Source organism: Prionailurus bengalensis, chromosome D1 (genome assembly GCF_016509475.1).
Source record: "Prionailurus bengalensis isolate Pbe53 chromosome D1, Fcat_Pben_1.1_paternal_pri, whole genome shotgun sequence".
Classification (NCBI taxonomy): Eukaryota; Metazoa; Chordata; class Mammalia; order Carnivora; family Felidae; genus Prionailurus; species Prionailurus bengalensis.
Genome location: NC_057346.1, coordinates 17,873,518 through 18,341,831, shown reverse-complemented (window position 1 = coordinate 18,341,831; position 468,314 = coordinate 17,873,518). Strand labels below are relative to the sequence as shown.

Sequence of the window (468,314 nt, the reverse complement as noted above, 5' to 3'; positions counted from 1 at the left end):
CTCTGTCACACTGACTGCTCCTCTTCAGTGTCCGTGGCTAGCCTAACTTCCCTGCCCTACCTCCAAGTATTAGAGTTTCCTAAGGTTCCATAGACCTCTTCTTTACTTGTCCTTTCTCATTTCTCCCTAGGTCATGTCATCTATTGTCCTGGGTTTAAAGAACATCTTTATACTAATGAATTCTAAATCACTGGCCCAGACGTCTCTGAGTCCCCAGACTTGCATCTCCCAACTGCCTTTCTAATATTTCCATGTAGATAGTCCTTAGACATCTCAAGTTTAACATGCGCCAAAGGAATCTCAGCCCCCTCCCTGCTTCCCCTCCCAATCTCATCTTCCCCATCTTAGTAAACAGCACCACTTTCCACACCAGCTGCCAAAGCCAATAACATGAAATTCATTCTTGACTCTACCAAATGCCGTCTCCTTCCAAAATATACTTCTGTCTATCTCCACAGATGCCTGACTCAGATAGGCACTCTATAAATATTTGTTTAATGAACAAATGAAGAGGAAAGAGGTTTATGTTTGCCCACCAGAGAAACATGGAACAGGTTCCTGGGAGTCTTATGGGATGAGAAGTCAGTGTTCCTGTTGTCAACAGGATAAGAACACACTGGAGTTAAAGCACACTGGAAAGAAGTGGGAAAAATATTTCTCCAGCTTCTGCGAGAGAAAGGAAACTTGCCTGGGGGTAGATAAGAGTCCAGGTGGCTAGACCATTTTGAGTCCCTATGCTGTGGTGTGCAGGAAGGAACACTCACAGAGAATAGGCAAGAAACTCTTGGAGGGCACTCCTGGAGAATTTTTCCCAACTTTCCTCATGGAAGACTTTGTAAACTCAGAGAGCAAAGCAACCCTTTGGGGGTACTACAAAGGGCTATAGCATCTTAAGAAGGGCTATAGCAACTTAAGAAGGGCTATAGCATCAGAGGTGCTCTGAAGTAGGTAGCATGGAAGTCAACAGCAGAGTCAGTGGCAGTAACAAAGCAGCAGGGGAGATTTAGAAGCTACTGAGCATTCCTGCCAAGGAAAGGAGGTGAAGGTGACCATGTTCTCAAGTTGCAATAGGCACTCACACACACACACACACACACACACACACACACAGCTTTTGTCAAAAATGGGAAAAGCAGCATCTTCTATCACCCTTTTGGGGAGTCATTACACATATTTGTATTATAAATACTCCAAAATGTCCTGCAGTAGAGAAAATGGTGAAACTTTATTTCCTGCAGCATGTTCCAAACATGTTTGGTCTCAGAGCCCTTTGTCATGGAATACCTAATGTCACTGCCCCCTACTGTTCCACGAACAGAGGATTGATGGCAGGGAGGACATGTTTCCTTAGCTGTGGACTTAGACTCAGGGAGTCCCAGAGAGTTATCTACAAGGGGTCTGCAAATCCCTGTGTGCACCAAACCCTGAATCAATAACAGTACCTAAACACACATGGCTACTTAAAAAAAATTAAGTCAATATCTGTAATTTAAAAAATATTAATTCCTAATCACTCAATGCTAAACCTATAACTGTGATCCTATATGTGGGAGTATGAAGAAGAATTTCTCATTAAAAAGGGATCTTTAGGGGTGCCTGGGTGGCTCAGTCGGTTAAGCGTCCGACTTTGGCTCAGGTCATGATCTCACGGTTCATGAGTTTGAGCCCTGTGCCAGGCTCTGTGCTGATGGCTCAGAGCCTGGAGCCTGCTTCAGATTCTGTGTCTCCCTTTCTCTCTGCCCCTCCCCAGCTTGCTTTCTCTCTCTCTCTCGAAAATAAACATTAAAAAAAAATTTTAAGGGATCATTATAAGTAAAAATTTGTGGGTCAACCATCCTTAAAATGACTTTGATCCTATAAATAATAATGGCTAACATACTTTGGTGCTTAATATGCTCAGGGACTATACTAAGTACTTTCTCGAGATCGTCTCATTTAATCCTTACCGCAATCCTATGAAGCAGGTACTGTTATTACCATCCTCATGGAGAAAAGTGAGGTTTAGTGACATTAAGTGCCACAATCTGTTGAAGGCCACACAATATAAAGTGGTGGAGTTGGGATTTGATCCCAGGAGCCTGACTCCAGAGCCTATAGCTTAACTGTTAGGCTATGTGGCCCTCATCAGGGCAACCTGTCCTGAAGGGAATGGAGCACAAGCCATGTGTCTGAGCTTTTTCAGGTAAGAATGGAGGCTTTTGTGTCCTGTTTCACGGCAGCCACTCTGTTCCTACATGTTCCTGAGGAACGTCTCTGTGCCCCTCTCCTCCACAAGACCACACTCTCCCCTTTTCTCCATTAATTTCAATATTTAAAAAGAGAATGCAGTCCGGCATTTTGAGGAAAATGAAGATGTGAAAGAAGGGACCTTTCCTCACACGTTTCCCCTGTGAAATCCCATCCATCTCCCCAGTAGTTCACCAGGATTTGGCTCAAAAAGAATTGGGGAAGAAAGGAAGGACAGAGTTATGACGCAAGATAGTCTGGCAGGAGGGAAGTGTCACTGTAGCTCTCCTAAAAGAGGGGAGTATGCATGGTTCAGAACTGAGGCCTATCACTGCACCGTTGGTCATCATGCTGAATTATGTGTCCTCTTCTCAGTCAGGGACAAGGCATCTGATTTGAATGAGTTAAGATATACCTTTGAACCTATGGCAAATGTTAATCTATATAATTTTTTTTAAGCAGAAACACCAGAGAGCAAAAGTCAGAAAGTGTAATGACGGTCCTTCATGCATAACAATGACAATGATTGCGGAAGTGCTTGAGTCCTTGACTCTCTGCCCCATAAATTATCTGCTGAGTGTTGCTTCTTAATGTCTCATGTTGGCACTGCTCTGCCCGCTCTTTCAGCATATGGAAGAGACTGTTGCTCACACGTAAACAATGGCAACCCATCCCAGAGAGCATCCCACCAGGAAAATGGAACATAAAATTGCTTTCCTGAACTGTTTTTCTTTTAGCAAGTTATTTTCCAGAGTTTTCCCTGCATGTCTCAAGCACACTTCAATACCTCACCCCCTGAGGTGCAATACTATATTATAAATGATATACTGGGAAAACACTTACTTAGGGTCTAGTTGGGAGTTAACAATTTAACTGCCTTTTTAAGAGCTGCATTTTGACATGCATGTAGGGAGGGTCTATGGAGAAGCAAAACTTGAGACTAGTCTGCTTTATGCTAATCTAGCCTTAGACCACCCAGAGGGACAATCCTACATAATTTCTCTTATAGATTAGTAGGGAACACTATATTGTACACATGTGTATATCTAGGTGTATTCTCCCAGCTAAAAGCAGGGTGAAAGAAGAAGAAAAAACAAAGGCAGGAACAAAGATGACTCCAAGTTGAGGCTTAAAACAAGTGCCCAGTGACAACAGCTTGCAGACCTCACGCTGAGCTTTCCAGGTATGGGTTCAGAGAAGGGAAGGAACCTCGTCCGTTTATAGTATCCACAGGATAAAACCAATTGCTCAAGGGATTTTTAGCTATTTTTGGCACCAAAATCAGGTAGGGGGGTTTTCCTAGAGGCCTGGTAAAATGGGATACCATATGATGCGTGAACATCATACCCAAACGTTCTTTTACAGTGGAGTCAGTGAGGTTCATTGGGCTGTTTCTCATAAAGATCCTCCAGCTCAGCCAGAAGCATCCTCACCAAAGGGTAATTCCGTGAGGATAATTCTACAGAGGCCCGGTCTAGTCCATATAACCAGCCCTCTGCTGATCAATGATGTGCAAACAATAAAGCAAAGTGAAACCAGAAAACACTCTATTAATAAAAAGGACTGGCTGGTTATCATCTGAGAACAAAAAAGTTACATTTTGCTAGTAGATGCTTTACTGGCTTACGTTTTGATCAGTTTGTCAATTTCCTATGTCTTTCTCATCAGCAGCAAAACTATCAGGAGGGTTCAGTTGATAGCACTGAGTAGTCACAGACTGAACGAGGAAAATAATCATCATCACAAGCTCTACCATTTCTTGGGCCCTTCTTATTTACCAAGCCTTGTACACATGCGCTTTACATGCATTACCTCTGTAATCCTCCCAGGGATGCTGCAAGAGGTCCTATTTTACAAAATAAGACATTGGAGGTTACAGGCACACCTCACTTTGCCGAGCCTCGCTTTATTGTGCTTTGCAGAGATCGCATTTTTCTTTCCTCACACTGAAGGTTTGTGGCAAATCCTGCACCGAGCAAGACTATCATGGCATTTCCCAACAGCCTCTGCTCACTTCGTGTCTCAGTGTCACGTTTTGATAATTCCTGCGATATTTCACACTGCTTCTTTATGATATTTCTTTATGACGACCTGTGATCAGTGGTCTTTGGTGTTACCACTGTAATTATTTTAGGGCGTTCACGTAAGATGGCAAATTTAATCTATAAGTGTTGTGCGCGTTCTGACCGCTCCACCGATCAGCCACACCTCCATCTCTCTCCCTGTTCCATCTCTCTCCCCCCTATTCCCTGAGACACAGTATCAAAGTTAGACCAATTAGTGACCCCACGATGGCCTCGTAAGTGTTCACCTGAAAGGAAGGGTCACACATCCCTCACTTCAAATCAAAAGCTAGACATGATTAAGCTTCGTGAGGAAGGCACATTGAAAGCGAGACAGGCAGAAAACTAGGCCTCTTGAGCCACACAGTTAGGCAAGTTGTGAATGCCAAGGCAAAGCTCTTAAAGGAAATTAAAAGCGGTACTCCAGTGAACGCATGAATGGCAAGAAGGCAAAACAGCCGTACTGCTCATGTGGAGAGGGTTTGAGTGGTCTGGATAGAAGACCAAACCAGCCCCAACATTCCCTTAAGCCAAAGCCTAATCCAGAGCAAGGTTCTGACTCTCCTCCATTCTGTGAAGGCTGAGACAAGAAAAGTTTAAAGCTTGAAGAGGCTGGTTCCTAAGGTTTAAGGAAAGAAGCCATCTCCATAACAGAAAAGTACAAGTTGAAGCAGCAAGTCCTGGTGTAGAAGAAGCTGCAGAGAAGATCGAGCTGAGATAGTCAATGAAGGTGGCTATACTACACAACAGATTTTTTTTTTTTTAATGCTTATTTATTTTTGAGAGAGAGAGAGACAGAGCACGAGCGGGGGAGGAGCAGAGAGAGAGGGAGACACAGAATCCGAAACAGGTTCCAGGCTCTGAGCTGTCAGCACAGAGCCCGACGCGGGGCTCGAACTCAGAAACCGTGAGATCATGACCTGAGCCGAAGCCAGACGTTCAACCGACTGAGCCACCCAGGCGCCCCAACAGGTTTTCAATGTAGACGAAACAGCTTATTGGAAGAAGATGCCATCGAGGACTTTTATAGCTAGAGAGAAGTCAATGTCTGCTTTCAAAGCTTCAAAGTTCAGGCTGACTCTCTTGTGAGAAGCTAATACAGCTGGTGACTTTAAGTTGAAGCCAATACTCATTTACCACTCCAAAAATCCTAGGGCGCTTAAGAAATATACTAAATCGACTCTGCCTGAGCTGTATAAATGGAGCAACAAAGCCTGAACGACAGCACAGCTGTTTATAACACGGTTTACTGAATATTTTAAGCCCACTGTTGAGACCTACTGTTAAGAAAAAAATATTTCTTTCAAAATATTACTGCTCATGCAATACACCTGGTCAACCAAGGGCTCTGCCAGAAATGTACGAGGTTAATGTTGTTTTCACGCCTGCTAACACAGCATCCATTCCGCAGCCCATGGATCAAGGAGTCATTTTGACTTTCTTGTCTTATTATTCAAGAAAGACATTTCATGAGGCTCTAGCTGCCATTCCTCTATGAATCTGAGCAAAGTTCACTGAAAACCTCTGGAAAGGATTCACCGTTCTAGAAGCCATTAAGAACATTCGTGATTCACAGGAAGAGAATACCAACATTAACAGGAGTCTGGAAGAAGTTGACTGCAACCCTCATGTAGACTTTGAGGGGTTCCAGGCCTCAGGGGAGGAAGTGCCTGCAGGTGTGGTGGAAATAAGACGGGAACTAGAATCAGAAGCGGAGCCTGAAGATGAGACTGCACGGCTGCCGTCTCAGGATCAAACCCGAACGGATGAGGAGTTGCTTCTCAGGGAGGAGCAAAGGAAGTGGTTTCTTGAGATGGAATCTACTCCTGGGGGAGATGCTGTGAAGGCCGTTGAGGTGGCAACAAAGGATTTAGACCATGACATGAACTTAGCAGATAGAGCGGTGGGAGGGTTTCAGAAAATAGACTCCAATTTGGAAAGAAGTTCTACTGTGGGTAAATGCTGCCAAACAGCATCGCCTGCTACAGAGAAATCGTTCGGGAGAGAAGGAATCCATCGAGGCAGCAGACTTCATTGTTGTCCTATCTTAAGAAATTGCCACAGCCACCCTAACCTTCAGCAGCCACCACGCCGGTCAGTCGGCAGCCATGAAATCGAGGCAGGACCCTCCACCAGCAGAGGGTTGCTGAAAGCTCAGATGATGGTTGGCATTTTTTTTTTTTTTTAGCAATAAAGTATTCTTAAATTAAGGTATGTACAGGGTTATTTTTTTTTTAATTTTTTTTTCAACGTTTTTATTTATTTTTGGTACAGAGAGAGACAGAGCATGAACGGGGGAGGGGCAGAGAGAGAGGGAGACACAGAATCGGAAACAGGCTCCAGGCTCCGAGCCATCAGCCCAGAGCCTGATGCGGGGCTCGAACTCACGGACCGCGAGATCGTGACCTGGCTGAAGTCGGACGCTTAACCGACTGCGCCACCCAGGCGCCCCTGTACAGGGTTATTTTTAGGTATAATGCTATTATGCAATTGATAGACTGCAGTACAGTATAAACATGACTTTGACATGCACTGAGAAACCAAAGCATTCATTTGACATGCTTGGTTGGGGTGGTCTGGAACTGAACCCACAATATCTGCAAGGTATACCTGTCGAGCCATGAAATGAATTGCCCAGAGGGCCACCAGCTCAGAAGCGGTGGAGCAGATTGTGACCCCGGTCTGACTACCCATCATACCATGCCACCTCCAAATTCCTACCATTTAATTAGGAGGTTCTCCCCTCCCCTGGTGTCTCGAAATCCCTTTCCATTTTGTGTGACTTTCTCCCCAGTGGTACATAGGACTAAACATCATTTGAAAGACGAAGTCACTCTGTTGATCTTTTGAGTAGAGTTAATACCCTGAGAGAGAGAGAAAGCACTTCTTTATTCTTTTACTCCATTGGTAGCAACCGTGCAACCTGAGTTCTCGAATAGTCTAGTCCAGATTCCTGTTGGCTAACACAGCCTCATTAAAAACCACTTATCTGCATTCCTTTACTGGGGTTGCTGCCCTTTCTGTGCCTCTGTGATGGGGAGTTGCTCTGGGGGTCTACGTCCTGGCATCAGGTCCTTTCTAGCGCTGCACAATGACCCTTCATGTGTTACAGATATACGCCAACCATGAGCAGTTTCCTTAAGGAAAACCTTCTTTGTCGGCATGAGATCAATTGTTCAACCTCCCCCAACACCTAGCTGCAGCCACGTCCATATAATGAAAAATACTGGTTTGAACGAAGAGTTGAGCAAGCATTTTTCTTGGTCACTGATGAAACTTGAGAGACTGCCTAGTTCACTCGAGATGTAGGGTTTCCGCTCAATATTATAGTGTCAAGGCTTATCCATATGGAAATACGTAGAACTGGTTCATTCACTTTTACAACTGTGAATTGTTGCAGCATATCGATTAAATCACAATTAAAAAAAAAAAATCTATCCCTTGACTTGTTCTTAAAAAAACAAGTCTGTTTGTTTTGACGTGACAAACCACTGTGGCGAATATTCTTGCCCATGTCTACTTGTTCACGTTTGCAAGAATTTTTCTAGAGTGCCTGATAAGCTATGGAACTGATGATTCGCTGGGTGTTCCTCATCTTTACCTTTATTAGCTATTGCCAAATTATTCTCCATTTTACATGCCTCTCAGCAGTAGACGTATGAGACTTTCTTTGACCACACGTCTTCATCAGCCCTTGGTTTTATCAGATTTTTATTTCTTTCTTTTTGCGTACCTGATGGGGGTGAAATATTTCATTGCTGTTTTGAAGGTCTTCAAGTGTTTGAAAAATAGCCGACTCGGTAGCTCTGTGAAAATGCAGCTTGTTCCAACTGAAATCGATAATGCATGAGAAGAATTTATTCAACGAGGTCCAGTGACTGTGGTCAAGGAAACAAGTTGCCGCCAGGGCTTCGAGCGGTTGTATTAAGAAATAAAAATGTCACTGGTATTCATATTGTAACAAGCTGGAAAAAGTTCTTCCCCTTTTCCTATGCTACTTACCTTTTTCTGTTCAGTTTGGGTTATGAATTTGGTGCTAGCAATAAATGAACAAGTCAAGATTGGCATCCATCTGCATGAGGAAAGCAGATGTTTGGCTTTAAACAGTGTGCTGCGCTTCCTTTGGAAGGGCTTGAAGATGCTCTCAGATGCTTAGGGTGCAGCAGGGTCGGGTGGAGGAATTGGCCTTGGCCCTGCAGAGCGGGCAGGTGCCTGTGACGGTGCCCTGTGAGGCTGGGCCACGCTCTGGAGAGCAGCCACAACTCCTTGGCCTCATTAGTTAGTTACCTGATAATCCATGTCTATTTTCCCTTTGTTATCTCGGAGCCTTTAATTAAGTCTTATTTCATCATTTTAGTCTTATTGAGACCTGCTACAGGAAATGCAAGAAAGAGTCTTAAGTCCACTTGAGTCCGATTTATAAAAGAGCAGAAGTGGCCCTGGAGACAAAGGCAGCAGCAACAGTGATGGGGGACAAGACTCCAAGGCAAAGGTGAATCTTGAGGGGACCGAAATCTGATGATCAATCCAGGAGATTCTACCTCTGTTCCGATCTCGGACGGGTTGTTAAGGGAGACAGTTTCCCTCACGTGCTGCTAGGCAGGTGAATCCTGGCTGACTTCTTTGTGAAATCAGCCCCCCTGTTCCTTAATTTCCAGGGAGTCGGCGTGATGTGGCAGAAAGAACACGCCCTTTGAAGCTGGCAAACTTGAGTTCGCATCCATGCTGGGAAAGGTTTGTGAACTTGGGCAAATTACTTTAACATCCTGAGCTCTACAGTGAGGGTAAGAGTGACCGCCTGAGAGTTACTTTGAGGATTAAATATGATTGATGTGGGAAACAAAGGCAGAAGGAAATGGCAGATAAAATGAAATTTCCTTATAACCTGCAGCCCATTGACAAACACTTGAGGCTGGCAGAGTGAAATGTTTCTCCAGGACTCCCTACTGTCTTAATGCTAATGTTTTGCTAGAGGGAAAAACAACCTTGGCCTGACAATAGCTAGGCCTCCAGTATCCTGGGAGTCTTTTTTTTTTTTTTTTTTTAATGTTTATTTATTTTTGAGACCGAGAGAGACAGAACACGAGTGAGGGAGGGGCAGAGAGAGAGGGAGACACAGAATCTGAAACAGGCTCCGGGGCTCTGAGCTCTGAGCGCAGAGCCCGATGTGGGGCTCGAACTCACGGACCACGAGATCATGACCTGAGCCCAAGTCGGGAGCTTAACCGACTGAGCCACCCCGGTGCCCCGGAGTCTTCTTTAGCATATGAAAATCTCAGTGGAAACTTCCCTGGACTTTACCTCCCCCAAACCCATAGCGTATAACCAGTCTCTCCTCATGGTCCTGGGGCAGCTTTTCCTGCCCACGGGTCCTGTCCCTACGCTTTAATAAAATCATCTTTTCGCACCAAAGACGTCTTCAAGAATTCTTTCCTGGTCATCGGCTCCGGACCCCACGAACCCCACTATCGCTCCCCAAACCTCATCGATGATCACTTAGGTAAAAGCACCTAGTGTAATGTCTGGAACACCACAGACATGGAAGAAACATTAATTCCCTTCCTTCCCCACCCCACCCCTCTGTTTCTGGGACCAGCCTTCCCACACATCCATTCCCCCTTTGCCCCCCCCCCCACAACCCTCAGCCCCCCAGGATCCTCAGAGGCAGGTGTGCTGGCCCAGGACCTTGCACGAGCTTCTGTACCCTCATAGAAGTTGACCTCTCCCAGACCTTGTGTCTGCTATTGGGCAACAACTGACTTACAATGATTATCTCCACCCCCTATACTCTGTGGACAATTTCAGTTACCACAGATTTATGGGGGAGTTGCAGTATCTGGGGACAGCAGGAATCTGGCAATAATTAACACTAACCTCCCGATCATACCACTTACCTTCAGGCCAAGTCTTAGCTCTTCAGTTTTGAAGTAAATGGATTTTTCTCTGAATGCCCCGAGGGAACCATTATTGTCCTCACTGCCCTTAGGGTAACTGCCTCTCCTCACTGCGGGAGAGATTTAGGACCAACAGATGAGATTATGATGGTCCGTGACACTCTTTGGTCTTAAATTAACATGCTTTCAATGGTTGGTGGCTGGCTCAGGTGACTGCCTCTGGAACCTTCCATCTCTCAGTTAGCCTTTCAGTTAGTTGCATTCTCCTCTGGGAAGAAGGCAGCCGCTGATAAGGAATCCGAATGGGGCCCCAGCCCCGCGCTAACCCATGGACACTCAGCTGGCTGGAAACATCTTTCCCTCTGGCACCGCAGCCCCTTTACGGACACTGTCAGTGGAGACACTGAAGATCAAACAAGTTTAATCTCTGACCCCCACACTGGCCACCTAGCAGGATTGTGTCTTCAGGGCGAGGGGGATCTGAAATAATTCATGTTGCCCTCATACAGTGTTCTTTCTCTGCAGGAGGCTGTCGGCGGCTTAGGGCTATCAATCTGACATACTTCTCTCATTCTACACGGAGCCTAAAACACCATTTAAGTCTTATTCCAACGTTTCTCGAATCACGTGGGTATTACCAAGCGTGAAATCATCATCTAAAAACTCAATTTTAAAGAGCTGGTACTTTGGGAAAAAGAAGAAAGAACGTTTCCCCCTGTTTACTCTGAGATTTGCTTTTTTTCTTTTTTCTTTTTGGTCTCCAATAGTGTGTTGTTGTGTTTTTCTTAATCTTTGGAGATTAAGCTTCAATGTTTCACCTAGACTCCCAATTTGCCCATAAATCCCTTCATTTTGCTTAATTTCAATGTTTTGGCCAACTTCATGGTTTAATAATGAGACATAAAATTGGAGCCTTAATGACTACTAAGGAGGGAATTTTCATTTCATCTGGAATTAACGGAGCTGTTCCAGAGGCGGGTGCCCTGGCAGACAAGATGCCACAACCTTCGGTGGAGCGTGCCCAATGCGGCTTGATATTCTACCGTTCTTTATACCCAGGGCAACCCTCCAGTATGATTACTTGGAAATCCTTCAGTCTCAAGTGAGACTGAGCTCCGGTGTCACATCCACCTGATTGCTACGCCCCTATTGATTAAACTGCGAACTAGTCATTGAAGTCAGGCGCGTCCCTGGGCTGTCCCCTCACGGGCTACCCATCAGAGCTAAGCCAGGTTACCCAGCTCCGGCCTGCTTTGGTAACAAGTCGTATCACGGTGGGGGGGGCCCCGAGACCACAGGGATCTGAGAGCCAGCGGGGAGAAAATAGGGTTTCAGCACTTCCATCCGAGCTGACAAACTTAAGAGAAGAACTATACAAAGTTTGAAAACTCCCTTTCTCATAGGTTGACCAGTGGAGAAAGGCATCCACCGCATGGCTGTGTAGCCTAGAATTCCCTCCTTGTCCCGGAGCTGAGAGGGGACACCAGCTGGGTGGTTCCCCTTGTGCGGAGAGGGGAGTTTCCTCTGCGGTAGAGAATACAGCAGCCAGTCGTCTGAGACAGTGGATGGAAAGGCTGCCTGGCACTGGGTAGAAGAATGGGCACCAGCGGGAGACACATCGACCTGTCTCTGTGGGGGGCTTGTTGGAAAAAATAACCTCAGATTCTTCCATGTTAGGTACCCCCTGCAGCTATGCCCCAGGCCACTTTCCTAACCACAAATCACCTCTGAGAAGTCTCCTACGAGTGTCCTGTCCTTCATTTAACCCTTAATCATATATTGTTTTAGGTTAGAGTGCTTTGTGTACTTGCCTTTTAACACAGATTGTAAATGCCTCAAGGGCAAAAACCTTGGTTTATAATTTGTATTCATTCATTGACTGATGAACAAATCAGCGATTAAGCCACTCACTTTGCCAGCACCCACGATGGCTGAGAGCACTGAGCAAGGCTAGTTTTTTGCTACTGCAGAGGCCCTAGAGATTTCTGCCTCCAGGCGGCTCTCAATGTTGTTGGCTAAACTCACTGTGTACGGAGAGAAAGATACTAATGCAGTCACATACAGTAAGATCACAATGGTTCAAAAACATAAAAATCGCTACAAGACAAAAGTTTAATACCGAGTTTCTTTAGTTACTACCATTTGGGTTCTTTTTTTCCCTTCCACTTTTTGGATTTTCCAGATTTTCTATAACGCATATGCATTACTTTATTAGTCATAAAAATGAAACCTTAAAGAATACGTTAAGGAAAAGGACATTTTTCCAAACTCATCAAAACTAGCCAGACTTGTCAGTATGGTGATCAGTCTACCCGCTAGAGTTGTAATTTGTTGACCTTCAAACTGTTACGATGTTTTCACATTTTAAAAGCAAACCACCAAGGGGAAATATTTGGTTTTCCTGGCAGGTATGAGGAAACTGAAGCTGATTTCAATTATTTTGGCAAAGCAGATCAACCCCATTTGTTCTGAGAAAATACCACCTTGGTGGACTTACACTGAAATGGATAACCCATGAACCAAGTTTTGGCAATATTATTTTGGACGGAAATCACTTTTTGAGGATAATGAGGAGAGAAGGGAGAAGGCTGATTGATTTTTCCAAAGCTGGTGTGGGAGTTGGGAGGCTGAATCCCTTTAACCTGTAGAGAAAGCTTGTAGACTGCTGGAAGAAATCATTCCCTTGTACCTACTAACTGGACCAACTCTCCACCAGCCTCTGAATATTATCAAGCTGCTCTCCCCACTGGGTTCATGCCCAGTAAAATAAATGAAGTCATATTTTTGTCTGGCATAAATTATTAAATTGTTCTATGCACGACTGCTTTAAATCAAGGGTGTATTAGCATATTCCTGCCACTCACTGTCCTACCTGCAGCATTTTCATGTACATTTGGTCTCGGGTGAATTTGCCTCATTCATTCATGCATTCATTCACGGGAACTCAGGATGTGCAAGGAATCCTACACCCTGTGAAAGAATAAAAAATGAAAAAGGCATTTGCTCTGCTCTTTAAGTACCTTCCTCTGGCGAGTGGGGGTAAGAACAACATATGCGTCAAGCACAGATACTTCAATGACGGAAGCGCTAAGGGCCACGGAAAAAGTTTGAGAATGTTCGGGAGAGGGAGAGGTTATTTCCTCTGTCCTTGGGGGATGGGGATCGTTGAGGACTTCGCAGTGGAGATGGTCCATAAGCTAGCTCTTCAACAGGTAGGCGTTGGCAATACAGGCATGCCTGGGGAAGGCTTTCCAGGAGGTGAGAATGGCCAAAGCAAAGACCTAGAAGGAAAGCCTGGAAGAAATGGGATAAATACAGACTGGGAACTGGTATGGTTTTATTGCAGGGTAGATGGAAGGCAGGTGACAAAAGTGTCAGGAGAAGTTTGAAAGATCAGCCTGGGCCAGATCAGGGAGGCCCTTAAATCCTCGGGAAGTAATGGCAGCCTCAGCAAATCTGCTGCTTTATTTGAAACAAAAGATGTGCTAGCTGAATAAAGATATTACTTCTGAACTCTGTACTTTACTGGCCAACCTACCCACTCCAATGTTAACAGTTTCATTGTCTGACCTTCCTGAACATTGTTTTCTGCCTAACATGGACAAGGCTATTGATGGAAGTATGGAGTGTAAATGGGTTGACCTGCATTGCTCTACTTCTTTCTGGTTGTGTTCAGTAACAACAGTGGCTTTGCATTTTGTCTGGTCACTTCTTAACGCTAGAGGAACTTTGCTTTGTAGCTGACAGGGGTGGAGGGAAGAGATTTTAAGAAGTCAGCTCAGGCATCTTCACACTCAACTGGGGAATGCGGGGAAAACAACCTTTTAACTTCATGCATCTACATATACGGTTGGCTTAGAAATAAATTACATCAAAGAGCACTCAGTGAGAACTAAGCCAGAGGATCAAACCCAGCAATATTATCTAGCGGCATGCGGAGGTGATCATGTAGAGCATCTTCTCTCTTTTGAAATGGGCGTAAGGAGCACTGAGAGAAGGTCTGTGCCAAACCGCTACATGCGCATGTGCGCGCATGCGCACGCACGCTCGGTTTACCTTGCGTTAAGGGGAGAGGGGAGACGCAAAGAAAAAAAATAACTGAAATCTCTCTGCATTGAACTGTTTTTCATCTGGTCCTCTTTAAACTGGTTCCTCAAGTCCTGTCACTGCATCTGAGCTAGCCGGCATGCACCATCTCGTGGTAATGCCGCCTGGGGCTGTTTACCTTCTTGTGACTTCTCTCCTTGACCTTCACATTTGACCAAGCTTTGGTGATTTGAAATGCTTGCCTATGCTCACTTGGTGCTACAGGATTACAGATGATGTGGAAATGGAAGTCACATATCTGTTATTCTTAATGGAAAAGCTAGCAAGAATCTAATCAGAGCAATCCAAGTAGAATAACTTTCCAGGCGGACTCCATGTGCTATGGATAACAGGACGGTTTAATGGACTGAAAAGGAAAATTGTTCTAAAATGTTCCTGTACATCACAAATTGGGGGGTTTGGTTCTGTATTGATTTTTCACATTGGTTCCACACCTTCGGTTCTGTCTTCACACTCCCTTCCCCCCCACCCCTGCAATTTAAAAATATTTTACACACACACACACACACACACACACATTTAAAGAGCTCATCATCCACTTCAGACCATTTCATTGCTTATTTCAGTTAGTCTTTCTGTATTCTATAGGGCTAGGCTGTTTGTTTCTGCAGCTAATCCCATTAATATAATTTAAAGCAGCCCTGGAATGAGATAGAGGTAAAAGATCTCTAAACAGTGTCACAGTGTCGGCAGCAAACATGAAGAAACATAATAGGAGAGCTGGAATCTCACCAAAAGGAACACCGTGGGTGACAAACAAAACAATAGCAACGACAAGCTATCTCTTATCAGAAGAGCGCCCCATTCGTCAACACGAATTAACCATATTGCACTCCAAGCGAGATGAAGCACAGTCTCATTTTGCTAGCCATCAGAAAGGTTTTCAACACCCCCAAGTGACAAACACTCCTGCTTCCTCCACTAAGCCCATCTCAACTACCCAGAGTCCTTAGCCCTTCTGAATTTCTACATGGTTTATAGTCCAAATCACTTTGATATTTCATGCTTTACTTCCTAGGTGAGTTTTGTCTATCCAGGCAGAGTACAGATAATTTCTTCCACTTCTTCACCACTTGGCCACAGAATCTAATGTGGCACTGTGTGTTAAAGAAATACCCTCTCAAGATCACTCCCCAACCTGAAAGAGGGCCAGCAGGATGAGAGGTCCTTTGGTCCCTCTGACTTCTCTGGCATAGTCAAAAGAGAACATCAGATTAGGCACAAGAATATGAAAGCTGGCAGGATCTTTCAGCTAATTCTCTAGCAGATCATTGCGCTTACGTGTTTGATCTTCATCCTCCATGATATGAGCTCTACACACTCTAACCCACTACTAGGGTCAAATCCCCAGACACAACCGCAGTCACAATGCATTGATTCCCTCACACACTTCAGTACATTCCAGCCAGGGAAATATTTATATGCATGCTCTTAGCTAATATCAGGACAGCTTATATGCTCAATTGCTTTATGCCCCTTCCTTCTTAGGGCCTCAAGTCTGCCATTTCCAACCAGAGAGGTGGTTTTCTACTTTATTGCCTTTGTAGACTTCTTTCTCTCTCGACACCAATGCTATTTGTGTCATGGTAAAATTAGTATTTTTTCACTCATTAAAAAAATTTTTAATGTTTATTTATTTTTGAGAGAGAGAGAGCGTGAGTGGGGGAAGGCCAGAGACAGAGGGAGACACAGATTCCAAACCAGGCTCCAGGCTCTGAGCTGTCAGCACAGTGCCCAACACAGGGCTTGAACTGGCAAACTGTGAGATCATGACCTGAGCCGTAGTTAGACGCTTAACTGACTGAGCCACCCAGGTGCCCCTCACTCATTTTTGATTGAGGAGTAAGACATTAATAAAAATTTGAACAATTACATTCTATCCAGAGTGACAACCTCTCGTGCCTGGTTGTCCTTAATATATAACAGGTTTGTTGACCCCTTTAGTTCTAAAACTTGGGAGCCTTTTTTTCCTCTGGAAGCCACACCAAGTTGTGAAATATACCTATATCTTTTTATATAGAGATACATATAAATTTACATTCATATTTATATAAAAAGATATTTTAATAAAGTAAAATGTTTATTTTTTCTCCAGGAGAAGAGCTTTTTGAAGGTATGACGTCACCAATCTTTGAGGGACACTGTCGGATGACCAGATTAACAGACCCTGGGGACACTCTTTGGGTAATGGTGGGAACTTGCCTGTGGGGAGAAAGTCCCCTTTCGTAGAAAGGCTGGGAATAACTCATAGCTCAAGGCAACTAAAGGTTTAATTTCTGTCTTCAGAAGGCCCCATAGGAAGCACCAGCTTTAAGCAAAATCTTTATGAAAGGATTCCTTCTCTGAATTTTCCAAACAGGCCTCTTTGTTACTCCCCCAAGAGAGTGAACAACCAGTCAGGGAATTAAATCTCCCTTATCGTTTCCAGACTATTTTACCTTGCTGCTCACACCCCATTGGCGGGAAAGGCACAAATGGTTCTCTCAAGCTTCACTCCAACCACCAATCTGCCGTGTCTGAAATGCCCCAGCCCTTTCTGGCCTCATGTATTTGACTCCTACACCATGGGGAAGTCCCCCTTGGATTCCAAAAGAAAATTCAACTCCTTGGAATCCAAAACTAATAAACTTTCACAGAGTGGCCCCAGGTGGATTGGTTATCATGATATGTCAGTCTCACCTAGCCAATAAGACGGCCGGCTGGCAAGTTCCCAGGATGAATATTCTCATATGAGCATTGGGTTAGAGGAAGCCAAAAGATTTTCGGCCATCTACACGCTCAATTTACACCCCACCTGGGTTCTGGGGTAGAGATCTTGTGACGGTTGGGGCCCTGCAAGGCAATTAAAAGAAATAAAGCAAAGTATTATATTTTAATTGATGTAATCTTCAAGCTCCCAGTGGAATCTGGGGTGATATCTGACTAGAGTTACCCTAGGTATCAATAGATACCTATTCTGTGAAAGTGCATTTAGGAAGACAAAACCCTATGAATCCTGAACTTCATTAACATGTGTATCCGTTGGGGGGGGGGGGGCAGTGGTTGGCTCAGACTCCCAGGACTACAAATTGAAAGAAGCCACCTAGACTTTCCTGGGATCTGAACAAAGAGCTCAAGGGGGTGGGGGAGTGGAGAGGGGAGAAGGAGGGGGGGAAGAGAGAGAGATAGAAAGAGAGACAGAGAAGGGCAGGTGGAGGGGAAGACACCAAGTGGGTTTATATTTTTATTTGCTTTTAGGGTACCTGGATGTCAGACACACCAAACTATTCTCCCCAAACCCAAACAGCTTTCATCCATCACTAGCACTTCAGGGTTTGTTTCTGTTTTATTGTAAATATTCCAGTTGAAGAAAGATAAACAGACAAGAAAAAACTGCTTTGTACAGTACACAGAGTCAGATAGAAAATACAGAATGGAAAAGAAAGCCAACGACGAACAGATAAAAAGCGGAGACATACCAAGGAAGACAACTAGTTGGGTGCAGGTTCACTCACCAGCTGGAGTGAGGTGCAGCGATAGTCCAGCAGCTAATAGAAACTGTCTAGCGCTGTCAGTCTTATCTTTATTCCACGCAGTGAAAGAAACAGACTTTATAAATGATTCATGGGGACATTTATTTCCCTAATCCATTAAAAAACGTTTGCTATTGATCAAGATATCCTGCTCATAAAAATGAGGTTGGTTCTTTTGTTGTTGTTTAAAAAAAAAAAAAATACCCAACCCTTCCTGCCCCAAATGTGATCTAACAGTAGGGACCACATTGTGAGAAGCAAGCGATGAAGCTGTGGGTTGGAGCAGTATGGCACCATTGGGGTCTGCGGCCAGGGGGCCTGCGGTGTCCTCCCCACCAAATCCGTGGGACTTGAGGCAAGGTGGAAAAAAATACTCGTGTCCTCTTGTAGCTTGTCCTTATTTGATGGTCAAAGAGGAAAAGGAAAAAAAATTGAGATTCATGACAGAGAAGGTCAGCCTAGGACAACACTGGCATCCCTTACAGGAATAACCAGGAGACCATTTGCGCCCCCCCTCCTCCCCCCAAGGTTGGGTGGATGTCAACCTACCCAAATGGTAAAAAACAAAACAAAACAAAACAAAAACAACAAAAAAAAAAACCCATGGAATTAAGCTCAGCATCTTCCAAAGATGTCTTTATTTTAGTACATTCAGAACAGAAATGTGAGGACAGTTTGATTCAAGGTGGTGGTGGGGGGGGGGGGGTGGGGCTGGGAGCGGCTGATTACTTCTCTCTCCCTCTGGATTTTCGAAGTTGACAATCAGAAATTGCATAGAATTTGTTTTCCATCAGAAAGTGAAGACTCTCTGCGTGAAACTCCCAACTGGTGAAGCCAAGCAAAGGTCAAGGTCAAGGTCAAGGTGAAGCAGCGGCTGGGGAGCCTCACCCCGCCCATCAGATGAGCGCTCTGTACGTACCCTGCGAACATCTCACAAGTACAGCAGTAACTAGCAGCCATCTGCTAGCCTGGAAAGCATCGGTAACTCAGATCTTGCAGATGGAAGAGAAGTTAAATGCTTTACTTAAAGTCACGCAAGGGGACTTTTGCCCAAGCTGAGGGTAGGACTCAAGAGTCCCCAGGCCAGTGTATGAGCTGTGAGACCCCACCTGTCTCCGAAGAAGCTGGCAAATTCTGGATTACTTAAGGTCTTTCCATTTAATACACACACAGCGCGCGCGCGCGCACACACACACACACACACACACACATTTGCACCCAGGTCTCACATCTAAGAAATCACCCAATCCGTGACAGCCTAGGGGATCTGGCTTCACAGGCAGCTACTGGGTTTGGTTAAAGAGATAGCGTTGACAGAGTGTGCACCATACCGACAGGGCAGCCCCATCCTTCCTTCCCTGTGAACAGCACGCTCCGGGGGAAGCCAAGGCCAGGGTGTGGGAAAAGTGTATCACCTGCCCCTGCTCCTTAAGCAAGGCCCCAGGACACCTTGTACATTCTGCTCTCCTCCCCTGTCTCTCTTCTTTAGAGATCACATTGACAAAAGACCAAATCGAACCCGGTCATAGTGAAAGTCAGAAAGAGAAAGAGAAGACATATTAACCCCTGAAATCCCAGGCGTTTCAAGGTCTCTCTGAGTAAACTATGAGTGGGTTGGATTTTGGCATTTAAAAAATTACTTTAATGGACTTTTGAGACTCTCCACCTCCTTCTTCCCAAGACTCTTCTCCTATACTCCCCATTATCCCCAATCCCCACTCAGAAGAGAGAGGTCAGCACCTGAAATCAGACGCACTTGGCCGCTCCAAATCCTAAAATTTAGGAAAAAGAAACAGGGATTATTTAGAATTCCATTCCCTAACCCAGCCTCCCCCTCCAAAAACAAAAACAAAAACAAAATCCCAAACAAATGAATAGAACGGAGAAGACAACAAAGAAGAAAAGGCGGGGGGGGGGGGGGGCGGTGCAAGGGAGGGGAAAGAAAAGGAAAATAAGAGAGCATTAACAAAAATATACAAATCCAGAAAAGAAAAACTTCCCTGTTTAGTTTAATTTGTTTGTTTTCCTGTAAGAACTAGACCCAAGGTACAATGGCCCCTTCCTAGGGGAGAATTCCACTGATGGTTCCACCAATTCATTGGACAGGTCTGGGCAAGGCCCCCCACCCCAGACTCTGTAATTTTGGCGGGAGGGAAAGGCCCACTGGGAGAAGGTGGGTCCTTGCGGTCGGGAGGGCGGGCGTCCCCTCGCCACTCGGGGTGCAACGTCTCTGGGTGGACCCAGCTCCCGGACCAGGGCGCTGGCTCTGGCTGGGGCGTCAGGCTCTCCGATCTGTGTGTCAAGTTCCTGGATCCAGGCTCCGGGGAGAAGCGTGGACGCTGTACAAGTCCGGGCTCCCTGCGGAGCGCAGCATCTGCCCCCCCCCCCCCCGGCCCTCCCGCCTCCCCACCTGGCCTCCGCGTGTCCGGCGCCCCCCGAGGCTACTCGGGCTCGCTGCTGTTGGTGGTCTTTTCCCACTCCAGGCTCTCCTCGCTGCGGGCGGGCGACGGACGCGCCCGCAGGCCCTGGAACCTGCGGCACTCGGGGCAGACGCGGATGTGTGTGCAGCCGCGGGCCACCAGGGCGGCCTCCTGGGCCAGTCTCTGCGCCAGCTGGTCCGGCTCCCCGGCCCCGCACAGCTTGCCGTTGCTGAGCGTGGCGGTGCCCCGCGGCCGGCGCTCCTCGGGAACGGGGGGCCGGGGCGGAGGCACCCCAGCGCGCCGCCGGCGGGGGTGGACACTGTCCTGACACAGGATGATGCTGCGGAGCTCGGTCACCATCTCCTGGCAGACGGACACCTGGAGGGAAGGAGGAGGTCACAGCCTAACCTCTCAGAAAGAGCCCCTGGGGGTCTCTCGAGCGTCCCCTGCGTGTCTCTGCAGGAGGGGGACTGGGGGGCCCGTGTCTCAGAATCACATGATCCTAGGGATGAAGATAACATGAAGGCCTTGCAACCCACTCCCTCCGTCCATCTGCCACTAAACATTCCAACGCCCTCCATACCCTAGAGGTCAACAGCCCTGCCAGCTGGTTGTCCTGTCTTTGTTCCAAGGCCTCCAAAGATAACGTCCTCACCATGTTGGGAGATAGCCCGTGAAATGGTGCTTCCTTCTACTGAGCTCACAATCCCTCTGCGTGAAATTGTCGTCCATCGATCCCAATTAAATTTGTAACTTGAAGCCTAATAAATAAATATCCCCTCTTCTGCAGGTCTGTTAAGTATTTGAAAAAAGCCATGTCTCCAGGAATGCTCTGTTCTCAAACTAAAGACTCATTCTTTTGATCAACTGGGTATAGCGGGAGATGATAATCACTGTAACAAAAGCAACAACAATCACCACCTCTCCAGGTTCATAGTCTCCTGATAGGAAACCCTTGGTCCATCTATGTTTCGGAACGTTTTAGATTTTAGGGGCGCCTGGGTGGCTCAGTGGGTTAAGCCACTGACGCTTGATTTCGGCTCAGGTCATGATCTGACAATTGGTGGGATCGAGCCCCATGTTGCATTCTACTTGGGATTCTCTCTCTCCTTTCTCTCTGCCCATCCCCCGCTGAAAACAAATAAATAAACATTAAAAAAAAAAAAAGAATGATTTAGATTTTAGAGAGGTAATAAAGCATACATAGAATATATTGCACGTCATACCCCGTGGGGTCTAGGGCAGACTCTATACATTCAAGCACATTAAAAGTTGTTAAGAGTGGGGCGCCTGGGTGGCTCAGTCAGTTGAGCGTCTGACTTGGGCTCAGGTCATGATCTCGCTGTTTGTGGGTTTGAGCCCCGGGTCCGGCTCTGTGCTGACAGCTCAGAGCCTGGAGCCTGCTTCGGATTCTGTGTCTCCTCCTCTCTCTGCCCCCACCCTCCCATGCTCATGCTTTGTCTCTCTCTGTCTCTCAATAATAAACAAACGTTAAGAGAAAAAAAATTTTTTTAAGTTGTTAAGAGAGTAAAGTCTGAGAGTTCTCATCATAAGGAGAAAACTGGTTTTCCTTTTTTCCTTCTTTTCTTCTTCTTGTATCTGTGTGAGATGACACATGTGAGCCGAACCCATTGTGGTAATCATTACACAATAGGTGGAAATCAAATCATTATCCTGTATGCCTGAAACTTACACAATGATGTATGTCAATTATTTGGCCATAAAACTGGAAAAAGCACGTTAGTTATTTATGTGGCAAAGCCTATGTACCTTACACCGAGTGAGATAAAGACCATAAATACTAACATTAGCCTTGCGCTGGTTCGAATGTTGTCGCCAAATGCGTTTTGCATCAAATTTATAAAAAGAACTTGGCACTTTCTAAGCTTTTTAGGCTTCAGGATTGTGGGTGAAGAATCACAAGCCCGTGTTACTGCTCCTACACTTCTACGTCTACTACTCCCGCTGCTATGTCTATGATACCCATTTCACAGATGTGGAAACAGAGGCTCTGAGAAGTTATTTACCTTGTGAAAAATTACTTGACTCATCGATGGCTGACCCAGATTTTGAACCTAAACCCACCTACTCCAAAGCACATGTATGCTCAGTTTAGTTCTCTACTCTGTGCTGGAAGGGATGCTTTCCTGGACTCTGATGGAAGAAGAAACCCACTCTTTCGTGGTCTTTCTTCCAATCTTCCAGTTCTATCAACAGGACAGTTGTTCTACCATAGCCAGATAGCTAACAGAGACTTTACTCTTCATTTTGGTTCTCGGAAGTCCTCGCTGAATTTTTTAAGGTACATCCAGACCATGGGTCAACTCTTGGGAGAACAACCAAATGTGCACAGATCCTCTACTTAAAGCAGCTACAGAGAAGTAGTATCACCTGATGGGATATGGCCAGCATCAAGAATGAAGACCTGGGTTCTGGACCTCCTAGTGTTACTAAATATCAGAGATTCTGGGCAAGCCCCTTAACATCTCTGTGCTTCTAATAATGACTGTGACAGCTAAAACAATACCACCTGCCTACTCTATCATATGTGGCGAGACACTCATTTGTTGGATGCCAATTACGTATCAAGCACTGTGCTTTGGGGGGAAATACAGAGACAGAGGACACGGTGCTTTCTTTCAGGCAGTGTTTAGTAGGAAGGCAGATCCAAAAATAATTGCAACACAGTGTAGGAGTGCTCAGTGCACAGGTCATAGTGGTGATGGAAAGGAGGAGAAATGATCAGCTCCTCTCGTCCAGGGCAGAAGGCACGAGAAAAAGCTTCACAGGGAGAAGAACACTTAGGTTGAACTAAGTCTCACCAAGTAAGTAGCACCACCATTTTAGTTGTGGACAAAGAGAGAAAGCCAGGAAAGCTGGAGGGAGAGATAGGAGGGGAACCAACAAAGCTTGGTGCCGGGAAAGGCAAGGGAGGAGAGAGCTCCTGGAAGGAACTGTCCACTTCATCAAGGGGCACACTGAGGTCCAATAAGGCCCAATGGGTTCTCTGGTTTTGCCCACTGGGAGGGGTTAGACCTCTTAGCAATGACCTTTCAGTGCAGGGATGGGGAGGAGCCAGACTGCCTTGCATTAAGGACTGGCTGGGAGGTCCGGAAATGGATACTGAGATAGTCGGATCACCTTGGTCAGCCAGAGGGGAAAAAGACAGCGCAAGACCAACAGTGATCCTGTTATTATTTTAAAACAGAGGATAAACTTGCACATAAGTTGAGATTTTGGGGAGTCAGCAGGCAGCAAAAATAAAGGGGAGAACGAGCAGGACCCTAGAATAGCCAAGGAAAGATGGGACCAAGGGAGGGAGAGAGGGATGCCCGGGAGCATCTGCGGTGGGCCGCAGGGGTGGTTTTAGCTGTGGGTAGAGTTTTAAGCGGGAGTTGTAACTTGGGGCTGCCCACTCCAGATTTCCTGGGGAGATGGGAGATAAAATCAACCTCTGTGCACGGAGGGGCCGAGAGATGTGAGGAGTGGGTGCCGGTCTGGAAGTAGTAGTGGGTATGGGAAAGAGGCTGAGCACGAAAAGTAAAAGGACCAGCAGGCAGTGCTGTACTGACAGCCTTCCCCCCACCCCCACCCCCCCCCACCCCCACCCCCGCCTGAGGCTGGACTCCACTGATGGACGGGCCCAAGTACACTCATGTCCTGCTAGGAGCTGTTTCTCCAGCATCAGTGAAGCCAGGAAGCTCAGGGAGATCTAGGGTTGAGAAACCGAGAGAGAAGCTACTGTACTTTAAAAGCCGAATGATGCCATCAGCACATAAGGATTTGTGCCCCTTCTCTGAGGCAGAAAAGGACACAGTCTTCTTCCTTCTAACCAGACCCTTCAGTCTGTGGGAGATCTACATTAACCCAGTTGCGAAGCCACAGGTTCGGGAATTAAAGTTACTCAAAATCCCCGGGGAAAAAAAGACGTAATTCTTGGGCTCACGTAAATTGGGGTATCTCTAAACACCTTTGCCGGGAAGTTAAAAACATCCTAAAGATCCAAGAACTAACGTCAACGGTTTCCACTGGCAGCCTGGTACTTTTGCCTGTTTTTCTCTGCCACACTACGTCTTAAATTGTAGGTGTAGAAGGCTTCGTTGGGCATAAAACATTCATCCCATATGTATTTGCCGGGCCATTTCGGAAAAGAATCTGCAGCTCAGAGGTTAAGTGCGCTTTCTGTGGCTGCATCGTTAGTAAGTGATAAAGCATGAACCCAGATCTCTTGCCCTCAGGATTGAGATTCTTTCCCCTGCACTGTCTCGTGGGCACTCCACCCTTTTATGGGGTCTCAAAAAATGATTTTTGTACATGCCCGAGCCCGCCCGCCAACACTACAGGTCGTACCCCTTTGAAGGTTTACCTCAGTAGCTTCCGAGTGTCGGAGAGTCCATAAAAACTCCAACATAGCCATAAAAATGGCCACGATTAAGCCACAAATAAGAACCACAAAGATTCCACCAATATTCTCCATTCCCAGTCCTGTAAGAAAGGGAGAACAAACGAAAGGTAACGTAAGAGGGCTGGAAGACATTATTGTTCTACCAAAGATGCTGAAGGTCATTTACAGAGCCAGAACTTGAGTCGTGTAGGTACTTTACACACATATTCCTTGATAGAGTTCTTTTGAAACAAACAAACAAACAAAGGAGCGGCATTGATGGAGTAAAAGAGGGGAGAAGGGATCTGGTTACAAAAAGAGGAGACTAGAGAGAAGTCTCCAAAAAGCCACCTGGGGGTGGGAGGGGAAGGTCATTTTAAGAAAAGGGTCATTGAGGGGCACCTAGGTGGTTCAGTCGGTTAAGCGACTGACTTCAGCTCAGGTCATGATCTCATGGTTCGTGAGTTTGAGCCCTGCATCTGGCTGGCAGTGTAGAGCCCTCTTTGGATCCTTTGTCTGCTTCTCGCCCTCTGACCCCCCACCCCCACCCCCCCCCCCCCCCCCCCCCCCACCCCCCCGCTCCTGCTCTCTCTCTCTTAAAAATAAATAAACATGAGGGGTGTGCCCTGGGCAGCTCAAGACTTCAGCTCAGGTCGTGATCTCACGGTCTTTGAGTTCGAGCCCTGCATCAGGCTCTGTGCTGACAGCTCTGAGCCTGGAGCCTGCTTCAGATTCTCGGTCTCCCTCTCTCTCTCTCTGCCCCTCCTCCACCCACATGCTGTCTCTCTCTCAAAAATAAACATTTTTAAAAAATTAAAAAAAAACATTAAAAAGGTTTTTTTTTTCTGAAAAGAAAACAAAACGGATTAGTGAAAATTTGATTTAGCCTACAGACATGATAGCAAAATACCTATAAAGTCTAGACGTTTCATAAAAAATTTAGTGAATCTCTGTAACACTGGGTTTATTGGATATAAAGCAGTTGTTTTAACTGCACTGTGGGTAGAAAAAATTCCATTTACATTATCTGCGTCAACATGTTACTTAGTTAGACAGTAAAACGTTTTATCCCTCCAGACCAGTGTTTGTCAAACTGGGCTACCCAACAGGACCACCTGGGAAGCTTGTTCAAAATAGAGATTTCTAGTCCTTACACCAGACCTATGGAATCCATGTCTCTGAAGATGGGGCTTAGGAATCTGCATTTTAAGTGTTTTAAATGTTTTTACTCATTTTTGAGAGAGAGAGAGCGCGTGCGCGCGAGTGAGCATGAGTGGGGGAGGGGCAGAGCGAAAGGGAGCTGCAGAATCCAAAGCAGGTTCCAGGCTCTGAGCTGTTAGCATAGAGCCCAACGTGGGGCTTGAACCCACAAACCGCAAGATCATGACCTGAGCGGAAGCCAGACACTCAACCGACTGAGCCACCCAGGAGCCCCGGAATCTGCATTTTAAAACACATTTCACCAGTGACTCTTTTCTAGCCAGGCCTAAAATGAGTGTGCAGATTGGTATTGTCAGAAGCAATGTACATGACTAAGTTCCTTGAAGTCAGGCAGTTCCCAGTTGCCTCCTCGCTGCCTACCATGATACACAGCACGTACTCAGTAAATATTTGTAGGTTGTTTCATTTCCACAGTGTCGAACACTGCGTTTAGCTACGTAACTGGATGCTTTGCTTGGTCTCAGAGAAACCCAAACCTTAGGGGCAGTGTCATAAGCACATGAGACCCCGATTTCCCAGGGGTCACATTCATAAATCAAAAAGCATCTTTTATCCAGGAAAATGCCAGGAGGGTAGCTTACACCCTGGGCTGGTCTAGACTGCTTGCATGTTTGAGTGTTTGTTTAATCAGTAAGGGGATAGGGAGCTATGTCAGTGTCAGGGAAAGCCAGCCTCATGCAACACTAAGAAATGAGCCTAGTTCAGGAGCAGAAATCCGACACTACTTTCTGCACCTTGGAAAGCTGGAAAAATAGCCCCACCTAGTCATTTCAAGACTCCCTGGCTTTCCTCTCACGAAGCCTCAAGTGTTGCTTTTTTTGTTTTGTTTTTACAACAGCCCGGCTGGGTGCAGTGCCCGCCCACACTGATAATCTGCTACCACGGCTTACACCACGAATGCATCGCCAGGACTCTATACTTTGGTCTGCAGGTCTACGCAGTTGACTTTTGGAAACCAGTGCAGATATGAATCCTCTATTTCGAATAATCAAAAACAGCGGGGTAGTTAAAAAATCAATTATAAGGGAAGGCATAGAGGGTTTAGAGTAGATTTCTACTTTCCAGGAGGAAGATGCTTGGGGTTCCTTTGAACACCAGCCCCAGGTTACTGGGACCATTTGGGCAGAAAGTTTTTGACCATGGGAACATGAGGATCCAGGTGAACGGGGCAGACACAGGGGGACACTTGAGAAAGAGGGTTAAGGGGTGGTGAGAGCCGGGTGTTCAGATGTGCATCTGAGCCTCATGGATGAACCAGAGCCTCCAGCTGGCCCCTGTGGAGAAGGCCGGATGAGGGCCTCGGTGAAGGGGAAGGTGACCACAGTGATCCCAAGGATATCCACCTGTCCAGGTAAACGGAGTCCCCAAGCGACCATTGAGGTACTAGAAGACTCTCTGATCACTTTGCGATAGTTCTGCCTGATACAGGAAAAATCCCCAAAGAAAAATAAGAAGCCTTTCTTCCCCTTCCAACTCCGTCTAGTGAACACCCATTCTCTCTCCTTCCTTCCCTGGCCAAGCTTTCTGAAACAGTTGTCTATATCAGAACTGTTTTAAGACATTTTCAAGCCCTTAAAACCGCGTACCTTTGGAGGCCCCGTCTCACATAAAAGCGAGAAGAAGAAAATGCACCCACATCTCCTGTTCAATGCCTTTTAAAAATTTTGCTCGTGACGTGGCTGAGTGGCAGGCAACAGTTAATTTATAATGGGCTGTGATTTCTCAGCAATCATCGTGCATACCAGGGAATGTTTGCAAAGCGAGAAAAAAAAAATCTAAGCAAAAAAATTGTTTCTAAATGTAATGAAGTTTTTATGAATATTAAATTTAAAAATTAATGAAGTCGAAACAATGTTACATTTTGGGGATATTTAATTAAACATGTCTTAATTTAATTTTGCCGTTTCTTTTTGCGTGTTAGAGCTAATACATTTTTTCAGACCTCAAACATAATTTTGGATTCTTGAAAAGCTTTTAGGCCCTGGGTATCTGAAGAAGAAAGTGGTTCTGTTCTGAATTCACTTTTTGTTTTTCCTGTTCACTCTTCACCCCATGTGATTTTGTCTCGCATCACCAAAACCACCCCCACCAAGGTCACCAACGAACAGTGTGTTTCGAACCTACTGGAAGTTTTCCAGTCCTGATCTTAAGTGACCTCTTGGGGCACTTGGGATTGCCAAGCACTCTCCCTTCTTGGCTTTTTATAAAGACATCGCTCTCTTGCAACCTCCTCGGTGCCTCCGCTTGCCCTGAGGCACATTCTCTCATTTTCCTGAATTTGGTCTCTTGTCTCTCCTTCCCGCACTGGCTCGTACCAAGTCCTGGTGATTTTACCTCCTACATGCTTTTCAACTTCTTACCCTGCTAGTACTTCCCTAGCTCAGGCTCCCACTGTTTCTTGCTGGGACTGTTGCATGAGGCCTCCAAAATGATTCCCTGCTTGTAGTCCTATAACCCAACTCTACCCTCCACTAAGTTTGCCTGAGTGATCTTTCCAAGATGCTAAAATCCAACCGCAATAACATCTCTAGTAACTGTTCCCAGTTCCCCGCGCACAGCATTCTGTTCCCAGCGCCCTACCTTCTGTACCTTTACTCCCACTGGTACCTCTCCCTGGAGCCTACCCCCCCAGCCCCCACACACGCACCAGGCCAACCTTAACCTTTCCTTCAAGACTTAGCTCATCTTACCTGGCTCTGTGAGTTATACCGCTTTGGTGTTTCATTGACAATGCACTGTGAATCATTCTAACGTTGCATAAAATAATACCCTCGTTTAACCTGATAAATCTGGATTTCCCGCTAGACTGTGAGTTCCATAAGGGGGACGATCCAGGTCTGGATCAACTCTGTAACTCCACCATCATGGGGCCTGGCCCATAATAAGAGCCCAATAAATGTCTGCAGAAAGAATGAACAGAAAGCAAGAGGGTAAAGACATCTCATATGTGGAAGCCTGCGTTATCAGAAGCTTTGGATCCATACTGTGAAATGTATTCATTCCTAATTCATTTTAGTTTGAAATAATAGTAAAGTGCGACAGCCCTTGTCGCGTGCTCGCAGCCTGATCACAGAGGCAGAAGGCCCAGACTGCACAGAGTGGCTGGCCAAGGTGGGACTGAACACTGACGGTGAACCTACCACGTGGACCGATGGTACCGGGTCCCAGGCGGGTGCAAGGGAACTGGGGAGGGTTATAAACAGACAGGCGATCTGTGCTGGGAGAAGTCTGATCAGGTTAGGGAAAGCCTCTCGGAGGAGCTGAGGTTTTAACAGGATGCGGGTAGAAAGCATGAGTCCCCAACACACCCCACGGTCCTTCTTTCTCAGCTTCTCGTGTTTCAGGGCCAGCGTGTCAATCATGGCTGTTGGCTCAAGAGTGCCGATTCCTGGCTGAGCGGCCTCCCCACCCAGGAGCGAGGCTTGTGTACCACCGGTGCCTTTAGGAACTTACTGGAAAGTGGAAGCAAGAATAGATTGTTGGCAGAGCCTGACTTGAGAAACAGATGGAGCGGGAGCAGGCAGCGAGCTCTAGGAGAACACAGTGGTTCCATTTAATACTGTCATCAGTCATTCTGCTAAAGTCAAATGCCTTCCGCAGCACACAGCCTCTACGCCGGCATGGGCACCCTCCAGTCTGACCACAGGCCCTCGTAGCCTCGTTGTGCTCGTAGCCGCCTCGGCCCTTGCGAGGGGACGGCCCGCTAATCACCCCTCCCTTCCCTTCTTCAGACGGCCCACACAGACGCCACCTAGACAGATGGCTTTCAGACAGAGCCTCTCTTGACACGTAAGTCTCGGAGCCTCAGCTATGCCCCAGCCACGAGACTGCATTAACTGACATAGAATCGAACTCCCCCTGCAAAGTCTTGGTTGATTCAATCCTAACACCGGTGTCGCTCATAGCTTGTCCACAAATACAAATTACAGTTGGCAAATGCCAACAAACAGCATTCCGTGTCTCTAGAACTAACAGAGGGAAATGGCAACCTAGAAAGGAGTACCGGTGATCGATTGGAATCTCCACCCAACTGCTCTGCCATCAGTTCTGACCTGGAAATAATCACCTTTTGGATTCAGGGGCACATGCGTCTCAGGCCTTAACACCCTCTAATACCTCCAGATGGCACCGGGGAAATTTGCGACTGAGACGCAGGGAAGTTCCTTTTGAACAAGGAAGGGGCAGGGCTAGCCTGGGAGGCAAGAAGGCAGAGGCCACAAGAGCCACAGAGGTAGGTACAAAGAGAGACTAGCATCAGCATCCCAGCAAGGGAGAGTATAATTACTCTTGAACAACAGTCAGCATATCTTTCTTGAGAAACCTCCCTGACCCGAGCCCTACGCTGTGTGCTGAAGTGCTGTGCAAAGTTCCACGCTGAAAACGCTTGACGAGAACATGAATTCCTTGACCGATATGACTTTCCAGCACTTTCTATTTCGGAATCACCTTCACCTACATCCATGCAAATGGCTTCCATGGTCTCATCTCCACGGACTTATTGATTGTAAATAGCAACTTCACGAGTCCATGTGGGAGCTGGCCTGTGTGACCTTCCCAGAAAACATAGAACGATTCGTCAGGTTTGCACGACTGAGGACTGTGAGACAGTAGGCATGCCACTTACTCTTACTGTGACATTCATTGACTAGAACTGGCTGAGTCTGGAGACAGTGATGGAAGGAGAGCAGGCGAATGGACACGAGATAGAAGAGGGATGGCAGAGGCATCTGATAAATTTTGCAATTTATCAAAACATAAGCCTGGGGGAGGCACTTTACAATTTATCAAAATATGAGCGTGAGCGCCTCGGTTTTAAAAAACATGTGCTATCTCATTCAATTATCATTAAAAACGCCGTGAAGAAGGCTCACTGTCGGCATTTTCCAGTTAAAGAAACAGGAATTCAAGGAACTTAAGCGAAGTGGCCCGCGTTTTCAGGGCAGAGGTGTGAAATCTACATAACTCTGACTACCCAGATAATGTTCTTTATAAAAATAGGGCCGACCTTCATGACTGTTTACTATGAGCAAGGTGACCAGGCTAACCATTCTAATTTCATCCTAACAGTTGCCCTGTGAAATTGGCACTGTGTTTACGTCCGTTTTTCCGACAAGGCAAGTAAGGTTCTGGAGTCAGCTAACTTGTCCGTGGTCTTGTGGCCAGTAAGAAGTGTCAGATCCAAACTGAAGCCAGAGCCCGAGACCTTACCCCCAGCCCACACCGCCTCTCCCTGGAACCAGGGTTCCTGATGCTACAGGGAGAGGGATACAGAACTCACCCTGACACTTTGATGACTGAATTCATTCCTGGGACCCCTCCCCCAACCTAGAGTGACCAGAAAGAGGGTCCTATTAGTTCCACTTATAAAATTCCCTTCTCTCCTTGACAACGTTCCATCGAATGTTTGAATCGATGCTTTATCGACTTAACCTTGGCTCAGTATCCAAAGTTGGGCTGCAGCCTTCGGAGTGGCTGACCTCCTCGGATGCAGACGCACCGGACCACCGTCTACCTCTGTTCCTGATCGTGCTTTCTGGCACCCCCCGGGAGTTTCTCCGTCTCTCAGCAATCAATCTGATTGGATGAGGGAGAGGCTTCCTCTGCAAGCATCTCTCTGAGACACTATCTAAACTCCCATATTCAGATTTCCCGTCTTGGCTCTCTCCAGAGAAACCAGAGAACCGGGATAATCAGGCTGGGCCCCCTGAGAAGAGACAGAGAGGATAACAGCCCCAGGATCCATCCCCCACCCACCCCTTACCCCCCTCTTGCTAAGATGTCTCACACTTTCATTCCCGCTGTGCCAGACAGCAAACTTCCTGCTCTCTAAGGATTTTGTGAGTCAATACCACTGGCCTCTTTTCCATCCTTGAAAGGGGACCCTGATTTTCACAGCCTGGTGGTGTATTTATGTTCCTTTGAAGCCCGATTGTGAGCCTGTGTTTTTCAAGATAAAGGTATTTAATTTCCTTGGAATTTACCGACTACCTTTTTGTCTGACAATTGTTCTGCAAAGCCTTCAGTAACCCGATCCCCTTGAATTGGGGTGCCGGCATTCTGTGCGTGGCTAACGAGATTTCTTTTTATAGGGGCGGAGTGAGAGAATAAACAAGTGTTGCCGAAAAGAAAAGGCGGAAGAAAATGCAAGAGCTTGGAATGAAGCCTGCTGCTTATTGTAAATTCCCATGTAGCCTTCCACACGCGCCACCATTTCATTTTTCAGCTGCAGATGAAGGCAGATGGTCACTGAGCCATAGGCAGGGAAGGAAATTGGGGAGATGGAGCGAAGGGGTAATGTTGTGGTTGCCACCAGAGCCAAGGGAGGCCTGGCAAAAAGACTCAGGAGCAGTGGCTCCATCCCAATGTTAGGGTTTTTCTCCGAAATTTGGCAGCGACGTTTGAACTGTAATATTGGATTAGAAGCAGGGTAGCACCAGATCCTTTTCTTTGAAATTGCTCGCCTACCTGAGACGTTAGCCTATGGTTGGGCAACATCATCTCACACAAAGCCTGTTCTGTAACAAAATGCTGACCAAAGCGAAAACTAGAGACTGAACGGGCACCGGCGGGTGGTCGGTGTATGGACTGCTGACCGGGGTGATCTCGGGGTGACGGGGAGCTGCTGTCCAGCGTCACAGGAGAGGAATTGCCCTGTATATCGCTAGCCTGGGAAAAGATCCAAATTCAAACTTCCAGGCACCCGGTACATTAAAACGTGTATCGCTTACGCACCATCGTAAAATCGAAACATTGTCAAACCATCGTAAGTCAGGGACCGTCTGTACTTGAAAGCAAAGTGCCCACAGCCACTGTCAGCTTCAGAAGTCTCTGCAAAAAGGACCTTCTTCACAGTTCACTTCATTGCCGTCCCTGTCTGCGTGCTCCACGTTCTCTCCCTTCCCTTAGGCACACGTGAGAGCCCACTGACTCACATCACGAAAAGAAAGATCACCTACGAGCTACTCTGGAAAGCAAATTAAAGCGACTGCCCTTTGTTCAGTCTGAGACACAAGGGGAAAAAAAAAATGTTCCTGTGGCTCCACTCCGGGTAACCACTTAAAGACTTACAGGAAGAGATCCTTCGGGTTACACCGGTCCTGTTCTTCTGCCGCAGGAGGGGCTCCCTTGAGCAGTAGCTTATATTCCATAAGTCTGATGGCTAATTTGCCAGAGAGAGGCCAAGCAATGCAATGGTGCCTTCCGTTCCAGGCTGGTGCTTCTCGCTTGGCTTGGAGGAGGTCACACGGACTTTCGCTTGGCTTACGAAGCCTTGTCGCCTCACTGAGTAACGTTTGTCTGGGCTTCAGCCATGGCAGAAATGGGGCCGCTGCATTAAACGGGCACTAGCTGCCGTGGCTGGGAAGGGAGCCGAAGCCCCAGCTCTTATGATGATTTGCACGGCGTCTCCCAGACAGCACTCTTTGGACAAGACTGTGTGTTAATACAGCTCACATCCTTTTCTTCCAAAGGACGGTGGCACAGAAGCAAGTTAACCCCGGCCAGTTGATAGAACCCTAGCATCTTCTGGGGCATTTGGGAGCCGGGCAGGAGGACTTGTGCTATTTATTTCTCCTTTTCATCTGTTCCATTCTCTTCTCTGTGCCAGAGAACATTTGGTCCCCAAGTGCAGCTGGGAGCCTCCTGTCACTATGTCCTACCTTCCCTGGGAGCCCGATCTCTCTGTCTGCCTCCCTTCTCCAACCCTCCTGAACTCTGCTGTCCGATCGGTCCTCCTCAACCTCTGTGGACTGGGGAAGGATTTCCAAAGCCAGTCACTCGGCAAAAATTCTAACGTAAGTTTTCTCTAACTTACCGAATGTCTACCTCAAGCCCCCACTTCCACCTGATTGCCACAAATGTAGATTCCTCAGTCATTCCAGGTTTAAATTTAGCTAAAGGCAGTATGGTCTCTGTTCCCGCTTCACCCCAGATATATTTCAGGTCTGAGGATAAGAAGGAGGTGATGTGCCATGGGGGTGGGTTTAGGCATCTGGTCCTAACGCAGGATTCCACTTAGATTTCTAGTATCTTTGGAGCCTAGGCAAATGCAAGCCTGCCACAGGACCCTCCCTGCCCTAGGTCCCCATGTCCCATCCCTCATGTCCCTTCCTCACCGTGGCATGACACATATTTCTGGGGCTTTCCAAACTCCAGAAGGAAGCAAAAGTCTCTTTACCTCTTAGAATCCCCAACTAATTCCATCTACTACTGTCTTGTGTCCCAGCAGGGCACAAGGCTCCTTCTCAGGGACCCTTCCGATTCTAAAATATCCTTTTCCTGCTCAGAAGCTCCCTGTCCCGGCCAGGGTGTTTTCTGTCTGGTTTGCAGACTGGGCGGCCTGGGTTTTCTATTATTTTTCCACTAACTTCATGCCAAGCTTCCTTCAGTTATTAGCCTTCTGTATTGCAAAATATTCTTCTGGCAAATCAAAAACCTTGACTTCCAAGAACAGTGTCTCTGCCGAGGTGCAAGAACTGTTGGACCTTCAAGTCAGTAAGTTGATTCTTTCTTCCTCCCGAGGCAATGACTGTCCCCTGAGACCACGTATGCCACCGAGAGCTCAGAATTCCACCCCACAGCACCTGCTTTCCTCATGCCACGTCTTACCCCAGCACCTCTGAGATCCGTAACTAACACTCTCAAACCCAGTCCAGTGTGCTATCGGCGTGCCAAGGCATAAGCAATGCTCAGGATGTTTATGGGGCATCGCCCTGGAACACTAATTTCACTCAGAGTTGAGGTACAAAAGGCATTTTTACATTAAATAAACGTGCCTATGTTTTGCTGTAAGTTGCAGAATTCCTGTATGCTTTTAGGATAAAACACAGGACTCAGGATATTCCAAGCATGGTGAGCCGTTTTAGACTATGGCCCCAGCCCCCCCCCCCCCCCCCCCCCCCGGAGTGTTGTGTTCAGTCTCTGCTGCTACCAATTCCTTCCATGGAAAATCCTGGGACATACTGGTTTGCAGTCCAAATGCCTTTATCTAGTTTTCAATGCTCTCTTAACTCCAACCCCATCTTACTTATTGAAACCAACTTCTGAGTGTGGTGACTGTGCTCTACAACATTCCGAAAGCAGTGACTCCTGATAGATGCTGCAAGGTTCAGGCCAAATGTCCCTAAAGCCTTCCCTGACCATTGTTCAGAATTAATCACTTCCTCCCCTGGGCTTCATAAACACTTTTTTTTTTTTTTTTATAGTTCTCATAAAGCATTCCTACAGTGCAACCATTAGAGTGATCATCTGTGCCTCTCTCTAGGTTTCAAACCTCTTGAGGACAGGGCCATGTCTTACTCCTTTTCATAATCTCAGAGCCTAGCACAGTGCCTGATGTGCCGTGATTTACAATGTGTGTTGGATGCAGTGGGGGCTATGTGAACACTTTCTATGCCGACACCTGGGGTGTCAAGGTTCCTGTTTGGGAGCCAACAGACATAGGAAGTGGTACCAGTCTGGAGGTCCATGAGATGACTGCCCACCCATTCATTCATTCACTCATGTTCACTCATTCACTCATATTCATTTATTCATATTCATTCATTCATTCATTGTTCATCCTTTCATCAAATACTGATGTCAGATGATCATGCTGGTCACTGGGATACAAAAATAAATAAGACACAGTTCCTGCCTTTGAGTTTTTCATACTCCATGGGGGACAAATGTCAATGGAGACAAAAGAGATGTCACAAGTGTTGATTTTAGAAGAGCTATCTAGCCTCGAGGAGCACAGCCGTACTTGTGGCTGTGGACACTGTTCAGACCTCTCACTGTGCCTTAATTGCTCCCTTAGGCCTAGATTTTGGGATAAAATTAGTTCTCATTTCCTTTGTGACAGTCGGTTTTGTGGAGGGTTTAACACGATTTGTGTCATTCACTCTTCACAATAGCCCCGGGAAGTGACATTATTATTATCATCCCTATTTTCTAGAGAAGGAAACTGAGGCTCAAAGATGTTTCATAGTGATTATAACGAGGCCTTTTATGGAGTGGAGTCCATTTGACCCAATGTCCATGATCCTGAACCCTTATGAAAACTGCCTGAGGGAAGAGACCTAGCCTCGTGCAGACAGTAGAACCAACAGGTAAGCAGGAGAGTAAAAGTCTGATGAGCTTTTACTCATCAGAAGGAGGGTTGGGGAAAGTCCACTAGACTTTAGGGAATACCTAGAGAGGGAGAGAGATGATCCAGACTGGGGACTGTGAGTGACAACTCTAAGACACCCAGGTCCTGTGTCGTCATTCCTATTCTTGCCAATTTTGCTGCCTTCCAACTGTTCCTCTGTAGGATTAGCAGGATGCATAAATAAACACAAACAAAGAAATATGTGCACAAAAGGGAAGGACCGGTGGCTGAGTTCAGGGGTCAGGGATGAAAAGGGAAACTGGAGACATGGGGTCAGCTCAGCAGTGAGCCTCAAGGGGACATGTAGATCAAATGGGGGTCAGGTTTAAAAAGGCTGGGGAGCTGGGGAAGCCTGCAACTAACTAGTGGGAAGCAGGAGGGGAGGGAGATCTGGAGTTGGAAGAGCCAGTGCAGGCCTGGGTGGCAGGGGAGCGGGGAGTGTGGGGGCATGCAGGATTCTGTGGGGGTCCCTGCACTGCTCTGAGCCCTTGCTCCTGGCCACCTCCCATTGTGTTCTGGCCTCCCTCATCGAGAGTGTCTCTACGTTACCCGTAAATTTGGCTGGCTGCTCAGAGGCAGGAAGGACTGGACCTAGGGGACAGCTCTGGGTCTGAAGGTTGCTCAGGGAAGTCACTGAGGCACCATTTCATTGGTTGCTTTACTAACGTGACCAAGGAGAACACGGCCACTGGTAGCTTTGGACAACTAGCAGCCGGTGGCTTTAATCACACATCTCACAAATACGTATTGGGTACCTACTATGTGCCAGGCTCTGTAGGGGGCGCTAGGGACACAGAAACAAACAAGACTGGGTCCACATCTAAGGTGCCGTCTACCTAGCAGAGGAGATCGAGAGCTGTAATGCAGAGTGTTGAGTTCTCTGTCCAAAGTCACAGAAGCGCCCAACTCCCTGTGGGAGGTAGGGGGTGGAGGGGGACCAAGGGCTTCCAGGAAGAGACATATCTGGACATTTCTCTGGTTTCGCTCATCAGGCAGGGGAAGAACTCAAAATCTTTCTGCTCTGGGTCCCAGATCTACCTCTCTGTTTCTACTTCACATTACTCCAGACCAAAAGCCACGACTGTTTCCCTCCATCTGCTTGGTAAGACAGGGCCCTTCGCTACCACTCTGAAGTTCATTGTTACACAGAACAACATTGGCATAAGTTAGCTTATCAAGGATCTCCTTTTATTTTGACTATTCCAAGCCCAGACCGCTTTAGATTATTTTCAGTCCATGTGTCTTTGGATGGGGAGGGGGTGGTGCAGGAGCATTTTGCTACCCTGTCTTCCCTAAGGACAGACCCGCTGTCCACCTCCGAGCTACTCGTGGGACTCTGGCTCTGTTCCACGTGCAGCACACAGAGCCCTCGCCCACAGCACAAATTTCAGCTGCTGCGTCTCTCCTCGGGGTGCTTATTGCCTGCGATACCCCCTCCGCCCCTCCCTCCCTGTTCGGGTCCTGAGTATCTTCAACACCTACTTCATTCTATCAAATCCACCAAAGTTTCCGGAAACTTCTCTCTGTACCACCCTCATTTCTTTCTTCCTTTTTTCCTTCTGAACAGAGTTATAGCCTCCTCCCCACTTGATCTTTGGGGAGTGGAGAGCCAAGACATGTGTGGTCTCAGTGGGTTCCTGTGAGGGGAGGGGCAGAGTGTCTAAATTACAAAGGGCCTGCCCCCCTAGGTCCGTATTCCTGAGCTCTTTCCTTGCAGGAGAGAGATCCACAGACAGACACTTAGAAACACAAAGTCACTCATTCACTGTCTCATCACGGATAATCATTCACTCTGAGCAGAGATGGAAGCACACGGTATTATTCATTTTATTCCTGAGCTGCCTTCCTGGGGGACAGCGTGTAGAGGTAAATTTGTTGCATATTTTAGCAAGGCTGCAGGAGATTGCGAGGGTGACCATAGGATTTATTGCCCCAACCAGGACATTGTGAGACTTAAAGGGAGTTCTAAAGATAACTAATAGGCATTAACTGATCTATAACAGATGTAGCATGGGACTATCCTGGGCAACCCCCCTACAAAATCTCCCGGATGCTCAGGGACCCTCAAACTCCTCAACCCCACATATCAGTCAGCGACTGCTTTCTATCCAGCGTGATTTAAACTTCATTCATTCATTCATTCATTTATTCATCCATTCATTCATTCATTCATTCAAATATCCACCTGCCAGGCCCTGTGGACCACCCTATGAAGAAGACAGTCCTTGTCCTCACGAAATTTGCATTCGAGTAGAAGAGGTGGACAGTAAACAAAGAAATGCATAGAGAACAGAATACGAGGGAGTGATGAGGTCTGAAAAGAAAACCAAAGCAGAGCTCACGTGATGGAAGGGATGTGTGGGGAGGGGAGGGAAGACCTCTCTCGGGGACCCTCCCCAGGGAAGCCAGGAGGAGGCCACGGAAGGCTTGTGTTTTACTCTGAGAAGGGAAGGTTTGTGCAGGGGAATGCTGGGATTTCCTCGCATCATGAAAAGACTCACTCTGATTACTGGCGGAGACGATGCTGTCGAGGGGCAAGAATGGGAAAGGGAGACCAGCAGTCGAGGGTGGAGAGGTGAGGGGGGCACGGGCCGGGGTAGGAGCTGGCTGCACTCGAGAAGCATGGTAAAGGGGTCTCTGGGACTAGCGAGCCGATGGGCACTGGATGCCTCCAACCAGCCCAGACTCTGGGCCAGGACTGGCCCTCAGCCCAGCCCAGCCCAGCCCAGCCCTCCGTAGCTTGCAAGGCTTGTTGTCCGTGTGTTCCAGCAATCATCACCTGGACTTCGGACACCAGAAACAAGGGACAAGCGCTCCTCTAGAACAGGAGGGGGAAGCCGCTGAACGCACTCACCTTTGGCTCTGTGATCTTCCTCCTTGGGGCACTTGCCGCCTTCCCACCATTTACGCTTCAGAATTTCTAGGCGGTTGTTCTCCTGCAGCTGGAGAATGGCCAGGTCGAACTCATCCCGGAAAACCGAACCTGTGGGGTCACAGGAGAGCCCAGAACACAGGGCGTGAGTGCCCTCTCAGGCATCACTCTGCTCCTTTCCCCAGTAGACCTCCTTGCCAGTTTTCCTACCTAACATCAGGAGAAGAGAAACAGAGGTGGTGGGGGGCCCTGCAGGAGCATGGCTCTCCCCTCTGCTTGTTCTGAGGACCCTCCGTGCAGAGGAGGGCGTTCCGGCTTCACGCAGGGCACTTGGGCCTTCCTACTTTCCTTCTCTCTATGCTGACTGGCCTGTTCAGCCCATGGCCAAGAACCCAGTGTGGGTCAAGTTGAAGCTTTTCAGACAGTGGTGTGGCCCTACTCACCCACCACTTTCTACTAAGGTTACCCAGCCTGCCCACTGACACCCAGGAAGCTGGCTGCAAGACATCCCGTCTGCCTCCTCCAGGTGGGAAATCTGTGCCATAAACTTCTCCCTTGGTCACTTGCCTGTCTTCTACTTTATCTACATTAATTCTCAGGCACTTGCAACTCTTGCTACATTACCCCTGACAACTGTTTACCCAGAGCAGCCTCCAGTGAGAGAAGCATCACCCCAGAGTGTGACGGAAGCCACCTCTCATCTGTGTGCAGCATCCGGTCACCAGCCACCCCAAACTTCCCACCTGCCTGCTGAGTGGCCGACAACCCCCCGTCCCCATCCATCACTCTGTGCACACCGCTCCTCCCTCTGTCCTCAAACAGAAGGCTTCTGTTCAGTGCAATTCCTTTTTAATTTTTCTAATGGAATATGGTCAAGGAGCTTTGGTTCTGCAATTTGGCTTTAATCACAAAAATAGGCTTAAATGAGACCGTGGAAAGCTCAATGTCCCAGCACAAGCTGAGGCCGGAGATCATAGAGAAAAGGCTGCCAAGAGGCTGGAAACCAACTAAGCTGCTCAGTTTTCTTGCTCAAGCTCTGTGAAGGCCTGATGTGGACAGAGGCCTCGGGGCGGGGGTGGTGGGGGAGGGCTATGATGAAGGATGGAGGCAAAAGCTCAGAACAAGTAGATTTGTGCTCTCAAACCATCACAGGCACGGGAATGACCTGGGGATCTGACTGACCCGCCGGCTCTCATTCTGTGGGTCTGGGGTGGGGCCTGAGATTGCGCATTCCTAACAAGCTCCAAGGGGATGCCCCGCTGCTGGGCCACAGACCACGCTTTGACAGGCAAGGAACTAGATCAGCTCCCAGATCTCTTTGGACTCTGACAGCCCATGACACCACAGATGGAACCTTCCCTACTGGGGATACAACCACGCTTGGGCAGGTAAACCCCAAGCCCGCAGCACAGAACATGTCTATGCAACTTATGTGGGCAAGCATCGAGAGCGCCCACGTATAGTAGGTACTTAACACACTCGTGCAGTGGATGGCTACTCGAACCAACAGATGGTGCTAGGTGGTGAGACTAATGAACATTCCAGGTTTACAGACGACTGTCCAGCCCAGCCAGGCATTTCTAGCATTTCCAACCCAACCTCAGTGGCACACCAGGGGCCTTGAGAAAGGATTATTCTGTTTATTCCACATTTGCCTACTTTGCTCCTAAACCACTTGACTAATTGTCCATCTCATTCCTTGTACTGTTTCTCTTCATTTCCCTCGGTCCCACCACATTGCTTATTCTCTGGTTATGCCCTTACCTCCCGCATAAGAATGACACACATGCTTTCTTGGACGTGACCTCAACTCAGATAAGTTCTGGCTCATCAGTGGGTGGTGCGGTGCCCTTCTCAGCCTGATCTGAGAACCCGGACAAGCCCGTACCTCACTTCCCCACCTATCCCGTCTTGTCGAGCTGGTGGGACCCCTCCGGCAACATGGTCCAGTAAGCGAAGCACTGAATTTGGAGACAGGCTCAAACCCAGCTCCTCTACTGACTCTGTGACCTTGGACAAGAAACTTGCCAGCTCTGAATCTCAGTTCTCTCCTCTAGAGTGGGAAGGACCACATCTAACTCACAGGTGGGATGACGTGTGAAAATAGCATCACGTTAGGGGCGCTTGGGTGGCTCAGTCGGTTAAGCATCCGACGTCGGCTCAGGTCATGATTTCAAGGTTTGTGAGGTCAAGTCCCGCATCGGGCTCTGTGCTGGCAACTCAAGAGACTGGAGCCTGCTTTAGATTCTGTGTCTCCCTCAATCTCTGCCCCTGTCCTGCTCACACTCTGTCTCTGTCTCTCAAGAAGTCAATAAACATTAAAAAAAATAATAAAAAGAAAAAGAAAAAAAAGAAAATAGCATCACGTCAGACATAGAATAAATGCGTTTCCTTCCCTTTTTCCTTCGTCATTGATAAAAATTTCTAGAGTTGGTCCGCTTTAGGTCGACCCTCTAATAGGTGTGTTCCACGAAAACTTTGGAAGCATTTGACATTTCAGCTAAATTTCTTAAATTGCTGGAGTATTATCAAGGTGCATCTTACATTTGTTTTGTGGTTTACTCCACCATCTTGAAATAAAATGTAAGCCCATACATTTCTCAAAGGGGCCCGTAATTTGCATATTAATGAACATCAATGAAATATGATGGTAAGAAGGGAGTACGTGGGTTTTCAAGGGCCCCGAGTGAGGCATCTAGTTTATAGAATTCGTAGTATCAGAATTCACAGAGTTCGAAGATGAACCGTATCATTGCCTACGGTCACTGGTTTAGTTTCTAATCAGTGTTTAAGGAGTCATCTGCTTTTATCAAATAACACAAGGGACTATGGAAAAAATGGGGAGGGCACCAGTGTTCCTCCTGAATAGGCTAAGTATGAGACACTGTAGTAAGGCACTTGACTGGATTATTAGGCTTATCCCTCAGTTGCCCCAGTTTACAGAATAACTGAGATTCAGAGAGCTTAAATAACCTATCTGAGGTCCCACAGGCCAGAGCCAGGTGCATTCCCAGGTCTGCCTGACTCCAAAACCATGCTTTTCACATTCCACAGGTATATAGTGAAACCTACAGAGTTCTGAGTTAGGTAAAGATCAAGAGAAGGCATGTGTAAGGTAACAGCAAAGTAGTGTATACTGTATATTGATCTCCCCACATTGGTCTGACGGCCTCAGTTCCTGCCTTTCCCTCTGCTGCCTTGTACAGGACAACCTCCTATAAGAAGAGTGTTGGGCGAGGACAGCCCTATACAGCATGGCTTTCAGCGGTAGGTGGGGGAAGGGTCCATGTCCCAAGCATCTGGGGAACATTTTCAGATTCCCTCTTCAATCCAAAAAGCCGGTCAACGTGTTCCCTCTCATCTTCCGGTTGAGGTACTATCAAGGCGTGAATATCCTTTAGAAAACACAGCTGGGATACCTTTCTGGAAGCCAAACATCCCTACCTTGGTATAAAACACTGGAAGGTACACAGCTAAATACAGAGTTCCACTACCTATTCTCAATTACCTACGCTGATTTGGAGTAGATGGGTCCACGAGACCCACAAATGATTTGGAAGCTACTCCATCTATCATGTCAGTCTCCGTCTGTAATAAGCCTTTCACCAGGGACACTAGCAGCAAAATTCATGGAGCTTCACCATTTCTTCCTTCTCCTTCCCACTGCTAGTAGAGAGACCCTCAAAAGGGATATGGCCAAAGGGCAGGAAGCAGGAGGAGGGAGAAGAAAAGCCCTAAAGAATCCACCGAGGGCATCAACCTGCCCTTTAGTAATTCATCAACTACTAGCAAATCGATAGCTAGCCCTTTAATAACTAAAGATTGAGAACTGATCACTGATTAGTGGAAGTATAGGGGTTTGCTTATTATTTTTTTAACCTGGAAAATGCCCACCTAAAGTCCCTGTTAAGTGGTTCTAGAACGGGGTTGTCAAATTCAATGTTGCATTCAGTGGTCCTAGCTACTCTGACCCTGCCTGGATGGAGCTACCCAAAGAGGCTGGTCCTCTCCTGCATACCGACTGGCATGCCAATCCCATAGCCCTTGGTGTCCAGCAGGCCCCCAATCTGAGTGAGGTTGCAGTTTCGCTGCCGGTAGTACTCATTCATGGTAGATTCCAGAAGGAAGGCGTAGTTGGAATTCAACACCCTGGCGATCCCCTCCTCTGTGCTCTTCACAAACACACTTGGCTGCTTAGAATACATGTAATTCCACATGCGCTGGTAGGTCTGATAGCGGGAATTCTGGGAAAAGAACACACGGAAGCAGGCTTAGGAAAAGAGGAAGGAAATCTTGGGCACGTTGTCAGCGTGGAGCCTGATGTGGGGCTCGCGCTCACAAACTGGGAGATCATGACCTGAGCCAAAATCCAGAGTTGGACACTCGACCAACTGAGCCACCCAGTCACCCCAGGAAATGGTGGTTTTAAAAGGGAGGGAATCAAAGTAGACCTTAAAATCCTGGCCCCTTTATTACTCAACCCCCTCATTCTATTCAATAATCTTTTCACTTTTCATCTCTCAACTGCCACCGCATCACGGCAGGAGGCGGGGATTGTGCCTACGATAAACTTTTACAGAAAAGCAAGGGAAGAACAGGGTCCTAAGGCACCATAAACTCTGTCTACTGGTTTGATCATTGGTTTTGCCCCATCTACCCTTGAGAGGTCTACCACTGCCAACCTCCATGTTCTGATAGAATTAAGAACGGAAATTCTGGAACTATCCTTTGCTGTCCTTCAGGCTGGAGGTGGTGGATTCAGGTTCATCAGGACGTCTAAAGACACCATCTGAAGGGAGAGTGCCGGCTATTTTCTGTTGATCCTAAACCAACTTGTCAATCACATATCCAGGACTGGCTTCTCTTTTACAAATAAGAACAAGGCCGAGAGAATTCTGGGGGTCTATCCACACCTGGGTTTGCATGATGCCTTCAGTGGTTATGGGGCCAATAGACACTGAGACTTGTCTAGGAAACAGAAAACTGAAGGCCTTGGACCTGTGTCCTGTGAAAATGGACTTCTTGGGCGGTAGGTTGGTTAGACACCTATTAACTGCAGGGTAAGTCTGCTTTCTTAGAGATCCCGAAGCATATGAAAACTGCTCTTCTTGTCTGGCCCAGATCTGCCAGTCTTGGTGATCAGTCACTTGGTTTGTTGGCTAATACACAACTGCGGCAAGGTCTTCTCCGGAGCCTTGCAAGGAAACCTCAAAGCCAACAGGGTCCCGATCTGACACCTGTCTAGTTTGGGATATATGCAATCAGTTCATACTCATCTTCGTGTTCCTTATACTTCAGACATTTGTGTAGTGTTCTAAACTTGCTTTATATAAGTACTGCCGATAAAATTTAACCCACTTAACCAAACTTAAATGTATACATTAGCCTCAACCTATGCAGTAGTAGAAATAAAAGTACAGGTTAGATTCGCTGCATTTACGTGTATTTTTCTAATCTCCACTAAAACAAATACGAAACTATTGCCATTCAAAGATAGTTTCAACACGTTATGCTTAAAAGCATCTCGACTCCCACTAACGTTCTTGCACAACACTTTTGGAGGCTGAAATTAACCCCAAAGTGCTTTGGGGACCTCATTCCAGGGGTATTTTGCAGAAGGGGGGAGGGAAACGAGCCCCAAGTGAATCTCCAAACTAGACGTTCAAAAGAGATAATGGGATGAGGATTGATGTTTTTATCTCCAGAGGACAAACATCTCAACTTTATCCTGCCCAATTCCCCATGTTGGTGAGCAACCAAATGGGTTTACTTGGAAGAAGGTCATGCTGGAGCCTCCGTGAATTGTGCCATACTCAATGGCGGTCTGGTCAGCCAGGTCATCCACTGACTCAATGGGCACATCCATGCGTTGCACAGTCAGGAAGGCTGCTAGGTTGGCCGTGTAGGATGAGATGATGATCAGCGTGAATGCCCACCTATGTAGGAAAAGACGAGGAAGTCATCGTTGCCCAGGCACGCCCAGGAGTCTTAGCCCCTGTCCCCAGTCCTGCTGCGACATAGGAGAGACCAGGTGTCCCTCTTTGGAAGGAGCTCCCAGCTCAGTCGGGGTCAGTGGGGGAAGAGAAAGGAGGCAGGGCATATGATGTCAACAGAAATGAATCGGGTGTGTGAGGTTGCTTGGGAGACCATTAATTTTTTTTTTTTCTTATTTCCAAAAGGAGGTGGTTCTTGGGTTGCTATTCAAAAGAGGTATGTCCATGCACATGAGACTGTCCGGAAGACCGTGAGAAATGAGATAGGGAATGAGCTAAGGGTGCCAGCTCTGGGGGCTCTGTTTAGAACCCGAGCTTGGTCGGCTGCCCCTGTCCTCTCATGATGCGGTCAACCATCAGATGAGCATCAACCGTGTACTGAGCACCTGCCCTGAGCCACAGACATGATCTCATGTACCCCTACAACGAAAGGAGGCAAAATTCTTATCCCAATTTTGCTGATGAGAAACTTGCCAAGTAACACAGTGATACATCCATATTTTAAAACCAGTCCTACAAAACCAGACACCCTTTGAGATTAACTGGTGACAGGCACCTTTGAAGTGCTAAGAAGCTGGAATTAGAAACTACCCTTACAATGGGCAAGCTATTTCAAAACAGAAGAGTGTTTTATTGGGTAGAGCAAACTCATTTAAAATTAGAATAATTTTGCAAGTCAGGCGGTATACATGTTAAAGGCGTTAAAACTAGTTTGTTCACTTAAGTAGGTTAAATAAGCCCTCTGCCATCTGGTCAGCAGTGTGGATCTGCATCCCAATCCATTTGTTTATGGGAATTCAAAGACATATCCAAGCACAAGTGAGGCTGGATAATCACAAATTCGGAATTAGTGGAGTCTGAATTAATGAGGCTTTAGTCATTATGAAGACATTGCCAACTAAAGCGTAGCGTTTGCCACAGGATTCAGAGGCCAGCAGCTTCCAGGAGACTTTTAAGAGTGGGAAGTCCCATTGTCTCCTTGGCCTCTGTGTCCAAGGACCCCTGCTGGCGGCCTCCCAGATGTGAAGTGACAGGGGCATCTGCCGACTCAGTGGGTGCATCCGTATGCCAGACCACCAGTGAGGTGAGCTGGTTTAGTTCTGGCCTTGTTCCCCTCCCCCTGTGAGACCTTAGGGGAAAAGTCACATTCCTCCTCTGAGCTTGCCCGCTCAGGGAGAATAACGCCTGCTCTGCGTGTCTTTGGAGAACTGTGAGATCAAACGATTGGTGACTAATAATCTGTAAAGGACCAGATGAATGTGAGATACAGAGAAATGCAGGGATAGACCTTTAAAACCGAACATGGGATGACAACCATCTGGTCAACGTCCCTATTTGTGACCTGTAAGTGCCCGGCGTCCATCCATTCCTAAGACCTGCCTTCCTTGCTGCTGCCTCAGCTCATACACACTGCTGGAAGTTCTTTCTCGTGACCATCCCCCAGAGGAGGCCAGGGAGGTGGGGTGATCCATCCCTAGGTGGAGGCGGGCATTCTGAAGCTGTTGGTGCCCTGGCTAGTGCCGTGAGTTAGTGAGCCCTGGGTGTGGCCTTGACCTCAGAGTTGGCTGGGGAAGTTCCCTCAGCCCCACGGCTACACTCCAGCGTCTGTTCCACCCTGGGTGGCCATGTGTCTTTTTATGCCACTGGTCACAAGGGAATGGGTCAGAGAACAAAGTAGCTCAGGGCAAGCCTATCTTCTCTGCTGAGGAAGCAAATCACACACTCTCTCCAGAGGGGTCAGGGGAGCCCTGCTCCCGTGTGAAAGGGGCATCACTGGTTGCAAAGTTGGCATTCTTGTTAGCAACGTGGTATTTTCCGTCACTTGCTCTGGACGAGGGCTCTAAGGGAGGCTGCGATGGCCCTGTCTTCTGACCTCACACTCCTGCAGGGAGCTGACCAAACTGAGGCCCTGATTTGATAACTCAGAACTCCGAGAGGCAGAGGGGCTCCCTAACAACTCAGGCACCCCCCCCCAACACACACACCCTCAGGAGTGGCGTAATGGAGCTCCCCTAGGACAGCTATTTAAAGTACTGGCGACCCTGTGGGCCAGGGCGGCACAGCCTGCAAGACTGGTGGCCCTCCCAAGCGCTCAGGCAGACGTTGTCTGCAGGAGGGAAGTCCTGGGGGTCAGGGATCTGACAGGTGGATGAACCTGACAATGGGGCCCTACATGCAGTGCATGGGAACACCCCCCTCTGGAAGGCAAAGCCCCAGGTAGAAAGAGATCAGAGTCTGCAGCTGACTTCTGTTGTCTGCAGGGCTTCTGTCCAGATTTCCAGGATTTTGAGGGAACTCTGTGATTTTCCCTGCCAAGACCGCCCCTTTTTCCCGGTGGAATGTTAAGCCGGGTTGTCCCTGTTGACCCACTTGGTGATTTCTGGGCACTATCTGGGAATGGGTGAGCACCTTGCCTAGATGTTTTAAATCCTACTGTATTTATCATTTAGCAGAGAAAACAAAAATCCCAGCTGCGTTTTCACCTCCCCATCAGCTCTAGTCCAGTGGTTCTGGTAAATGTCCAGGCACTGGTGTCCAAGGGTGAAAACACCACTTTTCCTTTGGTTTACACAGGCTGAGAAGGAGGGGAGAGAACCAGGGTTGGAAGTCCTATAGGCTGTGACAGCCAAACCCGACCGCGGGTTTTTACGTGAGGGTGGGGACCGGTACTCTGCAAATGTGCCTCTCTGTGCTACACGCACACACGCGCGCACACGCGCACACACACACACACACACACACACATATGTATGTCTGTTTCATTCCCCCCCATAATGCTCAAATAGCAGCTATGAGTCCACACATTTATGTATCATTTTCAAGTTTGCAAATTGCATTTCCATGCATCGAATCATTCGACCGTATTCTTTTCGCCCTGAACGAGCCAAGAGGAGAAGGGAGTTTCAGGCTGAGGCTGGCGGACTGCCCGTGTGGACGGCTCCTGAGGTCCCGTCCGGCTCTGAGCCACTAAGAATTTGCCTTTCCCCACACCTGCCGAGGTGGACAGGTCAGGCAAGGCCCCAGAGCCGGGCGCAGAGGGACAAAGTTGGAGAAAGCTGGTAGAGGAGGAGAGATGTGACAGCCAGGTTTGAATTCTTCCAGCAGCCAAGCCCTGTTTCACACTCACATTTGCATAAATCTGCATATGCCTTGGCAGGCCCAGCCACCCAACCTCAGGTCATTTTCAGGTCAGCAAGTTACAATCGCTTTGCCGTGGGCCTTATAAGGCTGTTTTCCGCATCTCCTTTCCTGCCCTGGTTCCCCTCTGTATCCAGACCTCTGAGGCAGAGGGAAAGAGGAACCAGATAAGATGGCACAAAGTGTGCCCAACCCGGTGCTCCCAGGCCTTCTGAGCTGGCGGAATGCAACCCAGCTCTCTGCTAATCTGTTTTGAAAGGCAGAGCTCTCTGTGAGGTTCCTGCCTACCAGCGGCCAGAGCAGGGCTTATCTGAGGACTCCCTTGGTGTCCCCACCCCACTGGGCCTGGCCCCTTCTCTGCCCCGGATCTTACCAGACGCCACTGACACAGCGGGTGGATAAGGCTCGGGGGGCGATGGTGGACCCCTGCTGCATGAATCCCCCAACAGGAAACCAGAGGCTGTTGCCAAGGGAGTACTGATTCACCAGGAGGTTGCACCGGCCTTGGGCACAGGGGTGGGGGCTGTACCACTCGTAGGGGGTCAACCTGTGGGAGAAAAGGAACATAGACTAGTGCCAAGGAGGGTGGGCATGATGGAAAGTGCTGGAGTCAGTGGGAGCGGCTCTCCTTTCTGGCCTCGCCTCTGTGCTTCAGGACCTGGCCTGTGGCCTTGGGTAAGCCCCTTCCCTCTGCTGGACCTGGATTTTCCCAACCCCCAAATTGAGGGGGTTGGAGTATGTTGGCAGTTTTCAAACTGTTTTTCTTTCATCAAAAAAAAAAATGGTTTTTTTTTTTTTTTCCCAAATAAATTATGATGTGGAACTCCAAATCTAGAATAAAGTGACTGGAAGCTGGGAGTGTCAGGGGTGGACAGCGGGGAGGCTCCGTTTTCCGCACCCCCTAGTCCCCAGAGTGGTCACAGAGGGATCCCAGGGCCCCACAGAGCCAGTTAGAAAACTCTCAGCCTAGGGGCGCCTGGGTGGCTCAGTCGGTTAAGTGGCCGACTTCAGCTCAGGTCATGATCTCGCAGTCCGTGAGTTCGAGCCCCGCGTCGGGCTCTGTGCTGACAGCTCAGAGCCTGGAGCCTGTTTCAGATTCTGTGTCTCCCTCTCTCTGCCCCTCCCCCGTTCATGCTCTGTCTCTGTCTCAAAAATAAATAAACTTTAAAAGAAAAAATTTAAAAAAAAAGAAAAAAAAAACTCTCAGCCTAGAACAGCTTGTTCTTGAACAAGTTCTTGAACTTGTTCTTGAACTTTAAAGTTCTTGAACTTTAGCCTACATTGCAATCACCGAGAAGGCTTGTTAAAACTCAGACTGCTGATGGGGTGCCTGGGTGGCTCAGTTGGTTGAGAGTCCGGCTTCGGCTCAGGACATGATCTCGCGGTCTGTGAGTTCGAGCCCCGCGTCGGGCTCTGTGCTGGCAGCTCAGAGCCTGGAGCCTGCTTCGGATTCTGCGTCCCCCTCTCTCTTTGCCCCTCCCCCACTCATGCTCTGTCTCTGTCTCAGAAATAAACATTAAAAAAAAAATTTTAAAAACAAAAACAAACAAACACAGACTGCTGGGCTGGGCCCCTGATGCTCCTGATTCAGTAAGTCTGGGTGAGGCCTAAGAATATGCAAGTTCTTCCGTGATGTAGATGCCACTGGTCCAGGGACCACGCTGAGAAACACTGGCCTAGACCGTCCCTCGGGCCGAGGGTCTCCACCCTGTTTCTGTTTCAGACTCACCTGGGAGCATTGAAAGAAATGTCAAAGACGAGATTCTGCTCCCAGAGGTTCTGATTTACTTTGTCCAGGTGGAGCCTGAGCATCAGTATTTTTTAAAGCCCCCCAGGTCAGTGTGATGGGCACACGGGGTTGAGAAGGGCTGCTCTAAGCTCCTTGCCCCCACCTTCCCTCCCTGATGCCCAGAACACCCCGTCTTCCTGCCCACCAGACGCACACCTTCCCTCCTCTGCTCAGTGGCCCTGGCCGGTCGCCCACGCAAAGCATCCCAGCTCTGACGAGAGAGATGTGTCTGGGCGTGTGCCGAGCAGGGCAGGCACCGTGTGCTCACAGGGTACTATTCGCATCACTGGTCTTCCTGTCCCTCCCCCAGCCTCGTCAGCACGCACTCTACAGTGGCTCGCCCACATTTCCACTGCCGCCTCTTGTTCCTGAATATGATGCCAGCGTGTCATCGTTGGCCCGCGTCCTGACATGTGCTCCTTCTCTCTGTGGCCTACGGAGCTGGCTTGCGCTCGGTGGTTCCCAAGCCTAGAGGCCACTGGAAGTGAGCTCCAAAAATACAGATTCCCCGGCCCTGTCCCTAGAGGTGCTGAGATGATCGGACCTGGGAATCAAACTTTTTAAAAGCTCCCTGTCTGACTCGGATATCAGCTGGCTTGGGAACGGCTGCCTTAGATCAGTGGTTTCCAAACATTTCTTTTCACCTCTAAAATCTTACCCAGCAGTACAGTAGCTCAAGAGATAAAAGCAGAACTGGTTTGGATGAAGAGGAGTTGAGGTTCCAGAGCTCAGGCTTCTTCTCACCTCCAGAGTCTCTGGTGCCTCCCAAGAGCCTTCCTGCCCTATGGAACCCTATTTGAAAACCAGTACCTACCTCAGGTCGGTAAATTATCCTATGTACACACACACACACACACACACACACACAAGGTGGTATAATCAGACCTTTAGTACATTTTTTTGGTTAATTTTTTTGTTAATGCTGGATCCTGGGGATAGTGAGTGAGAGAGTGTGTGTGTGTGTGTGTGTGCGCGCACACGTGTGTGCGTGCGTGCGCGTCTAGGGCAGGGAAGGAGGGTTGTTGAAGCCCCTGGGGCTGGTTGAAAAGCTTTAGGCTGCAGTGGGCATGGGGAAGCGGGCTTATATGTCTGTATATCTAGGAACCAAGCCCTAAGACTATTTCCAGGGCCTTCGGGGTCCCTCGAGAGCTGTGGCTGGCTCCCCACAGGGGCTCAATTGAAGGGGGCAAGAATGGATTTCAGAGAGGTGGAGCCAGGGCTCACGCAGACAGCTTCCTAAAAGCTGCAGCACACAGTGCGGTGGAGTGGAGAGGGAAAGTGTCACGCAGCGTGCCAACCCCCTGCGTGTCTCGTCCGTTGTCACTGACAACAGATCCTTGATAGTGGCAATGCCTACAGGCCCAAGAGGGTAGATGAGTGGTATACAGCAGCCTTTGAAGACTACTGGCTTGTAAGCAAGGCCTTCCTCTGTCTGGCTGGATCTCACGGGTTCAGGATGACTTTAGCCAACTTGGCTTTGATCTCCACTGGAAGAGGCACAGGCTGGGTGATAGAATACTCCCTGGGCAGGCTGGGGGCTGCCCTGGGGGTTAAGCACTCCGCTGTCCCTTGGGGCTCCGTGTTCCAACTGGAGAGAGCACATGCTCTCCCTGAGCCACTGAGCAGACATGCCCTTGGGGAAGACCCTGCCAGGCAGAGTTGGGACATACGCTAGAATCATCTGGCCCCGCCACTGTGGCCCTGAGGCAAAGGAGACTGCTATGGAGGCAGCTGGAACAGAGTCACTTGCCAGTTCCCTTGAAGCTCATTCTGTGGTTCTCTGCTCCTAGGTAACAGCCCTTTCTGGTCCCCCACTATGGTCAGCTGAGCACTGAGCAGGGAGCTGGGATTCTGAATGAGTGACCTGTGAACTACAAGGGCTTGTTCTGTTTCCGGATAGGTAAGCTGGCTCTCCTGAAGCCCAGGCTGATCCAACAGCCCAGCCCCAGAGAGAAACAACCCTCTCTGTGCACATTCATGGGCGGCCTTAGCCACGGGATGCTCTCAGGTTCTTCTGTAGGCCCAGGGATAGTTTCTATTTCTAGCGAGAGGGGAGGGATTAATTGTCGCCAACCCCTGATCTGGACCAATTGTCTCAACTCAACACAACTTGCAAATGCCTCTCTCCAACCCGTCCTCCTGTCGTGTACCACCCTCCATGGCTCCCATTCACCAAGGCAGCTGTGTTTTCACTGGCAGATCCAGGCTAGGGGATGGGCCAGACCCTCTCCAGAGGGAACCTCCTCCTTTGCCCATGCCACGAGGCCTCTGGTCCCCTCACTCTGGATTCACAGGCTCTGTTTCTTGTCACTTAGCACTCTGCAGCAGATCCTGGTGAGGTCTGATGCCAGGACAGCCAAATGCATAGTGATCAATCCTGTCTCCCTCCTCCCCACCACTCTCTCTCCCCAAGCCCCCCCCCCCCCCCGAAGCAGGGGGCCCAGAGATGGGGGGGAAGAGGTAGGGGAAGAGGAGGGATGCAGAAGCAAATTCAGACAAGCTCACCTGTCTTCACCATGCACATTAGGGAACATGTGCATGTAGGTGGGGGAACGGGTAGTGCCAGGTGGACAGCAGGGCAGAGGACAGGTCGGGTCCTGAGTCCCTCTCCTACCCCCTCCTGTGTGGTGCCAAGGTGTCCTGCTCCCCACCCCTCCCATGCAGTTCTCCGCAGCGGACGCGAGGTGGCGGTGTGAGGACAGGGACTGGGAGAGGAGCGTTACCGAGCCACCAGGAAGAGGACGCAGCTGACGGCCAGATAGGCTAGAAGCATGAAGAGCCAGACGCCTGGAGAAAATGGGTCCAGGAAGGAGAAATAGCCAGGTTTGCGCCCCTGGAAATGGAGACAAAACCAAGATTCACCATACATATTCAGTCAGGATGGCCCTTGGCAGGGCAGGGCAGGGCGGAGGGTATGGGGAGTGCGGGTCTGGCCCCAGATGGCATTGCATCGGGTTCTGGGTGACCGGTTTCAATGGCACTGGGACCCAAGGTGCAGAGGGGCTACTCCAAGATCTATTCAGCCCTGACCTCAGCAGATGAAACAAAGGAACAGCTGGAGGCATGTCACTTCCTAGGTTGAGGAAGGCTTTGTGCTGGGCAAGTGGAACAGCGCTCAGCGTCCCCTACCCACTGCCCTGTGTCCCCCACACCCCCGCCCCCGGGGACGGCATGGCGGGCTCAGGGGCACCTTAGAGCCACTGGTGTCTGTGGTGGAGTACAACAGCACCCCTCTCGGACTCTCACGTCTTTCTCATGAGGATGCTAACGTGACAGTCCCCTTGATGTTTTTGTTTGCGGGCTGATCTCACACCGAGTGAGATTTCTCCTGTAAACCTCAGGACGGTGCCATGAGGCAGATTATTATGTTCATTTTACTAGCGAAGAAACCCAAAGCCAAGGGCAGTCAAGAGATGTGTCCAAGGTTACACAGCTGAGGAGTGGAAGAGTGGAGTCTCAAATGCATGCCTTCTGACACACAGCTCAGGGCTCTTAGCATAATGCTGTGGGGAAATGTGGGCTGTCCCCAGCCCAGGGATGTGCCTGGCCAGAGTCAGAGGCGACAGTGGATGGAGCCAGGAACAGACACCTGGCCACCAAGCTCCCAGACATTTTTCTGGAGGAGAGCAAACTGGAATGAGCTGTCTGCAGCTGTGTGGTCTTGGACGAGTGCACACCTTTCTCAGGTCTTGGTTGGAGGTACCTTAAATCAAAGGTGACACACTGGTGGCTTACTACAGACAGCCCTCCCCTAATCTGTCTACCCTGCAATGTTTACCTATTCTGTATCCGTTGCTAACATTACATGATTGGGAGATGTCATGTAAAAATCCAGGTGTCTGGCTTTTTCTTTCTTTGTTTTTTTTCCAGCAAAATGGGGCTTTCTAGAAACACTGGGCCCACCTTGTCAACTGGCTGGAGCTCAGTGGTGGTTGCCCCCTCTACATATGGCCTGCTCTCTCCAGCTCGTCTTTCTCTCTGTCCTTCCATACTGCTGCGGTTTCTCTGGGCAAACAGACATGAATTCTAGTGCCCTGTCGCTCATGACTACTTCCTTCGGTGTCTCTCAATTGAGAAATACCCAGGGGGGAAAAATCTTTCATTGTTGCTTTCTGAATCTGAAACCCCATTAGATGCTCAGTGTCAGAAATCTATACCTGATTATATCACAACGAGTGAATCGAGAAAAATGACAGCACTATTTAAAGCTGCCATATTTGGTTATGGGTGATAAGGAATGACACACAGTCATGGGAAAAACTCCTGGAGACTCAAGTTATAAAACACAGAACACCACACAAACGAGGATCAAGACATAAACATAGCTCCACTGGAAATGTATCAGTCATGCTGGCAAGGGAACATCTGATTCTTCTTGCGATTGACTGACGCCAACCAAAAGAGCAAGGAGGGGGCAGTTATTTGAGATTTGGGTCTGGGCGTCTACCGCCTTGGTCGGGGCTGAGCCCAAGCTGTTTAGGTGACGCCAAAGAGAAGTACGTTCCTTGCAGGCTCTGAACACCTGCTATTATTTATTTTTTTTTTCTATGCGGATGCATCAGAACACTTCCTTCCCCAAAGACATCTGAGTTACTGGTGCTTGGGGGCAAATCAGGTGTTATATGCCACGGGCATTTCTTCCGAATAACAGCTTTTCCTTCACCCAGAGATATATGATGGTGATCCTTTCCTTCTGGAGAACTCAAAATGTTTCACAATGTTCCCTTGATTTCAATACCCAGTCCTCTATATTGACAGATGGAAGAACTGAGACCCGGGGAGGTTAAGTGCCTTGCTCAAATCAGTGGTGATGCCTTCAATTTCTCCGGGGCTCGTTCGTCAAGCTGCGCCATAGAGATGCCACTTCTCTTTCATTCAGATGGCAGCTGTACCGCGTCTCCCTCTTCCTCCTTTATCTTTGCAACTTGCTCCAATAAACTCCCTAATTAATCTCACGCCTGCTCCCCAATGCCAGCAGGATCCCAACCTACTCCATCTCAACCCCTTAAAGTGTGCTTACACATTATTTATTTATACCCATCATCATTTATTTTGACTCTGTCACATTGATAGGCATTTGTATTGATTTATATCTGTCTCTGTTGACTGCGAGTTGGGCCGGTTGCTTCTGGGGACGATAGCCACTTTGGAGGCAGATAACTGATTATATCCAGTCTATGCCCCAACCATCTAGGACAGGCCAAGCCCCACGGACGGAGCTGAAAATCCAGATGGCACCAAAATTGAACTAGTTCCTTGACTTTTGTACCGTACTTCAGACTGACCACACCAGCGCCAGCACTCATGATGCTGTCTGATGGTGGGAAAGATTCAAGGGGCTGGTCACCAAATGATGGCAATCCCAGCATGGTAAGGCCCTTTGAATGTTAGCACAGGACCTGCAAAGTGGCCCTAAACTCCCCTTGCATGTTGAAAATCCCTCTTATCGGGGCGCTTGGGTGGCTCAGTCGGTTAAGCATCCGACTTCAGCTCAGGTCATGATCTCACAGTCTGTGAGTTCGAGCCCCGCGTCGGGCTCTGTGCTGGCAGCTCGGGGCCTGGAGCCTGCTTCGGATTCTGTGTCTCCCTCTCTCTCTCTCTCTCTGCCCCTCCCCTGTTCATGCTTGGTCTCTCTCTGTCTCAAAAATAAATAAAAACATTAAAAAAATAATTTTAAAGATACAGAAAATCCCTCTTATCCACAAAAACAACCTGATGAGTGATACTGAATTCTATGCGTACTAGAAGAAATGAATTATAGTCAGAATGCTGCTGCTCTCCCAGGGTCCGGAGCCAGATGCGTAAGGACACCAGAGCCAGGTGACTCAGGACAGGCAGTGAATTGAGACACAGACTCTGGAGCTAGCTTGCCCAGGACTGAGTCCCGGCTTTGCCACTTACAATCGAGTGACCCTGGACAGGTGACTTCACCTCTCTGGGCCTCCATTTCCTCTTTTGTAGCATGAAGGTAACAATAAAACCTACCTCAGGGGGTGGTTTTGAGAGCTAGATGAGTTAACACACAGTAAGGGCTACATACGTGTTGGCTTCCCTCTAATGGTAGCCATGAGGGAAGGGGGAGGGAGGAGGCAGTAAGTGACAAAGGATGGAACTTCTTTTTATATTGATTCTTGCTCAGCGGACAAGAAATCCCTTTTTCTGTCTTGTAGTGACACACGCTAAAGATGCTTGGGGGAAGAATGCCACGTGGCCACAGTCACTTTCCATAACTCCTACTAGCATTCCTGTGTGTTACGATACATGAATCGTGAGGATTCGCCAGGGCTCTCCAGGGAAGCCATTAGCGCAATACCAGGCTCTCTTCTGGAAACATGGCTTTTAGAAGCCAGTGATTCCAACCTTTGGAACTCAGTTCCGCCTCAGCCTTTCCGCCAAAGTCACAGAGTGGGTCAGACGTGTGGCGGGTTCTTCCGTGTTTCTGGAAGGGCTGTGTATCCTAGTCACCATTTCCTTAGTGGTGACATCACACAAATTAGTGACGCTGACTCTCTTCCTGCCCCCTCTGCTCTCCCCATGCCCTCCATGTGGTTTTGCCAGTCTTTAGAACTAAATGGCAGCATATTCAGAGTCTTCTTTCAACTACTGGCCGTGGTCAGCGGTCAATAAAAACTCTTTAGGGCTGAAGCGATAAAAGAACAAAGTCTCCATGTCTCCTGGAAGAGGCAGAAGAAGACGATTTCCTCTTGTCCCACCCTGGGAACCCATGGACAGCTTTCCTCAGTGTGTCTGCAGTGGGCTGCCTTGATCATAGTTGGGCCTACCATGCACTTCCCACCCCTGAAGCCAAGAAGAAAAAAAAAAGCAAGCAATTAATCCCTCCTCACAAAAACTACCCACATGGGTTTGCTGCCTATGTAACCCATATACTAGCTTATCTATTTTCACTCTGCTGATTGGAAGTCTAGTATGAGGAGACCTGAGTTCTAATCCTGGCACTGACCTTGACTTGCTGAGTGATTCTACACAAGCTGCTCAACATCTCTGGGTGCGATTTCCTTCTTCCAGAAGATGGGACCCAACAATCAACATGAAGGGGGAATGTGAGAATTACTACAGCAATGTTGATAAAACACCTTGAGCTTCTTGGGATAGGAACGCTCAATAAATAACCCATATTAAAATGATCATATGCTCAGGAAACCATATTTCCATTATATGGGCTATCATGTTGCTTAGCTTTAAGGAACAGAACTCGATTCATTTTCTGTTTTCTTACAGCAGCGTATTAAGCAGTATTAGAAATGACTCACTGGTTTACTTAGCATTGTTCTCCATTTTTCTAGACAGTCTTTCCAAAATGAAACCGACCTTCTTGAAAACATGGGTAATATATCCAGCGAAAATGCTGGGCATTAATTTAATGTTGGCATTTATTTCTCTCTCACTTTTTAATTACTGTCTTTTTTTTTTTTTTTTTTTTTTTTTACTTTTCTTGACAGAGAAGACTCTAGCTAGGAGTTAAGGGAAAAGAACAGAGTATAAAACTTTCCCATTTGTTAATCAGAGGTAGAGCGGGACAGTACAGGGAGAAAACAGTAAAGTTACGTTTTCAAGGTAGTCCAAGGTGCTCTGGCTGGCTTGGGACACTATATGGGATGATAGAGTACAATATAGTATAGTATAGCATAGTATAGTATGGTATAGTATACATAGTATCCTCAGATTAGAAAGGATTTTGAGGGTAGCCTAGGTGGCTCAGTTGGTTAAGTGTCTGACTCTTGACCTCAGGGTCATGAGCTCAGGCCCTCACTGAGCTCCACACTGGACGTGGAGAACTTCCAAACCCCCCCCCCCTTTTTTTTAATGTTTGTTTATTTTTGAGAGAGAGAGAGGGAGAGAGACAGAGCATGAGTGGGGAAGGGGCAGAGAGAGAGGGCAACACAGAATCCGAAGCAGGCTCCAGGCTCTGAGCTGTCAGCACAGAACTCCACATGGGGCTCGAACCCATGAACCATGAGATCATGACCTGAGCCAAAGTCAGACACTTAACCAACTGAGCCCCCCCCCCCCCCGCCCAGGTGCCTCCCTCCTTTTTCTAAGTCGAAAAAGAAAGGATTTTGAAAATTCCGCTGACACAAGGCCTTGACGCAGAGAAATACACCCAACTATACCATAAAGATGGGTAGTTGGGAGTGTATGAACTTGCAGACCAGAAACTCGGTTCAATACAACTTCCACTGTTGTGCTCTTTCCTCTTTCCGTGGCACCACTAGCCACCGCTAGCCTTAGAGTCCTTCCGTGTAAAACAGGAATCCCACTACCTGCCTCAGGGGATTGCTGTATTAAACCAGAGACTATAGGCGAAAGAGCTCCATAAATAAAGAGATGCCAGGCAGATGTTAGTCAACACACAAGTATCCTGGACGTACACCCAACCTCGCTGAATATGTCAACTCTGAATTTTTTAAATGTAATGATGCCTCTGGGGGCTATCTATGCCAAATGTCAAATCTCAGGTTGGCTTCCGGCACGCTCTGATGATGCCTTGCTACAACAGTCAGTGCGTGCTTGAGGAATACAAACTTACTTTAATATTAATCTGAGCAAAACATCATTAGGCAAATTACTGCTGCAGAAAGAGAGCAGAAACTGCATGAGACGCTCTAATGTTAAATAGGAATGTTTTCGTTTTTCTGGGCTCTTCTCCCCTCCATTCACACAGATCTTTGAGAGCTTATGGTGTGCGTCAATATCATTAAACCCGGCACTGCAGATGGCCTAGGGGTTCTACTGTTACAGTATATGCAGAACTTCTCAGTAAGAAGGAAGGAGCCGATATGCCAAGGAAATCGAGACAGTCTTGAACTTCAGATGTCCTGTCACTTGATTCCCATCCGTAGAGTACCAGGGGACACCTCAGATTCTAATGGCTGGACCCCGTATGTATGGCTTGGGAGATCATCTGGCCCCGGCCAGGGATTCCGATGCCCCGTCAGGTGGGTACGATGCTGCATGTAGGATACGCGGGCTCAGGGCGGGAGGGAGAAGTGAGTCCTGGTGGCAGCCATGTAGGCCTGGAGCAGAAGATGCCCCTAGGATGCCTGTGATATCTGCCTCCCATCTCTTCCTGTTCTCAAGACCACTGGAGTCAAGGTCAGGAAGAAAAAAAAAAAGAAATCTATTTAGGGCATTCGTTCTGCTGCTTGGGATACTAGGCCTCCTAACAGAAGTCAGGCTCCTAGGGCTCTGTACTGCACCATCAGGAGCCACAAAGGAAGGTGGTGCTCACTGCCCACAGGACCACAGGGTACTTCCCTCATCCTCCTTCCTGCCTTTCTTCTCTCCATAGTTACGAAGCTAATATTGCCTGTTTGGGATGATCACGTTTCCATACCAAAAATCAGATCATAGAAATGTATGGCCTGACAAGAGGGTACCTTCTCCTCAATGTACCTCCCACTAGGATCCACTTGAGGAGAGATGAAGAATAGTGCAACACAGCATATGAATGCTATACTAGAGGTGTGGGCAGGGGGCAGCTGCTCGGGGAAAGAAGCAATCGGCTCCATCCGGGGGACTCATGCTGAAGAGCAAGTGCCATTTGAGCTGGGTATTGAAGGCTAGGGAGGAGTCTGTTACATGGTTGAGAGGCAAGCAGATGGGCATGAATCCAGGTAGGGGACAGGAAGAGGCCAGCTTGATGGTGAAGCGGCGAGCAGTATGGGGTACAGATGCCTGCGGTGAGGCGCGGAACAGGAAATATCAGCTTTATTCTCCAGGCTGAGAAGGATGGACTTTGTCTTGCAAATGATGGGCAGCCAGTGAATGAGTTGAAGTAGGAGGCTGATACGATTGCATTTATTTAAAAAAATAACGGTAAACTAAAAAACTACACTCCTCAGCAAGTCACATACATTTACGAAATGTAACAGCTAACACTTTCTTGTGTATATGTCGGGCACTGCTGTAAGTGCATTACTTATGTACTGCTGTATCCTCATCAAATTTGCATGACAACCCATTTTCGCAGATGAGAAAACTGAGACACGGGTGATATGCAGCTCGTACGTGTTTGATCTGGTTCCAGGACTTTCACTCCACTGTGCTGGCAATGCCCTTGACCCCCCTTTAAAAAAATTTTTTTTAATGTTTATTTATTTTTGACAGAGAGAGACAGAGACAGAGACAGAGCATGAGTGGGGAAGAGGCAGAGAGAGAGGGAGACCCAGAATCTGAAGCAGACTCCAGGCTCTAAGCTGTCAGCACAGAGTCCAACGTGGGGCTCGAACTCACGGAATGTGAGATCATGACCTGAGCCAAAGTCAGACACTTAACTGACTGAGCCACCCAGGCGCCTCTGGGCTCCTTTGATGAAGATACTGTACTGCATAAGAAACACTCTACCCTCAAGGACAACACAAGCCACCATAATGGCAGCAGCAGGTTAGAGACAGAGAGAGCCTGAACCAGGTGGAGTCAGTGGGGGTGGGGGGGGGTGGGTGGAGAGCATACTTGAGAACTGTTTAGGAGGTGAGCTGACCAAGTGAAGGTGGAGGGGTAAGAGAAGTGAAGGGCAGCTCAGCTCACTGGGCGGAGATGCGATGATCTGAGATGGGACAGAGGAGAAGCAGGCAGAACTACACTGAATACAGCTTCTGACACTGTTTTTGAGGTGCCCATGAGACATCCAGGGGCCCGTGAGACATCTAGGTGATGTCTAGTCATGTGTTCAAAATACGCTTCTAGAATTCAGGGGGGCGGTCAGGGCCAGATTTACAGATTTGGTAGTGGGTGAGATTACCCAAGCAGAGAGTTGTCAGAGTGAGAAGGAAAATGGGTCAGGGACATTCATGGGGTAGACAGACAGAGAAAGAGGGGTCCACAGAAATGCAGGAGAGGCAACGATCAGAACAGCAGGAAGAAACCGTGACCTGGATCCCAGGAATGGAGAGAGTGTTCAAAAGTGGGGGAGGGATCAACAACAACAAATGCCAAAGCCAGAATGCTCAGCTGGCCTCTGAACGGCAGGGAGTAGGTGGTCCAGAGAGCGAAACATTCTTCTGATTTTGGTCCTAGAGATGCCTGGACAGAAACAGACGTTATACCCCAACAGTGAGAAGAAGGAGAGGACCACATAATTACCTCTTGGTGATCCCATGTTCAAGAAAAACCCTAGGTAATCTCAGATTGTCGGAAATCCCCAAATTATTTCTGATTGCCTTTCAACTTCACAGACATTCCTGCCATCCTTATTATCTTGGAGGCTTCTGCGATATATTCTAAATAGGCATTTATACTCCGGGTTAATTATTTTAACCTTTGCACACAGGTTCGACTATCACCAGATGCTCACTTTTTGGTAATAATCACTCATGACTCAGGTGACCTCAGACATAGAATAAAGATAGAGATTCTAGGTCATGAATAAATTATAAGTGAAATTAAATTACCATATAGTTGTTCACAGGTAACTATCGATTAGAGAAAATTCACAAAATAATAAATACTCAGTATTCAACTTTAATTTTGTTAACTTAACACAATTTTATGAAAGATAGCTTCTCTGTGTAATTTTAGATCTAGGCTTTTGTGGTGAACTCGGCTGGGCTATCCTTCAGCATCCGCTGTTTCTGCCAGTTCAGGGTACAGATGTTTCAGGTGCGGCCAAGTTCACCTCCAATTTGTTCTCACCAGGTCTCCCCTGGTTTCATTGATTCAGGATTGTTCTCTCCCCAGCTGACTTTTTGGTACTTTCTGAGCAAACTGCCTCACACACAGAATGCATTCAATAAATATTTGTTGAACGAATGCATAAACTGTCAGTTCTGCTTAGGGTAAGCTGTTCACGCCAGTACTCAGTTTTTACCCAGCTCGGCCCCCTGTTATAAATCAGATCTAAGCAGCCATGTGGCGTACTAGGCTGGAAGAGGGGAGGGGTCCTGAACAGAAAGGGGAACCGTATCAGTTAGGGTTCTCCAGAGAGACAGAACCAACAGGATGTGTGTGTGTGTGTGTGTGTGTGTGTGTGTGTGTGTGTGTAAAGAGATTTACTTTAAGGAATTGGTTCATGCCATTGTGGGAGCAGTTAAGCCCAAATATATAAGGCAGGCTGGAAATTCAGGCAGGATTTCTAAGCGACAGTCTTGAGGCAGAATTCCTTCTGCTTCAGGAAACCTGTTTTTGCGCTTAAGGCCTTCAACTGATTGGATGAGGCCCACCCACCTTAGCAAGGGTAATCTCCTCTACTGATGATAGCGGTTAATCACCTCTACAAAATACCTTCACAGAAATCTAGGCATCACAGCCAAGGCAAGCTGACACATAAAACTTCACAACCCAAGAACTAATGCGGTCATGGGTTTGTGGTGGTAGGAAACACTTGGCCAACAATCCAATTAAGGGTGTCCGGAGGGTTGGTGAATGGGAATTTTGATCTGGCCAGAGCTGATATTCCAGGCGGTGGTGGCCTGGGTGGTGAGGGCAGCCTAACAGCAGATGTCCCCAGGCAGTGAGTGGAAACACTTGGTGTCAGGTGCCTTCATCCACACAGTCCATCGGGTCATAAGCGAGGCTCTAGAATCCTTGGCATTCATCAAGAGATCAAGGCCAGAGCCTAGTTGTACAGCCTGGCCACAGCAATGTGGCATGGAGAAAGCTTCTAGGTCCCCATTACTTTGGGATGCTCCCTCAGGGCTCGGTAGCGAGATTGGGGTGGGTTCAAGAGACTGTGCTGGCTGGACAATAGCTGAGGGAGTAGTGACAGGTGTAAGGGTGACAAGAACACTGTCCCCAGAATTAGGAGACTTGGCTTCCAGGCCCAGCCCTGTATTAGTTCCAAATGTGACTTTAGCTTCCTCACCTGTCACTTTGGAATTATAATACCTTCCCTCTTTTCTCAAAGAACAGTCCGAAGGACCGAATGAGAGAAGGCACACAAGAATGCTTTCCAGAACACGTTATCCAAAAAAGATCACACAGATGAGGGGGTGGCAAGCCTGGTGTCACAGAGAGAGCAAGCTCGAATCACACCATTCCTGGGTTTGAACTCTGCTCTTTCACTGTTATAAGAATAACCCGAGTGTACTGGTGTCCTAGGGCCTGCTATGACAAAGTGTCAAAATTGGGTGGCTTAAAAAAAAACAGAAATGTATTGTCTCAGAGTTTGGAGGCTAGAAGTTCAAAAGCAAGGTGTCAGTGGGGCCGTGCTCCCTCTGAAGGCTTTATAAAAATTTTTTAAAAACGTTTATTCATTTACGAGAGACAGAGAGCACAAGCAGGGTAGGGGCAGAGAGAGAGGGAGACACAGAATTGAAGCAGGCTCCAGGCTCCGAGCTGTCAGCCCAGAGCCTGACGCGGGGCTGGAACTCACAAACTGTGAGATCATGACCTGAGCCGAAGTCGGACGCTCTACCGACTGAGCCACCCAGGCGCCCCTTAGACTTTAGGGGAGGACTCCCTCCTTGTCACCTGAAGCTTCAGGTGGTCCTTGGCGTTTCTTGGCTTGTAGATACATCATCCCAACCTGTCTCCAAATTCACATGGTCTTCTCCCCTGTGTCCCCATTTCTCTCTTTTTATACAGACACCTCTCATTGGATTAGGACTCACCCTAATCCAGTATGACCTCATGTTAACTTGATTGTGTCTGCAGAGACCCTGTTTCTAAATAAGGTCACAGTCACAGGTCCTGGGGCTTAGGACCTCAACATGTCTTTTGAGGGGATACAATTCAACCCATAACAAGAGTGCCTAACATCACAGGTGCCTGGCACATGGGAGGTGCTCCATGAACCGGAGTTCTCTTCGTCGTGAAAAAGAGGAGGGGGAATCAGAATCCCCCTTAATTCACGAGACACACACATCAGCGACAGCGTCTACAGTGACCAACTGCTCACATTTTTTCTGTTTTAGCCTAGAGGGCTTGGGATTTCGATGCTGCCTCCCCTCTCAGAGGATTGGCCTCCTTTCCTAAGACGGGCCGTGATCGTGATGGATGCTGAGGCCCAGCACAAGACAGCGCTCTTCCGAGCTGCTTGAATGGGCTCTGTGACAAGGGGACCTTTCCTCCTGCAGAAATGGGCCGTAGCAGCTACCAGCTCCGTGCGCCCAGGCTGGGACTGTGAATACAGGCAATCCCCTTTCTGCAGGGCTGGGATTTGGGGCCTGGGAAGGAGCCAGAAGCCAGAGGGTCACTTCTTCAGCTGGCCCGTGGGATGAGCTCTTGATCCCTCCCCTGTAGGGCAGCCTTTGGTGGTGCCAGGTAACACACTGGAAGACACCATGTTAACGTGACCTTGGACACCTATAATGACTCGAGTATTGGGGGGGGGATCCACGTAACAGCTGTGCGCTTAGAGTCAGTTTGGATGAAAGGATGAGAACAAGTTTCCTCTGGTTCGGTAAGAAAACTACGGAAAGTCAACTCTGCACGGGCAACGTAACTATTATCCACTTTGTGGATGGGGTACAGCCAGGGTACCCTGGCAGGCCCGTCCTCCGGTGTGCTTTCACAAACTCCTGTAGATGCTCACTGTACTCACGCCAGCCAACCTAACCAGAGAAGCCTTTCTTTTCTTTTGTTTTTCTTTTTTTTTTCGAGGACGCAGAAGAGGGGACAGACCAGAGATCAGCGATGTTATCTATTCACCAGTATGGATAACCCAGAGAGGAAAGAGTCCACATTCCCTCACCAGACGCAATGCTTGGCGTGAACCAAGGTGCACCGGGGAGTCGGTGAGATCCTTAAAAAGGCTGGGATAACTTATCGGGACTGGGGACCCTGTCCCCAGGCAGAAGCAGAGTGACCACTCTGTGGTCCCACACCCTGTGCACCAAGGGATGAGCAATCACTCTTGGTCATCTCTATTCAGTGAGGCAGAAGCAATTTTTACTGGAAAGCCCACAAGTGTGACTTTTCCATTCTTCCTGTTTGCAAGTCCGTGCAGCTGATGGGGGAAAAAATAGCCCAGCTCATTTGCATTTAAGTCTTGAAATCTAAATATTTCTGTGAGTCATTCATTATTACCATATAACTCAGTGTTTGCATGCAAATAACTTTAATGACATAAATGCTTATAAAATAAGTCTCTTACCATATGAACTCGGTAAAGAATGCTAATTCCCAGAGTCATGAATGGCTTGGAGAAATCAATCACCTTCTCCCGTTCAGCAGTAATGGTGAGGCCTGCCACGGCCAGGTCTGCTTTCTGAAAGGACAGAGAAAGCCCATCAGTGGGGTGGCCTTGTTAGATGCAGGTATGGGGACTTGTGACCAGAGGTCATCACTACCGGGGAGATGTCACTCTAGTCTGGTTTCTCTGTGTGGGAATTGACTCTAGATAGTCACAGTACATCCCAGGCCTGAACATAACAGGACATGGGTATTGAAGCTATAACTTATGGTCATTTGAGGTCAGACCCCTCTAAATACATCAGTAAGTATAAAAAGCCGGGGGCATCACTACAGACCGTTCAGAGATAGTCTCGAAACGCCCTAGGCGAGGGAAACCTGGCACATAGGCTGCTGGATTCTCAACATCAAGTAGTTTTTAAATTCAACTTCTTAATTTGCTCTGTCAACAGAACTTGATGGAGTTGCCAGGTTGTAGAGGACGCGTGGTGGGAGGGCAGTTACAGTGAAAACAAAAATGACGTAACCACGGAAATGAGAAACAATCTAATGCAACCCCACTCATTTCACGGTGAGGACACGGAGGCTCAAGTTGAGCTGGTGGCCCGACGTCACAGAGTCTGTCCTTGTCAGAGCTGGGGCTGGACCCGGGGCCTCCGGGACCACTGGCCACTTACGTTGCTGTTAAGGTTAAAACTCAGGTGCCATAGAACTAAAAAAGGGTCTCTGGCCCTTCATGCAAAACCACCAGAATCTGTTCCAAGGACATTTCTTTCCTTTCTTCCTTTCTTTCTTTTCTTTTCTTTTTCTTTCTTTCTCTTTCTTTCTTTCTTTCCTTCCTCCCTTCCTTCCTTTCTTTTCTTTCTTTCTTTCTTTCTTTCTTTCTTTCTTTCTTTCTTTCTTTCTTTCTTTCTTTCTTTCTTTCTTTTTTCTTTCTTTTCTTTCTTTCTTTTCTTTTTTCTTTCTTTCCTTCCTTCCTTCCTTCCTTCCTTCCTTCCTTCCTTCCTTCCTGTTTCTACTTGCACCTCAGGTGCCCAATTTGGATAACAGTCTGTCCTGAATTCAAGCCCTCTGGGTAAGGAGAGGCTATAGACTTCCTCGATGCTCCTCTTGGCCAGAAAGTCCTTCCTTGAACCTAACTGAAACCCATCCAGTGGCAAAGCAAATTCAATTTCTTCCTATTGGGTCGGCTCCCTTTGCACATGGTATGGAGGGGACAAGCCCAGAACTGGTACACAGTTCTGGTCTGCGTGCTGCCCTCATCAACTAACTTAGCCTAGTCGCTTCATGGCTCTAGATGTCCTTGACCTCATCCTTAAGCCAAGGATGTGAGGTGAAGACAGGGCGAGGACCCTTCCCAGAAATTCTCTAACAGGGATTCTCCACATCTAGTCTCTGACCACCAGCATCAGAATCACCTGCAGGCCTTACAAAAATGCGAATTTCTAAATTTTCTTAATGCTTATTTATTTTTGAGGGGGAGGGAGGGGCAGAGAGATCTTTTAAAATGTTTATTTTTTTTGAGAGAGAGATGGGGAGGGGGCAGAGGATCTGAAGCGGGCTCTGTGCTGACAGCAGAAAACCTGATATGGGGCTTGAGCTCACGAACCGTGAGATCATGACCTGAGTCGAAGTCAGACAGTTAACGAACTGAGCCACCCAGGTGCCCTTAAAATGCAAATTTCTGAGTCACATCCCAGACCCCCTGAATCAGACTGTGCTGGCGGGTCACCAGCATCTGTATTTGTAACAAGTTGCCCACGTGATCCTGACTACCACTAATATTGAAGAGCCATGTTTTATAACCGGGGCGTGTATCTCAGACTGGCCTCCACTGGTTTCCATTTCAGCTTAACTCCTTCTTCTAATTCTGGTGGATCAGCTGATGGAGAAGAGGTAGAGAGAAATAAGAAAGGGAAGTGTCCGACCATCTACAAACAGGCCGGGCTGTTCTGAACGAGTGCACACACGTACACACACACACACACACACGCGCGCGCGCGCGCACGTACATGATTCTTCCTAAATCACTGCAAAGAAAATAGAGAGATAGACACACTGGCCCTCATTGTGCACACAGGGGAATCTGAGATTTGTGTACAAGAAGGGTAAATCCATTGGCAAAGGTCAGTCTCTTCTGCATTTCAACCTTGAGTCTCCACTCCTGGTCCGTGTTCCGTCTGCCAGAGCGGCCACGTGATCCTGGCGTAGGTTAACAAACTCAGGGCCTTATAAAGTGAGACCGGGCTTAAATAAAAGAAACAAGGGTGAAGACGTAAGAGATGTTTAATAAAAAATAAACATGTGAATGCCTCATTGTGCTCATTCTGCGTTTCTCCAAGAGAGCGCTGATTGCTGCTATCAAGTGAATCAATCCTTGAGATTAAAAAATGAAGTTTGATGAGAAGATTGTTAACACCTTCATTTGGGACACTTTGGAGGGCTGCTGGGGCCTTTCAGAACCTCAGCCCCCCGATGACAGCGGCACTGGCTGGAGGCCCACTCGAGAGCACAGGTGTACAGCAACAGAAATCAACCAAGCACAAAGGCCCAGCAGGTGCGATGTCAGACTCATGAGTGCGGGTTTCCAGCCAATTGGCAGCCCAAGCCCTGCATGAACCTTTGGAGGAGACGAGTTAAGTGGGTTGGATTGAAGGAACTGAAGAAAAGATCAGGAAAACCAAAACTCATAAAACGGGCAAAGGTACACAGTTTCCGGTCCCTCCTCTGGTTATTTAAGAGCACATATTCCATCCACCCCCCAAGTTAACCAAATTCAACAACTCTATCCCCAAGTTTCTTAATTTTTTGATGTTTGTTTATTTTTGAGAGAGAGAGAGAGACACAGAGCATGAGCAGGGGAGGGGCAGAGAGAGAGGGAGACAGAATCTGAAACAGGCTCCAGGCTCTGAGCGGTCAGCACAGAGCCCGACGCGGGGCTCGAACTCACGGACCGCGAGATCATGACCCGAGCCAAAGATGGACTCTCAGCCGCCGAGCCACCCAGGTGCCCCTCTATCCCCAAGTTTCTTTTCCTCACACAGCTTTCCTCCAAAAAGGGCAAACTTTGAATTGAAATTGGGAAATCATGGTACACGTTTATAAACGTTGGCCAACAATGACATTATGGCAAAACAATTCCATATGGAGAGAAAGGTGGAAATGGACGGTGTCACAGGAGTGATGCTTTCCTGGGTGCTTACAGAACTACCACATACCCAGAGGGGGTGTGTGCCCCAGGCTCAGACAGGGCATTTCTGCCCACTCACAAAGAGACGCTTCCCAAACTAGTTGGGGGCAGGGGCGGCAGGAAAGGAGGGGTGGGGTGGGAAAAAGCCAGAAGAAACCACGGAGGTGTGCTCGTGGCTGTTTCTTGCACTTAATCAACTTAGTATAGACTAGTAATTGTCTACCCTGGCTTCCGTGCATCCTGAAGTATCAGCGACAACCTCTCAGGGTCAGGTTATTCCAAAACATGTGCCTGCATTTTATTTCATCTTAGTTAAAAAGACATTCTGCTACAGGAGCACCCGGGTGGCTCAGTCGGTTAAGCGTCTTACTCTTGGTTTCGCCTTAAGTCACCATCTCACACTCCCTTGGGTTGGAGCCCCGCATAGGGCTCCACGTTGTCAGCACAGAGCCTGCTTGGGATTCTCTCTCTTCCTCTCTCTCTCTCTCTGCCCTTCCCCCACTCACGCCGCCTCTGTCTCTCTCAAAATAAACAAGTAAACCTTAAACAAAAGACATTATGCTATACAGCCATCTTCGATGAGATGATGTGCCACGAAACCCAACGGACGGCCAAAGGGAGGTGGGAACGTTCAACTGTTAGCAACTGTCAGTGTGGGGGAAGGAAGGAAGTACGGGCATGCCGATAGCCCAGGCCAGCCCTGCCGGGTCTCTTGGCCGCTCACAGCAGGAGGGCTGTGCTCTCCCGTGGAAAAAGCAGTAGGCAGGACATCTCAAGAGCCGGCTGTTGCTGCAGCTGGGCCACAAACTCACGGTGCCCGTGGGCAAGTCATTCCCTTTTCTGGGCCAAAGTTGTAGCCACTGTAAAATGAAAGGGTTCAACCAAATGCCCTCTAAACTCTTCTTCCAGCTCCCAGACCTCACACTTGGCATTTCGCTTTGCTAGAAGAGGCGGAGCTTAGTTTAACGGGCTCCTTTTGCTCAAGGAGATGACGGCGGTCGGCAGAATCGGATGCTGTGGGGCAGTTGGGGAGAATGAGCTCGGAGGAGGAAACTGCCAGACGTGTCGGCAAAGAGCAGCAGCCGACAGGGACCCCAGGCGGGGGAAGGAAATCCAGAGAGGTCGGGAAAGTGCACCACCATCTGGAGAGCAGGTCCGGGAGCGGTCCCGCGGGCAGGGAAACCAGAAAAGGCTGGGACCCCCAGAGCCAGAGGAAGAGAGGGAGGGCTGACAAAAGAGAACTGGTAGAGAGTTCTGTATGCAGCATGGTGTTCCTGGTCTCGGGGTGTTGAGTGTGTGTGTGTGTGTGTGTGCGCACGCGCGGGCACACAGGGGCATATAAATACATTCCCTCCGAAAACCCGCCCTCCTCCCCATTTTCAATTGAAAGTGTTCTTTGAAGAGCTTCATGTTCTGCCTCTGAGAGATCCCCCTCTTTTATCTCCTGGATGTTTGTAGAATTTACAAGGGGAGGGCAGGCTGGAGGCAGCCTGGAGGTGACTTCCAAAACAGACTATCCTTTGCCTCGTGGAGTTTAATAGGGGTCATGCAACTGCCTCCATTGCTATCAAAGCCTGGAGGCCCAGTGTGGCTGCCGCTCTCCTCCCGGGAGCTGGGGCTTGGCTGGGAAGAAGGCGGCAGGTTCCCAGCAGGGCTCCCGGGTCGCCTGAACCTGCTGCCGCCACCCCGCGCCTCCCTGAGAACACCACTACCGCCGGGAAGGCGTCTGATGGCCGCAGATCCCGGACAGCCCGAAGGGAACAAACACTCTTCTGTGTCCTTCTCCTCTTTCAGAGAGCTGCTGCCCTCTTTCGGGCAACAGGCGCTCGCACCCCCTCAGGAGTGCCCCAGCAGCACTGGCCGATGGCCTCCGGTGGCCTCAGCCCAGCCTCCCCCTCCCACCTCCCAGAGAACCAAGCTAAAGAGAGGTGGGACAGGGCGGAAGGCCATGTGCCCAGAGCAACTCGGCCTCTCTGGGACTCCTTTTACCGGGCTATACAGTGTGGGCAATGCCTGGGAGAGTCCAGAGAGATGCTGGACCTATGTCTGGAGTGGCCGTTGACACAGGGCTAAGACTCAGCCTTCTGTGTGGGGCAGACCTGTCCCGACTCTGTTAGTACGCACTTGTTTGCTGTGTGACTTTAGGCGACACACTGAACCTCTCTAAGCCCCAGTCTGCTCATATGCAAAGTGGGGGCCATCACAGTGCCTACCTCCTAGAATTGCTGAGAAAGCGAATGGTTCAAAGTAAGTACTCGGTAAATGTTTGCCTTTAGGATGATAATCTCAACAAGGGCCTCTGGAGACGATATCTTAACCCGGGATGAGATATCTTAACCCGGGATGAGTAGGAACGTCTGGGCGGGGGTGCCGGGGGCAGCCAGGCTGTTCTACTTCTAGGTAGGGCAGAGGCCTCTGGACACTTGGCCCCTGGTGGTCTTTCCCGGGTGACCTGGGACATGCACAGAGCTGTGCTGACAGGACGTGCTTCTCTGGTGTGGCTGCCTGTCTCTGAAGGTTCACCTAAGGACCCTCTGAGGCCTCATGCTGTCCCCCACGCTTAGAAAACTCAGGGAAAAAATGGACCCTCAGCTTGGAAACCAAACTCAGTCATTTCCCACAGTGTCTTCCTTGTTATGTGATCCTCCTCTGGGGACAGCAGATGAAATGACCTCCCCAGCTTCCTTTGAATTCTCGGATCCGCTGTGCTATCTCTGATGGGCTTCTAGATCTTTTTTCTCTGGCTTTTTTTTTTTTTACCGGGTCCCCCTGCCCCCCCCCCCCCAAGTCCTCAGTTTCCTGCCCCCTGGGCGGCGGGGGGCCCGGCTGTTTTTCCATGCCAGCCACTTTCCGCCCCTTTGCCAGTCACATCTGTACATCCCTTATTTCACCTGCTACTCAGGCCCCATAGTGCCTCCCATTCTTTGCTGCCATTTATTTAACTCTGTAATTGTGTTACTTAACTCTGGAAAGCTTTGGGAGGCTACAGTTGGAATGAGAAACTGCTACACAGAATGAGGTTGTACTGAGCATTCCTGGAAACCTTCACTCCAAGGTAATTGTGTCTGGAGATCCCTTGTATATCGAAGAGGCTTACGGAATTCCAAGCAAGGCCGGTCTGAGGCTGCAAGATGGGAGCTGGCATAACGCATATAAATACCCAGATAGGGAGGAGCTCCGTCTGAGTCCATCAGGGAGGCTTGCCAGGGAAGGATAACTAACACACATTAGGCCCTGGCTGAGGATGATATGGGGCCACTGAGCAGGCACTGTGTCCCGGGTTCCCCACCTTGAGTGTGGGCTCTAGGGGTAGGCAGCGACAGCCTGCACAGCCCCCACTCTCCCCTCCTCCTCTGCAACGCTCAGCATTCCCTCACCCCTCTTTACGGACTCTCCGCCTTGCTGTAGGCAGCGTGCAAGGTGCTGAGATACAGGCGTGGCCCCGTGCAGCAGAGGACTTGCAGTCCGGAGGGGAGGTGGACAGTCATGAGACAGTCGAACTATTTGTAAAGTTACGGCTGCAACAGGTTTTATAAAAGGGTCATATAAGGCACCATGAGAAGATACAAGAGGGGGGTGACAGAGTCTGGGAGGTCTATGGGGGCTTCCCCCAGAGGAGATGCCGTTGCCTGAATAGGAGCTACCTGTGAGAAGGCCTGGGGTGAGCACGCCCAGTGGAAGGACAGCATGTGCCAAGGCCCCGAGGCAGAAAGAGACTTGGTGCATTCCAGAGATTGGAAGAAAGCCAGAGTGGCTGGACGACACAGGACTGAGGAGCCTGCTATAAGATGAGGCTGGAGAGGCAGGCAGAAGAGGCGACAGCTTGGAAAGAACTTGGATGGCCCTGAGTATTTTAAGCAGTGGATGGCTTACAAGATACAGTTTGGAATGGAGCTGGACCGAGCACATTATGTGTGTCATCTCACTTACTGCTCACAAACCCCCTAGGAGGTAAGTTACTATTATTATCCCCACTTTACAGGGCACAGTGAGGCATAGAGAGGTTAAGGAACTTGCCCAAGGTTGCACAGCAAATAAAAGGCAGAGCCAGGATTCCAACCTGGGCAGTTTCATTTCAGAGGCTGTATCGTGAACCTGCACCAAATTCAATTGGCTCTAGTGAAGAAAAAAGATTAAAGATTAGAGAGAGGCAAGAAAGGACCATCCTCATTATCATCTTCCCATGTTCGCTATTTAAAAGAAATTTTTTTTTTAACATTTATTCATTTTTGAGAACCAGAGAGAGGCCGAGCATGAGTGGGGGAGGGGCAGAGACAGAGGGAGACAGAATCCAAAGCAGGCTCCAGGGTCTGAGCTGTCAGCACAGAGCCCGATGTGGGGCTCAAACTCGAGGAGTGCGAGATCATGACCTGAGCCGAAGTCGGACGCTTCACTGACTGAACCACCCAGGCGCCCCCGCTTGTTTGCCCTTTATACCACTGCACACAGGGCAACCTGATGTCCATGCCCCCACTCCATCAACATCAGCCAGCTGGACATGGTACCACGTCCCAGAGATGCTTTCCAGCCCTTATCTCGCTGAACCTCCTAGCCAGCCATTCTTCTCAGCCCCTTGCCCGGCCCTCCTGAATGAGGTCAATGTCAAGGACACACAGCCCTCCCTCCACGTCTCTGACTCCATTGCCACGCATCACCGGCACCAGGCCAAATCGGGCTCACGTTCCAGCCCTGCCAGTCACCGACTGTGTGACAGTGGGTAGGTTTTACATCCCCTCCAAACTCACTTTTCGCTTCTGTAAATGGAGATGATAATCACCAGCTCAGGGCTGTTGGGAGGACAAATGACATGTAACGCACAAAGCTCGGGGCCCGGCATATACAGATGCTCAATACATAGTGGCTATTAATATTCTTTTTCTAAAAAGATGAACTTTGACACCACGACAACTCTACCCTTCCTCCCTCTTAAAAAATTATCCACGATCCTCACTCCCCTGAAGTCCGCCCTCATGAACTCCTGTGACTTCAGCCTCACTTCCCAGGACCCCTTGGGCTCCCCCACCCTGCACCAGTCTGGCTCGGCTGACTCCAAACACCTTGTACTTCCTGACAGCAGTGGCTCCCAAGGTGTTGCTTCCTCCACCTAGAATGTCCAACCCCCATCGCCACCTACCCTCCAAGGCCCATTCACAGCTTACCTCCTCTGCAAAAACTTCTATGGCCTCCCCAGGAATGAGCCCGTCCTCATATCACCAAAGGTGATAAGACACTGTTTATACCACTCACGTGGCATAGGCCATATAATGCCCTGGATTCGAACAGGGGGCCAGGGCTCGTACTCGAACTCTGTACTTACTAGCTGTGTGACCTTGGGAAAGGACTTACCTTCTCTGTGCCTCAGTTTCTTCTTCCATCAAGTGGGCATAACAGCAGTTCCTACCTTCATGGGGCCTCTGTGGGAATTAAGTGAGGAAGCCGTGCAAAGCCTCTGCCTGGCACAGAATAACTCAGAAGATATTAGCCTTTCTAATTATTCTTAGTGTCGTTGTAGACATTCACATCTTAGCTCCCCATTGGATTATAAGAAGCAGGGACAAGGATTTTAAAATATTTAATGCATATAGCATTTCAAAGTTGCCATTGGTCACGTTTTACAAAGAAACCGAGGCCCAGAGAGGTTAGTAATTTGCTCAAGTACACAGAGCTAGGACAAGGAGAAAGTGAGCTTCAGACCCATATGGAGTATTAGGACCATTTATGTGGCTTTCTGATGGCTGCACTGGGCACAGTGATTTTCCCAAAGTGGGCACACGGCGAGTCCCTAATGAACAAGCAGGACGGCCCACGGTGCAGGACACGGGAGGACAAGCCACCAAACGTGGCCTGCCCTCAAGTCCCTTCGCGCTGACAGCAGAATCAGGCAGATGTCTGACACGTGCCTGTAAGCAGGGGGGATTTTATCAGGAAGTCAGAATGTTACAACCGGATTCAGGTCATGACCCGGATCGGTCAGATACAATCCTCATCCTCCAGCCTAACGCAGACTCGGGGGCCCTGGATCCCGGCCAGAGGGCTCCCTTTTCCCCTTATACCCTCCCAGGCCCAGTCCCCCCGTAAGCCCGCTCAGGAGAGAGCTTGCCCAGGCTCTGTGCTTACAGGCGGCTGTCAGGGGAGAGGTGTTCGTTCTCCCCCCAGGAAAGTCTAGGGATGGTGAGGACAGTCACGTCCTCGCCGGGCCCGGTGGCCGGAGAGAAGAGGAGGGACTGGCTCCATGGAGCCAGTTTCTAGACTCTGGCCGGCCCTCAGTCCCTGCTGTGCAGTGGAACAGATTAACATCTGCAGCTCAGCCCATTTGAAATTAGATTATCTGCTTACTTCCTGTCTTTTGATCGATTTACCTGCTGGGTGTCTTCCTCCACCCCCCTCCCCGCCACCCCCCACCTAGTGAGATGCCCAGGGACCTGCGATGACTCACTGAGGTCACCAGGCAGAGCGGCAGTGGATTCTGAAGGAGACAGGAGAAGCTCACTCCCACTCCTGGCGCGAGCTTCGGCAGAAGTCATCATTTAGGCCTTCCTAATAACATGCCTGAGAAGGGCGCACATCTGCTCTCCTGCCACAGGCGGCAGGCTGTCTTCCCCCTCCTCCCCGTGGGCACTGGGGCCGAGCATGAACTCACTCTCAGGGCGCACATGCCATCTGCACCACGTCCGGCGTCCTCGTCCACTGGGGACACTGGATGCCAGCCCCACCCTTTCTGCTTTCAGGACACGGGAACAGGGGTAAGGGCAAAGACAAGAGCACCCAGTTAGCACGCATGCACGCACGCACCGACCAGCCAGCACCCGGGCCCCCGAGGCTGCCCGCCCCTATCGAGGGGGAGGCTCTGATCGGAGCTTTCGCGAACCGGTCTGAGCCCAAATGTGTGGGATTTATCCGTGCTCACTGGGCTGGGCCCATCCTCAGTAATGCTCGGGGAGCAGAGGGCCAGAACAGCGTTAGTATTCCTGGGGAAGCGGCGATGTCATTCGCAGGTCCGAGGGCTCCCCGGTGCTATTTCTCGAGGTGACAGTCTGCTCTCAGGGTTGGATGAATTTCTTTAGAGTTAAATTAAAATCCCCATGAAATATTTAGTTGGCTCAGCTCAGGGCTGTATTATTGGCCTATGCGGGCAGATTTCAGTTAAGAACCGGGCTGAAGGTAAGAAGGGGTTGGCAGGTCAGCCACCGGTGAAGTGGTGGAGCACCGGAGGGTCTGAGCAAGTGTTGACCTTTGACCTCTTGTCATAGTCTCCCGTTCACGGGCCATGGGCCTTCTTGCCTTTTGGGGTCAGACAGATGTCTGTTTAAATCCCAGCCCTGCCATTCGCCAGCTGAGCAAATTACCTCCAGTCCGGGCTTCAGTCTCCTCCTCTCTAAAATGGGTGAAATAATGTCTTTTATGTTTGCTATGAGGATTAAATGTAATAACCTATGCAAACGGAGCTCAGATGCGGTCCTGCCTCTTCCTCTCCCCTCTTCCAAATGTAGTTTTTCAAGGGTCTCTTGAAAACTAAAGCAGATTATGCTGTTCTAGTCTGTACTGACTTAATCTTTTTTATGCCCGTGGCCCCTTTCAGCACTCTGGTGAGGTCTGTGAACCCCTTCTTTAGAAATGTTTAAAAATGATTATTCTGCCTGGGTGGCTCAGTCGGTTAGGCGTCCGACTTCGGCTCAGGTCATGATCTCACCGTTTGTGGGTTCGAGCCCCACGTCCGGCTCTGTGCTGGTAGCTTGGAGCCTGGAGCCTGCTTTGACTTCTGTGTCCCCCCTCTTTCTCTGCCCCTCCCCCATTAGCACTCAGTCTCTTTCTCTCAAAAATAAATAAAATTTAAAAAAATTAAAAAATGATTATTCTATTTACTATATTGCATAACTGTATTACACAGAAATACAGTTGTCAGGCTGTCTGGGTGGCTCAGTCACTTTAGCGTGTGACTTTGGCTTAGGTCATGATCTCACGGTTCGTGGGTTCAAGCCCAGTATCGGGCTCCGTGCTGACAGCTTGGAGCCTGGATGGAGCCTCCTTCGGATTCTGTGTCTCCCTCTCTCTCTCTCTCTCTCTGCCCCTCCCTTGCTTGCACACTGTCTCTCTCTCAAAAATAAATAAGCACTGGGGGAAAAAAAAATCCAGTTGTAAAATATTTTTACATCTTTGTGCTACAGTGACCTTGGAGCTACAGGTAGGTCTAAGACCAGCACTATACTGACACGACTGGTGACAAAGTCACAGGTATGGTTCATATCCGTATGCTTTGTTGCCCACATTCGTAATTAAAGGAAATAACACATTTCAGTTTAAATTTAGAAACCAAATAGATGTAAATTTTTCTCTTCTAAGTTTATGGACTCTCCTGATGCTATCTATCCTCAGACACTTGGGCGGACAGGCAAAGAACCCATAGAAACTTCTCAGCTTACAAACAGTACAGGCTGACCCTTGAACAATGCAGGGGGAGGGGTGCTGACCCCCTGCCCCGTCGAAAATCTACGTAAAACGTTTGGCTCACCCAAAACTTAACTACTAATAGCCTACTGTTGACCAGAAGCCTAAACCGATAACAAACAGTTGATTAATTCGTATTTTGTAGGTCATATGCATTAAATATCATATTCTCACAATGAAGCAAGTAGAGAAAAGAAAGTGCTATTCAGAAAATACGTTGTACTGTATTACACTACTGTACTGTATTTATAGAAAATAAATCTGTGTCTAAGTGGATCCAGGCCACTCAAACCCAAGTTGATCAAGGGTCAGCTGTAATCGTTGACCACGGCCCACGGGCGTCAGGGCCCGAAGCCTACTCACCACACTCCGGCCATGCTGGCCTTCGTCTTGCTCCTCCAACAGGGCAAGTTCATTTGCATCTTCACATCTATGCTCTTCTCCGGCTGCAGGGCTCTGCCTTGGCCTTGGCCTTAGCTAGGCTGGCTTCTTCCCACCGTTCAGATCTCCAAGTGGTTTTCCTTGTGTGCCCTTCTAACGGACCCCTCTCTCTGACGCTCTGTCTTATTGTCCTGTTGTGTCTTCTTCACAGCAAACATTACAATGCAAAGCTGTCTTATTTATGCGTTCATTTCGCTGTTTATTGTCTAGAATGCAAGCTCCAGGAGGCAGGAACCTGTAATGTGTTTTTTTTGCTACAGCCTTATGAATACCCCATTTCCCCCAAACTGATAAATCCCCCAGGCCACGTGACAATAAAGTCGTCAGCAGGCTGTGTGTTAAGAGGCACTAGATCTCTACTGGCAAGTTTTCATACGTCTGCCCGTCTCCCACTCCTGTCAGCTGCCAAAAAAGCCAGGTGGGATCTGGGGCACAGCGTGGGGCCCCGCCACTGAGCGCGGCTAACTGGCCCACGGGGGGGGGATCAAACTCGCAGCCCTGACTTCATAAGCAGGGGGCTCGCACTGACCACGCCAGCTCTACAAGGTTCCGGGCCTACGCTGTGAGAGCACGTTCAGGTTCAGACAGGCTCAGGCAAGTGGCTTCTGCTGCTGGAGGAATCTGACAGCACCACTAGCCCACGATGCTGTCTTTCTTTTATTTCCCTTCCCACCTGTCAGTCTTGTAATGAAAAATGGTGTCACTCACAGGCCTGTTATTAGGACTGTTTCGGTGCGATGAAATCAAGTAGCACCAGATGTTGGAAGCATTGCTGAAGTTACAGAAGCTTCCCCTCCTCCCCCGTCTCTACTCCAAGCCGACAAGTCCCCTCCACTGTCTCACTCACCCCTCACTGTCCTGTTGGACAGGAGGGAGCCCCCAGCTCTGCTTCAGACTGGCCACTGAGCTGCCCCATGGCACGAGCAAGGGTGAGCAGTGATCTGACCAGTCAGATCCAAGAACTGGGTAGCCCCAGCTTTGTTCTCGTCTCTTATCGATATAGGCACAAGTCAGAACCGTTGCAAAGGGCAGGAGGGGAGGGCATTTTCTCAGGGATCCCTGTAGTTTTTTGAGGAGAGAGCTAGAGACGTCGTCATAAACCTCTGGCCACTCTTCTCGGGTGGCAAAGTCCATCTGGTCGACTTCAGAAAGGTGTCCCACCTTGTTCATATGGCTCATGTGCCTACCAATAATAACATCCTCAAAGTGCTTTTCACAAGGCCGCATTTGGCTCCACAACAACTACAAGGTCAGCAGTAGCCAGTTTAGAGACTGGGGAATGAGGCTCAGCAGAGTTATGTGGTATTAAATTGGGGGTAATGGTTGCCTTTGGGAAGGAGGGGTGTATAGAGAGAAAGGAGGCGTGTTGACGGGGTGGGGACAAGGGGCCCTCAGCGTGCTGGTCATGGTGTTATTTCTTGACCCAGATAGTGATTCCATAAGTATGTCCCCTTGGTGACAATTCATCAAGCTGGCACTTAAGATTTATGTGCTTTTCTATATGTGTATTTAAATTAAAATGTTTTTCAAAAAGTTAAGTGATTTGCCCAAGTAGAAGAATGAATGGCTGCCTTCACGCCTGACACTGAGCACCTTGCTGACTCCGAAACCCACAGGGGCTGCAGCGGCTGCATTAACTGTGCCACAGTCTGGGAATTTCACACACCCAAGAAAGGGACACTACTGTGGATCTCTGTTTAAACGCCTGAGTGACGGCTAATTCAAGAAGGACGGGAAGGAACAGCTGGATGTTTTAACGCGATTTGCATTCGCATCTGGATGGAGAAAAGTCTAGCTCCCTAGTCTGGTCCAAACAGCTGAACAGACTGAAACTTCTGGACAAGCCAACTCTTTGTCCAATGAACACCGGGCAAAGCCCCAGGGAAGCCTGGCCTTCCCCTGGGGAAGCCTGCTGGGAGCTGCAATCACCCTCCAGCACTGAGTGGTTCCCATTCTAGGTGGGTCTTGAAACCTAGAGGAGAGGGGAAATTCAGCCTGTCACAGATTCAACAGCAATGCTCTCGTAGTGCTTTGTGACAGAGAATTGCCAGAGGGCCCCGGGTTTAAGTCTGCCTCTTGGTAGCTGTGTGACCTTGGGCAACTCACTTAGCCTCCCTTAACTTGTTGTCTCATGAGAAAGTAGGAAGGGTAACAGCTTCTATTTCACTGGGCTGTGAGGGTAAAATGAGCTAATGTACAGGGCCTGATGCAGAGGAAATGTTCATTGATCAACAAATGCTCACTGCCATTGTCACGCTGTTCCCGATCCTGGCATCCTGCCTCTATCCTCTGTCTGTTCTCTTTGAAGCCCCCAGGACCTGGCCTCTACTCTGGGCTGTGCCATCCTGCCTGGGGTGGGGCGGGGGGTGGGTGGGTCCTCTGAAGGCTAAGCCCTTCTACCCGATTTGCTCCTATGCGAGTCCCCTTCGCTTTTGACGGACACCAACGTACACGCGTGCTGTTACCTGACGCCATCCACCTTGTTTTGATCTCTTGCCTGTGGCCCCACTGTTCGCCACTCCCCAGCTGCCAGCCAGGGCCCCAGTCCACTGTCCCACTGCCATCCAGGATGTGGTGGGTCTGCTCAGGGTGTCTCCCGGATTTGGATAGGGGATCCATTTGGCAAGAGTCGACAGCATCTTTCCGAGCACTCCAAATTCATTGAATGGACCCCAGGCTGCCATTTTAAAAGAGGTGGGCCTTTGTTCTGTTGCCTCAATTGCAAATGTGGACGCAGTTGGAGCAGGAATGTGTCACCAAGCAGGGGAGCGTATCTGAGGGCTGCAGAAGATAAGGAATCATTCCACAGGTTCTAGAAAGGGTGGAGCAGAACAGGGCTCCCGGCTGCTTCGAGAGCTGCCAAAACACCACCATTGGCACGATCAAGACAGGCCTGGTTCTCATGCTGACAAATGGCGGGATGTCAGCTGCTCCTGACAAGCTATGGGATGGCAAGAAAAATAGTCTGTGAATAAGCCCCTCAAAGCATATAACGATTCTGGCCGAGAACTGTGAGACGGGGAGGCCAAGCCATGGCAACAAGCAAGTTGAACACCACAAGACCTTCTGGTGCAAATTCATTTCTGTGAGTGAGAGATGGCCAGAGGACAGAGGGAGCTGTCACATTCAGATTCTTTGAAGCAGGGCCTATTTATTCACAGGAAGACAAGAGATGAGCAGGGCCTGCCTGCTGGGGCAGGGCAGGGAGCCACAGCAGCAGGATCTGATGACTGAGGTACCGCTAGGTAAGCAAAGCCTGGTATGTGTTCGGGGCGGCTCTGCACGGTAATTAAAAGAACACACTGTGGACCCATCTGAGCTTGGAGTCCACCACTTTGCAGCCACCACGTGGCTTGGATGAGTTCACCTCAGGGCCTGTTTGTGGATCTACAAGATGGGGGTAAGAAGACATTGCCTTGTAAGGTTCTTTAACGATTAGATGAGATAATATTTGTAAAGCGATTGTTAGTACGTAGTGAGTGCTCGGTCAAAAGCGCCCGTTAATTATCTTTAGAGTCCTTTCCAGCCAAGGGACAGGCAGAAGGTCAGCACAGGGAGCCACAAGGGCTTGAGCACGGCACATGAGTCTCAGGTGAGGTGACTCAGACGTCCGGGCAGGTGGTCCGGGAGCCTGCTCCATGATGCTCAGGCCACTGCTACCCCTCAACACACAGACTCAGGAAACAAAGCCAGCAAGTACAACGGGACAAGGTTTACTCCAAAGGCAGTTGGAAGATAAATGTATGTGATGGGGGCTGAGAGGATACCCAGTTAGACTAACTGAAGATGCAAGAGTGGACAGAGGTGAGCTGTGATTCGGGGAACAAATTAGTAGATGGGGGTCGGTGGGGGGGGGGTCAATTTAAAGCCAGACAACCAGCCCTGGACATTCCCATACCTTGGCGAGAGGACAGAGGGGTGAGGTTGCTTATGCAGGGGGGTGAGCTGGAGGCCCAGCTGTGCATTGTTGGGGAAGGCAGAGATTTATAGGAAGCCTGCGTAGGCCCGATGGCTGCTGTGAAAGGGCAGCCCCAGAGAAGACATCAACTCCTACAGCACCAACCTGCTGAACGCACCAGCATATCTAGGCCAATTGTGTGCTTTCCCTGTTGCTAGTCAAAGGGATCATCTGAAAACTTGTAGCTGGTTCTTAGCATCGGGCTGTTCTGTCCAGGCTTGAACTTTCTTGGGGCCAGGGGGTGTAATGGTCCGTTCTTTTGCACATGCCTTCACAGCATCCCCTCCATCCATCTATCCATCCATCCATCCATCCATCTATCCCTCTGTCCATCCATCCATCCACCCACCCATCCATCCACTCATCCATCTGTCCATCCGTCCGTCCGTCCATCCATCTACCCACCCACCCAACCATCCACTCATCCATCTACCCGCCCACCCACCCATCCACTCATCCATCTATCCATCCATCCACCCATCCATCCATCCATCCATCCATCCATCCATCCATTCATCTGTCCATCCATCCCATAATTGCTGAGTGCTAGTGTTTGCTGGGCCTGTTCCAGATGCTACCAGTACACAAATAAGACCGATGTAGTCCCTGATCTCAGAGAACTCACATTCTAGTGAAGGGAGACGCACAAGAATCAAATAGTCCCATTATAAGCAAGAGGATTTCAGATGGTGATGATCTCTTTGAAGATAACACAACAAGGTAATGTGGTAGAGTGTAACTAAGAGAAAGGATGGGGGTTCCTTAGGGTGGCAGAGAAAGAATGTATCTTGGAGGAGGTGACACCTGGCTTAGACCGAAATAATGAGAGGGAAATAGTAGATTGGAGACTTGGGGAAAACAGATTTTTGATAGAACGAAGAGCAAATGTACGGGTTGTATGTTGGCATGAAGCATGCTGTGTCCAAGGAGCCAAGGCAAGGCCAGTAGTGATGCAGCAGAGAGAGCGAGAGCCAAGTGACAGGAGATACAGGGCCCTGGGGGCTCTTGATCAGTCCTTCAGATCCTAGGGATATTGGTGAAATTGTGGCTGATGCAAAACAGGGGACAGGGGGAAGAGATATGCTCATTTAACATGTGAGCAACAGTAGCCCAGGAAGATTCAGCTGCTAATTTATGATTCAGGGACAGACCTTGACTTGCAACTCAAGGTATTTTTCTCTAAGCCTAAGAGGACATGTGGACTGCCTAGCACCTTGTCACCTAACACGGGTGCCTCTTCCCCCAAAAGATGGCCTGGAGAACCTTCCCTCCAGTTTCTGCTCCTTGTGCCCCCTTTTCCCACAAGAAAAGGGCAAGAAAAGAGGGGGGCTCAGAACAGTACAGCAGGCCACCACCATTGCATGTAGCTTCTGGAACGCTGCTGGACCTCCCCACTGTGAGAGAAGGACTGGACATGGGCTGCTTGCTCTGTCGATCTGGTAAGCTTGGGTAGCGTCCAGGCATGGTGTGGCAAAGAGGAATCAACCCAGGTCAGCCTGGGAGAGGGAAGGACCAGCCCCAGGTGCCTACATCTCAAGGGAGCAGGTGCACATCCCTGAGTGTGTGTGTGTGTAGGGGGGGATGGATGGCAGGGAGGCTGAGGACCTGAGCTTTAGGCCCAGAGACGAAGTTCAAGGACAGCCTCCTGCAGAGAGAGAGGGGTAACAGGCGACAGGGACAGGAGAGGGCTCGCACTCCCTGCGAGTTACCACATGACAGGCACACTATGGAGACTGTAGTTCACTGATTTCTAACCCGGAGGTGGCTGCCATTATTTCCATTTGGAGAATGAAGACCCAGGGGTCAGAAACGCTGGTGACTTGCCCTCACAGCTTTCACCTGGAAGAGCAGAGATCTGCACAGGTGGCCCAGGGGGCGGGGTGTGGGGACAGGGGTGAGTACGGCCACTCCTTCCATTTCTGCACCACGTGTACCCTGATCACTCCCAACTGGAGAGCAGGCCCAGCCCTGCCCTCCCGCTGGCCTCCCTCACCCACGACCTCCTGTCCTTCTCGCCCTCAGAGTCCTGCTGGCACTTCAGACCCATGTCATGTACTCCGTGTACATCTTCGTCTCCTAAAGCTACTCTTTCTCCATGTACTATTTCTCAGTTCATGACTTTACCAGCCACCTGTCATCCAAAACAGAGAGCAGGAGTCAGCCCGGAGTCTGCCCTCGCCCTCCCTTCCTTGCTCTCTCCCCATTCAATAACCAAGCCCCATCCATTTTACTTCTGCAATGCCTGCTTAATCCATTACCGCAACTCGACTCTCACTGCTGCTGCCATCATTCAAGTCTTCATTTGAATTATTCAGTAGTCTCTGCACTGGTCTCCTTGCTTCCAGTTCCTTCCCACTCTATCCATCTACTGAACTGCACGGGCACCAGCGGTTCTCAAAGTCGAGAGGCATAGGCACCAGCGGTTCCCGAACTGGAGATCACGGGCACCAACCAGTGCTCTCGAACTTGAACGTGCATCACAACCACCTGAAAAACCTGTTAACATGCAAACTGCTGGGCCCCGCTCCAGAGTTTCTGACTCAGTAGGTCGGAATGGGGCCCCCGAGTTTGGATTTTGCACAAGTCCCAGGTGATGCTGATGCTGCTGGTTCAAGGTACACAATTTGAGAACCACTTCCTTGGGGTCTGTTTCTACACCAAGGACCTACTCAGGTCAGTCCTCTGCTTAAAAAACAAACAAACAAACAAACAAACAAACAAACAAACAACCCAGAAACTCCCTACTATCTTTGAAATCTTTAAAATCGAGCCCAAAGTCCTGTAGCACCTGGGTGGCTCAGTTGGTTAAGCATCCAACTTGGGCTCGGGTCATGGTCTCAGAGTTCATGGGTTCAAGCCTCGCATCAGGCTCTGTGCAGACAGGAGGTCCTCTGGATCCCTCTCTCTCTGCCCCTTCCCCACCTCTCAAAAATAAAAAAAAATAAACATCTTAAAAAAATAAAATCAAGCCCAAACTGCTTACAGTGATCCTCACCACCTGGCCTAGCCATGCCTTTCCCGCATCACCTCAAGCTAACTGACCTCCCTTCAACCTGTAATGAGCCTACCTCGCACTACTCACGTTCCTTAAGGCTGTCAAATATTTCAGACTCTGCGTCTGCCCACACAGTTCCCGGCCTGCAACTCTTTCCCCCCCTGGAGCTTGTCCACTTCCTACTTGTCCATCAAGGTCCAACTTGACTGTACCTCCCTTTTAGGCATCATAGTGTGTTAGAAGGGCTGTGGACTTTGATGTCAGCCAGGCTTGGCTTTGAATTCCAGATCAATCCCTTGTTAGCCATGTGACCTTGAATTAGCCTCTCTGTTAGGCTGGGGTGAACCTCAGCGTCTTCATTATAAAATGTGAATCATAATAGTTATCTTCTAAGATTGCTGTTGGAGAGGAAATGATGTATGATAAATGTCTGACAGGTAGGAGGTAGTCAATAAACAATAGCTATTATTATCATTAGCTCTGTTCGAAAGTTCTGCCTGGCTTCCTGGAGACGAACAGTTTCCTTTTTCCTCTGTGTTCCCACAAAGTTTTGTATGATTCCATTTTGCGTATATCACATACTATGGTCTCATTATTTTATACATTAGACCTCATTCCAAGTATAGCTGGGGCCATCGTATGACTTATAAAAATTGATCCTCTCAGCAGGCGTAGTGGGCACATGGTTTGGCAAACTAAAGGCTTCTCTATAGGAAGAGAATCTACAGGTGGATACATGCCCCCACCACTGCACATGCTTGGTGAGCAGTGCGAGTGTTAGGTTTCAGGCCCTATTCACTCCTTGTACAATATACTACCTGTACAACTGTATTTGGAGGTTCTATGTATATAGCATGTGAGTTCAGTGCAAGTAAGAACCGTGTCTTATCTACCTGAATCCACAACTGATGTTGAATCAATGTACCCACGGGCGGATGGGAAATACATCAGCAGGGTTAGTTAGGGCTCTGGCCTCAAGTGCAGGGGTAGGATCCTTACTCCTGTGGAGAAAGGGAGCCCAAGGACCAGGGTTAGACTCAGGCTTGAGGAATAATCAGGGGCTGAATTGCTAAAACTAGGTGGTGACCAAGAACGTACGTTGGGGACTGAGACAGAGGTTAAGTGCCCAGGTGTTGAACTGGAGTTCGAGAAAGAGCTCTTAGAGCCCAGAATATGAATGAGCCTGCAGATAACATCTTACCTCTGCCATATGGGGTGGGCAATCAGGACCAGAGTACCCTTAGAAGATATTAACATACCATTTTCTATAGCTTCCTTCCCCACCCCTGCCCCATATCAATTCCTTACTGCCTGTCTCTTCTGTTGAACAGCAAGCCAATCTCTTAGAAGGCTTTCAGATGCCTTAATTAATACATTTCCATTTCTTTTGCAGACCCCTCGCTCCCCTTAACAGCTGGCACTCAGTGGGGAAGGAGGAAATAATTCCCAAGAAGTGAGCCTCTGACAATTTCCCAGCCTGCTTCTAGACGCCCATGGGGTTTGGAGGAATTCCCAGTCTGAAGCTGCTGATATAACTCTGAACACGACTGAAGCCCAATCCCCCCCCGAGAGTCCCATGTCAATTCCTGTCGAGGTCTTTTCCTGAATCTGGGCCGACCTTCTCTGGACCTCACACTCTACAAGGCCACTTTAAGGGAGATAAGGATTGAGGTCGTGTACCTTCACAGGTGATGCACAATGCCCTTACTTGGCCCCGCCTTGCTCAGGGCTCAACTCACATCTGCCGTGGCCACACCGGAGCAAACATTTCTCTGATGGGTCTGTACTCCCCCTACCTGCACGCCACCTCGTCTGTAACCTTTCAAAGGCAGAACCAAATCTGATCTGTCCTCTTACCCCCAGCGAGGGTAAAAGGGCACAGTGACCTACACATAGTACGTGTTAAATTACCTTCTGCTGATTGATTATTCAATTGATAGCCTGGTTTTCTAAGCCTTGGGTTGACATCTGCATTGACATAAACTCGCTGATGGGTGACCTTTCTAAGTTTATGCTAAGAACGCTTATTGTATGGCGCCTCGTTCCGTGGGATTCGAAGGAACTGTTTCTTAATGCTTTGCTGTGTTCTAGAAATTTCTGCTTGTCTGCCTGCCCTTCTAGCTGGAGGGCTCCTAGAGGGAAGGAACCTGGGTTCAAATCCGAGCACTTCCAGGTGTTGGCCTCTCGGGGGCTGTGCCTTCTTAGCCTCTAAGAAGGAAGCAGTTACAAAAGCCCCCACCCCCAGGATTAACGGCAGGGAGGACAGAAGTGTCATCCGGGTGTCCCTCTCAAGCTGGCCACTCAGAGCCACCTGCAGCCTATTCCTCCCCGTTATTCCAGCAGGTCGGGAAGGTTCAGCCCCAAGTGTTCTGTGTGCCAGTCAGCAGTTCACATGTGCTCTTTGCAGCGCAGTGAGGAGAACGCAAGATTGGGGTCTGGGGGGGGGGGGGTCAGGAGTCCGGGCTCTGGCCACCCGGCGTGTATCTGCGCTTGCGTGAATCACTCAACTCTGAGCCTCCATATCCTCATCTGTGCACGCTGGAACAAGAATTCCTGCCTCTCGGGTCATATGAGGGTTAGATGAAATGCCACGCGTGGAGCTCCTATAGAGTGCCTGGCCCTTGTCAGGAGTGATCAGCCCCCTCCCCTCCTACGCGCTTTCCTGGGGGCTCAGCTTGGAACTCAGGAGAGACGTGACCAAATGTCCGGAGCACAGGAGACCCCCGTCCCGATTCACCACAAAGCCAAGGGAAATAAGAGGAAGAAAAAAAAAACACCTGAAGGCCTTAGCAGAACCCTCTGGTGGATCTGGGGGCTCGTCCCAATCTTGCGGGGTGCGCGCAGGTCGCCTCTGGATGGGGAGAGGGAAGCCGTCCCCAGAGGTAGACGGGACGGCCCAGCTGTATTGGTGGCCGCCGTCACAGTCATCTCAGAAGAATGGGAGTGTGGCTGCAGTCTCAACCCTGCTTTTATTGGCTTTTTATCAGGTAGGTAAAAGGACGTGCGTGGCAGAACAGAAGCTTTGAGAACTAGAAATGAGACAGAGTCGTGTAAAGGCAGGGACTGCTGAGAGGGAGGGCGGAGGCGGCCGTGGCCCAACATGCAGTCCAGGGCTCTGGCCCTTTTCTTCTCAAGGACAATGGTCTGTGAATAATGAGCCAGACAGGATGGATTTTCTCCCGTCCGGGTCTCGGGGAGTCGCAGGCCAGCACTGCGACTTGACCTGCATCCCTCACGATGCTCTTCTAGAAAGGGCCATTCCCAGAGTCAAACAGCCATCCCTCTTTCCCTGAGAGGCAGGTGCCCAAACCCACACTCAAAGGCTTACACAAAAGGGACGTTCACCCCACTCAATGGGCCCTAGAAGTAAATGGTGAGATCCCCACGTGTCGCCATCTTTTTCTGGGCACCTTCACCGCCACTGCCTTGATTCGAGGCCCATCCCATCCACCTGGATCCTGGGACATCTGTCTAGTGAATACGCCTGCATCTGGTCTCCCCAAATCCAGTCCATTCCCCTCTCTCCTGCCAGAGGAACCTTGGCGACCAAGCCAGAGCCAATAATGCCGCTCCCTTCTTCCAACAAAACAGACCATCTTGCTCTTCAACAGCTCCCCGTGAGCCTTCCGGACAGAGTTTAAATATCCAAACACACGAGTCCTATCACAACGGGCCCCTGCCTACAGCCCTACTCTCCTCTGCTCCTTCCCATGTCTGACTTCAGCCACACAGAACCACTCACGCTGCTCAGCACGTATCTTGGCGTTTGCCGCATCTAGAGTATTCTCTTCTACCAAGAGGATCCTTCTCCATCCTCAATACTTCCCTTTCCTTGGTAAGCCCTTCCCCGTTCACACCTGTACCACCTTGCCCGTCCTTCTGCCAGACCTGTCCTTGCCCCTCACTACCCACCTGACCGTGAACAGGTTCCTCATCTGCAACATTTGATCGCTGTGTGGACTAAATGAGTTAATACAGTCAAGTGCCTAGAACAGCACCTGTCTCATAGGAAACACTCAATAAATGTCAGCCATGATTATTATCACTATTAATACAGCGCATATCACATGGCACTGTAATTCTTCCTTTACCTTTCTGGCTCTTAGAGTAGACCCTGGACTCCTTACTGGCCATTCCTCACTTCCAAATAGTGCTTGTCAGGGAGTGGGTACTTGGATGAATGAATGAGCGATCACCGAACCCCATCTCTTCCTGATTTGAGTAAATTCAGAAACCAAGGGGAAGATAGAGTAAAATTCTCCCTGAGCTTGGATATCACATGGGGGAATGCGCTGAACACTCCGTTTTAGCCCCTGGATTGGTATCTTTCTCTTAAAGAATAGAATTCTCTGACCTATTTGCAGTTAAAATAGTCTGGCTTCATGGTGAAAAGTAATCCCAGGGGGACTAGTTGTGGTATTTTTTCAGTTCAGCAAAATGTCTCTGGACAACCTTCCCAAGTGGATTGAGGCCACGGACAGCCCACAATACCAGGCCTCTGGCAAACTCGCTCCCCAATCCTCTCTCAAAGGGGCCCGGCAGGGGAGATGGAAGGAGGCATTTCGGCTTCATTTACACTTAACTCATCAAAATGTCACTGGAAAGAGCGATTTGATGTCAAAGGCTTATGAGCCTTGGTTCTAAGCCTTCCAAAGCCCTTTTCTCTTTGAACCTAAATGTGCCACTCTGCCAACACGGTGTTGAATGCCAACAGGGTGGTTGGTTCTGAAGTTTGAAGCCAGAGGAGGACTCTTCCTCTTCCCGAATGTGATTTGCAGCTGGGTCCCGAGGATGTGAAAGGCAGTCTCTCCCCTTCCTGGTTACCAGTCCTCGGGGCTTAACCGACAAGAACGCCTCACCCACACTGGGGGAGAGAGGAAGGGGTCACAGAAGCCATCTGCCCGGCTCTTGCCCTTCACAGATGGAGTGCAAACCCTTCATAGGCCAGAGCCAGATCTGGGTACCAAGTCCTGGGCACCCTCCAAATCCTCTGCCTAGGAGGACATCTCCAAAGTGAATGCCAATGGTGGCTGCGGGGACCCGAGGCTGCCACTGCAGCAGGTGAGATCGTGTCCTGCCGCGGACTAGTGCCTGGGCTTGACCCTGCTTCTCCGCTTGCTGGCTGTGGGACACTGGGAGAATCATTTTGTACTTCTAAGTCTCTACGATGGGGATAACGACATCTACTTCACGGCGCTGTTGTGAAACGGGTAAGGAGTAAATACTGGTCAAAGCGGTTTCGGATGGGAAATCACTGCAGAATCTTGTGAAGCGTTACGGAGTCAACGGCCCGGGCGGATATGCCCCTGATGGCGCTGCTTCCCAGTTATCCGCCTTGGGAAGAAGTTCTCGCGTCTTGGCCAGGACTCCAAAACCCTTTCACAAATGCTCCACCCCGCACCCCGTGCTCGGCCCGGTCCTGACGGTCACCCAACCCTGACATTGCTCCAGCCACGTGGCGGGCTCTGCGTCCTCCCTCCGCCCCCATTCTCAACTCTGGGCAGCTCTTGTCCTTAGGGAGTTCATTTTGAACAACAGCCAACCTTTCTGCTCCACAGCTCCCTCTAGCGACAACCCCTTCTCCTGCTTTCCCATAAAAGCAAGGCTTCTTTACAGACCATTCATTCCTCCCAGGTTCGACCATTGCCATCTTATCTCAATCCGGCCACCCACGAAACTGCTCTTGCCAGTGACTTCTGTTATCGCTAACTTTCTGTACTTCCTTTCAAGGGGTGGAAAACGTCTTTACCCATTTTCTTCCCGGGGCCTTCGGCAGCCTCCCGAGCCTGTGTTTTCCTCCTGGGTGATTCCTTCCCCACTCGTGGCTTCAGCAACCACCTCCGATTCACCGCGCACCCTAGCACCCACAGCATCAGTGTGCCGAGCCCACTGTAGCCAACTCCCTGCTGAATGCCTCTACCTGGATGTCCGAAAGGCATTTCACAGTTCCCCATTCCGAAGCTAACTTCGTCCTCCCTTTTCCTCACAGACCTGATTTCCTCTTGAATTTTCCACCTCAACGACTGGCATTACCATCCACCCCGATGTCCAAGTTAGAAATCTAGGAGTCTTCTTACTGAAATACCTGTCTCTCGTGGTACACTCCAATTTGGTCCCTGTGTCCTGGTGACTTCTGTATTAACATACACTATGACCCCATTTTCACTTGTGTAAAATACATATTCATTAAGAAATCAGAAGGGAAGGGGCACCTGTGACTCAATCAGTTGAATATCCGACTCTTGATTTTGGCTCAGGTCATCATCCCGGGGTTGTGGGATCGAGCCCCGCACTGGACTCTGCACTGAGTGTGGAGCCTGCTTAAGATTCTCATTCTCTCTCTCTCTCTCTCTCTCTCTCTCTCTTCCTCTGCCCCTCTCCCCCACTTGTGCGTGCTCTCTTGCTCTCTAAAATAAAATTATTAAAAAAAAAAAAGCCCGTTTAAAGGATTCACCATCTGACCACTGACAAGTAGGATCTATTATAAGCCTTTTAATGGCTTAACCAAAGAAGCAAGAGGCATCCAGACAAGGCATAAAGGAGGTAGCCCCACGATCCAAAAGTTTACTCCTGAAATGAGTCTAAGAAAGCCAAGACCTTTGTTGCACAGGCAGGCTCCCCTGCCTCTGTCTTGTCCCACTCCTCCAGCCGTCCACACTCCACACGGGGGGCCCTTCGTCACGTGGGACCTTCATCAATGACCGCTGCCTGCTTCCTAGCCTCATTTCCCACCATGCTCTGTTTCAGGCATCCTAACCTAAAATGGAAATATCCATGCATCTTCAGCCTGGGAGCTCATGCTCCTTCCCTCCCGGCACGCTCTTTGCTTTCCATGTCCCTCCTGTGCCTGGCCAACCTCTCTTCGTCCTTGAAGACTCTGGTCAAACGTGACCTCCTGCAGGTGGCTCTCCTACACGTCACCAGCAGAATCAGGAGCCGGTCCTCCAGCCCTCGGTCCATACCCTGCTCTTCCCCATCAATGCCTTTCTCACTTTTACCCAACTTTTACCCAACTATCTCCCATCAAAGAGAGACCCGGGAGCCATCCACTCATCTTTGTATCTGAATACCTTGAACAATTTCAATTAACACTGTAAGTCAGTTTACTGGGGTGAAACAGGAGGATCCCGGAGACTGTTCCTGGGGTACCTCCTTCTTCACACTACTTCAATCCACCCCTTCTCCTCCAAGTTCACCTCCATCAAGACAAACCATCACCGTGGGCAGGCCTGCTACGGGCTCATCCGGGAAGGATCTGACTGGGGCCAAACGAATCCAGATCTGAGAGCCTCCCCAAATAGATTCATCCCGCTCACTTCTGCGGCTCAACCACAGGACCGGGGGGAGAGGCCACCCACCTGGTCCAGTCTATGTGAATCTACTTGTCACTCTAAGCACATTCCCACCTGTAATGGGATTTGGGCCAAAAGACATATTCCGATGATTTCCAAACAGATGCAGAACACATGCTTGAATGCTCTTCTACAACTAATAGGCCATGTGTCCAAGCCCGAGAGCCTTGGATAAGCGGGTGATAATGGACGTGAACTCTGAGGCTCTCGAACACCCACTGGAGATGGCCCATGCCTCTGTACTTCACTCTGTGTCACTCAGACATGCGGGAAGCTGTTGTGCTCTTCAGACTGTCTATAGAAAGAGATTCCTTAGCCAAGGGCTATCGGCCCCTTGTGTGTGGGGTGTGATTCCCCTTTATATCTAGCCTCCGTCTCTCTTACTGCAGGCCAACCAGGCCTCATCTTGCTGGTTGTCCAGGGGAAGCGGGTGGGCAGCCTTGTCCATGCACACCCTGGGGGCCTCACCCTTTACACGGTCTCTTCCCCCAGATGTCACGTGTGCCACGTGGGTGAGCAGCCCCCAAAGCCACAGGCGTGGACAGTGCGCGCGCATGCACTGGCCCAGGACCGCTGCGCCCCCAACACGGAATCTCAGGCTTACCCCAGTGTGATGTTGTGAACAACTGTTTTCACTTGCAGCTGTTAACAGATGACGGGCTTAGTTTCCTTTTTTTTTTTTCCTATGGGGGAAGGCATTCTCCTTGAACAAGAGGGGGTCACGGAGACACAACCTGGTGTACCTCCAGGAGCCTAATAATAATCATTCCTGAGGGGTGCCTGGCTGCCTCAGTTCGTAGAGCATGTGACTCTTGATCTCAGGGTCGTGAGTTCAAGCCCCACGATGGGCTTTGAGCTTACTTAAAAAAAAAAAAAAATCACTCCTGGTCGAAACCAGCTAAGGCTCGCCTCCGGGCTCCCCCAGCGAGGAGGGGGACGGAGTCATGCTCAGTTTTACCCGTGGCCCCTGGACGGATGGCGCGACAGCAGCTGTGTCCTAACAATCCGCAGCACATTCTGTCACTGGACAAGGCCTCAGGCAGGAAGGGGGTCAGGTGCTCACACCCATCGGCTGCGGCTTGAATTAGGGGAGCTGTCACTGTTGATTCAGGATCTGACTTGTCTGAAGGCGGCCACGGGGTTTGGGGCACATGGGGAGGTGACACCCTGCGGGGTGAACCTCAGCTGAGGAGACTCAGCAGGTGCATTCTCCTCCCCATCGCTACGGGCTGTCCGGTGAGGCGGCACTTTCCTGGGTCTCTCTGAAGAGCGAACACTCAGCTGGGCTTGGAGCAGAGCTATGGCCAGCCCAGGGACGTACTCCTTTATAAGGACGGACAGATGTCCTCTTGGCCCGCCACTCCCCTCCCCTCCCCCTCACTTCTGCTGCCTTGGAAGTGCACTCCCTCAATTAGCATGGGAACTTCCCCCTTGGGCTCAGTTTTCTAGGGAGCCCTGACTTAAGGCAATTCCTATACCTCCTGTATGTCAAACCCTCTGTATGTGTGTGTTATTTTATTATTATTTTTAGTTTATTTACTTTTTGAGAGAGAGACTGAACAGGGGAGGGGCAGAGAGAGAGGGAAAGAGAGAGAATCTCAAGCAGGCTCAACACAACACAGAGCCCGACACGGGGCTCGAACCCACGAACCGTGAGCTCATGACCTGGGCTGAAATCAAGAGTCAGACGCTTAACTGGCTGAGCCATCCCAGGCGCCCCTGTGTGTGTGTGTGTGTGTTATTTTAAATCCTTAAAATTCTTCCCAATGAACACTGAAGGCTTGCAGAAGGGACAGAAAGGATAACATAACTTGCCAAAGAACACACAGCCAGTAAGCGCATGGACTGAAACTTTAGCTTAGGTCTAACATCGGGATCTGTGCTCTCTCAGACCATGAGCGCTGAAGCCAGAGAGCCCAGGGCTTCAATGTGGACTCGGTACTTATTAGCTATGTGATCTCTGGCAGGTTACTTGACCTCTCTGACCCTCCCTTGCTTCGTCTGCAAAAGTGACAGATTTAGATGTGGTGAGCTCTGAGGTTTCCTTCGGTTGGGACATTCAAGGCCCTGCCGTTCCAGCCTCTGCAATGTTTCTGTATGACAGGATGGATCTTAGCTTCAGGACTAATGGAAACCTAGGGAACATCTTGGCAGACACATCTAATTGTTGAACCTGGGGAAGGTGGTGGTCCCGGCATCACCCGTTCTAGCCCAGAATCAATCCCAGTGGCATCCAGACAGCCTCTGGGCTGGAATGCTCTTCCCATTCTTCAGATACCAGCTCCAATGTCACTTCCCGAGGGAAGACTTCCCTCCCCTGCCCTCTCGCCTCTCGAGACTGGATCCCACTGCCCTCTGATCCGTCCTCACGGCTCCTTCTACTTTTCCTCCTTTGCGCTAACGGTTTGAAATTCTATATGCATGTGATCCTTCATTAACATCTGTCTCTCGCTGGTAAGTTTCATGAGGGCAGTGTCTGCGTTTATGGGGTCCCCCCCCCCCACTGTATCTCCAACATCTGGAATAGCAGAAGGCATTCAACAAATATTTATTGAATTAATAGTTTCAGTAATTAATTAGTTGATATGAGTAGCTATGTCTAGATGAGACCAAAGCAGCAAGGGTTTGGGCTTGAAAGCCAATCTGGGGTGACGCTGAAGATCCCTGGCTGATTGCCTAAGTCATTCAGTGCGTAGCCGCGTGTCCTTGAGTCCCAGGCTCCTCTCCTCTCCCTGCCAGTCCATGTCATAGCTCATTAGGGGGCTGATAAGGGGACTGGCTATACACTAACTCTGACATCCCTGAAGTCGCCCTACCAGTCACCAGGCAGGCCAAGGAGGGCTGAAGAAACGGACTCAAGGTGACCAAGTTTGCCCGTAAGAGAAGGAAAAGGCATGGCAGTTCAGCCTCCTGGGGTTTAACCACCGGGCTCCACCTCTGCAGTGAAATGCAAATAAAAAATCTGGTTTTTTTTGGGGGGGGGGGGATGGGGGGTTGAAGCATGGGCACCATCAGCAGGGTGGGCTCGAATCTCAAAGATAGCAGACAGGGTCACCCTGGTGGCTCAGTCGGTTAAGCATCCGACTTCAGCTCAGGTCATGATCTCACGGCGTGTGAGTTCGAGCCCCGTGTCAGGCTCTGTGCCGACAGCTCAGAGCCTGGAGCCTGCTTTGGATTCTGTGTCTCCCTCTCTCTCTACCCCTTTCCCGCTCACACTCTGTCTGTCTCTCTCTCAAAACTAAATAAAAACATTAAAAAAAAACCAAGATAGCAGACAGCTCTCTGGAGGAAATCTTCACCCCTATGCCCTGCCCCTGTGAAATGCTCCCTGGGCTCCCTAGGCCTTCTGTGGCCTTCTGTTGATTGGTCAGTCCTCTGTATGAGAGCCTCTCCTTGCCAGCAAGGCCTCACTTCTGCAACAGCTCACACTGGAGGGTTCAGAGTCTTGCTATGTATCCTGCCGGGTCACTGCAAATGCTGTCTATACAGCCAGGCAATCTCCTAAGCGCCCCTTCTCCTCAGCTCTTAAATAGCTTTTCATGCTCCTGTCTATACAAACCATTTCACCATGAGGCATCAAAGACTGCTTATTTAATACCCAACAGATATTTTTATCCTTGAAGACGATCACGGCAAAAATGTGTCTCGTACCCCAAGCCTGGTACATATAAAGGGTTAAAATCGTATTAACTCAAGAGATAAAGGGCAGAGAAAAAAGAAGGAAGGGAAGAAAAGAAGAAAGTCAGGCAGAAGGGAAGAGAAGTGTGGAGGGAGGGAGCATGAAAAGGAAGGAGGGAAGGCGGGGCCCAGTCGGAAGGGTACCTTTCTTGGTGACATCAAAGTCCAGCTGCGGTGGGGTGCGGCGGTGAGAACAGCGCAGGCCCGGCTGTTACACAGATCTGGGTTCAAATCCCAGCCCTGTCTCATACTAACTATGTGGCTTCAGACAAGTCATTCAAGCCCTCTGAGCTTCTGATGGCTCGTTTGTAAAGTGAGGATAACATCGAGCTAAAGGGTATGTTTAAAGAGGATTCAAGATAATGTATGTAAATGCACGTTGGCATTCACTGGGAGGCTGCAGGGGCTCCTTCTGCACGTGGAAAGCACAGAGAGGGAAAGGGCTTGGCTCAAGGTCGTGCTAGGAACCCAGGTCTGTGCTCTCTGCACTGAGTGCCCATCACCAGGACCCAGCCACAAAAACTCGGTTACGGAAATAGGGGCCGTGAAACAGTAACGACGTAATTAATTTGTACAGCTGTTAATACTGTGTGCCAAGAAAACAAGAGATGTCCCCCAGGAAGAACTTTCTATGTCCTTGCTCTAACCAAACAGATGACTGACATGCTACGATGCTCACCTGCATTTTAACCAACTCCCCCACATTCACCCTGAAAATCTACAGCCTGTCCAAGTGCACCTTGGCTCGGGTCTGTAGAGGCACGTTAACGACAGCAGAGAGGAGTACGAGAAGTAATAACAAAATAGCCGTAACTGTGACCATCTCCTCTGATGGTTGAACCTTTTCCCCCTGTTATTTTACCATGTCTCCCTTGACCGGCACTTCTCCAGTGTCAAAGTCAACTGATGTGGCGTGTTCTATTCTCCCGGGCCCACCCAAGCTCTGCCAGGGGGTGCTACCGAGCCGTAAAATCATCGGAACGAACAGAAAGCACCAGGCGTATCCAGAAAACGGACCCCAAACCCAAACCTCAAATCCGTATTAATGGGTCAAGACCTCCATTACCTGTTACAGGTGCTGAACTGGGAGAGCCACAAGGCAGGGATCATGGCGGTCTGCATCACTAACGTTTACCACCAGTGCCTGGCTCAGGGCCGGCACGGAAAAGATTTGTGCAAAAAAAATGGACAGATACATGAAAAAGGCATGACTGGCTGAATACGTGGATGGTTCATGAGCATTCAGCAAACCTCATGCCCTTCAATTCCCCCTCCCCAGCCCACCCCCAAGTCTAGACCACCTGTTCTTTCCTTACCCTAGCGATCAGCTCCCCGACCATTCCCGTCCAGGTGCCATTGGCCTCAGGAACACCGTACACACCATCCCCGACCAGGCGGATCTTGTAGTTGAACCGGAGGATCTCTGCCAGCTCCTTGAGCATGTCCACACAGAAGCCCTCGTAGCGGTCATTGCCTTCCATCTCCTGGTGGTTCCCCTTCAGCATTAAATACGGGTTTTCCTGCAGCAAAACTGGGCAGCTGTCATTCTCATCTTAGCCCTGGTGTCTCAGCCACGAGGGATGGGGGTGCCGGGGCAGAGGTCGGGGAGGAGACGAGGTAGAGGGACGGGAGTGACTGGGGCGATGGGCTGCTCTGGAGGTGGCAATTAGCTCCCCTCCCGGCCTCAAGACACTTCTCTTACCAGGAACGCACGGGTCTCAATGCACAGAGAGTCAAGCTGAAGCTCCTCCCTCTGGTGCAAGGTCATCATTTGACTCACCCCCTTCCCATCCCTTCTTTCTTTCCCTTCTGTTTGTTTATTCCACATGGACCTGTCACAGGGCATTATGAGATACTAGGATACTGACAATATAGCGGGTGAGGTAAGAACATGTACTGACCAAATGCAACCCAAGGCAGAGCAGGTCCAGCCACGAGAGCTCTGGGAAGAGGGGTGGGTTTCTCTGGTGAAAACATCCAGAGAAGTTTCCATGGGGGAGGTAAAACCCAAGCTGGGTTCCAGAGGGGGATGGAATACAGATGGAGTGGTGTTAATGGAAGGCATCAGAGGCAGGGGAAAGGCAAGATCAAGGGCATAATCTTGAGTGCGAAGGAGCATGGCCTCTTTAGGGGACAACGGACCCTCCATTCAGTTGGAGCATGGCTTGTGTGCCCGGAGGATAAATTAGGGTCAGAGGGGCCTTGGGTGCCAGGGCAAGGTGGGTGCACAGCCTACATACATAGTAGGGGAACATGGACGGTTTGAGAGACTTAAGGATTAAGAATATTAAGTAATAAGAGAGAGCATCTTGGGGCTAGGGCACACTCTCTCCTGATGTGAGATACTGAGTCCTGAGCCATAGTTTGGCTCAGGATAGAGCGCAGAGAGCTGGAAGAAACACAGAGAGGGCCAGGCTTGAGGGCGGGTGGGGTGTGGGGTACAGAGGGTAGGGGTCCTCAGACTGTTGGAGCCTGGGTGGATGTCCAGAGGAAGGTGTCATCACGGGCATGGATGGTCTGGAAGGGAAGACGACTGGGGACGTGTTGAATTTGGGGTGCCGGCAGGCTATCCCGGAGGAAACCCCTGACCGAATGCTTAAAATGTGGACTGAGGGCAAGACGGGGGCAGGGCCTGGGAGGCCTCTGTACAGAATGGACGGCTGAAGCTGCAGGAAATGTGAGGCCATCGGCGGGGGAAGAAATGAGGGAGGACAGAAGGGGGACAAGAGGACAAGGCCCTGATCTTAGACAGTGGGAAAATGAAGAGCAGCCATAGAAGATAAAGCAGAAGCAACCAGAAAAGTTGAAAATCAGGAGAATGGGGCCACGAGAGCCAAGGAGCAAGGAGGTTCAGGAAGGAGGGTGCACACGTTCCCCTACAGAGATGAAGCAGGGCTGTGAAGGGGGCCCCTGGCCAGGTGTTGCTGGCAACCCTCCCATGGCAGGTGCAGCGGGGTGGCAAGACTCCACAGGAATGGGGAGTGAATGCAAGGTGCACAAGAAAGAACGTACCAGAACTTTGAGAAGTCAGGAGATAAAGGCAGGCTGGCACACGGCCTCTCCACCCACCTTCTACCGGCCTCGTCTCTCCTCCAGCCTCGGTTGCCCCATCTGCAAACCACTGGGCTGGAGGATTCCCCGAGGGCCCACCAACACCACGACTTACAATCCCCCAAGCTGGAGGCAGCTGGAGGGTCAGCAGGGCGTGGGCAAGGGGGTGGCGATGGTATCTGAGGATGGGAGAGACCAGGGTGTATTTGCAGGTAGAAAGGAAGAATCCCATGAGAAGGAGAGATCAGAGAAGGAAGAGAGGCGCTAGCTGGTGCAGTGAGGTCCTGGGGCCAAGTGGAAAGAGACAGGGCCAAGGCGACAAAGAAGCTGGGAAGGAGGCCCGTAGGTGAGGTGGAGACATGGACGTGGACACAGAGAGGAGGGGAAGGGACAGAGGTGAGGGAATCCGTGCCAGGCCCCAGAGTCACGTTGGGGGCGGGACTGAAGGCTTGGTGTGCAAAGGGCTTAGCAGAACTGCTCAGGGGATATGACAAGGAAGGGGTAAGACGTGGGCCCAGGGAGTACCAAGGCCCAGAGGGTAGCTGTGATGGGGATGGTGAGGACGACCGGGCTTGGGACCCGCACGAGATGAGATGGCTGAGCATCAAGGTGGAGATCGTGCTAGAAGCTAAGAGACACACGTGCTGAGACACTGGTTTGCTGAGCTCAAGGCAGAAGGGGCTTCAGGGTTGGGGAGGACTGAGAGTCAGACAGCCCAGAAGTCATGAGGGGAGGGTACAGGAGGGTGATTTTGTGAGTGTGAAGTAGGAGAGAAGAAGGCAGAAGGCTGTTTGTCGGGGAGAGGGAGCTGTGTCGAAGGTGGCCTGGTTCTGTTTCATGGCCAAGTTCACTGTCATGTCCATGAGGTGGGCCAGTCTCCTGTCTTCCACACCTGCTGTCCTCCACTCAAGGGTTTCTCTCTGCCCCAGCTGCTCTCCCTCCCTTTCTCCCGCCTAACCTAACTCACCTCTGTCCTTGGGGGTCCCATCGCCTCCTCTGATGCCAACTCATTTCTCGGAGCTCTCACTGCCTCACATGGCCCAGTCATCCTCTAGGCCATGCTCCCAGGTAAAATGTAAGTGGGGCCTGGACGGACTCTTCCCCTTCTCTGGTACCCCTATCTGGCTCCGGAACCAGGCCCTTGTGGACTGAGTGAATGCACAATGCCAGGACAGGGCTTGGCCGGGGGTTCCAGCCCTGGGTTGGCAACATCCCAGGCTACCTTTACTTATCCCAGGGAGTATCATGAAATTCTTTTCCCAGAAACATTCTACTCTCAAATTAACTTAACACTCACGGGCACATTCATAGTAAACATACAAAAGGCCAATCTTGGGGGCGCCTGGATGGCTCAGTCAGTTAAGCATCCAACTTCAGCTCAGGTCATGATCTCACGGTTTGTGAGTTCGAGCCCTGCATTGGGCTCTACACAGAGGGTGCAGATCCTGCTTGGGATTCTGTCTTTCCTTCTTTCTCTCCCTGTCCCTCCCCTGCTTGCGCGCACTCTCTCTCTCTCGAAAACAAAATAAACATCCAAAAAAAAAAAAAGAGCCGATCTTGGAGGGAGGAAACGTGGGAAAGCCAAACTGTCGGAAAGGTTGGGGCTCCCCAGCACTTTGAAAAATGTGGGGGCCGAGTGCTGGCTTGGAGCCGGAGCCCCTCTGTGCTGGCATGAGTGTTGGGAGAAGGGAAAGGGGAACACAGGCAAAATGTTCAACTCGGGGTAAGCGCTCAAGGAGTTAAGAGCTACGGCTAATTCTGTGTGTTTGCTATTAACCAATAAATCATTCACATGTCCCGAGTGTACCCGGACAAGAACAGGAGACGACAGGGATATGTGCTGAGCGTTAAGGGGTGAGTCATTCAGGATTACTGTCTGCCAAGGATAACCCACAAATGGTCACCGGGGACTAAATTAAGATAATTGTTCCCCGTGAGAGTTGTAGCAGCCATCTTAGACACACAGGCACAAGAAAAGATGCGTGTCCGGATCATACTTACCATGTTGTTAAACGTCACCCGACACCAAAGTGCCCTGCTGTCACGGTTGATGAACACACGTGTGCATATGTGAACCACATGCACGTGTGCACACACGCACAGAGTCGGATTGACTTTCCCCATCTGGAAACACACCCCTGTGGTCTCCGTGTCCCCGTGGGTCTGTGCCAAAGCTCTCGGCACCGTCCGATTCCAGCCCCTGAGAGGCAGGAAGTACAACCCAGCAATGTCCCCATCTCCCTCTCAAACTCGCGTTGGCTTTTAAGGGACATCCTTCTACCCTGTAGGAAGGAACTCCTTTATTCAAATTCTCATCGTCGAGCTCCTACTTTGCGTCAGGAACCCCAACCTTCGAGGAGTTCCCATTCTAGAAGGGGATATAGAGTGTAAACAACAATGTCTGATAGGAGAAATGCCACCACGGAGGTGTGGGCAAAATGCTAGAGACAGGGGAGGGCAGGAGTCAGGTTAGGGAAGATTTCACGGAGGAAGTGACATCTGAAGAGAGGTCTGAAGGGTGGGTGCAGAGGCATTTCCAGTTGGAAATGGGATTTCGGGGGAAGGGTATCCTGGGCTGAGGGAACAGCAGGTGCAGAGGCAGGGAAGGGCATGATACGGTGAGGAAGTGTCGTGCAGTCTGGTACTGCTAGATCCCAAGTTGCGTGGAGAGGAAGCAGGTAGGGCAGGCTGGGCTTGATTATGAGGGGTTTCTACTCCGAGTGCAGGGGTGGGGGGTCCTGGGCAGTGCTGAAGGATTGTAAGTGACGAAATAACAGGACAATTCTGATTTCAGAAAGACCACGCTGACAGAGGGGTAGGGAGTATGGGGGGTAGACTGAGAAATTGAGAAAGGGAGCCTCTCAGGAGGTCGTGCTCAGGTGAAAGAGGTAAATGGGCCTCAGTGAGAGCACGGGCTTTGGGGACGGACAGCATGGGACTCCAGAAGCCTGCGGGCGGGAGGTCCCAACAGTGATGCTGTGTGCTGACCCCCCCCCCCCCCCCCCGCCTTGGCCAGGACCGCAGCTCACCACTGCCCAGCTCAGCCAGGCTCTAGGAGCCCTCAGGGGCTGTGGTGATACCACCACTCTCCAATCTTTCTGGCATTTCCAGGTTGGTTCAGAGAGGCTAAAGCTGGAGCTGACAGCGGGGAGTGACCAATAGCCTGGGAGCTGGAACTGCTCTCTCCATCCTTCGCTCCAATCGTTTCCTCCTTCCGCCTGGAATATTCCTTCCCGGACAGCCACCTGGCTCTCACCTCTCCCCGTCAGGTCTCTGCTCAGATTTCCCTGGCTCAATGGGTCCAAACCGACGCCTGTGATCTCAGCTCTATTCCTGGGTACCCACAACAGCACCCAGCATACAGTAGTGTCCCCCAAATATTCACTGAAAAAGCGAATGAAAATATTCAGTGACTCCGTTTCTCACCTGAAGGGAACACTCAACAGTGTGGCATTCAAGTTCCTAAGCACCGTAGCCTGCTTTTCTGGTCTCCTGTTCCCCCCTCCACCAATGCCCATTTCCTGGAAAACCGGCCCCTTTCAGCACTTCCTAAATGCCCACAATGCTGTCCTTCATTCACCTCTCCCTCCCCATCTCTCCCTGTCTTTTAGAGCCTGTCTTCTGTGTCCCTTCTTCTCCGGGAGGCTTTGCTAACCTTCCTGATGGCATGGGAACCCCTTCCTCCTTCAACCCCCATAGGGCTAGCTGTGCACCTCTTTCCTGACTTTTACCCCAGTCTGCCCGCAGATCAAGAATTCTAGTCTAGGGTTCCTGTGCCCCAGGAGTTCATGAATGAAGTGATGGAGGTCCCTGAGCCGTTTCATTATCTCAAAAAGCCTAAAGAAACAGACGCATTTGCAGACCTTGCGCATGTAGCAGTGATAAGGCTGAGCAGACTACCCAGCGCATGGAGTCTCTGCTTTGGGCGGGACTTATATCAGTGTGGCAGCATTGGTCATCCCCTGCTGATAAGATACTGTGCCAGGCAGGGAAATATGCTTTTGATTAGTCAAAAGGGGAGAGTGAGGGGAGAGAAACAAACTAATTATTGCTTAATATATGCAGTTGGTTTAACGGATACATCTTTTAAAACACGAGGTCGTCACGGGGGAAGAGGCCGACCTTGGCCATGAATGCACTTGACCCAGGCCACCTACTACTAAATTATGACCTCTGTGAGGCTAGAGACCGAGTCTTCTTCATCTTCGTGTCTCCAGGAATGAACACGGTGCCTGATCCATGGGGAGAAGGGTTTGGTAATTGTTGAGGAGAATTGAATCAAATAAAAAAGGCAGATGGTCCCTTGCTCTATAGATTGAGAACTTTCTTTTGACCATCTGGAAATGAAGAAACAGGCCATAAAAACCCACTGGAATTCAGATGTCCACTGCAGGGGGGCATCTGGTACACAGTAGGCACCAAGCAAAGTAGGCTGCCGTGAAAGAGTAGGGGCCACCCCGGTAGACCGGATCCAGCCCCCTGCTGGGCTTCTCTGTCATACGGTTCCCTTCCCTGGGCCATGCACAGCACCCTGGCTGTCAGGGTGCCCCTGGAAGAGGTATGCACAAACTGTGGTGTCTCTTCACCCCATCGCTCTTCCCCAGCTGCTCTGGAACTCATCAAATATCATTTCCATATGAAACAGCAACTCGAGTTTAATTACACTGTCATAAATTGGCCTCGGTGCTGTGATTAGAGCGCCCGTCTTGTGTTCACTGGGACCCCGGGAGCTCCTGGAGCTGGAAGAGGCACCGTGGGGAGCTGCAGCTGGGAGGCCCAGGACCACCCCGCTTACCAGGATGGTGGTGACAACCAGGGTGGTGTTGAAGAGACTGTCGGAGATGTTGGAGGCGTAGAGGCGGCTGTCCATGCTGAGGCCATCAGCCACGTGCCACTGGCCAATCTGAGGAGACAAAGGAGAGAGGGCTGGGAAGAAATGGGGAAAGGAGGCGGCTGGGGAGAGCGGGGTTGCTGAGGTCACGCAGGCCTCCAGGGTTGAGAAGCAGCAGAGAGGCCAGTCCCCTGCCTTCGGCTGGGCTATATGTAAGGCACAGAAGGAGGCAGGGATATGCAGCATGGACAAGAGGGGCGGGATTAGGGCAGGGTTACTGTTCCATAGGGTTGAGGGGGTCAGGGAAGGTGGAGGAGGGATCTGAGAGGGGACAGGAAGATAGGGGCAAAGACCTAGGAGAGGTAGAGGAGGAAAGCAGAGAAACAAATCAGGAACCGAATGCAGTTCGGCGACGTTCTCTCACACAGAAGGGGAGGGAACAAGTGGGATCACATTATCTCGTGGCAGGCATGAGCCACAAAGCTCCCTCGCTTCAGCCTGCCTTCCGTGATTCTGATTACCCAGATAAGAATCAGAATGGCACACCGGACAGAAGTGGCATCGCACTAGGTCCTTCAGTGAACGTCGCTGAGGGTTCAACGAGTGAACGAACCCGAAGAGGAACGAGCTGGGTTCTTGCCCTGGCCGGTTCACTTGCTGGCTGTGAGAACCCAGGCAAGCTACTTAGATCTTTCTGAGCCTCAGTTTCCCCAGCTATCAACGGGGGTGGTAATGTGTGCCTTGCCTTCTTCTCCGAGCCAACCAAGACCACGGATGCTCCAGTTTGAGGCTAGGTTATTCAGCCAGGCCCAGGAGCATGCACCTCAAATGCGTAACCTCCCCCCAAAATTACTGAACCTCTCTGAGCATGTGTCCTCATCTACAAAACAGGAATAATAGCAAACCTTCCCTGGGTCATCATCAGAGTGTGTTTAGCCTGACACTATTTTCCTCCCTCTTCCCCGTTGCCTTCACTTCTAGGGGGAAAAGTACACAACTTACCCAGCTCTCCGTTCTAGAAAGTCATCTCCACCTAAGCTCAACATCACTGGGTTTTCAGATGGTTTGTTTTCTCAGCGGAACCCTTTTTATAAATACGTATGTGTGCGTGTGTGCGCACGCATGTGTGTAAATACCAATATATTTCTACTAGCTGAAGCCCCTGGCAAATCATGTCTGTTGCCGAGTGTCTGAAGTGGGCAGCCAGGAGACGTGGCTGACAGCTGGCCAGAAACCCAATGAAACGCACACATCCATCTCTGCCAGGCACCTCCAGGCACCAGCAGCAGCTTCCCTGGAAAACCGTCACAAGTTCCATGGATGCCATGTGGCTCTGTTCACCAGAGCTGGGCTCTGGGTTCCTCTTGGGGAAAACTGAACAACAACGAAGATGCATCTCACCCTTGGTCCCCACCCCCTCCCACTCCGTAGGGCCAGAGGGTTGAGGGTCTTGGGGAACAGTAATCACCCCTCTGACATCCTGGCCTGGAGCTTGAAGAGGGGAAGGCCAAGCCACAGGACCGATGGTGTCCACGGGTGAGCCTTTCACCTGCCGAAGGGGAGATGACCCAGATGACCCCAAAACTCCTCTCCAAGACTCTGTGAGGATACCACTTGAAGAGGGGGTGGGCAGCTTTCTCCGCCTCCGCACGGGCAGAAGGGTCCTGGACATACGCATATTCATTTCTAGTTTACAAGCAGCATCTCGTGCACGTCCACACGGGAGGTCGCATTTGACAGATAAAGAAACTGACATTGAAATAAAAGAGCCTCTCCAACTTGTCCTGGGGCCACCTCACCCACTGGCTGAGAGGCCTGAGCTTCAGCCCCAGGCGCGTCTTCCCAAGGAAGCCTCCGTGGCCGTCCTGCCTGGCTCTTCCAATGCCCTACTGCACGTTTCTGCTTGCCTGTCTTCCCCACCAGCCCGTGTGGGGCTTGGCCAGTTTACGCTCACGCCCCAGCATCTCGCTTAGGGGCTGGTACTTGGAAGCAGGGGAAGCCATCATCTCATGTCAGCAGGTTGCTGCTGCTGGTGAAACATGGACAGAAGGCGAGGGAGCCTCGTCTGGGTCTCTGGAGCACCTAACTGCCTCTCAAAGGGACCAGCCACATCAGGTTCTTGCTGCGCTCCCCTTCTGCCTCTCTCTGCAGGCGAAATGGGTGGGGAGAATGAGGGATGAGCTTCTGGCTTTTCAAGCACAAAGGGGAAGGGGAAAAACAGAGACCAGACACCTGCTGCGCTAGATGTGTTCTATCATCTCTCTGAACTCTCCCCGCAACTTTGCGGATAGTGGTGGTGTTTTGATTTATAAGGAAACTGGGGCTTGGAGAGGTTTAGTGCCTCGCCGAAGCTCATCCACTCGGTAGTGGTACCCGGGCTTGAACCCAGAGCTGTCCGACACCCAGAACGAGACTCTCCTGTCTCTGCTGCTGGGCCCTGGGTAGGGACGCCGAGACGTGCTTCATGAAAGCGGGCCCAGCAAACCAGAGAAAGGAGCCTCAGCCATTGGGCAAGAACCCCGGACAGAGCTTTTCTCTCCTGGGTTTGGACCCTGCACAAAGTCAGGCGGAAACGACTATCCTCTCGGAGGAGGCTCGTTTGAAGATAGATCCGGCCCGTCTGCAAAATGGCGAGAAATGGTTCCCCATGGTCTCTGAGGGTGGGAAGGGCCAGATTTAGACAGAAGGACATAAAGAACACTTGGGCTGGATGTCAGCATTTGGATGTCTGACACAGGAGTGAACTTCTCAGAGTCCTATCTATAGTCACCGAAGGGCCCGCGAGACACAGCTCCCCCCAGCCTCACCTTTCCACCTCGGCTGTGCTCAGGGGACCCAATCTTCACGAACCACCTGCCCCGGCCCCGGACTCCCCGATCTTACCCAAGCCACGAGATAAGTTCCCACAAAATCCAGGGATAGAAATGATTTACCCGGAGCCAGATCAGACAAGCCTGAGCAGTGTACTGCCCCCACCCCCCACCTCTGGGGACACAGCAAAGAGACTAATTAGCCCCTAAGCGCTAGTCAGGAAATGCATCTCCCACCCACCCTCCCATTAGCCCCCAAGAAATTAATAAACTCGTCAGATGCAACAAAGCGGCTTGGCAGTGATTCCTCAGAGCAATCTAATTGCAGAAAGGCGGTGGGAGGGAAAGCGAGAGACAGAGCCAGGCGCCCTGGGATACAGGCTAATTGCCCCACCCACCGGGCACCTTCCATGCCACACACATGCCAGCGGTGGGCAGGAGATCCGGCTCTCATCGCTGACAATCTGTGACTCTGCCTCCAGCCAGATTCCCTCGCTCCACCGTGCTGACGCCTGCCCTCAAAACCTCCTGCAGGAACAGCTGTTTTGTAAGCCTCTTCCACATGCCCACATGTGTGGGCCTGATTATGTTCAAATAATGTCTTTCCGCGGGCCTCCCTCTGCACTTTCTGTCTCTGCCACTTGCTCTGCCTTTCCTTCATGTCCGTGGACTCGGACAACACCGTTAGCCTATACGGAGCCTTAATGCAGGTAAAGGAAAAGGCACCCTCCTCCTGGGCTGATGTGGCCCCGCCCTGCAGGTGCACAGCTGGGCAGGCCGGATTTCAGCCTCTGCTCGCCCTTGAGCGCTACGCTGTGTGCATCACGAATGCAGTGGCCCCGGAGTGGGAGGACCTGAGTTGAACTTGGTTTCTCTGCTTATGAGCTGTGTGGCCTTGGGCAAGTTACTCAGTCCCTCTGAGCCTGCTTCCTCCGTCTACCAAGTGGGGGTTAAAATAGTGATTATTACTTCATAGAGTACTTAGGGAGATTAAATGAGACAGTGTATGTGCAAGTACTATGCAAGCGTTCATTAATTTTTAACGCCGTGGTCTGAGGCAGAAGGTGGATCTCTTCTGTGCCCCCCAGAGGGCTTTGCACCGTGGACTTGAGTTTATTAGACCGATGAGACCAGCGTCTCAAAGTCTGGTTCCGGGATCAGCAGTACCAGGGACAGAAGTACAAATTCCTCGGCCCCACTCCAGACTGACTAAGTCAGAAATTCTGACTTAGGAGAAGAGTCCAGCCATGTGCGTCGTAGCAAGCCCTCCAGGGGATTGCGATGCAGGATGAAGGAGAGCATCGCAGGAAGAGCAGCTCAGACTACAAGCATGATGACGGGGAAAGGCGAAGGTGTAGAGGTTAACAGGGATTCGGTGGTGGGCCAGGAAATGTTTAAAATCCAGCTCTGCAGGAAAAAAAGGCTCCGATTTGTAACGCTGGGGAGTAAACACTCCCGGCTAAGGTTGAGTGCAGGCTACCAACGTGATGTCACGGAACAGAGTCGGGAAGATGTGTTTAGCAGCCCTCGCTAGCTGGGGCAAGCTGGGGCAAGCTGGCTCCATCACCACACTGAGGCCCACCTGCCCTCACAGGCTCTGTGTTGGATGCTCGAAGTAGATGCTTACGACTCTCATTGCCACTTCACTTTATTAAGAAGAAAAGTAGGGGCGCCTGGGTGGCTCCGTTGGTTAAGTGTCCGATTTTGGCTCGGTCACGATCTCATGGTTTGTGAGTTTGAGCCCCACGTTGGGCTCTATGCTGTCAGCACACAGCCCGCTTTGGATCATCTGTCCCTTTTTCTCTCTCTGCCTGTCCCCCATTCATTCTCTCTCTCTCTCTCTCTCAAAATAAATAAATTAAAAAAAAAAAAAGGAAGGAAGGAAAGGAAAGTCCACGTAAGATCATAACCAACCCAAGTCACAGAGCTGGTGAGTAGAAAAAAACAGGATTCAAAACAAGGCCAATGTGCTGCTTGATGGAGATCATAATTTTGAAAATGAATGTGTACTTTGTCTCACAACCCATTCTGCTGCTCCTACAAGAAATATCTCATGATTGGAGTGTCCAGTCGAATATGAGCATTTCTGAAAATAAATGATATGGGATGTGTTTGCACGGGCACAGAAAGTATCATTTCCCCAACATTCCTAAAGGACACACGACTTATGCTAATTTGGGTCCATATACATTAATTAGCATCTTGCTCCTTAAGCACTAACAGTTTGGAGATTTCAATTATTTATCCGAAGGCACTGTTTCCAAAAATCCTGTGAAAGAGAATTACACTTTCCACTGTCCTCTTAAACAGAGTGAGCGTCTTGACCTTGGCACGGTGTCATTGTTACAAAGCCAGTTATTATCACACTGTGCTGTGAGATAGCGTTGCTACGGATTGCTGAAATGTAGATGGCCCCTTCATTTCTGTGCTTTGAGAAGTTAATTTGTCCACTTTTCACAGCGTCTGCTCTCCTCAAGAATTGTCACTTGGTAGTGCTGTCGGGACAGCTGCCTTTGACCCCAGGGCGAGCAACCAAGGGACCAGGCTGGAAGGAACCGTGGTAAGGAGAACACAGATAAGGCTGGCCGGGGCGCCGGGGCTCTGGTGAATGGAATCCGTGGCATCGATACAGAATACCCACAGTCCTTTGGGAAGGCCACTGGCTGTACAACTGAATGAGTGTCTGGGACCGGCATTTAATTGGTGTGTGACCCTGGGGCAGTGTAAGCGAGCTGTTCAGTCCTTTAGCAATATGCCTCGGGAAATGCCTATCCAGGACCATGACCACAGGGGTCCCCTGCTGCTTCCCGAAAGAGCTGGTAGCGTGTCACGTGGAGTCTGGAGTCCCGCATTAGCATCTAGCACTGTAACCACAGGGCCTGGTGGCCCCGAGCAAGTGGGCAAACTTCCCGGACTCTCCCCCTTCCCTGGCCTCCACGCTAGTCCTGGTCCCCATGGAATTTCCCCTGGACGAGGTTACACTCTGGGCCTCTGTTCTGCTCTCCACATAGCCGTGGGCGGTCATCCCTACAAAATCTCAGATATGATCGCATTCGCCCCTGCTTAAAACCTTTCAGTTGTCTCCCTTTTGCTTTTTAAGGACAGAGATCCTTCACACGGCCCAGCGGGCCCTGCAAAGCGGGCCTCTGCCCACTCTCCACGCTCACCTCACACGATTCGCTCCGGCTTTCTCTGTGTTCCGGCCACACCTACGTGTTCAAGTGCAACAAGCTCCTGTTGCCAGGGTCTGTGTGCACGCAGACCCCTCTAGAACTTTCTTTGCTGCATACCACCCCTGACCCCTAGCCTTCTCTCAGCTCTTCGGGGGTTGGCAAATCAGCCCACAGGCTAGGTCCAGTCCATTGCCTGTTTTAGGAAGTGAAGTTTTATTAGAACACAGCTAACTACCCCCGTTCACTTATGTAGTATCCATGATTGCTTTCAACTACAAGGGTAAAGTTGCAAAGTCCAAATATATGGTTTTTAAATGTCTATTTATTAATTTTGAGAGACAGCGTGAGTGGGGAAGGGGCAGAGAGAGAGAATCCCAAGCAGGCCCCACGCTGTCAGCTCAAAGCCCTGGCACAGGGCTTGAACCCCTGAACTGTGGGCTGAAATCAAGAGTTGGACACTCAGCCGACTGAGCCACCCAGGTGCCCTCAAAGTCTAAATATTTGCCATCTGGACGTTTGTAGACGTTTTCCAAACCCAGACCTAGTTCCTAACAGTTAATCCTTCAGGCCTCAGTTTGAGAGTCGCTCCCCCCACCCCCACCCCCCAGGAAGCCTTTCCTTTTTCTCCCAAAGTCAAACTTGTCCCCAAACCATATTCTCTTTCCTTTCAGAACATTTGGCTAGGCTGTAATTGTGCACTTAGCAACGAGACCATTGCTCACTGCTTGTCTTCTTTTGCTCCGCCATCAAGGGAGAGCCCTCTGCTGTCACCTGAGGAGGGTGGTCCTGCCCGCAGCAACCACACCTGCCTCTCCCTCACAGCCCTCTCCCTCCTGCCTAGAATCACTCCGGGCTATCATTTTGCCCCCGCCTAGAATCACTCCGGGCTATCATTTTGCCCATTTGCTCTGTCCCAACTAAGGCAAAATAGGGATTCGCTGTGAAAGCCCTGAGGGATTTCCTCACATCCCTGCTTGTGTCTGTGCGTGTGCACTCTGCAACATTTAATACTTGATGGACATTTCGATGGTTGTTCTTTGCACTTAGCGCTGTCGGGATCCAGCTTCTACAGAAGCTGACATAACTCCAAGGCCAGGTGAGTCCTTTTGCTCCACAGTCAGAGTTTGCAAATACTTATCGATCACCCTTGCGTGCTGGGCACTCAGCCACTGGTTGGCTTCCATAAATTTCCCAAATTCTGCATAACAGCCCTGTTATTCTTCCCACCTGAGAGATGTAGACAATTCAGACGACAATAATAATGCTTAATACAGGCACTTCATACAAGTTATTATTGGATGAATGAGCAAATTAGCGAAAGAAGAAAAGAAACTGAGACTCAGAGACGTCAGGCAACTTGCTGTGGGTTCCAGTTATCAGAAGGTTAAACTGGGATTTGAGCCCATGTTCTATTTACTACTCTACTGTCTGGTCAAGTTGGGGCAGGTGTAGGCCATCTTGACCTTAAGACCTGGGTCTTCCCACATACCTCTCTGATCACTATAAACTAGTCCATTGGTGAATACAGCCCTGAAGACGGTCCGCTACAGACCCCACAAAAGTGATCCTGGTCAAGGTGCAGGGTGCTTGCTTAGGGACTTGACACAAGGGAATACAGGGATCAGGCGGCGGGGGGGGGGGGGGGGGGGGGGGGTGTCCCAGAAGATCCACATTTTCTATCCTAGTCTGTCATGCCTAAGCTGTGTGGTCTTGGGCAAGTCACTTAACCTCCCTAAATCTTTTTCATCCGTCAAATGGAAACAAGTGAACCCACTTGTCCATACGGCACAGCATGACTGTTCATAATCAACTGAGGTAGTGTTATGATGGCTTTTGATGGGCCATCAATGTGAGATAACGGTAGTACAGTCTGGTGGCAACGCAGCTGACCAGAACTCGGGAGATTTGACTTCAAGTTTCATCTTATTGCTACCAATAAGATGAGGGTAACCTTCCTCCCCTTCTCTACTTACTGGGATGATCTGAGGCGATCACATGTGTGCCCAAAGCTTAAAGTCCTATCCACACGGAAGCTCTTTTCATTCCAGATCCTTGTTCTCTGGGACCATCCCAAATTGGATAAACCATAACCATGGACTCATTTTTTTTTTTTTAACCTCAGGTTCAGGGTTCAAAATCGAAATGCTCATTAGGAAGGATGCATATAATAATATATATTGGCATCTCGTTGAGTGCACAGAACTGTGTGACATATAGGCTGGAAAAATGACAGTCAGGTGTGAGACACTATGGCTAGAGACCCCAGGAATGAATTGAGACGGGCTTACAGATTCAGAGTCTCCACAGTAGAGGTCTGTACCTCGTTTGATTGAAGGCCAGTTAAAAGGCTTGTAATGTAAGCCGCTACAGTAAACACCCCGGGCATGAAGGAATTAAATGTTTACTGAGTTTAAATCCAATATCTCTAACCATAAAAGTTTAGTTTTAGTGGGAGGTGGGAGACTGGGTCAGAACTAAGGACCCAGTTGATTGCCTGAGGGGTGATTTGGGGAACGAAGGGTGTTGCCGATGTCGGCCAAAGACGCCATTCCCTTAGCCAAAATATGCTTTCAATACAAAACATGTGTTTCCATGCAGAATGCTGTGAAAATTCAGGATCAAAGGACCACAATGGCAAATGCCAAAGGTAAGAGATCAGAAACAAGCCCGGAGGAAACTGGGAAGACAGTGGTATATCAAAGGAATTTCACAGGTAATTTCTATGAAGCCACGACTCAGTTTGTCTAAAGCAGTGTTTTGTTCAATTGTGGCTGCCCCCCATTAGTGGGCTATGAAATCAATTTGGTGGGGTCAAGACCTGAACCTTAAAAGTGAAATATATATCCAGACTATATCAGAGCACAACGCGCGTGACGGGGGCAACCATTGTTTCATAAGCTTTTGTTTCGATTATGCGCAGCCGTGCTGTTAACGTGCATCTTGGATCGCAACCTACATGCAGTTCGTGCTCCGAAAGTAGGAAAAAGTATCGGACACCTTGCCTGTTCACTATCATCAGCCCCTAGCAGAGTCCCTGGAACAAAGCTGATGCTCAATAAATACATTTTTGGCCTCAATAAACTCCTAGTCCTAGTCACTTATAAAGACTAACTATAGGAAAATCATACAAGCTATTGCTTTTGAACATTTATTTACCGCATGCCAGATACTGGACTAAATGCTTTATATTCATTAACTTAATCTTCCCCACCACATGACTAGGGTGGATGCTTCTATCATCCCGTTTTACAGACTAGAAAACTGAGGCTCAGGCTCGGGAAGATTAGGTTTCTCGCCTAAAGTTACGCAGTTAGGACAGAGTCAGACCCGGGCAGGTCCACGGGACTACACTGTCCCCAACATATTAATTCTCCTGGGCTGTGGATGTGTAGTTAAACAGTTAGGGGACATCTGAATTGCTATTCTTTATCCATTGGTATTTGCCGTAAGGTTCCTGAGAGTCTGCATCCCTGAAGTCAGCCTTTGCTTTTCCCTCTCTTTGATTCCAACCTAGAAGAGGATATTTAAATAAAACTCGAGGAATGGAAGCTTCAGAATTCCAGCCTCCCAACCTGGCTGTGCCATCAACCGGCTCTGGTCTCAGAGGCCCGCACCAGACTACCCGCTCTGGGAGGCCCTTGTTTGGGCTCGTCACACTCCCCTTTACTTGGGGATGCCCCCCACCCCCAACTCAGTCAAGACCCCATCATAAAGACTCACGCAGAGTGCCCCGAACCTCTCCTTTGCAGCATGCATCACACTTGTAATCACACAATTATTTTAGGTATTATCTGTTTCAAGCCCATCTCCCCTACTAGACAATACACTCCATGAATGATGAGGCCCTGTCTCGTTCCCTATCATATCCCTAATGCCTAGCATGGAATCAGGGCTTAGTAAGTAGTTGGTGATTGCATTAATAAATTCTTCTTCGTAGTTCTAGCTCCCAGGACAGTGCTTGGCCCATAATGTATAACGGGTGCTCAATAAAGATCTGATTAATTGCATTATGAAATTCCTTTGGGAAAGTCACTTCTTTTTTAGCCTATAAAAGAAAGATATCGTCTAGTCCTATCCAGCTCTAACCTGAATTCCTAAAAATGCTGGGTATATTTTATGATGTGGTATAGTGTTTCTCAGTGCCTTGGGGGCAAAGCCAGGGAGAGAGAGCCCCGAGAGGGACAACACAGAGGCCTTGGGCAGGTGACTGGAAGCTCGGCTACCCAGGCACATAGAAGAAGCACCATGAAGGTGTCCATCAAGAAAAGGGTGTGAGGAAGGGCCCTTTCCCTCCTGCCATGAAGTAGCTCTCTCTGAGCCCCGTGGCGGATGCCTGGCATTTCTCCATTAGAGCTTGGTCTTGGGGCTAAGACCCTGTGTTTGGTTAACATGAAAATAAATTGGAAGCGTTAGCATTTCTCCCTTGTGGATACCATTTACGAAGGGATGGCTGGTTTGATGCGAGGGAAGAAAGTAGTCTTCAACTCAGACCACACCTGAAAAACTGCATACTGTTGTTCCAGGCACCCTCTTTAAGTGGAGCTTAAGTGGAGCATCTTCTTTAAGTGGAACACACTAGTGAGTGTTTCCCAAGGAAACTGAGCAGGCAGGTAAAGATATTAAAATCATATTATATAAGGAAAAAGGAAAGGCACACATGGAAAGGATACATGTGTGGACCCAGGAAACAGAAATATGGACAAAAGGAAGAGGCTGCAGAAAGAAGTCATTCTGCCCCATAGATAGAAAATCTTTCTAGCAAGAGCTTTCTACTTTCTATAGGCAGTGAGTTCCGCGACACTGGGGGCATTCAAGCACACACTCTATTTCAGGAAAACGCATTTGCAAGAATCCCAACATCTGATGAGAGTATTGGTCTAGAGGACCTTTATGATTCCTTTTTGGCCCCAGGATTGTAAGATCTAGATTCTACTTCCTATATCAAGGGAACCAGAAGAAAGGCCAGGGCATCAAGGAGCAGATGAGGCCCTCTGGCATGATAAGATAACAAGAGAGGAGGGGTCTGGGGTGGTGAATACAGAGAGAAAAGGCCACCCGTAGGACAAGTTCACACATCCCTGGTCTTCTCTCCTGGCTGTATCTGATCACAGTCGATTCTCATCATTTGCACTGAATGACATTCACTTAAGTTGCCACAAACGCTGAACTAGGGAATACGGATTCACTGCTCCTAGGGAGATGGGGGATTAGGTTCCTAGGAGCCTCTGTTTACAACATTTTCATCAACCAGACCACACATAACCTCGCTTCATGCGTGTTTCTGCTTACCACCACCTTATTGAATACATATTGTCAGTTCATTAATATTAAACAACAGACTATAACTCACGCCTGAATGATGCTTTCTAGAAACCTGTATTTTGTCTGTAAGGCACATCACATCTTTCTTGAGCTTAGCTCCACTAGACAGCATGTCTGCACTAAGCTGGGGGGTCATTTGCAACAGCAAAGTGACCAGGAAAAAACACACTGGTGTGAGAGACATGACACTAAGTAGGCCACAAGAAAGGCCACGTGTTTACCATACCAGGGATGAAACAAGAAGGCAGACACTGCCTGTTCGACCTCAGCTGGGAACGTGCCTGTCGGCTGACTCACATTTTTCACTGTACTTTGCACGTTTTTTTTTTTTTTTAAATGTTTGTTTATTTTTGAGAGACAGAGTGAGCAGGGGAGGGGCAGGGAGAGGGAGTCACAGAATCGGAAGCAGGCTCCAGGCTCTGAGCTGTCAGCACGGAGCCCGATGCAGGGCTCGAACTCACGGACCACAAGATCATGACCTTGACCGACTGAGCCACCCAGGCGCCCCCTCACTGTTCTTTGCCCGTCTGAGGAAGCACCATGAGCCCAGACTCTGGGATAAGGTAAATTTTAGGGAGTGGACAGGTTTGCAGAAATGGAATCCACCAATAATGAGGATCGGATGCACTCTGGGTGTGCTCAAACGTTGGGCTTTTGCCAAGATGTGCCCAGACCTCCATCCCGAATCCCGAACCTTTGGGATGCGAAGTGGCGTTTGCCCCGGCCCTCACCACTTCCGCCCAACAGAACAGACCCACGGCGGCCATTTTCAGGGACTCTAGCGACAGATAAATACCATCCAGGACAGAAGCGGAGCTCGGTGCACAGCAGCTCGGACTAAAAAACGCCACCCTCCAAAGATGTGCTCGGGGACTTACTAGGCTCTCTGACCAGCTCAGGACTTCAGAAGTTAAATTTCCCTACTCAGGGCAGTGACAGTGCCCAGACTGCCTTTCATTTTTGTGGTTTTGTTTCTCTTTGTTGGACAGAAGCGCTTTGGGAGTTGAATAATTTTCTTTATCGGGCCCTCCTTTTCCCTTGTGTGGCCAAACATCTCACAGACTCTCTTCCAAACGTCTGGGGGGGATGACCAAACTGGTCTGGCTCAGACTGGCACGGGGTGGGTGCATGGCAGAGCCTGTAAATATGAAGGCCCAGCTGCACATCTCTCTCTCACCTCCCAGAAGGTGGAAGGTATTGCAAATTAGCTGCCAAGGAGAGAATTTATCAGGGAGCTCAGGAATGCTTGAGATTTTTCATCTTCCAAGGAAATTACTGCCAATGAACATGCCACAGTCAGGGCAAGGAGAGAGCCTGGCTTCATTTGTTAAACTCACCAGGTGGAGAAGTGTCTTGGGAAAGCAGTTGTACTAATAACACACAACTCTGGGCTCTGAGCGGCAGATGCCAATTGAGCTAATGGTTCTAATGAAGTGTCTGCGCTTGAAGGAGGCTGGTTGTTCCCTGTCCTTCAAGACCTGGTAAAATGCTCAGCTCTCAGGGAAGGGCTGAGAATGGCCCCTCGCTGCCCCGGGAGGGATGTGGGCCCACAGGGCGGTGGCTGGGCCTCACTGTACTCCGGGCAGATGGGGAGTTTCTAGCGTGGGCTCTTACCTAAGCAGTGTGGTGTTAGAGAGGCCCTAGACGGTCCAGATTTCCCCCAGGGAATGGAGCCTTGACTTCTGGCTCTTGTCTTCGCCCCTCCCAGAGCCACTGCAAAGTGGTGGTACATGGGACGCTGTCACATTAAGGAGCAGAGGAAGGACAGAGGTCAGGGATGGAGAAGAAGAGAAGGGGAGAGGAAGGCAGTGAGGAGCCTACCCTGAAGGAGGGAGGGAGGGAGGGCTGGACGGCAGAGCTTATTTCCCTCCAGCACATGCTTGCAAGCTCTGCACTTGCAGCGGGAGTGATGAGGGCACATGGCTCAGCCCTGCTTTGCTCTTCTCTCTGCCATGAACCAGCCGACGCAAGGGTCCGGCAATGCCGCGTTCCAAGATCCAGAGAACTATCTACACAGACATCTTCATGAGAGATGACAGGACTCAATTTTGCACCGTAAAGGAGAATCCCCCAAACACATCTATAAACAGCATCTCATTTTGTTCTCACAGTAATTCTATAAAGCCCGCCAAGCAGATATTATTACGACCATCAAGCCTATTTTACCGGGGGAGCCGCTGAGGAACAGAACTCTGGGGACCGTGAGAGCCAGGGCCCCTGCACCCGGCTCCCCCTCACCTCCCTGGGCTTTCCTTCCCCACCCCCTGCCTTCACTCCCCACACCTCTGGTCTGTGGCGTGCCCATCTCGCATCAGAGCGGATGACGCGGGCTGCTTCATGAGACCAAATTAGCAGTCAGCCTCTTCCAGCTCTCCCAGGCATGAGCTGGCTGAAGAGGCGCAGAAAAGAGTCACTCTGTACTGGCAAACTTCCCCAGGCTGGGCTCAGGCGGGACGCGTGATGGGGCACAGTACAAGAAATATATTTAAACTGCGGCACTTTGAAGCCCCGCTCGTCTGCCCAAACGCGGCCCCCCGTTTGAAAATTTAAGTAGCTCTAATTTGTTTGCCGGCTGATGTGTGAATAAGCTTCTGCAGTCAGTGAATTTCCCATCAAAGCTGATAAGCAGGAAGTGCCAGGGCTCTGGGAGAAAGAACCAGATGTATGTGGGCCAGGGAGACAGGGGGAAGAGAGGGCCCTTCAGGTCACGGCCTTCCAAAGCCAGCTCATCTGCCCCTTGGCTGTCATCTGGGGGTGGCCGGGAAAGCCAGATGCCCTCACAGGAGGAGGTACTGAAGAGCCCTTTAATTAACTAGAGAGGTGCCGCTCTGGGGGCATCGAATGAAATGAGAAAGGACACATGGATGGTGATTTGCAGGCCTTTTCATGTCACGGCTTCGAATTCCAGCTGTCAGCGGGGAGGCTTGTCATATGAACTCTGAACAGACTGGGGAACAGTAGCTTTAGAGAGCTCTCGTGACAGCATCCTAGGTCCCCAGGGCTCTGGCGTCCCTACGGGATGGGAGGGCTCTTCAGAGCCGAACGGCACATCCCGAATGTTCCCCACACAGTCCCCGGACCCTGGCACACACCAGACCCCCGGTCGCTGGCTCATCCCTTTCTCCAGGCCTGTGCTGAGCCCCACTCTCGGCAGGGGAGGGCCGGGTCTGCCCTGAAGGGGTGCCCAGCCCTGGTGGGTGACCGAGAACACCACAGGAGAGGCAGAGCGTCTGGGTGGCGTGGCACCAGCGGGGGCTCAAGGTGAGCCGGGCCCAGGGTGTGACCGCCTCGCTGGGGAGCGGCCATTTCGCCCTGAGAGCCAACGGGGCCACTGAGGGGTCTGAAGCCCCGGGCGACACACAGACCCATCCACATTGTCCGGCGGGAAAGTTGGACCAGATGGCCTTTCGGGTCTCCGCCAGCTCTAAGAATTTATGATGTTCTAGGAGACGTCGGCTATTTCAAACCTCACGCCAATTCCCTTCTCCTGACTCCTTAACTAAAAGGAAGCCGTAAGTGACTTCTGAGTAACCTTCAAAGCAGGCCCCCCTCTCTCCCCGAGACAGGCCGCCTCAGAATTTCCTCATCAAAGGCAACGTCGCTGGCTCGCGGGGAACGGCCCGCCGAGTGGCCTCCCCAGCCGGCCCACTCTTTTCAGGTCTGTCCCCCAGCCGGGGAGCTGGCACACGAGGCCGCTGATTTCCAGCAATCAAACCCCCGCTCCAGCGCTCTGAGCCAGGTTCCGCACAGGCAGCTTCAAAGGATCTGCATATTTATGGTAAACTCCTTCCCCAGACTGAAAATGTATTAGACGGTAGCAGGCATGACACTCTCCGAGCAGCGTCTCCCCCTGGCGACCTGTCTGAGCCGTGATGGCTGTTCTCGTTAGCGCAGATGGGACCCGGGCTGTCACCGAGGCTCGTGAGGCAGGGGCCGGGGGAAAGGGCACAGATGTGGGGCAGCGCCTCCCGCATGGACAGGAGACCCCCCACCCCCCCATCCCGGCCCTCACTCTTCTCCCGGGGTTACAATGGTAGCGTAGGCTCTCATCTGACATGGTATTTTTAGGGGTTTCTGGTGTTCCTGGTTTGTTTGCTTCTGAAGTGGGGAACGGGTCTGGAGGTGGGGACGGGGTGGGGGGGATGCCACCAGCAGGTCTGTTAAAACCGCCATCGAAGCAGCGGAAGATATTTCCCGCGTCCCCGGCCATGATAAGAAATGTGGCTGGCTGCCTTTACACGACTCAGGGGTGCCAACAAAACAAGCCACAAACACTGGACCATCCCAGACGTCCCCGCCAAAGGGGCAGGCGTGCCTGTGTGTGGGCCTGCAGGGAAGGCAGCAGGAGAGGAAAGTCAAGAGAGGCGGCCTGTCCTCCTAGCAAGCGGTGGGACCTGTAGGGACTCAGGAAGCTGGGGCTGGATAGCCTGAAGCTTCTGGAGGACACGGGACCCCTGAGTTCTTGGTTTGCAAGGGTGACTCACAAAAGCCATCTGGCCCATCCTCCTGCCTCGTTGGAACTACACGCAAGTCATTCCAGAGAACCAGCCCCTCAAAAAGCTGAGTTTATATCAGCTTTGGAAAACGAAACATGGCCATCAGTTCCCAAGGCTTTTTACTCGCCCACTCTTGGCCAGATCTGCAAATCTCTCCATCTCCATAGGAACAGACTTAAGTAGATAAGTGGTCCAAGGAAAGGGTGGCTCAGGGATGGTTTCTATGAAAAGTTCATGTGAAAATAACCCCGGGTATTTTGGGGGAAGGGGGGGCACGTGGAACAATGAATTGACCCCAAGGTCCCGATTTCTAAGTGAATCAAAAATTCCAAGGCTAATTCCGGGAAGGAAGCTAATGCAGAAAATGGGAAGTTAGTGTTTGTGAGGGTGGTGCTCTCAGCTCTGTGCCATTTGGCCCCATCTGGAGTGTGGTCCTCAACTGGGGCCTCGTGTTTTAAGAGAGACCCAAACAAACCCAGAAGCGTCAGTGGCACCAGATTTGGAGGCCACGTAGCATTGGGAACGGTTACGGGCCACTGCTTGCCAAAGGAAAGAAATCAGAGAGGCCTCTACAGTAATTGTTGACCACAATTTCTGCCTTTCCCCAAAGACCATGAGCCCTTGAAGAAACCATGACTCCTCTATCTTGCATTCCCAGCCCTTGACACAGAGTAGGTGCTCAAACAGTGTTAATGCTAAATTTTAGGAAGAAGAGAATGAATGAAGAGAAATTGAACTATCTTCAAATATATGAAGAGTTGGTAAAAAGAACAAAAGAAAGAAAGAAAGAAAGAAAGAAAGAGAGGGAGAAAGAGAAAGCGAGCATTCCAGCTGCTTCTGAGGGCAGAATGAAGAGGCAGACTTTCATCTAGTACCTGGAAGACTTGGGAATGTGTCTTTGGGGAGGTAGTGAGTCCCCCAGCCCAGGACAGACTCAAGGAGAAGCTAGGTGGCTGCTTCTCTCGGGGTCTCCACGGAAAACATTCTTGCATTGGGATGGGACATTAGACTAGAAGCCTTGGAGGTCTCCCCCAACACATTCTGGGGCCAAGTTGCAAAGTAGAAAGATGTGGACGTTGAAGATAGCTAGACCTGGACTCAGTTAAGCCTGGAACGTACTAGCTGTGCGGATGTGGACACATTACTTTATCTCTCTCTGTCTCAGTTTCTTCACCTGCAAGACAGAGATCAGCCTTCAGGTACGGCTGATACAAGATGAGAAATCTTAAACATCTCTGTACACCACCCAGTATGGGGTGCCATGAAGGAGACACCCAACAATACCGTGAGCTAATACTGTCATACGTCAGTAGGGCCAGCTTTCTACCCAACTGTAGGCAAGCAGAAGACAGTGCCAAGCAAATCTAGTGTCAATCATCCTTGGGTTTAACGAGGACAAGCGTCGAGGGGCCAAATCATCCACATCCCACAGAGGAAGAAAATGGAGGTACTCCTCTGGTGATAATACAGTCTACCAGGAAAAGTGAGATCTGCATCTTTGGCTAGGGAGGTCCGGCCCCCATGTCTTAGCCCTCCCTCTCCCAAAGGCTTAATTAGAGCCTGTTAAGTCACTTCCGATCCTTAGATGAAAGGTGTGCTCATCTTATTACAGCCCTCCCAAAGTCACTTGGGGGCTGCTCAGAATCTCTGATCGTTAGACTAAGTTAAATGAAGGAAATCAAGGGCCCGCTAATGCTGTACTTCTATTTTCCCCTTGTCTCTTTCAAATCTGATTTATCCCGAATGAAGTAGGGAGATTATACTATTCCAATGCCATCCAGGGCATCTTCTGGGAAATGAGAAGGGAGACTATGGGATGGAGAAGGGAGATCTCACGTCGGCAGAACTGGAGGATGGGCTTAGGGAACCTAGAAGCAATTGCCTTGACCTCTATGGCCATAAATAAGCGATATGGAGCTGGTCCAGGTTCAGAAATGTCACTTATAGGATACTCTGGGGAACATTTCCCCCCCCCCCAACAGAATTCCAAGATGGAAAACACTCTCTAAACAGAATCAAAATAGTAATTTTTTTTAAATGGTAAGAAAAATAACCCTGGATTCTGAAAGACTATTTTTAAAATGGTAATAATCCCTTAATCAGCCACCAGCAGGGAATATGGCATTTGGTTCAGACATTTTACCAATTACAACCCACTGGGTCCCCGTGTGGTGCTTTCTAAATAATCAAAACCAGCTCTTAATAGTCACTCGCCCAGACAGGAAGAGAAAGAACGAAACCAAAGCCCGATGAGAAGACACCATTACTGAAGAAAGCCCAGCCCAGCAGGTCACTGGGAGCAGGTGGCAGACAAGCCACAGGCCTGGGTACAGTGTTTTGATTTGGGGGCTTAGGGATTGATTCCAGGGAAGTGAGGGAAAGCCAGGAACATGGGCTTTGGAGCTGGACAGGCCTGAGCGTGAATTTCAGCTCTGCCCGAAACGCTTGCTAATAGTGGGCTTTGGTCAAGTTCCTGGTCTTTCCTGAGCCTCAGTTTCCTCAATTGTGAAGTGGGAGTTTATCTGCCTTCAACGGCTGTCCGCCAGGTCAGAAGTGATCTGTGCAAAGTGTCTGCGTGATGTCTGGTACACGACAGGTCCTCAAGAGATGATAATTCCCTTGTTCGTGGTCACTCTCCCTTCGCCTGCCAGCACCACCTTGGATGGCATTGGAAGAATATTAGAGCAGAGATACTGACATTCCTCCCACCCTGGAAAAGAAACCCAATTAATCATCACTCCCCAAACCACTTCTTCATCCTGTAATAATCAGGGGAAGGACACCTATCAAGAGGCAAAGATTCAGCTGGTGATTGAGATGGGACCTGGGGACCAGAACTGCAAAGCTGCCTCCATGCCCATGATACAGTATTCACTGATACTCACAGAACCTGAGCTAGACAGGAAAGCAGCAGGACAGTCACTAGATCTGTTGAAGAAAAATGGGTAATAAAGGAGGATTATCACAATCCGCTTAATAAATCCAGTCAAGAGTTGTGTCCCTGGAGAAAAAGGAACCCTGTTGCACTGCTGGTGGGAACGCAAACTGGTGCAGCCACTCGGGAAGACAGTGTGGAGGTTCCTCAAAAAAGTTAAAAAGAGAATTACCCTGTGCTCCAACAATCGTACTACTGGGTATTCACCCAAAGAATACAAAAACACGAATTCAAAGGGATACATGCACCCCAATGTTTATTGCAGCATCATTTACAATAGGCAAGACATGGAAGCAGCCCAAGTGTCCGTCGACTGATGAATGGATAAAGGTGTAAGATATATACATATATAATGGAATACTACTCAGCCATAAAAAAGAATGAAATTGGGCCGCCTGGGTGACTTAGTCGGTTGAACATTCAACTCTTGATTTCGGCTCAGGTCATGATCCCAGGGGCGTGGGATCGAGCCCTGTGTTGGGCTCTGTGCTGAGCATGGAACCTGCTTAAGTTTCTCTCTCTCTCTCTCTCTCTCTCTCTCTCTCTCTCTCTCCCTCTTCCCCTGCTTACACTCTCTCTCTCTAAAAATAAAATAAATCTTAAAAAAAAAAGAATGAAATCTTGTCATTTGCAATAACAGGATGGATCTAGAGAGTATAATACCAAGTGAAATAAGTCAGTCAGAGAAAGACAAATACCAAATGATTTCACATATGATGTGGAATTTAAGAAACAAAATAAATGGGAGCAAAGGGAAAAAGAGAGAGAAAGACAAATCAAGAAACAGACACTCAACTACAGAAAGCAAACTGATGGTTACCAGAGGAAGAGGGTTAAATAGGTGATGGGGATTAAGGAGGGCACTTGTGATGAGCACCGGGGGATGTATGGAAGGGTTGAGTCACGATATTGTACCCCTGAAACGAATGTAACACTTTATGTTAAACAACTGGAATACAAAAACTTAAAAACTTAGCGGAGCCGAAGGTCAAAAATACCATCTTCTTTGATGGTCACACTGGCTCAGAAAGATGGGGATGGGACGTGGGGAGGTCGAGAGGAAATTCTATGCACAGAGAACACTATTTGTCAAAACACAGCCTGTGGCCCACCTGCACTGTAATCATCTATCTGGGCGCTATCAAGAATATGCAGATTCCTGAAGGGCACTCAGTTTTGCCGACTCAGAATTTATAGCTGTGGGGCTTGGGAATGCACAATTATAGCAAGCACCATTGGTCACTCCTGTGCACATCTCGGTTGGAGATGCCCTATCTACACCGACAGCATGTGCCACCAAAGAAGGGCCAGTAGCTGCTGGTTGGGATGTCCCAGAGCAGACCCCTTTGGTGGGCTGGGCTGGGCTAGGACCTTGGGGCCGGGGGCTGGTGACGCTGTTTCTTAATGACCCAGGCAGTCCTGCAGCCTGGCAGCTGGGAAAAGCCAGGCTGAGTGGCAGCTGCTAGAGAAGCAGAGTTAAGAAGAGGTCCTTTGAGCCTAATCAGCTGTCATTCAAGCAGAGGGTGGGATCAGGGTCACGGGCCAACTGCCACCGCAGGTGTTGCTTGGGTGATGGAAGGGGGCTCTTTCCGGGGGGCAGAAAGCAGGCCTGAGGTCTAACGGGGAGTTTTTCAGAGCCTAGAATTGGGCTTTCTATGGAGTCAGTCTGGGGATTGGCATGAACGTTATGTTCTTCTAACTACTGCTTCCCCACCATGATTATCTCCACGCACTCCATTTCCTTACGCTATTTAATTTTTCTTTCTACAGCACTTATCACTACTGACGCTATATTATACATGTATTTGCTTGCCTAGTGTTTGTCCCATACTACGGTATAGGCCCCACAGAAGCAGACACTTTGCCCATTTTTTAAAACCTGTGCTTAGAAAAAAGTCTGGAACGTCGTAGGCACTCAACAGGTATTTATTGAAAAAATGAATGAGCGTTCTTCACTTCACATCCCTGAGCACAGTGGGGGCTCACGGAAGAGTCGACCTGGCAATTTCCCTCCAGGCTGGAGGCTTCATTTGTTCAGGGAATTATGAACTTGAGGGCAAGATCTGAGCTTAATAACCCCAAATTGCACTTATTTTGGCCCCGTGTCACCAGACTGTGAGCTCTTTCTCAGTTCAGGGACTGTGCCTTCTGCAGCCTGGTTCCCTCTGTGCCCAGCACAGTGCCTGACACATAGCACATCCTCATTTATTGGTTAGCCAAATGCGATGACCATTTGGTAATATTCTATCCCAGAGTTTCTGGCTATCTACCTAAACCTGGACTCTTTTATCTTGTTTTCCAAGAAGGGTGACCTTGCCTTGTGGCCTAGCATAATCGCTGTCCTTCTGGAAGGCACTGCATTCAATGTCATGAGAAGGGCTGAACTGCAGCCTCTCAGACATGGGGACAGAATGGTGGGACAGAGATGTGGCAGGGACTCCACAGCGTAGCCTAGGGTTTCATTGGGACCACCTTGGGTGCTCAATGACCATATCAGTTCCTGGGTCCTAATCAAGGCTTACCCAATCAGACCTTTATAGGGTGGAGTCTAAAAATCTGTATTTGTAACAAATTACCCAGGTGATTTTGATGCATGATTTGTCTGTCATAGTGGCTAAGAACTTCAGCATCAGAGTCAGAGATCTCTGGGTTCCAAACCAACTGCCATTACCAACCATTCAAGACCAGGTCAGTCCATCTCCTTGAGCCTGGGTTTCTTCACTTATAAAATGGGGATTAATAAAAGAACCTATCACAAACTACCAGCTAAGACGAACAAACCCTAATGAGGATGAGACAAATAACCTGAATAGTCCTATAACCATTAAAGAAATTGAATTTGTAATTTACGAGTCCCCGAAAAAGAAATCCCCAGGCCCAGATGGCTTCCCTGGAGTCTTTTACCAGACATTTAGACAAGAATTAACAGCATTTATATACAACTTTTTCCAGAAAACAGAAGAGAAAGGAAAACTTCCCTCTTCATTTTGTGAAGCCAGTATTACCCTGTTACCTACACCACACAAAGCGGGTAAAAACAAAGCAAAAAACCCCCTATGCTCACGGCAGGCCAGTATCACTCAGAAGTTAGATGCTAAATCCTCAACAAAATATTAGCAAACCAAATCCAGCAATGTCTAAAAATTATACACTATGTCCAAGTGGGATTTATGCCAGGTGTGTGAGGTTGGTTAAACATTTGAAAATCAATTAATATAATCCACCATATGATCCAGCTAAAGAAGAAAAAAATATGATTATATCTGTTGACCAGACAAAGCACTTGACAAAATTCAGCACCCATTCATGGTAAAAATTCTCGAGAAGTTAGGAAAGGGAACACCCCCAACTTGATAAAGAACATCTACAAATCACCTACAACTAGCAGCGTGTTTTTAAGTTTCGTGGTGAAAGGCTGAATGCATTCCCCCTAAGGTCGGAAACAACTTAACAGTATTAACGTTGAAGTTCTAGCCACTGAATAAGGCAAGAAAAGGGAATGCATGGCATCCAGATTGGAGAGGAAGAAATAAGATCGTCTCTATGCGCAGGTGACAGAATACAAATACAAATACAAATACAAAGAAACTGAAAGTACTTAGTTTGTAAGGTTAAATGAGAAAATACCTATGGCACACCTAGCATGGTGTATGGCCTGTGGCAAGAACTTAAGAAATGAAAGCTGCTATGTGATGACGGTGACGATGGAGGAGAAGCAGCGAAAGAGAAAGAGAAAAAGAAGGGAAGAGGAGGAGGGAGAGGAGGAGGGAGAGGAGGAGGAGGAGGAGGAATTGGAAGAAGAATCTTAATGATCTCCCGGAAAGGTGAGACCCTTCAGAGGCCCTATTCAGCTACTCTGACAGCCGGATGTTCTCCAGTACGTCTGCTTCCTGCTCTAATCAGTGCATCATTTCCTATTTCTCTGGCTTTTCTAAGGTTGGAGAAGGGCTAGCCTAAGAATAGAGGGTTGATTATCCGGGCGATGGAGAGGCTGGGAGACCTTCAGAGGCGCCTGGAATGGCTGTCAGAATCCCTGTTTCCTCTGGTGCGAGAGGACGGGAGAAAGGGAGAACGAGTCGATGGAAGAGAATGCGGAAAGGAGTGGGGAGCTGGAAGGGGCCTCGGAGGCCGGACACGTCCTGGGCAGACGGGAGAAGACAGGTAGCAGATGGGAGAGGAGGGCTGTGACCAGCATCAGCCGGGCGTGGGTCAGTCAGGAAAGAGCTGGCGGAAAGAGGACCGGCCATCCACTCCGATGCTGAAGGGATCCAGTCGGTTCCTTCCCCGCAAGCTCTGGAGCCTGACACTACTTCAGGGTTAGGGCGAAATTCAGGGAGTAGAGGAACCCAAAATAGCGGGCGAGGCCTGGGAATTCCTTCCTTATGTGATTCCCTCTCACCGCCCCCCCCCCCCCCACCCGCCGTCCCCTACAGAGCATGACTGACTGCTCCCTCTAGCTATTCTGCTAGAACAGCAGTCCCTGACTCACGCCAGCAGACGCGGTGGCGGGAAGCGGGGAGGCCTGTGCATGCCAGCATCTGTGCCAAGGATGCGGCCTGTAGCTCCTGGGGACAAGGGAGAGCAGGGGCCATCCTGATGACAGGGGAGAAATGGGAAGGCTGGGGACACGGAAAGGAACAACGAGGAAAGATGTGCCACCGTGGCGGCAGACCAAGACTTACCTGCCGAAAACCATTCCTGGTGAACTGTAAGATTTTCAAGGCATAGTTGGACCTCTGGCCTTTGCTGTTGAATTCGATGTGGCCGGTGAGACCTTCCAATTCTACCTGTCCAAGAGAGAGTGAGTTACAGCACCAAACAGGCCCCGTGTGCCACTTGGCTCCAAGCATTCCACCCGTGTGCTGTTCAGGATGCCCAAGAGAAACGAGGCCATCAAGGTCCATTCTCCCGCCTGTCTCTCAGCCACAGGAGCTGGTGACTACAAATGCGATGTCTCTGGAACCAATTCAGACATGGTTGGGGCTGGAGGAGGAGAAAGACGCCCCACACCCAGGGACCTCGCAGCTGCCATATAAACCAACACAATGCCGAGACGGGAGCCTGAACTCAGATCCTCCCGTGTCCCTCCTCCAGGCTGTTGGCTGCTAGTAGGATCTGTCCTCTTTGGAGGACACCCACCTTCAGGCCTGCAAGAAGTCAGGGAGACCTGACTCTCAACGCAAAACGCAAGCTACGGTGCACCAGGCTTCTCTGCCGGGAGAGGTCTTCTTCGTGGGCTAGAGATCCATTTCCATCCCGCTAGAGGACACATGGGCAGCGCAGCACCAAGCCCGGCCCCCTGGGTGGGACTTCCGGGATCAGAGGACAAATGTGATCCGCGGTGCCCCGAACAGGGTCACCGCAGATGGCTGTCGTATCTGGGACTGTGATGTACGGCGGAGGCCCGGAGGAGCAGGGCCTCGAACAGGGGATCCCCCCCAACGCCCTGCAGGGCCCCGGACGCCCCTCACCATGCGTAGGTAGTTCATGAGGCTCGTGCCGTGCTGCCAGATCTGGGCCGAGCCGCAGGACAGGGGCTTCACGCCGATCTCCTGGCTCCGGTTCAGCTCCTGCACCGCAGTCACCACAGCATAGACGGCGTCAAACAGCAGGGCCGAGGAGAGCTGGGAGAGGGCGGACAGCGGGCCGGGGGGGGGGGGCAGAGAGAGAGAGGAAGGGATGGGTGTAAAGGGGGAGGGGGAGGGAAGGGAAAGGAGGAAGAAAAGAGGAGAGGAAGACAAAGGAAAAGAGAAACAGAAGAAATAAGGGCACTTCTTTGTCGCCCTTGGCTCACCTCCTGTGTCTGGACCCGCTCTGCTCTTCACCTACGAGTCCAGGTGCTTGCCCAAGGCAGACAGGGGTGGCAAAGGCTTCTCTGGGATTAGATCATCAAGCTATCCCTTTGGACCCCGAACGATTTCAAGGCTATCCCTTTCTCTCTCCGCTCCAGGGGTGTAGCAACTTCCATTGCTCTCAGAATCCCCAAGAAGGGGATGGAGCTGCCTACCTCAGGACAGGGAAGGAACCGGGACACTACGTTCGGATATGCCCGTGCCACGACACTCAGCGGAAGGTCCCTGACCCCTAGAAGACCCCACGATGTCCTTTCTTCCTGGAGATACCATCCTACCCTCAGTCTACTTTGTGCTACTCCGTGTAACGGGTACTGTTGAAGCACAGGGTTGAGTTCAAAGCCCGAAGATGAGTAGGACCCTATTCTTGTGACAGATTACAGCAGGATGGAGGAGGCGTGTGGGGAGGCGGGACCCAAATAAGAGTCACGTGAAACTGAGTGAGGGGGCGCACAAAGGTCTGTGGGGTCCATAGAGGAGGATCCCGTGGGGTGATGAAGAAAACGTTTCTCGGAGGACACGGCGTTGGAACTGAGCGCTGAAGGATTTTGGTAGGGCTGTCATTGGATCTGGGAGGGGGAGCGGCTGGGAAAGGGAGAAAGGCACTCCAGAAAATGGAGAGGTGGAGAGTGTGGTGTGCGCTTGGGGCGGGGGGAGTGGTGGGAGGGGAAGAAGCAATAAACCAGAAATGCAGACAGGGGTCGCGCTGCAGAGGGAATTAGAGCCGGAGGAAGAAGCTAGTGCAGTCTGTTCATATTATCATCTCCCTATTAAATTGCAAGCTCTTCGGGCAGGACCAACCGAGCTCATAACTCTGTATCCCTCACAGCATCTAGCACCAGGACATGGTATGTGGTAGGACCCCCCAAGACATGTTTCTTGAACTGAATGAAGCTTGGGAGTGAAATCTGCCCACAAGACTCAGCCAGAGCACTACTCAATGAGTTCACTTGGATGTCCGCAGCTTTGGGGAGGTGCAGAAAAACAGAAGATGCCCGTCCTTGAGGGGTGGGCCCTCTCAGGAGGCAATGACACCATGCTGTGCACACAGTGTCCCTGACAAGAATAACCTACAGGGAGTAAATGATGATAGCGTCAAACCATACAGGAGCCCTGAGGGGAGGCCCCGGGGGAGCAGTGAGATTGGGGTCCGGAAGCCCACACACCATCCGATTACCAAGCAAGCCCCTCCACTGAAGAGCGACATTGCCATGGGCAATTCAATACTGTCCCCCTGGACGGTCCCCTGCTGTGACTTCTTACAGCCTCCTCCTACCTGGCTAGACCCTGGGAGGGACACCCCTCCGAGAGGGGGGGGGGCAGGGAGGCCACCTTGGGACCGCTAGGATCTTTTTCAAGCTCTCAAGACAGAGTGTAAGCATCTTGAGGCCGGAGGTGCAGGAGAAAGAGCTTGAAAGCGGGAAGACTAAACCCAGAGTCTGGATCCCAGCCCTCGCGCAGGTGCTGAGCGATCCCAAACACGCTGTGGAACCTTGGAGAGAACAGCGGTTTCTGTAAACGACTGGCAGCATCCTGCCTCACAGATCCGCAAGGTGCTCTGCAAACTGCAAAGGTCAGGTGCCACCGTTCCTGAGGGCGGGGGCCGCGCACCCCCAGGTGCGAGCAGGTGTCAGCTGAGGAAGCAGGTGCTGGCTGAACGAAGGCTATGGGGAGTAGCAAGAACGGGGAGCTGCGAGGCAGGAAACAGGCTGGGAAGAATGACTTATTCCCTTTGCACTTCTGCTACCTGCCTGTGACGGCAGCTGGGGAGGCTGACTCGGGATAATCTTTCTAAAAGGCAATTAACAGGGGAGAACAGCCCAATAGAGTTTCTCTGCCCTGATCCAAGCTCACTTGTACCGCAAAACTGCCTCGCGCGTGGATTCATTCCTCCCCCTTCTTAGCCCCCCCCCCCTTCTTTTCTTTCTTCCCACATTTATTCAGCTCCTACCATCTGGCAGCACTGTAGACCTCAACATCTCCCATTCTCCTCTGAGACATCCACACAGGCAGCAGCACCGGGTCCCCGGTGTCTGCACTGGGCCTTCTTCCCTCTCAGTGCCATCTTTTCTGTCCCCTGGTCCCAAAGCACCCTGTGGCCAGGACCAATAGAATCCTCTGCAGTCCTGGGGACCAGCCACCTCCCCCGAGTCCCTCCCACCGGTCACCTTCCGCTCTCTCTCCTCTAGCCGCTGCCCTTCCCCTCTGCAGCTCAGCTCCTTCTTCATGGATTCGAGGGTCACCTGCTGGCACTTGAGGCTTCGCAGCAAGCCTACAACTGTCCTTGTCCTTTGCACATAATTCATTTTCCCCTGCGCCCATGTGGCTCCTTTATTAATGGACCTCGCACATTTCCTTGCCAAGAGGGCATATGGAAATGATCAATGCCACAGACGCTCCCCTTCCAGCTTAGACAAACGTTGACCCGAGGTGAGGGGGGGGTTGGCTACCCCTACTGACATTGGCCCCTAGACCCTTCTGTTTGGCTCTTTAAATGGTACGGTCGGCTAATTTCTGTCCCGCCTTCTCCTTTGTCTCCCAGCTAATCTCTCCGTCCGCAAAGTCTCAAAATCTCAGCCTGTTAGGTTGGAAAGGATCCTAGAAATCAAATAGTCCAACCTCTCCTTTAACCGATGACAAAACCGAGGCTCAAAGAAACCATCTCCTGCCCAAAGTCACCAAGCAAGGCAGTGGCAGGACCAGGACCAGATGCCCGGGATCCTCTCCTCAGTCTGGTTTTTCCTCCTGTGTCTGCAGCATGGTCTTTCCACCCTGCTCCCTGCCACCCCCACCCCCCCCACCCCCACCCTCGGTCTCCTCTTGAGAAGCTGGTGCTGAATCCTCACTCTGTCAGATTTATTCTTGTGCCCGGCCTCACGGGACTACATGGGCCATCTTCTAGATGTGGTCACCTTCTCAACAGCAGACAGGAGAGACTCTCGGGCCAGAGAGTCGGCAGGGAAGGAGAGTGGGCAGGCCTCTCTCTTGTCCTGGGTTCGGCCATCACCCACTGCGCCTCCTGTTCTGATGGGTTGTTTGTTTTCAGGCTAGCCTCTCCATTAAGAGCCATCTGGAAATTCTGTTGGGACAGGACTTATAAGCAGGACAGAGGGGCAGTGGGAGGTTACTATCGGTTGCTTAGATAGCGCCCTTCTCCCCTTTTTCCTATCAGAACCCCCATTTTGTCGCGGGACGCTCCATCCCCCAAGCAGCCATGTGCTTCAGGCATGGCTGACCCAGCCCCAGCCCTCCAGTGACGCTGAATGGTCCAAGAGTCATCCCATCCCCCTACGAATAAGATTCAGGACCGGGAAAGTGGCCCAATTCTGTCCAAGGAGACATGAACTGAGGCCCAGAGCAAGAGGTCCCTCCTCAGAAGAGCTTCCTGTCTCTGACAGAGGCAGCCCTTCTTCCTCCACTGGGCATGACTGTGTTGGGACGTGATGCCTGGGCCGATAGCAGCCGGCCTAGCTCCAGCCTGAGGATGGAGTTGACACCAAGGGGAACGGAAGGAAACCCGATTTCCAAACACATCAGTCCCGAGTCTCGACTCTCGACGTGCTGTGACTTGAGGTGACACATTTCCTTTCTCTGCATAAGGCAATTTAATACAGGATTCTCCTTGCTGGAAGCTGGATGTACTTTAACCAGTGCCGAGGCCACAGGGATACCCCTCCTCCCAGGACACAGCTGCCCCAGGCCTCCCAGAGAGGCCTGGGCCACACCCCTCCAGAGGCCCTTCTTCTCAGGAGGCGGCATGCTGGTTCCCGAGAGACCCCAGTCCCCATAGACCGGCAGACGCAGCTCACCACGCCATTTCTCACACCCTCCCACCAGGCCCCACGCTCCTTCCTGCCACATGCTTGCTGTTGTTCCCACTCGTCTGGGATGCGGTTTTCTTGGCTGATGTCCTCTTATTAGCAAACGATCCGGATGCCGGGAGACTGGCGTGTGGCTGTTTGCCGTGTTCCTTGACGTCTCTGGGGCCTTCAAGATTCTTCCAGGGCTTCTAGTAATGACACCCCAGAGGGGGATGCTGGGGGCGGGGGCCGGTGGGAGGGTCAGCCTCAAGGCTCCTGTCTCCTCTCCATCTGCATACTTCCTTCAGAGAGGCGACACGGTGACAGTCCCCAGGGCGCTCGGGGCTTCACGGTCCTCTCCGCGGCTCAGCCTGGGCCGATCTGAGCTGAAGACCTCCCAAGCCCCGAACACCATCCCTCCAGATTCCCGTCTCCTCAGGGCGCTCCGTACGGAACCAGACCGCCCCTCTCTCGCAGGCTCCTGGCAGCCCGCCCTGGTCTCTCACCTGGATCTTCCAGCGGCTGCTCTGAGCCCCGGCCGCCCATCCTGAACTCCTCCTGCTCATCTGCCCCCAGATGCCAATCTCCTCCACTCAGCCCATTTCACCTCCGGCGCGACAGCCTGTAATGTCTGCCTCGTCAACTGTCCCATCGCGCCGCAGATCTCCATCCCCAAGCAGCTCGCTGCTCTTCTGCTTGTTTCCTCCCTCTGCTATTATTCACTAATTTAGCTCTGGCAAGCATTTGGGATTGCGGTTGGGGGACAAGCGGCTCTGGTACCAAAATAGCACTCTGTCCAATGCTCCACTCTGAGGCCCCAGTCCCCTCTGTCTTCGCTCCTTCTCTCTTCCACCCCATTCACCACCCTTCCCTCCACCGCCCGGCCTCTTCCTGTGGCTTCCGTGCCCCATACGTGAGCGTGTCTCTCTTGTCTTGTCTCGGCTCTCCCCTGTCCCTGTGTCTTCTAAATATTAAATCCCCCAAACGGCTCAATCCTTGTTTAAAATCCTCTCCTCTTTCTTGGCACCAAAATGGTGCTTGGCAAGGAACTCTCGATGCTCTTGCTTTTTAATATTTTTATTTGGTTCTTCATTGTTATTTTCTTTTGAGCCGTTTGTAAATTGTTTAGGGGAGTGAAAGGCTTAGTACAAATTAAGATGAATCAATCCGACTCAGGGAGTTGTGGCTTGAGTTTCTTCCCCTTCCCCTGAAGGAAAAACTAAGAGTATCTCCCAAGCACACACCTGTAACCCTCCCCTCCCCCGATGCCCATTCTCTTGGATACCCGTTTGTCTCTGAACCTCTGCAGCTTAATCTCTGCCCCTCAATATCAGACCAGGACAGGAACCATTAAAATCTCATCGAGTAGTCCGTACAATCTGGGTTTTATTCAATGAAATAAACACTTAATGACAAACATCTGTTGGAGCCTAAATTCTAATTACTTAACCTAGCCATCTGTAATTTCAATGATTTTCTGCGATTTTTGTTCTTTGCAGCGTGATTAATGGGGCCGGCGTGGGGAAGTGGCGGTTCTGTGTCTCTATCCTCGGCTCTCCCGCCTGCGGCTTGCACAGTGTTGGGCAGGGGGCACGGGTGTGGCTTGCGGTCAGCCAGCTGGTGGTGCCACCCGGGCCCGGGTGGCCACACTCAGCTTGAACCCCTGCGTCCAGCAGCTCGGAAATGCGGCGAGTGCAGAAGGCACGTGGGGCGCAGGGGAGGCGGCGGAAGAGAAAGGGAGGGAAAGGAGTCATGGGGGATGTCAAGCGGGGGAAGGGAAGAGTTGCGGGGAGAAGGGGGGAAAGAAGAGGGCCCTGGAGGCAGCAGAGAGCAGGTCCCCGTGGAATTGCTGGCTGCAGCCTTTTTAGAAAGCTCGAAGGGGAGACAGAACCAGCCTGTGCCTTCCTGGAACATGATTACTTCTCGCCTTCCAGCTCCCCGGCAAATGAAAGGGCTGGGCTGTTTGTGCTGGGAATTTCAGCCCCCAAAGAGACAGGAGGAAGCACCGCTTTTCAAAAGGCAGTTGCTAAGTGAGAATCCTTGAGAAGGATTTGTTGCTGTTTGAAGCTGTTCACCCTTTCTTTCCACATTCTTCCAGGTGAGGCGTTTCTGTGACACTTTCCCTTCCCTCTCTGGGGGGAGGGAGGGGTTGCACAGAGACCATGGGTGCAAGGCTCCTGGCACCGAGAGGCAGACTTAGGCTCTAATCTCACTCTTCCGTGCCTCAGTTTCCTCATTTGCCACGGAGGGGTGTGTGACCACTCTCGCTGGCTATTGGGATGTCGTAAGGAGGAAAAAGAGGTGGGGGTGGGATACTTTCGTGGGAAGTGCTGCCGTAGCCTTCAGCTCTGTGCACGGATGAAACACACGGAAGGGAGCGCCCCGGTCCCCTAAGCTGGAAAGAACACATGTCCCGATTTTGCTGGCAAGAAAACCACAGGGTTTGGCCAAGAGAAAGCCGACTGAGGTACAACCACAATCTGGGACCCAGGACCGGCTGTCCCCTCCTGGTGACCGGGGCTAGGTCTCAGGCTTGCCCTTAAGCTCCTCACACCTCCCCTCTGAAATAGGCTTGACCTCTTGTTCTCCGCCCCCCAGCATGGAGGGAGCCTCTGGAGACGCCCCCTCCCTGAATGCCCCCCAACATTCTTGAGGAACATAAGGTGCTGAGGCTTCGGGAGGTCTGAGACTGGGATTGGGAAGGAGAAAAGTGAAGTCAGGAGGGTTGCTTCCATGTGACAGGACACGCGGCCCCGGCACCACCCGGCACAGCGTCTCACACACTGAGTGAGCAGCAGGGCGGGCTTGGCTTCCTCCTCCTCTGGGATGCCCTCCCTGATCATTCCGGGCCGAAGTGAGGGGCTTCACTCTGCTTCCACAGGGGGAGCAGCATCCCTCTCAGGGGACATTCTGGGAAACTGATTAAGAGGTCTGGTGTGTTACCACTTGATCTGTTACTGTCCTGCCACCACTACCACGAGACTATGCCAGGCTGGCTTCCCTGCTGGGCCAGGGGAAGCAGGAGAGATAATGTGGAGCAGAACTGCCCTAGCCCGGATTCACTGAATGAGTTGTTTAGACGAGCTGATCCCCAGCCAGATTAGGAATCCGGAGCTAATCCCTCCCCCCCCCTCCCCCCAGGTGCTCCGATACACGAGCGGCACAAATGCTTCGCGTTACATGCTTAGTGAGATTTAGGGGCTGGTCGTTACACAGCATTTCTAGCAAAAGCTACCTGATGTATTTACTAATGCCTATCCCAGTGGCTGGCAGATAGCATGTTGAATAAGCCCATTCATTGAATAACTGTCACTTGAAGACAGCATTATAGCCCATTTTATCTTCCCGAGAATCTCCTAAAGTGGTCTAGCATAATCAGCCCCAAATTACAGATGAAGAAGAATCTGAGGCCCCGAAGCGTTACAAAACCGTGACCCAAGATCACAGAGCAAGAAAACGGCAAGGCTGGTATTTAAATCCAGATCCTGTGCCTCCGAGGCCAGTGCTCTCTTCGGCACGTGTGAGCACGGCCAGCCCTAGAGACCCGTGAGAGGCACGGGGCTGGCTTCCTCGTTGGGTCCTTACAAGCCCTCCCACTGGGTCCCAGGGAAGGCCTCTCGCCTGCCTGCTTGTGGTCAACGTGAGTGCTGATGGAAGGGCTGAGACCCTCAGAGAGTAACTGGAAATACGTCACACGGAACTTTTATTTCACGAGGGCCAGATGCCAAATGTGGGACAGCCTGGGTTGGAGAGCAGGCAGCAGTTTCCTTTCCTGATGTTCTGCTGTGAGTCTTTCCGGTCCGCCAGCCTCATTCAAATACCAGAGCCACGGTGGCAGGACCGGGAAGACAGGCCTGCATCCGGCTGGGAGGGATGCACCTGGTCCTACCGTGACACTGTGCTTGAAGACATCCCGCGCTGTCCCTAACGCATCTACTGGCAGTGAGAATCCCCCTTCTTCAGATGCTTCACCCCTGCCAACTCCTTTCTACGGATTCTCACTTCTTTTGGGTCTAAAATACGTTGTTGGGATGTGCTCCTTAAGCCTTTCCTGAAACTCAGTTCTCAAGTGCCCTTCTCCCACCTGGCTCCTTGATCAAAGCCCCCTGAGCTTTGCATGAGCTCTGACCCTTTAGTTACTTCTTCCTCCCTAAGATTTCTACCAGGCTATGCAATCAAAGAAGTACAATGTTTGCTGGGAGGTCACTCTGTCCATGCCCCTGCCTTCGGCAAGTCTACCACTGGATGACCGCCTTGGCCAACCACTTAGGTGTCCATTGTGCAGATGTTCAGAAATGTCCTTGCCCCGGACGTGTATCAGAGGCAGGCGTGCCCCTATTTTTTACATGTTTTTTTTATATTTTTTACTTATTTTCAGAGAGAGAGTATGTGCACAAGTGGGGGAGGGGCAGAGAGAGAGAGAGAGGGAGGGAGAGATGGACAGACAGAATCCCAAGCAGGCTCCATGCTGTCAGCATAGAGCCCAACATGGGGCTCGATCCCACAAACCGTGAGATCATGACCTGAGCCGAAATCAAGAGTTGGATGCTCAACTGACTGTGACACCCAGGTGCCCCATATGGCTCCCATTTTAAAAGCCACAGAATGTCCCGTTCCAGTGGGGTGCCCAATTCCCCTGCACCTCTCAGGCCTACTTCTTTTCCGGTTCTTTCTATCTCTAGCTCACTGTTCCACCTGCCTCACTCACTCACTCATATGACAAATACCCACTAACTACTTTCACTTCGCCAGGCCGACTGACACAGGCGAGAGAATGATGGCCCTAGAAAGAGGTAAGATGGCCGAGGAGGTAAAACTCTGAACTGGGTTCTGATGCTAGTTCCTTTGTTCACTAGCCGTGTGGCCCTGGGCCGTTCACTTAACCTTTCTGGGCCTCAGTTTCATCAGCTGCAAAGTGGAGATACTGACGGCGGCTCCTTCAGAAAGTCACGTGAGCATCACCTGAGCTGTCTTATGGGGCTTCGCGGGGCTGACATGTCACACGGCTGGGACGGGACCTAGAAAGCCAGGCGATCCCAGTCCCCTGAGAACTTGCCTTTTACCAGACGGACACAAGCACACATACTTGACCTGTCCTCACAGAGTAAGGACATCAAACCCAGCGGAGTATGCCAGGGACGACTTCCCTTCCATCGCATACACCGTAGGGGAAGGGAGTACAGAGAGGAAGAGCGTGGGTGAGGGCATAAAGGAAGCCTCCCCGGATGAGGACCTACTCAGGGCGGTGGTCCAGTGTGATGGAGAGAACCGTGGACCCGGAATCGGGAGTCTCCGAATCGAATTTTGCCCTGCAAAAGCCCTGGCGTTAGACTTTGAACAAGACCTCCACGGCCCCACCCTTGCCCCCATTCCCAGTCTGGGCTTCAGTTTCCTTTATTGAAAAATGAGGAAGCAGATGAACTAAAAGTGCCTTCCACTCAGAGGATTCTTTTTTTTTTTTCATGTTTATTTATTGAGAGAGAGCGAGCGCCCACGATCAGGGGAGGGGCAGAGAGAGAGGGAGAGAGAGAATCCCACGCAGCTTCCACACTGTCAGCAAAGAGCCTGACATGGGGCTCGATCTCACAAACCACGAGACCATGACGTGAGTCAAAGTCAAGAGTCAGCCGCCTAACCGACTGAGCCACCCAGGTGCCCACAGTCCGAGGATTCTTGGATCCTAAACTCAGGCAGGCCCCAGCAACAGCACGGCCGGGAGTCTGGCCATAGGGGACGCGCAGACATCACTAAACGACGGCTCCGTGGCCCTGCAGGGCGGTCGGCCTGCTCCCCTCCACCAAGCTCTCCGTTTACAGCTCATCCCCGTCAAACCTCTCTCGTAACCACTTCCCAGCACCCGTACACACCTCTCTTTGAGCTGGGTGGGGCCGGGTGGGCCCTAGAAGGGAGTGTGTGTGTGTGCAGGTGAAGGGGCACCGGGGGTAGCGGGGGCTCCGGCAGGTACTTACCGCAGGGCCAGTGAAGGGCACGTGGTCACAGTTCTCCTGCCAGGACTGGTTGAGGCTCTGGGCAAACTCTTGGAAGAAAGCATGCGACTGGTTGAAAATGGAAAATCCCAGGATGTTGACACGATCATCCACGAGGCTGTCCATTCTCTGGAGCGAGAACTCCTGGAAGACCGGGCGGTCAGAGAAGAGGGTTAGGTTAGCCAGGGAAGAGGTGTGGGGACGCACTTGGCTGGGGCGCATCTGGGGGGCACATCTGGGGGACCAGAAGGACTTCTGGTCCAACGGACACTTGCGGGTGGGCACCCTGCTCGGTACTCAGGGTCCAGAGACAACCACGGGTTGTTCTCAGAGGGCTCGCGGTGTTGAGGGAGGGGAGGAGAAAAGAAGCGAAAAAAGCGGAGTGATCTCTAAGAGAGGTGAGTGCGACACGTGCTGTACGGAGAGAGGAGAGAAAACAACAAAACTAACGTGCCTGGTGGAAGCAGGGCTGTGTCCAAAGAAGACGCGACCCCTGAGCTGAGTCTTGAAGGAGGCAGAGGCATTTTCTGGGTGGGGAATGTAGACGGGCAAAAGCGATGCCACACAGAAGTGGCCGTGATACAAAGGCATGGAAGTGAGGAAGTGTGACCCCCCCCCGCCCCTACCCCAGCCAGCTGCCTGCGAGGTACTTTGACAGGGCATGGCTCCTCAAAGTGTGGTCTCCAGAGCACCTGCCATCGGAATTCTCCCGGCTGTCTTTTTTTTCGGTTTGTTTATTTATTTAGTTTTGAAATCGAGCGAGAGAGAGCATGAGCAGCGGGGGGAGACAGAAAATCCCAGGCAGGCCCAGTGCTGTCAGCACAGAGGGCGATGATGTGGGGCTCGAACTCGCGAACCATGAGATCATGACCCGAGCGGAAATCAAGAGTTGGATGCTTAACCAGCTGAGCCACCCAGGTGCCCCGGTCTCGCGGGTAACTATTTATTTTAATTTTTTTTTTTTCATGTTTGTTTATTTTTTGAAGGAGAGAGACACGGAGTGTGAGCGGGGGAAGGGCAGAGAGAGAGGGGGAGACACAGAATCTGAAGCAGGTGCCAGGCTGTGCGCTGTCAGCACTATGCCCGACGCGGGGCTCGAACCCACGAACTGTGAGATCGTGACCTGAGCTGAAGTCAGATGCTTAACTGACTGAGCCACCCAGGCACCCCTCCCGGGTAACGGTAAAGAAAAAAAAAGTGACAATCCCTGGGCCCCACCCAACACCATCTGAATCACCTGAGCTGAGGCCCAGGAGTCTACGTTTTTAGCAGGTGCCAAGGCTGTTTGCACACCGATGTCTGGGAGTCACTGGGTGAGCACGTGGGATGCAGGGGCGTGGGGGATGGTGAGAAATAAGGCCGGAGAGGTCAGCAGAGGCCAGAGCACAGGGGCTTTTTCCTGTAGGTGATGGGACCCCAGGGGACTGTCAACAGAAGAGTGGCCAAACCAAGTTTGCTGTGGAAGAATCTCAACCTGCTGGTCTGCACGGAGGGTTGTGCCCTTCACTTGTTATTATATTTTTTTCCATTCATTTAACAGACATTCAAGTGTTTATCGTGAGCTAGACACAGGCACAAAGGATGTTCTGGGTACAGAAGATACGAACAAGAGAGACACGTGTCTTGCCCTCAAGCAGCCTGTGGGCTAATGGAAGAGGCAGATTGTAAGCCCGTAAATAAATAGATATAATTTTGGTCATCTATGGGAGGCCGTAGTGGGGGCGGGGCTGCTACTTTAGAAGAGGCAGTCAGAGAAACCCCATCCGCAGCAGTGACGTTCAGAAACTCAAGGGAATTCTCCCAGGACCCGTGGCCCTCTTGCAATCCCTGGGCCGGAGCCAGCCGATCCCTCAGCAAGCTAGAACCTGCGGGCAAGAGTCCCATCAAGGCTAGTCTGTGTCAGAGGGAGAAGAATCGCCCTCCTCAGGCAGGGCTGAGCTCAGCGTCCAGGACGTCTAAGGCTCTAGGCAAGGAAACCAGGCAAGAGGGTGTGGATTGGTTTAGCTCACCAATCCTGCTCCTGGAAGAATTCTCCGAACGCAAGTCAGGTCACTTTCACCCACTGAAGTCACATTCGTCACACGTTCGCTCTGAGTACCTCACACACGGCTCCACACTCCATGGGCACACAGTAGTTACGGACCCCAGGACTAACCCATCGGCCACTCTGCCTGACATGACAGATGGGAGGTGCCTGGGGCTTACTTTCCGGCTGGGCAGAAACATTGCTTTCCTTCAGGCAGACTCCCTTCCTTAAGACTTAGCTCCTCCAGGCCCCTGGCCTGTCCCCTCACATCTAGAGCCACTGCCAAGGCCACAGGCCTGATCTCCCGTGCCCAGAGTCTAGCCTGATAACCTGCAGCTTACAGACCGAAGCTACAAAGATTCCTTTGGAGCCTCTCACCCCTGACAGCGTGGAGTCGGATGAGGCTTAGGTAGATGTTAGATCCTGCCACGTTCCCGTTAGGGGAACACAGACACGTCAGAGAACGTATTGATTCATAAACCGATACGATCTCCGGGCTCTCAAACAGGGCAGCTGTCCATGCACCATGGGCTCCCAGCAACACAAGACACAGGTGGCTAAGAAGATATGCATCTGGTAGGGGAGGGGTGTGGCAGGACAAAGAGCCAGGCTGCTGTCAGGCAACTGAGGGGCCTCACCAGCTGGAAGATGTCCCCTCTCCCTTGGTTTCCTTGTCAATGTGGCCACAGATCACCTCTCCCCCACTTCCCCCTCTCCCCCACGCAGGCTGACAGAAGGAGGCTCATCTCAAGGGAGCCCTGACGTCTCAGGTGTCTGCAGACTCACAGAGGCCATAAGAGCATAGAGTGAATAGGGCTCTGGTGTTCAAATCCAGGTTCCGCAAATGCGTGCGAAAGGCTTGGCATCGTCTTGGGCACACAGAAGCGCTCAACGTATGACAGTGACCCAAATCCGACCCTGAGATCTCAGGAAGCTTCTGACCCTCTACCTGAGTTCCACTTGCTGTGGAAACCTGAGTTGGAAAGGCGTTTCCTTCAACTCTGTGTTCTGGGCAGAGGAAGAATCAATGAGTTAATTACCGACACTTAGAGACAGCCCCTCCAGAAGTCAGCCAGGGTGTCTTTTTGCTTTTAATTCCTACCTTCTCATCCCTCAATTATATCCTTTTTCAAAGGCCCCCTTAAGATAAAAAGATCCAGCCGCTTCCTTGATAACTCAATCTATTTATAATGACTCACGGGAGAGCTTGTGGAAGGACAAGAAAGGGGGCGGTGTGTTCTCTTATCAAAATTTCCCGGGACACTCTTAGACTCTGCTCCCTGAGTGCCCTCTCAGTTAGGAAGTGCCTCTTTATGTCTAAACCTGGCCTCTCCCGCCGCCGTTGAAGGCTGCTTTCTAGATGAACATGCAAAACCGCCAGTTTCTACACAATGAACATCTTCTAAGCCAGCGTTTCCCAAAGTGTGTTCCTCAGGACACTAGCTTTTCCAGGATGTTAACAGGAATTGCACCACAGCAAGGTTCCACGTTACGGTAAGAACAGACTGCTTATGACACCTGCCTTTTCACGAGTCGTAACACACGCTAGCACGTTAGAGGCTTAAAGACGTCCTCCAGCAAAGCAGCTCGTTTACGTTTTGTTCAACCCAGAACCTTCCAAACGGATCGACCATGGAACGCTTTCCCCTCCAAAACCTGAGCGTCTCACAGTAGCGCTCTACAAAACGTACTCAGGGAAACGCTACTCTAAACGCATTCAAGGAAACCTAAACCCCAAATCAAGCGGTGGAAACATTTTGCTGAGCGGGATATTTCCTAAAGTGAACACATTTGAGGATTGGAGGGGATTAAAAGCCATCTGGTTCCTGCTGCCCACCACAAGCTCTAAGAATGCACACCTGGCTCCCTTGGGTTCCCTATGTTCCCCTAACCACACAGCCTGGCTGGCTGCAACCTTACTTGAAAGGAGAGGAAGGACTGGAAGCCGTGGGGTGGGACAGATTCTTACAGGAACCTTCATTCTCTTCTTGTAAGTGCTTCAGGAAGGGAAATCCTAAGGGTCCCCACTCCCAGTGGGAGTGGACTCCATTGTTGTGACGCCGCGGGAAAGCAGGGGGAAGAGCAAATGGTAAAGCCGAATGGCAGAGGACGTCAAGACCAAATCTTCCGTTACTCCAAGTCTGAATGAATTTGTGACAGGCTCTGTACTGCACCTAGAGCAGGGCCCGATACCCAGAGGCTCTTTGGTAAATGTTGGCTGAGGACCGTTGATTGAAGATGTTTCTCGTTGACGGAGGACCCTGGGGTCCTCAGCGCGCCTAACTCTTAGCACTAATCCACAGCCTTGCTCCTAAAGCAGGCGTAAGAACACGAGTAAAATTTGCGCCACCCCCCGCCTGTCCTCTGGACGTCGCGTTATCATACTTCAAAAGACACATTCCTGACAGCTTGTTTTCTTACCACTTGGCTTTCGCATCAGGACATTCTTAAATGTGTATGCACGCACGTACGGGTGAGTGCGTGTGTGCGAATTCTTGAGTATGCGATGATTTGCAGGGAACTCGATAGCTACGGCCGAAGGTCATGTTGTGAACGAATTCAGGGGTTACCCTTGGATGAGGGGTATTTTGAACAGGCGTGGAGAAGGGTTTGAGAACACCATGGAGAGGTCATCATCATGAGTGGCACAACCCGTCTGAGTGCCCCCTCACTTTCTCCAGCAGGTGGGACGTTTCCAGGCTCCTGGTCTACCAACGGGCATCTGCTCACGTGCCAGCTGCAGAGACTTCATGGCTCTCCAGCCGCCAAGCTTGGAGCAAGGGCAGGCTGTGAGCCCGGGGACAAGGTCGGGCGACTAGAGCGCAAAGCGCAAGAGGTTTGAATGGTCCAGATTCAGTTCTTGTGCTTGACTCTAAGGAGAAACGCAGAAAGCCAAACAGAGGCCCCGGGTGCAGTTCATTACCTCACCCTACATCACCTAGGCCTGGGCCCGCGTCAAACAGGGAAGTAGCGGAGATGGCATTCTATGATGTTCTATTTGCCCTACAGCCCCTTCTCCCTTGTATTTCTAACCCAGTAGCATATTACTCTTCCCCCAGCTACGTAAGCTAGAAATTCCAAATTTTCCTTCATCTTTTAACTCCACATCCAGTCCATTGCCAACTTTGTCAAATCTGTCTCTTGAACGTCCCTCGAATGTCTCTTAAGTCTGTCCCTCCCTTCCCATTTTTTTAAAGATTTTATTTTTTTAAGTTCTTTTATTTATTTTTATTTTTATTTTTTATCTTGAGGGAGAGAGTAAGAGAAGGGGAGGGGCAGAGAGACAGGGAGACAGAGAATCCCAAGCAGACTCTGCAGTGTCAGCACAGAGCCCGACACGGGGCTCGAACTCACGAACCGTGAGATCGTGACCCGAACCAAAAACAAGGGTTGGACGCTTAACCAACTGAGCCACCCAGGCACCCCAAAAACTGTACCTTTAAATAATCTCTACACCCAATGTAGGGCTCCAACTCACAACCCTGAGATCAAGAGTCACCAGGCGCCCCCATCCCTCCCTTTCCAATCCCACCATGTCAGGCCTTCATCGTTTCCCCTTTCCAACAGCCCTGTTAACCAAGGCCATACATCCGATCTCAGGAGACATGGCCACTCCACTGCACAACCCCCAGACACCATTTACATCGATGGCAGTGTGAGGGGTGGCCCCTGGAGTTGTGCCGTGTGGCAGTCCCATCAGGAGACATTAGGGTGCGGCAGAAAGGGCACAGGGTTTGAAATAAGACAATCCTGGGTTCTAATCCTGATTGGCCACAAACTAGTTGAGTGATCTCGGGCAGGTCAGTAACGTCTCTGAATTTCTGCCTGGTCACCTGTAAAATGCAGAGAACACCTGCCCTGCAGGGATAATCCATGGCAAGCGGCTGGCGCAGAGTAGGCATTCGTAACATGTGAGTTCTCTTCCCTCCAAATGCCGTCCCTCCTCCACGCTGCCCCCTTCTCTTTCCTCTTCCTGCTCCCCACGCTACAGCTGGATCCTGACAAAGGGAAATATCGGGCTTGGGGGTTTCTCCTCTCTCCTTCTCTTCCCCCTCACTCTTCAGGAAGCTTTTCTTAGCTACTCGTCAAATGAGAAAAGTTTTGCTAAATAAGTTGCCATAAGGTGTTAATTGCTTGGTGTGGCTATTTGTGTCAAGACAGAAGGCTTGGCGTTCCAGATCTTCCAGCCATAAATAATTACAACAAAGCAATATTCACAATAACCACCGCTACAATTTATTGAGCGCCTACTATGTGCCTGGCCGAATTAAGCACTTCACACGCAGGATTTCAATCCATCCTGACGGCAGCCCCATGACACAGAAGCTGCCACGGTCATCATGTAGCTGAAGGAACTGAGGCCCAGCGTCGTGATGTGGCTCTTCTGAGGCCACACAGCTGTCAACAAAGGGGTATGGATTCAAACCCAGGCCCAGCTGACTTCAAAGCCAGGGCTCCGTGTTCTCATATACCACCTACTACTCACCACTGTGCGGCCGCGGTGGGGAGAGCCACCAAGGGTCAGGGCTGCTATGAGTTCACTGGGATAAGGCGGTAGAATTCTCGGCAAAACGGAGTTAAAACTGATTTCAGAACACACGACTCGTAAGACCGATGAGATTTGCAGCTACAAAACGGACCCTGATAGACGGAGTAAAGGGATTGCCACACATCAACTAAATCTTGACACGAGAAGGATTGTCATCACAAAGGGAAGGGGTCTGGGGCTTGGTGGGGGTCCCAGACCCAGCAACTAAACGATGACCTCGAGAGCACGGGCGAGCCAAGGTTTGTGCCACACTACATATGCTCAGCATGCAGAGCCCAGAGAAGGAAAGTGAGCGGACCCCAGGGTGCAGCAGGTGGGAAGGAAGTGGGAATAAAGGCAGTATGATCGAAGATGTGTGTGGCTGAGGTGCATCGAGAAGTGGGCAGTGAACGCAGCTTCGTGAGCTTGGCCGTCTTGCGTGAGTTGCTCAGGACCCTTAGCCATCCCTAAGACGCCTCTGCGGTCACCATCGTTTGCGCCACAAACGCTTCCCTGCTGGCTTGTCGGCTCTCTCGCTCATTGCCGCGTCCCTAGTGCCTAGAGAAAGGCAGTGAAAGCCAAAGCTGCCTCATTGGTTTAATTAAACGATTAGGAGAATAATTGTTCCGGACAGAGCAGGCATAAATGTAGAGTTATAACGTTTTAAGGCACATACTCTCTATTGGTACTTTGTCCTCGATTTTCCTCACCGAAATCCCATATTCCGAAACCAATCTTTGCTTTTTACATTTTTTAATCTCTTTATTTTTATCTCTTTTAATTAGACAAGTTTTCTCGTTACAAAGTGAGGGGAAAAAAACACTTCACAGTGAGGCTTAAAAGAGATCGTGTACAGGAAAAGCACTATACAAACTCAAAGGAAGATACGAACTCCTTGAGTGATTAGCATTAGTAATAGTAACAATAAAATCACTCAAGGAATGCATTTTGCGTGCACTTTCAGGCATCGTTAACAGGCAGCGAGGAGGCAGCATGGGGCGGAGGCTCCCAGATTGTGCCACAAAGGCGAGCCTCTCTGTTCCTGCGTGAAACCCTCAGCTCCTGGTGGCCCGTGGCAGTGGCCCAAGAACCTGAACAGCTCCCTTCCTGCCACGCCCACGGGCAACTCCTAAAACGTGCCATTCTGATGCCTGACGGCCTCTGGAATCTCCCTGAATTCTGCCACCCAGACCTAGTTGGGTTCTGTCTTTCTTTGGTTTCTATTCTTTTTTTTTTTTTTTAATTTTTTTTTTTAACGTTTTATTTATTTTTGAGACAGGGAGAGACAGAGCATGAACAGGGGAGGGTCAGAGAGAGGGAGACACAGAATCTGAAACAGGCTCCAGGCTCTGAGCTGTAAGCACAGAGCCTGACGCGGGGCTCGAACTCACAGACCATGAGATCGTGATCTGAGCCGAAGTCAGCCGCTTAACCGACTGAGCCACCCAGGCGGCCCTGGTTTCTATTCTTAACAGTGGTGTCTTCAAACACACCCTTGCTTTGTGGCTGTTTTCGCCCAAGACTCTGCCTTTGATCCCTTCACCTCCATGCCCAGCCCTGGCTTCTCACTGCCTGAGAGGGGAGGCCAGCAGCCTACCTCACCTAAAGCCCAAGTCATTTATTAAACATCTATTTATTACTGAGTTAATAGCATTCACTGCTTCTGTCATCACGGCTCTGCATAGCTCACAAGGCACTTCCATAGATCACTTCTGGTCCCCACAAGGACATTCATATTCCCATTTGTGGGAAGAAGAAACCAAGGTGCCTGGGAGTTAAGTGTCTTACCCAAAAGACAGACACAGGATTAAGACCCGGGTACTGGCATAGAAGATCAGTGCTTATTATCCCATTTCTCCCGACTGTGCACCCAGAACCAGGTCACCAAGAGGCACAGGATAAACTAAATACATGTGCCCTTCCCTGAGGTTGCTCACGATTGACAACCTTTTTTTAGGAACTTTTTTTATGTTTTATTTTTGAGAGAGAGAGATCGCAAATAGAGGAGGGGCAGAGAGAGAGGGAGACACAGAATCCAAAGCCGGCTCCAGGCTCCGAGCTGTCAGCACAGAGCCCGACACGGGGCTCCAACTCCCAAACCACGAGATCATGACCTGAGCCGAAATCGGACGCTCAACTGACTGAGCCACCCAGGTGCCCCCATGACTGACAGCCTTTTATGTTCTCACCCCAGGAGTACTGAGAACACCAAAAGACTCCAACTTCTTAGGCTGTTATTATGAAGCTGGACTAATGCAAGATATCCTTAAGACTTTATCATTCCCATACTTGAACTCCTGATCCTTCCTCCCCCATCTGATTCCTACCCTTGGTTGCCTACTTGTGAACGTGACCATCATCCACCTGCCGTTCAGTTTAGAATTTGTAACTCCTTCTCTGTTTCTTCCATTCTCTCACGTTCCCCATCTCGTTCAGTTGTGCATGCATTCATTCCTGGTCATTGGAGAACATTTTACATCCTCCACATCTCTTGAATCTTTCGCCTGCCCACCATCCCAACCATCTCTGCCTCAATTCAGATCTTCACCAGCTTGTTCTTGGACTACCAACTAAGCCATTTACATCTCTCCGAGCTCCTTCTCGGGGCTACTGCTGGAAGGATCTTCCTAAACTATACATTTGATCACGAGTCCCCCTCTACTTCCCAATGCTCTTGACCGCAAACAGGGCAAAAACAAACTTAGGTTTACACACATGTCTTTTCATGCTGTGAACCCTGTCTACTCCTCTGTTCATTCTTCACCTTGACCTCCTCCATCCCCCAAGACAGGCGGGACGAGCCCTTGCCTCAACCGGGCCACCACTGTAGATATACCTATCATCAGAACTCTATATCATGTGAGTTTGTCCAAAGCTGCCTTCCAAGGACTGGGTGCTCTGGAGACAAATGCACTCGTATCACCAGCACTTACACTGGTGCACGACATAGAGAAAGAAGTCAACACTTTTGGCTGAATGAACCTAAGAAGAGAGTGCCTGGCCGCTTGTCCCTCACCTTACCCCATGGACAGCGTGGACCTTTCAACTTCCCAAGGCTCTTCTTTATGGCTATATCCATTCATTTTTTTCCGGGGACCCAAGGCATGGCGGAGGCCAGGTCCCAGACCCCTGTCTCATAAGTGCCCTCTCAGCCTGTCTCAGGAAAGCCCTCATGGCTCCAGCCATGAGGAGTCCAGAGCGCTGGGTACCCGTGCATCCCCTCCCTCCCCACACCCGGTTTCTGTCTGTCTGTTAATCTGCATCAAAGCCTCTGCTCTCTGCAGGCTGGGCGATCGCTTTTGTGGAATAGGGCTTTGAAGAAAGTAGCAGCTGGGAGGCTAATTCATACCTGTCAGTGAATTCCATTTAATGGGAGACTTGGTCCTAAACCTCTCAGCCCCCAGATCTCCTGGATTCTTCTCCCTACATGCCTCCTATTCATTTCTCCCCGTGACCTAAACACGCGTATCTGTTCCTCCCAGGGACCCAGTCCCTTCTCTGCTTCTCTTTCCCAACGCGAATCCACAAACAGGACTTCAAATGCAGACCCTATTCCGTCTCGTTCATTGATCTGTTCCCTGTACCTTACCCCATGCCTGTGCTTAGCAAATGCTCAATATACACTCGTTAAATGAATTAACGTTCACCTGTAAACACCCGTCAGGGTGGGATCACCTTTCCAAAGCCTTTGGTCATTGGCTCCCAGGAAGAGGAAGGCTGAGGCTAGGGGGAAAGACCTTCCTATTTCCGCCCCAGCAGCTGTGACCATCTTCATTTTGCACTTGGAAATCTGTTCTGTGCCTCTGGGACTCAATAAGTGGTTATCAACTGTGAAGCTGAAACCTCCGTGGGTCAAACTGACATGAGAAATAGTGGACACTGTGCTCTCCCCTTAGGCTGGGGATTGCTACTGCTTCTCTGCAGGTCTGCTTCCTTTATCAGACATCGATTCCTTACTTCTGAGGTCCCCTGCACTCAGGATCCATTGATCAGGCCTCCCGTCTCCACATCAGGCGCTAAACCTCCCTCTTCCCAGGTCCCAACTCATTAGCCTCAGGCACGTAGAGACTCGAGGCATCCCTTTCACAAGGGACATAAGGAGATTCTGAGGAAGGTGAGTGATGCGGTCAGTCCGTAGCCCTGGCCTCCTACTGACTCTGCCCATCGGCATCTCTGCAGCAGGACCAAAACGATGGGCTCCCGCAGCGGCTGGGACTCTCGCTGTCTCTGACATGCTCAAGATCAGTCAGGACGAATGTGACTAAGGCAGGACCAGAACCCAGGCCACTGGGCTCTCAGACTGTTTCCCACAGGGGAGGGAACTGTAATACCAGGAGACTTTCAGATCTTGGCCATTTTTACCTCATCCGTTGCACAAAAGATATGAGCATCTCCTATAGATGACACATCCCATTAGGCACTAGATATACAACAAAGCCTGTCGCTGTCTTCAAGGTCTATATATACCTACTCGGTGGCAAGCTGGAGGCGAGTCCCAGACAGTTGGTCAGCACAAATGCTAGGGGTACAGATCAAGAGGGTCCCTTGTATCAGAATTTGTATGGATTTTCCTAAGCTGAGGGCTGGTTGCAAGACAAGGCCTGACAGAAGAGCAGGAGCCACCCGGATGGAGAGGTGGGAGGAGGAGCCCGGAACCCCAGGAGCGAGGGTGTGTGATAAATTCAGGGAACTGTACGTCTCTCAGTCTGGCTGGGGCGGGCTATGGGTGGTGGGGAACAGGGCAGGGTAAAGCCCATAGAGGGAGGTTCGTAAGAGGCTGCTTTGGACTTTATCCTGAGGGTAATGGGGAACTACTGAAGGATTCCAAGCAAGAGAGAGCATCTGGAATGGCTTCCAGAAGATCTTAACTCCTGGGCAAGATAAATCCAGTTTCGAAATCCATGGGGGTTATTGCCGGAGGCTTCACCCGGTTGGGCAGATGTCACGTTCACTGCTGGGCTGGGAACGTGAGGTGTCAGAACCGCAAAGACGGGGCTGGGGGGAGCCTCGGATGGTGATTAATTGAGCTGCTGATGCCTCTGACACTGAGTGGAGCCTGATGCTGGTGACAGAGAAGCTGGATTGCTTAATAATAACATTACTTGATACTCCTAATGGTGCTTGTAATACAATAGCACTTATAATGTAATAATAATAATAATACGATTTGCCATAATGTCTTTTATTCTCAGACTCCCTATGCTTTCCAAACATTCAGTAAACCCCAAACATCCTTCTCAGCAGGGCCCAGATTCCTCAGGACCAGGAGCTTCTGTGGTGCGAATGCAGTGCCAAGTGGCCTCAGTTTCCCTCTGTACTCCGGCTCTCAGTCTTCTCTCTGGGACTGGTTTACGGACCACCAGCAGGAACTGGGGTGCTCCCTGCCCAGAGCCCTGCAGCTGGCCAGCAAGGAGAACCTGGCTGTATCACCTCTCAGGGGATATGTCATTTCCTGTCCCAAGACTCTCCAGTCCCTTCTTCCTGGTTCCATGGCTGTATCTCTTGTCTATCCTTTCAGCAGGTAATGGCGGGGACAGATGGCCAAAGAAATAAACCAACGTACAAGGTTGGCAGTGTGGTAGGGAGGATTCGAAGGTGACCCCCAAGAGTCCCCCCCTCCCCATCCCACAACTCTCTCTCTCTCTCTCTCTCTCTCTCTCGTCAGGACTGGGGCTATGATGGTTTCTACTTCCATGATTCTGTTATGTTATAAGGCACAGATTATCCAGGTGGTTCTGACCTAAGCACTTGAACGCTTTAAAAACAGTTTTCTCTGGCTGGTCACAGATGAGGAAGTCACAGAGATTCCAAGCGTGAGAAGGGCTGACATAGAAGGAGGTTCTGTTAGTGAGATGAGATCGGGATGTCACAGAGGACCAGAGAGTGGCCTCTGAATGCTGAGAGCAATCCCCAGCCAAGAGCTGGGAAGAAAACAGAGATTTCAGTCCTGTAACCACAAGGACATGAATCCTGACAACAGGAATGAGCCTGGAAGAGGCCCCCGAACTGCGGATGAGAAAACGGTCAGCCACCATCTCGATTTCAGCCCGAGCAGGGAGCCCAGCCACGCCATGCTGGACATGTGACCTACAGAACTGTGAGCTAATAACCGGGGTTATTTTAAGCTGCTTTGTAGTTATTTGTTGCACAGCAACAGAAAATTAATACAGCACGGAAAACGCAATCAAGATCAGCGTGATAAGGACAAGGTGTGGGCTGGGAGGTCACGGGCAAATTCTCAGCTCCACAAGCTCAGCACATGTTGACTGAAGGGCCCCAGACCGGGCTCTCAAACTTCTCTGGGTCTCACTTTCCTGCTTCGTAGAACTGGAACACCTATCTGGTGGTGATATTCTGAGGACTCAAGATTCTGGACGTAATGCTTAGAACGGTGTCTGCACATGGGTGGTACTCAGAATCAGGAAGTGATCACTATTCCATTGCCAGCTATGGAAGTGGGTAGATTTTTTTTTAAATATTTACTTATTTTGAGAGAGAGAGAGAGAGAGAGAGAGAGAGAGAGAGAGAGAGAAAGTGCCTGCGCGTGAGGGGGGCGGGGGGAAGCGGCAAAGAGAGAATCCCAAGCAGGCTCCCTGCTGTCAGTGCACAGATCGACTCAGGGTTCCATGTCACAACCATGTGACATCATGACCTGAGCCAATATCAAGAGTTGGAGGCTTAACCGACTGAGCCACCCAGGCCGCCCTGTAAATGGGTAGATTTTTATGATCAGACCCGTGACTGGACATGACCGGGGACTACTGGGTCACCGGACAGAAGGGGAGGCCGATTCCTCTCTCACTGAATTAATGGCACTTCTGAATCGTTAACAAATTTGTGACAGAGGGCAAGGCAAGTCTTCCTTTCTCCCAAAGCTCTATTGCACAGAAGGCCTGGGCAGTCACAGGGGTCCATTTCCATTACGTTTCCAGAGATTCTAAACCAGAGGAGTCCCCAGGGTCTACTTCCTATTTCAATTTGATTGATTTCATATGCACAGTCTGGTGCACCCAGTCGGCGACACACAGAGGCATAGATGAGCGTGTGCGCGTGTGTGGGTATGCGTGTTAGGGCAGATAGAGGGAACAACTTTCAATTACTATTAAATGGATGATACACAAATATCTCAACCTTAGTTCTGGGAGCCCCGTGGGACCCACGTTCACTGTCATGCTGTTTGTCAAACATCAGCAAAGGGGTTGTCTGATAATTGGCTCCTCCGATGCGAAGCAGTTTTTTCCGCCTCCGCTAGGGTCTCAAAACCCCCTATCGAATGCTTCTCCGGTTTCCATCGATTTTCCTGGCAATATTCATTCCACTCTTGCATCCCCTGCCCCACGTGGTAAGGATTCAAGTGCATCTGGAAGCTCCTGACTCAGCTTTAAAAACCAGACCCCAGAGCGAAGCCCAGATGCCGGGCTCCTCCCCCAACCCAAGCTCTGGGATAAAGGCCTAACTGGGTCATTTCCAGTTTCAATGATCCCGCATCCCTGCTACCGGTGCCTGGTTCTTCCAGGATAATTGACCACAGTGCCTCATTCCCCCACCGCCCCCTCAGATATACTGATTTATCAGCCTCGGCTGAGACCAACTCTTGCTTTGGGTAGACAGCAGATGAAGAAACACGAGCGGCATATCTCAAATATGGTAGTTCTTGGAGAAGCCTCCTAGGCAGCTCGGGATGACTCTCTCGGTCACCCGGGCTGGCCAAGGGGAAGGTCCTCGCCCAACGTGACTCGGTGAGCGTAGCCACACATCTGCCCGCCCAGGCAGGCCGTGGCTCGATTCAAACGCCTCCTGGTCCGTAGCCCCCTACCGGGTATGGTCAAGAGTGAGGAGAGAGGAAGTTTCAGAAGCTCCGAGGCAGGGGTGGCCATCTGAAGAGCAGCAGTAACACAGGAGGACTGAGTATTAGACACGAGTCCTGCCGGCCCAGGGCTGCTGGAGCTCCAGCTGAAGTTAATCTACACCACCTGGTACCTTGAGTCGGGTCTGGACCCATGCCTTCTGTCATCTGCCCCCTTGACGGCCACCACAGCCGCCTGCGGCTTTCCTTCCCCAGGGCTCGGGCTTTGAAGGTCCTGCCAGTAAAGAAGAGCAGAGGACGGGCCACTCTGCCAGTCCAGGCTGAGCCTGCTTCACGATAAGGAACGGGGCAGAATTGTTCATCCATCGGATACTTATTAGTAGCTGGCTTCATGAGCACATCAGGGCCACCCCACTATAGGACCGGCCCAATCTCCCTACTTTTCCCCAGGCAGCCCTGGCTTCACTTCTCTCCTTAGGTCAGCGGGGGGGACATCACCTTGCAGGGGGACAACTGTTGACAGCTATCCACGTGAGCCTCAAGTGTCTCAGGCATGTGTGACAAGCTACGTCCACACTCGAGGTGTTAACTCGGGTCCACTTGGGACTCAACCTCCCCTCTCCGCCTGCCTTACACAGGACAGCAAAGCTGGCTGCCTGCGTGAGGAATGAAGGCTCTGAAAGGTTCTCCCCACCCCAAAATACCTTCCTCACCAACTTCACAATTTTCCACATTATCTGCTTCCTTGGTTAAGGCCTTGGTTAAAAAGCAAATGTTGTCTAAGGCATTAAACTGTGTGTATCCTTCATTTAGATAGAACGTCCTGCCCATCCCCCTTCGCCACCTGGCTAATCCCCAGAGATTCTTTAAAGGCCCCTGGGGTGCAGCCTCCTCCAGGAAGCTTTCTCTGAACCTGTCGGGCTAGGCCAAGGGCGCCTTGTTTGATGGTCCCATAACGCCCTGGGAATATCTTCCTCACTTTATTTAACCTGTTAACTTACAATAATTTACTTGGGTTTATCTCCCCATCTAGTGTGACCCCCTCGACGACGGAACTTTATTCATTGTTGCATCCCTGACACAGTGAGTCCTCCGTCAGTGCTGATCCAGTGAACGTGTGGGCCTGCGGGCCGGGGGACCTCCGGTCCCCACTCCTGGCTCTCACTAGGAGAGCTCAGGTGAGTCAGAACTCCCTCCTCAGTTATGTCCCCAACTGTGAAATGACAAGATTTAGCTAGATGCTCTCAAAGGTCCCCAAATTCGATGCTATCCTCGTCCATTACCATATTGGCACAAACTGAGTTTTGAGACCGGGGAGGCCCGTCATCCATTGGGGAAGCAGGTGAATGTGGGCAAGGCTTCCCGGGCAACACTTACCTGTGCGGGTCTTGGGGGTAGGGCACAGGGGACAGGATGGCTACTTCCGGGCAAGGGGAAGTAAGAGAGCCACACAGCTCAAGAGTCAGGGGTGCTCGGTCCCACTGTGGGGACCTGGCCTGTGGGGGGCACGGGAGAGATACGCAAGGCGGACAGAGGCACTGAAAAGCCGTGTGGAGGAAAATCACCTACTTCACGTGGTAAACATGCTGGCCAGGAGAAGTCACTCAGCCATTATCATATAAATGGAGTCCAATCCATGAAGTCAACAGCATTTCAGAGTCGAGAGATCTCTGGAGACCCTCTAGCTTATTGCCAGGGGAGGAAGGACTTGTTCAAGGGTACACGCATGGTCAGTTGGTGGGACGGCCAAGACAAGATCCTGGGCCTGCCAATGCCAACGCCAATGCTAAAAAGTCCATCAACTCTGCGGGACAGATGGGACGTCATCTGACCCAAACCTGGCTTTGCTGGCTCTGGTTCCATCTGTCTCCACCCCACTCCCTCGCTCCAGCCGCATTGCTGCCACCACACCCTTGCTCAGACTCATGCCTTACCTCTGCCTACGTATCCCTCAGCCATTCTTACTTCTCACCATCCTTTAAAACACGATGAAAGGAAGCCATATCTGTAAACCTTTCTTCACGCTTCCGAAGAAGCACCAAATGCTCCTTCCTCTGGCCTTCCATACCTCGCACTTACAAACAGAGCTCTTCAAGCCCCACCACGCGGCTGCTTGGATTCCCCAGCATACAGTAGGCACTTAATAAATCTCTGCCGAATAAGTATAGTCGATTTTAGCATTTTCCAAAGGTAAGTTGCTAAATCACGAATCACTAACCACTTTATAATCCTATAACTCGGGCCAAGGGGCTTCCAGCAGTCAGCCACAGTCTCCCCAAGTGCAATTGCAACGAATAATTCTTCAGTCAATACCTCCTAAATCTCCTTCCAATTCTCCCTGCCATTCCTCTTTCTGAATACACCCCCTCCGTACCAGCAACCTAGCTCAGAGTGCAGGCACAGGGGGGTCAGCAGCCAGAGAGCACAATTTTGGAGTTAAGAGGTTCTCCTTAAGACACTGGCATACCCACGTGTGTGCCCAGGAGACATTCGATACTGCCGGACCCGCTACGTCATAGGGTTGGCCTTGGATGGGGGTGGTACCATGGAGGTTCAGACAGACACATGGGGAGCTTCCACTCCATTACTCTTTTCCTAGTTACACTAAAAACATATTTATTCACCAAAGTGTACTGTATTATGCAGGGTAGTTCTTCTAGAAGGCTCAATAAAGGTGAAGTATGTAGATTGACTTAATAATTTTACAATGAACTACACTTTAGAATCAATTGCTCTGCCACTAGACAGTTGTCGGACTGATGGATTGCTAGCTGCTGGCTAGCTCTGTGTGTGCATGTGTGTGTGCATGTGTGTGCACCTGTATGGTGTGTGCTTTTGGTAAAAGACTAAAGATACAGAAGACGTTTGAGCACCGTGGGAACTGTCATTCTAACCAGGTGAGAAGCCAATTGTGAAATGTTTCTGATATTAGCTCTGATAAAACTAGAGGCAATAAGTTGGGACACTGAGGTTTAAGGATGGACATACCCAACAGAGAAGCGGGAAAGAAGGAAGGGAAGGGAATAATGTTTACTGGCAGCCCGCTGAGGAGTTCCACGTCCTTCACAAATATGTTCTGTGAACAGAACACAGGGTGCTGGGAAGGTATCAGGGGAGACCCCCCTGAGGAAGTGACATTTAAGTAAGATCTGAAAAAAGACAGGGAGGGTTGGCTCACCAAGGCAAGGATCGGAAGGGACGGACGGTGAGCACTTCCTGTGGAATCAATGGTTTTCTTCCTCCCTGTCTGCCCTGGCTCCCCTTTCTGTAATCATTTCAGCAATTCCAATTCCTTAATCTCTCTGATAGACCTTTAGAAGAATAAACACAGGCTTGGTCTGCTTGACAGTAAAAATGAACTCGGAGGAGAAAAACTGGCTGCATATATTCATTCTGCCCAAACAAGACAGAGACAGGGGCTTAGAAGGGTTATTCCTTGCAAGGACTCATTGGGACCTGGCTACTCTTTGGGAAGCTGAGGAGCTGTTGGCTGAACAGAAACTGCTCTCGTGGGCCATGCGGGCCCTCCAAGTTCATGGTCATTCTTCCTCACCTCTAGGAAACATTCTCGATCTGAGGGTGCTGTGATGTGGAATGCCCCTGGCAGGGTGTAGGATAAAACAAGTTCAGAGCTGGAAAGACCCCGAGAGATCACCTAATACAACTTCATCATTAAAAATGTTTTTTAATGTTTGTTTGTTTACTTATTTATTTATGTTGAGAGACAGACAGAGCGTGAGTGGAGAAGGGGCAGAGAAAGAGGGAGACACGGAATCCGAAGCAGGCTCCAGGCTCCCAGCTGTCAGCACAGAGCCCGACGCAGGGCTCGAACCCACCAACTGTGAGGTCATGACCTGAGCCGAAGTTGGCCGCTCAACCACGGAGCCACCCAGGTGCCCACAACCTCATCATTTTATAGATGAGGAAGTGAAGTCCGACGGGGGGCACAAATGTGATAGAATGAAGTGGTTAAGAGCTAGAACCACCTGGGATCATGACCTGGCTCCACTACCTTGAGTTTTAGGAGCCTCCGCTAGCTCATCCGTACAATGGGAATAAAGCGGTGCCTTCTTCTTGAATGGCCTTGAGGTTTACGTGAGAGAATAACTGAGAAGCACTAATGACAGAGCCTTGAGTGTGGAAGGTATTCACTAAGTCAACCATCATTACTGCTGTGTCACTCAGCTAGTTCACAGCAGGGCTATAACTAGAAGTCATAGCTGCTTCTCTGGCCTGTCCTCTATCTGACGTCAAGGCTCCTGCCGCTGCAAACCCTCCCCATGTCTCCCAACATGGCACGGCCAGCACCCAGCCCCTTCTCTCTAGATTCCCCAAGGGAAGAACTCTGCGGTGGCCGTGGCCTCTCTCTACACCCCACAAATGGCAGTCTGCCCTCCGGCACAATGGTGGGACCAGGAGCACCAAGGTGTAGGCCCGGCTTGGGGCACCACAGTGCGTCGGTGATCACGGCACCCAGCTAGCCATGCCACCGACACCTGCCAGCCCAGGGCCCGACTATTTCCTGCCTTTCACTGACATTTCACCACTCGTGACCCTTAACCTTAACTCTCTACGCTTCTCCCCAGAGGCTGCAGCTCCTTCCTTTGGCACCGGGCCCATCTGTAGTCTCTGGCAACAGATTAGGGTGATTTTATCTTTTCTATTAGGCGGTGATTGCAAATCTCCCTGGGTTCATTAGTAGCTGGTAATCCCTCCAGATTTATTAGCTCAAACAGTGCCTCCTCCTTCACCTCCTCTCTTCAGACGGCATCTCTGCTGTCTCAGCGGCCAACTGGGCTTTGCCCAAAGGCCCTTAATTCCTCGCGTCCTCTGTCCGAATTTCCATCAGTCTTGCCGAACAGTGGTTCCTCTGCCAAAGCCCGAGGCCGAGTGGAGGACAGAGACTCCTTCCAGACTCCAGAGGGGAACGAGCTCGGCGAATCCGTAACAGTCCCGAGCGTGCCCCCACCTGGAGGTGCCAGACGGGACCGCCATCCTGGACACGCGCTCCAGGGGCCGACCCTTTTAGTTCTAAGGGAGCTGACACCCTTATGACTAGGTGCTAGTCAGACTTCCACGTGCACGATCAGTTGTCCCGTAAACAGACTTGCCAGGGCTTCGCACACTAATCGTTTTTCCAGCACACGTGAAAGAGACGTGTGACAATGATTAATAATTTAATAATGTGGCGGTGTGGCTAACGGATCACCAAACCCGTTTCCTCATCTGCTTGGGTGCACAGTACCCTGCTGGCAGGTAGGCAGGTAGGTGCAGGCATGTGACTGGGTGCTAGCCAATGGAATCATAAGGAGAAATACTGTGTGTCGCTCTCACAGCCTCCTGTGTCTGATCCGCCATGTTTTTCTCCCGTTCCAGGCCACCAGGAGGACATTTTTACAAGCCGGAAGAAGCCTAGGCCCTCAAACAACATTATGGAAGGCTGCCCACTTATCAGGAACACCCTCTGGGGGCTTGAGTTGAATGAGAAATATAGTTCCGTTGTGTAAAAGCCAGGAGATTTAAGGGTTTATCTGTTATGGCAGTTGGTATGCCCTACCAGATGCAAAGTGTTATCAAGAGCTGATTTTTAATCTCACCCGAAATTTTTGAGACGGATATTATTATTCCCGCTGTACACATGAAGAAACTGAGGTCCCCAAGAGCTTCAGGGGGCACACAGCCAGAAAGCTCCTGACCTGGGGGTTTTCACCAGTTCTGACTGGGTTCTTAACACACTGGCTACTTTCTCTCCTCACAAAGCTTCTTAATCAGTAGGACTCTCAACTTCAGCCATTCTTCAACAAAGAAGCCTTGCTTCTTTTGATTTGCAAACTCCAGAGAGAAATAAGAAACACATCTGACCACTTCACACCCATGAGGATGGTGATTATTAAAAAGGAAATAAATAAATAAATAAATAAATAAATAAATAAATAAATAAATAACAAGTGTTGGTAAGGATGTGGAGGAACTGGAACTCTCACACATTGCTGGCAGGGATGAGAAATGGTGCAGCCACTCTGGAAAATATTTGGGGGGCTCCTCAAAAATGAAGCATAGAATTTCCATTTGATCTGGCAATTCCATTCCTCGGCTTATACCCAACACGACTGGATGCGGGGACTCAAACAGATATTTATATACTCACGTTCATAGCAGTATTATCTCCAACAGCCAGAAAATTGAGGAACCCTAGTATCGGCTGATGGATGAATGGATAAACAGAATGGTCTACACATACAATGGAACGTTATTCAGTCTTAAAAAGGGAGGAAATTCTGACACATGAATGAACCTTGAAGACGTTACACCAAGTGAAGTAAGTCATACACAAAAGGACAAATATTGTATAATTCCACTTGGAGAGGTACTTAGAACAGGCACATTCATAGCAACAGAAAGAACAATGGTTGCCAGTGGTCAGGGCAGGGTGGTGGGGGGGAGAAAGGATGGGGAGTCATTGTTCAGTAGGTGCGTGAACTTTCAGTTCAGCTAGCTGAAAATAGTTCTGGAGACAGATAGTGACGACGTCAATGTGAGTGTACTTATTTCTACTAAGTGGTATACTTAAAAGGGGCTAAAATGGTAAATTTTATGTTTTGTGTATTTTCCCACATAAAAAAAAAAGTAAAAAAAATAAAGCTGTGATGCCTGCCATAACATGGATGAACCTAGAAAACAGTGTGCTGGTGAAATGAGCCAGACACAAAAGGACAAATATTGTATGATTCCACTTGTATGAAATATCGAGGAAAGGCTAAGGCACAGAGACAGAGAACCTGTAAGAGGTTACCCGGGGCTGGGGGGAGGGGGATGAAAAGCTACTACATAATGGGTACAGAGTTCCTGTCTGGGGTGATAAAAAAAAAAAGTTTTAGAAACAGTGATGATGGTTGTATGACATTGTGAACGTAATTAATGCCAAGTAATTTTCTTGTTTGCCCTGCTCTGTTCCCTGGTTGGGTCTGGACTCTCACCCTCCCTTTGGTCTACCTGCCAGGACTTGCTTCCTTCTGGTTCCCGTCCTGATCTCTGGCCAAATGAACATCCTGGCTCGTAGTTTTCCATTAAAGTTTTAAAGTTATGAAGTTACCATTCCTCTGCCCTGGGCTCCCACGTTAGCCAGGTACCTGCAGAGGCCTGTTCCCACCTGTTCATTAGAGATTTGCTTTGTTGGGACTACATCCCGACCCATCAGAACCAGAACCAGGGCAAGAAGCTGTTTCACCAAACCTCTGACCCCAGTACAAACTATCCCAAATCTCATTCTGAAATAGATGTGTAAATAAAAGCCCCGGACATCTGTTTTGCTGTTTGCTACAACTCTGTGCCTCTAACATCTATAAATTTCCCACCAATGACACCCTCCTCTGTTCAGGAGAGGGTCTGCCCTTATACCCTGGTCTCTCCCATCTCGCTGAAGTGTCTCTCTCATTGCCTGACATCTCACTGTCACTCCTTCAGTGAGCCTCGGCCTCTGCTGTACCCCCAGACCTGGCTCTTCCCTGGACCTGTCCAGGCCTCCCTGGCTCTGTCCATGGTAGCTGCATGGTCCTCCTGTCCAGCTAGCTCTGGCTCACTTCCTTCCCTGTGTCAGTCACCCCTGGCCCCCAAAGCTCGGGACTGGCACACTCACTCGCCTGCTGCTCAGACCCCGACAGAGAGAAAAAACAGCTTTCTATAGGGTCAACTAAATTGATGGTTTAGAAGTTTGATTCATGATGGATATTTTTCTCCCGGCTCTTATGATGGGTAATCAACTGATCAAATCTAGAGCAGTCAATCGAATTCATTTATTACAGATGCCCTAAATCAACCAGCCTTCTTTTTTTAAATTAAAAAAATTTTAATTTTCATTTATTTTTTCATGGAAATGTAGTTGACATATAATATTACATTAGTTTCAAGTGTATAGCACAGTGCTTTGACAATAATATATTTTATGAAATGCTCACCACGAGAAGGGTAGTCACCATCTGTCACCATAAAAAGTTATTATAATATTATTGACTATATTCCCCATGCTGTACTTTTCATCCCTATGATGTAAATTTTTTTCGTAACTGGAAGTCTGTACCTCTTAATCCCCTTCACACATTTCACCCATCCCCCCACCCTCGTCTCCTCTGGCAACCATGAGTTTCTGCTCTATATCTGAGTCTCTGCTTTTGTTGTTGTTGTTGATTTGTTTTTTAGATTCCACATACGAATAAAATCATGTAGTATTTGTTTCTGTCTGACTTATTTTCACTTAGCATCATACCCTCTAGGCCTATCTGTGTTCTCACAAATGGCAAGACCTCATCATTTTTATGGCTGAGTAATATTCCATCACACACACACACACACACACACACACACACACACACACACAATCTTCTTTATCTACTTATCCATCGATGGACACTGGGTTACTTCCATATCTTAGCTGTTGGGAATAATGCTGCAATAAACATAGAGGGTGTGTATATCTTTTTGAACTGGAGTTTTCACTTTTGTTGGGTAAATATGGACAGAAGTGGAGTTATTGCCCCATACGGTAATTAGATAGGCAACAGACACATGCAAAGATGCTCAATCATCACTGATCACCAGGGAAATGCGAAAGCAGAACCACAATGAGGTACCAACTCACACCTGTCAGAATGGCTAGAAACAAAAAAAGGTAAGAAATAACAAGTGGTGGTGAGGAGATGGAGAAATTGGAACCCTCACGCACTGTTGGTGGGAACGTAACTGGTGTAGCCATCTGGAAAACAGTATGGCAGTTCCTCAAAAAACTAAAAATGGAAGTATCCATCAGCCTTCTTAATGCCTAGAAGGGAATGAAGTATGACAACCTGATCAATTACTCAGTAATTACCAACACAAACAAACCCTACTCTGGTCAGTTCAGCCGTGTATAATAACTAACCTAGTTCTATTCATCCCTTGGAAATAAATAACCTGGCATTACAGGAGTCACTATTACAGGCCACTAGAGGCTGGGTAGCAGATAAGTATCTCCTGTTCTTTTTAACACATGGGAAGCGTCAATAGGACTTCTAAAAATAATACCTTCTCTTTACGAAACTTGTATTGTGAGGCGGTTGCTATGTGGTTATCATCTCCAGAGGCAGGTATTACGAGCGTCCACCTACAGATGAGCTGTCTGAGGCTCAGAAAGGTTAAGTCACCTGCACAGGATCACACAGCCGGTAGCTGGTCAAACTAGAGTGCTAAATCACATCTGCCTAATGTCAAGGCCCATGCTTTTCCAGCTCATGGTGGTAGCTTTCAAAAAGCTAATCTGAGCACCTGCTGCATCACTGTGGCAGAATTCAGAGAGCTGGGCCATGATGGTTATCCCCGAGGAATTCAGAGAAGGCATATAGAAGTATTAAAGTCCAGGCGGCGTGTGTATGTGGGGGAAAGGGATGTGAGAAACACGGAGGGAACCCATTCTCTCTGTATGAAGCCCCTCCCTCTCTGTTCCAAGGCTTCAACTGCAACTAGGCAGGAAGAATGCACTTACAAATAGTTTCTTTACTCTTAATAGGGGCCTGTCCTTTCTAGAAAGCCAAAGCACTAACGAGAGGCTTCCAGAATATTCTCCCACTGATTCTTGCAATGGCTCTGCTCCTATTTTCTTGAATGTTATTCAGCCATCATCATTCATACAGATATAATTTTTTTTTTTAATTTTTCCTTGCAAACTTACAAACGGCGTGAGTCCTGTTAATTCCAGGTTCAAAGAACTCTCTGACTGAGGCATGTTCCCAGAGCTCATCACATTCAGTTTCGGGCCCCCCGAAGAAAAGAAAGCTCTTTGAAAGCTGCAAGTATCACAGTGTTATATATAAAACAAATACAATGCCTTAAAAACACACAGTACTTTTCAATTTACAATGCAGTTTTGACTTATCCTCACAACAAACTTGTGAGGTTTTATCATCCCCATTTTTTTTTTACAAAGGAGAAAACGGGCTCAGAGAGTCAGCGTGACTCCCCCCCGCAAAGCCACACAGCGTATAAAGCAGAGTGGGGCACAGACCTGGGTCTCCTGACTTCACAGGCCTGTGCTTTTTTTCCACTAGATAAATCGTCACACTCATTATTATCAGTCCTGAAAAGAGGCAGTGGCAGTACATAGCGTGGGTGACGCGTTCTTAAAAATCTCCAAGCCAAGCAACTCCACCTTGTTCTGGTGACTGTCCTGGGAACTCATATTCCAAATGACTGGCCTCCTTCCATCTGCTAAGTCACGGCTATGACTTGCTACCTAACTTTGTCCTCCTTTGCTGACGTGGCTGCCTAATGTGGGGGGCACCCCTGGCTGGGTGCAGGAGGCAGCCCCTGGCTTGCCTCTTCCCTCTTCTTCCCTTCACTTCCCAGCTCCCCAGATGGAACCCGATTGTACTTTCATCTCCCTTTACTCTGCTGCCAACTTCCCCGGGCTCCCCCAGATGCCTCCTTACTTTAAGCAAATGCTTCTGCATTGCTCTGGGAATAGTCTAATCCTTTTCTCCCTTTTTACATGTTAATGCCGTGATTTACAGCAGCAGTGCTGGATAGGAAAAAAATAAATAAGCAAACAAAGAAATTCTTTCTGTTTTACATTTTGCCCGGTAGTCACTGGGAGGGGGCATGAGAGGGACTGGGGTGCTGGTCGTGTTCTAATGCTGGATCTGGGTGCTGCTTACACAGGTGCACTCACCTGAAAAACATTCACTAATCTGTGCCCCTATGATTCGTGTGGTCTTCCATACGTATGCTAGGACTCCATTAAAAATTCCAACCACAGGGGGCGCCTGGGTGGCTCTGTCAGTTAAGCGTCCAACTTGGGTTTTGGTCAAGATCTTGCGGTTCGAGAGTTCGAGCCCTGCGTCAGGCCCTGCGCTGACAGCTCAGAGCCTGGAGCCTGTTTCGGATTCTGAGTCTCCGTCTCTCTGTCTGTCCCTCCCCCACCGTGCTCTCTCTTTAAATAAAGAATTAAGCATTGAAAAAAAAAATTCCAACAACAGAGTAGGCAGTTTGGTGGGGGTGGTGAACTGGGAAACGCTGAGTGGCTTTCTGGCAAGCCTGTGTTGAGGGAGTCCCTATACCAGAAAAGAAGCCACACTCGATTCCTCCAAAATGTCTCGACTCTGAGAGCAAAGGCCTCAGCATGCTTCAGGGTAGCAATTCCACAGCAGCCCCGACAAAGGGCTCTTCATAAGAACCTACATACAGCTGGAAAAGAATACAGATCACAGAGTCCCAGCCTGTCTCTGGGAGCCGGCATCTCCTCAACCGGGCAGGACATTTCAGGAAAGCAGGTCCCTAAATCCAGGAGGGACACTGCACGATCCCCTAGACCGCCCATCACATACGTTGGCTGAGAAGGTTGTAACTCCTCCAGAGCCTTTCTCACTTTAAGATTTAAGAGTCAAACCTGTAGATGTCGTGTTCTGCTCCCCAACCTAGCAGGGATCTTAAAATTCATTGACATCTGCCTTAAATCCTCTCAATAAGTAACTTTCAAGGATGGATGTAAATAGATAAATGAACAGTAATTAGCCAACATGCCCATCCTGGAGCAGGCAGTAAGTCTGAAGTGACTCACTGTTTCCTGGACTTGCCATGTCCTTTCAAATCTCCAGAGACGTGGATATGCTGTTTCTTAGGCAGAACGCTCTTCCTTTTTTAATCTAGAAAAAAACCCTTAACCCCCTTTAAGGCATAGCCTAAAGGCCTCTTCTTTGGTGAAGCATGTCCTGCCTGTCCCACATTGAGCAAGTGGTCCCTGTTCCAGGATCTAGAGTGCTTTGTCTACACATCTACTAGAAGTTACCCCTTTGCACTGCAGTAGGTACTTCGAGTTTTCCCAAGGCAGGCTTGGTTTCTTATTCTCATTTTCCTCCCTAATGCCTGGCCCGGTCCCTGTTACACAAGAGGTGGTCAAATGCACGTCTGCATGAAGGGGCCACCGAGCTAAGTGATCTCGACATCCACGCATTTATAAAAGAAAATAAACCTCTTCTCTGAACGATTGTTTATGACAGCTCTGTTTGTAACCGTCAGAAAGTGGAAACAACCAAAATGTCTCTCAGCAGGTGGACGGTTAAGCAAACCGTGGTACGTCTACACCGAGAAATGCGATTCAGCGATAAAAAGGAACGAACTATTGATTCATGCAACTTGGATGGTCTCAAGGGCATCACACTGAGTGAAAAAGGTCATACGCTGCATGATTCCGTTTATGTAACACTCTCGGAATTATACAACTGTAGAAATGGAGAACAGATTAGGGGTTGTGAAGGGTTAGAGATGGTGGGAGGGAGGGTGGCGGGTGAGACAAAATGGCAGCACGAGGGACATCTTCGGGTGATGAGATGGGGTCGTTTTGGTTACAGTGGGATTTACATGTATCTACACAGGTTTGATAGACTGGATATTTTGATATCCTGGTTTTGGTAATCACACCGCAATTATGTCAGATGTAACCACCGGAGGAAACTCAGTCGAAGGTACATGGTACCTCTCTGTACTATCTTTGCAACTCCTGTGAATCTATAATCATTTCAGAGTAAAGTTATAACATTTTTTAAAAAACCAGTTCTCTGAGGTTCCTTCTACTGAGTGTCCATCCTTCGCCACAACCTTGCCTATTTCTCAGTCTTTTACAGTTTCAAAACGCCTCCGTGTAGATTAAGTCATGCAACTCTATGACATATCTGTTCCTATCCCCACTTTACAGATAAGGAAACCAAGGCCCCATGCTTGTTGAAGAGCACACCGTGTGTGGCAAAGCTGGTTCTCCAACCTGACTCAGTAGGAAGGGGATTCGGCAAAGGCAGCCTCTGTAGGTGCATCCGGTTCTAACCTCGCACGATGTGTACTTTTGTGGCCCGGCTGTCCTACCTCTGAGTTAGCATTAAGGGTCTGACAATCCATGGTTGGACTGCAGGCCAGTAACTGGACCTACAGAGAAGACACATCCATCAGAGGACTCGATGCTAGGTAGCTGGTGGCATTTGGATGGAGGCATTAGACTCCCCCAATTCCCACCCTCCCGAGGCTAAGAGTTGTTGAGATGAGAATCCCCGTAGCTCCTGGACTTCCATGTTTCTAGAATGCCCTGCCTCTCTGGTTGGCTTCTGTTCCTCTGCTTTAATTTCCCCCACTCCCCATCTCCTGGGCTTCATTCCGTCACACCCCGCTGACTCTAATTATTGATACTCTGTGCCAAGGAGGTGAGCTGTGAAAATGTCTTACCAGATTAGTGAAGATGTATGTGTAATAGGCCGACACCATCCCGAGTTCAGCTGCCTGCAAAGGGAAGAGAAGGAGATGAGAGAGAAAACAAAAACCCACTAGAAGTGAATGAGCAGTAGGGGCTCCAAGTGTCCGCCATTTGTCTGACCCCCTTCCCTTCGGTTCTTACATTGCCCCTGACTTGGAGGATGACTTGGTGGAGGGTCTCTCCCCTGCCACCCTGCTCTCCACCCCTGCAGTGACACTCATAGCAGCCGATGTTCTCATGCGCAACACATTCCCATGGATGTAACCAGATATTATGGAAACCAAAATGACTTTAAGGGAAATGAAGCAAATAATAAAACAGACTAAAATAATTATCTCCCAAACTATTAGCAATAACAATGGCTAACACGTACCCACTCCTTAGTATGGGCCAAGCACTAGAAAGCATTTCGCTGGGGTTAAGTCGATGAGGTAGGCACTATGACTCTTCCCCGACCCCCCACGCTGACAGCCAGGGACATCAAAACACCGAAGGGCTATGGCACTGGTACGAGATCATACATCTCATAAGTGGAAAAAGATGCAATTAAAGCCAGGCAGCCTAATTTCAGTCCTTTTAACCAAACTATACTCTCCCCCAGACGACCGTGATATTGATGGAGGTACTGACAACTCTCAGGGGCCGAGGCAGAGTCAGGAGAGTCTGTGGGTTGTAGGCAATTCCCAAATTAACTCAACCCGACAAATGCGAGCGAGCCAGGCTCCTAAGAGTCTTTGAATCTGCAGTAATGTAGGAAACGAGTGAATCATTTGCAAACTTTGGTCCTTTATTAGTAGTAAGGAACAAGCTGCTTGTGACATGCCTCACCCTTGATCAGAGCGCACCCGCGTGTCATCGTCCCAGGGTTGGGAGGCTGCGACTCCAGAACAGCCTCCCTTTTGTCTGATCTTTGTAGCCATCACAGGTCCCCCACACCAACCTCCCCCGTCAGTGTGCCCGGCTTTGAGCATGACAGGTGCCACCGAAGCCGACAAGTAGATCAGGTAAATAATGAGCCCGGCTCTCCCCAGGGTCCTCGTGCCTTCTGACAGTCAGATTTTCATCATGTATCTTGCAGCCCCAGGGCCACTGGGAAACCGCTTCTGTCGTGACTATGGAGGTGCATGAGGGGAAAACAAGGGCCAGGGTGATTACATTTTCCTCTTACAAAGTGTTTTTCTCTTGAGGAACTCTGGCAACTTTGTGAACGTTCTTATAGGAGCCCCCACAGACTCCTTTAAGAGCAGGCTGGAGTCCTTCCATTGCCACGATTCCACTGGAGACCGAAGTACAGAAGGGCTCTACGCCAGGGCAAGACGGTGCTGGGGTCGGTCACATGGGGCTCGAGGCCTTGCTTCCTCCTCAACTTCCAAGAGGCTGGTATGGCCTGATGCCCATCCCCACCCCGCCAACAGTCCATATAAAAGTGCCGTTGCCGGTTCATCACTGCCTAGACGGGTGGGAGCCCCTGGTTGCAGGGATGGGCAGGGGCCAGGGGACGGGGAGGGGGCACCGTCAGATAGTTAACACCCATTTGTGAAGTCTGCTACCCAAAGAGAAAAGACAAGAGATCCTTGGTTTTTAAGACCTGAATTCTGGGTAAACACGAAGTTTGTTGCCGGAACAGCTGCTCAATAAAGTAGGGGATTACTCTGCAAATCCTTCTGAAATCGAGAGACAGCAAGCAGAGTGTTGCCAAGCTCCAGGGCCAGGCTTGCATGTGCACACCGAGCCTTCCGGAAGCTCCCTGTGCTCTCTGCTCACCCTGCTTCCCACACCGAATCCATCCTTCATGGAGCCCCACCCCCCAGCCCCCAGGGCTGTGCTATAACCCTGGAGAGGAGCTGCCTGCAGCCCCAGCCCAGACCCGAGGCAGGGCATCCCTGCTGGGGGCGCTAGGAAGTCAAACGGAAACAAAGGGAACTGGTTTCCGAAGCCTGGCTCGCTCGTCATTGACGGGCTTGGTTCTAAGGTCACAAGGGCTGAGGGCAACAAGTGGTCCCAGGAAAGCCTGCCACTGGTCACCCAGCAGAACCCTTTGCCAATAATCGTCGTTACGGGGAGAGTTTTCTTCAAAAGCACAGCCATTGAAAAAAAAAAGTGTTGTTAATGAAAATACCCGGTATTGGCAAGGGTGCCATGAGATACCTATACACTTATGGGAGTATAAATTGTTATGGCCTTTTTAAAAGGCAATCTGGCAAATCACATCAAAACCCTTAAAAGCATGCATATCTTTAACTCGGTAATTTCACTTCTGGAAATTTATGCTAAGAAAATATTCGTGAACGTGCATAAAGATTTATGTACAAAGATGCGCATCCCACATTGTTTATTACAGCAAAAGATTGAAAACAACCTGTATCTCCAACAATAAAGGGCTGGTTAAATAAATTATGGTATGCCCACATGATAAGAAATGATGTGCCATTAAAACATTTGCAGACAAATACGTAACGACACAAAGCAAATTGCATGGCATATCATTGAGCGGGGAAAAAAGCAGGTTACAGAAGTACATGGGCCGTGTGACGATCATTTTGAAAACAAACAAATGTGTCTACAAAGGTAGATAGGATAGGGGCGCCTGGGTGGCGCAGTCGGTTAAGCGTCCGACTTCAGCTCAGGTCACGATCTCGCGGTCCGTGAGTTTGAGCCCCGCGTCGGGCTCTGGGCGGATGGCTCGGAGCCTGGAGCCTGTTTCCGATTCTGTGTCTCCCTCTTTCTCTGCCCCTCCCCCGTTCATGCTCTGTCTCTCTCTGTCCCAAAAATAAATAAAAATGTTGAAAAAAAAATTAAAAAAAAAAAAAACAAAGGTAGATAGGATAGACCACGAAATTTCACAGTGGCTGTCTCTGGGTGACGGAATGTCTTAACTTTTCCATGTGTCCCTGTAAGATTTTTCTATCAGACCTCAAAGTCAAGGCTTCAAGAAAGAAAGAAGAAGCTATGATGATTTCTATTTGCTTCTATGTGCTTTTCTGTACTTTCTAAAATTTCAACGATAGACATATTATTAGAAAATAAAAGAGCCCGATCACGCATGCTGGGAGCCATAAAGCATTCTGGAGGTTATTACACTATTATTATAAGGGATGCCCCCAAAAGGCTTCAGCCTGGAGGCTGTCCAGGGATGGGCTCTGGCTACTGCAGTGGGGACCGTGCATTGTCCTGACTGCCCTCTGCAAGGGAGGGGACAATTATCTTACTCCCTGCCCCCAGCTTCCTCTAAAACCTAGAGGATTTTTTCCATCCTTGATAACTTCATTGATCATCGGCCCAGACATAAGAAAAGAAATACAGAAAAAAATTCTGTTTGAGTGTGTGTGTGTGTGCATGTGTGCGTGTGTGTGTGTGTGTATGTATGTGTGAGAGTTGGAGTATATGCTCCCAGACAGACGTGGGTTTGGAGCTGTGCAAAATTACTATAGCAACGGGCTGAAGGGACAGCCCTCAGTACTCAGAGAACTCATTCAAATCTCTTATTAACTCTGAGACCAAAACTAGCTGAGGAGGGGTGGGTAGGAGAGGGAGAGGGGGAAGGGGAGGAAGAGACAATCAGCTGAGTGTCTGGCGGGCTCCTCACAGCTTGGCAGAGGTTAACAAGGAGCCTCGCTCCCCCAGTGGACGATGGCAGGTTGAGTTTAAATGTGTAATTAGAGTGGCACTGGAAGAGGCCAGTGTGCCTGGGGGAGCTGCTGGGAGCCACAGGGGAGCCCGCAGCAGGGTCCATCTGTCTGGGGTTACATGGCTAGCCCAGCCACCAGCCCAGGAACCGGTGGCAGGGGACTCTGAGGCTGCCCAGATGTTTCCAGCTGTTCCCCTGGCACCTGACTTCTCTCTTGGTCTTCCTCTGTCTCTCTCTCTCGTTCTCAGATGGGCCTCCCTCACAGAGCTCCAGTTTCTATTACTGTGAGTTCTGATCCAGGGACTGCCACCCTGCCCCTTGTATTCTGAGGAGGGGTAGGTAGAAGAAACTGCTGATTAGCTGTCAGAGACAACGGGTACCGGCCCGGCTCTGCTCCTCACTGGTGGAGCCTCGGACAAAGCCGTTCCTCTCCCAGAGTCTCAGTGTCTTCATCTGTCGAGGGAAGACAGGATACCGGCCCCACATAGTCATCGAGAGGATTATGCTGGGATATTACGCAGCAGCAGTCTGCAAACTAGTACACCGTACGGGGATTACAGAGGACGGTACACACTCACGGGACTGCCCAGCTTGTCAAAATATGGAAATACTTTTGAGCCACTTGGCACATAGCCTCTGTCCCAAGTGCCCTGCCCCCACTGCCCCGGCCCCTCCCAGGAACCCACCAACCCTGGCAGGGTCTTAGCTGGGGGCTGCCCGCCCGGCTGCACCAGGAGTTAATATTTTTATAACATCATCCTCATTCTGTTTTTTCTTTCAGCTTGCAGGAGCCACCCATTGCAAGTGAAGCACAGAGAAGTCTGCCAGGGTTCGGAGGCCATGACCCAGGGAGAACACCCAACGCAAAGAGGGAGCAGGGCACCAGCTCAGGAGGAGAGAGGGAGGAGGGAGAAGGATGCTCCCCGCCCACCGCACCCGGCCCGGCTCCCACCTTCAGGAGGATGGTGTGGGACATGGAGGCGTTGGCATGGATGATGATGGTGGCTGTCTTGTCGTCCCGGATCTCCTTGAGGAGCGGGGTGGGGTCCCGGGTGTCATCCAGCATCCGGACGGAGAGTGTGTCCTTGGAGATAAGGAATTGCCGCAGCAGCCTCTCCAGGTTTAAAAGGCCTGGAGGGGAGAGAGGATGAAGCCCCTGAGGGTCCGCCGTGCTGCCTGGGGAGACACTGGAGCAAAAGCGAGACAAGCAAAGACCGGGGCTGGAGGCGGGGTCGTGGGTCCGGCCCTACTGCCGGTGCTGAGCAGGTGTCTCAACCTCTGTGGGCTTCGACAGTCCCTTCTAAAGTAAAAAGAATGCTCCCGAGCCCCTATGGCCTCCCCCAAAGCCCTCAGCAAGGCTCTTCTAAAGAGAGACGGAGGTCCCTCGAGTGGGTTGAGGGCCCACTCTCCTTCCCACAGCGCTCGGGAGCGGCCAAGACCAGGGTTCAGAGACCAGCAGGCTTGGTTTCTCTCCTTCACTTGGCCACCCACTCATGAAGTGACCTTCTCATGTGGCCGGGGCTCTTGGCCTCAGTTTCCTCATCTGAAAAACCAAAGGAACAGCAGCCGGCTCCCAGGACGGTGGCGAGGACTAACTGAGATAATCTGTAAAGTGCTTAGGCCCACGCCTCACCCATCATGAACGCCCACGGATGTTCACAGATGTTCCATCTAGCCCTACAAGAGCCCAGCCTTTGTTTTCATGTAGATGTGGGGGGAGCCGTTTCCTCAAGATCACAAGGCCCAGTTAACAGTCCTAACAAAACCCTTTGAATTCCTCAGAGCAGGGTGGCTGCATTAAGACCAGGTATCATTATGATGATAAGAGGACAGGCTTTGAACTGCACTCCAGCAGGCAATAACGTGGGCCCAGAACAAAGCTAAAATATGGGATTGTGAGCGAAGGATTCTCCCCACCACCACCTCCCCCCGCCACCCCCCCCCCCCCCCAGCTGTCTGCTGTCTAGGAGCAGGGGTGGGAGGAGGGTTTCTGGAATGTTATCACTGCGACACAAGGGTCTCAATTCAGCGTTGCCTCTGAAAAGGCAGGCCAGGAAGAAGGTGTGTGTGAGGGGTGGAGGGTGGGGTCTCCCGGGAAGACAGTGGTCTCAACTCCAATGGAAAGAGAAGCAAAGGCATTCGTTCCCAAAAGCAACGACAAGAGTAACATTTATTGGATCCTGATTCTGTTTCCATTCTGTTCCAGAAAATGGGCTAAATATTCTACGTGGCTTTTCTAAGTCCTCACCACAATCCTACGATGCGTTTTGATCCCACACACAGAGGGAAACATGAGGCTCTTGGACCCGGCTCCACACCCTGGATGGCAAGGAAGGACTGGCTTTCTAACCAAAGCCCCCTGGGCTCTGCTCTCTGCCCCAGCTACAGGATGTTCATTGCAGGCCTGTCTTGAACGTGACCCCAGACTCCCCCGGTGCAGATTCCTCACCCTCCCGACCCTCAAAGATCGAAAGGTGAGAGAGAGACCGGGAGGGGGGGCGGGGAGGGCTCTGAAGGGCATCTCTTCGACCTCCCTTGATTTGTAGAGATGATGAAACTTGCCTAGTCACACAGGGACGCAGCTGGGACCAGAGTCCCCACTTTGTCATCTCCAGCCAGCCCTCTTCCCATGAGACCGGGTGCCTCTCAGGATACACGCATAAGAAGCAGCACACACAGAACCTAGGAGGGGCTCGGGGGCGTGTGTCTTACATCTCTGGACTCGGGGACGAAAGCCCCACACCGGGCATGTTATCTGACAAGGATGAGGTGGCAGGGTGGAGCCCGAGGGCCCGGCGATGAAGCCAGGGGCTCTGGGAAGGTAGTGCCAACCCCCATCCTCCCACCATGGGTCCCGACAAGGCGGTCCGGCAAGCTGGCAGCTGCAGCAGGAAGGGAAAACTCTGGGAGGGGCGGTCATTCAAAAGAGGCTCCATGGGGTGCCTGGGTGGCTCAGTCGGTTAAGCGTCCGACTTCAGCTCAGGTCACGATCTCGCGGTCCGCGAGTTTGAGCCCCGCGTCGGGCTCTGGGCTGATGGCTCAGAGCCTGGAGCCTGCTTCCGATTCTGTGTCTCCCTCTCTCTCTTCCCCTCCCCCGTTCATGCTCTGTCTCTCTCTGTCTCAAAAAGAAATAAATGTTAAAAAAAAAAAAAATTAAAAAAAAAAAAAAAAAGAGGCTCCAGAACCAGTGGGCCTCTCCTTCCTTCCCCCACAGGGTCTTGAAGGAGACTTGTGAACCTCCACTCCCACTGCTGTCTGTGCCCCCTGCAGCCCCTCACCACCACCCCCATCAGGAGGGGCTTGACCCTCACCAGCTGTGTGATCTTGAGAAGTCGTTTAACCTCTCTGAGGCTCCGTTCTTCATCTGCAAAATGGGTGTAACAGGGGAGAACTCACTGAGATGCTGGACTGTGTGGTTTCACTGTTCCTTCCGCATTTACTCATCCCCACAACAGCTCAAAGGCAGGTGTGGCTCAGTGAGGCAGAATAAAAAGGGACTAAAGTCCAAGCCTGTTCCACCAACATCTGTGCGTCCCAAGAAGCCAGGCACTGGGCCCATAGGACGTCAGCAGAGAAGAGGTATCATACAAACCCTGCCCTCCGGGAGCTTAGAGCGCTGGGACTTGCAACTAAGTCTATAACAAGGTTCCCACCATACCCGTATTTTGTTTGATGGGCTAAATCATCTGGGTTTCCACGGGGCAGCCTCTTTTAGTTCTGTGTGTAAAATGGAGAGAATATTCACCACGCCTTCCTCAGAGGTCGTGAAAAGCAAAACCCCACCTGCACAAAGGTCAGAGCACCTGACCCCAAAGACCCTATACAAGGGGGGCAGGAAAGGCCACAGCCGGTGCTCCTGGAATGCTGGCCATCTCTTTGGCTCAAGAAAATATCTGTCTGGGCATGCTATGGGGGAGAGGGCAGCTGGAAGGGTGAGTAAGGGAGTGGAGGCAGAGGGCAAGGCCACCGGTCCTGGGATGTAGCAGGGAGGGTCTCTAGAGTCTGGCTGGGAAAGAGGCCAAATCCCCTGGCATTCCTCGGAGTGGGGGCGCAGTTCAGCGGGACGAGACAGGGAAGCTTGGAGGATGCCACGGGGATTAGGCACAGCATGGAGACGCTTGGCCAGGGCAGCATAGGGGCAGTTCATCCCTTTAAAACTGGCAGGTGCCCTGAGCTTCCAGGGAAGACCTCCTAGATGTGAGATAAACTGGGGACCCTGCTTCAATTAATGCCCAGCGTGCCTCACCCGACTGCCCCTGGGGTGCTTTGCTGCCCTTTCAACAAGGAAGCAGCACCCCCGCCCCCATCTCCTCCAGCATACTGTGCACATGCTGAGTGAGAAGCAGGGTGGGGACAGGGAGGGGAGAAGGGCAGAGAGTGCTCGGAGGGCTCTGCATCCCACCCAGGATCTCTGATCCGTCACCCCTTTCCCAGGCTGGAAGCAGCAGACAGGGACCAGGGTGGCAGGTGAGTTCTGGCTCCGGTGCCGCTGGGATTGGTTAGTTCTGGTGGCTCCCTCCGCCCCCACCCCTCCCCAGCACCTCAGTGTCCTTACCTGTAAAGTAAGGATAACAACTACCTTACAGGGTTAGTAAGAGGATGTCAAGTAAAGCAGAGCAGTGTCCGTCCCCTAGAAGATGCTTCACAAATCTGGTTTCCATTCGACCCCTCCCCCACCCATTCACATCCTAACTGTCCTTTCATCCCACCTCCTCTTCCCAGATTTATCATCCAATCCGCAAAATACGGCTCTCGGTTAGAAACCATGTAACATACTTGGTAGCGTATATGCACGCATATATGTATATACATTATAGTATATGCATAAGCACTCAGTATTTCATGGTGTTGGGTAGGAATCCCACTTCAAACTCTTCTGCACACACCCAGTGTGAGGCAGGGGGCACAGTGCTGGCTGGTGGGCTGAACTAGAGACTCCCAAGGAAGACTCCCAGGGAAGACTCCCTGGGAGACTGTGGCGGAGGGGGGGGGGTGCAGAGAGAGACCCTATGTCTCAATAGAGCAGGGGAGCAGCGGTGCCAAGTGGGGAACAGACACCATGCCACTTCAGGAGCAGCTGAAGGAAGGGGGGTGCCTGGCTCAAGAAGAGACAGACTTGCTCTTGGCAGCCTGAAGGACGACACCCTAGAACAGGGTGGATGGAGGTCACAGGGAGATAGACCTAGCTTAACCTAAGGAAGAACCTCTGTCTGAGCTGTCTAAAGATGCAGTGGGCTGCATCATAAGGTAGTGAGTTCCCCGTCACTGGAGGTAATCAAGGAAAGCCTGAAGCCCCTCTTGATGATTGTCAGAGAGTGAATTAACCCAGGGAATGGTAAGTTGCTCTAAAAGAACACTGATGTTTTTCCAGCCTAGGGATTCTTCAGTTCTATGAATCAGAAAGGGATCTTTTTTTTTTTTTTTTATTCTGGGCAGTGGAAGGAATTTGCAGAAGGCAAAGTGTGGTTTAGTTACATTAGGAGTTTTTCAGCGCAGTGTGGCATTTTCCAATCGTCACTCTCTTCCCCTCGATCTGTTTAATGGCACTAAGGGATTCGCCGAAGGCTGCTGGTGCCACCAGAGGGGTGAAGAGCTGTTCTCTTCCCAGCTTCCCCTCCACCTCTACCCCAGCCCTCTTCTCCTGCGGGGCCCTTGGCCCAGCAGCAGGTCTGCCTGCCAAGTCCAGGGCTGAGAGGGACCTGGGGAACCCATTAGTCTCGCTCAAGATGCAACGGGATGGATCGATGAGAGCCTCAGCAGGCCGGCTGTTCTGGGAAGAAGGAGGGAGGCTGGCTTCTGCAACCGGAAGGCAGGGGGCCAGGCAGGGCGGGAGGAGGAGAGAAGAGCTGTGAAAGGCACAGCCGGGGTTGGACAGGGCCGTAGGACAAGGACACAAATACCTAAGTGATGGGTCTACAGGGGCACAGAGGACCCTTGTATCAAAAAAAAAAAAAAAAAAAAAAAAAAGAATAAACACCCATTTCGACTGGCATCCCTCTCTCTCCACAGGCTGATTCCCTTGGCTACGGGCTTTGGTTCTAGAAAAATGCTAATACTCCCAGAACAGACAGCACTTTGACATCTTGTGGGAGGCAGCTGATGTAATAGTGACCTCAGAGGTCTGTAGCAAGGATTTAGGGAGATAACATGGTTCACCATCGCACTCACTGCCCTGAACCTGGAAAGGCTCCATTCCCCTTCTCCCCGTGCCGGCCGCACAGGCCTCAGGGCGTGTCATTTTCAGTTTTCAGACCTTTCCTCGGCAGCAGATCCTGAAGGAGAGATGGGAATGAGAGTCTAGGGTGTCGCCAGTAGGGAAAAGGCACAGAACAAGTTCAAGGGCCTGAATGATGCATTTCACCTGCTTCTTGGTTTTTGTCTCATCCCACAGCTGGGCTTGGCCCTGAGGCCAGGCAGGGGAGACCAGGCTACAGGAGCCAGAGGAGGAGAGAGACAGGGCCTGGGGGACGAGGTGAGGCTTCCTGCTCACAGGAGGGCTGTCCTCTGCCTTGCCTGGCCCTGTGGGCCATCTTCTCTGATGGTAAGGGTGCGTGTGGGAAGAGCCTGGCCTCTGCGCTCCTGCTGTCCCCTGGAAGAAGAAAAGGTCTCTCTCTTCTGCCTTTTCCACAGTTATCTGGAGAAGCAGGGGGAAGAGGTAATAAGAACTATGTGTGTTAAAACACTTCATGTCTCTTCTCCTCATGCATCTAATAGGAATGTTTACGGAGTTCATCTTCTATGGTTATCACGAAGTTTGTTTATTTATTTTTAATGTTTATTTATTTTTGAGAGAGAGTGAGAGAGAGTGTGTGAGCAGGGGAGGGGCAGAGAGAGAGAGGGAGACACAGAATCCAAAGCAGGCTCCAGGCTCTGAGCTGTCAGCACACAGCCTGGCGGGGCTCAAACCCACGAGCCGTGAGATCATGACGCGAGCCGAAGTTGAATGTTTAACCCACTGAGCCACCCAGGCGCCTCCATTATTGTGAGGTTTAAATGGGATAATTTAAAAAGCCTTAGCAGGGTTTTGGGCACATAGTGAGTGCTCAACAAATGGTTAATTTTTCTCACTATGAGGATAAGGCCTCCCATAGCGAGTGCCTCCTGGGGCTGGCATGGAGAGGTCCACTAGTGCCCCAGTATTGTCACAAGGGGCCCTGGGTCTCCTCCACCCCTTGCTGCCATGACCTCAATTACAGGGTAAAGTAACAGTGAGTAAGTGTTTATTATGTTCTGGGCCCCCATACCTTCCACCCGAATGCCCTGAAAAGCAGTATTATTCCCACTTTACACAGGAGGGAACGAAGGCTCAGAGAGGTCCAGTGATGTGCGTGATATCACACAGCTCCTGAGTGGCGGAGCAGCTTGGTTCGACTCCAAAGACGGTTCTCTTTTACCGCACATTCTGCACTTCTCTCCAGCTGTGCCTCCTCCCTGGGGTCGGAGTCTGCTCCTCTCCCACCACCTGGACTGAGTTTCGCAAGCACAGGGACAGTAGGAGGACAGAGCTGAACTCTGGTCACTGTGCTCCAGGTCCTGACTTGGCGTTGTTCACAAGGGCTCCAACGGGGGCGCCCGGGCAGCTCAGTCGGTTAAGCGTCCCACTTCGGCTCAGGTCACGACGTCACAGCTCGCGGGTTCAAGCCCCGCGTCGGGCTCTGTGCTGACAGCTCGGAGCCTGGAGCCTGCTTCAGATTCTTTGTCTCCCTCGCTCTCTGCCCCTCCCCCGCACGCACTCAGTTTCTCTCTCTCAAAAACAAACAAACTTTAGAAAAATTAAAAAAAAAACAAACAAAAAACGGGCTCCAAGAAGGAAGGGAAGAAAAACTGGTGTGTGCCTCTTGTTTCCTAAGTGCAGCTGCCGTGTCATGCTCGGTGTGTGTCATCCTATTGAATGCCCTCGGCCATCCTTCCAGGGAGGTATCGTTGTCCCCACTTTATAGACAAGACAACAGGAGGCTAGAGAGTTCCTAAGTCACCTTCCCAAGGTCACACAGGAAGTAAACAGGTGGCAGAAGGCATAGCGGCACACGACATGGCCACAGAGAGCGTAAATACTTAGAACGCCAAGGCGAACGTAAGATATATACATGTGATATATATACATATACTTCACACAAAGGTACCAGGAAAATACGTAATGCTTGTGACCAAAGGGAGTCTAAGGCTCTGGGTCCATCCTGAGCGTCTCAAAAGCTTACTGTGTGTCAAGGCTGGGTGATCTCACCAACGGGCCTCAGGGGCCATGGTGGGAACCCCAACTCTCCTTGGAAGCCCCCAAACAGCCACGTCCCCTACGCTCAATGGTGATGACCAATATGGCATGCCTAGGCCCCTTGCCTCTCCCCCAGCCTCATTACAACTAAGCACTTGTGGGTGTTCTGATTTTTCTCCCCCGATTCAAGAAAAAAAAAAAATAATGTAAAACACAATACAACTCTACTTGGTCCAAAACCCGCTTATTAAAAATCTACTTTTGGAGAGAAGGAGAGTAAGTGGTATGATTCCCCATGGAATGATCTCTGTTATGCCTAATTCTGATGGCTGGAAAATAGAATTAGATGCCTGTTCCTAATTCAAATTGCAGTGTCTCCTGGACCTGCATTAATAAGGAAGGAGAGCAGAGTTTCTCCTCCAAAGCTCTGAGCTACATTTCCCTTCAGTCCCTGATTTCTTCACCCTTTGATTAGATTTTAATCCTCCTTGCCCTTGAACTTCTCCTGAGCTGCCCGCCCTTCCCTGGGCCCTGGTGGGTGGGACCGGAGTCACCCAGCAAGGCTCAATGGATGAGTTCTTCAAGCAGAGGCAGCACTGTGTGGTCGATGAGTCCCTCCTGGGCTGTGGCCCGGCCTCTCTGGGACTTGGGCAGGCTCATCCTTTTCAGGACGGGGTCTGGGCACGGCCATCCTGCACCCCGCTCAAGGGAGCGAGGGGACACGCTGCTCCAGAGAGAGCTCTGCCCCTCAAAGGACAACGTGCCCACCCTGAGCTGGGGCTCTGAGTCTGTCTGTGCAGACCAGGAGGGCGGGAGGGGCTGTGGAGGAGGACATTCCGGCCCAGAGTCAGAGGACCTGAGTTAGAGTCTCGCACCAGCTGTGCGACCTCAAGCAGGTCCCCGAGCAGCTTCAAGACTCTGGTTTCTTGGCTCTGGAACGACCGGGGAGGAGGGAAATGGAATGGCAAAATCGTAATTGAAAGTGCCCTGCCATCTGCAAGGACTCGTATGAATGTCAAGGGATATTGTGATTCTAAGGGAAAGAGCCCTGGTCTAGGAGGCAACAGACTCTAGCACAGTGCTCAGTGCACATTAGGTGCTTAACTGACAGAGGAGTAACTTCCTTCCCAGGAAGAGCTGAAGCGGAGAGAGCAGGGCTCACCCTACGCGCAAGAAGGACTGAGGCTAGACGTAAGAAAGAACTTCCCATCAGGCTGGTGAGACATTGGACTCGGCACTAGGGAAGGGCTGCAGGAGGATCTCTGCCAGGAGAGATTTACGGCCTGTCCTTTGTCTCTTAACATTCCTGCCATATGCATGGAGGGCACCAGTTCGGTCCTGCCCGAGCGGGTTTCTGGCAAACATTTCTAGGGGAGAATCCTTGAGTTTGCGACACCATTCAGCGATTCGAGGATGCCGTACGAGGAGGGCCAGCTGGTGGAATGCGACGTTTCCCAACTCCCTTCTATCAACTACTAGCATCCGGTGGGCTTTTCTATCAGCGGCCTTTTGGGACTCATGGTCAAAACTGTTTGGAAGGGAAGAGGTAAGTGGTTGCTTTGGCCACAGGACAACTCAGAGCATCCGTGCTAATGTGTGCTGTGAATCTCCATGAGGGGGAAACAGAATGAAGTGTTTATCCAAACGTTTCTCCTTTTCATTTTTTATTTTGGCCACAAAACACTTCTCATCTAAAGCAGTGCTGTCCGATAGAGCTCTCTGGGATGCCGGGCATGTTCTGTGTCTGCATTGTCCACAGGTGGCCAACGAGACTGAGGAACTGGATTTTGAGTTTTATTTACCTTCCACGTGGGGGAATTCCAAGACCTCCAAACCCACTGGGTCCTTGTAATAATTAAAGAAACTATATAGAACGCGCACAGGGTTGGGACTGTTACTTTGTTTCTTGGGTAGCACCCAGTAAATCATACATCTGTGTTTATGCAAATAAGGGAATGAATACACATCATGGGGAGGCCGTGGGGTGCAAGTGCCTGGTAAAGAAGGTGTTTTTGACCCTTGACAGAGAAAGGACCTTTGTTTACAGATGCTATAGCGATTCGGCGTAGAGAAAAGACTTAAGCATGCAGAGCAGTTCAGGGAACCCATAAAAAAAAAAAAAAGGAGCCACGATGGGAGGTGACAAACCTTTGCCAACAGAGCCCACCCAGCCCTGCAGGGTGAGGCCTGCATAGGCGAGGTGCACAGGACACAGATCCCTGGGGCTCGGACACTGGGCCCCAGGGGCAGGTAGTGGCCAGCACCTGCCTGACCACATGTGGGTACACAGCTGTCACTGGGAGCACACAGATGCACAGATTTGCTGCAAAGTGCTGGCTTAAATTAGCTAAATCTCATAAACACTAAATTTATGTTACAAATCGTCTGACAGTCAGAGACACCGTATTTCTAAAACCTGCATTTGCAAAAAAATGCTTTATCAGGAATTGCCCTTGGACCTCATTCCATCAGCAAAACCCGCTCTCCAGGGGAAGAAGCTTTTCAACCCATCAAGTACAAAATGCATCCAATTTTATATTTTCCCTCTCTCTCTCTTTTTTGTAGCTCCTTAACAATGAGGCTGAAAATGTGGGAATTGAGTCTGTGGATGCAAAAAGGCTTGGAGGTTGGCCAGTCTCCCTGTAACCCAGTTCTCTCTGTTCCGCCCATGCCTGGCAAAGGGTGTTCCTGGATTTCTCTCTCTCTCTCTCCCTCCCCGCCACCATATAGACAAACAGCCAAGGACGCATGGGAATCATCCCCGCCATCTGAGGGAGCCCTCCCCAACCTGGCTTACTCCCAGCCAGGGGCAAATCGATCAGGCTGAAATCCACAAGCCAGGACTGTGTGGGGTGGAGCCCGGCTGGGGAAACTTACATTCTGCTTTGGCACAGATGAGGCAGGCGGTGGTGCAGTTGAAGAAGTTCAGGATCCCAGCTACAGCCACGCTGATGTCGGTGTTGCTGGGGTGGAGGTTCAGGGTTGTGAATCTCTGGGACTGGAACTTGATAAATTCCTCTGGGGCCACTTTGAAATGGGGGACCTGGGAGGAGGAGCAAAAAATAGGCAGCAGGGAGGATCCAGGATGAGTGAAAAAGCCAGCAAGCCTCAGTGAGGCGAGGCTGTGGACGGTGGATTCTTCCGTGTAAGAAGAAGGTCTACGGAAGACCTTTGACACACGTCGGTGGAGGTGCAGCTTGCGGGATTCGGGACCCTCACCAGAGCAAGAAGACAAGATGACATCCTTGATGTTGCACTTGACAGTGCTTAAAACAGGACCACCCAGGAGGAGAACCCCTTCCCCCGGAGACCCGTATAAACATACTGTGGGCCTTGGAGCTGGGGTCTGTGGCCCTGAGAGGCCAAAACAATAGGTCTTTATTCTCAGAACAACTGCCCACTGCAAGGCAGCCAGACAAAAGGCTCGTAGAGGCGTAATCCTTATGATATTTTATTTGTAGTTAATAAATCAGAGCAGAGACGACAGAAAGAGAAAAACACTGCCCTGGGGACTAAGCAAGGAGCCCCATCAGACCAGCCTGGCCGACAAGTGTATAAACCAGCTCCCAACAAACTTCCTATGTGACAGCCTGGACCGGGTGCCTCCACAGACATACACACGGAGTAGGGAGCGCCTGCCGCAGGCTAAGGAGCCAACCAGAGAGCCTCTGAACAGAGCCAGGTAAATAAAAACCTGCTCTGGCTTCATTAGGACCGTGTCAGCTTCTCTCCGCGTCTATTACTGATCTTTCCGGCAGGCACTGCCCCTGCCTGCTGCCTCTCTTCTCCCGGGAAGAGATATTAACAGGCTGTGATGCTGCTTTATTGGCAGCTTAGGCTGTTGGGTGGGTAATAGGAAAGTTAAAGCGTAATAAGCTGCCATCCACCTTGATTTGGTTTTGTCACCCTCATCCCTGGTAGCCATAGCCAGGAGAGCTGAAGGCTACTTGCGTCTATCAGAGACGGACTCAGGAAACCTCAACCCCTGTCTTTCCTTAGGACCCGTGCACTATGGGAGGGCCAAGGTACAGCCAACATGGTTTGGAATGATGTTAAAGCAAGCGGGACTGGGGGTAGACAGCAGAAAGGACTTCCTGGTGGTGAGTTCACCGGCTCCTAGAGTGGGTTATTCAGAAATGACTGCAGACGTTTTCTTTGCCTGGGCCAGTCCAAAGTCTGGGGTAATGTTGAGATGGTGTTTATAGGGGTCTGCTACCTTGTCCTTTTAAGATTCTGGGAGAGGTCAGCCAGAGACCAGAGCTCCTCTGCGACTGGGGGCAGGGGAGAGCGAAGATTTAGCAGAAATCAGGAAACTCTTGAATTCAGCTAGGATTAGCCCTTGAACCACAGAGAGGGCACCCAATATTTTCTAGCAGAGACTGAAAAATGCACACCTGGAGAAACCCAGGCGAGTTAGGAGACAAGACTCAGAAGAGTGAGGTGGATCTAAGGGGTGTCACAAGGGGTCCTTCTTCCCAGCTTGTATTTTGCATCCCATACAATCTGCCTAAAAAGAACAAATGCACCTCAAAAGGAGAAACCGTTCACAAAGGAGCAAGATGGAGGCCAAGGCCAGGCAGGGGCAGGGTGGCCAGGCTGGGTAGCCGCTTCCTGGGTGGCCACCCAGCCTACGCGGTTCCAGCTAACTCACCCCCAACAGAGTGGAACCTTAGAGACACCCTTGAATCCACAGACCCTAGCGATGGATGAGGAAAAATACTCCGGATATTCAAGGAAGTGAAGGACAAATGGGTTTTCCAGGTTATAGACTTGGGTTTGCAGCCAGGTTCTGCTGTGTGATTCGGGGCAAACTACGTAACCTTTCTATGCTCCCTTAGGATGGAGAGAATGATACGTGCCTCTAGGATTTTGGGGAGGATGAAATGAGAGCCTGTGTATGAAGGACACAATGGCCCAGTACCTAACATGTAGTAAGTGTTCCAGTAATGCCTACTTGCTTCCCTTCCCCTTTTCTCCCCAAATCTAGGGGCTCCTGAAAAAGCTCTTGAAACTCTTCTGTGCGGGGGTGAGGCTGGAGGGGCCTCCCCAGGAAGTGGAGTCGGTGGGAAGTCTCCCGCACAGCCCGGCCATCTTGCAGGCGGCTGGAAAACCAGCCAGCTGCTCTGACGGGCCCAGGCAGGGATGGCCCAGGCCAATCCAGCTGATTCTCTCTCTAGGACAAAGATCAATCCGTAATTGATTTGCAATTGCAAATGCATCCCAGCAAGTCATTGTGGAGGTGTGGGGGGGAAGGAGAGGTGAGGCAGAAAGCGACCAGCCACAGGGCTACAGAGAGGGTAGCAGCATTTAAAGGAATGAACTCCTCGGTGAGAACTCCATTTCTTTTCCCTGGAGCGGAGGGGAATCAGTGTGAGGCAGTTCAGCCTCATAAAATATGAAAAGAAATGCATAATCTGAATGGAAAGGAAAGGATGCTCTGGAAGGGATGCTCTGGCTGTTCCCTGGGCAGCACAACCTGTCTGGCTGGTCAGTGGCATGGGGGCCAGGGTGGCAGGGTGGGGAACACGGTTATAAATCAGGGTCTCTGCCTCTGGCCTGAAATGCCAAACAGGGTTAAGGGATATGTGTTAGCGGAGGGAAAAAAAAAAATCCCCTGAACCCCACGCGGAGGCCATTTTGGAGTGGGGGTTGGGGGGGTGACTGTAAGGGACAGTGAGGCAGTGTGATGGGGAGGGGGGTGAGAGGAGAAAAGAGGAAACGGGGAGCTGAAGTCTTGGCAACCTCACTTGGTGAAGATCACAGGGACTGCTGGAATAACAGCCTGCCAGAGATCTGAGCTGTTACTTGGAGCACGGCAAGAAAGATTTAAATTAAACATCAGCTCTAACTTCCTGGGGCCAAGGCCTGTCAGATGAGGGGGGGGGGTGCTGAGTAGAGGGGTGGCGGGGGAATGCAGTGAAGACAGAAGCACCTTTTTTGGCCTAGGATGAGTCAAGAGTCATCTTTCAGGGCATCTGAGGGGGTAGGGATGGGGAGCTCTCCGCAGAGACCTGGCCTGTGGCCAGAAGGCTCAGGGGGCTTAGCCTATAGGGCAGTGGCCCAGGGCTGGGGAGGCAGGGGTGGGGGGGACAAGACCAGCCACAGGACTAGAGCTAGGACGGCAAAGCACTTTAAAATGCAGGTAACGGGGCGCCTGGGTGGCTCAGTCGGTTAAGCGTCCAACTTCGGCTCAGGTCATGATTGTGGATCTTGTGAGTTGGAGCCCCACATCGGGCCCTCAGCTGTCAGCGTGGAGCCCGCTTTGGATCCTCTGTCCCCCTCTCTCTGCACCTCCCCCACTTGTACATGCTCTCTCTCAAAACTAAATTTAAAAAATTAATAAAAAAATAAAGTGCAGGTAACAATTCTGAGAGGGGGTTCATGAAGAGGCAAGATAGATATCTGGGCAAAGACTCAGGGATTCGCCAGGCCGCCTTCTGACCGTGAGAAAAGTGGGTGACATTAAGGGGGTAGACTCCAGGGGACTGTAGGGGGGTGGTGGTAGGCTCCAGGGGACCGGGGGCAGGGGGTTAGGCTCCAGAGGATGGAGGATAGGCAGCAGGGGCGGCTTGCTGAGGCAGTATCTGTCCCGTGGTGGGTTTTCTCCTATTTCTAGAATCAGATCCTCCCAAAGCCACTGCTCCTGGAAGGCTGAGCCTCCAGGCCCCAGAAAAGGTGCAAGACTGACCCTTCCTTCCCCTGTCCCTCTGCCCTGCCCTCTCCCCGGCTGCTGACCTTGCACCTCCCGTCACCAAGCTCTGTCTGTTCTCAAAGGACCCTGGCTAGAAGGCTCTTCAGGGCAGAGAAGGGCTGAGGGGGTACTTTGCCACTGTCTCCCAGGGATGTATGTGAAAGGGAAGACTGACGGATTCCTGGAGAAACTAGGAAGGGTTCCAGCAATAAGCGAAACAACAAAGTTTCGAGTTCGTTTTCTCCAGGGGAAAAGGAGGGAGAGAGTTGATGGAACAGAGAGCAGGCTATTACTCAGAAACTCATCCCCAACTGTCTTTATCCCCCATGGAACTGGAAGCAGTGGAAATGATCTCAACACTGAAACGACGGAAGCTCAAGTTCGAGGTGACACCTGAGGAAGAATTCACTGATTGAAGAAGTAAACACTGGAATTGGTGAATGGGGAAGAAAACCAAAGACAACCTTTTCCTCGAGAACTTAGACAGCAAGAGTTTTAAACTTTATTTTAGCAATAAAATGTAGCAGTGCCTCCCCCGCAAAGGCATTCTTTGCCAGAATCGCCGTATCTGAACAGAGAATCATGAAGCAATTCCTGGGGAGCTCAGACTTCTGTCTTCTTGGTGTCCACAGCCTCTCCCTCCACCCATCACCGCCAAGGGCCCCCCCTCCGCCCCCGCAACGCCCCACCCCGGGACGCAAAGACCCAGAGCAGCTCAGTTTAAAAGTCCTGTTGTGAAATCTCCCCTCCGTGTCCCCTCCACCCAAACAGCCTGGAGAAAAGTGAGTACCCAACAAAGGACCACTTCTTCTCACTGTTTTGATGTTGTTGGTAACACCAACCAGGCCCCAATGGGCTCCTCCAGACCTTGAGAATCCATGACATCTTTGGGCCCAGGGCACAGGTTGCCAGCCCGGAGACAGTCCCCAGGCTGGCGTAGCACTCACCTCCTTCTCCCCACAGATGTTGCTGATGATAGAGCTGGAGGCCGGACTGGAGGAGGGTCCCAGGACGGCGACCACCCCCTTGGGGAGGATCTGACACACTGCGGCCAGCAACAGGACGGAGCGGGGGCAGCAGGAAAGGAAACAAGGCACTCATCAGGCGGGATGGGGGCCGGCTCCCCTGCCTGGGGTTCAGGCTCACGCCCAACCTTCACCTGCAGGACCCTCACCTTCCGCCACCCTCCCCCCAGCCTCCTCCCACCTTTCCAAACTCAGTGCCTCTCCTCTTCTGGACTATGGGGCTCCGGGACAGCTTTATTGGAGTTTATGGAAGGTATTAAATGAGGAAATGACCCAGGTTATGACAACATACGGCCACAGCCAACAGGGTGCGTAAATTGTCTTGGCTGTCCCTGAAGGACGGGGGCTAACGGCGGAAACCTGCGGATTCCATCCTGCCAGACCTGCAGCGAGGGTGCTGGGAGCCTCAGCATGGCTGCCTCGGGGGCTGAGGGCCCAGCTCACAGAACGGTCACCTGCCGTGCAGTCTGTTAGCCCCTCAAATCTAAAGAGGAAGGGGAGGGGCGCCTGGGTGGCTCAGTCGGTTAAGCGTTCGACTTCGGCTCAGGTCATGATCTCATGGTCCGTGGGTTCGAGCCCCACGTCGGGCTCTGTGCTGACTGCTCAGAGCCTGGAGCCTGTTTCGGATTCTGTGTCTCCCTCTCTCTATGACCCTCCCCCGTTCATGCTCTGTCTCTCTCTGTCTCAAAAATAAATAAATGTTAAAAAAAAAATTAAAGAGGAAGGGGAGGAAGAAAGGCAGACAAGCAGTGGGACAAAGGGTGGTAGAGAGGACGCAGAGAAGAAATCAGACTCAGCTAAAGCCAAGGGAGCAGGAGGGAGATAAGCAGAAAGAGAAAACAAGAGGGAGGGAGGGAGGGAGGGAGGGAGGGAGAGAGAGAGAGAGAGAGAGAGGGGCAAGGAGTCTCATGTCTCGATGGCATCCTCTGTCACTCTTGCTCACCTAGACCCCAGCTTGGTGCACCTGCTTCCCTGAGTGTGTCGGGCACTTTGTGATCTTGGGCTTCCCCACGGAGAAGGAGCCCTTCCTTCCTCTACTCTGGACACTCACCCTGTCAAAGAGCACCTCAAATGCCCTCCTCCTTACGCCTTCCCCGGCTCCCTTCTGTGGAATTAATCTTCCCCATCTCCCCCAGGGCCCCTGAGGCCCCTCGTGTGTCCCTCTGTACTGAGACGCTTGTAAATGTGCCGAATTCAGCTTGTTGCTTAGATGTCTTTCTGCTCTCACTAGATTTCAAACCCCGTAAGGGCAGCAGCTGAGCCATACTTGTCTCTAAGACCCCGCTTCTCACCTCCTCAGTGTCCAGCACAAGGTTTTCTTGGTGCCCAGCTCACAGTCATTGAACGAATGAGTGGAGGGATGGATGACTACCCAATCAGAAGAGGAGGAGAGAATCTCAGATTTTAAAACGCTACAGACTGAGCACCAAAGGATGGGAGAAAAAGGAGGTGACAGAGAGAACTTGACCGTGGTATCAGAACCCAAGAGTTGCCCGCTGGAATGTGCACCGAGGTTCCCGGACACACTGCAAGGCATTCTTCACTGCAAAACTCGGAACTTGACTCTGGACACATTTTCTTCCTACTCACGTCAAGAGTCAGGCTGAGCCATTTCCAAGGCCAGTAAACTGAGGTTAAGGGATCAGTCCAAGGTTCCTTACTGAGGAGGCGGCTGCAAAGCCACACCTGCAACCTAGATGTTCTTTCTCCTAGGGTAGGGTCCTAAACATTGGTCCACACAGCCACATGATGGCCCTCGTGGGCCCTCGCGGGGGGAGCACCAGAGCCCAAATCCCAGTGTTGCCGTTTCACACACAAACCACAGGCTGTCCTCCCAGCCTGAGGCTCAGGCAGGGATCTCGCCACACCGGGGATCTCAGCTGGCCAAGAGGCTGCGGGCTGTGGGTACCCGAGCGGAGCTCATCTGTACTGTGTCTGAAACATTCCCAGTGACAAAGTAGCCACAAGCTGGCTTCATCTCTGAAGACTGCTCTTCCAAGTTGAAGCAGCTGGCATGTAAGTTAGGCCACGTGATCTCAGCCAAGCTTAACTCTTACTGGCCACTAGACGCTCTAAGTCCGTCGGCCATCAGACTCCTGCACCTTAGTGGGTCTTAGTCCCTGATTTTACCGATAAGGAAACACCACCCGAGGGATGTTCAGTGACTCCTCCTTAGAGGAGTCAGGCACCTAACAAAGGTCAGAGTCAGCACCGGAATTCAAGTGTGTTGACCCCATCCTGTCTGGTGCCCATTTCGCTATCTCGAAGCCCCCCCAGCTCCCTGCAGCCACCCCACCCCTCCCTACCCACCCCTCCGGTCCAGACCCCCATCCCATCTCTTTCTACTGAATCTGCTTCCCGAGGTCACCAGTGACCTCTTATCAGTTTTCCCATCCCATTCTCTCTCTGCAGCACCTGATGCTGCTGACTGCTGTGTTCTTTTGAATTTCATAACCGTCCAACCCTGATTCTGGTCAGTCTTCTTCACTTCCTTTGCTGATTCCTCTTCCTTTCTCCACCTGCTAAATCCAGGTTTGATCTGTGCCTCCCTCTCCCCGGGCAATCTCACCCTTGCCTTGACCTCTACTCTCCTCCCTGCCTAGGTGATCCTGTACTCTGACCTATGTCCTGGGTTAAAGGTCAAGTTCCAACCACCTGCCAGACACTGCCACGGGGACTCCGCTCTGGTATCACGCACCCATCATGTCCATGGCAGAGAGGAAAGCCTGTCTTATTTACCTCTGTATCCTCCATACTTAACACAGGGCCTGTGCTTCATAGTTATGTGCGCAATAAATAGTTGCTGAACCACCCTGATGCCTGCTCAACACTTTCCATGGAAAACTGGAAATCAGCTACAGGTCCAGTCATAAGGGAACACTTACCTTAAATGTCGGTCATATACCCACATGGAGTATTATTTAGGTATTTAAAATGCTTAGGAACAGTTTATGACAGTATTAAAAATATTTATGAAATAATATTAAGAGAGAGAAGCAGGATATGAAATTCTACATCTATCTACATGAAGGCTACAACCAAGCAAATACAAAAAACAGGCGCTCAGGAACACCTGTAAGAAGATGTTATAAAAGCCCGCATTTACTGGGAGCTAATTATGCGCTTTATATGAACGGACGTATTTAAGTCTCATAACGACCCGATGAGATAGGAACTATGACTGTCAACTTCATTTTACAGATGAGAGAGTGGGACAGAAAAATTAAAGGGCAGAGTCGGGATTCACACCCTCGGTCCCTGACCCCAGGTCGGCACCCTCACCTTGGCACCCTGCAGCCTCCCACCGTCCCACGGTGATTAACTGGGACGTTAATGGGGATCGCTTTGGCCAGTTCGACGTTGCATGATTTTCTTCCCCCTCTTCTTTTCTCTTACTTTCTATCATGAGCATCTACTCATTTTATAACACGTCATTATAAAATACAGAAGGCATTACAAAAAAAAGTTTCTTTCAAGGAGGAAGTAAAATTCAAATGTGTGTGATTTCCTCAAGATACTACCTTTCCTGGGGCGCCTGGGTGGCTCAGGCGGTTAAGCGTCCGACTTCGGCTCAGGTCACGATCTCAGGTTGTGAGTTCGAGCCCCACATCAGGCTCTGTGCTGACAGCTCAGAGCCTGGAGCCTGCTTTGGATTCTGTGTCTCCCTCTCTCTCTGCCCCTCCCCAGCTTGTGCTCTGTCTCTCAGAAATAAACATTAAAAAAAAAAAAAAAAAGGATACTACCTTCCCAGCCCTTCGTCCCATCGCACAACTGACTATTCCACACCAGCCCACCAGGAGCATACTCCCAATTTTCCTACTCGAGCCTGGTCCCAAGTAGTTCTCCCTGACCGGACCTGGGATTCTTAACCTGCTGCCTCAGATCTGGGGGGTAGAAGTCAGTGGTCTGTGAACACTTTGGGGGGGGAAAGCGACATCATTAATTTCTCTCCTAAGTAAAACTTGGCATTTCCTCCAATTGTGAACATAGGCGATAACCACGGTATCTTAACGGTACGTGCGACTTTGTCACCAACGGACACCCCAAATCTTTTCCTGCCACGTTGCAGTGCTTCAGATAATCTCAAGATAACATTTATATCATTATTTCAAAATCAGGCCAGCAGTGGCACCTGTTGCTAGGTGTGGCCATTTAATACCTTAAGGAAGAAGCACATTTGTTAATATATCGCTCTACAAATATTTTGACTCATTGCCATATAACTGGTTTCCTCGGTCATCCTTTCTATCTTATTCATTTAAAAACACTTTTCTGAGAAGGAGTCCATTAGCATTATTCGCGCCCCCAGGTGACCGTGGTCCAGGCCCTCTCTTGCCCTTCGGCTTGGCAAACTCCTACTGATCCTCCAGTGCCCAGCTCAGACCTTGCCCCCAGGCAAGAACACACTTCCCCCTCCTACCACATCACACGGTGGCTCTGAGTCGGTCCTGCCCTGGAGCTGCTGAGACAGATCCTTCCCTGTTCTCTGAATTCCTGGCCAGCTTCTGCCCCAAGCTGCTTCATTATGTTGGGCCTCAATAGAGAGAAGCTTCTCCTAAAAATAAATTCTTTTAGAAGGCTACAATCCCTTATTCCCAATTCCAAAAATCCGAAAGGCTCTGAAACTGGATGGTTTTCATCAAGCTCATTTGGTGGCAAAATCTGATAGAAACAGACAGATGTGAGGTTATTTATAGTATGCGAATATTTGAACGTAATTATGCATTTATTTGAGTCTGGGGTTCTGCCCGAAGCCCCGCTAGAGAGGTTACTTAATGCATGATGCGTGCACCTCATGACTTTCCCATAGCTGGAAAGTTCTAGATTCTAAAAACATCCAGCCTTAGAGGTCTGTGGACCTGTGCCATCCATTGTCCATCCATTGTCCATCTCCCACAATAGACTGGGAATCCCTTGAGGGCTTGGGTCACCTTAGTTCGGTTCTGACAAAAAGGAACTGTTCAGGGGCGCCTGGGTGGCGCAGTGGGTTAAGCGTCCGACTTCAGCCAGGTCCCGATCTCGCGGTCCGTGAGTTTGAGCCCCGCGTCGGGCTCTGGGCTGATGGCTCAGAGCCTGGAGCCTGTTTCCGATTCTGTGTCTCCCTCTCTCTCTGCCCCTCCCCCGTTCATGCTCTGTCTCTCTCTGTCCCAAAAATAAATAAACGTTGAAAAAAAATTAAAAAAAAAAAAAAAAAGGAACTGTTCAAAAGATGTTTGCTCAACTGAATTGAAATGATCCAAAATAATCCAATAACCCCCATGGCCTGGGGACCTCCTGGGGTCTGGGAATCGTTCTTTCGTTCCTTACGAAGGATGCCTTGCTCAAGAAAAATGGAAACTCTATAAAGGGCCTCAGCTCTGAAACCTCTGGAACGCTGACTCGATGGGCCTGGGGCCAGCTGCATGACAGCCCTGGGCAGTTTGTGAGAGGGACCGCTGGGGAGGGAGGTGCACCTTACCTCTGCCTCCCAGGGGGGCAGGGAAGAGAGGGAATGAAGACGTGAATGACATTGCCATGGCAACAAAGTTGCCCAGCCAGCAGAGGCATCGGAAGACCAGGGTCAGAGAAGCTGCTGGAATAAAAGACCATGATGGGGTGTTGTTAAGTGGGGGAAGGGGGTGGTTCTTCCCCTCAAGATGCCAGTTCTGGCCTTGACCCCGAGTCCTTCTCTTGAGTCTTCACAGGGAGAGGAAGGGTCTGTCTGTGATGCAGACGGCGTAAGAGGGGTTAAATGTAGGCATCGCTGATTACAAGGCCCTCCAGGGCAGGGGCAGCTTCCTGGGTGGGGCAGGGTCCTCCTCACTCACAGCCTGGCACTCGATGAGTCACTCAGTGGCTCCCTGAGCCCCTTGGTGAACAGGCCTGGCCACGGGGAGCTGACATCGAGGTGGACCAGCGGGGGCTGGGAGAACTCGGAGGCCCCTTCCCATCAAAACACCTCGTGATGCTAAAGCCCAAGTTGGGCGGGAAGACAGGGCCTCTGGGTCTGGTTACGCGGCAAACCCAGTGCAAAGCGAAGCCTGACTGTCCCGGAGCAAAGCAAACAACGGCCTCCAACACCCTGGAAGAACCAGCCTGCGCCAGAGCCTGCGGGAGTGTGCTCCATCCTTAACCCTCCGAGAGCGGACAAGGGCTGAATGGGGGGCCTGGCTGACCCCCGAGCTGACGAAGGGGGCACGTGAGGGTGACAGCACCAGGCCTCTGAACCGTCCTGTGCTGTGGGGGGGAGGGTTCTCCCTGGCCAGAGAACTCAGAAGTGCCGCTGGCTCCCCCCACCCAGGGCGTCTCTTAAAAGCCCTCGGCCTGGTCCTGAACAGCACCACCATTTACTGGGACATTCCACGTGCCAGGCGCCGGGCTGGCAGACGGGCCAGCGCCCTGAATTCTTACAGTCACCCTGCGAGGGAGAAGTTGGTATACGAAGTCTCCTACTCCCTCTTCTCCTATTGCTGCTGCTGCTTCGTAAAATTTATCGAGAGTTCACCCTATATTGGGCACTGCCCTCAGTCTTGTCAGCCCATCGCCTCATTTAATACACACACACACACACACACACACACACACACACACACACAAAACCCCTCTTAAAGTAAGAACTTTTATTATCCTCACTTTATAGGCGAGGAATCTGAGGCACAGGAGCTAAGCCCAAGGTGCTGGCAGAGCCCAGGATTAGGATCCTGGCCCGTCCGACTCCAGAACCTGACCCCGAGTCTACACCGCTCTCCAACCCCGGCCCTCACCACTGCCCCACAGAAACTCTCTGCTTTAGCCACCCCCAGCTGTCACTGTGCCCCCAGCCAGTGTGGCTTCCTGCCTCGAGCGCTGGCCCGTGCCACCACGCAGTCTGCATGGGTGCCTTCTCTTCTCTTTGCCCACCAAACATTCCAAAGTCCAGCCCAGAGGCACGATCTGACCACCAGCTGCAGCTAATGTTACGTATTTCCACCCGCCCTCTGCCCACGTCTGAGCCACGCGGCACAGCTACTGAACTTTATGTCACGTGTCAGACATTTTTGGGTTTTAACTGCCTCCTGGGAAAGACTGTGAGCCTCCGTCTCCCCACCTGCCCCCCAACCATGAGGAAGTTGGACCCGATGATCTCAATGCGTTTCTGAGTCCACGTTACGCACATGGGATGTGGGGAGCTCAGAGAGGGGGCAGCGAGGGATGTTTGTTGAGTGACTCATCGCCGTTCGTATGACTTTCTCTTGGCTTCTCACTTTCTCCCCTGATGCGGACTTGGATTTGGTCTACTGAACTGATGGGAGAAACGCTTGCCCTCACTTACTGGAGGCAGCTTTGCATCACCCGAGGTCATGCCGCTGGAGCCTGTGAGGAGCTCGGGAGCTCCTGGAGGAAGAGCAAAACCCTGCGGCCCGAGCACCCCACGCGTTGCTCCTCTCCACAGGCACAGGGGCCGCGTGGGGCCGGATAACCAGTGCGCCTCTGGGTCTCCAGGGGAAACAGTGTGGACAGCTGATAGCACGCTTGGCCTCACAGAGACAAGCCAAGGCAGAGGCGAGGGGTTGACAGGGAGGCCCCTGCTTCTGGCTCTGCAGTAAATTAAACTTCAAACTGGCTCTGGCAGCAGCAGGGACAGTGCCTCCGGGCGTCTGGGTGATAAGGGGGCAGGCGCTCAGTTAAGCTCGGATACGGCAGCCGCGGGAGACACGCTGATCTGTGGAACAGAGCCCGGCAAGGCCTGTGGGAACCTCCCTGCACGAGAAAGGCTGAGGTGCAGATAAGATACAGAAGCAGGGAGGGAAAGGGCCAGGCGGGAAAGAGATGACCTAGCAGGTCTCGTCCATCCCTCTCATTTCAGATCTGCGGGCTGCACGGAGGGAGTCGGGAAGCCAAACATCAAGAAGCCCGAGGCAATGACGGTGACAGGGCAGGGGTGAAGGGAACCCCACGTGGGCTTGAGGAAGCCTTACGGGCGACCCTCACTTTAAATAAACCCACTATCTGAAAATCTAAGTGAACCAGAGACAAGAGGAGGTGATTTTGCCCTTGTAACTTTCCAGTGTCCGGGGTTGTTGTTAATTAATGCCCCGTCTGGTCCTTCCCATCTCCCAGCCTGGTTTTCAACCATCAGATGAGGAAGTGGAACCCTGGACGTCAGCATCTTCGGTTTCTTGGACACTTTGAGATCTTAGATTCTTGCAAGAGTCATTGTTCTCCTCGACGGATAGTCCCGCCCCGAACGTAATTCATTAAAGCGTGATCTATCCAGAACTTTCTGAAACCCACCTACTGCTACTGAAAGTGGACACCATGGTACGTTGCTGGATTGCTACCGCAAACTTAGAGCTGGCCTCCGCTTTCCACCACCAAGAACCGCTGGCGTCTCCTTCGTCCCCTTGGAACAGAGGTCCTGGCCGTGGGTGACAGGTGTGAGTCTGGGGGCATTGCTCAGGGCCCCAGACTGACTCAGATAGTTTTCAGTTAATCATGCAAATTAGCCCTGGGCCACCAGCCTGGGGAAAACACAGCCCATGACACTGAGCAGCAGCTGGCTTTGGGTGGCCCATCACAACTTCCAAAGGCTCCACGCTGTCAGGTGCATCAAGTCCGGAAAACTGGAAAGGGAAAGGGAATGTCCAGTTACGGCGGACGCCCCGTGAGGCGTGCTGACATTAAGACAGGCCGCTCGAGAAGAGCTGGGAGGCAGACGGTGCTGTCACCTCCAGGTGGCTGGACTCTGAACACAGAAGAGAGGGAGAGGATGATAAGACAGGAAGGAAGCCTGCTCAAAGGAGACGAGGAAAGAAAGCCAACAACAAAGTCCACAGGGGCCGTTTACCGCGTGCCAGTAACACGCACGGTACTAAGCATCTCACCTCCACCGTCTCATGCTGTGCCCTGAGCGACCCTAGGAGGTGACATTACCATCACCCTCATTTTACAAACGAGGAAACTGTAGAGGTGACTGGGTGGTTCAGGCAGTTAAGCATCTGACTCTTGATTTCTACTCAGGTGATGATTTCCTGGTTTACGAGTTTGAGCCCCACATCATTGCGGTGCCTGCTGGGGATTCTCCTCTTCTCCCTCTCTCTCTCTCTGTCCCTCCCCTGCTCATGTTCTCTCTCAAAATAAACTTAAAAAAAAAACACACACACACACAAAACAAGGAAACTATAGTACATCCTATGCACACATAGCTAATAAATAGTAGAGCCAGGATTTAAAACTGACCGGTCTGATTCTAATATCCACGTTTCACTCTTTATAACACAGACTCCCCAAAGTAGGGATTGCAGATCTATCGTCCCTCCTTGATCCGGGGACCCCATCTCCCTCCTATCTCCTTCCCCCAACACGGCCACTGAAGTCCAGTCCCTGCCTGGAATCAGCCGAGAGCGCTAACCCACCGCTTGTTCTCTCCCTTACTTCGGGAGGGAAACAGCTGGGCTGGAACATTCCTATGAACTATCTGGGTGGTGTTTAAAATCCATTGTGGGGAAGCAGCTCTGGCTTCAGATGAAAGGCCTTTGGGGTAGAAAGATCCAGAAACCCTGTTTCTAACAAATGCTAATCATGCCTCAAACACAGTGAGATGTAAAAGCTGAACCATGGGTTACTAGCTAATAAAATACTTGGCGCCTAAAAGAAGGGCATGAAAAAGACGCCCCAAAGCTCTGTAACGTGGAATAAAAGTATCCGTTTCCTTCATTCCCCTGATTCATCTGGCTAAATATTTTAGATGTATTGACTTTACTAAGACAGGCTGCGTGGGTCACCGGGAGAGGAAATTTACATCTGCTAATGACCCCCAACCACAATGGGCAATCTGTGCTCTCTGTTCTGCCCCAAGAAACCCAAGGGAAGGAGGGAGGAGCTGGCTTTTCAAAGTACGCACTGCAAAGCTATTTAGGAACCTAGATCCTTGTCGGGGACCCGTCCTCCTAGACAAAGATCCACGACAGACTGGACTAGGAGATCTCACAAGACGTTGCTGGTATTTCTGATTTCATTCAGAAGGTGTAGAGACATTGGAATCTTCCTTTCATTGTACCAGAATTTCATCTCTTTGACAGCTAGGATTTCCACCTGCTCCTTGCCGGATCCCCATTGCCGAGAAGAGAGTCCAAGAGGCACTCACTAAATATTTATTGACTGAACTAACGAATAAGCGAAGGACTATTGCCGGTACCTGTTCCCTCATTCCCCTGTCCGTAGGAATCTGTGTCAATAGATCCTGCTGGACTCAACAGTCCTGTTCTGTATGGTCCCTAAGAGTGTTCACTCTCCCCAAGGGTCGTTATCAGGCCATCTGGCCAACACCTGTCACTTGTGACATCTGCCATGGCAAGATGAGCTGGACCCATCAGATCCTCTACCTTGCAAATTCAAACCAAGAGGGGCCGAGGGAAGTTGCCACTGATGTGCACGCTGGGCAGAGACTGTAAACCCCTGATGGCAGGGACTGCGTCTACCTTGTTTTCTGCATCGTTCCCAATGCATGATATTCCGAATCATGCCTGAAATAGAGTAAATGCTCACTAAAAGTTTCCTGAATAAACAGACATTGGGCCTGCATGGCCATTATGGAACAGGTGCATGATGAATGAGCCAGGGAAAGCAATAAGCCAGAGAGGGAACAGCACAGATTCGATATCACAAGAGCCAGAAAGGAGCTATGAGACAAAGATCCTAGGCTTCCTCCCTTCCTGCCCTCTCCGGAGCCACACAACATCCTACCTACCACACGTGGGCCAGTGTGATGTGTCTCTTCTCTTGCAATACTAATGGTCCAGATCAGAGCAGTGCTGAGTCCACACACAGAAGACCAGGTGTGTCACATGTACACCTGAGCAGGTGGCTCTTTTATTTTAGTCTGGTTTTGCCAGTGAGTGTAACCAAAGGCTGACGTGTGTTACAAAGGGAGGAGACGGGGCAAAGTCTTGGGGAAGAGACGTTATCACCTCTCTGGGCTGAGAGGCTCCTCTCCTTCCCTCTGCACTGGGGTTGTTCATTTCCAGCTCAGCTACGAGCACCAGCGCACCGAGTGGGAAGCTCATCCTGTAAAGTCGTCAAGGGGATACCAGCAACACACCAGAGAATTCCAGGGAGGGCATAGCAGACCGGGTGCCGGCCTTGCAGGGTGACCACGTGAATGCAGGCTTCCGGACCTGCTCAGCCCTCAGCTAGCTCTGTGGATGGGCAAGATAGTCAACGTCAAGATACTCAACGTTGAGCCTCTGTTTCTCTTATAAAGTGGGGCCAATAACACCTAGCTCTCGGGGTAGTAGCGTCAAAATCAGTGCCTAGCACATAGTAGGGGCTCCACACATGTGACTCGAGTGACCTGTTACAGAGGGTTGTGTGCTATTTTAAGTGATTTAAATCTCACACCAACCTGCAAGATTTGCAAAGTAGAGGCGAGCACTCACATTTTGCAGATGAAGAACCTGAGTTAAACGGGAAAAGTAACTTGTCCAAGGTCTTCCACACAACAGCCAAACTCCATCCCAAGTCCCACAGCGCTGCCCTCACCACAAAATTGCAAGACGGGTGATCAGATGTGCCTGGATTAAGCTGGCCCTGGGCTGGCCATACCTCTCTTAATCGCACACAAGGTTTCATTCAGCGGTTTGCGTACGATACGTCCAGGAGTTGGATGAATCAATAGATGAAGGAATGAATGGGTGGGTGAATGCATTAATGAGTATCCTGTCTTAATTCTACTCCACACATAACTGGCAACGAAACCTGGGGACCTCATCCAGACTAAGCCCTGTGGGGCCTCCTGGTGCGTGTTTCTCTCCCTCTCTTGGGAACGGCCGATCGCAGGCCTGGTGTTGGGTACAGCTCACACTATCAGCCCCTCCTCTGCCAGCAAGGAAAGCAGAGAGCAGCCCTGCCCATTCTACGTACTGGTTTCTGCAGTCTCGTACTCGCTGTCTCTGAGAAGCTCAAAGATGTCCACTTCGACCTTGGCCTTGCCCAGCCTCTCAGGAGCGCGGTTGATGCGGTTCTTGGCCAGGGTGATGGAGAGCCGCTCCCCTCTGCTGCACTCCATGGGGTCATCCAAGATAGCAGCTGTGGGCAGGCAACCACACGGAGACAGTTGGTACCCTCTCCCGTCACCCTCCTCTTTCTCCAGTCTCCCCCCACTGCCACCTTCCTCTTCCAGGCAGCTCCCCGTGTCCCCCTCCACCCTGCCGTCCTCGGAACTATTCCCAAAGCCAGCTCTCTACATGCTAAGGGTCGTGGTTCGTAGCCAGGTGCAGCCAGGAATTCTAATGTGCACCTCTACCTCAGGAACCCCCATCACGTCATAGCAGGGCCCCGGGGGCCAATGTGTACGCGGTCCTGAGACCCAGGCGTGGCGATACGCTTGGATGTACATGGGCACACCGGCCCGCGTGTGCAAAGGGAGACAGTGGCTGTCCTGTGAAAATGGCATTCTGGGCCTCTGCGAAACTCGCCCTGAGATGAGAGGGTTAAAGGAAGCCAGGCATGAGAGGGAGAGCTGTGGCACGAAGGAGCAGGGTCAGGGTCCTGCCGAACCCGGGCGCTCCCGGCTCAGACACTGACGAACCATGGCAGCCGGTGAGCGAGGCAGTTTCTCTGAACTTCCTTTCCTCACTGAGTGTTACGAGGAGTAAGAGAACCTCCGGGGGTTGGTGTGTGACTTCAGTAAGATAACGTACGTGGGTGACACATCACACGGATTTCATCGGCGTGACTTAATAGGAATGGTTGGAGGGAGGTGGTACCGAGAGCTGCCCAACTTCCGGAAGCACTCTTCGGGTAGCACAGAGGCCTAGGTTCGAATCCCAGCTCCATCCCGAATTAGCTACGAGACCTCAGTTTCCTCACTTGGAAAACGGGGAGAGCGCCCAGTCCTTGGGCTTCTGTGAAGATTACGTGAACAGCGTATGCAAAGTGCTCAACATAGTACCTGGCACATGGTATAAACACTCAACAAATCGAGCGCGGGATACCGTTCATTCTCTTGGCAGAGGAAGTTACAAAATCGAGCATCTCTACAAAGCTTGTATGTGAATGCTCAGAGCAGCACTATTTCATAATAACCCCAAAGTGGAAAACTCCAAAGGCCCATCGACTGACGAGCGAATAAGCTAAATGCGGTATATCCACGCAATGGAACAGTACGTGACAATAAAAAGGAAGGAGGTTCTCACACATGCCACAACATGCATGACCTTCGCAAGCATGATGCTAAGTGAAAGAAGCCAGACGCAAAATACTGCACGTCGGATGATTCGTTTATATGGAATTTCCAGAATAGGTAAATCCACAGAGGTGGAAGGTAGATAGATTAGTGGTTGCCTAGCGGCCATGGTGGAAAAGATGGATGGCATGGGGGAGTAATTGCTAATGCACACACAACGTTTCTTTTCGGGGTGATGAAAATGTTCTAAAATTGACTATGGTGATAGATGCATGGTGCTGTGACTATACTAAAAACCACTGAGTCGTATACTTTTAGTGGGTGAATCGTGTGGTATCTGAATTATATTTTAATAAAGCTGTTACAGAAAAAAAAAAAGGAGAAATATGAAGTTTATCTTTCAGAGGTTTGAAGGCTCAGAAAAGCATCACGGGGAATCACGCCAAATAGATTTCACCGACTCGTGGCCCTTGAATCTCTGTGGCTGGTGTGGACTAAAGAGACCCAGGTCCCATGCTGTCTTCTCTGGATCCTGCTCCCATACCCACTGTGACCCATTTTCCAAACCAAAAACCAGGACACAGAATATTACAAGGCCTTTTTTTTTTTTTCTGATTTGTGGATGTATTTATACGCGTTGCCTTGTTGAACGATGAAAATCAGATTCATTGACACAGGTTGGGCCATACATTGGGCAACGGAGGTGCGTCCAAAGACGTAGGCATTTAAGTGGGCTTCCGTGAATTAAGTAGCAAAGTCCTCACACACCTGGTGTGATCACCACCTGCCTGAGTGGCCAAAGGGCTAGAAAGGTGTGTTTGAAGAGCCTGAGGACACCCACAACACCTGCCCAGGTGGCCTCAGAAAAGCGAGACCAGGATGAGAATACTACTTGGGAAGCAAAAATCTAAACGATTGTACGGGGCTGGCCCAGGAGGAGGACCCTGGGAAGAGAAAAAGAAGGGCAACCTACAGAAATGATTCTCAAATGGTGTTCCTTGGAGGGCCCCGGGTCCCATTAGGAAGCAGAGGGGGAGGCCACATGGAGGTCTCCAGCCCACGCCAGCTTCAACCAGCACACCTCCCCATCAGTTTTGGATATTTGGGGTTCCATGTAAGACTCGATATGGAAAAAAAAAAAGTTGCACCATTAAAAACAAAATAGGGGGCACTCAGGTCATGATGTCACAGGTTGTGGGTTCAAGCCCCGCATCGGGCTCGGGGCTAACAGCGTAGAGCCTGCTTTAGAACCTCTGTCTTCCTCTCTCTCTGCCCCTACCCTTCTCATGCTCTCTCTCTCTCTCTTAAAAATAAGTAAACATATTGGGGCGCCTGGGTGGCGCTGTCGGTTAAGCGTCCGACTTCAGCCAGGTCACGATCTCGCGGTCCGTGAGTTCGAGCCCCGCGTCGGGCTCTGGGCTGATGGCTCAGAGCCTGGAGCCTGTTTCCGATTCTGTGTCTCCCTCTCTCTCTGCCCCTCCCCCGTTCATGCTGTCTCTCTCTGTCACAAAAATAAATAAACGTTGAAAATTAAAAAAAAAAAATAAGTAAACATATAAAAAAATAAAATAAAACACAATAATATAAAATAAAGTAAAATAAAATAAAATAAAATAGAATTAGAAATCACTAGTCTAGCCTTAAAGCATAGAAAAGAGACATCTGAAATGCCAGGAATGGGCAGAGCCATCCCACACAAGTCACGGGAAAGAGGCACTAGGTCCATGGCACGCGAGCTTTACGTTAGCAGGCACGCATTTATTCAGTGACAACATTAGCGTAAGTGCTTAGTGGACACGATCTCACTCAATCTCTGCAACAACTCTGTGAGAAGTGTGTGTTCTGTGTGTTATCCTCATTTGAGGATGAGAAAACAGAGGTCAGAGAGGTCGAGGGACCTGCCCCAATTCACAGGGCTGGTGAGCAGTAGACGTAGAAGGTAACCCCAGGTCAACCTCACGTGGACCCTGGACCCTGAACCAAGGCTCATTTCCTTCGGTGCAGTTCGTCTTCAGGGGAATTTGCTGCCGAGAAGGGGGTGTACTAGGTAGGTGCGTCTCAATCAGCTCAGGCTGCTGTCACAAACAACCACAGACTAGGTGGCTTATCTAGCAAACATTTTTTCCTCACAGCCGTGGAGGTGGGAGATCTGAGATCAGCTAGCATGGCTGGGATCTATTGCGGACACCTGCCTTCTTACATGGTCCTCAGATGGCGGAGAGGGAGGGACAACGTTCTCTGGACTCTTCGCAGAAGGGCACTAATCCCCTCACGGAAGTCCCCCCACCCTTGTGACCTCATCAAAATCGAATCCCCTCCCCAAGGTCCCACCTCCTAACACCATCATCTTGGGGGTTAGGATTTAACACATGCATCTCCATCGCAACAGAGTGCACGAGCCTTTCACACACCATAAAGGAAGTCTTGGGGCCCCTGGGTGGTTCCGTCGGTTGAGTGTCCGACCTCGGCTTAGGTCAAGATCTCGAGGTTCACGAGTTCGAGCCCTGCATCGGGCTCGCTGCTGTCTTGCTGCTGACAGGCTGACAGCACGGAGCCTGCTCTGGATCCTCTGTCCTCTTCTCTCTCTGCCCCTCCCCTGCTCCCACTCTCTCTCAAAATATAAGTTAAAAAAAAACATTAAAAAAAGAAGTCTCATCAAGGCAAATCAACTCTGAAACACTAATAGACAGGACCCTGGGCCTCTGGAAATTCCCCTAGCTAACGCTCCCAACCCCCAGTAAATTTCTAAAACTGGGAGCCTTTTTCTCTTTGGGCCATATGACCTCACTCTCCCCAACTTTTCCATCGATCACCTTGTAAATATTAGTAAATCACTTGTAACCAAGTAAATTAATAAAACAATCTCTCGGAAAATGCCCATGTCCCCTGTAAGTCTGGGAAGGAGCTCAGCCCTCTAGGGGGGCGGGGGGCGGGGGGGAGCTCCCTCGGGGATGTTTGGATCAGGCTCATGCTACCGACGCCTCAGTTGTCTCTGTCACGTCAGTACACGAAGGGCACAATCCCACCTGGACCGACAGGAGGCAACACACATACGATCGTCTGTTCTGGGGTTGTGGGTTCTCTTCTCCTCGACAGCACACCTTCAGGACACATGCTGGGAACCGAATGTGTCCCCCCCACCTACATTCACATGTTGAAGCCTCAGCTTCCAAAGTGACTGTGTTTAGAGACAGGGCCTTTCAGAGGTAATGAAAGTTAAATGAAGTCATGAGGCTAAGTCCCTGCTCTGAGAGGATTAGTGTCCCTGCAAGGAGGGACACCAGAGAGCTCTCTCTTTCTCTCCCCCGGTGTGAGGGTGTGGCAGGAAGGCAAGCCAGGGAGCAGGCTCCCCCCAGAAAATGAGTCTGCTGGCACCTTGACCTTGGACGTCTGGCCTCCAGAACTGTGAGAAATAAATGTCCGTTGTGGACGCCACCCACTCTGTGGCCCGAGATGACAAGGAAAATGTGCCAACACCAACCCAGAGGTACAGGACAGCCGCCAGCCATGGAACACCACATAATCAACTCACAGAGCATCACTGGACACACCCGGAGACAGAGGGATCATGACCCGGTGGGGAAGAGGGAATGTGGCAATGTTATATTAAGGGGCATATGAGGTCCCCTGAGCACCTCTTTCTTCTTTTCCTCCCCACTGGGTTCAACGAAGGGACTCTGCAACTCTCTCCAACCTCCATGCTGTTCTGGGCACCACTTTTCAATTCAGGTTTTAGGTTTTTGACAATGATCAGCTCCTGTCTGGGAACAGCCTCAACCGGGTGGCTGGTTGGCCTCGGCCACATTGAGGTCAGAACCCAGATTCCGGGGCTGTGGGCACAAAGGACGAGGTACAGGCTCAGGCTCTTAGGACACCCGAGGAACATGTCCCCAACAGGCAGTCACCAAGAGCAGGCTTGCTGTTTGGCAGTCCCTGGCGAGGGGCCCCGTGTGTGTCTGGAGAGCAGCGTACTCAGGACTGAGTGCGCGGCTGACGCTCCTGTCCCCCAGGCCTGGCTGTCCGGTTACGCCAGGATGCTGCTCAGAGTTCCCAGCCGCCTGCCTAAGGAAGAACAGTATCATCTGACACATCTTCCAGCCCCGGGGATGGTTCTTCAGAGAAGTCAACGAGGAAGCATAGTAAGGCTGCGAGGTCGGGGGCTGCAGCAAGGACAAGGCTGAGATGGAGAGACGCAATCAGGGGCCAGGGTCTTTCTCATGCTTCCGGCCATGGGGACTCTGTGCCCAGGGACTCTTCCACAATAAGCCCTCAACATGCCTCTTTCATGCCAAGGGAGCTGGTGACCCCTTACATTGGGCCTTTCTCCCCACAGGCCAAGAGCTGTACCTCTGCCCAGTTCTCTCAGAGTTCCTTTCAGGCTCATGCGAAGGAAAGGGTGGCCTCCCGACTGTGCCCACCTCCCCCTCCAAGGTCTCCTCCATGTTCCAGACCCAGACCGAGGTCTACTCCAGAGAGGACACCTCCCCTGGGGCTGGCTGGCCTGGCTCTGCCCACTCTGCTCCCTTCTGGTTCACCCAATGAGTGTGGCCATGATTATCACTGACCTGCTCAAAGTTCTCAGGCCTCCCCATTATCCGATGGTTGGTCCCATTTGAGTCTCTAAGATGGCATCGGGGCCTCTGCACTCTGGCTTCCACAGAGCACTCCCTTTCACCCCCATAGCGACAGCGCCCCTATATCAGGACCAGGACTGGCCTACGTTCCTTCCTCCATTGCCTCTGCTGACACTGGCCCCGCCCCTTATTCCTCCTTTCCTTATAAGGACCCTCCTTCTTCCTCCTCAGACCCACCTCTTCCAAGAAGCCCTCCTTGACTTCCCCAGCCCAGTACTCTCCTGACATTTCCCCAGCGACCACTCATTGCCCTGGAAGGGTGCTTACCTTAACATCGAGGTCTTTCTGTAACTTCCCTCAACTAGATTGAACCTTAAAAGCTCAGAGTGATCTCCTTCCTTTGAAACTCCCAGGTTCCCCGTCCCAAATTAATTCCCTCTTCCTTAAAACTCCCACAGAAATTTCTCTGTACCTTTCACGAGACACTCATCACTTTTGACTTTTTTATTATGCCTATCTGTTTATCCGTCTTCTCTCCCGGAGGCGGCCGGCTCCTTGAGGGTGAGGGCCAAGCCAAATTCATCTCTGTACCCTCACGATTCCAGACATGTATGCCGGAGGCCCTTAATGAATGGTTATTGAGTGAGTGAATAATAGGAGGGGGTGCAGAAGCATGAAATATCGCTCAGACTGAGAACAGTCCCTCGGAACCAGCACTGCAGGGTGCAGGGCCCGCGTGGGGGCCTCTAGGGCACCTGGGGGCCGGCCCACCTGTGCGAACTGGAACAGGGCTCTCCCTCCTCGAATTCTCAACAGCCTGGAAATCACCCCTCAGGTTGGAAAAATCAGCCTCCTTTAATCCCTTGGGTTTCTAGAATCTCTCTACTCAAGATTTCCAAGCACTTTGATAACTTTTATCTCCGTAAGGTGGGGGGGGGGGGGTTGCAGAGAATTACGGGAGAGCCTTTACAGGCAGTATCTGTAACACCGCCCGCAGCTGTTAGAGCCGTGTGCTCAGAGAAAGAGATGCTTGGAGCCTCCAGGGAACCAGTCAGCTTTGCTCCCAGGCCGAGCCCCAGCCCCAGGATCACCATTCACCTGACACCAGCTTCCCATGCTCACCTCTGACTTCTCGCGACTCTCTTCTTACCCCTGATGGTCCCTGTCATCCTTCCTGTTGGAGGAGGTCACATCGCTGTGTGGGTCGCTCCACCAGAAACCCACACCCTTCTTCCTCACCTGGGGTGCAACGCAGGACTGCCATCTGCCCCTGGCCTCGCCCGGCCAGCTCCCCCTCACATTCTGGACTGTATTTGTTGCCTGGGGCAGACGTGGGGGGTGGGGGGTGGGGGGGCTGAAATAACAGAAATTTCTTTTCTCACGGTTCTGCATGCTAGGAGTCCAGGATCAAGATGTCAGCAGAACTGGCTTCTTCGGAGGCTTCTCTCCTCAGTTCATCTCCCTGTGTCCTCACGTGGTCTTTCCACAGCTGCATCTGTATCCTAATCTCCTCTTCTTGTGAAGACACTTGTCATTCTGGATTAGGGCCCACCCTAATGACTTCATTTTAATTTAATTACCTCTTCAAAGACATCATCTCCAAATGCAGTCTCTTAGTTAGGACTTTAACATATGAATTGCAGGGGGGGCGGGTCAGTCTTGAAGTATGTTGGACTTGGGCTCAGGTCATGACCTGAGGATTCTTGGGTTCGAGCCCCACATCGGGCTCTGTGCTGACAGCTCGGAACCCGGAGCCTGCTTCAGATTCTGTGTCTCCCTCTCTCTCTGCCCCTCCCCTGCTCACACTCGGTCTCTCTCTCCAAAATAAACATTAAAAAAAAAGGAGGCATATGAATGGGGGGGGGGCACACTAGTGAGCCCATAACCTGGACCTTCACCTCCAGCCATTGCCCAGCTCCCACCCCCTCTCCCAGTCCTCAGAGAGATTAATCCGAGGCCACTTTCTGGAACTGCCTTCACTCTGTGCCCCCACCTCTTTTTTTTTTTTTCATGTAAGTATGTGAGTAAGTAAGTAATCTCTACACCCAATGTGGGGCTTGAACTCATGACACCAGGATCGAGTCACATGCTCTTCCAATTGAGCCAGCCAGGTGCCCCTTTCCAATAGGCTCAGATAATGAGGTCTCTGGTTCTAGGAGAGCCTCCCCACCCCCCCCACCGCCTTGCCACCTCACCATGCCCAGCTGTCCTCTCCTGACCCTCTGCCTCTCACCACACTTCCCTTCCCTCCTTTACCTTCAGTCTCTCCCCAGACCAGCTCATTCCCTTTTGCTAAAACGTGCTCAGGCCCTCCCCTCCCACAGGGACCCTCCAAGGACCACAGTGACCACGTGTGACCCTCTGGCTGTCCCTTCCATCTTACCTCCGATTCGAGCCAGACTTCTCAAGTGATTACTCAACTGTTGCTAACTTCACTTCATCTCATTTTCCCTTAAACTGCTGTAATCCGCCTTGTGCCCCCACCACCCCACTCAGACTGTATGCACAAAGTCACCGTCAACAACCATTTGTGCAAAGCCAGGGGACGCTTTTGATTCTCTGTCTAACCGCATCACCAGCTGGCAGTAGTGTGTACTATCTGACGGGTGCTGTTCCAAGGACATCGTATGATTGTTCCGTTTAGTTCCACACAACCCCGCAGCTTACTGTCCCATTTTACAGGCGAGTAAACAGAGACAGGGGCAGGTGGAAACAACTTGCCCGAGGTCACACAGCTCTTAATGGCAGTCTGGGTCCACAGCCTGCGAGCTGCCACACCACGTGGTTAAGCTGCGTCTCAGTTTCCTCTGAACCTGAGGGTGCTGAGTGTTCGAGTCCCAAGTTCTGAGCCTTTTGTCTGAAACCCTCAATTTCCTTGGCTTCCATGACAAGAAGTCCCTGGGGTTTTCTTGCTGTTCCTCTGACCGTTCTCTCAACGTCCACTGTCTCTTGCCTACCCTTTAATACTGGTGAGGCCCCAGGGTCTGTGCAGAGCCTTCTTGCTGCCTCCCTCAGAAGCTTCCTAAGTGATCTTGTTCACAGCCCCCTCCAGGAGGGTGTCCTAGGTCACCTGCCTGATGACATCTCCACGTAAATGTCTGATAAGCATCTCAAATTTATTATTATTTTTTATTTATTTTGGGGACAGAGAGAGACAGAGCATGAACAGGGGAGGGGCAGAGAGAGAGGGAGACACAGAATCGGAAACAGGCTCCAGGCTCTGAGCCATCAGCCCAGAGCCTGACGCGGGGCTCGAACTCACGGACCGCGAGATCGTGACCTGGCTGAAGTCGGACGCTTAACCGACTGCGCCACCCAGGCGCCCCAGCATCTCAAATTTATTAAGACTCAAGGCAAACTCATCCTCTTCCCTCTTATGTTCTCCTTGGGTTTAGCTAATGGCAGCACCAGCCACACAAGCACCATGGCCTCACCCCAACTCCTTACCTCCAAAGGCCCCGGCTTTGCCCCTCACTGTATCCCGAATCAGTCCCCTGCTCTCCATCTCAACACCACGGTCCAAGTTCAGTCCTTTCACGTCGGCTACTCAACCGCAACCTCTTGACTCTGGTTTTCCCACTAAACTTGCCGCCACCACCTGGCCGTCCCCCATCATGCCCACACACAGCTGCCCGTCACTCGAAGGTGCAAACCCCTGCTTTTAGCTTTGAGTCTCAAAATAAATGGAACTCCTTGGCATGGCAGACAAGACCTGGCTCTCCTTCTCGAACCTTATGTTCCGCTTCTCTGCTCATCCCTCTCTACCTTCTGGAAATACCAAACTACCCTAGCACCACCTAAACCCACACACATGCCGTTGAGTGCCTGCACGTTTTTACTCAGGCTCTTCCTTCTGACTTCCCACCTTTGCTCACGGATCACTCTTATTCAGAATGAGTCCTCCACTCAGACGCCCCCTCCTTCCAGAAGCTTTCCCTGAACACAGAAGTTGATCAAGGGCGTCAAGCATGTATCCCCATAGAATCCCATGCATCTTATACTCTATTTCAATGATCAGTTTCATCTTTAACTTCCCCTCTTGAATCTTTTCTATCCCCAGTGCCTGGCATCCTGCCTGACAACAGGAGGAACTCCGTAAATGTTTAAGCCAAATCTGTCTTGGCTTTTGAGGGATGTTATGCCAACTTCTAATCCTTCCTTCAAAATTACTACTCTGACCCATACGTATACGGCCAGCTGATGTTGACAAAAGTGCAGTTAGAAAAAAACGGTATTTTCAACAAATTGTACCGGAACAGTTGGATATCCATACGTTTAAAAATTAAAAAAAAGAACTCCCAACCCTGTCTTGTGCTATGTATAAAAATTAACACAGAATGGATCCTAGACCTAAATGTAAAACCTAATGCTATAAAACTTCTAGAAGAAAATATTTGTGGCTTTTAATTAGAAAAGACTTCTTAGACATGACACCAAGAGCAAAACCCATAAAATAAAAAACTGACAAACTGGAATTCATCACAATTTAAAATGTCTGCTCTCCCAAAGACACCATGAATGGGAGGAAAGACAAGCCACAGACTTGGAGAAAATATTATACAGAAAGCATACATGTGATGAAGGACTTACATCCAGTATATACAAAGAACTCTCAAAAACTCAATAAGAAGAAATCAAACAATCCAATTTTTTAAAACACGGGCAAAGATTTGAATAGACAGTTCACCAAAGAAGTTACATGGGTGGTGAATAACATATAAAGATATGCTGCTCCACATCATGAGTCATCACAAGATCTCACCATAAATCTTTTTAGAATGGCTAAAATTAAAAAGCTCAACCACATCAAGCTGGCGACGATGTGGAAAGATTGGAACTTTCATAAGCTACGGGCGGGAATGTAAAATGGTATAACCACTTGGAAAACACTTTGATCATTTATTTTTATTTTTATTACTTATTTTTGAGAGAGAGACAGAGTGTGAGTGGGGGAGGGGCAGAGAGAGAGCGGGGGAGATACAGAATCCGGAGCAGGCTCCAGGCTCTAAGCTGTCAGCAGAGAGCCCGACGCAGGGCTTGAACTCATAAACCGTGAGATCATGACGTCAGCTGAAGTGGGACGCTCCACCGAATGAGCCACCCAGGAGCCCCAACAGTTTGATGGTTTGTTAAGAAGTGAAACATGCCCCAACCATACCACGCAGCCATTCCACTCCTAGGTATTTATCCAAAAGAAAGGAAAGCTTGGGTTTAAACAGAAACTTGTACATAAATGTTCACAGCAGCTGGCTCTGTGATAGCCAAAGATGGAAACAAGCATCAAGAGGGAAGTGAATAAATACACTGTGGTATATCCATACAACAAAAGACTACTCAGTGACAAAACGGAATTTAGGAAGCCAGACAGGGGCTCCGTGCTGACAGCGTGGAGCCTACTTGGGATTCTCTCTCTCTGCCCCTCCCCTGTTCTCTGTCCCTCTCAAAATAAACAAACATTTAAAAATAGAAAACTTTCACTACTTTGACTGTGGTGATGGTGTGAAGGGTGTACCTATGGCAAAACTTATCAAATTGTATACTTAAAAATTTTTTTTTTAATGTTTATTTATTTTGGGGACAGAGAGAGACAGAGCATGAATGGTGGAGGGGCAGAGAGAGAGGGAGACACAGAATCGGAAGCAGGCTCCAGGCTCTGAGCCATCAGCCCAGAGCCCGACGCGGGGCTCGAACTCACAGACCGCGAGATCGTGACCTGAGCTGAAGTCGGACGCTTAACCGACTGAGCCACCGAGGCGCCCTATCAAATTGTATACTTTAAAATACAGGCAGTTTATTGTAGGCAAATTATACTTCAACTTAAAAAAAATGCCATGATGAGAAAAAAGTTACTACTCTTCTGGCTCCTTCCCACTTTCTCCCCACCCTCTCTCCTCACCCTCAGCAAATGAGACATTTTAAACTCTGTGGTCTATACCTACTGCCTCCAATTCCTCTGCATCTTCTCTGTCCTGAGCCTCCGCCATTGCTGAATTCATTCCCAGAAATCACCAAGGCTCTCCTTCCTTCCAGATCCAAAGGTCTTTCTGTGGTCTTTTAGGGTTTTGAGGCTCTGAGTCATATGCGACTGGAGGGTTTTTTTGGGTTGCCGCGTTTTAACATCCATGCTATGACACTAGTCTGATTTTCATTCTGGTCACCTTTGCTCCAACCCTGCTCTGCCTCCAACTCCCTTCCCTCATTCATTCATTCATTCATTCATTTATTTATTTATTCATTTATTAAAGTTTATGCATTTGCTTTTCAGAGAGAGAGAGAGAGAGAGACAGTGCAAGTGGGAAGGGGCAGAGAGAGAGAGAGAGAGAGAGAGAGAGAGAGAGAGAGAATCCCAAGCAGGCTTCGTGTTACCAGCACAGAGCCCGCCGCGGCACGAACCCACGAAACCACGACATCATGACCTGAGCCGAAAGCAAGAGTCAGATGCTTACCTGACTGAGCCACCCAGGCTCCCCTCCTCCCTCTTTCATACAGCCCTAGCTGGCAGTGTTCCCCAGACCTCACACTCCGCATTCAATCCTTGGTCCACATTTTCTTCATCGTGTACTTTCTCCCTTGAAGGATTCATTCTCAACTAACAGCTCTACGCAGGTAGGTAATTCCAAGACCCCTCCCCTGCCCCGCTGCCCAATCTCCACGCCAGACTCCTATCTCTGGGTGCTAGAGGGAAATGTCTCCTTGGAGGTCCCGCCAAACTCCATGTCCCAAAGGTAACCCATTATCTTTTCAGAGAACGGGGGGCTCCTTCTGCCTTCCCAGTTTCAGTGAATGGCCCTTCTCTTACACGTGGTCCACGGCACAGCCGTCCTGCACTCTCTCTGGCCCTCTGGCCACTCCACTTGCTCACCGAGGACCCCCGCTCTCTTTCTGCCTCCCCTGCCACCAGCCCCGCCTCTCTCCCGCAATACCCCTTACCTGTTTCCCGCCTCCAGGCTCTCCTGCGCTAACCCAGCGTCTCCGCATTGCGGATTCACCTGCCTGGTGCCCCCGTCCTCCACAGTCCGGCGCCCTGACCCAGGCACGTGCTGGACTGCTCTGGCCCATGCGGATTCTGCCCTCTTCCAATCCCCTAACGTGCTCACGGCCCGTGCCATTCATTTAGCACTTAACCCGGTGCTTTGTAAGTGACAGAGGCAATGCATCCATCTACTTAATCATTCCTTTGTTTATTAATTCATCAAATACCTATTCAACATCAATCTTAAGCAGGGCACTATGTACACAGAGGCGGGTAAGATGTATTTCTGCTTTCAAAGCATCCAGATAGGGCCATCAAATCAAATGGCCACAACCCAATATGGTAAGTAATAGGACAGAACCCCGTTATGCTCCATCCATGAGCCATCCAGGTGCACTGGGAAATGGCAGAAAACTACGACTGGGTCTTTGGCTCTCAAAGACATTTCCGGGAAGGGGTGGAGACGCTCAGTGGTGTAACGGAGAAAAATCACCAGCTTTTCTGGGAAAGAGAGAGACGTTTTAGGGAAGGCCTCACGCACACACGTGTTCAGTGCCTCCTACGCACCAGGCTTCACAGAAGAGGCAGCCTCGAAGTAGGCCTGTGAGCTCCCTAGAAAGGCAGGGAACTGAAGCGTGTTCCAGTGTGCAGGGCCCCCCAAAGGCGTGACTGGTTCAGTGGATGCGGGACCGGCTGGAAGGGAGGACAGAAGCCTGAGCAGGAAGGATCTTTGTCCTGCCAGGGACCCGGGAGGTTAACAACAGAAGGGCCTGTGACAGACGGTGACATCATCAGATTTGCATTTTAGCGCCATCACTCACAGCACTGAAGATACAGGGAGGTGGTAACTGAAATTTGAATAGGGAAGGTGAGTTTGGGGATGACTTTAATAGCCCAGGAAACAGAGGTGAGGCAGGTACTGAGGGGCAGGAATGAGGATCAAAGAAGGGGGGCAGAGCCGAGTAAGATTCACGAGGTATAAGGCAAGGGTGGCCGGCTGTGGAGGGGCAGGAGGAGATACAAAGGGCTTCTGGCCTGACTGCTTAGATGGTGACGTCACTGACCAACATCAAGAACACAGCGGGGTAAAGACGAAGGCTGTTCTGTTTTGCTTCTGGAGAAGGGCGCAGATGATGAGATTGGGGTGGTACTTGTTTAAGTTTGGGGCACACCGTTTAGCAGCGGACAGTCACTGGCCTGGCTCCCAGAGAACCATCCAGGCCGGACACGCAGACCTGGGAGAGCGCAGGGCGAGGCTGGCAGTGACAGTTTGGATCTGCCAGTGAGGAGAGAGGAGGGTCGAGTCAAAGAGACCCCGGGGACTCGACACCTGGGGAGAATGTGGAAAAAGGGAATCTGATGCAAGAGGCTGGACGCAGTGGTGAGGCCGGCTGGAAGTCAAACGAAATAAGGACTGGGAATTTCCCATGAGATTTGGCAACGAGGAGGTCACCAGGGACCCCGGTGAGAGCCATTTGAGGGGAGGGGTGGGGGCAGCACGCAGACCCAGCTGCTTGAGAAGGGGCCGAGAAGGCCAACGAGTCAGGTATAGCTCTCTTCTGGGGAAGGAGGGTGATTAGGGCGGAGATGGAGTGAGTCACATTGCCCAAGGGAAGGGGCTATAAATTCAGAGGACAGGGGCTCAGAAGAAGGAGCCCGAGGGGAGGGAAGCGGATGTCAGCAGCAAGGGGGCACTTTTGGAAGCAAGTCCTGCAAAAAGGCCAGTAAGAAAGAGCCTAGAGCACAGGGTACAGGTTCACGCAGGCTGCGGGAAGGGAAAAGCCATGGCAGAGACTGCTCGCTGGCCACCAGGGGTTCCTTTTTTCTCTTCCTTTTAACGATAAAACACCCTCAGTGTTACCTGGACACGTGATTGCCCAGCTACAAACCACATTTCCCAGTGTCCTCTGCAGCTGGGGGAGGTCTGGAGCTGAAGTGGGCCCGTGAGTTTGAGTCGAAGTAACCACGGACCATCGGGCCATCCCCATGCCCTAGACGTTCCTTCCCTTTTTTTTTTTTTTTTTTTTTTTTTTGCCAACTGGAAATGGTGACATTGGAAATGGTGACACTCCAGGAATGGAGTGGAGGGGAACTATAGACTGATAATGGCAACAAGGCTTCTTGGCTCCCTTCCGGCCAGCCCTGAATCATGACTGACCTACAGACTCACTCACACTCCTGAGCCATACCCTTCGATCTTTGAAATTCGACACGTTCGGTCTCTTTGCTACTGAAGCTTAGCCTATGCTCCAGCTCAGTGCTGTCCCACAGAAATACAACACAAGCTATATTTGTAATTTTAGGTTTTCCAGGAGCCACATTTAAAAAAAGTAAAAAGATATTTAAGGGAAGGGAAGCAAGAATAATATAAAAACAGGGAGGGGGGCAAAAACATAAGAGACTCTTAAATGTGGAGAACAAACAGAGGGTTACTGGAGGGGTTGCAGGAGGGGGGATGGGCTAAATGGGTCAGGGGCACTGAGGAATCTACTCCTGAAATCATTGTTGCACTATATGCTAACTTCGATATAAATTAAAGAAAGAAATAAAAACTAAAAAAAAAAAAACAAAACCCAAAAATAAACAGGTGAAATTATGAAATTAAGTAATACATTTTATGTAACCAAAATTTCCAAGTATTACTATTTCTACATCTGATCAATATACAATTGTTGAGGGGCACCTGGGTGGCTCAGTCGGTTAAGCATCCGACTCTTGATTTCGGCTCGGGTCACGATCTCACCATGTGGGAGTTCGAGCCCCACGTTGGGCTCTGCACTGACAGCATGAAGCCTGCTTGGGATTCTCTCTCTCCCCTTCTCTCTGCCCCTCCCCCACCGACTCACACACTCTCTCAAAACACATAAATAACATTGAATATATACAGACGTATAAAATCGTTGAGATATTTTGTACTGTTTTCATACTAAAACTTTAAAATCCAATGTATCTTTTGTACCCAACAGTGCATCTGAATTCAGACAAGCCGCATTTCAAGCGCTCAAGAGATAGTGGCTCTCATCCTAGACCATGCAAACGTAATACTAATCGATACGACTCTCAATAACTATTTGGGGGAAGGGGGGTTGAGACAGACTGAGCTTGGGAGCTTTATTTTCTCTGAAAAGAGGCAAGACTGTCACCTTCTGAGCAGTCACGGCAAAGATGGGGGAGACGGTTTCAGGCTCAAGCTTAGAAGAGGCGCTCCAACATGTAAATAAATGTCTTTGTGTCGGCCAGGTGGAAAGGCAGAGAAGTTGGTGTCTCTCTGCAAGCAGCCTCAGGGCAGGCAGATGCCAGAAATATCAACAGTGAGAGTTCCTGGGTGGGAGGGCAGGACGAGGGGACAAAGGAGGTGAAGGCACTACCAGGAAAGGGTTTGGTGAAACCCACAAAAGGTTATCCCAATGAACAGACCCTGCGGGGCTGAGAGGCTGCATAGGACTTGGACATGTGGATATGGCAAGAGCGTTACCAGTGGGAGCAAGATGGAAAAGGGGGGAGTATAGGAAGACTGTGGGGTTTGAAATTTAGGGTTTCGGAGGCAGAAGAGGGTCAAGCGTTGCCACAATCCAGAGGGTGGATTAGACAGTGATGTGGACAGGAGAAGGCCGCTGGAGGTGTCCCTTAAGTATCCTCAAGGTAATGGGACTAGAGGGATGGACTCATGGACACAGATGATCCAGCGAGAACAGAGAGGTAGAGAAGAGAGGAGGCGGTGAGCCAGGGATCGCAGCCGTGCACGACAACGGCAGGTGCAAGGTGAATGGAGACACGTCCTGGGGGACACCGCAGGACGGGCGGGATGTCTGTGGGCTGCACTGGGAAGCAGGGAAATACATCTGCCACGCTCTCGGGTGAACAGCTGTCCCCGGAAACAGGTGAAAGGGAAGCATTCCATGGGACAGATTTGGGTTCCCCACAGAATGGAGCTCCGTGTCAAGCTGAAGAGGGCCCACAGGGAGGTCCGGAAAGGGGGTACGCACTGGGGAGAAAGCACAGAGCAGCGGGGGGAAGTGAGCCCAGGGAGGATGGGCGGCGGGGCCAGCACACAAGAGGGGGGCACAGTGCCATTTCCTGGCGCCACGAGTGGCTCTCTGGACGGTGAACACCTCGAGCGCAGGAACCACGTCCCATCGTCTCCCGTGTCCTCCACCGGACTCAGCACAGATCCAGGCAGACACGAAACACGCGTGCCTTCCAGACTTGTCAAGAGACCTGGGCCTGATGTGTGTTGACTGTTGGACTTTCACAGCACGGTTCACCTTTGGCTTCATCCCTTAATCCTTCATGCTCCCATAGTTAACAAAAGGACATGACCCCTGAGAAAAAATTGATGAATAAAGTCCCTGCCATAACCAGCAATTACATCTGCATTTAGTGCCTTATTAATACGGCCACTCTGTAAGGTCTCTGCATGCCCCATTGATATTCCCAGTTAACCCGAAGCTGTTCCTTTCTCCCTCTGGATTGTCCCGTCTCCCTCTGGGTTTTCTCTGGGGGAGGACAGTCCCCAAGTGTTCTCATGGTCACAGAGGGAGCCACAGGCTTCGCCCGTGGCAGCTCCCCTGGCCGGCTTTGGCTGGACCAGACGCACGATGGTGGCAGGGCAGTGCCTGGCACACCCACGCTCAAGGCTCCCTGCGCACAGAGCCAGGCAGGGGAGAGAATTAGTGGGTGCTGGAGTTGCCTGTTTGTCTTTTCTAATAGCTGCTGGTGACAGCCTTCTGACCGAGTTATGGGCTAAAGCAGAAGGAAGACAGAGGCTCAGGGAGTGATGGGGGCTGGTGGGAGCCCTCACGGGTCTAGCACATCCAAGGATGACCGGGAGGTCTGCCTTGTGTCCAGAGGACGCCGAGCCCGGGTCAGCTTCACTGTCTGGGGGAGTTCAAGTCGATGAGCTAGCAGAGCAGATGCAGTTGAGGACACAGGAGGTGGAGACACGAAGCAACACGGGCCCCTGATCTCCAAGACTCAGGGACTAGTTGGGGAGACAAAAGTGGGGGGTGAGGCAGACAGCACAGGCAGTGTGCCAGGCAGACTCTGCCAGGTGAGCTCGGCGGGGAAGCGGGCAGGTGCCACCCCCAGAATCCCTCCACCTCTGAGTCACCGGCGCTCCGCGTGGTCTGTGACCCTCCCCCATCAGTCTTCATCTGGTTACATCATCATTACCTCATGCCCCTCCCTGAGTCTATGGAGAGACCCTAAGCCATTAGAGGACTGAGGGGCTCTTGTGTTTGTCTCTGCCTTTTCCCCAAGAGCGTGAAGAAAGGAGGGCCATGCCTCCTATAGCTTATAGCGCAGGACCTCGTCACCTCCAATCAGAAATGACAATTACAAGGGGAACTAGAAGTCTGGCACCTGTGGATGATGCTGACGTCTCTCTCTCCACTCAAAGAGGGCAAGTAAGAGATAATGACCGATTAGAACGGCTTTGAGGTCTCTGCGAGAATATGGCCAGAAAAACCCAAAAGGCCATGACTTTGACTGTCTCCGCCTTATGGTTACCTGTCTCTTTTCCCAGGAGGTCAAAGCACAAATAATGGATCCTATTCAGTGTCCTCATCCCCCCTGGGAGTGAGACCCCGACAGGGAACATTTGTCCAGGAGGACATTGGGATGAGAGAGTAAGCTAGGGCCTCACAGTGGGAGAAGAACAGAATGTTCATTTGCTCATTCATTCAAAAAAAAAAAAAAATTCAGATAATGTCATCTGCTCTGTTGCCTTCTTCCTAATGTGGGAAGAGAGGAGCCTCATATCAACAAAATGTGTCAAACTTCTAACTCACATTGTAATTCCTGTTTGTGATTGGGGAGGACAGTCACTGTTCGCTGTGCTGGAAAGCAATGTTCCCGTGGAGCCTCCGTCTAGAACGTAGGTAGGAACTCTGTCTCACTCCCCATCAGCCTCCCAGAGGCTGGCACCTCCCACATAGTCCACTGACGTCTCAAACGTCTTCCGTAGCACCTCACCAGAACAAATACCTCTCAGGTCTATCCTCCCTCAAAAACTCATCACGTGTGCCATATTTCTCCTTGAGACTAACTTACGTTTTAGCTGGTGTCCCTGGGCACCTCAGGGTATCCCTGGGGAATCATGGAGGCAGTGCTTGGTGGAGGGGATGGTGAGGAGGGGCTGGGTGGCCCCGTCAGGGGAGATCAACAGTCTTTGCCACCTAGGGTCCGGACGAGCAGCCCAAGATGCGGGAGTGAGACACGCTGACAGGGGCATCTGCCCAGGTTCTGTGGCGGGGCTCGGCAGACCACGTCTGGATCTTGGCCACCTCATGCCTGACTGGCTGAGTTTCCTGAAGACAATGCTGTGGCCATCATCAGAATATTCAAACGCACAGAGGGACAAGGGAAAAGAAATAGCACTAACCTGCAGGAGATAAAAAGCAGCCCCCGTTCAGATGCCATATGCCACAGAAGGAAAAAGCTAGTAAATTTAATTTAGTATAGACTATGCAATTACCTGCTTTAAAAATTAAGGACTGAGACCATAAACCCAGTAAACTCCGAATCTTCATAATGAGCAGTTAAGTGAGAGAGAGAGGAGAGAGACAGAAGAAGCAGAGAGAGGAAGGAAGAAAAAGGCAAGAGGAAAGAGCAAGGGTGAAGGGAAGAGGAAGGGAGGAGGAAGGGAGGGAAGAGGAGGAGGACAAGAAGGGGAAAAGCCGGATCAGCAAGAGCGTGAGACAGGCGCCAAGTCAAACAGGGCGAAAGCATGACACACGCACGTTCCCAGGGGAATTTTCTGTGCTTGGGGTCTGCTGATTCTGTTGCCAGAAAGACGTAAAGTCACAACCGCAGGCACAGGTGAGGACAAAATCGTTCCCTGTTGAATAGAAAATATTCACTTTTTTTTTTTTCTTTCTACTCCTGCAACCACCAGCCCGCTTAGAGCGGGGTTTCTCAGCTTCAGCACTGCTGATACCTGGACCAGGAATGTTCTTGCTATAGGGGGTTTCCGGGGGTGGGGGGGGGCACGTAGTAAGTTTAACAGCACCCTGGCCACCATGACTAGATGTCAGTAGCACCTTCCCCAGTTGTCACAGCCCCCCTTCCCCCACCCAACGCCTGTGGATACTGCCGTTGGCCTGGGGCAGGGGGAGGCAGGCTGCCCCCCGGGGAGAACTACCAGCTTAGACCCCTGTCACCTCACAACTCCACTCTAGCCTCAGCAGCTCCCCAGCCAGCACTTTGAGGGTGTCACCTTCACTATTCAGAAGCACCTAAAAGCATCCCAGGGTCTACGGAATGAAGAAAATAATACTGGATATCCACTCGGTGCCAGGTTGTGAAAGAGACCGGTGAGCTGGACTGAGACCCAGACTCAAGATGTCACGCCCTTGTTGGAGAGAGCAGACAACGAGCACGTAAAGAAAGACGTACAGAATAACTGCAGAGAGCAGGAAGGGTACACCACGATGGAAGGGGTCAGGGAAGGAACATCTCTGAAAAGGCGTCACCTGAGCTGAGAGGCAAATGAGGAGGAGGAGGAAGCCATCCATGGGGAAGAGGGCATTCCGAGCCAAAGGAGCCCGACAAGACAGGCTTCAGCAGGTGCTGGTGCTCAGTGGCTTAGTGAATGAGGGGGAGAATGGAAGAAGGTGAAGAGGGACACAGAGGGGATCATATTGCCTCATGGGCCATGGTGAGAAGTTGAATCGTATTCTGGCTGCAATGGGCAGGCACTGGAGGGTTATAAGCAGAGCCGGAACTCCCTGGCCCAGCTCTACGCTTCATAAACTAGCCTCTAACCCACGCCCAGCTTCATCTGCTTCTACTCCTCTGTACAAACTTGAGCTTTGCATCAGGAGCCCCTGGAGGGGTATGAAAGCAAAGACTGCCAGGTCCTGCTCCCAGAGTTTCTGATTCAGTATCGGTGTGGGAAGCACCCCCGCATCTTCATTTCTAACAGCTTACCAGGAGCTGCAGACATCGCTACTCCAGGGACCACACCCTGAACAAACCTGACCCTTTTCCGAGATACGTCTTCGATCCACGCCATTTCCATTTGGAGACTATGCGCCACTGCATCCCTCCTCTGCAATCTCGATGCATTGAAAACCGGGTTGTTCTCAAGGTCTGGCTCAAAAACGAACTCTCACACGTACCTTCAGTGGTCACCCCAGGCAAAGGGGCCACTCCCCACTGCCCAGCCATCATACAGATTTTGTTTACAAGTGACCTGTAATATACACACTCATCAGAGAATCTCAGATCCCTTCTAAACCATGACCTCTAACCAGGGAGGGACCCCATCTTCATCAATCTGTTTCCAATCCCTTTCTATTTTCTGTTTTGAAGGAGGTAAGTTACAATTAAATCTATTGCTTATAGGAATGACTAATATCGTGTCCTCTTTCCACCTCGCACCCATTCGGATGCCTATTATAAAACAACAACAACAACAACAACAACAAATAAAACAAAAAACCAGAAAATAACAAGTACTGGTGAGGATGTGGAGAAAGTGGATCCCTTGGTGCACGATTGGCGGCAACGTAAAACAGTACAGCCGCTAGGGAAAGCAGCACAGGGTTTCCTCAAAAAAATTAAAAACAGAATTACCATGTGATCCAGCAATTTCACCTCTGGGTATATATCCAAAAAAGTCGATCTATACGGGTATATATCAAGGAGATATTTGTACCTTGGAATTAATCCAGCAATTCCACCTCCGGGTATATATCCAAAAGAGTTTGATGTAGGGGCGCCTGGGTGGCGCAGTCGGTTAAGTGTCCGACTTCAGCCAGGTCACGATCTCGCGGTCCGTGAGTTCGAGCCCCGCATCAGGCTCTGGGCTGATGGCTCAGAGCCTGGAGCCTGTTTCCGATTCTGTGTCTCCCTCTCTCTCTGCCCCTCCCCCGTTCATGCTCTGTCTCTCTCTGTCCCAAAAATAAATAAACGTTGAAAAAAAAATTAAAAAAAAAAAAGAGTTTGATGTATATGGGTGTATATCAAAGAGATGTTTGTACAGCCATGTTTATAGCAGCATTACTCACAATTGCCAAAACATGGAAGCAATCCAAGTATCCATCAATAGATGGCTGGATAAACAGAATGTGGCATATAAATATAACGGAATATTATTCACCCTTAAAAAGGAGTGAAATTCTGACACATGCTACGATATGGATGAACCCCGAGCACGTTATGCTAAGTGAAAAGCCAGACACAGAAAGACAAATACTGTACCATTCCACGATATGAGATACCTAACAGTGTTCAACTTCATAAAGACAGAAAGTAGAGAGGTAGTTGCCAGAGGCTGGAGGATGCGGGGAACGAGGAGTTATTATTTCATGGGTACGGAGTTTTGCAAGATGAAGAGAGTTCTGGAGACTGGCTGGTGGCAATGGTTGCAAAACAGTGTGAATGGACGTAATACCACCAAACTGCGCACATACAAATGATGAAGACGGTTTTGTGTTGTGTATATGTTACCACACCTAAAAATGATTTTTTTAAAAAACACAAAAAAATTGTGTGTTCTTTTATAGCTTATAAAGCACTTTCAGCCATCAAATCTCACGTGTATCTATCTTGTGCTAATCCAGGAGATAACCGTAAAATCCCACCAGTCCCCCTTTCATAGATGAGTACGCAGAAGCCCAGAAAAATTAAGCCCACTCAAGAACACGCAGCTGACGCGTCGAGGGATTAGAAGCAAACATCAGATCCTCTGCCCCACTACAACACGCTGCCCAGTATATCACAATGCTTCTCCTAGAATGTTCTGTGTAGTAAATCACCTTTAATGTGCTAAGTGATGCATAAATAGTAGCTGGCTAGTTGAGAGGAAGGAGAGAAGGCAGGGAAGGGAGGAGGGGACAGAAAGAATTATTTGACTTGAGGAGGCTTCCTCTCTCATGATTTAGGGAAAGGGGGAAAAATCACTATTTACTGGATGTCACCATGTGCCCGGAAGTTTGTGTATGTTTTTCCTCTTAACTTTCACATACCACAACCCTATATGGTGGGCATTACGGTTATCATTTTACAGATGATGATAAAGAAAAGAGACCCCTGAAATCAGGGGTCTGACCTCTTTCACTATGACTTTGAATCCAGATCTGTGTGACTCTGGGCTCAGGCTCTCACTCCCAGGAGGCACAGAGTTCTAGAATGTTCTAGAATGTTTGGTTGCCAGCATGAGGCATCCATGTCTTCTCGCCTTTGGCTGCCAATCAACCCAACTCTCTCTCTTCCTTCACCACCCACCCACCAGAGTAACTCAAACTGAAAGGGGACGCTTTCCTGAAATTTTCTCCCCTCCTCATGGACTCACCCACCAGCTGTATTTTGCCCCATCCTGACCACCCACTCTGTCTAGGCTTCAGGATGAGGAAAGACAGGGCCTATAGGAGCTTCTCTTCTCCTCTGCTTTCCTCCTGGCCCACACAGGCCTAGGTACCATCTCCTCCAACAGCCATTGGTCCCTCCTCTGTGTCACTGGACACACACCTCCCAGGGACTTCACAGGGGGCAGAGAAGAATCACACCCAGCCAACCACGCCTTTCTCAAAGACCTTCCCCTCCCTCCTGAAGGAAGGTACTATTGGTTCTGATGCACTCTTCTACCGAGCCAGCACTCACCCCTCCCCAGGCTGACAGATGAGCAGCAGGGGTGTGTCCCATCCAAGGCTGGACAGGTTCCCAGAGAACCCGCTCTCTGGACTCACTAAGACATCTCAGACCACCTCTTCTGAGTCAGTGCTTTCTCCCACCCTTGCCTCCAAATAGTCTGCCATACCGAGCTGCCTGAGCCAAAGGCATCCACAGGCCACTCTGTTACAAGAATGTGGAGGGATCTCAGTTCCCACTGATTAGAAACAAAGGCTCATCGACCTCTGTGTAATGAACTTGGTTGCAAATGTGGCTCCAGCCCCTGACTCGCCATCAGAATCTATCATTTAGTACTTTCCTTCCTCGGCACCCAGAACCGGTTAATCTCCCAAACGTTAACCCACTCCATGAATCTGAGGGTAATGAGGTCGACTTGCGCTTTTATTTATCATTAGAGCTGGCAGACCCAAAGGGTAATTTAGTGTTTGAAAAGGCTGATTTTAAAACTTTATGTCAGGGGACGCATTGCCAAATGCAGTCTAATAACTGCATCATTAAATACAGACTAAAGTCTTTATTTAAATTCACGTTCATTTCACCTCTGTCTATAAAACATAGGGATGTACACGGAGCAAGCCCTCAATCCTCAAAACAAATTTCTCTCGCTCGGTTTTCTCCCCACATCAGTCGTCCTGGAGTCTGTGGGAGTTCGCTGGGTGTCTGATCCCGTCTCTCACACTTTTCAGCCCCCCACTCATCAAAAGGACACTCATTGTTCCTCAAGCTTCTACAAGGCAACACTGTGCTAAGCAGTGGGGATGCCGAGTCAACGTGCTCCCGGTCCCTGCCATCGAGGAGCATCCAGAAATGAAATAAAAGCACGTTTTCCAACGTGACAGGTTCAGAACACTCTTTCTCCAGCTATCTCCCCAAGTCAATCCTCACTTCCTTCGGGTCTCTGCTCCGCGTGGCAGTAGAGCACCGAGTAGGAAATAGCCCCTTGTCTCCACTGTCCCCCACCCTTCCCCTCACCCTGCTGTGCATCGGTTTTGTCCCCAGCACTTATCAACATCCGGCACACCGTGCGTTTCCTTGTATGTGGCGGGCTGGTCCCCACTGCCACGTAAACCTGTGGGCAGAGGGTTGTGGGAGGGGCGGGGATTTTGTCTGTTGTGTTTCCCGCTAGGTCTCCAGCCCCGGCAGAGCAGTGGACACACAGCAGACACTGGAGCCATACTTGTCGGTGAGGAAGGAGTTGATGCTGTAGTAGAGGTACATGTACAGGGATTCTGGGGTGCTGGGGAGAGACCTCCACTTTCTGTGGGGGGTCATCCAGGAAGGTTTCACAGAGCAGGAGGCAGTTACACCGGGTCGTGAAATATACATTTACTGGCTGGGGAAGGGAAGTTGCCTAGTCCACAGGCAGAGACATGAAAGCACCCCGTTCATCCAGCAGGGACCGGGGGTAAATGGAGAGAAGGGAGAAAACGAAGCTGGCGGTGGTGGTGGTGAGGGGGGTGGGCTGTGAAGGACCTTTTAAGCCATTTAAAGGGATCTGAACTCGGGGTGCCTGGGTGGCTCAGTTGGTCAAGCGCCGACTTTGGCTCAGGTCATGATCTCACGGTTCCTGAGTTTGAGCCCCGCATCGGACTCTGGGAGCCTGGAGCCTGTTTTCGATTCTGGATCTTCCTCTCTTTTTAACCCTCCCCCATCCACGCTCTGTCTCTCACTCTCTCTCTCTCAAAAATAAAATAAACAAAAAAAATTTTTTTAAATGAATGAAGGAATCTGAACTTTATCTCAAAGGTGCTAGTTGAGCAACCTGTTAACAGTACCTGGGGCAGACCTCCAGGCGAAGTTTCTAGGTCCCTAGCTGCTGTCCCAGTACAGGTCTCTGCTAGGCTGCGTGCTAGTCAGCCCCCAAGGTGGCCTCTATGATGTCAGCTTCCTGGAATTCACAGCCCTCACACCTTACCAGGGTTGGTCTGCCCTGCAGCAGACAATAGGAGTGATGGGATGTCACTTCTGACACCGTGTTCCATCTTAGGGACACCCCCCCCCCCCCACCACCCAGGCTCTGCTCTGGGGACAGCAAGCTGCTGTGCATCGACCAACCTTATGGAGAGACCCATAAGGTCAGGTGCTGAAGCCTCCAGCCAATAGCCAGCGAGGAACCTAGGTCTGCCAACAGCCACGTGTGTGAGCTTAGAGTTGACAGTGGCCATGGTCAACAGCACAGCTGCAGCCTTGTGAGAGACCCTGAGCCCATCCACCCAGGTAAGCAGCCCCTGGATTCCTGACCCCGAGAACCGCATGAGACGATAAACACTCCTTCCGTCGCTAAGTTTTGGGATGATTTGTTATGCAGTGGCAGATCACTAATAGAGCCTAATTCCTGTTCAAGAACATCCAGTGACCACCAACCCTCCCCCCAACCCCGGCCCCATGCCTTGGGGACTGGAGTAGAGATGGAGGCTGTCCCTTCTGTAAAGGCCACCAATCCGAGATTCCTAATGAGGTCAGGCAAAGAGGAAGAGGATGCAAAGCCCAGCGGGTGGGAGAATGCCTGGCCCCCTGATGCACCAGGACTCTGGGGCGCTGGCCACCTGCCGCTGTGGCCCACATGGGTGCCAGAGGTGCCGGAAGAGAGAAGAGCACGGGGCTGTTTTACTGCCATCCCACAACATTTAATTCATGAACTCGTCAGAGGGCACCGTTAAGTAGCGTCTGCATGGCAGTAACAGAGCAGATGATTCAGGGCAGATCAGACTTGGCTTAGAGGCTGGCCTTTCTCTGACAGGTCTATTAAGCGTCGTTAACACCACCACCAACCCCCCCTTTTTTCTTTTAAGTTTATTTTACATTGAAAGAGAGAGAGAGAAAGTGAGAGGCAGAGACAGAGGGAGAGAGAGAATTCTAAGCATGCTCTGTGCTGTCAGTACAGAGCCTGACGTGGGGCTCAAACTCGTGAACTGTGAGATCATGATCTGAGCCTAAACCAAGAGTCAGACGCTCAGCCGACTGAGCCGCCCAGGCGCCCCCTCGTTAATACTCTTAATAAGAAGGTTTCGGTACCCAGGTTCTCAGCCACGCCAGACGCTTTTTCAGGGAAGTTCTCCCAGCCTGCCATGGCACCACAGGGTCAACTGTCTACCTAGGGACCACCGAGTGGCAAAAGAGGCTCGGCCTGACCCCAGTGGCCATATTTTATTTTCTTTGTTATTGAGGTATCATAACCATATAACACTGTGTTACTTTCAGGGGTAGGCACGCTGGTGTAATACATTTATGTACTGCAATATGATTACCACTGAGCTAACATTAGGATCACTTAACATTTCTTTCTGTGGTGAGAACAATGAAAATCCAGTCTCTTAGCAACTCTGAAGTTTACAGTAGAGTATTGTTGACTATAATCACTATGCTGTGCATTACATCTCCAAGCCCTAACGACCATAATAAAAATACCTCGCAAACAACCCAAGAGGGGTGCACTGTGTGATGGGGAGACAGTCACGTACTCTCAAATTCCACTTTCCGTTCTACCATTTCGTGTTGGCCCTTGGGCAATGCGCGTGGTTTGTCTGACCCAAGGGTTTGCCATTAGAGTCTCCATACGGTTTAAATAAGCCGCATATCAAGCGCCCCCCATGGGGTCTGGAATACAGCAGGTGCACGGTAAAGGTCTTCTCCCAGATGATACGTCAGAGACCTATTCTACCCCATGCCACTCCAACACCACACTGGAAATTCCCCTTTTCTGCGCTCCGTGCACCCATGAAATATCCGCAAACAGTTCCTGTCACTGCTGTCATGTTTTATAATTTGCGAAGTGACCTCGTTAGATCCTTAGATAACCTGCTGAGGTCTAAGGGGCCAGGATTGGTAGCCTAGGTCTGCACAAGTCAAACAGGTGGCAAAAGGAAAAGTGGGGACTAACTTCCAGGCCTCTTAGCCACCTAACCCCTGTCACACCTCTATGCACATCCCCAGCCTTTCCCCCTTAGGGGTTCCTCTTGTGTGGCTTGCATGCGGTTTCACACGTGAGAGTCCAGATTCTTCAATCCACACCACATTCTGGGAAGCTGAGGCCCCAGGCTTGTCAACAGACCAGGTGCAGAACAGGCAGAGGCCCAGGGGCGTTCCAGAACATGGGATAAGGCATGCCATGTCACAAGGCTCTCACCCAATACCAACTCAAATGAAGCTAAAAGTATTGAAATCATAAAGCAACCGAGGGTGCCCAGGGCAGAGAAAGGGGTGGGAAGGAAGAAATGCTGGGCTCCCTCATTTTCCTCCCCACCCCCAACACCTAGCTGCACCTACCTCTGTCTTTATCTCCTGTCCCATCTCAGTGGCAGAGGGGCCACACATGCTATCATCATCTAGTCCTTCCGCGGTCACTTAGATTTTCAACCATTCATTCATCCATTCCCTCATTCACCTACCCTCAGCTGGGCCACCCCATGGCTCAGCAACCCCATGCCATGATCCTACCATTGTATCTCTGACCCCCCACTCTCCTACCTTGCCTTACAGGCTATCAGGTCCCACTTTGTCATGGTTAATTCTGTGTGTCAGGCTGGTGATGGTACCCAGATACATGGTCGAATATAAGTCGATGTCACTGTGAAAGCATTTTCTAGGATGTGATTTCCATTTAAATCAGTAGACCGTGAATAAAGCAGACTACTCTCCGTCATGTGGATGGGTCTCATCCAATCAGTTGAAGGCCTTATAAGAAAAAAACTAAAGGGGTGCCTGGGTGGCTCAGTCGATTAAGCGTCTAACTTACGATTTCGGCTCAGGTCATGACCTTGCAGTTTGTGAGTTCGAGCCCCACATCGGGCTCTGCACGCTGACAGTGTGGAGCCCGTGTGGGATTCTCTCTCCCTCGCTCTCTGCCCTTCCCCTGCTCCTGTTTGCTCTCTTAAACAAATAAACTTAAAAAAGAAGAGAAAAAGGCTAAGATTCCCAAGGAAGAAGAAATTCTGCCTTCAGACTGCTTGTTGGCCATTTGTATGACCTCTTTGGAAAGATGTTTATTCAGTTCTTCTGCCCGACTTTCATCAGATTGAGTTCTTTTGTTTTTTGTTTCACATATGATTTCATATGTTTCATATATAATTTGAAAATATTTTCTCCCATTCTACAGGTTGTCTTTTCCTTTTGTTTCCTTTGCTGTGCAGAAGGTTTTTAGTTGGATATAGTCCCACTTATCTTATTTTTGTTGCCTTTGCTTTGGGTCTCATACCCAAAAAATTACTTCCAAGATCGACGTCAAGGAACTTACCCTCTATTTTTTTCTTCTAAGAGTTTTACAGTTTCAATGCTTAAATTTAAGTCTTTAATCCATTTTGACTTAATTTTACGTCTGGTGTAATACAGAAGTCCAGATTCATTCTTTTGCATGTGGCTGTCGTTTGGTCAACACCATTTCTTGAACAGACCTTCTTTTCTCTATTCTATATTCTTGGCTCCTTTCTCATAAATTAATTGACCATATACACACGGGTTTATTTTTGGACTATGATGTTCCATTGATCTGTGTGGCTGTTTTTAAGCCAGTACCACACTGTTTTGGCTACTCTAGCTTTGTGATGCAGTTTGCAATCAAGAGTATGATGCCTCCAGCTTTTACTTTGGCTAGTAGGGGTCTTTTTTAGTTGCATACAAATTCCAGGGTTGTTTTTTTCTATTTTTGTAAAAATTGGCATGGAATTGTGATAGAGATTAACTGAATCTATAGATTGCTTTGGGTAGTATGGATTTACACCAATATTAATCCCTCCAATCCACAAGCTCAGAATATCTTTCCATTTGCCTTAATTCCTTTCATAAATTACAGTTTTCAGTGTACAGATTTTTCACCACCTTTGCTAAATTTGTTTCTACGTATTTTATTCTTTCGGATACTATTATAAAGGAAATTGTTTTCTTAGTTTTGCTTTTTGAGAGTTCACTGTTAGTGTATAGAAATGCAACCAGTTTCTGTATGCTGATTTTGTATGCTTCAACTTTACTGAATTTGTTTGTAGTTTTAACAGTTTTCTGGTGAAGTCTTTAGGGTTTTCAGTATATAATATCTTGTCATCTGAAAAGAGAGTCAATTTTATTTCTTCCTCTCTGATTTGGATATTCTTTTCTTTTTCTTGCCTAATCGCTCTGGCTAGGACTTCAGTACCACGTTGAATAAGAGTAGTGGGCATCCGTGTCTTATTCCTGATCTTAGAAGAAAAGCTTCCAGCTTTTCACCAATGAGTATGATGTTAGCTGTGGGTTTGTCTCATGCGGTTTTATTGTGTTGAGGTATGTTTCCTCTATACTCAGAGAGTTTTTAATCATGAAAGGATGTCTGCATCTACTGAAATGATCTTATGATTTTTAGCCTTTCATTGTAGTAATGTGATGTATCATAGTGACTAATTTGCTAATGTTGAATCATCCTTGCATCCCTGGAATAAATCCGACTTGATCATGATGTATAAACCTTTTAATGTCCTGCTGAATTTGGTTTGTTAGTGTTCTGTTGAAGATTTTTGCATCTATGTTAATTAGGGATATTGGCCTGTAATATTTTTTTCTTGTAGTGTGCTTGTCCGATTTTGATCTCAGGGAAAGAAGTAAAGTCTCATAAAATGAGATTGGAAGTGTTCTCTGCTCTTCTACTTTTTAGAAAACTTTATGAAGGGTTGGTATTAATTCTTTAAAGGTTTGGGAAAATTTACCAGTGAAGCCATCTGGTCCTGGCGTTTGCTTACTGGGAGGGTTTTGATTACGGATTCAACCTCCTTAGTAGTACTTGGTCTGTTCGGTTTCTAGTTCTCCATGATTCAACCTTGTAAGTTGTATGTTTCTAAGAATTTATTCATTTCTTCTCGGTTGTCTTTTTAGTCTCTGTTTCACTGACTTCTGCTCTGATCTTTGTTATTTTCTTCCTTCTACTAACTTTGGGCTCAGTCGGTTCCTCTTTTTCTAGTTCCTTGAGTTGTTAAATTTGATTGTTTATTTGAGATCTTTCTTTTTTCTCAATGTAGGGGTTTATCACTATAATCTTTCCTCTTTGAGCTGCTTTTGCTGCACCCTATAGGTTTTAGTATGTTGTATTTCCAGTTTTCTTTGTCCCAAGATATTGAATTTCTCTTTAATGCTCTTCTTTGCCCCATTCGTCATCTAGTAGTATGTTGTTTCACCTCCACATATTCGTGAATTTTCCAGTTTTGTTCTTGTAATTGATTTCTAGCTTCATACCATTATGGGTTAAAAAAAATATGCTTGATAGGACTTCGATCTTCTCAAATTTATTAAGACTTGTTTTGAGCTTAACATGCGATCTATCCTGGGGAATGTCCTCTGCGCACTTTAGAAGAATGTGTATTCTGTTGCTGCTGGATGGACTGTTCTATGTCTATCAAGTCCACCTGGTCTAATGTATCGTTGAAGTCCAATGTTTTCAAGTTGTACTTCTTGAGGGTCTGATCCTGATGTCTGCTACACTTGCGAACTCTCGTTCCTGGGCTTTATCTGTGGAAATCCTTTGCAGCCAGGGCTGAGAGATTTATCCACTTGTGGGGCTCTGCTTTGCGGTCAGGAGCTTTGGGATCATTACCAGCCTGCTGCCACTTTTTATACTGATGTTGCAACTTGCTAATTCTTGGGCCGGCAGTATAAATTCAAACCTCAAGCCCATTAAGGGTACCCCCTGGTTATAAAGTCTCAGAGAGACTATTTATTCTCACTCAGTGCCCAAGTTATCACCCTGTGCTTAGGAGTGGACTATTTTATAAGTCCCATTTCACTGAGGGCGTCTTTATGTGGGATTCTCAATTCTAACACTCTGTCTTACACAGTTCCAAGGTCTTGCCTCTTACCTCTTCATGGCCAATGAAATCCAAACTTCTTGAATCCTAGCAATGCCCCTACTTCCCCTTTCCAGGCTGCCACAGCATCAATTTACATGCTTACCACTTCACTTTTCTGCTTTCTCTTCATTTTCGGTCCCTGGTGGGTTTCTTACTTTCCTTCTTGTTCTGTTAGCGTTCAAAGGTTTGTTACTGTATTTTATCCAGCATTTCTTGGTATTTTCTAGGAGAGGGGTTTTCGGTTTATCTAGCCAGCTATATTGCCAGAAATAAACATCTGCCGTACTTTAATTGTTTGCCTGAACATCTGTCTACCCCCCCCCCCCTCCCCGGGTCTGCAAGCTCCTCGAGACGGTACTCTCAGTGGTTACAAGCATGGGCTTCAGAGCACAGGCTGACCCGGGTCAAAGCCTATTCTTGCCATCTACAACTATATAACACTGGGCAGGTCGCCTAATCTCTATGCCTCAGTTTAGCCATCTAAAAATAGTAATAACATTAGCATCTACTATGTTGATGATTAAATGAACACGTGCGAAAACCTTCAAATGAAAACCAGAACACTTAATACATATTGCTATTATTGTCAGGGTAGCACACAGCAGATAGAGGCTCAACAAATATGTATTGAATTCATTATTTTCAACTTTATATCCTCATTACCTAGCCTAGTAATGCTGGCCCATCACAGCAAATACATATTTGATGAGTTAATATGATGATATGAGTGAACGAATGCATCAATATTTATGCATATTCTCTTTACCGTCCCAGGGGAAGAGACACCCCTCACCTGTGTAAGACCAAGACTTCCAGCAATATCTTAGCTCCTGCCCTTCTCCACCTTTTCACATGCTTTGTCTCCTAACTCCACCTTCCCACCCCTCTTTCCCCTTAGAATATAACATGCTCTCATTTGTCCCATGTAAAACGCACATACACCACACACACACACACACACACACACACACACACACACCTTCTTTGACTAGAGGTCTCTTTATTGCATATCCTTGGCTATTCACCAAATTCAGCTTCGGGACCAACTCCTTTCTTGACCTTCTGAGCCTCGGGCAGATGTCCTTCCCCATGAGCCACTGTTCCCTGCCCGAATTTCCATCCCAATGCTTAAGCACGGCACGGTAATTGTCCATACGCTAGAGGCTAGGGCATACAGCTCTCCTCTTGGCATCCCCAGTGCCCAGCACAGAGCCCAGCATGTGGCAGGTGCCCAATAAATGCTGACACAATAAATGAATGACTACAAGCCAGTGATGACACAATATTTTTGCAAAAAGTTTTTTAAGTTTATTTATTTACTTTGAGAGAGACAGAGATAGTGTGAGTGGGGGAGGGGCAGAGACAGAGGGAAAGAGAGAGAATCCCAAACAGGCTCCGTGCTGTCAGCACAGAGCCCGAAACGGGGGTTGAACTCACGAAACCGTGAGATTATGACCTGAGCTGAAACCAAGAGTCAGACGCTTAACCAACTGAGTCACCCAGGTGCCCTATGGTGACATAACATTTATTATTCCTACTCCCATGAGCTAAAAGAGAAAAAAGAAAAAGGGAAGGAGGAAGGACGGATGAACCTTCAATAGCTGCAGCCCCATCGGCCTTGGGATTAGCTAGGTGACTCCATTAGCTGTGAAAGTTCCTAATTAGATTTATCTTTATGGCTGTCCTGATGAACAGGCCTGGAAGAAATGACGGCCAGGGGCTAGGAAAGAAGCGGCATCTCACACATTTTGACACAGTCTGAACTTCTAGGTTCAACTCTCTGTCCCACCAATACACTAGCTATGGAGCAACTCTGGGCTTCTAGTCTCTCGGAACCTCAGTTTCTTCACCTATAAAATGGGCATAATGGTAACAACACTATCATCGCCTTACTATCTCCCAGAGTTTTGTGAGAAACAGTGGGTGTGCGTGCAGGCATGCATACGCACTCTGTAAACAATAGAGTAAAACCCAAACATTCTCGGATGTTGCTGTGACGTCTGCCCTTTCTCTCCCAGCATCGATCCCCACCACGTGCTTGCTTTGGCCGGAAATTATCTGCCCCAGAGACAAAGTCTCATCGCATGAAATACAAAATTAAGCCTAAAATACCAAAACGTATACACAGGGTGAGGAAAAAAAAAACCCTGAAATTCATTCAAAACAAAGCACACCCTGCCAGCCAGTCTCCAGTGGGACTGGCCAGTGGCAGATCCTTCTTTATAAAGGACAGAGCAAGGTCAGAGAGGACACAGAGCCTGATGGGGTGATGGGGCTGGGGAAGAGTTTGCCTCTGACGGCGGGAACGCGTCTTCAGAAAGGCTAGCTGGAGTCAGAAACTGCACTTTGGTTGACTTCCCAGTTTTGCTGAGGGTCAGCCCTCATTAACTTTCACTGTGTGGCATAAACAGATGCTGGGAGTTGAGGTCGTTTTATCATGCCACTGTCACCCGAGTGGCTCTGCACCGCAGAGTTTGGAAAGATTTGTGTGTGTTTGTTTTGTACGCCACGCCTTCGCTATAAAGGAGAATCATTCAACCTTCCTGCTTCCCCGACTGCACCCAGGGGGGCTGCAAACCTGGTGAGTCTTTCGGTGACTTCTTACTGACTAATTGCAGGCGCTCCTTAGGGTCTGGCAACAAAAGTGGGGGTCCTGCACTCACGAAGGCCCTGCTAACATGCACGGATTTTGATGTTACTGGGAAATGTCAGGGAGACGGCCCAGCCACCGATTTCCAAAACTCATGCTTTAAATGGTATGTTAGTTAAGCTGGGAGGGTGTCATGGCAGTACCCAGGCAGGGAGAAGGGGAAGAGCTGCCCGTGCGCTGTTGACGAAGGCTTTGTGCACCACGAAGCACTGCCCAGATGTTATAATGTCCCATATTCACAGTCAAGCCACTTCCCGCAGCCCCTCAAGAGTCCCAGTGAAGGACACTGAGGTTGTCTCCCCATTCATTCTACCCGCCTCGCACACTGTGTGACAGCAACATGGTTTAGGGACTGAGCCCTGCTCTGGGATTAGTTTAAATCAGAAGTCAGCGTGCTATGTGGCCCGTGAGCCGAATCTAGCCTGCCACCCATCTTTCGTGAGGGTTTTTGGACGGCCTGCAGGCTGAGAACTGTGACATTTTTAAATGTTTGGGGGGGAAAAAAACCCAAAAGAAGACTATTTCGTGACACGTGAAAATGATGCGATATTAAAATATCAATATCCATAAATAAAGTTTCATTGGAGCACAGCTATGTTCATGTGCTTCTGTCTTTGTGGCTTTTTGTGCTACAAAGCACCATGTGCAAAGACTGTATGGCCCACAGAGCCTAAAATATTTACTATGCAGCCCTTTATGGAAAAGGTTTGGTGATTCCTGGTCTAAGTCAATCACAGTACTCTCTTACCAGTGTTTCTCTTGTAAGAACCCAGACTAAGCCATTCAGAGCCAGGCATTCCCCCATGACAATAATTGGTTCAGGGTGGTTAGCTTGCTCCAAATTGGCCCATTAAGACTCGTGGAGAGAGAACTCTGTCTGGTGCTCATTCTCGTGCTAGACCTGAAAACATTGCTACTGAAAGCCCACAGTATCAGGGGGAGCCAATCTCAGGATAAAGCCAATGCCATGGCCAGCGCAGTCAAGAGGTGGGAGCAACCCGAATCCCTGCTGCCATCACTGAATCACCAGAAACAAACAACAATGGCTCCCGCCCGCCCCCCCCTCGCCCATCTACTTCCTGTTGTGGAAGCCGATTCATTATCTTATCCGTTAAGCTGCACTGGGTTTGGTTTTCTGCTGCTTGCAAACTAAAGCAACCCTCAATTTTCTGGCCATTTGCACATGCTATTCCCTTTGTCCAGAAGGTTCTCCTCTCCCTGTCCCTTGTCCAGTCAGCCCTGCTCATCCTTCGAGTTTCACGATAAATGACCACATCTTAGGAAGGCCATCTGTGACGTCCTAGACTAGGTAATTTCCCAGGGCTATACACTGTCCCCATCCACAGTGCCCTGGACTCACCCTTCTGTAACACACACCATGTATCTACCATTAAGTGTTTGTCCCTGCCTCCTTGCTAGCCTTCTCGCTCCGTTATAGCCCAGACCATGTTTGTCTTGCTCTCCATTGTGTCCTAAGTGCCCAACGCGGTGCCTGGTAACTAGGTGTTATCTAAACGGCATACAAGCAGCATTTCCCTGCCTATATTTTGTGGAATAGCAGTGTCCCGTGAGATGTCATTAGGTGAGACACCCGAGACATGCTCATTTATTCGTGCCTATGTAGACCAATTAACATCCGGTGATTATCTTCAGCTACTCCCTTTTGTCTTCTGCAATGTTTCACTCCGTGTCATATACGACCTATATATTCAAGAGACACTCAACTGTTATTAAGTGTGCAAGGTTTGAGATTTAAATAATTCCAAGGAACAAAGCTGAGCCATTGTCTTCACCGCAGGATTTCTCAGAGACCTCGTTACAGTGCTGGGCATCGCTGAGGCCCTGATTCAGCGCTGCTAAGAGTGGAATGTAACATGCGCCATTTTCCAAACTTATCTGCCAATGGTACCCTTTTCTCTAAAGCAAGTCATACCCATGGGGTGCCTGGGTGGCTCAGTCGGTTGAGCCTCCGACTTCGGCTCAGATCATGATCTCAAGGTCGGTGAGTTCAAGCCCCGCGTCGGGCTCTGGGCTGACAGCTCAGAGCCTGGAGGCTGCTTCGGATTCTGTGTCTCCCTCTCTCTCTGCCCCTCCCCTGCTTATGCTCTGTCTCTGTCTCAAAAATAAATAAAACATTAAAAAAAAAAAAAAAAAAGGCAAGTCATACCTTACTAGACTAAACCTAAAGTTTGTGGAATGCTGGTTTATAGCCTTTGGGGAAAAGACAAATATAGAGGCAAAGCACTAAGAGGTCCTCAGAAGTCTCCAGAATAAAGCAGCTAGTCTGCAAAAACACTCCGGAAACACGGATGTTAGGCACAGGGCCCCCTAGGTCCTCAGAATGGGAAAAGCGAGGCAGATAGCTAAAGGCAGGGGTGTGGTGCAGGGGAGGTCCTGCACCCACGTTGTGTCCTATTGCTGAACAACGAGCCGCCCCTGCTCCCAGGGTAGTGTTAAGGGGCACAGATTGTGTTGCACTGAGAGTAAGGGATGTCCAGGCAAATGGGTCCTCAGGGGTCCCATAGAGGCCAAGGACAATCCCCTGGCTCGCAGCTCAGCCTGACCTTTATCCTGCACGGGGAGCTAACACCATCCCTCCCTGACACTTGGATTGTTGGTCCTGGAAATAATTCCTCTCTCTGGTGAAGTGGGGGCCAGTTATTCTGCATGGTTCCCCACTGCTGGCTACAAGACTGGGCTCCACCCTGTCGGTTCTCTCAACTGCAAGGGATCTGCAAAGTCTTTCATTAAGGTATTGCCGAGAAGAGGTTCAGGGGAACAGCCCGAGGCTTCGGGTTCCCTTCTTGTTTTCTGACAGCATTCAGTGCTGGGAGTGCGGAAAGCCCACCCCCAGAAGCCCAGAGGGCAGGACCCGCATGGAATCAGCATTTCCCCTCATCCAGTCTCTCCTCCACAGACACGTGAGACATAGTCACAGCTCTCTGATCACTGCAGACCGGTGGCTCCAAGCCCGAGAAGGAAAACCAGTGTTTGAGTGTAGCCCTCCCCCTTTTTGGAGACCAAGTCTTACTTTGCAACCCCCAAAATAAAACAGAGAGGGCTGGGGGACTGAGGTTTCACTGCTGCCCCCTGACCCCACAATTTTTCTCCCTTTTATAGCTAAGGAGGTAGACTGATGATGGATAGAGAGAGGCTAATGGTTACTGAGGCCTCCCTGGGCCACTGGAATGTTCCATACGTTACATAGTTCTGCCTCCTAACCCCCTGGGAGACAGACAGTATCATCATCCACGTTTCGCAGATAAGGCACCTGAGGCTCAGAGAAGTTAGGAGACTTACCCAAAGACATAGCCTGAGAAAAGTCAAGCCAGGATTTGGCAAGAAGCCCATTCTCCTTCCAGTAGGTCACCCTACCTTCCAGAAAGGCCCAAGACAAGTATCATGGCCCAGTACACAACACACGCCAGGCCCAGCCTAGCAGCTGTCTCCCCAAAGGCTGCTTTCAGGGAGTCTGCTGGTGTCTGCAGGGCTGGTGGCTCCTGATGGCCAAGGACACGCCACCAGTGGCCTCTTGGGTCCACTCTTGGAGGCTCTCCCCTGCCGGGAGAGGGGGCAGCCCCACCTGATGCTGCTGCCGTGCCACCAATGAGACACTCACGGGCCATTGAGCTGATGAGCAAGTACACGGGGCTCACTCAAGGGTGGAATTCTGTACCTCCTTCAAGAGCAGAAAAATCAGCTCCACTGAACTGTGTTCTTCAGGCAGGAAATGAGCTGAGCATAGGCTGGGATGTCTGGCTGCAGGTGCCTTGCACAGTGGGAGGCAAAGTGGAAGGGGAGCGGAGTTATCCAGGCTGCATCAAGTCCGCAGAGAAGGTACCCGGGTCGCAGCCTCCGGGTGTGGTAGGCCTAAACGCTCCCCTAAACCTGCTTCCCGCCTCTGGAGAAACGAAGCCGCCCAGGGGCCAGAATCCGAGCTGTGTGCTCACATCAGGTCAATGGCAAATCTGGAAGATCTACAGGGTGGGACTACTGGGATCATTTTGCATGAGGGACTGAGAAGACACAAGAGAGAAAATTCTCCCTGAGAGAGAGAGAGTGATGGTAAGCTTGGTTTAAAGCGTTTAAGAACTGGCAGGAAGAGAAACGATCTGGGGTCCAGCATTGCTCATGAATATCACCCTACGCTTTGAGTCAAATCCTAGAGGGCATGCAGTGAAGAACAAGCAAAAACAAGAGAGAGGTTTTCTTTAGGATGCTGAGCAGAGAAGCCAGTGCGGTTTCCTTCCCTGTGCAGCAGAGGGGGACACATTTCCTCCACATTAGGACACCACAGAGGACTTCAGGGTCAGGAGTCAGAGACGTGCCAGGAGCCACTGGGGCCCACAGAGGATCTGAGGGCGGGCTCCAGCCATTTGCTGGAGTGTGAGGCACGATAGAGAGAGGGTGCCTACGCTAAACTGTTATTCCTCAGGCCGGCGTGGCAAGAGCACCCCATTGCAAGAGCAATGCCACCCATCAGTTTCGGGTGGTGCCGGGGACCAGCTTTACCATCAGGCCGGGAAGCATCACTCCTGTCTTAGGGAAGGCACCACGGGTGGGGTCTGGAATCCCGTAAACAGATGCCGCTGTGGGAAGCACATGTCCAGCACTCAACCCCAACAATTAACCTCCGCCACCCTGGGCAAGCCACTTAACCTCCCCAAGTAAGTTCCCTCCTCTGTAAATAGAGACAATACCAGTTTACCCGCTAGGTCATCGTAAGGATTCAAGATGATAGAATGTCTGGGACCTCACAAGACGCAGCAGAAGCAACCAAGCCAAGATGCCTCCCAGGACAGGAGGACAAGGCCAACTGTGTCTTCTGTTAGCATCTCGATGAAAGCCATTACGGGGATTGAGGGGCTTTCCAAAAGCACTTTGTTTTCCTAAATGGTTTTCACTGCTTATTTGCTTAGCAAACCTTTTCTGAATAGCAGAGTTAGCTCTTCCTTCCCCGGGGCTCTGCCATCAGGGCTCAGCCCACTGGCTGGATAATGCGTGAATGTTCTCCTCACTACAGACTGTGGACTGCGAAGGCAGGCACTACCTTATTCACCCCATTTGCCCCTCTATCCTCCGTGCCTAGCCCAGGCCTTGACCAGAGACCATCTCAATCACTGTCTGTTGAACAAATGGACTTTGAACCTCTGCCCTGACTAATTCCAAATTACCAGAGCCCAAAGTAATGGGGTTTCAACGTAATTAACATGGACACGTTTTTTGCAATTCAGATTGATATCTTGCTTCAAAGGACACCACTGAAAAAGTGAAGAGACAATCCACACAAAAGGAGAGGAGATTTGTAAATCATATATATGGTAAGGGACTTGTATCTAGAATATATAAAGGACTCCTATAATTTAATGAAAAGACAAATCACCCAATTAAAAATGGGCTAAAGATCTGGATAGATATTTCTCCAAAGAAGATATACAAATGGCCCATCTGCACATGAAAAGATGTTCAACATCCTTAGCCATTAGGGAAATGCAAATCAAAACCACATGAGACAGGATGAGGACAAACACATCCTGGCAGGAATGTAAAATGGTGTAGCCCCTTCAAAAAAACAGTTTGGCAATTCCTCAAAAAGTTAAACACAGAATTACCATATAACCCAGAAATGCTACTCCAAGAAATAGGCCCAAGAGAAACGAAAACATATGTCCACCCCAAAACTTAGAGACTAACGTTCAGAGCAGTGTTATTCACGTTAGCCACAAGGCAGGAAAAAAAACCTCTCCAATGTCCATTAAGATGAATGGATAAATAAAACGTGGAACATCCACACCATGGAATATTATTCAGCCATAAAAAGAATGAAGTCCTCGCACATGCTACAAGGGTGAGCCTTGAAAACATGCCACGTTAGAAGCCAGACACAAAAGGCCACATTTTGTAGGATACTGTTCACGTGAAATATCCGGAACGGGTAAATCCACAGAAACGGAAACTAGACGGGTGGTTTCCAGGGGCTGGGAGGGATGAGGGGGTTGAGGAATGACTGCTAAGAAGGTACCAGGTTTAGGGGCACCTGGGTGGCTCGGTTGGTTAAGCATCCAACTTTGGCTCAGGTCATGATCTCACGGTCCTCGAGTTCGAGCCCCGTGTCGGGCCCTGTGCTTGGAGCCTGGAGCCTGCTTCTGATTCTGTGTCTCCCTCTCTCTCTGCCCCTCCCCCATTCATGCTCTCTGTCTCAAAAGTAAACTAAAAAAAAAAAAAATTAAAAAATTAAAAAAAAAAAAAAAAGAAGTTACCAGGTTTCTTTCTTGAGGTGACGCAAATGTTCTAGAAGTGATGGTGTTAATGGGTGAGCCCATCTGCACACATGCTAAAAACCACGGGGTGGTTTCCTTTAAGTGATGAGTTGCAGGGTATGTGAATCCTATCTCAGCAAAGCTGCTCCAGATAACAAGACAAAACAGATTCGGACGATTTCATTTTTCTGACATCTCACTCTTAAGACTCTTAACTCTGGAAAACAAGGGTTTGAGCTGTCTCTTCCCTATCCAATCCCCTCCAGCATCTAAAACAGGGCTGGGTGTAGAACAATACCCAGAACATCTTCGTTGCGTTGAAAGTCATGACTATTTCAGCCCAACATTAAAACGGGGTATGGAGACTCTCGTTTGAATTCAGTATCATCAGGGTCATGATCTCCTGGCATCTAGAGGGGACACGCTTACCTATTTTATTTTGTCTAACCACAACTGGCTAGGACGGTTATGATCTCTATTGTGCAGAAGAGGAAACAGAGGGCCACTGAAACTAAACGCCTGTCCGAGGCTGCAGTTGGTGAATGACAATGGTACAAACATATTCCGGTATTGATGGCCTCTCTACTATTCCCATCGCTAGGCAGAGCCACCCTAACTTTCTCTCTCTCGCTCTGTCTCTCCCAGCAGGCAGGCAGACAGACACGCACACACACAGCCCACACTGCTGTCTGCTGGCCCAGGGTTCGGTATCTGCCTCTGTTCCCCAGCCTCTGGCCGGACGCCCTCGAGACCTCTCAGATTCACCTAGACAGGCTGAATGCAGAGCAGGGCTCAGGCAAAGCGGCTCTGTTCTGCTCTGGGGAAAGCCGGGCAAAGCTCCAGAGCTTTCTTGTCGTCGCCAAATCACCCATCCTTCACTCAGCCTCCCCCCACCCCCCCCACCCCCTGCCAAGGACATGGTAAGAGGAGCAACCCACACTCTCAGGATGACTTCCCTGGAGGCTGCAAGATGGGGGGGGGGGGCACGCCCAGGAGGGGACACCCAAAGGGCATCTTCCAGACAATTCCAGTATCCCTGCGGCCTCCGAGCCAGGATGGAACAGGGGCTCCTCCGACCGCACTGCGCAGAGAAGGCAAACGGGCCCCGAAACCTGCTCTGTGTCACATTCTTGGCCACATTCTGCGCCTTGGCTGCGCAAACAATGGCAACAGGTGGCCCTTTCCCCTGCTTTCAGGACCAGAGAGCAGAACAGAAGAGAAGCACCCACAAGGAGATCTCTGAACGGGAGCCTGGCCCCTCAGCGAAGCTATGAGCTCCCCGCCACCTGGCTGCCATAGAGGGGGCCATGAGACACAGTCAATCTACAAAAGTGGGGTGCCTTTAAAAGGGAAACACAGGGGCGCCTGGGTGGCTCAGTCGGTTAAGCGTCCGACTTCAGCTCAGGTCACGATCTCGCGGTCCGTGAGTTCGAGCCCCGCGTCAGGCTCTGGGCTGATGGCTCAGAGCCTGGAGCCTGCTTCCCATTCTGTGTCTCCCTCTCTCTCTGCCCCTCCCCCATTCATGCTCTGTCTCTCTCTGTCTCAAAAAGAAATAAAATGTTAAAAAAAATTAAAAAAAAATAAAAGGGAAACACAAATTCAAACTGATAACCTTTTAGGACTCATTCAAAGGCCAGCTTTGTAAGACTACCCAGGAGCATGCGAAGAAGCCGCGGAACTCAAGAGGGGAGCAGAGATCCCCACTCCCCATCCCACTGGGATTCCTTTGGTCTTCGAGCCACTCCTCGATGATGGGCTGGCCCCACCCCGGCGGGCTGAGCATCCGGCAATATGGGAGGGGGCCACCATGCTGAGGATGACTCCCCTTGCACAGTGACGCCCTCTGTTCCCCACTCGTGACCACGGACCACCACCAGGAGAGCCGCTGCCTCATTTTCAAGGACTTCTACTAAGACAGAGCTGGATTTGAAGTCTCAGGAAGGACACCTGAAGGGTTTGTTTTCCTATTTATTTATCTCTTTTGAGACAGAGACAGGGCACAAGCAGGGGAGGGGCAGAGAGAGGGAGAGACTGAATCGCAAGCAGGCTCCACGCTGCCAGCACAGAGCCCGAGGCGGGGCTCGATCCCTCGAACCACGAGGCCATGACCTGAGCCGACATCAAGAGCCGACACTTAACCGGCTGAGCCCCCCAGGCGCCCCTCAAGAACGAGATCGTCAATCAAACTCTCCTGCTCCCTGGCTGAGTGGCCCTGGGCAGATCCTGGCCCATCTGGGGAGGGTCTTTTCCTCATCAGTCATCTCTCCTTCTCAGGTTGTGAGGGCAGGGCTTGGTATGAGGATGCTGTCACCCGGTGGGGAACACTGGGTGTCTTATCAGAGCCCACCCCAGCGCCTGGGAGCAGGGGTCCTCAAACAGTGAGCTCCCTGCCCCCAGCTATGTGCTGGAGGTACAGATAGATCCCTGGGCCCCACTCCTGACACACCACGTCAGTCCCTGGGCTGGGACCAGGGGACCTTCGTTTCGACAAGCTTGCCGAGGACTATTGTGCTCCCTTGTCTTGGAGAAGCGATGTTCTCAAAGCACAGAGCCCAGCCCGGAAGGCCCTCGGAGCTGGGAAGGGAGGGGCAGGGCCCGGGAGCAACCTGCAGACCTGTGTTCTGCTGGAACAGCGGAGCTGCTCTTACCGGGTCCAGGTGGCTGCCCTACCATGACCCTGACCTGCCTGCTCCCTCAAAGCTGCATCCCGCCCCTCCCCCGCCCCCACAAAGAGCCTTGCAGCAAGGGCTCCTGGGAACTCTAAGGAGAGCCCAACAAAGCAATAACTCCCCTCTCAGAGCACAGGCTTTGGGAGTCTGCCTGCCAGCTTCGCCAGCCCATTCATTTTATTTATTTTATTTCATAAAGCTACCGATAGGGCTTCCTATGCAAATGACTCCCAGATGAGATGCAAATTGGGATTCCGAGCCAAAGAACCACCAAGGGTTTTTTTTTTTCTCCCCCCCCCCTTTTTTTTTTTCTTTTTTAATTGTAATAGCACTGCAGCACCCCCTGCCTGGTCCTCTGCCCTCCACTCAGCAGCCTCCTTGCCACGTGCTTCCTGCTGGCAGCCACGGGCAGGGCTCTGCTCCCTCCTGCCAGGCATGGGTTCTGTGCTTGGGAGAGCCGGTTCACTGTGCTTGAGGAGGGGGCCTGGGTCGTGAGCAAGCCCAGAGGGGGTCTTGTCAAGGTGAAAGCATAGCTTCCTCTCCCCCTGAGATTCTCCTGCTGGAGTCTTCCCCCGCCCCGCCCCGCCTCCTCTACACTAGTCAAATCTGATGCAAACATTGTTGCAAGGAGACTTCTCCTTGCTTAACTTTCGTCGTTGCAACCCGGCTTGACTGCCCATGTGTTTCTTTGAGCCTTGCAGAGCCGGGTTCAAATCCTAACACAACCACAAGCCAGCCACGGGACTCTGAGCAAATGACTTCATTTCTCTGAACTTCCATCCCCTCATCGGTGATGAGGATAATAATGCCTACCTCCTGACTTGGTGAAGATCACGTGGAATAATTTATCTGAAGTACTCAGTACAGAAGAGCTCATCAGTAGACTCTTATACCATTTCAAAAAAATGGCACATGGAAGAGCTCACTTTGAGGAGCCTGTGTTCGAGAACGAGAACGAGGGAGGGAGGAACAGAGAGAGAGGGAGAGAGAGAATCCCAAGCAGGCTCTGCACCGTCAGGGCGCACCCCAATGCGGGGCTTGAACTCACAAACCGTGAGATCATGGCCTGAGCCAAAATCGAAAGTCAGACAGTCAACAGACTGAGCCACCCAGGTGCCCCTCAATAACATGTTTTTAATGACCGTGGTCATGGGAGAGACAAAGAGGTTCCATCTTTGTGCTCAGTAGCTTATCCCTCGTCTCTCCACAGAGTGGTATCAGGTGGGGGTGGGGGTGGGGGGGACAGCCTCAGGTCCTGGTCTCAACTGCTACAAAGTAGCTATGTCAACTCCAGCACGTCACTGCCTCTCTCTGCCTCACTTTCTCCACCTCTAAGACGCGGAGGTCACACCAGGACCTCTGAGGCTCCGCGCAGAGCGAACACCTCGGGACGCTCTACACCAGACTTTGGCCTCCCCTCGGCTCCCCCTGCACTGCCAAGAAAGCCCATTAACAAATGGCTCTCGCACACACAGCACAACATCAAACTTGGGACCTACTGCCAGATTGATTTCTCTTTCTCATCCGTCAGCAAAAGAAAATAATAAAAGCAAATTTTCAAGTAATTCCGAAACTTTTCGCCACCCCGCCAGAGCCCATTAGCCCTCCCCCGGGGAGTCATGTCGCGGCTGCCTCAGTGGGACCGCCCTTCTGCAGAGTGGCGGTGGGTATTTCCCGTCTCTTGGCTGCCTCTCCTTTGTGGGGCTGTGCTGACTGCACTTGGCTAAGCCTCCGAGTCTCAGCTGAGCAAACCCAGACCTTTGGGGTCTGACTCTTTTTGGGGAGTTCCTCTGCTCTGTTTTGCTGCCTGGAAAGCTCACAGCAGGTTGATCTGATCCACACGGCAGCATGGTTTCCACAAATGGGGGTACACAGGGACAATGGCAGGGCTGTTCGCTTCTCTGGAGCTTCTCATCACCATATGAGAGTTGGGCAAAGAGAAGCCCGCTGGTCGTGTTGCAGCCCCTCCCCCAAGTCATGCCCACAGCACCCGGGGCCACGGGAGCGAGGGGGGGGGGCTCTCTTCTAGCTGGCACCACGGCTGTCCGGGTCCACAGGGCAGCTACTCTGGAGTTCGGGAGGGCTCTGTGTCCTCCCAGCCACACCAGATCAGCAGAAGACTGTGATGGGCAGGGAGAAGACGGAGGAAGTGTTCGCAGAACTCACGGGGAGCACAAACCAGTACAAGGGGGGGACCGAGTACAGTTGTGACTCTGCCTACAAAACCCCAAACCCATGCAGCTCTCACTCCTGCTTAAATACACCCACCCTAGGCTGAAGGCTCGGGGGGCAATAAGACGAAAGAGGAGACGGTGGCTTAAAAAACTCAAGAACAGCCCCTGAGCCCAAGCCAGTGAGTTAGAAACAGATACCCACGAAGTTTTCAATCCAGGCAATGGATGGTCAGCAGACATAGGAGGCTGATTGGATTAAGAGGTTCTCAAGCTCTTCTGGGCTCAATTCCCCAGCCCCACTCCTGACACACATACCAATGACATGGACTGCGTGGAACTTGGCTAAAAGGCATTACCATTGTCCCGAGAAAGACAGGGATGGTTTGTAAGAGGTGCCGGGGAAGAGAAGCAGATTTCTACAATAATCCTAGGCAGATGGAAGGCTGAAGCTTGCCCAGCCTCTCTTGCTCCCAAAGGACCCTGGGTGATTCACTGTCCAGTGGTTTCAATAGAAACCTTATCTTCCACATGCAAAATGCTACAGCACATCTATGAGACACCGAAATTCTCAGAGGCAAGATATTAATATCATCCTCATAAGCACGGACAAATATTAATGGAGGGCTCAATACTGGGTAGCGAACACTGCCATCTATCTTGTGAAGGGTCTCAAAGAACAATAACCTGATGCCAATCCCCCAGCCACTCCTTAAATAATTGCAGGGGGAACATAACCAGTAAAGACAGAAAACAAGTGGCGAGTTGCCAGGAGAGAGAGGCAGGGAGCTCCAGAGGAGTCTCAGGATCTGAAGTCTTGCCCTAGGTGTGCTGTGAGATAATCCTGGAAAGGTGACTCTGGGGGGGGGGGGGGGTCACTCTACTCTTTCTCGAAATGAGAGTTTGGAACGAGATGACATCCAATGGTCAGCAGAGGAAGTAGGTTTGGAGTCCTATTGTGAATGATGAGTAGGAGTGAGGGGGGCATTCGGCATCAGATGAGAGCCAGGTACAAAGACTAGAGCCAGAAAAAGACAAGGCACGTTCCATTCATTCATTCATTCATCATTCTCTCCAGCTAGCCACTACTCTCTCATGTGCTGGGTGCTTTCAAGAAACCGGGGTCACAGCCATGCAGTCACGAGTGCATAGTGGAGAACTGGGGAAGTGGAAATGGTGGATTTCAGTGCTAGAGGAACATTACAGCATCTGTTTGCCACACAGCAGCCCAGGACACATACCCAACTCTCTCTTCTCCCTGCAGACATGGGGGCCTGCTTATATCAAGGAGAGGTTTAAAAGTGATAAAAGAAAAAAAAGCGAGCAGAAAATGAGGTACAAGAAGAAGACAGAATCAATTATTTCAAGCAAATTAAAAGCGCTCAGCAGGGGCGGACGGAGATGGAAGGAAGGAGGAGGAGGCTAGGAATGTGTCTGGTGGACTCAGCAGCCAAGTGCTTGAGGAGGGCCACAGAGGGGGCGGGGTGGGGGGGGTTCACCTGTCCGCAGGCTTCCCGAGACCACCTTCGGAAACGACCGCAAACCCCCCAACCAGGGTTCGGTGGTGAATGGAGAGGCTGAAGGCTGGTTCTCAGAACAGAATCACACTCCGGATGGTGCTTCTTAGAGAGGATACTGAATTAGCTACATTAATCCACAGAGGCGCCTGGCTCGGGGTAGCAGTGATAAGCTTAATTAAACCATTGAGTTACTGGATCATGGGCTTGGGCTGCAAACAGTCAAGTTCACACATCATGTTAAGGATTCAAACCCACATGGCCCTCACCTTGGGTCTTATTTGAAAAGCATACTTGGAGAGGGTGAGCCTTCAGAATTGGGGTGTGTGTGTGTGTGTGTGTGTGTGTGTCTGTGCATGTGTCTGCGCACGAAGATTTTGTGCCGGGCCCTGTGCCCATTTCTAGAAACCATGTTAAAATTCCGATTAAATTATCTGACAATAGTGTGCACAATATTAACCACAATACAAAACATAGTAACAGTAATACTGGGCTGTGCTCGCAAGAAGTCATTAAGCTCAAGTATGGCAAATGGCATATGGAACCAGGAGTCCTGGAAGCCTGTATGCCTCCTCTCCCCGCTCACACACACCTCCGGACTCTTCTGAATATTTCTAAAGCAATTTCTAAAGCCTTAGCTATTTGTCTGACTTTCTCATGAGCCTCAAACCACCTTAACACTCCTGACTTTACATCTAGGGTAATCCGTTTATGGGGGTTTTGGATTTTTTCCATCACTCCCTGGCCTCCTTCCAGACACCTTCACCACCCCTAACATAGACTCGGTTTGCCACAAACCCTCAGAGGGGACAGGACTGCGGCGTGTTGAGACAGGCCGGGGATGCCCAGGTCTTGCTCAGAACTGAGTCGCCCGGCGCCTGTTAGGACATGCAGTTAGTTAAACAGCTTCCGGCTAATGTGAGCTAACGACCAGCAGATGAAAAGGATACGCTGAAGAAGCGTCTTCCGCTCGCCCACTAATTGCTTGTTTGTGTAACTGATGATCATGGTACTCATTAGGGGTTGTTAGCACATCAAGGCAGTGCCTGCTGCTATTGGGGAAGGCTTGAGTTTGTGGACCTTAATTGGTTGTTGGGAGTTGGGCAACAGCACACACATAGCTGTTACTTCAGGGGTGCTCTACCTCACAGAGCCACCGGTACTGAGAGCTTGCTAGGTTCCAGGCATTTTACTTCATGTAATTCTCCCAGCAAGCCTGCTAGGAAGGTATTATTATCCCTTGTTTTAGAAATGCGGGAACCCTGGCTCAGAGAGGTTAAGTGATTTACATAAGGTCACACAGCCGACCAGTGGTACAGCAGGAATTCCAACTCCAGAGCCTCAACCACGCGGTTGAACTGTCCCCCTCTTCCAACACCTGCCTTCATACATCCTGTCTTCATAAATTCAAGAGTTGTCTGTGTTTGAAATTCTACTGAGTGATATGCTAAGAAAAGGTGAGAAAGCCTGAGCTCTACCGCCTCTCTTCTGAGGAATCTGGGTTTCCTGATGATGACGGAAGAGACCTTTCCATCTGATGCCTGCAACTCCTGCATATTTCTTGATTTCCCCCACAGCAAGGCTGATTACAAATGGCAACTGCATTCCACCTTTTGGGATGTGTGCAAGCTACTGCCAGTCTGCTACCCTGGACAGTTCCTTGGCTCCTAGGGTGTCTTCTCTGCCAGCACTCCACGTTCTGAGTCCTTGGTCTCTGAGGGCACAGAGCCCTCCCCTCTAGGCAGGACAGAAGAGGGGTTTGGAGGAAGCAGCAGTTAGCACGGCTCATCTTGCTCCCATGACTTTTGTATCTACCTCCCTACTCGTCCTACCTGACTGTTCTGTCTTATCTACTTATCTGCCTGTCCTCCCTCCCTATCCGTCCTACCTCCTTACCTATCTAACCCACACTCTAGTCAGCAGAGCACCTCTGCTTACACGTACCAAACTAGATGGATGTTCTCTCTGGCAAAAGACGCTACGGATCACAAGTTTGAGCTCCTTAAACGACTGTGTTTCCTTCAAGTTTTCAGAAGGGGACAGGACATTCTGGCTTAGAGAAGTTTGATAACTTTCCCAAGGTCAGCGAGCAAAGAGGAACAAAAAGACATCCTTGCTCTTTAGGTCCTAGGACACTCGGCACTGTGGTGGAGGCTGGAGGAGGAGGGAGAACACTGGTCCGCTTTAAATCAACCCCAGATGCATTATCAATAAAGACACTGACATTTAAGGAGCGCTTTCTACTTTACAAAGCAATATTACAAGAAAAAATAATATTCAATCCATATAGTAACTCTGTGAGCTGTGTGTACGATGGTGTCCATCTGACCCAGGAGGGGTTAAAAACCACACTCAAAATCGTGAGTTAATAGCACCATTGGAATCCCAGCGCTGGTGCTGGATGGCGAGTCCTGATGCTGGATGGCAAGCCCTGAGGGCTTCATTCAGGCTTAGCGTTCAGTGGCAGGTATTATTGTCACCAGATGAAGTAGCACAAGGGGCTCCCATTACCCTCGAATCCCTCCCAGGTCACATCACTGACATCATCCGTGGGGATGGGGCTCGACATCCTGTACTCCAAACCCAGCTTCGTCTCCCTCTCAACCTTTGTCCTGACCCCTAAATAAGCAAAAGCACCAATTTCCAGAAAGATCTTTCACAATTTTGCCCACCTGTCTGACATCACAAGAATCCCTTTGACGTACGGGACAGAGGTTGTCTGATCTCATGTTTCAAGGTCAGTAATGCTCTAGTTGATTCTAATTTAAAATGTTCATACCCTCTGACCCCAATCTTTCACTTCAAAGAATTACTTTCCAGAAAAGCTCCCGTAAGCGTACAAAGACTCGAGTACAAGGATGGAAACAACCCACATGTCCACCAAAAGGGGAATGTTACTTAAACAACAGAATATTCATATAAAGGAAGAGCATGTAACTTTTAAAGTGAAGTAGGTACATTTATATAAACTGAATAGAAAGCTGTTCACAATATAGTGGGAAAGGCCAATCGCAATACAATACGTAGAGGACGGTTCCCCATTTGTTTTGGAAAGAAGAAAAGTATATAGATTTCGTATGAATAGGAAACAATCTGGAGGAATGTTCCTCCATGGTGGTTAAGCTGGCAGGTGGGGGAAAGGAAACCACAGGGGCTGGGAGTAAACTTTCTAGAAGATTCCAGTCGACTCTGGCAGGAATTGCTCCTGTTTCCACTGTTTGCCCTCCAGCTGGGACTAAGATAGAATCTCGAGGCTTCTCCCCAACAGTCATATTTGGACATCAGTATAGATGCTTCGGGCCAAGGTCATTCCTAGTTACACCCCTACCCAACTCCCTCAGCCCCCAAGGCCCATCCAATTCAGAATAAAATCAAATCATAAAAGTGAAACACAAATTTATTTACCACCATGGTAGGATTGGGCCATTTATTTCTATCAATGTTCTAGCCCAGAAATTGCCTTTTAAATGGATAATGATGATTGTGAGGGTCCAGTTATTACCTTGAAACCTCACATTTTGATCTATCCAATGCTGTTCTCTTATATAAATAACAGTTATTACTGCAAAGTGATTTTTTCCCTTGCACTTCCAAAGCGTTCCTGCAGGAGACGGCAAGAAAATGGATTCCATTAATATTCCACTTAGAACGGTTGCTTTTTCCAGCACTACCTTCCACATACATCTCCTCATGAGTCTTTATTTTTACAAACACCATTCCCTCCACCCCGTACCGCCCCACTCCCTCCGCCTATCTCTCTTCCTGCTTCCTCCACGCTGGAGAAACAACACTCCATCCCCTGGGTGGTCAGTCAGTAGCTGGCATGAGGCCGCCCCCTGTTTTGCCAGAGACCCAGCGCCGAGTAAATGGTGGCTGACATTATTATTGTCACCATTTGCAGCCCTACTCCCCGCACCAGCCAGAGAACAAGGCTTTCAGCATTTTTCCCCCGCCCATTTGGTACTAATTAAAACCCCAAAGCAAAATGCATAAACAACCACAAGTCACGCTGAGTGACATAAGCTGAGGACGGTGGTGTCCTGGGTTCGGTCCCATGTCCAGGCCTGGTGGGGGGAAAGGAGGTGGCCTAAGCCCCACACAGCTTCTTGAACATTCCCAAGTCCACGCGGAGTCTGATGGAGCCTGGCTTTAACAGACACCCAACAGTTTCTTTAATGCTCCCTCCAGCCCCACTCCCTCTGGAAATAGGTTGCTGTCATTAGGAAGTATTTATTAGGAAGTATTCATGAAAGGCTCTGTCCCTGCAAAGTGCTTTACAGCCATGGCATGGGAGAGACCAGGGGCTGGGAGAATCGCACTCCTGAAGTCACTGTCGCGAGAGTCCTTCCGCAGAGCACCTGAAAGGACCAAACCTGTCATTCCCTGCAGCAAACCCAGATCCCGACTTCCCTCCACACAGCGCCATGCCGTTTGTTCCAGTGAAGGGGCCAGTTCACACCCTGAAGCTCTTTCATTTGCAGTAAACCATTTTGTCCTGACCATAATCTTTAAAGGCAGATAAGATTGGTCCCATTTTGTAAATGGGACAATTGAGGCTCAAGGAGATTAGCCAACTTGTTCAAGGGCATAAAGCTAGTAAGTCAAAAAATATAAATCAAAAAAACATTTGTGAGACCTCGTCCGTGTTAAACCCTGTGTTGCCTCCTTAGACGTATCATCTATGCAACAACTCCACAGTAATTGGCAGGGCTAGGACCGTCCTTATGCTAACTCTTAGATCCGATGATACCCAACCTTTCCTCAGTTCCTGAATGAGATCCCCATCTCCAGATTCCCAGATCAGGTGCATTCCTCTACACCTCTACTGCTGCACCTGCTTGGGGCCATTGGGTGTTTCCAGGTCTGTTCTCTCAGCCTGACCACTCCCCCAGGGCAGACAGGGACTCATCTTACTCCTCTTCTCTCAAGCTCCAGCATCTACCACAAGGCTCAGTGGCACTCAACAGGTTCTGGTTGCAGGAAGGAGGGAAGGAAGGAGGGAAGGAAGGAAGGAAGGAAGGAAGGAAGGAAGGAAGGAAGGGAGGGAGGGAGGGAGGGAGGGAGGGAAAGACAATGATTGTGATGCATATATGTGTGAGTATTTGCATACGTGGGCATGTGCATGTGTCGGATACCCAGGAGAACAGAGGCATTTGACGTCTGACCTGGAAGGGTCAGATCCCCTCCGGGGCATTCATTCACAGGAACGGAAAACCTCCCACGAAGGCAAATCTGCATGCTTGTGCTTTGAGGAAAGGCAGGATTACACCAATGGTGACAAGGACACTACCTATTCTACCGCCTTTTAGCTGTGAAAGCTGGGGCCAGCTTCTTAAACCCCCCAGTCCCCCAATTCCTCAACTGTAAAATGGGGGATGCTGTGAACAGGAAATGAGTCAATGTATGCCGATGCTCAGAACGACACCTGGCATCTGGGAAATGCTCAGTGCTAGCAATTATACGGAGGAGGAGGAGGAGAGGATGGGAGTGAGGCTCTGCGGTCTGCCCCAGGGCACGTGCTTGAGGACATACCCTACACACAGCCCATGGCTCTGAGGCCCCGTCTCCCTCCAACGGCTAGGTCCCTGGCCGAGCTGGAAGACCCAGAGATATGGGGAGGGTGGGGAGGGTCGGGTCCCTCAAAGCAGTCTCAGCCCTTGGGTTCATATAAAACCAAAGGAAGACGCTGTCTCCCTGGTAAGGTGAAGGTGCACAGGAGAGGTGGAAGAGACACAGGAGATGGCCCATAATCAGAGCGTTTTGCAAAGCACGTGGCCAGAAGGCTGAGGGAGGCCACCGCACTTTATAGATGCATTAATGAAGGCACTCACAAGGAAGGGGACCGGCTCACAAGGAGGAGAAAAGTCCCTCCTGCTCCGTGGGAACACAGTGGCAGGGAACCCGGGAAAGCCAGGATCTCAGGCAGATACCTGAGATAGCTACCCAGGTCACCAGGCAATGTTGGATCGCTTCCCTGGCAGTTCCCCCGCCCTCCACCTGCTGGGGCTCACTCTCTATGGGTGGGGTGCACGGCAGGTCGTGATGCTCAGAGGCCCGGCTGAGACAGGGCCATGGGGCAGCCGTGGATGATGTGGGGTCGGCAGGTTCCTGAGCGGATGCCCCAGCCCTTACCCTTACTCTAGCTGGAGTCTCTGCCCTTCATGTGAAGGTGGGGAGTCTGGGGCTGAGAGCCACTGCCTCTGTGAGACACCAGCTGTGATTGTCCTCAGTCCCCTTGATCTTCAGATCAAAAGCAGCTGCATGGGCAGCATGTGACTGTCCCAGTGGCCTAACTACAACCCACTGCTATGCGCAGGTATAACAGATTGTAGATTCTAGAGTCCCGCCAGGCTCAGGCATTTTATTAAAATTCCCGGAGGCTGAGAGTGGGCTCAGAAGGGGGGGGGGGGGTGCGAGAGAGAGCAAGCTAGACCTATGTGATGCCAGACATCTGGTTGGATCTGCACAGGCTCAGCCAACTGCCCGTGGAGTCCAGATCCCAAGCTGTTCAATGTCATGCAAACCAGCCATCTGCATTTACCAAATACAGACTCTGGCCACCAGATGGGCTTTTCTGGTGGACAAGCTTGGAGCACATGTGAGGTCTGCTGGCTGGAGCACAGTCCTCCGACACGGGCAATGGGTTTGGTGGGCGTGTGGTCCTGTTAGTGCGATTCTGTTTACAGCCACAAGAGTCACCTTTAGCCTAGGCCTGCCCTTTAGACATTAGACAGGCAGGGACTGGGCCAGTTCCGTGTAAACTCACCACAAGTACGAGACGACAACTGTATTATGTAGAACTAATGCTGAGCATTGCCACCTGAGGATCGAAAGGCTATCTATCCACAAAGCCGTGTACGATTCTGGCTCCAATGTATTTAGAGGAGGTAGCGAAACATTTTGTCTCCCAGAAAATCAGAATGGGAGAGAAAACTCTAGAAGCAAAAGAGAAAAGGAGGATTTCTCTCCTATGGGCCTCAGTTTTCTCGTTTACAGAAACCTTCCTCTGGCGCCCTTGCACCTTACGACTCCCCGGGGCAGTGAGCAGGCCGCATGTGCAGATCTGCAGCCCCGTGAGAGCTCTGGGAGGTGCAGCAAGGCTTGCCGGGGAGGCACCGCAGAAATGTCCAGACCACCCATGGAAAGCTTACGGGGCCAGATCAGCTAAGCTGGTCCCCCTGTGTGGCAAGCTGCGTCCTAAGTACTTTTGAGACAGCAACCCATTTCAGTCCTACAGTAATTCTCTGAGGTGGGTATTCCACACTATCTCCATACGGATGAGGAACCCCAAGTCTGGCTCTGTATCACTATGCCATCCTGCTCGAGTGCCCCTGACCATTGAGGGTGCGTGGCTACAGGATGGGCGGGGTTATCAAACTGGGCAGTGGAGGTCTGAGGGACAGGTGTGGATCAAGGGCTACCATGCTCCTTTTAAACTGCCAGGCTGCTCTGAAGAAGGCATCCAGACATGCTGTTAAAGTTTCTCCGCCCCAACTTTTTCGCTCTGATCTCTCAACGAACAAAGGGCTACTGTGCTTCTCTATTTGGACAAGTCAGAGCCGGCTCCCCACTGGCTGTGTCTCCAACAGCAGACCCCCGCTCCACGCCTGCCTTGTCATCAGGCGCCAGGCCCTCCTGTCTCATCGAGATGAGAAAGGGCCACTGCTGAGCTTTGGAAGGAAGGCATGAACAAGACGCGGGGAGAACCGGCTCTCTCCGCTTTGCCAAAGCAGGTGGTACCAGAGATCAGAAATCCGGGCCGATGGCTCGTTGAGCCAAGTAGCATCCTCCCGACAGTTGTCTGTTGTTGCCAACAAGCGTGGTTCCTCCTGCCCTTCAGGCCCCGCTTGCCCAGCATGGAAAACACCAGCTGGCCCCCTTGCTCCAGGTCACTGGCTGGGGCAGGGTGTGGGGTGGGGTGTGGGGTGGAAGGTGATGGACTCTGGCAGAAGAATATGCCATGTAGCTCATCTTCTGGGCAGAATGCCCATGTCATGGAGTTGGGTAGGATGCCCTTGCTGCCTGGCACTAAGGTTGCTCAAGGGCTTTGCTGACCCATCCCTCAGCCCCTCTTCTATATCACACAATGCGCCCTTGAAACTGTGGTCTTCATAGTCTCCATCTCACTTTCCATTCTCACCTCAACACACCCCTCTGGGCTCATCTCCTCCACTCTGAGATGGCCCTGGCCAAAGTCACCGATCACCTCCATCGCGCTGAAGCCCATGGGTAATCACTCTGCTTAGCCTCTCAGATACATCCATCAGTGAAATACCTTCTTCCTGAAGCTTCCCTGATAGCTCACTCATCTGTTTCTTCTTAGCTGTGGTTTTGCTTTCCTGCCTCAATGGCTGTTCCCTCTCAATCCCTCCTTCATCCCAGACTTCCAAATATTGGGGTGCCCCCAAGATTCAGCCCTGGGTTGTCTTTCCTCTCTACACTCTCTCAGGTGACCTCACCATTCCCGTGGCTTTAAATTCCACTTACAGATTCATGACTTAAAAATATTGTTCTGGGGCGCCTGGGTGTCTGACTCTTGGTTTTGGCTCAGGCCATGGTCTCATGGTTCATGAATTTGAGCCCCCCATCGGGCTCCATGCTAACAGCACAGAGCCTGCTTGGGATTCTCTCCCTCTCAAAATAAATGAATAAACATTAAAAATATATTGTTCTACCTGCTTATTGTAAAATAAAAGAGAAACACAGAAAAGCACACAAAACAAGTAAACAGCTTGGTGAGTTATTACAAGGTGGATGCCCTCATAATAACTACACAGGTGAAGATCTAGAACTCTCTTGGCCACCCAGAAGGCCTGCTGGTCTCCAACCTAACCAGAGCCCCATCCTCTCCTCTGAGCATAGCCGCTTTCCTGACTTTTATAGTAATCTCTTGGGTTCCTTTTTTTCTTTTATGGTTTTGTCACCCACGTGACACTGTAGTCTTGCCCATTTCTCGAGATTCTTTCAATATTCTTCAACTTACAGAATTTCTCCTTCATCTCCTTCTTTTCTTTACAACCTACCCGTTCGTCTGCCCGTGGGGTTTCCCACAGTCTGGAATCTGAAGCCTGCACACTCCTAATGCAATTCAGCATGCAACTGTCTGTGTTCTCATCCAGAGGCTGCATCAAGCTCAAGTCCAAACCTTTAGCCAAGACTATAAGCAATGCTGCTATGTTCTTTCATCACGAGGCATATAATGTCTGCCTTTTATTCTTTTTCCAGTATTAGCAACTGTTGTTGCTCAGTGTCTGAAATCTAAACCTAGATCCATTAATTCATATATCCTTTAGTTTTCATATATCGGCCTGGATCATTTTACACAGAGATGCTACCTCCACCTAGTAGTTGGTTACCCAGGGTCACAGTTCATATAGGAAAGATAGCAGATGTGCTCATTGCCTTTTATTTACCTGGTTTTCAAGGTAACAGATTAGCTCCCTGTCACCCTCAGATAATGACCAATTAGGTAAGTTTTAAAATGTCATTATGAGGGGGCACCTGGCTGGTTCAATCGGTGGAGCATGTGACTCTTGATCTCGGGGTCACAGCTCCGAGCCTCACGTTGGGTATAAAGATTACTAACAAAAATAAACCTAAAAAATGTCATTATGGACTCACGGATATACACATATTAAGCCCACGCTTAAACATGGGTTTCAATTCACTGCAATTATTATCTTTATTAAAGCTCAAATTGTCATCTTTGACCAACGGGAATCTCTTTAAGTTGGCCTTTGACATGACCTGTTCCAGTCCTATTTTGTATATTTCCTGCCCAGACCTGGGGAATCTGCCATTTCTCCGGGCAGCCCTGGTTTTTTAGTGGGAAATGGTGCAGCAAGACCATAATCTGGTTGCATCTTTTGGTCAGTTTCTTTGCCTTTTTCAGCGGACGGAGCCAGGGGCGGCAAAATAAAATAGAGCTATAATATTGCATATGTTATGTATGACATATAAATACAATGTCTATAAAACATGCATGCAAAATTTATAAAATAAAAAATCCAATTCAGGTAACAGGGTTTTTACCTTCTCTACTACTTCTATACTATACTATCAGCCCCTTCTATACTACTGATGATCTGTATTTCCATTCTCTTTACACTGACAATCCTGGCTCACAAGGAGACAGCAATGATGGAATTAGAACAACCCAGAATGACTCATTTGCTTTATCCCACACCATACATACAACAGTCTCAGACTAATAGTATCAATACGAACACTACTATGTGTAATTATGATTATTAAAAAGTCTTAGAATGTTTTTGGAAATGTTATCTCTATTCCCACCTTTTTTTTTTTTTAACGTTTATTTATTTTTGAGTAAGACAGAGAGAGAGCCCAGGTAGGGGAGAGGCAGACAGAGAGGGAGACAGAGCATGTGAAGCAGGCTCCAGGCTCCGAGATGTCACCACAAAGCCCAACATGGGGCGTGAACTCACAAACGGCGAGATCATGACCTGAGCCGAAGTCAGACGCTTAACCGACTGAGCCACCAAGGTGTCCCCTGCCTCTCTTAATACTACGTCTATACTGTCAGATCATGTTGACATTGCATCATATACTATAGCCCTTCCAACCCTCACATAGTTCTGGTGATACAAGGAACTGCGTGTTTAATGCTCACTCCCGGGCTCGTGTCAATGTGTCTCTGGTCATTTGGTTATCGGAACTCATTCTCTAGCAGGTTCCTGAGGAAGGACTTGTGGGAACAAAATTCTCTGAGTTCTTACACGCTATTCTGACAATAGTTTGTGCTCTTAATACTTGAAGGTCAATCTTGTGGAGTATAAAATCCTTGGCTCTCACGTTCACATTTTCTTTCTGGAGCACCTTTAATATGTCACTCCATTTTCTTCTGTCATAACATGTGGCTGCAGAAAAGTCTGATGACAGTATCATTTTCTTCCCCATATCAGTCACTTACTTTTCTGCTTAGATGCCCTAAGGATTTTTTTTTCTTTTCCTTTAAAGCTCAGGAATTTCACTAGAATATGTCTTGGTCCTTCTGGGTCAGTATTTTCAAATGTACAGTGTGCTTTTCCGATGTGCTGCTTTAAATACATATTTTTTTAATTTCAGGAGATTTTTTTCCTGAATTCTAATTTTTAGGATTTGTTTCATTATCTCACTTTAATTTTTTTGTTTCTGTTTTTTTCTTCAGGGATACCCATCACCCACGTATTGAATCTTCTTTGCCTTCTTCAATATTTGTCACTTTCTTTCAAACCATGGTTACCTCTTGATTTCTTTTTGGTTTTAATTTTTTTTCCTCCTTTACGTCTTTTATTTCTCATAAGGCATTCTTGATGATGTTTATTTGCTTTCATGTTCTTTGTCATTTAGTCTTTATCTGTAAAACAATATTTTTTCTCTTATTTCTAATTCTTTTTTTTTTTAAGTTTTTTCGTCTTTATTTATTTTTGAGAGAGAGAGACAGAATGCAAGCAGGGGAGGAACAGAGAGAGAGGGAGACAGAGAATCGGGGCAAAGAGCCCAATGCAGGGCTCGAACGCATGAACTAGGAGATCATGACCTGAGTCAAAGATGGATGATTAACCAACTAAGCCACCCAGGTGCCCTGAATTCTTAAATTCTATCGCTAAATTTCTAAGTTTTTCTAATCCCGATTTGTGTTAGGTTTCATGTCTGGTATCACTGCTAAATTTAAGCTCATTGTGGAAACAGCATGTTAGTGGGTTGTTGTGTTTTGCTTTGTTTTGTTTTGTTTTGTTTTGGAGCAGGTCTTCCTGCTTTGGACACACCTGCTTTCACTGCCTGCAGGGACATTACTCTCATTCTCTCTTACAGGAACTTTTATGGGGTGTGGATACAACCATTTCATTTTTGTGTGAAATGAGTTTTCCTGAACTTTTATAAAGAAGCTTCGTGCAGGTGCCTCTTCTAACTCCACAGAGCTCCCTCTTGTATGGTTCATGTAATGTTAAACACACAGAGGCTTGCTTGCTGAGATCTCCTGGTCCTGTTCTCTTCCCCCATCTCTTACCTGGACTTTATTATGATTTCCCCAATGCTTTGGGTTTTGATTCCAACCCCTGCAGTTGCTCTCCAGTGGGGACTCTGGCAGGGAGCCCTGGCAGGTCAGGTTCAAGAACATGCAGGAACCATCCCAGCCCCTTCGGCCTCCCTGGTGGGCTCCCTGCCCTCACCTACTACTGTAGGGAGCAGAACCAAGGCGGCCCCCCGATTTCAGCTGCTCCTCTCGAAGTGCCCCACCAGAATCTCCACTGAACATGCGTTGCTACTTGGAGGTTCTCCTGATCTCAGGTCCATCTCTCCTCTATCCTCCCTGCTCATCAGGTATGGACATCAATAACCAACAAGTCTTATATTTGTTTCATGGGTCCTCCCCATCTTATTGCAACTTGGGACTCCATGGGGGAAACCCTATCACCTAGTTTCATTGTCACTGTTGCCTAAGGGGTTTTGGCTTTGCTCTCCCATTGTTCCAACTCCTTTACGTGGGGATTTGGGAAGGCCCAAAAACTGTGCCACCACTATCTCACCAAAATCTCTCCTGCTAACTTTCACATATTATCTCCAGGCCGCATCTCTCACCTGACCTCATCTACCCCAACTACTAATCGATATGTCCCCATGGAAGTCTACTAGGTGCCTCAAACTTAACCTGGCCAAACATCTCTAGCAGTCTTCCCCCTCTCAATAATGGTACCACTTCCTACCCCCCACCCTCCCACCAATTGCTCAGGCCAAAAACCTCTTACCCTCACACCCCAAATTCACCATCTCCATCAGCCCTGGCCATTCTCCCTCCAGAACACATCCCTGATTCAATTACTAGGTCCCGCCTCCATGCTTTGCCCTGGTCAAGGCCTCCTCTTCTAGACTTCTGCACTAGCTTCCTGGCCTCCCTGCCTCCACTCTCCCTTCAGGGCAGCCAGGGTGGTCTTTCTTTTTAAAATTTTTTTTTTTAACATTTATTTATTTTTGAGACAGAGAGGGACACAGCATGAACAGGGGAGGGGCAGAGAGAGAGGGAGACACAGAATCGGAAGCAGGCTCCAGGCTCTGAGCCATCAGCCCAGAGCCCAACGCAGGGCTCGAACTCGCGGACCGCGAGATCGTGACCTGAGCTGAAGTCGGACGCTCAACCGACTGAGCCACCCAGGCGCCCCATAGGGTGGCCTTTCTAAAGCATAACTCACATTAGGTCATTCCCTTGTTTAACGCAACCCAAAGGTTTCCCACTGCAGATCGCCAAATTCCAACACCTCACCGTGGCCCGTAAGACCCTGCATAATTTGGAGCATAGCATTTCCTTGGATTCCATCTCTTTCCACTTTCTCTATATTCTCTCTGTTCCAGACACCTGCTCTTGTTGTTTTTTTTTTTTTTTTTGTCCCCCAAAGAGCCCCATATGCGTCTCATCTCAGGGCCTTTACCCCTGCTCTTCCCTCTGGTTGGAATGCTATTCCCCTATGCTTTTGCTAACACTGCCTTTTCCTCATCATATAGGTCTGAACTCATACCTAGGCAAAACTGTTCACTACTTTATCTTACTTTTAGCACTTTTTCATTCATTTGTATATACGAATATTGTCAGCATGTATATCTCCCACCACCACCGTGAAAATTCTCCTTGTGGATGGTGATACCACCTGGTGCATATTAGGTGCTCAATGAATATTAGTGAATTATTTTTCCATATACCTCTGGGTGTGGCCAAGGGAACCAAGCCCTCTGCCACAGCAAACTCTAGAACATGAATATTTTCCTAAAATTGCCAGCTGCCAGCGTGAACCTTTCACTCAGGACAAGGCCCTGCCTAGGCTTCTGGATAAAGTATCTGGACCACCTAATTCCTGTAAAGAGTCATGAACTCTGTTAGAACCAACACTCCCTTTCTAAAACCAGTATTTTATAACACACCTTTTCTATTCTGAAATAAAATTTATATATAACCGCACACATCGATCTCATTGTGTTTGAAAATCCACATAATTCTGTATAATACAAAGAAATAATTTCACAGGTAATTTATAATGAACTATTTTATTATGCAAACACTTGAGTATGACTAACCCCTAAGACAGGATAAAGTAGATGCTTGCACCTTATGCAGAATCACCGTGAGCACAGCAACTATAAATTCAGACCAGCAGGGAACGTTGTGTTAGCAACTCAAAGGCCACATGCTGAGTTGGCTACACTAATGAAGAGTGATGGAATTTTCCAAAACGTTGAACAAGTTTTGGTAAAGTTCAGAACACAACAAAATTACTTAGTAGTTACATTAGTGGAAAATTCAATGCATACTCAGCTTTTCCAAAAAAATATTCTGTATTTATAAATAAAATGTACTTCGTGTCTAGGTTCAGGTATTTACAGGTCAGTAAGTTTATCACTTACAAACATGTCCAGTAGAACACCTAAGTCTTGCAGGAAGCAGGATACGTCTTCATTGTGGACTCTCCTGAACCTTGCAGAGTGCTGGCCCATTAAACACCCGTAATGCTCCCTCCTCAATCATTGTGAAGCCAGAAGTGACCCAACACGGTTACAAAATGCCTCCTCTGTTAACATTACTGTAAAATACCAGCCTTGCTCGTGGTCACAAAAACTGGAAACAACCCCAAAGTCCTTCAGCTGGTGAACGGATAGACACACGTGCTGTGGCCCATCCATACGATGGAATACTATGTAGCAATAAAGAGAAATACACTTCTGTTACAGGCAACAACACAAATGACTCTCAAATGCATTATGCTAAGTGAAAAAAAGCCAGACTGAAAAAAAAAGGCTATACTACTGTAGGTGTTAGAATACCATAGACTAAATGGCTTATAAACAACAGAAATTTGTATCTCATAGTTCTGGAGGCGGGAAAGTCCAAGATCAAGGCACCAGCAGATTCAGTTTCTGGGGAGGGCTCACTTCCTGGTTCACAGACGGCCGTGTCTTCTCTCTGTCCTAGCGTGGTGGAAGGGGAGAGGGAGTTCTCTGGGGCCTCTTTTATAAGGGAACTAATCCCATTCATGAGGGCTCCAGCCTCAGGAACCTAACCATCTACCAGTCTATAGCATTGCCTGATTCCACTTCTATGATCTTTTGGAAAAGGCAAAAAACAAAACGAAACAGCAAACAAAAAAACTATAGAGCTAGAAAACAGTTTAGTAGCTGTCAGGAGCTAGGGTGGGGAGAAGGTCTGACAACAAAATGACACAAGGGAGTTTCTAGGGGGTGATGCCACTGGTCTATATCTTGATTGCAGTGGGGAGTTAAATGCTCATATGTGTTTGTCAAAACTCACAGAATTGTACACTATAAGAAGTGAATTTTACTATATGTAATTATACCTCAAATTATTAAAGTATTAAAAAAAAAATCGGTACCACCCCCACTGAGAACCACTGGTACAGAGCTTCTTAGCTTCAAAGCATTTTCAGATGCCCTGCCCACTGTGAGGAAGGCTGGGCAAGACTCACTGACCCAGTTCTGGAAATAAGCAGGAGAGCACGTGGGAAACTATATGGGACTTTATATGGAAAAACCAACATTTAGGTTGATGATCTGGTTCCAAAACCTGAAATTGACCACTTGGGTATATTTGTGTGACCCAGGGCAAGAACATTTCTCCTCGAACCTCAGTGGCCTGTTAGTCCTGACACTCTCTGATTCAATGATTTGCCCTAGGCTGTAGAGCTCGTTAAAGGCTGGTTAGTGACAGGCTTCGAAGTCCTGACCTGATTGTTACCCATTACCTTCTCTGTGCTAATAATGAGGAGACTTCTCACAGGCCATGCACAAGGGAGACCCAGCAGCTGTCCCCTCCTGCCGAGGGCCAGCACAAAAGCCAGGGGATGGGGACAAAGCCCAAGCACAGCAATGGGTGGAAATCGCCGGCAAAGGGTATTGGAGGCAAGTGCCTATTTGTATGTGGGATAGGAAGCCCAGAAGGTGGCAGGCAAGTCTGGGCAAGGCAACTTTGTGACAAAATCAGAAATCAAGGCCATTCTTGCTGCGAACTGTCCTGACTTTGACAAGGTCCTCTTTGAGGACCACAAGGTCCTTTGAGGTCCTCTTTGATGACCAGCAGTACAGGGATTCTCAGGGGCTATTTCCCACCCCCCTCCGCCACCTCTCCCCCATCTTACTCTGCTGCCCCATTTACAGAACACTTACGGCTCAGTCTTTCCTGAAGGCTGCCTGTCTAATCACCTTTAAGGGGTAAAGGAAGACACTTCACACCATAGACCTCTAGAGGGTCTTCCCAGGCTGGGGCCTGAGCTCCAGCTTCTAAACGAAACCCTTAGGGTACCTTCAAGAAGAGCCAATACTAACTGAAGAGTGTTACAGACCCTGGGGCCTTAGCCACCCAAACAGGAAGGAAGGCCAGTTATCAGAAATGGAAACCTATACTCCAGTCCTCACTATTTCCTTTCTCCCTCGTCAGCTCACCGCAGCCTTTCAGAATTTGAACCCTTCAAAATCTTTTGTTTACGCTGCTGCTACTGAGGCGCCATTTACTGACGAGCAAAGGCTGCGTTTCTGAATAAAGCCCTGCTAGTTACCGCCTCCTTTAAACTTCCTTAAGGAAAACATAATTACCAAGTAAATCTCATTTGGGTTCACTCAATGCTCCAAAGGCTTCAGTACTGACTGTCTTTACCCCTTCAAAAGATTCCTTGAAGCCTGGAGACACTTTGTGTGCATGCAAATGAAGAAAGGGCAATGTTTGGGGGAAGCCTGTTCCTGCCTCCCAGGGTGGGAATCGCCAGTTCCTTTCAGACAAAGTGAGGAGGCTGGCTCCCAACTGAATCAAGATGCCTCCTCGGAAAAGCCTCAACAATCTTTCTGATCCTCAGCTAATCCAGCTGCAAAATGCCATTACTTCTATCACGGTGGAAGCGGTAGGATCAAGTAGAGGGTTCTGAAAAAGAAAAATGCCACCACAGAAAGGCAAGAAATTCTCCCCTGGAGTGAAAATGGTTGGGGCTGATTGAATGTCACTCGCGCCCTGCGGTAACCTGCTGGGCACCCACTAGGGTGGCGGCATAGCACAGTGGGTGAGCTGGCCCGAAAGCCTAGCGCTGCGTGGGACTCCAGCCACTTCCTAGCTGGGTGCCTTAGCTCAAGCTAACTTCAGTTTCCTCATCTGTAAACTAGCATTTCAGTCCTCAAGATGCTGTGAAAACCGGGCTGAAACCTGTAAATTACCGAGAGGAGTACCTGACACATAGACAGGGTCATTAAATATTATCTAGGATGGGGCGCCTGGGTGGCTCAGTCGGTGGAGCGTCCAACTTCAGCTCAGGTCATGATCTCATGGCTCGTGAGTTCGAGCCCCGCATTGAGGTCGCTGCTGTCTTCGTCCCTGGCTCTCTCTGCCCCTCCCCCACTTGCGCTTGTTCGCGCCCTCTCTCTCTCTCTCTCTCTCTCTCTCAAAAAGAAATAAATCTTAAAAAAAAAAATGTTATCTATGATGGTTCCTTTAACTGCCTGTATTAACCATGTCTGTCATTGTCTGGATTGAGGCTTGGACCTCTGGGGCTTTACAGGCCACAGATGGACTGACCCTCTCTCAGGGTCAGCCAATTCCTAAAGACAGTAGATAATTACTTTTCAAATACAAACCAGCCAATCCTGAGCCCGCACCTCCAACCACCTCCTTTATCGGGCTCTTCCACTCCAGGCCACCGTCCACCTGCCCTCATCATCCCAGGCAACGGGGGACAGCCCCTCTGCTCCACAACCCACAGGAATGACTCAAACCAGCCAATCCGAAGCCTGCTCACCTTGCCTCACCCCTCCCTTCCCACAAAAACCACACCAACGGATCTTGCCCACATGTCAGCCTCACTCCCCTGCCTCCAGACCGGCCCTGGTGTTTCCCCACGTGTCCCCAAGGTGTGGCATGTCCCCGCCTCTGGGGGAACTGTGAGTCATCTCCTGATCTGTTGGCTTCACCAATACCTCAAGTTTTCTAGTAACACACTGTATTTTAAAACACTGCCTTTGTCATAGCTTTTATTCTCCCCAAACTGCTCTCCGGAAGGTCACCCACGATGTCTTAATTGCCAAGCAGGCGGCCTCATGTGTGTCCATTATCTCTCTTGCCTTTACTCTAGTATCCGGGTTGGTTGACTAGCTCACAACTTAGAGGTCACCTGTTCCAAAAAGCCTTCCTGAACCACCTCCCCGAGCTCCCCGACCGGTGCCCCTCCTATGTGCTCCCACAGCGACTGTAATTGTCCATTTTTGTGACTACGGACCTGCCCTTAGCAAGTCAGCTCAGGAGAGCCTGAGCCGCATGCTCCCTGCGGTGCTCAGCCGAACACCTGGTGCTCGGTAACCATTACTTGAGTGAATGAAAGACTGCACGAGGACATAAACTCATCCAGTTTTTATAACTTAGCAGCCCTCAACTATTCACCCCTCTCTCTTCTGTCCCCCATTCTTCTCTCTTCCTTTCCTCTTCCTCCACCGCCTCCTGGCTCCTCTGTCCTTCCCATCACGCTCGGAAACACAGCAGTTACCTCGTTGTTCATTTCCTTTATTGCAGTATGTCCCCCTCCAATGCATATGGCACCCTCCACGGTAAAATTCTTAACACATAACTAAAATCTTCAGTCTACATCCATCCCTGCCCCTCCCCGGCCTCTGCCCTCCCCAAATAAATACGAAGTCCCAAATGCTCATCCTTGTGCTGGCTCCTCCCCTCTGCCCTCCCCTCCCCCACTCTGCCACCACTCCAACCTCCAACTACCCATGGCTATGCACCATCACTTCCGATTGGAGAGCTTACTGCCTTCCCTGAGCGAATCCCGACCAAGGCAGGGCACACACACACACTCAGCCTGCCCCCCACACTGTCCAGGCCTGGGATCAGGGTGGGGGGCGCTCTCGGGCACCACCCCAAGTGGCCCCTTCCCCCCCATGGCCGTAGAACTGCAGGGGACTCAGCCTTGAGACCTGGAGTATGGTGGGAAAATCTGTATTTGCTCACGGCCAAAGACACATCAGAGGATGTCTGGAGAAAACAGTCGACAATAAACCAGAGTCAAACACAAAACACGGTGTTGATCAATTTCATGACCAATCCTGCCTCGGCAGACCTTAATGTGCTATGACTGTGACCAGGAGAAGTCATTTTAATGGTCATGCCAGCAGGAGCCCTTGCTTCTCAATCTCCCCCCTGCCCTCCTCTCTTCTCTCCACACACACACACGCGCGCCCACAGTGTGCTCCACTTTCTAGATATGGGGCAGCAGAGTATTGCTCCTCAGCTCAGGTGCACTTTGCTTTACATAAATTTGGTTCCTGAAAGAACTTGAATTTTTATAAATCAAATCTCAGTTTCCCCAAATCTGACTTTTCTGGTCTACTTATCCCTTTCTCTAACTGATCTGTAGGAAACAAAGGCTCCCAACATTTCCTCACGTTTTCGCCTTTTGCTTTCAGCCTCTCTTCTCGGCCTCTCTGTCACACGGGCAAGGATGCTGTGTAGCAGAAGGAATCTAGCTAAAACCTCCACGCACAAAGAAGGTCCCTTCCGCTCTATGTCTAGCCATTGCCCATTAGTTTTCCGTTTCGTAAATTCCGATTTTGAAAATGAGGTGGGGGGCACCTGGGTGGCGCAGTCGGTTGAGCATCCGACTTCAGCCAGGTCACGATCTCACGGTCCGTGGGTTCGAGCCCCGCGTCGGGCTCTGGGCTGATGGCTCGGAGCCTGGAGCCTGTTTCCGATTCTGTGTCTCCCTCTCTCTCTGCCCCTCCCCCGTTCATGCTCTGTCTCTCTCTGTCCCAAAAATAAATAAACGTTGAAAAAAAAAATTTTTTTTTTAAAAAAAGAAAATGAGGTGGGAGAGGGGCGTATCCAGCTCTCCCGTGCCAGATGCATCTGGTTCTGAAATGAAACACCTTTTTAGTATGGGAAGGGGTGTCTCCAGATAACTCTGGACCCCTGAGGCCTGAAGGAAAACGAGAAGGGCAAGCAGGAGGTAGCACCAACATGTATGAGGATGCCAGGCCGCTGGGAGCCTGACTGCACATCTCAGCCCATCTTCGCAACTAAGAGGCAGGTATCACTATCAGTCTCCCTTTACCAAAAGAGCCAGCATTCAAGATCCGAGGGGTCAGGCAGGGGATCCAAGGTCACACAGACAGGGGAGTGTCTGAGCTGGGATCTGAATTTAGATCTGACTCTAAAACCTTCACCTGCTACGAGGTAGTCTCCGGAAGGAGGCCCTCTGTGCAACTAATCCCCCCCACCCCACCCCAACGACCTCTGAGGCCAGAGGACAGGAAACACTGCCTCATGTGTGTCTCCGCAAGTTGCTACACTCTTTCTGTATGTTAAAAACCCATTGTTTTCCTTCTTTAAGCTCTACGTCGTTCTAGAAAGGACCGGGGTGGGGGAGGGGGGGCGAGTTTAGCAACTCTTGTTAAAGCTAGACTCAGCCAGTCATGAACGATGGAGATGAGAGTTATCATGAAAGGGAAACCAGCCAGGATGACGGGGAAGGGGGACAAGGTCCAGGCAGCCAGCTAGGGAGGCAGGCCGCAGACAGAGTAAGGAGCTTCCTGTGGCCTCGACGTAAGGGCCCAAGGCAAAGAGAGCAAGTCTGAGTCAAGGCAGGGCGCTGGTGGACGGACCGTGTGCTGGGAGACAGGCATCAGCAGGGGGGCTGACCTTCCTGGTGCATCAGACTCCAGCCCTGGACATCCATCTCTCTGTCCGCGCTGAGGACGGCACAGGGGGTAAAAGCACTATGCTCAGCTTCCTCCTACAGGCAGCGCTCAATACGAGCTTGATGCTCTCCCTCCTTTCTTCCGTCTTGGGGCCAGGATTAATCTCATGCTGGGACAAGGCTGTACTTAGAGCTGCAGATTAAGTGTCCCCAGCTTAGAATACCAAAGAGAAGCAGGAGCAAGAAGCCGGGCAAATCACTCTATTCAACGACACCAAGCTCTTTCTTAACCTCAGCCTAAATCCGGCTTGTGGCTGTCTACGTCTATTTCTTCTCGCTCAGTCCTCAGGGAAAATGGAAACTGGCCAGCATCCACTTCTGAATATGAATGCTTTAGCAACTTAGACACGTTAGCCGCATCACTCCTCAGTCTATCAAGAGGGAGGTTTCCCTGCTGCATTCCCTTCCAGAATGCCCCGGTAAAGGCCGAGGAGAGGGGTCCGGGGGGCCCCGACTGCCTTCCAGAGGCACTGGGAGATGGCGTGCTGCTTCCTTGGGAACTCCAGTGACAGTCTCGGGGCCGCTGTCTCGTGGCTCCAGCGCTGAGCCCCGTCTTTGTTCTTGGTAAGGCATCAGAAGGCAGGAAGGCATCGGAAGAGAAGGGAGACCACAGGCTTCTCAGCACCCAAAGCAGCAAGCACATGACTTATGACCTTCCTTTCCCGGAACCATGTGTGTGTCTAGACAAACACTTAAGGGGGAAAAGCCGCACTGACTTAATTCTGTTTGTACTTTCCCCAAGCCCTCTTGCAGCAGGCGATGGTCTCAGTTCAGAGGACACAGCTGGCACCAGCGAGGCTCTGAGAGGTGCGCCTTGGTGATTTTCTGCCCCAGCACAGCGCGGAGCTCAGTCCCCATACGTGCACATTCAGCCAGAACGTCACCGTGGGTTAGGTTTCTGCACTAGAAGCCCCTACACACACACACACACACACACACACACACACACGGGGGGGGGGGGGAGGGAGGGTGCTTTCCACCGAAGAGCTCTTTAACCACCTCGTTCAGCCTCCTCACGTCATCTTGGTGAGACAGGAAGCAGGATGATTCTTCCTTCCCTTCTTTCAAGGAAATGGGGACTGAAGAGGTCAGCTGCTATAGCCACAGACACAAACCAAACTCTGGAACCCAGTTTTTTTGGCTTTGGGGCTCGAATTTCCTGGCCCTACATGGTCCTTGTAAACAGGCTAGGCGGTCGGGGTGGGGGTGGAAGAGAGGGGAGGCGAACCCTGTCCTTCTGTACCACCTTAGCATTGCTGGGTCCTTGGCAGGCTCACAGCACCTGAGAGCAGAGGCAGGAGTAGACTGCACGAGGGCGGAAGAAACCCAGAGGGGTGGCAGGGTCCCCACCCTGCTGACAGTATGAGCACTTCCAACAGGACCCCAGAGCACTTTTCTGGAAGCAACTGCTCCTGCCCTGCAGGGCTGCTCACCACCCGTGTTTGCAGTCCCTTCCTACTTCCCTGCCCTCAGTCCTGCCTGCCGCTGCCTTAGCCCAGCCAGACAGTGCCCCCCGCCCCCTGGCTTCCAGAAAGGCAGCCAGGTCTGCCACAAGCATGGGGCATTTGGCCTCCAGTTAAAAAAAAAAAAAAATGTTTATTTATTTTTGAGAGAGAGAGACAGACCGAGACCTTGAGCAGGGGAGGGGCAGAGAGAGAGGGAGACACAGAATCCAAAGCAGGCTCCAGGCTCTGAGCGGTCAGCACAGAGCCCGACACGGGGCTCGAACCCACAAGCTGGGAGATCATGACCTGAGCTGAGGTTGGATGCTTAACAGACTGAGCCACCCAGGCGCCCATCATTTAGAAGTCATTCGGTCATAAGTGGCAATCTTCTGGCTGGACCCCAAACTGCCAGTCTGAGCACCAGGGGGCTGCTTCCTCACCATCCCCTCCCCTCGTGAGTATGAAGTGGTCCCCACAGCAAATATTTATAAGATTTGGCCCCTAATCCCTGCCAAGACTCCATCTCTAACCCTTCAAGCTAAAATCCCAGCTCAGGGTTGTGCAAATAGGCCATTGTACCAGGGCCCGAACCCACTAAACGTGGTTCAGGGAGCTATCATGCAGCAGACCACCCCTCCCCGTGAACCCCTCATTAGGGGTCTACTCAGGGATGCTTTCTCTCCGAGCCCCTGGAGGAGAAGATTCTCTCTTTCTCTTCGCCCTCTTGGAAGGGATCCTGTGCGGGGTGAGTGATGGCTGGGGTGGGGGCGGGCCAGGGGCCTGAGCTTCCTTCCTCCCTGTCTACTGGTCACACTGCGTTTCTGTTTCCCCAGCCAGCCTGCCAACTCTTTGAAGGCACTGACTGCATCCTTTCTTTGCGTCCTTTGGTTTGCGATCTGAGCCTGCAAATAGCAGGCGCTCGAGTCATGTTGGGTAAATTAATGAGTTCTGTAATTGCGCCAACCCAGGTTTGAGCTTCCGCAAATCAGGCTCTGGTTCCTCCGCCTCAGTTCGGTCACTCCCATTTCAGAAACTGTGGCCAGCTCCCTACTGCCCTACAGAACAGTCTGGACCCCTTGCCCTCCTTGTATCTAAGATCACCGCCATCAGGCTCCCGCCTACCCTCTGGCCCCACTCTCCTCATGGCGACTTCCCATGCACCCAGTTCTTAAGCGACCCCAAAGCCCCTTCTCTGCTCAGATTGTCACTGACTGGGTGCCTCTGCTTGGTTTATTTCCCACGCCTGGAATCCACTGCGCTCCCCACAAAGAAAAGGCTCAGGAAGAGGAGGCTAAATTCATTTGAATTTAATTAAAATCGGAACCCAGAGGAGGCCGTGTCGTATTTTCTGCTTCAGTTTCTCCCGTTCTATCTGCAAAGTGAGACTCTCCGTGCCCGAGTCCACTGCCCCCACGGCAGCCAGCCAGCGAGTCACTGTGGAGCCTGGCGCGAGAGAGAACGCTGTAGGAGCGTGATGCTTCCTTTCCAGTGGCTTGGGGCCGCCGGGATTCAAGAATCCTAGAGCCCTTTGCAAATGTCATTCTCCATACCTGACTGGAAAGTCATCGGTGGGGAAAACGAATGTCTAGAAGAGGAAATGTGAAGGGGCGGGGGCAGACAATCAGGGAGAGGGAGAGGAGGGTGAAGGAGCAGAGATCCGTGCCCCCTGTTGGGAGGTGCCCAGGGCTGCGGGTTCTTCTGGTCGGATGGACTTCACCGGCCAGCCTCTGGGAGGCTCATGAGCTTTTGGTCTCTTTGTTTGTTTTGAGAGAGGACTCACAGCTTTCATTGGCTATGCCTCCAAAAAGGGCTTCTTTTTCCTGGATTATCTGCTGGCCCTGCTACGGGAGGCAGGGAATCCTGTCTCTTCAGGATTCTGTCCCCGACCCTCTGCTCCATTCTGGTGGGAGCATCCACCCCCATGGCCTCAATTACAGTTTGAAAAGCAGACTCCCAGCACCTGGTCTGGACCAGCGCTCGTGACCCTGTGCTAGCACGGACGTGGTAAATCCCTATCGCCAGCTGCATCAGTCTTCTGAGCTCCAGATCCACGTGCATCTGAAGTTACCCACAGGAGGCACAGCCCCACTGGGAAGCCCAGAGGCACTTCAGAATCGGCAGGACTCAAACTGAACACCTCCAGTTCGCTCTCCTCACTGCAGCTGGGGCAGTGTCTCTAAAAAGAAATCTGATCACGCTCTTCCCTGCTTCTCACTCTTTAGTAGCTTTCCCCTGTACTAGGCTAAAGTCCAACCCTGCTCAACAGGATTGCTAAGGCCCTTTATGATCTGGCCCCTATCTACCCTTCCAGGCCCATCTCTTTGCCCGTCCCCCACCCCGACATTTCATGAGAATATCATGTACTCTCTCACTCAAGCCTGCGAGCATGCTTTTCCCTTTGACGACCCTGCCTTTCCATGCTCTCTACACCCGTGCCAACGCCCACTTTTTATTTAAACTTCGGTTCTCCGTTTATGTCACGATTTCTTCTAGGAAGGCTTCTCTGGTGGCTTGATCAGGTCACAGGCCCTTGCTAAGTGACCCTTCAGTACCCCATCCTTTCCCCTGTGAGGGACGTATTTGACACTTTTCAATCAGCGCTTAGTCCTCTGTATCGCCCTCTAGATTCTAAGTCCTAAGAGGCCACAGACTGCTTCTGCCTGCTCACCACTGGGTCCACAGCACGTGGTTCAGTGCCTGATACACAATAGGTGCTCAATAAATAGTTGCTGAGAGACAATATAACTGGGAGAAGAAATGAATGGAGGGAGGGAAGGAGGTGGAAAGAGAGGGAAGGAAGGAGGAAGGAAGGAAGATATCAGTCTTCCTTCTGAGAGTCCCTTGTCTTTACTCCTGTTTGCAACAGACACACGCCCCAGCACTTTCCTTTCTCCCAAAGCCCCAAATTATGGGTATTAAACTCAAGAAGAGCCTCCAGGCCGGGTGAATTCCTGACATCATTAAACATCACTCCTACCGAAAAGCCAGGATAGCGCACCACGCACACGGCATCCCGTGTGGGGTGCGGCACCGTGTCTTGGACACAGCAAGTTCTCGGTCCTAACGACGGACACTGTGGACAGCACCGCCAGGCGTCAGTTTAAAGCATGCCCGTCACACCCCTTATCTCACACGGAAAAGGTGGAAGAGGAGTGAGCGACGAGCAGAAGTGCAATGTTGTGAGTAATGCTGGGCATGCGGTGCGCTCTGGGGTACGACGATCAGGGTCTGAGACCCAGATCCCAGCCTCCCTTCTGTTCCTCTCAGTGCGACCCGGAATCGGCAGCAAATCCCTTCTCGACTCACTTTCCCGTTCTGTAAAATGGAGACTCGAGCCCTCCTCTCTCTCTCCTCCAAGGCTGCTGTGAAGAGATAAGGCTAGCGAAGTCCCACCTAGGCAAACGGAACCATGAATATTCATGTTGTACATCTCCTAGGACGACCTTAGCGGCCGCAGCTCATCCAGTCACTTGTGGCCACCTTGCAGAGCTGGTCCCATTGTCTCCCCTCCTCCCTGAGAAATCCTTTGTAGCCAGCGAGGATGAAAGAGACAGTAGCCACATCTATTACCTCCTACAAGCCACAGCCATAAATCCCACTGCAATTAAACCTAGCCTGGGAAAGGGCCCGAAGCACAAAACACGCTGCTGCTTTTGCATTTGCCAGTTACCACATGACAGTGACTGAGGAGCCCAGTGTCAGCCACGAGGGGCGGGGGGCCCACGCAGCCTTCTTCCTGAGCCCATACGGAGTTTAGCAGCCAGGGTCTGGGGGCTCACGGCACAGGAGCACCACCCCCCGAGCCTGCCGATCAAATCTGCAGAGGGCACAAAACTGGGAGGGTGTGCACTCAGCCTGTCAGGTGACAGGACCCAGATTCAGAAGGACCAGAGGAAAAGAATACTGAGGGCACCTGACAAAATAAAATCTCGGGCGGAAAATGTCAAGTCTTACATTTTGGGTTCCAGAATTCAATAGCAGGCCTATAAACAGGGGGACACTTTGGGTAGGTTTACTAAAAGAAAAAGATGTGGGGGCGCCTGGGTGGCTCGGTCGGTTAAATGTCCCACTTCGGCTCAGGTCATGATCTCGTGGTTTGTGGGTTCGAGCCCCATCTCAAGCTCTGCACTGACAGCCGGAAAACTGGAGCCTGCTTCAGATTCTGTGTTTCCCTCTCTCTTTCTCTGCCCCTCCCCTGCTTGCGCTCTGTCTCTCTTTCAAAAACAAATAAGTGTTAAAAAAAAATTTTTTTTACAGAAACAGGTGGGCTTTCCTCATTCATTTGTTACTAAAACCACAAGCGTGATAAGGACCAACGGTGACGAATTGCCGCTTATTTTTTTAAAAAGCACAATTTGGGTTGTGTTAATAGCACAGCGTGTGGGTCAGGGAGGGGACGGCCTCTCTGATCTCGACTCTAGCCGGATTAATGCTCAACACGGTGACCAGTGTGGTCACCACTCTCAGAAGGACAATGACAAACTAGATGAGGACAGGGTCCAAGCTAGTGACACAGAGAGGAATCAAACCACGTGACAAGTGGCTGAAGGGGCAAGAAATATTCATCCTGGGAAGAGGAGATCTGGAAGGGGCATGGAGACCGACTTCAAGGGTGTAAAGGACCATCAAGAATTAAGAGCCCGCTTCCCTAGGCCCGTGAGGGCCAAACCAGGGCTCGTAGAGGGAAGCAACAGGCTCAGATTTGGACTCGACATCAGGAAAAACCGACCCTCAAGAGGCAGCAAGCAACCTGTCCCTGGCAGGATTTAAGCAGAGGAGGCATTTAGGAGACAGCAGATATGTGAGAATCTGTGGCCTCAGCTGATATTGCCTCTGCAAAGCACAGAACTGTGCTGGAGAGTTCCTGACTGAGCAGAACAATGGTTACAGAAAGCTTTGGCTGAGATGCTCCCAGAGACCAGCAGGCCAAGTTCCTTCTCCTCGCTCTCTCTTTTTTTCAAGTTTATTTACTTTCGAAACAGACAGAGACAATGCAAGTGCAGAAGGGGCAGAGAGAGAGAGGGAGACGGAGAACCCCAAGCAGCCTCCACGCTGCCGGCACAGAACCTGACGTGGGGCTTGAACTCACAAAACCGCGAGATCATGACCTGAGCCAAAATGATGAGTCGAACGCTTAAACCTACTGAGCCACCCGGGCACCCTTCCTTTTTCTCTCTCAAGTCCTGCCTCTCGGGACACAGTTTCTGCCACTTCTGCCTCCTCTCCGCTCAGCGCCCAAACCAGCATACCACATGGCTGGACATCAGGACTCAGCGTCTCCAACAGCTCTTCAGAGGAGGCTTCCGGAAAGCATCCACAAGAGCAGGTCGGGTGCCCCTGTACCCCAGCTCCCTTAGCGCAAAGTATTTTAGTATCAGAGCACTTAAACGTTTTACAGTTACCACCTACTAATCTCTGCCGCACGAAGGCTGAAGGAAGGCAGGACCTTGGCAGGTCTGTCCGTTACCGTCTCTGGGGCACCTGGCACCGTGCATGGTCCAGTGCAGGTGCAAAATAAGTATTTCTGAATGCATGAGTATATGAATGAACCGGATTCTAAGTGAAGGGACTCAGGGTACAGTATGTTTGGGTGGACCCAGGACTTCTAGGCTTCTCAGCCCTTCAGAACACCCCTCCTGTCTCCTCTGGGTCGTATGTCACCTTTGAGGCTTTTCTGCCCTGACCTCAAGTTCTGGTGAGGAAGTGCCTTTCCCCTCCAAGCCAACAGGACTCCTGCAGCTTCCAGATGCATTAGCTAGCTACACCTTATCACTGGATAGTACCATTGCCAGCAACATCTGGGGAAGTTCTTTCCCGGGAAACAGGAAAGACTGATCTGTTTGATATGGTTTTGCCAGAGACTAGAAAAGATAGTCTCCCTTCTGTCACGGGAATCTCTGCCCTGGGATTCTATCTTCCTGAACTTGGGCTATCCTGGGAGATGCCCCTTCAATGAAAACACGCCCCACTCCAGGGTGTGACTTGGCAGTATTTGAAATGGATCCACAACACCCCCAGGCCCAGAGGCATGAACCACACCAGGGTTAATATGCTCTTTCCCCCTGCACGCCTTGACCCAGGCTTGTGGCAGAGACAGGTGAGGGTCCCCAGGAGGTCTCTAACTAGGGCCGACAGATAAAATGCAGGATGCCCACCCCAACCTGGCCAGCCCACTGAAAATGTGAAGCCCCAAGAAGATAAACGCCTTTGCCCTATGCCTGAAATGCTCCTTCTGAGGAGTGAACACGGCTGCTCTTAAAATGAACATTTTATAACTCACTTTTGTTTACCCTCTGCCTCTACTTGCTGCTGTTGCTATTAATATTTAATGTCTCTCGAGGAAGGCACGCTTCCTGGACATAACAGGCACTGGCGCAGAGGTGCTCACCGCCTCTTACAACTTAGCGGGGCCCACCCTGAGCCCTACGGCAGCCAGGGCACCCTCCCCACCTCCTACAGGCATCCTGGGTACGGCTGGGAGGTTCTGCGCTGCCCTCCAGAGAATGATAGTCTTGGAGTCTGCCGAAGGCTCCCGGTTTATTTATTTACCTGCTTCCTGACTCACTGGGCCTCTGGCAAAGAGGCCTCTGGGCACACAAACAGATTTTAAAATAATACAAATCATTAACATTTAAAGTAGTAAAGCAGCAACAGTTCATCCCGTTTTCCAAAGCTGGCAAAGCGGCTGAGAGAGAGGAAGGGAGCGGGGTGTGTGTGTGCAGGTCTCCATCTGTGCAGGTCAGACCCACTGGGGAGTCAGAGTCTGGAGGTGCGCTTTCTTCCTGGGAGAAATACCAGGGGTACCTGGCGCCCCCTGCTCACAGAAACCCCCACTCATTCCAACCGATTAAGAAATGCTCTACGGTGAGTGGTGAGTGGCAGCGATCAGGAGAGAGGGGCCCACAAAGCTGGTGCCTTACACAGCCGGAAGCGGGGACCAGTTTACCCCAAACTGGGGCCAGACTCAGAACCAATACTTGCTTGGCCGGTGAGGGGTCAGCGTGAGACAGCACGGTCTACCAGAAGAACGTGGGTGGAGGGCCAGAGGCCCCAGCTGCATCCTGACTTTTGTCATTCACAAGCCGGGTGTCCCAGTCAGACCTCCTCACCTCCCCATGCCCCGGCTCAGTTCAACTCAGTTTTCTCATCTGACAAGTAACGGCGTTATTTAATTTTAGGGCCGGAAGATGCCCCAGAAAATATCTAGTCCAATCTCCTCGCTGTACAGAGAACATCTGGCCTCCTTACCGCTCAACGCTGCGGTAAGGATTCATCGGCACACAGGACACTGGTACTTTATGGCATCAGGATTTAAGATTTGGGGTCAGTCATTTCATTTGGTTTTTGCCTTGCCTCTCGCTGGCCACGATTCAGCCGCGACCAGAGGCATCTCTGAAACAAAACTCCGAGTTCCTTTTACTTATCAGAACGTGCTGCATGCGCGTGACTACTGCACCGTCTGATCCCTATGAGGGAGGCGGGGCGGGTGGGGAGAGGGGGTCATCAGTGTGGCAGATGGGAAAATGCAGACAGAAAGGCACACTCTATGTCCCATGGGTCATAAGTGGCTAAGGGAGGACTTCCTGGTCATCTTACTCTCTGTCCAAGGTTCTTTCTTCTACACGACTCTGGGTTTTGTTTTGTTTCGTTTCTTCTGTTTGTTTGTTTTGTTTTATCTTGTTTCGGAAAACTGAAAACTCTCTTTGGTGTAACCGCAAAACCTAAAAGAGCCTCGGAAAGGAAGGAGCTTTGGGAAACGCGTGAACAGCTGTCCAAAGCATTCCGTGTGTGAAACAAACAGTTTCTAGATTTGTCTATTTGCAGGGATAGCCAAAGGTGTCATATAAAAGGTAAGTATGGTTACTATTAAAATCCCACATCGCAAAACCAGATGGCATTAATTCCCCAGGACGCCTATCAAACTGACCTTTTGTTTTCTATAAGCTAGTTAGCATTTGGAGAGAATCCCTTAGGAAATAACCCTGGTAGAAGGTGATGAGAGGGGTCAAGGAAATGAAGCCTCCTTTTCAGATGATAACACTTAGTCCAGGAATCTCTGGAACCATTTCTGGAGTATCCCTTCCCTGGCCGGTACCGTGTCTTAATTACCCTCACGTCTCCGGCACCTAACACAACCAAAGTCACAGAGTGGGCACGCTGGCATTCTAGATTCGGGGGAGGGGCTACAGTTGGGTCTCAAACTTTAGGATTCTCATGAATCACTGGGGTGCTCGTTAAAATGCAAATGCCAGATGTGAAGATTCTGCAAGTCTGCGTTTGAAAGAAGTTCTCCAGGGAAGATTCTAAATAGGTGATCTTCGGCCCCCACCCGCCCTTTGAAAAACACGGCTCGGAAAGGACTCTGAGTTTCCAAGCTGGCAGTCCTCCTGAGGGCTATTAATATATCTCCCATCCATAGAGTCTGCCCCCAAGCTCTTGGGTTGTATAAATACCCCTAGGCCAAGCAGGTAGAGGTTACCACCCAGACTTTGCTCAGGCTCTGGGCCATTAGCAAGGAGCCAGCTGGCTTTGCTGGAGTCCTAGGAACACCCAGGCAAACCTCCCTCAGTGAGGGAGAGGGTGGGGGGTGGGAGACGGGAAAGGGGCATCTGCGGACAGCAGTCCTCGGCTGTCGGCCACAGAGCACTGGACTGCCGCACAGCAGAGCCTCAGCCTGTGCAGCAGCCAGAGAGGAGAACATCAGAAGGACAGTGGGGGCTCAGCGACTGTTTTCTGGCCCAACACAGCTGAGGGCAATTAACCTTTGGAGGGGCAGCTTCATTTCTGGGACGAGCAGCTGCCTCTGTCTTCTGGAGCCTGTTCACATTCCCACAAGGAGCATCGGGCTCAGGGCATCTCCCTGGATGTGGCTCCGTTCCAGGGCCCAGAGATTCAAAAAGGGGAGGGAAAAAAAAAAAAAAACCAACCCAAAAAACCAGAAGCTGGCCAATCTGCCAGCTGCCGGGCTACACCTCCGAGCCCCACACTCATCCCCGCCTCTGCCTGGCTGTTAAGTAGGAAGATATTTCTGGTTTCTCCCTGATCAGGATTATTCATCAGGGATTTCTGGTGAGCTGAGATAGAGGTGGGAGGGGGTGGGGAGACTCACCACACACAAATCCCACTTCGCGTTTTTCTCACAAAGGGTCTCTCGCATGTATCAAAGAAGCAGATCGAAAGCTTCATGCCTGTGCCCCCCTCCCAACCCAGAGCAGAAATGAGGGTCGTGGCCAAGATTCACTTCCTCAGCACCTCGCCTTTATACCCATTACTACATCACCAAGTCCCCTAGGGTTCCGAGCATGTGATGACATCCAAATGACTATTCCTTCTCCGTGGCTCATGGGGAGACTGTATTTTCCAGAAACGGTCACATCTCCCATTCCGTATGCTTGTCTCATGACGAGACCCTGGCACACTTCCCGTTGAGAGGTGGGGTCTGTGGCCCTCCTCCGGAGTCTGGGGACGGGGGAGTTGGGCTACGAAGGAAGTGATGCTATGTGATTCTGTGAGGTCAACCACAAAAGGCAATACAGCTTCTACACAGTTCTCTGGGGTTGCTCAGTCTTGGGACCTAGCAGCCATGCTGTGAGGAAGCTGAAGCAGCCTGAGGAGGACCCCACATGGAGAGGTCCGTGCGGAGGGGAAGAGAGGTACTTGGTTTTCAGTTCTGGCTGGGTCTCCAACGAGCACAACCTGCCAGTCACCTAAGTGAGCCATGTTGAAGCGGATGGTCTAGGTCCACACACACACTCATGCACACACACATACACCCTACTCCCAGCCACCCCAGTCGATGCAACATGGAGCAGAGACGAGCCTTCTGAACCCACCCCCACTGAGCTTTGCCTCACGGAAGGTTCGTCAGCGAAATAAATGACTATAGTTGTATTAAGTCACTCTTCCTGTCCCGCCTATCGGTCCCTCTCCCTTACCTTTGCCAGTCTGTCACCGAGAGGACTTTCTGAGGTTCTGAAGCCATATGGATTCTTGGAGAGAGACAAATGTATCTGCGGGGGGACAGTTCAGAACTGATTCTGCCCTCCTGGACAGGTGCCTCCTCAGGCTTCCCCTCGACGGTTTGCCCTGAGCAGAGGGGCTGTGCCTGGCAGGCTGGTGGCCAAGACAGGGGGTCTCAGCCTGTGAAGTGATACATTAAGAGCTCCAGCTCCCAGGGCATGTGGTTCTAGCTCATGTACACAGCCCCGCCCCCCTGTAGCTCTCTAGAGCTAGCTCTTCTCCATACTTTCTCACACACACCCCCCTCCTTGTCTCCAGGTCTCTGTAAATGAGCAGCACAATGCAGCATCCTCCCGAGGAGCCCAGTGCTGGCAGGTTCACCCAAGCCTGGGCGTGGGGGGTTCGATGTTGATAAATACAAAAAAGCCCTGCTTGGTTATAACGACAACTCTGAGGAGCCTCGGGATCTTTGCAAGAGTCAGAGAGGATCCCTGGCTATTTATTCCTTTCACGGTGCCTGACATAGTGTCAGGCCGTGGCAATGTGGTGTCAGAATCCGGTATGGTAACATGGTGATGACAACAAGAACAGTGCTTGTAAGGGACAAGGCCCCCGAATAGAAATCAGGAGACCCCCCCGGGCAGGCAGCCCACAGAGGGGCTGGGATCAATTCAGCCAACAGCTTCCCAGGGCCTTGCTCTTAAGCCCTCCTCTCTCAACCTTCCATAGTGCTCTGATATGGCATGGGACAGACCACCTGCTCCCGTTTGTCTGGTGTGACTAAGATCCCAGCAGGTTGAGTATTTCCTGGGCCAGAAATCAACCTGTGAGGGGTTCCCTGTGCTCCTAAAACTTCAGAAACCACCACACACAGCCTATCAGCCAGGAGTCCAGCTGCCGTCCCTTCGCCCGTGTGGCTTATCCAATGGCCTCCGTGCTCCCGTGTTCTGCAGGAGAGGAGGGACTCAGGGCAGACTTGAGCAGAGGTTCACGTACAGACCCATGAGCACATCCCCACGTGCACATTCACACCCACTCCCTCAGAGCCCCAGCAATGGACACAGTCACAATGAAAGAGGTAGGGAAGCAGGAAATGAACAAAACACGGGGCTGAATCAGACAGGAGACCAGAAGAAACCTGGTCCGAATGTTGACAAGAAACCTACACAGAGCGGCTAGAGGGGTAGGTTTGGGGGTAGGTCAGGGTCGGACCTTGGGCCTTCCATCCCTTCCTGGGAGAGGCATGGATTTCAGGGTGGATCATCAAACTTCTATAAACAGGCAGGAGGAGGTTTCTGTGCTTCCCCTGAGTGGATACCAAATGGGCCTGGTCACGGTCCATGACCATGGAACTGTGCACTGCTCAGACCAGGCTGGACAGCAGGAAGCAGTTCTGGGACCCAGTGCTGGGAGTAAGGGTGTCCTGGAGGCCTCACAGCAGCTACAGGAGGATGTCAAACAGTAGTCTGAGACACTAGGCCTCTGGAGAAGCCGAGTGGAAAATGCAGATTGGCTTCGGACTTTGGCATTGAACTTAACCCCCCCCCCCCCAAAAAAAAGAGGTCATGGAACTGTGTAAAAAGTGGCTTTGAAGTTTTATTAACCATAACCCACGGGGAAAAAAAATATCTATCACATCATTAACCAAGACCCACATACCTCTGTGTATAAAACTGAAAGACTATTTCATGAGACAATAACTCTTCGCTGTCTAGGATGCCCCTGGTGTGTTCTAGTCCATTCTTTTTTAGTTTGCTAAAATTACTGGTTGCGACCCACTAAATTGATTTCCCAACCTACTAATGGGTCCTGGCCTGCAGTTTGGAAACAGTGCTCTAGAACAAGGGTTGGCTAATGATGGCCCACGGGCCAAATCCTGCCACCTGCGTGTTTTTACTTGAGGTGAAATTCATACAGTTCATTTGATTTCAGACACGTGCCTCAAAGGGACCTCATACACGTGCACCAAACTCAGGGGCATTTGGTGCATATGCATTTACAATGTCGTGCAACCATCTCTCTCTAGTTTCAAAACGTTTTCATCACGCAAAAGAATGTCCCATTCCCTTTAGGTAATCACCCTCATCCCACGTCCCCCCATCCCCTGGCAACTACTAACCTGCTTTCTGTCTCTAGAGACTTGCCTATTTCAGATATTTCACATGAAGGGATCATAAGATATTTGTCCCTTTGTGACTGACCTCTTTACATAGTGTTTTTAAGATGCATCCATGTTGCAGCATGTATCAGGACTTCATTCCTTTTTTTAGGGATGAATAATATTCCATTGTACGGACAGACCACTATTTGCTTATCGGTTCATCTGCTGATGGACATTTAGGTGGTTTTCACCTTTTACTGATGCTATAGGTATTCATATACAAGTCATATACAAGACATTCATATACATATGATACAAGAATATCATATACAAGATATTCCATACAAACACGTGTGGACACACGTTTTCATTTCTCTTGGGTACCTACTGGGGAGTGGAATTGGTGGACCATATCGCGATTCAACGTCTAACTTTCTGAGGAACTGCCGAACTGGTTTCCACAGTGGCTTCGCCATTTTATATTCCCACCAGCAGTACACAAAGGTTCCCGTTTCTCCACATCCTTGCCAATGCTTGTGATTTTCTGTGTGTTTTTTAATGCTTCTCTATTTTTTACGTAGAACCATCCTAGTGGGTGTGAGGTAGTATGTCACTGAGGTTTTGACTTGCGTTTCCTTAATGACCAGTCAAGTTTAATATCTTTTCGCGCACAGATAGACATTTGTATATCTTCTTTGAAGAAATGGCTATTCAAATCCACTGCCCATTTTTAAATTAGGTTGTCTTTTTGTCGTTGAGTTCTTTGTATGCCAGATACTAAATGCTTACCAAATATATGATTTGCAAATATTTTTCCCCGTTCTGTAAGTTGTCTTTTTACTTTCTTGATAACGTCCTTTGATTCCGCAGAAGCTTTTGATTTTAATGAAATCCAATTAATTAATTAATTTGTTTATTTATTTATTTTTTGCTTATGCTTTCGGTGTAAAATCTAAGAATCCACTGCCACATCTAAGGTCCTGAAAATTTACCCCTATGTTTTCTTTTAATAGTTTTGTAGTTTCAGTCCTTATACTTAGGGTTTTGATCCACTTTGAGTTCAATTCTGTATGTGGAATGAAGTAGGGGCCCAAACACATTCTTAGCAGAAGACCTTTTCCTATGTATAGAAAATCCTGAAGAATCCACCAAAACACTACTAAAGCTAATAAGCAAATTCAGCAAAGTGGCAGGGTACACGAACAACATAAAAAAAATTAGTTGTGTTTCTAGGCATGCCTGGGTGGCTCAGTGGGTTAAGTGTCTGCCTTCGGCTCAGGTCATGATCTCATGGTTTGTGAATTCAAGCCTCACATTGGGCTCTCTGCTGTGAGTACAGGGCCCTGTTTGGTTCCTCTGTCCCCCTCTCTCTCTGCCCCTCCCCTGCTCATTCTCTCTCTCTCTCCCTCTTTCTCAGAAATAAGTAAACTTTAAAAAATTAGTTGTGTTTCTAGATATCAGCAATGAATAATCTAAAAAAGAAATTAAGAAAACATTTCCATTCATGTTAATGTTAAGAAGCATTAAATAGCTAAAAATAAATTAAACTAAGGAGGTGAAAGATTTGTACACTGAAAGCTAAAAAACATTCCTGAAAGAAATTAAGACGATCTAATTAAATGGAAAGACATCCCATGTTCATGGATTGGAAGGCTTAATACTGTTAAGGTAGAAATATTCCTCAAAGCATTCTACAGATTCAATGCAATCCCTATCAAAATTCCAATGGCATTTTTACAGAAATGGAAAAGCTGATCCTTAAGTTCATATAGAATTCAAGGGACCCTGACTATTGGAAGCAATATTGGAAAAAAAAAAAAGTTGGAGGACTCACACTGTCTGATTTCCAAAATACCTACAAAGCTACAGTAATCAAAACATTCTGGTACTAGCATAAAGATAGACAGGTAAACCAATGAAATAGAATTGGGAATCCACAATGAATCCAAACATCTATGGCCAACTTATTTTCAACAAGAGTGTCAAAACTATTCAATGGGGAAAGAATAGTCTCTTCAACAAATGGTGCTGGGACAACTGGAATACCACATGCTACCTGTTTTAGTAAATTAAGTTTTATTGGAACATAGCCCTGCTCATTTGTCTATGGCTGCTTGTGTGTTATCATGGAAGAACTGAGTAAATCACAACAGAGACAACATAACCCACAAGTCTAAAACATCTATTATTTGGCCCTTTAGGAAAAAAAAAAAAGTTTACAGACCCTTGTATAAAATATTGCATCTCGGGGCGCCTGGGTGGCTCAGTCGGTTAAGTGGCCGACTTCGGCTCAGGTCATGATCTCACGGTCCGTGAGTTCGAGCCCTGCGTCGGGCTCTGTGCTGGCAGCTCAGAGCCTGGAGCCTGTTTCCGATTCTGTGTCTCCCTCTCTCTGACCCTCCCCCGTTCATGCTCTGTCTCTCTCTGTCTCAAAAAAAATAAATAAACGTTAAAAATTTTAAAAAAATAAAAAAATAAAAAATAAATAAAATAAAATATTGCATCTCATACCTACCTGTGGGGCATTCCTTCATTCAACAAACATTTATTGAGCAATTACCATATACAGCAGGTGTTGCTCTAGATACAACACTGTATAAAACAGACTAAAATATCCTCATGGAGCTTACATTCTAGTAGGTGAACTATCCAGGACAGCCCTGCAATCTAAAGAAATTCAACGGCCCCTTGGGGAGGAGAAGCAGTAAGACTGTAAATTACAAGCAGGCTCCCAAGCTGAGATAGAAGCTATGAATTCCCTAAGCCTGGGCTCACCTAAATGCTCCCTGTTTGTTGGTCCATGTCTCATTCAGCTGTATCTCCGGAGTGGGGGCCAGAGGTGCCTAGCAAGCAATGAATCATACGTCTCTTCTAAAGATCCTAATACGGTTACAGCATCGCTACAGAGGACAATGGCAAGTAAAATACAGTCCCTACATTGCAGAAGATCCCAGTCTAGTGAAAAATGAACCAAACGCACATCACCATAAAACACTTATCACTTAACGAGCACCTCATAGGTGCAAGGCACTATGCAAAAACTTCTCTAGTTATTACCTCATTCAATCCTCATGGGAACACAAGAAAGTCTGTTATCACATTTGATAGGTGAGGAGGCCGAGTTTCAAAGAGCTCAGTATTTTGCACTTGGCCACGAAGCTCGCAGATGGACACCAGAAACCTGAACCGAGACTGTATGAATCTAAGGTTAACCATTCGATTATGAAATAGAGATACACAGAGCTCTCCCAATTTTCAAAGCACCTTTCTAGGCTCTAATGACACAATGATGATGGAGACCAGTACTCCTTACACCAAAGCATCCTGTATCCACCCTGACCCGGAAGCAGGACCTGGCATAATTCACCTGCCTGCAGGAATCTATTAGTGATTCAGAAAGCAGGACACAGACGTTAATGAGACAGTGACGGTAACACCAGGTACATCCTCAGTGCCCCCCAAGAGGCTTAAATAACAGCATTTCAAAGGAATTGCTTGGGGAGATACAAGAGACAAGGAAAGCTGCAACAAGGAGAGGAAATGGACAGACAGCAGGATTTACAAATGATCACAAATAGTAGGTATGTGCGCCTCTCCGGTTCACCCAGCCCACAGAGCTGGGGCTGAGCTGAGCAGTAGGCTCTAAAGGCTTCAGGGCACGCTGGAGAACCTATAAACTAACCAATAAACACAACAAGTCTAGGTGAGCCCTTAAGTTGTATATATTATCTCCTTCTCCCCTCTCCTCTCTTCAGAACATATCCATCAGCTCAGGCGAGGCTACCTCTTTGGAACATTCTACTACCTTCTTGGGAAGCAGAGGGCAGACTGAGAAGACCCTAGGCCTTGGGTCAGAGATCCAGGTTTCCCCACTTAGCACCGCACTGTCCGTTCACGTGGCCTCTAGCCACAGGTGGTTCTTTAAATTTAAATCTAAATTAACTTAAACACAATTGATAAGACAGTTCAGTTGTACTAGACACATTTCGAGTGTTTGATGGCCACACATAGCCCATAGATCCAATATTAGGCAAAGCATCCATAGAATATTTCCATCATTGCCGAAAGTTATATCAGCCAACACTGATTTAAAAGTCCAAGACCGGGGCGCCTGGGTGGCTTAGTCGTTTAAGTGGCCGACTTCGGCTCAGGTCATGATCTCACGGTCCGTGAGTTCGAGCCCCGCGTCGGGCTCTGTGCTGACAGCTCAGAGCCTGGAGCCTGTTTCAGATTCTGTGTCTCCCTCTCTCTGACCCTCCCCCGTTCATGCTGTCTCTCTCTGTCTCAAAAATAAATAAACGTTAAAAAAAAAAAAAGTCCAAGACCACGGCCACCCGGGTGGCTCAATCGGTTAAGCGTCTTGACTTCGGCTCAGGTCACGATCTCACAGTTTGTGGGTTTGAGCCCTGCATCTGGCTCTGTACTGACAGTGTGGGGCCTGCTTAGGATTCTCTGTCTCTGTCTCTGTCTCTCTCTCTCTCCGCTCCTTCCCCCACTCGCATGTGCGCTCCGTCTTTCTCAAGATAAATAACCTTAAAAAAAAAGAGTCTAAGACCTAAAGGCAGCTGCGTTTCCTCTTTGCACCTTATTTTCTTCATCTGAAAATGGGAATAACACTACAAATACTGCCCTAACAGGACTTGCCGCGGGAGTAAAATGAGATCACGAACTCACAAGTGTGCTAAATGCATTCTTCTTTCCCTTTTGATATAATAGGTCTTCCTCCCCTGACCTCTACCCCGCCTCCCCCCCAAGCTGCTTCGTGCAGGGCTCAGCCCTTCAGAAACATCCCTACGCCTGGCTCAGCTACTCTTTCCCAGACTGTGACCCATGGAGCGAAGAAAATGGGGAGCATTAAAAAGCAAAGTGAAACAAAAATACCCACAGGAGTGAGCCCCACCTCTCAGTCCGCATGTTACTGGATCTCTTGGGAGCATTTGTTAAAGCAGACCACTCTTCCCTTGGCTTCCAGAAGACCACACTCATTTGGTTCTTGCTGCTAGATCCTGGCTGCACCTTCCCATCTCTTTAATCTCTTTTCCTTCCTTCCTTCCTTCCTTCCTTCCTTCCTTCCTTCCTTCCTTCCTTCCTTCTCTTCTTTCTTTCTTTCATTTTTTAAAAAAAATATTTATTTATTTTAAGGGGGGAAGGAGCAGAGAGAGAAAGAGAGAGAGAGGATTCCAAGCAGGCTCTGCTCTGCCAGGGCAGAGTCCAACGCAGGGCTTGATCTGAGATCATGGTTCGTGATGAACCATGAAACCATGACCTGAGCCAAAATCAAGTCAGAGGCTTAGCCGACTGAGCCACCCAGGCACACCCATTCTTTAATCTTGTAATGTCAAACAAAGCACCGAGAGCTTTGTCCTTGGTCCTCTTCTCTAGCCACACAAACCTAGTGTCACGGCTTTGAGCATTATCTGTAGGCTGATAAGTTTCAAATCTGTAATTCCAGCACAGTCCAGGCCTTGAACTCCAGACTCACATTCCAAATGCCGGCGACAGTCCTCCGACCGGCCTATCAGACTGAGCCCAAGACCGAACTCAGGCAGCAACTTCTTCTGAAACTGGCCCAGGTCCCTTCCCCGTCTCAGCAAACGCCAACTCCATCCGTCCGGAGCCAAGCCAAAAGCCCCGGAGTCCCTCTTGCCTCCCTTCTTTCTTTCACATCTCCCGTTTAAGCCATCAGGAAATTCTGCTGGGTTTACCTTGAAAATCTGTGCAGAATGCCACCAGTTCCTGCTGCCTGTGCCAGCCGCCCACATCTCTCCCCCGGAGCCTCACATCCACATCTCTGACCTTACCTCCTGCAGCTCTGCCACTGCTCCTGGCCAACCAGCCACGGGGTCCCCGCGCCGTGCCCTGAAGGGGCCAGGCCCGCTCCTGCCTGACGGGGGCCTCTGCGGTTTTGTACTTGGTTCCCCCTCTGACATGCTCTTCCCCTCACACCCGCATGGCTCCTTCTGCCACTTCTTTTAAGCCTCTATCCAAATGTCACTTTCTCAGTGAGGTTTTCCCCGGCCACCCTGACATTTCACACCCCTTCCCTCGGACCCTCCCCAGCCCCCCTCCCTGCTTCATTTTTCTCAATACTCACCCCTAACAGACTGGATACACACACACCTGTACCTGCACATACAATGCACACAATTCACTGTTTATATTCTTTATGAGGCAGGGATGACTGTTTTAATTCACCGCTTCACACCCAGTGCCTAGAACAGTACTCGGTCCAGAGGAGGCACTAAATAAATATTTGCTTGGTGAATGAATGGACCAAGAGGCCCGGTATAGACCTTACACTTCATGGGGTTATGGAGGCCTCCGTGGTCACCAGTGGCCCCAAGTCCAGAAGCTCAAGGGCAAGAGCCCTGGAGGAGCCAGCCTGATCTTTCCTCAGAACGTGCAGTTTGTTGCAGGCTTTGGAGGAATGGGGCTGGAGAGCATGAGCCACCAAGAGGGGATCAGGGCAGCGGGACAGCACCGTGCCACCCGGGCCAGAGGGCCACACGCAGCCATACGAACTGAAGCGACTGTTCTATTAACACCTAGTAGCGATGGGAACCATAAAGCGGGAGACAGAATATGTGCTGGGGGCTGCCAGTGATGCCCGCAGGAAGAATTCCCTGAGCCAGACAGGGTTTCTCCCCATTATATACAGCAGGAGGGTAATGGAGTGTTAATTAAAAACTCTTACCTGGGGCGCCACCACACCGGGGGCAGATGAAAGCCAAGAGCCCACTTGCCCTGATTACAACAACGCACTGACAACATATAAAACACATAAACTCAGGGTGGGGTAAATGGGCTCCTGAGATCTGTACTCCCTCCGTCCCAGGGTGGCAGAACCCAACAAGCCTCAGGACCATCAGAGGCTCAGGGAGGTTTGAGGGGCTGGAGGGCAACTTAGAAGCAGGTAGTGGCCCGCTGGGATGGTGGGACGGGAGCCGCAGAGATGAGGAGGGGCGGGGGCGGGGGCGGGGTGGGGGAACCCAGGCGTTCTGGCATGACCAAGCAAGATCGCTTCCCAAGGTGAAGTACAGAACAAAGGTGAGGGTAAGGATATTATGCATATTGCCCGGAGATGGGCATCTGGAGCAGAAGCAGGGGGGAAGTCAGCCCCTTGTAAAGAGCTCTGAAATCCTGCACCTTGTTAAGGTCTCATCCACCTGGGGCGGGGGGGGGGGGGCAGCCATGGCCCTGTGCAATTTACAGACGAGGAGCCAGGGCTCAAAGAGGTTCACTGGCCCAAGGTCACGCAGCAATCGGCGGCCAGGGACAGAATGTGAGTAGGGGGTCCCTCTAACTCCAAAACCAGCGGTTCTTAACAGCAACCCCTACGAGGCTTTCTGGAAACTTGGGGCACATTTTTGCCCTCCATGTGTAGTAATGACTAGGCATTTATGTATTGAAATCCGTTTTGTTACTTCCTTTTAACTTATCCTTTATATCTAAGACATTATGTGTTTTTAAGTCACGTGCGCAGAAAGGTTATATACTGTCTCTAAATTTCACTTTAGGACAAAGTGGCCTTTTACAAAAGACTCGTTATAAAATGGATTGGGCTGAAACTGTGAAAAAACGCCACACCACACAAGGCCAGAGAGGCGAGTGGCATCACTTTGGCTCTGGCCAAATCACTCCACCCCCTACCCCTGGGACCCTGGAACAAGAGAAGAACAGGGTAGTGCAGGAGCTGAGAACCCCTGTCAAGACCACTCTGGGCCCCCCCACTCGCTGCTACCAGCCCTTCCCAGAGGGACGGGCCCCACCCCCACGCCATCCCAATACAAATCCCACCCTGGGAGTGTGCGGTGGTCCACATGCCTGAGCGTGCTGCTGACACCTTCACAAAAGCCATTCTGCGGCCGGCGAACTTGTCCCCGTGTGCTTTGCAGCTCGCTCCTAGCTCATCTGGAACCCCGGAGCTCCCTCCCCTCTGGCAGCTGGCAGGCGCTAAAGGAACGCATGCTGTCCTAAAGGTCAGACTTTTGTGAGACAAGTTGGAAGACAGTGTGCTGTCAGGCATTTAGGATTTGCAGTGAGCTGATGCTTCAGGCTGTCCTTTGTTGTCCCCCGTCACTAGCACAGCCAACCAAGGGCTCGAACGGTCCCTCCTTCGAGAATAGAACTGGCCGCTTAATCCCAGTTGAACTGCAAGGCAGAGCTGGCCCTGGATGGGACTGGAGGGCCACAATCAGAGGGACCAAGAGAAAAAGTTGGGGACAAAGGTGACTTTGGATGGGTGGAGGCAGAAGGCAGCTTCTTTCATTAGAGGCAACACGCAAACACCAGTGAAGTGCAGCGGTGACACGGGACAAGGGCCACATCAGGGGTCCAGAGGTGGGGCTGTTCCACACGTCTTATCTGCTCCCTGGGTCTGTTTCTCTTCTGAGACACGAAGGAGTTGGACCAGAAGATCTGTAAAGGCCTCTGCTCAGGTGTGACAGCCTATGAGCTGGGGTTGGGGGGGGGGGGCGGGGGGGGGGTCCGTTCATTGGCAAGGACGGTCCAGAGAGCAGAGCAGGCTCGCTGTCACTGCTGAAGGTGCCAGGGTCTGGGCGTCACCCCGGGCGTCTTCCTGCCCCTCACGTCCATCCCTGCTGCCACTGTCTTCCTTGGCCAAAGCCTCAACATCCCTCGCCTGGCCTGTAGCACTGGCTTCATCCCAGCTCTCCCTGGCGCTGCCTTAGCGCTATCCCAAGTCCATCTGGTTGCCCCTGGTTCCCTTCCAAATAGAATCATGAGGAAGCCCCCACCTACACTGAGTCCCCACCGCTCCCAGGATAACACCTTGACTCCATGCTGGACACAGGGCTTCAAAGCCCCTCTCTGACCTCAGGTCTCTCACTTTGGGCCTCACTGAATGTGAGCTTCCTGGGCTCCTCCCCTGATCTTTCTTTCTAGAACCACCTTGCTGAAAATTTAGCTTAGACTTCACCTTCGCCAGGAGGCCTTCCTGTGTCCCTGGGCAGAGCAGAGCATTTGCTACTCAGTTCAGATCGTGCCTCCAGTGCTGTGCGTACTGGGTTATAATTATCTGTAGAGACCGCCTCCCTCGTTAGACCCTGAACACCTCAAGATGTGTGGGACCTGCACACATTGTCCCAGACGCGAGGCAGGGAAGACTGACCTTCCTAAACCTCAAGTTCAATCTTGGCTCCAGCTGGCTTTGTAGCTTTGGGAAGTCCCACCTCCTCCCTGGGCCTCGGTTTCCTCATCTGCAGAATTGAGTGCATAGGATCTGATTCTGAGGCTCCATCCTGGTCTGATGCTCTGGGCCCTGTCCCTCCCTGCCCACCGAGCAGGACTGTAAGATACCACGTGGGTGCGTGTCTCTCCCTGGCTGCCACTGTGGCAGACACACTTCGGCACAGACATGCTCATACACAGCCCCTGCGGAGATTCATCCTCTTGCTCTGCACTCCCAGGGTTAATTAGCCTGCAGCATCCATAGGGCTGCTTTCTCCTTTAATAGCCAATTAGATCTCGTTAGCTCTATTGTCATTTGTAGGACAAGTCACAGAGGCGCTCCCATCTTGCAGAAGAAGGTAGCCCAGATCCCTCTGCTGGAGAGAGAGAGAGCCGGAGGTGTGCTGTTGGAACAGGGGCTTCAGGAAGAGCACGAAGGGAGGTCCCCTCGGGAGGAGAAGAGTGTCCAGGCCCCCAGGCATGTGACAGGCATGTGAGAGCTTCGTGCTTGGCTCCACCTGGCAGACCACGGAGCAGGGCTTTGCGTGGCTGGTGCGAGGTCCCTCGGGCCCACGCCGGTGCTCTCATGTCAGAGGGCTCCTTGGGGGCGGCACACAGCTGGGTCCACGGGCAGTGGTCTGCATGGTGACTCCATCTGCCAACCCGCCAGGCCTCGACAGGGCCGATCGACATCCAGCCAGACTGCTCTAATGACACTGCAACTCACCCTGGTCACCAAGGGCGTCGGCCTGCTGCCGCTTCAGCTCAAGACGGGGCTTTGGCTGCACTAACGAGGCAGGGATGGCTCTGCCCGTCTCCACCCTCCCCACCCGTGGCTGCCTTCCAGGCCAGATCCCGCAGGCTGACCTCTCTCCCTCTTCTGCATAAATGAAATTTCTGACAAGCATGGCCTGAAGCACCCTTGGCACCGAAGAGCTAACGTCTCGATGTGGCCAGAGAAACCTCCCTCCAACTTCACAGTGAGAACAGAGTGAGTCGTTCTCACGGGGGGGGGGGGGGGGGGGGGGGGGGGGGGGCCTGGGTGAAATATGTGCCTTGGAAACAATCCCTAGGCAAGCCGCAGGAGGCCCTTCACTGGCAGGTCATGGCTGTCACCCTGGCTGGAGGGAGAGCCAGGGCCTCTCTGGAAGGACAGACTGACGCCATGACAGGCTGGAAGTTGGGGCAGGGCAGGGCGGGGCAGGGGGGGTGGTGGTGGGTAGTGGCAGACAGAATGCCTCCAAGCACAAGCCCAGGGCCACCAGAGCTGAAGGCCACTGGCCCATCGACAGCCCCTCTGGGGTCACGCAACAGTTTGTAAACTCCCAGCTAGGAACACAGGTCACCCATTTCTGTCTACAGGTGCAGCTTAGCTTGTGTGAGGGATTCCACCCCCCCCCCCCACCTTCTCCCGGGCCTGGAGGAGCAGGAGGAGGGCTCTTAGCCAGGGGTCTGTGGGTCTCCTCCCGTGGGACTGTGATATAGATGGCACAGGCCTCCGATGGGGGGTGGGGGGCAGGGGGTGAGAACCAGAAGTAGCCTCAGCTGAAGCTCAGGATCGTTTTTTTCGGCTTTTTTTTTTTTTTTAACCTTCCTAAATGCTCTGGAGGGGAAAAGGAAATAATAAGGTTCCTGTGATCAAGCCTGAGGATGATAAACTAGGAAGAATAAGAACCGCAGGAGGGAATGGGGAAACATTAGGGAAGGCTGCAGTGTTTTATGGTCTGTGCTGCTTTTCTTTCCTTCTCTTTTTTTTTTTTTTTAAGGGAAACAAATTAAAGGGCTTGGATTTTAATGAGGCTACAGAAAGATACAAATTATCCTGAGTTTTTTGGAGGGGAGTGAGAATAGACTCCGGGCCTCCTCTTTCTCCTTAGCCTCCCGCTCGCCCCACGGTGACCTCCGGGAGATTCAAGTGTCTATTTAACCACACCCCAGTGACCTATGAATCAGGCTCCAGGAGGCCGGTGCTGCATGGAAGGGACCTCGACAACCTCATTAATTTCTATTTCTCAAAATGTGCTCCCCACGATACCCTTGGGGGCCACAGTGGGGTGTTGGGAGGTAGGGAGAAGGGAACCTCATCCCTAAGCCGCTGATGCTCTGCTTTGACCACAGCGGTTCCATCTTTACCTACTGGGATTCTGTGTGTGATTTTATCTGCACAAAAGGTTGAACCACTGAAAGCAAGTTTGGAAAACACTGACCTGGTCTGATCATCTCATTTTACAGATGAGGGCGTCCAAGGCTCTCCAAGGGGGAAGAGCTCAGGTCATACTGCCAATGAATGGCCAAGCGGAGATTCAAGCCAAGGTATCTTGACATTTAGGCCGGTGTCCTTCTTCCCACGCCACTCTCCCCCCAGCCATGCTGTCTGCTCTCATAGCTTCTTTGGCCGACAATGCCAAAGCCATGCTTCAAATCCAGACCCCTCCTTCATGTCCCAGAGCTATGTATTCAGTGTTTGCACCATATTAAGTAATATGTCTCTGCTTAGATGTCCGTGGGCACCTGCAGTCCCCCACATCTGCCGCTCACTGCCTGCCCCTTGCTGGATGCCTGCCTCATTGGATGGATCATCTGGCCACCCAGGCACCCAGGGGCAGCTCCAGGATTTTTATGGTTGGGAATAGAAGGTGGTCGGGCTGAAAAGAGGGAATGGTGCTAGTGAACTTGTCTCACAGCTAAGTCTGCATGATAGGCATACTGCTCTTCCTTAGGTTATATACTTAATTGGGGTGCTAGGGATGTAATGGGAGATGTCGTCCTGACTCAGCCACTACAGTCATTCTAATTAGAAAATGGGAAACATCCTTACCTCCTCCCTCATGTTCACCACCTCCCCACCCAATCGATGACCAAATCCCACTAAGTGGACCTCCAGAACGACTCCTTACTTCATGGCCCTTCCTCTATTTGCTCTACAAGACAGGTCCAGGTCTCCTAGATCAGCTTTGGAGGGCAGGGACTCTGCCTTTCTTACTTTCTTCTGCATACTCAACACTCTCCAAGTACCAGACGCATACTGGGTACTCAGTAAATACCTGTTCAAAGGATGAATGAACAGACGGATAGATGGATGGATGGATGGAAGGAAGGAAGGAAGGAAGGAAGGAAGGAAGGAAGGAAGGAAGGAAGGAAAGACTACTATAACCTTCTCTTGATTGGTCTTTTTTATCACCCTCTGGGGTGCCTGGGTGGCTCAGTCAGTTAAGAGTCTGACTTTGGCTCAGGTCATGATCTCATGGTTCATGAGTTCAAGCCTCGCATTGGGCTCTCTGCTGTCAGTGCAGAGCCTGGTTTGGATCCTCTGTCTCCCTCTCATTCTGCCTCTCCCCCTGCTCATTCTCTCTCTCCCTCCCTCTCCCTCTCTCCCTCTCTCTCTCTCTCAAAAATAAATAAACATTTAAAAAATTACATAAAAAGTAAAGTTTTATCACCCTCAAATATGCCTTCCAGCTTACCGCTGAGATGACTTGTCTAAAATGTAAATTTCTAGGGCGCCTGGGTGGCTCAGTCAGTTGAGCATACGACTTCAGCTCAGGTCATGATCTCATGGTTCGTGGGTTCGGGCCCTGCATCAGGCTCTGTGCTAACAACTCAGAGCCTGGAGCCTGCTTCAGATTCTGTGTCCTCCTCTCTCTCTGCCTCTCCCTTGATCATGCTCTGTCTCTCTCTCTTTCTCTCTGTCTCTCAAAAATAAATATACATTAAAAATTAAAAAATAAATACAATGTAAATTTCCAAGGCACTCTGCTCACCTAGCCCCTCTCTGAGAGCTCGCTGTTACTCCCAAAGTTCTCTGGCACACTGAGTCTCCATGGCTTGGCCCTGGATTCCTCTCCAGCCTCACATCCCTGACTCCCTTACTGTCTTACTTTTTATTCTCCTTTGGAGTATCCTTCTATCTTCTTTTAAACCCAGCTCAGGGGACATCTCCCTTAGAAGCCATCCCAGCCTCTGCCACCCCTGTTCTAGGCTGGTGGGCACCTTGCCTCCGGTTCCACGGTGCAAATCTCCTTCCCTGCAACTGCCACACTGAGTTATCATAATCTGTGTGTCATTTCTCCCAGTAGACTGCACACGCCTTGAACACCAATCCCGTGTCTTACTCATCTGTCTCGCCAATGCCCAGCAAAAAGACCAGCACGATGACCACAGTTGGGTTTTGAAGTGAGTGCATGTGCCCCCATGCAGTTATTTCTGAGAACTGAGACCCCCTCAAAAACCTTCCCCAGAGCTGAGGGTGCTCTGAACAGACGGGTGTCTCCACCATGGATGAGCCAAGGCTTTCCCGTGACATTTTCTGACGGGGCACTGCTCTTGTGGGTCTACTCTTATGACAGGGTGGGTGTGGGGACACCAGTAGAGTGGCCCCTTCCTTAGCTCCCACTAAGTACACGAGCACAGTTGACCCTTCCTACATCCCAGCATATACACCAGTATGGTAGACCCTTCCCTACCTCCCACCGTGCAACAGGGAAGGTAGCCATTATAGCCGGTACCACTAAAACTTGGCTAGTTGTCCATGCTGGGCCATCCTGTCTTCCCTCTGTTGCCTGGCTGGTCTCAGAAAGGATGGGATGGGAGGCCACCCAGAGAGAGGCCATGCTCAGGCCAATCCAATACACACAACATAAGGAGGGTACCCTCACAGCAGCCCCAGAGGGGAGCAGTGAAAGGTTGGGTGCAGTGTCAACCTAAGGGGAAAATTCCTAAGCTCTAGGCTACAGAATGTGCTCCATCCAGCTCTACAGTGCGTGGGGGACTACAACAGTAGCTCCAATGTGCCCCTCAGGCCAAGGGCAGGGGAGCTGGAGGCACACGCGTCCCATTGGACAAGAGGCGGGAAATAACCTGAGTTCAGGATACAGGCTTAAGGACTAAAACAAGTGAGTTTGTTGTCTGGATTTTTTTTTTTTTCCTATCAGACCATGCCAGAACAAAGCCACTAGCCCCCAGAAGCTGGGTTCAATGAAGACAAAGGAAACAGAGTCCTCAACTTAATGCTACTCCCTTTGCAAAACCCTCTCTCCCACTTTCTTTCAAAGAGGCTGCATAGAGTGGAAAGACAGACTTTTTTGGAGTCGCCTCACAGCCTGAGTTCAAATCCCAGATGCATCATTCACTAGCTATATACTCTAGGGAAAGCAGCCTCACAATGCTGAGCTTCAAGTTTCCTGAACTGCAAAAAGGAGGCAGCAACATATATGCTTATGTGTGAATCACGGAGATAACGCATGTGGAAGTCTCACACTGTGCCCGTGACACCACAGTGCCCAGGCACTGGTACCTGCTGGTTCGCTCCTCTTTCCATTCTCAATCTTCCCGACCTTAGCATCTACACACTTACAGACTCCTAATCCCCATCCCAAGTCGGGGAATTGGGTCACAGTGAGAATAAGCCCATTGTACGGGAAAGTAAAGTTTAGGGTAGATGACTGGGGAACAGTGAGGCCAAGGTAAGATAAGAAATACACAAGAGCATCATCAGGGGGGAAAGGAGCAAAAAGCCTCCAAAACAGGGGTCCCCGACTGCCCCCCATTTGGGTCATTCTTGGAACACACTCTGAAGTTTTCGCCCTCTTGTTTTTACAAGAAGCTAAGGAGGGAGACTGAATACAACGGAAGGTAATAAAAATGATTAAAGGAATTAGGAGGCTTGACCTATAAAGGGAGGTTAAAGGCACATAATATGTGGAAACCAGAGAACTGGGCCCTACGAGGACATGATAACTTCCCATAAATATGCGAGACAGAGTCACATAAAAGAAGGGCAAGAATTATTTCAGGCAGCTTGGGACACCATTAAAAGAAGAAATGGCCTGAAACTAAAATAAGAAAAAGTTAAATCTGGACCTTGGGAACAATGGCTGGTGGGGGGGGGGGGGGAGTTAGGGGACAAGACGGCACCTGGCTGCTGATGCCAAGTCATCAGAAAGTGAAAGCCACGGGTCCCAGGGCTGTTGTCCCCGTTTGGGAGAAACGGCCCCTTCGGGACCCATCTCGGCTGCTCAGAAGGTGTTCTCACTCTCCACGCTGAACTGCTGTCTCCAGGCATCCGATTCATGACGGGCAGGGCCCTGGCTCCCGGTGCCCAGCTGCCCAGCGTCAACTTCGCTCTTGAAACAGAGAGAGACAGGTGCAGCCAGCTCCTGCTGCGGCCATTGGTTCGGCCGGCTGGAGCATGAGGCCAGGAGGCCAAGGTCACGAGTCTGAGCCCCGTGTGGGCTTTGCCAGGGTTGCAGTGACAGAACGTGCTAGACAAGAGCTATCCCCACGGGTGCAAATGTGCCTAAGAGCACAAGCCCCACACAAAAGGACCATCCCCAAACACAGGGCTGCAGAGTATTATTACATGTGAATGCTACTCACGAGCGCCCTAACACACTCTCAGGAGTGAGCATTTTCATGCAGTACTTGAACACCACACTCTAAAGCCTCTCCCAGGCCTGGGGCGGGGGTGGGGTGGGGTGGGGGTGCGCGGCATTCTGCCTGAGGGCCTCCGGCCTTGGCTATGGCTGCCGAGGGCAGCCGTGCCTCTGCACAAGCTCCGGCCGACGCTGCCTGTGAGCATCTCCCCAACCTGTTCGCACAGATCCTCCCACCCAACCATAAATCATTTTTACAGTGCTTCTCAAAGCTCACATAAAATTTATCTTGCTTTTTGCCTGAAATTGACTCAAAAAAAAAAAAACTTTAATTACAATAAGAGACACCTGGAGCAAAACACATAGAAAGCCCATTCAATACTCATTTATTCATTCGATCAATAAATATTTATCGAGCACCAGGAACGCACAGGCATTGTGAGGCTGATGGAGGCTACGAGATGAAAAAGGCATTCTCCCTGCCTTCAAGGAGATTGCCTTGGTGCAGGTCGGGGCTGCTACCAATAGACGGCACAAAACACAGTAAGAGAGGCGGCATGTGATGTCTGTTAAAGGAAGAGCAAACTATCAGGTAGCTCAGAGGAGAAATGAATCATTCTGATGGGGAGGATCAGGGAAGTTTTCAGAGAGGAGGTGACATACGATCTGGGTGTCGAGGAAAGAGTAGAATTTCATCAGTTATACGGAATGCCACGAACAAAGCCGAAGCCAGGGGGTCAGGAGAAAGCTGCATGTCTGCAGGAAGGGTGAGTGGCCCAGTAAAACTAGAGAACAGGGCCCCAGGGTAGGATTGGGGAGGGTGCAGAAGAGGACAGTAAAAGGGAAGTACGTGTTGGTCAGATGGCAGAAGGGCTTAACCCACACCAATTATTATGTACTTTACTTTATAAACCCTAAGAAGTTCTTGAGCTGTGAACAATGGCCAGGTCTGCATGTTAGAAAGAAAACACGGGTGCATGGTGTACAACAGACTCAAGAAGGGGAGATGGGAGGCAGGTAGAATGTTCTCCCAGGCGAGAGGTCAGAAAGACCAAGGTAATGGCAGTGACCATGGGAATTCTGTTTCTGCAAAATCATGGGCACGTTATAGCAATACTGGAGCAGCACATTTCCTCAACCTGTTCCTTTTGCCTGGAATGTTCTGCACCCCATCCATTCGGCTCACTTCAGAGGTCAGCTCAAGCATTTTCTGGCCCACCCAAGCCCTGTCCCTGCCCTGTGCTCCCAAGGCCACAGGGACATTCTTGCATCCAGAACCCAGCACCTCTGTTATTAGTCATCTGGTTACTTGTCAACCTCTACCACCAGACTGTGAGGTCCTTAAGGGTTGGACTCTGGTCTTCTATTTATCTCTGTATTCCTGGGACCTGGTCCAGACTGGGCACCCACAAAGGGTTCTGCGATAGAAGGGAACATCCCGGAAGCACTCTCTGTGCATGCATTTTCTCTTTCTTTCACACCCACACACATAAGCACACTCCAATGGGGTCCACACAGGGGCCAGTCCCTTGTCCAGTGCCTCTCGGCCATCCCACCCTCACAGTGAGCCCCATCGCCCTGCTTCCGTTGTAAGCTATCCGGCCTAGCCTCTCTCCACCCCATTAAAATACGACAAATTATTTTCAGCTCTCATGCAGGACTCCATATTGGGTTACCTGGGCTGAAACACAATCTGTTTGCTGATATCAAAAGGCTGCTGCTCACCCCGGGGATTAACACTCTGACAAAATCATTAGAAACCTGATGGAGTGGCGAGGCCTCCTGAGCTTGCCGAAAGCTCATTCCTCAGCCTAATGAATGCCTTCCTCCCGGGTACGTGCTTACAACCCATCCATTTCCCGGCATCTTCCTGGCTGGACAGCCCAGACACTCTAGTGAATGCCTCCAGGAAGGTTCACACCAGTAGGCTGGGCCACCTATCAAGACTCCCAGCTAAGAATTGCCCTTGTAAATTCTGTGGCTCTTAGACGTTAATAATAAACATTTGATTTCTACTTCCGGCTAGGACGGGATAGTATGTGGCAGATCAATACTTCCACTGAGAACAAGGAGAAATGATAAATAAAATACAATAATCTTCTGTTTTAAGGCAGCATAGACCTGTTGGAGCAACGAGGATCAGAGAGGCTACAATGACAGAGAGAGGAAAGTGAGGGGAGTTGAGCTGATGTTCTCTATGATGTTCTCTAGTAGCTTCTAACCTGGCGGGATTTGCCATTTCTGGGCACAGGATGAGAGGCTGGAAGGCCAGGCTTTGCACTGGCATCGGGTGGCTGCTAGGGAACCAAAAAAAAAAAAAAAAAAAGCCAGCAAAGCTTCCAACAGAGTTAGGACTACAAAGAGAAAATTAGAAATCTAAACGACTTCAAATGCATGGCCAGTTTTCCCCTGAGGTCATTTACAGAATTCTCAAGCTGATGGAGCAGAAGGTCAAAAAACAAACAAACAAACAAACAAACAACCTAAGCACAAAGCATCTATCAAAACAGAGATTTTCCTGTAGTTTCAAGGTACTGAAGAGACAAGACTAGAATCAGGACCCAGCAGAGAAGGGAACCAGTGAACACGCCAGGCTCTCAACGCTGGCTACTCCCTCGGGAAGGGGTGAATCAGACGTAGATTAAGCCATATCAAAACACAACGCAGTTTGGACTCAGTTCAGTCTTTCTTTGGATTAAGATCATTAGTTTTACTCTGCCTAGCAAAGAGTGAACTCTCTCTTGAAGATTACAGTGTCTATAGCCTATACAATGCCTAGCATTCAATAAAAAAAAAAATATTAGGCATACCTAGACATAGAACCATATGACCAAAATCCAAGAGGGGAAAAAACAACAACAACAACAACAACAACAACAACAGATAATAGAAACAGATCCATGGGTGATTCAGATCTCAGAGTTAAAAGGACTTTTGATGAATTTGTTAAAAAATGGAAAGTGAACGTACAAGATAGATGAAAATAATGAATTTCACCAGAAAATTGGAAACACCTGGAACCACCTGCAAATGTCACAAGTGAATAATAATAAGCATCTTAAAGAATTGGAAGTTCATTAAAGGAACATGGTAAAGTGGAAAAAGCATTGGGACCCAAGAATAAAAAGACAAAGGCTTGTGGTCCCTGTTCTGCTTGTATCTAACTAAGAGAGCCTGGGAAGTCACTTTACTTCCCTGAACCCTGGTTTCCCCATCTGTCAAACAGGCTAGAGAGCTACTCTATCTACCTCAGGGCATCAGGAAGATATAATAACATACACGAAAGCTCTTTATAAATGACCAATCATTACACAAATATAAAGTACCATATTATATAATAGTCTGACATCAATTCAAAAGCAAGTGTTTCAGCTCCATCACCTAAAGTATTTTCTGTTTATGACAAGTAATTCGCATGCCCTTGACTAATGCCCATAGTGTTATAAAGGGTTTTTACCAGAGAAAGCTAAGACAGGAATAATAGTAAAACAGCCAATGCTCAGTTATGCTGGGGTTGAGTATTCACTCTGCGGGTTATCCCCACAGGACATTTGAAAATCCTAACCTAGCTTCTCCCCCTGCTCAGCATGCTTCTGCATCATCCCCTTCTAGTTTCCAGATGGTATATGCTCATGGAATGCACACCCATATTAATGTATGCCAGATGAAACATAATCAGCAAGGTAAATCTAAAGCACAAATACCTCAATGCCTTCCAAAGCCAACGGCAGTAATATCAGGACAGTCTGTTATTTTGATTCTCCACACTCTGCTAGTATATGTAATGGAGAGTAATGGATTAACTTTCACATGTAAAGCCAACACAGCCCATCCCCTCCCAGTAGGACATTTGAGCTTCCCTGGCACGGGATGGACAGGCACAATGCTACGCCTTTTAGAGAATAAAACTATCGTAAGGTCATAAGCTGGCCCGAGTGGAGATTTCAGTCTCCCAGGGAAGATGCCATGTACCCAAGTAATGCCCATACAAGGTATAATGTGATTCAAGTACCATCGGAGTGACAGTTAAAGAAGTACAGGAATTTGTGTGAAAGCTGATTTGGGATTGAGTTGATCACAGACTTGGCCAAGGTAGCAACACAGTTTGGCCTTGAAAGACGGCAAAATTGGAAGTAATCCCAGCAGAGGAAAGAGGATGAGCAAAGACACAGAGCTAAGAAAATGCAGGGTGGGTACAAGGAATTGAGTTCAGTTGGATAGAGTTATCAGTCATGAATAACTTTTTTTATAAAAGAAACTCATATTTATTAAGCATTTGCTACATATTATCATTTTATACAAATTATTCCAACCGGATTTGGTTCTAAAGCCCATACACTCACTGCCTCTGAGGGTAGCATTACTGACCCATGGCCTGAGTGGCGCTATCAATAAGTGTGGGACCGGGGCGCCTGGGTGGCGCAGTCGGTTAAGCGTCCGACTTCAGCCAGGTCACGATCTCACGGTCCGTGAGTTCGAGCCCCGCGTCGGGCTCTGGGCTAATGGCTCAGAGCCTGGAGACTGTTTCCAATTCTGTGTCTCCCTCTCTCTCTGCCCCTCCCCCGTTCATGCTCTGTCTCTCTCTGTCCCAAAAATAAATAAACGTTGAAAAAAAAAATAAGTGTGGGACCTTCTGCACACAGCTGGAGCTGCAGAGGGGTAGGGTGGCAGATGATCTGGAAGTTGTTTACACAGAGATGGTATTTACAGCCACAGAGTGGAAAAGACAGCCCAGAAAGGGCAAGGGAAGCAGGAAGAACTCAAGGAAGAAGAATAACCCGAAGAGAGACAAAAAAGGAGTCAAGAGTAGAAAAAGTGAGAAGGAAGACTCTGGTCTGATGGAAACCATTACCAACAGAGATTCGAATGGAAATCGAGATCAAAAAGGAAGGGGTAGTCAAAATGGCACCAGTCACCAAGAGGTAAAGAAGGATGGGAGGAGGAAGACCAAGAAAGCACCATTTAGCACTTTCTGATTTCAATGGAGAGAAGAAAGCCAACAGCAAGGTGTATGCATGGTGAGAAAGCTGGCCTGACCCAAGGATGTGGGCACAACTGAGAGATTTCAAAACTTTCCGATGGCAGGCATCATCTGGGGATGTTTTTCAAAAATATGAATTTCCAACTCTAGTCCCAGTCCTACCAATCAGAATTTCCAGAAAGGAGAGTCTGGGAAGCAGCCCAGAAGATTCTTAAGTCACCAGGACTAGATTGGTGTTTTCCAAAATTGAATGAACGTGAGAATCACCTGGGGATTTGGCTACACGGTAGATTCTGGTTTTGTAGGTCTGGGGTAGGGCTTGAGAACCTGCGTTTTAACATATTCCCAGGTGATGTCAATGCTGCTAGTCTGAGAACCATATTTTTCATGACAATGGACCAGACCAAGGCTACCTTATCCCAGACAGCCAGGTAACAGCACCTGGCTCCTCTCGGCAGCTTTCGTTTTTACCACCTGAGGACCGTACTCCTGGCTCCTTTCCACACTCACCAACAGATGGCAGCAGATCTAAACGTCATCTTCCAACAGAAGCACAGGCTAGATTTCCATCCCATCCCATCTGGACTTCCTAGATGCCTTAAAGAGCACCCTTTATTCACTTTCCCAAAGTGGATCGGGTGAGCACAGAAATGCTTCCCTTGACTACTTCAACAGAGATAGAAGGTGAGTTCTCCCTCTGTGAGGCTCTTATACTATATATTGTCTCTACTATCCACTGGGCACTTAAAATGTTTTGCCTTACTACAGTTATTAAATTGTCTTGCGTCCTCATTCAATTTTTCATGCGTGTTAGTATTATCTCCCCAAGCTCTCAGAGGTCAAGGAATCAAATACTATCCTTCCTCTCAACCTTGACTTGTGGTTTGCCCATAACACTGAGTATGAATGAGTGACCGGATCAATCAGCCATCAATTAAATCAAATGCATATTCTATTTGTTTCACTCTTTCTTCCCAGGAAAGAAGAATGCTTAGCAGAATTTGTTAATGGTCTGGAAAGGCTCTGTACTTATTTGCAAGTCTGCATTCATGATGTATCCCTTGAGAATCTTACAACACATCACTAGGGAAATCTTCTCCCAGCCTGCCAAATAGACGCTCCGAGACTAACGTTTACTTTACCCAGGGCAGGATGGGAGGCTGCACTAACCACAGTATCAACTGGCCCATCAAAAGAAATACTGGTTTTTCAAGACAATTCTTTTCTATGGCTAACCTAGCATTATCAGCCAATATGCTCCTCAGACACAAAATTCACAACTTTCCACTCTTTCTTGCTGGTTAAAATATTTTGGGCTGGTTAAGATTCGTACCATAGTCGTTTAGTTTTGCACTAGACTATTCTATTTTGCAAAGTGGCCCCTGAGCCTTGATTCAGCTTTCTTCTCTGAGCTCAGTCATAGGCCCTCCACATGGTTCTCTCCCTAGAAGACTCCCAATAACACCCCGATTTATATATCTGTCCAAGACTTCCTGTCTGAGTTTAACATGTTATTTCCATTTGACACTCTGGCATCTCCACTCGGACGTCTGTGGATTCCCAGATGGAATCCTTGATCTCCCCTTATCCTCCACCCCAACCAGGCTTGCTCCTCTTCCATTCTCCCCTTCTTAATAAATGATACCTCTGGCTACCTAGTTGCTCAAGCCCGAAACCTGGTCATTCTTGACCTTTCCTTCATGCTCTACATCCAATCTACTACCAAGACTGGTCAATTCTACTCCATTTTTTTTTGTTTGTTTATTCATTTTTGAGAGACAGAGAAAGAGCACAAGGCGGGGTAGGGACTTGAGACAGAGAGAGACAGAGAGACAGAGAGAGAGGGAGACACAGAATCCGAAGCAGGCTCCAGGCTCTGAGCTCAGCACAGAGCCTGACATGGGACTTGAACCCACGAACCATGAGATCATGACACTTGAAAAAGAACTATTCACTTCTTCTACTGTTCCCAGATTGTAAGCCAACATCATCTCTGGCCTGGATTATTAAAGGATACCCCCAAACTATTTTTTGATCTTTCAACTCACTCGTTCATTTGTTCCCTCGACAATTTATGGAGTGCCCACTCTGTGTTAGTCAAAAGAGCATGACAAGCTCAGGAAAGACCCATAAACAAACCTGCTAGACACTAGGCACTTATGAGGCATGATGACACTGAGGAAGGGTGTGAGCACTAGGAGGGAGGGGAGAACGTATCAGGGAACACTGCATGGGGACTGTGACATTTAAACCGCATTTTAGAGAATTTTGGACAAAAGCATTCTGGGTGCGGTGGCAGGTAGAAAACTGTGGCATGTTCTGGTGTGTCAAGCACAGCCCAGAGTTGGGAGAGTGGGTGGCAATGTGACTGGGGGGGGGGGGGTAAGTAGGGGGACTCTCTGAACTGACCTGTGTCCCCTGAAATTCATATCCTGAAACCCTAACTAACCCCCTATACCTCAGAGTGTGACTGTATTTGGAAGGAGGGCCTTTAAAGAGGTGACGAATGTTAAAATGAGCTCATTGGGGTGGGTGGGTCCTAATCCGATCTGACTGGTGTCCTTATAAGAGGAGGACATTTTGGACACACAGAGACAAACCAGGAGTGCACCTGCACAGAAGGAAAGACCACGTGAGGAAATGGTGACAAGGTGACCATCTGCAAGCCAAGGACAGAGGGCTCAGGAGAAACCAAACTTGCCAGCACAGTGATCTTAGACTTCCAGCTGCCAGAACTGTGAGAAAAGAAATTTCTGTTGTGCAGGCCACCCGGTCTGTGACACTCTGTCATGGCGGCCATAGCAAATGAATCCTGCTATAAAATTGCTACTACATGCACCTGAGTTGGGACCTTCTCCTGGAGGTCACAGGCAACCAAGGAAGGGTTTAAGCCAAGAAAAGACTCTCTATCCATCTATCCCTCACTCCCCATCTCCAGTGTGGGGACTGGGCCAAAACTAGAAGTACAGTCCAAAGGTTTATCTGCAGAAATGATATCTTACCTGAGGGATGAATAGGAGTTGGCCAGATTGGGGGGGAAAAAAAAAGGCAGCAGGACAAGTAATGGTCTAGACAGAGAGAACAGCGTGTGTGTAAGCCCCTGACACAGGAAGGCTCTTGGCACAGGGAAGAAACTGGTGTCAGGTCGGTGTGGGCAGAGCTCAGGGAGAGAGGGAGGGGGTCAAGGCTAGATCATGCCTCATAGGCCTCAAAGGCAAGTGTGTCCCCTCTCTGGAGAATTTTCCTGGAAATTTCCAGGCCAACTGGAAGGGCCTGCTTGGGGCAGAGGCTGCAGCCACAGCCTCTGGTTGCTGGCATCTTTCCCTCCACCGGGCAGCCAGGGAAGCCCTCCCCGTGGCCCCGACTGTCTGCCCATCAACGCCAAGGTGACACCACCAAATTGTCTTCCCAGCCAGTGCTCTGAGAGACACCAGGATTTGCATTTCAATTTGACTTCGTTCTGATGATTCCAGCCAAAGCTTGGAAATCGCTCCCCCTGCCATTCTCTGCCCGATTCTGTTTTCCTTTTCTCCCCCCTCCACCCCTGTGGAGGGCTGTTTTTTTTCCTTGACGTCCTGCTCCTCGATGCAGAGAAAAGTCATCCTTAACAGCAGTTTTATTGCCCGGTGATATTAACACAATGAAGGAAATCACTGCTAATTTTTATGAATTATCTCATCATCTGCAACTAATTAACAGCTGCTCCAAGAGCAAGGCCACAGGCTTCCCCTCGGAGAGCCTTTACCACAGCCCTACCCTTGCCGGCAAGGAGGGTCCTCTGCTGGGGACGGGCACGTCCTCTCCGACAGGGCTCCCCACCTCGAGGCCCCCAGCCCCAGTGCTGCACTCTCCTGCCTGCCCCAGCCTGGGGAGGCAGCACTGGGCAGACAGGCACGGTTGGCGGTCTCTAAGCGGCCCGTGACGAGGATGATTTAGGTTAGCTGGAAACTTTATTAAAATCCAATCTAAGTGGGCCGCCGCTGTGCTCTGTTCTCATTACCCTCCCTCTCCAAAATCAGGCCTTGGCCTCTGTGCCACGCTGAATGTGTCTATAAAACTGAGCGAACAGGCAGCCAACAGCTAAATGGCACTTAATCAGGGGATAATCCAGACCCAGGTGGACAGTAAATACTTGGAGGGGCAGAATGAAGAGAGGGAGGGAAGAGAAAACAGCAGAGGAGGAGGACAGCAGGGAGGTTACGATGCATCTGTTGCAGCCCCGAGAGAGACGAGAACTGCACAGAAACATCGAACCCCAGGCTGGAGGCGACCACGGCTTGAGAAACAGAGGCCCAGAGAGTCAGCAGTTCCCACAACCCGGGACTCGTTCTCCTCCTGGGTTTCCCTCCCAAAGCCCTGAGTTTCTCCAGTCACCGTTCCCGCCGCAGCCTGGCTGTCCCCCGACCCCTCTCTACCCCTCCCTCCAACCCGATCTGACCCTGTGAGACTCCTCTCCTCAAGTCCCCTGGCCCCCTGGCATCTGGCCAAACCCCCAGGCAGCCGCTGGCCGTGTCTGCACAAAGGGAAGGCCACTGAGGGAAGATGTAAAAGGGTGACAAAGCCTGAGGCCAACCCACTCCATTGTGGGGGGGCACCTCCCTGGGTGGGGCTCGGGCATCGGAGCCAAGCAGGGCAGGGGGCCCCTGGGATGCCGGGTCACAAGCATATACAATCTCTAAAGGTCAAATGCTTCACGCAGCGTCTTCCACTATAACTAGAAAGGCTGGAGACAGCACATTGTAGTGACAGATAGATAGGACGAGGCATGGGGAGGGCGCACCTGAAATCCCCCTCCCAGGTCTCTTCCTCCCTTCCAAACTCTGACACAGCCAGTTAACAGTTTTCCCTTCCCCCGACCAGAATGTTCCAGGCTCTTTGCTGTTCTATTTCGAGATGCATAACTTAGCTCATTTAGTCCCTGTTTCCTGCCCCAATGTCCCCATTTTCAAAGCCAGTGGGTATACGGTCCCATGTGGAACAAATTCCTCCTCCACAGCAGCCCAGGATAAGAATGAGTCATTCATTTACTCATTCATTCCAGCGATGTTTATTTACCACCTGCTATGAGCAAGGCCTGGGGAGCGCAGGTAATATGAGAAACCAATGCCTAAAAAGCTCCCATCGCTGTGTCTCTTGAGTCACACACACCATGGAATGGGTACACAGGAGAGGCAAAAGTCCTGGAACTAGAAAGGGTGGAAAGGGAGGTGTCTTACAGGAGGAGCTCACGGGTCAACAAGCCGTTGAACGATGACTAAACTCCCACCGGCCGGCAAGGTGAGAGGGTGAGCATTCCAGGCAGAGGGAGCAAAGGCCCAGACACCTGAGAGGCAAGGATGTTCTGGAGACTCCCATGTGTCTAGCGGGTGGGAGGCATGCTAGTGAGTGGTCATGCGGCAGACATGGGGAGGAAGGCGTGGTACCGAACGATGGTACCATCTGGAAAGTCTGCAGCCTGCCTACAAAGGCTTCAGATAGCCTGAAAAGAAGTTTGCACTTTCCTCTAGAAAGACAAGACTACGAAAGAGTGGGTAGGTGTGAGGTGACAGGGAGGGCGCCAGGGGCTGGGAGGGGTGGCAGTGGGTGTTGAGAAGGTCAGTGAGCCAAGTTCTCCCCATGAGGCAGGTCCCGCTCTCCTCCAATATCTGGGTGGGGAAGCCTTGGCTTTGGATCCTGGTGCGTTGGGGCCTGGAAGTGCCCAGGATCCCCGCCACCTGTCACTTTCCATGGTCTTGGCTGCCACGCTCCGTGGTTTAGGCAGAATGGGGTCCACCCATCTGAGAAACCTTTCCTCAGCATCCCGAATGGCACGTTCCCTGCCCCTCCCCAAGGGGCCCCCCCAGGTCTATGTTAGGTAAGTGGCCTGTACCCTGGGGACCGCAGACGTCTCATCCTGAATGGCTTGTCAAGCACCGCAGGAGAGCACAGGGAAGCCAAGGACTCCAGTCTCCACGCACAAGAAGCTTTCCATTCTCTTCCTAAGCTGTTTACTCAAAAAGTTAAGCTTGGTCAAAAGAGGAGAAGGGCACTGGTTTTGAAGTCAGGCAGGTTGGTATAACGGGCATATGGTCTCCAGAGGCAGACGGGGCTCCAGCCTCATACCAGCTGTGTGACCTTGGGTAAGTCATTTAACTTCTCTGAGCCTCAGCTTTCTCATCTATGTAAAATGGATATGACAACAGGATTAAATAATTTTAATCTTTACATTTTATTTATTTACCTTGAGAGAGAGAGACAGAGAGCAAGAGCAGGGGAGGAGCAGAGAGAGGGAGAGAATCCCAAGCAGGCTCCACGCTGCCAGCACGGAGCCAGACGCAGGTCTCAAACTCACAAACTGAGGTCATGACCAGGGCCAAAATCAAGAGTCGGATGCTTAACCCACTGAGCCACCCAGGTGCCCCAGATTAAATAATTTTGAAAAGCACAGTCCCTCGCATGTAATAAATACTCAATAAACATTGCTATTATTATAAGCCTAGACATTTCTGGCCCCCAGAGGCCCAAATCTTACCCCCAACTTTTCTTTCCCTTTTAGAGTACTCCCTCTCACCCCCATCACCACTCCCTCTACCTCAACGGATTGCCCCATTCTATATAAACTCTTGATGAGACCCCTTGCCTGCTCCGTGGGGCCACCTGCCAAGCCACCTCCTCTATTCTCCTTCCCCTGGGGTCTCCTGCTGATCGTACTTCTCAAGGATTCTCCAGGCCCTTTTTCTCCGTGCCTTCCAGGAAAAGAAGCACCCGGTACATTTAACAGGGCTGAATAAATAGCGATAATAATATATGTTCAGCCATTAGCCGCATAAGTAATCAAAGATCACTGCCATATGATTCCTGGTTAAACATCATTTGGAATCTAATAAATAAGTGGCTATAAATAAAGGCAGCATGCAGACTCGTCCCTCTGTGCAGTACAGCCTCTGGTCTTATTTTTAGCCTAAAGGTGCCTTCAGCGCTACTCCTATGGTTCAATTTTGAGTTAATTTCTCTCTCCCAAATGTCTGAACAGGAAGCCTGCAAGGGTAGGACACGGAGGAGGGCACAGGTACCGTGTCTGCCTTCTGCTTCTTTAAAGAACTGAGGTGTCCCAGGGGTCTTGGGTGAACCTTTTCATGCCCACCTTCTCCCCGCACCTCCCCCAGGGGCTCCATGGGCGGGGGGGGGGGGGGTCACCACAGCAGGGAGCAGGAAAGGGAGATGGCTGGTGTGGCGGACAGAATAGAGGGATGCAGCCAAAAACCCGGGTTCAAACCCACGGTCTTCCAGATTCTGTTTGAGTGACCGTAGCCTCTCCAAGCCTCGGTTTCCATACCTAAATACCGGACATCATCAACTCTACCTCTGGAGACTCTCGCAAAATTTCAATTATGCAATCTATAGAAAGTGATGGGCACATATTAGGGGCTCGGTAAACATGAATGTCATTCCATCTCCTGTGACAAGGCCTTCTCAAGGGCTGGTCCATCACCCTCCCATGAAGCCCATTCTGGAGGGAAGCGGGAAATGGAAAGGCAAAACGAGCCCAAAATGCCTATGTGCCCATGGCCCCCGGACCACCACCGTCACCATGTTTAACTCTAGAGCTGACCCTCTAGCCCTGGATGCCTCCCTGTTTTGTACTGCCCTACGAACTCCTTCATGTCTGAGAGTCCCGCCTTTTCCTATTTAGAACATTAACCAAACAGTTTCTGTCCTGCACTTCCAAAGAGGCTGGCCCACTGCAGGGTGCTGTCAGCATTCAATAAAGCATTCAGTAAGTACCAGGGGATGGAGAGACAGGTTGGACCAGCTTCTAGGTCTCCAAATTCCTTGCCCAGAGCAGTACCTCCTACATCATGTTGTTTCTCAAAGCACTATAGGATCTGTCCCTTTCTGGAAGGATGACAGGCGAGCCCCTGGGGGATGTTATTCTCTCCGGGCCCTATAGCAGGAAATAAACACAGCCCTCCCAGCCAAGCCCAGCTGAGCCCACCTACCATGGCCTCAGAATGACATTCAGCTTGTAGGTTACTCCTTTAGAACCCTGACATGTTAAATGAACATGATGAAGGGCTTCCTGTTACACAGTCTCTTCCCGGCTCTCTCTCCCCATGTGGTACAATCTCGGTCACAGTCTCCTGGCCGTCCTATCGAGCTCCCTCCACCCAGCAAGGAAATGCACTGGCTTGGCTGCTCTCAACTGCCTGGTTCTCCTGCAAGATGGCTGATCGTGAGAGGAGTCAGGCAACGTGGGCCGAGGACTGGACTTGGGGACTTGGGTTTCCGAGTGCGGGTACTGTCCCCTGAATAAGGCACTCCTCGTGAGAAGGCTTTCCAGTGGCTCAGCCTCCCGTCTTGGAGGCTGTCCAAACAGAGGAGCAGAATAATGGCCCCCAAAGACATCTACCCCCTAATCCCTGGAAGCTGCCAGTGTGTTACGTTTCATCTACTGTTGCAGATGTGATTTAGGTTATAGACCCTGAGATGGGGAGATTATCCTGGATTATCCCAGTAGGCTCAATATAATCTCCTGAGTTCTTAAACTCGGACAGCCTTTCCCGGCTGAGCTGCCACGTGAAAATGACTTGACCCCCAGCTCTGAGGATGGAGGAGAGGGGCCACGAGCCAAGGGATGTGGCAGACTCCAGAAGCTGGGAGCAGCCTTAGCTGACAGCCAGCAATAAAACGGAAACCTTGATTTTATAACTGCAAAGCACTGAATTCTGCCAAAAACTCAAATGAGCAGGAAACAGATTTTCCCCTAGAGCCCTCCAACAAGGATACAGCTCAGGCGACATCTTAGTTTTAGCCCAGCGAGAGCCATGCTGGACTGCAGAATTACAGACTGGAAGATAATGAATTTTTCTTGGTTAAGCCACTAAATTCATTGTAATTTGTTATGGCAGCAATAGGAAAACTGCAGTTGTAATAATTGTGATTATAGTAATAATAATTAATAGAACTGCTGATAACTATTATTTATTGACCTATTAGTTATCAGGCACCATGCTAGCCATTTTGCATGTGTTATCACACACATAAGCCTCAACAATCATCCAGGTTGAGTAATATTACTCCCCTTTTATACTAGAAAACAGCTGCCGAGTAATTTGTCCAAGGTCACATGCTAAAACTGTAATTCAATTCTGACTTTGTCAGTAAAGCCCATCCGCATTCCGTTACCCCATGACCGAGACCCAAGATGATGTCTGCCGCAACGTTGAGCAAACTGTTGCTGTTTTTAAAGAAACAAAAAACAAATGAACTAATGCTTCTTACGTATTACTAGATGCACACACCAGGTACAGCACTTCACACATCTCTCAATTAATGCAATAACGTCCAATGGCAAACTGTTATCTCCTGTGTACAGATGGGAAATTGAGTGCAGGAAAGGTGGTGTAATTTGCTTAAAGGAATATGGACAGTAAGGGAGAGTCATAACCATGAATTTTTAATCCAAGGCCGACTTGCTCCCTAGTGCCCAGGATATGAAGCCTCAAATGTGAACTCCAAGCTCCCCGAGGGGACCGCCCTTATGGCTTCCCAGTAAGACAGGCACTAGCTCATGACCCAAAAGGGAGCCTCCCATCCCAGGCTACCACCCCAAGCCTACAGCAGCGGCCCTCCAAGAGAGCATGGCCCCCGCCTGCCCAGGGGCCAACATTGCTCTCTGGGCCAATGAGGAAGAAGCTGATTAAACATGGGAAGAGTTCCAATAGGGGCAATCCACAGTTGCCTTCACTCATTTCCACGAACTCCACTTACGTCCACTTAACAATCTTAATTCCTTTGGCTCTCTGGCTTTTCCAAATTGGCTCTGACGGGGAAATTAGCATTCAACCACCATTTCCAGGTAAAGGTCCCTTTAGGTTCAGAAACCCCAAGAGCTCCACAAAGTGCAAGGAGAATTCCTTACTGGTGATCTTCGCAAAGCTCGCCCACTTGCCCAAAGTCTGTTGGTCTGAGACTTCCAGGTGGCTGCTGGTGGCAGGTGGGCGGGGGATGGGGTTGGGGGCCACCCGGTGAAATCCTCCTCCCGCACAAAACTGACGGCTGGTGCCTCTTTGGAACAACTCCTTAGCAGAGCTTCCTGCTGAGGCCCCCAGGGCTGTATGTTTCCCTCTTCTGTCATCTCGGGGAAAATCCCTGTTCTTTCATCTGTGAGCTGAAAGCTCAAAGTCTCATGTTGTTAGATCCCTGCCACTGGGGCGAATTTATGAGTGTTGCCAGCAAAGTGGCATTCCCTCCCCTGCCCATGTCACTCCCTGCTTGAAAGCCCATGTGCTAGAAAGGATGGGAAAAGCAGATCCTGGAAGAAGCCACAGGGGTGACAACTCAGCAAACCTCCGGCACCAGGCTCCCTAACACAGGTGTGTTTACCCAGGTGACACTGGAGCATCCTGCTGCAGGAGCGACACCGGCTCTGGGTGTTGACAGCAAAGCCTAGCCTGTGAAGAGCCAGAGGGGGGCATTTCACAGGCATAGGTGCAACCTAGATGAACGTCCTTTAGCCCAAAGACTGGTCAGCCAGGGCTTGGTGGGAATGGGTCCACCAGGGGCTCTGAACCTGGAGACCAGACCCCACCAGCCTGGAACAGGTGCTTGCGTTCGACTGGAAGCAGTTAAGGGGAGGGCCTGCCTGTGATCTGGGGGCCACATGCTAACTGGGAAGAAGAAAAAGAAAACCCATTCGGAGGAGGGTGACCGGGATGCTGAGAAGGAAGGAACAAAGGTACTGATGATGCATCTCTGGAAAAAAGGGAGACAGGAGGAGCTGTGAAATGACAGTGTTACAGATCTCAGAAATGCCATCACCGGGAAGAACAGAGACCGGCTCTGCATGCTCTTGAGGGACGGGCAGTGCTAGGACAGTAGGCGGAAGGCACAGACAGACAGATGTGGGCTCAGGAGAAAGAAAAACCCAGAGTTGGCACTGCTCAAAGTGGAACGGGTTAGACTGGGGTCCCTGCCACCATCAAGATTTTGTGAATCTCAGCACAAGTGGACAGGCAGAGTTCAGCACCGGGAAAATCTGCTGGCAGACAGCAGGCAGGTACCCTGGCCAACGCCGGAAGCGTCAGGAAAGAGCTGGAAGCAGGTGGCAGGGTCGCAGCCGGGAGGCTGGGTCCAGATTCAGGTCCCCAGGCTCTCAGAAGACGGAGACCAGCAAGGCCCGACCACAGGCGCAGGGAAGCTTGCGCACAGGCAACACGTCAGAGTGAGGTCTCAGACTTGATGACAGGACAGAAACTTGAGCACCGCAGTGGCAGCACAGGTGGGGGATGATTGTAAGTCACCAGCCTGGTGTTTGGATCTGAGGGGACGAAGTAAGACCAGCAGCCAAGATTCACTGTGATGCTGAGTCATTAAACTGCTGGCTTAGGCTTCCTCGGAATGGGATCAAGATTGGCCCCAGGACCCGGGGTTTGCTGCAGGGATCAGAGAACACAGGGACAGGGAACCAGCACTTAGAAAGGGGCACTTGTTCAGAACTGCTTCTGTGTCAAGGGAGAGTACCATCGTCCCGGGTTTCCAATAGCTGGCAAATTTGAAGCTCCTTTGGGGCGTCCCTTGGGGCCACGTTATTCATTTGTTCAGTAGCTATTTAGTGAGCACTTTCTATACACCACGCACTATCTGACATGCTGGGGAAGTAGCAGAGAACAAAACAAAGGGCTTTTCCTGACGGGAAGACTCAGACCATAAGCAAGTAGGACCAGTTTGTCAGGTGGTGATAAGCGCCACAGAAAAAATCAAGCGAGCGAGCGAGAGAGGGGGTACTGTGGGGCAGGGCGTGGCCTGCAGGAGGTGACAGTGGACCATGCAGATATCCAGGGAGGAAGAGTTCTAGGCAGAGAGCCCAGCAAATGCAAAAGCGCTGAGGTGAGAGCATACCTGGCACGTCTGAGAGGAAGCAAGGAAACCCGTGGGGTCGGGGTTGGTCTGGAGTGAACAAGAGACGGAGCGGAATGGGATGGAAATGGAGAAGTAACACAACGGTGGGGCACATCGTGGAGGGCCTTGTGGGACGCCGGAAGGATGTTTCCTTTTACTCTGGCGTGAGATGAGAAGGCCCTGGGGAGGTCAACAGAGGACTGACAGGATCCAACTTACGTTCTGAAATAACCATTCTTGCTGCCATTTTGAGAAACAAAAGTGACCGGGCAAAGCGGGAAGCAGAGAAACCAGCAGGAAGCCTTTGCGGTGACCCAGGTGAGAGGTAATACCGTCCTGGAACAGGAAAGCAACTGTGAGGTGGTAAGAAGCGGCTGGGCTCTGGGGAGAGTTGGAAAGTAGAGCAAATGGGATTATCTGGTGGAGAGGCCGTCCGAGAAAGACAGGGTCAAGCGTGACTCCAAAGGTTGGGGTCTGAGCCCGAACAGATCGAATGGCACTCCCCTTCAGGACATGGCGGAGATGGTAGGAGCAGCAGGCACAGGGAGAGGAATCCACACCCCGATTCTGGATATGTCAAGTCTGGGTTTCTCTTAGCCATCCACATGGGGAGGGTAAGCAGGTGCAGGAGTCTGGAGTTGGGGAGAGGTGGGAGCTGGACAGGAGAGGAGAGAGCCATAAACCCGTAAAGCCCTGAGACCGAATGAGGTGTCTGAAGAACGGGTGTGGAGGGAGCTGTGTTAGAACCCTACAGCGCATCCATATTCAGAGGTCAGAGAGCTGAGGAGGAACCGGCAAAGGACACTGAGAAGGAAGAGCCGGCAAGGCAGGGCAAGAATCAAGATAGGAGTGTGACCAGAAGTCAAGAGCAAGAAGGTTTTGAGGAAGAGGGAGTGAGGAGCTACGTCAGTGCTGCAAGATGAGGCCTGGGGACAGATGACTGGATGTAGCCAGGCGGGCATCCCTGGTGGGGGCAACGTTCTGGGAGGGAGTCCTACTGAGACAGTAAGACAGAAGAGGGAATGGAGGCAGCTTTGATCAGGCAATTCTCTTGCAGAGTTTCCATGTAAAGGGAAGGAGGGAAATAGTGGCTTAGCTGACGAGGGATGTGGGACCAGGGTGGTTTTTAAGATGGGAGAGCCTTCAGATCCCTTAGCCAGGACCTGGCACCATCATCCCAGCGTGGGAAGCCCAGCTAGAGGGGGGGGGGGGGGGGGGCGGGGAACGACAGAGCTCATCAGGATGCTCTTCGGCTCGTGGGGTCGATGGAATTCAAATAAGGGACAGATGGGTACGCATCAGTGACGACACACGCACAAGCACAAGCACGGGAACATTCGTGCGACTTGCATGGAAGATTCTGGAAGCAAGAGCTTTCCCAACCAGGTGAGGATTCTCAGCTCTGAGAAAGAGATGAATTTAAAGCAGGGTTTAGAAAAAGGGAAGTTGGGGGGGGGTGCTGTGTGGCTCAATCAGTTAAGCATCCGACTTGGGCGCAGGTCATGATCTCACAGTTCGTGGGTTTGAGCCCCGTGTCAGGCTCTGTGCTGACAGCTCAGCGCCTGGAGCCTACTCCAGACTGTGTCTCCCTCTCTCTGTCCTCCCCCTGCTCACACTCTGTATCTGTCTCTCTTTCAAAAATAAATATATACATTTTTTTTCAATTTTAAGAAAACACTGCTAAAAGGAAAAGGGGAAGGGCGCCTGGGTTGGCTCAATCGGTTGAGCGTCCCACTTTGGCTCAGGTCATGATCTCACGGTTCACGAGTTCGAGCCCCACATCGGGCTTGCAGACAGCGCAGGGCCGGCTTCGGATCCTCTGCCTCATACTGTTCCGAGTGCTTTCTGTGTGGCAACTTACCGGCCTCTCATAAATGCCTGAAGTGGGACTCCTGTTGCCCCACCTTATAGACAAAGAAATCGAAGCACTGAGTTATCAAGTGCTTGCCCGAGGTCACACAACCAGTAAAGGGTGGAGCTCAGACTCAAACCCAGGCAGTCTGGCTGGAGCCCCACGCTCTGGCATCGACATCTACACGATGCTGGAACCTTCCAGAGCCAACCCCAGTGCTATCCACAACACACCTGGCTCCGTGCTCCCTTGGCCCGCCAGCTGCGGATAAACTTGGAATAGCCATGGGAGACACCTGGGCGAGCCCTAGCAGAAGGGATGAAGAGAAAGAGACCCACAGGGACCCTGTCATGGGTTGCCACAGATGGTCACTCGCCCCCCAGTCGCAGGTTTCCTCAGTAGGAGCACACAGAGCCAGAGGAGCTGAGAGCATGTGGCTAATGTCTGCCCTCGGGGTAGAGTTTCAGAATGGTGAACCTCTCCTCTGAGAAGGGTAATGCACACAGAGAATCTCAACACCAGAGAGCCCCAGCCAGGGCTGTAGCGCCTCCCAGATCTAGCACAGTGGCACCATCTGCCCGGCCAGGGGCTTGGGTATGCCAACACAGGCACATGCTGTGCCCCAGCTGGTCTGGGCTCTCTTCCCTTTCCACAGCCCTCTTCGGCGGCGTGGGCTTCGTGGGCCTCGCCAACCCAGCCACCATGACAGCTGGACCCCATGACTCAGCTCCACGGGAAGAAGCACACAAGACGACACAGGGTGGGGGGGGGCTGCTGAGCAGCCTGACAGGTGTCTGCATCCTTCCCGATGCCCAGCGTTCCTCAGCAGCCAAGGCCCAGGCCCCGTCAAGCTGGTACGGATCACATGCCTCCTCCCGCAGGCCAGAGTAAGTGTGGCTGCCGTCTTGCCCGGAGCCAAGCTGCAAGGCTGCGAGTGGGATGTCTGGGCTCTGCTCGTGCACACCTGTGCTTCCCACCCACTCAGGCTCGCATGCACCCAGGCACTTGGCTGAGGTCTGGCAACAGCTCCCACTGGTGCCCATGCTTCTCTGACTCCCCCATCAGCGGCTGCGGGGAGACCAGAAACACCTAGACAAATTTCCACTGGCGAAGTGAAAAGAATCCGCAGGGCTCTGTGTCTTATCTGGCTTGCCCATGCACCTGGGGCCAAATGAGGTCATGGCCTAAGTTCAGTAGATGGTCACCTCCATCCTAAGGCTTATTAATGGCTGTTAATGAGAACACGATGATAATGGACTGTCTCCCTATGGGAGTGGGAGAACAGACCAAAGGCCAAAGCATTCTATCCCAGAATCCCAGGTTGAAAGTGGGGCCCAACCCCCACCTGGATGCTGAAATCCCCGTCCAAACTATCTGTGGCCAGCTCCAGCTGTACAAGCCTCGGTACCCAGCACGGGTCATTCCGTCCATCTAACAAGCGTTTCTTTACAACAAATCCAAATTTCTTTCCATAATTTCTACCCTCTCCCCACACCCCCCTCCCCCAAAATAGAGCTTGCTAACGATTCACTCCCACTGTGAGGGGCACAATGAGAGCCCAGGGGGAAGCAGGCCATTCTAGCACAAGTGACCAGAGGCAGCCACACAAAATTAGCCATACTCCGGGAACACCAGACCATCCCTTCGCTCTGATAGCCCTGCTCCCGGGACCTTTCCCGGTTTTGTCCCAGAGATCAGTCACGATGTATTTAAGAAAACACAACATTTCCTACTTACTTGCCTATCTCCTTTAGCTCAGCCTGATTTCATGAGGTCCTGGGTGTCGGCACACTGGCCTCTGGTGGCTCTCGGTCCCACCCATCAAGAGAATACTGCCAACAAGCTATTCAAGACTCTGTCACTTTGGCTGTCTATACTGCCTCTGCTCACCAGAACCGCTCAGCCACCACCTGGGCTGTGCCCTCTCCTCTCCTCTCCTCCCTTTGAAGCCACCACTCTCCTCCGTATGAGCTTGGGCAAGTCACAAACTCTGGGAACCTCAGGATCTTCTTCCATTAGATGTGCTCCCTCCCACCTGCCTTGCAGGTTGTTGGGGAACTTGAATTCATACGTGTGTAAGAACACATTAAACACTGCAAACCACGGCACAAATGCCACCAGGCACCTGGGAGTCAGGAGTTGTGACACCTGCCAAAGGGGCCCTTTGCTAACTTCCTTCACCTGATTGGGAACTTGGTTTTTCTTATCAGTAAAATGAAGCCCGTCTGTACCAAATTCACTCCCCACTTGTCAGCAGAAGAGACCGTGGCCGGAAGCCGTACTTCACAAAAGCGTTCTGGAAAGGCTAAGAATTTAAACTTCCTGAAGGCATCCTGTGTGAGGCTCTTGGAAGAAGACAGGCTGCAGGTGAAGGCAGGTGATGACATCGTGGGCTGAGTGACTCCACACAGAACACTGGCCTGGGTGCCTGCGTAGATACAGCTGAGGCTCCCTGCTCCCCACTGGAGCTGTAGCAGCAGGGGTGAGTCAGGAGGCAGGGAGAGACAGCCTTGGACAAGCATACATGCTGTAGACACAGACACACGTGCACACACACACACAGACTTTTTTGGTAAGATATTTACTCTTCTAATTACATGTTATACACTTATTGTTAAATAAAGCTGCTTGCTTTTTTTGAGCACTGACCAATATCTGGGGAGGGAGAAATCTGACAGGTCAGCTCAAGTTTCAAAACTTGCCATCAGTTCATGCATCCAGCAAACATTTAGAAAGTATGACTATGGGGCAGGCACGGTGCTAGACCCAGGAATACGGACATAATAAGGCAGACACAAATCCCCTAGGGTGCTGGGCAGGGGAGAGAGCGGTGTCTCAGAAATCTTTTAGGAGACAGATGAAGGAGAAAGTCATCAATCTCTATTTGTCACTAATGTGAAAGACCAATTGATTGCCTATATGGGTGACTCAATTTGGAAAAGCGATGAAAAGTTACGTGCCCATCAAAATTCCATAAATCACATCACGTGGCAACATTAAGAGAGCCCCCTCCTCAAAAACACCCCCTCGTGAATCTTTTGCAAGACACAGAATTCAGCTGGCAGATTTGGATCTCCGTGTGTCAGATATATTTAATACACGGCAGAACAGGATAAAAAAAAAAACAAACAAACTGTTTTTTATCCTTCCCTCTTACCTCCCCCAGTTCTCTTATTATCTCCATCTTTATAACATTTGAATGTTCTATGTTTAACGTTCTCTCTCCAGGACTTGGAGCTCATTGGGGGAAACCAACCAAGTAAAAAATGGTAGTTGTAAAGTGCCTGGGTGTCCTAGTAAGGCAGAGTGTCAAATAAATCCAGGCTCTTGCTACTTTCCCACCCAGGGAAACTTTAAACAAGAAAGAGACCCGATTGCTCCAAAACCTGCTGGTGTGTCTGATGCCACCCACACTCCTTAGGACTTCTGTGCCACGATGAGCAAGGCTCTCAAATCCCCAGCCCTCAGTTTCCCCATCTGTGAGATGGACTTTCTCTGTGCCCAGAGGAGATTATTTGCGGGTAAAAGAGTCGACCAGAAGCTAGAACTCCATCAGCAATGGCTCCATCTGTCAAATCCTTTACCAGGTAGAACACGATAGAGTTGGTATGACCGCTCCGATAATGGGATATCCCTACCGTCCCCGGCGGTGTCCCAGCCACAGTGAAGGAGAGTAGAAAGAGACAGCTTTGAGGACAGGTTCAAATTTCAGTATCTATGTGACCTTGGACGAGTCCTTTGAACTCTCCGAGCCTTTGTGTCTTCATCTGTAACATCGGGTCGTTAATTCTGACATGAAGATTGCCCTAAATCTGTGAATACTAGCACGGTGCCCGGCAGAGAGTAAAGCCTGTCCGAGCGGGAGGTACTCTGGTGATTGTTATCCTGCCGCCATATCCTCAGTGCTTGGCACAGAGCACTCAACAAACACCCGTCCAGCGAATTAATAAATGGAGAAACTATATCACCGTACTTATCATTACAGCCAAAATCTGCTTTGGAACCCAATCAGGATCCTCAGCCCACTCCTCTTCTCCATTGTCAATGACAGATGGACATTCTCTCCTTCTCCTCTCTCTCCTTTCTCTCCCCCGTCCTCCAGTAGGTCTATGCCTTTAAGCGTACATACGTAAGATCAGAAGACGGTACTTTAAAACGACAATACCAAGCACGTTCTTGGGGAAGCAGGTCTTGCAAGGGGCCAGGGACTCATCCGCACATCCCATTCATTGAGTCTGAGTGATACACTTGCATACGCAAAGTGTGTCCAAGGTCGATCGCCCTTGGAGTTCCGAGTCTGGTGGGAAAAGGCCAAAACAGCTACAACCCAGTAGGTGCTGGAACAGGCGTTAAGTACCAGGGAATGGGAAAATGGCAGGTAAGAGATGATTTCTCCCCAGGAGGGACGGGGTAATCGCGAGAAAGGACTCTGCGGAGGAAGAGCTACTTAAGCCAGGGAGAGCAGTGATGGGAGAGGAGGAGAGAGAGAGGAGAAAGAAGAGTAGTGGTGGTCGTTTTCCAGGCAGAGAAGACGGAATGGGAAGAGCTGGTCCCAGGCACGCGAGGCCGGTGGGGAAAGCCCAGAGTCAACCTTCCTGGTATATCTGGGGAACAGCGAATCAGTGTGGCTGAAAGAGGGGCCGAGGAAGGAGTAACAGGAGACAGTCTGGAAAGCTAATACTCAATACTTGGAGTATTGGAATACTTGGAAAGCTAAGTACTCAATACTTCAGTACATTGAGTACTTAATGTGTTCTGGGCAAGGGTAACCTTTGCTCATGTCAGGAACAGGATGGGAGAAAGCCACCAGAGACAACACTGTTGACGGTGAATCTGCTTCCCCGGTGGCCAGGGGACCCCGCCAGTGGGCGGCGAAGAAAGCAGTGTAAGAGGGGTCCAGGAGACTGGGTTCTAGTGCCGGCTGCCATCAGCCCGGCCACCTACTCGCGATGTCCCCTTTAGGCCGTCTTCCTCATGGATAAAATGAGCAGCTTAGAGAATGGGATCCTCAGAATCCTTCATGGCTCTAAGATAGGATGATGAACCTTCGAAGGAATGACGGGCTGTAGAGATGGGGTGGGGTCTTCTCTGGGCACTTATTAACTTGTGGCTCCCACAGTCATCACTCAGAGAACCCAGAGGGACAGAAGCAAAATCAAAAGACATTTTCGGAAGACAGATGACTGAAGGGGGCTGACATATGTGTGAGAGTTTGGGGAATTTATGCAGGCAGCCTCACAGTCATAAATAAAATCCCTTTCTCTTACCCAAAACCTCATTCGGGGGGTAAACACCGGGCACTGTAATAGACAATTTGGCTGTATCTCCCGCCCCGTGCCTCACTTGAATGAAAAGCAGCAGTCCCCAGGCACGGTAATGGGTCTGGCCGCCTCTTTACAAACATCCATATTGTCACCGGCGGACAAGCAGGGCTGAGGATGGAACAGGACGGGCAATTCATCTCTGAGATTCCTCACCCCTTCACACAGCTTCACCCTCCGAGCTATCTATCCTGAGGCGGAGGGGTTTGGAAGGAGCCCAGATCACCAAATGCAGGGAGACGTGACCCTGCGGGAAAGGGGATGAACAGCACCCTCTGCAGGTCGGGGGAGACTCCTGCACCCCCCACCCCCCGTGCTGGCCCAGCCCACTGTGCACAGGGCTGCCTGCTGACAAGCACAGCTACTTGTTTTCTTGACCTACTTCTCTTCCCATCCCTGCCCCACTCCAGATCCCCTCCGGAGCCCACAGTAATTAGCACCTTTCCATCCATTAGGTTCAGGAGACTTTTAGAAAAGCTCCCGGCCCCCAGGATAACCAAGGAGACGGCAAAACGGGTCCTGGCACTGTGGCTCTGGTTTCCCTTTTCTTTTCTTTCTCTTTGTTGGCTTAACTCCGCTTCCTGGCCTCTGCAGGGGATCGGGCCCGGTTTGACCTTCCAGCCTGGCTGGAAACCGGCTGCAAGTGGCCTGGCGTGAACCAAAACACAGAGGGCCAACAGAGTCTTGACAGAACTGGACAAGCGATGCTCCAGGGGTGGGTATGGGAGCACGAAGGGTCCCTTTGAAGCCCTCCGTTGTCAGCGTAGCAGCCAAGAGAGGGCTCTGTCAGCTCCTCTTTCTGCTTCCCTCCCAGAGAACAAGTGTCAGGAGAGCCAAGGCCGTGAGGCGCTGCCGTTTCTGGCTCAATCCCTTTCCGCTTCCCATTAGCGACAAATGGAAATTGATGGGTTACCGCTTTATCCACTCATTGAGAGGGGGAGAAAACCTCGCAGCAAATGCTGAATAACTGTAGGCATCTTATAAATTAAGCATCTTAAGGAGATGAACCGTTTTGCATTGCTGCTAAGCAGAATTAAATTAGGTTTTGAAGTTTCGGTAGAAACGAATGGGGAAGAGGGAGGGAAGATTTTGGTTTTTTAATTCCTTTTCTCTAAGCATGCAGAGTGGCGCGTCGAGGGCAGGGTGAGGGGAAGAACTAAGTCACCTGTCTGCATTTCTGATTCCAATCAGCTGCTGCTGCATATGCATGGCGAAACGAGCCCACAAGTTCACACGGGACAGCTCGCTGAGATGCAGTTCGGCCTCTGGCCCGTGGTGCATGGTCTCACCAGGTCTCGGCTTCTGGCTCACCTCTACCCACCCTGGGCATCCCAACCACCATCAGCACGCCAACCTCTGGGACTGTGGACCAGTCCTGATTGCAGCCGGAGAAATCCTGCAGCTTAAAGCCAATTCCCTGGGACTCGGCGTCATGATAGCTTCCTTCTGTATCAGCCTCTAAAGCTTTCAGGTTCAGGTTTAGGATCTAGGATCCTGCCTCGTTGACACTACCCCATTTCCGCCCCCTCCGCAGCTCAGTGTGGGAAGAGGGGGATCGGTACCCGTCTGTATAACTCGCCTAGGTCTGAGACCTTCCAGGGCTTTTGCCCAGCCTTGCTCCAGGGGTCCCACCGTTAAACCAGCTTTCCTAGGACCAACGACTCACCTGCCTGGGCTTCTCACTGCTATGCCCCCTTCTGTCCCCACTGACCCCCTGCCCCATACACACACACAATTCCCCAATCCCTGACACTCCACGTCAGTCCTGGACCATCAGACCACACAGTGTATGCCGGACTGAACCAACTCCTTGTCCCTGAGGCTGACGCTGTGTCCCCGGGACCCAGATCAGCAGCGCCTCAGCCTGCAGTTAACGCGCCTTGCTCGGTCCTGGGGAAGAAGAGGCACTTGATTTCCCAGGCACTCCCAGTCCTCGCTCTAGGGACGAGGTCGCTGACAGGGCAGGTGGCAGCATTGCCTGCCCACACCTTGAGTGGGCATCCCAGCAGCAGCAAGGCCAGGGAGAGAACATGTGTCACTGAAGGGGCCTTGCCTTCCCTCTCCAGAATCAAGCCAGATACCAAGTCAAGGGCCCCGCCAAGGAGTTGGCCAGGGTCGCTAAGAGCGCTCCCTGACTTGATCTGAGGCACACCCTCCGGGGAGGGGAGGGGAGATCTCTTCCCTGATCTCCAGCCCTGGATCTGGAATCCCCACAGCTCCTCTCAACCCCCTCCTTCCCCTAACAGCTGCCCCTTCATGCGCCAGGCCGAGCCTTTCACACACTGCAACTGGGGACTTGGCACCCTTAGTCTCACAAGGGGGCTGGGCACATTGACCAGACCGGAGCTGTGCGCCTGTCGGCTGCCCCCCTGCCACCACTCCTGCTAGCCAGGCTAAACTCAGGAGGGCACAGTGTGGGGCCAGCTGTCCCCGGTGGACACCTGGGATTAACAGGAGGAGGCCTCCCCCAGGGCTGGGCTGTCCCCAGGGGGCCGTATGAGCAGCACTTACCGATCCTCAAGGAGTGTGGACTGCAGGCGACCATCACGAGCCACGCGGGAAGCAGCACCAAAGGCGCCGAGACGCGGGGCATCTTCTATGAATCCTCATGGAGCCCTCTGCTGGTCTGGGCATGACATAACTCTGCGAGAGAGTGGGGAAGGGTGGGGAGCAGGTGAGTCCCGTGCCCCTGCTAGGTAGCCACCCACCCAGCCCAGCGACTAGAGCTGGTGCCCAGAGGGCCCCCGGGGAGAGGGCCCGCAAGCCCCACCAGAACCGCCGGTGGGAGAGCTCCAGGCCAGCTCCGGGCCTCTGTCCTTCCTCCCTGTCCCCAGGCCCACAGAAGCCTCAGGTTCTAACTCCATCCCGCTGATCAGATCGGGGACACACGGGTGTAAAGGTGACTAAATGATGCGTGGGGCTCCACCGTTCTTAAATCTCTAACTGGGGATGAAAACCTTCATCCGCCCTTACACAGGAGCCAGGAGCGAGCAGAGGAGGGAGGGGTAGCAAGGCGGCGCCACGGCCCTGGGACACACTACACGCACCGCTCGCTGGGGAGTGGAGTGGGGACGGCGCCGCGTTCGAGTCCTGCTCCTCCACACGCTAGTTAGGTGGCCTTCCTGAGGACTTCTCTCGGCCACCCAACTCCCTGTCCTCACGGGTAAGGCCAGCAGGACAACAGCCACGTGGTAGAGCGGTCCTGCAGATCGAGATAACGCCGGACAAGCGGCCAGGCTAGACAACAACAGTCCCACCCTGGCACACGCGGGAGAGGTCTGTTCTCAGCAAATGCTGAGGACAGAAGCACGCACACCAGGTCATCGGCTGGTTTCCGCACCTGCTCTTGCTACCTGCTGAAAACCAACCCCTCCCCATCCTTCTTGGGCCAACCCCTCTTCCTCCAGAGGCCGGTGGGCCTCTGACGTCAGAACCAGAGCTAGAGAGGGGACTGGGGCGGGGGGGGGGGGGGACCTCCCTGAGACCTCTCGGACACCGTGAGAACCGAGTCGATAGCCTGCCGGCTGCACCCCATCAGTGGGGTGAAGGTGGGGCCAGGAAACACCTGGCTATGCCAATCCCGGGTCACCCTGGGTTAGGAAAGTAGCATTACATGATTCTTCCTCCACCCCCTGGACAGACAACCCAAAAGATAGATGGGCAAAAGACTAGAGCAGGTCTCCCACTAATAACTACATCCAAATGTCTCTTAACATTTGAAAAGGCGCTCAGCTTCACTGGGCATCAGGAAATGCAATTTCAAACCACAGTAAGATAACACTATGCACCCAGTGGAAGGACCTAAAAAAAGGACAGTACACGGAATGCTGGCAGGGATGTGGAGCCCGTGGATACGACTCTAGAAAAACTGGTCTTTATGCTCTTGAAATCCGGAGTTTTGCACCTACCCTGATGCCCCAGCCGCCCCACAAGGAGTGTATTTTCAACAAAAATGCATGGGTATGCTCGCCAGAGATGCATTAGAATGATCATGGCAGCGCTCTCTGGATTCCTCCGAACTGGAAACTACCCAGATGGCCAGTAGCAGAATGGAGACGTACAGAGTACATTCGCATGATGGAATGTAACGTGGACATGAAAATCAACAATCAACAACCACACGTAACCGTCCGGATGAATCTCATGAACGTGATTTGAGCAGAAGAAGCCAGGCACAGCACAGTACGTCCAATAGGATTCTTTTTATAAAAAGTAGGAAAACAGGGGCGCCTGGGTGGCTCGGTTGGTTAAGCATCTGACTCTGGTTCAGGTCACGAGCTCACGGTTCATGAGTTCAAGCCCGGCGTCGGGCTCTGTGCTGACAGCCCGGAACCTGGATCCTGCTTCGGATTCTGTGTCTCCCTCTCTCTGCCCCTCCCCTGCTCGCACTCTCTCTCTCTCTCTCAAAAATAAACAAACTTTTTTTTTTTTTAAGTACAACTGTTAGAGGTCCAGCAAGTGGTTACCCTTGAGGGTGGGTGGTGACCGGATGGGAACAGGTGGGGTCTTTTGGGGGTGCTGGCGATGTCCCGTTTCTTACTCTAGGTGGTGGTTACACAAGTGTGTTCAGTTTGTGAAAACGGAGCTCTATACTTACGATTACGTTCACTTTTCTGTGTGTGTGTTACAGACCTCGGGTAAGTCTGTTTACCGACATCCCCCTCCACCCCACACACACTCAATGTTCCAGCCACACCCAGCACTTGGCAGTTTCCTGTGCATACCTTGTTCGCTCTGCCTGATTCTCCTCTCCTGCACCCCTGCCCCTGGCCAGAATCCCAACCCTCTCTACGTACCCCTGCAGCGGCCTAGAGAGGCTTTGACAGAACGTCTCCTCATTGCTGCTGCCTTTATGTGCACACACATGGGATCAGTGTGGGCTTCCTAATGGCAAGGACAGCTGCCAGGGTGCTGTTAAATCCCCACAGTCCACTTTACACAGCAGACGCACAGTTTGTACTTGTCCGATGGAAGTCCTCAAGCAATCACCCTGCTATTGGGAGTCAGAGGGAAATAAAGGTAAAGTTCAGAGGCAAAGACAGCTCTGCTTGTTGGCCAATCCGGCCCAGAATCTTTGTCCTTTAATTCATGGGTATTGGTGCCATGACAGATTACGGCAAATACCGTCTCAAGAAAAGCTTGACATTCTTACTCATTATGGATGAAGTTGATCGTTCGGTGGTTGTCTCCCCAGTGCAATGCAAGCTCAAACAAAGGAGGGGGGACGGGGCAGAAATCTTGTTCCTCTGTCCTCAGGGCCCGGAACAGGGCCTGGCATATATTACAGCTGCCATAAATATTTGTTGAATGGATAAATGAATAAACGGTCAAAGAGGAAAGAACTGTAAAAATCTGGTTAGGCTATATAAAAGCAATACTAACCATAATCATTTATGTCAAATGCCTTCCATTTATGCCCGATCAGCACGCCGCATGGTAATTATTATTCAGACTGCTAAATAGGTGTCAGATTAGCCTGTGTAAATTCTATTTGATGACACAACTACACCCAGTTCGTGAGGGCCTGACTTCTGTCGTTCGTGGCGGAAGCCTAGCTAATTCTGGAGACCACGAGTGAGGACCACGATGTCTGAGGTCCCAGGCTGCTCTTCAGCCTCGACTGTATAACCCAGGGCACAAAGTAGAGAAAACAATCTCCTCTCAAACCTTGCAGGAATAAAAAGAGCCATCGTGTTACATGACTGTAACGCTCACTGGTTTGCAAACTTCTTTCCGCAGTCTCTTTCTTTTTTTTTTTTTTTAAATTTTTTTTCAACGTTTATTTATTTTTGGGACAGAGAGAGACAGAGCATGAACGGGAGAGGGGCAGAGAGAGAGGGAGACACAGAATCGGAAACAGGCTCCAGGCTCTGAGCCATCAGCCCAGAGCCCGACGCGGGGCTCGAACTCCCGGACCGCGAGATCGTGACCTGGCTGCAGTCGGACGCTTAACCGACTGCGCCACCCAGGCGCCCCCTTTTTTTTTTTATTTTTTTAATGTTTTTTTGATTTTTTTTGAGACACAGAGAGACAGAGCATGAACGGGGGAGGGTCAGAGAGAGAGGGAGACACAGAATCTGAAGCAGGCTCCAGGCTCTGAGCCATCAGCCCAGAGCCCGACGCGGGGCTCGAACTCACGGACCGCGAGATCGTGACCTGGCTGAAGTCGGACGCTTAACCGACTGCGCCACCCAGGCGCCCCCCTTTCTTATTTAACACACAGGACAAACTCTATCACAGGTGAGGAAGCTGAGCCCCAGAAAGGTGAAGTGCCCAGTTCAAGGTCACATGGCAGCTATGAGGCAAAGCCAGGGCTGGCCGGGTCTCTGACTCCACTGGCTTTTCTTGCCTAGCCTAACCACTTATATACGAGCACAAGAAGATGAAGCTTTCAGATTCTTTACCAAAAAGCACAACGAAATTTCAGGTCTTGTTTTCATTTTAATGTTTAGATGAATCTGGTCTTAGAACCAAAGAGGGCAGCCGTTAACAACTAAAAATATTTTTAAAACATTTTTAAAAGTTTATTTATTTTTGAGAGAGAGAGAGAAAGAGTGCAAGCAGGGGAGAGGCAGAGACAGAGGGAGACACAGAATCCAAAGCAGACTCCGGGCTCTGCACTGTCAGCACAGAGCCCGATGCAGGGCTCAAACTCATGGACCTCGAGATCATGACCCGAGCCAAAATCAGACGCTCAACTGACTGAGCCACCCAGTCGCCCCTCAACTAAAAATATTTTAGTTTTTTTTTTTTTTTTAACATTTGAAAGACGGAGAAAGAGGGCATGAGCAGGGGAGGGGGAGAGAGAGAAAGAGAGGGAGACACAGAATCCGAAGCAGGCTCCAGGCTCTAAGCTGTTTGTTAGCACAGAGCCCAGTGCAGGGTTCAGACTCTCGAACCGCGAGATCATGACCTGAGCTGAAGTCGGACGCTCAACCGACTGAGCCACCCACGCGCCCCAAAAACATTTAAATAATTTAGGGATAAAAAAGACATGATCCTGGAGATACTGCACCAAGGCCCGCTTCCCACTAACACTGTCCCTCCCTGGGGAATTTCTCCTCCTCCTGTGGCTCCTTACCACCTGCGTGGCGTGGCTTCTAAATCAGCATCCCATGCCCAGCGCTCTGCTGAATGCACAGTACAGCTGCCTCCTGAGATTTCGCCGGTGTTGCAGAGCACTTGAAACGCTCCCCGTCCCAGGCGAAAGGTATCCTCTCCACCACGCGCACCACCTGCTTCTCCTATATCTTCCTTCTTTGTAGGCGGCACCACACCCCACTCATCACCCAAGCCAGAAAGCTGAGAGACGCCCCAGATTGCTCCTTCCCCACACCCCATTCTGAGCAGTCACTACTTGCCGACAACTCTGCCTCCGTGACCTTCTCTGCATCACCATGGACTCCCACGCTCCCCCCATCCGGATATTCTACGGCAGGGACCCAGACCTTGGCAATAGCAGCCTTCCTGGCCTCCTTCCCCCGGGTCTTTCCCTCCCTGGGTGGCTCCCCATTCGGCTGGGGGTGGGGATTCTTACTAAAACCCAAACACGATCATGACACATCCAGGCCCAGTCTCCCCGAGCTCTCCGCTGCCTCAGGGATCCAGGGCAAACTCCTCACTCCAACAGGCAAGCCCTTCGTGACCTGGCTCCCGCTTACCTGTCCCTAACGCCCCCCCCCCCCCACCCACTGCACCTGACACTCTAGCAGAGCCTGAGCCCCGACTTCTCAAACATGTCACCTCTGTGCCAGCTTCCACACCGGATATGGCCTCAACCCGTGGTGGCCTGGGTTTCTATAGGCTAAACTGCATTCCCTCCCCTCTCCATTTTTCTGTGATCCCTTCCCCATATGCTGCCACCAGGCCTGGACCATTCCTCATCAGGGCACACAACCTGCTACGAGGATGCTATCTTCCCACAGAACCAGCAGCAGTGATGGCAGGGACTGTGACAAGCACCTAGCATGCTACCTGGCACATAGCAGGTGCTCAACTAACATTGGTCAAATGAATAAATGGACAGATGACATCAAAAAGGCATTTGCTGGAGGGGCTGGCTGGCTCAGTCAGTAGAGCATCTAACTCTTGGTCTTGGGGTCATGAGTTCGAGCCTCACGTTGGCGACAGTTTACTTAAAAAAATAATAACAAAGGAGGCATTTTTTAAAAAGGCATTTGCTGAGTTTACACCAACATGAACTAAATTCCCAGTTTGACTCGTACATTTTGTACATTTGCTGCGGTTAAAACCAACAACCTATGCAGACATCACGGTATAGATCCGGGCAAAGGGTAATCACAGGATGGGGAGGGAAACAAGCATTTACTGCTCTTTTCAGGCAGAATTTAAGTTCGAAGCAGGTATCTAAGTATGGCTTCGGATCTCCCAGGGTCTGTGACAGTCCTCACCTGAATAGAGCCAGGCCTCACTAAGGTACTTTTGGGAACCTAGAAGGCAGAGAATGTAAACACAGCCCTTTGCTGTGTCACTGAAGGCATGGTTCTAGACAACATGGGTAGTCTGCCCATTGGGCCACACCTGGATGGAAGCCAGGCTGGTTTGGGCTCTGAACCTCACTGAGGGAACACTCCCAAGTAGTTGACTTCCTTCAAAGCCCACCTCCTCATCGGTTTACATGGGAGCAGCAATGCCTACCTCACAGGGTGATGAGCACCAGGAGAGCAGGGAACACGTTGGAATTTTCCACCTGTGTCTCCAATGCCTCGCACAGGCTGGCACATAGTAGGCACTCAAAAAATATCTGTGGAAATAATGAAAGAATCCAGTCAGCTAATGCATGTGGAAAAGGCTCTGTCAGCATGGAGTGTTCCCTTGTGACTTAATTTGGAGCCCTTGCCCACAAGGAACTCCCAATCTAGACCCAATTTCTCCATGGCACAGGCTCCCCTGTGAACCTCCAGCTCTCACCATCCACCATGGCAGGTAGCGCCTGATGGCAGGCACACTGCCCCATGAGTGCTGGGAAGACGTGCTACATACAGCCCCACCTCTGCTCTACCATTTACCGGCCCAAGATGTTTCTTCATCCAAACACCAAAAAGCAGACGTCACCACTTCTTCTGAAAGGAGAACCTAATTTCCGTTTTTTTAGAATCTCAGGACGGGTCGGCTTCCTCAAGCCAGAGGATTCCTTGATGTCTCCAGACATCTCTGACTGCCCCCCTTCCATGCATATATATATATATTTTTTTTTCCAAGTGTTTATTTTTGAGACAGAGAGAGACAGGGTGTGAACGGGAGAGGGTCACAGAGAGGGAGACACAGAATCTGAAACAGGCTCCAGGCTCTGAGCTGTCAGCACAGAGACCGACGCGGGGCTCGAACTCACGGAGTGTGAGATCTGACCTGAGCCGATGTCGGGTGCTTAACCGACGAGCCACCCAGGCGCCCCCTATGCTTATATATTTTTTTTAACTTTTAAGTTTATTTATTTTGAGGGGCGAGCAGGGGGGAGAGGGGCAGAGAGAGAGAGGGAGAGAGAGAATCCCAAGCGGGCGCCACACTGTCCGCGCGGAGCCCGACGCGGGGCTTGAACTCAGGAGCCGCAAGATCATGACCTGAGCCGACGTCAAGAGTTGGTTGCTTAGTCGACTGAGCTACCCAGGAGCCCCCATGCTTGTATTTTGAATGCACACTCTTATTCACTGCGACGCCTTCTCCCTCTTACTCACTGCGACGCCTCCAGCACCTGGACAGCGCCTGGCACAATGGCTGCAAATACACCTCATGAAATGGGTGAATGAATGGGCGAGCGGCTCTTTAACTCTACGCTTACTGATGCCCTCTCTCTCCATCACCAGACTGTGATGGGATGCAAGGGAACATCCCTTTTGGGTATCTTTCTGACACACCTGCCATGTTGCCTATACCGAGGAGAAGCTTAGTAGGTGTGCCTGTAGATCCCCAAGAGTGTCAGTTCGTACTCACAGACCGCACAGACTGCCCATGGCTCATGGTGTTCAGGCAGCGAGCACGCCGTCTGGACCCCCCTGGCCCAGTTGTGCTAAATGGCCTCTCCTCTCCCGATTTGTCAGCAGTCCCTCTGCTGGTCTCTCTCTCGTCCTCACGGGCCGGTTACACTATTAATCGTGATTTTCCAGGGTGGGTCCGAGAGGAGGCTGACAGCAACCAGATGGTGTTTGGTGGCAGGGAGGACAGAGGAAATCAGAGGGGCAGCCAGATTAATTACAGGTTTCCTCTCATGTGTGGGCAACAAGATCTTGATTACTCCTCATGATGCTCCAGGCTCCTCAAGACAAATGGATGTGGGTTTCTCTGCTGTTCTGACTCCCCGCCCCCCCCCGGCTGGGAGAAACTCCCAGCAGCAGCCAACAGCGTGGACAGAGTGTGTAGGGAGGCAGGATAGCAGGGTGGCCAGGACAGGGGAGTGGAGCCCCCCCACCCCCAGGCCCCATGGCCTCCTTAAGGGAGAATCAACCTTCAAGACCTGATACAGTTGGGCAGCATGTATAAGTATTCTGTGTCCCTGGCAAGTAGCATGACACCAGGACACCAGGACATAGGTCTGTCCCAGGAGGCAGGGACCTGGGTGCTCACTGGCTCTGGGAGATAGCTCTCCGGGCCTCAGTTTCTCATTCTATAAAATGAGGGCATTGGAGTCAACGATCTCTGAGTTCTTTTAAGTTGTGCCATTCCGCAGTTCTAGGAATTACACTCCGCGGTAATATGTGCTGAGTATTTACTTCCTCTGTGCAAAGTACTATTTCAGATCCGCTGCTCCTCAGAAGAGCCCTGTGGGGCAGACACTCTCATTCTCTCTACCTGCAGACATGGAAACCAAAGGGGGGAGGCTGAGTGAGATCTACTAAGGTAACTCGCCTGGCCGACGGGAGCCCCAGGCCACCAGCTCCAGGACCCAGTCCTACTATCCTCTACACGCGCCTTCTCTCCTATCCCAAACCTGGCACACAGTTGATACTTGAGGAAATACTGAAGTGATGATAATGACTATCATGATGTTGGAGAAGGGGAGTCGAATCCAAGGAGATCTAGGGCCCATCTGCACATTTTTCAAATCAGGGGACACAAGCAACAGAACGATGAGTCTGAGTGTGTCCCTTGGCAACACGATCGGTCCAGGTGTCCTCAGTTTTTACCGTTTACCATCAGGAGATGCTCCCAGGGCTTTGTGATGAGACCGTGCCAGGTTAGCCAAAGGTGGCTTGTATCGCCCTAAGAGTTGGACCTGGCCTGACCCAGCAAGATAAAATACAGAGCCGTGGCTGGCCCAGCCCAGGCCTGATGTCAGGGGAGGACATTTAGGGAGGACAGCAACCCCAGGTATCTGCTAGTACTCAGGACATGTGACAAGGGACGGCTGTCCCCAATTCTTGGACACAAATGAGCAAGACATGGTGAACAACCAGTCTCCTTTCCCCTCCAAGCCGCCTCTTGTGTAGGTATCAGACTGATGCCCTCAATCCACTTCTAAACAACTGCCTCTTACCAGGGACCAGAACAGACGTCCCTGGCTTCCATTCCCGGATGCCACTATGTGTCCTTAAGCTGGTTACTCAACCTCTGAGAGCTTCATTTCCACAAACGTAAACCAAGGGCAATCGGACCTCCCCCGAAAAGCTATTGAACTAGTACGGCCATCAGTCAACGTGAACCTCCCTTCTTTCCTCTTTCCACCCGCATTCCGGGCTCCCTCCGGCCCCGTACACAGGTACCCTGGACCACACCTGCATCCTCTCCCAACAAGATGGGCTCCCACGCCTCTTGCCACTGCGGGGTGGGGGGTGGGGGGTAAGAACCTGCCAAATGCTACTCCAAGCCAACCCCATACCACAAGCTTTCCCTGAAGAAGTTAGTCTTCCTTCCTCGCTCAGACTCAGCCGAGCAGAGGAAAAAGATCAGGGACTGACGGTGGAGAGCTGACTTTGGCCCCATCTCTTAACCTCTCTTCTGTAAAGTGGGGAAATTCTATTCCTACCACCCCCCTTATAGCGTTGCCAAGAGGACCAAATGAGTGAATGAGCAGAGCGCTACTTTGCAGGTGAGTGAAATGCTTTCTAAGCAAAACGGTGTGCATATCGCTCCTTTCCGGTAACCTGGCCAAGGTGTATAAATACGCTTAATACCGCTACAGGATTTATACTTTATTCATTCAACAGAATACTTCCACTGAGTATCTACCAGCAGGCATTGTCCAGGCCCTGGGGCTTACAGTCAGGGGAGGGATATTAATCCCACAGCCAGGGCACAGGTGCCACAAGTACAGACAATGGAGGAAAAGTGCAGGACGCTACAGAGCGTGTGACAGGGGGACCTCATGTGGCAGGAAGGGAAGGCTTCCCTGAGGACAGGATGTTCGACCTGAGTTGGCCAGGTCTCTCAATGGGGACAGAGGGAGCAGGGAGAAGGAGATCCCAGACAGAGGAACGACGCGGAGGAGACTCGGACCGCTGGTGGAGGCCAGCGCAGTGCGTTTAGGAAATGGCAGGGGCGGGGCGCCTGGGTGGCTCAGTCGCTTAAGCGGCCGACTTCGGCTCAGGCCAGGATCTCGCGGTCCGTGAGTTCAAGCCCTGCATCGGGCTCTGTGCAGACAGCTCAGAGCCTGGAGCCTGTTTCCGATTCTGTGTCTCCCTCTCTCTGACCCTCCCCCGTTCATGCTCTGTCTCTGTCTCAAAAATGAATAAACGTTAAAAAAAATTAAAAAAAAAAAAAGGAAATGGCAGGGGATTCGTAAGGCTAGAAAACAGAAACATCTCCGTGTATCTGTTGTGTTTACGTCCAGTCTCCCTCATCAGGCGCCCCCAGGTCCCGGATATGGCTCTGCATCTAATGCCGGCTGCCTCCATGAACCTCGTACAGGACCTAGCTTCCTTCACAGGCAAGGTGAGGAGGCCACAGCATGTGGATCTCTTTCCCGGTGCAAAGGACATGGCTACCGGGGAGAAGACGGGGAGTTAATCACCCGCCTTAGTGAGCCAGGAAGAGGATCCAGGGGTCGGATATGAAGGGCAAGACTGGCTCTGGATGGTGAAAAATGTCCCTGGCATTTATCTGAGGCCACTAGGCTGGGCCCTGGGGGAGACGAGCTCCTAGCAGAGACCACGTGAGCCGAGGCTTTGAAATAAAATTGCCCAGAGCCGGAGCCGTTGGTAACACATTTAGAGCAGAGAGACCTTGCAAGAGTGTCCACAGAGGAATAGAGAGTGAGCAGGGGACAAGGCAGTTGCAGAGAGAAGCTGCTTTTTCAGGACAGCATTTTAATTACCTGCAGATAAACACAGCTCTCCCTCTCCTGCTGTCTGGGTGTCTGGGAGGAGAGGGGCTATCCTGGAGAGGCTTGTCGGCACTGCAACCTTGCATACGGAGATCGGAGATCTGGAAAGGGCAGGCCGTGCAGCCTGGGAGAAGAGAAGGCTAGGCTGGGTGGGAGCTGCCTGACGCGGGGAGGGGAGGTGCATCAGAATTTAACCATCCGAAGCCAGAGCTGGGTTATTTTAGACTCACAGGTGATGGTAAGCAGACACTGTCCCAGCTCCACTGAGGTTAAAGCCAGAGGAAAGTGCTCTGATGTTAGTGACAAAGAAGCAAGCCCGGACCTGAGAGCTGCTGGGTCCCAGACACAGAGCTGTCCCTTGGCCTGGCCCCACCACGCCCAAGTAGAGACCTCACTCACTGCGTCTGTCCTGTCCACAGTCATGTGCATACCAGTCTTTTCGGTGTCTCTGACACCATCGGCAGAAAGTAAGGTCCTGTCGTCTTTTCCTAAGTCCTAGCCAGAACAGGGGACAAAGCAGCTATCCCTAGGTGTATTCATTCCTTGGGGAAGCCTGGGACATCCCTCTTGTACTCCCAGGGGTACGGGAGGAGTCGGGTGAGGAGGGTAAGGAAGCTAGATATTGTAAAATAAAGGTGCACCAAAAAGTAAGGGGTGTCCCCTTCAAGAGGCAAAGCAATTGGGCTTATTGTGTGGGTGTCACGCAAGCCGAGCACAATCTCTGGGAATCACCTAAGAGCCCGTGCAGGGTCCATCTACCCCTTCCTTGCCCTCCAGCTCCGTTAGCATTGATGGCCTTCTCCTGCCTGGCACCAGGCTCCGTGAGAGGCAGAGAACAGTCACTGGCTGCTGGCCAGTTGCCCCCTGGACAGGGTTCTAGAACTGCAGTCAGGGTAGGAGGGGAGACTTGCTTTTCATTCTGAAGTGTTCTCTACTGTGTGCGTGTTCAGAGATTGGATTGCTGTTTCAATTAAGAAATCTAGTGAATAATTTAAAAAACAATAAAGAATCCCAACTTTCTCAATGACTGGCTCTCAGGTGGGCATGTTGCTTACGTCCCTGAGCCTGGGTCCCCTCCTCTGTACAGTGAGGCTAAGAACACCTGAGGTTCAAGTGCTCAGTGACTGACTGCTGGGCCTGCCCAGGTCCCTCGCGGCCTCTCTGGGCCACTTGTCACCAGCTACCAGAAGAGCAGGTGTGGCTGTTCTGAGCTGGCCCTGGAGCCTGGTCCAAGGACACACTCCCGTCCCAGTCACACTCCAGGCCAAACACTCACCTCCCCTCTGCTCCCCCCACCCCTGCCAGCTACCGCCCACCATCCCAGTCTACCTGCAGCCTCAGCGCTCACCTCTGAGCACCCCATACACGCACGAGCTCTAGTTCTTGGCTGGATCCCAAGCCCTGGGCAAAAGGAGGGCCTTCCCCTGGAAGGAGACCCTGGTTGGGGGTGCCGCTGTGTTCAGCTAGTCTCTGTGGGGGTCAGGAATGCAGAGGGCATCCTCTCCAGCGGCTGCCCTGGGCTTCTGCCTTTGTCCCACGCCACAGAAGAGAGCACAGCTCTCATTCAGCCTGCCGATGTCCCATCACCTTCCCTGTGCCATGACCTAGAAGTCACGGAATCTCCAGGCACACAACACAAGTCTGTGGGTTGGAATTCCGGGGGCATACACAGTCTCAGAGCGGCCTCAGGGAAATAGGACTTCCTTAGCTAAGCAGGGGAGCTGTCCCCACACTCAATACCCCCCGCCCAGGGACCGTGGTAGAACGGGCACATAACCAGGGGAGCCCAGCTCCAGCTGCCAGAAGGGGAGAGAAAGGCAGCCAATGAGGCTGCCCCCCTGGGCGGGGCTAAACGCCGCACACTCAGTGATGTGCTGGGCAGTCACAGGCCATCGGACCTCTCGGATGTGCGGTCTGCCCTCAAGGAGCTCCCTGAGAAGTATGAGGTCATAAGCAGCACACTGGTGAATGCAGGATGCAGGGCAGTAACGAAGCGGCTTCCCCAAGGCAGGGCAGCCTTCGCCACCAAATGGGGAAGAAGCGCTGGGAAGACAGAGGCAGAAAGCATCCCTGGGCCTGGACAGGTGAGCACGATTCTTGGACAGTGCGGGCACACGCTGAGCCTTGAGGCACACGCTGCTTAGGAAAGGAGACCTTCCGGCACGTGCCAGGAAAAGCAAAGGACAGTGTCCAAAGGACAGTGACTAACCAACTTGGCAGAAACACGCTATCCAGAGAAAGGTAAGTGTTGGGGTCAGATTCTAGAAGGCCTCGAACACCAAGGTTAAGGAGCTTGGACTTTATCCTCCAGGCAATAATGAACCACCGAAAGTTTCTGGGCAAGGGAGGGCCAATACTGGAGTTGTGCTTTTTAAGGAAATCAACGCGACCAAGGTGTGCCAGATGGCCTGGTCAGCAGGGAGGTCGGTGAGTGGGCACTGAGCCACGTGTGAGGGGCTGTGAATGGGGGGCGAGTCGTCCCTGAAGGGAGCTGACCCCGCACTGCCTGAATATTAGGGTACTAGATTTTCCCACAAACTGGAAATCAAAGCTTCTGGGCCACCGAGTTTTGGGTAGGAACGTAGACTTCATGGATCTCCAAGGAAAGCAGAGCTCGCTCGAGGCAGCTCCAGAGTTGTGGCCTCAGCAGGACACAGGACATCAAACATTTGGCAGAGACTGGATAGGGCCCAAATGAGAGCGACCGGGGTCAGGAGGACCTGGGGTCAGGAGGCCCGTGTTCAAACCTGGCTTTGCCGCTGTTCCCTGCAGGACCGTGGTGTCCCGGGTCCTAAAGTCTCTCTGCCCCTCAGTGTCCCATAAAATAGCAGACAGTGCGACATGCCCTATGTCACAGGGTGGCCCCAAAACGTTTTCATAACACGTAATCAGAAAGTCGGGAAGATCTCCTTCTAAACTGATCTCCCTGGTTGGTTTCTGCTTACCTCCTCCATCCCCACCCCCAACATTTTATTCTCTGTCTTTTGTTCTAGAATACACGCTTGACTCCCCGTCTCTCAGATTGATCGAACAGATGAATGATTTACCATTGTTTCCTCCAAAACACCTAAGACAAGGTTTTCCACCTAGTTAGAGCTCAATGAATGTATGATTAATTAATAAAAGTGAACCTACAGAGGATGTTTTAATCCTATCCGTCCCCCCCACCCCCGCCCCCACCACCACCCTCCACTCAGTGACTCATCTTAGTAACAATGCTAGGGAAAAAAAATAATTAGGATGGCAAGCTGGGAGATCTCCCCCCTGCCCCCTATCTCCATCCACAAAACTCTACATAATTCCTCCCAGAGGAAGGCAGGACAAGGCAGGGGTTAGGAGCACAAACTCTGTGTCTACTTCAGACCATGCTCCGAGCCGGGGCTCTGTTTCTCACCAGCAAGGACCCTGGGAAAGTGGGTAGCCTCCCCCAAACCTCATCCTCCCTGCCCACAAAATGGAGAAGATGTGAGACGTTCCTAAGGCGGCTTTCAAAGATTCGCTGTGATCTTAGTAGTGTTGGTACCGAGCTTCCTGAGAGCTGTTACTATGTTATTGTGACTATTGCTGTTATCGTCCCGAGCCAAATCACCGTGATTTGAGGGGACTGGTATTTGGGTACAGATTTCCCATTAGTGTGGAGGACTGGGAGCGCTCTGTGACTGCCAATACATCAAGTTCTCGCAGTTCTCAACTGGAGAAAGCACCTCAGGTTGAGCTTTGAAATGCCTCGACCCCCAAGCCAATCGAACATCCTGCTATCAAGTGGCATCTGGGGCTGGGGGGCACTGAGTGGATCAGTCGCCCTTATGGCGCTAACCCAGCGTTAATGGTGCAAGTGAATTACAAACAAGGCCCACCTGCTGTGCTCAGCAACAAAACCCGGCAGGAGGGTAATTGTCCGGAACTTGAGCACAGGGGGACACAGCAGGCAGGGAACACATTAAACATGGGGAGGAACGACTTCCCAACACTTTCCTTCTCCATACAGACCCAAGGAGAAGCCAGCGGGCAAGGGGACGCGAAGCCAGCAGGCGCCAGATGGGGAACGCTCCAGAACTGCAGAAGAAAGTTCTCCCAGCAGACCACAGCTGGCTGTCCAGGTCAGCACCTCCACAGATCCGAGAGCAAGGGAAGAACATCCAGCTCCACGCAGCCTGATACTCCTACATGAGCTTGGATGCCAAGGATGTCCAGCATGGCCAAGGGCTCCACCCCACAGGAGGGCACCCTCCGTGATACCAGCCCCCACACGAGTGACCAGGGGTAGACGACGGGCTCACCAAAGCTGGTGGAGGCCACGGTAGCACGAAGACCGCTCGTCTGCTCATCCATACACCCAATATGCATTTATTAGGCGTTAGGGGCAAGTGGGGGAAAAGCTAATATGACACGGACGTTCTTTCAAGGAGAGATAGGCACGGACATCGGTCACTGGGCACAGGCTAGGCTGTGCAGTCACTCAGCGAAGGCCCAAAGCAGTGCTGCTATAAGGCAGAGAGCTCCAGCACTACCCAAGCACAGCTCAGGAGGCTTTGTAGAGACAGACCATTATGCCCATCTTGAAGGCTGTAGATACACACACACGCACGCACCCTTCATACAGTCGTGCATTGCACACCACATGTGCATCTACATATACGTGTAGCCAGGTTTTAGGCATCTAACAGGGAAACATGAGGCCCAAGGCTCTCATATTTCCACCAAGTTGTTAACATGCTCTGAAGCCGAAAGGAAAAGGACAAATTCAGGGACACAGCACAATGCAAGCCTTGTCTTTGACCATCTTCATGGTTCATGGTCTCCTGCTGGCAAGGTGACCCCTTCCTCGTTTCCCCTTTTACTGCAAAGGGTCATTTGCCAATGACCTGAGAAATGCCTTTACTACAGGGACTTTCCTCCTGGGCTGGCTGCAAGGGCAACCTTCCTCCTCCTCTTCCTCCTCCTCCTCCTCCTCCTCCTCCTCCTCCTCCTCCTGAGAGATCAGACCATGAAAAGGGGCAGTAACAGTTCAGGCAGGTGCAAGCTCCGGAAGGCTGGGTTCCAATCCCTGCTTCCCCCATTTACTAGCTGTGGTCAAGACACTGACCTCTCAGCCTCGGATGTCGCATCTATAAAACAGCAATGATAACAGCACCTACCCCACAGGGCCGTTGGCAGTTTTATTTTTTTTATTTTTTTATTTTTTTTTTAATTTTTTTTTCAACGTTTATTTATTTTTGGGATAGAGAGAGACAGAGCATGAATGGGGGAGGGGCAGAGAGAGAGGGAGACACAGAATCGGAAGCAGGCTCCAGGCTCTGAGCCATCAGCCCAGAGCCTGACGCGGGGCTCGAACTCACGGACCGCGAGATCGTGACCTGGCTGAAGTCGGACGCTTAACCGACTGCGCCACCCAGGCGCCCCCGTTGGCAGTTTTAAACGAGAAATTCATATAAAGTGCTCAGTACAGTGCCTGGCACATAGTTAAGCACCCAGTAAGTATATTCCAAATCTAATTCGCAATGGCACCACATTCCTACTACCTGGGAGCAAACAGCTCTACTGATTTTGTCCACACGTTTAATCCAGCAAAGAGCATTTCCATTAGCACAAGTTCATTCATTCAATAAGGATTTACTGAGCACCTAGTGCGTGTGAGACGCGTAAGGTCTTCTATAAAATGGCAGGGTCCCCGCCCTTGAAGCATTTACGAATCATAAAAGAGAAACCCGCCTGGGTCCTGCAGAACTATACGCACACAATCTTACACACGTTTATACACATAGGCACACACGTTTGTGCGTACGCACATAAACACGGTCCCCTGCCCCTGGAAACTGGCCATCTACGTTGGAAGTACTATTACCTACGTCCTTTGACTTGGAGTCTAGGCAGAAGGCAGCCTGGTAATGACTATACTGTTTCCGGAAGAGGAAACTGAGGCTCAGAGAAAATAAACGTTTGGCCCAAAGACTAGGGAGAGGGTGTCCCGGGGACTAACATCACTGGGCATCCACTCTGCGCCATGCATGTGCAGGTGAGTAAGCCTCTTCCACGAGTTGTCGCTATCTGGTCCCACAAAACCCCTCTGAGGCCCTCGGCAGAACCCTCCTGCAAAGACGAAGAAACAGCAACTCAGCAAAAGGGTAAGCGATTTGTCGAGGATCACAAAGCTAATATGCGAGGGGCCAGGATGCAAACAGCATGTCTGACTCAGACCCGCCAGCTTCTCCCACGGGACCAGCGAAGATTTAGTACATGGCACCGGTCTGATGAATTGCGGCCCGTCTGGCTGCAGGCCCGGCAGTCTGTGCTTAGACCTCCCGTAAATACTGGTGGCGGGCCTACTATGCACCCGGCATTGCGCTCTGAAGTGTAACCCTGAGTCCCCCAAGTTCCTCGTGCACTCCATGCATAGTCCCACCTCAGGGCCTTTGCATGGGTTCTGCCCTTCGCCTTGAACATTCTTCCCCGGAAGACTGGCACATGGCCTCGCCTTCTTCTAGACCCCGACTCAAATCCCAGTCTCAGGAGGCCTTCATTCTCCCTGTTCTACTTTTCCTTTCTTCCCATAGCACTTACCACTTCCTAGATTATGTAATTTACTGCCTTATTTATGTTCCTCATGTATACGGGTTGCCCCTACACACACCTTCCAGAACGTAATAAGCTCCCCAAGACAAAGAATTTTGTCTGCTTGGTTCTTTATGTGTCCAACGTACCTAGAGCAACGCCTACTATACAGAAGGTGCTCAATAAATGCAGTGAAGCAATACGAGAAACACGTGAGCAGTAAGTGGGTATTAAGACTCTATCCTCAGAGGGTGGATAAGGCTGTGTGTATTCTGGGGCGGGGGCTGTGGCCTCCAGGAGTCTCCCATTTCTTTCTGCTGGGGGAAGGGAGGCCTCAGGAGCATGGAGATTCGAGGACTTCCTATCGATTCCTGTGACAATTCAGACACAAAGGCAGCATTAGAAGCTTCCTATTTACAATGTTCTGACAGCAAACAAGATGAAGTGAGAAGGGCATCAGAGAATTTCAAGGCGTTCTCGTCCTGGATACAAGGAGAACCCAAGGCTGTGTCAGAGCCCAGCTGAAGCCAGGAAGCCAGGCTCTGCTTATCAGCACCTCCCGAAGGGATAGGAAGACGGACAGAAGGGCAGGGTGACGGCAGGTCCTCACAGCCTGGAAAATCAAGAGAGTGAAGGAAAGCTAACTCTTGGTGAAGACAGATCCCAGGATCTCAGTGCTGCAAGGGACCTTGGAAATCACCTAATACATGGTCCTCACCTCACAGATACAAAACTGAGGCTCAGAGAGGGTAAATGACTTGATCAAGGTCGAGAACTGGTGCCAGACAGAGCAGGCTCTAAAACCCAAGTCTCCTGACTTGATCAACACCCTTTTCACGTAGTGAGTACTACTAAAATGTTTTGGGGTTTTGTTTTTCCTTTATTTTAAAGAGAGAGAGAGAGCGAGCACACACACGCAAGCAGGTGAGAGGGGCAGAGGGAGAGAAAGAGAAACAGAGAGAGAGAGAGAGAGAGAGAGAGAGAGAATATATCTCAAGCAGGCTCCAGGCTCAATGCAGAGCCCAACGTGGGACTCGATCCCACAACCCTGGCCTCACAACCTGGGCTGAAATGAAGAGTCAGACACTCAACCAACTGAGCTACCCAGGCACCCCTAAAATGTTTTTTTTTTTTTTACTATCTTCCACAAACCAGCCCCGTACTAGGTGCCGAGGACACATGACAATGTGGAAAACAGATAAACACACAGACGGCCATCAAATTCAAATACGAGGTGCACAGTGTTATCATGGAGGAAGTGTGGCCTGGTTGCCATGGGAACACTGGGAAGGGGTCCCCCATGCCACAGTCGGGGCATCAGGAGGACTCCTCAGAAGCAAGCATATTTAAGCTAAAGTCAGCCAGAGGGAAGGGGAGTGACCTGAAGGGGAGAGGAAACAGAGATCTTCGGGGATCTGAAAGCAGTGAGAAATGATGCCCAGAGGGAGGCAGGACCCTGCCATCTAAGGCTTTGGCAGCCACACTTAGAAATTTGAATGTTATCCTAAGGGTAATGTGAGCCATTGAACGGTTACAACTAAGCGAGTGACACAATCAGAATTAATTACTTCTAGAAAAATCACTCTGACTGCAATCTGAAAACAGTGTTAGAGGGTTAAGTCTGGAGTCTGGGGCGATCGGTTGGATGGGAGCCGAGGTCTTGGGGAGATCTAAGGGTGACCCGAACTAAGGTAGCAACAGGGGGAGGCAGGTTTGCATCGGAGACCTTTTTAGGAGGTGGAGCTAACATACCAGGTGATAAGTCGTGGATTGCGAAGAAATGGGAAGGAGTTCCAGGCTTCTAGAATGAACAACTGTGTGGATGCTGGTGCCACCAGAGGAGAAACTCGGGTGGCCAGGGAGAGAATGATACCCCACTCCCAAAGAACAGAGGGACGAACCATCAGGAGAAAGGGACAGCGAACCCCGGGACGGTCAAGAGCACCTGTGGCACATCTGTCAACCAGGAAGGCAGCTAAAAGCGAGCCCTTGGAATTCGCCCATCCAGAGCTCAGACCGTTTGGGCCTAAGCTCCAAGTTCACTCTTGCACCTGTCCGTGATGCTCTGGATTCAGCTGAGCCCTGTGCACGTGTGACTTCCTTCCCAGGGGCTGACCCTCTACTCTTCTAAGGTCAAGGAGCCATCTCGGATAGGAAGGATGTTAAGAAAGGCACAGAAAGCTATTTCTCACTGCTGAAAAAGGTGGGCCCCTGGTTATCAGGCCACTTTAGAAGACGTAATTGAGAGACGGCAGAGCTTGGTAATGAAGAGCTCGGACTCTGGGGACAAACCGCAAGTCGGCCACCAACTAGCTGTGCGATCTTGTGCGGGTTACTTAACTTCTCTGTGTCTTGTTTCCCTTGTTTGGAAAATGGGGTTCAAGATAGGTGCCTTTGCCTAGAGCCGTGAAGGTGAAGTGAGTATTTGCTAAAGAGCTTAAAAGAGGGCCCGGCAGATAGTGAGCACGACCTAATTGTTAAATTAATGAAAATACATGCATAACATGGGGATTTAGATGCCATCACCAGGAACAAGATAACGGGGAATGGGGGAGGTGCGGTTTTGCAGGCAAAGGGGCTCAGGAGGAAGAAGCCTTCTGCAGTGTGGGCTTTAAGCGCTCTAGCACACTCCTCACTGGGGAAAAAACTGGGCTGAGCCAAATGAATAGATTAAACCAGCTTTAGCCTCAGATCACTCCAAGAAGTAATTATTCTGGGTGTGGATCCTCTTTGAGAAGTAATGTTTACTTCGGAAACACAGCAGTGGCACCCCAAATAGCTTTGATGTATGATGTGGAATTTGACCAGCCTCCGTTATATTAGGGGAGGTAGTCCTGTTTTATGTATCAAGCTCTCTCTAAAGCACTGAAATTTACAGCGTATTTGCTATGCAGCTCAGCAAAAGGTGTATGAATAAAGAAGAGCCTGCTCAATCAACACTGCTCAGCCAGGGAGCCCGAGAAGCTTCTCACTCGGGCTGCGATAGGGGTCTGCCAAGCGCTGAGGCGGGGGGTGGGGGTGGGGGGGGTGGGCAAAGGAGCCCATCCCTCGAGGGCACCCTGACATTGTATTTCTACAGCCTCATGTTCCTGCTTCCACTTTGTCACTTGCTAGTGAAAACAATACAGTCCAAACACGAGGTCACTCGCTTCCCCCGAGATCACAGGCTCCGAGCCTTGCCTCTGGGAAGGAGAGGAAAAATATTTGTTCACGTGTCTGCTCTCCCTCTTGCCACCACCCCCCCCCCCCCCCCCCCGCTTTCCCTTCCTTCCTGCATCTTCTTTTTCTCTTCTGTTGTTCCCGACTCCTCCCTCCCAGCCGGCTACCAAAGGCCTACGTCCAGGGCAGCCCAGGGCACCGGGGTCCTCAGACACAAAGTGGGGAGAAGCTCATTTTGTATGAGCTGAGTCTCCGGGTCTCTGGGAAACTTCCAGAAAAGGTTGCTCCTGCCCAGCCAGACATCTCTGACCTAAACTCCAGTCCCATTCTCAGGGACTCAGGATGCAGAGAGCAACACCGTCTCCAGGGAGGAATCCTGGCCGGTCCCCAAGATGACCCAATACAGCTTTCCTAAACTGCTTTTCTTAGACCAGCTGGTATAAAGACCAGCCCTAAGCAAATCTGTTCACTCATTTGTTCAACCAACACTTCTGAGCATCTATTCAGTGCCATGCACCGGCCTAAGGAGTTAAAATGTTGCTGTTCAACACTCCTGCCCTCGGGGAGTACTACAGAGTGCCATGGAGGGGACAACGGGCGGGGGGTGGGGGGACCCTAAGTTCCCCTGGAGATGGAGGTCAGAGGAGGCTTCCCAGGAGAACACCATCCACCCTGAGGTGTAAAAGAGAACTAAGACAGACAGACATGTCTGGGGCACCTGAGTGGCTCAGTCGGTTAACCATCTGACTCCTGACCTCAGCTCCGCTCAAGTTTGTGGGTTCGAACCCCACGTCAGGCTCTGTGCTGATAGAGCTGAGCCTGCTTGGGATTCTCTCTCTCTCTCTCTCTCTCTCTCTCTCTCTCTCTCTCTCCCTCTGTCCCCACCCTGCTCGTGTGTGTGTATGTGCACGCGGGCATGCACACTCTCTCTCAAAGTAAATAACTTACAAGAAAGACACGTCCAAGAACCTTCAAGGCCTCATTATTCATGACAGTCAAAAACTAGACATCCCAACGCTGACCAAGCACAAAATCAATAAACTACAGCATATCCACACAATGGAACACAGCAACGAAAACAAACCGTAACATGGATGAATCCCACGAAGAGGTTGAACACAAGAAAGCCAGATGCAAGAGATGAGTATTGTAGGACTCTGAGTTCATACGGTTCAAAGAGAGGCAAACTGGGAGTCAGGGCAGTGGAGACCTTGGGGTCCCAGGGACTAGCTGGGCGTCTGTGGGGGGTCAACTGTGCTGTTTCTTAACCCAGGTGTTGGATAAAGGTGTGCTCACCTTGTAAAATTTCAAACCCGTACTCTTATGATTTCTTCACTTGTTTATACAGTTGACAGACTTCCATGAAAAAGTTTACATTGAAAAAATTTTAAGGGGCGCCTGGGTGGCTCAGTCGGTTAAGCGTCCGACTTCGGCTCAGGTCACGATCTCGCGGTTTGTGAGTTCAAGCCCCGCGTCGGGCTCTGTGCTGCCAGCTCAGAGCCTGGAGCCTGCTTCTGATTCTGTGTCTCCCTCTGTCTCGGCCCCTCCCCCACTCATGCTCTGTCTCTCTCTGCCTCAGAAATAAACATTAAAAAAAAAAATTGAAAAAAAAAATTTTAAGGGGCGCCTGGGTGGCTCAGTCGGTTAAGCGTCCGACTTCGGCTCAGGTCACGATCTCGCGGTTCGTGAGTCCAAGCCCTGCGTCGGGCTCTGTGCGGACAGCTCGGAGCCTGGAGCCTGCTTCGGATTCTGTGTCTCCCTGTCTCTTTGCCCCTCCCCCACTCGTACCCTGTCTCTCTCTCAAAAATAAACATTAAAAAAATTTTTTTAAAAAATTAAGACAAATGAGAGATAAGCTGGCAAAGTAGAGATCCTGTTCATCTTCAATGCCCTTGGCTCCCTTCTTTCACTATCTCTCTGCTACCACCCAACTGACCTTATGCCCCTTCCACTCTACGCTGTACCTCTCTCTCTGTAGCCACACCGAAAGCATCAGATTAATTAATTCACACTAAACTGTCTATGACTACAAGCAGTTCAACAGTACTGACCCTCCCTGGGGGATTTCCTTTTTGATAAAGTGGATTTGCCTGAACTCAAAATCACAACTACTACTGGGCAGGAACAAGGAGTCATCAATGGCGGGCACCTCCCTAGGGCCCTTTACAGCACCTGAAGCCACTGCTCAACCTGGAGGCCGTGTGACATGCTGAGTTTCTCGCTTCTTCCTGGAGAAAGGGGCACGGTACAGGGAGGCACCTTTTGCAGGGGGCCCTGGAGGGAGTAGACGGAGAAATGTACAAATGCTCGGGGCAGAAGGAAGCTGGCGGGGGTCACGGGTGTGTCCACGCACAGCTCGCCAGGGAATCTGCAGTTGCAGGTTGGCAAAGAACAAACAGGATTTTGACCTCTGCCTCTTAGTTTACGTAGCTGATTCAGCGCGCTTTGGGCAGCTCCGTCGTTTCTAAGAATTACCCAAATATTTCCCCGCTCCTGAGCGGGAGGGAATTGCTAGGTGTGTGACCCCACAACCGGATTACCTCTGACAAAAATTCACAGCAGCCAGAGCTGGAACCCACGACCTAAGGCTCCGAAGGGATTTCTGGCCACACCTAGCTGCCCCCTACTGTCCTCCCATCTTCTCAGTCCGGAAAGGGGAAAAGAGAAGGAAACAAATCCCATGACTGTTCAAGGTCCCGGGGTCCCAGTGGTCCGTTTCCTCCCAGGCTTTGCTCCCTGGCTGTCAGGACTGAGCGCAACTGAGCAGGGGGTGGGGGAGACGATGGCCTCTAGCTTCCCCAGGGAAGGAGGAGATAAAGGCCACCCGGTCTGGCCATGTGCTCCGGCATCCAGGCAGTCATACGCCTGCTGGCTCCCTGAGCTGGACAAGGAGACTGGCAGAGAGAAGAGAGAGAAAACCCCTGGGAGCTGGGAATCGTCCCCCTCCTGCCTGTGAGGGTCTCATGAGAGCTCTGGAGATGAACCTCTATGGTCTCCCAACTCTGTTCCCAAACCTGCTGTCTCCAGATCAGTGGGTTTTCCAGACATAGCAACAGGTCCCCCGTCTGACAGACTCTGCCCTGAATAGATCCCCAGGGGAACAAAGACTTTCTCTGAAGTGCCTCTAGGGGAAGGCAAGCTGCCAGGCTGGGAGTCTTGCACCTGGGAGAGCTCCTTCCAGAAAGGCCAGAGCAGGGCCCTACAGACAGGCTCTGCAGGGAGCTAACCAGGGCTGGACCCCTGAGGGAGCAGAAGACTGCGTGTAACAGGTGGAGGCCTCTCTGGGCTACCTCTGCTCCCACCTGGGAAGCAGCAGCAACGGACAGAAAGGAGGCGTGAATCCCTCCCGCACCTTCCATGGGCTGTGCGACCTCACACGCGGCCCTGGCATGTAGCGGGGTCTCAGCGAATCTTAGCTGTCACGTTCAACAACAAATACTCTAACCACCTCGGAGAGAGACAAAGAGAGTGCCATCAAGCACAGGGCACCACAGTCCACCTCTTGGCATTTATGAGGTGACTTACAACATGTCAGGCACCACGCCAAGCACTTTACGTAGAGTATCGCTCTTAATCCTCCCACAAAGTACAAGCAGGTCTAAAGAGCCCCATTTTAGAGATGGGGTTCGGCAAGGTGCCGCTGCTGTTCTGACATTACACAGTTTCAAGTGGAAGCAACGTGGGATTTGAACCCACATTTGGCCCCCCCAAAGTCCACACTGCTAACCGCTACGCTACCCCCACACGCTCACAGCTACTCAGCTGCATAAGCTAAGAGGTTTGTGGCGGCCTTTTTTGCACATCTCATGGTAGACGTTCTGCGAGTGGGATGCTACTCTCATGAAAATCTCCCAACCCGGCCATGCTTTCTTTCTGCCTCTGCTTGGCTCCCCCCGGCGACCACCACCAAAACCCGGCAGAGGGGAGAGGGGTTCACATGCCCTGTCCCAGCCCTGCCCCCACCCCCCACCCCAACACGGCCCTTCCCCTTTCACCTAGGAAGCTTTTCATCTTCATTTAACCTCTTTACTTGAAAAAGCTCCGTCGGTACCGTTTTCACGCTCAGAATTTATCATAGAATAGTAACAGTGAATAGCTTCTCGGGTCCCTAATTGAACACCACCAACGGCAGGTGCAGCAGCCTCACTTCAGATGCGGGGTAACGTGCTGGAAACTTCTAAGCCAAAAGATTTTAAGATCAATACACGAGAACACACCCGTGCTCGGGGGTGCAGAGACGAGCCGGAGCCTGCTGGACGCAAGAGGGCCTGCCGTCTGCTCCTAATCAGGAAGGGCCGGGATTCCTAGGAGACGGGCCCCCGAGTAGCTGCCTCTCTGATTCAGAGAGCTGCGCAAGCCTCACATGGCTTCAAATATTTAAGCGCTTTAAATATATGCCGGTGATGATAATTACCCTGCCGACGGCATTTCATCCTAAATGAAGGTTCGGGCCAAGAAGACTCGGAAATCACTGTCACCGCACAGACAGCGCTCTTGCTTGACTCCGGTCCTCGCCATGGCACCAGTGGCCCCGAGGGCAGCTGTTACCCAAGGCAAGAGGCAATGAACTTAGAGCCAGGTGACAGAGGTGCTGCCATCTGTGTCCCTCAGTGAACCAGGTGACTACTAGGTCTCCTCGTCCATAAAATGAGGATGATGCCGTGGCGGGCCTTACAGGCTCTAAGCGAGGAAGAAGGAAACCACGTGTGAACTCTAATAGGAGGGTGACAGACACGGGCGGTTGGTGAGGCATTAGCAGTGACTCCCCCAACGGAAGTGGCCCTAGGAAGCAACGCCCCGCAGAGAAATGGACCTCAGTGTCCCCATTCTTGGCACACAGAATGAACGTGCCCAGGTTCCCGGGAGAAAGGCCTGTTCACCCGCGAACACAGAGGTCTCTGGAGGCTCTGGGTGCCGACACCTGCAGGGGACTGGGAATCCCCAATTCCCCTGGCGCTTCTCCACCCCTCCCCCCAACCCCCGCAGGACTCCCTGGGCAGTGCGCCCCGAGCCCCGAGCACCGTTCCTAAAAGTTTTCTGCAAGATGAACTGGGGGCAGGCAGAAAGGGGAGGGGCACTCAGGAAAAGCGGGACAAGTTTCAGACCTTCGTGACTCACGGCCTAGGGCGAACGTGGAGGCAGGCCTGGCCGGCACAGCAAAGCCCCTAGAGATGAGCACAGAGCTCTAAGTGGCTCCAGGATGCCAAGAGGGCGTATGCTGCAGCTTGAGAATGCAGGTGAAGATAAAGAAGGGAGATGAGGAGGACAGAAAGGGAGCAACCGGGTACGGAAGCCCCGCCATGAGCTGGGCCCTTCACATGCTTTGTCACCTAATCCCCATGAATCTCACAGGTGGCTGCTCCCGTCCCCAGTTTTCCAGATGAGGAAGCCTGCGGAGGGAAGGGCGCGTGCCCCTGCCTGCTGCGTGACAGTACGTGGCCGTGCCGGCCTGCAGCCGGGGCCACCCGGTTCCAAAGCCCACGTCCTCACCCCCCACCCCACCAACCTCTGAGGCTGGGGCTCCAGGCCGATGTGTCCCGCGTGCCTCCTGCAAATCCAGCTAGATTCTGGGGAGCTCTGGGGTGAGAAGAGATAGGACACAGACCCTCGTCCTCAAAGAGCTTTCAACGTAATTTGAGAGGCAAGCCCAAGACTCATAAGGCCGTCGTAACAATCAGCCCTAAACTATGAGAATTAAGAGTTCAAGGAAAGGATCATCTTCAAACTCTCTTTCGTGACGTCAGCGGGGAAAGACCTCTCCTGACCTCATGGCCCCTACCGGCCTCCACCCTCTCTCTCTCTCCTCTGATGACTGGGTTTCTGAACTTACGAGACTTGTCACATCTCTTCCTGGACCCCAAGAGGCTCCCATCCCACTCGGAGGCCTGGCCCTGGATGACACGTCTACCCAATCTGTGCCTCGATGCCCGAGATGTGCACCTGTGCCCTGGCTACTCAGAGCATGGCCTAGAGACCTCAGCAGCGGCATCACCCCGGAGCTTGTGAGAAATGTGGAACCTTGGGCTCCACTGCCTTCTTTTTGTTTGTTTGTTTGTTTTTAATGTTTATTTATTTTTGAGAGAGAGAGAGAGACAGAGCACTAGCAGGGGAGGCACAGAGAGAGAGAGAGAGATAGAGACAGAATCCGAAGCAGGCGCCGAGCTGTCAGCAGAGAGCCGGATGAGGGACTCGAACTCACAGATGGCGAGATCATGACCTGAGCCGAAGTTGGACACTTAACCGACTGAGTCACCCAGGCGCCCCAGAATCTGCCTTCTGACAAGGTCTCCAAGTGATTTGTGAGCACATTAAAGTTTGAGAAGTGTTCTGGAACTCCCAACCAGCCTGGCAGCCAGCACTGTCAGAAATGGAAGGCATGGTGATGATAATGATGCTGGCAATGAGAGATGTGACAGCTGACATGTTTGGGGTGCTGTCTCCGAGCTAAACGCTGCACTCCATGCTTTCTGTACATCTCTACTAATTCTCACAAAAGCCCGGGAGGGGCCGGTGCTAGGATTATTCCCATTCTACAAACAAGAGAAGTGAGGCAGAGATGGGCTAGCCAGCTCGTCAACGACAAAGCAGGGACCTGGACCTAAGCCATCCAACGCTATGGCCCCTGCACATTCTTATCTCCTTGGCCAGAGGGCTTCTCCAAGAACTTAGACGTCACCTGGGCACACGTCCTCATCTCACAGAGGAAGAAACAGGTCTGACAAGAGAAGGGGCCTTGCCCGAGATCCCACAGCCAAGACTCCAGAACCTGGTCAGTGTGCTTCCCAGCATCCCACACCACCCTTCCTCAGCACCTGATAGTAATGCATGAAGGGACCTGGAATAATTTTAAAGTCGGCAAAACTAAATCATTAGCTCTTTTTTAATTTTTTTTTTTTTTTTAACATTTACTTACTTTTGAGAGAGACAGAGCACAAGTGGGGGAGGAGCAGAGAGAGGGAGAGACAGAATCCGAAGCGGGCTCCAGGCTCTGAGCTGTCCGCACAGAGCCCGACGCAGGGCTTGAACTCACGGACCGCGAGATCATGGCCTGAGCTGAAGTCAGATGCTTAACTGACTGAGCCACCCAAGTGCCCCTCATTAGCTCAACATGACATGGACTCAGGAACCGTAACAGAAGCTCACCCCCAAGAGTTTCTCCCTTACCGGGAGCTCGTGAGACAGGGTCCCAGCCACCCAGAACACGGCCCGGCGCCCTGAGGAGTCAGGAGCTAGCGTCTCTTCGGATGTCACGTTTTCTTGGCAGCGCAGGGACGGGTGGAGACGGCTGTTAGCTCAGAACCACGGCACAGGTATTGCTTCAAAGCCTGGACTGCCTCCTCCTCCCAGCAGGCTGCCAGGAACACACGCAGCCCAAGATCGTGATTCGCTGCTCTCCTTCAAGCATGTTTCAGTTTGTTTCCGAAACACTCTCAGAATATTATCACAAAATGGTCAGGCAGCCTTCTGTCTGAGCTAAAGAGCAGGCCCCTGGAGGCCTGGCTTGCCCACTCCCGCGGGGCTCGGCTCGCGCGTCTGGGCTGAAGGGCCTTCTGTTCACCCCAGAGACTGACAGGTGAAAGGTGGCCAAGGGCCAAGGCTGTGAAGGACAGGGAAGAGGCACAGCCATGCAGCCTGGGGCTGGGAGGAAAGAGAGGCAACTCTCCAGCCACTTGACTTGCAGAACGAGCTCAGTGGGCTGCTAGACCCCAGCCGGGAAGGGGTGCTCCCCGCCCTGGGCCCACTGCGCCCCTGCCACTAGCACAAACACCGAGTACCTTTCACGTCTGGGCCGGGCGTTCTGCACCAGAGTTTTGCCAGTCCAAACCGCAGGCTCACGATATTGGATTAACACTAGGAAGGCTGGGCCGGGTCCAATCAGCACGGCGGCCTCTGGCCTGGTGCAGACAAAATGTCAGGCTCCAGCGGGGGTGGGCAGACAGTGCCTCTGAGGGCAGAGCATCCCGCCTCTCCCAGCGAAAGGCCAGCTGCCCAGCATGGGGGGGATGCCAGGGAAGCCAAGGTGGCTGGAGCTGTCAATACAAACAACAGCGGGCTGGCGGGGAAACTCTCTGCCGGGGAGGACGACTGGAGGAGAGCAGGAGGGAAGCTGGGTTTCATTCACACCTGCTAGAGGTGCTCTGGCCTCCTCTGTTTGGGAAGAGGGGATTGGCCAGAGGCCTGAGCACATACCCAGGTGCACGTGTGGCCCAGAAGAGAGATTCAAGGAGGCTGGGAGAGCACGAGGAGCATGGAGGGGGAGCAGCTGGAAGGCGAAGGGCAGAGGACAGCACCAGCAGCGGTGGGAAAAACAGTGATCACCATTTCTTAAAGGTGTGCTGACTTTGGAGCAACCTGGCCCCACGTGGTTGGGATTTTATTTCACTTAATCCTCAAACAACCCGATGAGGGAGATACTGGTACTGCCCCCATTTCTTGCAGCGAAGAAACTGAAGCTCAGGTAGCAAGGTGATTTGTCCAAGGCCACATGGGTATCCAGTGGTAGAGACAGGATACAAACTCGGATCATCAACCACCACCCTGAACCAGTTCCGTTCTCACCACGTGCTTCCCACCTCTCCAAACCCCCACGATCGTCCAAGGCCCAACTCTGGCCACCTCCTCCATGGTGCCCTCCCGGACTCCACTGGGCTTCCCCAAGCTGGCCCAGGCCAGAATGGCTATGGCACTGCTATCCGTGCGTGCAGGCCTGCTTTGACTACCTTGTTTGGTGGTTATTTCATCTTCCGGACTGGGCTGTGAGTTCCTGAGAGGGCAGGAGACCCGCTCCTCACGCCCGATGTCCTAGCATAATGTAAGGCATACACAGCTTGCTCAATAAATATTTAAGGAAGGACGGAGGGAGGGAAGGAGGGAAGAGGGATGCATTTTTCCCTGAAACCCTCTTTACTTCACATTTATTTTTCATGGTGTAGGAGGGAAAAAATCAGAACTGAGCATGGGGTTTCTTACCCTTTCTGGAGAAACCTTCCACCCCAAAAGCTGACGAGACTGCCAAGGCCTCAGGGCCCGCCTGGGCCCCGCGGGGCAGGCTCCCACAAGACCCTCTCCTCCTCCATCTGACAATAACATGGACCAGTGCACGGTGCCGGGGTGCAGCTGGCAATCTTTGTGGCTTCATGGGCTTTGGCTCTCCGCACAGGCTATGCTGTGAACCGGGGGATGCTGGGAACCCAGTTCCTGGCTTTAGGAACCTACTGTCTCCAAGGGATGCTCTCACCCAAAGGGGCATGTGACAGTCAGAGAGGCCCAGGGAACACCAAATAAACAGGTTTTCAAGAGTCAGAATCCTCATTTCTGCCAAGGGAACGGGCAGCCAAGAAGCAGTGAGTGGTGTCAGGGGTGGCTGGGGTCTCCCGATGCCAGGGACTGAAGATATATTTCCAGGGCAAGATAAATAACTCCTCTAAGCTGAGAAGACAGCACTCAAATCCATGAGCAGCCAGGGTCAGAGATGTCACATCAAGGCCCAGGGGATAAAGACGGGGCCCACTCACCCTCCCTCTACCCACCAGCTGGCCAAGTGGGGAGTTCCTCCCCGCATCCAAGCCATTCTTATAGCAACCCCTCCATGGGGCAGGCCTCCCTCCCTCCCCCAGCCTTCCTTTAGCACCCCTGCCGCAGGCTGCCCCCTCTCCCCCAAGGCTACGCTTTTCAAAGCACTGTCACAAGCTCTCCCCTTATCATCCCATCGTGGGCATTCTATGCCCATTGCGCAGATAGGGAGACTGAGGCTCAGGGGAATGAAGGGGCACGGTGATTGTGGGCAGCACCTTGACGTGAGCTCAGGAGTTCTCTCTGGAGTGTGCCTCGCCATTTATCCTGCCGGGGATATGTTATGACCCGAAGAATGAGCCGACTTCGGCTCAGGTCACGATCTCACGGTCCGTGAGTTCGAGCCCCGCGTCGGGCTCTGCGCTGACAGTTCAGAGCCTGGAGCTTGCTTTGGATTCTGTATCTCCGGCTCTCTCTGCCCCTCCCCAACTCGCACTCTGCTGGAATCCTGCTGGAACTGGGGAGTGCGCAGACTGATGGGGGCCTCTCTCAAGGGCTCCTCTCTGCTTGTCTGGCTCAGCTGCTCCAGGCAAGGATAGTCAGGCCTTTGTGCGTTGCTCTAGCAGGTGCCCCCAGGGCCGCGTGCTCATGCTGCCTGGGGCCCAGGAGCCGAGGGGCCAAGAGCCGTACTTACAGCTTTGCAGTGCCTGCCCCTCAGGACAGGTGGCCTTTCTCCCCAGGAGGTGACTTGGGAGTTCAGGAGCTTCTGGCCAGCCCCGGGGTTGTGTGTGTGCAGCAGATTGATAAAGGATGGCAAGGCCCCGGTCATACAAGGCAAGCAGGCAGGAGGTGAGGACCACAGGGAGGGGGCTTGGCAACAGCTGGTCCTGCAGGCCTCATCCCACTGCCCAGCCTGGCGCTCCCAGAGGCACGGGGCCAGGAGGGAGCGGGGAAGACAGAAGGAGAGAAAACTCCAGAACCGGGGGGGAGGGAGCGGAGCCCGCCCACCCCACTAGAGAGAAGCACGGATGGACACTTGGGTGAAGAGCCCATGTTCACAGCCAACGCCGGCAGAGCGGGGACTAGAGCTCCGCTTTACGGCTCTCAGTCTGGTGCTCTCCCCGCACCTGCTACGCGCCTTTTCCTCTGGGGAAGGAAGACCAAGAGAGCGAAGGCTCCCATCTAATGTCAGTTCTGCGAGTGAACGGCAAGTGGTGTAACTTTTTATGAATAAAGATCTGGAGTAACTTAAGCTCCATGATGCTCCTTCATCAACCAATATTAGTGAAACACCTACTATGTTCTATCCTTGGGGATTCACAGTAAATAAATTGGACTATGACGCAGATGGCCAGTGAACCATACAAACCCCCCTGTACCCCCAGTACCGGCCCAGGGGCTCCCAAGAATAGATCAGCACGGCCAGGTCTGCTCCTGGGTGCCACTGACTCGCGTGCCTGGGGCCTCGGACAGAAGAGACCCTTGAGCCTCCAGGCACCAGGTGGCACTCGGGAACTGGTGTGCTGACCATCGGTGTTGGTCAGTGCTCAGGCCGGCTCTCTGCCAATCACATCAGGTACATGCAAACATTCTATTGTGTTCTGCCCTAGAACATTCTGGCTAGGTGACCCTACCGTCCTCCTGCAAAGCCCTGGACAAGGAGGCATGGGCTGACAGAACAGCGAGAGGGTTTCCAGACTTTGTAGGTGCAGAGCAAGGAGTGGACAGCAGCTTGGCCATCCTTGAGATTGGATCCAAATGGAAGTTCAGACAGAGTGATGGACGGCGCGAACTCTGGGGGGGGGGGTCTCTCGGGGCTCGGTGCTCCCCGGGGAAAGCCCGGATCAAGGTGAGCTTGAGAAGGGAGCTCATCTGCAGGCAGTATTGGTCTGGTGGTGGGAAGACGGTCAGGCCATCGGATACAGGGTCCTAGAACCGCAACCCCGTGTGGTCCTGAGACAGTACAACCTTTTGAACAGCTTGCCTTCCCACTCAACACAAGTCACGCTTCCTCCTCCGGTGGCACGGGATGCTCACCAGTTTCCTTCCAAAAAAGTATCTGCACCAAGTCAATTAAACCGGTAAAATGGCTGCAAAGTTCTTCCTGGTGTCTAATGAGAGTAACTCAAACCCACATTCCATGACTTGGTCGCTGTTCCCCTGGGGGCAGAGTCCTGGGGGCATGTCGCCAGCGTGTAGGGGAATGGGCAGGGAACTGAGGCCCCCTTTCGTGGACTGCCAACAGGCTCTAGATCCATAGCAGCTGTAACAACTCAAAGAGGTACTCGTACATAACATTTTTATGTGATTCCCCCAAATGAATTCTTTCTTAAAGCATCTTTTTTTGGGGGCACTCTGAAATAATTAAAGTCTTCCATCAAATTATCCTAGAGATCTCTTTCCATGAAAAGCCTTTAATTTCATCCTCCTTAATGTAATTCTATCCTGGCAGATGAACTTGGCTTTTCATATTTCTTCAGATATTGTGTCAGGGCCCTTAATCGGAGGTAGAATCTGAATGCAAGGGGTGTGGAGCGGTGTCTGTGCATCAGAGCCTGGGGCGGGGCAGGGGTGGCCACCACGGACACCTCCCCACACCCTCATCTGCCCGTCTCCCCCTGCTGACCAGTGGGTCCCCCGACGTGTCAACTCCACCTGGAAGTGCTTGCTGACTCACCGGTCCACCCACCCCCTCCCACCAGACCCTCTGCTGACACCGTATCTCTGGCACTCTGCTTGGAACCGGGGATGAACAGATAAGACAACACAGGCCAGATGGAACTTCTGTCCACTGAAACCCCGACCAAAATGTTTCCTCTACTGGACAGATGGTGCGGTCCCTATTAAAAGGGGAGGGGGGACTCCAAGATCTAAAGAGAAAGAGCAGCCGAAGAGCTGACCAATCAGTCATTTCCAATGTTAATGACAAGAGGCAGTAACACTGAATGCCTAAGCTAAAATGAAGCAGTCTGTTAATAATTCACCCAGGCGTCTGGGTGGCTCAGTCTGGTAAGCGTCCGAAACCTGATTTCAGCTCAGGTCATGATCTCACAGTTCGTGGGTTCGAGCCCCATGTCAGGCTCTGCAGTGACAGCACAGAACCTGCTTGGGATTCTCTCTCTCCCTCCCTCTCTCGGCCCCTCCCCTACTCTCTTTCTCTCTCTAAATAAATAAGCGTAAAAAAATTCACTCATTTCTCTTTCTGGCTCCGTTTTCCCTCCCAGCTGCTCCTTGGTCATTCCCTTCCTTATTGCCCTCCCGCTCGATCTCTTTCCCAGCTGATTGCACTGTGAAATTAAAATCTATTTCTAAATATTTGTTTAAAATGAAGTCTCATGATTGCTGGTCTTTACTTGTATTTAACACGGGTGCATTTCACCTTACCAAAGTCTCTCTTCCACCCCATGGCCTCCCCATCAGATAACCAGCTGCATGAAGCGGTCTCTCTCTGGTGTGGTTTTCTGAGCTTTTTTTCTGGGGCAGCAGGCGGGGCAGAGCTGGAGGGCAGGAGGGGAGGCGGGAGCCTGTTCACAGTACTGGAAGAAAGACTTGAGGGTCCGCACGAACGGGTAAGGAAGGTGGAAATGCCAGCAATTCCCAAGGCATTCCAAAAAATGCAAAATACTCTGGGAAGGGTAAGAGATCAAGGGTCTGTCCTGTGAAGGACTTCACTCAGTTTGCCTTCCCTCCTCTGTGCCAGCTGGCTCGAGAGACGGTACTGAGACAACCAGGAATTCTGGGGTGGCCAGTGCAGAGAGGCGGGCGAGACCTCCAGGAGCACCTGTGGGCTATTTAGAGTGCAGAGCCTGGATGGGGGGCCAGGAGGGGACTGCCGGGGGAGGGAGGCCACCAAAGGCAAAAATTTGCTAGAGCCTGGCCTGGGGCCCAGCCTTTGCACCTGGTTACAGGTGAGAGGCTGCAGTGAGCACAACCACACAGCCCAGATCTCTGTCCACAGGTGCCACACTGAAGGCCACAGAAAGGACTGGGCAGCCCGTCCTTGGGTTGTCTGTAGGTGTTGCTGCCTGAGGACCCCCACGGGGGCCCTCAGGAGCCCTTGATGAGAGGCTGAAGCAGTACACGGAGATGTTTGGATTTTGGCAGAATTATTGCGATAACAATTTAATCATTTAAAAACACTATATTGTGTTGCTCTAATGAAGAGAGAGGCTCTTTTCCATATTGTTTGTGCCATCTGTGAGCAATTTTCACATTAGCCTCTTAGAATGGCAAAGCGGAGGCCCGACAGTGATGTAGAGGGGCAGAATGGGGAGGCGAGGACGTGGGGGAGGGGAGAGCAGGGGAAGGGAGGAGAGAGCTGAAGCCCAGAAAGGGGAGGCCGTCAGCCAGGGGTCCTAGGGCCAAGGGAGGGCCAGCGAATGGAGCTATGGCTCTGCCTTTGCCAGTGCTTCACAGCCAGAGGAGAAAGAAGTTCCTGAAATTTGTGGGAAGGACAAGGAAAGGCAGAATAGCCCAGCACTGTAATTTTCAAACTGTGGGTCCTTGAAATCAGTTAAGTAGATTGCAACCAGTATATGTTTGTAATGACATAGGATGAACTGTATCACAAAGAAATAGTGCTCACCGCTGAGAGAAATCAGGGCAGCCTGGACAAGTTCCAGGGCAAGGGCAAGGAATGCCCAGGTAAGCCTGTGACGTCTTGCACCAGTTAGCAAGGAATTGCTCCTAGGCTAACAAGGGCGTATCCAATATTTTTTAATTTTGTGTATTTTTTTCATTGATTTTTTTTTTTCAAATTCCAGTATAGTTAACATACAGTGTTTATTAGTTTGGGGTCCTATCTGATGAGCAAGAATAGTGAGGGTAACGGATGGAAAAACACTGAAACATACACGAGTCCCTAACTGTAGTGGGATGAAAGGTGGTCCCTCAAAAGCTAGGTCCACATCCTAATCCTTGGAACCTGGGAATATTACCTTAGATGGCAAATGGTTTGATTCAGCCGAAGACCTTGGGGGGGAAGGCTTACCCTGGGTTTTCAGGTGGGCCCTGAATGGGATCACACGTATCCACGTGACACAGAGACACAAGGGACCGTGTGGCCAGGCAGCAGAGACTGGAGTGATGTAGCCAGAAGCCAACGGAGGCCTGAAGCCCCCAGCAGCTGGAAGAGGCATGGAACAGATTCTCCCCTAGAGCCTCTGGAAGGCACACAATTCTGACAACACACAATTCTTGACTGGGGGCGTCCGGCCTCTAGAACTGTGACGGAAGAAACATCTGCTGTTTTCAGCCACCCAGTTTGTGATCACTTGTTACGGCAGCCACGAGACGCTAATACAATAACGATACCCAGAAAAGACAAAGCCAAGAGCGATGAAGATAGGAACCATCACAGCACACAGACATAGTATTTCAGTTTGATAATACAACTATCTGTGGGTAATCCGGGTTGGACTCTGAAACGTATTTCTTGGATCACATCAGAAAGACGGAAAAGCTGGTCCATCTCTCCGGCTGAGATCCCGGACGTTGGAGTCCAAGTGCAGACAAGCAACTCACTTCTGCCCCCTGCAGGCTACAGTGGCCTGGAGCAAGTCACTTACCCTCTTTAGGCCTCCTGTCCCGCAGAGTCCCTGTGTACTGCGTCCTAAAGGAATGTTAGTTGTTCCATATTTGTTGTTGTGGCTAATAATAATAGACACATGAAGACAAGCACAAACTACACCCCATGCCGCGTTCATTATTACAAAGGCCCTTTGCTGCCCCAGCTGAGAAGCATCTAGGGATGACAGAAGTGTAGAGTGAATGGACTAAAATCATGCAAGCCAGCCCCTTCCTTTCAGCGAGGAGGAAACTGAGGCCCAAAGAACAATGCCTTGGCCAAGGCCGTGTGGTTAGTAAATAACCAAGATGGGACTAGATCTTAGTCTTTCAACTGCCAGTCCAAGGCAGAGGCACGCTAACTCCAACTCCCCCTAGGACAGCACGGCCACCACTCCTGGTGGCCTCTTTCCAGCCCAGGCCTTTGTCCCACTCCCAGGGCCCTACATAAGCCTCCTTTGTGTCCAACCCACAGGAAATCCCCCAGATCCAATGCCCATTGATTATCTGGGAGAGGCTTTCTGCACCAGTGAGCTTTCTTTGCACCGAACAAGCTCACAATATCCTATGATTACCTGTTCAAATGATTCCAATATTTCTCCCTGACAGCTCCAAGTGCCCGATCCCCTGATCCCATCTGGCAAGGGGCCTGCAGACCTCCAAGCAGCCAGCTGATCAGAGACAAGAAAATGGACCGCGAGGAAGGCATGAGCGGGGAGAGGACCCTCGGGGTCACCCGCCAACCCTCCAGACTCAGTGCAGCCCCGGCAGCTTTCCTGACCTCACCCAGGACTCGGAGTGATGTTCCTTCCCTAGCTGATAGGGGCTCTGGGCTGGGCAGGCTGTGTAGACCGCTCTATGGCATCACTCAGCCAATCTGCAGCAACAGAGACGAGGCTAGAGGAGTCCTTGTTTTCAGCACTGAGCCACCCAGCCCTGAAATTAACCTGAGGATGCAGGTTTTGGGGTCAGGCAGATCTGAAGTGGAATTAGAGCTTTTCCGCTTCCTGGCTGTGTGATCTCGGGCAAGTGACTTAGCTGTTGTCTGAGCCTCGTCTGTAGTGATATGTACTCGACCGGACTGTCGTAAGGATTAATGAGATCGTGTTTGCAGAGGGCTTAACACAATGCCTGGCACATCACGCAGGCCTAATAAATAGGGGCTGGAAGAAGCACAGACAGAGTGGTGGTAGTCGCTGAGGCAGTAATAGTTCTATAACACTCGACAAATGGCAGGCGCTAACTAAATGCTTATTAAATAAATTGAACAAGAAGTTTTCCACAGGGCTGTAAACGTCTGCATTAAAAGCTTTCCCCATCCACATGAACCATTATGCCTTTTAATCATCTAGTCATCTAACAATTATTGAGCACTGCTTTAAACTGAATATACCCGCCCCCCAAACTCGTACGTTGGAATCCTCACCCCCGATGTGATGGCATCGGGAAGGGGGAGACTTTGGAGGTGATTAGGTCATGGCGGTGGAGCCCTCGTGAAGGGGATCAGGGCCATAACAGAGGCCCCAGAGAGCTCCCTCACCCCTTCCGCCATGCGAGGTTAGAGTGAAAAGATGGTTATACTGAACTTGCCATGCCCTTGGACTGTCAGCCTCCAGAACTGTGAGAAACAAGGGCCTGTTGTTACCGAGCCACCCAGTGTGTGGTATTTTGTTGTAGTGGCCCAAGGGGCCGAGGCAGGCACTGAGTAAGTGTCAGGTGCTGGGCTGGACCCGGGAATACAATGCAAAGGGAGGCAGACAGAATGCTGCTCTCACAGACCTCCTTGAGGTTCTAAATCTTAGCCGTCTGGTGGAGGGGAAAAGGCCATGTTGAGAATCTGACTGAAAGTTTCAGACTCTTTTCCAGAAAAATACACATCACTACGTATGTGTAACATTTCACCAACATTCAGGGGGCTCAGAAAAGGTTGGCAAGGAGAATTTCTGACCTAAGCGAATTTTGCTCCAGCCGCACTGGTCTATGATCACTCCCGGAACCCCCTCTGACCAACCTAGCAGAGGCTGAGGGGGGCCTTCAAGGAACCCCCGAGCCTGGTAAAAAGAGCTTGATGCCGAGGGGTGGAGACTGGCGTCACTCGCACAGGCCATCGTGGTGTATCACAGGCTTGTTCAGAGCGAGAAAAGCTCATCGGTTCATTGCCTGATGCAGAGGGGTACCTGGTAAAATCTGAGCAGCCTGGTCTCATGTCTGCAACCTGTCTGCTCAACTTGGCTTCACCTGCTGACCTTGCGTTTTCTGACCATTCTTGGGAGGGGTTCGGCACCTGGCGTTTGTCCAGCTCCAAGCTTTCTACCGCCCACGCAAGGCTCTGCCTCCCTTCTTGCACATGGGCTACAGCTGCCCACTGTTCCCAGGTGCTTGTTACAGATCTAGCCTCATTTCCCCTGGCTCACCCATGCTGGGCAGGGACACGATCCTGCCATCAGGCCTTTGCTTATGCCGTTGTCCTAGATAGAAACCCCACCCCCTCCCCACCCTCACACTGGTGAATCCTGGGGAATTTTCACCTATATCCCAGTCCACGGCACTCTCTCCTCTTCTGTACTCATCTTCCACAGATGCCAGGAACGTGTGCACATGTCCTGTCTCTGCCCATGGGAGCTAAGCCCCTCGAGGGAAGGGTCTCTGTCTGGCCCACCGGTGAATCCCCTAGAGTTTAGCACAGTGCCAGGCACCTAACAGGTGGCTCGGTCAATGTTGCTTTCTTCTTTGGGAAAGCAGAGACGGTGTCCAGAGAGGGCTGGGTTGAGGGCTGGCTGGGAGGCTGAAGACACTCGGGCATGCTAGCTGAGCCCAGCTCAGGCTGAGGCACTGTAGGGCCAACCTCCTATTCCATCCACCCTGGCCGGACAGCTTAGGGTCAAATCTTCTGGAACAAAGTAGCCAGCTTGCATCTGATGAGAGAGAGAGCTCGTAATGGCTCCTAGAGGGCCATGTCTGTCATAGCCAATTTGAAAGAACAATCTAATGGGTTCTTCCTCCGGACCTCCTTATGAAAGCTCTGTTCTCCAGTGCTATCTTTATGACTTAGCTCTGGCTAAGCCGTACCTTGGGATCCCTCAGTGAAGGGATTACTGACCCAAAAGCCCAGTGGGTACAATCCATCATGGCCTGGTCTGTTCCTCTGGCCCCTCAGCTCCCGGGGCTGGCCCAAGCTCCAGTGGCTGAAATCTGGCCTCATCCACAGCCCTTCTCCCCAGCCACACTAGGCATGCATGGGTCTCCACATTTTCCCTCTGCCCCTTACCCCCATAAAGATCCATAGCCAGCAGTGGCGCGCCTGGGCGGCTCAGTCGGTTGAGCATCCAACTTTGGCTCAGGTCATGATCTCATGGTTCGTGAGTTTGAGCCCCACATCAGGCTCGCTGCTGTCAGCCTGTCAGTGTAGAGCCCTCTTCACACCCTTTGTCCCCCTCCCTCTGCCCCTCCCCTGCTTATGCTCTCTCAAAAGTGAATAAATATTAAAAAAAAAAAAAAAAAAAAAAGATCAGTGGCCAGCAATTTTTTCAAGCTTCTAGGACAGGCAGGATCCCAGGTCTCTGTGGCTGTTATAAGAACCCTGGGTGCTTGAACTGCGGGCTGGCAGATGGCCAGGACCCAAGGGAGACTTGTGTCTGAAATCAGTCGTTAGCCTGTTGCCCTTGGTGTAACCCAGTCACATCCTACGTCTCCCTGACCCCTGGGATCTAAGTGCTACAAGGGATAATGGATTCTATTACTTATCACATGAAAAAACTAGGGCCCAGAGAAGTACAAGGACACACAAGCAATTAGTGGTTTTTAAATCAAGATCTCCTACTCCAGGGCTCCTCAGCTGTACGATTAAAATGAAAACTGAGCACCCAGTTAAAGAGGGCCCTGGGACCCTCGCTCCATGAGCTACAATCATGAAGCCTGATGACAAAGTGACTGCAGCAGGCCCTGGGGGCAAGGGGAGTGCCAGCCAGGCCCAACAGGTAGAATGTGTTACTGAGCGATCTCCAGGGGCTCCCTGGGACAAAGAGAGTGACAAGCAGGAGCTGGCATAGCCGGGCTTCCTGGAATGGAGGAGAGAGCTGGGCCCGGGCAGCTGCCAGACCCTGCCAGGCAGAGACAAATTCATCAAAGGGCCGGAGGCTGGGCCATGCCTCAGAGCCTGGTTTAAAGGCGGCTTCCATCCATCCAGGGGCAGGTACCAATCAATCCATAATCCAGGGGGTAATTAACGGACTTTGAGACCAACTCTATCTCATATGGGTGTCATTGCAGAAGGAGGCCCACCCACCCCGTTCAGCACCTCGACATGCTCGCCGGCATAAGCAGGCCCCCAGAGCCTGAGACGAAGCGGGAGAGCTGTGCAGGGCAGGTCGAAGGGCCTGGTTAGAGTCCCAGGTCTGCCTCTTACCAGCTGCATGAACCAGGGCAAACCACCTAAGCACCCCATGCCTCTCGGTCGCCTCAAATGGAAACTAAGCATAATGAGACCTGTTTTAGCGGAATAGCACGAGAACGAAGGTGAGGTGCGCAGGAAAATCACTTAGGACGCTGTCTGGGCACACAGGAAACCCTAGACAAATGATTGCCTGTTTGCGGTTTTCATAAATCAGATCACCACTGCCAGGCTCTTCGGGAAATACAAATTGCAGAAATGCTCCTAAGCCTAGATGGTGGCCGGCATCTGAGTTCGAGAAGGGGACGGCCGCAGGAGCTCCCCTTACCCCAGGGGCCAAGCACGGGTCAGAGTGGCCGGGAGAAGCCAGGGGGCCCCACCCACTGCCCCTCGCACTCAGAGACCCGAGAACTTCCAGCTGCAGGCACCTGCGACTCACCCGAGAACTTTCTGGTCTCTGCAGCCCACGTACACAGGCAGACGTGCCACAGTGTGCAGTCAGTGGCCAGCAGGATACCTTGCCCACTGCCCTGCTGGATCCCTCACAGTCCCCAGTGGTCTGGGTGCTGGTTGCCCACGGTGACAACCTCGAACCTGCTCTATTGTCTTCTTTGCTCTCGTTTCTGAGGCAAGTGATGGTTCCCCGGGATCACCTCCTGAGTAACCACCTGCACTTAGGGTCTTCATCCCAGATGGGCCTCTGGGGAGCAAGCCTGACACAGGGTGTGGGTCGGGCCCTGTGGCGAGGGCCTGCTCTCATCACCTAGCAGGGGGGCAGGGGGGAGGGAAGAAGAAAGAAACTGGCAAGGATGTGGGCAGAGCCTTCCTATGGAGAGAAGGACGGAACAGAGGAGAGGGTGAACCCACCAATCCCGTAAGACCAAAACTGAACGCTGGGAGAAAAGGTCGTGTACCACTGAGTCAAAGTAGAACAGAGCGTTCACGCACTCCCCAATTCCGGGTTACAGCAGGGCTGCTGACGTCGCCAGAAGGATTCATCAGGCCAATTTTTAAATCCTACCAGACATCCTGAGACAAAGAGTGGGTAGGCTTGCAGAAAGCCCACCCTGTGCCAGGCTCTTAGATCATACCCTTGGACCACATAGATGTGTATTCAGAACGTAAGAGCTTCCCTGTCTCCAAATCTGGGGTCACCTTCCAACCAAGGATAGAATCACACAGTTTCTGTAATGGAAAGACATGGAGGGCGTCTCCCCCCAATCCGAGCTGATACATTATTCCCCTTCCAGCATTTCCGCAGCACCCTCAAGGCGAGCATACATAATGTGTGCACACGCACAGACACACGTAGGAACATGTATGCACACACAAATGCACAAACGCATTCTCCCTCCCTCTCTTTCTGGACTGCCCTGCACTCCTGGCCAATTCCCTCAGTGCTATTTGCCTCGTACATTCCATTCACACTTTAGCCCTATGCAGAATTAAGAGGATTAGCTCTTATCGAGAGCTTTGTATCTCCAAAGCTCTTACCAACATTAGCTAATTAAACAGACACGGTCCCCTTTCCCTTGGCTGTAGCGTGTGGAAAAGTGTAAGACGTGAATTAACAAGACCCGGGTTCTAGTCCCAGCTGGGGAGCCACGTCTCCTTCCACGAGATGCAGAGAAATACAGGCATGCCTCAGAGACGCTGTAGGTTCAGTTCCAGACCAGCTCAGTAAATCAAGGATCACAATAAAGCAAGTCAAATGAACTTTTTGGTTTCCCAGTCCATACAGAAGTCATAGTTACACTATAACTGTAGTCTACTAAGTGTCCAATAGCAATATGTCTAAAAAACAATGTATGTCCCTAAGTTAAAAAATACTTTAGAGGCGCCTGGGTGGCTCAGTTGTTTAAGCATCCAACTTTAGCTCAGGTCATGATCTCATCATTTGTGGGTTCAAGCCCCACATCAGACTCTGTGCTGACAGCTCGCAGCCTGGAGCCTCCTTCAGATTCTGTGTCTCCCTCTCTCTCTCCCCCTCCCCTCCTCGCACTCTGTGTCTCTCTTTCTTAAAAATAAATAAACATGAAAACAGATACTTTAGTGGCACCTGGGTGGCTCAGTCGGCTAAGCATCTGGCTCTTGATTTCAGTTCAGGTCATGATCCCAGGGTCGTGGGATTGAGCCCCATGTGGGACTCCACACTCTCTTCCTCTGCCCCTCTCCCCTGCTCACTCTCTCTCTCTCTAAAATAAAAAAAAAAAAATAAAATGGTAACAAAAAATACTTTATTGCTAAAACAATGTTAACCATCATCTGAGCTTTCAGTGAGTTGTAATCATTGATCACACAGATCATCATAAATAAAACATAGTAATCATGAAAAATCTGAAAGATTGTTAGAGTTACCAAAATGAGACATGGAGACACAAAGTGGGCAAACGCTGTTGGAAAACACGGCACCAACAGACTTGCTCAAGGCAGGGCTGCCACAGACCTTCCATTTGTAAAAAGCACAGTATCCGCAAAGTGCAGTGAAGCGAAGCACGATAAAACGGGTGTGCCGGTAGTTACTAGAATACCCCACACAAGAGATGAAGAAACAAAGGGTCTTAGTGACTCACACGAGGTCAGTCAGCTGGGAAGCGGCTGGCCTCAGCTGCAAGCGTAGGTCTCTCCAGCCTCCAGAACCCGTGCTCTCTCACCCACGACTACGTACAGATAGTGGTGATCATTCCCATTATCCTCACACCCCAAGATGAACGGGCAGAGGCCGGCCCTTCCGGCTCAAATGACTGTCTAGCCCAGAATCCCCACCACCCACACACGGAGCTCTACACTCCCTAGGTGCGTGACTGTTTGGAGTGTTGTTTTCACGCACACTCGGGTTCACATCACGTGATCACGGCCCCGCTCGCCTCCCTGGACTCAGAGGTCATCTCCCTTGCCCCATGCTCCCTACCCCGTGCCCACAAGAGCCCCTAGCCCAGGACTCCACCCGTGACGGCAGCTCAGAGCCATGGCGTGGTCTCAGCCCGGAGCAGAGCAAGCAGAGGTCCCCTCTTCCTTCCACAGATGTCACAGAGAAAGCCCCAGTGCCAGTCACTAGCCACCAGGAGGCAGCTCAATTAACCAAGCTGTTAATGAGGGATACATTTACAACTTCTATTGTCAAGTCTAATAATTCCCTTCAACTGAAATCTTTTGCCTTCATTAATGTAATCGGTGCCTATCAGGGCATGATCAGAAAAACTCTTAGGATTTCTACCCATCATGTTGAATCCTACATGCTATATGTTTCATCGCTGGCACTCAGGCTCAGTCAATTCTTTCGAATGCTGTCACCCCTTAGCAAGGCTAATAAGGTTTTTTTTTTTTTTCTTCAAAAGTCTTAATAGGATAGAGAATTTGAAGAAATCAATGAGTAACTAATTACCCATTAAACATTATTTGCCCAAGGGAGCCTGGGTGACTCAGTCAGTTAAGCATCTGACTCTTGATTTTGGCTCAGGTCGTGATCTCATGGTTCGTGAGTTTAAGCCCCATGTTGGGCTCTGTGCTAACAACTCAGAGCCAGCTTGGGATTCTCCCCCTCTCTCTGCCCCTCCCCTGTTCTCACTCTCTCTTTCTCAAAAATTAAAAAAAAAAAAAAAAATAAGAAAACAACACAAACAAACATTATTTGTCCAGTACTCTGAGGACACAGAAGTATTTCAAAAGATCCTCGCTTTCTGAGAGCTTAGAACCCTGGAGGAGTAAGAAAATTAGCATAACATGGGGCGCCTGGGTGGCGCAGTTGGTTAAGCATCCGACTTCAGCCAGGTCACGATCTCGCGGCCCGTGAGTTCGAGCCCCGCGTCGGGCTCTGGGCTGATGGCTCAGAGCCTGGAGCCTGTTTCCGATTCTGTGTCTCCCTCTCTCTGCCCCTCCCCCGTTCATGCTCTGTCTCTCTCTGTCCCAAAAATAAATAAATGTTGAAAAAAAAAAGAAAAAAAAAAAAAGAAAATTAGCATAACAAACAATGAGATAACAGGTTGATAGGTTCCTGTACTAGAAATATAGGAAGGAATCATTCATTCATTCATTCATTCATTTATTCAATGAAACACCATTTAGACGATATTAATAGTAGAGTCTACTACAGACATACCCTGAAAGTTCAAAGTGGCGAGAGGTGTCCAACAGGGATAGAGATAAGGTATATCCCCAAAGAGCCTGCAGGAAATAGACTATGTAAGCAAGTGAGCCGTGGACAAGGTAAGATGACAAGGAAGTCAAGAGAAGAATGAGCAGAAAAGATGGAATTAGCAGGGATGGTTTTGTGGAAGCAGCAGGACCGAAGGTACCGCTGGCCTTGTAAAGAGGTGAGCTGGGTCTCGGGCTCCCCGTCCCTACGAGGGGACCCTTCGCCCCAAAAGCACAGCGTTCCCCGCCAAGCGCGAAAAAACCGATGATTAATCTTGGAAAATGAGAAGCTGGTACGTTCAGGCACGAGGGGGGACATCCGGACGCGGGCGGGGGGCGGTAAGGCGGCAGCCCCAGAGGAGGCGATCAGTTCAATCCTGAAGGGCAGGCGGGAGGCGGGTGGGCAGGCTGCAGCCACGCAAGCAGACGATGATGACGAGAGTACAAGAATTACAATGCACCACTGGTAGCCTCAGTTTTGGAGTGCCTCCCTCTGGTGGCAGAAACCGTGCTTGGTATTTCACACTCCCCCTCGCGCACGCACACACCACTTCCGATCACGGTGGAGTAGGTCTGTTTGGGGATACAAGCGGTCCTCACAGCGGCACTACATCTTAAGTATTAGTGCCTCGTTGGATAAAGCAATGACTTTCTCATGGCCGTGCAGCCCGTAGGCGGCAGCGCTGAGATTCAAATCTGTGCCCACTGTGCCCATACCACCCACTGTTCTGTACTTTGGAACTTGCAGGGGACGGTCACACGTGAATTCCTCCCTGGCCACCCTGCACAACTGAGCCATCCACAGGTCCACGCAGCCAAAGGAGCGACGCCGTCGGGGGGCGGGGCGGGGGGGGGGGGGACCCGTCCCCAGCCTTAGCGCTCCGGTCTGGCATCCCTGGTTCTGCCTCAAGCTGTGCCCCACTTCCAATGATCAACTATGGCAGGCTCTTTCAAGACTCCCTGCTCTGACATTCTCCGACTCTGGCTCTAGTCTTTTTTTTTTTTTTTTTTTTTTAGGTTTATTTATTTATTTTGAGAGCGAGAGAGCACACAAATGGGGGAGGAACAGAGAGAGAGAGGGGGAGAGAGAGAATCCCAAGGAGGCTCCACACTGTCAGCACGGAGCCCGACGCGGGGCTTGAACTCACGAACCATGAGATCATGACCTGAACTGAAACCAAGAGGCAGGCGCTCAACCAACTGAGCCACCCAGGCGCCCCTGGCTCTAGTCTAAAAGGCCTGACCAAGGCACCAACAGGGAAAAAGAATGTAGTCAGAGTGTCCCATCAACATGTTTCATGTGGGCCAGCCTATGACTTAGCAAGGACCTCCCATCCAGGAGGGGAGACCTCCCCAGAGCAGGGGGGTGAATCCCCAAAGTCCCTGAAGTTCAAGACGCCCCAGGGGGTTCCTATCTCCCTGTTTTTCCTCACTTCACCCTCTCTGAAGTGGGGCTGTCTGAAGATGCACCCCGTTTGCTCCTTCCAACGCCTAGAGTCTGCGCCACGAGCCACGAAGAACATGCCACATCGTCTTCCGGGCACGCTGCTTCTGGAGAACCTTGTTCTCCACCATCTGGTCCCCCGCTGACCCCAGCTCTCCACCTGCCATGCTCCCCCACCCTCCGCTCCCAGCTCCTGGGCCAGGTGAGAGACAGGTGGGAGGGACAGCTCACTAGCAGGACCCATGATGCCAGAAAGCTGTCCCTCCCACCCACTCCCTCCTGCACACACACAGCAACACGGTGTTTTCTCAGGCTTAAGGGGCCGGGATCCAGGAGTGCTGCACAAGAGAATAAACAATCTCATCTCAGAGTGTATATTTTGTCTTCATTATGCCACAGTGAAGGTGTTAATATACAACTTACAACATATTAATCACCCCTCTAACTTCCAAATGCTAAATGCATCATTAACATTCATGTTTTCTTCAATTACTCGGCTGTTCTGGGGGAGGGGAGCAGTCGGCTGTCTCCTAAATCCGTCTCCTGTGGATGGCTCAGAGGCCATAAAAGGCAGCCTAGGCCCGTACCATGGAGAGCGGAAGGTCCTGCTCCCTGCCTGGCCCAAATGCAGGCTGGTCATAAAAAGCACAACTGAAGCCAAGAAGCGAGGGGGAGAAATCCAAAGAGGGAGCAAAAGGCACGGGGGAGGGAGAGAGGGACACGGAGGAATCGAATCCACACCAAAGGATCACAGAAGACCAACGAGCCTAACCACCTGGTTTCATAAATGAGAGGACTGTGGCTCAGAGAGGGTAAGTGACATGCCCAAGATCACACAGCAGGTTAGAAGGAAGATCAGAAAAAGAAGGGGTAGAAAAACTGAGTGTGGAAGAGGAAAAGGCAATAGGAGGACAAAGTGGCAGGAGGCAGGTCTGTAAAACAGTACAAAGAGGGAGAGAAAGCAGCAGCAGAGAGGGAAGAACAAAGGACGAGCGAGAAAGGGGGGGGGGGGATCTGAGCCCAGAGCGGTCTCCAGCGTCACCCCCAACTGCCCAGCCCCCCAGGCAGGAGGCAGCTGGGCAAGGGGGTTTAACACCTCTGATAGGGGGCACACAGACTGGGCTTGCGGGGGAGGGAGAGGCTGGGGCTGGGCCTCTGCCCCAGGCCTCCAAAACGTAGCCAGACTAAATATGACACGCAATTAAAATGTCATTACCGCACAATGGTGCTATCCAAACTTCACTCGGAATTTGTTACAGGCGCTGGTGGCTACAAAATCAATTTGCTATTGTACTTCAGCAAATCAGATTCAATAAGCTCCCTGCTAGTGGGTTGCCGACCAGCCCTGAATGGACGAGGGAAGAGAAGAAAAGGCTTCTGCTGCTAGGTCACTCTTTTGTCCACAGGCTGCCATCCAGCCAGGCCTGTCCACCTTGAGGGGGAAGCATCCAAGGTCAGCACGCGACGGCGCTTCCAAAAGGGTGCGACTGGGGGGTGCTCGGGGCCCAGCGAGCAGAGAAGCAGGGCAGGAGAGCAGGATCAGCTCCGGCAGGTACCGTCCTGGGCCTCCCAAAGACGCGGGTCCTGATGATAGTTAAAAACCCACACAGGTCATCACAACCCATGCGGCGCTTTGAAAATACCAGCCGTTGGAGCCTCACAACTTGGGAGGTGAGCATCACTGTTTTCCCCACAATGAGGAAAAGCTTCAGAGGGGTTAGGAGCGCGGCCAAGGTCACCCTCTCGGTAGGGGTTGGGCAGCGGCTATGTGTGCCAATGACAACAGCGTTCAGCCCTGAAACCATCCCCCCCCCCTGCACACACACACACACACACACACACACACACACACACACACACACTCATGATACAGCAGAGTCTGCAAAGCCCCCAGCAGAGTGTGACCAGCGGGGCCGGCCCGAGAGCCACCATAAACGCGCCCCGCTTAGCCTAGCGATTCTGAGCCCTATCAAGTCTTCCACACAAGCTGCCGCCCATCTGTCTCCTCTCTTCTAAGCCCACGGCCACATTCCAGGCCAGGACCCGGGATGCCTGAAGTAGCCTCCTCGCTGCCTCTCCTCTCTCCGATCGTGCACGCCAGTTCCAGAAACATCTTCTGAAATGCCACACTGACCTTGACACTTCCTTGCTCATAAACGTCACACAACTGCCTCTGCTCTTAGCTTCTGCTCCCACCACTCAACTGAGAACGCCCCCCGCCCCCAGCCTAGAGTCCCCTCACTGACCTCCTCACTGCCCGACAGATGCTTTCAGTCCCATCTTATTGTCTCTTGGTAGCCTCTGTCACCTCCTACCACCTCCTTCCTGGAAACTGCCTCCCTGGGTTCCTGCGGTCTCACTTGGCTTTTGTTTGTCCTCTCTGGTCACTCCTCAGGTGGCTTTTCTTCCTTAGCTTGTGCCATAAATTCTCGTGTTCCCCAGCTCTTTCCTCAGTCACCCGCTCCTCTCACCCCTTACATGACTGTAAGTGACTTCATCTGAGCCCACGGCGTTGGCCCCGTCTCTACCCAAATGAAGCTCAAATCTGTGTCTCGAGCCCACATCCCTCTCCTAAATTCCAGATCCCATCAATTAGCCGCTTGCTGGATGCTTCCCTGTGGCACCCCAAACTCAACACGCCCAAGCTGAACTAGCCAACCCCCTTTCTGCTCCCAAATGATTATTCCTCCTAAATTCTCTCTCTGAATGGCGTCACCACCCCGTTATCCTGGGAATCACTCTCCACACGCCCCTCTCGCTTACCCACCGCACAGATGCTGGCAGTTCCCTGCCTGCAGCCCCTGGCAAGTGCCCGGACACCCCTCCACAGCACACACTCCCTCATGGTACGTCCTCATCCTCCCTGTTCCTTCTGCACACTTACTCTTAGTCCCTGAGCTCAAGGATCACTCCTTCTATGAAGTCTTTCCTGCTGCCCATCAGCCTCCCCCCAGGGCCCCCCAGGAGAGAATTCCAGGCCCTCCTCTCCACACTCACAGCCCCTAGGCTTCTATCTGGACCCCTGGGGCACTCTCGTGCCCTGAATGGCGTACATATCTTTCTCTTTGAAGGTGAGGCCAATGGTTTAGCATCTTAAAGTCCCCAAGGCCTAGCTCAGCACCCGACACTCACGAGGTGCTCATTACATGTCGGCTGAAACCATAAGAGCAGGACTGGATGGAAAGAACAACCATACAGCCTCTTCCCCTCACCCTCTGCCACTGGCTTGGCCACCGTCTGATGTGGGATCTGGAGATGCTTGGCAGAGACCTTGCCCTTCTGCAAATGTTTACAGTGCTATGTAAATAACCTTTCCTGGAGATGATATATGTGGCCTCCCTGCCCTGGGCCTTCACAGGTCCATGCCAAGTGGCTGCCAGGGTGGCTGTTCAAGTGAGCCACCGAGGAATGCGGGTCTGCACCGGAGGGGTGGGGAAGGGGATATAATAAAATACCGTACGAGGACAAATCTGGGCCCCGTGCCATGAAAAATGTGAGTCTGTCCTTGACTTCAGTGGCAAATGAGGCGTGAAAACATATCAAAATGTGATATTCAATGTATGGATGTATTTAATATTTTATGAGACTGGAAATCGGTTACCGAAGGTTTGAACGATAAATCAAGCGCCGAGCAGGTGAACTTTTTCGAGTGTCTGCACCTGATATGTGCCACTCCCCAGGAGGAAAAGACGGAAGAAAGAGGGCAACAATGAAGGGCCTAGAGACTCTGGAAGGGGAGATCCAGAGGCCCCGGGACACAGCTTGTTTAAACCCCTGCCCCTTTGCACGTTCCGCGCTGGCTGTCTACAAGCCCTCTGCACCTTACTCGTCTAAAGAACCGTATTCATCCTGCAAAATCCGGCAACTTCCTTGGGAATTCTCTCTAAGCGGCTTCCCCTGGCCCTGTACGCTCTTGCCCCAGACCCACGGAAAGCAGGGCACGTGTTACTCTGTGTACAGAGCGGCCTGGTGTTCTGTACGTGACAGCTGGGGACTTACACACTCACCTCCCTACCACACTCTAAGCTCTCTGGTGATCGAGACCAGGTCTCCCTCACTTCAATATCCTTCAGCGCCTGGAACAGTCTGGACACACCCCGACGGCCCAGAGGCTCAGCTAGGAACTTGCTGATGGTTTTCACATTGTTCTTTGAAGTCAACTTCATGGAGACCCTATGCTCTAAGTAGTACCTGTCCTGTCCAACGGGTGAGAAAAACAAGGCTCAGAGCGACTGTCACCCGTGCCTAACACTATCCTGTGCTCACCTAGAGGACAGGAGGCTTGTGTGCCCTCCTGCAGCAAGCCCAGAGCCTTGCCTGGGGCGAGTCTTCAAACATTTGGTGCATGAATGACTACTGATTCCTAGCCTCCCTCAAATACTCATTTGGATGTTGAGTGGCCCTCACGTCCATCTATCCCAGGGGACCTCCAGCCCGGTGGATCATCACGATCACTTTGGAAACTTTTGAAAACTCATGAGTTCTGGGCCTCGCTCTTGGTATTTCCAGTTAAGTCTGGGGTGGGGACTGGCCATGTAAAATTTTTTTCCTTACAATGGCGCACCTGGGTGGCTCAGTAGGTTAAGAATCTAGCTCTTGACCCCAGTTCAGGTCATGATCTCACAGTTCATGGGTTCAAATCCCGCATCCGGCTCTGTGCTGACAGTGCGGAACCTGCTTGGGATTCTCTCCCCGCTCTTCTGCCCCTCCCGCACGTGTGTGCGCGTGCTCTCTCTCTCTCTTTCAAAATAAATAAATAAACTTAAAAAAAAAATTTTTTTCCTTATAAATTTTTTTTAACATTTATTTTTGAGAGAGACAGGGAGACAGAGCATGAGTGGGGGAGGGGCCGAGACAGAGGGAGACACAGAATCAGAAGTAGGCTCCAGGCTCTGAGCCATCAGCCCAGAGCCCGACACGGGGCTCGAACTCATGGACCGTGAGATCGTGACCTGAGCTGAAGTCGGACGCTTAACGGAATGAGCCACTCAGGCGCCCCTTTTTTTCCTTATTAAAATTCCCTGGCCTATTCTGACAATGAGGCAGATTTGGGAACCACCAATGTGGCCCCTCTAAACCTCTCATTTGAATTGTGACTACGTTTTTCTCCAGCTCAGATTTTAGGGCTAACAGAATCCAGCTGGCTGGCTGTCCTTCTTGGGACAGGAACTCTTTCTGCTTATTATCACCTTCCCCCTACTTCTTTTTCTTGTGAAATCCTCCCATGTCTCTCCATTCAGGGCACAGCTCCCACTGCTTGGTGGTGACTATGAGCTTATTTGGACTCCCTGGTCTGCGCCTACACCAGTCAGGGCTGAACCAGCCCCATTCTAAAATCTGCCTTGGCTGGACCATCAGCTCTTCCCAGACAGTGCTCCCCCTTCCCGGCCAAAATGAAAGTTATCTTCATTTAGTTCCTCTCTCCCTGAAACAGGAAAAGAAGGGAAATATTCAATGGGGCAACATCAGCTATGCCAGGGCGCCTTGACCTTGACCCCACTGACACGTGGGGCTGGATGATTCCTGCGGAGGCTGCCCTGTGCACTGTAGCAGGGGCGGCAGCATCCCTGGGCTCCGTCTACTTATGCCAAGAGTGCCACCTCCACCTGTGAAAACCGAAAACGTCTTCAGACATCGCCAAATGTCCCTGATGGGCACAACTGCCCCCAGTTGAGAACTAAGGAGCTAAGCCGGCAAGGGGCATTGAACTTGAAGGCAAAGGACTTATCTTTGAATCCCAGCTCTGGCCCTACCCTACATGCATTTCTTTGTCTTCAAGATAGGATCAATGACATCCCCCATGCAGAGTTTTTGAGAGAAGAAAATGAGACTGAATTAAATAAACTAACTTAGGTAAACATGCTGGAACAAATTGGGAGAGGTTTTTAGAGCAAGTGATGAAAGCCCATCCATAGTGGGGTGCAGGTACACCAGCTTTCAAGTGATAAACTAACTCAAATAAATAAAAAGCTCTGATGTGTAGCGTTTGCTGATATCTATGCTGTGAGTAGGCCCAAAATGGCCAATTTCAAGCTACCAACCTGATGTTACTGAACGCGGAATTGGGGAGAGATGTGTAGAATCACTCTCTTGAGCCAGCCAAGCCAATAAAGTTAAGTGTGACCTGGGCAGGCAGGTGGCAGCGGGAAAAGGTGGGCCTGTGGCCTCACTGGAAAGTGCCTCCCCGCCCAAAGATGTTCAAAGTCATTTCAAAGAAGCGGCATTTCTGGACAAAGCAAGTCTGCCCATGGGACCCAACCCCCCTGCCCCCAATTTGTGATCTCAGCTCTGGAGAGTCCCCAGTCAAAAATCATTCCTCAGCCTTCTTCCTCTTTCTCTTCTGCCTTCAACCTCTCTTATCAGAGCTAGCACTGAACACAGTGGACATGTTTCTAGTATTAACGAAATACTAATGAAAACACAGTAAGGGGGTGCCTCGGTGGCTCAGTCGGTTGAGCATCTGACTCTCGGTTTCAGTTCAGGTCAGGATCTCATGGATCGTGGGATCGAGCCCCATCTTGGGCTCTGTGCTGACAGTGCGAAGCCTGCTTGGGATTCTCTCTCTCTCTCTCTCTCTCTCTCTCTCTCTCTCTCAATCTCTCTCCCTCTGCCCATCCCCTGCTCATGCTCTGTCTCTCTCTCAAAAATAAATAATCAAAAAAAAAAAAAAAAAAAAAAAGATTGGCATGTGCTCCTTCACTTCTCTGGGCCTTTATTTTCTCATCTTCAAAATGGGCTATCAATGCTCGCCCCAAAGGGCTATGATGCCAAGCCGGTCCCTTCCTTCCTCTTCAGGCAGTCCCCATTACGGCCATTCACCCAATCCCAGAAAGGGCCTAGCAGTTTCTGAATGGGGCTGCCGGCCTGTGAGAAGTCAGCAGGGTGGTAATCAATTCCTACGGAGTTCTATTTTATCCACTAAATGGAGACTGGCCCCAGGAAGCAAAAATGCTTACCAGTTGAGAATCGCAAAAGGATGTTTCCTACACCCTCATCATTACAGAGAAACCAGAAGTGGGGGGTCCACGGCCTGTCAGAGGTAACACCCAAAGAGGAGGGGCCAATCTGCATGGAGCTGGCCCTCAGGAGCTCTGGGATCAATACCATAAGTGGTGCAAGCTGGAAATTTAAGGAGATGCCCGGATGAAAGAGAAGGATGAGAGCAGACGGAAGCCGGCCCCAGGGTACCTGGCGGGTGCCTGAGCTGGGTGGCAGGGACCCAGGCAAAATCAAAGGCGAGGATCAATGGCCCAGAAGGCTAGAGTTCCATTTCAGTCCTCTGGGCCCGCAGGGGCCTGCAAAAGTCGGGGCCCACCCCAAGCCCGGAGCTCCACGTTTAAAGAAAACACCAACCCCTTAGCCCCACAGTAGCAGAAAACAAAATATGGAAACGCGCCCTAGGTTTGCATCATTTATGCTGCTATTTTTCCGTCTCATTAACTCTGGATGAAGAACACATCCGGGCCGGCTTCAGTTGTGCCCCATTCAGCTTGGAGTCAGTTTTACCCCAAACTCTCAGTGGCTTTTTACTTTCCGCTCCCCCCACGCGATGGGCCTGTTTACCCCTTATTTATTTTGCTCATCTCAGCCCCTTTACTTCTGGGAGTGATTCCAACAACAGCAACAACAACAACAAAGGCACCACCACACACACAATCAATTAAGAAACAAGCTGCTTGCAAATCGCCAGCAAAGGAGAAAAAGCCTCCCCTCCTCGCTATGGCCTCCCTCCCCCTTGAACATGGGGATCTGATCTTTAAACAAAATGCCACGGATGTTCTGTGTGATTCGAATCGGGTCACTTGCCCGAGGCCCTTCTGGCCCAAAATGAGGGAGCTGGGTGAGTTCTCGTGAGTCCTCGATCTTGATCTTTTTTTTATTTTTTCCAGGTCCCCGACCTCTCTGGGTATGTGAAGCAAGCGACAGATTTACCCGTCCCCTGATTTCACTTTTAATACATAATACAAAACGTTCCCGAAGGGGATCCCCACACAGTCCCGAGGGGAGGAGCAAAATGAAGACCCACGTCCCTCCTCAGCCCTCTTGAAGGAACAGACAAGAACCAGGCAGGCCTTGTGGGGAGGCCCGAGAGTGGGAACCCCACCTTCCCCGGGTTAGCCTGAGGCACTGCTTCTGGAAGGCTGCCATTTGGGCCAACAAAGCTGATCTGACATTTCATTTGCAGGAAAACACTTTATTTTTTTTTTATTTTTTTTTTTTTTTAAGACAAAGGGGAAAAAAAAGCCCACCCTCATAACACCTTTTCAAAACTCTCTAGGCTCTGAGCGACCCATAAAGGCTGACAGTACAGGTGCCTAAGGAGTCAGCCTGGGGCCAGGAGGGGCTGGGTGCCTCACCCCCACCCCCCCTGCCCCCCCAACCCCCCATCCCCCCTCCACCTTCCCCCCCAGAGAGGCAGCCTCCTCTGAGAGCAAACAGTGTAGCCTTTGGTGAGATAGCCCCAGGGCCTCCACACGGAGGGTCTCACCTCCCCGCCCCCCCTTCCACCAGTTACATTTCCATCTAAATGGGAGCTGCCAACACCTTCCTCCCCAGAACCTTCTGCCAGAGGGCTTCAGCCACCTGCACAGGGGTCAAGGGGTGAATCCCAGTTCCCTTCTGGAGCTTTTCTCCTGGGCCCTGGGCTAGGTGCTCGAGCCAAGGCCAGAAAGGATAAAACCAAAAACCAGACAACAGTTTTAAGCAGCCCCAAAGCCTTTCACCTTTGGGTCACAGGCCTTCGGGGCCTTGCTGTGTTTGACTTGCTCTCAGAGTAACAGATCCCAAGAAGGTGCAGCTTGGGAAAGGCCCAAGATGCTTATACCTCCTACTGCCCTGTTCTCTCCCTATTGGAAGGAGAGCTTCGGAAGCAACCCTGAAATGAAGCCCACGCCCCAAAAGTGCCGAAGGCAGGCTGCCTTGGAACTGGTGCCACAAATCTCTGATGAGAGCGGTTTCTACTCCCAAAACAGGCCACTACGGCCTTGGAGGAGAGAGCTGGTGGGCCAGGAATACAGGATCTGAGATGGAGCTGGCAAGATAGATAGAGACTCGATCACCGCACTGATTCCTCTGAACCTCTCCCTCCCTCAATGAGCCTAAAACTCTCCGGTCTGCATCTCCCAGATCACGGGGGTGGAAAGATGTAAAATTCAGACGGAGAAATGAGAGCAGGCATGAGCCCCAGAGAAAGGATGAGGCATGGAGCCCAGAGCTGTCCCCTCCATCATGCCTGCAGCCACAAGCCGCGTAGCAGGAACGGGCCCTACCACCAAGTCCAAACATGGACTCTCCAGCGTCTGGTCCAGAGAAAGAAAAAAATAATGGAAGATAACGGCCAGTTACGAGGCTGTGGAAAAACGACCAAAGGGAGGTGCTGTTTTCTCATTCTCTGCACGTTACAAAAAGAAAAGAAAAGAAACATCTGTCTGGCACAGCCTTGGTGACATCCTGTCCAGATACAGAGGGTCCATAAGGCCCCCCTCTCCAAGCCCTTAGTTTACAGGACCAGGAATCGAGAAACAGCCTTCTGAAGAACATTACCCTTTACGGGAGATCGCAAAATGCTCACAGCTTTCCCACCGCTGGACGCATGCCCTTCGTCATGGGGCTCCCTGGCCCTTCCAGTTAAGAGGCGTCTCTTCTCCACCTCTTGAATCTGAGCATGGACGTGTGACCTCCTTTGGCCAAGCAGAGATGAGCTGACATAAAATAACAGAAGCTCTAAAAGTGGTTGTCCATTAGGATGTCCCTCTTCTGCTCCGAGGACCCCTCTACTGCCGCATGAACGAGTAAATATAGGGTTCACACTGACAGTTACGGGCAAAGAGGAAGGATGGAAATCTGTACCGATGTCTCTGTCTACATCCACCTATAATATATATGGAAAAAGAGGCCTAGAATAGCCTTTGGGGAAAGGGGGAGACCCTATGGTGTTTGCCCCAGCAGAGACCGAGTGAGGCCATCCCAGACCCTGCCTTAGTCAAGTCGGTCCAAACCAAAAGAACAACTGTGCTAACACAGAGCTGTGAAAAACAGTAGTGTTTGTTTGTTTTTTAGTGTTTGTTCCTTTTTTGAGAGAGAGAGCATGAACCAGGGAGGGGCAGAGAGAGTTGGGGAGACAGAGGATCCGAAGCAGGCCCTGAGCGGACAGCACAGAGCCCGACACGGGGCTCGAACTCACGAACCATGAGATCGTGACCCGAGCTGAAGTCGGACACTCAACCCACTGAGCCTCCCAGGCGCCCCATGTTTGTTGCATTAAGCCACTAAACTGGGGGGAGGTTTGTTACACAGCGGACCTTAACCACCACGCTTTGCCATCCACTCTTCAGCAAAAGAATTGGTTGGTTCCCTCAGGGTTAAGGCGGACCGGACCAAGCAGGCCAGGAAGCGTCCGGGGGGCCGGTGAGGAAAGACCATAAAGTCAGCACCAGAAAGAAGGCTGAATTCAAACTACCATTCTGCCACCTGCTAGCTGTGTGTGGCCTCAGGCAGGATCCTGACTCCGAGCTTCTCGCCCTCACAATAGGGCTGGCAACCTCTTGCAAAATGTCGTTGTGGGAAGGAAGTGACAGAATGGATGGGAAAACCCTGGACAACACAGCAAACGCTCCATAAGTCCTCGTCTCCTTCGTACTCAGCCACACTAGACGGCCAAGGGGTCCTTCCACCTTGATGCACACAAGAGTAGCAGGCACAGGTCCCTCTTAGGACCCACGCTCCCTGACCTCAGATCAGCTTAAACTGCAGGGCCACACAGGGGCAGGAGGGAATCTGTCGCCAAGACAGCCACTTGGATCAGTCGCTGAGGCACTTGGTTTTTAATCTCTTTGGAGGAAAGAGACGTTTCATCCAACATTCACTGCATCAGCAACTCTGTAAGTAAAATGCAGAAAACACAATGTCTTTATTCATTCCATCAAGCGGTAATTAGGGCCCAGAATAGGAATCTTCGTCGGCAGGCACTCTGGCTCCTAAAAGCCAAGCAGGTTTCTAATTGGGCTACATACAGCACGACTTTGGGGGCATCGCACGGAGGCCGCTGAGGAGGGACTCATCCAGAGCCGCAATCTCCCTTTTCCTCTCATACCTGAGGAGAAAAAAATTAGCATGCTGCACTGTACCAGGAAATTAGACAAAGTGGGAGCCGCACCAAAGAGGCAAAACACACACAGCCCACAACCTGGAGGACCCCCGCAGATCCCTTAATGTAAAATGTTGGCGAGGCGCTCGGCTGAGGCAGCCAAGTACGACGGAGAGGCAATTTGATTTTTGTTGTTTAAAAAGAAGCAGCGAAAGAAATTGCCTTCACGTTACACCGAGGCTCTGCTGTCCGCCATGGGGTTCAGCTGAGGGAGTTGGAGGGCTGAGGCAAGAGCAGGGGAGAGGGCAACACCTGTTGGGTAGAGCCAGCCAAGAAGGGGATGAGCAAGGAGGGATCTAGCAATCACGGAGCTCCCAGAGTGCTTTGCATGCTTCAGCCTCCCCCTGAGTCCTCTCAAGAACCCCACTTGGGAAGCATCATCACCCTGTCACAGCGGGAGGGGCTTTGCACCCTGTCACCCAGCAGCTAAGGAGCAGAACCAGATTGGAACCCAGGAGGAAAGAGGTCACGCCTTGCAAGGTGAATGGAGATGGCTTCTGGCGACCAGGGACCGTAGGAACAAAGTCACCTGAGGCTGGACTGGCGTGGGGCTGGTGTGTCCCCAGCTGTGTGAGAGTAGTCCCTGACCAAGCCAAGGTCCTGAAGCAACTGCCACCCCCCCCACCCCCCGCCTTCCGATGCCCCGTCCCAGTATTTACACATAAAGAAGCACCAGGTGAGGAGGAAACTGGATGGAACACATGTCTAGCTGCTGAAGCCCCTTTTCAGACTCCACCCCCCCCCCCATCCACTTACCTCCCTACCCTGGCCCCTTCTTCTATACATTCTATAGACACAGATACCCAGACATAAGCAGATATTCATCCCTCCTCTTTGGAAATAACTTTGTGGGCTGGAATCCTACTCTGGCTGTTTCCCTACTTCATCTCTGAAGCTCTCCCTGGCTCCCCATATCCTACTATCCAGGCATAATTCGCCGTTCCCTCATCCGTGTTCCCACAGCCCCTTTGCCCACACTCACCACATTGTATTACGCCTACTGGTTACCAGGGTGGTGTCCCTTTCTAGAATGTCAGAAGAGAGCCAATTTCTTATTCATCTTTGTATCCCGAACACTGAGCACAACGTAGGACACACGGTGAGCACTGAGAAACATTAGAGGAAATCAATTCAGCAACCGAGCTTCGAGTACTTACTATGAGCGGGGTGTTAGGGGTACAGCGATAACAAAGGGATAAAGAGGCAGCCCCTCAAGGAGCTCAGAGTCAGAGGAGGGGGCAGACAATTAGGGACCTATGCTACAGTCCAGTAAGGGCTCTGCTGGGTGAGAACAACATTCTGGAAGAACATGGTCTGGGGAGGGAAGCTCCGGGAAGAGGTTGCATCTCAGCCAAGACCTACGGAAGTGTTGGGAGTATCCGTGAGAAGAAGAAAGATCTGTGCCAGGCACATGCAGAGGTCTAGAGAGAAAGGGACTAGAGAACATTCTAGAAACTATAATATCATAGGGCAGTACAGCTAGGGTACAAAGTGTGAGATGTCACCGAGTAGCAGAGGACAAAGGTGGGAGAGTTAGCATGGATCAGACTGTTCCTCCATTCACGCTATCAGTGAACACAGGAGCTGAGGAACTTCTCTCCGTGATGTACTGTATATGGCGACTGGGCCAAAGTAGTATACAAGAGACACAGTCTCCGCCCATAAGGAGCTCACAGTCTAGACGGGAAGAAAAGAGTAAAACACAAGAAATACTATCAAAATGTGCTAGAGGCTACCAACGAAACTCATCAGAGCAGAGACAAAGAAACAACAGGGGCAGGAAAATCTTGATGGGGAGGCAACGTGGGACCCAACGCGCTGGCCACGACCAGGTAGAGAGGATCCAAACAGAGGGGACAGTATGGGCAAACCTCCTGGGGCAGGAAAGAGCGTGGCCTGCCCAAGGGCTGACACAGCTAGTGGAGGAAGAGTATCAGTGAGGATGGGTTCAGTTGTAAGCAACAGAAAGCCTTCCGAAAAGTGGCCGGAACCGTAAAGACATTTATTGTCCCACTCAAGAGGAGACTGTTGATTACAGGCTGGATTCTGCAGTTTAATCATGTCTTCGAGGACCTGCTCCCCCATCTGTACCCCTCCGGCATTGGCAGTGACTCGCCTCATGGTGTCCAGGACCACATCCTCACCCGGCATCTGAGAAGCAGGAAGGGTGCCGTGGAGGCAACAACTCCATGCACAAATCTCCCACCTTTCCTACAAGCTGCCGGTAGACATTTCCCTGAGTCCCAAGGCACAGAACCAATCACACACCCGCCACGAAACCAATCACTGGCACTGAAGTCATGGCCTTACCATGATCACCCTCCTGGCACGGAGGTGGAGGGAAGGGCTCATCTCCCCTGAAAACACCACCACCACTTTCATGGAAAAAAATCCCCTCTGTGTGAACACAATCAGGCTTCTGCTCCAATGGAAGATGGGAGGAAAGAGGAAATGGCTGTTTGGAGGACAACCAAATCAAGAAGAGGGCACAAGCTGAGGCTGGATAATTACAAGGATGGGCCAGATCATACAGAGCCTCATAAGGCACAGCAAGGAGTCAGGATTTTATTCATTATCCTTAAAACCACTGAAGGGTTTTAAGCAGAGGAGTAACATGAAATGGCCTATGTTTTCAAAATGCCGTTTTAAAGGGAAGGACAGGAAGCAAACACGGAAGTAGGGAGACCAAGGAGGGGGCTACTGTCCTCGGTCAGGAAAGAACATGGTGGCCTGGACTGATGGGTGGTAGGGGAGACGGCATAAATTCGAGACCCATGCGGGAGGTACCCCGGCTGGACGTGATGGGATAGGGGGTGGGAGGTGAGAGATGGGAGAAGTCAGAGATGACACCCATGTTTCTGGCCTTGCAAACCGCTGGACGCCATTTCATGAGACAGGGGAAGACTGAAGGAGAAACAGATTTGGGGAAAGAAATCAAGCATTTGGGTTGTTGGGGGATTTTATATATATATATATATATATACATACATTTGCAATACCTGCAGGACATTTGAATGAGAAATCCAAGTACACGGAAGGAACTGCAAGATCAGAGCTCAAGAGAGGAATCTGGAAGTCATCTGTATAGATGGTATTTAGTGCCTGGGAACAGGTGTGCTCACCTAGCAAGAACAGCGCAGAAGCGAAAGAGAAGGCGGCCTGGGGCCGACACTTGGGACATCCAGATATCTAGACAAGAGGAAAGGAGGAACAATCACAAGGAGGGGTGGGAAGGGAGCCAGGGGAGTGCAGTGTCCAGAGCCTGGAAAAAGTGTCTCCAAGCAGAAGAGGGTGCCGAATGCTGCTGAGAAGCCAAGATGAGCAAAGGGTCCGTGGGACCGGGCCACGTGAAAGCTACCGGTGACCTGCCCAGGGGGGAGGGGAGGTGGGGACAGAGGTCAGACTGAAGCGGGCAGGAGAGTGACTGGGAGGTGAGGGAGCTGGGCCCAGTGTGCCAACGACTCCGCTCATGGCCAGGAAGAGGGGCAGACCTGAAGCAGGCTCTGGTCCGCATCCTCTGCGGAGAGATGCTGGGCTCGGCCTGAGGGGGGGTGGGAGGGGAGCAGGGAGGTCCGAAGTGAGAGAAGGTAAGCAAGGGAGCCTTGGGCAGCAGAGCGGGAATCTACTAGAGAAGCAGCAGACTACAGGAAAATCTTCTAAGGTCAGGAACTGAACCCTGATTTTCAGCGGGGCATTCCCACCCCTAACGGCCTCCAGGGGATATAGCGCTGAGGGGGGGGATCAATCGGGAAAGTAGCGCAGGGTCCATCATTAAAGAAAAACAGGTACATTTCTGTAGGAATCCCCGGCAACCATCTCTAAAAGGGTGAGTGCGGCCATGTTTTGGCGAGCCAGACAGCATGTCCCCAAGGGCTTACGCACAATCTCGGAGATGCTTCATTTCTGAAGAATCTGTAATTGGCACTGGATCTTCAGCTCGAACATAAAGTTTTCCGGTCCCTAAAGCCTCTCTGTCAAGTACTTAATGACCTGTAAACCAGTTACATAAACTAACAGAGCTCCAATTTTAAGGAACCTAGCAGCAAATCCTTCTGTAAAGTGACTTTTTTTTTTTTTTTTTGATGATGCAAACGGCCTTGACCTAGTGGGTTTTCCTAAAGAGGGGCCCACCTGCATTCCTGGAGCTCTGCGGTCAGAGCAAGCACAGGTGGTTTGTACCGACATCTTGTATTTCCTAGGACACTGACACGCATCTGCTCAAATTAATTACTCTTCCAAGATCGCTCCCCTGACTCATCTGATGGGAACACGAGCTCCTGTGCCGGCAAACACGGATGAGGAGGGGGAGCTCGGAGGGGGGCCCCGGAACAAGGACCGTGCAACTCAGCAAAGCGGAAGTATCAGCACTTCCTTGGCACCAAAAACATTGGTCTGTGAGCATCAATCCAGAGCCTCAAACAAACACCAGAGCCCCCGGACAAAGACAGGGGACAGCTGTGTGTGACTGCCCTGACCTAGGGAAGTTTCCGAGGAGAGGCGGCAGTAGAGGGGAGGGTGGGAAGGGCAGAAGGGAGCAGGGGTGCACCCTGAGGCATCTGGGGTTCACCTTTCCAACACGCTGTTAGGCTAAACTGACGACATGAGAACTCTGGCTACGATGAGAAGACCTCAGGAGGAGGAGTGTGAAGTGACATGGAATTGCACAGACTTGTTCAGGGAAGGCGGCTATAGGATGGCCCTGGTGACGGATTCGCTCCCCTGCCAAGCAGGGGCACCGTCATGCCCAGGCCCACCCGCCAGAGGCCGGCTGTAGGCCTGGGAAGAGGGGTGAGCCAGCCCAGTCCCCAGATAGGGCCAGATCCTTCCACATGGGGTGATTTGCCTCTGTTTACCCCTCCAGACCAGAAGGAAGTGACTGTCTCAAGCCTCAGTTCAAGAACAGCCTCCAGAAGGCCAAGGAAGGGAGGGAGCCGAGGACTAGTTAAGGCAAGACCCTTAAAAGTTCCTCAACCTCTCAACACCAATAAAGATGGCCCTACCCATCTCAGGGGCTGCTGAGAGAATCAACAATGGGTGTGAATCACTTAGCAGGTGCCTGGCATTAGTCAGTGTGCCACAAATGAAGGTTAGGTGGGGCCTGGAGAAAGGGACCCTGTGGCACAGGCTGCCTCCTAAGGGCCTAAGATCCCACTGACATGGGTCACTCGCTCAAGCATGAGTCCCTGTAAGGTCGGATTTGGAGTTCCCAAGAAGACACCCAAATCCAAATCAAGGGAAGGAACAAAGCATATCTATGCACCCACTTATGACTCCACAATCGCACTGAGTCCCAATTACATCTCAGGCCCTGTGCACATCCTAGAGATACAGCAGTGCGGGAGACAACAGGCCAGCAGCAGGTGGCTGGAGAGCAGGGTGCAGGGGATTAATAACTAAGAATTCGTCTGGGACCACAGACCCAGGCCACCAGGCTGATACGCAAAGCCAAGTGTTTGTTCCAGGTAGGACGTCAGGGCCTGCGTGACAGTTTCACTCTATTGCCCTAGGAAAGACCGAGTCAGAGGCCGTGAGGAAATGTCCTGCTCAGGCAGGATGAACTCAAGAAGTCAGGCACGAGGGCCTGGGGGGAAGGGTGGGCAGCTGAGAGGAAGCAGAGGGAGCGTCAGGGGCAGGCGCTGGGGTGGAGGTGAAAACACTAAAGAGAAAGAAGAAAAAGCCAAGGTACCGAGACCTCCAGGTATGTATGTACCTCTATCTATGCACGTACCTCATACATAGGTATGTCCTTGAATTGGCAAGATGCACCAGTAAGAAAGACCAGGGTCCCAGGGCTGACTCTGCCCCTGCTTGAGGTAGTGACCCTGTGACCCTTACCTCCCTCTCTGGCCACAGGGGTTTGGGTCGAATGACCTTTAAGGCCCTTTCCTGTTCTGGCCTTCTGGGAGCGAAGGACAGAGAAGCCTTTACACGGGAAAATGCCAGCTGCCGAGGCAGGGCTGTGCATGGGTCCCCCCGGCCCTTTTGGCTATCAATACCTTTTAAATATATATTAAAAGAGACAAATGTGCTCTGCCCTGCCGAGGACAGCCATTATCATGGACAGACGGGCAATGCAGGCAGGGGGTGGTGAGAGGCCCAAGGGGATCCTCTATGGGAAGGGTCATGTTTTGTTGCCTGAGTACCCCCCACCGGCAGGCACAGAGTGCAAACAGGAAATGCTCCCAAAGCTAAAGGGTCAAAGGCTCAGTGTCTTTGTGCATTTTCCCAACACTCTGAGCTCTGCCCTCCAGCCCAGTAGCGTCATCCTATTCAAGAGGCCCAGTAGAACGAAACATGGGTAACCGACACGGAGGAGGTTCCAGTGGCTGAGCCAAGAGGAGTTCCTGACACTATCTTGGGCCAAAAGTAGGAGCCTCCAAACTGTCAAGCCCTCCCAAGGCAGGTCTTCACCATTCAGAAGGTGGCCAGGGTAGGATGTTGACCTCTGCTAGGAAGAGGCCTACAGCCTGCAAGCTGTCTTGTTTGGCCTGGGCAATGAGTTAAAATTACAAAGTAGAATGGCTCTCCCAGACCAGCAGCATCAGAATTACCGGGAGCATCAGAACTATTCATCAGAATTCCTGACTCTCTACTGATTCAGAAATTCTGGGGGTGGGACCCAGCAATCTGTGTTTTCACTAGCTCTCCACATGATGCAGATGCCCGGTAAAACTTGAGAACCACTTAGCTAGTATAACTAGATAGGGGTCATTCTTGGGCCCAATACAAGCTGTCGAACAACTGCCTTCCACTTGGCCTGCTTGTGACATTTATGTTACCAGCCAGCCGGGTGCCATACTGCATCCGACTTTGGTGACCCTTGGCAGAGAAGGTAGTTCCAAACTGAGCAAAAGCTCTTGATGACGAAAGAACTGGGGGGGGGGGGGGGGAATCTTCGATGAATGAAAGGGTAAACAAACGGGGTATGCACACACAATGGAATATTGTTCAGCTATTAAAAAGGTGGAGCGTGAGGCGCCTGGGTGGCTCAGTCAGTTAAGTGTCCTACTTTAGCTCTGGTCATGATCTCACGGCTTGTGAGTTCGAGCCCCATGCCAGGTTCTGTGCTGACAGTTCAGAGCCTGGAGCCTGCTTCAGATTCCGTGTCTCCCTCTCTCTCTGCCCTGCCCCCACTTGTGCGCGCGCTCTCTCTCTCTCGCTCTCTCTCTCTCTCTCTCTCAAAAATAAATAAAAACAGGGGCGCCTGGGTGGCGCAGTCGGTTAAGCGTCCGACTTCAGCCAGGTCACGATCTTGCGGTCCGTGAGTTCGAGCCCCGCGTCGGGCTCTGGGCTGATGGCTCAGAGCCTGGAGCCTGTTTCCGATTCTGTGTCTCCCTCTCTCTCTGCCCCTCGCCCGTTCATGCTCTGTCTCTCTCTGTCCCAAAAATAAATAAACGTTGAAAAAAAAATTAAAAAAAAAATAAATTAAATAAATAAATAAATAAAAACATTTAATGAAAAGGTAGAGCTTGAAGACATTAAGCTAAGTGAAATAAGCCAGATACAAAAGGACAAATATTCTGGGGCGCCTGGGTGGCTCAGTCAGTTAAGCATCCAACTTCAGCTCAGGTCATGATCTTTCCACTGTTTTCCACAGGTCAGGGGTTCCTGCCCCACATGGGGCTCAGTGCTGACGGCTCAGAGCCTGGAACCTGCTTCAGATTCTGTGTCTCCTTCTCTCTCTGCCCCTCCCTGGCTGCGCTCTGTCTCTCAAAAATAAATAAATGTTTAAAAGAAAGACAAACAAAAAACAAAAGGGAGGGGCTCTCTATGAGAGAGCTAGAGTAGTCAAATTTATAGAGACAAAGAGAAGAATGGTGACCCAGAGGCTGGGGAAGGAAAGAATGGAGAGTTAGTATTTAACGGGTACAGAGTTTCAGATTGCAAAGTTGGAAAAGTTCTGGAAATGGATGGTGGTGATGGCTGCACAGTAGTACCTCTGAATCACCTGCCCATATCTCCCCATTATTTCCAGAATTAAGTCTTTTCTTTTTTTGATTTTTTTATTATAGTAAAAAGCACATATCCTAAAACCTGCCCTCTTAACCATTTAGGCACATAGGTCAGTAGTGTTAAGTTTATTTACATTGGTGTGAAACCCCAGATCTCCAGAACTTTTCTTCTTGTAGAAGTGAAACTATACCCATTAAACAACAATTTCCTTTTGTCCCTTCTCCACAGCTCTGCAACCACCATTCTACTTCATCTATCTATCAACTTGACAATATACCTTGTATGAGTGAAATCAAACCATATTCATTCTTTTGTGACTGGCTTATAGCACTTAGCATAATGTCCTCATGGTGTAGCCTGTGATAGAATTCCCTTCCTTTTGTAAGGCTGAATAATATTCCATTCTATGTATGTGCTACATTTTGTTTATCCACCGATCCCTCACTAGGTATCTGGGTTGTCTCTGCCTCTTGGCTATTGTGAATAGTGCCACTATGAACATAGATGTGCAGATATTTCTTCAGATCCTGCTTTCAATTATTTTTAGCTATATACCCAGAAGTGGGATTTCTAGATCATACAGCAATTGTACTTTTAATTTTTGGGGGAATCATATTACTGTTTTCCACTGTGGCCCACCAACGGTGCACAACTCCATACCCCTGTCGATACTTACTTTTTTTTTGTTTTTTGTTTTTTTTTTTGGTAGTAGCCTTCCCATTGAGTGTGAAGTGATGTCTCACTGTGATGTTGATTTGCACTTCTTTTTTTTTTAATTTTTTTTTCAACGTTTATTTATTTTTTGGGGGACAGAGAGAGACAGAGCATGAACGGGGGAGGGGCAGAGAGAGAGGGAGACACAGAATCGGAAGCAGGCTCCAGGCTCTGAGCCATCAGCCCAGAGCCTGATGCAGGGCTCGAACTCACGGACCGCGAGATGGTGACCTGGCTGAAGTCGGACGCTTAACTGACTGCGCCACCCAGGCGCCCCATGCACTTCTGATGATTAATGATATCAAGCATCCTTTCATATGCTCATTGGCCCTTTATTGATCTTTGAAGAAATGCCGGTTCAAGTCTTTTGCCCATTTTTCAGTCAGGTTGATTTTTTTCTGTTGTTGAGTTAGATACAGTCCCAACCTTCTTAATGTGAAACCCAAGGCCCTTCCAGACATGGCCCAGCCAACCTTTCTTCTTATCTCTGATTATCCCCTACACCACAGTTCTCAACTGGGGGCAACTCTGCATGCAGATGTCTGGCAAGTCTAGAGACATAGTTGGTTGTCACAACTCGGGGCTGTAAGGCTTGGACATAACTGGCACCTCGTGGGTAGAGGCCAGAGATGCCGCTTCGTATCCTACGATGCCAGGGCAGCCCCCATAACAACGAATCATCTGACCCAAAATGTTGAGAACACTGTCCCGCACTATTCCCTGACACCAAACTCTTCCATTCATTATTCCAAACACTTTGCCCTTGGCTTATACCCTTGACTCCTGGGATGCCTCTCAGGCCACCCTACCAACTGAATCCTACAGACCCCACTCCTGCTGTAAGACTTTCCTCACTCATCTAGCTCACCGTAACTCCCTGCCCTCTGAAAACCTACTCGAGATTAGCCAGTAAAGACTTTGTATTACTTGCTGCCTCCTCCTCCCAGTGAAACCCTATCCCCTTCTGTGCTTTCACACAGTAAGTACCAGATATGTACTTACTGATCAGTTGCCAGGCAGTAAGAAGGAGAGTTGACTGGCAGGGTGGTCACCTCGCCCTAACACTCCCAACACCAAGAACACCATACTCCAAGAAACTTCTGCCCCCACGGACCCCAAATCCAGGCACCGCGAAACCTGAGGACAGAAGCATGAAGAGAGCCCCACCTAAGCTCTTTCGCCTCCCTCTGGATTCTGGGCGTCCCCAAAGGCAGGCCAAGTCTAGCCACAAACCAGCAGAGATGAAGATGAGTGCTCCGGACATCTGTCTTGCTCACCTCCAGCCGCCCGCCCTCTTGAGTCTGCATGCCCACTGTCTGTGGGCCGAGGCTCACAATCCAGGGTGATAAACTGAATTCATGAATACGATTTAGCAAACCCGGGAGCCAAGTGACTGCCAGCGGTTTTCATACAGAGCCCTGCAGGGCTGGAACAATTACGCCATATCAGTTTGGAATTAGAAAGATCTCTTAATAACGCAGCCGGCTGCTCCAGCAGCGGCATCCTTGTCCAACAAGGCCATGATCCACCCACCCAGTGGGAAAGGCAGCTCACCAACCTCCAGCCGCCTGCTGCCTCCCCGTGAAAACACACCCAGCACCGCAGCTAACCGGTACCTGGCCCAGGAATCCGGGCCCAACAACAGGGCTCAAGACAGCCCAACACCAGGCGTGCCTGCTGCGTGAGCCAGCAGGCTTGCCTCGCAGGCAGGATCTGGGACGAATGCGCTGGGCCCGAACTTCAATCCTGAGCAGCTCCGACTTGCCCGGTACACAAGCTGCCGTCCCAAGCACCTTAACACGCCCACCCCGACCTGGAACCCCATTCTGGAGAGATCAAGAAAGAGAGTAACTCCCTTCTGTCCCTATGTCTCATGCGGTGCTAAGCGATTCACATAGGCCATCCTATTAGATGTCCTTATCCCTATTTGGGGTGTCAGACTGTAAGTAACGTCTCCCAGGTGACACAGGCAATAAACGGCAGGGCTCGGATTCCAACCTTGAGCCATCCGATCCAAAGCCACGTTGTTCTCCCCATGCGACATTAGAAGAATCCTTTTTCCATATCAAAATGGCTCCACAATTCCCTGCAACCACTCATCCCCGCCGGCGCCGCCTTCCCTGGGGGCCTCTCACCCCTGATTGTCAGTGTCATTACATGAGGCTTCTTTTCACCCCAGCTCCCATTATATCATCTCAGCCTGGCATTGTAAAGCAGCCCCATCATAAACATCAGCTTGATTATAAGCAGAGACTGTTGCCTCTAATAAATAAGCATGCGTAATGTATACAGAGGGAGAAAGAGACACCTCTATATTTTCAGTTTTGTAAAGACAAATCGCCTCGATTGTTTAATCAATAAAAATGCCTCTCTAACTCCTACTGTTATTACAAAGCAATTTCAGACAGAGTTGAAGAAGAAGCATCGCATCTGTATTCCTGTCAGGACAGACAGGGTCTGATTAGGCCAACAGATGAAGGATCAGACCCATCACCCATCCACGGAAGGCCTGTCTGGTCCCCCCTTCACTGCCATGCCCGGGCAGAGGAGAAACGAGCAGGTGTCTTGATTTCAACTGCACATCAGGTTTGGGGAAGGCCAAAGCACAGAGAGATTGAGCTAATCAGGGATCCCTAGGGACAAACACACGCTACGACTCAGAAGGGTAAGTCTTGCTGGTGTGGGGCGGAAGGAGGGGACACTAAAAGAGGAGGGTGCTTGTCCTAAATGTCCTCACTGTCATCTCTAACTTTCCATCCTTCCAACCCCTGTCAAGTGCAGACACTCTGCTTCTCACAGTGAACAAACTCCTCCTCCCTGACCTTCCTGCTTCCTGTCTCCTGGTCCCTATGGCCCTGGTTCTTTACCTGAAACAGACATGTGACGACAGAGGGATGGTCAAGACGTCACAGAAAGTTTGTCACTGATTCACCCAATGTCCACATGAGAAAGTTTAAACTCTGCTAACTAATGGCTCTTCCTGAATCGGCCTTGTCTTCTTCCAGACTCATCACCTCCCCATCCTCCTGCCCATGCATCTTTCCTCTGGCTTCTCCAAACTCTTTGTAGTTTCCTGAAGAACGTACACTTTATGCCCCTCCACCTGTGCACGTTCTAATCCCTCCCCTGAAATGCCATTCCCCAGTCCTCTCTTGGCAAACTCCTACTCACTCACTGAGACCCACTCATGTGACCTCCCCTAAGGTCCTTCCGTGCTCCCCACCTTATGCCTTGCCCCAGAGCCCCGCCTCCCCCTGCACACAACTCTATTGCTGCGCTGGGCGCGTGGCACTCTACGTGTTGGCTGACCTGCTTCTATGCACCAGTGACTTGCAAAACGTATATCTCCAGCCTTTACCTCTGTCCTGAACTCCAGACTCCTTTGTCAGCTGTCTCCTTGCCAAATGTTCTTATGCCTCATGGGCTTTTCCAAAGCATCACTCCAAACTCCCAGCTCCCAAACTTGTTCTCCCCTATGTTCCCCCATCTTAGAAAATCGCACCATAATCCAACCTGATGCTTGAGCCAACAGTCACTCTTAATTCCTCTCTTTTTTCCCTCGTGTTCCACAGCCAAACACAAATCCTAACGATCCCATCTCAAAAACATATCTAATGTAAAAGAAACTCAGTGGAGGAAAGATAATTTCTTCAAGAAATGGTTCTGAGGGGGGCCCAATGGCTCAGTTGGTTAAGTGTCCAACTTGGGCTCAGGTCATGATCTTGCGATTTGTGGGTTCAAGCCCCATGTCAGGCTCTGTGCCAACAGCTCGGAGCCTGGAGCCTGCTCCGGATTCTGTGTCTCCCTCTCTTCTCTGCTCCTCCCCCACTCATGTTCTGTCTCTCTCTCTCTCTCAAAAATAAACATGAAAAAAAAATTTTTTAAAACAGAAATGGTTCTGAAACACGTGGATATCCATTTGCACACACACACACACACACACACACACATATTCAAAACAAAAAACAAAAAAACACCTTAACCCATACCATACCCCTCACCATATATAAAAATAGTTCAAAATGGATCATGGACCAAACCAAAAAAATCTAAAATTATAAACTTTCTAGAAGAAAACATAGGAGGAAATATTTGTGACTTTGCATTAGGCAATGAGTACTTAGATACAATACCAAACTACAATCCATAAAAGAAAAAAAATGACAAATTAGACGTTATCAAATTAAGAGTTTCTGCTCTTCCAAAGGCACTGTTAAGAGATACGAAAAGAAGCCAAAAGAGTTGAAAACAGGGTCTCAAAGAGATATTTTTACACCCAATTTTATAGAGGCATAATAATCAAAAAGTATAAGCAATCCAAATGTCCACTGACATTTGAAGAGTAGTAGATGTATACAATGGAATATATCATTCAGACTTAAAAACGAAGGAAAATCTGTCCCATACTATAACATGGATTATATACCTTGAGGACACGGTGTTCAGTGAAATAAGCCGGTCACTAAAGTATAAATACGGAATGATGCCACTCAACGAGTAGCCAAATTCAGACAGTCAGAAAGAACGGTCATTGCCAGCGGCTGGGCGAGCAGAAAGTAGCGAGCTGTTACTTAATGGGTGTAAGATTTCAGGTGTGAAAGATGAAAAGAGTTCTAGAGATTGGTTACACAACAGCATACACGTATTTAGTGCTCTGGTCCTTTACAGGTAAAAATGGTCACGATACTAAATTTGTGTTATTTTTACTACAATAAAAAAAAAAACAAAACAGAAACTACAAAATTGGGACCATCAAGATAAAAGCCTCATAGAGGCTGTCTTCTGAAACCATTGTCTGAATGACAACAGAGGAGTCGGCTGTGATAAAAGAATTACAGAGGTTTTAGGCTTCCTTCTATTTTCATAAATATCCTGGGGTCTTATGAATTAAGAGAGAGCAAGAGACAGCAAGTGTGGGAGACCAGAAAAGGACAAACCACAGACCGGGAGAAAATATGTGCAAATCACATCTCTGATGAAGCACTTACATCCAGAATATATAAAGAACTCTCAAAATTCAACAATAAGAAAACTAACAAGCAATACAAAAATGTGCAAAAGACTTAAACAGACACCTCGCCCAAGAAGACAGACGGACCGCAAATAAGCAGATGCAAAGATACTTACATCATTAGTCCCTGGGGACAAGCTAATTAAAACCACAATGAGGTATCGCTACCTATCCATTAGAATAGAGAAAGATATTTTTAAAATTGAAAAAAAATTTTTTTCAAAAAAGGACAACTGGGTGGCTAAGCTGGTTAAGTGTCTGACTCTAGATTTTGGCTCAAGTAATGATCTCCCCGTCTTGTGCTCGCCAGCTCTCTTTCTCTCTCTCTCTCTCAAAAATAAATAAACTTTAGGGGCGCCTGGTTAGGCGTCCGACTTCAGCCAGGTCACGATCTCGCGGTCTGGGAGTTCGAGCCCCGCGTCGGGCTCTGGGCTGATGGCTCAGAGCCTGGAGCCTCCTTCCGATTCTGTGTCTCCCTCTCTCTCTGCCCCTCCCCCGTTCATGCTCTGTCTCTCTCTGTCCCAAAAATAAATAAACGTTGAAAAACAAATTTTTAAATAAATAAACTTTAAAAAAAAAAAAAAAAAGAACACCACCAAGTGTTGGCGAGGATTCAGAGCACCTAGAACTCTCATACATCGCTAGTGGGGATGCAAAACGGCACAGCCACTCTGGAAAACAGGTCAGTGGTTAGTTAAACATGCACTCACCGGATGACCCAGGATTTCCACTCTTGGTATCGACCCGGGTGAAATGAAAGCTTACGTTCACATAAAAATCTGTATGCGATAGTTTACAGCAGCTTTACTTGAAACTGCCAAAAATGAAAAACGGCCCAAATGTCCTTTAAGTGGTGAATGAATAAACCAGAACTTTCTTTTTTTTTTTTTTTTTTTAAATTTTTTTTCTACGTTTATTTATTTTGGGGACAGAGAGAGACAGAGCATGAACGGGGGAGGGGCAGAGAGAGAGGGAGACACAGAATCGGAAACAGGCTCCAGGCTCCGAGCCATCAGCCCAGAGCCCGACGCGGGGCTCGAACCCACGGACCGCGAGATCGTGACCTGGCTGAAGTCGGACGCTTAACCGACCGCGCCACCCAGGCGCCCCAACCAGAACTTTCATAGATGGAATACTACCCAGCAGTAAAAAGGAGTGAAGTATTCATTTATGAGCAGCATGGGTGACTCTCAAATACGTGACGCTAAGCGAAGGAACGTATGGTGCTAAGACTCCAAAAGCTACATCCTGTATGATTCCGTTTGCATGACTTTTTAGAAAAGGCAAACCCATAGGGACAAAACCAGACAAGTGGCTGGCAGGGGTGGGGCAGGGATGGTGGCAGGGGAGGGGCTGAAACGGGCCCAGGGGAATCTGCAGGGCGATGGGAAACGCTGCATATCTTGACTGGCGGTGGTCACATAATGTGGGCATTTGTCAAAATTCACAGAACTTCACGATAAATGGTGAATTTTAGTGCATGTGAAGTGGGCCTTAATAAAAAAGAAAAAAAAAAAAAAAAGGAAAGCACACGTATCTGAATCCTGCCCGATAGGCTTGTGTCGTTGTTACCGGGGCCACCCTCTGCCCAAGCCTCTGTCAGCTTTCAGCCAGCCTGCTACTCAGTCACTTCTTGACTTTTCCTCCCTATAGTTTATTCTTAAAGAGCAGTCAGAATTACTTTCAAATATAAATCAGATTATGTCACCCCCTGCTTAAGACTCCCCTGTCTCCTCGTCTCATTTGAGAGCAAAATCCAAAATTCCTTCCGGGCCCCCAAGGCCACGCCTGGAGCTCTGGCCGCACACCCTCCCCTTTGTGTGCCACGAGCCAGCCACTCTGGCCATCTTTCTGTCTCTCAAGGACACCAAGCATGACCTACGTGGGGGATTTTGCTCCAGCCTAATCCCCCTCCCCCAGAAGGCTCTGCCCTGACCTCCGTGTGTGGGGTTCCTTCTGACCTTCCAGGTCTAAGAGTAAAATGTCACCTCCTTGGAAAGGTGCCCTGCCAGTTCCCCCTACATGCCACCATGCCAGCCTTAGCCTCACCAGAATCCTCGGTGCCAGGGCAGGCACAAAGGCTGCATGGACTTCCTGGTATCTTCAGGAAGGAATCTGCCTCCGAGCCTTCCAGGGCACTCACCGTGGGGTGAGACGCGACTCAGGCACGGGGAAGGCACAGTGGATGTCCCATCCCCGGGTGGGAGCACCTAACCCAGAACTTGCAACAGCCAGTGAGGGGCAGAGCCAGGGCTCAAACCCGGCTGCTGGGGGGTTATTGGCATGAGCAACCCTCTCCACCTCTCACTCTGAGTACCTGTGGAGGTGGGCCACACAAGACGGAGGAATACACGACAGGGCACTGTAGGGGGGAGCCCAGCCCCCTTCCCCCATCCTGCTGTGCAGCTCCAAAATGGTTCTCGGGTTCCAGAGTCTGATTATACCATGTTGGACTAAGAGCCAAGCATGTGTATGACTAGGCAGCTCGTTTACAGAAGGAAGGGAAGGTGGCTAACAGCGGCTCGCCCGCTGCCCGGTATGTCCCAGAAGTTTTTGCTGTGTTGTCTCATTAACACTCGCGACAACCCCATGCAGTTGGCAACAGCATCCTCACTTTTACGTGACCTCAGAGAGGGCGCCCCCACTGTAAGTGGCAGAGCCTCCTGGGGTCCACACCTACAGCTGGTTCCATCGCGTGCCTACGGGCAGCTCTAAACCCCCCTCCTCTCTCTGGCTTTTTGGAGGTCTTTAATCCAGCACATTCTCAGCCCAAGAGTGGAGACGCAGACCAGAGAGCCCCAGAGGACTGTGGACTGTGCCCACCCAGGCCCCTCCATGTTCTTATTTCCAGGTTCCTGTGGGTATAGACTCACGGCTGAGACCAGCCTTGACCAAACGTCCCTGCTCTGGGGAAGGCAACCACCGCCCTACTCTTTCCCTGCCCCCAGCCTTGTTTCTTTCCTTCTCCCGGTCTGCCCTGTCTCTCTCCCTTTGTCTGCCCGTCTGATTCTTTGTCTCACACACACGCATGCACGCGCATGCACGCATTCGCACACTGCACCCCCTTCTCTAACTCACTCCCTTCAGCTGTTCGGCTCACTCTGCCAAAAGGGTAGGATCCTGACAGATCAAGGCTCTGGAAAACCCGCTGCAGGGGATCAAGGGGATCAAAAGGATGTCTGGGCTGCGGCTGTGGTCCCCAGGGCCAGAGCCAAGGAGTCTGTGCACTGCACAGGGGCTCGTGGCTGCTGGCCCCTGCTCGGCATCACCAATCCTCATGAAGCTCTCGGCACTGTTAACTACCCCCAGTGTGGCTGTGCTGCGACACCTGGCCGCCAGGGGGGAGGGACGCTGTCCAGCAGCTGCTTTGGGCCAGCACAGCTGCAGCCCAGGGGTGAGGCTGTGCAGGGCTGGAGACAGAACAGCACGGACTGGCATAATTTCACGTCTGGCCTTTGCTAGCCGACGGGTGAAATGACTCTGTGATCCCCTAGCTATCTAAATTAGTTGCATTTTAAGAGCCCCCTGTCCGGCAGGAAATGTCCCGTTAAATCTTAATGATCTGCCTTCCAAGAAGCTCCCCGGGCCCCCTGTTCCCTTCGTGGATACCTGGCCCTGGAAGAGCAGAGTGGGACACGGGTGGGGGAAAGGGGAAAACGAGCACCCAAGACATGCTGCCCGGAATGGGGTCCCATGCAGCTCTCATTGGGCAACTGTCTTCAGAAGCTAAAGGAAGAAGGTCCTTCCAAACCAAGAGATCTCTGTCATCCCGTTCTGTGCTTTCCACAGGACTTCACCCCCTTCCACACTCAGACTCTGAGGCCACCACCCACTCACCCGCCCAGAAAGCCACCTGGCCCCCCTCCATCTCAGGCATTTGCTTAACGGCTCGACTCCGCAAGACACAGAATTTGGGACAAAACCGTACCCCACCCTACTTCTCCACGTGCGCAGCTGAGGCTGGGACAAGCATCTCTCTTTGGAAGGAAGATGCCACGTGACCTTCAGATGATTCATATATTAACTACCTGGATAAACAGTTTCTCCTATATTCTCATTATCACCTCTCTTGCTGAAGCTACAGTGCAGTATTTCTCTTTTATATCCAGAATGGAAGATGCTTCTGGTGACTCCTGGGGAGAGGAGGAAAATGACGAGGGAAGGAGAGGGCAAAGCTTAGGAGAAGAGGGGGCAGAATCCTCCCAGCTCCCCACCCCCACACGGGCATGCCCAGCAGGAGCTACGGTTAGATCTTAAGCAGAAGGTCACCTGGAACCAAACAGCAGCCAACCTTGTCCCTGGCACGGCACAGGCTGGTAGTCACAGAGGGGATTTGGGAACACAGGCTCACGAGGACCCATCCAGCTCCAACAGCTCCTTGCATGACCTTGGCCATGTCACCATTTGGGCCTGCCTCTCCAGAGACACTGCCACTTGCTCCTGGCCAGCATGGCTGTCCATGATCACCAGAGCTACAAACAAGGTTCTTCATCGACCCTTGAATTAAACCCTACACATTCTTGGCTGGACCCTTCCCTTCCTCTTCTCTCTCGTCTCCCGTTACCTTTGGCCTCCACCTGCTCAGGTCATGAGAAAGCCAAGCACAGTTGTGTGATCTCTCCCTACTTCCTCCACCACCCCTGGCCAGTCAAAACTCACCAAGTCGAGAAGCCCTGCCTCTCCACACTCCCATCCCTCTCCCGGGGAGGGGGGGGGGGGGGCAGAAAGGGAGGCCCTGGTCCTCCTGAAGTCCAGCCTCTCCCAGCAGAGAAGACAAATCTATTACCAACTTCCATTATCGCAACCCAGTTTAAAGTTATTATTATGGATTCTTAAGATGTCAACAATGAAGAATCCTATTGTCCCACTAATTAATTCAGCCATCTCCCTGAAATAATAGGAGTTGTAATTATAATTCCAAACTCACCCCTCGACCACTGGAATCAACTAATTAAACAACAATTAGCCAGCACCAGGCTTTCATGGGGAAGACGGACCATTCCTTTTTATAGCTACAATTAGGCAACACGTTCAATAATCAGAATGATATACAAATTCACTCAGGAGCCCAGTAAATTATGACCATTCATACTCTGTTTTCCTATGGTCGCCTCCTAGAAAACAAAAGGGGCTGTATCTTCCAGTGGTGGCTGAATGTCGTCTGGACCCCCTTTGAGCCAGTCTGCTCAGGGCCCCCCTCAGTAGCTTTCTGATGCTGAGCAGGAGGTCAGAGGGGCTGGTGGTTTCTGGAGGGAAAGTGGCAGAGAACCAGCTAAGAGCAGGAGTTGTACATACAGTGGTACCCGGGTCAGCGTGTGAGGCACGTGCCCCCAACACACTCACTCTCACAAGCACACCCCGTTCGGGAAACCCTTGGCATCTCCTGCAAAAACATCACGGTGGGGCAGGAGGGCTTGGAGGATGGTGCTAAGACCCACACGCCCGAGGGAAGTGATGCAGGTGGGTTTCTTGAGGAGCCACCAAATCGGGTGCGAAAACTAAATCAGGTAAAAGGCAGTGGCTGGACCAGGAGAGGGGAGGAGAGGCGTGAGACAACAAATGGAAAGACACCCCCGGCCCGCCACAGGCTGAGCAGAAAACTTACCACGCTGCAGATTTTGCCAAAAATACGCATGTCCTCAAACGGAGCAAGCAAAGGATCGTGGCACGAATGTGCAAAACTGAATCATCTCAGCTTGTCTACCTGAGGGAAGGGGTGGGGGAGGGTATGGCAGGGTCCTCTGAAGGCGACTGGGAACAGCCCTCATGTGCCCTTTCCTAGAACTCACAGAAGGCAAAGTGGGGGGGGGGTACTCAAAAAAGCACAGGAGAGCTTCAGGAGAAATTCAAGGGGAGGGATTCTTTTGCAGAAGATGTGGGAAACCTCTCGATGGCAGGGACCCCTTCCCTGTCACTCAGTATGGACCCTCAGTGGGCAATGTGGGGAAATACAGAAGAAAGAACCCCCCCCGCCCCGTGGACTGATCGGGGGGTGCTTCAGCAGAGAGACAGCAAAGGATGCTCTCAGTCTGCTCATTCACTATTCACTCCTTCAAACCCATTTACTGGGCATCTACTCCATATCCATTGCACGCCAGGCACTAGTGGCTGCAATATGAGCAAGACAGGCCTGATCCCTGCCCAGACACGGTCAGTCCTAGGGAAGGGGGACAGGCCAACAGCCAGGAGGAGCAAGAAACGCAGTGATGGGGAGGTGGAGGGCATTAGAGCCTTCCAGAAGGAGAGAGACGTGAAGAATGCCAAGGAGTAAGCCAGGTGCCTTCATTTCCCCATCTGTGAAATGGGAGTAATAAGAACACCTGCCTCATAGGGCTGTACTAAGAACTCAACAAGAAAAAAAAAATGAATTAAGTGAAAAATATCTGCGTAAGGTGCTCCAACAGGTCCTGGGGCAGAGCACGCACTGTTCAAGTGTTTGCTGCTGTCATTACTATTACCAGCCCGCCATCATTCTCGCCTTGAGGGAACACCATAACCATGGCGGTCCATCCTGCCCAGAGACTCCATCTTGATAGTTGCTCTCTGCCCGGTTCCCTGCCCATTCTGGCATAGCCACATCGCGTGTGGCCCACTGCTCCACTCGCCCACCACATATGGAGCGCCTGCCACACCCTGACACATGCTAGGGCATGTTGGGACTAGGGAAGGGGTTCCCAACTTGCTCTCAGGAAGCCTACGATAAGGCTGCAGAGAAGGCACGTGATGAAGAGCTAAATCTCACATCAGGGAGTCTGTCCTGGAGGCCCTGGGTTGGTCCCGGAGGCGAGAGGATATGCCAGGAGAGGCTGTCAGGACTGAGCCAGTGGAGGGGAGTCAGCAGGAGTCCCAAGGCCTTGCCATTGGCCACGCTTCAGCCACCTTCTGTCCAGGCCTCTGAGGTACAGAAGAGCCGGAGTGAGAGCAAAGGCTTAGCTGTTGGTCCAGGCCGCCCCTACCCAGAAGGGGCTGGCAGCGGGTCCTGAGCCCCAAGCCCTGGACCTCTGTGGCTCCCTGGCTCCTGGTTCAGGCCCCTGCACACACCGTCTGTGGTGGCCAGGACCACAGCCTGCTGACTGCAAGTCTAGCCCCACCCGCTCCCCCTGCCCCCTCCCACTCTGCTCTCTCATATACCGGCTCCCCACCATCTGAGTCCCAAATGCTCCAGTTCCAACTTTCCATCCTGACATCCACCTCCTCCTCCCCCCTCCTTGGGCGACGAGATTTGAGCTGACATCAAAGAACCTGCAAGCTTGAGCTGAAGGTTGCTGAGCTGAGGCCCAGGGTCCCCTGCAGCTATGGGGTAGCATGGGTGGGCGGTGGGGCCCGGACTACTTCACTGAGTCCCTGTTTTCTGCTCAACTTCTCCACAGCAGCAAATTGCCAAGGCCCTTTTCATCATGCCCCAGCTCTTGGAAACCATAAAGAGCCTGATTAAGCACCCTCAGAAACACGTTCAAGGGGAAATTCTCACACACGCGAGTACTGATTTATCCCCTGATGACAATGGCAGGATTAGCTTTATTGATCAAGCATCACCATCAACAACAAACATTTATGGGGCTCTCACTCTGAGCAAACTGCCTGTCCTGCTGCTCAAGCTGGATCCTGAGGGCCCCATACCGAGTGAGCAAAACCAACCGGGCTCATGGCCTTGGGGTGACTACAGTCCACAAGTGGTCACACTGCTTTAAATACGCTTAATACCTCAAACAGCAAGATGCTGTGATTTTTATGACACCGGAGCCTAGGGCTTTCGTCGATCAGTAAGATACCATAGAGTGAGTGAATGAATGAATGAATGGATGAATGGTGTACAGTCTTGATTTTCTCTCTCCTTGCAGAATATTTAATGGCCTTACTTGGGTCATTTCATTGCTAATTTCTAGCTCAATCAGAAGGAGAGGGAGGGAGCGGAGGAAATGTAAAGGAGAAAGACACAAATCAATCAGTGATGTTCCCTTCAGCACTTCGGAGAAAGGTTTTGTGGAGAGGCAGATGAAAACTAACAGCTACGGCAGAGCGGGAATTATCTGTGGATGGTATCTGTGCAGGACTTCTGGCATGAATGGCCATCCTGCTTCCACTCTGCCTGGAAACCTTCCCAGGAAAGGTGATGCTTTAGGAGAGGATGAAAAAGGAGAGGATAGGAGGCAGCCTCCTCCAGCAGGGCCAGGCAAGTCCTCCCAGAGCCGGCCTGTGAAGAAGACAGCCTCTCCCACCCTGTTTGCCACCACAACACGTGCCTACCTACTGAGTTACAAGGGACTTGACGGAGAGGAGCCTGACTCTCTCCCCGATGCGCCACTCCTTCCCTTGCTTGATTCAGACCCGAATTCTTCCAGGCAAAGGCAACCAGGCCTGTCGTAGAGGGAATCCCCTCCACTGACTTCCTGCTAATTCAGAGGGAGCGGGGCTCTGTGGCAGACAAAGGGAGGAGGCACCAAGCAGACCGGCCACCCAGAAAAGGATAAGATGCCGGGTCATCTCGCAGACTCTGGGGTTTCCCCCGGGGGGACGCCATGCCCTGGACAGGGACCGGGCCAGGGCGCAGGGGACTGTTGGAGAGACAGACATCAACAATGGGACTGGCTAGGGAGGAAGGGGAGAAGAAGGGAGGGATGCTGAGTGAGACCAGAGGGATGATCAGTGGCAAGGACCAGGGAGCACTGGTCCTGGTCATGGTAGGAGGAGTACAGATCACACAGCTCAGAGGGAAGAAGAGCACTGGACTTGACCCTGTGGATCTGGGTTCAAGACAGTTCTGATCCTCACTAGTGTGACATGTCTGAGGGCCCTGCCTTCCTAAAAATCAAAATGCTTCAGCAGGGGGAAGGGATAAGAAATAGGGTCACAGGGGCTATAGAAAGCAGGAGATCCTACCCAGGCGGCGGGGGAATGGGGGGTGGAGGAGAGGAGAGTGCTGTGCACCTGGTGCGGAAGGCACCAGCCCAGGGCACGTAGCACCACACCGCGAACTGTCCTCACCAGGCCTTTGGCCACTGCACACTTTCTGAACCAGAGAAAACTCCTAGTAAACTCCAAGCCAAAAAAGAAGAAGATGTGAGGCCCTAGAAATAAGGAATGTATGCAGGAAGGCAAAGGGAATCCCTGGGACCAGAGACGAGGAAAAGTCCCAGGAAAAGTCCCAGGATAACAGCCTTCCTGGTCATCCAGCCACAACAGCGGGGTGGAGGCAAAGTCTCCAGGGAGCAGGTTGGAGCTAAGTGTCTGATGAGACTGACCTAGAAGAAAATTCTTCTTCTTCTTCTTCTTCTTCTTCTTCTTCTTCTTCTTCTTCTTCTTCTTTTTTTTAAGTTTCTTATTTATTTCAAGAGAGAACGAGAGAGAGAAAGAGCACAAATGGGGGTAGAGAGAGAGGGAGAGAGGGAGACTCCCAAGCAGGCTCTGTGCTGCCAGCACAGAGCCCATCGTGGGTCTCGATCCCATGAACCGTGAGATCATGACCTGAGCCAAGATCAAGAGGTAGACACATAACTGACTGAGCCATCCAGGTGCCCCGAGGAAAATTCTCCTGAGAGGCTACTGGTAAGTACCAAGAAAATGAAAGCAAAAAAATTAAGCTAAACAAAGCAGTTATTAACTTCAGGGAAAGAAAAAAACAAAAAGAAACACAACCATAATATAATAGTCCGCTGTGAATAATACTCAAATAGGCACAATGTAAATCCTGAGTATTGATTTAACTAAAATTTAAATATTCTATATAGAGGGTAAGAATCAGAGGAGACGGCAATGTAAGAGAACTAAATCCTCATTACCATAAAGAGAAAGTCAACAGATAATATAATTAATGCATTAAACCGCACTATACGTATTATTTAGACCTACAGAGATATGTAAATGTCAGAAGAAACATACCAAGTCGAAAGCCATCGCTTCTAAGGAGGGAGGCTGAGAGGTAAGGGAAGGGTAAGGCAGAGAAATACTGGCTGTTGTTAGAACCCTTATAAGCCTTTTGACTTATAACTATGAGCAATTATTACAATCGGTGATTTTTCTTATTGGTAAAATGCCCAAAATGAAGTTTACCATCTCAATCACTGAAGTGTGCAGTTCAGTATAGTTGCAAGTATATTCGTGTCATGGTGTACAATCAGGTTTCAAAATCCTCAAACCCTGACCTTCTACGGTTGGCAGTAGAGGGAGGCTTTCCAGGGAGACAGACAGCAGGCTCTTTCTTCCCCTACCCTTGTCCCCTAAGCTGCATCTTGTCCCACTCATTACTGCAGACACCAACAGGGTGGTCTCAGAAAACCGCCACCATCCCTTTCAAATCATGCTCTGCTGCGGACACAGCTCCTTTGCCTTAATCCCCAAAGCACAACGAATGAGACTAGAATGATTCGATAAGACTTTTCTAACAGCCTAGAAATACAAAGGGGAAAGGAGCAAGGGGGACACTCATCTACCCAATCTGCCCTTTGTCGGTCCACTTAGACCCTCTCTGGGGCTCTCGCTTTACCCTTCCTAGCCCCTGCCCATCTGTACGGAGACAGTCCGGCTTCCTCCAAGTCTGTATTCGCCAGAGTAAGGCCCAAAGTTTCTCCTCTGCCACCTCGACGTGCTCTTGACCATTCGTGTTTCCTAGTTAATAGCTTTCCTCTCGTCCCGGTGACCGCCACCGTGCAGCGTTACCCTTTAGGGAAGCCCACACCTCCCGCTCCAAGCTAGAATTCAACATAAAATCCCCAATAATTTACGAGGGGACACTCACATATGGAAATGAGAAGGGGGGACAAAAAAGGGGAGGCTCTTACTGTGGACAAAGTAGTAAACTTTCCGAAGCCTCAGTTTTCTCATCTGTAAAATGGGGGTGAAAGTATCTGTTGCAATCTCCAGGTGGTTCTCAAGATCCCATCAGATGATGGATAAAAGGCAGCACTGTGAACTCCAAAGTCCCTCGCAAGTGTGAATTATTACTGTTAACAATACTTTTTGAAAATTAGCAGACTACAAAGAGATCTTTGAGTGGCGGGAGACCAGAGCACTGAAGTTAAAAGCCTCCACCACTGGGGAGCCCTGTCCCAAAGTTAACCATGGGGTATTCTTGTCTGGTTGGTCTGTTATCCAACCTGCAACAGTGCCAGCTGCCCTGCCTGGAGCTACAGACGCCCCGGGCACAGTCCTTGATGCCTGAGGCAAATGGCTCCAAACACCTGTGCCACTTCCCCTTCATAAAATAAAATTGCTCACTAATGCTCTCCGGCTCCTTTCATACGAATGGCAACAGCCGTTGTTCTTATTGGATTGTAGATGAATCACTTGGAAAATATTTTTGGGCACATTATAGAGGCAATAACATAAAAGTACCTGGAAAATGGTTCTGTTTTGTTTTCCACTTTGCAAACCCAAACTGGAGCCTGGGGTTGTATTACATATTTTTGTCTTTTTTTTTTTTTTAACAGAGCTGTTTTGCTCATTTCCTCTCCGGGCTGGGAAAAGGGACATGTTAATCACTCCTGAATGGGAAGCAAAACCCTTCAGAGGGTCTAGCTCAGTCTTCGGCAGGAAAAATTTGAGCGAGGGGAGAGGTGAGCCTTACAGGCCAGGCTTCAGATCTAGGAAGAGGGACAAGTAAGCATGTCTCCACATCTGCACGTCTGTCTCCACTGAGGACAGGAGAGAAGAAAATGGCAGGAAGAAGCTGTTAAGCTTAGTCTACAGATGTAGCTTTCGATCGTCTTAAATAGACCCTATTTTTAAAAAGCATGGATTTATCCAACATCTGAGGCCTTATTCAGTAGGAAGGAATGTGGGATCTGATCTCCTTTCTCCACAGTCAACTCCAGGCTGGATGACCCCCAACAGGTTGCTTAACATCTCTGGACCAGTCACTTCCCCAAAGAGCAGAGGGTAGAGTAAATAATACCTTACCTCCACCGGAAGATCCTGAAATCCCCTAGGGTTCAAGAACTACAATTCCCCACTGAAGGGTCTCTACCAACGAATACCTTTTCTCCCCCTTTTCATTTTTCAGCTAAAATCTGAGACCTAGAGTCTGAAAGCCCAAAGTGCAAGACCAAGCTGCCATGTTACTAAACCCTGGATATAGGACTTAACCTCTCTGGGCCTCACCCACGTGTCCATCGAGATGACAGTCACTGGCACCACAGCTAATGCACACTAAACATGGCATCATCTCCCTTCCAGCTTAAGTACCAAAGTCACCCTCCAAGCCCAGAACAGCCGCCTAGCTCAGCTCTTTCCCCTTGATTTCCTGTCTTACTTTACTCCCTTTAGGAAAAGATGGCTTTGTCCATTCCCTACCAACTAATGTGCTATTAGTTAAGTTTTCTCTTGTGGCCAGATATTACCTCTGAATTATAAGCGGAAACGCGGAGATGTAAGAAAGAGCCAGGGGGGGCAGGAGTAATTAATGAGACAAAGCCGTGAGCCAGACCCCCTATTTCTGCTCCGGTCTCATTAACCAGTGAAGGCTGCCCTGGGTTGGAGGCCCTCTTCCCTTACCTGTCCCTCCCCACTCGGCTGTTCTCTGTTGTACCTCCTACAATATTGGATCTGTTAAATGCTTTATATTCCGTTTGCCAACGCAGGGATGATTCAGAACAAGATTGGGTTATTACAAATTCAGGAGGCAGTACACACACGGCTGTCATGTTTCAGTTACCCTTTCTCTCAGTTTAATAAAATTTGCCACACTAATACAAAGCCATCTTTTATCGTTTTCCCTGCAGTTGTAACAACTTGTCCAGCTCCCTCCTGCTAATTAAAGGAGGGGATACAGCAGCTCATTGGAAAGCGAGTTTCCGGGGAGGCTGTCAATATCTTCGCAGCCACTTAGCTCTGGTTCTTATGGTCCTTTAACCACCCGCTCCTCCATGATACGAGCCCTAATGAGGTCAGCAGCTGGTGGCGACAAAGCCGGCAGAGCCGCGCGCGCGGTGGCGGTGGTGGCTGGGCACCTCCGCCCGCTGGCAGGAGAGCAGCACAGCGCTCCCCACGGGCCGGATGACGCGGGCTCCGCAGTCCGTCCTCCCACGCCTGCCCCAGCATCACTGCCTCGGCCCCAAGCGTGTGTCACCTCCCTGGTGAAGGGTCCCCAGCAGGATAAGCAGGACTGGGGCGGAGGGAAGGGGGGAGGGGGTGTCAGACAGGCCCCCCTCGCCCCGCCCCCGCGTGGAGCAGATCACCGGAAAGGGGGAGGAGGTGGGAGAGAAGGAAATGGGGGGGGGGGGGGAGAGGCGCTGTAAACAAAGAGCTGCCCTTGTGCGAAGTCCTGAGATGGGTCCAAAGCAGCCGACTTCCGGAAGGCCCACGCTTTGTTCGTCATCCCACTCGGGAGGCTTCAGGGAGCGAGGCGGGGAGAAGGGCGCCCGTCTCCACTGAGAACATCTACTTCCGCGCCCGGCCCCATCTGTCCGGCTGATTACCTGCTACCGCAGCCGGGCCGCTGCCCTTTCAGAATAAGGAGGCGCGGGCGCATCGTCATTCCGGGCGCCGGCTGCCTCCCCACGCGGGGTGGGCAAGCGCCCACGGGCTGCGTCTGCAGGGAGCCCAGGGCCTGGGGAACCCCCCCCCCCCGCCCCCAGGGCAGGAAGCCTCTCAGACTCTTGCTTCTGATGGGTGGGCGAGTTGGGGGTGGGGGGGATCCTGCCCCAGGAAGCACCTGTCTCCTCTCTGGGTCCTAAGACCCTTCCCAACCGTGAGTCGCTTGGACCCCACTCCTGGCGTAGCGTGACGTCGGTGAATCGGAGCAGACAGGGCCGAGGGCAACGCAGGGGCAGGGGCGCTCACAGCCGGCTGCTCCTGCCCACCCCTCGGCTCAGCCCGGCCCCCTGATTAGCATGCGGCGGCCGTCGCCCCCTTCCGTCGCCCCGCGCGCGGCAGCCCGGATTCCCGGGCCCTCTCGCCGCGCGCGCACACTAATAAGTTTACAAATGGAAGCCGGTGGCGCCGGTTGCAATAAAAGGCAGAAGCTCCGCTCGGGCGCTTCAATGAGAGCATTTTCCCCCCTAACAAGGGGCTGGATTCAGCTGCCTGCCGCCGTCGGAGCTGGACGAGTTGCCAGAGTAACGAAAGCCTAGCGCACACGTGGTGAGAGGGAGCCGGGCGGGGGCTCCAGGCTCGGCCGGTCACCGCGCCGTCCACGCCCAGGCCCCAGGGCTCTTCCTTCGGGCCACCAATCCATTCCTCCCGGACGTCATCAACCCCACTCCCCAGCTTCCCCACTGCACACGTTCTCACCACGACGGCGACGACGACCCCCTCCCCCCGCCCCGCACGCCCACCCCGCGCCAACCCCCAACTTCCAAAGGCTTCCACAGGCCCCCTGGAAGTCTGTATTGAATTCATGAGACACAGCTGGCACACTTACTCCGGGAGGGGCAGATAATGTGCCAGGCCCTCGGGCATCAGTCAGGAGTCAAACGAGACTGGTGGCTGGTGCTCAAGGTAGGCCCGGGAGGCACAACCGATCCCAGAACAGGCAGACGGGGATTCCTAAACTCTCTGAACAAGAGGTGGGCTTCTATGAAGCTCCAGGAAGGGTGGCGGGGAATTCGGAGCCAATAACCAGGAGTGCCACATGGAATTTCCTTGGATGGAGGACCAAAGGACAGAGTTCCATGAGTGCTTAGGTCAGCGAAGCCCAGAGAAGAAGCCTGCTGGATGGTGAACAAAGGGCACCCATCCCACCCTTAACCACAAGATGGCTGCTGCCGCTCCCTGCCAGCCGCTGGCCTAGCTTGGCCTCGGACTGAACTTAGTTTTTGGTCCTCAGTTCGTAGAAGCTCACATTTTACTCCAGAAAGTTCAGGTTGTCACCCACCCACCCTGCTTTCTTCCCCGGAACCCGGACATCTAGGGGTTGTCTTACCTCTTTTTTACAAGCTTTTCCTTGGGCACTAGTTCATCCAGGCCCTAGAAAGTGTCCCCTAGAGCCCAGAGAGGCTGGGGGATAGGGGAACTTGGAACTTGGCTCCCCTGCACTGAAGGCTTCCTGACAGCTGCCTTCCCCGTGGCCATATGCTAGTAACCTAGGAGAAGCTAGGTCCAAACGCAGAACTCACTGGCCAAGCGCCCCCTAGGCCATACAGGAAAAGAGGCCAATAATAGACTCCGTCCATATGTCCAATACAGAAAGAGCCTACTTCGTTTGTAAGGGACAAAGAAGGGGGTTGCCTCAGGGAGGGGAGGGTGGGGTAGGCGCTGAGCCAGCTGGGCCCCTGCCTGCATGACTGACATCTCAATAATCACATGCTTCCCACAGCCCAGTGGTCAGAATGCATCTAGTTCAAACACATAAGGCCAGAACAGGGTTCGTGTCTGTGGTGAGGATCCCCACTGCCACCAAGCAGGTGGGCCACACGTCTTTGGGGACAGCCTGCCCATCCTGGTCCCTCAGACCCAGTTTCTCCCTTTTCTCCCCATGACAGACCAATATCTAATCACTAAGTCCTGTGGATTCTGCCTTCTAGAGATCTCTCAAGTTTGTCGACTTGCAGACCTTAGTTTAAGCTTACATTTCTCGTGAATATCTGTCGCAGCCTCATGATTTTTCCACCTCCTGTCGTCTAGCCACCCTACCATCCCCAGAGGATCTCAACCTGTTCCCTTATGGATAAATCCTTGCCAGTGGCTTTCTGGTGCCCTTAGCCTGACACAAGGCCCTTCACGTCTGATCTCTGCCACCTCTCTGGCTTCTCTCTCCCTTGCACCTTGGCTCCAGCCTGCCAGCCGTTACCCAGACACAAATTCTCACTCAATTCTGGGTGTGTGGTGAAGCTCTTCCCTCAGCCTTACTATGCACTGAAAGGGCGGGCCTACGCCTGCTGGCCGACTGCATCTTGTTCTGTGTCCTTCACCTTGACCACGCCTCCTCCCCTTGAGTAACCTCCCGCCCACCCGTTCAAACTTTCTGATCAAAACACGCCCGGCGACCTGCGTAAGAGGACTCAGACCCTTCCCCAGCCAATCAGCTGAAGCCACAGCCATTACCTCACCAACTGCCCCTGGACCCCAATAAAACCTTTGTGCTTTTGAAACTCGCTCTCTCTCCCCGGTATCTCACCACTGCATCAGTGCAGGTAGGGGATTGAGCTCGAGCTAGCTCGAATAAAGGCTCTTTTGCTTTTGCACTGGACTCGGCTCCCTGGTGGTCTTTGGGGATCACGAATTCTGGGCATAACAGCACCACCTCTGTTTCTTCCCTTGGCTGCCTCCTGTACATCCTTTTAGACTCAGCTTAGGCGTCACCTCCTCCAGGAAGCCCTCTCTACTCCCTGAGTTTGCCCCTCAAATATACTCACCTGCTCTCCTTCTCGACTGAGCTTCTCAGGAACAGAGCCCAGCTCCCTCCTGACTTTTCAACAAGGCCTTACTGGCAAATGATCAAAAGTGATCAGAAGTCAGATATGGGTTTGATTCTCAGCTCTTCCATCTGGGAAGGTCATTTCATTTCTCTGAATCACAACCGCTTCCTTATTAAAAGGGATAACGGGGGCGCCTGGGCGGTTCAGTTGGTTAAGCTTCCGACTTGGGCTCAGGTCATGATCTCACAGTTCGTGGGTTCAAGCCCCGCATCAGGCTTTCTGCTATCAGCACAGAGCCCGCTTTGGATCCTCTGTTCCTCACCACCACCCCCGCCTCTCCCACGCACACATGCTCTCTCTCTCTCTCTCTCAAAAATAAATATTAAAAAAGCAACTAAAACAGATGATAACAATATTATCGTAAGACTTGGGGCTAAACGAATTAATGTGTTTAAAGGATGTCGCACAATGCCCAGCACAAGGTAAGCGGTCTGTTCTCGCCGCTACGTGTATTTCCTCGGTATCCAGCACATAGGGCGTGTTTCAACCACTTATCCACGCTTGCTGAGTAAGTGACTGCATGAAGGGAAGAACAGCACGTGGCTTAGAGTATCTTCACCAGCCCTGGCCCTTCTCCCCCAGATGGGCTTTGGTTTGTTGGTAGCCTGTTTCATGTGGGTCCACAAAACCTGGGGGCTGGTTCACACTCCTAACATCAGATGTATGCAGTGTAGACAAGAGTCAAACCCCGATACGTGGATGGGTAAGCAGCAGGAAAGAGAAACACAGATAAGTCGGAGGGTCTCTGGGCCACCCTGGGGCTTGGGGAGGAGAGAAGCAGCTGCGGGAATGGTCGTGTTCTTCTGGAAGACAGACAGTGTCCTATGTAAAGAGGCCTCCCCCCGCGTCTCCTTGTCTTTGCTGCATCCTGACCCCTGGGGTTTATGTGTGCTGCTCCTCTGTGTGGTCTGGGAGGCCCTTCCTCTCCACAAGACCCTCTCACAGCTTTTGCCTTTGCCGGGGCAGAGGACGCCCAGAGTGGCATGCCCTTTCAGTGTGGCTCTCCAGCAGCAGAAGGAACTAACAGAACGGAACGGCTCTGGTCAGCAGCACCCCCGCTTCCTCCGAGGCAGGAGGGCAGGGGGCCTCCCTGGTGGGTGGGCAGGGCTGGTGGGTGGGCAGTAGGGCCAAAGCAGGAGGGAAAGAAGAGAAGGCGGCTTCAAGCCCAGCAGGAGCTGCCCCCAGATGCAGATCTAGAACACAAAGCGGGAAGTCTCCATCAAAACGGGCTGAACTTCAAAGTCTGCCGCAAGCTACCCTCTCCTGCCTGCCTCAACCCCCCGGGGAACGCTCCCGTTCCTGTTCCAAAGCTGCTGCCGCTGAAAGCCACCCTCCTACGGAGACCACACACAGGGGGCTGGCCAACTCGCTCCCCTCCCGGGCTGTTTTGCAATTTTAATTTCTCACCTTCCTAAACAGCCAAGATTGATAGCATACTTGACAGAAATATTTAATTTTCCAAATGCCTATTATTCAAAGGCTGTGGAAATCTCCAGCCCTCATATTTCTGCATTAATATCCATCTAGCGCCGAGGCCAAAGAAAGATCTTCCCAGGGGCATGGGAGAGGGGAAGAGGAGGAGGGGGAAATCCTGGGCAGAGAGGAATGACCCCTAGAAAACCACCCACGAAGCACACACCACTCTCCCAAACCAAATCAAACGTTTAGGCTTTTTATCGTTGTTATTAACATCCCCGAGTGGTTACTACATGCTAGGTACGTGCTAAGCGATTTTAACAGCTATCTTGTCATTTAATTCGCAACTCTATGAGGCAGCCACTGTCACTATCCCATTTCTGAGATGAGGAAACTGAGGCACAGAGTAATCTAAAATCACCCAACCAGTAAAGGGAAGGGCTGAAATCAAAGCCCCAATTTTTACCGAGCCTTACCCACCATCATACTGTCTCTTTTGTACACATGATAGAAATACTCTTTTTCTAGTAAGTAGTACTTCTATGCTATATTCAATTTCACCTCCTATCTCATTAAGTAGAGTCACTGATAAATTCAGTGTGCACATATGTCTGAGGTCCCTGTCACACACGGAGCACTGCTGAGGGGAGAGCATAACACATGGAAGGTGAGGTCTCTTGTCTACCATGATCTAAAAATCCATCTGCAAAACTGGTCATATACGATCCCTGCACAATCTATACAGATATCGAATCATTATGTCGTGCACCTGACACTAATATCATGCTACATGTCAATTATATCTCAATAAATGAACTTAAACACCGGGCATGTATGCAAACAAACAAACAAAACAAAACAAAACAAAAACAAAAACAAAAAAACCCAAACCGGGCATGTGTGCAAACAATGCAGCAACAAAACAAGGCAGTCTGATAACACCACCTACCCAGGGGACTCAACTCTGAGATCAAAGAAGAAACAAGACTTCAAAATAAATAAGAGACCCTCCCAGACTCCACTCTATGCCTAATGCAGACAGAGTTTATTCACACTAAATGCAAAAACGGACATGAAGACCAGGGAGGCAGGCAGGCTGGCAAGGGCGACAAGAAGCAACTGGTAAAGAGGAGAGGGGAGAAGATCATGAAACAGACAAAGGAACCAAGAAGTTAGCGGTTTGGGGCCACGGGATGTGGGCCACAGAATATCCAGGGGATAGCTCATGTTTATCATAATGACCCTGAGTAATGAGAAAAGTGATCAAACTGTGTTCTGTGTACAGGGAGCGCCCAGGTGGCTCAGTCGGTTAAGCGAATGAATGCCTCTTCATTTCCGCTTAGGTCATGATCTCACGGTGCGTGAGTTCGAGCCCCACGTCGGGCTCTGTGCTGACAGTGCAGAACCTGCTGGGGATTCTTGCTCTCCTTCTCTCTCTGTCCCTCTCCCCTCTCTCTCTCAAAATAAATAAATAAACTTAAGGAAAAAAAAAAAGATGCCTGTTAATGAAACTGTTTTTTTAACATTTATTCATTTTTGAGAGTCAGAGAGAGACAGAGCACGAGCAGGGGAGGGGCGGAAAGAGAGGGAGACACAGGATCCGAAGTGGGCTCCAGGCTCCAAGCTGTCAGCACAGAGCCCGATGCGGGGCTCGAACCCACGGACCGGATCACAACCTGAGCCGAAGTCGGACGCTCAACCGACTGAGCCACCCAGGCGCCCTTTAGTTATACTTTTCTCATGGCCATTTGGATGGCAATGTTTAAAGTGGCCAAAATATATACATATATATTTTTACATTTTGGAGCTTAAAGAAGGAAGTTATACCCTGTAACTCATTCTGTAGTGAAGCAGCACAGCCTGACTAGGTCTGGGAGCTCCCGGTGGAAAGATTCTGTCTGGCCCTCTCTGCTCAGGACGCAGCACTGGTAAGCACCCAACAAAACATGGCCGGCCTTCACAGGGGTGCTGGTGCCCACATGCCTCATGCATGCACAGCTGAGAAGATAGAGGAAGCTGGGGAGCCCGGGCCCCCTCCAAAACCAGGCCTGGGGAGCCCAGGACCTCACTTTCCCAGCTCCCAGGAGGCCGAGCTTAGAGCAGAATTGCCACTCCCTGGCCCAAGGGGGTCTTTGCTACCCCCCACGGAGTCACCACCACCATTCCTTCTCTGGAAGGAATCCTAACGTAGGTTGTCAGCACATAAGAAAGAAGGTGCCTCTACCTCCCTTTGCCTGCTCCTAAACGGTTCTAGCCTGGAAAGGTGACAAACACAAAGCCAAACAACAAAGCAAAAAGGTGAGCGTCCCTCAGCATCACTATGGTGAGGCCCAATCAAGGACCTCAGAAGTCTCTGTAAAACCACCCACTCACAGGTGATGAGCCAGAGCAAGAAGAAAAGTAAGACACAAGACAGGGACCCACCGATGGAACCCATACCATGTCCGAAAGGTGAAAACGTCTGCCTGCTTTCTTTCTATGTGAACCTAAAACGTCCCCTGAAGCCATCTCACTCCCCTCTGTCAACTGAATTCGTTGAACCGTCACGGGCACATCATCGACTCACTTGTTCATTGTTCATCGACTCACTTGTTCATACCTCTACGTCAGCATGAATGAATGAACCAAAAACATCCACGAGGCTTTTTACTTACTTCATAAGGGGGAAAGGAGCTAATATTTCCCGAGCACTTACTCTAATACAGACACTTCACGTAGGCTCGTCTCATTTAATCTCGTAATAGCCCTCTAAGGTAGATATTATTTCCATTTTATGCGTTAAGAAAACTGAGGCTCAGAGAGGTTGAGCAACTTGCTCAGAGCTGCAGAGCTAGAAAGCATCAAAGCAGGGGTTCTGTTTCCGGACCATCTAACCCTGAATCCCAAGTACCGCCAACAATGCCTTCTCGGCAAAAGAGCAGAGAAAGGCCTCTGGGGTCACGGGTCTGGAGACAAGGAAGACCCCTCTCACTTCACATAAGAATGTTCTTCCTTTCGGGCCTAAGCTCGTCTGGCATTTCAGGGGCTGACTTTCATGATAAATGGGCCCAGGGCACACACGAGATGTAATATGTCTTGATTTAGTGAAGCGCTTGATAGGTCGTCTGATGAAATTTTACTTGCAAAATTAATTCGGATTGTCTTGGCTGGGTGCTCCCGTCACCCAGACGGCAGAGAGGCTGAGACACTGTAAACAACTGGCCAAGAGAAGAGGCTGGGACGACAGGAGTGCAGCATCAGAGGCAGGTGACTCCAGCAGCAGGAGGTAGAGCGTTCTTTCCCCTAATGCGAGGACAGGTGCCTGCAAGAGGTGTGCAGGGAATGGAAGATGAGCTGGACATGGGAGGCCCTGGCCGGGGAAGAGGGTTCGTCCTCGGTGCTTGCCAGCGGCAGGGGGCAAGGGAAGAGCAAAATGACCCCCAGGGGCTCCTGCAGTCCTTAATTCTATGTGGTCATCACACAGGGCCCAGAAACGCACTGATGGAGGCAGAGGAGAAAACAGTCAGCCTCGGAGGCTTGACACGGGGCAGCTCCAAGAGGCAGCTGCCTGCCCGAGAGTCAGGGTGATCTAAGCCTATCAGGCCAACTTTGCAGCGGGAACGGGAGGCGGGTGCCTTCCAGGGGCAGGAGGCTGCCCGGAGGGGTCAGCCAAGTGGGGGATGTCAGCCCACCCCAGGAAGGGGAGGCTGGAGGCCCAGGAGGGAAGGGTGGCCAGATGGAGCAGGGGGGAGTGACTAAGGAGGAAGAATCAGAGGCTCTACTAGACTGACACAGGGGCGGGAACGTGACTGCCACTCACAATTAAGGACAGAGTGGAGAAGAGATGAATTACTGCAATTATGAACCTATGGAGCACAGCAGGAAAAAAAAAAAAAAAGAAAAAGGAAAGAAAGAAAGAAGGAAGTGTTCTCCTGTCCTCTCGTGCGCATACATAGTAGGTAAGAGGAAAGAGGTGCCATTTTTGTTGTCCTAAAGCAAAGGCTAGGTGTTAAGCCCGCTCCAAAGACAGATGTCACCCAGGATGGTGAGGAAGTAAGCAAGAACCTAGGGACGAAAGGAAACTAGGCAGATCCAAAAGAAAGCAGGTGCCAGAGAAACCCTCATCCCCATCCCTCCGTGGCGTGGGCAGGAGGTAAGCGGAATTGATCGGATAGCGGGTGGAGGGGTAGGTGCTGCCTCCTGGACGCACCCTGTGTCATCCTGGCAAAATGACTTGAGCTGACTTGCATTTTAAATGGCTCACTCTGGCTGTGATATTAAGAATAGGTGTGGGGGGGGGGCAGGTAGGATGCATGGGGAGGGGGAGAATGGAAGCAGGGAGGTGGAGAGGGAAAGCAAATGGGACTAGGGTGGTGGTAGCCAGCAGAAGGGGTTAGATTTGGGGCATATTTTGAGGATGGAGAAAGCAGGAATTGCATATGGGTATGAGATGAAAGGAATCGTGAATGAATGAATGCATGCCCCAGTCTGACTGCATTATTATGTGGACCCAGGGGCAGTAACCTTTTCCTTACCCAGGCTTACCCCCACCCCTGGCAATCTTCTCTTCAGTTTAAACCTTGACCTATAACCCACCCCTTCCAACTATCTGATCCCCGGCTTTCATCCAAGTTCAACAGCCCTTTGTATGCCGGCATGGAAACCTAATCACCACCTGAAAGTGTATTTCTCTAAGAACCGGTGTCAAGCCGCCAACAGCCAATTTGTAAATAAACCACTAGAAATATGACCTCTACATAAGTCGGAAGGGCCCGTATAACCGCCGTCATTGCCTAAATCGTCAAATCCAAGGCAAAGCAATTTCTGTTGCCCCTGAGACTAATGGCCTGAGCCCGGCCATGATTCTCAGTGGGCAGGGGCATCTGTAAGGGTGACGGTGGGAACAAGCCCCAAGGCCTCTCATGATGACAGAGTGGCTGGGGACAGACATAAAAGGAACTTGCATACGTTGTGCCACTCACAGCTCTCCTGGGAGGCGACAGAACTGCAGGTGGAGGGCAAAGCCTCTGCCCCTCCTCCCACCTCCCTATGGAGACACTGGACGCTTCTCAATTCTATCTGCCAAAGAAACTGCCTAGAAGTGGGTAGGTCAGGAAAGGCAGGTGGGCCGGGAGAGGGAAGGATGCCCACTGTGTGCATCTGGCAGCAGCCTCAGCCCCACTGTGAATTCTACTGAGGGAAGATGAGCAAGTCTGGGAGTGCTGGCTAGGCTAGCCGAGCACATAGCAGACCCGGTAGAAAGCTTTCTTAGCAACCTCGGTGCAAATCCGACTCAGAGAAACAAAAGCCAGACCTCTGAGTGCTGTGTCAGCTGCGGAGATGCTTCTCCACTCCTCCTCTGGCCCCGCTGCCTCACCGTGGCTTCTGGTTCACCACTCAGTAATGAGAGCTCCCACACCTAATGAATAAACAGGAAGCCGCTAGCTGGGCTCTGCATTCGGAATCCCAGCCTGCGAAGAGCACAGAAACACCGTGCTTTCTGGGGCTTCACGTCTCCATTTGTGGGTGCGAAGCATGAAGTCATGATAAGGATGGGTCAACGGCACAGCGACACCTGCACTTTGACCCAAGCGTGCAGAGCCTGGAGGGCGCGTGGGCAGCAGCTTGTGGTCTGGTCTCCCAGGCAGCTGGAGCAGCCGCCCCGCCAGTGGGCTCCCGTGGGCCACCCTTCCAGGATGCTGGCGTTACAATGTGGCTGCAGTCTCCTCCCCCCACCTCCTCCAGGGATGGCCTCCCCACACCCCCAAGCTGAGCACATTCCTCATCTGGCAGGAGGCAAAAAGATGCCCAGGAGCTCTCCAACCGAGCCCCTCACAGGAGACTGGAAGGGATCAGGGCCTCCCCCCTTGACTTTATGCCACACACCAGCTTGGGGAGAGGGAAGAGAAACTCGGAGAAAAAGAAAACCCAGGGGGAGGCAGGAACCCGTGCGGGGCGGGGGTTGGGGGGGGGGGACTATAAGACTGAGAGACACTGTGGTCCCACACGGAGATCTGACCACCGCCCTGACACCAAAACAGAGGGCGGAACAAGCTAGGCCACATGCAAAGGCTTTCATGGCAAAGAATAATGAATTGCCCCCGCCAACTATTCAGAGCAGAAACTTGTCCCTGCCAGTGATAGCCTGGGTTCAAAACACTCGTGCAATCCACGGATATTTTTGCTAATCCCGTCTGGGCCTGACCTTAGTTTTTTAACGTCAGATATTCATCCACCTTTCTTTCATTCAGGGAGCTTTGTGGCTGCCGATAGCATGGGGCAGGTACCAGGGGGGCGCTGTGGAGGTAGGGGGCGGGCGGGGGGGGGGGGGGGGAGGGGGCGAAATCTACAACATCCGCCTTAATGTAAGTGTCCCTGCGTGGAACCCATCACAGCGGCACCTCCCTCCAAAGTGGTTTCTTGGGTTTACAGCCTGACCTTGACCCTGGGGCCTGGACCCTCCCCCGGCCCCTCCCCCACTCTGCCAGTGTTAAGAGCCCACAGTCTGTTGGGAGCCCACAGTCAGCTTCTGTACAGGGTGAGAAATCTCGGGGCACAGGTGACAGACGGGCAGGCCACGTGCAGTTACTCGGCCTGTTCAGAGTCGACAGTACCAGTCCTCACTCCTGGCCTGTTCTCTGACCCCTTTTAACTTCTCCCCGCCTCTCCAGGCCCAGAGGACTCTCTCACTCACAGCTCCAGGCCCTGAGGAAGACAAGTGCTGTTTTCTGGTTCCAAATATAACCCCCGAGTTCAGATCATAACTTCTTTCTCCTACAGCTTCTTGGAAAATTAACTGATTTCTCATTTCTCTAGACCTGGGTCTGGTTCCCTCCGTATCTAACACTGTTGATCCTCTGACCCCACTCCCTGTTGCTGCCTCCTCCCCTTCCTTCACCGCTCCAGCTGGCCCCTCCACCTCTCTCCTGAAAACCTTCTCCTCTCTCCCGGGTGGCCTCCACGTAAACAATTCTAGCCTCGGGGACTGCCTGGAAGCAAGCCACACAGTTGGCCACAGCATCTCCGCATCCCTTGTGGTTTCCATGGCACCGCCTCACCTGGTTTTCCTCCCTCAGTCTCCCCGAAAGGCTCCCCCACTCACCCCGTAAGTGTTGACTCTCAGGTTTGGTCAGTGACCTTCCTCCTCCTCACCCTACACTCTCCCGTGGCGATCTGTCTAAACCCTCACTGCTGCCTGTTAGCTGATGACCCCAAACCTTTACTTCCATTGTCTCTTCTATCTAGAGAGTTGGGGGATATGCATCATTATACAGCGTTATAATGATGCATATCCCCCTTGCAAATTACCTCTAATCCTTCGCGCCTTCCTCCCCACCTTTTCTCACCTAGCTAAATCCCAAGTCCCCCTGCCCTCAACTACACATCTTCTCCATGCCCGCACCTCAGCACCCGAACATTTCTGGACAAACCCACACGACCAGCTGGCTACTAGCACCTTAGTGTATAACCAGAAGCTTCCAATAGGCGCTCACCATTGTCCTGTCTGCAATTCCCCCCACAGATCCCTGGGAGAGCGACCCCAACTCCCTCAGACTGGCAGTTTACGCCTTTGCCCATCACTTGTAGCTCATGGCCTTGACCCCCAGTCCACTGAGAACACAAGTCAACGGGAGCCCCCTAAACTTCCCACCACCTGGTCTACAGACTTGCCTCTGTCTTTTGTCACATTCTCTGTCATCCGTCCGACTATACGCCAAACCATTTGTTTTCCAACCCCTCCCTCTTTCAAGGTCTTCATTCTGGAAGTCACCCCCTCTCCCCTATTATCAGTTTGGTCACCATACCCCTTGTCATTTCCATCACTATACACACGCGCTCTGGCGTCTCCAGACTTTAAAAATACAATGCGCTCAGAGCGCCTGGGTGGCTCAGTCAGTTATTAGGCATCCGACTCTTGGTTTCAGCTCAGGTCACGATTTCATAGTTTGGAAGTTCAAGCCCCGCATTGGGCTCTGCACTGACAATGCAGAGCCTGCTTGGGATTCTCTCTCTCTCTCTCTCTCTCTCTCTCTCTCTCTCTCTCTCTCTCAATAAGTAAATAAACTTAAAAAAATATAGAAATAAAAAAATAAAAATAAACGCGCTCACTGGCACCTTCCATTCCAACCCCTAGCCACTACTCCTGTCCCTGCGTCTGCTCACAGCATCCCTCAAAGACCTTCCCACGCTCTTTCCCCCAGTCCCCTCCTCCTGTCTGCTCTTCCGTAGCTCCTGTCTGGCTTCTGATCAAGGTCCCCAAGGACCCCCCTATTGCCAAACCCTGCAGACACTTCTGCACTTGTCTCCTTCCTGTGTGACCCCTCACCACCATGGACGCTGTTGACTGCTCCCTCCCCTCCCCATTCTCCAGGCCCTCCCTACCGTGAGATGCTGGGTACCACACTGCCCTGGCCTCCTCACTGCCTATCTCCATGCTGCTCTCTCCACTTCTGCCTGGCTCTCAGCCCCCAGGGCTCCGTCCCCACCCCTCTTTTCAGCATCTCTATTTTCTCCGCACATTACTGTCTTTCCTCCTAATAATTGGCGACTCCCCAACCTGGACCTCTAGCCTGAGTAAGAGACCCACATCCGACTGCTGACCTGTTATCTCTGTACTCGGTCATATAATCAGCATCTCAGATGGAGAAACCCCAGCCCCTCCCTCCTCAAACCTGTCAGATGTCACTTTGCAGCCTGGTCCTCCTCCTAGACGCCCCACATCCCTCCAGATCACTGGTGGGTGGCGGTCCCGCTGATTTTATGCCAGCGTGCACCGTGACCGTGGCATCTGCCCACTCGGCCACCACCAGCCCCCCGTGTTTAAGCCACTTCTCCCACCTCCTGAGTGGTCTCCAGCTCCCACTCTCACCCCGCCACGGTCCCTTCTCCCCATGGCTGCCAGAGCGGTATTTTTCAAATATAAATCAGATCCTGTCACCCCTCAGCTCAAAATCCTTTAACGGCTTTTCATTGCACTTGGAATCAAATCCACGCAAGTGACAAAAAACCCAACTCAAACTGGCTTAAATGATAAAAGCTAATTTATTGATAGCAGAGTGGCTGGAGGTGTTGCAGAGCTTACGTCTTCATACCTCGATATCCACGGGTGCCTTTTCCAGATGGCACCCCGGGCAGCTGGGGGTCAGGGGCTGGGTGGGGGGGGGGTGCTCAGGCCCAAGGGGCTCTGTCCGCTCAGAGACTGACCCCCCCCCCCCCGGCTCCACTGGCTGCCCCCAAGCCAGCCCTTCTCAGCCTCCGCTCTTTTTTGTCCCAGGCTCCTGCTATGAGCTGAGTGGCATTTCGGGACACGTCACCTTTCCAGGCTCAGGGCCGGGATGCTGGCTGTACCTCCCCTTGCTCTCTCCTTCTCTAAATCCTTTTAAAGGAAAGAGCCCTTTCCACACCTGCTACTACCGCTCACATCTGGCCGGACGTTATCACTCTTTCTTTGCTACACTTTGCATCTGTCCACAACTGCCACTAACTGGGCCTCCAGGGGGCATGTCTCTTACGGGAGGACCAGCCAGGAAAGAGAGCATCCTTCAGAGCCCACGATCCTTCAGCTGCCTGCCACGGTGAAGCAGGGAAGAGGGAAGACCCGGCCCCGCACAAGACCACAGCCCACGTATGGCGCCTGGGCCTGCGTGTCTGACGGGCATCGTATGGGCGCAGGTGTTCTTTGCCCTTTCTCCCCTGCAAATTCCGCCGCCTCTGCTGAGCGACTTTCGATGAATCTCAACCCCTCAGGACTCTGGTGTCCTGTCTGTAAAATGAAGGGGCTGGGAGAGTGACCTTCGGGCCTATTCCGGCTCTGACATGCAACGCTTCTCTGGCCTAGAACGTGAGTCTGGAGTTGTGCATCCGCACAAAATGTCTGACCCCAAAGAAGTTTGCCGATGCAACATAAGGGGTCTCGGGGCTGGGGTAGGCGGCCCAGGGACGTGCCTCCACTTTAGGGCGTGTGCCCTTCAGGTCTCTCTGGAGACCCCCACTCTCCACCTGTTGGCCCTCCGTACCGCCATCACAATACCCTTCCCAAAACCCCAACAGGGTCCCGTCATTCCTCTTAGACCCTCCTGCCTCGAAAAGAACGCTCTGATCCCCCCCCAGCAAGGCAATCGGGAACCACGCCACCTCCAGCCGCTACTCCTCTCCTCCCTCCCACAAGCCTGACGTCCAGCAGAGCGAGACAGAGTGAGACGGTGCGACCTTCTCTGACCACCCCTCCTATTCCCACGCCACCATGCCTTGGCTCGGGTGTTCCCTCTGCTTGGAATCCCTTCCCGGCCTCCACGCCTTTTCCTCAACTTCACGCAATTCTACCTAACGATCAAGGCTCCGCTTCAACGTCCTCTGTGCGTCCTCACCCACCCCTGCCGCACAGTCAGAATTAAAGGCCCATCACCTGGACATCCGTGTCCTGGGTCTTTTACTTATCTACACGCCTACCACGGCCAGCACTTGTAACATGGCCCGAGGCCCAGTGCAGGCAGGGCGGAGGGGAGGGGAGCGGAGCAGGGGCCTCTGGAGAGTCTGGCAGGTAAAGACTCTCAGCTGGATGCCTACGCATGCGTCTCCCCGGCGTCCTTCCCCCGTGTGTGCTCCTTCAGGAACACTCGGGAGTCCCCCCGACAGAAGGCCAGGCAGCCTGCTCACCCTGGCAGGAGCCCAACAGCCGTGCATTGCACATTCCCCTTGCACCCAGCACATTTATCCCGCTAATGAGAAGTTTCTTAAAGCTCTAACAAGGCTCTCTCCACCGAGCAGGTTCATAACAGATTCTTATAAAAAATAAATTCAGCGCATTAGTGGACCCACAGGGAGGGGCCCGAATGTACCAAATACCAAGCAGTTGCTGTCTTTTAATTAAAAAATAATGATGAGCTCATGTAATTTCTGGTCTCTCCCTAAGAAAGATTTTCTGATGTTCCATGCAGAGAACCCGCATGTTTTTGTTAGGACTAAAAACGACCTCTGAGTGGCTGGAAACAGGAGGAAGACTTCCGTGCTTTGGGCTCACCAGCTCCAGCCCCCACTCGGGCACCTTCTCCCCTCGCTCATCCGATCACTGTCTTGAAAGCGTGTGTGAGACCTCACGCCGGTGTGACCAGCCTGAGGGAGTCCCGCTCTGCTTCACCACATTCGTCTGTCTGTCCCTGCAGCCATCCAGCCACCCGCTGAGGTCCCCGGGTGCTAGGAGCTAGACGCGCAGAGATGCCCAAGGCAAGGTCTTGGACCTCCAGGAACCCAGGGTCTAGCAGCAAAGAGAGATGTCAAAACAAACTAGCAAAGACACTAAAGGCCACGGTGGAGGTCTGCCCGGGGTGCTGAGGGGGCAAGAGGAGTGTTTTCTAGGAAAAGCTTCCAAGTGAGGCTTCCTGGTGGAGAGCACCGCACCAGCGTCTGAGGAGGAGGACGAGGGGAGGAGGGGAGAGAGAGGAGGGAGCACTCCATAGCGGGGCGGCCCAGGCAAGGCGCCAGCGTGGAGAGGGAAAGCTGCTGGAGCCCGGGGGGGAGGTTCCCGGGGGGAGCCTCTGCACGCAGGAGGTTTAAGCTGGACGGCCAAAGCGATGGCAGAGCCCCCTCACCGTTCGGAAGCTGTGCTCGGTCCCGGACCCTGGGATTAGAGATCGAAGTCCTAATTGGTTTCTCCAGCAAGATTCTGAATCTTGGAAATATAAGACTTCTTATGTTTCCGTTTTAGAGCCTGTCCGTGGAGGCCTAAAGCACCCCCAAATTCCCTCCTTAGTCCTAGGAACCACACAGTAAGGAGCTGGAGGTAGATGGGAGGGTGTCTGTGACTCAGAAGGGGCAGGGACACATGGAGGTGTCCACGGCCCCAGGCGCCCTGCTTGTGCACACAAGAGACTCCAGTCTCCGCCTTTCACACACTCTGTGTGGCAGGACTCCCACGGGGTCATGCTGTGCCCAGCCCCCTCAAGGTGCTGCACTGTGGCCCAGACTGCAGCCCCCCTCCTCAGAGTGGATCTCTGGGGAGAAGGAACCGGGCGATTGGAACAGCAGATGCAGAAGCCACACACCCACAGCCTGGCAGGAAGCGGGCGGGCACAGTCCCTCAGGAAGTCCCTCGCTATTCCAGAGGGAATCGTTCCAAACTGTCCGGTCTGTTCTCACAGGCTCACCCTCCCTCCCCTCTCTCCGCCTCCTTGGAACACACCCCTGATCACTTCTCTGGACCACATCTAGTTCCAGGCCATTTTTCTTGAGGTGCAGCCCTGAGAAATCCACAAGCAAACCCCCATCAACGGGGGATGAATCGATGAGTCTGAAATGGCTAAATTAATGCTGTAAGGGATGGTTTTCAGCGAGGGAGGATGTCGTCCCAAGGGACCCTGGGGGGGTGGGGAGGGGGGACACAGAACCCGCTGTGTCTCAGGGCCAACACTTGGACCAACCACAAATACCAAGGATTCTTGGTCGCTGGCCACAGAGGCGCCTCAGGGCGAAAGTGAGAGTACCCAGGCCACACTGTGGGGCACCTGACCACAACGTGGGGCCCACAGGTCAAGTGTGAAGCACTCAGGCCCTGAGCCACGCCCCTTGCTGAGGCGGGAAGGACCCTGTTCCATCCACGGCTCATCACACAGCATCAACTGAATGAACTTCTCATTATGGAGTGCAGCTCAATGGTTCTCAATAACTCTTGCTCTGTCTTCATAAAGCCTGAATTAAAGAACCTCTAGGTGTTGTTATCTAAAGATTCTTGGAATTGGTGGTCCCTACCTGACAATTATAATCAAGATTTCTGGAGTCCTGAGTAGTTAAAACCTAGTAAACAGCTTCAACTCCTCCCTTTCAAAATTCATAGCTGTTGCTATTTCTTTTTTTTTTTTAAGAGAGTGATTTTTTTTCTTTAATGTTTTTATTTATTTGTGAGAGAGAGAGGCAGAGTGTGAGTGGGGGAGGAGCAGAGAGAGAGGGAGACACAGAATCTGAGGCAGGCTCCAGGCTCTGAGCTGTCATCACAGAGTCCGACGTGGGGCTCGAACTCACGAGCCACGAGATCATGGCCTGAGCCGAAGTCGGACGCTCAACCGACTGAGCCACCCAGGCGCCCCTGTTGCTATTTCGTATAAGAGACAGGGAGTCTGAGAGCAGGGGTCCTGGAGCCACACTGTGTACATTAAAATGTCCTCATTTTCTGGCTGTGTGACCTTTGCTGAGTTACTTAACATCTCTGAATCTGTTTTCCTCACATATAAAGAAGGGTTGGGGTGCCAGGGTGGCTCAGTCAGCTAAGCAGCCAACTTTGGCTCAAGTCATGATCTGGCAGTTCGTGAGTTCGAGCCCCGCGTCGGGCTCCGTGCTGAACGCCTCAGAGCCTGGAGCCCGCTTCGGATTCTGTGTCTCCCTCTCTCTCTGTGCACCTCCCCACCCCAGCTCATGCTCTGTCTCTCTCTCTCGAAAATAAATGAACACTAAAAAAAATTTTTTTTGAGTAAAAACTAAAAAATCACGAATAAGGGTTAATAATGTCTTAAAGCCCTCAGAATGGTTGCTTACTACGTCACAATTCTTCAACACATGTCACTCATTATTACTGTTATTAATTTTACTCTCCATGGTAGGATGATTGAAGACTCCCACCCTCTCACATTTGCCTCGCTGTATTTTTAAATGATCTTCAACGAGCATCTATCATTTTATAATTAGAAACAAAGTATCTGAGGAAAATAACCTTCCATTAAATTGACTTAATATAGTTTCAGCCAAAAGAACAGTCTAAAGACTAGAAGACAAGGTGGTTTTGAGTGAGCAGAGCTCCATGCTCGGGTTGACTCCCAAACACACAAATGTGCTCTCAGGGGCACCTGGGTGGCTCAGTCGGTTAAGCGTCTGACCTTGGCTCAGGTCATGACCTCATGGTTCGTGAGTTCAAATCCTGCATCGGGCTCTACGCAGACAGTGTGGAGCCTGCTTGGAAATTCTTTCTGTCTCCTTCTCTCTCCGCCCCTTCCCTACTTGCGCACATTCTTTATCTCACAATAAGTAAAACTTAAAAAAAAAAAGTGAGTAGGAACAGCCCTGCCCTGAGGAAGTGCCTAGTCGTCTGGGGAAACAGACCCAGGAACAAACAGTGTCAACACCCTGAGTGACAGGTGCTCCAGGAAAGTTGGTGAAGGTTTAGTGGCGGCTCAAAGGAGGGGCAGTCAGCTCTGCCCAGAGGGAACAGCCCAGCAAAGGCTTGCACTGGGTTTTAGAGAATGAGTAGGAGTTCAGTAGCTGGGGAAGAAGGCAAAGACAGAGTAACGCCAGCAAAGTCCCTGAAACCTGAGCTAGCACAGCACATTCAAGAAATTATACCTAGGGGCGCCTGGGTGGCTCAGTCAGCTAAGCATCCAACTTCAGCTCAGGTCATGATCTCACAGCTCACAGGTGCAAGCCCTGCATCAGGCTCTATGCTGACAGCTTGGAGCCTGGAACCTGCTTTGGGTTCTGTGTCTCCCTGTCTCTCTTAAAAATAAATAAACATAAAAAAAAAAAGAAAGAAAGAAAGAAAGAAAGAAAGAAAGAAAGAAAGAAAGAAAGAAAGAAAGAAAGAAAGAAAGAAAAAGAAAGAAGAAAAGAAAGAAAGAAAGAAAGAAAGAAAGAAAGAAAGAAAGAAAGAAAGAAATTATATCTAAATCCTGTGCCTAGACCCCAACCTTCGGTGGGGGGGGGGGAGTGGGGTGTTGTGGGGGGGAATACACTGAAGTGATGGGCAGGGCCAGTTGGGGTGGGGCTTATACAACAAACAAACAAGTGGTTTTCGTATATTTTTAAAAAAATTTTTTTTAACGTTAATTTATTTTTGAGACAGGGAGAGACAGAGCATGAACGGGGGAGGGTCAGACAGAGAGGGAGACACAGAATCTGAAACAGGCTCCAGGCTCTGAGCTGTCAGCACAGAGCCCAACGCGGGGCTCGAACTCACGGACTGCGAGATCATGACCTGAGCCGAAGTCGGACACTTAACCGACTGAGCCATCCAGGCGCCCCGTTTCTTTGTATTTTTGAGGTTACAGCCCTCTTTGAGAACCTGATGAATGCTGTCAACATTGTACCCCAACCCTGAACCCTATCAGTGACCCCTACGTGCTAATAAACCCCAGGTTACAAACCCCGGGTGAGCATCCTCAGGAAGAAACTTGGTAATATGACCACACCCCTTTGCTGAGAGCCTGCACTGTGTGGTTTGGGTTATTTCCCCCCCCTTAAAGCAACATGCCATACTTTCTCATGATAAAGCCACCCTGCTCTCTCCCGGCTGGATGCCCAGCTCTGTGGGACCTCGGTGATCTCTTGCCAGACCCTCTGACAAACCCGGGGTCACCATCACGGACAGGGGCTCAATGAACCGAGGCCAGGCCAGTTCACAACGGACTCTGTTCTCATCCCCATCTGCCCTACCCTATGCCGTCTGTTGCCAAACACTTTCTGCACCTGTGACAAAGTCATAGCCAACCCCCCATCCTGCCCCAACAGTAACTCAAGTATTTTTAAATTCCTTTTGGTGAACAACCTTGGAAGGCCTTCAAGAGCCAAACAGCCTACAGCTGCCGGTTCCCTTTACCTGGCTGCCTCCTTACCCCCCAAAGGATCCACTGAACCACCCCAGCACACACGCCCTCTGCAGAGACCCACTGTCTGGCTCCCAGTGGAGGCATCTGCCTTCTGTGTCTGGCGACCCTGTTCAGCTGGGAGAGGATGACATGGCTCTGAATAGTTAACCACTTTAAATACCTTGGATAATGATAATAACTTTGCCGATGGCAGCTCGAATTAAGCCCCGGATCAAATAGGATTTGTGGGACCTAAAATACTTCCAGTTAGATCCCTGGCCAGCTTCCCTCACGGTAAATGGCCACAAGGGGCAACTGTGGATCCCAGGCAGAGCACTGGACTTGGGAGTCCAGCTGTAAAGAGGGGTGAATAGTACTCTTTCCCATGGTGTTGTCGTAAAAAGCGAAGGAGACTGTGTTTGCAAAACGGCTTCCTTTGGTGACCCGTTGTGACACGGATATGAAGGTAAGGGACCATTACCACTGCGAGTTTAAGATGCTCACGGTTCATCCACAGGGGTCCACCCTGTGATTTTCTGGACCTCTTACCTAGAGCCTCTTCAAGACCATAGTGGCACAAGGCCCAGGACCATCCCATGAAGCTACCCCAGCACCCCAGCAAGGGGGGCTGTGCTCTCGTCCTACAGGGAGATGATCCCTCTTAGGGCCCCTTCCCCTCAGCAGAGTGCCCCAGTGCTAACCTCCTACCTTAGGGAGCCCTCTCCCAACCAGAGCCTGAGTCCCCTCAACTGATCTGGAAGTGGCTTTGGCCTTGGGGATTCCCCGGGAGCTTTGGGGGCAGGTAGTCAGGGCCACTTCCCTTCCCTTGCACAGAATTTCCCAGCACAGAGAGTCAGGAGAAAAGAAACCTCCAACCTGGCCCCTGGCCCAGCGAGGACACTGGCCTCCCCTCTGCCGGGAGGCTCCTCGCCCATCCTGGGATACAGTCGGAGCCCTGAGCCCTGGCCTGGAGTCACCACTGTCATTGTGCAGACTCAACTTGTCAATGAAGCGCACTGACTCGCCCATGGACAAACGACCCCTTCTTTTTCTCCTGACTTCCTCCTTCGCTAGGATGAGCTCTAGGTGACTGACCAAGTAGGCTGCCTGTTTAAAGGTCTCAGACAAGCAGCAAACTCCAGCCCCTGGCCCATCTCGGCACTTCAGAAGGAGAAGGAGAACCTGAGGCAGTGTGCCCGGCCAGCCCTAAGAGGCAAGGAAGCCAATGATAATGGCTAATGCAATACAGACAATTTCATTACTAATGTGAAAATTGATTCTAACTCACGGAGAAAGAAAGGGGAAATATGCTTGGAATGTTAAGTCCCGAGGATCTGGAATGGCTGGATGTGCCTGCCCTGGGAGAGGGAGGCTTCTGCAAAGTAGACCTCGTGGTGGGGAATCAGACACCTGCCTGGTGTGGACGGAGGTGGGGGCAGGGGTGGCCCCGGACACGGGCTACCTCCCTATACAAGCACCTGCCTGTAACCAACTGCCGTGCTCCACTTTCCTTCCCAGGAAGGGACAGCATCTCCACAAACATCCCCCTCCCCACTGACCTGGTACCAAACCCGTCTGAGAAAGGAGACCCACCTGGAGACAAGCACAGACCCGGAGGGATGTGCGGAGCTTCAGACACGGTGGGTGCTATCGGATGCCTGTTTCTTCCTGTCTCCAAAGAAAGCCTTCTGCCCTCATTACGGCTGTGTAATGTATGAAAGTCGGTGGCTGTGACATCAAAACACACTTTTGTTTATTAAAGCTAAGTAATTAAGACGAGGTTCTTATTTAAACACTGGCCTTGGCAATAAATCACAAACTTGCTCTGTGGTTTTCCTTGCTGTATGACATACGAATATCTATACATCCCTGCCCTCCACCCTGGCTGCATCCTCTTAGCAAGGAAAAGGCTTGTTTGTTTGGGCGGTTTTTAGGAACAAATGAGTATACGTTCCAACCTGTGCACAGAAGAATGTGTATTTATTCTACAACAGATTCACTCATTCATTATTGAGCAACTACTTTGTGCGTGGCGCGGGGCCAAGGCGGAAGCGACCACGAGGGGAAGGCAGTTCCACGGTGTGGTGGGGGTGGGAGGGCAGCTTTGCAAACGCACGGCCATAATGTATACATGCACAGACACCTGGCAGACGTGGGCACAAAGTGTTTGGAGACCAGAGGAGAAGGAAGGCTTAATTCTGTCCGGGGGAGGGGGGTGGGGTTTGGAAAGAACTTCCAGGAGGCATTTGCATCTGGTTCCAGGGAGGACTCCCCTAGGCAGTACAGAAGCTGCTCTGGCGAGGTCCCCGAGGTCGCATTCATACACATGCATCTGCCTTGTCTTTGTGCCCAATAAGTAGCAATGCAACATCCCTATTAAGGACAGTGACTATTTTGTTTAAAAAAATTTTTTTTTAATGTTTATTTATTTTTGAGAGAGAAAGAGAGAGACAGAGCATGTGCAGGGGGGAGGAACAGAGAGAGAGAGGGAGACACGGAATCTGAAGCAGGCTCCAGGCTCCTGCTGTCAGCACAGAGCCCGACGCGGGGCTCGAACTCACGAACCGTGAGCTCGTGACCTGAGCCCAAGCAGGACGTTTGACCGACTGAGCCACCCAGGTGACCCTGACTATTCTGAAGCTTGCTATGCAGCTGGGACCGTGGTGTATTTACATTTCTCCAGCTAGGTGCTCTCCCCACTGACCGCAACCCACGTCTCCCCCTGCTTTCCATTCCCTCATTTTTAAACAATCCATTAGCCAGGTAAGGAGAGGATGACGGAGCTGTGGGAAAGAAAAGGAGGAGCCCTATATGTCCACTCGTGGGGCAAAGAGTAAGGGACAGTGACACAGAGAGTTAGGCTCTCTCCTTTAGCCACACTGCAAACCTTCAAACGTCTGAAGCAGCCACGGGGAATCTTCTCTCCCACCTTCCTGCAGCCCCTTGCCACCTTGCCAGCCTGCTCCGGAATGCACTGCGGCTCTTGTCAGCATGTCTCAGAGCGAGACTCTTGGCACGGAGCACAGAGCACCGTGAGCACGCTCTCATGAGGGTGCAGGGTGGAGAACACGCCCCTCGGCGGAGCACGCGGTGGTCCTCAGCACGCACTGGGCAGCCGGGGCTCGCGGTCAGCCCCACTGCCAAGGATGTGCGAGGCCCGGCCTCCCCATCCTGCGACCATGTAATTGATTTTTTAGAAAATCTATACGCAAGACTTCCCATTCGCTCATGGCTAATTCCATCGTCTTTGGTTTGGGCCCATCTTTCTGCCTATCGATCGTGCTACACGCTGAGTAGGTCAGCCAGTGGGGTAGCCCTTCCCTGGCCGGCCTGGTGCCACGTGTGAATTCGACAGTCTGCCTTCTCTCTCCCCATCCAAGACCTCGATAAATATGTCACCCGGGACGGACCCAAGGATGACGCCCTTGGCACTAGAGATCTACAGAAAGGGCTCAGTTAACATTCGTCACACAAATATGAGTTCTTGCTAGGTCTACCCCCATCCTTAATCAATGCCCTGGGTCCGACTATTCAGCCGGCTATGAATCCACCTGTCTGTACCGCAGGGGAGTTTATAGCCTTCCCTTCCTTCCTTCCTTCCTTCCTTCCTTCCTTCCTTCCTTCTTTCCTTCTCCTCCTCCTCCTCTTTCTCCTCCACCTTTTTTTTTTTTACAGCTTTCCATCTTACCCCTAAAGACACCATCAAGACATGGCTTAAGACCCTCTGAGATTAAGACACCCATGTCTAAGATACTCAAACGTGGTAAGCTTTTGAAAAAGAAAGGGGGGGGGGGCTTTGACCTGGCGTGTTCTTCCTGAACTGCTGCCAGTCCTGGTGAGTGCCTCTCTTGTTTTCCCAGAGCTCCAAAACCACCTGCTTCACAGACTCTTTCAAAATATTGGCGGAAGAGGGCACCATACTTATTGTCGTGTCATATTTTTTAGCCTACCTTTTCCCTCTTTGTTAAAACATTTGCCTGTCTGCAGACTTCCAGCACCTCTCACCCTCTCCACGATGTCTCAGCGTGATGCTTCCAGAACCGCCTTTACGATTTCCCACTGCTCCCCGGAGAATGAGTTTACCGTCACCTCTTGTTGGTCCTGGTTCCCAGTGCAACCCTGGCTTTGTCCCACCGAGGCATAAATGCAGCCAGGCGGCCAGCAGGAGCCCGCTGAGTTTACAAATACCCGACGCACATACAATCGTGCCTCCTACCGAAAAATTAACACCAGGCCCGCTGACTTGAAGGCAGGTGACGGCTTCGTTTTCCTATCTTAAGGACGGCTCGTTATGCACGAGCAAGGGGTGCATAGGTGTGGCAATGCAAATGTGAGCATATGTGCAAGGCTGTGGATATAAAAACTCAGTATTCACTGAGCTCCTGCTGTAATAATAATAGTTAATATTTTATATCACTTCGCTCAGGTACTAAGTGCTTCATAGATTTAACGCACTTAATCCTCACTACAGTCCTGTAGGTGAGGACTGCCATTATCCCCGCTTTGCAGCAAACAGAAGAAGCCTGCAGCTGTAAGCGGGGGAGAGAGCTCTCTTGGGATGGGCACCCAAGCAGCCCGGACTCAGAGGCTGGGCTCTCAACGACGGCTGCCTCCCCCTAGGCATGATTACAGACATCGGCAAGACCCCATCCCAAGCCTTACACTTCATCTCCTCTAGACCTCAGCGTCTTTACATCTAGACCCCCGCTACTCCGTGAACATGCCATTCACACCACTGCGTGAACCACGTTTTATACCACTGTGCCCTCTGTTCACACCACCGGCTCTGCCTGGAACAGCCTTTCTCCTCTTGCCCACTCAGAAAACCCCTATTCATCCTTCAAAGCCTAGTTCAATACCGTCTCCTCTGTGAATCGTGTCCTAGGGTCCCCCTAGGTAGAATGATTTGTTCCCTCCCTCCTGGGCCTCCAGCAAGCTGTCTGTACTACGCTATGGCAAGCCCGTCTAGATCAGGCTTTATCAACAGTGGAAGATTCTGGAACGGGGATGTAAGAGCTGACAAAAGTAGCAAGGATAAGCCTGCAGGATGTCTGGGGCTTTCACTTACTAATTCATTCAATAAATATTTACTTGATACCTACTGTATACCAGGCACTGACTGTTCCTTTTTTTTTTTTTTTTTAATGTTTTATTTATTTTTGAGAGAGAGAGCGCGACTGGGGGGACAGAGAATCTGAAATGGGCTCTGTGCTGACAGCGGTAAGCCTGATGCGGGGCTCGAACTCACGAACCGCGCGATCATGACCTGAGCCGAGGTCAGACGCTCAACCGACTGAGCCACGTAGGTGCCCCTGGCTGTTTTTGATGCTGGAGATAGAGCAGTGAATACAACACAGATATTCCTGCTTTCACGGAGCTTACATTCTAGCGAGGGGAAACAGACAATGAACAAAATAATTAAAATATACAGCATACTAGCAGATAGGAAATGCTGTGATAGGTATACAGAAGGGAGGGAATAGAGAGCAGGAGGGACAGACAGGGATGTTTTCCCTTTGGATGGTAGTCCAAGACTCATTCTCAGCTGCCACTGGAAGGTGCCAAGCAGAATGCCAACCAGCAGGTGTTCCTTTAAGAAGACCCTGAACTTGGACAGGGCTTCAGAGAAACTGCAGGGCCCCTCAGCTGCCTCCCTTCCACCTCTAGCGGTGGAGACAGGGAGTCAAACCACCCCACTCATCCAAGGAGGTAGATGCGGATGCGAAAGAACATCTGAGGGCACAGCCGGAAGGGACACGTGTCCACAGCGATCACATCTAACATGAACTGCGCGATGTCTATGCGCACGGGCACATGGTGCCCAACGCTTTCCATGGATTATTTCATCGAATCCTCACAGGTCTATACGGTGAGGGCTGCTGTTATTCCCCTTTAATGGAGGAGAAAACTGAGGACTGGAGAAATTAAACATCCTGACTAAGGTCTCTTGGAGTTTAAATGATGAGGAGGGGACTTAAACTCAGGTCTTTCCGATGCCGAGGCCACTATGCTGCCTCCCTAAGCCCCAGAAGTCATTAGTCTAGAGCTGCACCAGCTCCTGTTGTCTGGGTCACCCCCGAAACATGCCCAAGAGCAGAGACAAAGCGCAGCACAGAGAAAGAGGGACTCTCCAAGCTGAGCCTTATTCCAAACGGGGAGCCTGGACAGTCCTGGGGGGAGGGCCGGCTCCCAGGCTGGGCGTTCAGTTTTGCAGTCAGAATGAGGGGGGCCTGGCTGAGGAAAGAGGCTCCAAAACCTGCAGGTAGGCCCCCGCCAACGTCTCCCCTGACTCCTCAGGCCCGCCCAGCGCTGCTGATCCACACCCCAACCTTGCCCGCTTGGTAAGAGGGTTTCCCCACTGCCCCCCTTAGCAGCCAAGTCACAGCACAGACATGGTCGTCCAAATATGCGCTTGGCTGCCCCCATGGGGCTTCTCCCTCCTGCCAAACCCAGCTCCCCGGGGCTGTAGGGCTCCTGGTCACTGTTTCTTTTTTCCCCAAAAGAAGAAACCGGCACTCCTGACCACATCTGCCCTTGGGGGTCACGCGCCCTCCCAGGCTGATCTCTTCCCTCTCCCGGCCCTGGTCCCTGGCCCACCGCACCCCCTCCAAGCAGGGTCTCATTTCCGGGACTGGTCTGAAATCCATGCCCAATTGCCACATTAACTGTGACCCAGAGCCCCTCCTCCTCGCTCTGGTCCCCATCGAGGGACCAGGTCTCCCAGGTCCCTCCCTCTGGTTCTCTCCTGATGTGAGCTAGAGCAAGCCCAAACCAGCTCACAAGACTAGGTGTGATACTTCTTCCCAACTCTGCCTTCAGCGACATCATCCTGGTGGTTTAACATGGACTGTGGCAAGACCGTTGCCCCCATACACGGGCGTTCACACCGTGACGAGAGCGTTCACACCACGGCGAGAGCGTTCACACCACGGCGAGAGCGTTCACACCACGGCGAGAGCGTTCACACCACGGCATTCGGTAAATACTACACATCAGGGCTTCCTCCAGAAGAGCTCCTTGTCAAACACTGACCAGCTCGCCAGCGGAAGTAAACTCTCCCGGGATGACCAACCGTTCCAGTTTGCCCAGGAACATCCCAGGTTTAGTCCCAGGTCCCAGGAAACCCGTCAGTTCTGGCAACTGAAGGCACCCTCAGCTCTTTACCTCTGCTGATCTTCCTCAGCCAGTAAACCGGGCTCAGGTCCCTCGGGCTGAGGAACCCCTGGCGGAACCTGCGCCCCTGCCTGAGGCCTTTCCTGGTCTCCCCTCTCCTCCCAGCCCGGCCGTGGTGAATGACTCCCAGCTGCCCCAAAAGAAGAGTCTGAGACAACAAATGTTGATGAGGACGTGGAGAAAAGGGAACCCTCGTGCACCGCTGGTGGCCATGCAAACTGGTGCAGCTGCTGCGGAAAGCACGATGGAGGCTCCCCCAAAACATTAAAACGAGAGCTACCATATGATCCAGCAATCCCACTTCGGGGTATTCAGCCAAGGACGATGAAAACACGATGCCGGAGCCGTATCTGCACCCCAGTGTCCGCTGCAGGCTTATTCGCAACAGAAAAGACACGAAAACGGTGTAAGTGGAATATTACTCAGCTACGAAAAACAAGGAAATCCTGCCCTTTGCAACAACGTGGATCGAACGAGGGCATTATGCTAAGTGAAATAAGTCACACAGAAAAAGCCAGACACCCCATGATGTTGCTTATATGTGGAATCTAAAAATAAATAAATAAATAAAGCCAAAAGCAAACATCCAAACGCCCAGAAAAAGAGATCAGACTTGCGGTCACCAGGGATGGGGAGCAGCGAGAGAGGGGGGGAATTGGAGGAAGGCGGTCAAAAGGTATAAACTTCCAATTATAAAATAAACAGAAGTCCTAGAGGGTGCCGTGCATGTGACAACTGTCATTAACACGGGTGTAGGCTACACAAGAAAGCCATGAAGAGAGTTGATCCTAAGTTCTCATCACAAGGAAGCAAATTCTTTGTCTTTTTCTTTTTTGCTTTCTCTTTTTATCTATCTACCAGCTGACGGATGCTACCTAAATTCACTGATCAATTCCACAATATACGTAAGTCGAACCATCATGCTGGACGCCTTAAACCTACATAGTGAGACACACACGTCAATTGTATCTCAGTAAAACTGGGGAGAAGAAAGCCCCCTGTCCTGGATGGGGAAACCGCGGTGAGGAATCCTGTAGCTAATGAGCCTCGCAGTCCCATCTAGACGGTACCAAGTACTAGGAATGCTTTCTTTTTTACCCTGTAGAGTTTTGATACACATCTTTTCCGTGTTTGGGGAAACATGCTATTGAATAACGCTGGTGAGTGGATGCTATATCAACTAACAGTCTTCGGTGTAAGGTCCGTGCAGTAAGCGAGTCTCCTCATCAGCAGGCAGACCCAGCCTGCAGCAGCTACAGGTATTTCCTTCTCATTTTTAGGGAATGTGAGTGTAAGGCCTTTCCATGATCAACAAAGATATTTCTCATTGATTTGGGAATCATAACGATAAGTTGACTTCTGACAAGACTGTATTTTGGTGAGATTTATCCGTGTATTTTTCAAAAAATACATTTTTGTAACCTTTGGCTAAAAAACTAAAAAAAGGTGGCACAAAAACAGACACTCAGATCAATGGAGCAGAACAGAGAACCCAGAAACGGACCCACACACGTATGGCCAACTAATCTTTGACAGAGCAGGAAAGAATATCCGATGGAATCAAGACAGTCTCTTCAGCAAGTGGTGCTGGGAAAACTGGACAGCGACATGCAGAAGAATGAACCTGGACCACTTTCTTAACACCAGACACAAAAATAAACTCCAAATGGATGAAAGACCTAAATGTAAGACAGGAAGCCATCACAATCCTCAAGGAGAAAGCAGGCAAAAACCTCTTTGACCTCAGCCGCAGCAACTTCTTAACACATCTCCAGAGGCAAGGAAACCAAAACAAAAATGAACTATTGGGACCTCATCAAAATAAAAAGCTTCTGTACAGTAAAGGAAACAATCAGCAAAACTAAAAGGCAACCGTTGGAATGGGAGAAGATATTTGCAAATGACATATCAGATAAAGAGTTAGTGTCCAAAATCTATAAAGAACTTATAAAACTCAATGCCCCAAAACCAAATAATCCAGAGAAGAAACGGGCAAAAGACATGAATAGACACTTTTCCAAAGAAAACATCCACATGGCCAATGGACACAGGAAAAAAATGCTCCACATCACTCAGCATCAGGGAAATACAAATCAAAACCACACTGAGATACCACCTTACACCTGTCAGAATGGCTAACATGAACAACTCAGGCAACAACAGATGTTGGCGAGGACGCGGAGAAAGAGGATCCCTTTTGCACTGCTGGTGGGAATGCAAGCTGGTGCAGCCACTCTGGAAAACAGTATGGAGGTTCCTCAAAAAACTAAAAATAGAACTACCCTAGGACCCAGCAATTGCACTACTAGGTATTTATCCAAGGGATACAGGGGTGCTGTTTCGAAGGGACACAGGTACCCCCATGTTTATAGCAGCACTATCCACAATAGCCAAAGTATGGAAAGAGCCCAAATGTCCATCGATGGATGAATGGATAAAGAAGATGTGGGATATATATACAGTGGAGTATTACTCGGCAATCAAGAAGAATGAAATCTTGCCATTTGCAACTATGTGGATGGAACTGGAGGGTATGATGCTAAGTGAAATTAGTCAGAGAAAGACAAATATCATATGACTTTACTCATATGAGGACTTTAAGATACAAAACAGATGAACATAAGGGAAGGGAAGCAAAAATGTAAAAACAGGGAGGGGGACAAAGCATAAGAGATTCTTAAATACGGAGAACAAACAGAGGGTTACTGGAGGGGTTGTGGGAGGGGGGATGGGCTAAATGGGTAAGGGGCACTAAGGAATCTGCTCCTGAAATCATTGTTGTACCATATGCTAACTAACTTGGATGTAAATTTTAAAAATGAATTAAATTTTAAACAATTTAAAATAAGAATCTGAGAATCATCCAAACACTTGACTTTTACCCACCACCCTTCACCCATACGCAGTCAGCCCCTAGGTGTCCTGCCTCCTCCTTGCCGCCAAAGCCCCCGCTCCCCCTGCCTTAGTCAATACCTAGCTTTTGCACAGGGTCATTGCCAAACTAGGTTACTGCTCTCTATGCCTCTGGTCTGGGTCAAGTCCCACCCATCCTCCATACTGCAGCCAGAGTGGTTTTCTTTTTCTTTCTTTCTTTCTTTCTTTCTTTCTTTCTTTCTTTCTTTCTTTCTTTCTTTTTTAACTTTTTTTTTCAACGTTTATTTATTTTTGGGACAGAGAGAGACAGAGCATGAACGGGAGAGGGGCAGAGAGAGAGGGAGACACAGAATCGGAAACAGGCTCCAGGCTCCGAGCCATCAGCCCAGAGCCTGACGCGGGGCTCGAACTCACGGACCGCAAGATCATGACCTGGCTGAAGTTGGACGCTTAACCGACTGCGCCACCCAGGTGCCCCTTTCTTTCTTTCTTTCTTTCTTTCTTTCTTTCTTTCTTTCTTTCTTTCTTTCTTTCTAAGTGTATTTACTTACTTTGAGAGAGGGGGTGGGGGAGAACAGAAAAGGAGAGAGAATCCCAAGCAGTCTCCACACTGTCAGCATAGAGCCCGATGTGGGACTTGAACTCACAAACCATGAGACCATGACCTGGTTAAGCTAGACGCTTAACCAACTAAGCCACCCAGGTGCCCCTAGAGCAATTATTTCTAAAAGCAAATCTAATCTATCTATTCCTCTATTTAACATTTCTCAGCGGCTCTCTGTAGCTTTCAGGATAAAGTTTAAACTTTTTAGCGCACACACATAAGACCTTCCATAATCTGGCTCCGCAGGGAATACCCCAAGGTCACTGACCCAACGCTTGGCCCGACATCCTGGGGCCAGACAACAGGTATGAGACAGAGGGGTGCTGAAGGAACCAGCATCCCTGGATCAGTTGCCTGAGTTCCTATCTCTGGTCCTCTACCAAGGACATGTGGGATCTGAGCTCTGCCAACTCAGTGATTAAAGATGCTAACGGTGGGGCGCCTGGTGGCTCAGTCAGTTAAGCATCTGACTCTCGATTTTGGTTCCGGTCATGATCTCATTGTTTGTGGGCTGGAACCCCACCCCGGGCTCTGTGCTGAAGCGTGGAGCCTGCTTGGGATTCTCTCTCTCCCTCTCTGCCCCTCCTCCATTCACACACTCTCTCTCAAAAGAAATAAATATTTTTTTAAAAAAATGCTAATAGTACCTGTATATAGGATTGTCATAGGTGTGAACTAGGTAAGCCAAGGAAAGCCCTTCGCCCCTGCCTGATGTTTAGTGGGTGCTCGGTTGTAATCACGATTAGTCCCTTGCCTTACTCTTGGCCACCTCTCTCTCCCGGTCTCGCTCTGGCCCAGCCACCACACGTTGTTCCCTCTGCCCAGGATGCCTTTGCCCTTTCCTTTGCCAGACGAACTCCAACTGGTACTTTGAAATCCGCTCAAGCTGCAGTACAAGTATTGTTCCTTCTCCAGGAAGGCTTCCCTGTTGCCTACGTCTGATTCCAATGTCCTCTCTGTGTCCCCATGGCTCCCTGCCTTGGCCTCCGCCTAGACATCATGCCAGATTCTCAGGCAATTTGGGCCTGGTATAAAGTTAAACACAGGGCCTGCTATAAAGCTGATGCCCCCCAAATAATGAATGAATGAATGAATGAATGAATGAACGAACGAATGAATAAACAAACGAGCAAAACCAGGCCTCAGCCTGTAAGTTTCCAGACCCCTTTTCTCTGTCTTCCAAAGAACATCTCAAAGCATTTAAATCCCCAAAGAAATGTACCAGGCCGACTCTGTCCTCACCTGGGTCTCCAGATACTTTAGAAAACTCCAGTTGGGGAATGAGTCATGCGAATCCACTTGGGAGAGACTAGTGGCTACAGGGAGGCCAAGGCTGGTACCAGAAAACAAAAGATGCTCATGATGAAGCCAGTGAAATGAAACCAAGGTTGGGGGGTGCAGGGGAGGAGTCCGCGTTAGGGAAAGAGAAACAAGGACCAAGCAAGCAAACTGCTTAAGCAGTCTACTGAGACTCGGAAGGGAAGGACAGATTAAATCAAACCTCTGACAGGCAATCAATGGACATTCAATTAACAGTTACAAAATTACTCATTTACACGCAACGTCTAAACAATACCCTTTCCCCCTCAGGGAAGATCTTGAGTCAATGCCTCCCAGTTGTTGGGACATTCCCCGATAGCCCAGCAGGGTCACTGTGCCCCTGCTCAGGTAGACCCCAATGGGACACACAGATCAAGAGACCTTGGGGTGCAGGGTGGGCCTGGGCAGATGCAGAGAGCCGGGCCTGGGGCTGGGGCAAGGATGTTCAGAGCAGGTGGCCAGCTCACTTGAGGACTCGGGAGAAACAACCACAGACTCAAAGAGGCCAAAATCAGAATCAAGCAACCAGGCGAGTGGGCACAGGCCCTGGCTCAGCCTTTGGAAGTCCAGCTCCCTGAAAACCATGGCACTTCGGAGGCAACATACGTGCCAGGGGCACTGACATCCTTCTTCACGTTCAGGGCATGCAGACACAGGGCAGGACGGAGGCCTCCGTTTTGGGGTCAAGGGGAGAAAACGGAGGGCAGCCACTTCACGGGGACACCCCAAGGTCACTGACAAGACCCTGGGCATGACATCCTTGGGCCGGAACCTCGAGGCAACAGGGTGCTGAAGGAGCCAGGCAGAGCCCAGTTCTAACTGTGACCTTGGGGAGGCCCCTCACAGCTCGGGGCCTCAGCTTCCTGCTGCAGGAAGAGGGGATCATACGGGTGCCCACCTCAAGGCCGGGTGAGAGCTGGACGGCAGGCGTGCAGAGCGCCCAGTCCGGCGCACTGGTGACGCCCGGTGTCCGAGCACTATTTTGGGCAACATTATGGAGCAGGTGCATGGTGGGGACGGGGAGGGCGAGAAGAGGAAGATGCCCTTCCTCCTTCCATTGTTCCCGACAGGTACATGCTGAAAGCTGTCTCGGGTACTACCTACACACACAAATCCCAAGACCCCTCCCATTTTCTAAGCCCTCCAGAAGCCCAGCTTGAAGCAAAGCAATTTCTTGAGGAAAGTGTGAGTGCGGTCTCCAAATACCGGAAGGCCCGGCACCTCCCTTCTGCTCACGCGGCCCCGTCGTCCCTCTTGATCTATGACGGGCCAGGTCTCATCATTCCCGTTTTACAGATGAAGGAAACCAAGTCACAAAGAGGTTAAATGGCTTGCTCAGGGGGCACCTGGGTGGCTCAGTCAGTTAAGCGCCCGACTTTGGCTCAGGTCATGATCTCACGGTTTGTGGGTTCGAGCCCCACATCGGGCTCTGTGCTGACAGCTCAGAGCCTGGAGCCTGCTTTGGATTCTCTGTCTCCTCTCTCCCTCTGCCCCTCCCCCACTCACACTCTCTCTCTCGCTCAAAAATAAACATTAAATAATATATAAATATTAAATAATTTATTAAATATCAATCAATCAATCGGTCAATGGCTTGCTCAAAGTCACAGAGTAGCAGGCCTTGTCTTTCTTAAATTATACTCTTGCCAGCCCACGCTGCTCCTGAGACGCAAGCAGGACCGATGAATTACAGGGGTTAGAGGTGCGGTCTACTGCAGGGGAGAGGGGAGAGGGGTCTAACGATCAGAGCTGTCCTCACCCCCAAAATGCTCTCCAGCTCCGAGTCCCCTCAACACCCCAGGGCCCTCTCTCCCTCTTCCTATACTCTGACACCGCGGAGCCTACGGTCTGCCCCTCGGTTTGTCTGAGAAACTCCTTAGGTCCCTGCCCTGCCTGGCAGAAACCAGCCTGCTGTCCCAACTCCGGCGTCAAAGGCAGAGGTGCCCACTGATCGCAGGCATAGGTCACTGCAGGAAGTGACTTTCCAAAGTACGCATTTTAAGCACAGATAACTGAAATAGATACCTGGGAGGTATCCACCCAGCCCGGAGGGTGGCACTGCCACCATTGACAAATGCTCTCTGACAAACGTTAACATGCAGATTAACGACTCCCCGAACCAGACCAGGAGTGGAGAGCTGCCCCCAGTAACGGTCCCTCCCATCCCCTAGCCAGTAAGGAACCTGCAGGAGCTAGGTCCCCCTGTCACTCCGCTCCATGAAATATCCTTCTCTGCATCCTCTTCCCACAGGCCATCGACCAATTCATTTGCTTACCATTATTTTTAAAACTCAAATTTTATTAGCAGTGGAGCATGAGTAATAAATACTAATACACTGTTTGCACTTGAATTAGCCCTGCATGTCCTGGGACCACAGGGCCATTCGTCAAAGCCAGACTTCCCCCTCCCACCCACACTTTGTGGTTGGGACACAGGCCCTTCCAAGGTCACAGACTCTCGGGCACCAAGCAAGAAGAGGAAGGTGCTCTGAGGACCCACCCTTGGGGCTCCCCGATTCCTAAGCAGGGCACCGAGCTGCCTGGAAGGAAGGGCAGCTATGGTAGGGCTGTTCTGCCGGACGAACTGGATCCCCGGATCCCAGCTCTCCCGCTTACCAGTCAAGTGACACGGTGCCAGCACGCCTGCGAAACCACCCGGAACTTCTGTTTCCCCATCTGTGAAATGGGTCAGTAACACTCACCTCCCGGGGTTGCTGGGGGCATCAAATGGAGAAGCTGGATACGAGAGCACCTAAAAGCAAGCACGCCCGTAGCGGAGATGGTGGCCGAGGGGGGGGACACGTGGGAGGAAGGCTTCTCTCTACCAAGAAGCGTAGGATACGGGTACCACCCCCACCCGCTTCCATGGAAGGATAAATGATGGCCAGACCCTTTCCTGGTCCCCTCCCCACTCCCTGCAGGGGTCTTACACATTCGCTATCGAGGCATATTTGTGGAACACTGTTATCCCACAGAACACACACCTGTGCGCAGCTGCCAGGAACTCAGCGTTGAGCAAAAAAGGATGCGGTCGCTGGCGCCCAGGCTGGGCTTTCGACGCCTGCCTCTAGCAGCTGTTTCGGGGGCTCAAACTCAGCTGGAAGGAGTCAAAGACAAGGGCAGCCTTCCGGCACAGGCAGGCACAGCAACCGGGCTCCCAAAGAAGCAGCTCTGGAACCTTGCTCCCTTCTTGGGCGCTCCATGGTCTCACCTCTTTCAACAAACATGCAGCGAGATGCCAGGCACTGGGTTGGAGTCTGGGGCACAGAAGTGGCCAGGACAGCCCAATCCAATCCCTGGTTCCCCAGAGTTCACGGCCCAGTCAAGGAGACTCCAAAGGGAAGGAGTGCTGGAGGCTATGGAGCACACAAGACAGACCTCGTTCAGGCTGGAGGAGGCAGCAGGAAAGGGCTGCCTGGAAGAGGAATCCATATACAGGAGTGAAGCAAGAGAAGGAAAGGAGGTGGAGGAAGGGGTTCCAAGCAAGGTAGACAGCATGTGCAAACATCCTGGGGCAGAGAGCCAAGGCTACACTGGGCAGCTAGAGTCAGCACTGCAGATGGGTAAGTAGATGGAATCCCCAAGACAGGCTCAAAGGAAGGGTCCTCATACTCCCTGCCCTCAGTCAGCCTCCAGTCAAATGGGGGTAACGGGATCAGTGTCCTAGAGATAGACTTCAGACAAAGTAAATCATAAACAACCAGAACTTGCTGAATGTATTTACTCTATTCACGGTGTATATGTCCTTGCTGAGTGAGGGCCGGGATGCGACGGGAAAGGGCTGAAAGGGGTTAAATCAGGGCAGGCCCCCCAGAGGAGGTGAGCAGGCTCATCTGGTAAAGAAGCTGTCTGCCCTCCGGCACCCTGAATGAAGCCACCAGGCCCTCTTTTTCACCATCTGATTGGAAACCTTGGACAACAATGAGGCTTTATCCGTTTTGCCAGTTGCATATAAACACGAACACAATGCCACCTCTCTCCCGGCAGACAAGGCCACACGTCAGGGAGGCTTAGTCTGAGTTTGGCTGACTTACTTAGCCAAATGATACAGGCAACAAAAGCACCTGACTTCCCATCTTCCCCCCAGCCCCCAGCCCACTGGAAGATGCCAGCGTGTGCCTTGGCTTCTCCTGAGCAGGAAGGTGTCTATGAAGATGCAAAAACATTAGGAAGAGCGGCTCCCTCCTCCTTCTATGACTGTTGGGAGAAATACTGCGTTCCCCCTCTCTCACCTGGCAGGGATCCACCCCGGAGGGCTCCACGCCGCCCCCTCCCCACCGCGACCCCGGAGACCCTCGCACTGAGCTCAGCACGGCTCGCTCCTCCCCAGACAAACGCGCTCCTCCTGGCTCCTGCTTCCCACTGACTCGCATTCTAGAGGCGTCTCCAGATTGGGACCAGCAGGGCAACAGTGGCCGCTCCGCACATTCCACCACAAGCTGCCGGGCCCGGCAGGAGCCTGGCACAGTCGGATTTGCGACGACAGCACAGGCCAGGAGTCTCGCCCGCGGTTAGCGGAGGAGGCGGTCAGGGCAACGCTTCCGTCCTTCACGCTCTGCCGAGAACGCCGGCCCCGGAGTCACGCCTGACCTGGGCGCCCCTCCGCCACGGGCTGGCTGGGTGACCCGGGGCAATTTATGTCACCTCTCCGAGCCTCAGTTTCCCCACTGGCAAAATGGGGTTTGTTGTAAGGGATCAAATGAGAAAATGCACAGGACAGGGGCGGCACCCTGCCTAAAATGTGTTCAACAAATATCACCTTCTATTTCTATTAATGCCATTCCAGGCCTCCTCTTCAAGCGACCAGACTTTAGCCATTATAACCACTTTTAAAAACTTTTAAAACAGAAGTATATGGCTCGTATACTTGGCTCAGTTGGTTAAGCGTCCGACTTCGGCTCAGCTCGTGACCTCATGGTTTGTGAGTTCGAGCCCCGCGTCGGGCTCTGTGCTGACAGCTGGGAGCCTGGAGCCTGCTTCGGATTCTGTGTCTCCCTGTTTCTCTGCCCCTCCCCCGCTCACACTCTGTCTCTCTCTCTCTCTCTCTCAAAAATAAACATTTAAAATAAAACAAAATAAAGCAGAAGTATAACGTATGTACAGAAAAGTGCACCTACACGTAGCACTCAGTGAATCTCCCATATGATCAGTTCTCACATCAAGACACGGAGCAGGTCCCAGTCTCTGGAGGGAGCCCCCCGCCCCCTTGCAAGGGTAACTACTATCCTGACTCCCGTTACCGAAGATTGCCTTGCCGGTTCTTGAATCTTATATAAATAAAGTCACACAGTATGTACTGAAAGCACCTTATGATTTAAGATGCCCGTTCACAGATGCTACCTGATTTGTTCTTCCCCAAGCCCTAGGAAAAGAGGCTCTTTATTGTCCCCATTTTGTTGCTGAGCAGAGGCTTCGGATATGGTAACCGAGATGACTAAGGCTACACAGTAAATAGAGACAGGGACTCGTGCTGCCAGGAAGTCCCCTCTTCTAAGAAGCTTCTGTGGATCGCTCCGAGGAGAGTCGTCGGCCTGTCCTGCTCTGTGCGTTTCAACCCGGACCCTGGATCTCAACGCACAGCTAACCCGGGCACGTACCCGACAGGCCCACGGGTACTGCCCGCCGTGGGTCCGTGTGATGCCTCTCCCCGCCTCTTCTCCCCACGTCTCTTGGGATCACAACTCCCAGAGAGGAGGGCCTGCATCTGTGGTTCATTCGGCACCCTGTCCAGGATGGATGGCTAGAAGCTGGGGAGGGCCCCGGCCAGGGAGGGGCAGGGCAGTGGAGCAGGGCACTGGCTCCCCTGGCTCGAAAGGAGGCTCCCTGTGAGTCGGAGGGGGCGCGAGACAAGAGCAAACCAGGGGTCAGGGGAACCCCGATTCTGCAAGCCGAGTGACCTTGGGCAAAGTCACCTCCCCTCTGCGAGCAGTTCCCTCAACTGGGATGGTCGGCCTAAATCTCCCTTGATCCCTAAATCCCCTGCGGTGGATACAAGTCACCCCAGACCCGGCCCCAGACCCCTCTCAGCCCACGACCACCCATCAGCAGAAATGGGCACAGGAGGAAACCAGGCTGACACGGCTGACCATGGCCAGCAGCAGGTGGCCGGAGTCACTGAGCCCCCGTTTCCACATGTAGCTCCTGATCACGCCCCAGAATCCAGGGGGTGAGAGGTCAAACAGGACCTCCTCTCTTCCCCTACATCCTGGGTCCCTCTTCCTAGCCACGCCCCGCCCTGCCCACCGCCCTCCGACACAGCTAACTCCACGTGCAAGTGAACGAAGTTCAGGGCACACACGGTCCCAGCTCACCCTGTGTGTCTGGAGGAGCATCCACGGGGCTCAGGCCTCTGCTCCCCGAGCCACCCCTCTGATCTCAAGTCAGAGCCCCTCACCCATGCATGGGCCGCCTCTGTTCTCACTAGACACCCCTGTCCAGGCCCCCCAGCCCTTCGTGCCAGGCTCGGCTGGGTTGAAGGTCGGCGTGAAGTGCTCAGGGACAAGGTCCAGGAAGACCCACGGTTGCTTTTTTTTTTTTTTTTTAACGCTTATTTATTTTTGAAAGACAGATGGACAGAGCGTGAGAAGGGGAGGGGCAGAGAGAGAGGGAGACACAGAATCCGAAGCAGGCTCCAGGCTCTGAGCTGTCAGCACAGAGCCTGACGCGGGGCTCGAACTCGCAAACCGCGAGATCATGACCTGAGCCAAAGGTGGACGCCCAACCAACTGAGCCATCCCGGCACCACCCCTACCCCCCCTCCCCCCGCCACGCACAGTTGCTGTTTGTACTGGTTCTGTTCGTTATGGGTCACGCTAACCCCGCAATGCAAGGAGAAAATGTATTTTGAGATCCTCACAACTGAACAAGTCTGAGTTGAAGCAGCCCATCCAAGCTTTCCAGAACTAACGCTTATCACTAGCTTAGGGATGCCACATCCATGGCCTCTGCAGACAAGGGGCTCACAAAAGCAGCCGACCATTCTGCAAATATTTATTGAGCACCTACTATATGGTGGGACTGTCCTAGTTATTGGGGATGCAATGCTGAGAAACAGACCCAGGCCCTGGGCCAGCGGAGCTCACGTCTCATAGAACAGACAGACCATGACCCCTGCTGACCTCCTGGAGGCATCAGAGTGTGGCCTGACCCTCCCCTAAGAGAGCTGCTCCAATGGAAGTCCCTCCTCTGCGGGGGCTGGAGGGCTGAACAGAGACACCTACTGGCTCCTTGGAGAAGCACAGGCCACCGTGGAGAAGCCATGGATGGGGAAAAAGGGCAGTGCTGTGGTTCAGCTGCATGACCCAAGGCAAGCAAGCAACTCCGGCTCCTGGAGCACCCCTTCTCTCCTGGGTCAGATGGAGCTAATAACCCCTCCAGTGCCCAGCCGGGGCTCCAGTGATGACACAGGACAATGGACACAACAAGACACAACAGGATCAGCAGCGGTTATCGGCTTAGGAACATGGGACAAAGGGCGGCTCCGTCCCAGCTCCCGAGGCCCCAGGTCAAGTATCCCCCTCGGCTAACCCCCTCTCCAAAGAGGAGCAGAGGGTCAGAGGGACGGCCGGCCAGCCGCCTGCCTGGCCAGCCTCGTGCTGATGGAAATGCACTTTCTCAGCCGACTCTCCACTATCCACACAGCCCGGTGGCCTTGTTACTTCCAATCTGCACCCCACCTGGCAGATCGCACGTTCCAGCCTATTTACTTTGGACTCTGGCAGGACTCTCACTTTTCAAAGGAGAATGGGACGGTGCTATTTTAGCTCAAACTGGCGAGCTTTCTCCACCTGGTTGCCCACTCTGTACTACTAGATTTGGGTCATCTGAACTTTCTGGCCCTTTCGGGGAGGGGGCGGGGTATCTGCAGCATCACCTAGCCTCGTAGGAGCTCAAAGGAGCAGGGGGCCACCTCGGTCCTCAGCCACCTGCCCCCAGGACACGAGGCCCAGTGTAGCATCGGACAGATTCAGAAGGGGTCTGTGCACGTGGCATATAAGGGCCCGGTCCTGGGGCACGCCCGGTCAGTGCCACTCTGTGGCCGTGCCCGGCACACCAGAGGCGCTCAGGAGACGATCACTGGGAGTGGATGTGTGGCAACTACCCACAGAGCCCTGTGGCCAAAGGTCAGGCACCTACCCGCCCATGCGTCCTGGCCTTAGACATCTCTCTGAGCTCCACCAAGCCATCTGATCTTCCCAGGCAGGGGACTCCGTGTGGGGAAAAGAGTCTTGGAAAGCAACCCCGTGAGGAAGAGACTGAATGCTGGCTTTGCTTCTTGCTCATGAGGTATCTTCACAGCCCGAGGACTGGAACAGGAAGAAGGGTAGAAGTACCTTCTGGGGTTCCCAGGAGGGGTGCAGAACAAGGACCCATGGGAAGTAGATTTGGCTCAGTATCAGGTAAAACCTTCTGGTATTTTTTGAAGAAAATCGCTAGCATTTCCTGAGCGCCTTCTGTATGCCAGACCGCATGCTGGGTGTTCTCACATGTCCCCTTGTTTCCAGCTGCCGCACAAGTGGTCAAGAGCACGGCCCCGACAGCCAAATTTATACCACTCGCTAGTGTATCACCTTGAGCCAGCTATAGGATCTCTCTGGGCCTCAGTTTACTCACAGGGTTGGTCGTTGGTAGGTCAACGTAGCACACATAAAGCATCTAGAACATAATAAGTGCTCAGTAATGTCAGCTTTCAGAAGACAGGGAGGAACAGGAGGAAAAGGAGGCAGCCGAGGCTGGATAACTAGCCAGCGGACGTTCCGTCTGCAGATGAGAGGACAGCATCAGGTAGGATGCTGAACAAATGATCCAGGAGCAAGGCTCTATTTTTCATTACCCTGGGTTTCAGTTTTCCGAGCAGGAAAATAGGCATTTCTGGACCAATGCTGCTTGATTCTGTGCAATAGTCTCAACCTTGGGCAGAGCAGGTGCGCCCAAGGACGACTGCCTCCACTATTTGCCCGGAGCGCGGGTGACCTTCAGAAGGCACTGGGTGTGCAGACAGAGCCCTGAGCGGGGGACGGGAGTCCTGGAATCTGATCCAACCTCTCCACCAAACTAACACTGGTTTTCAGCTAGTTACTGAAATTCGGAGAGTCTGGGACGATACTCCCTAGGTGCCCCATCTACCTCTGAGAGAGATCCCTGGGGCAGGGGCAGAAATCACCAAGAAGAACACTGGAAGCCTTTGACTATGGGATCCCCACCAGGAAGTTGCACTGGCAGCTTCCGCATAAGGGCTGATTGTCTGACGGGAGCCCAGGAGCAGAGAGCAGCTGGGGAGAAGCTCCACAACCACCCCCAGGAAATGACTCCCCAGGGGTCTTCTGGCCCTCCCTCTAGTCTTCTCCGCCTCTGAGAGAGGTAGCTGCCTCCAGAAAGAGACGCCCAAATTCCCACCCTGTCTCGATCTTGCTGGGGACGTTCTTCTATCATGATCTGACGAACTAAACTAGGCTAGGGGAGATGCTGGAAAGATCACCAAGCTCAAGTGTGACAGGGGTGCTCCATCAGATTTCTTCCAGAGACACCCCGTCACGTCTCTGAGAGTCCAAGACCCCAGCGAGACCTCCCTCCTGATGATGCAGGTAGCCACGCCAGCCAGCTGGGCCCCAGGGCCCTAAAGGGGATGGTTGGTAAACTGATGCTGGTTGGTGTGGGCAGGGTGGGGCGGCTGTGACCTCGAGGAGCCAAGGGTCACCTGAGCTCCATCAACACTCAAACTTCTCATCTCGACGAGAGAGTCTCGTCAATGGTTCATGGAGCTGCCCTGGTCTGGCTTCCACCCCAGGCCCTCCTCGCCTGGATGGAAAAGACTGACACAGGATTCAGGGCCCACTCAGGGGCTCTGATGAGGGTGGTCTTTAGCCGATTCCCCCCCATTGCCCGTGACCTCTCGCTTGGGGGTCAAAGAAATCAGGCCAAGGAAAGACAAGCAAAGCACCAGAGTGTAGGGAAGACTTATGCCCCTCCAAGCTGGCCTCCTTGCCTACAAGATGGGGGATAAGACAGTGAAGCAGCCACAGGGGGACTCCAGGAGGGTCAGGGGAAAACCAGTACGTGTTTCACATACACGTGCGTGCACCCACACAGGCACAAAGAAATTTCTGACACCTAGTTTGAAATCAGACCACCTGAGGGGCGCCTGGCTGGCTCCTTTGGTAAAACATGCAGCTGTTGATCTCAGGGTCGTGAGTTTGAGCCCCATGTTGGGGGTAAAGTTTACTTAATAAAAAAACAAAACAAAAAAAAAAAACACCTTTTTTTTTTTTTTTTTTTCAATCACACCATCTGGGTATAAATTCCAACTCTGCTACTTACTAGCTAGGGGACTTTGGGCTAATTAATTATCTACACTGAATCTCAGCTTCCTCACCTATAAAATGGGTATAAAAGTACCCTACATAGTACTTAAAATAACAATAGAACCATAAAGAGTATCTTCAAGGTTAAAGTTCTTAAGAGGATGCACTAAGATACGGAAAGCGCTTTGCATTGTGCTTGATATATAATGGGCATTTGAAAAGCACTAGGTATTATTATTACACTTTGTCCCTACTACTCGAACCTTCTGCTAGAGACAAAAACACAGGCCATATCTCTGCCCCCAAGGAGTTCACAATCTAAGAGCCTTCGAGAATTAAGATCGTTCTCCTGGTTGGTGCCAATCCAATTTGGTTTGGATGCCAAGATGGGACCAAATGGTTTACTGATGTCGCTCACTGCCTCCCCTCTCGCTCCTGTGTGGAGGGCCACAGAGCCCCCCCGAAAGGACGCAGGCCGGGGAGCCTGGAGCCCTGGGCTGACACCCCGGCTCCGTCACTACCCACCTTATAACTTGGACCAAGTGACTTCACCAAAAACAAGTCCCAAAGGGCCATGCCCCATCTCCCATCCCGTCACCAGCCTCGCCAGGGACGCGATTCCGTGGCGGCTCATGAGCCGAGCCGGGCTATGAGAAACTCTGTAAAGATGGAAACGTGACCATACTTGTAACAGCCACGACCGCAACCATTCGCTGGCCTTCGGGGCACCTGCTGGGTTGCTCCTAGGCTCCTTCGCTCCCGCCCAACGGCGCGCCGCTGCAGCTGCAAAGGCCCGGATTTGAACCCCGTGCCATCGGGGCCAGGCGTGGCCGACCACTGTACCACACAGCCTCTGGCGCAGGGAAAAGGGTGTCTCAGAAAGACCGAGAGCAGCAGAGAGCTGCCCCCAAAAGGTGAGGGCGGCACTGTCCACCCCCGAGACCCCGTCTCCCTGCTCAGGAGCCTCCGGGCTGGAGAACGGCAACTACCCCGGCCGCCCCGACAGGTGCCGCCATCCTCCACGGCTCCTTAAAATCTTTCTTTTTCATTAAGTGTCCCTTGTAGGCAGCCTCTCACTTTCGCATCTTAGCCTCCTCTGGGCTATTGATTTCTCATTCTATTAAATCCTCCTCTTTAACTCTGGCCCTTAAACGCCCATTCTCAACTTGTGTTTACTCCGCAGCCGCTCTCCCAGACCACCGGCTGTGCCCCCCCCCCCCCCCCGCCACCTCCATCCTGGGAGTTGTGGCCCCTCCACCTCCCCCCTCCAGAGAGCCAGCAGAGGATGATCATCATGGGTCAGGCACTCCGTGACGTCAGGTGTGTTATGTGCCCGAGATCGCAAAGAGTAAACTGAGGCAGCCGGGGGAGCCCCGGCACACCCCACTCCTGGAAGCCCAAGGCCCACACGGCCCTCCTCCCCTCTCCTCACCCACCGCGTTCCACCAGGAATTTCTCTCTGGAACCAATACTTGTGAAACAGGACTTGGGGCCACTTAATAAGACAAATGCTCATGTAGCACCTGCCCAGTGCCGGGCACTGGGGACACACTCCTGTGAGCGATGCTCAGAGCGAAGCTGGGCTCGGGCCCCCCGGGGGTGACACACACAGGAGTCACTTCCAGCACAGCAGCCTGGTGCCAGGTCGGAGGCGCCCGCCTCGCACGAGGCTGCTCAGAGTCCCCAGGCCACCCAGGCTCCATCCCCAAATGCTCCCGCCGCCTGCCTCACAGCATGTCTGGGAACAACACTCGTCAGCTCTCCCTCAGGCCGGCTTCCCCTTCTGGCTTCCCTATTTCTGATGCGGCATCACCATCCTCCGGGGCTGTAAATCTCAAAGTTCTCGGCGACACTTGCCCCTCCCTCATCTGCTGTTCCCAATCTGTCCGTGCGTTCTGCTGTAGTTTGGAAACGCCACTCAGATGCACCCTTCTCCCGCCACCTCCCCCCCTGGAGCCCTCAGACCCCTGATGGGGCCCTCACTCCTCCGCCCAGGGTTCCTCCCGCAAACCCGATGCACCAACCTGAACCTTTTCCTTCCGGCTCTCAAGGCTGGTTACCTCTGAGTCAGTTCTGCCCTGCCCCTGCCCAGCCGGGCCCCTTCTTCCCCGGCCCTCAGGACGTCCCCGGCCCCCACTCTGCCTGGGCAGCCCGCCTTGCCCACCGAGTCCTTCCTCCTCCTCACCGAGCTCCAGCCCCATGCGGCCGCCAGCTACCACGGTGGCCCGAGCACGGCCACACAGCCCTCATGTGTGTCCTCCTGTGCTCTCCACCCAAACCCCAGACCTGCTTCGCTGGGCCCTGCCTCGCGGAGGTGTGTAAATGGCGGAAGCGTTGAGCTGTCCGAAGAAAACCTGCGTCGAACCTTTTCACAAAGAGCCGCTCCCTCCCAGTTTGAGGCCCAGGGAGAGGGGAAGGGAGTGGTGGGGTTCTGGAGCGCTCCCTGAACTATGACGTGGCTCCGATGGGCGCCCCTCCCCCATCTGTAGAACTGGAGGTGCTCACGTGTATCTCACCAGGTAGCTGGGGCGACTCCATGAAATGAGCAGAGCGTGCGGTCAATACAGTGCTCAAACTGATTCCCTCCATCCTTCCCACGAGTTACCTTGCCCGGTACCGTGGCATAAATTGTTTTCTCACGGTGGACGTGTTAAACGTAAGGCATACCCTGCTTTCTGTAACCGAACGTTCCCACCAACCAACAACTACTTCTGACGTTCCTACTCTAAGCGAGGGGCCAATCTATGGGTGTTGAATGACCGCGCACGCTCGGTGAGGAATCAGGGACCGAAAAGGCACGAGGCAAAGGCCTGGCTCCTCAAGGGACTTGCCTTCTGGGTGGGCGACAAACAGAGACGGATAAGCAGCAGTAGCAGGCAGGAGCTGGGAGCGAAACCAGCACGGCAAGAGGGCAGTGTTAAGAGGAGCCCAGCTGCAGGTGCTCTCAGCAATATATGCGTGAGGCCAGTGAGGCTCAGAGAGGTTAAACAATTTGTTCAAGGTCACTCAGGGAGTGACACCAGGAACCTGGGGGGTGGGGCGGGGCGCTGAGACTCCCCGAGACGTGGTCACATGTTACAAGCACCATCTTTCGTAGGAAAGGGGGTGTGGCAGCAGGCGCTGGGAAGCGGAGCCTGTAGGCTGCCCAGGGAGGAGGCTGTGTTAGCATAACCCGGGGGTGAGCTGCTAGCCCCAAGCGGGACAGTGGCAGTGGGCAAGGAAAGGTCAGGCTGGGCACCGCTGTCTAGAACCGAGGGCCAAGAGGGTGAGGCGCAGAGGAGTGGGGTGGGGGAGGCAGAAGGACACAGAACCAAGGGGTCCGAGGTGTCCAGACCAGTGCCTGGGAGGAGCAGGAACTCTCTGCAGGAGGCCGTCAAGAGGAAGAGCTTGCCTAGGGTGGGGACGGCCGGACATCCGGGGTGCTGGAGCAGCCAGGCGAGGGGCTGAGGGTGCAGAACCAAGAATCAGCCAGATCCGAGACCCGGGGCGGAAGTGGGGACGAACGACCGGCCCACCCCACGGGGAGGAGAGAATGTTGAGCAGACAGCGGGGAACGTAAAGATGAACCGAAGCATGGGATGGGGGGAGAGAGGGCTGAAGAGCAGAGACAAGTTGCGGCACGAGAGCACCGGGCCGGGAGTCCGGCGGCCTCGGGAGTGGCTGCAGGGCGTCGGACAGGTCATCTGCCCTCTCCGAGCCTCGGTTTCTGGGGGCTCAACGATACCTCCTTGAGGGTGACAGTACAGATGAAATGCTTGTAGGGCCCTAGTAGAGATCGGATGAAGCCATTGGAAACCCGTGGCACTAGCTCCACGCATAAGGGATTCGTACTATGCAGAAGTAACAGAAGGTGCTTTCTTCCCACACGCTCACTGCCACTGCCCCCCCACCCCAGCCACACAACCGCCACTTCCTACTTGCTGCTCCTCTTGCTTTCCAGCAAGCTTTACCCTCCCTCACCCAGGACAGGTCTTCCTGCCCTTCTCCCTTCCTTCCATCTCTTTCCAGGAGCCCCTGCGGCCCAGCGGCTGGGACCTCTCCTCCAGGGTCCCCACTTTTCTCCCACTCCACCAAAGTTCCCTCCCTGTCCATCCCCGGGGAAAAGCAGACTGGAAAGCCAGACCAAGATGCAGACCCAGTGTCTACGAAGAACTTTTGGTGCTGGAGAAAATGCCAGCCAATGATCAAGACGCCTGGGGGGGTGGGGGGTGGGGGGGTGGGGAGGGGGAAAACAAAGAGAAACCAGAATGTCCTCCCCAGGACCCCTCCGCTGCACCCCACCTCTTCCCCACCCAGCACTGCCAAGAGCTCCGGGGACCAGCCTGGCCTCTGGTCTCCGGTGGCAGGCCCACAGGAGGACCGCGGGACGGAGCTGGCCACGCAGGCAGGAAGCTGGTGGGCAAGCCCGGGCCATGGCTCCCCGCGGAAGGTTCGTTCCGAAAGAAATGAACAAAATACGGAACATTAAACAAACCCAGACACTGTAATGTGTGCATATTAGATTAACTCTCCAAAGGGTCGCGACCTTGAGGAACACATCCAGCCAGTGTGGAAAATAATAAACCTGATTAATGATGAGACATGGGCTGCAGCTTCAGCAAATACCACCGGCCTGATGATGCCCGGTGGAGTTCCTGGGGCTTCCGTCCCAGGTGGGAGCGGAACACGGCTGACCTCTCCAGACCCCTCGCCCCGATCACACGAGCACAGACACTCAGGGAGCAAAGTGGGACCACTCTGCTCTCTCAGCTGCCCACTGCCGGCCCAGACCGCCTCTATCCCCGGGGACAGCCTGCTGTCTGCAGATGCTCCGGGAAGTGTCCCCGTCACCCAGGTGACCATAGGGAGCTTAAGCGAAGGTACTTCTCTTTGTTCCTGGCAGGACTCCGTACCCCTGGCCAGTCCCAGGACCACTTGGTCTGGTCTCGAAGGGCCCCAGCCGTGCCCAGAGCTCCCCTCCTCTTTCCAGACAACCCAGGCCCTTGGGAGACATGCCCAGGAGAGCCACTGGAGGGAGGCAGGGAGGTGGCACCTCGTGGCATCACCAGACAACAGCACCAGGAGGAAGATGGCAGCATAAAGTAGAGGTGCCAAGAGCCGTGCAGCCAAAGGTCCAGCGGGGGAGAAGCTCCGGCCGCAGTGCCCCACCACTGCCAGGCAGGCAGGCCCCAGGGCCCTGGCCCAGCCCCCCACCGCGGCCTCCCCCTCCCCGGCCGGCTGGCCAACTCTCCCCGGGCTCCAGCTCCTCCTCTCTCACTTTCTTCAGCTCAAGGGAGCCAGGGAAAGAGACACAGGTGCTCTCAGTGCCTTGAAACCCCTGTCCCAGCTGTCGCAAGCCGGCCCTCCACCCTGGCCAGGTCTGAGCAGCTCACCGCTCTGCCAGTCCTCACTGGAGAGAATCTCAATCAGCTCCCCTCCCCCCCTCCTCCTCCAGCCCCCTCCCCCATCACACGCCCAAATGCAGGTCTCCAGAGTTTCTCCCTCACTTCCCACTCGGGTGAACTAGGGTGAGATGGGTGGGAGCCTCATTAGTCCAGGGAAAAGAGGGTCATTCCTGATAGGACGCCGGTCCCCCGAAGCGAGCCGGCGTGTCGGGTGGGGGTGTGGTGGTGGCCGGAGTCCAGCGCAGGGGCAGGGGGCAGCGGAGGCAGATGGCAGCGAGGAAAGGGGGAGGGGGGCCCCGTGGGCTCCGGGGCTGCGCTGGGATGGGGCAGTGAAGCCGGGGTCGGGCGGGAAGCAGGGGTGACGAGGGCTGGGGGAGCGCGCCGGTGGCGGGCAGGGGCCGGCAGCCCTGCAGGGGGGCAGACGCTGGGCTGGGAGTTGCACAGGGGAAGGGGAGGACCAGAGCGGGAGCACCGCGAGCTGCGGAGGGAGGGAAACGGGGATGGAGACTGGAGGAACTACGGAGCGGAGCGATGGGGGGTCCAGAGCCCGGGAGACGCAGGGATCCGAGCGCAGGGGACCGGCGGGCTGAAGGCGGGAGAGGGGAGGCAGGGCGCCGGGGAGACGGTGGGGGCGGGGGGCAGGGAAGGGTGCGGGGCAGCGGCCCCGGGGGGACGGAGAGACGGAGACGTCAGAAGTAGGGGGGACGGGCGCGGGAGGGGGCGCGCGCGGGGCCCGCGCGGCCGGGACGCGGGGGGCAGCGCAAGGGGCAGGCTGGGGGGACGCCGCGGAGGGCCCTGCCCTTACCTGGGCGGCTCCGCACTCCGGGGGTTGAGCTGGGGCCGGGCCGCCGGGCTGTTGTTTTCCGGTTTTCCCTGCTTCCGCAGCAGCCGCGGCGGCCCCAGCGCGATCCGCCAGCAGCTGAAGGCAGTCTGTGTCCGGCCGCGAGCGAGCGGGGAGCGGGCAGCGCGGGAGGAGCGCTGCCGAGGCGCGGGGCGCCGCCCGGCGGCCAGCGCCGGAACTGCGGCGGCCCGCGCACGCCGGCCGGGGAGGCGCCCCTTCGGGGCCCGGCGGCCGGGCGGCCCGCACGCCCCGGGCGCCCGCTCCGAGCTTCGCCCGGCGCGCCCCGAAGCCGAGGCGCAGGAGGAGCGGGCGGCCGCGGGCAAACTTGCCGCCGCCCCGGGGGGGGGGGGGGGGACCGAGGCCGAGCGGGAGGCGCGGGGCTCGGGCGCGAGGGGCGCGCGCGGCCCGGCGGCCGCGGGACGGGGAAGCGGGCGCTGCGGTGTAGCGACCTCGAGGGCGGAAGCCCGGCGCGGCCCGCGCCCTGCACCGCCCGGCGCGAGGGGGGCAGCCCGCTCCGGCCCCCGGAGTTAGGGCCCGGCCGGCTTCGGCGGGCGAAGGGCGCCCCCTGGTGGGGCGCGTGGGAAGCGCACGGGGGCCGAGCGTGCCCGGGGGCCGGAGACTGCGGCCCCGCGGCGGCGAAGATGGAGAGCGGGAGGTTTCGCTTGCGGAGGCAGAAGAGCGAATGGTAACCAGGGGGCTGGAGAGACAGGCACAGCGTGCGTCTAGGAGTTCCCGGGCGCTGCTTTCTGAGTACAAGCGTCTGGGGAGGAGCCGTCTCCTCGGGTTACGGATGAGGACCCCGAGGCTGGGAGAGGCGCACGGTCCAGCCCGGAGCGTCGGGCCCCAAGTGAGCAAGGGAGCGAGGGGCGGGGACCGGGAGGGCAACCCAACTGTCTGACACGCGGGCGGTGCGCGTTTTACTACGGCGCGGCTGCCCTCAGGAGGAGGCTGGGGACCGGAGCCCCGATCCCGAGGAAGGAGGCCCGAGGCCACGTGACCTCCTCAAACGTTATTCCTCTTTTCCACCCCGCACGTCGGCCTTGGGGAGGAGACAAGCGAACTGATCGCAGAGCCCTCCCGTCTTCGGAGGCCCGGGCCCCCACACCCACTGTCCGCACACCCACAGCCTAATCAGACCCTCCGGGGACCGCTTGTCCCCAGCCCCACCGGTTGGGCTTGAAGGGACGGGATACTCTCGTGGTCAGTGCATTCCCCAGGGAAGGCCAGCCGTCCTGCTCTTCCCACTCCCCTACCCACCCAGGCCGCAGGCCGGAATGTGGCTCCCGACTTGACTTCCCATCCCCCACCCCACACGCTGGCGTGGTGCGTGCTCTTCGGGGAAGACATTATTTAGCACCTACTGTGTGCCCTGACTGCCGCACTTAACACTGCCGTTTTCGATAACCTTGGCCTCAACTTTGCAAGGTGACACTAACCCCACTTCGCAGGGGAGGAAGCCCGCAAACCAGCCACGCTGGGGGCGAACAGGCTACACGGACTCCAGTTCTAATTCCAGCCTTAGTCCCTGGGGCTGGCGCCTCATTTGGCGGAATGGACAGAAGGACGGCCCTGGGCTAAGCAGCGAGTACATTAGAGGGGCATCCCTGGGATCCTTCCTGGGCAAGGGACGTCACGTCCCTCGGCTTCCGTTTCCACATCTCTAAACCGGAGAGAAGCAGACTAATCTCTAAAGTTACTTCAAACTCCGAAATGCCAAGCGTGGATCCAGGACCCTAAACCAAAGGGTGCAAGATCAGCAGGACGATAGAAGCTGTCGGGTGGGGGAGGAAAAACACGAAGTGCAATGCTTCATGTTCTTTTGCCTGGTGAGCTCCAGCCTATTAACCAAGGAGGCGGGAAGGAGCTTTTGACAAGGTCAGAGAGATTGCTAACAGGTCTGAGGTGGCCTGGGCAGTGACCTAATGAGGACCCCAGTCGCTCCCCTCCCTGCGGGGGTGATGCTGACTTTCTTTCCCTTCAGGCCTCTGCCCCTTTCCAAGTCAGATGGTTGAGAGCCCGCGGTCAGCCCCACCCTGGCGCCAGCCCCACCCTGGCGCCAGCCCCGCCCCGGCTGTGCCTTCTTTCTGCTTCCGCCTGCTGAGTACTCACGGTTTGCTCTCTGCTTCCTTTACTCCTCGACCTCAGTGCCACTTGCCCACCAGAATTTGATTCCAGACAAGCTAAGTTCCCAAGCTCCGCTAGGGGGTGGGGATGGGGTGGGGAGGGTAGCCCAGACCATTTTGGAGATTCCACAGAGGGCTATGTCAAAGGGGAATGAGGCTGGTCCAGCTCAGCTACCCTCAAGGATGCTCTCCTCTGTCTTACTCTCTCTCTCTCTTTTTTTTTTTGTTAGTTTATTTATTTACTTAGACAATCCCAAGCAGGCTGTGCACCGTCAGTGCAGAGCTGGACGCGGGGCTCCAGCTCACAAACTGTGAGATCATGACCTGAGCCAAAATCGAGAGTCGGACGCTTAACCGACTGAGCCACCCGGGTGCTCCTGATGTCTTGAATGAAAAAGCAGAGTAAAGCATCCCTCACCGCCTGGGCATCATGGGGACGTCTAGTGGATCTGAGGAAGGAGTCTGTGCTCCTGGATTTATTTATGGCTTCTTCCTTCTTTGAAAGTGCCTCAGGTATATCCACGAAGACTACTCCATCTTAAATTTACCTACCCTGTCTTTTCCAAAGGTCCCTTTGGAGGTTTATCACTAGTGCATAACGAGCCCACTGCATCGGTAGGGCCAACTGAGGACCACAGTGACCAAGTGACTTGTCCACGCTTGACTTCATGGGACATGCCATCAGTGTGTCACTGTCTCTTAGAAACCAGTGCAGTCTCGAACTGATGCCCCCGCCTTTAGACTGGCTTCCTCACGCCCCACAAATGGCTGCCCGAGGGATGGACCTAAAATGAGCCCCCAGCTCAAAACCCTTCCACGACCCCCTATGACCTATAGAGTAAAACTGAGTCCAACACGCCTCAGCATATATGCTCCCTCCTGACTTCTCCGGCCTCGCCCATCGTCCACCACTGCCCGTCTCATACCCCATCAATGCCAGGCTGCCCACAGTTAGTTCTCTGGTTCTCCTATTCTATGTCTCTCTGCTTTAACACATTGGTTTCTGCCTGGAGACACCCCCACCCCCATGCACACACACATATACACAAAACCCAGTTTAGGAATCTCCTGCTACAAGAAGTTTCTCCTACCCTGCTGTCTGGTCTCTTCCCAGCAGAATTAATTACTCCCCTCTCCAGAATTCTCTTGCACTTATTAGAGCTTACGGTTGCTTACTTGTTTCATGTCTGCGTTCACTAAAAGACTACAGACTTGTTCTCCTGGATTTATTTTTAGCTTCTCCCTTCTTTGTATTAGCCTCAGGTATATCCACAAAGCAGAATAGCTGTTCTTAAATTTACCATCTCTTTTCCAAAGATCCCTTTGAAGGTTGATCACAAGTTCATAATGAGCGTATGGACTTAAAAAATCCATATTAACAGCATAATGCCTGGGATAGTAGGTGCTTGGTAACTGTGTTGAATGAACGAAGCAACATGAAGTAAGGGCTACGGAGGACTGCCATTCTGGAAAATCAAATTTGCTTCTGTCGCTGGTCTAAATGAGCCAGATGGGATTACCTGACCGGCGGTATGAAACCACGGGTCCCTGCTAAGCTTGAAGCCTTTACAAACGTAAGCTGAAGGTGGGGTTCGACTTGAGGGGCTTGAGGGTGAAGCCAGCAAGAGCCTGACTGAATATCCTGATCGCCACGCGGTGTTAAAAATGCAGCAACCCCGCTAGCATACTACGCTCAAACTCCAGATTACATGAAAATAATTCTGTGTCCTTCTCGTCACCTGTGTGGGGGATGAATGGTTCATTCCTGAAGGATAGTGTCTAACAGAACCAGTTTAGAAGCAGAATTGAAATTAGAGAGAGAATTGTTCTTTGATTTTTACTTCAAGTTTTTACTCATGCCTTAAAGGATGCGCCGAGTGTTGGTTTTGCATAATGACATTATGGCCAAGGGTTGTGTGCATGTGGGTTTCGACGTACATAGCCCCCAAGCCTGCTCGGAAGAACGGGGAAGAAGCCCCACCTCCGCTTGACAACTATGTTATCATGCAGCTCCCTTCCCCCAACCTCTCTTATCTCCATTTGCTTAGTCTAGACATACAGAATACTGCTCACACTGAAATTTCAGCGAAAACTTGGATCCTCCTCGCTCAGAATACAACCTGCCTCTCCTTCTGTGGTCCTGCTCCTTATCCTAATGTAAGAACCAGATTCGTTCCCACCCTGTGTCTCAGTTTCCATTTACTGCTCTGCAGAGGAGATCAGCTGCCATGGCAGTCAGTTCTTCTTCAGGAAATCTTTGGTGCCTATTACGTGCCAGGCACTGGAGACGAAATAGAAGACGAGGTGAATCCAGGGCTTGGCCTCTTGGGGTTCGTAGAGGTAGTACATCTCCTTCTAGCGCTTATGGCCCAATTCTGAGACCAGGTCGTTTTCTGTATGATATTTCCCATACAGTTAACTCAGGTGCAGGGTCGTAGTCTAGGCTGGCAGACTGGGTGGGGGTGGCGGCAGGGGCATGTGGCTTATGGCAATTCCAGCGTTGGGACCGAGGTTCCTCAGCACACACGGGCTTGGGTGGGCACCCAGAATGCTCTGCCTGGAGCCTCTACAGACCTATACTGCAGCTGGAGGCCCGCCGCTCGACTGCACCTGCATCCTGTGTGGGAAAGGGCAGTGGCATTCACCTGCACCATGAAGGCTGGTCACCGGTACCAAGGTCGGAGGGCAAAATGCATTTTACTTGCGGTGGGCTTTATACTTCCATACCCACCTTTCCTCATTTGCTCTCACGCTCAGTATAGGCAGGTTCCATTATACCACGGTATCGATAGAAACCATTCAGTGGTTTCTATCTAGCAAAGCTGAGTTAAAACTCAGGGCTTCTGGCTCCAGGAGGGAGCTGCGTGAAGGACATCGGACAAAGATCGCTGTGAGGAAGGAAGGGGTAAGCCCACCTAAGTCAAACTGGGTAAAGACTAGGCAAAGACTGAAGAAGCTGTACTTTTGGGGCTCCTGGGTGGCTCAGTCGGCTGTGTGTCTGACTCAGGTCGCGATCTCACGGTTGGTGAGTTTGAGTACCCCCCCCCCGCCCCCACACCCCCCTCACCCTCCCCTTCCCCCCCCCCCCCCCAAGGCATCAGGCTCGCTGCTGTCAGCGCATAGCCCGCTGGGATCCTCGGTCCCCCTCTCTCACTGCCCCTCCCCCACTCACACTGGCTCGCTCCAAAATAAAAAATAAATATTAAAAATATTAAAAAATAAATAGTTTTATTAAAAATTAAAAATATTAAAAAATAAATTAAAATTAAAATATAAAAATATTAAAATTTAAAATTTAAAAATATTAAAAAATAAATATTTTATTAAAAATAAATATTAAAAATCTCTCTTCCTCTGCCTCTCTCTCAATAAATACATAAAAATTTTTTAATTATACGAAAAAAGAAGTTATGCTTTCTCTCCCCCTTCCACTGTTTTCCTTCTCAATCTCCAATAACAAGAGTAACTTGAGTAACAAGAGGCAATCCAGTTGAGCAGGAGGGAGAGGTGGGAAGATGAGGAATAGGGGTGCCTAGGGGGGCACATTCTACCTGGGGGCAAAGCACAAGCACGTTAGCAAGAGAGGGCACACAGGAGAGGGTCTACCTTCCCAAGCTAGCCACCTCAGGATACAAAGATGCCAAGATAAGTAAATAAATGAATAAGATGCCACATGTCACATTACCCCAGGTGTTTAGGGTCTGCAGTGGACCCAGAGAACGGTTTTGTCTGTACTGTGGCATTAAGTCTTCCTATGAACTATTATGAAATGACCCCAGGATAGTATAAAGGTAAAAAAAAAAAAAATGTGTATGTGTATATATGTGTCTCTCTACAGATAGGTAGGTAGGAAGATACATGATAGATAGATGCATGTGTATGTGCATTCCCAAATACGTGTATATTTCAACATAAGGTTGGCCAGTTCTCTTTTTGAGCTCAACAAACCAATAAATCAGCAAGCAGCCTCTATCTGCCAGGAATGATATCGGGCACTAAGGGGGACAGAAAGAAAAACTGGACATGGTTCCTACTTTCAAAAATTTATGTTCCGGTGCCCTTAATTTTCCCTTGTAAAGGAAAACCTTTACATTTTAGCTCATAGTGAGTTTTAGGAGCCTGTGCCCTCTGAAGGAATTCAGAATAGTAAAAAGAATGAGATAGTAGGATTTCTCTTCACCCAGGACAGATTTCTTACGACTCCTATGAGGGATGAGTTACATCCAAGAACTGTACTACGTAGTGGGCTATGCCCAAGTTTGAATATAGAAGAGGCGCTTTTTTCTTATGTTTATTTCTGAGAGAGAGAGAGAGAGAGAGAGACAGAGCTGGGGAGGGGCAGAGAGAGAGGGAGACACAGAATCCGAAGCAGGCTCCAGGCTCTGAGCCCTCAGCGCAGATCCCAACATGTGGCTCAAACTCACAGACTGTGAGGTCATGGCCTGAGCCGAAGTCAGACACTTAACCTACTGAGCCACCCAGGCGCCCCTAGAGGGGGTGCTTACCAGCTAGCCGCAGTTGTGACAAGTATTGTGTTCTGCGATGGTTTAACCCTTAGCTGTTTCCACTACTGTTCTTCCAGATTCCAGGCAAGAGTCTTAATTTAGAAGAATCCAGTTACCTTAATTGAAAAAAGACTAAAGGAAGATGTGACACTTAAGACCTTTCCTATTTGCTCCATAACCAGGACAAACGGATAGAAATTACAGGCCAATTTTAGCTCAAATAAGAAAGAATTTATGAGTCGCCTCAGGAGATAATGAGCTCCCCAGCATTGGAAGTATACAAGCAGATGGATGGCCATCTGCCAGGATTGCCAGAGAAGGGATTCCAGCATTGGATTAGGAGGTTGAATGAGGTTTCCTCCATCTCTAAATTCCTTGATTCTCAGTCTGTCTCCTTGGCCCAAGGCGGAAAAGAAAAAAAAAAAAAAATTCAATCTTGGGAGAAATGTAACTCCTATTGTCAAAAGTAAAAACATGCCGTATGCTTTTGGGTTTTTCTGTCTAGATGCATGGGCGCTTTCCTTTAAATGTAGTGAAGATACTTAATATTAGGAAATGCAATAATCACTTAAATGCTTCATCGACAAAATTAATACGTTGATGTACTCGAGCGTTATTAGGTAAATAGCATTAATGGCCTTGTTAAAAAAGGAACTCTGTTTACAAGAAAGGACGCAGTTCCCAAATAAGACCAGTCTGAGTAGATGAACGTCGTGCTTGTTTTTTAAATGACTTCTTACAACGCGCGCACATGCATACACACCCAGGAAGGAAAACAGTGAGTGGAGGAAAATGAACACGTATCTCAATATATCTACTGCTTTTATGCCTTGGAGTCAGGCTGTACACCTGCTGCAGGAAGGATGGTTTTCTTCATGCATTTTCAAGCATTAAGCACTTTGGCGAATCTTAGCCTGCACAATCACACCTTGTTCCTCGGAATACAAATCGACTCCGAGGTCTCCTCCGCTCCCTCCCCCCCACCCCTTCTGATGGAATGCACTGCTTTTCAAACGCTAATTAGGCCGGCAGTAGAGGTGAGACGGTCGACTTAAAAATTGGGCGGGTTAAGGGGCGCCTGGGCGGTTCAGTCGGTTAAGGAGTGAAGTGTCTGACTTCCACTCAGGTCATGATCTCACGGTCCGTGAGTTTGAGCCCCACGATGGGCTCTGTGCTGACAGCCTGGAGCCCGCTTCAGATTCTGTTAAGAAGCATTACAAAAAAAAAAAAAAAAAAAAAAAGATTCTTGGCGGGGTAAGAAAAATAGAGAAATGAACTTGGGGAAAGAAAAAAAAAAAAAGGCAAAAGCAGCCCTGAGCGTAAAATACCTACATATAGATGGGTAGACATTTAATAACCAAAATAGAATGAGAGTCTCCTCTCTCCCAGCCCCCAGAGACAAGATTTTTTTATTTTTATTTTTTCATGTTCATATATAAGATCTGCTTCGTGACATAGTTGGATAAAGAAGTGGATGGGGGCAGAGGGGAGAAAGTTTGTCAAATAACAGTTACCGCGGGGCGTGGTGTTCAGGGTTCAGCTGGCTTTAGTGAACAATTTCTTCTCACTGGCTGCTCCGCGCCCGGTCCTGTCCTAGGTGCTGGGGACGCACGCATGAGCAGAAGTGGTCCCTGCCCTCCAGAAGCTCCCTCACTCCTGAGAGGCATGGAGAGGCCCCTCTTTAGGAGTTGGCCCCTTTCAGTTTCAGCCCTCAGCTCAACACTGCCGCCCATGCACCCTACTCACTAAAAACAAAATAAATCTCTTACATATACATGCAAATAGATAGCAGGCATTCTCAAGAGAAATACCTTTCGCTTCTATCACGTGGGCACCTGGCCCACCTGCTCTGACACAGCAGGCACTAACAACTAGCACAACACTGCACAGTTTATAACACGCTCTCACAAGGCACGATCGATCGATCTATCTGTTGTTCATCACGGCCCTGGGCTTACTGGTGTCATCCACATCTCAAAGATGGGAGAGGAAGCCATTTAGTAGTAAGTTATGAGCCTTCAAGTTGTATTTTCCGATTTTAAACCAGAAAATTCCCCTTCTGCTACTCTGCCATCCTGATGTAAGACATACATTTTTTTTTAATTTATTTGTTCAGTTTTAAAATTTTTATTTTGAGTGGGCTCCATGCCCATGGAGCTTGAATTCATGATCCTGAGATCAAGAGTCACATGTGGGGCGCTTAGGTGGCTCAGTTTGTTGAGCGTTCAGCTCTTGATTTCAGCTCAGGCCATGATCCCACGGTTTGTGGGATCGAGCCCTGCTTCAGGCTCTGTACTGGCGGTGTGGACCCTGCTTGGGCTTCTCCCCCTCTCCCTCTTTCTCTCTCTCTCTAGCCGGCACACTCTCTCTCTTTCTCAAAGTAAATAAATAAACATGAAAAAAAAAAAAAAAGTCACACACTCTACCGACTGAGCCAGCCAGGCGCCCCCATGATGTAATACATACAGAACCTGTGGAACAAAGTGTTTAATTGAACAAGTCTCTGCCACTTCTTGGTGAAGTGAGCTGCAGTCCAAATTCCTGCTCCTTAAAGTTCCAGGCTTTTGCCTTGTAACTGAGCCAAGCCAATTTTGCCTTGGGCCAAATGAAAAGATCAAAACGTTCTTGAGAGAATAGAAAACATTGGTAAGACCAAAACCCAAAGAAGCTAGAAAAATCAACCTATCACTTGAGACAAGAGCAAAAATTAAATCTTTATTTTATTTTAAATGTTTATTTTTGAGAGAGAGAGAGAGAGAGAGAGAGAGAGACAGAGAGAGAGAGAGAGAGAGAGAGAGAGAGAAGGGGAGGGGCAGAAAGAGAGGGAGACACAGAATCCGAAACAGGCTCCAGGCTCTCAGCTGTCAGCACAGAGCCCTACGTGGGGCTCGAACTCACCAACTGCGAGATCCCGACCTGAGCTGAAGTCGGATGCTTAACCGACTGCGCCACCCAGGTGCCCCTAAATCTTATTTTTAGATCCATCTTCCTTTTAAAGTAAGTTCCAGTGTATTTTATTTATATCTCTCTTGTGCCTTGTTTTGTATCTGTCTCTCCCAGGGGCAGGGTCTAATGTTTATTAATTGCACAGAAAATATTTGGAAAACATACCCTAGGACGACATACACTGTCCACTCTGTGTATTTTTAGTCGCCGGCATTGAAACTGATCTCATATGCATTCTAGATTCTTAATTCAGACAGAACCATATGATTCTTTGTGTTTAACAGAGCACATGGTTGCCATTTAATAAATGTTAGATAATAAAAATAGAAGCAATACTTCAAAGTAGCAATATCTGAAGAATCTCATTAAACACAAAGTAAGATAAACAAGCTACCGTCGCACATCTGGATTTGTGTAGATAGGCAGCTTCCCCCCTCTGGCTGCTACAAAAGACGTGGGCCAGCTGGGATCTCACCCGACGTGCCGGACAGCATTTTTCACCCCAACACCATGGTGAGAGAAAGAAAAAAATGGACTCTTTTGTCCAGCTCTCTTCCCTAATTATACCTTGGGTCTAAATAAAGAAAATACAGCACACGTAATCAGAAATAATGTGAAGCAAATGGAAAGCACCAGAGTGGAGGGTTTAATCATGTTATCGGTGGCGAGGGTCAGAGGAAATGGACAGATAAAGGCACCAAATTATCTACAGTGGCATGCAACGGAGAAAGAGACGCAAAGCCAGAGGAGATGACTCAAGAAATTAAGTTTGGTTTCCAAGTTACTTCCAAACTGTTCGGCAGCTGAAGGAAGGAAGGAGCAATGACATCTCCAGCAGGGACTCTGCTCATTAATAATGTCCTAGCAGAACAATAACCTCAGATAATAAGAAATACCATGCTGTCTCCAGAGGCGAGAGAAGTCAGGTTTACTTTCCCATCCACGGAGTTCTGTTGAATAGAGTGTGTGCCACCTAGCTGAATGAATTTCGAGGAGGTTCAGACATCGATTGGGGGAAATGTTTCACACCAGCGACATCTGGAAACAAACCAACCAGTTCAGGGAGCAGGTGGGGACGTTTCAGTTGTATTGAGCCCCTGAAAGGTACACTGGTGTTTCGAGGCTCTAGCTGCCCCGTGTGGGGAGCGGGTACGGGGTGGGCAGCAGGAAGCAGAGGAAATGAGAGGTGGGAGAGACGCTCCCCGGGGGCAGAGCTACTGAAGGCTTCTCTGCTTGGGTTTATTACAGTGTTTTATGAAGCCGTGCAACAGGTCACCCAGACATCTCCAGCTAATACAGGACCACACTGGACTAATGTAACGTTACCAAGTGGCTTGTAAAAGGTCACCAGATCTTCCAGATGGTGGAAACTACATAGATTGTCTCCTGTCTAGGATTTTAGCGCCGCATCATTTCCTAGCTCTTGCCCGACCGTAGCCAAAACCACGATTAAAAATGCCAAGATTAGGACAAGAATCTACGAGACGACTCATCATTACTTTCGTTCACTTTCCAAACTATCTTCCTTTCTGTCTTTCAGTTACCAAGAAACATAGGGATATTACGAAGGCTTGGGGGTCTAGGTTAAACAAAGACAGCCCCCAGCTCTTAATATCATTGGATCTTTGGGGGAGGGCCTGAAACTAAACACAAAGCCCGCCTGGCATCTTGCTGGGCCGTCATGCAGCGGTCCAGATCCGAAAGCACCTCAGGGTAGATCCCATCGAGATTCTTTCAAATCTTGTTTTTTTATGTTCACTTATTTTTGAGAGAAAGAGATAGTGTGAGAGGGGGAGGGGCAGAGAGAGAGAGAGAGAGACAGAATCCGAAGCAGGCTCCAGGCTCTGAGCTGTTGGCACACAGCCCGACATGGGGCTCGAACCCACAAACCGTGAGATCTTGACCTGAGGCAAAAGTCGGCCGCTCAACTGCCTAAGCCACCCAGGAGCCCTGTGGCTTTTTTTAAAAAAATGAAACCACTAACCAACCTTCACATTTTCACAGATTATTCCAATAATGTCATTGCTTCAACAGGCTTTGTAGGCCGTCCGATGACCAAACACGTGTGGTAACTGAGCTCTTACTAGGTACTTAGTGTTGTAAAGGGCAGGCGAGAAGCAAGAAAAAATTGTTGCCATTTATCAAGTGTTGACTACGTGCTGGGTACTACACGCTTTACATTCATTTATTGCTTTGTTTTCATCCACACAAGCCCATGAGGTGTGTGAGACAGCCAGGTCCCTGTGACAGGAGCTCTTTAAGCACTGAGAACGAGTGGGAGCGGAGATGGAAGAAGGCGCTGAGTCACCCCGTATGGGAACAAAGTATGTGATCTTTGAGGTACTGTTTTCTCTTCCATTTAAAATAAATTTTTTTAATGTGTATTTATTTTTGAGAGAGAGAAAGAGCGCGAGTAGGGGAGGGGCAGAAAGAGAGCGAGACACACGATCCGAAGCAGGCTCCAGGCTCTGAGCTGTCAGCACAGAGCCCGACACGGGGCTCGAACCTGCAAACCGCGAGATCATGACCTGAGCCGAAGTCGGACGCCCAACCGACTGAGCACCCCTCTCTTCCAGTTTTCAAAAGGTATGATTCACATGCCATAGAACTCACCCTTTTTAAAGCGTACGATTCAGTGCTCGTGTATTTGCGAGGTTGTGTAACTATCACCACCGTCGAATTCCAGAACCTTTTGATCCCTCCATACCCATTCGTATTCTCCCATGTCCCGGCCTCTGGCAACCAGTAATCTGCTTTCTGTTTCTATGGAATTGCCTATTTTAGACACTTCATGTAAACAAATCCTACAATCTGTGGTATTTTGTAACCGGCTTCTTCACTCGGCACGGAGTTTTCAGGGACCTTCCTGGTGTGGCACGTGCCCGTCCTTCGTTCCTTTTCGGGGCAGGATGATATTCCATCGTGTGGATGCACCTTTCCTTGACCTGTTCATCAGCTGATGGGACTCTGAAGTACTTTCCACCCCGAGCTCTTGTAGACACGGTGTTCCGGTTCTATATCCAGCCAGGACACTAGCAGGTATGACTCAATACAGTGACGCTCCGGAAGCCCACTTGCAACTTCTTGGGGGACATCTCTGTTGATAGGCCGCCGTCTAAACTCAACGTGTCAAATGAAACTAATTTCTCCCCACGGCCTCTCTCCTTCACGCTTCCTCACTTCTGCTAATGGCAACACCAGTCTCTCAGGTCCATGAGACCGTCTTTTCTTTTAACTCCTCCTTCCCCCGCACGGTGACTCACGTGCCGACATCTATAAATCGTACCTCAGTGACACCATTTTCCCCTACTCCGTCCCGAGCGACTTCGAGCCTCCCGTTGGCTATTACCACAGCTTTCCGCCAGCCTCCCTAGGTACTAACTCTCCCCTTTCCACTCTACTCTGACTCAGTTGCTGGAATTGTCCTTTTTTTTTTTTTTTTTTTGAATTCAGCTGTGCCCAAACCTGTCCCAAGATCAAGCAGCTGAAATGAAATGTAAATTTCTGCCCCTTGGTCCGGCGTAAGTGACTTCTAACTCAGTCAGGGAGAACGACAGAGGAGTGACAGTCGTGCACCTGTCTTCGCTATTCGGCCGTAGGCACCTCTAAGGGAAGAAACTACTTCCACAGCAGGGTTGTAAAGACAAGGCTTTGGTGGAAGCCAGACTTTCTCTTGAATTCTAGCTATTCCATGAGGGTCATCAGAGTCATTACTAACTTCAGTTACCTCATTTGTATTTAAAAAAAAAAAGGTGGGGGGAGAAAAAACCCCTTACCTCTTGGGGTGCCCATGGAGATTAGAGGCAACGCACTTAGGGGTAGGACCTGACATGCGGTTCGCACACAGTGCGCTGTAGCTCCTGCTTTTCATCCTCCCAAGACGTAGCACACTACTCTGCAGAGTGGCTACTCGCCTACACTCGTATTGCTAAGTGGAAAAGGGGGGGTCTGGTGGAATGCAGCGGAAAAGCACAACTGCAGAAAAAAATGAGGCAAAGCGAACAGCAACTGGCAGTTGCATAAAAATGAAAAAAGTGAGCTCGAAAACATAAGCAAGACATACATGGCCAGGTAGGTTTCAGGCTGGTGTAAAAGCCGAGGTGGAGGCAGGACCTGGGAGGCAGGGTGAGGGAGGCGGGGAGGAGGCTGAGCCTTCCTGGAGGGGAAGGGTCACAATGGCTGGGAGAGGGAAATCGAGTCGCCCAGATAAATTATGACCGTCTCAGAAACTGAGCAGAGTTCAGTCTCCACACAGCAGTCACCAGAAAGCCACCATGGTTCTTGGGCAGGCCAGTGACACGAGAGGACTAGCGGCTTTTTGGAAAACGGGATAGGGAGCCATGTGCATGACAGACAGAAGAGCGGAATGACCTGGTCGTGGTGGGAACAGAGCAAGGGGTAAATCAGGAAGGCACTTTGAGAGGAAAAAAAAAAAAAAAAAAAAAAAAATCACAGGCCCTCGTAACAAATACTGTAAAGGATCCTGGTCTTTTGCCTCTTTCCTCTAAGGCCCATATTTTATTTCCCCCCCCCCCCAAAATATTTCAAACACCTTGCTCCTCCAACTCTTTGTTTTCTGAAACAAAGCTAGGAATAAACTGACCAATTAATCAGTCAACCCGCAAGTCATGGCTGCCAAGATACTCTGACCCAAGATAGAAAGATCCCTGCTTATTTTAATCTGCCTACATGTGCCCAGTCTTAAATGCAATCTGCTCAGAACTTCTCTGAAGAGACAGGAAAAAAAAAAGTTGAGAATATAAGCCAGTCAATCATAACTCACATTTAAAGATCCAGAACCTTCCCTACATACTCCTCTTACGGTGCAAATACCCCCACAGGAAGCAAACGTTAGGCTCTCTGTATCTTCGAGCCAAATGTCACTGACTGTCCAATGGAGTTAGAATTTATCTTGAAGAGGCCACTTTCTAAAAGGAAAAGAAAAAAAGTGGAGAAAATTTGAGGCTTTTACTTTCAATAGGTGGCAAGACATAGGGACAGTTTTGTTGTGTCTCTTTTGCTTTCACTTGAGCTGTTAGTTCACAGACATTTGATTGCATGAAAGCTTCCAAGTTCTCTAAGACTTATTCTTGCTGGCTGGACCAGTTTTTCTGATGGTGCATTTGCTTGCTAAATAATCAATCCAGCTACCTCATGTTCCGGGCACTCAACTTCTGTGAATTTGCCAAATTTCATAAACCTTTCAGAAGAGGCCATCACTCAGGACACGAGCGGGAACGGAGTGTCAGTCTCTCCTCAGCCAATGCTCAAAAAGTCTCCTCTAACCAGGAATGTCAGATTTGCTTCCACCAAAGCCCCCAAGATTCTTACAAACGGGCAGTGAGATTGGGACAGAAGAAGAAATGTAAATAATGCTTCATCAGACCGTAGATAATACTGAACTAGAGACATCTATCAGAAGAGATTCCAAAGAACGGGAGAAAAAAAATTTCTAAGGACAGACTTCAGTGAGTGATGTTAAAATTATATTCTTATTTGGAGAAACACATGAGGTCAGGAAAGCATAGAGCTTACCTGAGACTCCCCATCAATTTCACAGGACTATCAGCATTGGAGGGACCTAAGAGAACAACCATCTAACTTCCTCAGTATAAGATGAGAAAACAGAGGTCCAGATGGGGTAAATGACTTGTTCTAGGTTAGACAATGAACTAATAATATAAGAGCAGAGAGTAGAAAGAACTTTACTTTGGTCTTGCTCCCTTGGTCTTATTATGGCTCTCCCTAAGGATTGGAGGAGAAGGCAGGGAGAAACCCCAGAAACCCTGCCACAAATTGGACTCCAGGCCACGATGTCTGGGCTACAGGGTTTGGGTTCTCTAGAAAAGGTCTCAAAGTATATGAAATTCATACTCATATGAATTTGAAAATTGTTTATGGTCTTCACTACAGTAGATATGGCAACATATGCATTTTCAGGAAGATAAAACACGAAGTCTCATTAAATAACCACAATATAACTCAGTTTCCCATTAGTTAAAAATATAAGCAGCACAGGACGCCTGGATGGCTCTGTCGGTCAAGCATCCAACTTCGGCTCAGGTCATGATCTCATGGTTCGTGGGTTCGAGCCCCGAGTTGGGCTCTGTGCCGACAGCTCAGAGCCTGGAGCCTGCTTCGGATGCCGTGTCTCCCTCTCTCTCTGCCCCTTCCCCCACTTGTGCTCTCTCTCTCAAAAATAAACAAAAAAGTTAAAAAAATATATATAAGCAGCTCATATATTTTAAGGAAATAAAGAGGTTTCAAAACAGCCAAGATCTAGCTTTAACTGGAAGATAAACCCAAGGAGTACTAGCACATTGCATACACATGATTTTGAAGTTTCTGGAACATCGACTATCAACCACACTCCGCCCCATTATAACAGTAACACCAAAGCAGCACACATCCAACATACAGGTTTCTTAAAAACCAAGGTTCTTACTAAATCAAGTTTTTTCTTTCTTTACATTTAAAAGAACAATTACGTTAAAAGAGTATATTATAGAGGCTAGCAACGAATTTTGAAAAAATGAACATACACTCTCTCCTCCCCTTCCTCCTTCTCTCTCTCTCTCTCTCTCTCTCTCTCTCTCTCTCTCACACACACACACACACACACACACACACACACACACGAGCCTAGAGTTTGGACATACAAAACCATTATAAAACATGAAATATGGCTGCATTAGTAAGAGAGATATTCACATATTCTAAATTCATTAATCATTTTTCACCGTCCCTGCTTTACGCATTCAACTCCTAGAATAAAACACCACCACCACCACCATCTTTAGACACCAATCGCACGCCTGGAAATTTCTCATTCCCTCCTCGCAACAACTCCGTTAAGCATTACTGACTCTCATTTACGGCTGAGGAAATGGAATCTAGAGGGAACCTGCTTATGGTCACACAGCAAGTAAGCAGAAGTGAATCTGGATTGTCTTAGTTCAGGGTCTTTTCACCACACGATCAGTTTTCAAAGTATGGTCTCCAAACCCCTGGCAGTCCCCGAGACTCTTTCAGGGACATAAAGAGTCGTAACTATTTTCACTGAACTACCGATTTGGAAATTTGTGTCCACCACCATGAAGCTTTCTGATGAGATCAGTCATTGAGGTCAATAAATGGGAGCTTTGGATACCATATAAAGAAACGGGGGCGCCTGGGTGGCTCAGTCGGTTAAGTGTCCACCTTCAGCTCAGATCATGATCTCAGGTTCGTGGGTTTGAGCCTGGGGTCGGGCACTGTGCTGTCTGCCCAGAGCCTGGAGTCTGCTCTTGATTCTGTGTCTCGCTCTTTTCTGCCCCTCTCCCGCTCATGTTCTCTCTCAAAAATAAACATTAAAAAAAAAAAAAAAAAAAGGGTCAACATTTGAAGGCCTACATAATTCGGCAAATCAGTGTTTCCCAAATTACTGATACAGGATATTACAAAATTATGCATAGGTAAAAGATTCCATCCTTCACCCATTTAAAGTATGAAATGGACTGATGGATTTT

At 50.9% G+C, this 468,314-nt stretch overlaps 2 protein-coding genes across 3 annotated transcripts; both read right to left on the bottom strand.

Annotated features, from left to right (window-relative positions):
- Positions 1-19,776: 19,776 nt before the first annotated feature.
- Positions 19,777-451,356, bottom strand: GRIK4 (glutamate ionotropic receptor kainate type subunit 4). 2 transcript variants are annotated; one of them, XM_043579641.1, is made up of 21 exons: positions 451,197-451,356; positions 325,227-325,332; positions 319,080-319,211; positions 196,216-196,380; positions 184,258-184,355; positions 179,497-179,662; positions 169,360-169,538; positions 164,752-164,805; positions 137,137-137,298; positions 126,987-127,139; positions 126,198-126,302; positions 102,744-102,851; positions 96,214-96,417; positions 64,801-64,914; positions 52,472-52,581; positions 48,333-48,506; positions 44,599-44,764; positions 42,847-43,072; positions 38,811-38,939; positions 24,589-24,707; positions 19,777-20,600 (listed from the first exon to the last, which is right to left on the bottom strand). In XM_043579641.1, exons 3-21 carry the CDS (start codon positions 319,159-319,161, stop codon positions 20,244-20,246), a joined length of 2,871 nt encoding a protein of 956 aa, XP_043435576.1. In that variant the 5' UTR covers positions 319,162-319,211; positions 325,227-325,332; positions 451,197-451,356; the 3' UTR covers positions 19,777-20,243. The 2 variants fall into 2 exon arrangements, with proteins under 2 accessions (XP_043435576.1, XP_043435577.1); XM_043579642.1 differs by lacking the exon at positions 96,214-96,417 and having other exon boundaries at positions 451,197-451,355.
- Positions 450,510-459,593, bottom strand: LOC122484067 (basic proline-rich protein-like). The gene is made up of 2 exons (XM_043581813.1): positions 459,429-459,593; positions 450,510-452,180 (listed from the first exon to the last, which is right to left on the bottom strand). Exons 1-2 carry the CDS (start codon positions 459,591-459,593, stop codon positions 450,510-450,512), a joined length of 1,836 nt encoding a protein of 611 aa, XP_043437748.1.
- Positions 459,594-468,314: the final 8,721 nt, after the last annotated feature.

What these genes read in the sequence shown, in the direction of transcription:
- GRIK4 (XM_043579641.1), bottom strand. Translation starts at nt 319,161, where the DNA reads ATGCCCCGCGTCTCGGCGCCTTTGGTGCTGCTTCCCGCGTGGCTCGTG. An exon ending in CGCTGTGTCAGTGGCGTCTG is followed by an intron (nt 44,765 to 48,332) that starts GTAAGATCCGGG and finishes TTTCCTACATAG; the next exon opens with GTGGGCATTCACGCTGATCA. An exon ending in GGAAGATCACAGAGCCAAAG is followed by an intron (nt 24,708 to 38,810) that starts GTGAGTGCGTTC and finishes CCTTTCTTACAG; the next exon opens with GACTGGGAATGGAGAATATT.
- LOC122484067 (XM_043581813.1), bottom strand. Translation starts at nt 459,593, where the DNA reads ATGGGCGGCAGTGTTGAGCTGAGGGCTGAAACTGAAAGGGGCCAACTC. An exon ending in GACCGGGCGCGGAGCAGCCA is followed by an intron (nt 452,181 to 459,428) that starts GTGAGAAGAAAT and finishes TCCGGTCCCCAG; the next exon opens with CCTCCTCCTGAGGGCAGCCG.